The sequence below is a fragment of the Neovison vison genome, chromosome 12 (genome assembly GCF_020171115.1).
Source record: "Neovison vison isolate M4711 chromosome 12, ASM_NN_V1, whole genome shotgun sequence".
NCBI lineage: Eukaryota > Metazoa > Chordata > Mammalia > Carnivora > Mustelidae > Neogale > Neogale vison.
This window is the reverse complement of record NC_058102.1, coordinates 45,108,599-45,685,314: the sequence shown is the minus strand read 5'-3', so window position 1 is coordinate 45,685,314 and position 576,716 is coordinate 45,108,599. Positions and strand designations below refer to the sequence as shown.

The following is a 576,716-nucleotide window of genomic DNA, read 5'->3' as shown; positions in this document are numbered from 1 at the left end:
GATTCTAAGATATACATTTTTAACATTTCTAAAATCAGGATTCTTCTTCTGGTTGATAGAATTACCCAATTTAATAGGTGGTGTTTAAAATTTCTTCATGGTAAATAAGATTACATGTTAATGTCTTCAGAGTCAACGAGATGTGGAACCGTGAGGAATTTGGGCAAGTTTATCCCGTACACTTGGTAAGTGTAGGCTGTGAATGACTGTGGTCAGAAAATAGGAATCTATAGTTCTGTCAGTTAATTTCTATTTCCAGTTCTTACCTATCCTTCCATGTGTGAATGTCTTACCAGTTGAAAGTGATTCTAGGATATAAAGCTACATCACCATCTTCCAAGACACGAACCAACTAGCCTCATTTGTCATTCAGTAGAGTAAACAGGTATGTTTTGCAGCGCTGGAGGCAACACAAGGTTTCCTAGATATACTGAAAAATAGCATGGAGGACCTCAACAGCATGGCAACTTTCTGACATTTTCAAAGGTAAATCTGACTGTATTGGTTTTTTCCCCCCTAATAACTAAAAAGCCATGTGAGATGTCTTCACTGTATACGACAAGAGAGGATATGGAATTTTGGCAATGGTATGAAGATTAGAGGATGCCCAAATTATTTCTAGGCATTTGTGTATTTGGAAAACATACTGAATTTGGAAAACAATGTGTCTATTTGGAAAACAATTGCAATATGCCCACCCTATCTAGGAGAGTATAAAAGCAAGAAGTCAAGAGATAGCATTCTGAATTTTGCCTTCAAGGTCTTTATAATATAATATAGCAAAGTATATACAGATATTTAAATAATAAAGTATTTGTAATTGTTGATATTGCTAAATGTCTTATTATTTTAAAATGTGTTTAGAACAGTGTCTGGGACGTTATAAGTGTCACATGAAACTACTTGTTAAAGGCACAAAGAAAGGAGGGACAAACTATAATATAGTATATTATGAGATAAGTGACCTAAGAATGATATGAAAAATGTGTTGGAAATTAAAAAAAAGAGAGGTATGTTCCAGCTAGGGGTGATCATGGAGTCAGGGAATTTTTGAGCTAAGTTTGTAAAGAACAGTAGGATTCTAGTGGAGAGAGAAAAGAGAAAGCCCCCTAAATCCAAAGAATGCCAGGAAAAAAGTCCGTGTACGCAGACTTACTACACTAGATCCTGTTTATTCGCTGATGGGATTCAAAGCATAAGCAGACAGAGGGATTAATCTTACACCAGAAGAGCGTTATCTCTTTCTGTGAGGCATGAAGAAAGGAGAGAGGAATAAAAACAGATGCAGCCAAATTAATTTTGGGGGTAATTACCTCAGCAATCCTTAGAAGCTGAGTTGTAAACATGGAAGAGGGTTGTAGAGCCATTACAAGGCTGAATTGTCATGGAAGCTGGGGGGAAGTGAGATCAAGTGTCCAACGAGAAGAAGGAAATTGAGGAGTGCTGGAGATCTTGAAGAAGTCGATCAAATTTGGTAGGAATGTGGGAGTGAGTTATGTGGCAGTCCAAGAGGCTGTTTTTGCAGAATGGAGTATCAGAAGCCTGGTTGCTTAGACTGACTCAAGTCTTAGCTGTTGGACAGTTATCCATACTGATAGGAACTAACTTCGAAAGTCCGCAGTGGATCTGGGGAAGTGATCTGGAGGTCAGTAGGATAATAATAAGAAAGGCTGTAAGGAGTTACAGGGGAATCAGATGTACCTTGAAGATGTGAAGGCACATTTTTAAAAGATGAGGATGGAAAGATTAGAGAAGATTGGCAAGAAACAGTGGGAGTAGGGAGAGTGATATCTAAATATTTTAGTCTTAAAATACATGTGCTGTAGGAAAACGAGGATTTGATAGATTAAAAAAAGGCAATATTTTTAGGGGAGAAACATACTTTGAAGACTAGGTAGTCAGCAAGATAGCATTCTGTACTGGAGTATGAACTATGGAGTCGGACAAACCTGAATCAAATACGTGCTTTTAGAGCTGAGACCTGGAGCAGCATAACTGCTATGCCTTGATTTTCTCATCTATAAAATGGAAGTAATAAGAGTACCTAGTTTCTCTATGAATTAAGTGCTATGGTGCTTTTCTCCCCCTTCATAGATCTCTCATCCTCAGTTCCTTTACTATTTTTTTCTTGTCTTCTTGGGCTTCTAATGTTGGAATATTTTAGTACTCAGACCTCATTTTGCTTTATTTTCTCTCCTCTCCTCTTCTCCCATCCTGTGCCCTCCCCATGAGCCAGCCTCATGGTTTTAAATTATCCATATGCTGATGACTTGCTAATTTTTTTCTCTAATCCAGAACTTTCTCCCAAACTTTAAACTATACACACATCTGCGTATCAGATGTTTCCATTTGGAGGGCTAATATACATCCCCAATTCAACATGTCCAAAACTGAAATCTTGAACTCCCCTTACCATTGATGGCAAATTGATCTACTTCCCAAGGCCAGACCTTCTGAAGTCATCCTTGTTTCTCTCAGACCCAACACACACTTGTGTCTGCCTACAAAAAATATCCTGAATTGAGCCACTTACCGCCAGTGGCTACCATCTCCATCTGAGTGCATCTCCCACACTGATTCTAGCATTGCCTTCTATAGTCTTTTCTCAATATCACTTGAGTTTTGCTAAAGAGTTCTTTAAAAATATAAGGTCATGTCACTCTTCTAATGCTTATGAGTCGGTTCCATTTCTCTCAAAAATTTTAAGTTCTTACAAAGACCTGCAAGGCTGTACATAATCTGCACTTTCCTTACCTCTCTGGCCTCATCATCCACTCCTCTTTTCCTTTCTCACATGTTGCAGTCGGTGTAGCCTCCTTATTCCTTGAACAGGCCATCTAAGCTCTTGCTCTATAGCATTTGTGCTAACAATTTCCTCTGCCTTGAATATTCCGCCTTCATGTATTTTCTTAGTTAACTTCCTTCTCTTCAAATCTTTTTTTAGATCTTATCTTCTCAGTGAAGCCTGTGCTACCCATATCTTTTAACAACATACCATGTTCCAGCCCCACTATGACACTCCCAATCTCTTAATCCTGCTTTACTTTTTATTATTACCTCCTTAAGTGCTATGTAATTTGCTTATTATGTTTATTTTTCATTGCCCATCTCTCTAGGCAATACAAAATTACATATGAGCAGGGTCTTTATCTGCTTTCATCACTAATGTATACTAAGAACCTAACATGGTGCTTGGCAAGTCGTGGGTACTCAATAAATATTTGTTGAGTAAATCAAATAATGACTAAAGGAAGGAGTGACCCTAAAGCACTTTCTATATGCTGGGAATTATACTAAGTACTCCATTAGTGCTACCTCTTATTGTTATTTTTTAGTTGGGGGAAAGGAATGCATGAAGAAGATATTCTAGAAAGGCTTGAAAGGAATAGTGATAGAGAAGAAGACTGTTAGGTTGACAGAGGCTGGCAAGTGGATTATGACCTTAAAATAAACCCTAGCAGGCTATTGGTTTCTCTGTAAGAGCTCTCTGGCAGAAGGCACATTTGGGAGAGCAGAGTTAAGAAATAATTTACCCAGGGATAATTATTACTAGCAGGAATGAATCTTTTCTCACCCTGACTCACCCAATGGAGACTACTTTTAAGTAATTATCTTTGTTAAGTTTTATTAATCTTGTGACACTGAACGCAGTGGTGCACTTTATGGGAAGACACTGTTCACCACTGAATTTTTAAAGCTCTTGGGGGAGCATTTGAATGAGAATAGAACTTGATAGTAGGATTGATTTAAGAGTGGTGGTTCACATTTTCCTTACTTTTTTTTTTTTTTTTTAATTTTGAATGTTTGGGCAATTAGTTTAAGAGACAATTGCAAAATTTTAGTTCAGAGAATATGGGATTTTCTGATTACTTTAAGTGAGTTTTTATGCCTTTGGAATTTTGATGCTTTGTTCAAGTACTGCCCATTGATTTAAATATTAAAATGGTCTAACTACTCTGTTTGACCTGGGGATTTTATGGTAGACCCAGGGATATAGGTAGACCTTTTTTCTTAAATTAACTTTGTATACTACTGACATAATTCATAGTCATTATAGATAATTCTGGAAATGCAGAAAAGTTTCAAAGAAAAAAAAATCAACTCTTATCCCATCACCAGAGATAACCACAGGTAAGTGTCCTGGGCATGTTTTATCTTGAGTCATTTCAATAGTTGGATATATTTTTCTTGGATTTTTTCATCAGGTATCAAAGCCATGTTACCGTCTATAAGATAGGAGTGATTTCTGACCCTTTCTTGTGTTATGGACTCTTCAGAGAATCTAAAGCTATAAAATTACTTCTCCTAAATCTCTGTATGGTCATGCACACAACTTTTCTTTATTATCAAAGGATTTATGGGCAATCTGAATCCTATAATAGTTTATGGATTCTAGGCTAAAATCTTTAATATAAAGCACAAACCATCTTAAAAAAATTTTAAAAATCTGATAAATCATGAAAAATTAATATGCTTTCCTATAATATACATGCTTGTTCAAAGTTAACTATAATGAATATCTGTTACTTTTACCTGCTTTGTATGCATTTGATTCTTCTCTTCTGGTAACACTGCCCAATCACCATGTTACAAGGATAGGCATGGGTTGCAGCAAGAAAAATATCTAACTTTAGAATAGTTAAAGCATGAGTTAACATTAAACAGACTGATGTTTTACCAAGTATTTAAGAATCTATGCATCTGATTTTTTTTTCCCCACTGTAATCACTTTAGGAGATTTCTTTTCAATTATATTGTCATGGTTTGAAATACTTTTGTTTCTCTTCTGGAATTGCATTTACAGCAAATGTATGAGCTATATAAGCAAGGCACATCATCAAAACTTTCGGTTGAATGTTACAGAAAACTCCATTCAAATGACTTAAGTAAAAAGGGAATTTATTGGTCCATGTAATTGGAAAAATTTAGCGGGGAGGTATATCTTTAAACACAGGTGGACAGAAAAATTCAAATAGTGTCATCAGCTCACTATTTGTCTCCTTGTCTTTGGGCCCTGCTTCTTTGTGTTGGCTCCATTCTCAGATAGGCTTCTTCTGTGTGGTAACAGAAGTGACTGTAGCATCCTTTCAGGCTGAAATCCATTGGAAGCAGTGAACATCATTTCTGGTAGCCACCGGAAATGTCTACAGACATGTAGACTGCATTCTCACAGTGAAACCATCTCTGAGGTCAGGGGAATGCATCGTGGTTTCTGGTTAATTCTGAGGCATGTGCTTCCCCCTGGAGTCTTAGTTCCACACAAAGTATCTGGACTATGAGTGGAGGAGGAGGTTAAGTGTCAACATAGGAGACTGTTGTTGGAAGAAGGGTGAAAGGATATTGATGATTCTCATTCTACAGTTAGTGTGACTCTTAAAGTCACAACTTACATGTGACTAAAAATATCCGCCTTCTTTACCAGATGTGATGTTAAATAACTTTTGATAACAATAAAGATAATAACTTACTAGCATCAGAGGCATCCAGAAGAATGTGTTTCAGATTGTAATATCCATTCTAAGGAAGGCAGTTGTCATACCTGGGAAAATACAGTTTACTCAGAGGAGCTATCTGCTAATTTAAAACAAAGAATAATAATAATAAAAAAGAAGGAATAAGCAGTAAGACAAGTAAATCGTAAAACAGCATGTAAGCAAGTGTTGACTTTTAGCCTGCATTCCTAAAAACCATCTCTTAAAAAGAGATTATGAAATTCTCAGGGAGTGTCTGCAACATTGGATTACAGACAAAATGCCAACTTAGTAAATGTATTAAGTTTTGAAAAATGTACTAAAATATGAATTCTTGTGAACATTCCTGTGGGCTCAGAAAATTATATGCCATCTGCGTTACTGGTTATGTTTTATGTTATCAAGCGTATTGTGGGATTTACACATTTTCCATTTGGCTTATTTTTGTCTGTTGATCTAGCAGTTTCTGAGATGAACATGTTACAATCTTTACCTACAATTGTTGATTTAGCTATTTATCTCTTCTGTTTTTTCAGTAATTTAAAGAATATGTATATTTCAGGGCTATACGCATACATCTATTCATGACTGATACAGTTCCTTTTACCAGTATATCATGTTCCTTTTATTCCTTATGATGTTTTTCACCATAAGTTCTATAACCTGGTTTTATTTCTTATTTTGCTGGTATATTCTTTCCATTCCATTATCATAATTTTGTATACCTTCTTTATTGTTCTCTCCTGACTTTTAATATTCACCCTGAGATTTTCTGTCTTTTGATTGATAAGTTTGATCCATTTATATTCATTGTAATTAGTTTTGTTAAGATTTATTTGTCATCTTTTTGTTTTCTATTTACACCTTTTCCTTTTCATTTATTTTTTCTCCTTTTATATACTCTATTATGTAGATGAGAAAAATTTTTTTTGGTGTTGAAAGCTGTATATTTTATTTTTATTCTTATGGTGTTTATTTCCAAGTTAGTAAGATTTATACTTGTGCTTATTTTTTTCATCAAACAGAAAACTTATCAATTCCTATGTTTTTCAAACAAGATAAGAACCTTAGGACATTCTAATTTCTCTTACTTTCCTCTTGTATCTTCCCCAAACTTCATTATCATATTATTATTGTTTAGAATTTTAGTGTTAGATTTTTGTGCACATATATTTCTGGTTATTGCTTATAATAGTAATTTAAGTTTTACCTCATCTTACTTCCCCCATCTTGTTTTTTTCCTTCTAGATTTAGTCCTTATTATGTTACAGTATATTTTTCAAGAATTCTCTCAAAGTCTTTGATGAATTTTTGTAACCTTATAAATCTTTACCTCATCATGGCATTTAAGTGATAGTTTAGCTGGATATATTATCTCAGCTTCAAAATAATTTTTCTTTAACATTTTGAAGATTTTTATTACAATATATTCATGTATTAGCATGATAAATTTGATATCCATTTGATTCTTCTTACATTGTAAGTTACCTGCTTTTTTACCCTAAAGACTTTAAAATTTTAGAAAAATTTCAGTATAACTTCACTAATTATGGGTTTTTAAAACTTATCTGTTTGATACTTTATTTTTTCTTTTCCTGTGATTTTTGTTAATTTTTCTTTTTTAAAATTATATAGTTGGTTTAGGTTTATTATAGTTTAGCATATTTTAGTATTTCTTTTGGAATGTGTGTTCTCCTCAGATTTCTTTTAATGCTTTTCTGGATGTATCTTTTACTCCTTTATAGATACTAGCTCCTTTGACTTTAATGTCAGCATGGGGAGATGGGTATAAATCCAGGCCCGGTTTCGGCTCTCCTTTAGGCACTTTTGAGATTTCAGTGCATGGGGAGAGACTTTGGATTCTGCCCATTCCAATGTTCTCTGCTTCAGGTATTACCACACCTTGCACCATCAAGGAAACCATGTCTTTTTAACGTAATTTCCTATCCCAAGGGGTGGAGAGGAGAAGGAGAAGAAGAAATATTCAGGGTCAGCCCTTCTGTCAGGTCTCATTGCTTTAGCTATGTTCCAGTGCTACCCTATTACTTCTTTAACACCTGTATCTGATTCTTTAGTGAAATGGTGGTTAATATTCTCCCAGGGCAACATGGAGGGGAGCAACAGAATTAATTGAAATCTCTCCTAACCTATTTTGAACTGTAGCCTCAGGCCTGCTCTGTCTTCAGTTCACTCCTCTTTCTTACTGTGGGATCTGGCCTCCATCTGACTCCCCAGAGCTTTCTTACAATTTATGTGTAGACATGGCCCTGAAATCTGTGAACATTCACATTTCTCCTATGAGAAATAGATTAGGTTTTGGGAGTGGGAGCCATCAGGCTCCTGAACTTCCTGAACTTTGTCCTGAACTTCTCACTATTTTTTTGAAAACTGAAAATCATTCTTATGTTGTGAATTTTTGCTACATTTATTTCACATTGCAGGTAAAAGCAAGGCATATCATTATAGAGAAACAAACTGTGGCAATAACATGTTTTCAATATTTTATTCTTTTGCATTCTATCTCTCTCAATATTTCAATGAAATATCTCCATAAAGTTGGAAGGTTATATACTTAAGACAATTCTTAATCCTGAACTATTAGATTTCTGAAAGACTTGCCTGAATTAGATATATTGACAGACAAAAATTTTAATCCACAGTGATAGCTGTGACTTGGAGTGGCATTTATTCATTTCTTCATTGCCCAATAAACATGTTTGACATGTGTGAGGCAATGTAACAAGTGAAGAGGAAAACAAAAAGAATGTGATCCTTTTGCATGGAGAACTTGGAGTCAGGTAAAGTCACTTGAACAGCCATAAAACAATTTTAATTCAGGGTAGTCTATTACATCCACACTTTCTCCTTTACAATCTCTTGTCACATCTTTATAATTCCCATTTACTACTTTTTACATATTGTTTTCTCCCCTTTGAATGTATGTCCCTTAGAATGTATGTCTCTTTGGGGTAAATACTCAGTAGTGCTATTACTGGAGCACAAAATAGCTCTATTTTTTAAACTTTTTGAGGAACTTCCACACTGTTTTCCAAAATGGCTGTACCAACTTGGATTCCCACCACAGTGTAAGAGTGTTCCCCTTTCTCCACAGCCTCTCCAACTTTGTTGTTTCTTGTCTTGTCAATTTTTGTCATTCTAACTGGTGTAAGGTGGTATCTCAATGTGGTTTTGATTTGAATTTCCTTGATGGCTATTGATGTTGAACATTTTTTCATGTGTCTGTTAGCCATTTGTATGTCTTCTTTGGAGAAGTGTCTGTTCATGTCTTTTGCCCATTTTTTGATTTGATTATTTGTTTTTTGGGTGTTGAGAAGTTCTTTGTAGATCTTGGATACCAGCCCTTTATCTGTAGTGTCATTTGCAAATATCTTCTCCCATTCTGTGGGTTGCCTCTTTGTTTTATTGACTGTTTCCTTTGTTGTGCAGAAGGCTTTTATCTTGATGAAGTCCCAAAAGTTCATTTTTGCTTTTGTTTCCCTTGCCTATGGAGATGTGTTTTGAAAGAAGTTGCCATCCAGTGTACCCCAAAGGTACAAATGTAGTGAAAAGAATGGCTATATGTACCCCGATGTTCATAGGAGCAATGTCCACAATAGCCAAACTGTGGAAGGAGCTGAGATGCCCTTCGAAAGAAGAATGGATAAAGAAGATGTGGTCCATATATACAATAGAATATTACTCATCCATCAGAAAGGACAGATAACCAACATTTGCATCAACCTGGATGGGATTGGAGGAGATTATGCAATGCTAAGTGAAATAAATCGAACAGAGAAAGTCAAGTATCATATGGTTTCACTTATTTGTGGAACGTAAGGAATAGCATGGAGGACATTAGGAGAAGGAAGGGAAAAATGAAGGGGGGCAATCAGAGAGGGAGACAAACCATGAGAGACTATGGACTCTGGGAATCAAATGGAGGGTTTTAGAGGGAAGGGGGTGAGTCTGGTGATGGATATTAAGGAGGGCATGTATTGCATGGAGCACTGGGTGTTATATGCAAACAGTGAATCATGGAACACTATATCAAAAACTAATGATGTATCGTATGGTGACTAACATAACCTAATAAAAAATTATTAAAAAAATAGAATGTTTGTCTTTTTCAACTCTCTTATTTAAAAAAATTTTTTTTATTGTAGTGAGAAAACAACATGAGATCTATCTGCTTAATAATTTTAAGTGTACAATATTGTTAATATATAAGCAGATGTATAACAGATGTCTAGAACTTCTTCATCTTGTATAATTGAAAATTTACGCCATGGATTAGCAATTTCCTATTTCCTCTTCTCACCAGCCCCTGGTAACCACCATTCTACTTTCTGATTATATGAGTTTGATAATTTAGATACCTCATATGAATGGAATAATATAATATTTGTTCTTCTGTGATTGACTTATTTTGCTTAGCATAATATTTTCAAGCTTCATCTATGTTGTCACATATTGCAGGGTTTCCTTCTTCTTTAAGGCTGAATAGTATTTCACAATGTGTGTCTGTGTGTGTACACAGCATTTTCATTATTCATTCATCTGTTGATTGGTATTTAGGTTGCATCCATGTCTTATTGTTGTGAGTAGTGTAGCAATGATATTCAGGTGCTAATATCTCTTTGAGAGCCTGACTGATTCCAATTCTTTTTGATAAATACCCAGAAGTGGGATTACTGGGTCAAATGATAGTTCTATTTTTTAAATATTTTTAAGAATCTTCATTCTGTCTTTCATAGCAGCTACACCATTTTTCATTCCCATTAATAGTGTAACTGTCTTAATTATTTTAATCACATCTTAGTATTTTTTTATTTTTAAGAGATTTTATTTATATATTTGACAGAGAGATGGAAAACACAAGCAGGCAGAGCAGGAGGCAGAGGGAGAGGGAGAAGCAGGCTCTGTGCTGAGCAGGGAGCCCAATGTGGGGCTCGATCCCAGGACTACCTGAGCTGAAGGCAGCCACCTAACCAACTTAGCCACCTGGGCACCCTCATTACTTCTTAGATGCTAAACATTAATGTGCTATTATAGATATTATAGAGGATAAAAGAGCATTTCTGGGTTGCCAGGAATAATGAAAATGCTATTTGAAGTGTGTTAATCTTGGCTTCAACTCAAATTCTGTTTCCTTAGGTGTGCTTTCAAACTTATCTTGATCATCTTGAAACACCTTTCCTCCCTCTCACCAGAAATTTCTGAAGAATATACCAACTCCAGTGGAAGGGCTATATGTTTTTGTCATCATCTTTGTCTTTCAGATCAAACTTGTTTTCTACTGGGAAAGCCAAACTTTCACCTGAGATAGCTGAGAAAACCTTGTAGTGTGGGCTGCCTTTAACAATTCAGCATCACCTTGGCTAGGATGCTGCCAACGCCCACGGACCCCCGTCATCGCTATTCTCAGCAGCACATAACCCACTTTTATTTAAATAGCATAAAGGTTGGAGCTGCAAAAGAGAACAATATCCAATTGGGCATTTGAAATAAATATTATAGACTCTAGAGATTCTAGGAAGGAGTGGGGCTAGGGGTCCTTGATCAGAGAGAAGGTTAGAAACATGGTATAAGTGAATGTTAGAAGGTACTTTGGGGGGATTCACTAGATCTACTCCCCACACCTCACCTTAAAGAGAGGGAAACTGAAATCTGGCATGATGAAATGACTTGGTTAAATTAGCACCAGTCCTGTAACTATTACTCAGTCTTTCTTACTCCCAGGGCAATGTTCTTCCTATCACATTCAACTGTGTTTCCATTATTTCTGACTTTGAAATCAGTGATAGCATGCTGAGAAGTTATTTTTTTATAGATCTGGATTTTATAAGCTAGAAAAAATTCAGTTGATGACGTAGAGAAATTTGCTAAGACTTGTTCTTACACTTAGTGTGATAGTTAATTTTATGTGTCAGCTTGGCTGGGCATAGTGCCAGGCATGTGGTCAAACATTATTCTGGATGTTTCTGTGAAGATGTTTTAGATGACATTAATAGTTAAATCCATGGAGTTTGAGCAGATTCTCCTCCATGATATGGGTGGGTCTCATCTAATCAGTTGATGGTCAAACTAGAGCAAAAGACTGACTTCCCTCAAGCAAGAGTAAATTTTGCTGGAAGATGGCCTTTGGACTTGAAGATCAATATTGGCTACTCATGGGTCTCTATAGCTCCTCATATGGTCTCAGGTGATGGCCCACCCTGCAGATTTTAAACTTGGCAGTCACCATTCAGTGAGCCAGTTCCTTAAAATAGACTTCTTTCTACCTCTTTCTCTCTTCTCTTTCTCCACATACATATGTGGAGTATGGATTGATATGTATCCTATTGGCTATGTTACTCTAGAGAACTCTAATACACTTAGTGAAATACTTGTTTGTTTAATCTGGCATTTGAACCTTAGATATTCTACCTAGAGGATCTTGTCTGATGTTTGGGTCATCAGGTGCTATTGTCTTTCTCTCTTATGCTCTGTAAACACAAAGATGCTTTTTTAAAAAAATTTTGCTACTAAAATAAAACCTCTAAAAACAATGCTCTTGTTTCTTTCTTGGTAATGAAGATCATTTCAATGGAGTCTTGATGTGTTTTCATCAAATTCTGAGACTAGTGGTGCTGGTTCTGCCTGTTGAAGGTTGAGGCAAGTTATTGGATCTGGTGCCAGAGAAGGCATGAAAGAAAGCACACAGCAACTCAGTGTTCATTCTTTTTTTGAAAAATTGATAGTCCTTTTCCTATCCAGTCCTCTCTTCTGCTTTCCCAAGGTATTCCTACATCCATTTCATGCTCTTTCTTTGTGTTGGTTAGAAGACTTTCAGTCATGGGTGACAGTAACCAACTTAACCTGTTTAAGTCAAAAGAGAAATTTACTTGCTTATGCAATAAAAAAAAGTCTGAAGGAAGTTCTAGAGTAGAATTCAGAGCCTCAAATATTGTCACTAGTTTTCTCCCTATCTCTCTGCTTGGCTTTCCTCTGTTTTGGTGCCATTTTGGGGGCTAGTTCATTCATAGTTTGGCAAGATACAGTAGTAGTTCCTTGTTCACATTCTGCTCATTTAAAACCATGGAGAAAAGAGCATGCTTCCAGAGAGTACTATCAAAAGTCCTGGGCTTGACTCTCATTGGGCAGTTAAGTCATATGTCCACCCTTGAAAGTGCTGATTCACCTACTCTTGGATCATGTCTTTCTTCATACTCAAGGCTGGTCTCAATCAACCCACATGTAAAAAGAGCAAAGAAGAGACAGTTTTCTCAAAGAGAAAGGGAGAATGGATGCCCAGTAAACAGAAGTAGTAGAATACCCTACAGCATCCTTGTCAAGTTTGGGCAAGTTTGTGCCTGACAGGTGGGCAAGAAGCAGTAGAGAGAATTAAAGAATTCAGTCTTGAATAGTTCATTTAAAAAAATCTTTAAAAATGTTTCTCCTGTTCAGTTTTATTGAGGTATAATTGACAAATAAAATTAAAATGTATTTACTCACCGTGTGTATGTGTGTGTGTGTATGTGTGTGTGTGTGTGTGTGTGTGTGTGTTTGATATACATACACAAATAACTATAGAATATCCTGTGGTTCTGCGTAACTGAGCTCTGGAAATAGTGAAAGACTAAGCTAGAGAGTCTTTTCAATGTTTTAGAAACAACTTACATTTCCTGTCAGGCTTTAAGGTTCTAGAATGGAGATTCAGAATATAGTCTCTCCTTGCTATACAGTGTCAACTTCTCATTGATTACTTTATTGTCAGCCCCTGGGTCTTCTGTTTTATTCTTTTCTGTGCTCTGTCATGGTATTTAGAGTGAAATAGTGAGAAGTATGGTCTGTGAGGAAAAGGGTTTAGTCCTTTTGTTCACTGTTAGATATTCAGTGCCTAGAAGAGTACTGGGCCTATGAGAGGCCTTCAAAAATATTTGTTGAATAAGTGGTTAGGTAAACCATAAATGTTATTTTATATCTGGCCACACTGTGGTTTGGTAAAATGTTGTGATAATGAATTCCACTTTGTTTTCTATGCTTTTTTCTGATGAAATTCTTTCCAGCTGACTTTTAAAAAAACTGAACTTTTTGAGATAATTATAGATTCACATGCAGTAGTAAGAAAGAATACAGAGATTTCATGTACTCTTTATCCTGTTTCTCCCAATGAGAACATCATGCAAAACTATTTCACTAATAGGATATTGAGATGTTGATATTGATGCAGTTAATTTGGCTGACTTTTTTTGTATGTGTGTACGTGTGTGTGTGTGGTCAATTGTTTCATGGCCACAAAGTTTTTCCATCCACTCTACACATTCTTTTGCAATGTGAGTTTACTGTTCCTGTAATCCAAAAGTAAATTGTCTTGTTCCATTATCCTGAATTTCAGTCAGATTTATTTTGCTTTGACTAATAGAATGTGGCAGAAGTTATGTTGTGCTAGTCGTAGAGCCTTGGCCTCAAAAGGTCTTTCATCTTTTATTCTCTTTGTCTTGATACATGTTCCTGAGAAAATATGGTCTAGTCAGTTGGAAGATGAGGGGCTATTCAGAGGCAAACTGAAATGCCCCAGCCAACGGCTAGGACCAACTGTCAGACATGTACGGAGGCCATCTTTGAACTTCCAACTCAGCCAACTATCTTGCTAAAGGCTCTAAGAGTAAGCCCAGATGAAACCAGTAGTAGAGGATGTGCCTAAAGTCCACAGAATTGTAAGAAATAAGAGATTACTGTTGCTTTAATTTTTGGAATGTTTGTTACATGGCAGAGGGTAACTGACAGGAGCATCTCATATTGAGAATCTTTAGATGTAAAGATTCAGGTTTTATTCTTGGATTATGATCTAGTAACTAGCAGGTGAGGGTCTATATGTAGTTTGAATTTTTTTCACCTTAAATACATTACCTGTCAGTTACTTTCGTCTTGTCATGTTTCTACTCAGTTACATATCTAGAAAATCTGCTTAACATCAACTGTACCTCATCACTCTCTTTTGTTAGGATGCTGAAGTTTTAATGGTAACTGAAAAAGCAACTTAATGGTTTTATGTAGATAAGCACCCAAACCTGGTTTCCTAGGTTAATATGTAGACTCAAACATAGCCAAATAAATATTTCAGTAGAAAAATCCACATCACCATATTGTAAGATAAATATTGAAATCCAGAGTTCGACTCAAGGTGACAATATAAAGACTGTTTATGTTTTCTGGAAAACATTCAGCTCCTATTACTTTTATTTTTGTGTTGCTCCTAGTGTTAATACCCATGATGAATCTTTAACTATGATCTGAAAGGATATATTTCAGAAACCCAAGAAGATACCTGGACATGGAGATATTTCCATAGACTGTGAAAATATGAATTTTATATCTACTAGTTCTTTACAACCTTTCTCTTTTAGATATATTAAAGATTAATTACATAAACCAGTGGATAGATCTCTGCACAGTCGTTAAGAAATTGGTCTTTGGAGTAAGATTCCCAGGGTTAAAATCTAACTATATCACTTACACATTGTAGAACCATTGGCAGATTACTTAATCTCCTTGTGCCTCAGTTCTTATATCTATAAAATAAAGATGATAATAATCTCACTCTCAGGTTTTTTTATGGAAAAATGCACACTCTACCACATGCTAATTACTCAAATGTTACTTAATACTATACCTCCTTTTACTTCTTCTCTGATTGCTACCACTATCACTCCTTATTCTCTCCTTGGTTGATCACTAATGTGAATAGTCTTGTTTCTAGGTTTTTCTCATAACTCTAGGACTCTGAACATTTAACATGAAACTAATGACTTGTCTGATTTGAGCTTTTGATTGTAACAGTTGATAAATATTTATGATGAGGTCAGCAATTTGTAGCATGAGAGAAACTTCATGGGTTCAACTGGATCACCATGGTATATTTATCTTCTCTGGATATCCCTTCTACTTTTTCTGAGACAACAGGCAAATAAATGAAGATTTCTGAAAATTCTAGTTCCTTTGGGATCAGGTGAAGAATAGCCCCCTTGGAATGGAAATTCTTCAGGCTGTGTTTACCACTCCAAGATGTATTGCGATCATGACCCACCATTCCACCAAAGTGCAAGGCTTGTTTCCATTTATTGAAGCATTGGCTGTGTCATTGACCCGCTCACATACATGATAAGGTTGTATCAGTCTGGGAATTGATGACAGCCTAGTCCTTAACAAGATTCTTCTTTCTTTCCTCTGAATAGCCATGATTCATTTTGGCTACTAAATTCTTCATGAGGTGCATACATTCTGGGTCTTCTGGATGCAAATAAAGCTCCATGGGATATACCCAAATTCAGAAGTAAATGAAGGATAAAGTGGTATGGCAGTGTGACTACAGTCCAGCTAATTTGAATCTATTTGGCCTCCATCATTTCTGTGTCAGTGTAGCCACACCACAGTGGATTCTGTGAAGCTGATCAAATCGTAGCATCTAGCAGCTTAATAAGCTGCTAAAATGTAAATACTGACCTGGGGAATTTTGCATAGCTAATGAAGGCAGAGTTCAGTGTTCATGATGATATTGCACAGCTTTACTCAAACAGCCAATAAATGTTTACAAATCCATTAGATCTACTCAGTTTGCCTGCTCACAATCTAGGTGGGGGGATTTTATTTCGATAACAACTTCGAGCTTTTAGAGAGAATGGCATGAAGGGAATGAAGCAATAGATGCAAGATGAGCCTCTCTTTTAAGTCCAGGTTTTAAGGATGGTTGGCACACGGTCCTCCAAGTATTCTGTTTGGTGATTACGGTATTATCTATATGAACAAGGAGCTTTTTGCCAATAAGTCTTGCAAATAGTTTTGGTTCTGGAAGAAAATTGGGAGGAGAGAGGAGGATAGAGAATATAAATGCTCTGTGCTATAAATGCTGGATCTTTCCATCTGAAATCTGTAAATACAATATAGATTTTCCTGGCATTGAGTAAGATTTGGCAGATCCTTCATTCCATTGATCTTGAGGGTAATAATATTTATCATAGTGAAATCCTTTAGTAGAAGCAAAAATACTTCTGACTGAAGAGACATTCCAATTATTCATGTCCCTTTGTTATTGTGCTATTATCTTTCTGTTTCTTTTGTCTGACTGTTTTGGTGAAGAGAGACTGAGAGAAAATGTGATATTTGAAATGGTGCAGGGGTGAGTACCCTGGAAAATGATAAATGCATAAGTAATTTCTTGCTTTGAATTCAAGGCAAAGTTCATTTCCAAACTAAAAACATAATTAGTTATAACGACAGCCTATTTTGTTTAGATCATTTAAAATTTCAAAGTGTGTTGCTAAATGCACAGATTTGTTCTTTTCATCTCTTCTCCTATGTGACTCTTTGCTTAAAGCAAAGAGCTCCATGATAGAACAGAAGGAATCTTTGTAAAGTGATAATAGAGCAGAATGACTACAACTGGAAGTGTAGACTTGGTGCAAATTACACTTTTCCTAGCCCTTGGGTAATTTAGGTAAGTGGATATACTTAGTCCACATCCCAAGTACTAGGCAATTTGGGGTCCCCTTCTGCCCCAGATAATAGCAAGGCTTTGCGAGAGGGACAGGGTGATGTATTTAAACGCACAGCCACCTTAAAGGAACTTTCTCTACAGCCATACTGGTTCACTCATCAAGGGATATGCTCAGATGTGGTAGAAGGGTTTGGCTCCGGGGATACAGAGAAATGCCAATAATTTGATGGGTCCATTGAATACTCAAATAACTTGACTGTTTTAGATGAACCAAACCAAACCTGCTAGATCTCAGGTCTAGGTCTAGGATGGTCTTCCGGGCCATCCCAATTCTGTGTTCCAGCCTAACAGTAACCCTAACCTAAATTTGATCGTTTATTCCATTACATTCTAATCTTATACTTTAACTAGTTCACCTGATAACAGGCAGCTCGTGGGATCCCAGAAAGTGTATCTGGAGGTTAAAGGCATTGGCAAAAGTCTTGGGAGTTGAAGGGGTAGGGAAGTGGGACCATGAGAAGTCTTTATTTTGTAGAACTCTCCAACCTATGCCTTGTAGAAAATGCTCCTGTGGAGGTGGTCACCAGGGTGAGACATGAGGCAGATCCCAGTATATGATGACTAGTGGGAAGCATTGTCTAGATCCCCTTTCAAGGAAGGGCTTGTCACCCCAGCCAGAGGGAGCGCTGTCAGCAGACGGCTTGTAGGCAGCATGGTCTCAGTAGCAGAGAACCAACCATGTTGCCCACAGCTACCTTCCTGGCAGCCTGTATCTAATGACAGATCTAGACAGGGGTATAAAGATTGGACATTCTGGCCCAACACAAGTCAATTCTGACAAGTCTTTGTAGCTTCACAGTGCCCTCTGGCACCAATACATTTTGCCATATGTTTTCTTCCTTTACCCAATCCTGCTCTCTTCTCCTTCTTTTCCCGAGTACTATGTGCACTTTAAATTCTATGTCAGAGTCAGCTTCCCAGAACATTCATTTTGAGACACAGTGTGGACATCCGAAATTCAATTGAAAATAGAGCTGGAGTTTAGTGAGGAAGAATGAAAGGATCCTGATCCGAGAGGTAAAGAAGGCAGAGAGATTAAAGTCCTTTGTCCATAAATCCTTTGCTATCCTACCTGTATCTTGTCCAGTTTTTAAAAGAATATTTTATCTTAGAAAAGTATGGTACTAGGATATGACTAAATGATCAACTTGTTCAGTGAATTCATGGAAAAACTTATCACTTAAAGGAATCCCACTTTTAGGGGATGGAGGGAAGAAGGCGCCAATCTGGTCACAGGGGAAAAAGACCAATATGGTAAAAGGGAGCCAGGTATTCATAACAGTGGTAATGAAAGACAAGGCTTGTTGTGTTCCCCACCTAAAAACTGTTAACGTGATTTCCACTTGCTGTGAATCCTCTGGTTGGAGGAGAAGCTCTTAAGTGCAGAAGAATAGAAACATCAATTTTTATGTTTCCATAGCCTTTACTCCTCTAGTCAGGGAATATTATTTGCAAGCTGGTCTTTCCCACTTAAGTGTAAGTTTTTTAAGGGGATTGTCTCAGTTTGGTTTATTCTGGAAGCAGAGCAGGAAATAAAGATTTGAATGACAATAACCCCTTCCATCCCCCAGGGGGAGATACAGGGGACACTGACAAGAAGTAGAAGAGTAATAGAGCAATGGAGAAAAGGCCAATAAAATGTCCATTATCAAGCTGGTTATAGTGGACTACTCCTGTGTCTCAGCATCATGCCCCCCAAGCATCAAGGGAACTGGAGTATTTGTACATCCTCTTCTGTTAGTCACTGCTTGAGGGCTTTGGGAGTCAAGAGTTATGGGGAATGGAGGAGGCATAGGGAAACGTTAATTCTCTGGCACTTCTGGCGTGCTATGCTCTGGGAGAGTAGCTTTCTAACGGAATTCCTCTGTCTTAGTGAAGGAGATACTAGCAGATAGACGTTGGAGCACATTAAATTGGTCAAGTCCAAAATATATGGGTATGGGGAAGAAGCTGACAAGGGCTACTCAGAAATGAATTGTATTATTCCTTTTTATATTTCCCCTGAAATATGGCCCTGTGTGTGATACATAATGCATGCTCAGTCATTGTGAATTCCTTCAAAATGAGACCAGACTCAGCTATGGGGTTCTTGTGTGCCAGGGTCTGAGAATCCTGGTAAGCTAGAGAAGACAAATATGCTGCAGCTCAGGTCATCTCTTGTTTCTCAAAGAGGGAATGGAGAAGGCCACACACATTTAGACTCAGTTCTTAAAGATTAATGTAGAACTTGGTTTCCCTGATAAGCTTTAAATTAAAGTTGGAAATTGCCTCATGAAATTCAGCAAGGTGCATACACAAAAAGGGAGAAAAAAAATTCTGATTACAGTTTTATTTGCTGACACTCCTTAACAATTTAAGTTCAAGTGCTATTTTGCTAATTAATGGCTGCTCAAGAAATGCCATGTGTCAGCAATGAATCACTTACTTTTGTTGCTCTTCAATTGTATATGGATAATGAACAAGGACAAGTCATATAATTAATGCTGAAAATAGCCCAGCTAGGGGACAGAGGCCCATCAATAGGAAGAAGATACTATATTTGCCAGTATCCATGCTAGGCTGTTAACAGTCAAACTAATTAAAAGCTTAAGAGGCAACTTTCTTGACATATAACCCAATAGCTACAGTACAGAAAGGACAAATAGAGTTAGCTTCAGGGATATTTGGAACCAGGGAGTAGAACACCATCCAGATTCCCACTTTCCATCTTTCACCTTTGCCTTTCTTTGTGTTTCTTCATGCCTTTACACTTTTACATGGGTTTGGGGCCATGGGGCTGTTGGTAGCTTTGGACTCACATCTAACACCTCAGTGCCAGAAAGGAGAGGCCTCTTCTCTTCCACTTCAGCTTGAAGTACTTCAAGGAAGGACTAACTGGCCATGAGAATCATGTGACCAAGGAGGTGGACTCCGCTCTTTAGAAATTTCTTCTCAGAAGAAGAGAGAGATTCCTTCATGAGTGAACAAGACGATAGGTTGTTAAGTATAAGAAGCTGTATGAGGGGGCACCTGGGTGGCTCAGTGGGTTAAGCCTCAGCCTTCGGCTCAGGTCGTGATCTTAGGGTCCTGGGATTGAGCCCCGCATCGGACTCTCTGCTCAGCAGCGAGCCTGCTTCTCTTTCTCTCTCTCTGCCTCTCTGCCTACTTGTGATCTTTGTCAAGTAAATAAATAAAATCTTTAAAAAAAAAAAAAAAGAAGCTGTATGAGGATTGAAATTCTAGAACAGTTTGGATTAAAACTGCCCTCATAGTTGAGAGCAGGAGAAGAGGATGATTGAGTTGTTGAGGAGCTGGGACTTGAATGGGAATGTCTATCCAACTTTGAGGGGCAAAATGAAATAATAACCTAAATATACACCAAAATGCTTGGGAGCCCAGGAAGTGAGAGATGCCCCCATAGGTATGGTGGTAACTCCATCTGCTGGATCCTGCTGGTCCTTGGATGTAGTTAATTGGCTGAACTCACCCTTTCTGAACCCTTCAGAGTCTCCAGTGGAACTGTCTTCAGTTTCCTGCCCTCAGCAGAGAGTTCTACATTGGTGCAGCCAGGAGCGAAGTCCTAAGGGTGCCCGTGGCATTTGGAAAGGCAGAATTTTCAACCTTCAAAGCTACTGTGGCTTTGTCTGACTATACTGCTGGATACCACAGCGAGACTTGGCAGGACTGGGAATTATCAGTGGCTTTGATCATTGGCTGAGAATTTAAAATGAAATTTATTATAGTGCTCACTTAGAAACTTTTTTGGAGAAATGTTTCATTTAACGAATTAACTTAGGTAAACTTAGCGAAGAATGCTTCAGTGATTCACTTGTTGATTTAAAGGACTATATACTCTCTTCCTTGGAACCAGATACTCTAATAGTCCAACTTACAACGTGATCTTTTGCTCTGACTGCCCTCCTCTGGCAATTTTTCAGTTTAAGTACGAAGAATTGCCTATATTTCAAATTACAAATTTATGGCTTTCTGGTAAAATGCCAAGGACAGTCCAGTGATGGCATCGCACTGACATTCCACCCAGCTAACTCTGGCAGTGGTCTGCCTCATACTAGTGAGTGGAAAACAACAACAACAACAATAAGCATGACTTATTCAGGAAAACAAAGATCATTAGCAGTGAAACTGATGATTGTAGAGTGGTAAAACTGCTTTTTATCCAAATGAATGGATTTGTAAGAGCAAAGTCAGTGAAGGAGCTGACAGGCTGAATTTTTTTATGGTGGTAAACGCTGAAACAATCGGAAGAGCAATTCTTACCCTTCACCCGAATAGAGGAGGGAAGAAGAAAGATATGGATGGTGTTCAGCTTTTACAAATGTTGACAGAAGAGTAAAATATAATATGATAGGTCTTATGAGCTCAGAGCCCTGACACATACATCCTTTTAGGCTAACATCCTATTTGCAAAATGGACAGACACTGTTTATTTTTGTAAGTAGTCAACTGAGCTAATGTGCCAGTTCCTTCTTTGATGTTTCAGCTTTAAGAAAGTTGCATTAATGGAGGGCAATTATGGTAATTTGAATTAGGAATGAAATTACGGTAATTGAAAACTTCTGCGGTGACAGGTATTTGCGAGCCCCTGGTGTCCTGGTGCAGTTCAGAACCGCTATTAAGCCCATGGTAATTAGCATTTTCCCCCTGAAATGGCTGAAAGAATAAGGGAACATAAAACAAAATTTGACAGTATGAGAAGGGAACTGGCAACAACATCAAAACCAACAGTCAACACAAAGAAACACAAACACACGGATGGTCTCGGGCTTTTTAAAAATAGAGAATCAGAAGAAAATCACAGCTTTGTGTGGGGCACTGGGGAGGCTAAGCATTTATGTTGTGGGTCTGTAGTCTAGAGCCATTTGCAACAGAAAGATGGAGCCTAGAAAGCCATTCTTGTTTTCTGGCTTTTTTTTCAAATCAAGTTGTTGCAGGGGGTGCCTTGGGCTCCCACAGTCCAGGGCCTGAGAAAGCTACCACTAATTAGATGAATCACTCCACAATGTTCATGCAGTCATTCGACAAATATTTGTTGATTGCCTACTACACGCCAGGCAGTTTGCCAGGTGCCAAAGATATAGAGAAGGCAAGGTTCCTGCCCTTGATTTTCTAGTCTGTGTCAAATTGAGATCTATTTGGTTCCATCTTAAAAGCAGGGAAGTATCCTGGTAGCACCAGAGCTTCACTCATCCTGGAAGGGTTAAAAATGTTAATTTAGCTTTTTTTTTTTTTAAGATTTTATTTATTTATTATCAGAAAGCGAGAAAGAGAGAGAGCACAAATGGGAGGAGGGAGAAGCAGGCTCCTTGCTGAGCAGGGAGCCCAATGCAGGATTCCATTCAAGGACCCTGGGATCACGACCTGAGCCAAAGGCAGCTGCTTAACCAACTCAGCCATCCAGGTATCCCTAAAATGTTATTTTAGCTTCTAAGCTCTTAGACTTTGTTTCTATCTTGGTGATATCTCTTGAGATCTCTAAGGATAGTAAAATAATAGAGTGCCTGTAAATTAGTATATGCTTGACTGCAGATAACAGAGTACCTGACTGAAAGTGTATATGTGTGGTTTACTAACCTCACATAATAAGTAGGAAATTCCAGAGTTAATGTAGAAGGTCAATGGTCTCACCAACATCCGGGCTTCCACTCTTTCTGATCCAGCATTTTCTCTAGGTTGGTAATGTCTCCCTAATGGGAACAAAATGGCTACCAAAGCTATAAGCTAATGTCTTTACACGATAAAATGTTCCAAGCAGGAAGAAAGGGGGCAGGAACAAAAACACTTTCCCTACAATGGAAGAAACCATTCCTAGGGGAGAATTTCTATCTCCCAGAAACTACTAGAAGACTCCTCCTTATCTCTCAAAGGCCAAAACTGGGTCACATGCCAGGTCTTAGAACTTTCATTGGCAAAAGTGAACTTTACTGGCCTGACAAATAATTCCTCATTGCCTGGGCTGGGTATATCTCCATTTCATTAAAATCAGGCTTCAGTTAGCAAGGAAGAGGGAGAAAGACTTTGGTTGTACAGGCATCTGTGTGGAGTCAAAGATGATGGAAACGCCTACAGATACTTTCCCTGTGCTTGTACATTTCTAATTTTTCCTTCTGGGTTAAATAATCTTTCAAAAATCTTTTTATAAGAATGCAAATGCTTCTGAGAATGGCACCACATCAAGTCTCTGATACTTCAGCCTGTTGTATAAACTGTAATAGGAGACAGTGGGACATTATACAGTCACTGGGAGTCTACAAATTGAAGAGGAAAAAAATGGGGAAATCATGTAGAACTTTGAGATTGAGAGTGCTGGTGATGCATTTTCCCTGTATCATAACTTTACCAAACTTCTATGGAGAATTTGATTACCTTGTCCAAAAGTGGCTTTATTTATTAAATATTTGTTATCTATAGAGCACTATATATTGTGGACATTTAATCCCTATAACATTCAGATGAGGTTAAGACTCTCCTATGAGTAAGGAAGATAAGGTATAGAGAGTTAAATAACATGCAGCCCACCCAGGCTTGATGGTAAGTTGCCTTTTTCCATTGCACCAAATTTCCTCTTAAAGCCCAGCAAAGCGGTCCAGTCATTTGAATCCAAGGATGCAATTTATTAGGTTTTTCTGTCTGTTGTGAACTTCCTCATTATCCGGTGCTAATTTCTGTATAACATTCCTCTCTAGTCCTGCAAGATTATAAACACAGTGGGAGAAAAATTTAAAACTTCACCTTTAAATATCTGAGGTTAACACTGGATTCTTTTGATAAGCTACAGGCAATTAATATTCTGACTCTAGGAGATGCCATCATCAGTGTCCTGTAATGATTTATTTCTTATGAACTGTGGGTAGGATATTTTATATTGAGCAGTTGTTTCAATATGGCAAGAGGGAAGAAATCGGGATCTATGACTCCAGTAGAAACTGTTGTTCTGTAATCGTATCTAAATGCTGGTGTTATTATTTTAATGGAAGGAAATGTTGGAAAATCGAGTGAAATTCCAATTTGCCCCAATAAGAACTGTGTCCTATTAAGTTGGCAGGCACAACCAAGTCTCTCTTCCTGTCACTCCCAAGCAATCTGTTTGTGAGATGCATCATACAGGCTTCAGGTCAGCAGAGAGTAACTGACCAAATCAAGTTCCCCAAAGTCGGTGCTTGTCATTACCAGCGAGTCCATGCCCTCTGCACGGAATCTGAAGCACAATTCGGTTATTGGAATCCCTCTTCTAGGGAACAAATGTGTTTTTTTTGCTGCTGAACATTAACTCGTGTTATAAATGTGATTGAAACAATGAAGTAGTCCATCTCAGAGAGCAGGGAGACTGGTTTTATCGATGAACTGATTTCGGCATCCTGATGACTTATGCCAGAAACATGAGTTCGTGTGGGTTTGACAGGCGCTGGCAGTGAAAGGGCTGTATGCAAAGGAAGAACCTCTGCCTAGTCACTGCTTCTGCTCCGTGTCTCATCCTGTTTAACAAACAAACATGTAAAAAGGTAAATCTTCTCTTAGTAGTACAGAAAGGTGATTTTCTTGAGTCCTTATAAGTAGAAAGTGAGATGAAACATGCATCGTACTTGGAAACAAATCTCATTTGGGAGTGTGAAAGAACAATTTGACAATTATCTCCGTAGTTCTAAGGTCTGAGGAAGAGAAATGACAACATTTTGTTATAAAGCACCTTTAATTGAAGTAATTAGGAGCAAGAAAGCTAGTACAGGCTGGAAGACTGTCAGAAGGGAAATGGATTTCTGGTCAAGTTTGCTGAGCTTGGAGGCTCCTGATGAACTTTTGCGATAATAATTAACATAATACTTCCGAGGCATTTTTCAGCCTTATCAGAAATTATTTTTCTCCGTCTCATTCTTCTTTCAGATGAAATAATAACGTTAGTACTTACCGGGCACCTTTCATTCCTATGGGTCCCCTAGTTCTTAAACAATTTTTCTATCTCCCCATGTGTGAATATGTGTCTGCGCAGAGTCATTTCACCAATTGCCAAAAATTTCAGCAATCCCACTGGGTGGTACATTGCAGCTGTTTCGTATTATTCAGCAAAGATACATTGTGTTTGAGGGGTATAAAGTAACCGGAAAAAAAAAAAAGGGAAAAAAAACCCCAAAGTTAAAACCCAGTGTTAATGCTCTTGGAAGGAGCTGGGAGGCAGAAAGGTGGGTATACACAAAAGGATTTGCTCAGAATATACCTATTCTGCTTTAATATATGAGCCATGGAATATCTGCGTACCAAGAGGGGATTACGAAGTTGGTTTTAAAGTACCTTTGAAATATGGTGTTGTCAACAGCAGAGTTTCCTGATACTATAGTGGGGCATGCGTTCAGCACTGATGCAAAGCAATGTATGCCACTTCGTTGAATTAGCAATATACTTCCTGTAGCCTGCTGTGTTTTCCTTAAAGGTCCCACCCCAGGACTGGCCATGCCTGCTATTTAGGTTTTAGGAGCTGATAAGTGACTGTGATTAGCCATTCAGATTTTATCTGAAAAGAGAGAAAATCATTTTCTCTAAATGCTCTAAAAATTTCTCTAAATTGCTCTAAAAAGATGGGGACATTGACAGCATTGGTGTAAATAGAATTTGAAAAGTATTGACTGATTTTTCCCTAGCAAATAGATCAGTGCCTGGCACGTAGTAGGCACCATCTATTAAATGAATGCATGAAAGCTTTGAATTCCTGATGATAGCAGCCCTCACATTTGTGTGGTGAGAAGTACTTTTCAATGTCCTTTCAGAGAAATCAACTTTTTTGATCTCCCTAATATTATACGGGACTTAATTTGTTATTGTTAATGTCAGAAGAATTTAATGTAAGAAATTAATCATAATGAGATCACTTCATTTTTCTTTGGCAAGCCACTATTCATACTCCTAGATAAATTAAACTTCTAAGGCCTGCACTGCTCATACCCCAGTCTATGGGAAACTGTCTGATTCAGAGACCTTGTTGGCTGTCAAGCCATGTTTTAAACCAGTTGATCCTGTTCCATTTTGTTGTCTTTCACATCACTTTCCTGGGGTTTCAGGGACCTCAGGAGCAGGTGTATCACCCAAGGGCAGCCATTGCGTAGGTTGGCCAGTGATGTTTCACCTGTGTCTCTGTTTCCAAAGAGGAGTTGAATTCAGTGGATTTTTCTCTTAAGAATTTGAAATTAAAAACATGGGAAAAATTTTCATCTACCAGGGAAGCTGAAAACGAAGACCATGAGTTAAGCATTGACTATAGCGAGCCAAAGCCATGTGCTGACTTTGACAGAGTCAAGTGAGACATCTGCTTGGTGGGGAAGAGAAGGGAACAAATATACAGAGAATCTGAGACATCATGCGTTGCTGATGAGATCATAAGGTTCCTGAGAAAGAGATGGAGAATTAGTGTGACAACCTCTTCCATCTGTGTGCGTTTTTGTAACGCGCCTTTTAATTCCATGATGTGACTTAAGTGGGTTCTCGTTTCTTACAATCAGAAGAGTCAAAAGAGTCATTGGCGTGATACATATTGGCTGATGAAAATAGAAGGGTCCATAGGAAAGATGATGGTGAGCTTGAACTTCTCATCCTGGGAGGAATGTTACAGTCATTGATTTCATGGCATTGGGAGGAAAGATGATGCCTTGAAAGATGGCATCAACTTTCTAGACATGTGGGTCCTCTTTAGTTATCCATCAAGTGCTTAGGCGCTGCTCAGCATATGGTTTACAGAAGGTTTCTTGCCATCTAAGTTATTTATTAAGTCAGAGAGTTATTTCTTAAGGCCTTACCTTAGAATTCTTTGGCCAAGATCTTCATCGGCTCTTCCCATCCCTGTGTGGTTGATTTACCAAACCAAGTAATGGCTGTAAGTCTTGCATTTGGGAAATTAAGACCCAAGAGTGATACCCTCCAGTTTCTGGGAAGCTTAGTTTTATGCCAAGGTCTCCTCCTCCTATCATTTTGGAGGAAAAAGAAAAAAAAAGATGAGTATTGCTAGGGTGTTAACTCACCCAGCTGGTCTCCTCTTTCTCTCCCAGGGTGTCCTTTTCTGCTTCTCTATAGCATTATAATTACAGGGGAAAGAACCAGAGAGAGTTGTCAGGAGCCACAAACTATTTAATTTCACCGAGTCATGTCTGCAAAATGCAAGGAATAGTTTTTGTTCCCCTCATAGAGGTGTTATGAGATTCAAATATTAGAATACATTCACTAGAGGCACCTGGGTGGCTCAGTGGGTTAAGCTTCTGCTTTCGGCTCAGGTCATAGTCTCAGGGTCCTGGGATTGAGCCCCACTTTGGGCTCTCTGCTCAGCAGGGAGCCTGCTTCCCCCTCTCTCTCTGCCTGCCTCTCTGCCTACTTGTGATCTCTCTCTCTGTGTCAAATAAATAAATAAAATCTTTAAAAAAAAAAAAAGAATACATTCACTAAAATGTATTGAGCTCTCCAATATGGACATATCAGATTATTCTACATAACAGAACTATTTCCCTTTTCCTGTCCCTCTCTGTGCCCTTAAATTGGTATTCTTGAAGACTTCATTACTAGTCTTCCCTTGGGCCCATGCTCTTCCTGGCTGGGTTCATCATCAATGCCTGTGGAAGCTGACACCATCTATGCTGATTAATTCCAAAATCTTTACCCACAATGTGTTTTTCTTCAGTTCTAGACTCCAGTATCAAATTCTCTGTCACACATCCCTCTCTACATATTTCATGGACACCTCAAGAACATGCCAAAATATGTATAGTAGCTTGGAGGTGAGAGGGAAGATGGCTCATGGATTGAATTTGAGGATCCATAAGTAGTGCAGGATGGGGAGAGGGTAGAGAATGTAGGAGCAAGCGAGGACAAACAGGCTAAAGAGTTGTTTCTTTAGTGGCCTGTTCCCTGTCAGCCTAAGTTGGAACTGTATTTCCGGTATGGTTCTGGCAGCTAGGGTTAACCACAAGAGAAATCTGACTGAGATTTGGAAAATGGGAGTGTAGCCCTAGCCAGATGCCTGCATAGGCCCAGATGCTGCTGCATAATGTGCTCGCTTACCCGGTCAGCATGGGGCAGTAGGGATGGCAGCTCTGCGTTTCCTCCCTCCATCCCCTACCATCACTCTCCTTCAGATTCTCCGAATCCTCTCCTGGGCTCTGTGGTGAAGACTACGTGTTATCCTGCCTGAGACTACGCATTATCCTGCATACCACTCATACCCCCAAGGATGGAAGTGATGGGAGAAATGAGGATTCCGTTTTGTTGTTGTTGGCTGCCATTTTGTCCTCCCAGTGTCCATCTTGTTTGTTCTCCCCCCACCTCACGCTTGTATTTTCTTCGGTACTGGCCTGACTCCCTTCAGACCCCGCACTGGAGGCAGAAGCGTGTTATGGCTTACACAACCACATAGAGTTTGATCTCTACAATCAATCCTTTAGTTTGTATCATTCATAGTCATTCTGCTCCTGTGATGAATCAGCACTCATCTATTGATTTAATTGATCCATTGATTAGTTATGACATTCACCTTTGCTCTACACAGGAATTTAAGACAAGAGATAAACAGACTGGCCTGTTTTAGCAAATCTGCAGTATCCACTTCCTTGCTGAAAAAATTTCCATATTTTAAGAAATGTTTTCCTGTAGAACATCATGTCCAAGACAGTGATTTTTATAAAAAAGAATTTCCAGAGAGTTCTTTTTTTGTAGCAATGATGTTTGTAAAAGATTTTTATTTATTTACTTGAGAGAGAGTGTGAGAGAGAGACTATGCAGGGAGAGGGTCAGAAGGAAAATCAGACTCCCTGCTGAGCAGGGAGCCCGACGCAGGACTCGATTCCAGGACTCCAGGATCATGCCTGACCCAAAGGCAGTCGCTTAACTGAGCCACCCAGGCACCCTAGTGTTTGTATTTTAATTGCTTTATTAGGAAGATTTTTTTTTCACTGTTAGTCAAACCCTAAATACTTAGAGCATCATATGGTGACATTTGAAAGGTACTTATATCTTTGGATATTTGAGAGCGCTAATGTACATGATGCTCTAGAGGTCATGGCATTCACCGTCTAATCCAAAAATAGGTCTTTTATATGTAAGTGGGAATTCTGACCTTAAATATACATTTTTTCTTTTGTTCACAAGAAACTTCAAACCTAAATATTGTTTAAAAATACAGTTAAACATATGATTAAAAAAACCACTTTTAAAATATAGCTGCCAAGTATTTCTTATCTTTTTTTTTAAATTTTTTTAAAGATTTTATTTATTTATTTGACAGAGAGAGATCACAAGCAGGCAGAGAAGCAGAGAGAGGAGGAAGCAGGCTCCCCGCTGAGCAGAGAGCCCGATGCGGGCCTCGATCCCAGGACCCTGAGATCATGACCTGAGCCGAAGGCAGCGGCTTAACCCACTGAGCCACCCAGGCGCCCCAAGTATTTCTTATCTTAAAGAATACTGGGAGGGGGAAAAAAAGTGAAAGCTAACAAAAAGGTAACATTGTCCTGAATTATACGTTAAAAAAAAATGGAATTCTAATGCATGGTTATCCTGGTAGACAACCCAACATTATGTATCTGAGGTTTAAAACATCTTTTTAAATGAAGTTTAATTTGTAATTAAATGTACTGATACCTAATATCATAGGTCCTAGTTATAAAACCTGATATTTAGCAAACCTATTGGAAACAAGTTCTGATAGGTCTGTACACAGAAGAATGAACAGGATTTGATATGCTGGCCCATAGAAAGCCACTGTAGGTTATTTCCCTAACCCATTAGCTTTATTATGATGTAATAGACATAAAATGTTGTGTAAGTTTAAGGTGTACAATGTGATGATTTGATACATGTATATGTTGCAAAATGATTACTGTAATAAGGTTACATAGCACATCTATCACCTCACATAATTACCTTTTTTTTTTTTTTTTTTTTTTGGTGGTGAGAACACTTAAGATCTGTGTACTTTTCAGGGTGCGTGGGTGACTCAGTGGGTTAAGCCTCTGCCTTTGGCTCAGGTCACGATCCCAGGGTCCTGGGCTCAAGCCCTGCATCAGGCTCTCTGCTCAGCGGGGAGCCTGCTTCCCCCTTTCTGTCTACCCGCCTCTCTGCCTACTTGTGATCTTTCTTTCTCTCTCTGTGTCAAATAAAATCTTTTTAAAAAAAGATCTATGCACTTATCAATACTCATAGGTTCTTGAGCAGGGAACAGAAAGCAATATTTCAGGATGATTAATACTAATGGGCCAGAAAGATGGGTCAGAAATGATGATTAAGTATAAGAGTAATTGAATAAATTATAAAAGATGAATTTTTTTCTATTGCAAAAGTAATCCATGCTCATTAGAGGAAGTTTGAAAAAGTCATGTAAGTGAAAAGAAGGGAATAAAACACCTTAAGTCATCATCACTGAATGTCAAACAATGTTGACATTTTGGCATATTTTCTTCTAATTTTTTTCCTGTTTATGTTACAGAGTATATTTTTATTCTGATGATTTTTTATTTAGCATTGTAGAATATGCTTGAAATTTATCAGAGAGTCATAGTGAAAGTTTTGATAATGTCTAAATTCATTAGTACCATTTGAGCATATATTTTTACCTTTCTTGTTTTTACAAGTTTATAAAGGTGTAATTTTGTACAGTAAATTTCTCACACATAAAGTAGACAATTTGATGAGCTTTGACAGATATACACAGACACAAAACAACAACCGCAATCAAGATATCGAACATTTCTATCACCCCCAAAGGTTTTATTGTGCCCTGTTACAATCATCCGTCCCTAGGCAACCACTGATTTATTTTCTACCATTGTGTGCATTTTCTAGAAACATGCTCTTTTTCTGTCTGGCTTCTTTGATTCAGCCTAATGCATTTGAGACTCATCCATGTCGTTACATGTATCAGTAGTTTGTTTCTTTTTATCACTGAGTGGTACGCTGTTGTAGAGCATGTAATTCTTTCCATAAAATGTGTGGGGAACAAGAAAACCATGCTGAGTGAGATTCAAATGACAGGCAGTTCCTATACATTCATTTCCTAGTGCTTGCGAATCAAATTCATGCCTTGATACAATTACATATTTTCATAATTCATAGAATTTGAGGTCACTACAAATAATCAAAATCCCTAATGTTAAATTCATTTGTTCACTTATTAGAACTGTGTAAACTTGCTAGGTACTTCTAGGTACCTGAGAGACATCAGCATACCAAAGTATTTTTCCTTGTTGAGATCCCATTGTAATAGGAGAAGATAGGAAATGGTATTTCTGATAAATAGTTAATGTAAACATGTAAATATTCCTGTTAGTTAGAAGCTGGTAAATTTTTCATAAAAAAGGAAAAAATGGAGCTGGGTAAGGAAATTTTGAGTGCCAGTAGTGTGTTTGGAGGATAGAAATAAGTTCTAAGATTAAACAGAGTAAGCCTTGGTAAGGTCTGAGTTTTAAAATCTGACAATGTCGAAGATCTACTTCCATAGCATTTTCTATGTAATTCTTTGTAAACATATGGCTATTAATATTCAGTTGAGTGGTTGTATCATAATTTACTTAATCAGAGGTATCATTGAACATTTAGATTAGTTCTAATTTTTATTGCTATATATAATGTCACTATGAACATTGTGAATAAAGCTTATGAATTGTCTATTGTTTACTTAGGGTAGATTTTGAAGAAGTAAATTATTCTAACAAAAGACATAATCTCAGGGCACCTGGGTGGCTCTGTTGGTTAAGTGTCTGCCTTCGGCTCAGGTCATGATCCCTGGATCCCTGGGTCCTGAGATTGAGCCCCGCCTCAGGCTCCCTGTTCAGTAGGGGTCTGCTTCTCCTTCTCCCTCTGCCTCTCCCCACAGCTTGTGTGCTCTCTCTCTCTCTTTCTTGCTTTCTTGCACTGCTCTCTTTCTCTCTCAAATAAATAAATAAAATCTTTAATAAAGACATAACCTTTTTTCTTTTACTTTTTAAGATTTCTTAATGTTGAATCATTATTGTATTCCTAAGATTAAATCCTCTTTATGTCTATTATTTCCTAAAAACCTTGTTAGACTCAATTTATTATATATATGTATTTTATTATTTGTTATATTATAAGATTTTAAAATCTACTTAAAAAAATTAACCTAGAATCTAGTTTCTGTGGTATTTTTTTGTTTCTGGTATTGGTATTAAGGTTGCTTTGTCATAAAATAAACAAGTAGCTTTCCCTCTGGTTTCCTGTTCTTGGGAATCGTCTTGGGTAGAGTTTTGATCCTTTGAAAGTATGATAGAATTTATCTGTAAGTCCTCTGTTCTGGATCCTTATGGTGGGAGAGATTTCTTTCATGTTGTTTATATATATTTTTATTTTACCTTGACTTTATTTTCTTAGAGTTGTTTCTGTTGTTTTCCTAGTTACTTGAGCTGATTGGTTAACTCATTAAAAAAAAAAAATTGGACCTCAGATACCCATCAGAGAGTCGATCATATTCCTGGATTGGGGCAAGTGATCATCACCAGGCAAGAACTTTACTCATTTAATTGTTGTGCTTTTCCCTTCATCTACCATCTCCAATCTTCCCTTGTTTCTCCAACATACACTCCTAACTATTTAATATATGTCCTCCCAGCATTGTCCATATATGTATACATTTTTCTCCTTAAAAAGTACATAGAATTTTTTTATGCCTTAAAGTTTTGCATTAGTAATTTCTGGCCAAGACAGAATAATAGAAGTAATACCCTTAAACAGACACAACAAAAAAACCAGACAGAATATTTAAGTCAATGGTTTTCAAGATATTGAATGTCAGACAACAAAAAGAATGATCCCAGTGAGATGTGAAACGAATGAGGCCATCCCTGTGACTTCTCTTGAGAAGCCTAGATGCAGGGTAGGGGAGGCCAGGTAGATCTTGGAAGACTCCCTGTGTTGAACAGATGGAGCTAATCATCTGGGGAGATCAAGGTGGTTTGAGTTTGATAGTGTCCTGGAGAGGAGCAAACTGCACAGAAACAGAACCCTGGAGATCTATAGTTTGTGCCTCTTAAGTATTCAGCAGAGTCCTGATCAATGCACGTGTGTGAGGCCGGGGAAGGAACCATCAGGAAGAATTAGAGGGAATTGTAACGTGTCCTCACAGAGGGCCAGGAACAGTGTCTGTTTTCACCATCCAGTCTGGAAAGCCTCATAATTAATGGGACATTGGGTAGAGCGCTCTGGTCTTACCCCGGTAGTGGGGAATGAGTATCCCTGGAATAATTACTGCCCCAGCTCTGCCTAACACATTTTAAAAGCAAAACCTGAAATTATCAGTGTTCATAAATAACTGCATTTTAGAGCAAAGGTCAACAATTATAGGAAAACAAACATATCCACTATACAAAAAATAGAATTGGATACCTGGCATCAAATCAAAATTACAAGGCAAGCAATGAAGCAGGACAATGTGATCCATAATTGGTCAGTTGAAACTGAACAAGAACTGACACAGATGTTCAAAATTCCAGACAAGGGCATCAAAGCAGGAACTAAAACTATAGCATATGTTCAAAAAATTTAAGTAGAAACATAGGTAACATATATAAAAAAAAGACTAAACCAAAGTTTTAGGGATTAAAACTGAAATGTGTGAGATAAACAATTCACTTTATGGGATTAACAGCAGATGAGACACTGTGGAGGAAAAGATTAATCCATTTGAAGGCATTGCTACAGAAACTCTCCAAAAGGAAATACACTGAAGAAAAATGATAACAGAAAGAATAGAATCAGTTAGCTGGAGACAACTTCAAGAGGCCTAATATACATGTAGTAGAAGTCTCTGAAGTAGGAGGGGGAAACAGAAGAAATATTTGAAAAAATAAAGGCTAAACTTCTAAACTTGATACAGCCTGTAAATCCACAGACCTCAGAAGCTCAAAGAACCCCAACAACAGGAGGAAGAAGCATATCACAAATGGATTGCTCAAAACCAGTGTTATATCGAAATATTAAGAGCAGTCAGAGAAAATGGCACATATATACAAAAGAACAAAGATAAAGATGGCAGCAGATTTCTCTTTAGAAACAGTGTAACAACTTTAAAGTACTGAAAGGAAAAAAATAAATACTCTACTTAGAACTCTATACCCAGAAAATATGTCTTTTAAAAACAAAGAAAAAGTAAAGACTATTTCAGACATACAAAAGCTGAAAAAAATTATCATCTGCTGACCTGAACTAAGTGGAATGTTAAAGCAACTTCTTCTGGCAGAAGGAAAAGGATTCCAGATTAAAAGACAGACATACACAAAGAAATAAATAGTGCTAGAAATGGTAACTGGGTAGTTTTTTCTTTTTTTAAAATAAAGTGAGTTTTTCTTTTTATTTAAATGTCTTTTAACCATATTTACTTACCTATCCCTACAGTGATGAGAACCTAGGTCACCTTCAACACTTTCCTAACATTCAGACGAAGGTGATAAACCTCCTCATATTTTCTTGTGTGTCTATGCAGGATTTCCCTGGGGATACAGTTCCTGGAAGACTAAAATTAGAAGAAAACTTCCGGATGATAAAACCTCTTTACCAAGAACTTACATATTTAACAGAGAAACTTTGGATACATTCCTTTCAATGTTGGGAAGAAGACATGGATGACCTTTGACGGCTACCATCAACATAGCACTATACAGGTTCTGGAAATTGTAATAAGTAAAGAAGAAGAAAGGAGGATCTTCATTTGGAATAGGGAGAAAGAATAATTGCTTCCTGTACAACTCAAGAGAGGTCAGTAAGATTGCTGGATACAAAATTTACAAGTATCTTCCTATACCAGTAAAGACCAATTAAAAGTGTAATACCATTTTCAACAGAACAAAAACTACAAAGTACTTAGCAGACCACTTAATAAAGTATGCACAAAAACCTAGGAGAGAAATGCAGAAATATTTCTATTAAAGGACATAAAATAATAATAAATAGAAAGATATATTCGTAGTAGAACAAGTCATCATTTTAAAGATTTAAGTCTTGCTTCAAATTACTGTATAAATTCAATGCTAAGATAATATTAAAATAAACAGATATGCAGGAATGCCTTGCTACTTTAAATGTAAAACAAAGCCATAGTTAAAACAACAATACAGTATACTGGCATTGAACTCAATAAATAGACCAGTAGTAATACATTAAAGCATAAGAGAAGAAAGGAGAGATTATTTGGAATAAAGTCTCCAAACAGATGAAAAACCAAACAGATAAAAATGTCAGAAAATATCTTTGTGCCCTCGGGATATGGGAGATTTGCTCTATGAGACTACAGACTCAAACAAAAACCAGTGGGGGTAATATTATTGGATTTGTTGACATGAAAATAAAAGATTTTTGTCCATCAAAGAAGAATGACAAAGTTAACAATTAGGTAACAGAAAAATATTTGTAATGTAACAGGAAAAGCTCAAGATGTGCAATGGAAAAACGGGCAACGGACATGGCTGATAATTTTATGAAAGATTCTCAACCTCATTCTTCATCAGAAAAAAAAAAGAATATGTAACTATAAGTAACTTAATACCACTGAGCAAAAATGACACACAACTAGGTAATATCAGTTGCTGATGAAAAAAAAGGGAAACTAGAACCTTAAGGTACTCCTGGTGGGCTTATAAACTGAAGAGACCACTTTGAAAACCAGTGTGGCAGAAATAAGAATTTAGGACTTCTGGTACATGCCGCCAATTGTTTTCTCCCCAGTACAGTTCTTCATAATATTTGATACTGTATCCCTTACATATATTTTAAATTTATAAAAGAACCATACTGCTACTGTCATTTAATAACAAAGCTGTCTATCTCCTTTACCCATTAATGTTCTGGGAACTTGGTATTTTCCTCTAATTGACTCATATGAGCTTTTATATGAGTTTGCATATAAAAAGTTTTTTTTCTTTTGATATATTTGCATGAAAATGTTTTGATCTGTGGTGTCTATCAACTGTGTTACAGTTATAAATGGCTCCAAAATATCAGTTATGCACTGGCTGCTGGTTGGTGACAGCACTTCTGGGATTTACCAGACTCTGTGTCACATATGCTCATCATTCTAGGGTTCCAGCTCAGGGAGCAACCTCACCTCTTTTTTTTGTGGTAAAGGGTAAAAGTCAGAGAACTGATGGAGATATATACTGCCTCTTAATGCTTCTGCTCTGAACTGGCGTCTGGCATGTGTGCTCAAGCATCATTAGCCAAAGCGAGGCGGGGAAATGAAGTCCACGTACAGGGATGCGTAGGAAGTCATGTAGCAGTGGGCAGGAATGGCTAATCCTCTCACCAGGAATGGAGTGATGAGTGATAGAGAAAAGGAGTGTAATTTCCTATAGAGCTTATTTGCAGGTGATGAATTTTTTTTTTTTAATTCAAATCTTTTTATTCCTACCTTGCACAGATGTCACAGTGGAATAGCGGTGTCTCACAGAAGGGTTATTTTCACAATGCGAATTGTCTCTGGGAATGTATCCTGTTGTAGCTTTTGGAGGTGGCAGCCTGCAGCTGACTTGGGTTGTTTAATTGAAGCAGGAAATGTGGTAAACCTGCTGGTTTGCCTGCTGGATGCCGGTGGGGCTGGCTGGCTGACTGTGGTAGTGCTGGCAGTGCATAGCACTTGAAGAAAAGAGCTGGGGTTTTATAGCCAAGAAAGGCTTTGAGAGCGTAAAGGGTGTGTGGATTTTGAGAGACTTTCGAATTCTCAGTCTTTCAGGGGGGCATTGCTTCGGGGGAACTTTGGTGCCAACAGTAAGCAGACTAGAAAGACAAGTTAGACTCATTTGGGTACAAGAATTTGAAAGGGAAGGAGCACAGCATCAAGGTACAAGCACTTCCTGTTTCTAGTCGCCAAACCTTTTCTGATCAGTAAAGTTCTTTTGATGTGAGTGACTCGGCCCTCCTCCCAATACTCTTGTACTCACACTTGAACCTTCCAAACACAGTGTCAAAAAATTAGCACAGTCTTCAACTCTAAAACTGCTCTACACATCAATCCTGGGTGTTTGGGAAGATTATTTATTTCTGTGAGTATTTATGGAGTGCTTTCACATGCCAGCTCTATGACAGGTTATGGGGACACACGGATAAATAGAACCTGTCTCCCATGGACATGAACATAGGTAATTATCTTTTAAGGTAGACTGATACCGTACGAGGGGCCAGAGAAAGGACATATTAACTTGGCTGGGAGGAGGGTGGGTCTGATGGAGTCTCAGATGAAGCTACATTAAAGTTGGATCTTGACACAGAGGAGAGGTTTTCCAAGCAGAGAGACTGCAAAGGCATGGAGATGAAAAGAAAAGAGAAAACAGAGAGACCCTCTTGGGGCCCAAGCAGAGAGGACATGGGAGAGAGTGGTATGAGGGGAGTCTGCAGAGGTAGATCACAGCCATGACAAACAGTGGATTTTTATTTTGAGGCGATAAGAAGCCACTGAAAGTTTTTATAAATATACATATTGAGTAAAGCACATAAATCCATGCTTCAGAAAATAGCTATTGACAATCTGAAGACAAATTAGAGAAATAGAAGTTTGAAAATTGGTAAACCAGTAGGAGGCTATTGCAACAATCAGAGAAAAATTAATATGCCTTCTAATGAAAGCAGAAGCAGTGAAAATGGCAAGAGACAGATTCAAGGGATCTATCAGAGAGGGAAGTGACAGGGTTTGACAACATTTTGGATGTGGGAAGTATGAGAGGGAGGAGCCGACAGTGTCTGTCTGGGGTTTACTGCCATGGGTAGAAGAGTGAGAGATCACAAGAAAAGCAGGCTTGAAGGGGGTGGGGTGGGGTCCTGGGGAGCTGATCTCATTATCCCAGAAGAAGTCCTATTATAGGATGCTTGGGCTAGAACGTTAAACACTCCAACAGTTTTCCAGTCTTATTTTTCCATCAGTTGGTTGGATTTCAAGACGGATTGAAACTGTATGTGCATCATTGCATTGATCAGTGAACTTGCGGTGTGGATGCTGATTCGGAGGCCAGGGCGGGGCCAGGCGGCCTCTCTGGCTGCATCCCGAAGGCCGCGCATCTTCTGACCAATGCTATAATGAGGATGCTGGGTCCTCTGTGGAGCATTTCAGTGACTTACTGTCCTGCTTGGTCCGGGGGTAGGTACACTGCTGGGACTGCAGAGCTGCGGCATCCCTTTTTTGACAACAGCTGCATTGGCTTTCACCTCCCCCTCAGCTTTTCCCTGGGTGGCTGTTCTATATGCAGAGAGATAGCAAGCACTGGAGACAGGTGATGCTGCTGACTGCAAGGGGAGCACACCGAGGCTTCTGTCAATGCTGGCAGCTAAAGTTGTTAATTCACTCCCCGCTCTAATTAAAATTAGAATTTGCCAGGTCCTTGGTCAAATTTTTCTTAGGAATAATCATGAATAGCTTGTGATGGAACTGACAGGTTTCTTTAATTGTCCCTGGCACAGGCTGATCTCTGATTTTCTTTCCTCTGGATGTAGAGCATCAAAGTAAGCATAGTTTGAAAATCCAAATCAAGGAATTAATTGCAGAGTCCTTGGTCTTTTTTTTCCCCTTAAGGTCATTTATTGGAAGTTTCTGGAAAGAGGGTTTATCCCTATTGGGCTTCATCTAACAGACAGGGTTATGTTCTGACATACCCACAGCATTCATCCCTGGCCCAGGCTCCAGAAAAACATGTAGTAGAAGGGAAAGGGTCTTGGGAAAACAGTGAAAGAGCATCATGGTAAGTAGCTCGCAGGCCGTGTGAGGGAGAGCGAGACACGGACAGTTTATGCCAGCCCTGTTACACACGGCGACAGGCAGATTTATTTTATGCATCAGGACCCCTGCCTCACCTGCGTCCCTTCCAAATTCCTGGGAACAATATGGTGACATGGATATATGTCTTTGAGAAACTTTGTATGTTCTCATTCTCAAAGAGCGCCCTCCCCAAACTATATAATTCATAGGCTCTACAGAACCTAGTACTTTTAATTTATGGCCCTAGAAAAAGAAGAGGAAGGAAAAAAATCCCAATATGTAGGAGTTCTTTGTGTTCCTTCTATGCTACATCTTAGCTTTATCTGGCTTACTATCACCCCACAACCCTAAATGCAGCTATCTACAAAGCGGGGAAGTTGGGGGCTTGGGGGATGGGGGAGGGAGTGGGATACAGGATGTCAGCTGGCCTCTTTGCTTCTGTCATTTGCATAATTCCAGATAAACAAATGATGAAAGCAACGACTATTAGTCATTGTGATGCTGCTTTAATTATTTCAAGCAGACAAAATGGTAATATGTCATTTGATGCTAGACTCTTTCTTTATGCTTGTTCTGTTTTGGATATATGTGTGAGCTTTAAAATTAGTCACCACAACATGGAAAGCGCTGTTAAAAAAAGGAGAGAGAGAAAAGAAAAAGGGGGAAAAAAGAGACAAGGCTGTGAGTGTGAATGTAAAAATGCATTAAGCTCCAACACAAAAGCAGATGAAAACTGGCAATGAGCCTAAAGCTTGCGGGGTTTTGGACTCCAACTCTGTCACTCAGGATTGGCACTGAAGTGTCATTTTCCAGAGGCATAATCAGAATGACCACGTCTCCACAGCCTCTTCAGCACTGTCGATTCTCTTCTGTTTATTATTAATTTGTCATGTTGTTTCCAAGCATTTCTGCACAATCTTCTTATTTGAAGCACATTTCTGTTCATTACAAGCTCTGCCGAACCCCCATGAGGTAACGTTGGCAACTTTACCATGCTGGCCTTTCCACTGGTGACAGGGAGAGACGGAGAAGCTCCCCTTAGGTCTCACATTCAATCAATACCCAGGACAAAGCTCAACAATGGTAGGTAGACTTGCTAGTTCTATACCTGGCTGCTGGGACATCCTGCTTTCACGTTCTTTTCTCGTGTGTGTGTGTGTGTGTGTGTGTGTGTGTTTAACCTACAAGTTATTTTTAAATAAAAGGCACAGGGAAAAAATGTGTTCTTGTCTTAGCTGCCTCGAGTCCCTGAAAAGACTCACAAGGGCTATTTACTGGTGATAAAATACAAGTGCCTTGTTGCGGGGTGAGATCAATAAGTAGTGTTCTCTAGCCTTCCTGGTGAACTCTGGGGAGATTAAGTTTGTTCTGCCTTCACTGAGGATTCTTCTCCCTTTAGAAGCAAGCTGTCATGCTCCCATCTAGGTCTTGAGCTGAGTTATGCTGTTGGGACAGATGTGCTGCCCCCGTGGCTTGGACTCTTTACAACTCCTTCTTTGTGATCAGTCCTGACATCACGGCACTGGACAGTTCAGTAATGGTAGTCTTGGGGCTCATTCTTTCTGGAGACATCTGCTCATCTACTTTTGCTGCTTGGTTTGATGTTGCTATAAGCACGCTGTTCATTTGCATCCCTAGGCCTACCCATGCCTGTCCTTCATTTGGACCATGAATATGTAGTGAAAGTCTCAGGAATCAATTAATTTAGATATTTTGGAAATTTCTGAATTGCAGCTCGATGGGGGAGGTAGGACATCGAAGCTTATTTTCAGTGCAGAATATAAGCAAGTCTGTGCTGTGAGGCTATATGAACATCTGCAAAATGGGCTCTTTATGTTTTTTAAAAAACGTGCACTGTAGTGGAACAGAAGCATAATATAACCCATTAGCGTTAGTGTCAGCGTAACAGCCTCTGAATTGCATATTGGTGGGAAAATATTGATAGCAAAGTGTAAACAACTGCAAATGGGAAATGCAATAAAGCTCTCTTCATAGGACTCGTAATTTACAATTAAATAGGCTACATTGAAATGATATGAAGTAGAAGCATGTATGTCCAAAGTAACAGGGAATTTAAATCAAGGCTTGTATTTTCCCATTGACCTATAGGTGGGTAAAAACAAAAAAGAAAGAAAATAAACTTAGTGTAGTATCTGGCCAGTGTGTGGATGGTAATGGTACAAATAATATTTGTTAATCATATTTTGGATTTGTGTAAAATTTTCAGCAGTAAATATTCTATGTACCCTAGTGCAATTTGCTTACAGCAAATAAGGTATTTTGTAGGAACAAATATATTCTACGATGAGGGAATATGAAACTGAAGAGTTTCCTCACAGGTAGACAGCTATATTTTTGGATGCGAAATGACTGGGTTAGTCTAGTGAATTTGCATTTACTCTTACAAAATCCCTAAGACTTTAGTTTCCTCATCAGTAAGTTAATGGATTGATCCAAATGAGTATTTTCATCTGCTTTCTATTCTGTCACTCCTGTGCCATGTAATAAGTGGAGAATGCTTAAGACTTACTCATCTGGGTCTTGGGAAAATAGTCAACTTCAGACTATCGTGTGACTGTTGCGTGCTTGGGAACAAGGCAGCAAAATTACAAATTTTTGTCTTCTGAGTTGAGGTGACACTGGATGGAGGGAAGTTGGAGACATTGACCAGGTAGAGATTTGAGGTGAGGGGGATAGGGGAAGCAGGGTCTCTGAAGGCAGATTTGGAGTGAATGCTCTCACTGAATCTCCAAAGTCCTTCCTCGGATACCATTTGTAGAAGAAACAACTTCTCTGTTTGAGCCTCAGTATCAAAGGAACATGGCTTGGATCCAGCCCTATAGGATGGTTTGGAGAGAATCCATGAGTGGTTCTATGGCCCCTTGAATACCAATGTTCCTTCTCTGAGGTTGCAGGAAGGCTAGACTGGACAAGGATGTGAATGAAGCTCAGAACTCCTGTGCACTTTGTATCTTGGTCTGTGGATATATCCCGAGGACAATGGCTTCCCATGTGCCTCACTTGAGAGGACTGTGTCACTACCAGTTTGTAATGCTGACAAGCCCCTTATGGGTCTGTGGTAGCTAGCAGGGACAGAAATTGCAGTATTTGCTTTTGTGGCACGATGGTGGCCAAACACATACCCTGCTGCACGGTGTTCTCAGGCGTGGTTACTAGCTGATGGTGACATTTGCGGGGGAGTATCCCCTTCTGCAGCCTGAGCAAACACTTTTATGCCTGTGACAGCAGTGTGTGTCTTGGTCCCTGCAACAGGTTTCTGGACCACCTCATCTCCACTGTAATGTCCTAGGGCAATAGCAACAGTGAGTGAAATGGAGAATAGATTTTTCATTTCTTCTCTGGGGCCCATGTCTCTTGGAAAGAGTAAGTTCATAAGGTTTTGGGGCTTATCATGGGAAGACATCTCAAGGCAGCAAGTTGAGGATATAGGGTCATTCAGGTTGCATATTTTAAGAGAAGTGGCCTGCTTTGGGATGGATCCATATGTGGGACAGGCTCCCATTAGTGACTGTGCTCATCATGGATCACTGTGTAGATAAGTAAGAGCACTTAATGGGTTTGACTCACTTAGGTACAGGGAAAACTGTCTCTGTTTTCTTTCCCAGGGATCCTTGCAGTTCTAGGGGCTGAGAACCTTGAGGTTTCTGTATAATCATTTCAGCTGTCCTTTGGAGAGAACCACTCATGCTCTCCTGACATTGTAATGATTATTGGAAGCAAGATCAGTAAGGGAATGTTCTCTCAGTAGAAGGGTGCTTGAGGGAGAGGGAAGTTCGGGGAGTGAGCATGGTGTGGTCATATCTGTAAGCATTCATCTTTGCAGTCCTCTTTTCCGCTCTTCGTAATACACACCCAGTTCCTGGTCGGAACGATCCTCCTTCAGGAGAATTGGGATTGTGGTAGTAGGAAGGCAGAGAGAAACACAGCCACTATTCTGTTTGTGACTTCCAAAACAGGCCTTTGAAGTCCACATGAGAAACAATAGTTTTAAGTCAAAGCTTTCTATTTTCAAGAACCAATTTCTAGAAAAGCTAAGAAAATCATCTTGAGATCCCTGAAAGAAGCTTGGCATATAGTTTATACCAGAACAATAATTGGAAAAGCAAAAAAGGCAGTGCTTTGAACTCTGGCTGAGCATTGGAATCATATGGGAGAACTATTAAAATGCCTATTCCTAGGCCTTGCCCCAGGCCCGTGGTTCTTAAACCAAGCAGACAAAACTATGTGGATTCTCCTCAAGTGCAGCCACAGGTGAGAACAAGGAAAAGTGAGAAGACCATTCTGATTTAGAATGGGATGATGTATGCCCTTGGAGGAGATATCTCTGGACAGAGATCTGGAGACAAGATCTGGGCAGATTCCCGTAGAGAGGATCCCTTTCACTGTGAAAAATTGTTTAATCCTACCAGCTTCTAACATCAGCTAATTGCGTGGGATTTGAGGCAATGATATTGCCTTTTGAGTATGTGACCTTCTAAGGAGTCCTGTTAGCCATATTCCTCACTCTCTGGGAAGGACTTTCCACAAGCTGATGTGTATAGTTCATCCTGGATTGAAGAGCGGAAATGACACTCAGCTGTGCCTGGACATAGCTGAATCCCATTCAGACTTCCCTGGTGGACAGTCCCATTTTCAATGGCTCTGAAACAGAAAGAAGATACCCTAGAGGAAACCCTGGAGGTATGGTGGGGTTTTGTAAAGAGCAGCATCTGAATTTGGAGGAGGCAGGGCTAGACCATGATGAAACTCACATGAAGAAAGGATTATCTCAACAAAATCAAATGATGAACACTAGGTGTACTTCAGAAAGAAAATGAACTGTGTGAGCTCAGCCTTTGACGTGCAGTTCTTTCCCTTAATTAGGGGTTACCATGGTAATCTTGAAACAATGCTTGATGCACCTGGACATATATTAGGACTTGGCTCTCCAGTTGGGTGCAGTTGAGATGTTCTTTTTAAAAGTACATTTAAAATTATAAGTAGCAGAACTGAGTGTGAAAGGAAGTAACACACATGAAGACGCTGGCAATGTTTCTGCTTCCACCATTGAATTTTAAATGGCACAACTGATTTTTTTATTTTTAATGTGATAAAATGGCTTTGAAGGGTACATTCAAAGGCAGTCTTTCTGTAGATAGCATTTAGGTTTTTAAAAAATTGATAGTGATAAAAAGTTCATAAAGATGACAATAGTCATACTTGTATGACTTTAATCTTAATAGGGTGATAAAATAGCAAGGTGTGTGTTTTACACAAAATATATCTAAAGAAAGACATAGAAAGCCTCACTAAGGGAAGTTGGGGATATTGAATCCTCCTCAGTGTCCATGTGTAACCTTTATGAATGGAAATATTTTCAGCCAGAGCAGGATATTTAATTTCTATGAAGCACAAACCTTAGGAATGTCACAGGTGGTGGTGATACTGAACAGGAAAGCATAATTCTCTGTGCCTTGTGCCAAGTCGGCTGCCATTGAGATCAACAGCACTGTGCTTTCCAAAGCACTGCTGGATCACATCCTCATTGGAGATCAAATTAGACTATTATGGGAAATAGTCTTATTTAATGAGAATATAATTATTTTTATTGTGATTAGTAACAATCATAATACAAGTGACAGAGTGTGTTAAGGAGCCGGCTGGCTTGCTAACCAGGCTGGGAGGTTTCTGCTGCCGACTCTTCGTGGGCCTGAGTTTTTTCAACTATACACTAGGACAGTCATTTCAATGGCTAGCACAGAGTTTTGGCAGAAATAGTGAATGAACATGGTGCGGCATTTAAAAATGTTCTTTAATTTTTAATTAAATTGGGGGAGAAGATGAAGAAGGCCTAGTAACTCTTGATATAAGGGGTTAAACCTAAATTAATCAGAAAATTCCTATTACACTATGTTCTTTTTAGTTTTTTTCCTGCCAAAAAAAAAAAAAAAAAGAAAAAATACAGGATGCTCACTTAAGTTTGAATTTCAGATAAACAACAATTTTTTAAAGTATACGTCTATCTCATGCAATATTTGGGATATCCTTATATATTTATATATTTGGGGCACACATCTACTAAAACATAGAGCACCTCATATTTTATCTGGTGACCCTAAATAAGGGATCACCTATGAAGTGATATTTGAGCAAGACCTCAAGGAAAGTTTCATTACACAGTATCTCCTATTATGCCTGAAATTCAGGTGCTAAACCATTTCTATGAGTTAAGGTATAATATCCAAGATGTCTTTGTTTAAATGCAAATGAGCACACATCATCACATTATTTTATTCTGGTTTATCTATTCTGTAGCCTCCAATACCTACAGAGAGTCTTCTGGGACCTGTAGGCATAGCTCTGTCCACTGGCTCTTGATGAAGACAGACAATATGTTTGAAGGGTTAGAATGACCAGCAGGGGGTTCTAGAATTATTCTTGTGGTCATAGTCTCAATTTTTGGGATGCCTTGGCTTCTTTTTAGCAATTTTGTAACCCTGAAGTTTCACTCTCTCACCACACATTTGCTGAGCCCATCTATTCCTGGCATGGTGCCAAGTACTATAGCTTAGTACTAAGAGTACTATTAGTATTAGTACTATTACTACTACTACTAATAAGCATTACTATTAATAATTAATTATATAATATATTTTATATACTATAATATAATTAACAATAATAATTAATAATAATAGCATTAGTACTATTAGTATTAAGAGGAATAATGAGTAATGATTCTAATCTTTAATTAGGGTTTATCATCAAAGGCATCAGTAAATTGTCACTCTGCTGTAATACTGGGGACGCATTAGAAGGAGGCTCTCGATGCTATGGGAGTGAGAGGAACCCTAAACCAGACTGGGCACTTTAGGGAAAACTTATGGAGAAAGTCATGTTTTAATAGAGTTCAAATGATAATTAGGAATTGGCCAGGTGGGTGGAGTGGGAAAAGGAGGGAAGGGCCTTCTAAGCAGAGATTAGCACATGCAGGAAGAAGGAGAGAATATTGTGTGTCCAGAGAATTCCAAGTAGTAGGTTATGCTGAGATCTACAGTTCCTTTTACGTTTGGGGGCCCAGGGTATTGACAAGTAACTCTGGACTAGCGGGACATCAAGTGTTTTCACTGGTTTATTGTTGCTACCATGTTCGATTACCAGATTGAAGTGTCTTTGTTATTATTGAAGAACGTACTGATACTTAAATTGATCACTGACTTTTGAAACTAGAGAGGGGCACATTAACACTGTTTTTAAGGAACCAGCCTCTAGCCAGGTTCCTAGACCCTGTCCTGTGCAGAAAAGTTTCCTATTTTCCTATAAAGTCTTGACCTATGTTTTTTTGTCATACCCCAAAGCTGAGTTTCTGGAACAGCTCCGTGAGAAACGCTGGGGAGAGGAGGTGCTTGTTGCTTCCAGGGAGAACATATAAAGTGGAGGAGGTTGAATTTCTAGAAGGCCCTGGCAGGACTCAGTGGGAAGATAGTGGTTTTTGCTAGGCTCTCTTGGACACTGTCTTGATCTCTGATCTCCCTCTTCAGGTTTTGGCTGGTCTGTCTCTGTTGGTACCACATCCAGCTATTAGCTTCTCTTAATTGTGAGCTGGTTGCTCTATTGTTTTTGATAATGCCCTGGGGCCAACTTGCTTGTAGTCTGATCCAATTAAAGTCAGGCCTTTTTGCCCAGGTAGTCCTTCAAGGCCTTTTCTGCACCCCCAGAGGGCTGTACTTAGCTTTCCCCCGCTCTGGTTCTCAGTTAAAACTCCTAGCCAGTTGGTGTTTTGTGTAACTACCAGCCACCTCTTAACTGCACACCACAGAGATTTCCGTTGTTTTCAATAATGCCCCTAGGCTTGAACTCGCCTCTCACTGTTGCAAATAAAGTCAGTCCTCTTAGAAAGAGCTACAGGGCTCTCCTCCTGATGGCCTCCTTCTCTCACTAGGAGAAACATCTATACCACTGTATGGGAGCTGGGGTCAGGGACAGTGACTCACTTCTCTCAGAAGGACCATCATGTTCTCTGAGTGGGCACTGAGGTTGTGTGGTAGTGTCTGGGGTCCTCAGCTTGTCGCGCCTGGTGTGGAATATTCCCCTTTGAGAGAGCTGAGGTGAGGGTGATCCGGGGCCCAGGATTCTCTGTCCGCCAAGCCCGCCGTATATATAGCTTCTGCTCTACTAGTGGGTGCTGGTGGAGAACGGGAGCTCCAGACCACTCTTCCACTCTCGCTTGGAGTAGTTTCTGCAAATACAGATCAGGGGACAGGCAGTGGGTGTGATAAATGCTGGGAGACTCTCCCTTTCAGGGAGAAACCAGCACCCTAGCCTGGGAGCTGGGGGAAAGAAGGAGCTCTTCGTGGCAGCACCTGCCTGGAGTATAGCTTTCATCACACTGAACTGTTCTTACGAAGATTTATTAGGTTTTCTTGGATAAATGTTTCTCCATTTGCTATATGCCCTTAGGACGATTTCCACAGACTTTCAATTGTTGTTTTTTAAATACGATTTTCTCCAGTTCTAGTACTTCCGCACCGGGAGAAGGTCTACAGAGATACTCACAGCACCACGTAGAAGTGTATCTCTTTTACATTGCTTTGTAAAATGTTATGAATTGTTATGAATTCCATTTTGAGAAAGAACGATACTTTGTTCAACCTCTCCTTTTGTTGGGGGCATTTTAATTAGGACACATAAGAATGCCGCTGTGGTCATCACTGTAGCTTGATCTTCACATAAATCTGGAATTTTTCCTTTTCTTTTCTTTCTTTCTTTTTTTTTTTTTTTTAAGTTCCTTCAAGTTTTATAGATGGTTCTATGCTAGCATCTAGCTAGAGTCTCACTAATGGTCCATGTGGGCTTGATAGTAAATACCATTTTTTTAGTATATGTGCTGCTGAAGCGAGCACAATAAATAATATTTTTTAATTAAAATCTATTTTCACAACATCCAGTTTATACAATAGCCAAAAGAAGATTCCTTAATTCCCCCTGTGTCAAAGACTTCGGTCTCTTCGGTATGATCCGTTTCATCCCGTTTCCTTTAGGAAAGCCCCATTCAGTCCTCAGCTTATATGGGTAGCAAAGGTGACTTTGGGGTTAGTTCCTGATTTGGATTTTCTAATTCCGATAACTAATTTCTCCCATTTTCTGGGATCTCTATGCCATCTCTTTTCTCAGCTGCTCCTCCAGTCAAGTAGTACCCAAATATTTTAAATAAAAAACTTAATAACACAGGATTTCCATCAAAATTAAGAATTGTTTCTTAATGTGTTTTGGGAGTTGAAGTAGGAATTCCTAAAAGTAAATTTTCTTACTTTAAAATTTCCCCTAAGGACATTCCTGGTGCTAATCATATTTTAAAATTCTTATCTCTTATGTTAGGCATTCCTCATTTCTAGAAGTGTGCCACAATAATAAGGACACAATTTACAACAAGGACTGTGTGTTAGCAAGATATTTAGGAGTGAGGTGTGTTTTTGCCTTAGTTATATAATTGGCTAGACTAAATTGAGAAACCAAATTCCTTGTCTTGTTTAAACATTCAGGGAAACATATGTGTTCAGCTGTCATCCTTGTCCTTATTTTCCTACACCTAGACTACTTTAATTAGTGGAGCTCTCCCTTTTTCATTTCTAAATTAATGAGGATAATATAGCAATAATCTTCACAAAGACCCTTTTGGTCATTTGATACCCTCTTTAAAAACCATCTGTGTCTATAGGGAAATGTGACTTACTCTGTCACATTACTTCAAACACTTCTCTAAGATTATGGTTTCCAACTCCTTTGCAGGAAAGTCTCTACTGCAGCTACTGTGGTCCATTCATTTTCCCCTGAGTATGTAATGTCCATTCTCACCTCTTGTTCCTGCTTCGCTATCTCCTCTACCTGGATTGCTTCCCTAAACAGCTTCCATCCATTACTCCTAACTATTTTTCAAAACATAGCATAATAACACGGGGAAGCTAATCTTTCCAGATATAAATATGTTTTAAATGGGTTAAAATTAAAGCAATGGTGTAGAGAAGAGAGGTGTGCAATACATCTAAACAGAAAATTTGGTGTATGAAGAAACACTTTTATTTTATTTTTTAAAAAAGATTTTATTTATTTATTTGACAGGGAGAGAGAGATCACAAGTAGGCAGAGAAGCAGGCAGGGGAAGGGGGTAGAGAGCAGACTCCTCTCTGAGCAGAGAGCCTGATGTGGAGTTTGATCCCAGGACCCCGAGATCATGACCTGAGCCGAAGGCAGTGGCTTAACCCACTGAGCCACCCAGGTGCCCTGAAGAAAGGCTTTTAAATTAAATGGAAAAGTTGGGTTATTTACATGGCTACTCATTTGAAAAAAATGAAGCTGTAGTTATATCTCACTCTCATGCTAAGAAGCCTCCACGTGTCTGGACTCCTGTTTCCATGAGAGGATTTATTTCTATAGAGTAACCCTGGTGGCCTTTTTTGACTGGCCTCACTCGTTCCTCCTCCAGGAAGTAGGTGTGACTTACCTGATTGAGGGATTTTGGAAATGGGTCTAAGCCACCTCAGTGCAGCTCCTTTAGGGCTTGTCTTATTTGTGGAGTGGTCTGTTTTCAGGATGTACACGTTCTCTTCTGCCTTGCTGCTACTAGGGAGGTTTGCAGTTTTCCAAATCTACTGTATAGTGGCAATAGGTTAAATTGCATTTTGTAATTTAATCTTATCTGCAACAAAGCCGATTTAAAAAAATATATATATGCATCTCTCTCATAACAGCATCTGCTTCTCAATTGGCTTTGAACTTGGAGTAGGAAAGGAATATGATTACTTATCAATCTAAATCTCTATATCCAAACCTAAAAAGCCATTAAAAGAAAGGCGGGGGGTGGGGAAGGGGAAAAAAGCAAAGTTTCTGTCCATCAAGGCTCAGCACTTCTGTCATCATGGAAGGTCATGGTGAAATCTTTTACTTTTTATCAGTCATCTGTTGATATACATCATTTAACACTTTCGTCTTGCTAGGTGTTTTTGTATTTTGAGTTGTGTTACATAGTTTTTACTAGAGTGTGAATGTGAAGGAAGACAGTGTTTTAGTCATCTTTGAACACCTGAAGTGCTTGCTAAAGAGTACATGCTTGATAGACACTGAGTGATATCAATTGTGCTGAGTGGCTCTTTTATGATTACTTCAAACTAGTTCCTGGTACAGTGATTTTCTTAAATAATAATGTTATTGAATTTATTTTCTACTTTCCAATTTTCAAAGTGCATTTCAAATGACATGGCTTACTTTATTTAATCTTTAAAGAATCCTATGAGATAGGCAGAACAAATCTTATTTGCATTTCTTAGGTATGACAAAAAGATCTCAGAGAGGTGAGTTACTTGCTCAGGGTCATGGTGCTTATAAATTACAAAATCCAGTCCTCTAATTCCTGGGGGATAACTCTTTCATCCTGCCACAACTATCTCTTGTATGATGGTGAAAACCTCAGGTGACTTTCCAGAAATGTAAAGAACCCCACAGCAGTAGAAAGTATATGACATTTCCAAGGCACCCATTGAAATTTGACGTGAAATTCCTTCTGACGTTTGTAGCAGCTCTAATTATTTAATCAATTTAATAACAGAATATTTAAAGCAGCCACAGAAATCACCGGACATAACTAATTTCATCCATAAACCAGACATTCTGCACCTCAATTTTCACTCTTCAGTTCTGTTTTGTGAACTAATTGGCAACATTTGATGAAAATTTAAGATGGAGACAGACTATAACAGGTGGAGCAATCACATCTTCCCAAGGAAATTAATTTATACATACACACAAATACACACACATATTCATAGGCTCTCTGCCTGCCAAGAAAAGAGCCCCAACAGTGTGGTTAGCTGCAATTATGGCTAAGTGTCATAAAACAATTTTGGCATATCACGGTGCCCACAGGAATCACAGGGATCTCTTTGTTCTTGGTCTTCCAAGCACGTTTCATTCTCATATAAATTCATCCTTGCAAGTTTTCTTTGTTCTCTTTTCTTTGTCAGAAAAGTAATTTGACTATATCCCGCTCCTCGTTTGGTGATTTGGGGATGTCGGGAAAGCAGCTATCTTGCAAGCTGGACTAGAACAAAGTGTGTCAGTATGATTTATAGGAACGGCTGTGATTCTCAGCTGTGATGAACAGACAACTCCATACATGACAGTAGATACGCACAAATGCCTTTTTACGAGAATGGCTTTACTTGAATTTCCCGAGATTTTTTTTTTTTTTAATGCCTCTGTAATTACATGGTTATTATTGAATGTTTGAGTAGACATGGTCTTTGATTACCTTGTATCTTCTCTTTGGTGAATTCTGACATGAATTTTTCTGGCTTGATGATTGTAATAAATAAATAAATAAAATAAAAACCCTCTCTGAATTAAGACTAGACTATAGTCTGACTGAAAAGAGTCCAGTGACTAAATGTAATTTTCTTTAATATGTAATTTGGAGTGTATTAGCTACACTGTATGAGGTAAAATGATGATTTGTACTAAGTAAGAAAACTCAAAATTGGTGATAAGTCCTCGTAGTTCATTTTTTCGTATAGCAAGATTGAGAGGGGAAAAAAGACTTTATTATTATAAAATGTTCCATTCAACTCTTCAGTCAAGATAGATCAGGAGGAAGGCGCATGAACTATCCTGTAACTGTTTATTTTTGAAGCCAATATATATTTACAAATTGAAGCCAAATATGTATTTTCAAATAGAAAATGATATATGTTTAAGAAATTTCTGCTGCTGTTTCTCTATTTTTAACAATCAAAGTCACTCAGCTTGGTATTTGTATGTTGTTTTAAAACAAGACGATTAGTTGTCTTGTGTATTCATAGAGAAGAACACCTGTGCCTTTCCCCCTTCAAAATAAAAGCTGATTATAAATAATACATGTTCATTGTAAACAAACCCCAAACTACACATTACACACACACACACACACACACACACCACAGAAGAAGGTAAATAGTATGTGAAATGTACCCTATCACTCAAGACCATTGCTAATATTTTGACAAATATCTTATCAGATCTATAACTAGACAGTCAGAAACATAAGCATACTTACTAAAATTGGATCAAAAAAATACATAATCTGTTTTATTTACTTATTAAGATTTTATTTATTTATTTTTGTGAGAGAAAGAGAGAGAACACACAGAAGCTGGGGGATGGGCAGAAGGAAAAGCAGACTCCCCACTCAGCAGGGATCCTGGGCTCATGACCTGAGCTGAAGGCAGATGCTTAACTGACTGAGCCACCCAGGGGCCCTGTAATCTGTTTTAATTCATCAATATATTATGATGATCATTATTACATATTGATCTAAATAAAGATTTTTATTATCATAACTAGTGTTTGCAATGTGTTCCAGTGTAAGGATACTCTATAAATACTTTAATTCTCCATGGATGTATTTCATATTATTTTCAGTTTTGTGCCTTTATAAATAATGTGGGTTCAAACATAAACATGTATGTATCATTGTATAATTCATTTAATGAAATTTTATCTGGTGTTTTTTATGTACCAGACATTATTCTAAGTTTTGGTGGTATAGTAGACCATTACAACCTCTGCTTTTATAGAACTAACATTCTAGAGAGGAGATGAAGCAAACAAGTAACCAAGATAATTACAAATAATGAATATGTTTGGAGAAAACAAAATAGGCAAATATGATAGTACTTGAATGACAGAGAGGTAACGTTAGGTAGTGTAGTCAAGAAAGGCTTTTCTGAGGGAATGGGATTTTATCAGAAACCTGAACAAAAGGAGTCACGAAGAGAATTTTCCAGGCAATTGTCCCAGCCCTGACTGGGATGACCTTGAGTGTTGGAAGGAGAGAAGTATGACTGGTATACCTCCAGCGCAAAGAGCCTTAGAGAGCCTCACCTCGTTTGGTGATTTGGGGATGTCGGGAGGATGTTAGAAGAGGAAGAAAATAAGAATAGAGAAGTAGGCAGAGATTGATCCTTTAGGACCTCATGGGCTGTGACTAGGAGTGTTAGATTTTATTCTAAGTAAAGTTTTTTTAAAGTTCTAAATGCTGTTTGAGGAATTTAAGTGTGTATGTGTGGAGTGCAGATTGTAGGTGAAGGAGCAAAGGAATCACTCATTTATTCAATCTATCTTCCATCAGATGTTTATGGAGCAATTATCTCATGCCAGCCACGTTTTAGTTCCTAGAATATAGGGGATATGAAGGATTTAGTAATGACCCAAACAGAGAAAGTCCCTGCTCTTTTCAACTTGACATTTTAGCTTTATATAATAAAATGTCAGGTAGCAATATATGTGAGAATTAAAACAGGATAGTGGGGTGTGTGTGTATGGGTGTGTGTGCATGTGTGTGTAATTTTAGCTGGTATTCTGGACATTCTTTTAGAGGAGATGACACTTAACAGAGTTCTACAAGCAATGAAAAGTCAGCCAAACCAGTATCTGGGGGATGGTTGTTCTGTGTAGAAGGAATGGCAGGGTCAGCAAGGACAATGATTTTCTAGATGGGAGGCTTAAACAATCCAGGAGAACTGGTGGCCAGACAGCACAAGGTGTTAGGGCAGTGCTAGACGATGAAGTCAGAGAGGGAACCAGGAGTCCTGAAGGCCAGGGGAAGATTTTAGTTTTCTTTTAAACATGATGAGAAGAGGTTCTAAGGTTTTGAGCAGGAGAGCATATTAGAAACAATAATCACTTACCAAATATGCTACAACTTCTCATCTTGGTTGTCATTTATTATTCAGTTATTTGTGGTATTACTTTTGTACTAGAAGAGTTTTAAATTTGTATGGAGTCAAAGCTATTCATCTTTTCATTTTAAGTTCTTTCTTTGGTGTTATGTTTACATAGCCCAGTATCAGCTTTCTGTTTTAGAATTAAATAAGATTTGTATAATCCTTTATATTCCATGGGAAACATTTCCTGCAACATTTGAAAATTCCTGATGGCTTCTATCTCATGGTGTTTTCTGAGTTCCTGCCTTACTAGACATTTCACTTTATGCACATGTCACTTTCTGAGTGTTTTCATCTTTTGGTTCTATGCCAATTTATTCACCATTCCTTGACTTCCTCTAATGCCATTCACATAAGGGATTATACTTTACTTTTTTTCCAAATGACCAGTCAAGGTACTGATTACTTCTCCACCAACCTAAAATGCTATTTTAATGTATTCAGAATTCCTGTATATGCTTGGGTCTAATTTTAGGCTTGTTAGTTTATTTCATTTGATTCAATAACCTAAAACATGGTTTTAGTTACAGTAAATTTATAATTATTTATTTATTCATTAAACACATTTATTGACTAAACATTATGTGCCAAACACTGTAGTTGATGCTAGGAACACAGTGATGAATGAAATAAATATGACTTCTTTTTGTGGAGCTTAAATTCTATTGGGAAGTTACAGATAATTAACAAAAGAATACCTTTATTTTATTTTTAAAAAAAATTTTATTTATTTATTTTGAGAGAGAGACAGCATGAGAGAGAGAGAGAACATGGACAGAGGGGAGAAGCAGAGGGAGAGGGAGAAGTAGACTCCCTGCTAAGCAGGGAGCCCAATGTGGGACTCAATCCCAGGACCCCAAGATCATGACCTGAGCCAAAGGCAGATGTTTAACCAACTGAACCACCCAAGTGCCCAAGAATAATACTTTAAAAAAAAAACAAACATTGTTATGAAGAAATAAATAATTAGGGTGAAATGACAGTCCTTCTAAGGTAAGCTTTATAGAAATTTGGGAAAGGGTTCTGGGAATTTGACATTAAATTTGAAAACATAGGATGAGAAGTACCGGCTACTTGAAGTTTTTGAGTAGGCAGAGATGAGACCAGAGCAAAACCTGGAGTTAGGACATCAGTTATGTGAAGGGAGGTGACATGATTCTTCTGCTTAGGAGGCCTTATATTTTTTGTCTTACATTTTTTAATCTTGAACTTTCATTTCTTCAAGAGGGTATATACTTATTTTTGACTGTATTCAAGATCAAATCAGAAATCTCACTTTCATATAACAAATTGAAAAACATTTTTATTTTCAATTATTTTCTTGTTTTCTTCAGGCGTATTAATTAACTCCATATTGGATTTGTGTGGCTCTTATGACATATCCACCATTTTCTCTTTAATTTCTTTCTCATTGTCCCTTTCCTCTTTATTTCTTTGAGACTTTCTCAAGTCTGTCCTCTATAGATTCTTTTTTTTTTTACTTTTCTTTTGCTTATCACTGCTTCAAATGCTGTTTTCCAATGGTGTATCTTTCCTTAACATCTTGATTTTCTTTGCCACTTCTCTTTTCATCTTCCTTATTTTTTGGTCATATCATCTTGCATTTCATTTCCCGTTTTATAGAGTTCTTGATTTCTCTAATTTCCTTTGCAGGACAAAGTAGTTCTTTTCTTTAGTACTTCTTATCTGAATTATCTCTTCCTCACTGTGTGTCCTTTTTCTATCATTTTTATTTTATACTTACATTCTTTTCTTCATTTGGTATACAGAATTTTTGTATAGATCCCGTGTTTGTTTTCTTTTTTCCCTCTCCCGTTTATTCCTTAGTTGGGGGACATTGTCTCTGGTTATGCTAAATGCCTGCATTCTTGGCCAAGGTTTATTGGCTTTCCTTTTTCTTCTGACTCTTAGTTCAATGTTTCTATGAATTAAACTGGAAGACTAGGTCAGGCAGTGGCTCTCATTCTGTGGTCCACAAACCACCACCAGCAGCATCAGTTTATGAATTTGTTAGAAATGCAAATCCCTGGGCCCCCACCAACGCCAGATCTCTTGATCAGAATCTCTGGTGTGGGACCTAAAACTTTGTATTTTTAGAAATCTTGTAGGTGATTTTGAAGCTTATAAAGTCTGAGAACCACTGGTTTATATGTGTGTTCTTTCCCACCCCCAGTGGTTCCCATTCTATGTATGCTCATGTCACATTTCTAAATAATAGAATTTTGGAGTAATATATTTGAAAGTTATTATACAGTTCCCTTGGTAGTGTTAAGTGTTATATTTCTGTTTGAGTAGAAGTGTTTACTACTCTGGTATTCTTTCTCATATATTTAGTACCAATAATATTTTTGGTTTGTTTTAGTAAATACAAAATCTTTTTTGGTTCTTCTTATCTGTTGTTTATTATACCTTTTATGGCTCATTGGTTGCAAATTGTACCTATGTTGTATGACTTGTTCATCTTAGTTGCTGATAGATATTGCTGTCAATAGTGTGTGTTCTCAGTTGTAACATGTAAAAATTTTCACACTGATCCAAATTTGAAGAAGCAACTGTGGTATATGCAATGATGTTCTGTTACACACATTTAAAAGTCAATGATTTATATTACGTGTTGATTGTATTGAGTTTTATAATGAATAAGGAGAGAACTAGGGCTATGCCCCAACATGTTGATTTTTTTTTTCCTGGATTATCTATGAAAGAATTGGAAGAATTATACTGGAAGCATTTTGGGTTTGAGAACATAGCCTGCTCTGTTGTGGGGGAAGGTTGGTTCTTTCTCCTATTTGGGAATGAACTAGCTAATATGATGCAATGTCAAATTAAGAAGAATGGGGTACCTGGGTAGCTCAGTCAGTTAAGCATCTATTTTCAGCTCTGGTCATGATCCCAGGACCCTGGATTGAGCCCCAGATTGGGCTCCCTGCTCAGTGGGGAGCCTGCTTCTCCCTTTTCTCCTTGCTTGTGCTCTATCTCTCTCTCTCTTTCTCAAATAAATAAAATCTTAAAAAAAAAAAAGATAAAAGAACCCCTATTGGGATGGATTATAAAGAAATCTGGGAAAACTTTTGAGGCTAATGGATATGTTCATTATCATGATGTGTCAGTGTTTTCATAGATGTTTACATATATCAAAACATCATGTTATATATGGTTGATCCTCGAAACACACCCATTCAAACTGCATGGGTCCACTTATATGTGGATTTTTTCAATAAATGTGGTACTATAAATTATTTTCTTTTGACATTTTCTTTTTTCTACCTTGCTTTATTGTAAGAATACAGTTTATGATGTATATAACTTATAAAATATATGTTAATTGCCTGTTTATGTTATAGGTAGGGTTCCCTGTGAATAGTAAGCTGTTTGATTCTGGGGGAATCAAAAATTACATGTGAATCTTTGTGCAGGGGCCTGGGGCCCCTAACCCCTTTGTTGCTCAAGAGTCAACTGTACTTTAAATATATGTGATATATTGCCCATCAATTACACCTCAATAAAGCTGTTAAAAAAGCCTCTTGAGTTTTATAGTGTTTGTATCTGTCTATATAATTTGCTTTGTAGTATAGTTTGTGGATGTGGGTCATTGGTTCTAACTATGGCTCTAAGTAAATTTTACCTGTCTTTCCACCATTTATGGGGCAGAAGAAAAAATATGGCATGAAGTGTACCTTTTCTAGGCCTATCATTGTGATTTTGAAGTGTTTCTGACACACAGTGAAAAGGCAAACTACAAACGATAATGGTTAACTCAACATCCATCCCCAGCACTTTCCAGTATGCTAAGAATGGAAAGCTAAAACTTTATTCCCAGATTTCCAGAAATCACATTCAGATATGAGTTATGTTTCACTAATCAGATATGGATGTTGCCAAAGAATTTGATTAAAGTATAAACATAGGCAAGAGAGCTAGCTCTCCCATAACTGTGGGAACATTGATTATGGGAGAGGTGACATGGTTCCGGAGCCAGCATATGACATGGTGACCCCTTAACATGGCAGTTGGTTTCCTGACCACGTGCTTCCTGTCACAGCAGTGTCCCAGTCATGTCAGTTAGTATGGTTTTGCAGTCAACGGTAGTATAAGAGGACTCCTGATTTGTTACCTTCCTGCAGTAGTGATGGTCACTTTCTCAAGGGCTGCTTCATAGCAGAAGCAGAGTGGTTTTAAGGGATAGCAGTTGGTCCTGAGAGATTAGCCTGGAGCCTGTTCCTCTAACTTTTCAAAATGTATGAAAGGACACAATTTTCTATATAAAACTTTTTCTGCTTAAACCAGTAAAGTGGATTCTGTTGTGTGCAGCTGAGACCTGAGTGATAAAGTAATTAGTACCAGAATGGCTGTAGGCAATAAAACATCGAAGAAGTAGGACTTGAGTATATTAAGAGGCAACTATGGCCGAGAATGAGCAGTTGCTAACTTATTGTTTGTGATCGTCTGAAATAAGTTACCTATTGAAGGCAAGGGAATAGAAGAGAGGGTGACTGCTATGGTAGACCACTATGGGGGGACATGAAGAAAAAAAGGACTTAGAAATAGTTTTTTCCCCCTCTAAATTATGCCGGTGAGCTATAAGAAAGAAAGAGGCTCAATATTTTAAATTTTCAGTTCTAGTAATAATTTGAGAATTACGGAATTTTTATAACTATCCTTAAAGAATCTCTCATCTTTTGTAGCCTCAAGACTAATTTAGATGAAAATCATATGGAGAGTCTGATGCTGCAGGTTGTTGCATTACAAGGTAGATTGAATTTATAGTTTGGTCTGCTCATTTTTCACAAAATTGAAAACACTGCTTTAGAAAAATTTGATGTCACTTTAGAAGGACTTGCCTAAGTCTGTATAGTTTGTACTCCTGAACCTCCCCAGACTCTTTTGGCAGCAGAAACAGCTCCTCTCTTGTGTGATGATTCTAATCTTGCTTTGCATGAAGACCCTAAAACAGCCCTTTCTGAGGCAGTCCTTTGCAAAGGGATGATAGTTCTTCTATAACACCCTTACTACCCTTACTGTTTCCATGCCTTTAGCCAGATCAGATCCTTGAATGTTTCTGAAAACAACTGCAACATCAAGCCTTAGAGAAAAGGGGTTAAACAATTCGCTAATATATTTATAGCAGTAGAAATCTGAGGATTATGTGTTAGAAACAGATTTTGGGATTTTGAGGGTAGTAGACCAAGGCTTTGATGGGGCTGAATTTATTGATATGGACACAATTAGCAGAGATTTGGGATTTAATGTGTAGCTTGAGTGTTTGAGTCTTTAACCTAAAGGTGTAAAGGAAGATATCGGACCTTTCAGTGATTATTGATAATGATTCTGAGATAGCATTTATTCTTGGGGTTCTGGTCACCATTATGGTCTACTGATCAGAATGGGGGCTTATGAGTTCTGGTGATAAATAAATGGGTGGGGTGCCTGGGTGGGTCAGTTGGTTAAGTACCTGGCTCTTGATTTTAGCTCAGGTTATGATCTTAGAGTTGCGAGATCCAGTCCAGCATTGGGCTCTACACTCAGTGCAGAGTCAGCTTGAGATTCTGTCCTTCTCCCACGGCCCTGCCCTCAATCGCACAGGTACCTGCAAGCTCTCTCTCTAGATAAATAAATAAAATGAAATAAATAAATAAATAAATAAATAAATAGAATTTTAGTCCACGTCCATCTCAGAGTATTTTTGGTGGATTCATGTATGGACACTGTGGGTATTTTTCCAATTACGAAAATAGAAGTTAAAAATATATATTTTCAACAGCTAGCAGAATCTACACATGCCATGCTTTCTGTGGCAAGTAGCTAGTCTCCTTTTGAGAACTGTCTCTTGGTGTGCTATTAGACTGTAGCAAAGACTGGATATTAACTACAGGATACAACTGAGCTGCTTCTCATGAACTGAGTGGTGTCTGGTTTGTCAAGTCATACATTAGGGCATGTCCACCAGCACTCCATTGTCAAGTGGAAGTATAATACGTGCTCTAAGGCTTGTGCAAGTCCTTCTGCTACACTCTATTCTTTCCTCCAGCGGCCCTCAGGACCTCACAGGAAGTTCCACATAACCTGGAATAGGAAAAAAACCTCAAGTCTGCTTATAGATGGTTCCTGTGGCAGAAGCTGTAAATGGACTGACTCCTGAAACATCACAGATTTGCTCAGGGATGTTCCTGAAATGCAGGACAGGAAGGAAATGCTCCCAATGGATGGAACATACAATGATATGTCTCATTATCTACCTTGCCTAGAATAAAAGTAGCTGAAAGTATGTGTATATTTTGACTCATGGGCAATGGCTTATGCATTAGAAAATACAGTATTGGTGGATTGGTGACAACAAAGTTTGAAGAAGATGTGGATAGGTAGACCTTTTGGATGGACCCAAAAGGGTCTAAGTTGTGTGTTCTTTGTGACTGCTTTGCCGAAGGTCCCACTTTGAAGATGAGGTCATCGTAATCACGTGACCATGATGGTCATTCAGTGGATGAGAGAAAATCTTTCTCCAGCCATGCCAGTGTTTGCAGTGAATTAATTAAGTGATGGTAACACATGTGAAGTTTCTATATCAGCTCAATAACATGAATTTTCCTCAGTCATGGTATGTAGCCATGTCCAAATTTCTAGAAACAGGATAAAGCCTGGGTGGCTTAGTGGTAGATAGCTTTTATTAAGCTGCTCTATCATGGAGTAAGCAGTGTAATCAGAGTAATCAATCTGAATTTGGATTTGCCCTCTTTGTTTACTATGTTTCTTTGTCCTAACATCTGAGTACTTACTAAATAGCTTATTCACAGTATCCCACACAATACTTTTTCTAACCAAAAAACAAATTCTATAGCAAAAGAACAAAGGTATCAAGTTTATAATTATGAGATTAACTGGTAATATATATCCAGAAGCAGTTGCCCTTATAAAGTGGTAGGATGGAACATTGATGCACCAGATATGGCAGCGTCTAAGAAATAAAAGCTTGTGAGATTAGGATGCTATTTTACAGATACGGTATTTTCTCTGAATCCCTGACCAACATATTTTGTCCATTCCTGTAATACGTAGGGCCTGAAAACAAAGTGAGAGACTTGGGAATGGCATCACTTACTATCACACCAATGTAATTCCAAATGACCTACTTATAAAATTTTGCTGCTTCTTGCTAAAATTTTAAGCTCCGCTGGTTTAGAGCTCTTAGTATCTAAGAGAGGATTGAATTTTCCAGGGGATCCAAGAACACAATTGGAAGATGAGACTATCAACTGGTCATTTTGGGAAAAGGAGGCTAATCTTGTGTTGGTTAACATAACTGATCCTAATTACTAAGGGGAAATAGAGAGAGGAATATGTCTGGAACACTAATAATCCTGTTACATATATCCTATAATGAATGACTAGTCTACTGCTGAAAAACTGAAGAAAATAGGCATGTTGTGGAGGTTGTTTTGTTGTTTGAAAATACAAATGTTGCATGGAGCTCTGGGTGTGGTGCTTAAACAATGAATTTTGGAACCCTGAAAAAAAATAAAATTTATAATAAAAAAAGAAAATACAAGTGTGAAAAGTAGGTTCTATATGGGTGCTAAGTAGATATAAAGTAGCTATATATATATATTTTAAAGATTTTATTTATTTAGGGGTACCTGGGTGGCTCATGGGTTAAAACCTCTGCCTTCGGCTCAGATCATGATCCCAGGGTCCTGGGATCGAGCCCCGCATAGGGCTCTCTGCTCAGCGAGGACCCTGCCTCCTCCTCTTTCTCTGCCTGCCTCTCTGCCTACTTGTGATCTCTGTCAAATAAATAAATAAAATCTAAAAAAAAAAAGATTTTATTTATTTATATGACAGAGACACAGCAAGAGAGGGAGCACAAGCAGGGGGAGAGGGAGAAGCTGGCTTCCTGCTGAGCAGGGAGCCTGATGTGGGGCTCCATCCCACGACCCCGGGATCATGACCCGAGCCAAAGGCAGACGCTTAATAACTGAGCCACCCAGGCATCCCAGAAAGTAGCTTTCTAAACAAATATTCCAGTCTTTTGGAATCAAAGGCTCAAAAATGAAACTCTGCATTTCCCAGGTTTCCTTGCAGCTAGAGTTCTGGACATGATTTAGATTACATCAGTCAGAAGCATTTTTGTGAAATGGTGATTAGCAGTCGAGTCCCATGGATAGAAAGGCAAGATGTGGGGCAGCCATTTTGCTTATTTAAAGTATGGTGGAGGTTGCATGATTCTGAGGTCGTCTGCTCAAACTTCCTAATTTAGAATGTGGCTCTCTGATTCAGCAGGTTCCTGCAGAAGCAGCTTTCGTGATTGTAGCAGAGAAGTGTAGCTTAGGGGACTGCTCAGATTCAGTCCTGTTTTTTCTGGCCTTCCAACACTTTTGTAAGCTCATGATTTCCTTTATCAAATCCTGTTCTGCTTCAACTAACTGGAGTGGATTTTATTTTCTGCAACTGAACCCTGTCTAATATACCTGCCTTCCAATGTGGAGATATTAGTGAAACATATATATTTTTTTCCCAGAAAAATTTCTACTTACTTCCAACCATGCTTACTTCTAGCTATTCTCCTGAGAAGGTGAATTATGTAGATTACTGACAACTCTTTTTAAATTTAGTCCAAATTTAGACAATGCTTCTTAAATGCTGTGTTGTAAGGTTAGGACCCTGTCTTGTTCATAGTTTTGTTAAGGGTTTCTTTACTAATTTAGCTTCTCTCTTTGAAAGTTACTTTCAACAGAAATAAGAGATCTTTAATGTTATTATATTAAAAATCTTGGACTGATTTGTTCTAAAGTTATTTTAATTTCTAGCTCACTTTACATTCTGTTGCTCAAGCTGGCAATCTATAACCATGTCTTCCTTATCTATTTGGAGATTCCTTGAAATAGGATAGCAGATTTATCTAAATGTAAAGATATCCTCTCAAATGATGCCAATGGGACAGGCTTTAAAAAAAATAGGCCCAAGGTTTCAATTTTATAAACCCAGTGGTTCTCAACCTTGGCTGCGCACAGAAAATTCTGAGAAGTTTCCAAAATCTATTAATGCAAGCACCACACCTCAGACAAATTGAATTCTTCTCTTGGGGGTACTTTTTTTTTTTCTTTTAACACTCTGCCAGATGATTTTATTAGTCTGCTTGGACTGCCATAACAAGAAACCACAGACTGGGTGTCTTAACCAATAGAAATTTATATTCTCACAGTTTTGGAAGCAGAAGTCCAAGACCAAGGTGTCATCCCAGTTGGTTTCTGATGAGGCCTCTTTTCTGGCTTATAGATGGCCATCTTCTCACTATGTCCTCTCATGGTCTTTCCTCTGTGTGCTCACACAAAGAGGTGTCTTGTGTCTCTTCCTCTTTTTATAAGGACACTAGTTCTATTGGATTAGGCCTCCATCCTCATGTCCTCACTGAAACGTAATTACTTCCTTAAAAGTCTATCTCTTAATAACAGTCGCATTGAGATTTAGAGTTTCAATATATGGATTTGGGGACACTCAATTCAGTCTATAACAATGATGACTGAAAACCACTACTTTAGTGGAATCTTTCTATTTTGGTGTGGATGAATTTTAGGACATAAGAAAAAGCAGACAAATCACAATGATGTACCAGCTTTAAAACTATGTGGCAACTTGGCTATTTCTGCTGGGTTTGATAGAAAGAAATAGCACCAACTAGGGAAATATATGGGATGAGGGTAGGAGCTGGACAACTGGAAGATTTGGTCTGAGTAGAGCAGTAGACTCCAGTCCAGTTCAAGCAGGCAGAAGGTGTTTAAGGAGTTATTTCCCCAGAGGGGGTTTCAATATTGAGACTTAGAAAGGCTAGAGTTCTTGAAGTCATGAATCCTGAAGTAAATAACAAGCAGATGAGAATCAGGGTTCAGCTTCAGTGACAGGAACAGTAGGAAATGGATGCATCGCCTGTGAACAAGTTTTTGGGACAACATTCTTGAATTTATGTGAAAACTGAAGACAGTCTTCAAGAGCCAACCAGGGCACATGTAAAGAGGTGAGAGAAAGGACTTGCGGGAAGCTGAATCTATCTCCATGATTAACTGACACGAGAACAGCTGGCTACCGTTAAATCTCATTTTCTGGTAGAGTCAAATAACTCTTTTTAATCTCTGATATGGCTCTCAATTGTCTGGTATCGAAAGTAGTGGTTCTCAAACTTCAGTAAGCATCAGGATTACCTAGAGTGATTCTTCAAACATGGGATATGTGGCCTCACCCTCAAAATTTCTGATTCAGTAGGTTTGGGGTAGGACCCAAGCATTTGCACTTGTAGCAAGTTTACAGATGGTATTGATGCTGCTGGTTTGGGGACCACTCTGAAATTCACTGATCCTGTATGCATGTAGTAGACATTTTTTTATTAATGTTTTAATTTTTTAAATAAACATATAATGTCTTTTTATCCCCAGGGGTACAGGTGGTAATAGACATTTTGTAGGTAAATGCTCTGAAATATAAATCATCCTATAAACATTGCTGTTGCTATAATTTCTGCTCCTTTCCCTTGAATAAATAGCTAAATAGTTAAACTTGGGAAAGGCAGGATAATTGGGAAAGGCAGGATAATTTTGATAATGGGAGAGAGAAAGCTATATAGATGCACAGGAAGCTGAATCCATCCCAGAAGCTTCTGAATAATGAGAAAGAATCCTCCAGATAACAATCAACTAAGAAGTTGTTATTTTTCCCTAAAGCTAGGTAGGGAGGTCAATAGAACCTCTTCCATCATAACAGTGGCAGAATGTTTTAGCTGCATTTACAGTCACTTTTCAGAGTGTCTATTATCTGAATTCTTTGATATAAATTAACTTGTGCTTGCTTTGCCCCCAGACCCTTTTTAATCTCAAAACCCACCAAAGATAGATAATCTTCAAAGGGAAGGTCAGAATTTAGAGACGGCATCCCTTATCTAAGTGTTCAAGAAGAAAAAACGAGGACTAGGGGAGCCCATGTAGCTCAGTCAGTTAAGTATCTGCCTTTGGCTGGGGTCATGATCCCGGTGTCCCATGATCAAACCCCACATCGGATTCCTTGCTCAGTGGGGAGTCTGCTTCTCCCTCTCCCTCTGCTGCTCCCCCTGCTTGTGATATCTCTTTTTCTCTCTCTCTATCTGTTAAATAAATAAATAAATAAATACAATATTAAAAAGAAAAGAAGAGTAGAACTAGTTTTTTGGCCCAAGTGCTTAAAGAAGAGGAGGCAAGACCCGGGGTCCCACTTAAAATTTGCCAGTTCTGCTTTGTGCAAATGCAAGGTGCTCTTTCTAACTTTGATTTAAAATACTGGATAATTTTTGGATAGATGGCAGGAAATTCTGATGAGGAAAGGATATTTTCTTAATTTGCATAAAGTCTCCAATTGGCTTGGTAAGCCCCAAAGAATCTCAGGTTAGGGGAGTTTGGTGAGACAAAAAGAGACAAAGTGTAGAAACTGGTGTGACAGTCTGATGCCCAGGCCTCAATTCTGGGAGTTCTTTCCTATTTGTTTTGATGCCAGAAATTTTTCATGTGGGTGTTCTGAGAGAAGCACCAATGACAGGGACACTTCTCTGATGTTTCAGAGCTAAGTGGAACCAGAGATGCAACACAGATCCACTGCCTTGGGATAGCTTACCAGAAGAGGGTATCCATAGTGACTAAGAGTTGTATGGCTTACGTCTCTCAAGATCTCTCCTAATGATTGTCTTATTTTCTGAGTCATACTATCATCCTGCTCATGCCTGACGACTTGTTTACCAATTTTCTAGTTGTTGAATATGCAAGACCTTAAGCTGTCCATATTCAGAGTCATCAAATGGTTGGAAGTGATATCCTGCATGAATCTCAAGTCTTCTCATAGTCACCACTCAGGTATCCTGTGAAGATGCATCCCAGAAACAGCCATTAATATTCTTAAACCACAAGAGGATTCTGGACATTCGGTGGCATAAGGGGTTGGCAAGGACATATCATATCTCTACCATTGGGCAAGGCTAAGGCATGTCAGTATCATCCATGGGATGTACTTATAGAGGAGGGAATATGTCTGTTAGACATAGGTAGCCTCGTTGCCTGCATCTTGGCATTTTATTCATCTATTAAGTAGCAAATGGACCAGAAATATCTGGTTCGATTGAAGTGAAGTATTGACCTTCCTGTGATTGCAGACATGAAGACTGAGAAAACTTCACAAAAGCTAACATTTATTGAACATACTACAACACGCCAGATACAATGCTAAGCTTTTTAAAGTCTCATCTCATTGAATTTTCCAGCAGCCCTTTACAGCACGTATTTTCATTTTTTCATCTTAAATATGGGGGAGCTGAGACTTAAGTTCTATAACCCATCTAAGGTGAGGCCCTTGGGAAAGGAAAGAGCCATTTTTCATTCCTCACTTTCGTGACTCTAGAGCACAGCATTACACTGACTCTGCTCAGAGAGTTGTGCAATTATTGTATTCCAGTTTAGATTCAAGGGTGTGAAGTACGATACGGACCGGTATCCGTAAGAGGGACACAAAGAAGAGCGAGAGGTCAGAGTAGGTCAAAGGAGATTACAAGTCCAGAAGATGAAAAGAGAGGGTGACAAGAAGTACAAGATAATACCATAACCGTCCATGGCCAAACTTTTCTTCAGTGTCCTAATAACACCAGGCGCATAAGACGCTTCAGAAAACAATCATTCCATCATTAAGTACGTTTACTGGATGCTGCAGAGGATAGCTCCTTCTTAAAGATTAACATTATACATTAACTTCTTACCAGAACCTGTGAAATGTTAGTTTTACTCAACATTTTTCAACCATTCAGCGGCAGATCTCTTTTATGTATAACAACAAATTCTCCAGAAGATTCTACTGCCTTAGTGAAATGAGATTAGTAGCCAACTTCAGAAACACACTGAGGTTATATCAGAATATTATCTTCTGTTATTGTATTACATTTAAAATTTTAATTTTTAAATTTAAGCTCCTAGCTAGCTATAAATAGTTCATTCCAAAATAAGTTATTTTAACTATTTTTTTCTATTTTCTATAATATTCAATAAAAAATTAAACAATATATTCAGGTATTAACAATCAGAAATACTTGTTTAAAGACCTTAATATCATTTGTAATTGTTCTTCTGATGCCACAATTGGGAAGAATAAGGTGAGGTGGAAATGGTATTCTTTTGTGGCCAGATAGACCTGATACAGAAACAAAGCAAGAAGAGGTTGGTGTGACCTGTTAATGGGCCTGAAGGATTATCATTCTGGTGCTCACCAGCTGTCTAACTCAAGGTTTTAAATGGCACACAAGAGAGATGGCCCAACTTCCTGTGATAATAGAATTCTTACAAGGAAAAAGATGCCAATATGAGTTTAACTCAATAGAAAAGTACTTAAAATCTAGAACATTGGATATCCTTGCTGTTGTGTCTCCAGCACTCTCCCTTAAGGACCTACTACTTGGGGCATCTGCATAGTTCAGTTGATTAAGCACTTGACTCTTTTTTTTTTTTTAAGATTTTATTTATTTATTTGATAGAGATCACAAGTAGGCAGAGAGGCAGTCAGAGAGAAAGAGGGAAGCAGGCTCCCTGCTGAGCTTGATGTGGGGCTCCATCCCAGGACCCTAGGATCATGACCTGAGCCAAAGGCAGAGGCTTTAACCCTCTGAGCCACCCAGGTGCCCCAAACATCTGACTCTTTATCTCAGTTCAGGTCTTGAACTCAGGGACATGAATTCAAGCACCATGTTGGGCCCTGTGTTCGGTCATGCTGGGTATAGAGCTTACTTAAAAAAATAAATAAAAGGACCTACTTCTCATCCCACCCATACTGTTCCTATATGTTATTTTGCTATAGTGATTCTATAACCCTGGGAGAAAACTGGTGATCAAATACTTCAATGAGATTTAATTTTTTTTATTATGAAATAATTATAAACTAAAGGACTTATGAGAATATCCTTTATACCTATCGTGCAGATTCAGCGTTAGTTTCTCTCTCTCTCCATATGCATGCACATATATTTTTTCCCAAGCTATTTGTAAGTAAGTTGAAGACATTATGCACCTTTATCCATAAATAAACTTCTGTGTGTATTTTCTGAGAGTGAGGACATTCTTAATTACAGTATTATGGATTGCAAAATGATGAAGTATTCCTCTTATATCTGTATGCAAGTCCTTTTGTAATGTGACTTTGCTGCAGCTTCTATCAAGGGGGAGAGTCTATTTCTTCCCTCTCAAATCTGGGTTTAGCCATGTAACCTGCCTTGGACACAGGACATTAAACGTTAATGTAAGCAGAAGCTTGAAAAGTGCTTATGCTTTGGGGCTTGCCCTCTCTTGATGCTGGGAACCTTTCTGCCACCATGTGAACAAGCCTGGGCTAGGCTGCTGGAGGATCAGAGACATGCAGCTGTCATTTCTGCTGACATCAAGCCAAGTGTCATTAACGAGTGAGGCTATCTAGACCATACAGCTCCAGCAGAAACAGCTCAGACTGTAAGAGTTACACAGTCAACCCACAGAACCATGAGAAGGAATGAATATTTGTGGTCTTAAGCTATTAAGTTTTAGGGTGGTTTGTTGCACACCAACAAAGTGAAATGACCAAACCAGAAAATTTAATACAATATTATTATCCAAGCCATATTCAGGTTCTTCCGGTTGTCCCAAAAATGTGCTTTGATAGCGTTTTTTCTCTCCAATCTATGTTCAATTCCAAGATGATACAGTGTAATTAACTGTTATGTTTCTCTCTCTTCTTTTTTTAGTTTTCAAATTATTATTTTGGGACATGTAAAAAGCTGTACATAATTTTTATTATTATTTTATACAACTGGATGTGTTTGGAGATAAGTATATACCCTTAAAGTCAGCACCACAATCTATGCCACAAACCTATCACCTCCAAAAGTTTTCTTCTACCCTTTTATTATTATTATTAGTATTATTCTTATTGTGATGAGAATACTTACAAGATCTACCATCTTAGGAAATTTTTAAGCGCTCAGTACTGTCTTGCTATCTATAGGCACTGTTTTATATAGTAGATATTTAGGATTTATTCACTTTACATGATGAAAACTTTTTACTCTTTGACTAATACTTCTGTTTTCCTCTTCTCTCAGCCCCGGCAGCCACCATTTCTCTCTCTTTCTCTGAACTGACAATGTATTCAACATATAAATGGTATCATGTATTTGTTTTCTGTATCTGGCTTATTTCACCTATCATAATATCTCTCAAGTTTATCAATGTTGTTGTAAATGGCAGGATTTCCTTCATTTTTAAAACCAAATAATATTCTGTTGTATGTATATTCCTCATTTTTTAAATCCACTCATTCATCAATGGACATCTAGGATGTTTCTATGTCTTGGCTATTATAAATAGAGCTGCAATGAACATGGGAGGGCAGCTATCCCTTTGAGACCCTGATTTCAATTCCTTTGGATATGTACCCAAATGTGGGATTGCTGGATTACATGGAAGTTCTACTTACAGTTTTTTGAGGAGCATTCATATTGTTTTCCATGATTACTGTATCAGTTTACCTGTTCAGTGTAACAATAATAAATAAATTGTACATTGTACACTGTATAAGGGTTCCCTCTTCTCTATATCCTTGCCAACATTCTGATTTTTTTTTTTTTTAGTAATAGCTATTCTAACAAGTGTGGGGTGATATCTTATTGTGGTTTTGATTTATATTTCCCTAGCCTCAATCGTGTCCTCCTTAATACCCAACACCAGGCCCAACCATCTCCTCATGCCCTTCCCTTCTAAAACCCTCTGTTTGTTTCTTGGAGTCCATAGTCTCTCATGGTTCATCTCCCACTCTGATTCCCCCCCTTCACTTTTCCCTTTCTTCTCTCTTTTTTTTTCCAATTTATTTATTTTCAGAAAAACATTATTCATTATTTTTTCACCACACCCAGTGCTCCATGCAAGCCGTGCCCTCTATAATACCCACCACCTGGTACCCCTACCTCCCACCCCCCTGCCACTTCAAACCCCTCAGACTGTTTTTCAGAGTCCATAGTCTCTCATGGTTCACCTCCCCTTCCAATTTACCCAAATTCCCTACTCCTCTCTAATGCCCCTTGTCCTCCATGCTATTTGTTATGCTCCACAAATAAGTGAAACCATATGATAATTGACTCTCTCTGCTTGACTTATTTCACTTAGCATAATCTCCTCCAGGTCCATCCATGTTGATGAAAAAGTTGGGTATTCATCCTTTCTGATGGCTGAGTAATATTCCATTGTGTATATGGACCACACCTTCTTTATCCATTCATCTGTTGAAGGGCAACTTGGCTCCTTCCATAGTTTAGCGATTGTGAACGTTGCTGCTATGAACACTAGGGTGCATATGGCCCTTCTTTTCATCACATATATATCTTTGGGAGTAAGTACCCAGTAATGCAATTGCCGGGTCATAAGAAAGCTCTATTTTTAATTTTTTGAGGAACCTCCACACTGTTTTCCAAAGTGACTATACCAACTTGCATTTCCACCAACAGTGTAAGAGCGTTCCCTTTTCTCCACAACTTCTCCAACATTTGTTATTTCTTGCTTTGTCAATTGTTGTCATTCTAAGTAGTGTGAGGTGGCATCTCAGTGTGGCTCTGATTTGAACTTCCCTGATGGCTAATGATGTTGAACATTTTTTCATGTGTCTGTTAGCCATTTGAATGTATTCTTTGGGGAAGTGTCTGTTCATATCGTCTGCCCATTTTTTAACTTGATTATTTGTTTTTTTTAGGTATTGAGTTTGAGAAGTTCTTTATAGATTGTGGATGTCAGCCCTTTGACTATAGTGTCATTTGCAAATATCTTCTCCCATTCCATGGATTGCCTCTTTGTTTTGTTGACTGTTTACTTTGCTGTGCACAAGCTTTATATTTTGATGAAATGCCAAAAGTTCATTTTCACTTCTGTTTCTCTTGCCCTTGGAGATGTGTCTTGAAAGAAGTTGCTGTGTCTTTGGCCATTTTTAAATTGGGTTATCATACTTCCTGATTTCAAAATATGTTACAAAACTACAGTAGTCAAAAGAGTATGGTACTGGCATAAAAAAAGATATATAGATCAACAGAATGGAATAACAGAGCCCCCAATATACTCATACACATAAGGCTAACTGATCTTTGACAAAGGTCCAAGAATACAATGTGGGGAAAAGATAGTCTCTTAAATAAATCAAGTTAAGAAAACTGGATATCCACACGCAGAAAAATGAAATTGGACCCTTATCTTATGCTACTTACAAAACTCAACTCAAAATGGATTAAAGATGTAAATGTAAGGCCTGAAACTCTAAAACATGCTAGAAGAGCTCCTGGACATTTGTCTTAGCAATGATGTGCCATGGGTGTGAGATCAAAATCACAGGCAACAAAAGCAAACACAGATAGGTGGGATTAAAAACTTCTTCATAACAAAGGAAAAATCAACAAAACAAAAGGCAACCTATGAAATGGGAGAAAATATTTGTAAATCATACATCTGATGAAAGGTTAATATCTAAAATATAGAAGGAACTTACACAACTTTAATGTCCTGTCTCTTTAATTTTTTTTGGTCTAGAACTTTTAGCTGTTTTTTTCATAACTGACATTTTTGAAGAGTACAGAGCAGGTTCTTTTTTTGAAGAATGTCTTTCAGTTTGAGTTTGTGTGATATTTCCTTGTGATTAAAATATTACATTTAATTTTTTTAAGAATACTACATAAATGATCTTGTATCCTTCTCAGTGCTTAAGATTAAAAGGCACATAATGTTAATTTGTCTCATTATTGATTATGTTAACTTTGACATTTCATTAAAGTTGTGTCCACTAGGTTTCTCCACTGTAAGATTACCACATTTCCCTTTGCTCTTATTAGGTATCACCACACCAGGGAGGGGATTGGATGGCTCTAAAACAATGCATTGAGGAAGAACAAGGTAGAACCGGTACTCTTAATTCATCTGGTATTACCAATACTGATCTAGAAACCTGGACTATGGCACATTGTATTGATAATATTGGGTATGGATTTCTTTTTTGTCAATCCAACTAAGTAGGCAGCCCATCAAACTGCTCACCAGAGGGTCCTAAAAATATCACCATTAGAGGGGCGCCTGGGTGGCTCAGTGGGTTAAAGCCTCTGCCTTCGGCTCAGGTCATGATCCCAGGGTCCTGGAGTCGAGCCCCGCATCGGGCTCTCTGCTCAGCGGCGAGCCTGCTTCCCCTTCTCTCTCTGCCTGCCTCTCTGCCTACTTGTGATTTCTCTGTCAAATAAATAAATAAAATCTTAAAAAAAAAATATCACCATTAGAGCCACGGGTTACCATGCTCAGATTTGCAAAAGATTCATGTGGCTCATCCCAGGTTATGGACATTTGAGAGCCCAGGCACTCCTATGTTGGGAACAGAAAAATTATCTAAACAGAACGAACCTGATTGTACCATGACTATGGGATAGATATCATTGGAACTGTGGAGTTCATTCTGTCATATTATAGGATAGTGTTTGGTTTCCACTAACTGGCCATGCTGCCCAGGTATTTATTGGGTATCCCAGTGGTTGTATAGCACAAATCTTTGGTGATGGCTTCTACCTGGGTTGTTGAACTACAGCATCCTGGGGTTTCCCTGAACACAGGAGAGAATCTGGTCCATAGAAACAAAAATTGCAAAACTCCCTCTCCAACACCAAATGGGCACATTTTATTTTCTACTGGTACAATCATTTGGCCACTATCTTTGATCCCTCCATCAGCCCAAAGGATATTATAGCACACATAGACGTCCTCATTAAATTTATCCTTAATGGATAGCCAGCAAAACATGTCTTTACTGAACACTGAAATGTGTCTGATGAGAAAAAGCTGTCTTGGGGCGCCTGGGTGGCTCAGTGGGTTAAGGCCTCTGCCTTCGACTTAGGTCATGATCCCAGGGTCCTGGGATCGAGCCCCGCATTGGGCTCTCTGCTTGGCAGGGAGCCTGCTTCACTTCCTCTCTCTCTCTGCCTGCCTCTCTGACTACTTGTGATCTCTATCTGTCAAATAAATAAAAAATCTTTAAAAAAAAATGAAGAAGAAAAAGCTGTCTTCTAAAATAGGTTGGCCTTGGGCATTACTATTGGCTCATGAGGAGGCACCTGTGCCATTATCCAAACAGAATGTTTTGTATTTATACTTGATGAGTCTGCTAATACATCATCTTTATTAAATCAGATGAGGATACAAGTGAGTGCCTTGAATGACCCCCTAGCGAAGAGGATTTAATAAGTCAGTGGTTCAGATTAGGGGGGTTTTGGTGGACAAAGGTTTTACTTACGTTGACTATCATTATCTTAATCTGTGTTTTCTCTTGCACATGTCTGTATTATTGCTGTGTTATCTGCTTTCAGTGTAGCCAAAGAGTCACCAAACAAGGTGCTCCCATGCCAGTGACTTGCTGACTGCTCAAGTCACACTGAGGAAGAGGCAAGTAAGATTGATGGTAGGAGCTACTCATGATGGGAGGGGTGTTGGGAGGAGGTTATCGAGAGGATGTGACCACAGGTTAACCCCCAGACAATTGGAGGCTCCTCATACACTTTTCTGTCATTGGAATGTATGTTCCACCCATCATACCCAGAGCTGGGGCCATTTTAAGAACAGCCTTGAGAGAGCGATGTGTTGTTGAGACCATCTCAACTAGATACTTGACTGAACTCAGTGAAAGACTCTATATAAACTCTTAAGATTCTGGTACATGTGTACAGAGATCTATTCATCTGCTAGCTGCTGGAGATAAGCTTCAGGTAAGTTCCTTTGTACATTAAACCTGCCATCTATCAGCTGGAGTGGCTTGTCTCTTTTTTGGGGCTCTCCTTGCCCTTTGTGTCCATGGGTCAATTTCAGATTTCATCTGGGAAACCAAAAGAATATTGCTTGCCAGAGAATCCTGGTCTGGCCAAAATTGCTGGTCCTTTATACTCTCACCCTGAGAAGTTGAGGCAGATCCCCAAAGAGTTTGATAGTTTGGATGCTCTCTGATGATCACCCTCCCCACATCTTGGCAGCAGATCTTTTTGGATAGTTCATATCTGTGTCTACCACACCATCATACCAATATGTGAGTGATATGTATTTATATGAGTAAACATATGCGGTCCTCAGTTAGTTAAAACTAATTGTGTGCATTAATGTAGTGGTATGCTTTTCCTAAAGAGCTGTTATTAAATTTATGATGCATGTACAGCCAATGTCATCTTAGAGTGAAAAAGATAGAGCAATTGAGATTTGAGTCATTAAATGAAAAGTAGTCATTAACTTGTTTGAAAGTTTCCTGTCCTATCCTATTTATTTCATAGTATATCAAGGAACTTTGAAAACTTTACTTTCAAAAGAGTTACTTCTCATTCAGAGGAAATGATAGTAGCAAAACCAAAATGGTCATTTTGGTATTTTGATACTAGGGTTCTTGTGGATTTATTTAAAAGAACAAGTTGAATAATACCTTAGAGAGAGGCAGAAAGCATATAAGAAGAACAAGATAAATAATGGAAAATAAAAAGTTTTTTTTTTTTTTTTTCCCAGTGGTAAGGAAGCTTGGGCAGTCCCATACATCATGGTGACAAGTGAGTGGTGATAACAATAAAAGATATTCTTGGAATGGATATCCCCACAATTCAAGTGACTGGCCTTAGTCCAGGTCTTTATTTCTAGGTCTTAAAAATGATATGTGTCTGAGCATCACCAAAGGTTTTTTTTTATTGGAAATTGCTATAACTAAGGACAGATATGATTGGAATTTGGAAGGCAGCATTTATCATTGCTAAATTGGATTGCTTATATTTATAGTTCTTTCAAAAGTACCAAACATGGAAGGTTTCCACTTGCAACAATTCTACTATATTGTATGTTGGCTCAAAAAATATGAGAATGAGGTACTTTTGAGACTTGGTTTTATAAATACAGTTTGGCAAATATACATTGTGCCTGGAACCCTAATACCAGGAGGTCTCATCAATTCAGGTCCCTCAGTGGCGTTTATATAGGAATGTGTGCTAAACACAGGCATGCAGAAGATGAAATAAATAGCTACAGTACAAATGCTTCAACCTACAGTCTAGCAACTGTAAGACCAATGAGGACAAAATTAGGAAATTTCTGTAAATATTATCATAAATAAATATACACTATAAATTCTACACATGCAGAATAATGACTAAATGCCAACCAACCTATTTTCTGCAAAACTAGGATTATAGCATGCCATGATGAGGTGTGGATTTAGACAAAGAAACATTTTTTTCTTTTTTAAAAAATGACAAGTTTTATACTGCATAGCTGCCCAGGACTTCAGATAGCTATTCAACTGTGCCCAAATACGTAAAATGATTAACTATCATTAGAATCTATATATTTATATTAACCAGCAATCATGACTTCTAGGCCTACGAAAGGAAGACAAACAAAACAAGGGAATACTTAGAACTGTGTTTAACTTCACTCCGTACTCTGTTTTGTTAGGGGAAGCTTCAAGATACACATTCCAGCCGTTGGAGGGGTAAAGGGCCCATTGCCTTCTTTTGTGAAGGAGAAAAAAACAAAGACGCTATTGAGAGCTAAGTCTGGGGGCTATAAGTGCCAAATATGTAAATGAAAGTATCAAATAGGTTTTTGAAGATCGTTTTATACATGCATTTCAGAAAATGAGCAATTTGTATGATGTCAAGCACCATTAATTGAAATCTTTGTGCCCTTGCTTTGATAAATTTGCCTCACTGACTTGATCCAGAAGCTTTTTCGATTAAATAGCTTATATTTCTAAGTTAAAAAAAATATATAGGAGGAGTATGTATTTTGACTTAGTTTGGCAGGATGGTGCTTCAAGTAGAAAGCTGTATTATCTATCAGGAAATGCAGGCTCCAATATTAAATCATCAGATAATACATACTGCTATCATAAATAATAATATTCATAATAACAGCTAATAGCAACAGCATCGACAATATCAAGCCCAAATTTAAAATGGCAAAAAATAATGACAATAAATATACTGGTTTGGAACTATAAAACCCGATTTAAAAAAATCTTATCCAATAAACCATACATTTTATTCCCTAAAACTAATAATATGAGGGAACCTATGCTTATAACTATTCTAAATAGAAACATCTCAATAACAGAGGGGAGCAATATTGGTGTTGCCTGTGGGTTTGACAAGATTTGATGAGAGATGGAAATTGAAGAATATCAAAGAGGTAGAGGTAGTTATCTTGCTAAGAAGAGTGGTTTCAGAATGGCTAAAGGGAAATATTACACATCTGGAGACTCTATTGCGCTTCAACATCAGTTAAAAAGTTACTGCTTCCTGCTACTTGTCATACATCAGTGTATTTCTAACCCCAAGAGAAGATATGATAATGTATTTGACCAGTACTGTTAAACTGACTTAAGAACAGATTTATCTGACCTGCATAAACAAACATAAATTATAAGTCCAGGGCGAGAAATACCAAATATTTCTTTAAAATGAATAGAAATATCTTTGAGACTACTTACTATGGGAAATTGCCTACAGACGTAATTCCCACCAACTGAAGATATATGGAAGCCACAATTTGGAAGTTTCCCAAATGTCACTGAAACAATATGGCCTTGAGAAGAGATAAATTAGACAGATGGAACCATGCAAATGTAACCTATTGGAAATCTGAACAGGAGGTGACTGATAAAATAAAAGCAGCTTGTAACCAGAAAGCTCAGGTTCTGACTTATTGCAGATTTCTGGTACAAGAGGTTCATGAAACACTTGGAGTTGTTGCAGGATATATCATGAGTAAATCAGAATACTGTACTTAATTAGACTGGAAAACAAGTAGCAAGGGTAAATAATACTCGTTTGAAGTCACTAAAATTTAGATCAGTAACATTTTACTTATTTTCTATAAACCACTGGCATCAGTTTTGTTATGGGAGATTGATCCTCTTGAGAGGGAAATATCTCCAGGGATGAACTTCAAGAATGTTACTAATCATGTTACTAATCAAGGATGTTACTAGTCTTTATTTGCCTTCAGGTATTTCATTTTCTAGCCAACCCAACATGTCCCACATACCTATTCTTTTCCCAGTCTCATGTCTTTGCTAAAGCTCCCTGCTCTTCATGGGACCCCTGCAAACCATCTCTACCTATCCACATCTTACCTTTACCCATCTTCTCAAGCCACTTTCTCCATGAAGCCTTTTCTGATCATCCTTAGCCAGACAGAATCTCTTCCCTGTCTGACCCATACAGCCATGACTCACTTATGGCTCTTTTGCTGACTTCCACTTATACCTTGGTTCTGTACTACTTCCTTATTAAAATATTCCTCAAGGGCCCTCTGAATTGTTCTTATTTTCTCTGCAGCAGCCAACAATATCTGGTACGTATAGGAAGCATTTGTTAAATGATTAAACAAATTACAGTTTAATTTCCAAGGAATTAAGAAACTAAGAAATATAGTTGTGTCTACTCATGATTCTTGTTATTTAAAGGACTTATAGAAGTTTAGGCAGTCTCTGTTATTGGTTGCTTTATATTGGGTTGTTAGCACAACCACTGGGTTGTAGCACATGGTAACTCGTTAGTATCACCCAATACCCATTCCTCCACTGTGAAATTTGTTTTTTAATCAACTTTAGCCTAGGCAAGCATGCATCACGGTATTATGCTGTATTTTTTTTTAATAGTTTGCTTTTAGACCCTGGTTAAAATTTTCAAGCAGTTTTCAATTTACATATTTTGGGGACAAATAGGACATGCAGAAACATTTGTGTGACCTGCATATTATTTTTTCAAACACTGAATAGGTGTCAACATTTTAATAATGGAAGAATTCACCTTAAAAACAACTACCAGATTTCTGGCTTTTCTTGAAAAACCAAATCTGACAAGACTCCATTCCCATTTTTTCAGATCCAAAAACTATTCGATTTTAATATGGGGATGTGGGATTCTTTCCAGTTTTGGACATTTCCAGCCTGGCCCCTGTTCCTCATTTACGTACTTTCTTTGTCCATTTTAGGCCTCTGAGTTCATTATTCCTATTTTAAAGCTTCTTTTGAAAAGATAGGGTGTGTCAGAGACTACCAGCTATTTATTAAACCTGATTTGTTTGTCCTGGCTGTAGAGTCAGACTATTTTTCCTAGCTTCCTTTGCAGTTCAGTGTGACTACGAGATTGAGTTTAGCCATGAATGGAGGAGAAGTACTATGTGCCACTTTCCAGCCTATTCCACGCAAACTTTCTGTGCAGACTTCTCCATTGTATTTCTCCTTCTGATAGTCAGCTGTAGACAAAGAGACCCCGTAACTTGGCAGAGTCACAAAACTGAAGGAGTGGGTCCCTCAGTGACCCTGTCTGTAGGGAAGCAGAGTTACTGACTGCTATGGCCTTGATTGTTGTTATGTGAGCAAGAAATATACTTCTTTTTCAAAAAAAATTTCTGAACTTTAAATCTGAGAGATCAAAAAGTATGATAGTTTTCTCAGAATTGTACTGCAAGTTCTAGTCTTTTAGCTTCACTTATTGGAGTCATATGTAAGTTTACGGTTTGAATACAACAGAAGAAGAAATATACTTTTATGGTCAAACTTCCTTTATTTAGGTCTCTTTTATGGCAGTTGCTCTATACTAAATAACCCAGCATGCTAATGAACTGGTAATTGCTCATGGCATCTGATCTTTGGTAGCAAATGTCAAGTAGGCAGAGGACAAGTGAGAATAAATGCCCCAGCTTTCCTGGGGGTGCTACTGGGTCCGAGTGCCTGGTATGAAGGGCCTTGTAGATAAAATTTGGCAGCAGCAAGGGGTGAGGGAGAGGCATGTAGGGTCATCCCTGACTTTTAAAATGCTTTCTAGTCAGAGAAGCCCTATCATTAGTAGCAGCAACAAACCTTCACTGAGCACCTGGTTTAGTGCTTTTAGTTCATATCCAAGAGCAGTACAATGCATTTCTCTGCTAGCTTTATTGAAATTTTTTGGTAGAAAAAAAAAAAACACCTCAGTTTTGACTTATATGCAGCCTCTTTGAGAGCCCTGGGCTAACCAAACCATTTCACTTATATCTTTCTGAATTAGTAAGTTCAAGCCAAATTCATTTAAATCAAGTATTTGATGTTTATTATAGTTTGCCTATTAGTTTTAGGTCAAATTTTGAGGCTATAAAATTAATTATTTACATTCAGCATGACTTAAAATTATATATTTATATGCTAATAATACATCGATCCTAGCATAATCATTGTGTAGAGAACATCATACCCATTATAGTATTTGAAACATAATTTTAATTGACCAGAGCATGGTTTCTATAATTATTGCTTTGAAATTTTTATCAGAGAAGGCCTCTGTGGGGAGGGGCCTGGAAATTTCTAGCTGTTCTGCTTGCTACTGTGCAGGTAACTTCAACTTTGGGGATGCGAACAGCAAAGCCAGTCCCTTTGACCTCCAATGTGTTGTTCATGACCGTAATGTGCTAGATGGCACATGTCTCCTACTTGTACTATTGTTTTTATAGTTTGCTTAATGGCAATCCACTTAATGACATAATGTTCAGGACCACATTGCAATAAAAGTGGGGAATACCCGAAATCCTTTAATGTAGAGTTTGCATGGCGAGAACTTTTATCTGTCAAATCGAAAGCTGTCTTATTACTGTGTTCATTATGTGGGATTCATTAAATAATAACAGCTTTAAGAGTGAATGCACTTTTAGAGTCCTGGAATGTTAGAGTTCATAGAGACTCTATGAATTAGACTCTCTCTTGGCTCTTGATGGTTCAACCCAAGTTACTTCCCCATTGTTGGGGAAATTTTCCCATGGTTTTTGCTGAAGTGGTAGAAGGAGGCTTAACTAAACTTACCCCATTGGTCCTTACTGAAATAACTGTCCACAAATGGGATACACAGTTGATTTAAATTGAACAGTCGAATTATCTTGCTGTCTTTTGTTTGAACAGAGTTATAGAGACTGAGGTAGATAGTCGGAGGCTCCAGAGATGTTTGTTGTTAAGGAATGAAGGGGTCAAGTAACCAGGGTAAAGGAGAGACACAAGATTTAAGAAGGTACCAAAATATTAGCTTTGTTCTTAGTAAATCTGAGTTGGAAAACAGATCTGGATACAAGACCAAAATGGGCTGGCTTCCTAGCCTTACTCTTTTTAGTTGGAATTTCCTTCCAGGTAGCAGAAAGCATCTAGAATTCTCTACCTCCCACCCTCTGGGGCAAGGCCTGACTGGATGAGCACTCTGCACAGAAATCACATACCCTTAGAGGAGAGAGCACCCAAAACTTTTGAGCAGATCAGGCTCCAAAAGAAAGATAATAAAAAAGATCCTGGGCTCTATACATGCAAAGGTCTTCTCAGTCCCACCAATCAGGTAAGTTACTCCCAGGGAAAAGAATGAGAGAAGGGGCTAAGGAGAAGGTGTACTGCCTGCCCCACACTGTCTAAACAGGGAATACTTGCCGTTTTATAGGCCAGGCAGGAATCTGAGGAGGAGACAGTCATTTCTCCCATACAGTCTTGGAACCACATTGTAAGTCAATGTCATAGGGAGCAAGGATTAGGAGTGTGCACAGAAAGAAAAAATAAGGACAGTATTGGGGAGAGATCATATAGCTGACAAAAAGTGGAGAAAGTAGTTGCTGGACATCTCTATTCCCATGCGGCCAACCTCTTCTTGTTACAGGTTCTATGAAGGTCCTCTGACTCCATTTACTCATTTGTTTGTTTGATTGATCTTATTTTTCTTTTTAAAGATTTTATTTATTTATTTGACATAGAGATCACAAGTAGGCAGAGAGGCAGGCAGAGGGAGGGAGAGGAGGAAGCAGGCTCCCTGCTGAGCAGAGAGCCTGATGCGGGACTTGATCCCAGGACCCTGGGATCATGACCAGAGCCGAAGGCAGAGGCTTTAACCCACTGAGCCACCCAGGTGCCCCTTGATCTTATTTTTAAGTAATCTCTACACCCAACATGGAGCTTGAACTTACAACTCCAAGATCAAGAGTCACATGCTCTACAGATCATGTTCTACTGACTGAGGCAACCAGATGCCCTGGTCCTCCAACTCCTTATAACAAACCCTGACTACTTAACCTGGCTTATAAACTTCTCTCTTTTTAACCAAATCATCCTTAATATACTAAATGACCTTTGGTGGTTTTAAAACTTTATTATATGCTAAACACTGTGGTATGCACTTGATAATCTTTAGTTAATTTAGGGAAAGCCTGATTTGTTATAATGGACTTAAGTAAAGATTTAGTAATTAAGTCTTTTTAAAATTAATTTAATGTATTAATTAATAAGGTTTATTAATTAAATTAGATATTTAAAAGATTAAAATTTCTGTAGTCCCCTTTGCCTTATAAAGACTGCCAGCAACTGTGCAGAATATTTTAAGTAGTACTTTAAAATCCACCCCTTTCAAAAGAAACAAAAAAAAAACCACAAAACCAAAACACGAATTCATCTGTGAAGAATTATTACACACTTTCTTCAGAAAAGATGTAGTTCCACAGTTTCTGTGAATACATTTATAATAGTTCTAACATTTATTTGACATTATAAAATGGTCAAGTGCAGACAAAAATATCATGATATTCATTTGAAGCATATGACATTTTTTGTAGGTCAAAATGGGCAAATAGAGGCAAATTCCAATGAGTAAACCTCATTATGCACCATAACAATGTTTTAATAGTGCTAATGGTTTTGTGCATCTGAGAGATGAAGGGTTTCTTCATGCAGAGAATTGTCTAGGCTCTGATCCAGTCTTAAGTCTAGGGAAGTAGTTCACAAACCCCAGTTCATGACTAAGTTGAAACCTGCCTAAGAAAAATGAGAGAAATAATAATGAATTTTAGTTTCAAAAAAGGTAAAATTCTTCAATTATGAAAGTCTGAGATTAGAGGATTTTGGAGGGTTAAAAATAGCTTTCCTTTTGTAAAATGATGTTATAGTAGATAGTACTTCTAAAATTTACTTACCTGGAGAAAATAATGGCAAGTTTGTATCAGCCTTCAAAACGGTTCTTGATATTTTACTATACTCTAATATCCAAATGTTTAGGAACCATCCACGGGCACACAAAATAACCACAAACAGGATGACACAGACGTAGCAAGGAAGGAAAACTGAAAGCTGAACAGCCCATTCAGTCATCGTGGATTCTTTATTCTTTCTTTTATCCATGCGATGAGGAACCAAAAGTTCTTTCTTTCTATTCTTAGAAGAAGAAGGTCTCCACTGCCTGTGATCTTCCCTGATGCTGTCCCCCATATCTCCTCTTTGCTTTGTAATTCATTGCCAGGGGCATTATTCTTCCAGCACCTTTTCTTCTGAAGCCTGAGCAAGGTGATGGAGAAATTACCATTCTCTCCCTGGTACTCCCACTCTGCCATCTTCCTCAGCACAAGTGTGTATCTGATTATTGTAGCAATTTCTCGAGTTCTCTATTGAAGGGTCTTCTAGGTCTCAAAACACCAAAATTGTAAAGAAAGAGCAGAGGAGAAGACTGTCTTACTTTCTTTCCCTCTTGTACTAAAGAACCTTCATTTAATTTAGCCTTCAGAAGTCCTCTTTTTCTCTTCACTGACTTCTCTTTCCTTGATATTTTACAGTCAACTTTTCTAAGTTTCTCATCTGTTTCTTTACTCCTTCCTTCATAGAATGGAGTTTCCATGTCCACCATTGGCCTTCTCATTCCTTCCTGTGTCTTGAGGGCCTCAGGCTTGACTGTGTCCAGTCTGGAGGACACTTTTCCCTCTATGCCTGGGGGAAAAGTAAAATTCCCTAATTTTAGTTTAGTCTGCCATCCAGCAGATGTTGTACTTGATTTCCAAAGTGATTTTCCCTAAGAAACAAGGTAAGAATATGTTTTTTTTCCATAGACAACATGGTATTACCTCCAAATGAGTAAAGTATATTTCTTCTATTAGCATTTGGGCATGATAGGACTTTGCCCATTACTAAATAATAATATCGATGAATGTGATTTTTTACCAAAATGATTTGACTCTTGTTTGGATTTGGATTTTAAAAAAAGTGTTTACAGCTGCAGTTGTAAATGGCTCTCTACCACTCTGGAGGGGTGGCACCAGTTCCAATTAGATTCCATTAAATTCTGAATCTCCTGACTGATAGAAATAGAATGGACAGCTTCTGTTACCGGTCCTACCACTTACATAATAGGAACTGAATTTGGCATGGTGATACAGAGAAGAATACAGTATAGGACCAGCTTTTAAAAAGCTCAGTCTAGGGGCGCCTGGGTGGCTCAGTGGGTTAGGCCGCTGCCTTCGGCTCAGGTCATGATCTCAGGGTCCTGGGATCGAGTCCCACATCGGGCTCTCTGCTCAGCAGGGAGCCTGTTTCCCTCTCTCTCTCTGCCTGCCTCTCCATCTACTTGTGATTTCCTCTCTGTCAAATAAATACATAAAATCTTTAAAAAAAAATCAAGGAGCCAAATATGGCCCTGAAGTTTAGAAAATGCTCAGTCTAGGAGCAGGCTGGGGGATTCAGGCAGTTGAGCATCTGACTCTCGATTTCAGTTCAGGTCATGATCTCAGGGTCAGTGAGATGGAGCCCCACCCAGCATCTGGCTCCCTCTCCCTCTGCCTACACCTCCCCCCCCCACAAGGGTATGCTCTCTGTTTCTCTCTCAAATCAATCAATCAATCAGTCTTAAAAAAGAGCTCACAGTCTAGATGGAACTTAAATTACAAACATTTATATAATCTTGTACAAAGTAGTCTATAAGCCAAGAAACAGAATTTAGCTGTTCAACACAAGACATTCTTGATACTTTAAGGCCACTATGAAGTCACACAAGATTAGTTTATAACAGTTTGCAAGTGTTTTTAATTTTTATTATTTCATTTGACCCTTGAAATTATGTTGTTAGATGTTGTTATTCCATTTTACAAATTAATAGAGCTCAGAAAGCTGAAGTAATTTGTCCAAGATCACCTAGTTTCTGAGAGGCAGAACTGGGGTTCAATTGTGATTAAACTCTGACTGCTGTGGAATATACTACCATATTAAATAAGCTAAGAATGTGTATTAACTGTTCTCAAATTTAAGCTAATCAACAGTTTAGGGCTGTATTATACACACATGATAAGAAATAAGGAATAGGAGAATACAAAACTCTGCTTCAAAGAATAGGTGTTGTGATATTTGTTTAAAGTAGTTAATAGTCATGACTCCTGATACTACTTTCCCGTGAAGTGAGGGTATGAAGAATTTATCCAATGACATATATTGTTGAGTATGTGAGTCAGAGGAGTTGCTCAATCAAATGTGGAGACTGATTGAATTAATTACTAGGATGATTTTGGTGACAGGGTATAGTAGTTTCTAATTTAATTTCTTGATCAAAACAGAATTCATTGTAGTTGTAAGTAAATTCACTCAATTGCACCGACATTTGGAATCAAACCAGACAAGTTTCAGTTTGTTTAAATAGTTAAAGCCATTGTGGGTCCTTGGGTGGCTCAGTTGGTTGTCTGCCTTCAGCCTGGGAAGTGAGTCTGGCATTGGGTTCCCTGCTCAGCCTCTACCCCTCCCCCTGCTAGTGATCCCTCCCTCCCTCCCTCTCTCTCAAATAAATAAATAATATAAATTTAAAAAATAGTTAAAGCCATTGTGAAAATGGATCTTTAAAACAATTGGAATCAAGGAAGAATATAGTGTTTCTGTATCTCAGTTCTCAAGATCTACCTTAGACCAAGCTATTTATGCCCCACTCTTTCCTGCTCCCCCAACCCTGTACCTAGTAGAGCTGGAATAGTAAGAGTAAGCTTAAGAGCCTGTGAAAGCATTGTAGACTACTTAGATAAGGGAGACAGGCCAAATGCAAACAAAGACTGTTGGGCCTTAGTACCTCCTCTCCCACCTCTCTCACCCAGACTCACATTCCTACAAATGTGTGACAAGCTGAAAATCTCATCCCCATCCAGAGGCTCATGTCATAAAGGTCAAGAGAAAAGTATTTGGAGACTGATAGACCTAGAAGTTCAAGGAATGAACTTATATTCCAACTCATTTGTTTTCTTAACTAAGGAATGAACTTATATTCCAACTCATTTGTTTTCTTAACTAAAATGGAGATTATAAAACTTATCTTCATGGTAGCTACCTTTATTATGTAAGATCTTGATTATTTCACCATCTCAAAAACAAAACAAACAAGAGAACACGTATTGACCTGTTTCCTTTATGACCTCATAATGGCAGGACCTGGTAAATAGATAGTACAGCTATTCTAGAAGTCCTGGTAGGAAATATATGATTTGAGAGTAGGAAAATAATTCAAAGAGAATTCAGGGCCAGTTATGTCAGTGAAATTTCTGGGAGACTGTGATCTGGGGTGTGAAGGACTATTATCCCTTCCAAAGTGCTTCTAAGAAGGAGGTGCTTTGCATTGTGGGTCACTTTGGATCTCAGGGACAAGATATCCCACATTTGGAATCTATTTACTGATAGAACCCATAAAGTTACTAGTTCTGAATGGAAGGGCTCACTGCAGCTGGTCCAAGCCTCGGAACAAAGCTCTGCCATGCAGTCGTTACAAGCCAGCAAGTCCAATGGTGCTTGAAATGTCTGTGGCAGTTTTGGATGCCCTATGTAGCTTCTAGCAGACCCCTATCAGAGCATAATATACAAAGCAAGCTGGTAATATTTGGAAATAAATACTTTACTGTTGAGAAATTGCTCTTGGCTTGCTAATGGACTCTGTTAGACATTGAAAGTCTGACCATCTGAACTTCACCTCTATTAATGACATGTCTTCTGCCCCACCAGGCACTAATGTTCAGTTTGTCCAGCAGCACTCCATCATCAGGTAAAAATTGCATGCATGAGATCAGACCTACTCATGTGCTGGAGGCACTAATAAGTTTTAAGACCAGGTGGCTCACATCGCCCATGTACTTACACCTGTTAAAGTAACAGACTTCCATCAACCCACCATGGCCTCAGGTAGACTTTTCTCTAACTAGCTAATGGAGGAAGAATTTCAGTTGTGGTTTACAGATGCTTCTGTCTTATAATATAACTTTGCACCAGTGCCCTGCTGCAGCCATATAACCCCACGAGGGGTGGACCTGAAGGACAAGAAGAAAGAAAATCCTTCTAGCGGGTAGCAATTTGGGTGATATAACTGATTTTTCATGTTGTTTGTCTGAAAGGAGAGATGATCGTAATCATGGATCTATACCAATTCATGTACTGTGGTTAATGGTTTGGCTAGATATTTAGGGATTTGGAAAGATCATGATTGGAGGAATGCTGATAAGTAGGTTTGGGGAAAAGATATGAAGATTGACTTCTAAGAATGGGCCCATCTAGTGGCAGGTCGGTTGGATCAAACTCTGTTTTAGAAAGGTTCTCAACATAGTATTCATTTGTCCTAGATTTTATTTTGTCTTCCCTGTTGTCATCTTTCTGCAAATACTTTCTGTCATGTTACCGCACAAACAGTGAGTTTGACCAAGCAAATAATTTTATGTAAAAAAGTAAAAGGTGATGGGCTTTCATGGAATACACTGGTCTTAACATGTATTCCATAAATCATAGATAACTTCTTCCCCCCCCAGCTTGACTGAGGTATAATTGGCAAATAAAATTATTAGATATTTAAATTATGCATTGTAATTATTTGATATATACATTGTGAAAAGATTCCCCGCATCGAGTTAATTAACACAGCACTACATATTTACCTTTTTTTCTTGGTTAGAGCATTTAGGTTCTACTCTGTCATCCAATTTCAATTATACAATACAATGTTATCAACTATAGTCACCATGTTACACATTATATCCTTAAGCCTTATTCATTTTTGAACTGAGAGTTTTCACTCTTTACCAAACTCTCTCTAGTTCCCCCAGCCCCTGGCAACCTCTTTTCTACTTTACATTTCTATGAATTTGACTTTTTTTTTTTTTCCAGCTTCCATATGTAAGTGATACCATGCACTATTTGTCTTTCTCTGCCTGGCTTATTTCACTTAGCATAGTGTTCACCAGGTTCATCCATGTTTTCACAATGGTAGGATTTCCTTTTAAGATGGAGTAATATCCCATCGTACATAGATGCACTTTTTCTTGATCCATCCAACAATGGCTCTATAGAATGCTTAGCAGGCTCTATTGAAGACTGGTTTGTGTGGATTGTAGCAGAAGTGGTATGGTTCTGGAGCTAGTTGCTATTGTAGAGGCTTCCCAATGCCACAGGCAGCTTCTTCATCATACAGTTTCCTGATTTTTTGTCAGAAGCAGTAGCTCCCTTAGTAACCAAGTACTATGATGTGACTTTGGGAGTCACTCCATGAGTTCCAGCCTGCATTCAGTTTCTATAGCACTCCTAAAGTCGAAGTCATTTAATGTCCTGTAAAAATTTCCATACTGCTTTCTTAAGTTAGCTAGAATGGCTTCTGTGTTCTGCCACTAAGCCCTGACTGGTACAGTCAGGGAAGTCTTACCCCAATCCAAAAATAGGCAGAAAATGGACTCCATGCACAGGTAAAGGCAGTTTTAACCTGTGTCTTTAATAGGTAGCATTTTGAAAAAGTTTCAATAGCAGCATATTATATATATTCCCAAAATGTTTCATTGCTGTCTTAATGCTAAGCAGATTTTGAGAAAGGACAAAAGAGTATTGGTATGAATTCTTGGGAAGTTTAAGTTTAAAAATGTGAAGTGAAACTAGCAATAATAATAATGTTTACAGATTCTGTGACCATGTGGACAAGTCACTGACTATTTTGTAAATTTAGAATAGCAATGTGTTCTCTTCAACATGTCATGAAACTGCTGGAGATGTTAATGGGGTATTTTGTGATTCACAGCAATGTGCTATAGAAGAGAAATATAAGGAAGCCATAATGTACTGTGAAAATCATATCTATTCATTATTTTTACCAAAATCAGTGACGGAAATACTTTTTTGAAAACAGAATCCTCCCACTGAAGTCAAGCAGTAGTAAATGCTGTCTGCTTAAAAGTCTCTAAATAGAAGCTTTTCTGGGTTAGCTCTATAGATTGGAAAACTGGGGGAAATTTGAAAACCCAACGAAAGTACTTCCTGAAGCTTATCCAGTGCATCTGCTGGCCTCCTTTTCCTATCATTGTCATCAAGTACTAGAAGTTTATAGTATCTACTTGCAAAGAATACTTTAAAACATGACTGTGCTTTTATGTAATTTTAAATTATGTAATTTTAAAGAGTATTAGTGCTGGATCTGTGTAAACCTGGATGACCTATTATTTGTAGCAATGTTTCTTAAGCTGGGGACTTGTTTGGCTGGCCAGTAAGGGGACTAAATTTCTGCATTTCCAACAAGGTCCCAGGTGTTGTTGATACTTCTGACCTACGGATCACACTTTGAATAAGGATTTGTAGGCTGAGACTTAAAATCTTAGCCAAGTTCTTTAAAAATTAATGGCAAATTATTTGTTTCCTTCTTCTAATTCAGACAGGTAATTTGGATACTGCACTTAACCCAGTCCCAATGTCAAACCAGGATACATATTTGTAAAAGAAAAAAAAGGCATGGAAGTTAAGGTTGTGATTTTAAATACTGGCAGATTTTCTATTCTGGAGTAACTAAAGCTTTTATTTCTGTGTTACAAAACAGAGTCTACTTAATAGTGTGGACTTGAATTAAGAAAGATGTGGATTGAGGTAACTGGGTGGCTCACTTGGCTGAGGGTCTGACTCTTGATTTTGGCTCAGGTCTTGATCTCTGGGTTATAAGACTGAGCCCTGCATTGGGCTCCATGATCAGAAGAGAGTCTGTTTGAGATTCTCTCTCTCCTTTTTCCCTCTTTGCCATCCCCTCACCCCTGTTCTCTCTCTCTCTCAAATAAATAAACAATTCTTTAAAAAGAAAAGAGAGAGAAAGACCTGTATTTGGATCAGATTTACCTTTAACGTTGTATGAACTTGGGCAAATCAAAAAAATTCCTAAGCTTGGTTTTCTGTGTGGTTGTCACAATGTCATAGAGTTGCAGTGAGGTTAAAAGGGACAATATAGGGAGTCCTTAGCCATGTGCCTACATACAGGAAGTCATCAATAAAGATTACTTGCTTCATTAGTTATTATCTCCAAGCAGCAGTCTGGCTCCAGGTTGGTTGTGACTCTTAATTAGAGTAGGAATTCTTGACTAAGAGTCTAGTGTCTCTAATGAGTGAGATTGCTTTGTGAAAACTAGTCACTGCCATCATCATTGTCTGATCATATTATCAAATATGGAGCTGACAATTGCCTATGAAATACTTCACCTGGAAGAAATAATGTGAGTATCAAAATTGGATACATTCTATTTTCAAATTACTTATAACTAGACTTGTGTCATTATAGCTTTTGGCTTAGACCCTTAAATATCAGTATACTTATTTGGGTGGAGCTAGAGAGTATTATGCTAAGCGAAATAAGTCAGTGAGAAAGACGAATACCACATGATTTCACTCATATGTGAAATTTAAGAAAAAAAAATGGTCAAAGGGAAAAAACAAGAGAGGCAAACCAAGAAACAGACTCTTAACTATAGAGAACAAAGTGATGGTTACCAGAAGGAAGGCAGGGATGGGGGTTGGGTAAGAGGGAAATGGGTGATGGGGATTGAGGAGTGCAATTGTGTTGAGTACCAGATGTTGTATGGAAGGTGGAACCACTACATTGTACACCTGCAATGAATATTGCACTGTATGTTAACTAATTGGAATTTAAAGAAAACTTAAAAAGTAAAAACAAATGAACAAACAAATAAATATTCATATACTATTTTGTTATTCTGAATATGTAAGGAAATTTTAAAACTATGTATATTTTGTCTTGATGAATATTTAGCTGTGTAGTTGCCTGAAAGCTTTGTAATACAGAATTCTATAAACATAAAGATTAATATTCAATACATCAAATGTTCCATATTTATCCAGCATGTTAGCTACTTTCAACCTCAGAAACTTTTTTTCCCCCCATTGAGGAGGCATTTGTGCAATTGTTCATATCTGTAGAACTTCTAACACTGTATTTATGTAAAATTATACTTCAGTATAATTGCCTATGTAATTAACATTCAGGAAAAAATTATTTATTCAGGAGCACATTTCACAATTCAATTTCAGTCTGTGACAAAGAGGCTTTTAAATGTTAATCTTATGAAAGAAAATGGAGCAAATAGTAAAGGCTGTGGATTAATACAAGAGGCAGCTATTTACAGCGTAACATTTTCCCTCCCTGGGAATTACCTATTTTCTACCAGTGAGTCTAGGCATGTTTCAAATCTCACTGGGAAGTGTGGGGTTGAATCTTATATTTTGTGCATATTAGACGGTTTCACATCAGGTGACTAAATAAAAGAGCAAAATGGTTACAAATACATTTGTTGTTGAAGCTTTAAAAGAGACAGAAAGAATAAATGCACATTATGGTGGAGTTAAAAATGATCCAGAATACATAGAAAATAGAAATAGGAGGTATATTTTCTTAGTCTCAATTCTATGGGAATTTTCTGCTTCAGATAATAATCCTTTCAGAGCTTATGAACAGGATGCGTGCTCCCCCTCCCATCAGCCAGCTTTTAATTTCAATAACATGCAGTAACAGCTCTGGAGAACCACAGGGACTATTTCTGTCACATACCTATGATTGTGGAAATTGGTGGAAGTTTGAGGGAGACAAGAGTAGAAATATCATTATCTATTCACATGTTTCTTTTCTGATTACAGAATATCATGTTGGAATAAGATTAAAGAACTTGTTAATACCTAATGGAACATAAAAACTTACAGGAAAGTTATTTCCTGGTCGTATTTGTGATAGGAACTTAAAAATGTATTGTGTGCCTGTAATTGTTCTAAGGCATAATGTAGTGCTTTCAGTTTATTTGCAAAATAAATGTATAAATAAATTCTTGTTAGGAAGATTATTGTTGATGATACACAGAAATAACATGTTTGTTTAATCATAATATAGAACTTCATTGTCATTGCCACCACCTTAGTCCAAGACACCAAAATCTCTTGTTTATATAATTGTACAGCTTTCTTTCTGGACTCACTGCTTTCACACTTGGCCTATTGCCCACAGAACGGTCCAAATTAACTTTTCAAGCTTAACTTCGATTATATGCACAGACTCTCAGAACCATGTCTCTCCACCTACCTGTATGTGTGCCGTTCTGACCTCCTTTCCTCCTACTATTTTGGATAAACTCTTCATTCTCCCATCCAAAGCCACTCCTCCACTCGTGGATGAGATGCCATCTTGTTTCACTTACTCAAAAAATGACTCCAGATATTCTCCCTGTTCTGTCCAGCATCACTACTTTCCCCTCTCCATTGGATCATCTCTACGAGCATATCTACCCAAAACTCTTGCCCCATTTTTCTACTTCCATGTACAAGGAAATTCCTCTAAGTAGTAATTTATACTCATTTCCTCCGAACCCCTTCTATTCAGGCCAATACCCACCATTATTTTACTGAAACTATTGTATTGAAGTTTGCCATTGATTTCCACATTGTAAAATTCAACCAACAGTCAATTCTTAGCCCTCCTCTTAACTGAGCAATAGCCAGCATTTGGCACAACCGACTGTTCTTTACTACTTGAAACACTATCTTTAGTAGGCTTTTGGGCTATCACAATTTCCAGTTTTCTTCCTACCTCACTGGCAGCTCTTTCTCAGATTCCCTCATGAACACTTATGTCCTGCTTCCTTCACTTCTTTCAAGTCTTTGTTCATGTATCACATCACAACGAGGTCTTCCTATTCTCCCTGTGTTAGGACTCTCAGAAACAGATTTCTCTCAGAAACAGATTTAATAAGATATATATATATGAATATATATATTCTTATGAATATATATGATATAATATATATATATTCATGAGAGACACAGAGAGATATTTATTATAAGGAATGGCTCACACAATTATGGAGGTTAAGTCCCAAGATCTGCAAGCTGGAGATGAAGGAATAGTTCTAGTCCCAGTTGGAAGGCTTGAGAACCAGCACAGGGTGAATGTTCTAGCCCAAGGGTAGGAGAAGACCAATGTCCCAGCTCAAGAAAAGCAGATTTCAGGCAGATTAACTTCCCACTTATTCAGCTCCCTTTTTTTTCTACTCAGGTTTTCAATTGATGGAGGCCATCCACATTAGGAAAGGCAATCTGCTTAGCTCTGGCTACAGATTCAAAGGTTAATCTCATCTAGAAACACACACACCCAAAATAAAGTGTGACCAAATGTCTGGACATCTCATGTCCCAATCAAGTTGACACATTACATTTACCATCACACCACCCTATTTAAAATGGCAACCCTCCTTGACAGACTCTATCACTTTCCCTTGTTTTCTTGTCTCCACAGCAGCCATCACCATCCACAGATACTATGCTGCATTAATTTACTGATCGGGTGACTGTCTCCTCCACTAGAGTGGTAGTTCTGTGAGGGTAAAAGATTGTATGATTGTTTATGGCTGCATCTTCTGTTCCACAACAGTGCTTAGCACATGGTAGATGATAATTAACCTGTTGGGTGAATGAACAGGGTCACTCCCTTGCTTAAAACTTTTCAGTGGAGGAGCACCTGGGTGACTCAGTGGGCTAAGCCTCTGCCTTCAGCTCAGGTCATAATATCAGGGTCCTGGGATCGAGTCCTACATTGGGCTCTCTGCTCTGCAGGAAGCCGGCTCACCCCCCTCTCTGCCTGCCTTGCCTGCTTGTGATCTCTCTCTGTATCAAATAAATAAATAAGATCTTTTTTTAAAAAACTTTTCAATGGCTTATTTTTTCACTTAAGATAAAATCCAAATGTTTACCATGACCTATAACCCTGTGTGATCTGCCCATTTCTTCCTCTTTAACTTCTTGTGTCCTTTTCTCATTCTTACATTGAATTCCTTGAACACACCAAGAGTCTTCCTGCTTCAAGGTCTTGATTCTGTTCCTTCTTCCAGGAACAGGTTCCTCTTTCTTTGTGTGTCTGGATCTTGCTTATTTTAGGTATGAGACTATCTACTGCCTCTCAGAATGACTTTCCCTGGCCATTATGTTTCCTAGGTTTCCCTCTATTATTCTGTTCCACTCTACTCTTTTTTGCTTATTCACGTCTCTGGTTAATGGTGATTAAATTCTTTTTCATTTTAAAATTGATTATAATTCACGTACAATAAATTGATATGGGGCCTGTTACGTTGGCAAAACTGTGCGGAAACACGTGTCAGGTTGTGGCAACATGTTGGAGGGACAAACTTAAGACCACAAGGAGGATGAGAATATGCTATAGATGGGGGTTAGATTGTGGAAGGCCTTGGAGGCTGGGAGATGTTTGTGCCCACAAACTCCTGCAAATAATAAGGAGCCACTATGGTGGTTTAAACAGGTAACAGGATAAAAATAGCCTTTAGGAAAATAAAGACATAGCATACTGGCAGGCCACTCCAGGAACTGAAATAAGCCTTCAAGAGGCAGGTAATTTGATTAAATTACTTTGTTCATTATTCATTCAGTGATTTGGGGGCTTGCCATTTAATTCTTGGATTATGTGAAGATTCTTCTGGTCTCTGTGCACCAGTGCATTCTGATTAGGGAGCTCATGTGATTTTGGTGTTTAGATCCTTGTAGGAATTTAAATTCTAAAGGGCTAGCCTGTTTGAGATTTCTTCTTCTTTGTGCTAAATGTGGTTGGTTGTGGTGAAATGAAGCCTGAACTCCTTAAAAATCCCTTCAGTGTTTATCCGCACATGTTTAATTATTTCTGATAGGGAGGGATGTGTGTCTCTCAGCCGAATATAGGGTGCCCCTGAATAGTTCTACTGAGTTCCAAGGTATTCTTAGGTGAATTACAGCATGACCTGAGAAACCCTGATTTCTAGCAGATTGATGGATGGAGATTTATTTCCTATTGACATTGTTCCTTGAATAGAATAGGAACAGTGACACCCCCAATCCATTAGGCTGACATGTCTTGTAACGGAAAGCCAAGTGGGTGTGTGTAGTAGAGATTGCTTGTGGATTTGCACATGCGTTGTGAAGAGGGAAAGTGGGGGTAGAACAGAAAGTGAAGGGGGAACACAATAAAGTAGGGGTTGAAACCTTAATATATTTAAAGAGCTTGAACTCTGTCATAAGAGGGCTCTGTGTAATAAGCCGTCACAGAGATATGTACTAGAACACACACTTGTTGCTGAGAAAATTGGTGACTCACTTGGAGTTACATTTCCCACGGAAGTATCATTTGTGATAATGGTTTATATCATTGATTATGAAATCAGAAAACACATTCCCTGTGCCTGGGTGGGAAGTATTGACTATTGGAAAAAAGTTAAAATGATTTTTAGAAAGTTTGCTTTATGACTTGGGATTGGTAAGTTCGGGGAATGAAAAGGGAGTGAAGTGGAGAAATCACTTTTAGGGGTCCAGTAACCTGGAGCCCTGCTGTATGTCTAGTACAATAGTGAGGATGTAGGTGACCAAACTGGCCCCTAGATTCAGCTTTAGGTACTGATTCATTCAACCCCTGTGTGGCTTGTCCTGCTTGCAAGATTCTACCTGTCTAGTGTAGAAGACAGAAAAATAAACAAATAAGCAAACCTCTAATACAGATAAGGCTTTTATAGGCTGTTTAGGGCCTCAAAGGCAGGGCATTTAACCCAACTTTGTGAGTGTGGGCATCAGGGAAGCATTTGGGAATGGCTGTGAATGACACTGAATATATTAATAGGGAGTCTGGAGAAGGACAGTGACAAGGGAAGACTTCCCTTTCTAGTATGTCCAAACTGTTAGGGGTAAAATTTTGCAGAATGATATGCCATTAAGTGCATTGATTTAATATTCCAGGAGATCCTCTCTCTCTCTCTCTCTAATGAATTGCAGGGAAGGTCAGTGTGGAAGTGGAACTAGGGAAGCATGTAAAGAGATGCAGCTGCAGCAGTAATCAGGCTCCAGATCACAAAGGCCTCATAAAACCAGGTTAAGTGATCTTAGTCAATGAAATGGAAACAATTAAAGGAGGAAAAGAAAATGCTATAGCCGTAAACAACAACAAAAAGGGTTATAAAATCCAAATTCAGGAGCTTGTACTTACAAGTGTTTTTAGAAAAGGATTTTTTAGGTGAGCGGAAAAACATAAAGAAGACAAAGTAAAAAAGCATAGCGAGGAGGGATCAGTGTTTTATTTTTATTTTTTATTTTTATTTATCTGACAGACAGAGCTCACATGTAGGCAGAGAGGCAGGCAGAGAGAGAGAGAGGAGGAAGCAGGCTCCCCGCTGAGCAGAGAGCCCGATGGGGGGCTTGATCCCAGGATCCTGGGATCATGACCTGAGCTGAAGGCAGAGGCTTTAACCCACTGAGCCACCCAGGCATCCCTTAGCCTCCTTTTATGAAGCTCCTCGTTAGTCCCATGTAGTATCTCTAGCTGTAGAAGATTTGGAAACCCAAGGATGACTCTTGGGAACACCTCAAGTATTGTAGGAGTGAGGTCATTAGTTTAGTGGAGTGAAGCATGCTGGGATGGGAATAAACAGGGATCAGCATGCACCATTAAAGGGAGAAAGAAGTAGCTGTTCAGTCAATTGTTGCTATGCAGCAACCGTGCCCTGGTGTTCATCGCCACATCTTCTGTTTTGTACAGTATTGATGACTAATTAAAATTTCCTCTGGTTTTTGCCTTTGTTTCTATCACAGCTACCTCCAATCATTTGTGTTGTTCAAATCCTAAAACCATGTGAGTTGTTGGTTAATAGTTTATAAAGTTTCTATTTTTAATAAGTCCAGAATGCTATTTTATTAATTCTGAGTTGAGAATATAAAATGCTAAGTGGAACAGATATTTGCATTGGCCTCAACAGTTTGCCTCTCTGCAAGCAACCTAAATGGGAAGCCAATTAATCATGATGGTTGCTTGGTGAGATGGCTGAAATCAGATTTGGGTTTTAATTTGCCTCCATCTCCATGGTAGGCCTAGGCCTTAGATGCTCTGCTTGTTTTTTTACTGCTAAGACTATTCTCTTTTCTGTCAGTTTGTTGCCTTGTCCTCTGGTTAACTGTTGGCTCTGACCAATGGGGAGCCTTGACAGGAGTTCTGAAGGAGGAAGGGAAGTAGGTCATGGTATTTATTTCCTTGGTTTCCCCAGGGAGTATCTAGATCATACAGTTACTGAGAATTTAAATAATGTAAACTTAGTACAGTCCCTGGAACATGGAAGCTCTGAACAAAACTTCTTTTAGTTTTCTTTTTAGAAATGATTAGTACAGGGGTGCCTGGGTGGCTCAGTTGGTTAAGTGTCTGCCTTCAGCACAGGTCATGATCTCAGGGTCCTGGGATTGAGCCCTGTTTCAAGTTCCTTGCTTTGTGGGGAGCCTGCTTCTCCCCTCCCCTCCGCCCCTCCCCCTGTTCAGCCTGCTCGCTCTCTCTCTGTCAAATAAGTAAATAAAATCTTTTTTTTTTTTAAGAATAATTAATACAGTTTAAGAAGTCAAATAATACTTTCTTGTCTCTCCTATGGGATGTGGGTCTTTTCAAGGTAATCTGCTCTCCTCAACTCCCTTCTTGAATTTTGATGCTCTATCCTTCCCATCTTCCTTTAGGTCTAAGGGGAAAGTTGATTTTAGTCTTACTGCTTCTAATTCCTGATTTCTGCACTATCCCTTGAGGTTCTCTATCCCCATTCAGATCATGAAATTGAATTTCTTCTTAAATAAACTCTCCTAGCATTATCTTAATATGAATGTGCCATCCATTTCCTGTTGGAATGCTGACTGTTCACTACTTGAAGCCATTGATGTCTCTGGCTTAGACTATTTCCTTTCTCCAGTCGCCTTTCAGGCAAAGACAGCTTAATATGTAGTTCTGAATATACCCCTTCCCTTCTGAATATCTCACAGAATCCACTACCTTCAATTTAGCTTCTGTTTATATCTTATATTTAACTCTTTTTCAATGAGAACTTTACCTATATCTTCACCTGCCCTTGTCTTTCTCCAGACACAGGTGGAGCTGGAACCCTACTGTTAAGCAAAGCCTACCCCCTTACCTAAGTGGTTGATTCAGGCTCTCCCCTTCCTCCAATCCTTTGAAATGTCTTCCATATTGCAAAATTCAATCAGTGATTAATTCTGCACCCATCTCACTTCATCTCCTAGGAGAATATGAATCAGTTGACTAATTCTTCCTTCTTGAAACACTTTTATTTCTTACCTTCCTTTCCAAGATACTTACGGGTTTTCTCCTCCTTCATAGCCTGCTTCTTTCCAGTCTCCTTTGATAGATTCTCATCTTCCTTTCTTCTAAATTTTGGGGGACTCCAAGGCTCTGTTCTTACCCATCTTTTCTATATAGGCTCTTCCTCTGGGTAATTTCATGTATCATCTTGACAGTAAATAGTATCTATATGGAGATAATTGTCACATTCCTCTCCTGAAACTTGAACCCTTCTTTGAATTCTAGACACTTATAGTAAGGTCATTAGTTTAATGGAGATGTTTCAATCGCTTATCTCATACTTATCTCAAATGTATCAAGTCCAAAATAGAACTCCTTTAATCTTTCTCCTTTTTTATTGTATACATTTTAGGCTGTAGTATTTCCTGTAACTACTACTATAGCTAAATTCATTATTGTTAAGTAATAATTCATTATTTTCTAAATATTTAAAAATTTCTTTTATGAATTCTTTTGGATCAATGAATTATATAGAAGTATATTTTGAATATTTCAAATGTGAGTCTTTTGGAATTACATTATTGTTATTCACTTCTAATTTTATTGCATTTATTGAGAAGGTAGTCTTTATGATATCCAATATTTACTTTTTTGTTGAGATTTGCCTTGTGGCTTAGTACATGGTACATTTTTATTACTATTTAATGTTTGCTTAGGAGAGAGGGCAAGAGGGAGGGAGAGAGAAAGAGAATAGTTTTGTGGGGCAGATTGTGGGAGATCCCTGAAAAGCATTTGCTTCTGCCAGGAGCCCCAGGAATATAGAAAAAAGTCTGAATTCATTTTATGTTAATTTCTTGGCTTTGGTGTTCTGGCCACCAGACACCTACATGGTTAGGCCTGTTGTTTTGATATTTTAAAATAAATTTCTTGATTGTTCAGTCACTCAGGACTCAGGAGGAATCAGATAGGTTGATATTTTAAAATAAATTTCTTGATTGTTCAGTCACTCAGGACTCAGGAGGAATCAGATAGGTTTCATCATTATCTCCCTGAGCTCGTGGATGGATTTTTTCTAGTCCACCCTTTAATTGAGCTTTTAACAATTTGAAGTGCCTGGGTTTATGATGTATCTCAGTTGCAATGCCCCGCATCACATAGGCCAGATGCATTCTTTTCTTCTTGCTCATGTGTCAATCCTAAATTAGCTTAGTAAGATTTTTAATTAATTAAAAATGTATTTTACTAATTTTTTGATGAATATAATTGTATATATTTGAAGTGTGCAATGTGGTTATTGGACATACATATACATTTGTAGAATGATTATCAAGGTCAAGATAATTAACACATTCTTCACTTCACATAGTTAACTCTTTCTTGTGGGTGTGGATAAGAATGCTTAAGAACTTTTCTCAGCAATTTTCAAGTTTACAATACTGTATTTTTAACTATTGTCACCATGCTGTACATTAGATCTTCAGATCTTATAACTGAAAATTTGTACCCTTTGACCTACATCACCCATCTCTCCCACTCCCCATCCACCAACATCTATTCTCTGTTTCGGTGATATTGGCCTTATTTATTTGTTTTTTAGATTTCACATATAATTGACACCATTCAATATTTGTCTTTCTCTGTTTGGCTTATTTCACTTAGCATAATGTCCTCCATTTTCATCCATAGCATCACAAGTGGCAGGATTTCCTTATATATAAGGACAATATAATACCCATATAATGGAATAATATTTTCTATAATATATAATATGTAAACCACATTTTCTTTATAGGTTTTTCATATCTTGGCTATTGTGAATATTGCTGGAATGAACATGGGAATGCAGGTATCTCTTAGAGATACTGTTTTCAGTTCTTTAATATATACCCAGGAATGGGATTATTAGTTCATCTCATAGTTAAATTTTGAATTTTTTGAGGAAACTCCGTTCTGTTTTTCATAATGGCTATACCAGTTTACATTCCTACCAACAGTGCAAAAGTGTTCCCTTTTCTTCATATCCTTGTGAATATTTATCTTTTTTTTTTTTTATAATAGCCATCCTAACAGGTGTGAGATGATCTCATTATGATTTTGATTGGCATTTCTCTGACAATTAGTGATGTTGATCATCTTTTCAAATACCTACTGGTCATTTGCATGTTGTCTTTTAAAAAATGTCTAATCAGGGTGCCTGGGTGGCTCAGTGGGTTAAAGCCTCTGCCTTCGGCTCAGGTCATGATCCCAGCATCGTGGGATCGAGGCCCGTATCGGGTTCTCTGCTCGGTGGGGAGCCTGCTTCCTCCTCTCTCTCTCTCTCTCTGCCTGCCTCTCTGCCTACTTGTGATCTCTGCCTGTCAAATAAATAAATAAAATCTTTAAAAAAAATGTCTAATCAGGTCCTTTGCCCTGATTATGTTATGCAAATTGTGTTTTTTTCTTTTTTGCTGTTGAGTTGTATAGGCTCTTTATATAATTTAAATATTAATTCCTTACCAGATTTTTGGTGTCTAAATATTTTTTTCTTTTCTGTAGGTTACCTTTTCAATTTATTGACTCTTTCCTTTGTTGTGAAGATGCTCTTTAATTTGATCTAGTCCCACTTGTCTATTTTAGGGTCTGTTGTCCATGCTTTTGGTGTCTTTTCCAACAAATTATTGGCAAGAGCAATGTTCAGGATTTTTCTCATATATATATATATATATATATATATATGTATGTATTGGAGTTTTATGGTTTTAGATTGTATATTTAAGTCTGTGATCCATTTCAAGTTAATTTTTGTGAGTGATATAAGATAGGATTCCTGTTTCATTAGTTTGCATGTGGCTATCCAGATTTCCTAGCATCATTTATCAAAATGACTATCCTCTCGCAGTTGTTTGATTTTGGTGCCTTTGTCAAAATTAGTTTACTGTATACATGTGAGTTTCATTCTAGTCAAACTCTTGTAAGTTCCAACCTCCTGTTATTATTGATTATTCAACATTTCCATCTGAATGTCCCATAAGCATCTCAAACAGGCCCAGTTTAAATTCATTACTTTTACTTCCTTCTTTCTATTTTAATTATTAATTTCTTTGTCAAATTAGACAGAAATAAGTTTTGGTCATTAAGGGTTATAACTGTCTTAGAATAAGAGACTTGGATGACAACAAAACATATTCTTATATATATCAGAATTATAAACTTAGTAATGAGCTTTGATTTGTATATACTTTTTCTCTTGATAGTGTTTTTAATGTCTGTGTTTCTTGAATTGAATTGCTTTGTCCCATGTTAAGTCATGATAAACAACTCTTCAAAATTTAAGGACAAAAATATCAAGATTTAGTGGAATCATAATCTATTTCTTTCTACACTTTCTAGGAGGGGTGTTAAATAAGCTATGATGTATAAGAATTTACAATGAGGTTATAAAATAACTTTCTATCCTGGTAAAATAGCTGTAAATTGTTATAGATAACAGAGAAAATGTTATTGTCCTTTAAAGGAAGCTGTTTGATAAGTGCTCTGAGCTGGTCCTACATGGCGTGTATTCTAACTACCCAGATTGCTGGTTCCTCAATCAATCCAGGAAATTTTACTTATCTGGATCTTTGTTAATGCTTTCCCATACCTTCTTTTACATCAAAATTTTACTCACTCTTCTAAACACAGGTCAAATGCTGCCACCACTCTGAAGCTATGTTCCCCTGAATCAGAATTAATTTATTCCTTTCTTTATATTGCCAAAACACTAATTTTTTTGAGGACTCCTTTTATTGTGGTAAAAAACATATAACGTACATTTACCCTCTTAACAATTTTAAGAATGTTATAGTATTGTTAATTGTTTTGCACTCATAGTTGCTTATAGTTGTACAAATATCTCTAGAACATTTTCATTTTGCATGATTGAATTTCTATTCTCATTGAACAACTCCTCCCTTGCCCCTCTTCCTACTTCTTGGTGACCACCATTATACCTTCTGTTTCTATGAATTTGATTACTTTAGATAACTCATACAAGTAGAATCATGAAGTGTACATCTTGATGTGGTTGGCTTATTTCACTTAGCATAATGTCTTCTAAATTCACTCATCTTTTGCATATGATAGGATTTCCTTCTTTTTAAGGATGAATAATATACATTGCATTTTACATTTTCTTTATCCTTTGATGCATTGATGACATTTAGGTTGCATACATATCTTGGCTGTTGTGAATAATGCTACAATGAATGTGGGTGTGCAAATATCTATTTGATATTTTGTTTTGAACTCATTCTGATAAATACCCAGGAGTGGGATTGCTGGATCATATGACAGTTCTATTTTTAATTTTTTTAAAAAAATATTTTATTTTTTGTATTTATTTAGAGAGTGAGCAGAGAAAGAGCCAGAGGGGCAGAAGGGGATAGGAGGATGGGGAAAGAGGGAGGGAGAGAGACAAGCAGACTCTGTGCTCACTGTGGAGCCTGGCATGGGGCTCCACCCCATAATCCTGAGATCATGCCCTGAGCTGAAGCCAAGAGTGGGCCCTTTAACTGACTGAGCCACCAGGTACCCCCTATTTTTAATTTTTTGAGGATACTCCATATTGCTTTTTCCATAGTAGCTACATCATTTTATAATCCCACTAACAGCATATGAGGGTTATAGTTTTCCCCCATCCTTGCCACCACTTTATATATTTATGGTGGCCATTCTAATAGTATGAGGTAATATCTCATACCAAAGTGCCTGACTCTTATTTAATTCTGTTTTGCACTTTAGATAGTTGTTTACATGTCTTTTTCTTCACTAAGCATAGAGTAAGCACTGCCTACTAATAGTAACCTCATAGTGCCTAGTTCATAATAGGTGCTCAAGGTGTACTTAATTATTTAATTCCTATTAGTAGGTAAATAATATTCTACTTCTTATTATCCCTCTGCCAATATGTATACAAAGAGTTGATCTAACACCAACTGTATTCTCTACTTTTTAAAAGAGAAGAACATGAACTATGTTTCAATATTACTCCTTTTCCCATGAAATTTGATTGACTCATTGGTGTAGTTATTCTATTCCTATTCCAAAATGAAGATCTTTTTAAAAAAAGAAATAAACATCATTATATTATTTTGTAAGTAAGGGCTTTATTTTAAGTTAAAGTGTTATATGCTATAAATTAATACCTAAATGCTTACTTACATGTAATATGTTTATCTATAACAACACATACAGGAGAAAGGGTTTTGCATATGATAAATTGGACCTAACAACTAATGACAACTCCTAGTAAGTGACCAACTTCTCAAAAACAACTGGAACTACATGATTTATTGAACACAATGGGATGAAAATAAGACTTTTTACCTTTTCTCTTTTAGTGTTGTACTCAAAGGTCCTCAACATTTTCTATTACAGTTTGCTAACGTGTGCCAATAAATCTCTACATTTTATTTGCAATGTTATTTTATCTTTCTCTTGGACATCTGTTCATACTTCATCCTTTTGAGAATTTTTTAAAGGCTGTTTCCCCCCTAAGATTGCCTGCTACAGCTGATGACTGAAAAGATATGTACAAAATAAAAAACAGGAGGACAGCAGGGCTATTACATATGGTCCAGTCACATTAGCTTACATCAAAAATGCTTATTCTGTTGTTTTGAAGGTTTTTTATTTTTTTTTTAAACAACTTATGTCACCTGGTCCTTGGAATCTGACTTCAGGCAACCTAAGAAAACACAAGTTCAGTGAATAGTTAAAAGGTCACAGTTAAATTTCTTAGGACTTGAATTGAATCACATCTGGAGGGACAAGCTTGAGTACCAAGTGCCAGTACTAATGGGAAAAATGCACAAAAATTTGCACATTGTGAGAATACCATAACAAAGAGAACAACCATTTTAATATATGATTAAAATTTAATATTTATAATAATGACTACAAAAATAAAACCTCAACAACAAAGGCCTTGATGGATTATAAACTATTCTGACACAACATTTGTGTTGACCTTTATTAAGTAGAATATGTTGGTGGTTGTGCTCAACATGATGGAAGGGCTTATATTCTTCCCTCTCTTGAATATCCAGCAAGCTAGGATGTCCCTAGGCCTTGGTGGTCCCTGCAAACAATGAAGTCCCATTAACAAAAATACTTGCATTTTGCTCCTTGGTGGTGCTTACCTGTACAACTCAGGGGCCTCATCTTTTTCCTGTTCCCATTCAAAGCCTCCCTTTTATTTCTAGGATTCTCTGTGAGAGTTCTCAAGAGACCTGAAGAACAAGACCATTAATCTGCATTTGTCTCTTTGAAGTCTGCTGGTTGTGAGTCACCCGCTGTCCTTAGCTGGTGCTGTGCTGAGTGTCTCAGTCCCTTCTGTTGCCCTTTCCCCAACTGTTCCTCATTTTATCACTTGGGCTTTACTCAGCCTGTGTAAGTCACAAGTTTCAGCCAGTTCCTCCTAAACACAGCTCCTCTAGTTCCCACCTTCAACCTTTCACTGTTCTTCAGTCTCCACCTTCTATATCCTACCCATTGCCCTTTACATCTGTATGAGTATGGGCAAATGCATAAGTATGTGCACGGGCACACACATACACACACACACATACACACACACACACACACACACTCTCACGTCCTTTATATGGTTCAGGCACTCAAAAGCGAAACTTCTCTGGCCCAGACCAGAAGTCCTTCCTTATTTTAACCCAAGCAAATGGGTTTGGAAGAAGAAGAGGAGGGCATGCTCTATGTATTTGAAGTCCTTTGCCTGGCATCCAACATGAATATCCATCCCGATTTTCATGATATGATAGAAAGGGGAAATCAGAGTGAAAAGGGTTGAATAGGGCAAGTAGGGGATAAAGTAAGAAAATAAGAGAAGAGCTCAGCTTTTGGAGTTTCTTGGAAGGTACAAGGAAATGAAAGCAGCATACGGTACTGGTGAAGAGTACAGACAGCTGGCTTTCATATCCAGCTCTACCACTTAACGTCTCTTGGAGCAGTTACTAAATCTTCTGCACTTAATATTTCTCATCTCCAAGTTGAGGATAACCATAGTACCTACCTCACAGGGTTATGGTGAGGATTGAATATACACAAAGTACTACTAAGTGCTATGTAAGTATTGACTATATTTATTATTATTATTTACCACTGAGACTGTAAATTAATCCTAGATTCTGTATTTTTGCCTTAGTCAGGAGTTGAATTAATGGACATGTATCTGTCTGTCCTGAAGTTACAATCAATGTCTCTGGTTCCAGAGACACCTGTGTTCAGCAGGCCATTAAAACAATCCACTCCCTAATGCTGTTCTTTTGGCTTCTCTGAGCTCCTGGGCTCCAAATAATTCCTGTGTTTCTGCTTCTCCAAGCCTCCTACTTCTGCCTTCCTTAACCAAATCGGCCTTCTGTCTCTGTCATCATGGTAACTTCTAGACATCTTTTGCTTAGCTGGACTTGTAGTGTTGGCCTGTCTGAGTCAGTCCTCTCCTGGTGTCAGATGTACCTTGCCATGGCAGCATCAGATATTTGGAGACTAGAAACAGATGGATTATGATGAACACTATATATTGTGTCCTCACTCATCTTGGCAACAGGTGGCTGCTCAGCCAGCTGGGGTCTTTTTAAGGACACTCTCCCAGGCCTCCCTCTGACCATTTGCACTTCAGTCCAGATGGTGACATGGCTCCCCAGAGTCCTGAATGAACTTAACGGGAGATGGCAGGGTTATGCTGATTTTGCCTTGGGTCTAATACAAGCTTAGAGTTTTCTTTTTTTAATTTTACTTTCTAATTCAGGAAAAAGGAACAAGCCTTATGTGAAAGTCATGTTCACAATGTGGTTTCAAATTCTGTCATAGGAAGTCTAAATTTACGTGATTAAATTAGAATTCATAAATGCCAAGGGCCAGAAAGCAAATTAATTTGTTTTTACTGTTGGAGAAGAATAAAGATGACTTTGGGTAATAATCTAAGGTATTAGGTTATTTACTTTGTCTATCTGATTTCCCTTATAAAGATTCCTGCTACATCAAACCATGGCAAACATATCTGTTATGATATATTGGGTACAGGTTCACCTTGGTAAGAGATGGAGGCAAGTTGCTTTCATTTAAGGTTAAAACTACTTTACACCATATTCTGGAACTAACCTACTTTCAAACAAATTATGGCTTAGAAGAACAGTACATATTTGCTTAAAGTTATCTCTGCTTATACAGTGTTTTCCGATGCATTTATGCAAGTGTTGATTAAATCCTTCATGTTGCTTGAATGCTTTATGATCACTGAATTGTTGGTTAAGGAAATCAAGGAAAAATGTTCCAAGACCAAGGCATAGACATTTTTGAGATGTAAAACGAATAAAAATAGTAGACATTATTTAAGACTGGTTGAAAAATTTATAATGACTGCAAAGGACATATTTTATGGACTCTTTCCAGTTAATTTAAAAATCTCAAGTATCTAAAATTTTAATCTTAATATCTGAACATGAACTTCGGAATATCTAGAACCAGAAAGGTTCTAAGTTCTTAAAGATAGATTTAAATATATATACATTTTTCTGATAGAATAACATACATATTTTATAGATGTTTGTTAAGCAATGGCATTCAGACATTAATCTGTGAATCATTAATCTATGACATAAAAGTTTTGTAACAACAGTGAGATACTACCTTGCACCAGTTAGAAAGGCCAAAATTAGCAAGACAGGAAACAACGTGTGTTGGAGAGGATGTGGAGAAAGGGGAACCCTCTTACACTGTTGGTGGGAATGCAAGTTGGTGCAGCCACTTTGGAGAACAGTGTGGAGATTCCTCAAGAAATTAAAAATAGAGCTTCCCTATGACCCTGCAATTGCACTACTGGATATTTACCCCAAAGATACAGATGTCGTGAAAAGAAGGGCCATCTGTACCCCATTGTTTATAGCAGCAATGGCCACAGTCACCAAACTGTAGAAAGAATCAAGATGCCCTTCAACGGACGAATGGATAAGGAAGATGTGGTCCACATACACTATGGAGTATTATGCCTCCATCAGAAAGGATGAATACCCAACTTTTGTAGCAACATGGATGGGACTGGAAGAGATTATGCTGAGTGAAATAAGTCAAGCAGAGAGAGTCAATTATCATATGGATTCACTTATTTGCAGAGCATAACAAACAACATGGAGGACATGGGGAGATGGAGAGGAGAAGGGAAATTGGAAGGGGAGGTGAATCATGAGAGACTATGAACTCTGAAAAACAACCTGAGGGTTTTGAAGGGGCAGGGGGTGGAGGTTGGGGGAGCCAGGTGGTGGGTATTAAGGAGGCACTGATTGCATGGAGCACTGGGTGTGGTACAAAAACAATGAATACTGTTACGTTGAAAAGAAGAAAAAAAAAAAGCTTTGGTAACATTCTTCTCAATAACATGGCTCCTTACTGAAACATGACAGAATTCTGATGGGGCCTCCATCGTTTCCTTGTCCATCATCAGAGTTGCACCTGACTGCTACTTTCCATGTCTAACCCCGAGATTAAATTTAATGAATAGGAAAAAAAAGTTATGAAAGAGAGGAAAACCAATGAAGGGCAGAGAAATTAAAGCAGCAGCAGTCATATTGCCCGTATAATCTTCTGTATTTTAGAGGGTCATATTTTTAAAAGGGTAAACCATACAGATTTCATACAAATACAAAATGTACCGTGTTAAAGATTTTGTTTAGCTCGTTAGTTAATGAGGAAACCAGTAAGACGTTACAACTGGTTAAAAGGGGAATTTAATTTATGTTCTCTGTGGGACAGATCTATTTGCATTTGAATGAAGAGGAACCATTTGCATATTTATGGACGAGGAACTTTTTCATTACTATCAGTTTTCTAAATAGGCTAGTCAAAGGGGGAGATAACCCTAATGACTGAGCTAAGCAGAACCCCGATTTTTTTTTTCTTCTTCTTTTTAACCAATTAGAAGTCATTCACAATTTTTTTCTGACATTCATATATATGATATTTATGAACTAAACTGCGTTCTCCCAAATTCATATGTTGAATCTCTAACCCCTACTGTGACTGTATTTTGAGATAAGGCCTTTAGAGGGGCATTAAAGTTAAATGAGGTCGTAAGCATGGGGCACTAATCCACTATGACTAGTATCCCTGTAAGAGGAAGAGACACCATGTTGACTTACATATGCAAAAAAGACCATGTGAAGACATAGCAAACTGGCCATCAGCAAGCCAAGGAAAGAGGTCTTACGAGACACTAAACCTGCCAACACCTTCATCTCGGACTTCTAGTTTCCAAAACTTTGAGAAAATACATTTTTGTTGTTTTAGCCTCCCAGTCTGTGGTATTTTGTTATGGCAACCTTAGAAAATGAATACAACTCCTGAATCCTACTTTAACATGAATAGAGGAAAAACTTCAAAGAGAGTACTGTTTCATTCCCAAATTAATGAAATTATGAAAGCTTAACAGCTGGCTGGCCAGATAATTAATACTTGTCCATTGATGCCATCTCCCTGCTAGCTCTCAATTCTATGACATTTGAACCCTCACTTCAAAGGAATTGTGAATGTCAGGTGAATATCATGAAGTGGAAAGCCTCTCTCTCCTTGATGCTTCCAGAGACAGTTTTGTCTGCCAGCCCAGCACCCTCCTCTTACTCTCCTCTGTTTCTCTCCAACTCATCTCCCAACTTCTCCTCCCTCTAGAAACACACCCTTTCCCCAGAAACGAGTCAGAGGACAGGCACCAAGGTCTATAGGTTATATCATAATACTAGACTGGATTGGATTTTATGTTGATCCGTTTTCTGTTAAAAAAAAAAAAAAAGGGCAAACACAATCTTGTTAGCTGCTATTCGCTACCCAGTGAACCTTGCAGGTCCACTCCTGAAACAGATCTGAGAACAGCACTACTCCCAGGCAACTTCCAATCATATCTGTTCTGAAAACATTATTAGCACAATCTCAAACTCTTCCTGTTATTCATTTTTTAATTCAAAGAATAATTGACATACAATAACCTCTTAGTTTCAGGTGTACATCATAGTGACTCAATATTTTTATACAGTACGATATGATCCCCACAATCGACCAGTTACCAAATCTGTCATCATACAAAGTTATTACAATATATATGTATGTATATATGTATGACTATATATAACTGAAATTTTGTACCTCTCAGTTCCTTTCACATGTTTTGCTCAACCCTCTCCCTCCACCATCTCTGGTGACCAATAGCTTGTTTCCTGTATTTATGAGTCAGTTTCTATTCTTTTTTGTTTGTTCATTTGTTTTGTTTTGTTTTGTTCTTAGATTCCACACATAAATGAAATCACACAGTATTTACCTTTCTCTGTCTGACGTATTTCATGCAGCATAATACCCTCTAGGCCCATTTTATTGTTATTCTTAAGGACTTCACATCTCTTTTGGTACCTGCCTCAAGGCATCAGCATCCTTAGGCCATTGCCTCTAGGCTCCTTTTTTTCTCTTCAACTCCTTTCTTATAGAACAAGAAATCTGAAAGCTTCTAAAGGGATGTTTCTGAGCCTATAATGCTTTTTGCCTGGAAAGTTTCCACTATAGAAATTTCAGTAACACTTAAAAAATTATCATAATGGGAATGGCAGAATAAGGAGATCAGTAGACCCTAAGCAATTTAAGTGGTGAAATTATTAAAAAAAATATTTAAAGTCTCTGGAAATTTTCCTGAGGGTCTACAGAAAATGGAGAATCATTCAGGAAAATCTACTAAATCTTTTGGCAAGAACACCAGGGTCTATGGTATTTCAGCCACAACCTAGTCTATCATCTCCTCCATGTTATGAAAATCTACCTGGTATATTCTAATTTGGTCAAGTATAGGGAAGGAAATGGGCGCTCTCTTTCCCCCCAGCCTGGGGCTATAATCCTCCTGAAAGGGCAGGCTGCCAGTATTTCTCACCCCTCCTTTCCCACTAGCTACAATTCCAGTCACTGACCTTAACCCATCCCACCCCCACTCATAGGGTAGAAACTCTGTCTCAGGTGTCACAGGCCTTGAATCCTGGGAGCATCATCTTCCCCTCCTCAGCTGTCTCATCTGGTTTCTCACCCAAAGTGGCAAGCTGAGAAGACCAGAGGCAACCACTCCCAGCTCCATTGCAGTGGTGCTGGAACTCTGCCTAGGGAGAAAAAGAGACCATTAGGATGAAGAGCTCTACAGTTCCAGTTGAGGGGACTTTATATGTAACAGATGGAAAAATATATATCATGCAAACAGCAACCATGAGAGAGCTGAAATGATTATGCTAATATTAGACAGAGCAGACTTTAAAACGAAAAAAATGTTTCTAGAGATAAATAGGGATATTTTATGATGATAAAAGGGTCAATCCATCAGGGAGATATAACAATTATAAACTTATATTCATCAAACATTTGATAATACTAACTTCATGATCAAGAACAACACTTACTTCTAAAAAATTCAGAGGTGTTGACAGTAAACATTAATTCTGACAATTGTTGAGCACTAATATGGGCCAGGAATTGTGGCCAGTTTTGGGGACCAATGATATAGACCTTTAATCTTGAAGAATTTAGTGTACATAAGCATTAAAGAATTATTAATTTGCTAATATAGCAGGATGAGCATTCTTATAGAGTATTGGAAGAAAACATTTCAGTAAAAAGGACTGATTTAGCACAATAATAAAAACAAAATGAATTTACTCTATTAATAAAGTCTTACAAAATGCTTTTACATCATTATTTTACTTGATCCTAACAATTACTTGCTTTTAGACAGCTAAAGAAATTGAAGTTCACAAAAGACCAAAAAACAGAAATGTAAATATGTTTATAATTATCAAAGGAAAAAAGTTGCCTACAGAACTATGTCCATTATGTGATCCCATTAAAAAATACATAAAATACACATACAGAGAAGAGGTTTTAGAAGCATATAAACCAGAATGCTAAAAGTAGTTATTTAGGGATAAAGAGGATTGTGGATATTTTTTATTTTATTCCTTTTTCTTGTATATATTTTATGACTTTTCTTTAATGAACATGTATTGCTTTGGGCATATTTAATTGACAGAACAATAAAGTTGAACCTCTATCAGTGATCATTAACAAAAATTAACTCAAAATGGAGCATAGACTTAAATGTAAGAACTAAAACTATATAACTCTGAGAAGACATAGGAATAAACCTTAGGACCTTAGGTTAGGCAAAGCCTTTTTTCTACAATGCCAAATGTGGATACAAAAGCAACAAAAGAAAAGATAGATTGAACTTCATCAAAATTAAAACATTGTGGTGTAAATAATAACCATAAGAAAGTAAAAACACAATCCACACAGTGACAGAAAATAGCAAACCATATATCTGATAAGACACTCGTACCTAGAATATATAAAGATCTCTTACAACTCAATAATAAACAATAGTCCCATTATATAATGGGCAAAGGGTTAAGACATTTCTCCCAGGAAGCTGTACAAATAGTCAATCAGCTCATGAAAGGTATTCGACTCATTAATCACTAAGAAAATGCAAATCAAAACACATGATGTCATACCACTACACACCCACTAGGATGGTTATAATAAAAAAGCTAACAATAACAAGTGTTAGTGATGAGGTGGAGAAATTGATATTCTTATACATTGCTGGCGAATGTAAAACAGCACAGCTGCTTTAGAAAACAGTTTGGCAGAGTCTTCAAAATGTTAAAAAGTTATAGAATCCAGTAGTTGCTCTCCTTGATATATACCCATTAGAAATGAAAGCACACATCCACACAAAAACTTGTACATGAATGTTCATAGCAGCATTATTCATAAAAGCTAAGAAAAAAATAAACAACTCAAATATTTGTCATCTGATGAATGCATAATAAAATGTGGTCTATCTATACAATGGGAAGTTATTTGGCAACAAAAAGGAAGGAAGTACTGATAATACGTACACTATGGATGGATCTTGCAAAGACGGCCAAGTGAAAAAAGCCAGTCACGAAAGATTATGTATTTATAGGAGTCCTTTTATATGAAATGTACAGAACAGGAAATCTATAGAGATAGCAGATAGACTGTGGTTGCCTGGAGATAGGGACAGAAGGAGCAGGGAACATTGGGGATGACTGTTAATGGGTATAGGGTTACTTTGGGGATGATTGTGCAATCTTGTGAATTGAGTAAAAAAAACCATTGTATTGTATACTTAAAATGTGTACAATTATATGGTATGTGAATTATATCTCAATCAAGCTTTAAAAAGTACCATATCTTTCAAGTGCATGCAGGTAGTGAAGATACCTTCCCAGACATTTCTCTTAAACATGGCAGTAACCTTTGTTGCTATTTCTTAGTCATTTTTAAGGCATTCTTTTCAATGAGTTTTTGAGGATAAGGAACTGAAATTCAAAGAGAGTGACTTGCACAAGACCATATTACCAGGGCTGGGACACAGATAGTAGATCTTCTGAATCTAAGCCTCCTGTTCTTTCTGTTTACCATGCTATACAGTGCTTTACCGGTTATATCACACCTGCAACTATCAAATTTCAATATGAGTTTTGTAGTTGCCTGAAAGATGTACCTGGATGGGCACCACAATTTTGTAAAGCCCCAAATAGCATTGTTTGGAATTATTTGCATGAGACACTGCAACACGGAATTTGTTTAAGCTTCTGCAAATCAGTTGAAAGGATTGTATTTGAGTTGAATAAAATAATCATTTTGTCATGATACTGGCCACGTTACAGAGATCACCTAGCTAGGAACCGAGGAGAAAAAAAATTATATAATAGTCTTTAGATCTCCTTTACTTTTTAAAAAATATTTTATTTATTTAATTATTTAGAGGGAGAGTGGGAGAGAGAGAGCGAGCGAGCAGGGGGAGGTGCAGAGGGAAAGGGAGAGAGAATCTCAAGCAGGCTCCCTGCTGAGTGCAGAGTCAGATGCTGGACTGGATCCCAGGAGGCTGAGGCCATGAACTGGACGGAAATCAAGAGTTAGATGCTCAACTGACTGAGCCACCCAGGCCCTCCAGATCTCCTTTACTTTTATATGCATATTTTTGATACTAAAATTCCAAAATCAATGACAAATTGAAAAGTGAACGAAAACAGTAACAGCTCTCTTAATCCTTGGTCACTCGTATATAACTAGACATATTTTTAGGTAAGTTAAAACTTTGTACATTTCACTCACTACAGATCAAGAATAAATAAGCAGCTTTGATACTTTTAATATGGTTTGTGGGAAAGTGTCTGAGACATGGGGAAGGGTTAATACACTTAATAATCTCACTCTTACTTTCTCTGGAGAGGTCACGCAGGTCTGCTCCTTTCTGTGGCAGCTCTCTCTACAGAGCACTGCATTCTGAATACAGAAACACAACACTTTCTGGAATGTAAAATAAAACCATTAGTTCTCTTTGACCCTATTCCCGGATAATTTGACTAGAAATTAATAACTGTCAACTGGAGACATTTTGCTGGCACTAAGGCAAAATGATGTGTGATTCTTCCTTCAGGTTACTCACAGTGCATACCGAATTTACATTCAAAGATTAAGTTACTGACTGGAGTAGGGAAAAGGATTTTAATTTGCCAAACAACTATTGCTTTTTCTGAGGTCATGAATTTGGTTTTCTAGATGTTTCAGATGTTTTAAAGTGCTGCCTCACTCAATTGCTGAGTAACAAGCAAAGCTAATGATACGGTTTCTGTGACTTTATAATAACATGTTCAGTGTTTTACATTTGAACTGGGTTTTTAGAAAACATTTTAAACAAAATGATGCCATGACTACAATATAAAACAATAACAAGAAACGAAAAAAAAGATGGAAAATAACATTTACTTATTTTTCTTGAATGAGCCGTCATTTTGTTGAAATTTTTTAAAAAAATAGACCTTACGAGACAAATTTTAAATTGTGATTGAAATTGTGCTTCACTATACTTTTCTTCCCCTCACATAATTTCTTTTCATCCTATCCCTGGTCAAAGGACCAAACTCTCTTTTTTCTTTCTTCATGCACATTCTCCTGTGTTGCTAATTCGTGGCAGGGATTGTCCTGAATCTCTAAAAGCTTTGTAGGCATTGTGGCAGGAAGAGGGGTATATTTTTACTCCTTAATCCCACCAAATTCTCATTCCTTGAGAGCCTTCTTTGTGTTAGGAGCCTCTCCTATGTGACCTCACTTATCTCTCAACACTTTGAGGTGCTGTTTTCTTCTTTATATGTGAAAAAGGAGGCTCACAGAGGTCTGATAACTGCCAAGGTCATGAGCTACTGATGGGAAGCATCGGAGCCAGCTTTGATCCCTAAATTCATTGTGTACCTTTCTGCTGCCCTAGTCAACAACTCTTCACCTGTCTTCAGCTGTCCTCCTCAAGCTGTCATGGTGATCGTAGTGTCTGGGATCCCACAGCTAAATTCTCCGGGCCCATGAAGATTTAGATTAATGTCAGCTCATGAGGCAGCTTTGTTTTGTGTCTTCACCAGGAGTTTAGAAAGGACAGGTGGCCCAGCAGTGCCCTGGAATCCATTTGGATGGCGGCCGCAACACCTGAGTTCCCTGGGGGCCTCAGGGATGGTTGGACACTGACAATCTGGAAGCTAAGCAGCTACATTTGAACACAGAGGAAGATCATGGTTGTGCTTATGGTTGATGTGTGACTCTCCCCCTCGAATTGCACTGTAGCCAGAAGGAGAAATTCGGAGGGGTTACAGATTCAGGTAGGAAAAATAGTTTGGGCATTGCTGCAAAAGACAGCTGAGTTTGCAACTCATCTCTGCTGTTATTTCCAAATGAAATGAGGCGAGTTCCTCCATGGGGTCTCCTGCCTCATTTGTAAAATGCAGATAGCAAAGCTGAACTCTCTATATTGTTGTGGAGATGAATTTAGGTTATGAAAGGGAGTAGGTAGTCGGCACTCAACAAATGTCGAGTTGGCCTCATACTTCCCAGAAATCCAATGAATCCTGTTCCAGTGGGAACAGTAAAATTACAGAACGAAGGCTGCTTGATTCTATGAGACTTCAGGGCTGGCGGCTTAGGACTCAGGTGTAGCTGCGAACGCATTCCAGCTCTGAGGTGTTTTATCATGTATCAAGCATTCTTTCATTATTTCACTTGACTCTTATAAGAACTTCATGGTAGGGGCATGACTAGCCATTTATGTATTTACTATTTAAACTCCATTTAATACAGATGAGGGGACTGATGCTCAGAGAGGTCCCACAACTTAGGAAAAATCAGAGAATTGTCAGGGAGAGAAAGGAGGATAAAAGCCAGGTCTTTCTTCATCTGAGACTTCATTAGGGATCTGTCCTGAGAGGTGAGGACATGGTCGTGCTGCAAGGTTTATGACATTCAGGTCCACTTGTACCCACAGTGCCTACTTCTCTCATTCCCCTCTGAAAAGTGTCTTAAATAGAAAAACATGCCTTCTAATGGACAACAAGAAATACATTTTAGTGATATTTTTTTAAGCTTGGCCATTTATGCTGATTGATTTGTTGTGTCACCAAAACAAGTATCATTTCTATATTTTCAATTACCATTTGCATTTCCTCTAAGGTTTTATACCAGTCTAGTCATCTAATGAATTAAATTTGAATTTATTTCACTTCAGAAAGGTGAGAGAATTTCCTATTATAAATAATTTAACTGAAAAAATTTACATAAATTGAATTCTTGGCATTTCATTTTAATGGTATTGGCCATGGAAAGTAAACAGCAACCTAACTTGATTTTTTTGTTTGTTTGTTTCATTTTTTTTTTCTTTTCGTCATTGAAAAGATTTTAAGGTAATGTCAGTTTTTCTTTCTTTCTTTCTTTCTTTTTTTTAAAGTAAGAGTATATTAAGGGAATTGTTCAGGTGAGCAATCACAGTTTTCTGATTTAATTACACATACCATAAATGATTTCTTTTGGAATGTCTATTGGTGTGCACTGCTACCCTAAGTGAAGAAAATAGGAAGAGGATAATTTTTACTGATAAGAAACAATTAAAAAAAAGTTCAAATGAAGATGTAGAGAAGGTAATCATATATGCAGTATTTCTACTATTTCCCTGCTCAGGAAATAAGGCCAGGTAATGAACTTTGATTGTTCCCATTCAATTTTAGCTAGTAGCCATAATGAATCAAATTACTCTATAATCTCATTAATACTAAATAGCTCTCTTTCTAGCCTTTGGTTTCCTAAATAACTATCCATCCACATCTTGGTTAAGGACTTTCCCTAGTGCCTTTAGTAATTAATGGATGGCAGCATTCTTCCAACAGCTACTTGAAAAGCCAAAGATCATTTACTGCATTTGGAAAAATCCAATGGATGTCTGACAGGACAAGAGAGTTACTTACATCTGTCAATCTCTTATTTGGTCATCAATGTACATGCAACATGTCAGTTAGATGATCTCTGTGGGAGGAAGTAAGCCTTGTTAATCACTATGAAAACCAGAAATTGCTGTTCCATCATTCCAACTTAATGGCTGATTTTTATGCTAGAAGCACAGTGCATATACATTTAAAGTAGCAAGATCTCTGCAGATTCAACAGAATGCTAAGTGAAAGAGAGATGCTTTCGTTGCACAATATAATGAATCAGAAACATGAGAAACATAAAAATTTTAAAAACACAAGCCTAAATGTCAGATTGCAGAACAACGGCAACTCAACTTTTTTTTACTATGTTTGATGGGGAAAGGTTAGAACAAAATATTGGGTCTTGCAGAGACCCAGGATCAGATATACTCATTCCTCATTTGTTTCTGCATATTATTAAAATAAAATTTAAAATCCGGTTTAAATTTTAATTTCCTTTGTCTACAACAAAGAATGTGTATTTGATTATGAGTTATGATGTAGCTCAGTTCATGATTTAGCAATGGCAAAAAAAAAGTAGCCTACCTACATCACTAACCCTGATTTTTAATTTCCTTCATAGATAAGTAATGAAATGATATTACATATCTATTCAAATAAAGATTCCAAGGTAAGCTATAGGCAATATAGGTGCAGGAAAAAACATGTGAAGTTACTTTCTTCATGATCCTGATTTTATGTCAGCGAGATTTTACATAAAAGCAAATAATGGAAAATTTTACACTGTGCTTTCTGAATTGGGTATAATAAATTTGGTCAAACAAGTTTGATTAAAATTTGGCTTTTATAGCTATGTATACTTATCAGCTCTGAGCCAAAGGAAATGCAAAGTTGGGAGTGCCATCACTTGATACTCCTCTTCCAACATAAAATACTAAACACAATGGCCTGTCTCAGATTACAGATTCCTCCTTTTTCTTACATTCTCATAATGCCTTGTTTGCCAGTCTCCAATAGAATAACTCCCTGTATTAGCTTCCTAGGGCTGCTATAACATTACCACTAACTGGGTGGTTCAAGATGACCAAGATTTATTCTCTCACAGTTCTGGAAGCCAGAAGTCTGCCAGAGATTTCTGCTCCTTCAGGGAGAACCCATTCTATGTTTCTCTCCTAACTTCAGGTAGCTGCTGGCAATCCTTGGTGTTCCTTGGTCTACGACTGCAGAACTCTGATCTACAGCTGCTGTGGTTCTCAAATCCCCCTCTGCATTTTTCTTATATGGACTCTGATCGTTGGATTTAGGGTCTAGGATGACCTCATTCTGAGATCTGTAATGTAATTATATCTGCAAATATTGTTTTCCCAAATAAGGTCACAGTCACTTGTACTAGGGGCTAGGACTTGGACATTTTTTTGAGAACCCCTGTTCAACCTACACTCTCACTAGTGCCCTAGTTCCACGGTAAGTCTGACCTAAGTTTCCCACATGGCAAAGAATTAAGAGAATCAATGGTAATGAAGTTAATTCTTCATAAAGTTAAATGAATTAAATATAGATAAGATCTTTTGTTCCAAGATTAGTCCTTCCTAGTTTCTGCTTATTCAAATGTGATGATAATAATAGATAATAATAATAAATGGAGGTTCTTTGAGGGAAGGGAGCAAGCACATTTTGGTAAAAACCATGCTAATGTAATAAAGCTCCTAATCTGATTTTTCTATTAGGACTCTTTACTTGCCAGTAGCCCAAACCCCAACTATGTCTGAAAATATAGCTGTTGGGTGCTCTGGACTCATTCATTCAACATACATTTTTTGAGTATTTGTTTTGTACCTATTCATGTCCAGCTATAAAAAAGACATTAAATGTCCATGTTCTCTTGAAGCTCACATTGCAATAACTTACATTTTTTAACCTGGCCACCAAAGGGTAAGAATAATTCCAATCAGCTACAGTGAAAGTCATTTTCAGAGAAGGATCCCAACGGTCTCAGCTTGGGTTGTGCTTTGCCCATTGTTGAACCAACCACTGTGGCTGTGAGCAAGCTACTCTGATCAACCCAGCTTGGGTCACATGCCCAGCACTGAGGTCCACATGATAGGCTTATTGCTAGCAGTTAGGAATAAAACCTGTATAAACAAAATCAAAAGATATTTATGACCTTCTGATACTTGGACACTGAGCATTGCCAGAGGAAATCACAAAACTGTTTTTGGGAACTACAAATTCAGGACATTCAGTCTCAGGTCTTTACTGATGATCTCTGGCCCTTTTATTCATCTTGGTGTTGATTTTGTGCATTTATTCACTGGCAACCTGTTGAGATGTTATGTTTGATGTTGGGGGAATAAAGATAAAAGAGTACACAGGTCCCTCTCATAAATAACTTTAAACATTTAATTAAAATATAACATGGTTAACTACCCTCAAAGGGTATGGGAAAGTGCCATTTGCAGCGATGAAGAAATAACTAACCAACCCTAGAATAGGCTGAGATTCGCTAAGGCAAGGAGAAAGAAGTATGAGTGGGCCTTCCAGGCTTAGATAATAAATGGCATGTAAAAAGGCATGGGTGTTTCAAAGGGCACCACATGTCTGCAGACAAATTTAGGGTGGCTAGGAAAAGGGTGTGTGGTGGGGAGAGTGCAAAATGTGGCCAGAGGCTTGCGAGTAGAAGTTTTGCATGACTTGGGTGGCATCTTTTTGCAAGCCACTTAAAGGTCTCTGCAGCCTCCAGATTCTCCTCTTTTCAGTCTTGAGAGTTGTCATCAAGTTATTCGTCTTGAAGGTTGCTTTGTTCATGTCATCTTCCTGCTAAAAAGCTGACTAGATGTCTATATGAAGTGGTGGATACTTGAGTTTTTGGTGGGAGAGAAGACCACAGAAGAGGATTTGTTACTGTTTGACCAAAAAATCCTCACCAAATTCTGCCTCAGGCTCCAATTGGAAAACTTCTTTCCTTCAAGAAGCTGCTGATAACTTATGACAAGTTCTGTCCATACAGTGAAGGGCAACTCATCTTTGATGGGTCTTGGATGACAGGGGTTTCTGGACTGTCCCAAACCCTTACCTAGTTAGTGTAGTTACCTGAGAAACAAATAGGAAGAAACAGTGTGGCATCTCATAAAATTGAAATCTTTTTTTTTTTTTTAAGATTTATTTATTTATTTATTTATTTTAGAGGGAGAGAGAGAGAAAAAAAAAGAACATGATCACAGAGAGGAGGGGCAGAGGGAGAGGGAGAGAGGATCTCAGGCAGACTCCCCACTAAGTATGGAGCCTGATGCAGGCCTCAAGCTCACTGCCCTGAGATCATAACCTGAGTTGAAATCAAGAGTCAGATGCTTCACTGACTGAGCCACTCAGGTACCCTTGAAATAGTCTTATAATCTTTGGTGGCATAACAATTTCCAATATAATTAGTCCAGGTGGGAGGATCTGAGTTTAGCTGTAAAATCAAAAAAGAGGCCAGATTATGCAATGTAGTCTCCTGAATTTGGTGATGATGTCATGGAAACTCAGCATTCAGAGGACATCTGGAGGGTTATTTTTCCTGGTTTTGCAACCCAAGTTTAACAACTCTGAATTTTGTGGAAACTGGGATACTCTGGCTGGTGAAACTTATTCACAGTTGACTTAAATGCTCAAAGCAAATAAAGCTGGCAGAGAGGAGCATCTTTCCCCAATACTGTACAAGGACAACTTTAAATGTTGGGCTCTGATCCTTGTCTGTATTAATCCAGGTCATAGTCTGTTTAGTTGGACTAGATAAAAAGTTGTTCAACTTCTTTTTTTCTCAAAGGATGAAAATTTTTTAGCCTCAAATTATAGGTGTATTAGTTTAATAACTCTGTCTTTTTAATTACTATATTCAGCCATATGAACTCAGTGCAATATAGATGTAAAATATCTTACATTTTCTCCAATAGTTGAATTCAAACATACTCAGTTGAATGGGCTTTTTCATCCCTTACCTACAATTAGACAAGTTCTATTGTTTTCTATTCCTTTGTTGGTTTACAAAGCTCAGTTTAAAGGTTCTATCTCACATCTAGCTCAAACTACTACCAGTCTTCCAACTCACTCTTGACCAGGGAGGGAGGCTTGCTAGGGAATGGAAGGAGCCTATCCTTTGCTTTTCCCTCTGTTTTGGGGCTACTGTGTATCCTTTAGGGTGTTGAGATCTGGCAAGCAAAATGAGAGATGATATTAAATAGCACTACTCAATGCTATAGAGTTATAGAACTCAAACTCGGCTTCTATAAGAGGTATATGTTTGTTCTTCAGGGGCCCCCTGGGAGAGTCCCCACTGCATCATCCTTGACATGGGATATGGGCTCCTGCAAGACTTCTTCCAAGTCCCATCAGCCTTGGATCCCAGTGGTACTCCCTACAGCCTCCCATTGCCTGGGATCTCATACTTGTCAGACATTCCATTAGTTATCTTCCGTGGTGTTTCCTCACACCCCAAACTCAAGATTTCTTAAATCCTTGCCACTTCAAATGGAAATGTACAGGCTAGCACACTAACTGTTGTCCCAGTTTCACACTATTTTACTTTATTTTTACTCCAATTCCTTCCCCCTGTCCACCTAGGCAACTTCATATATTACATCAGTGGATATCCAATCAAGAATTGAGATGGTAGTATATTTTTTTTTTGGCAAGGACTTCCTATCCTTACAAGTGACTTTCATCTCTATTATACTCAAAGCCCCCTTTGGTAATAAATACTTTGTATATCCTCTTTTTTAAAATCATGAAATAAAATTCAGAGAAAATAAAATATCATAAAAAAATATTTTCACTTTTAAAAGAACATAATTTAAGAAGAATAATAATTTAACACTATAAAATAAAGAAAAAAGAGTGTAATTTATAATAAAATAATAGATAATATGAGTGCTAAGTCATGACTGCACTGGAAAACACAATGAAGTAGTCAGATGCTTGCAGTTACTTATGATGAATACTTGGGTTTAAGATAAAGGAGCCAGAAGTCATTCTGCACATAGGAAACAAAATTAAAGGGCAGAGAGCAGGAGGACCCTAATTAAAACTAGTGGAATGATAAGTAATAATAACCTGGCTATATGTAAATGATAAGGAAAAAAGGAAAGAACCTTAACCAAGGTAGGAATAACAATGTATCATGCTTAGCGAAATAAGTCAAGCGGAGAAAGACAACTATCATATGATCTCCCTAATATGAGGGAGTGGTGATGCAACATGGGGGCTTAAGTGGGTAGGAGAAGAATCCATGAAACAAGATGGGATAGGGAGGGAGACAAACCATAAGGGACTCTTAATCTCACGAAACAAACTGTGGGTTGCTGGGGGGAGGGGGGTTGGGAGAAGGAGGGTAGGGTTATGGACATTGGGGAGGGTATGTGCTTTGGGGTAAATTGGAAGGGGAGATGAACCATGAGAGACTATGGACTCTGAAAAACAATCTGAGGGGTTTGAAGTGGTGGGGGGGGTGGGAGGTTGGGGTACAGGTGGTGGGTATTATAGAGGGCACAGCTTGCATGGAGCACTGGGTGTGGTGAAAAAATAATGTATACTGTTTTTCTGAAAATAAATAAATTGGAAAAAAAAAAAACAACAAAAAAAAACAAAAACAATGCCCTAGCAAATTACAGACTCTGAAAATGGAGAAAATTAGGAATCAGCAAATGATCAAATAACACAGAAAACATTCTTCCGGACTTGAAATGCCACCCCCTGTGCAAACATATATTCAGTAGTATAATATCTAGCTCGTCATGTGAAAGTCTTAAGAAGGTGTGAAACAAATCTCATTGGGTGGGATTCTCCTGGGCGTTAAACATTTCTGGCACCCCTGCCTCTTCCCAATCAAATGCCTGTAGTGCCCCACAAACACAGCAGTTACAAAACCAAAAAAACCAAAATTCCCAATGCTCCCTAGAGGATGATTCCTCCCTTGTAGGAAAAGGTTTAAAAACATTTCTTTTAAAACATTAAGCCAGACCATTTCTTTGGTGCATCCCAGTATGAACAGATTTCTTTCTCTCTTTCTCTCTCTCTCTCTTTTTTTTTTTTTTTTTTTTTTTTTTTGCCACATTAAGCTTTCACATGATGTCACTGGTCTACTCTGAAACTCAACACTGTATTTTCTACGAATGTAGTGTTGGGGATCTTGTTTATATCACACAGGATCTTCTGTGAAGACTAATGGGATATATTTATTTCTGATCCAATACTGGGGTACTCCAGCTTCTCCTGAGTACTGTTCACCTTGAGTCACAGATCTCACCATGTTTGTTTGTGTTGCAAAAATGAAAGCTTAGATATCTGACCTGTGTCCGACAAGTTGACAGAATGGCATAGAATGCCTTGTTTATACTAGCTTCATTCTTGTTTTTTTTTAATTTTTTTTATTTATACTAGCTTCATTCTTGATTTCTATTTTATTTTCTGCCCTCTTCCCCATTTTGCTTTTGTCATTTCATGTGTTTATCTTTTTAAAAATATTTTTTTCCCTGTTGGGACAAAATAACTCAAAACGTCCAGTTTTAAGAGTGCAGACTAAAAACATGTCCTAATCTCTTCTTCCTTGCACCAAACCCTTGCATCAATATATTAAATCATATACTGTTCTTAACTGTGGTTGCAAATAAGAAGGGTTTCTGTGGTGGACCAGGACTTATGCAGGGAGAAAGACATTAAAAAGCCCAGAGCCTTTGTAGGTCGTATCTACCCAAGAAAGCATCATAGGATCTAGAGCCCAGGATAACGGCATGGTACCATAGGAAGGACAGCTGCCCAATATCTTTCAAAATCTCAATATCATCTCTTATTCCATACCAATTTGCTCCACATCACTAATTGGACTTGGTGAATGCAAAATATTATTTTTGCTTGGAACTTGGTATTGAAGCATCAGGGTCACATGGTTCCCCAATGGAGGGTTGTGCAGAGATTACTGGTTAGATGTGGTAATAAGATCTGTGTTCTAAGGGAACAGTGGCATTCTCTATAGGTTTTCATCACATTGATGGTTCCCTGGAATTGCCATTATGAGCTGCTCAGACAAAGATAGCAATCAATAAGCTACACTTCAGTAACAACAAAATTAACTGCTAGCATACAGCTTCATACTAATGAGTATTTTGCAGCATATGTATCCTATAAGCCACCTTAAAATATTAAAATGGGTTATAAATAATCTCAATGATGTGATTATTAGTCATATCTCTCCACTAATGCAACTACATATCATGGTTACATTTTAATCATTCTCCTCCCTCTTCTTTTTAAAATCCTTATTAGCAAACTCAGCATTTCATCATTTAATTTTAATGTTTTTTCTAACTATTTTATTTATTAACACTGAGTCTAAGTAATTTTAGGTTTACTTTGGAATGAATAATTTGCACTGAGCTTAAGTCAACTCTCCTATTTCTTGAAGCATTGGTAAGTCCGATTCTGCAAGAAGCTCTGCAGAGAAATACACCTCTTCCCAGCGAATAATAATATAATAGCATGCTGTCTGTCATATACTAAAATGATGCAATTGACCAACTGTCAGGAAATGTTCTCTGAAATCTTTTGTAGCGATCTTGCTGAATTACTCTGCTGGCTGCAGTTACGGATGCAGTCTTGTTGCCGAAAGAGTTTTCTCTCTATGAAGTTAATTGGCTGAGGTAGGAATGAATGTGTGACTTTAGCCTCATAAGCATCATACCCTCTAACCAAGTGAATTGCTTAAATAATACTTATTACTATTATTTATAATAACCTATTGTTTATTAAAAGCCTAATGCCAGCTGCTTTCTGCATAGTGTTAATTTGTCTCCAGCTGTCTTGGGAGTTAGGGAAGAGCCAATGGAGAGATAGAAGAAAGCTGGGAAGCAGAAATGGGTGATGGGATGAAGGACACATTAGCTTCAAATTCAGGCATTGAAATTCATTCCAAAGATTTTTGTCCTGGTCTGAAGGAAGTGTTGTATTGGTTTCCTTGTATGAAGTGTGCATGATTAAGCACTTAGTGTGGTGATATTTGAAAACACAACTCTATTGTTTCTTCTGTTTATAGGAAGCATGCCATTTCTCCTGGGTGGGTGGAAGATAAGTCATTGTCTCCCTAGAGAGATCAGGAACATGAATAGTTTCTTTTTGTGGTTGGCTGTCTGATCGTCCAGTACTTCGTGATGTGCCACAAAGAAAGGACCAGAGAAAGAAAGGCTGTGTCGTCATCGTTGTTGTTATTGTTGTTTGTTCTGTATTATATTCTGTATTGTGTTCTGTATCTGCTGTTTTGTATTGTTTTGTTTGGGGCAGAGAAATGAAAGCTTAACCTTTCAGAAGGCAGGAGAATTCCTCAGAGCAGAAGGGGTCAAAGGCTGACTGCCTTTTTGGGGTGGCGGACACGAGGTCTCACCAGAAAGCAGAGCCTAGAAGGGGCCATAGCTCATAAACGACATCTGGATGAGTGTCAGGGAGGTCTGTGCCCTAAGGGTTGTCATACGGGGGACCACAGCGGAAGTGCGCGGTGATGACATGGATGCGACCTACAGAGTGGTTCACCTTTGCACGTGGGTGGGTGTGATCAGCTTCTCAACCATGACCAAAACCTCTCCTTTATTTCCATGGGATTCTATAGACTCAGGGGAGCTTGGGATTCTGCAATCCTCCTAAGGGAGGAAAGGGAGCCATTTAAAATGACCTACATTTCTGGCCGTAGCAATTGGGGGTCCGGAAGTAGACTTGATTTGACATAATAAGCAAAGGTGACATTTCCTTGCACTTTGGGAATGAGACCTTTTGGTTATATTAGCATGCACACTTTGCCCTGTTCACGGCAAAGGGTTTCTAAAGGGATTAGGGTTATTCCTTGCTGTTCAGATCTTGATTTTCTTTAAACTCCTGTACATACAAAATTGTAGAAAGCAGTTCTTTATTTTGTGGAAACCCTTTAAAATAGATCCAACCGATTTTTAACTGCAGTGTATTTGAACTGACAGTTATGTTAATAAACATTGTATTAATAAAATAGAAACTACTTCTAATTAGTAGAAATTCAAGTTACGATCTTTAACTTATCATGTAAAATAAATAGACTGTAAACCTCATTGCTGATTTGTGAATTTCCAGGGACCAACTAGTAATTGTTTGACTTACTGTTGTAAAGAATGTACCCAAGTGACAAATAGAATTATCATTTAAATATGCTGAGGCTGGCATAATTGAGTATGTTGTGGAATATGTATAAGCTATTTAAAAGTACTCTAAAATGGATGACAAACATAACCTCTGATTGAATTGGCACATGATTCAGAAACTACAGATTTTTCTTATGATTTTATCAGGGAATAATTAGCTAAAAGGATGAGCTTGATGCCTAAGATTAATGGTAACATCAATAAGCTATTTGAACTCAATAGGCTAAAAATGAACACATGGAACACAGCAATTAAGCACAGTTGGTTTAAATAAAGCACCCTTACTTGCCAGGAAAATTACCCACTGTGTTTATGTTTCCATTGGGAAATATTTCTTGGGATCAGGGCAACCAAAGCATTTCAAAAACAATAGGAACAATAAGCAAGTTAAAAATACTTCAGAAGGAAAGAAAGAGAAAAAAGGAAGCCTTCTGGCTATTACTATCTTAAATTCTTAGTAGAATAACAGAGTGGATATTAAGAAAAAAAATATTATATATGTGTGAAGAGAGTGGTAGAAGCCTGGGAGATAAACAGCATAGGCTTATACAGAACCCATTAGAGCGGACATATTCAATTTCATCCCTTTGATCAAATTACCAAGTGGATGAAGGGAGTTCAGTAAATATAATATATCTGGACTTCACTAAATCATTTGCTTTATGCCTTTTGAAAGCCTGCTTAAAATTTTAATTAAAATTAGCTTAACTAGTTACAATGGTACATTGTCTAAAATAAACTCTTAAATAAAAAAAGAGAGATCAGATTTAACAGCCATCTGAGTTGAGAAAGGGGGAAATGGAAAAGCTCCAGAATGGGCACTAGAGGAACAATTGGTCCCCAAAGACAGTGAGAACCATTAAAAGAGCAGAGAGGTGAGAGGCTAAAATGGTATTACAGAACGGAATGGACATCTCAGATAGTATAAGTCAGTGTTTATTTTGTGGGATCTGGAAAAAATGGGTATTTCTACCCATAAGAAATGATATTCTGTCGGTTTGTAGCTGTGCTAGCAAGAAGATCCTCTGGCCTGCTACCACCTTAGGTCCTAAAGAGTCTGAAAACTGCAATAATAAAATCCTATTGCCTCTAGAAGGTTTAATAAATATTGCCTTAGAGCCCATCTAGGTTTTAGTCATTAATAATGGTCTTTGTGTTCTCATTATCATTAACCCTACCATTAGCACAGTGCTTCCATACATTCATATCATCCTTATTACCCCTATTATGATAAAGAAAGCAGCTGTTATAACAGTTGCTTCAATTTTTTCTTCTTCTATGAATGCGTTGGCACCCAGACATGATCCTGCTATAACAGATAATCTCTGTTTTGCAAAACATGTTTTGCAATTTATCAATCACATCATATCCAATTCAGAATATGGAAATTCACACTGTTACATAAAAACTGTGTATAGAAGTAAATTGTTTAACAACACACCCCAAATGCGTGTCATTCAGGGTAACTGGCTATAATTTTCAGTAACTCCCACTAGATGGTGAAATCCTATGACACTGTAGTATACCGACATTCAAACAAATTTCGGAGCTCCCCACTCAGAGCCCTAAGCTTTTCCCTAGAGTGTCTGTTGCAAAAGCTCTCAGAGCACCCTAGTGGAAAGACCCACTGACCTTGTCCAGGCAGGGAGATACATTTTCCTTCTACTCTTTTTGCTATAAAACCCGCCCCCCCAACAATCCCCAACATATGCTTATAAAAGTTTGCTGTGCTTTATAAACTGTCAAAGCTTATAAACCAGAAAATATGGTAATGTGTTAAACAGATATGTAGTCTTTCCCCTCCAGTAGCACAAAATTCTTTTTAAGGCAAACATACTGTTACTATGAATCATGATTCTGTTTTCATCTCTCTATAGAAATGTAATTGAAAAATAACACACTGGGGTTATTTTAGGACTAAGAATTAACATAAATTGTGAAAGGAAAATGAGTAACAGAAATGATATTGTCACTTTTGGAATTTGGACATTTATCAACACTTAGAAGTCAGAACTCTGTTGTTCCCAAAGAATTTAATTCACATACAAGGCAGCATTTTAGCAGATTAAAAGTTTTAACTGTTTTTTGAGAAAAAAATTAAAAGCCTATAAAAATATATGTATATGTCTATTTGACAACCAAGGACAAACATAACAATTAAGAATAAAAACATGAAAACACAAAGCAAAATAAAACAAAATGTTTCCTGTTTCGCTATGTTATTGAGATGCCCACAGTCTGTGAGATAAGGTTTTTAATGGCTTTAATATTTATCTACTTTTTTCCCCCCACTCAAATCAGACAGTTATTACTGCCTAATGTGCATAGTCAACTTCCAAGGTCATAGAGATGGAATATATTATTCAGTATTCACAAGATTTACTTGCTCAAGGAAAGCCTCTCTGGGGCTCTTGGTTGGCTCCATGGATTTAGTGTCCAACTCTTGGTTTCGGCTCAGGTCATTATCTCAGGGTCCTGAGACTGAGCCCAGAGTTGTGCTCTGCACTGGGCCTAGAACTTGCTCAAGAGTCTCTCTCCCTCTCTCTCTAACTCCACCCGCCGCGACCCACCTCTCTCTCTATCTCTCTCTTACTTCCTCCCCATCCCCCCCCCCAAAGAAAACCTCCCTTTTGGAAGAATATGAAGTATGAGGAGAGTTCTGTTGTATACAACAGTCTGGGAAACCTAACTCACATTCCCAACTAGAGGGTTGGGCCATCAAGGGTGGCCCATCATGCCATTCCTGCCTTAGAGGCATCCAAACCAGATGGGTGGTTTTCTTAAAGTCCAGAAAAGGCAGAAGGTAGAGTCTCTAGGGATACCAACTTGTTAAGGTCTGTAGATGGATACTTCTGAAAAAACTGTAAGCCTTCATGGGCCACAAGACCTGTGTGTAGGATATGTTTAGCTTAGAGGCACCTGGGGGCTCAGTCCCTTGAGGATCTGACTCTTGGTTAGGCTTAGGTCATGATCTTGCAGTTTTGAGTTCTAACCCTATGTTGGGCTCTGTGTTCAGTGAGGAGTCTCTTCAGATTCTCTCCCCTTCTCATTCTCTCTCTCAAATAAATAAAAGTTTTTTTTTTTTAAAGATATGTTTAGTTTAGGTTTGGTCACTTCCTTAGTGAACACACTGCTCAAAATTAAGGTGGTAGATTATATGTGACCTGGGGTGCACCCCTTATATTAAAGAATTAAATGGTATGGAAATTGGAATGAGGCTATGGAGTGATGGCAGGCATTTATGGTCATGTAATCAGAAGTGGAGTTGAATTTTAGTGCCATAGAAGATCTTTATTTGTGTAGGTAAGTTAATTGATGTGTTTCTTAGTTATGCCAAGGTAGACCTCAAGACCTGGCCCGAGTAGGAGCCATTACTGGAAAGAAAGAGCCGCTGTTCTTTTACTGAGGACTAAAAAGAATCTGTGAGCTGTCACTGGCTACCTGGTATGGACTTCTCTTAACGTGTACCTGGGATTTTGTTTTTATTCAGGTATGGTGAGGCCAACAGATCAAGAGATGATTGCCATCTCTTGAAAGGATAGTTTGTTACAGTTCCCAAAAGGTGATGAGATACCATGCTGAGCAAAGCCATATGGGCAAACACCAGAGCCAATAAGAAGGAAGAAGCAGGGGAGGGAGAAGCATGGACAAAAGTCTTTATTGTGGGTTTCCAAGGAAGGAATGAGTGAGGCAGGATAAGCAGCTAAGCAGGTTCGTGTCAAAGGTTAGTGTGAATAACTTGGTGGACTCTGGGCTTTGGGGCAGTTTCTAGTTGTCTAGTACCTGGTCCTAGGATAACTAGGGCAGAGGAATATTGACCCTTGGTGTGTAAAAGCCAGACAGCAGAGACAGTTCTGAGTTTGCGTTCTGAACTGGCTAATTTGCATGTGAGAGATGATCCTCCTGGACAGTAATTTGCTATCGCTAGGAACTGACTGGCCCTGGAGGGGCAATCTCTCCCCAGATGTGAGGCCTCAGACACCAGAGCTTTAAGAATTTAGAAAATAAAGAAATATAGTTAATATGGGACTCTGGAATGAGAAGAGTCTAGATAGTAAAAAGTTTCAGAATTTAACCCCGGTATCATCTTTGCTGTTATTTTAACATACCAAGGAAACTTCTACCACAAGGCCTTTGCATTGGCTATTCCCTTTACCTAAGCTCTCTTTCCAAACTTCTCTCTGTGGCTTCCTCCCTTATTTCCTTCACATCTTGACCTGAATAACACAGAGTAAATCTTTCCCTGACCACTCTACATAAAGTTGTACCCTTAACAGTCCCTCTGCCTTCCCTGCTTTATTCTTCTTGATCACACCACTCTGTAAGATACATTTTACTGTTTATTATTAACTCTTTCCGAGAACTAGAATGCAAACTCTATAAAAGCAGATTTTAAAAAATATTTTATTTACTGCTGCATCTCCATTATCTTGAACACTGCCTGTATATACTAGGTACTTAATGAATATTAGTTGAATGAATGAGTTAATGAATGGGCAGTGATATTCAACATTCAATGAAAGCTGCTTTCTGTTTCCCTGAAACCTCCAATAACACCCTGTTGGATACACAATCTTGGGTAATGGTACTTTGGACAATGAACTGGGAATAGTGTCCAAATGGGGATGAAAGGGTACAGGGAGAAAATGGTAGCTCCAGGAGGAGAAACCATGGGTTGAGATAAGAAATAGGCAAGAGTAAGAATTCAGGGTAAAACTGAAGAGTGACAGATAATCCAGAAGAACTGGAGGCAACTGCTCCAGTTCTTGGGGCCAGAAGAAGGGTTGGATTTCCCCAGGTATGTGGCAGGGACAATCAAATAATTTTATCTGAATATTCAACAAATAAAGTGACTCTGATGGCTGGAGTGCTGGAATACCTATACATTACAATGACAGTGAAAGACACTATTAGGTAAAAGAACGTTTAAAGAACAATATATTTAATAATAAGCAAATCTGACTTTCTAAGGTAAGTGCACTTCATACATTCATGCAAGAAAGAAAGCACACTGAGTTTTGTTAAGGAGTGAGGAGACAAGGTCTGTCCTAGTGTCATTCTGGGTTCTTCCTTGATGATCTCCGTGCATTTCACTGAAATATAAGAAACACAAAACCTCAGCACAAAATTGCATCGTTTGTGAGTCAACAGTGCAAGGACATGTACAATAACGCAGCAGCCTTTAGATAAATAAAAACACTGCTATTGTTTCTCAGTGCTTGGCAAAGTTATTCTCTTTTATGCATTTTCAAGATTCCACTTTGCAGATATTTTTCCCAGTCAATGCAATACTTGCTTTGTTTTGTCACCTAATTTTTCAATCACCTACTTCTAGCTGATAATACAAGAAATGAATAATATCCCGAGCGTATGCGCAATTCTGTGTTTGTATTACCAATGGCAGGAACTACTTGTATATAATAATAGTAAACCATTTCTCTAAAGTGAGGATAATTTAAGTTATTTTGTGGTATGACAAGTCTACTGTATACCTATGGAACCAGAAAACACTGAATTTTATTATAAAGCTTGCTGATGAGATACAGTATACTTCAAACACATTTTAGTATAAGTGAATAAAAGAAAATTTTTTTCTGTAAGTGATACAGAGAAAATATTTAAATGTTGAATAAAGCCATATAATTTTTATGTTCACAGCTTTGTCAAGAGGATGTTATCTTCTCAGCAGCATCATGTTATCAAAGATGCAAACCTTAAATCAACAGCTGTTACACCTCCAGCAAGTTATGAATTTTTCCTGATTTATAGAAATCATTCTTTTTATTTATTTTCTCAGTCAAGCAGGGAAATTAAGGTTATTTTCATGTAAAAGATACACACATTGTGGCTTAGCATTGCACATAATCCACATCTCTTACTTTTTAAATTAAATTGCTATTGAATTGAATGTGATCTGAGGGCTCTTTTTGATTAATACCAGAAATATTGTTAGTAAATAGAAGGTAGAGACAACATTATTTACATAAAAATAAAGAGAAGATAACAGAGACATAATAGGAATCATTTTTATGATTTTCACGATTCATATTATATTATTATATCTGAACAAAATGAAGATAAAAGCTAAAGAGATTTGTGTTAGTAGAGGAGAGAAATGTTATTTTTATTGGTTTTAGGTATTCTTTAAAAAAAAAATCGACTCGGCCTCAAATAGATTAGAGGTTACCTTTTGGTGAATTTTGGCAAACAGTACTTTGAAGTTACAATCTACTTCTAACAAGCTGAAAGTGACCTTGCAGTTCCTAAAATTGTTTGCCTAAATTGAAAGTAACTAACATTTGTTAGGCAATTATAATGCATTGTTTATTGTGTTACAATGTTACAGTGTTACATAGAGCACCTACTGTAACACTGCTAACTCTACAGAGCTAACTACTGTGATGGTCTCCAGTTACTGATGAAGGAATTGGACTGGGAACAAGATCTTAGATTGTGGAACGAGAATTTAAATCCAGGCTGTTTGACTCATCAGTAGGAAGTCTCAACAGATGGAACTCTTAACATTATGTAACACAGACTCCTGATTACAGAGAAGAAGCTCTTTGGAGAATTCAAGCATCCTCTGGCAGCAGCAACCAATATAGAAATTGTCATGTTCTTGAATAGGGTTATTTTGCTGATACATTTATGGGTTAATGAGGTTTATTCTGTTTATCTCATGTACACTATGGCAATGACTACTATGTGCCAGGCACTGTAGCACTTTCTAAGCATTAACTGTATGGGATAGGTACAGTTATTATTATTACTAAGTATATTAGGAGATGGGTACTATTATCCCATTTCGTGAATGAGAAAACCAAGGCATGGTTTAAATAACTTTCACGAGGAAATGTAGCTAATGAATTATATAGATTTGACATAAAGAATCTGAAAACTTTTTTTTGACAGAGAGAGAGAGAGAGAGCACAAGTGTGGAGTGGGGTAGAGGGACAAGGAGAGGGAGACAGAATCTTAAGCAGGCTCCATACCCAGCATGGATCCCGATGCGGGGCTCAATCTCATGAACCTGAGATCATGACCTGAGGCAAAATCAGGAGTTGGATGCCTAACAGAGTGAGTCACCCAGGCAACCCTTGACAAAAAGAATTTGGCCAAATAGTCCACACCCTTAACCACAGTACATTAAGTCTGCCTGTGTATGATCAGCTAGTGCTTACTCAGTGGCTTATAAGCATATGCTTTTCTTGCCGAGAGAGCTTTAGGGTGACCAGCTATGGTTTGTCTGATCTACCAAGGGCTCAGCTGGATGACTCCATCTCCAACTGTGGGTCAAATGTCCTTTGCCTCAGGCTGTGGGTTGGGTTCAGGCTGTGGGACTTGGGCTGAAGGGGCAGCAATCCAGGTCATGGTCTTCTCAGACTGCAGTCCAGCAGGGTGCTGTACCCAAGTCCTACATGACACAAGCATATTTAAGGCTTCTACTCACATCACATCTGCTGACATGCCATTGGCCAGAGGGCAACATCAGTACTGCAACAAGTATATCCTTCCCACAGCGGGAGGAAGTGGTGAATGTTTTCTAAATAGGAGCAATCCAAATTATTTCTCTCTAACCCGGTTACCCGGTTACCACCCAACCAAGTTTAAGGAGTAAGGGTGTGCATTAGTTGAGGTTATTTTAGCTCCAAAATTAGATAAGCCCCCAAATGTCAATTATTTAACAATAATATTTATTTCTCATGCACATGGCATTTGGGCAGTGTTTCACTTGTTCATTTATGGGGTCAACTAGATCCTAACCTAGCACGCTGTCTCTGTCTTCCTCTGTGATCTTGGAGACCATTTGCTCAGCCAGCAGACATAGAAGAAGAGTGGAGGATTGGGCACGACAGCTTGTTAGGGACCAAATCTGGAAGTCGCATTCATTACTTCTCCACATTCTTTTGGCTAGAACTCAGTCACATGGCAGCTCCTGACTCCAAGAAAGGCTGGAGAGAAAATAAAATTGTGAACTCAGAAAGAAGGATAAACGGACTTGGTGAGAGCATCTAGCTGGTCTTTGTCAGGGAGGGCGATGTGCTTTTGTAAGCAAAGGTGTTCATATGAGTGTACAACAAAGCCTGGGTATTTGAGCTCATGCCTCATGGTACCACCATATAGCATGAACCGGAAAGACTTGGATATATTTAGTCTCTTTCTAAAATGAAGATAAAATCTTAGGATAAAATGAGAGACTTATAATAATGGTACTGAGAAAGTCTTGACATTTTCGGGAGCTGAGTGGGCAGAGTGGTCATGTGAAAAGAGGAAGCCAACTCTACTGATCCTTACCTCTATCCTGTCCTGTAAAAATGAGCCCAGAGTGGGAAAGCCCAGAGTTTACACCAGAATAAAGCAGTCAATATGTACAAATGGGAAGGTTTGAAGTCCCTAAGCAGCATATGAGTCTTTTGAGGAAAATATTTTGTGATGGCATGATTTCCCTGAAGCCATTTAGAACTGACATTTCTCTTCAGTTTTATGAAAGCATACTGCAATTTTGCAGGGTTTCAGGGAAGTCTCATCTTCCCCATTAATCTACACTGTTTTTGAGGACCATGACCAGTTAAAACTCTACCTCATTACTTAACTTCCTGAATTTTCTTTTCTTTCTGTGTATTTTTAAAAATAAAATTATTCATAAAAGACAGGTGGAAGATGAAAGATTAAATCTATTTTCTATATGGCCAAATTGAATTCAATTTTGAGGCACAACTGTAGCTATACTATGAAAACAAGTATTCAATTAAAGATGATATTCATGATATGACTCACTAATTACTAATACAATTATTAAAACACTTGTTGCAATGAGTAGTTCAATTACATTAGAGCACAATTACAGTGAAATCCAAAATTGATGTTTCTTACCTTTTCATTTTCAGGGATTTGAAGCACCTCAATCACTTCTCGTAGCTGTCAGTTTTCAATCATTATTTATGTCGGATGTATTATTGACTGATAAAAGCTGGGTTTTCCTTGCTCCCTTTAAAACACTTAGAAGACTTGCTTTTGTATCCTGCATTTGTGACAAGTACTTTTTGTGTCAAAAACATATTATGTCACAGTATAAGTCACTGCCGCAGCCTCTCCATGCATGCTTTCCTAAAAGGAGATAAAAGCTGTTAGAGTCCTTTAAAGTGAAAAGCCATAAAACAAAACAAGATGAAAAAAAAGTTGTTACACATCATCTGCAACATTTTAGTTTTAATTTATCACATTTGCTTTCCACCAGTTATATGGCAAATTTAATTGGGAATGTGGGTGAGGCATTTTTGTGTCAACAGTGTAATAATAATGACAATTCTAATTATGAAAATTCATGGTTTATCTGATTTTGTTATTTTCCTGGGAATTTTTGTATCTTGTACCTTAACAGAAGAAATCTTGCAGTGTTGTCAAAACTCAGGTGTTTTTTTTTGAGTTGATGTTTGTTTGGTTTAGGTGGCCCTGAGAAATGCTCCTTTATTTTCTCTTTCCTCTTTTAAGTAAAATTGTTCGTTCATGGAAAAGAACTGCTTTCTAATGTTAAAGCAGCTGGTGCCTCAATATTCATATTTTTAAGCTGAAATAGCATGGTGAGATCATTGTGGATAGAGAAGGAAATAAATCAGCTTGTGAGATATTATCATTCACTTTACATCATGAAAAACAAATACAGCTGTCATATTCTAACATGCACCATAGATAAATTGAAAGTATATATCACTATTTAACATAGTAAAAAAGAGAGACCATCAATGACTATGGAATGTACAGTATTTTGGTAATGTGCCTTATTAAAGCAAAGTAAATTGGCTACTGGATGGTAAAATTGCAAAGAGCTTATCCAAGTGCTGAATCAGAGGTTCAGTGTATGGAGAAAATTCTTACACATTTAAAAGTGAACATCATATTATGTTTATTAATCTCTAGAATAGGTTATAGCATTATGCAGCATTTTATTTATTTTTAAAAAAGATTTTATTTATTTACTTGTCAGAGAGAAAGCAAGCATAAGCAGGGGGAGTGGCAGACAGAGGGAGAAGCAGGTTCCCTACTGAACAAGGAGCCTGATGCACGACTCGATCCCAGGACCCTGAGATCACAACCTGAGCTGAAGGCAGATGCTTAACCAACTGAGCAACCCAAGCATCCCATTATGCAGCATTTTAAAAATGTAAAAAGGTATGGAAATGGATTTTTTATATATTTTATATATTTTTTTAATATATTTTATTTACTTTTCTCACCTCTCATTTCTTTTGGGGAAAGGAAATTGGTTTCTTCTGAGGAAGTGCTTCTCTTTCCCTCTTTTCTGTTCACATGAGAATAGTTGTCATTTTGTGACAGGGACCTGCGTTTTTGATGACAGTGATTGCTAGTGGAGGGAATGGGGGAGAGGGGCAACGTAGCATTTCTTGTTCTTTCCAAAATGGGTGTGATTCAAGCTGAGGCCAATAGAAGTCAGTCCTTCCCTGGGACTTTTTTTTTTTTTTTCCCTTTAACTGCAGCTGGGAGAATTTCTACAGTCAGTCTGCAATAGGAGAGAGGAAGTCCAAAATACAGGAAGAATAGAGAAGAGAGGAGAGAATTTTGTCTGAGTCTTAGTTCTTGTGTGTAGGCTCTAAAAATCCCAGAAGCTGTGTGTTAAGTTTTTGTCTCTCATTTCTCTGAGATTCCACAGTATCTTTCTAATCAAGGTCTTCCCACTTTTTTTTTTCTTCTTTCAGAAGTTCAGGTTAAATTTCGATCACTTTCAACTAAAGGAATAAAGGAACCCTGGTATATACTTATTCAATATAATAATCTACATTTATTTAAATCAGGAAAATATTTAAATGAAAACTCAAACATCTTTTAAGACTAGGATAATGAATTTTATTTAGATAATAAGGCATGTTGGATAATGTGGCTTCAAAAATATTGAAAAATAGAATATTTTTCAAGGTCCCCAAAGTTAAATTTATATTTTATTTTACTTTGATATCTAGTGGGAAAACACATTTCTAGCTACTCACTTGTGTGTTCATTTATTAATAAGCATTCATTGAGAACTGTTTTATACTAGGCACTGTTTTAGAGGCTGGGGATACAATATTGAAAATAAAATAGGCAATATGCCTGCCTTCATGGAGCTTAACAGCTAATACAGAATGCAGATAGAAAACACAATAAATAACAAAGAAATATGGTAAAGTGGAGGAGAAAAGAACCATAAAGAAAAAGAAAAAGAAGAACAACTAAAAACCCATGGGTGCCTCAGTGACTTGACTTACTTAGTTGAATGTCTGTCTTTGGCTCAGGTCATAATCCCAGGGTCCTAGGATGGCTCCCTGCTCAGCAGGGAGTCTGCTTCTCCCTTTCCCTCTGCCTACCCCCCACACTCATGGTCTCTCTCTCTCTAATAAATAAATAAAATCTTAAGAAAGGCCCCATGAAACAAGGAGATGTATAGTGTGCTGAGGTGGGGCCATAATTTTTAAATTGGAAATTACAGAGTTCTCAAGAAGTTGAAATAGAGCAGACCTGAAAGAGTTGAAGCAGTGAGACATGAATAGGGTGATCATATAACTTATCATCCAAACGGGGACACTTTCAAAATTGTGCTTGTCATTCTGGGATAGCAGACAAAAATGAGGACTCTCTCAGGTAAAACATGGGCTATGGTCATCGGGCTATGTGAGGATCTAGAAGCAGAGACTCCTAGAGAGAGAAGAGAGCATGTGCAAGGGCCCTGAGGCAGGAGTGTGTAGGGCTGGTTTAAGGCCCAGCAAGGAGGTACCTGGCTAGAGCCAGAGAGCAAGAGAGAGAGCAGGAGGGAAAAAAGAAACCCAAGCATTTCACTAGGGCCCCTGAAGGTCATGGTAAAGATCTTAGCATTCACTTTTTTTTTTCCCAATTTATTTATTTTCAGAAAAACAGTATTCATTATTTTTTCACCACACCCAGTGCTCCATGCAAGCTGTGCCCTCTATAATACCCACCACCTGGTACCCCAACCTCCCACCCCCCCGCCACTTCAAACCCCTCAGACTGTTTTTCAGAGTCCATAGTCTCTCATGGTTCACCTCCCCTTCCAATTTACCCAAATTCCCTACTCCTCTCTAACGCCCCTTGTCCTCCATGCTATTGGTTATGCTCCACAAATGAGTGAAATCATATGATAATTGACTCTCTCTGCTTGACTGATTTCACTCAGCATAATCTCTTCCAGTCTCGTCCATGTTGCTACAAAAGTTGGATATTCGTCCTTTCTGATGGAGGCATAATACTCCATAGTGTATATGGACCACATCTTCCTTATCCATTCATCCGTTGAAGGGCATCTTGGTTCTTTCCATAGTTTGGCGACTGTGGCCATTGCTGCTATAAACATTGGGGTACAGATGGCCCTTCTTTTCACGACATCTGTGTCTTTGGGGTAAATACCCAGGAGTGCAATTGCAGGGTCGTAGGGAAGCTCTATTTTTAATTTCTTGAGGAATCTCCACACTGTTCTCCAAAGAGGCTGCACCGACTTGCATTCCCACCAACAGTGGAAGAGGGTTCTCCTTTCTCCACATCCTCTCCAACACATGTTGTTTCCTGTTTTGTTAATTTTGGCCATTCTAACTGGTGTAAGGTGATATCTCAATGTGGTTTTAATTTGAATCTCCCTGAGGGCTAATGATGATGAGCATTTTTTCATGTGTCTGATAGCCATTTGTATGTCTTGATTGGAGAAGTGTCTGTTCATATCTTCTGCCCATTTTTTGATGTGTTTGTCTGTTTCGTGTGGGTTGAGTTTGAGGAGTTCATTATAGATCCTGGATATCAACCTTTTGTCTGTACTGTCATTTGCAAATATCTTCTCCCATTCCGTGGGTTGCCTCTTTGTTTTTTTGACTGTTTCCTTTGCTGTGCAGAAGCTTTTGATTTTGATGAAGTCCCAGAAGTTTATTTTCACTTTTGTTTCCTTTGCCTTTGGAGACGTATCTTGAAAGAAGTTGCTGTGGCTGATATCAAAGAGATTACTGCCTATGTTCTCCTCTAAGATTCTGATAGATTCCTGTCTCACGTTGAGGTCTTTTATCCATTTTGAGTTGATCTTTGTGTACGGTGTAAGAGAATGGTCGAGTTTCATTCTTCTACATATAGCTGTCCAGTTTTCCCAGCACCATTTATTGAAGAGACTGTCTTTTTTCCACTGTATATTTTTTCCTGTTTTGTCGAAGATTAATTGACCATAGAGTTGAGGGTCCATATCAGGGCTCTCTACTCTGTTCCACTGGTCTATGTGTCTGTTTTTATGCCAGTACCATGCTGTCTTGGTGATCACAGCTTTGTAATAAAGCTTGAAATCAGGTAAGGTGATGCCGCCAGCATTCACTTTGAGTAAAATGAAGAGTCATCTAAGAGTTTTCTAACAGGAGTGACATGATCTAATTTGTGTTTTAAAAGGGTAGTAGGGTGTAAGTAGTCAAGAATGGAAATAGGGATTTCTCTTAGAGGCTACTGTAACAAGCCAGATGGGAAAAGAGGGTGTATGGTGGGGGGCACTGGGCCACAGGGTAGTGGTAGCAGCAATGGTGAGAAAGTGGTTGGATCATTGATGTATATTCAAGGTAGAACCTAAAGTATTTGCAGATGGATTTGAAGGTACAGTGTGAGAAACAGTGATGCATTAGGGATGATTCTGTGATGGTTGGCTGGAGTAACAGAAGGTTGCAGTTGCTATGTCCTGAGATGAGAAAGATACTAAAAGGACCAGGTTTAGGGGAAAAGATGAATTAATCGTTGGACATGGTAAGTTTTAGAAGTCTATAAAATAGCCAAAGTAATTTCCCCAAATAAAATCAAGACACTATCATCAGCAAGAGAGAAAAATGTGTTGAACAGGTCAAGTCTGAGGACATCTTGAGTAACTTTCTGGAAAAATGAAGTTTGTGTGTCATGACTTATTTTTAGTGAGCCTAAGCTAGGATCCTAGTAGTATATCTTTTCTAAGTTCTCCAAATCCACTCCTTCAATAATTAGGTGTAAGGTCTTGCCATACTTTTCAGAAACTTTGATTTTTGAAGATTGGGATTACTTTTGCATATGTACTATACTCCAAAATTTCTTGCTGTGCTTTGGGAAGTACTTAATTGTAACTCTCATAGAATCTCTATATTCTTTAAAAATCTTCTCCTCTGGAGGTTCTGTTTTCTTAAAGTTTCTTTTATGCTATTTTTCATTTTAAAGCCACTTATTTGTTCTGCTTTATTTTGAAAGTATTAAGTGTGCATTGAAGAATATTCAGCAAATACATGTGCAGAGCAAAAAGGAAAATGAAAATCTTACACCTAGAAAGGACAATTGCTAACGTATCAGTGTATATGCTTCCCATTTATTTCTATACACATACAGGTGTGTGTGTGTGTGTGTGTGTGTGTGTGTGTGTCTTTGTATCTATCTGTTTCAAGTGGAATTATATTGTACATTGTGTTTTGGAATATATAAGGTCACTTCCTTGACAGATAAAATGAAGACATAATAACAATTAGACAGTCCCATGTTCTCACTGACATCTGTTAACCTTATACCATCTGCCCTTAACAGAGGGCTTATTGCTTCCTTATTTTTGCTCCAAATAACTAAAAAAAAAAAATTCAGGTTTATTTTTGTATTAATTTTCATACATGGCAATTCAATGTAGAATTTATCCACTACCACAATTTTTAAGAGATCTAAGCTACTGTCTTATATGTATTTTTCCTTTATTGTATGCTTATAGTGATCACTGCTGGTTTGTATATTGAACACATATATATATATATATATTTTTTTTTGCCTTTCCTCTTTCTAAAAGGATTCCTGGGTGTGGCTGAATTATCTCAATCCTTACCTAACACTCCGCTTATACATGCAGTCATGTGCCTAATCCATTTCACTTGTTTTTTTTTTTAATTTTTTAAATTAATGTACAATTCACTTTGTGTGTGTGTGCATACAGTACCAAAGATTTTTAACACATATGGATAGATGGTAACACCACTACAGTCAGAATTCAGAACAGTGCCATCACCCCCCCCCAAATTTCATTGTGCTATCCCTTTTTAGTTATGGCCTCACCCTTACCATACCTCCTGGAAATCACTGAGTCTCTGTTAATATCATTTTATCTCTTTGAGAGTGTCTTACAAATGTAATTTTATAGTTGCAAACTTTAAGACTGGCTTCCTTCATTCAGCAAAATACTTTTGAAATTCATCCAAGTTGTACATGTGGCAATACTTTGTTCCTTTTTATGCTGAGTAGTATTTATTATAACTAGGAAGCACAGTTTGTTTATTGACTCACCTGCTAAAGGATATCTGGATCATTTCCAATTTTTGGTGATCATTTATAGAGCAGTAGTAAACATTGTGTACAAGTATTTTTGTGAACATGGTTTTCATTTCCCTAGGGTAAATATTAAGGAGTAGGATAGATAGTCATATAGTAAGTGTATATTTAACATAAGAAAGCACCAGACCATTTTCCAGAGTGACTGGATCATGCATTGCCATCAGCATTTTATGACTGCCCATTGTTCTGCATCTTTATCTGCTCATGGTATTTAATTTTAGCCCTTCTTATAGTTATGGACTGGATTCATTGTGGCTTTAATTTCCATTTCTCCAATGATTGATCATATTGCTGGTGCTTATGTAACTTACATATGTCCTCTTTGGTGAACTGTCTTTTCAAGTTCTTTTTCTATTTCTTAATTGGGTTATTTTACTATTGCATTATAATAGTTCTTTCTATATACTGGATACAAGTACTTTGTAGGTATATGATTTAAAAATATTTTCTCTCAATCTTCAGCTTGTCTTTTTATTAACAGTATCTTTCATAGAACAATTTTTAAAAATTTTAATGGTTTAATCTATTAATTTTTATGTTTTATGGATTTATACCTATGTGTTATACTTAAGATCACTTTGCTTAATCTCAGGTCATGAGGAATTTCTTCTGTGTTTTATTCTGAGAGTTATAGTTCTGCATCTTGTATTTATATCTATGATTCATTTTATGTTCATTTTTGTTTTAAGTGTGTGATTTAGGTCAAAGTTCTTTTCTTTCTCTCTCTCTCTTTTTTTCTGGATGGATCTTCAATTGTTCCAATACCACTTTTTAGAAAACCTATCCCTTCTCCATTGAATTGGTTTTCCATTTTTGTAAAAAATCAGTTGGTCATATTTTTTGGTTTTATTTTACTCTCTGTTCTGTTCTCTTGATCTATGTGTCTTTCCCTTTGCCAATATCATACTGTCTTGATTACTGCAGGAGGGTGGGGAGAGGGTGGTTGGGTTATGGATATTGGGGAAGGTATATGCTATGGTGAGGTGTGTAAACCTGGAGATTCACAGACCTGTACCCCTGGGGCTAATAATACATTATATATTAATAAAAATAAAAAATTTTAAAAAATAAAATTGAATAGTGTGATTTCTCATACTTTATTCTTCTTTTTCAAAATTGTTTTGGTTACTCTAGTTTCTTTGGACTTTTCATTTTTCTATATATATAACTCTTAGAATCAGTTTGTTGATCTCCAGTAAAACATTCTACTGGATTTTGATTGGAATGTTTGCTTTGAATCTGTACATTGATTTGGGGAGAATTGATATATTTACTATGTTGAGTTTTCCCAATCCAAAAATGTTGAGTATCTGGTTATTAATTCAGGTTTCTTTGAATTCTTTAATTAGTGTTTTATAGTTTTAAGGATACAGATCCAGTACATGGTTTGTTAAATTTGTATCTATTTCTTGTTTTGGAGTTATTTTAAATGGTATTACTTTTGAAATTTTGATTCTCACTGATTATTGCTAGTGTATTGAAATATCTGTATATATTTTGTACTAACCTTATATCCTGTGATCTTGCTAAACAAAATAAATCTTTTTGGTTAGATTTCTTGGGATTTTTCTACAGAAGCAATTATGTCATTTGTAAATAGGGCCAGTCTTATACCTTTCTTTCCCATTTGTATGCCCTTCTTTTCTCTCTTCCTCCTTCCTTCCTTTCCTCCCTCCCTTCTTTCCTTATTTCCAAACTTAGGGAGAAAACTCAGTTTTTTTCACCATGTAAGTATGATGTTACTCATAGGGTTTTTGTAGATACTCTTTACGAGGTTGAGATTGGTTCTATTTGCTTCATCTAGTTTGCTATGGATCCTTATCATGAATGGATGTTGGATTTTTTTCAAATGTTTTTTCTGCATAAATTGATAAAATCATATGATTTTTCTTTTTATATTATCAATATAATGGATTACATGGGTTGATTTTTGAGTATTGTACTAGTCTTATATTTCTGAGATAAATTCCACTTGGCTGTGTTCTATTATATATTTTATATAGTGCTACAATTGATTTACTGATTTTTTTTTTTAGGATTTCTACATCTATGATCATAAAGAATATGGGTCTATAGTCTTTGTTTTGTGTTTTTGTATTGCCTTTTCTAGTTTTTGGTATCAAGGTAATGCTGCTCTCATAAAATGGGTTGAGAAGTATTACTTCCTTAGTATTTTCTAGAAGAGTTTAGAATTGGTGGTACTATTCCTTCTTTAAATGTTTGGTATAATTGATGGATGAAACCATGTGGGTTAGAGATTATTTTCTTATAAGGTGTTTAATTATGACTTTAATTTCTTAAATAGTCATAGGACTACTTAAGTTGTGATTATGTATAAAAGTGTTCATTATTCCCTTGATTTTCCATGTCTGGAGTTTTATCTGTTTTATCATTCCTGATATTCCTGAAATAGTCCGATTTTTCTCATTCCTGATAATTAATGACTTCTCTTTTTTTAAAAGTCAGACTTTGTTGAGTTATATAAATTTTATTGATCTTTTCAAAGAACTTGCTTTTGATTTGGTTGTTGCTATTGTTTTTCTATTATCAAAGTCATTGATATTTGCTCTTATTTCCTTTATTCTTCTTGCATTGATTGGCTTTACTCTAAATTTTGTTTTTGTTTATTAAATTAAAAGCTAGATTATTGATTTAAAGCTTTTCTGCTTTCTTTTTTTTTTTTTTTCCTTAAAGACCCCATTTACCTATTTGACAGAGAGAGACCACAAGTAGGCAGAGAGGCAGGCAGAGAGAGAGAGGAGGAAGCAGGCTCCCTGCTAAGCAGAGAGCCCAATGTGGGACTCGATCCCAGGACCCTGAGATCATGACCTGAGCTGAAGGCAGCGGCTTAACCCACTGAGCCACCCAGGCGCCCAAGCTTTTCTGCTTTCTAATATGAGAATTTGATGCTATAAATTTCCCTTTAACCACTACTTAGGAGTGGGTGCCTGAGTGGCTCAGTTGGTTAAACGTCTGCCTTCAGCTTAGGTCATGATCCCAGGGCCTGGGACAGAGCCCAGCGTTGGGCTCCCTGGTCAACGGTAAGTCTGCTTCTCCTTTGCCCTCTGCCTCTTCCCCCTGCTCATGCTCAATCTTAAAAAAAAAAAGAAAAGAAAAGAAAGAGAAAAACAAAACATTGCTTAGGAGCATCCCCAATTTTTTGATATCTTGATTTTTTCATTAAGATCAAATTATTTTCTCTTTTCAATGGAGAATTTCTCTTGGAATCATGAATTACTTAGAAGTATATACTTAGAAGTATGTTGTTTAATTTCCAAGTGCTTGTGGATTTTCCCAGTGTCTTTATTGATTTCTTCTTCAATTCCATTATGATCAGAAAAGTACTTTATAGGATTTTAATTCTTTAACACTTTTTAAAGTTTTATTGTTATTGTCCTGGATGTGGTTCATCTTGATGATATCCCATGTCTAATTGAAAGTGATGTGTTCTGATATCATTGAGTAGAGTGTTCTATAAATGCTGACTGATCTAGTTTGTTGATGATACTTTTCACTTCTTATATATATTTTTTGATTTATAGTCTACTAATTCTATCAATTTCTGAGAAGTGAGTTTAGAACTTTTCATCTGTAATGTGGATTTATCTATTTTTCCTTTCAATTCTGTTATTTTTATCCATGTATTTTTAATCTCATTTTTTATATATGCACAGTTTTGTTTGTTATATCCTAATTAGTCATTCCACTCTTTTTATCATTATGTAATATCTCTCTTTTACCTTGTTAATTTATTGTATTCTGATATTTAATTTGTCTGATATTAAATAGCATTACTAGCTTTTTTGTCTAGTGTTTGCATAGTATATTTTTTGTTTCTGCCCTTTTATTTTATTTTTATTTCTATTCTTTTAAAAACTTTTAATGTATCTATAGCATTATTTTGATGTGAGTTTCTTATGGACAGTATATAGTTGAATCAGACAGTTTAAATCCGTTATGTCAATCTCTGTTTTTTAGTCTACACATTTAGGCCATTAACATTTAGTATAATTATTGATTTATTTGGTTGGAGGTATATACCATTAGTTTTTCCTGTTTCTTTCCCCTGTTTTCCATTCCTCTGTTTCCCTTTCCTGCCTGGGTTATCTGAACATTGTTTTAGGATACCATTTTAAGTTTAAATATATATTCTCATTTACATTTTCTTTTTTAATAGATGACCTAATGGTGGCATTACAATATGCATACTTAACTTTTTTCAGTTATTTAAAATCAATCAAGGAGGATGTATATATCCTACCACATGGTACAGATGACTTTATCTTATGCATTTGCGATATAATTTCATATATATCTCATTACTGAAAACCTATAGTGTAATAATATATTTTAAACTATCAATCATATTTTAAAGAACTCAAGAGGCAAGTAGTATATTTACTAACATATTTACTATTTCTAATGCCCTTTTTTATTAATGATATCCTAACTTTGCTTCAGTTATCATTTCCCTTCTGTCTGAATAACTTGATTTGACAATTCTTTTATAGCAGGTCTAGAGGCAATGAATTTTCTTAATTTTTCTCTAGCTGAGCATGTCTTTGTTTCATCTTCATTCCTGATATTTTCATTGGATATAAAATTCTGGGTTGATAGGTATTTTCTTCCATCACTTTAAGAGTGTTGTTCTGTTTCCTTCTGGTCTTTATCATTTTTGATGAGAAATCCTCAGTCATTTTAATTATTGTTCTACTATGAGTAATGTGTCATTTTTCTCTGACTTCTTTCAAGATTCTCTTCTTTAGTCTTCAGTAGTATGAGTGTGAAGTGCATGAGCATGGATATGAAGATACTAATGGCTTTTCTCCAGTTTGGGATTCACCAAGTTTTTGGAATTTGTAAGTTTATACCTTTTACCAAACAGGAAGTTTTTAGCTATTAGCTTTTCAAATATTATGTTCTGTACCATACACTTTTTTTTCTTCTGGGGTTTTGATGAAATGAATGTTAACCTTTTGATATTGTCTTTAAGATCTCTCAGGTTTCCAAACTTTTTTCTCTCTGTTGCTCAGATGAGATGATTCTATTAGTCTGTCCTTAAGTTCACCAAATCTTGCCTCTGTCATACCCATTCAGCTATTGAGAATACCCAGTGAATTGTAAATTTTAATTATTGCATTTTTTAGTTCTAAGGATTTTATTTTGGTCTTCTTTATATTTTCTTTTTCATTGCTGAGACTATCTTTCTGTTCATTCATTACTTGTTAAACATTTTTGTACTAGCTACCTGCCTTTGTAAGACAGTTTCAAAATTTGTGTCATTGCAGGATTGGCTTCTATTGATCATCTTTTCCCATGTGGGTTGAGATTTTTCTGGGTCTTAATATGTTGAGTACTTTTGGATTTAACTTAGGCATTTTGAATATGAGGTTGTGAAACTTTATGTCTTATTTGAATATTATGGACATTGTTGATATTTTTGTTTAGTAGCCAATTGACCTGTTGGAGTTCAAGCCATTAGTTCCAGTGAGCTTTCTATGAGTTGTGGTTTTAATACCAGTTTTATTTCAAAACCTTTCCTGAGCCATGTAGATTTGTCACACATCCAGTGACCAGTCTGGGACCTGGTAGGGTTTTGTCTCTTAATTCAGTCATCAAAATATTTAATATACTGTTTAGGATTAGATCCATGTATGTGAGGCTCCAGGGTGAGCCCAGGAATTAACAAATAACCTTATAGTGTTGCTTTTTTGAGCTACTTCCTCTCCACTAGCTCCTCAGTATTTTGTGATTCCTGTGGCTCCCTTATGGTCCTATGGCTAGAAAGCTGAGGTTTTATTTACCCTGCTGTCACACAGTTCTTGCACCTGCACCCAACTTCAGAACCCAAGTGAAATGTGCACTAACTTTTTAGAGCATTTCCTCTGTAGTCATCTATTTTCATCAGAACACACAGACAGAAAAACAACAGAAGTTCTTGCCACATTCTTGGGACCACAGCTCCTTTGGCTGGAGAGTAAAGTTTCTCTTCCTTGGAATTTTAGGGGCATGTGGGCTCCTGCTGAAGTGACTGTTGCTACCAGTAGACTTCTGTGCTCCTTGAGACTGGACTAGAGGGCTGCTTCTTGAGAGCTCTCTATCCACACTAATGTGTACATCTGGCTTTTGGCCTGCCTTGAAACCAGGCTGTGAGATATTGGAGGGAAAAAAAAAAAAGAAAGAAATAGACTCACTGTTGATTCAGGGGTGATTTGAATCCTTATCTTCTTCCCAAATCTGTATGCTTATCTTCACTTTTAAGAGTCCTCAAATATCTTTTCCATTTATATTTTCCTAGCTTAATTGTTATAGATAGGTTGGAAAATGCCTACTTCATATTATCCAGAATTCCAGAACTCCCCATATTCACTTCTTGACAGTAACTAGTTAAAGAATAGCATTTAACTCAACTTTGGCCAATGAGATGTGAAATGAATCTTGTGGGGAGGGTGGGTCTCTTGGCAAAGTTTTCTTACTAAGAAAGACACACAAGAAGAAGTGCTTCATTTTACTTCTGAATGCTGTTGTGTCAAGGCATGACATCTGAGACTACTGCTGCCATTTTCTACCAGCCTTGGGATAAAGGCAACACACATATGATGATGTAAAAACATGGAAAGAACGTTGGTCTTTGATGACATGTTTGTATTTGCCCCACTTCAAGACTTCCTCTAACGACTGCTACATACTTTCCTCTAAGCTTGTTTGAGGTTTGGGGCATGAAGTTTTTACTTGTTGCCCAAAGTATCTTAAAGTACAGTATTCTTACTATAATTCATTCAAATTTTTTTTATTTGAACTTTTCCATTTCCTTTGTAGTCATCTATTTTTTTAAAACCTGTGCTGTCCAACAAGATAGCCACCAGTCACATGTGGCTATAAAACACTTAAAATGTGGCTATTTTGAGTTAAGAATGTGCTCTGAAGTGTAAAATATACACCAGATTTTGAAAACTTAGTTTTTTTCTTAAAAGACGGTTAAGTGTCTGGTTAATTTTTATATTAATTACTTGTTAAAAAGATAATATTTTAGAGACCTAAAAAATCAATATAACACTAAAATAAACTTTATCTGTTTTTTTTAAACTTTTAAAAAATGTGGCTACTAGAAAATTTAAAATTACATATGTGACTTGCATTATATTTCTATTGAAGAGCACAGAATCCCAAACTCATATATTCAACTGCTATTCAATAGTTCTACATGGGAGTCTAACAATCACCTCAAACTTAGTATGTCTAAAATTGAATTCCTCAGTTTCTCTTCAAATATGCTTATTCTGTAGACTTTCACATTTTAGTAAATGACAACTCAATCCTTCAAGTTACATGGGTTAAAATTTTGAATTTATTTATGGTTCCTTCTTTTATATCTCACATCTATTTTTCCTACATTCAAAAACGATCCATGATCCAAACCCACCCCATTGCACTGTCTTCTATATTTCTACTTGAATTCATATTGCTATCATCTATTGTCTGTATTATTGAAACTGTCTCTATTTTAAATAGAAACCAGAACAGTCCTTCTGAGAAGTAAGATTATGTTACTTCTCTGTTCACAATCCTCCAATGGTGTATCTTTTCACTCAGTGAGAGTTCAAATCAGAGCCCTACCACCTCCCTGACCGTATCACCTCCAACTCTCTTCCTCATCCACTTTACTCCAGCCATGTGGACTTCATGCTGATCTTGCACTTATTCAGTGAGCTCCTGCAGGACCTTTGTACTTAACGATCTATCTGACTGAAATGCCTTTTCTTCCAGATATCCATAGGGCTTGTTCTTACTTCCTTTGTGTTTCTACCCAAAGTGTGTGAGATTTTACACTCTACCTCCAGTGTGTACCATCTCCCTTATCTTATTATTTTCTCCTTAGTACTTATTACCATCATATGTTATTTATTTTCTATCTTATCCCCACATGATGAACTCTGTCAGGGCAGGGATTTTGTCTACCGGATTCACTCTTGAATCTTCTGCATCTAGAACAGTGGTTGGCACATGGTAGGCATTCCATATCTATTCTTTCTTCCCTTTTCATTAAAGATCATTCAGATTTACTTTTCACAGTTTACCCTTTGTTGTCTTATGGATTTTGATACACTTTTATCCCATACTCAAATTTTAAATTAAAAAAGAGAAAATTAATAACTTTAGAGTAGTTTCACCTACTATTTCATTTTCTTTCTGAGAGTTGAAAATATTAGCAGATGCAATTAAAACCTCACTGACAATTTATTTAAGAGGAAAGGAAGACTTTCAGCAAAATGTCCAGGTAGTTAAATTTATGACTAATATCTTCTCCTCTCTCTTTTCCTGTTTTATAATCTATATTAATGGGGAATATTTATTTCCTACTGATCTTTCTATATAGGGAGTTAAAGTAGTAAACTATGGGTCTCTCTTCTCTATTTACTCACATTGTCCCTGGGGGGGTTTTGGACTGGAGAATTTGGCAGGAGCAAATGGGAATGCTTTATTTCAGCTTTCCCCTTATTTCACTGAAGAGGGAGCATGTGCATAGAAAGGTTAAATTTTCCTTTGTTCATCCTTGTTGTAAGCTGATGTAAGCCTCCTTAAAACTGCCTGTGAATAACTGGCTTCATTTTCCTAATTCAGAGATTACATTAGAAGTGATGGTAGGAGAAAAAAAAAGAAGTGATGGTAGGAAAGAGAAATGCTATTTATGGGATCTTCTTTAAGATTTACAATCTGCATAAAAAATCATCATCAAATTTGAACTGGCTTTGTTGTCTATGGTATATTTTAATAACAGTATCATTTTTTTCCTTTTTTTAAATTAAATTTATTTATTTTCAGCATAACAGTATTCATTATTTTTTCACCACACCCAGTGCTCCATGCAATCTGTGCCCTCTATAATACCCACCACCTGGTACCCCAACCTCCCACCCCCCCGCCACTTCAAACCCCTCAGATTGTTTTTCAGAGTCCATAGTCTCTCATGATTCACCTCCCCTTCCAATTTACCCCAACTCCCTTCTCCTCTCTAACACCCCTTGTCCTCCATGCTATTTGTTATGCTCCACAAATAAGTGAAACCATATGATAATTGACTCTCTCTGCTGGACTTATTTCACTCAGCATAATCTCTTCCAGTCCCATCCATGTTGCTACAAAAGTTGGGTATTCGTCCTTTCTGATGGAGGCATAATACTCCATAGTGTATGTGGACCACATCTTCCTTACCCATTCGTCCATTGAAGGGCATCTTGGTTCTTTCCATAGTTTGGCGACCGTGGCCATTGCTGTTATAAACATTGGGGTACAGATGGCCCTTCTTTTCATGACATCTGTATCTTTGGGGTAAATACCCAGGAGTGCAATTGCAGGGTCATAGGGAAGTTCTATTTTTAATTTTTTGAGGAATCTCCACACTGTTCTCCAAAGAGGCTGCACCAACTTGCATTCCCACCAACAATGGAAGAGGGTTCCCCTTTCTCCACATCCCCTCCAACACATGATGTTTCCTGTCTTGCTAATTTTGGCCATTCTAACTGGTGTAAGGTGATATCTCTTTTAATTTGAATCTCCCTGAGGGCTAGCGATGATGAACATTTTTTCATGTGTCTGATAGCCATTTGTATGTCTTGATTGGAAAAGTGTCTGTTCATATCTTCTGCCCATATTTTGATATGATTGCCTGTTTTGTATGTGTTGAGTTTGAGGAGTTCATTATAGATCCTGGATATCAACCTTTTGTCTGTACTGTTATTTGCAAATATCTTCTCCCATTCCGCAGGTTGCCTCTTTGTTTTTTTGACATAACAGTATCATTTTAATTCATGGTTTCTGGGATATTTTTCTAACTGTTTCTCAGTATGCTACCACAATTAGGTGTATAAGGGATGAATGACGTACAAGTCATACCCTGCCTTCCTTCAAATATCTCTATTTGGACTACATTATAGTTTTGTATCATTTCACATATTTACTCAGCTGTAGTCTTTATCACCTATGTTATTTTATCACCTATTAGATTTACTTTTTACCTATTGCTTGCACATTGGTATATAAATGTGAGATTACGATGTTATTGATCCTTTTCTTAAGGACTTTCTCATGTGACCTATTGGACCCTTGCCATCACTTTATGTTGTCCTGATTTTCAAATGGGGGCACACATAACTCTGGAGTAAATGAGCTTTTCCAAGGGATATGGTATTAAAGTTGGGTAATTTAACAGAAACACATTGTGGATTCTACTGTAAGTGATGCATTTAACAACACTGTTTTTAAGTCCAGCTCCTAATGGTGGTCCAATATGTCTCTTCTTTTGGCTGTTAATTTCCACTGACCCCTCATTATAAATAAAAGGAGTAATCATCCATGAATACATGAACTCAGTGAAAAATACAAAGCATCTTAGTTTCAGTAAGGGATGACTTGTCAATAAAATTTTACTTTTATGTTTACTAATTCTAATAATTTTAAATATGTTTACATTTTGATTATGTACTAAAAGCTATTTTAATGATAATTCAGTCCAGAAGAAAGGCTGTCATACTTAATGGTCTCATAAAATTTTTGAAAATTAAACTTTTAATTTTTATAAATATTTTATTAAAGAGAATATGACAAGTTGATCAATAAAAGACTTTTAAGCATAACAATATCTTGCTTTAAGATCAAATACTTTGGGACTGGGGAATTGAAAATGTACATTAAGATAGAAAAAAGAATGACAAAGGAGAGTTTTGTATTCTTTGAATTATGTCATTTAGATTCATCTGACTCACATTAAATATGATGGAACAATTCTATTTAAGAATGTCATTATTTAAAATACACAAGAAATTATATCCTTTACAACCATTTATACATATATTAACATTTTTAGATCTTAACCCCAAAATGTGGAAGTGATACTAACAATGAAAAATTATTTCATAGAGTGCAAGAGAAACTGATGCTTTTGTGTAAAAATTGTCAAATTTTGTCTGGATATTTCTTGTTCCCAACTCATCGTATTCAATATAAATTCCCCTTGAAAAAGTCAGTCTGTGGGTCAATTATCTCACCAATTGGGTGACAAGAATATATTCCTAATTAACTATGTTTAGAGATCCAAACCTTATTCTTTGAGTTTGTAGCTATATCTATATCCATCTCCAGCTACTTACTTCCTACATACTACTTTTTCCTCTCATGCTCCAACATTCAGAGAGAAAACACAACAAAAGCACTCCACTCTCCCAGAGGCCTAAATGCTACAAATCCGTGTTTTCTCTTTAAGACTTTATTGTCTCTATACAAGAGTCCCAAGTCTCTTCTGTGGGAATTTTCCCTTCTCTGACCCTTACAAAAAGCAGCAGGGTATTGCTTCCACTTTTAAAAGTCCACTTTTACTTATTTGGGTATAGTCATATATCTAGGAATACATGCGTATGTCCTTGTATCTATTTATATATTTATTTATTCATTACCTTTTCCTACATTACATGAACTAATGTAGGAAATTATTTAAATTTTTTTCTATGTCTTTAAATCCACACACACACACACACATTTAGTTGAGGTATTTTTATATTATTGGGGCATAATATATATTTTATTGATCCATCTCATTGTTCTTAACTACAACAAAATACAAAGTACCATGCTATATTTAGCTCTGTCCATTTTCATGGCCACATAAGAGGTTTTCTGTGCTTAGTCTCAGTCACAGTTAATACTGCAAAGAGCATTCTTGTGACTGTATCTTTGTGCTCATGTTTGATTATTTTTCAAGAATAGATTCTTATGAGATTACTTGGTCACAGTAACGTTAACCTTTAATGGATATTATCCTCCAAAAACTGCCATTTTTACATCTAAATAACAATGGAAGAAATATGTTTCTTTATACCTTCCCAAAGATGCATATAATCAACTTTTATAATGTTTTGCCAATCAAATAGCAAAAAATGAATTCTTGTGAATATTTAAATTTGCCTTTCTCTGACTTCTGGTGCATTACTCTGCGAGAAGAGGCATGCGCTTACTTAGAGTTTCGGTAATACTAAGTTGCTGTTCTTTTTCCCTTAGGCTATATTTATCTGCTTAGTATTATTTTGCTATGGCTTTTGATTCCCCTATGACTCCTAAAAAACATATTTTCCAGTTTTTTTTTTGGATCATTTCCTCTTTTCTATTTTTGTCTTCATCTTTTTTGATAAAGTATAAAGAGCAGTCTTCCTCAAGCCTGCTTGCTTTCATTTCAAGCAGCTGACTTGCTTAACATAAATAGCTAGATATTGCTTCTGGCAAGAACACAAACCCAGACACTCCCTGAAGGGCCAAAGGAATAATCACCTCACCTTCCATTCCATTCCTCCTGCTTTTGGTTAGTTTCTAACACTTTGTTATTAAGTGTTAGAAAAGTTATTTTCTTCTTTATATTAAGGTGGTGCTTTTGAAACTTCTCCACCAAATTGCTTCTATAAGCAGAGAAGAGTGATCTTAAAAACAATTATTGGTTTTCTTTTTCCAAACCTTTGAATGAAATAGAAAGTATCAGAACACTTATTGTTTTATTGTCAATTCTTTTACTCTCTGACAAAGAATATCTTGTTTCAAAATCACTGTAGTAAGTTGAATGAAGATCAAAATCATGGTTAACTCAATTCAATATATCAAAATGTACATATTGTATGCTGAAAGGTCTATTCAATAATTATATAGGAGTTTGGGAGAAAGGTTTGTCATTTAACATTGTGGACCCCCTGAAAAGGTCTCAGAGACCTCACTTTAAAGCCATTAATGGCTCTCCATCTACCTGAAATGAGAATCATTTGGGTTACCTTGAGTTTCAGCCCCAGAGATTTTGATTCAATTAGATTGGGTAGTCCTGGCCATTGGTGTTTTATCAAAACTTCCTAGGTTATTTTAACATGCAGCCAGAGTTCAAGATCACCACTATAGAACATAGCATGGTGTCTTTCTCATTGTAGACACTCAAGATCTCTTGTGGAATTGTATTGAAAAACATAAACACAGAAACATTTAAAAGACAAAATTATATAACACAGTATTAGGCCATGTTGTGTAGACCAGGGTTGTTTTGTGTGGAGAATGGGCCAGAGCAATTTCAAGAATCACTTTTTTTGGAATTACAGACATTGGAATGGTGTCTTAGAACCTCATTTTCATTAGGTACAGACCACTGGTTATCTCTGTATTTATGTGTGTGTGTATATATATATATATATATATATATATATGTATATGTAAAACTATAAAACTATATACTATATATGTATATATAAAACTAATGGAATTAGATATTAAAATCAAAGAGTAAAAAGCTTATTCATATGTGTTTTCACATTACTTACATAAAAAATGAATTAATAATATAAAATGCTTTTCCTAAGTCATTATAAAACTTCCTCTGATGTCTCTTGAGGCCAATCCATTTCAGAACATAAATCATTAGAAATATGAGGGAAATAGAAGTATGAGGGAGGAAGATGGAACACTAAGAGCAGATTTAGAGTACTGATTGTGTAGTAGTTTTCCCAACTCTTGAGTATGAGATGAGGTGGAATTTTGACTGAGCTCTCTCCTCTGGTCACTTTTTCTTGTAAGATAGATCTATTGAGATCTTTCTGAGAGTAAAAGGAGAAGCAGGGACAGAGTACTTGAAAAAAACATGATTAGGGTAGAAATTCTTATGGTTAGTGTTTTTACCTTGGTACATGTGAAATGTGATATTTTTGCTAAGAACAAAACAGTTTATATATTAGAAACCCTCATTAATAGATATTACTGTTCAGATTTACTACATTGATAGTAATTCTTGGGGATTTAAAGTAAAACATTGAATCACTAATAAATTCAATTTAAATAAGTTTAATATTAATGAGGACATAGGGAGGAGAGTTATGGATTTTATTATTATTTTTAAATCAAAAGAGAATTAGAATATATTATTGACCTAAACATAAAAAATAAAACTATAAAACCTCCAGACAAAAATATAGGAAAAAATCTTCACAGACTTGGGGCAGGCAAAGATTTCATAAGAAAGACACTAAAAGCACCACTGATAAAATTTTAAAAATGATAAGTTGGATCTTATTAAAATTAAAACTTATGATCTTCATAAGATATTCTTTAGAAAAATTGAAATACTAAGCCATGGATTGGAAGATAATATTCACAATTTGTGTACCTGACAAAGGATTTTATTCAGAATACATAAACTCAATAAGATAAACAATTCAATAAAAAAATGAGAAAAGACTTGAGCAGACATTTCATAAAAGAAGTTATACAAAGGTTAATAAGCATATAGAAAGATTTTCATCATTATTCATCACCAGGAAAATGTAACTCAAAACCACATGATATTCCATTATATACCTACTAAAAGTTAAAATTAAAAAGACTAAACTAGGGGCGCCTGGGTGGCTCAGTGGGTTGGGCCGCTGCCTTCGGCTCGGGTCATGATCCCGGGGTCCTGGGATCGAGTCCCACATGGGGCTCTCTGCTCAGCGGGGGCCCTGCTTCCCTCTCTCTTTCTCTGCCTGCCTCTCTGTCTACTTGTGATCTCTGTCAAATAAACAAAATCTTTAAAAAAAAAAAAAAGACTAAACTAGTATTAGCAAGAATGTGGAACAACAGTAATTCTCATAAGTTGTTGGTAGGAATGTAAAATAGTCTGGCAGTTCCTTATAAAGTTAAATATATACCTACCATTTGTTCCTAGGAGCCATTACCCTCACAGGTATTTACCCAAGAGAGGTAAAACCATATGACCCCCTACAAAGACATGTGCATGACTCTTTATAGTAATTATATTTGTAATAGTCTGAAACTAAAAGCAATTCAAATGGCTATCAATATGTGAAAAAAATATATATGTAGTATAACTATATATATACACACAGTAGAATGGAAATGAACAAATACTAATATACACAACTGCATAGATAAGTATCAGAAACATTATGTTGTGTCAAATAAGCCAGATAATAAAGAATATACACTTTCTGCTTCCGTTTCAGTAAAATTCTAGAATAGGCAAAATTAATCCATAGTGATAGAACACAAAATAATGGTTGCCTGGGGCTGAGAGATAGAGAAAGAAGCCAAGGGAACTCGGGGTGATGGAAATGTCCCATAATTTAATTAGGTTGGTTACAGAGAGGTGAATTAATTTTCCAACATGTATTAGCTTACACTTAAAATGAGTGCTGTTTTATTGCATATAAATACGCCTTCGCTGAAAATCAACACAGTAGTGTAGTAATAAGTGTTAGAGAAGTTCAGGGATGAGAGCTATCATTAGACACTGACAGGTTAGAATGTAGAAATGTCCGGCCTGGCTAAACTCTGAAGACGGTCAGAAGATCACATCGGAGTGGGAGTCTGACAATCCAGCTTTGAGGACCCTTCCTTTCATCTAAACTTTGTTTTCACAGATTATAAGGGGCTGAAAGGTGTTTCTCTGTTATGCTAAAGATCACAGAGTAATCAGAACTGGATAAAATGAGAATTGTGTTGTGGTAAGAAAGCAACTTACAATTTTTTTTCCAATAAGTTACAAATAGACTCAACGAATGACACTAAGCTGCTTAGAAAGGTATCAGAGATGTCTCAGTCAAGAAAGGCTTCAGAGTGGATCTGAAGAGTTTTTTTCTTTCTTTCTTTCTTTCTTTCTTTCTTTCTTTCCTTTTCTTTTCTTTCCTTTCTTTCTTTCTTTTTTTTTTTAATGGTGTGGACAGAGAAAAGACCAGAGATAGTGTAAAAGATTACTGTTAGAGCTAACGATGTATGCTCCTGTTTTTACTTTTCACTTTTGCCCAAAATGGTGTATAACTTTTAATGTAAGTTATAGCTTTAAAATTGTTTGATTTAGATTGCTTCATTTTGAAAGCTTAAGATTGCTTGAATTATCTGTTCTTCACAGGAGAGCCTTCTCTCTTTCTCTCTCCCTCTCTGTGTTCCTATAATTTATTCATTTAAATTTTTAATTTGAAGTAATTGAGATTCGCAGGCAGTTATACAGAAACAATTCAGAAAGATCCTGTATGTTCACCATCCAGCGTCGCCCAGCATCCACCTTGGATAACTGTAGCACAATAACAGAACCGGAAAACTGACACTGAATACATTTCATTGACCTTATTCAGATTTCACGAGTGAGAGCATGTCTCTGTGTTATGGGGGTGGTGTGTGTGTACTTAATTCTATGTCATTTTGTTGCAGGTGTAGATTTATGTGACCATCAAAAGTCAGGACATGAAAGTTCCATCACCACAAGGATCTCTTCTATAACTACAGCCACTTTCCTCCCACTCACTCTTATTGCTGTATAGAACTCCTAGAAACCTCTAAGAAGTTCTTCATTTATATAATTTTTTAAAAGGTTTTTTAAAAAATTTATTTATTTGACAGACAGAGATCGCAGAGAGAGAGAGAGAGAGAGAGAGAGAGAGAAGAGCAGGCTCCCCGCTTAGCAGAAAGCCCGATGTGGGGCTCGATCCCAGGACTCTGGGATCGTGACCTGAGCCAAAAGCAGAGGCTTTAACCCACTGAGCCACTCAGACGCCCCCATTTATATAATTTTATCATTTGATGAACATTATGGAAATGGAATCATAAAATATATAACATCTTGGGAATAATTTATTTTCACTCAGCATACTTCCCTGGGGATTCATCCTAGCTGCCGCATATATGAATAGTTCATTCTTTTTATTCTAATCCATAGTATGGATGTACCCATTTGTTTGGCTGTTCACTTTGGACATTTGGACTGTTTCCAGTTTTTGGCTATTATGGATAACACTGTTATGAACACTCAAATACAGGTTTTTGTGCAAACCTAAGTTTCCATTTCTCTGAGATAAATGCTGGAGAGTAGAATTACTGTGCATGGTAACCACATGTTTAACTTTTTAAAAAAATTTTTTATTTAATTTTTTATTTTTACTTTTTTTATTTTAATTTTTTATTATTTTTTTATTTTCAGTATAACAGTATTCATTATTTTTGCACCACTTTTTAAAAAAACTGCCAAACTGTTTTCCAGTATAGCACAACAATTTTATATTAGCATTAGCTATATATATGAGTGATCCAATTTCTCAACATCCTTGACAACACTTGGTATTATCACTATTTTTTTAATTTTAGCCATTCTGATAGGTATTTAGTGATAGCTAATTGTGGTTTAATTCACATATACTTTATGAAATTGCATTAGGCCTACAGATGAATTTATAGAGAACTGATATCTTTAGTATGTTGAATCTTTCCAGCCTATGAACATGATATGTCTTTCTATATAGATTATTGACTTCTCAACATTTGTGTGTATTTCATTATCTTTGGAGTGATTATAAACACGTTTTAATTTGTTTTCATATGTGTTACTATATAGAAATGACATGTCTGTCTGCCTTTCTTTCTTTCTTTTTCTTTCCAGCATAACAAAATTCATTGTTTATGCACCACACCCAGTGCTCCATGCAATACGTGCCTTCCATAATACCCACCATCTGGCTCCCCCAACCTCCCACACCCCGCCCTTTCAAAATCCTCAGGTTGTTTTTCAGAGTCCATAGTCTCTCATGGTTCACCTCCCCTTCCAATTTCCCTCAACTTCCTTCTCCTCTCCATCTCCCCTGTCCTCCATGTTATTTGTTATGCTCCACAAATAAGTGAAACCATATAATTGACTCTCTCTGCTTGACTTATTTCACTCAGCATAATCTCTTCCAGTCCCATCCATGTTGCTACAAAAGTTGGGTATTCCTCCTTTCTGATGGAGGCATAATACTCCATAGTGTATATGGACCTCATCTTCCTTATCCATTCGTGAAGGGCATCTTGGTTCTTTCCACAGTTTGGTCACCATGGCCATTGCTGCTATAAACATTGGGTACAGGACATTGATTTCTGTGTGTAGATCTTTTCTCCTCTGATCTTGCTGAAATCATTTTTTAGGTTCTAGGCACTTTATTTTTGTAGAATCCTGGATATTTTAAAAATAGACAGTCATGTCATCTGCAATCAGAGAGTTTTATTTATTCCTTTCCAATTTGTAAGCCCTTTCTTTCCTTTTCTTGCCTTACTGCACTGGCTAGAGCTTCTAGTACTTTGTTGAATGGGAGGAGTGAGAAATGAATCTTTACTTTATTCCCTAACTTAGGGGAAAGTATTCATCTTTTACCATTAAGAATGATTTCTATTTGCGACAACATGGATGGAACTAGAGCGTATCATGCTTAGCGAAATAAGTCAAGCGGAGAAAGACAACTATCATATGATCTCCCTGATATGAGGAAGTAGTGATGCAACATGGGGGCTTAAGTGGGTAGGAGAAGAATCCATGAAACAAGATGGGATAGGGAGGGAGACGAACCATAAGTGACTCTTAATCTCATGAAACAAACTGTGGGTTGCTGGGGAGAGGGGGGTTGGGAGAAGGGGGGTAGGGTTATGGACATTGGGGAGGGTATGTGCTTTTGGGTAAATTGGAAGGGATGGTGAACCATGAGAGACTATGGACTCTGAAAAACAATCTGAGGGGTTTGAAGTGGTGGAGGGGTGGGAGGTTGGGGTACCAGGTGGTGGGTATTATAGAGGGCACGGCTTGCATGGAGCACTGGGTGTGGTGAAAAAATAATGAATACTGTTTTTCTGAAAATAAATAAATTGGAAAAAAAAATAAAAAAAATAAAAAAATAAGATTCATGACTGCAAAAAGAAAAAAAAAAGAATGATTTCTATAGGTTATTTTTAAACACGTTCTTTATCAAATTGAGGTATATATTGTCTATCTCTAACTTAGTTGTTTTTTTTAAGATTTTAATTTATTTATTTGACAGAGAGAGACTCAGTGAGAGAGGGAACACAAGCAAAGAGAGTGGGAGAGGGAGAAGCAGACTTCCCACAGAGCAGGGAGCCTGATACAGGGCTCAATCCCAGGACCCTGGGATCATGATGCAGATGCTTAAAGACTGAGCCACCCAGGTGCCCCTCAGTTCTGGTTTTTAAATTATGAATGAGTACTGGGTTTTGTCAGATGTTTTTTCTGCATTAATTGATACAATCATACCAATTCCTCCAACTCATCCTGTAAGTTGAGGGCTTATGGTGATGAAATTTGTTATGAAAATGGAATCTTGGAAGAAAGCCTGGTGTCAGTCGTGGCTAGCAAAAATTAGGAAGAGTGCTGGAAGAAAATAAAGTCCAAAGAATGGATTCATAACAGTACAGAAATTTTGTACTATACATTAAAGTCGAGGGGGGGTGGTCAGTGGAATTACATGTGAATTCTTAATAAGTGACAATAAAGAAAAGGATATATGTGTATTTGAGTTCTGGAGCATGGAGGATGTTATTACCTCTTGAGATAGAAAAGCCATTATTTTCTGGGATTCACTGTGCCTTAAGAATATAATACCTTCATTTCAATAACCAATATTTTTTTTTCCAATTTATTTATTTTCAGAAAAACAGTATTCATTATTTTTCACCACACCCAGTGCTCCATGCAAGCCGTGCCCTCTATAATACCCACCACCTGGTACCCCAACCTCCCACCCCCCCGCCACTTCAAACCCCTCAGACTGTTTTTCAATAACCAATATTAAACAATAATATTTCTTTAATTTTTCAGGGACGTACAATCTATTAAATCTACCTCATTTTCACCATCGTTAGCTCTTGATATTCTTATTTTCCTGCTTATTCAGTCTTGATTCCACTGTACATATTTACAATTGCTCCCTTGCTGATAGACTTTATCTTCCATTCCTCACTCTCCCTCCATTGCAGTTGCCTGAACCTTAATCCTATTAAATCCAACTGTCCAACAACTCTGGACCTGCATCTATGTGGCATGGAAGTGGCTCCAGAAAAACTTTAAATTTGTGTCTACTAATATCATATAGGCCCTTAGGCCCAATAAGCTTAAAGCCCAACATTTCCATTTACTACTTACTCATCCTTTTAGATTATTATAGAATATTTTTTACCTTTTTCCTCAAACCTTCAATATCTTCTTACCCACTCAGTTGGTGACCTTGCTTCCTATTTTCAGCAAGAAAATAGGAACAATTGGGAGAGAATGTTCACAAGCACCCACTACCACATGTACCCACTAAACCATCTTCCTCTTGGTTCCTACAGATGAACTGTCTATCCTCAAACCAAGGCCCACCCCTTGACTTCCAGCCATCCTCTCAAACCCATTCTAGGACATAATTCCAACAACTCTTCCCATTCTCTCATGCATCAAGGTTTTCTCCCTGACTGGATCGTTCCCATTAGCATATAAGTCTGTTATAATTAACTCCAATCTACCTACCCTCCCCCACAACCACTACCAAGCCATTTCTTCTTTTTCTTTTTTCTTTTTAAAGATTTTATTTATTTGACAGAGAGAAATCACAAGTAGGCAGAGAGGCAGGCAGAGAGAGAGAGAAGGGAAGCAGGCTCCCCGCGGAGCAGAGAGCCCGATGCGGGGCTGGATCCCAGGACCCCGGGATCATGACCTGAGCCGAAGGCAGAGGCTTTAACCCACTGAGCCACCCAGGCGCCCCGACCAAGCCATTTCTTAATCCTCCATCTTCTTCTGGATAATATCCATTTCTCTATCACCTTTTACAGAAAAAACCACTATAAATATTTGCCTGTATGCTCCAGTTACTACCACTCTTTTCCCATTCATTCTTGAACCCTCTCTAATTAGGCTTTTGCCTCCAACAATCTACTGAGACTGATCATGTGAAGGTCAATAATGGCTTCCACATTGCCAAATATAATGATCAATTCTCTGACCACATATTCTTTTTTTTAAAAGATTTTATGTATTTATTGGGGGGAGAGACAGAGAGAGAAAGAAAGCATGAGAAGTGGAGGGTTGGGGGAGAAGCAGACTTCCTGCTGAGCAGGGAGCCCAATGTGGTACTTGATCCTAGGACTCCAGGATCATGACCTGAGCCGAAGGCAGTCACCTAACCAACGGAGCCACCCAGGGTGTCCCAGACTACATATTCTTAACTATCAGCAATATAAACACAAAGATCTTGATCTTCCTTTCACACCTGATTCTCTCTAAGCCTTTGCTATCTCAATAAATGTCAACCTCATTTAGCTAGCTGCTCAGATCAAAATCTGGCATCAACCTTGAAGTTTCTCAATCATACCCTAAGTACAATTAGCAAATCAAATCTCTTTTTACTACTTCTACCGTCCTAGCCCAAACCACAGTCATCTCTTGTATGGACTATTTCAATTGCCTTGAAACTCTTCTTTCTTTTTTATTCTTATGTAAATTCTCATCAAATCCACCATAAGGATTTCTCTAGAACTCACTACAGATTATGTCATTCCTTCAGCTCAAAACTCTCCAATGGCTTTTTACTCTCAGAATAAATGCAAAGTACTTATAAAAACCTACAAAACCCTATATAATATTGGCTCCACATTATCTTTCTGATCCCACTCCCTTTTCTGTCTCTCTAACTTACTCTACTCCAGCCCCACAGGTCTCCTTGCCATGTCTCAAACACACCAGTCACACCCCTGTCTTGGGGCCTTTGCTCTTGCTGTTCCCATTCCCTCAGTGATGTACACACCTCACTTCCTACAAGTCCTTGTTCAAATGTGAAGACTTCCCTGTCATCTTTAATACCATGACCTCTCTTCCCGGACCTATCACTCTCTATATCCCTTCTCTTATTCTCATTTATTTTACTTAAAATTTTTTTCATTGTCTATCTCCCAGATTTGAATGCAATTTCCATGAGGTCAGGAATTTTAACCCATACTGCTCACTATGCCAAGAACAGTACCCACTGCACTCTTGCTTCTTAGTAAATATTAGCCAAATAAATTAATTAGTACATAAATTACAGGGATGATAATCTTGGGACGAGTTTGAGAAAAGAAACCTTATGAGTTCACACTTACATTAGTGGCCATACTGAAAAGAGATTGATGTTAAGTCAGGAAACACGTCTGAGTTCCCGCCTTATGGTACTCATAATACCTAAGGAAAGCTATAGTCTGTTGAGAGGTATGGGGGCAGACCTGCGTTGGAAGAGCATAGAACCAGGATTCTCTTCAACTCAGAGATGTGGCTGAATGAGATGGCTACTGGATGAAATCAGGAACAGCCCTCCTACCAGCTCTGCGTGAACACTGTGTCACAAGGAATGAGAAATAAACGTCGTATTAATTCAAGTGGCAATACTTCTTGACTACAGAGTTCTCAATGGGAATGAAGGTGTTAGCAATGGTTTTCATGATGCTATGAATAGTGCTGCTTAGCCACGTAGTTGCTTTGTTTTTTGTCATCATCATCATCATCATCATCAAATCAGAGTGACTATGAGGAAAGCACTTGGCTTTTTATGAGTATATTTCTCAGGTTTTTGTGAGGCAGGTTTCGGCAAGAGAAAGGAACTATCTCTGCAAATATAACTTGAGGCTGCATTTCTCAGATGTTTCTGGTATCCTATGAGTGTTGCTTGACATCTTAGACCATCCATCTCTTTATGGTCTTCTTTCTGCCTCTCCTGTCATTACTACAGAATGGTGGCTATTTTAATTGTAGTTCAGGTAATTTGAATTTAGATCTTTTGAGCGTTCTTTTTTTTTTTTTTTTTTTTTAAGATTTTATTTGTTTATTTGACAGACAGAGAGGCAGGCAGAGAGAGGGAGAGGAGGAAGCAGGCTCCCTGCAGAGCAGAGAGCCCTATGCGGGACTCGATCCCAGGACCCTGAGATCATGACCTGAGCCGAAGGCAGCGGCTTAACCCACTGAGCCACCCAGGCGCCCCTTGAGGGTTCTTCTAAGAAGTTCTGATATTCCTGGCAAGCAAGTGCTGTTTAGAATGGCAGACTGTTTCATAGCCCTGACTTAATGCCAAGGAAGATGGCTTAGACAATAAAAAAATAAAATAAATAAGTAAAAATAAAAATACAGAATTAAGAAAGGGGATATGATTTCAGTCCTGATTTTTTCTCCTTTTATATCTTAAGTGAAGGGTTTGAGTACTTTAGATTATAGGGGAAGAACAGTTCCTGGAGGCTCACTTCTGTTAATTAACTTTAAGGACAATTTTACATTCCTGGTCCAGGGAAGAAAGGAGGAAAATAGTGATGAAGAAGAATGGATGTGAGAGACTGCTGGCTGGCTGAGGAAGGGTGGGTGTGTAATGGTGCTTCTCTCTTCCCACTGATCAGAGGCTACTTTGTCAAGGGGGTGAGGCAAGGTATTTTATGTTTAGGATGGGTTCTTCTCATAGGATGAATGCTGCTTCTAAAATAAATAAACCAAGGAAGAAAGGGAAGAAGAACAGGAAAAGAGAGAAAAAGATAAAAGCAGTTGCAAAAGGGATTCTCATCATATCTTTTAAAATGTGTTCATGAGATAATATCGAAGGAAAAATGTGAATGAGCAAAACTGGTGCCTTTGGGATGCCAAGAGAGTAGATAATACCCAAAAAGCATTGTGAAAAAATTAGTTGATGCTCCTATTACTGTTTTTCAACCAATTCCTTTCCTCACTTGTATAACTTTGGAGCTGCACATTGGGAGTTTGAAAAAGTACCAATGAGCCTAGACTTTTTTTTTTAATTTATTTTTTATTTTTTTACTTTCAAAAAGTTTCAAACTCTCAGAAGAACTGCATGAATAGCATGGCAAACTTAATACCTTCTTCTAGACCCTTGGCTCAAATTTTGCCCATTGTTCTAATAATATCTTTATACTGAAAGGTCCAGTTCAGGACTACGCATTGTACTCAATTATCCTGTCTCTCCAGCCTCCTTCAATCTGGAAGAGCTCCTCAGTCTCTACTTTACCTTCATGACCTTGACATTTTTGAAGGTCAGTTATTTTATAGAAGTTTTCTAAAGTTCTGTTTGTCTGACATTTCTTCCTGATTATAACTGGGTTGTGAATTTTTTCCTTGTGGAAGTATTAAAGAAGTATGGTGTGTTCTTCTCACTGCATGTTATCAAGTGGCACATAATACTGATTTGGCCCATGACCGGTAATGTTAACTTTGGACATTTGATTCAGATGGTGTCTGTTAGATTTTTCCACTCTGAAGTTAATTTTTCTTTCCTTTTGTAGTTAATACACTTTTAGAGAAAGCTATATTGAGACTGTAAGAACTTGTCCCTCATTCTACCTTCATCCACTAATTTTAGCCTTCATTGATGTGTCTTTCCTGGATCCCTCCTGTATTTCTTAATTGGAATTCCAATCTAAAAAAGATTTCCTTTCTTTCTATTTATCTGTTATGATATCAGTGTAGATTCATGGATTTATATTTTATTCAGTGGATTATAATCCATTACTGTTATTTTTTTAATTTTAATGCTCAAATTGTTCTAGATTTAATAAGTGGGAGTTTCTTCAAGGTGGCTCCTATATTATTTGGTTATATCCTCATCATTCTTTCAAGAACTTCCTTATTTTCTGGCATAGTAGTATGTTCAGCACTCACCTTATTCTTTCCCTGATCCTCCCTTAGAATTTGCAGGGATCCTGGGAAGATGTATTTAGTAACCAAGACTTGGGCATTAAGTTTGCTCATTGCTACTTAGGTGTTATCACTGTCAGGCTGTCTTAATGAATGCACACACACACACACGCATACACACACACATCTTTATCTCTGTATATTTATAAAATCATAAATTTGTATCTATTCTTCCAATTCTAATCCAATGATCCAACCTCACAGGGTTCATCTGAACTTTTTCCCCTTCCATATTTGTATCTTCTTCCTCCAGCACTAAAAATCTCAACTCCTCGTGTGTGTAGCTAACCGTACAATCCTGCTGGACCTCTGACCCGCTCAGAAGCTTACCCTATGTGAGCCCTAATTCCTACCTGATGCAAAGGCAGGCAGGCATTGCCCTTATTTTTAACTGGACTTTCTGCATTGGTTGGTAATTTTGGCATCAAAGAGACACGGTAGTGAATTGATAGCAGTGCTGTTGTAACGGTGGAGTCACAACATACTGGTATTTTATTCACTCTACTTCAGCTGAATTAGAAACACTGAAAACATTGTATTATTGTACATACTTTACACTTACATCTACATGTATATATTGCTATAGAAGAATGGACACACAAAACCATGGTTTACTGCCTTTTGACCCCAGTTTTAGGGGATTTTCAAGGGCAAATTTGACCAGAGGTACTTTTAACTTTATATGACACTTTCAGACTCTAATGATCCAGTATGTAGCCTAAATTGTCTCAAAATCTCCTTCCAGAAGAACACATCACTTTGGTTTCCCAGATGAAAGCTGAGAGGATCAGATACTGATTTTAGATCGTATTTACTTATTCAAAGAAAAATGATACGGTTTTTGTTTGTTAGCTCATTCCCTCAAAAATATGGATAAAAATGCTTTCAATAAATACTTTGATGCCATGTTCGTAGGCCAGAGCTCATCTTGGCCATGGGAAAACCCAATAGGGTGGCTCACTGGGGCAATTCATAGTGGGCCATGCTGAAGGGTACCCTCACCAGGTGTGGAGGCCAAGGAGTGCTCCAAAGAGAGGAAGGAAGAGAGAAAACTTAAACTACTGAAAGAAGGGGCCAAGAATCTGACAACGACACTACTGAGTGGAAATCTCAGGAGTCTTGTTGTAGTTTTAGATTTGTGAATTTTGACAGCTGTTGCTAAATTGTTTTCCATAAGGTTAATAAGAGTTGGAAAGTCATTTCTAAATACTTCTTGAACAACCCATTTCACACATGTCATGTATTTGAAAGGCACAATTTAAGAAGATTTAGATAAGAATTCACAACCTACCTAGGATACTTCCCCTCCCCTTCTTGAGTTGTTAAATAAGTACCAAGAAAGTAGATAATGGCTTTTTGAGAAAAAACAAACAAACAGAACACAAAATACAAAGACCAAAAACAGTGCCTCTACTGCCTGTATTTTTCTAGATTTTGATGGTAATGGACTGGATTCCAAAGGGTGTAGAGAATTATGTTTCAGTTAAAGCATTGTTAATTTGTTGCTTTTGTTGATTGTTCATTATCTTAACATTTGTGAATGGCTATTTTGTTTAAGAGGTTGTCTGGACTTCATAAAATCAAGTGGTAATTCCATAAGACACTCCTCCCCAGGAGATAACATGACTGGCAGAAACTTATTTTGAGGATTAGGAAGAAATGACAAATTGCTCTTAAGCCACTGTCAATAAATAAGCAGTGATATTTGTGGCATTTATCTTCAACAAAATTTGATTTTTAGAAATAGGATTCGGCTCTTCTTTAAAAAAAATTAAAAAAAATTTATTTATTTGAGAGAGAGAGAGAGAGAAAGAAAATGAGAGCAAGCACAGTTAGGGTGAAGGGCAGAGGGAGAAGCAATCTCTCCGCCAATCAGGGAGTCCAATATGGGACTTGATCAAGGGACTCTGGTATCATGATCTGAGCCAAAGGCAGATGCTTAATCAACTGAGCCACCCAGGTGTCCCATGGAATTCAGCTCCTTTATCTTTATTTTTAGTTACTTCTTGTTTATTTGTGAGCCTTCTCTTAGTCACTTCTCTTTGCTCACATACTTTCAGTTCTATAGAGTTTTTGGCAAAATATATTAGAAAAGCAAGTAAATCACCATGATGTACTATATATTACGTTTGCAAAGACTTCCTTGGGCAAGAGCTCTAGACTAATAAATGAGAGCATGTGGATAATTCAGAATGGTTTTCTTTTTAGAACCAATTGCCTACGAATTGAAAAATTCAAAGTGCTTTTTCATGGCATTATTGTTTGAATTAATTAGAAAAAAAAAACCCTGCACTTCATTTAGACCTGTTTCTGTGTCTTCTCAATTTGCTCTCTGGAGAAAGAACCAGGGAATGTTGCACTTCGGGAAAATTTAATTAAGTCAGTTCACAATGGAACATCAGAAGATAAAATTCTTCAGGCCGATCCTTTTTGGAGTTGTGGAAGCAGACAGGAGGTGAAGATCTGTAGCCAGTCCTCTGTCTGCAGAACCCAAACTCCCCTCTCTGGTAAGCAGGAGCAGAAAGACTGGTGAAGTGAGACTGAGGTCAAGACCATAATTTATTCTCTTGTTTTAATGCAGTTTCAACTTGCTGAAACGTATGATGTGTGTCACGAGCATTGACATTTTGAGCCTTAGGCCATCAGATCTAAGGGCTCATTCTGTTCAATTCGTAATGTGGATTGTGTTTCATAATGTTGCTAGAACTTGATTACTTGCAGATCCTAGAAGGTGTAGCTCCTGCTCTGAATATTTAGAAGAGTACTGCTGCAGAGCTCTTAACACTGAACAATAATTACTATAGGTAAATCTTACAGAAATAAAGAAACCAGACTATAATCATGGTTTTGGAATTACATATTTGGATAAGTATCATGCCAGCAGTTTAATTTGACTATCAAGGCAAGCACTGAAAATGGAGAGGGACAGAGAACTATTTGCGTGCTTTATAACATTGCAAGTTAGCACGGTGAAAAATAAAACACCTATTCAGACCACACAGAAACATATACACTTTTCTCATCTATTTATATCTTTACAGATAGATATAGATGAATAAAGACCCCTCCCCCCAAATAAGACATAATGACCACAAAGTGTTTGTAAACATTAATGGTAACTTCTAGACAGACATTGATTTTAAATGCATCCTTTACTTTAAATAGCTTTGATTTTCTGTCTAGAAGACAAAAGAGAACATTAATAGCTATCACTTACTTAGTTTACCTAGTTGAATGTTAGCGCTTCTAAAAACGAGTAGATATTAATTACTTTCCCACAATGGAAGATTAAAGGAGTACATGATCCTTTGAAACTGAAACTGAAATTCTCAGAAATGTCAAGAAGATATTTTGCTCTGTCTCACTTTAAGAGGAACTGAATGAAAATCATAAAAGCCTTTTGATATTAAAAGGGAAAGGCTGTTGGTATATAATGTAACCCAATTAATCAGAATCTGCTTAATTTAGAATCTGTAACACAGTAGATATGAAATGTGTTTTGTTGCTTTGTAACTTGTTTAAAAAACACATATGGGAGCAACTGGGTGGCTCAGTCGGTTAAGTGTCTACCTTCGGCTCAGTTCATGATCCCAGGGTCCTGGGATTGAGTCCTGCATTGGGCTCCCTGCAAGCCTGCTTCTCTCTCTCCCTCTGCTGCTCCCTCTGCCTGTGCACACTCTCTCTTTCTCTCTCAAATAAATAAATAAAATATTTTTAAAAAAGTATCTAACATGAACATAATAAAAATAAGAAGAGGCTAAATCTCATTCCTAGAATTACGCTGTACGGAGAATGGAGGTCCCGCTTATCTGAATATAGTGCAGCCCCACCATGGCCAACACATGTGTCCAAGGAGTCTTCTGGATGGCACCACACAGCAGTTCATTCAGCTTAAAGTGAAGGAAGACACACCTAAGCTACAGTTGAAGCAAGAGTGGAAAAATGGTCACAACTTTTCTTGGTTCCCAGAGCAGAAAGCCCTTTCCCTAGTTTTTGGTTTTGTTTCTTAGGATAAATTCTAAGAGTAAGGACTTGTTTAGTGATAGTCACATAAAGGTTAAATGGAGGACTATGGATTGAATGTTGCCATTCTAAGGCACCTTTTAATTTGCTCCAGTACCAAATCCATGGGAAACTGATTATGTGTCAGAATGTAATGGAAAAATTCAAATACCAAAGGGTATAAAAATTAACAGTTGAAATGCATTTCCTGAATTGGAAAGCACAATATACTACTTTTAGAGACAAAGCATAAGACTTGCTCAAGTTAAAAAATGACTAGGGAGTTAAATTGTAAGTTTTTGCAGCCTTATTTGATACTATTTAGCTACTTTGGTTCTATAATAAGATTTCAGCAAGTCTATAAAAATGCTTAAATTTTTTTTGTTCTTGGTGTGCTTCCAGAATAGATAACTGATAGCTTACGATATTCAGGTTATAGGTCAAATCTGATGCTTTACTGCACATTTAGGGAAAATTACTTTTTGAATAACACCCAGTACAACCTTCAACTCATGATAGGGCAGGAGGAGTTCTGATACAGAATTTACACTTTCAGAGTGACCAGCATCTATGATTTTCACTTGCTCTGAAATGACTCCATAAATGCAATTTCAAAATGTATTTCTTCATCATACCACAAAAGACTTAGCAATAAATTGTAACATGCTTAGGTGTTTCAAAGAGGACAAACTGTTCTTTTTTGTTTGGTTAATCAAGAACAGTATAGCATTTCTACTATATGGAGAATGTTAGAGAACGTGGAACACATTTCCTGTGTGTCTCCATTAAAAGATATTTCAACATACTATACTAAATTTTTCCTTATTCCCTTACACCTTCAGCATAATTAAAAAGTTAACTCAATACAAATTAAATATGATGCTAGCAATGAGCTGCATACAGGTCTAAAACAGATGCGGGAGTTTCTTCTAAAACAGGATTCAGCAGTGTTTCGAATCACCTGGGATCAATTCACATGGGACACTATTGTAGAAATTATGATACTGAGTTTAGAAAACATTTTTCTTATGGAAAAATCATCACAAGTCACAGCTTGCCACTTATGTTAGCCATTGTCAGTTTGGTGATTATCCTTTAAATTAATAACAATTTTTGTGTAGATCCAGTATTTCCAACCTTCGAGAAACTGTTCTGGTGCTCAGAATGGTCGATTGCTGAATTATGGCAAATATCTTCTAGTGAAGTGCTTGCTTCTTGGAGAAAACAAAGAAATTGCTTCACATCTGAGTTCTACTGCAATATTTCCTATGACGAACTTTAACATAGCACAGGAAAGAAAAAACCCCAAACTCAAAACCTTATATATTTAATTGTTACTGGCTAACCCACAAGGTGGCACTAAAGAGAAAAGTGACAAAAGTGATCACAGGCAACTTTTATACTAAATCAATTCTATTATGAGAACTAAACTTATTTCATGAAATGATCATCCACATTTTAATATGCTAGTAACTAAAAACATATATATTCAAGTTCATGGCTTTTTTCCTACAGACTTTTTGGAGTAAAGAAGTTTCATTTAATCAAGCAGTTGGTTATTTTCAAAAGTTAGTAGTTTGATTATTTCTGTGTAAATCTTCTATAGGAAAGTTCCCCCCCCCCGCCATAAGCATACTCCATGACCACTATATGGTTATAAATTATGAACACTTTTTTATGTTTATATAGTGCCTAGCACGTACATATAAATATAAATATAAAAAATATAAATATATTATTAATAGAAATGTAAAGAATTAACATTATACTATTTATAACATAATGATTTATTTAGACTTTCAGTCTTTGTATAATAGCTTATAAATAACTTTTTTAAAGCTCCAAGGAAAAGGCATTTTAGCCAAAGGCTAATTGTTTAAATTCCAAGCATAATTTCTGAATCCTGAAATACAAAATTTCACCTAACTTTCAAGGCAAGCAGGAGAGAACTCCTTGGATGTGAATGCAGGAATGTTCTTAGAAAACCATGTATAGAGTAAAAAAGAAATGGTAGGACATTGGCATAGCCTTGGTACACCACCCTAAAAGTAAAGATGCATGGGGGAACCTTAGTTACAGTGTCACATGGTAGAAGGAACCAACTCTGAGTATGAGCAGGGAGAAGGTATAGACCCAAAAAAGAGAGCTATTGTTCAGTTCATGGTTAAGAGAGAGGGTCTTCATGCACAGGCCTAAAACTTGAAGGGAAATACTATGCTTCATCCTTTTTTTCTTAGTTTCAAAGTAGGAATTCAATGAGTTGAAAAATAATGCAATATTAATTTTTACTATTATTTCATTAGCAATTGTGAAATATTTTTCTAACAGAAATACTTCCTAACAGAAGATGTGTCTCTCACCTGAAATAATTGTCTTTGACTATAATACTGATTCAGCAAAACTACATATTTTATATATATATGTTTTATATTCTTTAAAAAAATTTTTTTTTAACATATAATGTATTATTAGCCCCAAGGGTACAGGTCTGTGAATTGCCAGGTTTACACACTTCACAGCACTCACCATAGCACATACCCTCCCCAATGTCCATAACCCCACGCCCTCTCCCCTCCTCCCCCCCCTCAGTTCGTTTTGTGAGATTAAGAATTTCTTATGGTTTGTCTATGTTTTGTATTCTATTATGAAAAATAAAAATAAAAATAAAAAACACTGTAGATCAGCTTTCAAAAACTCACAAGATTTTTGAGCCCAGGATTAGTGAAATCTCATTATTTAAAAGAGAAAAACATCATTATATTTCTTTTATCAACCCACTCATGATGATCATTTGCTGCTCAATTTTAAGAAAATACTGTAACTACCTCATTTAAAAAGCTACAGTGATAAACATTTACATATCACTAATGTGTAGGTTTAAAGAGAGGAGCAGTCAAGAATAGGAAGTACAGATTTTAAGAGATAAATAATATATTTTATTGTTAAATGGAAGAGGGATAAATAAATGATTGGAAAAGAGGAAAAAACATGTATCAGGAGGTACCTGTGGAAGAAATAAAACAGGATACTTTATGTCTTCATGAGACTTTATATTAATATTGATATGTGTGCCTTTGAAGCAGATACTTTTTGTGGTTTCAAAGAGGTGAGGCACCCTTCAAATCATGTAAATTTGAGTTGTCAAATAAGCCCAGGTCAAAGATACATTTTTTAATGCATTCAAGAGGTAAGATTTCTAAGGCATATAAACTGCTGGTTCTGCAGTATGAAAATAAGCTATAGTCAACGTTTTCAACTACTTGCTTCTCAATCCAGGGTGAATAATGCTCTCCTTTTTTCTTTGTCATTATTTTATAAAATTGCAATCATTATTCTACTCAGGGTCATACTACATTTTCTCTATTTATTCATCTATTTTATTTTTAAAAATATTTTATTTATTCACTTGAGAAAGAGAGAGTGTACATGAGTGGAGGGGAGAGGCAGAGGGAGAGGGAGAAGCAGACTCCCACTGAGCAGGGAACCCAATGTGGGACTCGATCCCAGGACCCTGTGATCGTGACCTGAGCCAAAGGCAGATGCTTAACGGACTGAGCCCCCCCAGGCGCCCCTATTCATCTCCTTTAATAAACACTCACCATGGTACTTACAATGGGCCAGGCACTGTACCCCACAAAGAGGGTGGAGATCATGGCTCTCTGGTTCATTGCTCTACCTCTAGCACTCTGCCTGGCACTGACTTCCCAACCTGTGCAGCAAATATTGCTTATGCAGTTGGATAGTGTGCATCTGGCTGATTTTTCAGACTGCAGTACTGCATACTGGTTAAGTGTACAGGTAATGAAGTAACATTGTCTAACTTGGAATTCCAGCTCTGCCACCTAGTAATGATATGCATTCGGGCAGGGTATTTCTTCTTGCTAACCCTCCGTTTCTTCATCTCTCAAATGGGGGAAGGAACAGCACCGACCTATGGGATTAATTTTCATGATTAAATAACACAAAGTGCTTAAACAAACACCTGGTGCAAGATGGACACTTGAAAAGTGTTGGCTGTGATTATTATTAATTCTTCGTACCTCATTTATCTAGAAACATGGATTTGAACAACTTAAATTCACAGTAAAAGCTGTATTGGTATGTTTACTATTCGATTTTTTTGTTTAAGATTTATTTAAGAGAGAAAGAGAGGGTGTGCGGGAGTGGGGAGGGGAGGAGGTGTAGAGGAAATCTCAAGTGAACTTGCTGCTGAGCACAGAGCACGATGAGGAAGGGGCTTGATCTCAAGACCGTGACTTCATGACCTGAGCTGAAACCAAGACTCGGAGGCATAATCGACTGAGCCACCCAGGTGCCCCTACTATTTCGATTTCTTAAGCTTCTAGACAAATTGAATAGTTCAACAGACATGTATCCAGAAAGTTACCCAATTTCTATTCTGTTTGCAGAATTGGGCATATATTATGTTTTCAGATTTCATGAATTAACTATAAACATTTCCATGACACATTTTTTTTTTGCCTTTTTATGGAACTTTCTTACTGAGATCATAAACCTCCTTGGGATTCTAATTTTCTCCTCTCTGGATATAACATTTAATGCTGGAATTGGGAGTGATATGATGGTTATTTGGCTATACTTTTCTTTATATTCACCATCTACAGAGGTTCTTTCTGTGCTATAAGATTTGTTCTGTTTTGGTGAAGCTGTAATTATTGAGACTTTCCTAGGGCTGATAACATATAGTAATAGATTAAGGAATGTTTTCTCTTTTTAAAAAAATGGATAATTTCATAGATTTTATGTGAGAAAAAGAGACATAATCAAATTTAGATATAATTTCCTTTCAGATCAATATTTTTAAATAGAAGTCAGACAAATAACAGTTAAGTCAAGGTGTTAATTGTACTTAGTGAATTTGGCAAACTATTGACATCATGAAATTGCCCCGTCTCAATTATGGCTAATTTTAAACAATTCTCCTCTTTCCCTCTTTAAGATCTTCTATCTAGAAGAGTATTTCCTATATGAAACCCCTCATCAATGTCAACAGATACAGTGATTAGATGATATGAAATTCTGAAATGACATAATATAAAATATTAATAAAGTTTGCAATAAGCTGAGTTTCCTCAAATTAAAAATTTCATCAAATTATCACCGTCTCCAGGCACCTGGCTGCCTTGGTCAGTAATCATGCATGCGACTCTTGATCTCAGGTTTGTGAGTTCAAGCCCCAAGTCGGGTGTGGAGCCTACTTAAGAACAAATTATCACAATCTCAAATTTCCAACTGGCTTTTTATAATTGCCACATGGCGGCACCACTTCAGCTAGTGAACAGACTTCTGCCATTCTTTGTCAGCACTGGTCTCTAATTCTGTGGGGTCTTCAGGAACACATTCCACAAAGAAAACACATCTGTTCACTGCCAGGGTAGTGGGGCTTGTTTTCTCCCAACACCACCCCTCCCCCATGTTTTTGCTAATACAGTGTATTCTTATAAAGTCTCTTTACCCACTGAACTTTGAGTTTTTCATTGAATTTTTTTTGGCTTCTCAATAGAGAAGATTAATTAAAAATCACTTGAGAGCATAAAGAGACTGTATTAGCTTTGGAATTTCTTCATAGACTTTGAGAACCAGAGAGACCTCTGAGCTAACCCTCTAACTCCAATACATTAACACATCAAGAAAATGAGTTATAAAGTAACCAGGTTAAGATAATGTATGGAGGGGAGGGCAGAGTGGGATTTAGTTCTTTCTTCTGAGCCAAGCTTCTTCTGGATGTGAAGTGCTAATCACACGTGAAGGACTGAGTACTTAAGGACACTTAAGTTTTAACTCTCATACAAATCAGAGTGAAAGGAAAAAAAAGCAGTTCTGGTGTCAACACAGAGTAAAGACTCTGGGCCAGGACATTTACTGAAGATAGTTCATTTTGATTATTTGCAGGACCAAGGGGTAGATTTAATTAAGCATAACTTCTGCTGGCCTCGTGTATATTAAATGTTCATACTTTTTTAAGTCCTTAAATCAAATATGGCTACAAAATGACTTTAAAGACATTTGTTAGCTAAAGAAATAACCATAAAATTCTCCCAGCAATAAATGTATTTCTGAGAGAAGTGTCAGGCACTTTGGAAAGTCTCATCCCACTAAATGGCCCTAGCATTTAACAAAGTCAAAACTATCTCCAATTTAGTGATTGACAACACTGAAGGCAACTTATCTCCAATTTAGTGATTGACAACACTGAAGGCAACTTCTTTATGGAAAATTAGTGAGTCATCCCTTTAATATTTTTGTTACCTACACAATCTGAACTTTTGCCTTTTTTTTTCCTTGGTTTGAGGGTAGAATGGACATTCTCTAGAAAAAAAATATTAAAAAATCTATTCACAGAGTACTGGCTTTTCAGGGGAGGGGTGTTATATGCCTTCAGAAATTAAAAAAAGAAAGACTTACTGGGGCCCTTTTCTAACACTGATACAAGAGTAAGAAATATTTACCCACCTGACCTGATACTGAGTTTATTGGATAAAGTTACATTTTAAGGGAATCAGTATTTTAATAAACTGTGTGTACTCTGTGTTAATAAGCTTGGGTCTGTTCCACTTGGATTTCAGAAAAAAAAATCCATCTACTAATTTAATCACAGGCAGTAGTGACTTTACTACTTGGTAAACATATACTTAAATTCCCAAATATTTGAAAGTTGCCTTATAATTTTCAGAAGTACATATACACTTCAGTAAAATACAAATAAAATTGAAAAAGTCTTTCTTCTTTGAATCTTTTCTTGACTAATATCATTTTAGAGAAAGGTCTTAGAGATTCCTTAGTGGATGAACTCTTCATTTAGGTAGTGATTCTAAAACTTCTCGGGGATTCCAGGCCCCTCTTGATAATCATAGTGAGTTGAATCCATGGATTTTAGGTCGATAATCCTGACTTGCCAGATTAGCCCCCTGTGGTCAGGGAAGTCTGGTGGTCTCCTAAGAGTCACACAGTGCTTTTTGCCTGCCTGTACTATATTTCCTGATTCTGTCAAAACAAACTAACAAATCCCAACTCCTTAACTCTTAAAATGCATACAGCCAAATACATATGGACAGCAAGAGCATGGAGATTTAAAAACAGAGCAGAAAAAAGTAACTTGAACAGAATGTGGCATTTCCCTTGGTCTGTTGCTAACAGCCCACATACAACATGCTTAAAAAAAAAAAAAATCCCACCCTGGCACTTCTTTTCTTCATCATTTAAAAAGGTTTCAAATGGACCTTTAGAATGTATGGCATTGGGAATATATCCCATCTGGGGATAAATAGAAAAGAGCTTCATTGAGCAGGGTTGTTTTCAGTGGTTGTCAGGCTAAAGTTGATGTGCATTTCATCTCTTCTGTTTGGTCATGATTTTAAAGCCAAACACAATATTTTAGTTGTTCATTTTCAGGATGTGTACAAAGCCAGGGCATTTAATGTTCCTTTTGGTAAGAAAAATAATTATGGACATGATTTTTAAAATGCCTTCAGGATTTGAAGATGTGAAAGAAACACCTAAAAAGGAATTACTTCTTTTTATTCTTTATTTTCTATTTATTATTCATTTTTTTATTGGCTCTGAAGTCCATTATACTTTGTTCTATTAAAAACTGGAGACTCCTGCCTCTTAGTTGTTACCTTTGGGGTAGCTGCTTTCTGAATATTATTCCAATTCAAGTTCTTCACACAAATCCTAAGGCTTGCATATCCCATATACTCATACACACTCTGCACTGTAAAACTTCAATAAACTTAGAAGTCCATGACCAGCCAACAGTCTGTGAGCCTGTTTGGATGCTTCTGCTATCAGCAAAACTTCCTCTTGATAACTGTTCTAAAAAAAGTTTAAACGATTTTCCTGATAACACTAAAAACTGCAAAAAAGCAATTGTGGCTGGGTGAAGTGAAAAACTGGTCAATCATGGAATGTATTTGTTCACTGCTCTAGTGAGTCCCCAGTGATGGAGCTCAGATCCCCAGCTTCTCTCAGTCTCAAGTTTTTGGTCCTGCATGTAGGCATTCGATTTTAATCATTTCCCCAATCTATAAATAGAAATTATTCATTGGGGGAAAGTACTTCTTTTATTTAGCCTTTCCTACTGGGAGATTCTAATGCTTCATAGCTAACTCGTATTTTCATACTGAACACCTGGACTCATCACAACAGTATAATATATGTAGTCAGGCTTTGGAGAATTTGTTTCAATTTACATACAATCCTCCAAATCCTCTGGCGAGCCTGATGTGAAATCTTATACAACCACGTCTCCGCACCAGGATCTTCCTTTGCTCTCGATGTTAATAGCCAAAGGCTCCAAGGATCCCTCCCGAGAGGCGCGGTGAGGCTAAGGAGTCGGGGGAAAAAGGGAGACTGCCGGGCTGGCTGCGCTGAAGATTTACAATGTACTTCTTGCAGGCGGCTCAGCAACCCCCTCTGTGGCTGTGGGTGTCTGGTGTGACAGAGCGGAGAAAAGCTCTCTAATCTCCCAGTGCCTGCCTCTGCCGCTCAGCCGCTCCCCTCCCTCCCGCCTTCCCTGCCTCCTCGCGGTCTCTCGCTCTCTCCTTTGCCTTTCTCGGGGAGTTTCAGTCCCTGAATGCAGTCAGAGTAGCCTTGGCAATCTGGACCCGGAGACTGTGTGTACACACACAGGCACACACGCGCACACACATGCACACACACTCGCACACACGCACTCCGGCTCTCCCCACGGGGATACAGAGCAAACCCGGAGCATCATCTACCTGAAGGGGATGGCCCGGCCGGACACTTCTTGCTCACTTGTCATCCCCGGAGGTCAGAACAACGTCGGAACGAGGGAGGCTCGCTGTCCGGTCTGCAACCTCACGCCGTTTGCCGCCCCCGCTGCTTAAAGTGTCCGGGGTAAAAGAGACGGCTTCTTCAGGGCAGATTCCCGGCGCAGCTCTGCGGCCCTGGGACTTCGCCCGCCGGCTTCACCCCGCTGTCTTCTTCCCCGGCCATCCTCTCGCCCCCGGCTGCGGAGTGCATGGCTCGGGCGCCTCCGCTGCTGCCGCCGCTGCCAGCACATCCCACCCAGAGGACTGAACGCCACCGCTGGAGTCGGGAGAGAAAGCGGAAGCCCTAACTTCCCTCTCCACCGCTCCCCGTTCTTTCCAGCCGAGGACCCGCTGGAAGGCTCCCGCGGAAGGCTCCCGCGGAAAGCCTGGCGAGAGCCGGGCGCAGGGGAGGGCGAGCCGGGAGCCGCAGGCGCACGGGGGCGGAGGCAGCATGTGCCCCGGCGCCTCGCGCCGGCCGGAGAAGTAGCGCGCCGTGGGGCGAGCGAGACGCTCCCTAAGTTGGGCGCGTCCCAGACCTCGCCACCCCGCGCCTCGGCCGCCAGTGTCCAGAGAAAGGCGGGGCTGATGGGGGGCGCCGAGGTTGCCGTCGCCTGCGGCCAGAACCCGTCTTAAAAGAACCTGGGCCGGCGTCTCCAGGGTCCCAGCTGGCGTCGCGCCCTCGGCCCGCGTGCGCTCTCTGATGCCTGCGCCGGCGGTGGCCCGGGTGGCCCGCCCGCGGGGGGTGCCGGAGGGGGCGGGGGAGGAGGAGGAGGCTGTGTGATGGCCCTGGACGGCGAGCGGGGGGAGCAAGAGGAGGAGAAGAAAAAGAAGAAGAAGAAAAAGAAGAGGAAGAAGAAGAAGGAGGAGGAAGAGGAGGGGGCTGAGAAGAGCAGCTCACCCTTCGCGGCCACCATGGGGGAGAACGACGCCGCGCTACGGGCCGGCGGCAGGGGGCTCTCGGACCCGTGGACGGACTCCGTGGGGGTGCGACCCCGCACAACCGAGCGCCACATCACGGTGCACAAGCGGCTCGTGCTGGCCTTCGCGGTGTCCATCGTGGCACTGCTCGCTGTCACCATGCTCGCGGTCTTGCTCAGCTTGCGCTTCGACGAGTGCGGAGCTAGCGCAGCCCCAGGCGCCGACGGCGGTCTCGCCGGCTTCCCGGCACGCGGGGGCAACGGGAGCCTTCCGGGTTCCGCCCGGCGCAACCACCAGGCTGGCGGGGACCCCTCGCAGCCCGAGGTAGGCGGAGAGGCCATCCCTGGGACCCCGTCCGCCCAGCCGCCGTCGGAGGAGGAGCGGGAGCAGTGGCAGCCGTGGACGCAGCTGCGCCTGTCCGGCCACCTCAAGCCGCTGCACTACAACCTAATGCTCACCGCCTTCATGGAGAACTTCACCTTCTCCGGCGAGGTCAACGTGGAGATCGCGTGCCGGAACGCCACCCGCTACGTCGTGCTGCACGCCTCCCGGGTGGCGGTTGAGAAGGTGCAGGTGGCCGAGGACCGGGTGGCCGGAGCTGTCCCGGTGGCCGGTTTTTTCCTCTACCCGCAAACCCAGGTCTTGGTGGTGGTGCTGAATAGGACCCTGGACGCGCAGAGGAATTACAACCTGAAGATCATCTACAATGCCCTGATCGAGAACGAGCTCTTGGGCTTCTTCCGCAGCTCCTACGTGCTCCACGGGGAGAGAAGGTAGGGAGGGAGGCGGTGCCCGGCACCGCCCCACCCAGCCAGGCTATTGAAAGGCTGGGCGGCCCGCGACCCGGGGGACCCGGTTGGCTTCCGAGACCGAAAAGCGCGGGGTGGGTGAAGGAAGCGAAGGTGGGGTAGAGCTGTCACCCAGAACCCCTGGGGTCTCCCAGATGCCCGGGCTTTAACTGCTGCCGACTCCACACAGTTACCAGCACCAAACGTTGAGTGCCACCCCCTCCTCTAGTCTGGAACTCCTTCCTATCAAAGTTCCTTAGCCAGCATGGCACCTTGCAATTTTTAAAGGGTAGTGTGAAATCTGAGCGATGCCAGGGTGACATCGAAAGCCTGCCAAGATACCGTCGAGGGAAAATACTCGCGGGGTCCAAGGCCAGGGCTGTAGCACATCCAGGTGAGATGGCAGTGCAGGGCAAAATCCTTCCCTCCCCCTCAGCCTGCCCACCTCGCCTGTTATCTGGCAGGCACAGAGCAGACAGTGAGCTTTGGCTGCATGAAGTTTTCCAAAACTGCAAGTTGAGATTCCGAGCAGTAAGAGCAGGCCCAGGTGACAGACTCAGGGGGAGGGCGACAGGAGTCTGGGGGAGGCTGCCATGGACAATGCCAATGAAAAAAGCCCTTGCAGGTGCTGCCAGGTCTCTCAGCACAGATACAGAGTGACTTTAGTTTTTTGTCGTTGTTCTTGAATTACTGCCTCTGGAAATGACTCCAGTGGTGCAAAGAGGGAAAGCTAGCCATCAGTCTCCAATGCCTTGTTAATGAGTGCCTTTGATGCTTTTTAGATTTGGGCAGTATTTTATTTTATTTTTTTTCTGAGAGTCTGTGGGGTTTTTCACAACTTGTTTAGACCTCAGATTTCGGAGTCAAACAGAAGCCGGTTCGAATCCCAGATGCAGAGCTAGCTGTGGTGAAGGCTGGAAGACACTGACGAATCTGTCACCAGCTCCTGACGATGACTATCTGTAGTGCTTATCCAGCCAAATATTTTAACTTAGTCCCACAAAACACTTCCTATCTTACAGGTAGGGAAATGGAGGCACAGAGAAGTCAAATAATTCGTCACGTAATGAGCTGACACAGCAGGGATTTAGACCCAAGCAATTTGGCTCTGGAGCCCATACGCTTAGTTTTAACTTGAGGACAATAATTAGTACTGTCTTCATAGGGATTGTTGCAGGTGTCCATGAGCAAATGCATTGAAAAGCACTTAAACTATACAGGGCATATAGAGTGTCCACTATACATATGAGCTATTTTGTGCCTCCTGGGGTAGTGAGCACTCAAGCATATTACTGAATGAATAAACAAGTGATTTTTGCTTTTTGTCCTAATCCATTGCATTTAAAACAACGTTGATTAATTAAATGACGATAGGGCCAGCAAACAACCGAAATGACCCTTAAAAAAGAAACTGACAACCTTAGAAGTAGAGGCAGGTTGGAGATTAGCAATGATACCCCTGCAAGAGCCTCTTCTGTCCTCAAATGATTTTCACAACAGCAGAAAACTGGGTCTCAAAGCAGCCCCAGGTGCCTGAGATCAGCCCCATGTGTCTGAGATCAGCAGGTTTGTCAGTGGAGAAGTGAGGCTTGAACTTTGGTTTGCTGAGGACCGGGGCTTATGGTGTTTGGAAACTCCCAGAAGAAGTTGTTATTATATAGGAGGCTGGGAAATGTCAGTGTGTTATGGGAGAACACAAACGTTTTATTATTTATATATTGCTTATGAAGCAACCTCAGATAAATTTTCTAATGCTTTAGTAGTTGTGTGATAGTTGAAGCCTCCTACAAGTGAATGTATAAATTATTCACTTTCAAACTACTAAGATCAGGTGTGGATAATTTAAACCCTCTTATACCACTTCCTTCAACATATTCTAAACAATACAGAATAAATACATTTTTAAAACCCACCATCATATCAAATATGGGGGGAAAATGCATAGAAGGCAAATTTGCATGTTGTGTTTGGAAACAAGCTTATGTCAAAATGTCAGTAGTGGGAGTGCATATCACTGATAAATCTTGCTCTGGTGAAATAAATACTTCTAACAAATCCTGTTTTTTTGAGCCAGGCCAAAATGTGTTTGTTGGAACTGAACTTGTTTTGGTCAGTATATTCAAATTAGCAGGACTCTTAAAAAGACCAGATGTTTCAGCTTGACCCGTAACTGTTTTCTTGTACCCCTAGTGCATATTTGTGTTTAAACTGTCTCTTTCAGTTTTCTCCCAAAGATGTAAATGACTTGGTTGAAAGTTTAACCTAGAGCACATGTGGCTGTATTCTGCATCCCAATAGAAAATCTGGATTCAATATTTCTGGAGCTCTCAGGTTTTTGTTTCTTTTTCTTTCTTTCTTTTTTTTAAAGATTTTTATTTATTTATTTGACAGACAGAGATCACAAGTAGGCAGAGAGGCAGGCAGAGAGAGGAGGAAGCAGGCTCCCTGCTGAGCAGAGAGCCCGATGCGGGCCTCGATCCCAGGACCCTGAGATCATGACCTGAGCCGAAGGCAGAGGCTTTAACCCACTGAGCCACCCAGGCACCCCAGGTTTTTGTCTCTAAACAGCGTCTGAGAGAAAGTCCTTCTCTTCTTCTTCTTCTTTTTTTTTTTTCCATCAATACCAGAGTGAATATGATAATTTTTTGAGTGTGTTTCTAACTAGAGTTAATATGGCAAAGGAAATCTCTGTTCCCAATTATGTGAACATTACATCTATTAAGTCTTTTTTTTTTTTTTTGATTGTTGTTGTTACCATGGCTACTTGGAGAATTTTTAAAACATACCAATGTCAGGAACTCAGTCAGGTTTGGACTTTGGTGATGATTTCGTCCCCAAAATGCTCTGTAATTTGATATTTTAAACACTTTCAAAGAGGACATAGGTGTAAATTCTAAATTTTCATTTGATTAATGATAAAACATCATGGTCTTTAGTTAGTTGTAGTTTTTGCCAAGTTAATTATTGGATAATCTTTGCAATAAAATAGGTATTTATTCTGCCAATGGGGAGTCACAGAGAGCAACAGGAAGTATTTAAAAGAGCAGTGCTGCAATTGAGTCCACCTTATTTAGCCTATATGGAGACATTAATACCCAGGAGTCAATGTGATTCTTTGGTTCCCTTCTCCGAAGTCTGAGAAAAAGAATTTGGGTGAGGGCAGGAACATTAGATCTCACTATTGCTATATACCTATGACCCTTGGAAGGTTTTCTCCCCGACAAGGTATTGAATGGGACCTGGTTTTATCCTACATGGAACACTTACCTTTTCTGGTTCTTATACCGCACTGGAGAAAGGTAGAAGACAGAAGCATAGACTCTACCCTGAAACCCAAGGCTCTTCTGCTTTCAGTTGATAATTTGGATAATGAGAAATTCACCACTTGTTGAATATTGCAAATACATAAATTCTCTTGAATTTGAAATGTTTACACACAGCGGTAAATTATCTCCATTAGGCGGAGCACATACTCATTTTTTTCCTCAAGTTGGTGCATAGCAGGCAGATAAAAAGGGTGTGTATTTATGTCATATTATCCTATAGTAGAATATACTTGTTTAGAATTAGGTATATGTTCATTTACCTGAAGTAATTGCTGCTTTCGGGTAGCCAGATGGCAAGCATACCCATGTTCAAAGTAGGGTACCTTAATTTAGAACCAGATGGTTGGATCGAAAGAGGAAATTTACTCAAAGTAAATGAATGTTTTATCCATTTTCAAATGGAAGACTTTTTTTTTTTTTTGACAAACTTTGATTTGGTCTATAACATGCCACAGTTACAGAAGATAAATTAAAAATGGGTGGTCTTTTTCTGTAAAGGATTATTTTAAAGAGAAACCATGATCTCCACATAAAATGGGAAAATAAGATTGTGGTTCTCAAGGAGAACTGCAAAAAACTCTCTTGCAAAGTCTTGTGGCGAGAATAGAGAATTTTATGGAGAGCTATTTGATCTTCTGTGGTATTAGTGTACATGATTTGATGCCTCATACTTTCCCGGACTGAATTAAAATCATGATATTTAATAAAAACTAGAAAACCACCACATGGCTTTTATATTGAAAGCAGTCTCATTTCTGTCGTTCATTCTGGAGAGGAGATATCTTCATATGAGCAAGTTAGAGTTTATGTCTTTTTGCTCCTCTATAGAAGGCTCTGAACTGAAAAATCTGTAAGAACCAGTTGTTTCTGTGAAAACTTTTTTTATAGAATTCCTTAATGGACTTAGCTCATTGTTTTCCTGTCAGGCACACATAACCATATGGCCTAACAGAGTCCCAAGCTGGATTTTGGTCATAATTCAGAATGCCATCAGTAAACCAAATCTAGAAAATATTTTTAAAAAGCTTTGATCAGAGGCACCTGAGTGGCTCAGTCTAATCAGCGCCTGCCTTCTGCTCAGGTCATGATCCCAGGGTTTTAGGATGGGGTCCCGCGTTGAGTCCCCTGCTCAGCAGGAGGCTTGCTTCTCCCTCTCCCACCCCCCCTGCCAGATTCCCTCTCTTGATGTTTTCTTCTCTCTGTCAAATAAATAAATTAGGGAAAAAAAAAAAAAAGCTTTGATCAGTTAATAATGACTAGTGACTCATTTAGATAGGAAAATCCATACAATTGGTGTTTGTTGTGTGCTTTTTCTTTTCTTTTCTTTTTTTTTTAATATTTTATTTATTTATTTGACAGAGAGAGATCACAAGTAGGCAGAGAGACAGGCAGAGAGAGAGGGAGGAAGCAGACTCTGCTGAGCAGAGAGCCTGATGCGGGGCTCAATCCCAGGACCTTGAGATCATGACCTGAGCTGAAGGCAGAGGCTTAATGCACTGAGCCACCCAGGCGCCCCTGTCCTACATGCTTTTCATGGTGCCATCTGATTTGATTACCCTGGATAGTAATACAATATATACTTCTTCTCAAGGAGTTAAATTAGTTTGCCTGTGTTTTTATGTGTGCAAAGTACTCTAAATCCTAAATAGGGCCTATCTGCTCAGATCCGTTTCAAACAAAGGCGGGCCTGTGACTGGTTCTCTGGTATTTGTTTGGTTTGCAAAGCATGTTTATTTCCTCAAATCCGTTCTCCCCACTGGGTATGGTGATGGGCTGGAGGCCGTTTGTTGAGGATGGGGACATTTGTCCATGTGATGACAAGAATAACACTCACTTCTTTAAGCACAGCTTCGAGAAGGATATAAAAGGAGCAAGGAAGAAATGATTGATCTTTAACACATCCTTTTGCGAGGAAAGGTGTTCCTCTTCACCCCCTGCTCATTCTCCCACCTGTCATCCTCATTGTCAAAATTGCCCACTTCATTTTAATTATTTATTTGTCCTTTACGTGCTTTCAGATTTGCTATGGTGACTAGGTTCCTCCAGAGTTTTTCAAAGTCCCAGGTCTTCCTGCTTTTTGCCACTAGAGAGTGGATGTTTCTCCAGCAAGTAGAATCTCACCACATGGAAATTGGAAGAATATAAAGTTGAAAGATACCCCCTCCCCCAGGTTTCCTGGCCAATCTGGAATGATTTCACGTGGCCGCAATGTATGGTGGTATTGAAAACAAGACTGGCAAGATTGGGTGGGGCTGAAGTGGGGTAAGGGGGTCCCGGCTCACCCCTCCTGCCTTACCTGCTTCTGAATAAATGAGTGGCTTCCTGGGTTAGGGAGCTCTAGCACTGGTTTTTCCAGGATTGGGTGAATTCCCAGTGTAGACGTAGGTTCACTTGCAGGGTGATGTTTTAGTTTAATTATTCAGATCTTTCCCTATGACCACACAACTGAAAAAAAAAAATCAGAGGAGGGGTATACAAAGAAAAAAGTTTTAAAATTACCAATCCTGGTTACTTCCCATCTCTTTTAAGAACTGGTTCAAGCTGCTTTTGGTTGTGTTGCTGGATGGAAGAGCACATGTGTGCTTAGCGTGTTCAGGGACTCTGGATCCAGGCTGCCTGTGTTCATGACCTGACTCTGCCACTTCCTAGCTTTATGAGCCTGGCAAAATTTCCTAATTGTTCTATGTCTGGTATCCTCATCTGGAAAATGGGAAAAATGATACCCTATTTCCTAGGGTTATTATGAGGATCACAAGTTAAGTAATAAAGCATTTAGAGCCATGTCTGACAACTGGTAAGCTTTTTTGGGGGGTTTTAATATTATTATATTATTCCATGGCTGGAGATCTACTATTTGCATTGGTACAGGGTCATGTAGGGTCAATATTGGGTTGGGGTTTTTAACTATTATCAAGACAGTGGGGAAGTGGTCACCTGTGGACATTCCTCCTGCTGCTTTCTGTTTTTCCTCCCAAGCAAGGTTCAAAAGACAGAGAAGAGGAAGCAGAGCCTTTCCACTCTGAAGAAGAGAGTGAAGAGCAACGCCATATATGGTTTTGGGCAGCGAGAGGAACCCATGCTTGGTTCAGGCCCTGTGAGCTGGAGGGGGCCGAGAGAGCAGGAAGAGAGTGTGAAACAAAAGGAACATACAACTCTCTAGTTATGGTACTGCTCTCTATCAGCAGCGAGAAGAGCAGAGACCAGTGGCTGAAGGGCCGGGGGCGGGGGGTGCCTTCGTTGTCATCGCAAGCTAGAGCATCAAATGAAAAAACTGCAAGTACGAAGGAAAAGGCACACTAGTCATTAGCTCTTGTTCCTAAGACTTTATTTGAGTTCTGAGAGTAGCGGTATTTCATAATACTTACGTATTGCTCTGCCTCCTTCCACTATGAAACAAATGAATCTCAGACACTAGTTTATTTATTCTTATGAGAATCTAATATTATGGCCTGCAAACGTAATTTTAGTGCATTCATAATACTCTTCATCAATGGTGATCAAGCACTCAGGACTCATTTTTGGTAAGAGTATTTAGTACATAAATAGGAAAACAATTATGAATATTGTGCTCTGTTTTTATAACACGATTATTCACATATGCACCACTTCCTACATACATACTGCTGGCATTATTACATTATGTTTTTACTTTACTAGAATGGTTATTTAAAAAAAATAGATTACACGCTTGCTTATGGCACTGAATATTCAGCAGGAGCACTTTTCTTCTGAAGTGGCAGAGGTTTAATGACTCATTGAAGTACATAAAAACACACAGTCTAAACAACGACCCGTTTTAGCTTAAAATGTTTTGTCATTGAGTAATAATTTGCATTTTGATTAACAACCTTAACTTTAAATGGGACATGTGTAACTTCCATGACCTTGTAACTGAGTCCATCTACTGCAAACAGTGGATTAGTTCCATTGGAACTTTTCTTTAGGTCTTGGGAGTTTTCATTAAGGGTCAGAAACTATTGCAACACCGGGCAAATTACAAGCGAGGTAGAAGGAAACTCAAAGATGATTCTCGCTGCTTTATGTGTGGTGTGCAAAGATGTGGTCCAGATGCAAACCTCTTGAATAGGGCATACCATTTGTGGGGTTCTCTTAGTTTGGGTGGGTTCCACAATGAAAAGTCACAAATCAATCTGAATGCTAACAAAGTCACGCAAATGTTGGTTTCCTATGCATATTTTAACTTTACGAAAAGGCGAACTGAAAATAATGGAACAGAAATTGTTTTGTATCACATACAGTAATTTGTTGGCAATATCAGCCAACATTAATGCATTACTTCTGCTGGATCTTATCATAATGACTTGACACAAGTAGCTTGCCTAGTGAACTTCCGCAGAAATAAGAAGAAATCAATTCTCTGTATCCTTCAGAGGCAACACGGAGCTTTACACCCTCCTTCTTAGCTCAACCAAAATGTCAAATAGGCAAGTTGTTAAGAAATAAAGTAATTTATTTTAGACAGAAGAGAATTAAAATACATGTATATTATTTCTGTTTTTCTAGTTATGCTAAAGTGACATTCTTGGAATGACACTTCTAGGATGTCACTTTTGGATGTAGCATTTTTTATGGTAATAGAGAGATTCATTAAAAGATAAAAATGATTTTGTTTAAAAAGCAGGAGAAAAACAGAAAATGAAATACTTGTCCCGATTACCTTCTGCCTCCTGCTGTTTTATATTACTTGCTGCATTTATGTGTATATTTCGTATCTATACTGTATATGAAAATGTTTCTATTTTTAATTAATTTTTTGTATTTCTTCTATCTGGTGTCCTGCTACCACTTCAGACTTACTTTGAATTTACTCAAAACCCAAATTCATTACTTTCTACTCCAAGTCTCCTTGTTTAGAGGCTTCTTTGATGTTTGGGATGACAGTAAACAGAAAAGAAGTCTCACTTCCACCAACTGAAGGCAACCCTAACAAGGCAACGATGAAGGCAGAATGATATTTTTAAAATCCAGCAGACACTGTTGCATGTTGAGGGGACAGAGCCTTGAACTAGCTCTCTTTGTTAGACAGAGGAGTACCGAGGGTCAGAGAGGTGTTAGAGACGGACAGGCAATGCTGAGACCTGTTAAAGCCAGAATCCATGAGAGGCCAGGCAGAACGCTAACTTAATAAGGGAGTCAACACTCTTTTAAAGGCTTGTTTCTGTGCTACGTGGAGTCAACTGCCTTACTTCTTCATCTGCTTCTGACCTTTAAAATACTACCCAGGCTTTTAGACCAATTGTTAATGCTTCTTTCTCTGTGAAGTCTCTTCTGTTCTTAAGGCAGATGGCTCTCAACTGAGTATTTGCCCTGCTCCTCCTTTAGGTTGTCACAGATGGGGTGGAAAGTGCTACTGGCGTCTAGTGGTAAGGGCCCCGGGATGCTGCTACACATCCTACAGGACACGGGTCAGCCCCCAACAAAGAATATTTATCCAATCTAAAATGTCAGTAGTGCGGAAACTGAGAGGTCTTGCTTCAGGAGAATGTAATGTCTTCATACGTTTTCCTTTTTTGTCATGGCTTTTTGTAGAATACCTGGTTAGGTATTTGTTTAATTTCTTTTATTAGAGTATAAACTCCTTGAGGGAAGGAAGCATATATATTTATCTTTTTCTCCTCAGTGTTGAACACTCAAGAATGATGATTAAGAGAAACAAATGTGCAACAGAGCTTGTAGTAAAAAGCTATTTAGCGGTAGTGTAATTTAATATTCAAGAAAAAAATCTCATCAAGTTCAGGGAATGTTTTATTTCTCAGTTTTGTTCAGTTATAGGATCTCGAGCTTGGAAAAGACCTAAAAAGTAATCTAGTCCAACCACTCTTCTTTACCAAGGGACTTCTTTTGATTTCCTAAATACCGAATTGAAATTCAATTGCAATCGTCCTCAGTTGCCAGACTGTGAAATTGGTATTTCCTCATTTAGACATTATCAGAATATATGGTGGCCCTCTGTGCATAGATATATACTGTGGTGTGTGTGAATTCATTAAGAATATTAATTGCAGAAACAGGCACTAGATGGTCTTTATATTCCTTTCAACCCTGAGAATCAGTGATTTAAATTGCTAGCTTTACTAACATATTTACTTACTATATAAGGCAAAAAGAGAGTACACAACATGATTCTTCTGCATAAATATTTGGTTTATGAATTTCTCATTAACCCAGATGTATTAAATCTTCTATACCTAATAAATTCCTACCCACTAATTACTTAATGCCAAAGATACCTTTGATTTTTTCTTAATGACTAATACATTCTAATTGCAAACCTTCTGTTGAACTCTTGCAGAGCCTTTTCCCCAGTATTATTAGTCGTCTACCTTATCATGACCTTAAGAAAAAAAAGGTCATATCTTAAAAAAAAATCCATGTACCTAAAAAGCTCACACACAGCAGATGTCTGTCAGTGGTGGAACTGGAGTTCTCAGACTCAGAAAATTAAAAAGGAACACTCTTTACCCATATGTGGAATCCTGCAGGTAAATTTTAAAGAGCTCAGGAAAGAAATATCAAGCTCAGTGGACATTTCAATTAATGAGATGGAAAGATGAGATTCAAAAACATTATGGAAGACGGAAGCATGTCAAGAGAAAATTGTAAATGGGTACTTTTTAACTGAAAGGACATTTTATTAAACTGACCTCTCATTAAACAAAACTATATTACTATCAATAGAAAATCATAAGGAAAACTATTATCATGGTACTGGCATTTTTGGAAAGAAGAACCTTTATTACCAACAGTCAAATTAAAACATTGTTTATAAATTATGGCTAAAGGTTCTTGAAATATAATAGCTTTTCACTTAGACGCAGAAACTGACTTCTAGACCCAGCTTTGTGCTAATTGCTAGTGTAACTTTGGACAAATCACTTACCTACTGGAATTACTTTTTCATTTTAGAAATTTATGAGAGAGGACAGTTTGCTCCTAAGATTGCTTCCAACTTTAACCTTTTATTTGTCTGAAGATTTGACTTCTTTCCCATATATTACATCATTTTATCATCTCGACAGCTTTGGAAGGAAAGCATAGAAAGCATTATTATTTTCCTTCTACTAATGAAAAAATAGGCTCTAGCAGTAACCCAAGCCTGTTATGTGGCAACCCAGTACTCTTTTCAAGATAACTCCCCAAAATCCTCTTTCCGAGAGTAAGTATACAGTTAATCTTTAGAATGTCTTATTTTTCTCTGCTTCAAAATTAACTTTTAAAAAAGTAGACTCTCAAGGATAAATGTAAGCTTCATAATGTTAAAAAGGTATAAGCATTTACATCTGATGGTTTGAGCCATGGATAGCCAATAGGATTCAATGCATATGTCAACTCCTATTGATCGCTAGCAGCTGCCTCAAGTGTTATGCTGAAAATAATTTTGAGGCCAGGTTTGAGCTCAGTGGGATAGGGTGCCATGTTATATTAACCAGGAACATTGTGGGTGATGAAGGGGGAGTGGTGGCAGGACTACTTCTGGGGGAAAGAGTCTTTTAAAGAAATGACTTCAGCACTCAGTCATGTTTTATGAAGGGTCTGATGTTGACTTGCCTGGTATTGAGTTTTGTAACTAATTTTATCAGAAAAGTTTAAATTGATTTGTATCATGACTGTTTTCATAAATGATGGCTTCTTTTTCAAGTTAAAAGGGTGTCCCTGAATTACTTAGTTTGAGTATTTTCATTTGTAATAACTGTGGCAAAATGAAGAGGTTGTTTCTAGTTAGTTTTAATGAAATGCAATGTTGCAGCTTGATCTGAAAACTTGAAGGCATTAAATATACTTAGTAGAAATATATACACCTATATCTACATTGACATGTTTATTATATATTTATTATGTACAATTACCTGTATTAACACAATAATACCAAAGTTATAATTTGTATAGTAAATATGTATTGTGAGTCGTAAAACTGATAATCTCTGGATTAGTCAGTATAAACATGTGTTTATATATATATTTCCATTAAGCTTTATAGTACTTTTTAAAAGTTAGGCTTGATTATTTCCTTCCAAGCAAGGAACACCTAAACCGTAGGGAAATTTAGTAGTCATCCAAGATGATATGGCTGAGAATGTTGCAAAGCCAGAATTTAGACCAAAGTTTGTCATGTTTCAAAGTCCTTAACAAAATCAGATCACATCTAGCTGAAATTTGAGGGCACAGATGTTTCTCACTGATGGTCTGTATTCTACATGTATCTGATGACATCTTTTGGATTTTAGTTTCATTGACTTAAATACATTTAGAGGGGAAAGTGAGGGCATACCAAAAAAGAGAACTATTGTTTTCCAGTGTTTGCCAATGGGATGCTGATGAATTGCTTTTCTGTAAAGTGTAATGTTTCGTCTAAAAAGCACTGGTCTGGGTTTAGAGGATTTACTTTAATTGAGATAAAAACTTCCCCAAAGAATTTTTATTGTTGGGGAAATACATACAAATTATACTTTCATGCTATTCATACACCTAAGATTGGCACAGAAGAAACTACCTTGCAATTTGGCAAAATACATTATTTTATCGGCAGAAGCATGTAAAATGGTCATAACTTATCAATCCATGAATGTAATTGAGAACGTCATTTTCTGTTTTCCAGATTCCTTGGTGTCACTCAGTTTTCACCTACCCATGCCAGAAAGGCATTTCCTTGTTTTGACGAGCCGATCTACAAGGCTACTTTCAAAATTAGCATCAAGCACCAAGCAACCTATTTATCTTTATCCAATATGCCAGTGGAAACTTCTGTGTTTGAGGAAGATGGATGGGTTACGGATCACTTTTCACAGACCCCTCTCATGTCTACATATTATTTAGCCTGGGCGATCTGCAACTTCACATACAGAGAAACCACCACCAAGAGTGGGGTTGCAGTAAGTATTTTACACTTAAATATGTTTTTAGATAATGGACGCGTTGTATAGTAATCTTATTTCTGGATGAAGAATGAATCATTTTTATCCTCTTCAAGACATACATAGCTAAATTCTTTTGTTAATCCTTGGCGGAAAATTATTTTCCTGGTTTCTAGAGTCAAAGAGGAGTGTCTTTTCCGTACCCACCCCTCTTGTACCTTTCTCCACCTCCTCCGTCCCCAGCATCCCCATCCCTTTTTAGCTTCTGAATGTTTCTGAAAGAACTGTTGTCTGCTTTGGGAAATTGCTTTTTATTTATGGGACTGGGAAAGCTGCTTCTCTTTATAGTGAAATATTTCAAATATACAGAAAATGTAGAGAATATTGTAATAAACTCCACAAGCCTACAGGCCAGCTCTAGAGAATCTAAACAATTTACCATCTTTGCTCTAGTCTAATTTAGTTTTTGAGAATGTAAAAGACACTGGATAGAATTGAAGCCCTCTGTCTGCACCTGCCTGATCTCATTGCCTTACCTCTTCCTTTAGAGATAATTATTGTCCTGAATTTGATGTTTGCCATTTCTATGCATATTTTCATACAATTACCAAGTGTGTGTGTATGTATATTTCTATAATAGATGCTGTGCTTTAAAATTTCACATAAGTGATTTATATTATAGATATAGTTCTCTAAGTTATTTCATTTTAATATTTGATTTAAATTATGTTTTTGTGGTTTATCTGAATAGAATGGTTTTAGTGAAGATATCAAAATCTGTCATCCTCCTATAGATAACCATTTTAATTTTTCTGATTAGCAACAATGCTCAATGGGTATTTTTGTCCATGAGTTCATCTGCCAGTGTGCTAGAATTTCTGTAGGGTTATAAAGCTTCTCTTAGCCTGTAATACCGAAGTGTACAGAAATACATTCTTAGGGGAGCATGATATATGGGAAGCCTAGAGAAGCCATGCTCTGCATTTAATTTACAATAAGATGCAATTGGACATTCTGTGATAACTATCATTTGTGACAGCATGGTGTTCCAAGCATTTTTTGCATGCTGTTTATTGTATTGGCACTAGTCAGGTCAGGTCACGCCATGCTGAGTTAACAACTTCCTCCTCATTTCAATGACTTACACAATAAGTATGTATCTATTTTAATTTTTATGTTGCCCCTAAAGTAAGGTATTATGATTCTGTTTTTCCAGATGAATAAAGTAAATTGAGGTTTAAAGCAATTAAGTAACTTACCCAGAGTCAAAAAGTTAAATAAGTGGTAGAGCTGCAAGACAAACTTCGTTGGTCTGATCCCATATTTTGGGCTTTTTCCCACCATGTGCCCTGGGAACTCTGTTTCATCGTTTCAGCTGTATGTCTGTAAAAGAATTCCAGTAATAGTTCTCCCTGTTCGGGGCCATTGTATTCAGCATTGCTCAAACATAACAAAAGGAGTTAACAGAAATCTATATTCTTGTTCTGTAAGAAGTTCATAGGTCCAAAACCACATAAATTTTGAAAAATAGGTTTGGATCAATAAATTTTCTCAGTGTTACTTTCAATTTAAATCACTGTGACACCTATTTAAAAAGTAAAATCTGCATGCATAAAAAATTAATGCCATTATTGAAGAACTGTGTATAATGAATTAATCTACATAATCCTTAAAATTAGGTCCTAAATGCTGGCTATAGAGGGCCAGAAGATATTTTGCTCTTCTGGACTTGTACTCATTTGATATGTTGAGTTCCTCTGATGTTTGTTGATGTCTCCTATGGATACTTCAAGGCTATACATGTTGGACCACACACAGAAAAGGAACACCAAGACATCTCATTTACTCTGACGTCTTCAAAAGTTGATGGCTGGCTTGCTGTGCATCAGCTTGCAGCATGGGGCACACTGGAAGTGTTTTTTCTAGTATGTTTTCTTTAAAACATCTTAAAGGTGTTCTCAGCCCTACACAATTAAGCTTGTTGCTAAGTGACCTATATTTAAATGCAGACACACTCTAATTATTAGATGTGACTTTTATTAGGGTTAAGAATCCAAGTAGTTAGTAAATATTTTAAAATTCCTCTTTAATAATTTTTATGTAGAAAAGATAAAACATGCTACCAGAGAACATCAAAAGGTCAACTGAAATAAAATTTTAGATTATATAATCTAAAAATGCTAAGGATAATAAAAAGGAAAACAAAATTGCCACTGGGAGCCCTTATTTATCAATTGTGGAAATACAGTTTAAAACCTGGTTCTTTTTTTTTTTTTTTTTGGTCACCTCTTGGATATCCAATCTGTTTTTATTTTCATCACGTTTCCTCTTTATTACTGGAGAGGAGCACATAGGAATCACATTTCTGAACTCTTAACAGCTGGAAGGAGTGGAAGTTTAGCTTTAGGATCTTGGGGGTAGGGACAGTCTTGTGAAGTCCAGGTGGTCATGTTGGAGCAGAAGCTGACCCAGTTTTCTTTGAGCTGTAAGAGCATAACTAGAGTAGCATCTTTTTTTTTTTTTTTTTTTTAGATTTTTATTTATTTATTTGACAGAGAGAAATGACAAGTAGGCAGAGAGGCAGGCAGAGAGAGAGAGGGAAGCAGGCTCCCTGCTGAGCAGAGAGCCCGACGCGGGGCTCGATCCCAGGACCCTGAGATCATGACCTGAGCCGAAGGCAGCGGCTTAACCCACTGAGCCACCCAGGCGCCCCACTAGAGTAGCATCTTAATAATTTGCAGCTGAATCATAATAGTGCCTCAAGTGTGTGTATTTGAAGCATCATCATTTACTTCTCAAGTTTTCTGCACCTTGCTAGGCACTATTCTAAGTAATTGGGTAAAAAACTCTCAGATCGTTCTAGTACAGCGATTGCAAGTGCCTCTTTCAGGTGGAATCCAAGCTGGGAGATCTATTTTGTTTACCCATTCCTAAAATGGCTTAATATTTTTGTAATTAATTGTTGATATTTAGAAATTGAGAGAGTGCACATAAAATTATTTATTTCTGGCTTCTCTTGAAAAATGGGAAGAACTTGTGACATTGGGCTCACATTCCCATGTGGCAACAACTGGTCATTCATTTATTCCTTCAGCAAATACTTACTGAGTGTCAGGTATTGTTCTGGGCTCTGGTGATATAGCAGCAAACAAAGCAACAACTCTACTCTCAGGGAACTTACATTCTCATGAGGAGAGAGTGACAATAAACAAATAAATGTATATCAGGTGGTAATATTTACTATGAAGAAAATCAGTGCCCTGTAGCTGGGTGGTGGCTGGCCCATTTACATGAAACAATTGCTTCCTAGTGTAACCTAATTCAGACCACTTTTTTCTTTTGCACCATGTCAGATTTATTGTTGTATATTACTTGCTTTCATTCTGTAGGCATTTGGAGTCTAGGGACATAATTCAAGAGCGTAGCCAAGGAATCTGCATTAGAAAAGCAATGAATTCTCTCATTACGTCTTAGTGATACTGGCATTCACTAATTGTGAAAAGAAAGTTGTAGAAAATAAATTCAAGACCATTTAGAAGAGGGAGAAATTGCTAAGGCTGGAGTCTAATGGTATGCTTTATGGAGTAGATGGGATTTACTAAGACCCCGAATGATGGTTTGGTCTTAGAAAAGCAGATGATGGGGGTGCCTGGGTGGCTCAGAGGGTTAAAGCCTCTGCCTTTGGCTCAGGTCATGATCCCAGGGTCCTGGGATCGAGCCCCGCATCGGGCTCTCTGCTCAGCGGGAAGCCTGCTTCCTCCTCTCTCTCTCTCTGCCTGCCTCTCTGCCTACTTGTGATCTCTGTCTGTCAAATAAATAAATAAAATATTAAAAAAAAAGAAAAGAAAAGCAGATGATGTATGCATATAGTCCTTGATGGGAAATGTTACTAAGAAAAGACAAAGGTAGGGATATCTATGGGGTATCTACGGGGCATAGTGTGTGGTTATTATGATCATAAACATCATCACTTCTGCTCCTGGTTACAAGTAGGTCATTAAGGCTGCTTCTGAATTGCCGGAGAAGGGCGTATATCCCACCTCTTGATAAGGGAGTGTCAGTGAATTTGCGGATGTGTTTTCAAATAAGTACATCTTCTCTCAGGCAGCAAATTATTTACATTCATATCACATACAAAATGCACTCACCAGTAGGTCTAACTGCATTACAACATCAGGCTGAAGTCTGAGATCCAGGATCTCACCATCTGATTTAGCTCTAGGTGTGAATGAGACTATTTAGATTTCATTTCTTAGACATGGTTCTTTTGCTCTGAAGGCCTGTTAACTAAAGGGACATGTTATCTATCTTCTCTCCCACAACAGATGATGCTGAGCTGGGAATATGATTGTTTCAAAAGGAATTTCCATTCAAGAATGGAGAAAATGGGAGGACATAGCAGTTTTTGGCCCATAGCAGTTCTGAAATCCAAGTGGGCACATGTTGGCAATTTTAAAATCATGGCTTAATACTGTCCCATATAAATTGTCCTTTTGTCCTCCTGGCACTTGGCACCATCACTTGGGTTCTTAGTTTTGCCTTTTAAGCCATCTTTTATTTTGTAATTAAAAATTAGTTTGTGTTTGCCATGGAATAACCTTCTCTACCTGCTTCCTATCTGTAAAAACTTAAGGTTCCAAAGCTTATTATTATTATTATTATTTTGCATTGGTTCTGTTGCTTTAAGTCAAAACAGACATAATTATTATTTTTAAAAAATTATTTTATTTATTTGAGAGTGAGAGAGCACAAGAGAGAGCACAAGTGGGGTGAGGGGCGGAGAGAGAAGCAGACTCCCCACTGAGCAGGGTACCCGATGTGGGGCTCCATCACAGGACTCCAGGATCACGACCTAAGCTAAAGGTAGACGCTTAGCTGAGGCACCCAGGCACCCCCAGGTATAATTATTTTTTTTAAAAAAATGGACTTTTTGTGTATCCAGTTACATACACTCCATTAGACAAAACTATACCCTGGGTTTCTTTAATATGAGCCTTTGTCTACTGTGAGGCTTTGTAGAACAATGCTCATAACACTCTAGATGCTCTGTTACTGAACAGAGAATGTTCATGAGGCAGAAACTTAATGTCCTTAGAAACTTTTTATCTGTTTGAAAAGGTATGAAGGACACCACTTTAAAAGTATTTGAAGTCTTAACAGTTCCTGAAGTTGAGTCCTTGGCTTCATCTTTAGATCATCTTTTCCTGACAGTGACCTATATTTTTCCTCCCTGAGTCCATTTCTTACTTTGAGAATCTCTTGCCATCTGGAGAGCCTGGGAAGGAGAAGAGTTTTAATTTCAAGCTCCAAATTTTGCTTGGAAACTGGACAGTTTGTTCTTAAGCTCATCTCTCCTGTTTGGGACTTTTCATGGCCAGAGAGAAGGCGTTGGTGGCACTTTCCGTATTCTACTTGAAAGTCTTCTGAGCTAGAAAATATAGTTATATTTCCGATTTTACATAGCATTATAGACATCAGTGTTGCCAGACTTGTTTCTACTGTGCGACGGAGGACTCCTTTCCTTTAGCTTCCAGTACCATTTACCTTAACATCCTTCATACTGTCACCAGCAGCTTCCTTAAAGCCCATAAAGCTTCAGATACGTGGTCCTCTCAAGGATCGTTTACTGTCACCCACAGTCCAATGCCAAAACCAGTATCTCATGTTTTAAGTCTTCTGCTCTGCCAGTGCCCTACTTCTATGTACTAAAAGTAGCCCCAATTGATATTGGTAAGTTAGAAATCACTATGAAACTTAGCAATAAAAAAATAACCATTTCTTATACATGTGGATTCTGTGTGTCCTGAGTATGGGCAGTACAGAGTAGGGGAGGACTCTGCTGTCAATGTCTTAGCTGGGAGGGTTTGACAGCAGGGGTGACTTGACAGCTGGGGGCCAGACTCATCCGGGAGCATCTTTACTAAGTGTCTTTACTTGATGTTGGCTGTTTCTCGCCCCTTATTTGGGGCCTTATTTCTCGCTCCTCATCTGGAGCACCTGTGGGTGGTCTCACCATGTAGCCTGAGCTACTTTGCTGCCTGGTGGCCTGAAGTCATCAAACACATTACTGGTTCCCCAGGTCTCTAAAGGTGAGTGTATCAAGGGGCCTACACTGCCTGTTCACTCCATTATAAATGGTTACATAGACGGTATTAGTCACCACCTTTTCCCCCCTCTCTTTCTTTGAGCAAGGAATTGCTATCTTACCCAGCCTAAAAAGTTTAACAGTGTCACTTTTAATGCCCTGTATTAGGAGCAAATAGAGCAAATAGAGCAGCCCAGATTCTAGAAAAGGGAATGTAGACCCCATCTTTCAATGAGAATAGTGTCAAAGAATTTGGACTCATTGGAAACCATCACAGTAGTTATATGTATTATAGGAGATTATATTAATAAAATCCTAAGCATGGTGCCTGACACATTGTTCTTACTCTGATGATGACAATTAAATTGATAATATATTCAGAAATCCTAGAAGGGAGTAGGGATGTATAAATGTGAGAGGTAGATGGAAACTAGATTGTGAAAGAGCTTGATGCCAGGCTACATTTTCAGATTTTGTTCAGTTAACAATAAGAGCCACTGAGAATTTAAAAGCTGCAGTCATGACATGTGTAATTTTTATAATCTGCCTGAGAAAAGCATGGAAAATATGTGGACATGAGGAGAAGGGGGTGAGGGGTTTGGGGTTAAGACTAGGTTTTTCACCTGAGAAACTCTGGACTAGAGTAGTTACAGTGTAAATGGATAAGGTTGTATGGATATGAAAGGCATTTTAAAAGAAAGAAATGGTAGGACTTGATGAGGGACAAAAGATAGGAATAAGTAAACATTGGGGAATCAGAAGAGCAAAGACTCAAGAATGTGACCCTTGAGCAAAGAATCAAGAATGTGGTATCGTAGGATGTTTCTTTCCTCCAGATTTCCTATGTATTCTGAATTGGCTATCACAACCAATGAAGGGTTTTCATTTTTTTGGTCATTCTCTTGGCTGCACAGTCTACACTGCCCAAATATTCTGTTCATCCTATTATAACTGGATATATAAAATTTTATTTGTCAGCATTCTTTTATTAGCAAGTTGCAAAAACTCAATGTGAGCTTAAGCAAAAAGGAAAATTTATTGGGAAGGTATCGGGATATCTCAAGGCATCCCAGATCAGGGATAGACCTGGGACTTGGAGTCCTGTGAGAAGCGTGGGAATCCTATGGCAGGTCCTCATCAGTGTTGCTTCTGCTTTGCTTTACTCACTGTGGACAGACTTGTGTTCTTTGATTCACATGGTGTCATATCGCCAACAAAATTCCCCAAGTTTCTCATATTGCCATGGAGGACCCAAGAGGGAAAATGACCTTTAGAAACTCCCAGACTTATAGGGAGTGTTACTGATTGCCCCTGTATGGGTCACGTGATCATCTCTGGTCTCTGTGTCTGGACAGTATACATGTGGAGTCACATCATAGGAACATGGCATCTTCTGCTTCACCTCATGGATGGGAGGGTGTGTTGCAAAGAAGAGGAGTTTCTAGAGAAGGCACACTGGGAAAAATCTACTACCAGTGCTGCAGATGTTTTCTTTTAGTTTTATTGTGTGGACTGCATACAACAGGAGGGATACACAAAATTTATAGTAGTGATAAATATTACAAATATACCAAGGAAGATGTATACAAGCATACATGTGACACACATTTCTGATGCTAGAGTTCTAGTAATATTGTATATATACCCTTAAAACATGGGATTATTCCATGTAATTTCCTACTGAAAATAAAACTTAGGTCTCATTTTAACAAGAGATGTGCAAGTGTAGGTTAATATGCTCTAAGCATATATTCCAGTATGAAAAAAATTCATGTTAATAGTAGATCTTTTGTCATTAGACATTCTGTTTAGATTGTATTATCAATATAATAAGGTCCACTGAGAAAGAAAAATAGTAACAAAAGAGTTAGATTACAGTCAATTTAGGAATATAAATGGAGGCTTCCTGATGACCCCAATAAGAGACAGCTATCCTCCTCCTCTCTGCTCCTAGAAAGTTTTGCAAACTCATCCATTATAGTCAGTATCTCACTGTTCATAGCCCTTTTGGATATGAATATGGATATGAATAAGATATGGTAGAATAAGATATGGTACCATATCTTATTCATCTTTGTAAGATTTTGTAAGATTCAGCACCTAGAAAATGATAGGTACTCATTGAAAGTCCATTGAACATCTAAATGAGTGAATTTCCTTTAGAGAAGTCACAAGGCCAGGGGTGTTCCAAAAATCTTTTGATTAATATATGACATGAAAATTTGTGAAAAATGTTTGACTAATATTGAAATATAAATAGCAAATGTTACAATACAGATATCGTTTGTTTTTAGGAACTCTGTAGGAACACATAGGTGAAAAGTGTTAAAAGTTGAGTACTGAGGGGAAAAGTTTTACTGCCAAACAGGGAGCTGAATTCAGTACAGAGTCTAAGCTGTGGGGTATCTAGTATGGGGGGGTGGAAATTGGGTGGCCCTTAAATATAAAAGGACCATGGATTGCCTCTGTCCCCTATCAGGAAAGCCAAGTTTCTGAGTATTATTGAGGGGCTGGTGAGAGTTAGGCTTGCCAGTGAGGAAGCCCTAGGCTGGCTGTCCTGCAGGTGCCTGCCTTGGGATTATAGCTCCCATCTCACCTCTGCTGCATGAGAGAGAAGTTTGAGCCAGGTTTGGGTTATCCAGTTGGGTATGCAGTCTTGTCAGCAAGCTATGTGGCTAGGTCACAAGTTTATTGGAGCCAACGAGTTTGATAACTGAAAAAGGAAAATGATTTAATTGATGAACCTCCTTAAATTTCATTAGTGTGGGAGGAACAGACCTGATGAGTTTTGCAAAGAAGTGAGTGTAGAGTGAAGAAATGCATGCAGTGACTGTAGACTGTTTTTAACAGTGCTAGTTATGGAAGGGATAAGAAAATAAATCTATGCAGAGCCTACTTGTGCGTGGCTTTTAGATATGGGAGAGCTGAATCTATAGGAAGAGAACCAAAAAGATCGCAGACAGAAGCCAATGACTACTTGATGTTTAATGGCTTGTTTTCATAGGGGAAATAGCCAACACTGTTTTGTACCTTTCTGTTTAAAGAACCCAGGACCAGGAACAGAGAAAACAGATGTGGGGAGATTCAGCGTGGGAGACTGATGAGGCACACAAGGCCAATAGTCAAAGGGGTAGCAGTAAAAGAGTGATCATAAAGGCCTTGTTGAAATCATAGGCCTTGGTGTCCAGAGAGGCAGAAAGGCGAGAGAACCCACAATGGGAGTGATATTCATGGAAAATGGATTGGGACAGTTGGCAAATAGAAGTCATGAGAATAAAAAGTAGGAGTAGAATGTTAAAGGGAGTAAGGTGGAAAGATGGTCTGGGGTAGAGTGGGAGGTTTCAGATTTCAGGATGAGTTGAAGGAGTTTTAAGCCTGTTATTGCAAAGTTGGATGGATGAGGAGGATTGAAGACACAGTCATGTAGGGCACAGAGAACTGTGGGGCCATATTGGAACAAACATCAGAAACACTAAGAGGGAATCCTTGAGAATGTGGCAAGAAAACTATGCCAGCCTTCAGATTCTTGAGTGTAACACCTACATGCCTAGATGTGGAAGAGGATTGGTGAAAGCCATGAACTCTGAAAGAAGAGTTTATTTTAATGGAAGTGGAGGAATAGTGGTGTAAAGTCACCATTGAGGAGTGGGAAAGTGCTCATGTCTCTCGCTTCAGCTCTGAGGGTGGATAAGAACAGATCTAAATAAAGATAAGAATGTGGGCCGAAGCAGTGGGTGTCTAGGGTTTGTTTAAGGAATAAGAGCTGTTGATAATAAGGATTGCTTACGTAGAGGATGGAATGGTAGACCGGAGGGATATGTTAACAGAGAGGGAGTGAACTGAGTAGGCACAATTTAGTTAATGGAAGAGCTTATAGAACTATCTTGCCCCAAAGTTTCCATTGGGATGTTGGTGTAATGGAGTGTGCTTTAGCAAATACCCATCCCCTGGTGGCTAGCCTGGGCTGATGGTGAGTTCAGTGATGGATGATAATGGGTTTTGTTATACAATCCACAATTTATCAATTGTCCTGAGGTTTAAGAGTCTACATATTGAGGAGGCTAATAGAAGCTACAGGAAAAGCTTGAAGTAAAAAAGCAAACCTACAAAACAGACTAATTTAGTTAGTGTAGAGTATTCATGGCTGTAGTATGTTTATTCTTGATTGTGTGTGTGATGGTTTGTGTGGTACATAGCAAGGTCCACTTCTCTTTTTGGGAGAGGGAAGGGTGATTTGGCTATGATCTTCCTTTCCCCAGACTTCCTGTGAGGATTTTCATAGCAGAGGCCACCGCCAATTCAGCTGTCTTTTAGATATGGTCCCCACATATCTAAGTAGTAGCATATAATCTGATAACATAATTTTCTTTGCTGTCTACTTTCTTTCTAACTTCAGGTTCATTACTGTTGTTTTTTGATATTCCTTATTCTTTTTCCTTCTAGTTCTTTAGGACTTCTACTTTTTTAATTTTAATTTTTTTTTATAAAGAGGGATTCATTCTTTGAAAAGATTTATTTATTTGAGAGAGAGAGAGAGAGAGTAAACATGTATGCGTGGAGGGGCAGGAGGAGAGAGTGAGGAGAGAGAGAATCTCAAGTGGTCTCCCCACTGAGTGTGGAGCCTGACGTGAGGGACTCTGTCCCATAACCATGGTATCATGACCTGAGCCAAAAATCAAGAGTCAGAGGCTTAACCGACTGAGCCACCTTGTACTTAGAGGATTGTTTTGGCTAACCCTTTATAATCTAAGAGAGGTAGACAGAATATTGTGTAATATTCAGGAGAGAATAGTAAGAGATGGGTTTGGGGATTTATGCAGGGGCCAGATCATGAAGGGATTTGTAAGTCATGTTAAGGAGTTTTGATTTTATCCTTTAAGCGAGGGATTTGAGCTTGGGAGGGCTTCAGATCATATCAGGAGTTTTCTGTTGAAGCATGGGGATAATCTAAAATAATAAACTAAAATCTAATCTAAAATGTCTTATCATTGTTGCTAAAAGACTCTCACTTCCTTTTTTCCATTATTTACCTGACCAGGGTCTGTTTTCCTGTTTGATTAAAGCTGCCATGCCAGTCTAGATCAAGCTTTCTGAGGATCAAGGAGCAGACAGTAATTGGATGTAGGACAAACAAGCTCCATTGCTTAGATTGTGGCTGACATGAAAAAGTAGCCCAGCTTTTGCATCTAGACTCAGACACAAAATGTGCTGCCGTCTAGAGAAAAATCTCTGGGTAGCTATGATCTAAAACAAAGGGTGAAACAAAATCATATTCTAAAGGTTCATGTAACTCAGATCAGACTATTCTTATATGACTTACAATCAACTTTTAGGAAGACTAGGATATTTAGTTGAGGTATATTAATATTTCTGGAGATGGAACTTACAGGAAATAAAGAGAAATATTCTTTGCTAAAGAATCAAAGGAAGAGTCACTAGATGGGATAGGGAGGGAGACAAACCATAAGTGACTCTTAATGTCACGAAACAAACTGTGGGTTGCTGGGGGGAGGGGAGTTGGGAGAAGGGGGGTAGGGATATGGACATTGGGGAGGGTATGTGCTTTTGGGTAAATTGGAAGGGGTGGTGAACCATGAGAGACTATGGACTCTGAAAAACAATCTGAGGGGAGTGAAGTGGTGAAGGGGTGGGAGGTTGGGGTACCAGGTGGTGGGTATTATAGAGGGCACGGCTTGCATGGAGCACTGGGTGTGGTGAAAAAAATAATGAATACTGTTTTTCTGAAAATAAATAAATTGGAAAAAAAAAGAATCAAAGGAAGGCCTACAAGGCCTTTATATTCAGTTGGATATATAAAAGCGAATATTCAGAGTGGAAGAAGGCATCAGAAGTGCTAATAGTACTGCCTGTCCTTAGCTACTGCCACCTACTTAATGTTTCTTGACTTCCTTTTCAGACCAGATGGCAGAAAAGAAATTCACTGGGTCTGTGAGTGCTGCTTTCTGATTAGGTTTGATTTGGGGAGGAACTGGTAAATGCCTAAAGCCAATCATTACCCATATGTACTATTCACATGACACTGAAAATGACTTATTTCTTGTTATATTTCTTAAAAATCATAAGAAACGCATTTCTTTATCCATTCACAAATATGTATTGAGCAACTGCGTTCAATAATGAACTATTGATATTTGGAAAATTATGGCACACTTAAGATCAGTGAGAGAAAAGACTGAGCAGAATTCATAAGAAGTTCACTTACTTATAAGACTTCAAATGGCAAGGAGAGGAAAAAATCCTAACTTTTCGGATTAACCTTAATTAGTAAGCTAATAGATACCCGGTGTCATCTCTGGACTTAGCACCATGTTAAATACTAGACATATACTGATGCATAAGGTATAGATTTTGTTTCCCAAGGATTTAGAAGCCAGTTGATGAGACAAGATAAACTCGCAACCGTACCCTGGATGGTACAGAAGGCACTAGTTTATAAAGGAAAGGTAAAATTCAGTGGTATGCTAGATGTTGAAGAACAGAGAAAGAAATCAGTGAGGGCATAGATAATTATTGAAAAGCTTTGGGTCCTGAGGGATGGGTGGATGTGGGTAGGCAGAAAGTAAATTAGAGAGCCTCTTTGTGAAGTGAAGAGAATGTCCAAGGAAGGAATGAGACTGGGGTTTTCTTCAGTTTGAGAAGATTAATATATCAGGCAGTTGGTCCCAAATATCTGAAAGCATCTCAGGAAAACTTAAGCAAAAGAGAAAATCAATGGTACATTCTGGACAGCTCACAGAAATGAAGAATTAAATAATTAGGTCTTGAGAAGGATAGTTTGAGGCTCTAGATGGCATACCAATTAAGAAACTTCTCAGGGCACTGTCATCAGATTGTTTTAGCTTTTGTCTTCAAATTCTCAGGAGAAAGAGCAATTTTATTTTACTTGAATAGAGTGCCCACTTTTGGGATGATGAAGATACTTGGGTTCCTTCTTCAACGTACCTCTCAGGGCAGAGTGGTAGTTTTTCAAAGGAAAAACAGTAGGACATTATCAAGAAAGGAGAAAGTATATCCTATAAGCAAAAGCAGCAGAAGTAGAGATATACCTTATGGAGTCCTGACTAGCTGCTGGGCACTGTTCTAAGTATCATTTCATTTAATACTTCAATAATTATTATTCCCATTTTCTAGATGAGGAAAGTGAGGCACAGGGAAATGACTGCTGAACTTGCCCATGGTCACGTGGCTCACAGTGGCAGAACCAGCATCCAAACCCAGGCAGCTGAGCTCCCAAGCTTGTATTCAACCAGGCTGGATCCCAGAGAAGATGCAAAGTGGCATTGTGGGAAGTGAAATTAAATAGGTAGAATGGGGTCAGAGAGACTAGTTTAGATCAGAAATGGAAAAAAATAAGGACCCCCAAAGGGTAAGGAAATGACATAATAAATGTGAAGTTTTAGAAGTAGTCATCTTTGAAGACCTGTGCAAAAAATTTTAGAGGGTGAGGAAGCCTGCAGTTTTGGAAGCATCCCCCACCCCAAGGTTATGACTGAGCATGGATAATGAAGATTTAGATCTTGAAAAGGCAAATACAGCAACTGTCTATCTGTGTTTTTTACATGATAGTGAAACTTTTTCTCAGCATAACTCTGTGAGGGATGCCTGGGTGTCTCAGTTGGTTAAGCGTCTCTCTTCGGCTCAGGTTATGATCCCAGTGTCTTGGGATCGAGTCCCACATCGGGCTCCCTACTTGGTGGGGAGTCTGCTTGTCCCTCTGCCCTTCCCCTTGCTTGTGCTCTCTCTCAAATAAATAATTAAGATCTTTAAAAAAATACCCCATAAATACTGTGCTTCAATTACTGAGTTGAAATTTTAAAGAACATTGGTGTAACAAGGAAGAATTACACTTGCTCAACTGTTTAAGGGAATACCTGTTCTTCTAGGTGGTTTTAGGTTTCACAGCCTCCACAAAGCTTGCCCAGCTAGATTCCTTCCCTTCCTTGAACTGTGATTACCCTTCAGCTGTAAATTCTCTTTGGATCATTGTCCTAATGAATTCATTTTGTTGTTTCCTGCACATCTTCTCTCACTAGATTGCAATATCTGTAAGAGCTGTTGTCAGTGACGAACACACGCATGTGCTATTTGATACATGTAATCACACACACACACACACACACATGCTGGGGCAGCTCACAGAAATGATATGGATAGCATATACTATATCCTCCATGGTGTGTAGCAAACAGCAGTCACTCAGTAACTATTTGAAGCATGGATGATAGGAGACACATTTGGAAGAAAAATCAAAAAGCCTTAATGAGTGTCTTGGTTTGGGTGACAGAGGAATAAATAAAAGTGAATCACAGAACCTCAGAGTTTTAGGTTGCTTGAACAAGAGGATGGTGTATCGGTAGTGTGCCCTGATTTCCGGTAGTTTTTCCCTGCTTTCTTTCACTTACTCTCTTACCTTCTCTCTTTTCCATAGAGCTCAGATTCAGGCTGAGGACTGGCCAGATTGAGGCATTTCATTCTCTCTTCCCTCCAACTTAACATGACACACTCCTGTCGTGCCAGTGAAAGAAAATGAAGAAATACGGAATTCTTTTTTTTTTTTTATATGGCAAATTTATTATACATGTCTCTCTGATGATGTAAATCTTTTAAATGGCAAGTCAGGCTGAAAGTTGGGTTATCTGTACACATGCTTGGAATTAATGTAGAAGTGTGTCTCAGCTTTCACATGGAGAAAAATAATTGTTTGAAACAGGATCACTTTGTCTGAGTGGGAGAGTGTTATTCTTCTTCTTCTTCTTTTTCTCCAGTTATTCATTAGATGACGAGAACTTCCATCAGAAGGACCTCTGTGGAAATATTAGAGAGGCTCCTGGTGGAGAGAGTCCTTTTGCCTTCCCTTCCCTTCGGGAGAAGCAGTGTGAACAGCAAGCATATTGAATAGGCCTGTGTAAAACATTGTTGGAGCGTGAAGGGATTCTCTCCCATGATGTGTGTTTTTTTTGGGAGGCTGTGGGGAGTCAAGTGCAGGCTGGGAAAAGAAACATGGTGGAGGTAACATTGGTATTTGGCGCTCAGTGTGGGATTTTGGATTTCCCCCATTTACTAGGGCAGGTTTCTTAACTGGAGCTGCAGTCTCTTCTATAGAACAGGATTAACAACATATGCCTTCTAATGCTGCTGAAAAGCTTAAAGAAACAGAGTGCTGGACCCAGAAGGATGCTCAGGGCATGGCCACCTCTATAGAAGAGAGACCACTTGTGTCTCAGTAGTAAGCAGGCTGATTGGGGTGTGGGAAGGAAGAGCACACAAGATTGACATGGGAACCTTTGTGTGAATGCCTTAAAAATGATGGTCTGTGAAGGAGGATTGTTTAGCGGGGGAGACAAGAACCACTGCCATTTCATCTCAACACCCCAGCATAATGGCACTGTGGAAAGTGCTGCAAAATTTGTAATGTTTCTTTTTCCCGTGATTACCAGCGTCACGCAAGTGGCTTATAACCTTATCGTTAGAGGAAGTGAGATGAGTGTGAGGGATGTTTTACTATCACATGGGGGAAGATGGACTCTTCTTAGATGTGTGGAAGGATTGCTCTCAGGAGGAAATCAGGGAAAGAAAGCTATTTGAAGACATGGAGAATTAAACCAGAATTGAACAAAGAAGTGTCTGTGTCTATTATCCTATGTCCACATATAAAAAATGAAGTGATATCCTGTTAGTTACCAGATTACAGTTAAGGGTGGGGGGGAGGGCAGGGGAGTGTAGGTTAAAAAATGGAAAGGAGATTTTCTGCACTATTGGACATTGGAAAATCATTCATTTATCAGATTAGTTATTTCATTTTATAATAGCATTATTTTATTAATCCCGCCTTACGTGTCAGTTACTGTTCTAAGAAGTTTACATGGATTATCTAATTTAATCTTTAGAACAGTGTGATTAAGAGTTTTCATTCACAGATAAGGGGATAAGCAGCTCTGAGAGATGGCGTACCTTGTCTGTTGTACCACAGTATTAAATGCTGAAGCGGGGGCTTGAGTTCAGTTGGTCTGACTGCAAAGCCTGCATTCCTCTCTGTTCCTGCTATATGCTCGCACAGACGTTAAGACTGAAGTCTGCCCCCGCAGCGGTGTGTGCACGAGGAACAAGGCTTCTCTCTTCATGGAGCTTATTTTCTGGATCAGTGTGAGATGCTTCTTAGAGCTTGTGTGTTTTGGGTATTCTAACCACAGATCTATAGGGGAAGGGGTTTCGTTCAACTCCCTTTGGAACAGTTTCTCCATCCTTGACGCTGTTGATTTTGGACTGGATATTTCTTTGTTGTGATTCTCTGTCCTGTGCATTATGAGGTCATTAGCAGCATCCCTGGGCTCCACATGCTAGATGCTGGTGGTGCCCCCCGTTGTGACACAGGTGGTATCAGATGTGCCCCGGCAAAATCACCCTTGATTGAGAATACTGGGGGTTGATGACCCCGCTTGAAGGAATGGAGGTGACTCCGTCTGGAAGTGTGCAGCTAGGCTGCTGCACGTGTTCAAGAGGCAATAGATGACTCATCCAGGTCATTTCACTTACAGATACCCGCTTGCTTCTGCAGATCAGCGTGCACGCAAAGGCCCTGGGAGGTAATCTAGGGCACACCGTTAGGGAGTTTGACTTTCTGGTTGGGAAACAGAAGGATTAAGAGACAAAGGTTTTCATAATTAAAGAGCATAAGCTCATCATGCAGAAAGAACACATGAGAAGGCACTTTTATACTGCGTTCTGCACTCAGGTATCATTCGGCTGTTTTAGGATAGCGTGAATGTTGTTCTATTTGAGGAGTTGCCAGATGTATGGAACTTTTCATATTCCCGATGTATGGAACTTCATGGAGGCTCTACAGTCGTGGTCCTTAAAGTACAGGTGCATATCTGAATCACCTAGTAACTGTTTCTCAGATTCACATTTCCGGGCACTACTCTAGGCTTGCTGAACCTGAACCTTCAGGCTGGGGGTCTTGGTTTTGGGAATATATTAAAATGCTCTGATGTACATTCCTGAATCAGGATCATGGACAAAAGGTTTTCTTCCCGTGCTATCTGGATGATCTTTGGTCATTCTGTCACATACAAAGCATTAAAAAAAATGCTCTCGTTGACTTCAATTTTCTTACTTGCTACACACATCCAGGTGGAAAGGCTGTTGGGAAATGTAGTGTATTCTATAAAGTCATGTGTTGAGATGAAAATGTGGGGTTCTAAAAGTAAAAAGCACAGGGATTAGACATTGGTAGACAATTAGCAGTCCTTGCCACAGAATATTATCATTAAAACACAATAACAGCATTAGACTCTTAGCAAACATGAAGCGTGTGCCCGGAGCAATGAGAAGTAGCTGTGTGATGTTGCTTCTGTCATTATCCCTATTTTTTTTAGGTAGGGAAATGGAATCTTAACGGGCTTAACAACTCCATCATTGTCACATAGTTGGTGGATGTTAGAGCTAAAATATTAAACAGGTTCTATCTGGTTCTACAAACATTTTCCATGAGACAATCTAATTGCACTGTCTCTATTGCCTCCAATGAAGCTCCTAGTTATAGTTTTTGGATTCTTCAGATTTACATATAAAACATATTTGGCCCTTATTGGTAATGGGAATGTCAGTATTCCTTTATCCTTCAGCTTTTGTTGCAGTTTTACTACTGTGCATTTTAAACTTAATGTCTCCCTTGTCATTTTTATTCTAAGTGGGGAAAGGAAATATCATCATAAGATAGGGTGGCTGCAGAGAGAGCCTGATTTTATTTAGTAAGTTTGGCATCGTTTCCAGTATATAGGGCTCAATGATCAAGGGGATCATATAGAAATATTAGGAAATATTGGCGTTGTAGTGATCCTACCAGGGTATGATTTATAGAAAATTTTGTTTGGATTTATATAAATATATGTACCTCTCTCTGCATGATAGCTAGCTCATGAATTAAATAGAGAAATACCTGGTTAATCTTATTCATTATCTTGAGGTGACACAAACAGCAACCTCTTAGAAGTCTTAGGCAGTCTGCTTTAATCAAGAGGTTAATAATGAGTTCCTTATAGCTAGGTCTGTCCCTGAGATGGTTAAATTTCTTAAATTTCTTTGGATTCCCAGTAACACTGAACTGGATTACATACTGACTGAACCAGTTTGATTATACAGTAAGTGAACTGGTTTTTTTCTTTTTTCTTTTTAAAGCATAGCGAGGAGGGATCAGTGTTTTTTTTTAATTTTTATTTTTTATTTTTATTTATCTGACAGACAGTGATCACAAGCAGGCAGAGAGGCAGGCAGAGAGAGAGGAGGAAGCAGGCTCCCCGCTGAGCAGAGAGCCCGAAGCGGGGCTTGATCCCAGGACCCTGGGATCATGACCTGAGCCGAAGGCAGAGGCTTTAACCCACTGAGCCACCCAGGCATCCCGTGAACTGGTTTTTTTAAGGAAGTATTTCCTCTATAGGTAGTTGTACAGGGTTGTAGAAGAGCAGAAATCAGTCTTACTATATGATGTGTCTCTCTTCTCATTCTGGGGTTGGATGAATATTCTGAGACAGAGAAAGAGAGTGGGAGATCGAGATTGATTTTTTTAATTAGAATAATCCACCAAAAAAGAGAGACCCTAATAAAATTTCAAAAACAGTAAAAGCCCTTATTCCTGGGAGATAGTCTCATGAGTATTATATCATTGAATTTTTTTTTGGTATTTTTTATTCAAGAGTACCTAACCCCCTCCATAACAACTGAACCATTCTGACAAAATTTTAAAGGTGACTTGTGGCATTCTCATTAGGAAATAATAAAAATAATAAACTCTCATTCCAGAAATTAAGTGAAGTCATTTTCAACAATTTATCTATTCTAGACCCCTTTGAAAGACTCCAGGCCAATCATCATGGGTAATTACTGAGAATGATGTTGGAACATTGTTGGTGCTCATGGTGTGACTTTTGCAAAAACAATCATAGAGGTATAAATTGCCATTGATGAGAAGCCAAACAATTAATCACCAAATGGTGACTAAGCATCCAGGAGGATATTGGCTACAGAGTCATTTGCCCCCTCAATCATAGGTACTAATATTTTCAGTAGGATAGTTTCTAACTATATGGGGATAGTTGTATCAGGATGTATCTGGGACTAGAGAAGGAATCTCTTTCTGGTTGAATATATGGGACCAATCCCAATCTAGGTAAAAAACCCCAGAGTGATGAGATTTTATTATTGAAGGTACAGGGTCTGTCTGAATGAGGAGGTACAGTCTGACAAAAGTAGGTCATTTTCCCCAGTAATTTTACTGGTTCTACTGATTCTGTGCCTTAAACTCCTTTCTTCTCCTTGAACATAGCTTATTATCCCTCTTCATGCTCCAAATCTTGGAAGGCACTCCTGGATTTCTGTCTTGGTGTTCTGCTTTCCTTTGCCTTGGCTATTATTACTTCTTAGCCCCATGTGGTTGTACAGCTCAGTTGTCCAAACAAGTCCATCTTACAAGCTCACTCCTAGTGAGAGTTGCTCCTCCTAAGACAGATTCTTTGCAGCTTGGGTTCTTCGGTCCTCCTCTTCTTCCCCTCCACCTGCCTCATGAGACCTTGCTCTGCTGATGGATACCCAATGGAAACTCTTGGTTTTCTCAAAAAAAATGTATGAGTTTAGTTTATAATCTAATATTTTGTAAGACAAACAAAGTAGAATTCATTCACATCTATTTCTCTCTTATTTTGGGAATTTATTTATTTCACAGAGAGGGAGAGGGAGAGCAGGGGGAGTGGCAGGCAGAGAGAAAGAGGGAGGCAGAAAGAGAGGGATAAGAAGGCTCCCTGCTAAACAGAGAGACCGACAAGGGACTTGATCCCAGGAGCCCGGGATCATGGTCTGAGCCAAAGGCAGACACTTAAAAAGCTATGCCACTCAGGCACCCCTATTCACGTCTGTTTCTTATAAATGTTTCCCATACCCATAGTTTTTACTGAAAACAAGCTAGAGGACAGTATTTATTAATTCCCTCATTAGTTTTTGATTCCATGTAAGAAAGTAATGATGTATTAAACATACTGTTTCTGTAAATCACAGCCTAGTAAATGCTGGGTTTTTGGAAAATCTGCATAATACTAGCATTGTTAAATTGGGGAGGATAGGAAGCCTTTTTATGATACACATAATTCCAGTACTCAATCACATCAAACAGACTTTTGCCCTAATTCCTCATTTTTTTAAAATTTACATTAAACAACTTGGCAACAGTATTAGATGTAGTAAATGTACATATTTCAGCTGTAGCCAACAAGATATGCCTTCTTCTCTCTATAGATATTATAATTTCATTCCTTTAGTCAAGCAGTAATGTTCACTCAACAAATACTTACTGGAATTTTCACATATCCCAGCAGGGTTCTAGGTACTAGGGGGACCCCACAGTGAATAAAATGGGCAGAGCTTCATGGAGCCTACATTCTATTTCAGTGGGGTAGAGATTGACAAGAAGATAGAATTCATAATATATGAGGTGGTGATATGTGCTAAGGAGGAAGAAAAAGCAGAGAGAGTGTGTGATTTTATTTAAAAGGGGATGCTACAAAAGAGCTCTGTGAACATGTTGAGTAGACATAACTACACTGAAGGCATGAGTACTGGGATACTTAGGGAAAGAGCATTCTAGGTGGAGAGAACAGACAGTGCCAAGGCACTGGGGCGGGGGGGTGGTGCCTGGAGTGTTCCAGGTGCTTCAAAAAGAGCATTGGGGTGAGGAGGAGAATGGGAGATTTTGAGGTCAGATGTCTGTTGAGTGTACGTGTGTGTGTGTGCATGTAGGTGATCATAGGGATGTGTATTTTCATTCTGAGTGTGACAGGTGGCCTCTGAAAGGTTTTCAAGCAGAGTAATGACATGTCAGACTTACAGTTTTAGAAAATACCTCTGCTGCAGTGTGGGAATATATGGTAGTGGATTAAAGGATGGAAGCAAAGGGACCATCTACATGGTGACTGTGGTGTGTAGGCAGTGGAGTGTAGAAAAGTAGTAGAATTTGGACTATATTTTAAAAGTGGAACTGCCGGGATTCATGATATATTGGATATGGGTTTTGAGAAAATGAGAGAATTCAAGGAATGCTCTCAAGTTTGTTTTATGCTGAGGAGATCCGTACGGTTTCTGTGTTACACAGGGAGCAGCTGAGTTAGTTGCTCATTGTCGTCAGAGCGAACAGCTCCGAATCTGCTCAACTAAAACTAAAATTGAAATCTTTCCATTTTCTAAATAGGTAAGACTAAATAATTCCACCCAACAAGGTAATTCACTGAACTTTGGCAAATGAATTTTGTAGCAAATGCATTTTATGTGCAACTATAAAAATGTAGTTTTTATTAAAAACCGAATGCTTTATGGTGAAGGTCCCCTTTTTGTCATGCTTGTCTCTTCCCTATTATATGGTGTGGAACTCTTGTTTTTCAAAGAATAACTGCCTAGAGGCTTCAGTAGAATCAAGGCTGATTGTATACTTTTTGCTTTCTCGAAGGTTTTTCTCTGGTTTACATCATTTGAGAGGACTGGGAGACAATACAAGTAGGCTGTCCAAGCAGGGCAGCTCTTGGTGGTTAAAGCACATTTATTTCTCCTTCTATCCCATAGGCTATTAGGACACCACGCACACAGCAGTGAATGTGAGGACACATTGCCTGTGACCCAGCATTTGCCAATGACTTCTTTAGACAATTGATATCTGAGAGCATGTAATGGGCATGTGGACAACATACTTCTTTGGATAGTGGATGTGTGTGGCATAGAGGGAGGATTTTTTTTTTTAAAGATTTTATTTATTTTCTTATTTGTCAGAGGTCGAGCAAGCACAAGCAGGGGGAGGAGTGGCAGGCAGAGGAAGAAGCAGGCTCCTCACTGAGCAGGGAGCCTGATCAGGACTTGATCCCAGGGCCCTGGGACCATGACCTGAGCCGAAGGCAGACGTTTAACCAACTGAGCCACTCAGACATCCCCAGAGGGAGGATTTTAAAGGTTGGCTGATTCTGGAATGGAACGGATTTCTGGTTCTACTACACGTTAGCCGTGTTATTTAAGCACTTAGAATAAGTAATTTCATTTAACCTAACAAGCTTTTCTTATGCATGTTAGACAAAATGAGAAGACAAATATAAAGTACCTGATGTGTGGAAGATGGTTTTTCTCCCACTCTTACCTATACCTGCAGTGTATTACATTGTCAGAGCGTAACAAGCCCATCCAGATTAGAGCGGTAACTACAGAAATGCTTTCATTGAGTAATAATTCAATGTTATGCTTTCATTTTTTAAAAACTGGAGGTTATACATATAATGTTCAATTAAATGACATTTCTCTATTTTTTAAAAGGTGTTCTGTTATCTAAAATCTCATCTGTAAAGTCTACATGATACATTCCTCATTGAAGAAATTTCTTTAAGCCAATGTCATTTCCTTTCTGAGGCTGAAAGGAAACTCACCTCTCAATTTAGTGTCTAGTTGCATAATTTATCTTATTTTAGTTTTTGATAATGCTAGTCGACTTACTTTTAGCTCATTTCTTCATTCTTTTTTTCTTTAACAATAGAACTCTTTGTCATACTGGGTTTATTTTTTAATCAACTGTAATCAACATGATTTGTGTATGATAAAGGGCACCCTCTTAAAGTGTACAATTCATTGGGTTTTGACAGTTGTGAAACTGTGGGCACAATGAGGAGACAGATCATTTCCATCATGGCTTAGAATTCCCTCATGCCCCTCCCCCCACCTCCAGCCCCAACCCCAGCCAGCTACTGTCTGCTTTTAATTCTGCCAGGCTTTGCAAAGTCGTTTTAAGGCAGAAGACATTTGACACTGGTTTGAGAAGCAAAGAGGAGGAGAACAAGAGGAGATAGCAAACATCCACTCTCGAAAGAAATTCAATTGAGGTGAAAGCCTAAGAGAGGAAGTCAGACACAAATTGAGGGAGGAGTTTTTAAAAATTAAAAAAAAAAAAAAGATTTTAGCATGCTTATGTGCTGAGTAGAAAAAGCAGTGGAGTGGGGGATTTTAAAACTACTGAAGAGAGTGGAGTTCTGTGATGGAAAAGGAGCCAAAAGAGATGAGAGGGCCTGGGATGAAATGTATAATTGGGGGAATAACTCGAAACAAGAAGAGAAAGAGCTTTTTCTCAAAAAGTGGAGGTGAGGTGGTATGAGACAAAGCAGAGAACAGCTGTATTACTGTACTTCAAGGCAGGGTTGAAGAGCTCATATCTGATGGCTCAATTTCTTTTATCGAGTACCAGGAAAGCTCATGTGTTGAGAGATATGGAGAAGAGAAGCAAGAGGGTGCCCGAGGACACTAAGGAGGCTTTGGAACAGCAGCTGTGAGAGAATGGGAGCAGACAAAGTTGTCCTGTGTGACGAAGATTACAGAGTGGCACTAAAGCTCCTTAACCTTGGAAGTCAGGACTTCATGGTAGAACCAGTCTCCTGATGATTGTTTCTTTCAGTTGTGCTGTGTGGCTAGGATACAGCAGCAAGGGAAGTAGAAGATGGGGTTTTTCAAAGCTGAGGAGAAGTTGCAAAGAGTGTAGAGTGAAAGAATCGGAAAATCAGGAGATCGAATGCTTGTAGTCAAGGAGATGGTGTTATACGCCACAGAGTTCAGATGTTTTAGGGAACAAGTCAGCGTAAGGAGTCAGGATAGGGTGAAAATGTTTCATGTTCTCTTTCATATAGGAAGCCCTGTAAAAAGAAAAAGAAGTGAAACACCAATCCTTCTAATATATAACTTGTTAATTTAATTCAGTTTCCATGAAACAAACATGAGTTGAGTGTGTGTTGGTTACAGAAGGCCTTCTGCACAGTGTAGGAACAACAGAAGATGCTGTGACACACAATATTTCATGATCTTGGACCATGCAATTTGGAGACCTTGTGTCTGTGTTTCAGTTCCTCAGTTGTCTAGCTGTGTGACCTTGGACAAGTCAATTAACCTCTCTGTAACTCAGTTTCCTCATTGCTAAAGGGAGACAATAATAGTATTCAATTAATAGTGTTTTGTGCAAATTAAGTGCTTTAATATGTGCTAACTGGTAAGTCTAGCTATTATGAATAGGAGTCAGAAAACCTGAGTTTAAGCCGCAGGTCTAAATCAGAGCCTTGAGTCTGGGACTCTGGGCAAACCATCCAACCATTGCTGGTTGCTTTTCACTCAGCTCATTTGTAAAACAGGTTTAATAACCTTGACTACATATGCTCTAGTGACAATTGAAGGAGATAATATATGTGGCAGTACTCTATAACTCTGAAATCCTAATCAAAATAAAGACGTCTTATTATTCCCATGTAATGTGTTGTATTAATTGTGTGTCCAGTTACATAAGAATTATATAAAGTAATGAATGTGAAAATTTCAAAAAATGAAATGTTTATATAAATATAGAGCAGCTTTGGGAATTGGAATTGTTTTGTGGGCTTTATTATAATATAATTATATAGTAATATGGTTATATTTTCAACTTGTAGCTCTGAAGAAAATAAATTGGAGAGAAGGCAGCCATTTTAATTCCTAATTAAAATAAAGTTTTTGCTCTCCTCATGGATCTCATTTCCTCCTTTTGCCTTAGCATGTGGAGTTGAAATTTGATAGTACTTAATCAATACCAATTTCAATTGATTCTGACCTTTAATGGTATTGAATCCAAGAATTTATTCATGTACAGAATGTTGCAAGTTCTTTTAAAGATTTGTGACAACTCTGCATTTTAGCTTCATGGAGCATTATTGGAGGATAAATTATAGCATTTGTTGTCACTAAGGGCCCCGTGACTTTCTTTTCCCTTTTCCAATTAGCTGGCTCTTATTAAAGTCAGGTTTATTGGGCTATAAGTTATAAAAGTAATATTCATCCTTTTTAGGCATATAATTCTATGGATTTTGACAAATGTATGCAGTCGTGTAATCACCAACACAATCAAGATATAGAACATTTCCATCACTTCCAAAAGTTCCTTTTAAGCTTCTTTATGGTCATTCCCCTTTCCCCAACCTCTAGTCCCTGGCAGTCACTGGTCTTTTTTCTTTTCCAATTGTTTCGTCCTTTTCAGAATGTCGTTTAAGTCAGTTAGCTATTTTAAGACAGGTTTGGAAACCTTTTACTGAACTTCATTACTCATTACACCCTTATTTATTCATCACCTGGGCATGTGTGAGTGTTTGAATGTATGGGTCTAGGTAGCTGGCTATGGGTAGTTGAATGAAGATGGGCTAATGAGCCCACAGATGCAAGCTTCGTTTAAGACATAATAGCTCCTAGGTGTGATTGTCATAGATGGGGTCAGCATGTAACAATTGCAGGAAATCCAGGAACAGGAAAGATTATTTTTCAAAGATTTTATTTGTTTATTTATTTATTTGTCAGAGATAGAGACAGAGAGAGAGAGAGCACGAGCACACAAGCAGGCAGAGTCGGAGAGAGAAGCAGGCCCCCTGCTGAGCAAGGAGGCCCCATGTGGGACTTGATCCCAGGACCCCGGGATCATGACCCGAGCTGAAGGCAGCTGCCCAACCCACTAAGCCACCCAGGCGTCCCCGGGAAAAGATTATTTTTGTCAGCTGCTACTCAGTAGATATATTTTTTAAAAGATTTTTTTTATTTATTTGTCAGATTGAGAGAGAGAGAGCAGGAGAGAAAGAGCAATCAAGGAGAACAGCAGGCAGAGACAGAAGACAGAAGCAGGCTTTTCTCTGAGCAAGGACCCCATTGAGGAACTTGATCCCAGAACTCTGGGATCATGACCTGAACTGAAGGCAGACGCCTAACCGACTGAGCCACCCAGGCATCCCACTCAGTAAATATTGTTGACATCAAATGAGTTATACTGTAACAGAACACTAACAAAATTGCCTTACGTATTGCCAATCTATATGATAATCATGATAATAAAAGCAGAATTAATCGTATTTTTCCCATTACACTGGCCAGTTTGGAGTACCATAGTTGAGTCTGTACATTTTGGTAGATGTCCAGGAGCACAACGAGAGAAAACTAAATTGATTGCAAAATGGTCAGTTGGGAGACAGTGTAAACTCTTCCCATAACATTTGGGAGGGAGAGAATGGAACTCATTCCTAACTGCCTGTTGTGATAGCTTCAAATTATTTAGTACATTCCTTGGAGAAAGTGGTCTTTTCTTACAATTCTTATTTTCTTCCCATTCATTAGGACGATTATAAGAATTTCAAAGTCTGGATTGTAGCCTTAGCATAGGTGTAGGTAGGCAGGGAGGCAAAATGAACCCACAGTTAAGTCTGTGCTACACGAACAACAAGCACTTTAAATATATTTCACTTAAACTTCACAAACCCCTTGAGAAGTAGGTAAATCACCATTATATAGCTAAGGAGGTGGAAAGGGAACTTGTCCAGGGTCACCCAGCTGGAAAAACCAAGTCTGTCCTCAAGGGCCATAGTCAATGCACCTGCTCTTGCCGATTTCTCATATGGCAGCCTTTAATGACTTTTCAGTGTTATCCCTTATGCTCCATTTATCTACTGGCTAAATGTATTGATACTGTTCACAGTGCAGCAGCTTTATGATTATGTACAATTGTTCAACAAATAACAGGAATTGCTTTTTATTTTCTATATTTAGGAGGTTAGACCAACTTATAATAAATATGATGACCTTTAGGTCAGACATTTCCTGTAAAGTAATGACCAGGCCTTCTCTAGCCTGCTATTAATTATGATCCAAGAGCACTCAGCCATTGTTTTAAAAATAATAAAAAAAATAAATAACACAACAAATGATACTTTGGTTATTATGTAACAGTGTGGTGGGTGTTAAAAAGGTAATATCGGTAGCCTGTGACTATTTCCCGTCATTTCACTTACAGAGTAGATGAACACATTTTCCGGGAGGCCACGAATTTACCAGATTTCATTGGGCTATATTATTCTCTCAAGCCTAAAAAAAATTCCTTGAAGGTTACAGTTAGGCAAACTTTTGAAGGTTGTCCCACTTAAAATTATACGAAATATACACCTGTTTCTTAGGCTAATGAGAAAACATTTTATTTTATTAAGTAATAGTGACCTGTATATCACTGCTATCATTTCCCTTCTTCCTCCTTTCTTTCTCCATCTCTCTGGGCATAGGTGAAGAAATCTCTAGTTTTTGAAGGTCTTGAAGCAAAACTTTTCTTAATTTTTTTTTCTCTTAGAGGCGGCTCCCCCTGCCCCCTCTCTCCCTCCCTGTAAGGAAGATAAAATTTCAGACCCTTCCCCATTATTGATATAATCCTGTTCTATCACATGTGAGTTGAATATGAAAGACCAGAGCACCAGGTCTTTCTTTAAAAAAAAAAAAAAAAAAAAAAAAAAAAAAGAACAAAAACATCTTATAAATTACAAACTTGCAATCTGTTACTCCTGATTTTTGGTTGATTTTGCAAATTAAATGCACTGGGAATGAATCGTTCATATATAATATTTGCCTTATAAAACATAATCTACTATGGCAGCGTTTATGGTAGACGCAGTACATGAATATGAAATTAATTTTATTTGCATAAAAATGCTACTGTTTCAAATGAATGTCACTGAAAGAAAAATGGTAGTTCTGTGGAGTTCAACCCTTTGGCCTACAAAAATTGCAGGTGAAGTTTTTACCTGAATTGTAGCAACTGCCTAAAAACACTACAGAGTTGTAAAGAGTAGAGATTCCTGGTGACTATGACCTTGTTTTGCCTCTGACATGGTACCTGCCTTTTTTTTTTTTTTTCCAGACTCAGATCCTTTGACTAAATCCTGGAACTAGGAATTTGGGATTAATATGTGCTTGTATTAAAACTAGTTTTTTAACATTATGTTCAGGACCAGTGTTCAGCAGTTAGATGGCAAGTTTGCACTCACTGAACCACAGATACCTGTTAATATAACTCTTGTGTTCATTGTAGATTGACCAGATTAACGTTGTGCTACATAATTGAAAATAGTTAGGCAGGTCTATCTCTATAATTTATATTAGGATGGGATCTTAAAGTATATTTAGAGTGTTTTTACCCATGGCTTTTTCGAAGAAGACTTTCTGTTCCATTTAAGGGAAAATTGTCTGTGTGTTTGTTTATTTATTTTTAAGTTGACGTGTTTGCCCTAAGATCTTTCATTTGCCTAATCTATGTGAGGAAGATAAACTTTTACCTTTGTCTCTGGTGAGATGTGAAAGTATTTCCAAGTGAGACCTATGGGTTGCTTTCTACTAATTTTGTAAGGAAAAAAAAAAATGAATGAACTGTTAAGTCTTACACAAGTTCCTCAAGGTGGCAATATTTTATGGAACAAGGAGTTTGGATTTTATAATGTCCATATACACTTTAGGTTTTTTTTTTTCTGCAGCCATCTGTGCTGTAACTCATGATTTCTTGTGCGTTTTTAATCAGCATCTAGTTATGCATAGCCCCAGCGTTATTGCCATCTAAATACTTAAAAGAGTCAAGTGCTGCAGGATATTAGAACCCGTAGCTGTGGCATTATAGTGTGCACTTTCTTCCTGTACCTGAGCAGATGATGTGCAAATAAGGCCTGTTGAGCGGCTGGCAACAGGAACCCCGGGGCTGGCGTCTAAGGATGCCAGGGGGCCTGGCCTTCTCGCGGTTCGGCCTTGGGTCCTGCGGGTTTGGAAAGATGGACGGGTGCCCTCTCACTCCTGGCTGACTCTGACCAGCCTCTCAGTACTGAAGGGAGACGTGCAACGGCAATGCAGCGTGATTACCACCTAGCCTGATTTTCAGCAGCATTTTAATTGCATTGTGTGGCCTTGGCATTATGGTTCCTTTAAATGGATGCATAACGATCCCCCCCCCTCCGTTATATGTAATTTAGCTGAGAAAAAAAGAACGCAACTGAATTTCATTTCAAATAGAAATGTGTTGCACCAGCTGCAGATTGAGGCCTGGCCTTGATTTGCACATTTTCACAGATTCAGGGGATGTTCTGCCAGCAGCCAGCGTAAGAGCTGGGACATGGCCAAAGAGCAGCTTTTCATCGAATATGTTCTATTCCAGCTTCCAAATGCACAGATCCAAGGAACTTTTTCCTTGAGAAGACACTGATATATTTACTTGGAATAGCATTATACACACATATAAATCAAGAGGCCTGGCAAGAAAATCAGTACTTGCAGGTTTTAGTTCTGAGTCATGGATTTGTTCTATGACTTTGGGGTAGTCACTTCTGCTGCTGCACCCTTCTCATTTTAAAAACCAGTGCATTTCCTGTAGAACGGGTATCATTGGGAGTTGGCCAGCTGCCGTGGAATATGGCTGATCCTTGGGGCTACTTAAAAAAAAGAAAAAATTAACATTTTTATTGAAGTGTAACAAATGTACAGAAGAGCGATCAAGTCATGTGCTTATACCTCCATGAATTTTTACATGGTAAAAACACCCATGTAACCACTATTTAGATCAAGAAAGAAACACCCATACAGGCCCTCCGAGGCTCCCTCTCAGTAACTAACCCCACCCACTCTCCCAAAGGAAAATGCTATCCTGACTTCTAACACCATAAATTAGTTTTTGTGTCTTTTTAAAACTTTGTGTAAATGGGGTCATCCATTCTTGCTCTTGTTTCTGACTTTTCACTCATCCATACATCTGTAAAATTCATTCATGTTGATGCATGTGGCAAAATTCCATCATCCGAATGTACTAAAATTTATTGATCTGATAAAAAAATGAGAGCGTATTAGGTTAAGTGATGCTGTAGTCTCTCTTTGGTTTGAAGGAGAGGTTATAGCTGAATGACCCATCAGAGACCTGTGTTCTGAAGTAGACATGGTGTGGTTGTGTTGTGGTCGTTCTCACAAGATAGCATTTAATGCAAACTCAAATTCCCGAGAAGTAGGATATAACAACTTTAAAAAATAGAGATGTTTGGACCTAATATATATCAAAAGAAGGGTTTTTGTATATTTTGTTGTGCTCTGTACTATTAGATTCATTAAATGTATTGAGTCTCAGACACTATATTAGGTATTTTTAATTCTTAAAGCAAGTCTACAAAGTATTATCATTCTAGTTTTTTTTTTTTTTAATGAGAAGACTGAGTAGGAGCAAGTTTATTAGTTGTCTGTTTCTATATAGCTTCTAAGTAATGGAACTGTGAGGTAGGCTGCATCATCATGCCTCTTCTACTCTATCTTACAAATTACTTAGGCGTGATATTTGCATGCCTGGAGTGTATATTTCGGTGGAGGCTGAAGCTGCAAGTGGGCAAAGCAGACAGATTAGAAGGGAATTTCAATATGGTAGAGAAAAATTTTAAGAGCCATATGGGAGCTATCAGCACATAGGAGGGAAATGCCAGCGGCAGCCCTCGGAGTGAGGAAGAGACTGCAGGAGGGGTGGAGTTGTAGGGTGGAATGGTCAGAGAGCGTTCAGGGCAGTACAGGGACACACCTGGAATATTTGGGAATGTTGCTGTCATAAGACATCAAGGCGGCTGGCTGGAGTGGGGTGGCAGAAGGAAGGATCTGGTAGGAGCGAGGCTGAAGAAGGATGCATAGATCGAAGCACAGAGGACTGGGATTTCTTCCTCATGAGCTCAGGTCTTTCCATGTCAGGAATGTGTAGCCATCAAAAGGTTTTCATCACGGAAAAGTCATGATTATAGGTAGGAGAGCATTCTGGTGCCAGTGTCCTTTAGCCAGGGACGTATCTCTAATTGGAAAACATAAATTTGTTGCTCATTGCAATGAGGGAAAATCTATGCTACGGGCAATAGGGGGACATCTCAATAAGAAGGTGTTAGTAAGGACTTGTTGGATCAGGATTATGGTTGGGTGAGTTTTGGGAGGGTCTGAAAAAGTGGGGGTTCATTCTGGATTGGGATCTACCAAGAAATGGGGGTAATTCTATGTACCATAATTAGTATAATTTATGTACCATAATTATACTAATTGGTACATATATGGTACATATATGGTACATAATACTAATTATGTACCATAATTAGTGTAATTTAGTACTATAATAATCTTGTCTAAAAGAAGGACAGAAAAGAGAGGTTTAAAGCTGTATTTGGCGAAGACGCAGCAGCCCCTCATATTAGTTGGAGACGGGGATGTTTGGTATTTTTGTCATTTACACAGTGAATTTATTTGCGCGGGCATAGAAGAGATTATGAAATGGTTTTAGTCTCGTTTCATCACAGTAAACTTGGCTGATGTTGGCATTCTTTTGAGATTGTTTATACCAATGGAAGAGTCCCATGGCCTAGCTGTGAGTTTCAGGCCAATTTCTGGAAGGGCTGCTTTTCTGTTTCTCAGTAGTTAGTAATGTGGTGTATAAACTCAGTCTGGCCCTTCTCATATCCTGGATCCATTATGTCCCAGCTGAGTGATATTTGAAAAATACTTATTTTCCTTGTGCCTTAATTTCTTTAACCCACTGAGTCACCCAGGTGCCCCAACTTTAATTTCTTATCTGAAGATGGGGCTGTTTTGATGAGTTATGAAGAATATACGGGGATATGTACCCAATATAGGATCACCTAAATATATAAAGCAAATATTAACATACTTAAAGGGAGAAGAAGGCAGCAATACAGTAATAGTAGGGGATTTCACTAATAGTAGGGGATTTCACTACCCTGCTTTCCACAATGGATAGATCATCTGGACAGAAAATCAATAAGGAAACATTGGATTTAAACTATGCATTAGACCAGAAGGTCTTAACCAATATTTACAGAACATCCCATCCAACAGCCGCAGGACACACATTCTTCTCAAGTGCACATGGAACATTTTCCAGTATAGATCATATGTTATTAAAGAAGTCTTTATATATTTAAAAATATTAAAGTCACAGCTAGCATCTTTTCTGGACCCCGTGGTATGAAACTAGGTGGTGAAATGTCAATATGCACTTAAAAGTGAATGATGTTGGTGAAAGAAATTGGAGAAGACACGAACAAATGAAAGATATTCCCTGATTATGGATTGGCAAAATGAATATAGTTAAAATACCCACACTTCCCAAAGCAATGTGCAATGCAATCCCTTTGAAATTTCAACAGCATATTTTGTAGAGATAGAACAATCCTGAAGATTGTGTGGGAACATAGAAGACCCTGAATAGCCAAAGCAATCTTGAGAAAGAACAAAGCTGGAGGCATCACATGTCCTTATTTTTTTTCCAATTTATTTATTTTCAGAAAAACAGTATTCATTATTTTTTCACCACACCCAGTGCTCCATGCAAGCCGTGCCCTCTATAATATCCACCACCTGGTACCCCATGTCCTTATTTTAAACTATATAACAGAGCTATAGTATTCAAAACAATACAGTATCAGTGTAAAAACACATACAGATAAATGGAACAGAATAGAGAACACTGAAATAAACCCACATGTATATGGTCAATTAATGATAGAGAGGTATATTTATGACAGAGTATATAAGGAAGAAGGGATAGTCTGTTCAATAAATGGTGTTGGGAATACTGGACAGCCACATGAAAAAGAATGAAACTGGCCTCCTCTCTAACACCATACCAAAAATGAATTCAAAATGGATTCAAAGGTTGAATGTAAGACCTGAAACATAAAACTCCTGCAAGAAAACACAGGGGGAAATCTTCTGAACATTGGTCCTGGCAATGACTTTTTAGAGTTGACACCAAAAGGAAATGTAACAAAAGTAAAAATAAACAAATGGGACCACATCAATTGAAAAAGCTTCTGTATAGCCAAGGACATCATCAACAAAATGAAAAGGCAGCCTACCTAATAAGAGAAAATATTTGTAAACCATGTATTTGGTAAAGGGTTAATATCCAAAATATGTAAGGAACTCCTACAACTCAGTACCAAAAAATTTGATTAATAAATGGGCAGAGGAATTGACTAGACATTTTCCCAAAGAAGACAGACATATAGCTCACAGGTACCTGAAAAGATGCTCTAACATCTTTGGTGGTAAAAGATGGTTACCACTAACCATCAGGGAGATGCAAATCAAAGCATGATGAAATAGCACCTCACACCTATGGGAAGAAATGGTTTTGTTCAAAAGACCAGAGAGGACAAATGTTGGCGAGGATGTGGAGAAAAGTGAACCCTGTGCACTTTTGGTGGGAATGCAAACCAGATGCAGCCACTAGGCAGAACAATATGGATGTTCCTCAAAAAATTAAAAATGGAGCTACCGGGACACCTGGGTGGCTCAGTGGGTTAAAGCCTCTGCCTTTGGCTCAGGTCATGATCCCAGAGTTCAGGGATCAAGCCCCTCATCAGGCTCTCTGCTGCGCGGGGAGCCTGCTTCCTCCTCTCTCTCTGCCTGCCTCTCTGCCTACTTGTGATCTCTGTCAAATAAAGTATTTAAAAAAAAATAGAGCTACCACATGATGTAGCCATCCCACTTCTGGGTATATATACAAAGAAAACAGGTGATCAGAGAGACATCTGCCCTTGCCATGTTCGCTGCAGCATTATTAACAAAAGCCAAGGTATGGAAACAACCTAAGTGTCCATCAACAGATAAATGGATAAATGAGATGTGACATATACATACTGTGGAATTCTAGTTACTATATATGGGAAAAGAAGTCCTGCCATTTCAGACAACATGGAAGGAACTTAAGGGCTTTATGCTAAGTGAAATAAGCCAGAGAAAGACAAATACTGTACAATATTACTTATATGTGTAGTTAAACCCATAGACACAGGAAGTAGAAAGTGGTTGCTAGGGGTGTAGCAGGTTGAGGGAATTAGGGAGAGGTTGGTCAAAGGGGGCAACTCCTGTGTAAGATGAAAGGAGTCGGAGGAGCGACTGTAAAACATGGTGATGATAGTCGATAACACTGTACACTGTATTGCATAATTGAAATTTGCTAAGTAGAACTTAAATGTTCCCACCACACACACACACACAAAGATAAATATGTGAGGAGATGGACGTGTTCATGAACTAGATGGGGGAATCCTTTTTTAAACTCTATGTACATCAGGGGTGCCTGGGTTGTACAGTTGGTTAGGCATGTGATTCTTGGTTTTGGGTCACGTTTTGATCTCATGGTCATGAGATTGAGCCCCATGGAGAGGCCCCTATGAAGTCCTACATGGGGCCCCCCTTGAGCCCTGTGTGCAGCCCCACTTTCAAGCTTCCTGTGGAGTCAGCAGGGAGTCTGAGATTCTCTCCCTCTCTATCTACCTCTCCCATTTATGCTCTCTCTCTCTCTAAAATAAAAAAAAATCTTTTTAAAAAAGTATACATACATCAAAGTGCTGTGACATGCACTTTAAGTTGCTTACAATTTTATGTATCAATTATGCATTAATTAAACTGAAACTAAAAAACAATGTATGCGATAATATATGTAAAATACTTAAGACAGTGCCTTGCATGTGGTAAAGTCTCAATAAATTCTAGTAGTAGTCATAGTAGTAGTAGTAGTAGTAGTAATAAAAAGCAGAGGAGTGGTATTTTGGCAAGATAATTCCATCAGAGGGGAAAGTAGGCATGAAGAAGGAGAGATGGAGAAATTCATTAGGAGCACTGTCCAGGAATGCATGTGATAGATGGTTCTCTCTTGAACCTGTGCCACGGAGGCAGGCATGGAGAGAGGGGGTGCAGCTGGTGAGCACTAACCCTGGGAGCTCTTGTTTACCAGTAATGGGTTCAAGGGAAGGAGAGGAAATGAGACAGTTTCCATTTGCTTCTAGTTTGGATGAGTGGGTAGGAAGTGAGTTCAGCACTAGAGACTGGGAATACAAGGACAGAAGAGCACATTGAAAAGCAGACACTAGAGCCAGATGGAAATGTTCAGTAGGCTGCTGATGATACAGGACTGAAGCTCAGGGGAGAGGTCAACCACCATAGCCTTTTGCACTTTCTGATCTCTCATAGAGAGGCCAGCTGTCTAGGTGAGAAAATAAGTGCCACTGACCTTGCCCTCTGTGGCTCCCATGGCTCCTGTCTGTAGGACTGTGGGAAAGGGCTTCAGTTATTTTGTATGCAGTATCAAACCTAGACCCACCTCAGTAGACTGTCAAAAGTTATGGATTTGTCTTTAATCAACAACGTGAAATTTTTCTGTGCCAAAATCTTGTCAGCGATTTTTAACCCTGAACTCTTTTCTGCATGATACTTAATCAAAAGCTTGGATGGGAAAAAGTGTATGTATGGAATGCCTGAAAGGTATACAGTTTATAGATGGTTTATTAGATGTCTTATATGTCACCTATGCATGTATGTATGTATGTATCTGTCATCTGTCATCTATTTGCTTTTATTAATCTGGCCATCAGATTTGCTGGGTAACTGGATTGTTTCAGATTGGTTCTTATAAGATTGCATTTGCTGACCTGTGATTTGGTATTATGCCATCAGCCTGTATTGAGAAATAATATAAGAAACAACCAAGGGAACTAGGGTTTACTCTTTTATTCACTGTTTTCATATATTGGAGAATCAGAGTCTTTATATTGCACAGGGGAATTTATGAGGACTCTGGGGGAAAAAATCTCTTTGAGACAACAATAGTATATATTTCCTTCCTTGACAAGTGGAATTGAGTGGCTGAGTATGTTTCCTTTTGTGCACTGATCACTGGGAAGCTCAGAGTAAAATATATGGTCTTGAATGAAGCTTCTGATTATTACTATATGTGCTCATGTACTAACCATACCTCTAGCTTTATTTTCTCTCTCCTATTTTTATTTCCCCTTAAACATCATTTTTTCAATTGTTCTAGTCTTATAGTGGTAAATTGCTCCAGTTCCTATTTGGAATGAGGAGTATACATGTGCACTGGGGCATGCACACACGTACCGAAAATCATATATTTTTTAGTAGCATTAATGGAACGATCTGGACAAAAATGTTTTTATTCAAGTGAATTTGGCTCTTCTTTGTGGAATATAAAAGAAACACCTTAATTTCTATCACTTCAGAGTTTTGGCAAAGTCATACTAAAAAAAGTACAATATGTGATAAAATATGGGTCAGCCCTCTTGCCTCTATGCATAGTATATTAGGAAAAGCTCTGCAGTTGGAATCAGAAGATTTCTTAGTCTGTTCCTAGCTGTGTGGCCTTGGACAAACTGCTTAATCTCTGTGGGCTTTGGATTTCTTAGTAGAGCGAGCATGAAAATATCTGCTCTCCCTACCTTATCTTTATTGCAGATTAAATTAGGGAAGACATGGGGGCGCCTGGGTGGCTCAGTGGGTTAAGCCGCTGCCTTCGGCTCAGGTCATGATCGCAGGGTCCTGGAATCGAGCCCCGCGTCGGGCTCTCTGCTCAGCCGGGAGCCTGCTTCCTTCTCTCTCTCTCTGCCTGCCTCTCTGCCTGCTTGTGATCTCTGTCTGTCAAATGAGGAAGTGGTGATGCAATATGGGGGCTTAAGTGGGTAGGAGAAGAATCCATGAAACAAGATGGGATAGGGAGGGAGACAAACCATAAGTGACTCTTAATCTCACGAAACAAACTGTGGGTTGCTGGGGGGAGGGGGGTTGGGAGAAGGGGGGTAGAGTTATGGACATTGGGGAGGGTATGTGCTTTTGGGTAAATTGGAAGGGGAGATGAACCATGAGAGACTATGGACTCTGAAAAACAATCTGAGGGGTTTGAAGTGGCGGGTGGGTGGGAGGTTGGGGTACCAGGTGGTGGGTATTATAGAGGGCACGGCTTGCATGGAGCACTGGGTGTGGTGAAAAAATAATGAATACTGTTTTTCTGAAAATAAATAAATTGGGAAAAAAATAAATAAATAAATAAAAAATAAATAAATAAAATCTTAAAAAAAATTTAAATTAGGGAAGACATGAGCCTCTGTAAACTGTAAAGAGGTATAAGCATGATTGCTCTTCAGGCATTGATTCTATGAGGGGTATATTTTAACTTTGTCTGAAGAGTATCTACCTTAGCTTTAGAACAGAAATCACCAACTCAAATGCCTCTACGAATGAACAGGGGGAGGGGAAAAATATTGTGATTCTCAGCAATTTTTCATCTCTTTCATCTTTTTCAAATCTTTCATCTTTTTGATAGAGGCATTAGTAGGAGATGTAGTGAACCTGTACCTTAATTTTACAGTAGGAAAAATGCAACTGACACTCAGCCAGAGTGGGAGGGTTAATAGGATGTGGCAGAAACAGGCCAGTAGGAGAGGGGATGTGCCCTGAGCTGGAGCAATCATTATTGAGTCCTTGCTAATGGTTTCCACGCAGGAATGGGAGCTTGTGTTCGCAGATGACTTTTTTACAAGAGAATACAGGAAAATTAAATTTTGTGAAAGTTCTCCTGATTTATAACTTCAGTAATTAGTCCAAATTCTAAAGAAATACACTGTGTAACATTGTTCAGGGAAAACTGAATATTGTATTCAACCTTTGGCCTACTAGTTCATGCTTTCTGCTCTGGAAACAGTTTTCAAAATTCACCTTGTGTTTGAGACCACATAGGCTCAAAAAAGGATACATTTGTAAGTTGTTTTTAGAAAGCATGCCTGGATCTATTTTACCAAGTGTTACAAAGCTTTTTCTCTGGTGCGTATTCATTAAAATCTATACATTGTGTTCTAAATATATTGTTCTGTTTCTAAAAGGCACACTTTACTGTGAATGAGTTTTAGAGGCATACATTAAAACGCAAAGCTAATATGGATGTAAAATACAAAAGTAGCAGTACTTATAGACGATTATTTTAAATAATGTAAAATTTTGCTTAGCATTGGTATTCTCTGCCTAGTTGTTGACAATATAATGTTATATATATGACATTATGTTGATAACATAATGTATGTATATACGTGTGTGTGTGTATGTGTACACACCATATATATATATATATATATATATATATATATATATATATATGGTAGTTCTGGAGGCTGTTTTCCACGGACACCAAAGAAACTGTTGGCTGTTTATTTGATTGTAGTATTCTCTACATAAATATCAGGAAGAAAAGTATCAGGAAATATCAGGATGAAAGTAGGATGCAATTTAATTACCTAGATTATATATAAATACATTCAGTCCTCATTATTTGCAGATTCCATGTTTGTATATTTGCCCACTTGCTGAAATTTATTTGTAGCCTCAAAGTCAATACTTGTGGCATGTTTACGGTCATGCTCAGACACGTACAGAATGGTGAAAAATTTGGGTCACCTGATGTGAATGTGCCCAGCTAAGGTCAAATAAGGCAACATTTTGCCCACTTGTTTTCAGCTCTCCTGCTGTAGACAAGTGTCCTTTTCATAGTGATTTTAGTGTCATTTCTTTTCTTTCCCTACACGTCTAGGCCTTTTGTTGGTGATTTCCCTGTTTAAAATGGCCCCTAAGTGTAGTGCTGAAATGCTACTTAGGGTTCCCAAGTGCAGGAAGGCTGTGATGTGCCTCATGGAGAAGGCACATGAGCTGGATAAGCTTTGTGTAGGCATGAGTTACAGCACGGCTGTGCTGTTCAGTGTTAATGAATAAACAGTGTATAGTAAATAAGTTGCCTTTAAACAGAAATGGGCATATGAAATGGTTCTGTATTGATTGGTTGAAGAGGATGTGACTGGAGGCTTTCAGGAACCGAACCCTGTATTTTCCTAGGAGCAGTGATTCAGTATTCATTAAATCAATGTTTGCAGCAACGTCCCAGAACATAAGTACTGTAAATAACTACTCTGAGTAGACCGTATGTGAAAATAATGAGATGATTGCTATTTTTTTAATAGGTACACGCACTTGTAAATACTACTTTAATATTGAAAGGCATCTCTGACAAATTCAGTAGCTACATAAGAAATTATAAATGAATTTTTCATAGCGATATGCCTGCTTGTGTGTCATATAACATAGATAGAAGGGGGCATAAATACTGGCCACGACCGTAACCTACCTGGGTTCTTGTGCTAGCCCTATCACTGATTAGCTGTTTGAATCAGACAAACTATTTTTACTCTGTTTGGACCCCATTTTCTCATCACTAAAATAATGAGAAGAGTGCTTATAATTAAGATGGTCACAACCAATTTGGAATAACACACTAAAATTGAAACAGTAAGCAAATATGAAATGATGTATAATTAATCATAAATTAGATCCTTTTGAGCAATGGGTTTCAATCTGGATGTGGACAGTAGAGACGTGGCTGGCAGTGGCTCATTAGAATCACCTGGTGGAGAGCAGTATTTTTTCAGATTAACTACATATAATCCCCTCTCTCTTTTGTCCTGTTCTAAGAAAATAACAATGTGTTCTCCCAAAATAAGATTTCAAATCCTTGGTAATGAGTGTCCTATGAGTTTCTAGAAAAGGCCCTCCATGTCCTTGCCATCCTTCTCCTGATTTGTCCTTCCTACAGCTTTGCTTGCAAGGTCACACCCCTGAAAGGGCTGCTCTTTCACACTCCTGCCCTTCTTGCAACCAGGCTGGTCATTGCTTCCTGGGCATGTTTCTCCTCCATGGAACCAAAGGCTATGACCATACTGAGTATTGAACCTGAAGTGATCAGCCTGAGTCCTGGTTAGTGAAAACCTACTGAATACTTTGTATTTGTTCTATCTGTTTAAAACCAGTAGGGGGGCATCTCTGCTTAGAGACTTCTGAGGCACAGAGGGGTTAAATGACAGACAAATAAGTAAGTACATCAAAGCCACGACCAGGGGCACCTGGGTGGCTCAGTGGGTTAAGGCCTCTGCCTTCGGCTCAGGTCATGATCTCAGGGTCCTGGGATCGAGCCCCACGTCGGGCTCTCTGCTCAGCAGGGAGCCTGCTTCCTCCTCTCTCTCTGCCTGCCTCTCTGCCTACTTGTGATCTCTGTCTGTCAAATAAATAAGTAAATAGAATCTTGGGGAAAAAAAAAAAAGCCAAGACCGGAACCTGGGTCTCCCCGATGCCACAGGCCTTGATTGTTACATACTGTCCCCGTGAATGTAGTAAAGTCTTCATGAAGGAGGTAAGGGCGCTGGTGATGGGGCGGGTTTACAGGGAAAGGAGAGATGAGTCTTTCACATGGTTGATCACATGGCATCTGTTTGCCTGGCATCTGTTTACCAGGACTAGAGTCTGACTTCTGGTAGTTGGGACTTCTGCCGAATGCAAATTAGTATGGGAGTTGCCAAGGAAAGCCTAGTACAGACATTGATTAGAGCAATGCTTTTACTCACATGGAGAAGAGGCAGAGCAGGACCAACTCCAGTAGTGTACATGAGCCCACACTGGCCAGTGGGTGGTTCCCAGCAGCAAAGGGAGGGTCATTGACCCCTTTTGTGCCTGCATCAGAAGGACCCTCTCTCCTGCCCACAGAGAACACGCACATAGAGCAGCGGGGCTGGCCAGGTACCCTATGAAGCACATGCTTAAGCAGAATAAAGGAGCGAGCACACATTGAGTCTGGAACAAGGGTAGGTAGTCCCAAGCAAGGTGATAAGCCCAGTACAAGCTGGGAGAGCACCTTCTCTCCTGCTAAAGAGTGCTCCAGGCTGAAGGCTCATTCTTACGCAGCCAAGTGGGGTCAAGACTGCATGCGTGAGACTGCCTTTCCCAACACACGTAGAAGTAAAGACATCCTAAGATGTCTATGCAATGGAAGTAAGTGTGGGAAACTTTGGGTGAAAAGTCAGGTATGAGCTGGATATTCCTGTGGTCCAGATTGGTCATCACAGAAAGGCTCCCGAATTAGGCAGGGAAGTTCAGTGGCTATGTGGGAGCTGTGCCGTGGTTTTAACCCCATGGTTAAAAGCGAATTGGATCTGTCAAAAAAATCAGAGTCAAGGATGGGGTAGAATTTAACTGCATAAATCACAATTTTTAAAAAAGATTTTATTTATTTATTTGACAGACAGAGATCACAAGTAAGCAGAGAGGCAGGCAGAGAGAGAGGAAGGGAAGCAGGCTCCCTGCTGAGCAGAGAGCCTGATGCGGGGCTCGATCCCAGGACCCTGGGATCATGACCTGAGCCGAAGGCAGAGGCTTTAACCCACTGAGCCACCCAGACACCCCCATAAATCACAATTTTTTATTGAGGATGACTTCCTGAGAGAGGGGAATATTTCCCCCCATTGTAGATTTTTGCAGACTGTCACTTATATCTCTAGATTTTTGTATCAGAAGGCTTCATACACCATCTTTAGTGTTATTTTATGAAACTCCTTAATAAATGACTATTTGTAAGTGATATTCTTTCATCTTTCTGTCATAAACTTCTTTGTAGACCTTGGTTATGACTTGACATTTCAGAAAACACTGGTCATAATAATGGTCAATGTATGGTGAATTGTGCTTCTGAGGCGTCGATCATCAATTGGAAGCTTTTGAGCTAAAATATCCTTCTCAGGGGTAGCACAAAAAAGCAGTGAATTGTTGGAAACAAAATGAAAAAAGAATTAAAAGAGAAAAACAACATTGAGATATCACCTTACACCAGTTAGAATGACCAAAATTAACAAAACAGGAAACAACATGTGTTGGAGAGGATGTGGAGAAAGGGGAACCCTCTTACACTGTTGGTGGGAATGCAAGTTGGTGCAGCCTCTTTGGAGAACAGTGTGGAGATTCCTCAAGAAATTAAAAATAGAGCTTCCCTCCGACCCTGCAATTGCACTCCTGGGTATTTACCCCAAAGATACAGATGTCGTGAAAAGAAGGGCCATCTGTACCCCAATGTTTATAGCAGCAATGTCCACAGTCGCCAAACTATGGAAAGAACCAAGATGCCCTTCAACGGATGAATGGATAAGGAAGATGTGGTCCATATACACTATGGAGTATTATGCCTCCATCAGAAAGGACGAATATCCAACTTTTGTAGCAACATGGATGGGACTGGAAGAGATTATGCTGAGTGAAATCAGTCAAGCAGAGAGAGTCAATTATCATATGGTTTCACTCATTTGTGGAGCATAACCAATAGCATGGAGGACAAGGGGCGTTAGAGAGTAGTAGGGAATTTGGGTAAATTGGAAGGGGAGGTGAACCATGAGAGACTATGGACTCTGAAAAACAGTCTGAGGGGTTTGAAGTGGCGGGGGGGGGGTGGGAGGTTGGGGTACCAGGTGGTGGGTATTATAGAGGGCACAGCTTGCATGGAGCACTGGGTGTGGTGAAAAAATAATGAATACTGTTTTTCTGAAAATAAATAAATTGGGAAAAAAAAAAGAGAGAAAAACAAAACAAAACTCAGTGGAACTCTTTTGGCATAAAACATTGCCCATAGTCATTTGTTCCATATTTTTAACCTGAAAAACAAACAAACAAACAAACAAACACATCTTATTATTTATTCTATCGACAGAACAGGGTTATGTGTAGAAAAAGATTAATTCTAAATTAAATGCTAGTTTTTTCAGTATAAGCCTGCACCCTCCAGTTTTGTTCTCACACATCACTTTTTGTCTCTTAACAATTCTTCATGTATTTTAAAGCCCGGCACACCAAAGACATTTTGATTTCATCTTCAGAGATTTATATACTTTTATACATTTATTCAAATCCCAGAAAGAAGAAATCTAAAGAAAGAAAGCCAGTAAAACAAATGAACACTTCTGTTTACCAAACAGCATTTTCTAAAGAAAAACCACACTGATGATTTTGCTATTGTCCCCAAAATTTGATGCTTTGGGAGTGAAGAAGCTATACACATATAACAAATAGCAACAATGTCAATAAAATAAGGGATCCTTCCCCCCGACCCCGGGGGTGGGGGTGGAAATAAAGGCTAGGAAAGAAGAGAGTTCTATTTTTTATCAGAAGTCTTTTACGTATATTTTACCATTTCCTTTACCTGGAAATTGTTTTCATTTTTTTCAGCCTTTCGAAGATTTTAATCAATGATTACAGAGCCAAGTCTCTGTGTTTAAGTACCACAGTGAAACCTTTCTATTGTAAGGATGATTTTCATTACTTTAAAATGAGGAATTATTTAGTGAAATTGACAATACAGCCAGCCAGTTCCTTTTTTAATAGTAGGCTTGGGGCTTTTTGCTTGAATTAACTGGATAACTATGTGTTGTGCAGTTCACTTTACTTCTACACAAAATTTGATTCTTGGTTTATGGGACTATAAACCAAGCACTTGATGTGGTGTATTCAGTCAAGGAAGTTGCCTGTTTGTTGGAGGGACAAGTCTTATTCTTGTAGACCACTCAAAGCAGTCAACAATCCAGTCCTCCAAGTAGCTGGCATTCTTTTTTTTTTTTTTTTTTTAAAGATTATTTATTTATTTATTTGACAGAGAGAAATCACAAGTAGGCAGAGAGGCAGGCAGAGAGAGAGAGAGGAAGAAGCAGGCTCCCTGCTGAGCAGAGAGCCCGATGTGGGGCTCGATCCCAGGACTCTGAGATCATGACCTGAGCCGAAGACAGCGGCTTAACCCACTGAGCCACCCAGGCGCCCCAGTAGCTGGCATTCTTAACAAGCAATTAGAACATAGAGACAACAGAACAACGAGAACATTTGAAAGAGTCTCTGCTTTCTTTTTAACTGCCAATGGTTGCATGTTCATAAGGAAAATGGTCTTTTTTTATTGTTTTATTTTTATTTTTTTATTGTTTTATTTTTAAAGGACACCAAGACAGTTCAAAGACGAATGGTACTGATTTGTTGTGAAATGAGACTAATCCTCTCTCCCATCATGGTACATACTAGTCCATGTGACTTTGTTCTAGTTTATCTCACCTTTCTTCCTCTTTAAAATACAGTGTTTGGGTTAGATAAAAATGTAAGCTGAGGGAATTCACAGAATAAAAAAATTAAGCAACAAATATTATAGATTGGCATAGGTTTGCCATGTTTTAGTCTGCCAGGTAAACACAGGTGACCCTTCCTCCAGCAAACCACCATCATTATTGCCATCATCCCATCAAAGAAAGTCTATTTAATGTCGCTCCAGTAGGAACTACACTCTCAGAATAACAGATAGTTCTTCATATTGAACAAATTAAGCTTTGTGAAAACTTGCTGCATTACTCTGACCTTTCTCTTTTTTTTTTTTTTTTTTTGACCTTTCTCGTTTTGACCTGAATCATGAATATTGGAATATATTGGGAATATATTGGGAAGGAGCAGCAGCAACCCTGGGACCCCTATTTGGAATCTTCTGGGCTAGATTATTATCTATCTCTCTATCACCATTTCTGCTTCTATCCCAACAAGCTTTAAAGTTCTTTGATTTTAGGATTCTAAGTTTTGTTTAAGCATACATTTATAAGCTAGAGAAAAAGATAAAGTCTGTTGCCAGATTTTGATTTTTTTGCTTTTATACTTCTTGAGGGCTTTTATCTCACTCATATTTTCTACCAACTGGAGGTTGTTTCACAAAATGTTTTGAGCTGGCATGTCTATTGAGAAGGAGGCACACAGAGCAGGAGCTCAAATTGGTGAGCATGAAGTCTGAGTGGGAGAGCCCTTTTTCATATCTCCTTAAGGAATATTAGGGGATACAGAGAAAAATGGGGCATAGTGTTGAGACCTGTGGGTTGGGCAGTCATAGAAGTCTGGTGTAGATTTCCCAAGTTGATAAGTATTGGTTGGGAGAATGAATGAATGAATGAACATTTTTTTCTCACTTCATTAAGTCCTCCTGATGAAAGTACTTAAGTTGGATTCATGATGTTTTGAAACTGTTTGTATTTGGGAAATCATTATGACTTAATGGGTCACCTAGTAGAACACACTGAATCACCAAACTGACTATAGAGATTTCTTTTCATATTTCAACACAATATTCAGAGTGACATTGTCAATAGAGAAAACTGCTCTGAGGCCACAATTAAGAGATGGTACAGATCGTTTTAGGAATGATTTTTTTTTCCTGTTTTTGCAGTTTTTTTTTTTTTTCTTTTGAAACTTCTTAAATCCCAGATGAAACTAGCTCTTAGCAGTTGTTTTCTTTTATGGAATCTTTCATGGAATTAATTTTAAAAGAAAATAAAAAGATGTAACGTAAAATTAACACCTAAGCCATTTGATTACATATCAGACCATAAATACGAAAGAACTAGCTTTGACTTTCAGAAGATGGTTTTGGGATTTTTTTCAACCCAGACTTCTTTTTGCCACTTATGTCTCATCTATCTGTTTTTCCCTCTGTTTTCTCACTGGGAGTGTGTGCAGGGCAAGCAGCCCAGTTTTAGTAATTGTCCTTGCTTGGCTCTTACCTAATCAACACCAGTCACTCTGGTTTTGCATCCTGACGTGTATTGTAAATGGCCCAAGAGTATCAGAGGGAAAAACCTGGCTTACCAGCTTTAAACAATGTCAGGTTATAAATTATATCGACCAAGGCCAAAATACTGAAATCTGAGACCCCCAAAACTCCATTTTGAGTTTGATGCTAGCATGCGTGTCCTTTCGTTTTGCTGTGTACTGACACATACTAACATTAGATTTCTACAAAGGCTGGCATTATGGGATGGGTTAGGTGTTCAGGGATAGTAAAGACAGAAGCTGGGCATTACAGACACATTATAAGTAATTGCCTAATGTGGAATTTCTTTTTTGCGGTAGGTCACTTTTTACAATTGAATGGTTCAAATTTAAATTTGATCTATATTCTTTTTCTAAATAGCATTCACACATTTTCTGTTGGTTTCTCTTTTAAATGCTTGTGCATATGCCTAAAGATAAAAGGGATAATCTTACATGTACCTTTGAATTATTGATGACTTAATTTATCACGATCTTAGGGAGATAAAATAGGAAAGCAATTTGTATTTTTATGATTTGGGGGCCTTGAGCGGGAAGCATATAGATCATTTTTACTCTAAGTACCTCTGACATTTTAGTACATTTCCACCATGTTCTGTTTTAGAGAGAAACTATACTACCTATGCACCGTAAGTGGATTGAGCCAGGAAAAATTATGTTGAAATGTTTAACATGACAATATTTAACTTTTCATAGAGTGAGGAAATTTTGCAGTGAGGAAAACTTCGTTTGCTGCTAACTTTGTCATACAGAGAATTTTCAAGGTGTATTTTCAAGGTATTCTCTTAAGTGACATAATCCTCTATGAGAAAATAGTTTATTATTTATTCTGGCTAATACTATAATATCTAGTTTATTTAACAGCTAAATCACATAAGTTCCTGAGTAATAACTTAGCCGTCTGCTATCCCCATTTATTTGGTCCCATTTCTCAGATGTTATCAAAACTGTCTCTAGTGAGATAGGAAAAATAGTTTCTTGTAAGCTTTGTAAGGTTCTTGTTCATTCCATCACAAACACATTTATGGAACATTCACTATGTTCTCTTGTCTTTTGCTAGACATGGGTTATCCTACATGCTTCCCAGCTCACAGTTAACTGATTAGGAGACAGTTAAGAAAATCAAAACTGTTGTACATTGTCTACTATGATTAGCCAACAAGAGGGCATTATTGGACTGCTAAATGTATGTTCTTTCAAATACTAATTGGAGAACAGTGTTGGTAGAGTTCATCCACTTTAGATAGAGCAGTCTTTAAATTTTATAGTTGACATTAAACTCAGCAATTTTAAAGCCAGATTTAGGCTACAGAAAAATCCAATTTGATCTGGAAATGTGACTTTCATATATCTAGGGCAAAACATGGAAAATCAGAGAATTATTAAAATGATACTGAATGCCTTGAACCCATTTTTATCCTCCATGTTGATAATGCAATACCTTTCCCATGGAGTCTTTGAAATGGGTGTTGTGTTATGTTTTTAAAAGCAAGCAGATGGAACTTTTCAAGGAAAACCAATTCTTTGCTGAGCAGAGAGCCGGATGCTGGGCTCTATCCCAGGACCCTGAGATCATGACCTGAGCCGAAGGCAGAGGCTTTAACCCACTGAGCTACCCAGGTGCCCTGATTCTTTGGTTTTTGAGGAAATTTCTAGCTTGTTCTAATTTTGTTTCATTACTGTAATATAGGTTGCATTGGTAGATGGTAGAACCATCAATCTTCATTTTAAAGAAGGATAAGTAGTGAAAGTGGAACATTTTCTTTGACTTTTGTTTATCTCATTTGGATAGAAAAAAGTGTTGTTTGTTTTTGTTTTCTTCTGGTTTACACTGTGAATTGATGGCTTATTTATCCTGCGTCACATCCCTTGGAGAGGAAAAGTGGTCTTGGGGTTTGGTGCCCAAAGGACTCCCTTGTACTGGATGCCACCAGTTTGTTCTCATCAAAATTCAAGAACACTGGTATGACAGGAGGGGCCGACAGAACCAAGAGAAACATAAGGGAAGCAGAAAGATGAAAGTGGGACTCCAAAAAAGATAAATGGTTTTGCTGTCAGTGCAGTGTAATGAAAATGAAATCAGTGTAGGCAGCGCCCATTTCCCTCATCATGCCTAGCCCCAAACACTGCTTTAAATAAAACATATTTCTTTTATTTCCCATTTCTTGCTTGCTAACTTAAAGATAAATGACTTGCTTGCAAGTGCAGTGAAAAGGAAATAAAATCAGTAACAGGCAGTGCCCAAAATGCCCCAGCTGCTGCATGGTCTGGCCTTGAGCAATACACGGTTTTTATGGAAAAGTTTTACTGTTTGCTGTTAAGGAAACAAAAACCGCTCTCCCCCACCCCTTCCCATAACTCTAAAATAAAATAAAATAAAATAAAAACAAAGAAAAATAGAACTCCAAAATCAAAGCTGAAAAAGGCAAAGCAATTCAGAGTCACGCACGTGGTTGGTTCCTGGGGCCAACGCGACCGTGAACTGCGCGAGGGGAAACTTGGCCACTGGAGTTTTGTGTGCGGCGCTCGGGCTCAAGGCTGCTTTCCTGAACTGGGAGAATTCCTGGTCGTGCTCCTGCAGCCAGGGGTCAGCCGCTGGTAATGAGGAGCAGGGCTGTTTCTAGGTAGGAAATTGGATAAGCAATTAAATAGCTTGTGAGCAGCAGTTTGGGGCACTCTGAAAGGCCGGCAATTAGGCAGCTCCATGACTGAGGCCATGAGGCAGTTGGCTACGCTGGTCAGGAGAGTTAGCATTAAGAAATGGAATAAAGGGGCTTTCCTAGCAAAAATAATAGGAACCATTTAGTATCTCCTTCTGTGCCTGACACTAATCACAGGTCGTTAACATCTCCAGTTTCTTTAGCCTTTGGAACAGTGCTTCTCAAACTTAGCATCTGAGTTCCCAGGGCTTGTTAAAAGCAGATTGCACAGGCCCCCCTCCCAGAGACCGGAATTCAGGAAGTCTGAATAACTGCGTATTCCTAACAAGTTCCCAGGTGACAGCGCTGCCGGCTCTGAGAACCAATGCCTACAGAAAACCCTCTATAGTAATGGCTCCAGTAGCAAACTGGGAGTACCTCCTATATGCCAGGCACTTTGCTCAGCCAATTAAATCCATTATCTCGTTTAATCTTTACAGAGAGTTTGTTGGATATCACTTATCCCCCTTTAAATGCACAGTTTTGGGCTCCCACAAGCCAGAGGACTGGCCAAAGCCGTGGAGAAAACTAGTGATGGAGGTGGAATTTGAACCCACGTGTTGGTTTCCAAAAACCCGTGCTCTAACCATGACATCACAGCATGTCTTGGTACCTTGTCTTTACAAATGGCCTGGCTCAAATTTCTCACTTGTTCTTGTATCCCAAGAATGGAGAAACCTCTGAAGAGGATTAATCTTATTTATTTAGCAGGGATCGTGCAAATACAAGACAGCTTTCTCAGTGGATTTTACCTGACCAGAGGACATTTCATTGCTTTGCCATCAAAGTTATGAATTACATTTGCCATGGAGCTGCTCACGTGTCCTTTTGCTCTACTTGGGTGTCCAAAAGAACTGAACTACAGACTTCCTGGGAAGGTGGTATTGGGGATGGTCAAGGACAGTGGGTAGAACTTCAGGGAAGAGGTGAGACTCGAGCCGAAGAGGTTGGCAAACCCAGATTTTGATGGGGGAAAAGGAACAGGGTAGGTTATAGGTGTTCTATATAATGGGCATGCATTTATGCACATATATTGAGAAAAATGGTCCCGTCTGAGGGGAAGGTAGGGGGAGAAGCAAAAATTAGGGATGGGGAGTCAAATATGGATCAGTTGGATGTTCAGGATGCAAAGTTGAGTTTAAAAATGTTTTGACCAATTCCATGAAAGAGAAAAATTGAGTTGAGATGAATGTACTCCTTCTCTATATTTTTTTCTCCTTTAATTATGTCTCTTCCATGACTATTCATTCCAAAGATATTTATCAGGCATTCACTATATGCACTATATGCAGCGGGCCAGGCACTGGGCCAAAGTGACGTGTAAAAGACCAACAGAGACGCTGCACTTGGAGGACTTCCAACGTAGCCCCTTGCTACTCAATGCTCTGGCAGCATCAGCTTTAGGTATCATCTGCGAGTGTGTTAGAAATACATTGTCTCAGCTCTAGCCTAGACCGACTGAGTTGGAATCTGCATTTAAGCAAGATTCTCAGGCAATTTATGTGGACATTCATGTTTGAGAAGTACTAAACAGTTCAGCTTTTAGGACTTGTCTCTATTCTTCTCATTCACTGAAGTTATCACCGTCCGTGAAGGAGAGTCTGAATTAGGAGATGAATACATTTCCGAGAATGAACAAAGTAAATAGGAACACGTAAAAATATGAAGGATATAAAGTCCCAATGGTCATCTGGTACTTGATTTAACATCTCTGGTGATAGGGAGGATGCTTATTACCTTTTTATCTCTTCTTCAGCTTCTACCTCAGGGCCAAGCACTTTGGTGGTGCCTGTGAGGACTGATGGATTGTTCAAATGGTGAGAAACGGCTAAAAATTAAATTAAAAAAATAGAGATTATTTCTGAATATTTACCAATATATGTTAATGTCTCACTGTGAGATCTAAAGCTAGGACGAAAATTGTAAGGAAAACTACTTTTAGCAGATTTGAAAGCTGTCCGAATTGAGGAATGTTAAGAATTCAGAATTTGGAATAGGAAAGAGAGGTAATCCAGGGGAAGATAATTGAGGTCTAGCTTTAGAAAAGGCGGTGGTTTGGGGAGATACTGTGACGAATTTGTGACAGTAATGGGATTAAAATAATAGCTCTGTGCTACTGAAGATTTCTTGTTCCACGCATTAAAAATGGATGGACATGGGCTGAAGGGACCCAGTAGGTGGAAATTCACCAACCTTGATGATTAGGTATATATTAGGTCAGGAATACATGCCTGTGCCATTAGTAAATCTTGTTTGATCCTCCTGGCTATGTAGCCTGGATAAACTTCTAAAGATAGAACTGGGGACAAAAAATACCAATACCACCAGACTGAGTCAGTGATTTGGATTTGGGGCTGAGATGAAGGGTTATTTTGAGTCTTGGTTATCTATCTATTTATTTTTTCCCTAGGAATGTATGCACTGTTTATTGGAAATCTTGTTACTCAAGAAACACAGGGTTTTAAAAAAGCATTATGACACTGGATAATTCAAATTTAAGTGACAGTGCATGGAGAGACGTGATGTTTTATGGTCCAGATAGTTGGGGATTAAAGTCAACCTTTGATTTTCTATAGCTAGTGGATGGTATAATTTTAGGTTTGTGCAGAGTCCTCTGAATGACTTTTCTAATTACTCTCTCCTCTTCTAATTCTTTTAAAGTGGAAAGAGAAGATAGCAGTGGCTTATACCGTTAGAATTGTATTTCAAGGGGCATGGTGTAAAATAATAACATTATAGTGCTCACAGAGAGCAAGAATCTCTGTGTAATATATTGTTCAGCAAATCATTCATCATCATAATTGCTATACTCGACACTTGGCTCATTTGTAGATTTTTCCTTTCTCGCTAGAATTTTTCTTCAGTAAAAATGATTTAAAGAGTAGCTATAGGGTTCAATCCTATCCTTCATGATAGAACAGGGACAAGAACAGTGTCTTTTTCAAATCCACTTCCACTCGAATTCTGGTTTATTGTGATTGCACATTCCTCAGGACCTTGCCAATCACAGAGCATTTTCTTTATGTTCTCTTGGGGGCGGATTCCATATTCTGTCAAGAGGTTTCAGGAAGTAGACCCTGTGACTGCTGCATAGCCCTTAAATGCCATTTTGTATCTATTTTAGGAAGACTCATTCTTTGAGCCACAGATATGAAGTTCAAATGAACCAGTGGGCACACATTTGTAATATTAGAAATTACTTTGGCATTTAGGCATCTTTTATTTCAGTCTTTTCCCTGATGGGCCAGAGAAATAAAGAAGATGGGACTTAAAATGAGTGACTTGGCACCAAATACTAGACTACACTCCGGGGTGCTTCCCTCGTTTCCCGCCAGCCACCACCTGGCACACACACAGCACCCCCTTGCGTATGAACCCCTGGAAGGCAGGGACAATGTCATAATCATGTAGGTCTGTCCCATAGAACCTTATGTATAGTAATTCGAAGATGAACATCTATCAAATTGAGCTTATTGAATAAAGAATTTAATAAAACATTTCCCAGAGACTGTGGCAGCGATTCAGAATACTCAGTTTTATATTTCTGGTGATAATATTTTTCAGCCAAAAATTGGAGACCATTCTTTGATGAGTGGGCAGAATATTTGAAATCAGAGCTGCCGTGAAAAACCAAGGGTGTATGATTGCCCTGTCTGTATTCCTGTGAAAGAATAGGCTCATGAACAATTATTTCCAAAATGCTTAGTGAGCAAGTGGGATAATACGTTGAAAACATTAAAAAAAAAGAAGAGAAATGTGTAAATTCAATGTTATTTTCCTTAGATGTAAGCACATCCCGAGTATTCAGGAATGGAGCAGAATTGGAGGGAAAGGAAAAACATTTAGGGTGAGGTTGGAGATGCAGTTTATTTTAGGTGCTGGTAAAAGGGAAAAAGAGCTTTAATATTTGTTAAGAACTTGTGTTTGTTATCTCTTCTAAAACCCTGTAGACAGGTTGTTTTTTCCCCCAACTTTATTGAGAAATTATCAACAAATATCCATGTGTATGTTTATAGTGTACTAGGTGATGATTTGGTATGTGGAATGATGAGCAAGTTTTTTTTTATCATTTCAAATTTATTATTATTATTATCATGTTTAATTGTACTAAAGTACACATAACCTAAATCATATCACTGTAACCTTTTTTAGTGTACAACTCAGTGGCATTAAATACATTCACGTTTGTAGACCCATCACCGTCATCCATCCCTGAAACTTCTTCATCTTGCAAAATTGAACCTTCGTGCCCATTAAGTAGTAACTCCCATTTCTCCCTCCCCCTCCCCCCAGCAACCACCACTCTACATCTTTCTCTGAATCTGACTACTTTAAGTACCTCATACAAGTGGAATCATACAGTATTTGTCCTTTCACTTAACATAATGTCTTCATCCATGCTGTAGCATGTGTGAGAATTTTTTTCCTTTCTAAGATGGAATAATGTTCCATTGTCTAGCTGTACCATGCCTTATTATCCATTTATCCATGAATGGACTCTTGGGTTGCTTTCATCTTTTGGCTGTTGTGCACAATGATACTATGAACGGGGACCTGTTCAAGTCCCTGTTTTCAGTTCTTTCAGGTATACACTCAGAAACCGATTGCTAGATCATAGAGTAATTCTATTTATAATTTTCTGAGGAACCACCACGCTGTTTTCCATGGTGGCTGCATTTTACAGTACCACCAGGAGGGCACAAGGGTTCCAGTTTTCTATATCCTCCAGTACTGTTTTCTTCTGTTTTGTTGTTATTGCTGTTCTTAATGGCCATCCTGACAAATGGGAGATTGTATCTCATTGTGGTTTTGATTTGCATTTCCCTAAAGACTAGCAATGTTGAGCATCTTTTCAAGTTCTAATTGGCCATTGGAATATCTTCTTTGGAGAAATTCAAAAGACTCTTTAAGTCCTTTGCTTATTTTTGAATTGGGTTGTTTGTTTTTGGTTTTTGAGTTGTAGGAGCTCCTTATGTAATTTGGTTATTAACCTCTTATAAGATATATGATTCCAAATGAGTGGGATATTTTTTCATTCTTTCATTCAAAGGACATTTGATAGTGTCCTTTGATGTAGAGAAGTTTGTTTGTTTGTTTTAATTATAGCCCTATTTATCTGTTTTTTCTTTTCTTATTGTCTTTTGCCACTCCTATTCAAGAAATCATTGCCAAATCCAACATCATGAAGCTTTGCCTCCATGTCATCTTCTAAGAATTTTATAGTTTACCTCTTAGCATTCTGGTCTTTGATTTATTTGGAGTTAATTGTTGTGTATTGTTTTATTATGCTCGTTTTACTTTTGGGAAACTGAAGCTCAGAAGAGGCTATTTGACTTAAAAGCCTGTACTATTTTGGCCATTCTAACTGGTGTAAGGTGATATCTCAATGTGGTTTTAATTTGAATCTCCCTGAGGGCTAATGATGATGAGCATTTTTTCATGTGTCTGATAGCCATTTGTATTTCTTGATTGGAGAAGTGTCTGTTCATATCTTCTGCCCATTTTTTGATGTGTTTGTCTGTTTCGTGTGGGTTGAGTTTGAGTTAGAATGGCCAAAATTAACAAAACAGGAAACAACATGTGTTGGAGAGGATGTGGAGAAAGGGGAACCCTCTTACACTGTTGGTGGGAATGCAAGTTGGTGCAGCCTCTTTGGAGAACAGTGTGGCGATTCCTCAAGAAATTAAAAATAGAGCTTCCCTACGACCCTGCAATTGCACTCCTGGGTATTTACCCCAAAGATACAGATGTCGTGAAAAGAAGGGCCATCTGTACCCCAATGTTTATAGCAGCAATGGCCACAGTCGCCAAACTATGGAAAGAACCAAGATGCCCTTCAACGGATGAGTGGATAAGGAAGATGTGGTCCATATACACTATGGAGTATTATGCCTCCATCAGAAAGGACGAATATCCAACTTTTGTAGCAACATGGACGGGACTGGAAGAGATTATGCTGAGTGAAATCAGTCAAGCAGAGAGAGTCAATTATCATATGGTTTCACTCATTTGTGGAGCATAACCAATAGCATGGAGGACAAGGGGCGTTAGAGAGGAGTAGGGAATTTGGGTAAATTGGAAGGGGAGGTGAACCATGAGAGACTATGGACTCTGAAAAACAGTCTGAGGGGTTTGAAGTGGCAGGGGGGTGGGAGGTTGGGGTACCAGGTGGTGGGTATTATAGAGGGCACAGCTTGCATGGAGCACTGGGTGTGGTGAAAAAATAATGAATACTGTTTTTCTGAAAATAAATAAATTGGGGAAAAAAAAAAAAAAAAAAGCCTGTACTATTTCTCCTCTACACTCTTATGTTAGAGCACTGTAAAGCTCATAGACTAACCCAAGAAAGTCAGCAGCTAATAGAATCCCTCTTAATCCTCAAAATATCCATATTAATTGCATATGAATGAATATCGTGGGAATTTCCTGGGCACTCTTTTCTGATGTTTAATTGCGCTAATATCCTTTCTGACTCAGTTCAAAGGATTGTTCTCTTCAAGAAGCTTGCTTTCGCTGTACCTCCCAGGTTAGGTTAGATGCCTATGGCATGTTACCATACTGTGTTTTAGTTCACTCTGTGTCTACCTATCCCAAGGGACTAAGCTCCTAGCCCCTTATTATTCAGAGCCCCTTATTACTCAGCAGCATTGACATTATGGGTAAGCATGTTAAAAACACAGAAATTCAGGCTCCACTCCAGACCTATTAAGTCAGAATCTGCATTTAAGGAAACCCCCAAGCGATTTGTTTGCACTTGGAAGCACTCTCCTAGCAGAAGGTAAGCACTCATTTGAGCAAACAGATGAAACAACAAATGATATTTAAAATACAGGTAGCTTAGGGCACCTGAGTGGTGCAGTTGGCTAAGTGTTGGATTCTTGCTTTTGGCTTAGGTTGGAATCTTGGGGTCCTGAGAGCCCTCGCTCTGGCTCAGCACTCAGGAAAGGGTCTGCTTGGATTCTCTCTCCCTCTTCCTCTGCTTCCCTCCCCACCCCATGCTCATTCTTTCTCTCTCTTTTTCTCTAAAATAAATAAATAAAATCTTTGGGGTGCCTGGGTGGCTCAGTCGGCTAAGTGTCTGACATTGGTCTTGGCTCAGGTCATGATCTCGGGATCATGAAATTGAGCCCCACTTGGGGCTCCGTGCTCAGTGAGGAGTCCGAGATTCTTTCTCTGTCTCCCCCTGTCCCTTCCTGGGCTCACATACATGTGCAGGTGGTCTCTCTCTCTCTTTCTAAATAAATTAATTAACTTAAAACAACAACAACAACAACCCATGTAGCTCAGTTCTATGCTTGGGTTTTAGAAGAGTATGGGTGCTCTGATTTCCTGGGGTGCAGAAGTGTGTGCTGAGAAAGGTCCTACTCTTCTGCTTCTGCACCTGCTCTTTATAGTCCTGGGATGCATGGCTAGAGAGAAAGAGAGAGAGTCATGCTCCTCATGCAGGATAGACAAACTCCAGGCCCCTACCCATCTAGTGCTCTGTCCCAGTATATCCCAGGCAAGAGCAACCAACTCTCCATATCAACATGTTCTGATGTCAAAAAGAAAGGAAGGGAAAAGTAAATCTAAAACTTCATTTTTAGACTTGCTTCAGAGACAATGAATAGTTCTTCTCAATTATTTATGGTGTTACCTTGGTGGTATTTATAGATTATGATCAGGTTCCCTCCTTGAAGCTCATTCTCTAGACTGTATAAATTTAGTTTCCCCGAGTGTGTCTCATATGTCTTTTCCTCTGAGCCAAGCCTGAAATGCATTCTATTCCCCTTTACTTGCTCTATGATTTATCTGCATTATTCCTACACTGCTGGAGTCAGAAGAGTTCCTGCTTATGGTCTTTGGCTGGTTTAGATTCACTGTTGCCTCCCTGGTTTCACATGCTGTTCCTAATATGCATAGCTGAGATTGCACTGGGGTTATTACTATTATTATTATTTTTTTTTATGGTCAGCCTGGTGCAAACGTTTCAAGGTAGTAGGGTGGATAAATACAGTGTTTTCCTGCCACATGGACTTGGCTGTGCTTATGCACGGTGCTAAGAACTCTTGTAGGTAGGGACTTGAGATCTGTGAAAACATATCGACAAAATCAAATAAAGCCTCAAATAGATCCTGGAAAAAAAGAACTTTTAGAAATTTCATATTAGTAGGAATTTTCTGCTAATTAGAACTCGTAAATATGTTTGAGATGACTTTTTAAACAAATGTCACTGTGCTGCTTATGTTTTCACACAGAGCATTGGAAAGGAATGTGTTTTCTCTTTCTCGGCTAAACTTATTTCCTAGATTGATGCCAAGCTTTTCCTCTGAAGCTTTTTTATTGCCAGTTTGGGGCTTTATTCCACCATCCCACCTCAGGCAAAAATCCTGTTGTTTTCTAACTAAGGACGGTGGTGATTGCTTTTTTGCTTGGCAGCTGTTACACCAAAGATTTCTTGTGTAGATAGAATGTGACTTCTCCAATTGGGTATTTCCTTCTTGTAGCACTTACCTGGTAAATTTTAAAGAATTCAGGGATGGTGAAGAAATAGATACTTCATAGCTAAATTGACTTTCAGAGTTTGGAATTATGGAAAGTAGAAGAAAGTATATTTGAGTATCAGTGTATTTCCATATTCAAGTATCAGTATATGAAGGTATCAGAAGTACTGGGTCAGGAGTCAGGAATAGGTTCTAACTTTGGATCTACCATGTGGTGGTTATATGACTTTGCCCAAGTCACTTGTTTGTACTGAGGATAAATTTCTCTTTCATAATACTTTAAGGAGGGTTGAGTGGTTGATGTATGTAAAGCCCTTGGCAAACATTGATGTGCCATAAACATATCAAGTAGCAGATGATGAAGATGCTGCTTTTGTTCATGGTAATGAAACTTATGTCCCATAAGGAAGACATATTATAAATGAATTTTGTGAACTTACAACATATCTTTAGAAAGAGCTATGAACAAAAGGAGACTATTAGTATATGACTTCTTTTTCTCCCAAGAACTCCAGGATTTAACAATCAACATAATTTGAGTTCCTTAAAAAGGAAAAAGAGCCTAGATGTTTCTTCTTTTAGAATTGACCTTACATTTTTTTCTAATAGCCAAACCCTGAAATCAGTCAAGATGTCCTTCGCGAGATGAATAGGCAAATAAACTGTAATACCTCCAGACAATGCAATATTATTTGGCATTAAAAATAAATGAGCTATCTAGCCATGAAAAGACATGGAGGAATTTTCAATGCTTATTACTAAGTGAAGAAGCTAATCTGAAAAGGCTCTAGACTATATGATTCTAATTATTGGCGTTCTGGAAAAGAAAAAAACTATGGAGACAGTACAAAATTCAGTGGTTGCCAGGGACTGAGGGGCCGAGGTGGTAAAGAGAGCTAAATAGGAAGAAATAGACAGGATTTTTAGGGCAGGGAAAATACTCTTTGATATTATAATGATGGATATATGTTATTATACATTTGTATAAATCCATAGAATGTACACCAAGAAAGAACTCTAGGGTAAACTATGGCATTGGGTGAGAAATTCCCCTTACATGGGGGAAAAGGATAATATTAAGTTGAACAAATCCAGTCTACCTATGTTATCAGTAGAATATTTTTTGAAATGAAAATTCTAAAAATAACTTTTTTCCTTTAAGCATTGACTTTTGTGACCTGGTGTATGACAACTAATGGTCATCACACTTTAACTGAACTTCTGGCGTTGTTAACAATGCTCTATGTAGATGCCCACCTTCTGCATATCTCTTCATTTCCAGAGACACTCCTATAACATCTTTACAAACTTTGACCCTTTTAACGTTCTTGCAAACTTTTATTCATTTTCCACTAATTATTTTTACCTTCCATTTTGCTGAAAATATTGAAGCTTTTAACTTCAAATTATCTCCTTAAACTCAATATTTTATTTTTCTTTGAATCAATACTGGCTCCTTTTGTTGCTATCATACAAATGAAGTATCATTCCTTATTTCCTTATCTTCAAGACTAGTTTGGTCTACCTATGCCTCAACTGTCATTCCTACTATGTACCGTATCCCTAAAGAGTATCAGCCTAGAGCTGATGTGTTACTGCAACTCTGTTTTCCTCTCTCTGGCAGGACTTTGCTTCCATAGTTATCATTTCCATGAGCCTCTTCTATTTCCCCTTTATTGATTTTATCCCCTCTGCCTGAAAATAGACATCATTATTCATTGGTTTGGTGTCGTCTGTCTGTCCATCCATCCATCCATCCTTCCATCCATCTATTCATTTATTCAAAATTAAATGGTTTCCTTTTTCCATTACTTTAAGCATTGCTTTATTTCCAAACAAACAAGACACAGTCTGTCACTGTAGTGGATACTGTGGTGCTTACCCATCCCCTTGTTGCTGAAGATCCCTACTGCTAAAGGATCATAGTTGAGTCCCCACCTTGGGAATTGCTCTTGGCTGGAGGTAAATTTCTCATTCCAGGTTTATATTCCTGGGAGGTGAAGTGAGGTAGTAGCAGTAGGAGAAGGGGCAAAAATAAATAACTCGTTCATGTAAAGAAAGCAAGACCCCTACTCCTTTGCTTTTGTGACAACTTTGAAGAGCCACCCTAGCCCCAGAGGGCCATCCTGCCCTCTTGGATGGGCTGGAGCCTCAGGTCCATCAGGTTCAACTGAACTGCAGGTCAGCCTCCCCCTCTGCCCAGTCCTGCCTTCCTTGCTTCCTTACAGATACTTTTTTTTTTTTTTTGAGAATGCATCCCGAGAGACATTGTGTATGCAGTTCTCTCCCCTGAGAGTTGGTTTCTAGAGAAACCAGTCTAAGATGCTGCTTTTCAGGAGTTCATACCTTAGTTAGTGTAAGAGATTGACAAGAAAACCAGTCATTAAAAGTAAATATAGTAAGCACAATGGTGAACTGCTGAGTTGTGTGAGAATTCGCAGGAAGGGTAAAAGATGCTTTGAATTATGGGAATGCACAAAACAATAAGGAAGTAAAGATTGATGACCTCACACCTGTGTGTATAGAAGCTGGCCATTTAAATGAAGGGGATAAAAGCAATCCAGGCAACAAATGTTTTTGCTAGGAGAGCTTGATATATTTGGGAAACCCTAAATAGAAATGAGCTCTGCACAAAATGAGGGAAAAGGTAAACGGAATGATCAAAAATTATGAATGGCTGTGTGCAGTGGGCATGCTGCTTTAGTTCAGTTTGGATTTGGCTACAAGTAATGGAAACCCCACAATAATAGTGGCTTAAACTAGAAATGTTTCTGTTTCTTTGTCACATAAAAAGAGTAGGGATGTAGTCAATCTAGGGCTGCTATGGTGTTTCATGGTAGCAGGGGCCCAGCTTCACTCTATGCTGTTATTTCACCACAGATGGCTTCCATTCCCAAAACCGCTAGATGTTCAAGATGCCTGCTGGACCCATCTATCCTTTCAGTATTCCAGCCAGCAGAAAGGAGCAAGGGGAGGAAAAAAACCATGTCCCCATCTTTAAAGATACTTAAGTTGCACACAGTAATGTCCATTTATGCTCCCTTGCCAGAACTCAGTCACATTATTTTTCGGAGGATAAAATGTGGTATTTATTCTAAGAGACTGTGTATGAAGTAAAAATACGATGAAAAGACACAATATTGTGAATAATTAGTGTTCTCTGCCACGGAAGCTGTCACCTCCCGCTGGATACAGTCTTGTTAGACGCCAATGGGTGGACAGGTGATTTAAACCCGCTAATCATATGCTCTGTCCATGATATTTGTATATCACCTGAATGACCCAAAGACTGACATGGTCGGTATTCTGAAAGACCATCCGTGTGTTCCTGCATCCTGGAGCTCCTTTTCTAAGCCTGTTTAATCAATCTTTTCTTTGATTTTGTGAGCCGCTCTGTGTCTTTCCTTAGTTCAAAGTTGTTTCTGTTACTTGCAAAAAATTTCCCAACTAGTATATCATATTAACTACATTAAAGGATTCAGACATAATTCTAGAGATGAAAGAGTACATTGATGAATTTTAAGCAGGATAGAATGTTATCAGATTTTTGTCTTGGAAACGTTTTTTTTAAAACCTTCAGAATTGGACGAATTGGAAGAAGTTAAGATTGGAAGCAGAGAGAACTCTGAAACTAGTGCATGAATCGAGAAAAGAAGTGGTGAGGGGCTCAGCTTAGAGATGCCAGTAAGGACGGGGCCAAGATGTTGCGTTTAAAAGATATTTAGAAGGTAGAGGCCACAGGATTTTAAAAATTCCATATCTACGGACCAGTAATATTCATTAAAAAAAGATGAAGCTGGTGTTTATGAAGACAGTTCTAAAAGAACCTTCTAAAAACAAATGAAATACAATATTTATTGAAAATCCTGGTCTTATAAATTATGGGTATATGTTCGGAAAGAAAATATTTGAAAAGGTTTTGAAAGGACTAGTCTACAGAAATGGTGAGCTACAAAACAGCAGGAAATGGATAAATAGTAGAAAGGATTGAAATACAATTCAAACATCAGTGCTCATGACCTTCTCCTCACTCATGCTCTCTCTCACTGTCTCTCTCTCTCAAATAAATAAATAAAATCTTAAAAAAAAATCAGTGCTCAAGATACAAATATGAGTAGAAAGAAAAGACTTCAAAAAGTCCCAAATTTCTGTAAATATGGAGCTATGTGAAATAAAATTGAAGCTCATTAGAGAAAGAGTTGCCAATACTTGGTATTTGTCTTCCTGAATTGTTAGTATGTTTTATTGTTATAATTTGATTCTCTTCACTTACCTGCATCACTGTACAGTAACCTAACTTAAAGAAAACTGTGGATGTAATAACCTTTTTCTTAAACTGGCAAATACTTGAGAAGTGTGGTGTAAGTAATATGAGTTAAATCTACCAGTGCTACGGACTTGTTTTAGTTCTCAACTAATCATTTCTTTTTAAATGTATCCTCTAAACAAATTTTTGGTGTTTTGAATTCTTGGAGAACAGAATAGGTTTTCAAGGAGAGAGAAGAGTTCCCTGTACCCACTAAAAAGCAAGGAGTATATCTTTGAGTATATTCTATTTCCTAAAGAAAGCAATGATGAAGAGAATATGGTTAGTGCAGGTGATTGAGATGTGGAATTGGAAGAATAAATCTTTTTTATATTCATTAACTTGTGAGGTAAGCAGTTAATGAAAAAAAAAGAACACCATTTGAGCATAATTTATGTATCATATAAGTAGATTTAGCTAATACCTCTGAGGAAGAGTTCATTCTATTGTCTTTCTTAACATTCGAGGAAGATGAAGCTGAACATTTAGGAATTAGAACACATTCATTGCTTTTCTCTCTTTTTATTTTAGTGGTCATTTAATATAGTTGTTTGAACATGATTCTCAGATAGAAATTTTTTATTTCATTTTTTTTAAAATGCAGCCAGTATAGAAACTAGGCTTTGGGATATGCTCTGGTCAGTTTGGGCTGCTGTAACAGAATGCTATAGACTGGGTGGCTTAAACAACAAACATTAATTTCTCATAGTTCTGGAGGTAGGAGAGTCTGACATCAAATATTGGCAGATTGTTGGGGGCCATCTTCTTGGTTTGAAATGCAGGCTTCTTACTGTATTCTCACATCATGGAGAGAGACAGAGCTAGATTTCCAGCCTCTTTTTATAAAGGAACTAATGCCATCAAGACAACTCTATCTCACCTAAACCTTGTTACTTCCCAAAGGCTCTACCTCCAAGTATCATCATGTTGAGGGTTAGGATTTCAACATATGAATTTGAAGAGGGATACAAACATGCAGCCCATAACAAAATATTTAATTTCAACAATGCTGCTAATAATCACAGCCAACATACAGCATTTATTATACTTTACAAGTCCTTTACGTATAATACTCCTAATATCCCATGAGGTAGGTCCTGTTACTAACTCCATTTTGTAGATTAGAAAAGTATGGAGCAGGGGGGGTGGGAGGTTGGGGTACCAGGTGGTGGGTATTATAGAGGGCACGGCTTGCATGGAGCACTGGGTGTGGTGAAAAAATAATGAATACTGTTTTTCTGAAAATAAATAAATTGGGAAAAAAAAAAAAGAAAAGTATGGAGCAAAGAGATTATATAACACTGCTAAAAACAATCAGAATCAGGATTCTAATCCAAGCAGTAAGGCTCCAGAATGTATGGTCACTATGCTATTTAAATAGCATATATTGGGAATGTCAACCATGCCCAAAGAAGAAACCAGAGAAAGTAGCTTTGCTGTATAAATATTGATTTGCCAACTTAAATGTTAATTAAGTTTTCTTAACATTTCTTTTTTTCTTTTTTTTTCCAATTTATTTATTTTCAGAAAAACATTATTCATTATTTTTTCACCACACCCAGTGCTCCATGCAAGCCGTGCCCTCTATAATACCCACCACCTGGTACCCCAACCTCCCACCCCCCGCCACTTCAAACCTTTTAAAAATTTTATTTAAATTCAATTAATTAACATAGAATATATTATTAGTTTCAGAGGTAGAGTTCAGGGATTCATCAGTTGCCTATAATACCAGTTCTCATTACATCAGGTGTCCTCCTTAATGCCCATCACCCAGTTACCCCACCACCCACCTTCCTTCCAGAAATCCTCAGTTTGTTTCCTATAGTTAAGAGTCTCTTATGGTTTTTCTCCCTCTCTGATTTTCTCTTATTTTATTTTTCCATCACTTACCCTACAATCCTCTGTTTTGTTTCTTAAATTCCACATGAGTGAAATTATATGGTAATTGCCTTTCTCTGATTAACTTATTTCACTTAGTGTAATACCCTCTATTCCATCCATGTTGCTGCAAATGGTAAGATTTCATTTTTTGATGGCTGAGTAATAACTCATTGTGTATTATTACCACATCTTTTTTATCCATTCATCTTTTGAAGGACATCAAGGCTCTTGCCATAGTTTGGCTATCATCGACATTGCTGCTATAAGCATTGAGGTGCATGTACCCTTTTGGATCACTACATTTGTGTCCTTTGGGTAAATATCCAGTAGTGCAATTGCTGGGTCACAGGGTAGCACCATTTTTAACTTTTTGATGAACCTCCACCCTGTTTTCCAGAGTGGCTGTATCAGCTTGCATTCCCATCAACAGTGTAGGAGGGTTCCCCTTTCTCTGCATCCTCGCCAACATTTGTCATTTCTTACCTTCTTAATTTTAGCCATTCTGACTGGTGTGAGGTGGTATCTCATTGTGGTTTTGATGTGTATTTCCCTGGTGCCGAGTGATGTTGAGCATTTTTTCATGTGTCTGTTGTCCAGTTGTTGAATATATCTGTGAAGTCCACCTGGTCCAGTGTGTCATTCAAAGCCCTTGTTTCCTTGTTGATCTTCTGCTTAGATAATTTGTCCATTGATATGAGTGGGGTATTAAGATCCCCTACTATTATTGTGTTATTATCAGTGTGTTTCTTTAATTTTGTTATAATTGGCTGCTCCCAAGTTAGGGATCTAAAAAAATTTATAATTTTTAGATCTTCTTGTTGGATAGACTTTTAATTATGATATAATACCCCTCTTCATCTCTTATTACAGACTTTGGCTTAAAATCTAATTTGTATGATATAAGGATTGCTACCCCAGTTTTCTTTTCATGTCCATTAGCATGATAAATTCTCCATCCCCTCACTTTCATCTGGAGGTGTCTATGGGTCTCTTGTAGACAGCCTATCAATGGGTCTTTTTTTTTTTTTTAATCCAATCAGCTATGCTGTGTCTTTTGATTGGAGCATTTAGTCCATTTACATTTAGAGTAATTATTGAAAGATAAGAATTTAGTGCCATATTATTCTTAACTATAGTTTATAGCAGTCCATATGTTTTTGTCTTTGGCCAGGTGAAATTAACAAACTTACTACCTGTTATTTATTTATTTATTTTTTAAAGGATTTTATTTATTGATTTGTCAAAGAGAGAGCGAGCACAAGCAGGGGGAGTGGCAGGCAGAGGTAGAAGCAGACTTCTGCTAAGCAGGGAACCTGATGCGGAACTCAATCTCAGGACCCTGGGATCATGACCTGAACCAGATGCAGACACTTCGCTGACCTAGCCACCCCAGCCATCCTTATCTGTTACTTTAAATTTAATTTTATGTCCTTTCCTGCTTACTGTGCTGAGTTTATGTTGTCAGTGTCAGTTGTTTGAAATAGTTTATAACTGTTGTTTGAGTGGCACTCTTCTCACTGGATATACTGTTTTAGAGGTTTTTTCTGAAGGAAAAAAAAATTAACATGAATAGGGATATGGCACAGAGAGACTTAAAGGATCTAAAGAAAGCATGAAGGTTCCTAAAATATCTTCTAGCTCCTTGGCTCTAAATGGAGAGGGTCCTTCTCAGGGCTGGAGAACTGATTGTTAATTTAGATCTTGGAATAGGTCATTTATATATTTTATTGCTTTCACTGAAAACTTGCCTTGGTTGTTATTCTTATTTATTTAAATCAGCTTTATAGTAGAATCATATTTAATTTCCTTTGACTATATTGATTTCTTATAATTTGTTGTCATTGGACTCACTAATATTTGCTTTTTAGTACAGGATTTACTGAACATATGACTGGATTAGATGGGCTGCTTCTTTATTAATATTTTAATAATCATTTTATTGGAATTTATTGCAGCTTAAACACTGATTCAAATACTTTATTGCTTTGGTGGGAGTAGATACAGAGCTATTATTTGAGTTCTATGATGTGCGCATAAACTTCTGAAGCCTTAGTTTTTGCCTTTCGAAAATGGGCATAATAATAGTACCTAGCTCCTAGAGTTAAAGAGTGATAGTATTAAAATGAGATAGTTTCTGGAAAGCTCCAAGCACAGTGACCAGCATGTAAGTGCTTAGCAGATTTTGCTACTATAATTATCACCTAAGTATCTTATTTAGTCTCTGCAGCAAGGTAAGATTTATTTCTCCTCCCTATTAGGAAACCAAAGTCTGAGGAGCTTAAATGTCTTGTCTGATGTAGCTAGTAGCTCATGGACCAAGCATTGGTGCCCATACAATTCATTTATTCATTAATTTATTCATTAATTCAATTTTTCATTCATTAATTCAGCATTTGAGTCCTACTATGTACCAGGCCCTGGGTTGGGTTTTGGTGGTAAAATGATGGAAATAAAAGGGTATTCCATGCAAATAAGCAACATGAGCAAGAGCTTGTTGGTCAAACAACGTGCTGTGGGAGATGTGAACACTGCAGTCAGTCTGTTGCATTTGGCATGCAAAAGGCAAGACAGTTACAGAGAGTGGTATGGGGCCTGGACTGCCCCTCAGAAGTCTAGTACCTGCAGAACTATGTCAGAGTACAAGCTGAAACCATGCCCAAGCTCCCAGCCTTATGCTCTGACCATCTGCAGTTCTTTTGTCTTTCCACTCCTGGCTTAGTTATCCTGGCTTATGGATGAACATATGGATGAACATATCTGTCCCACATATCTGTCCTCTAAGGGTGGACACCCCAGGTAACATGATCCTCTCCTCTCTTGGAGGATGGATCAAAGAAGAGGTCAGTTTTGGCCCTAGTAATGAACTCTGGGCCTACTGGTATGTAAACATTTAACAACTAGCTTTGAGGAATAGTTCTGTAGCTTTTGGGTGTAATTCCTGCATGCATGGTGGTTGACACATTTATATTTATGTTAATGAGTAAGATGGTGAAATGGTGAAGTGGAACTTCACTTGTTCCTCAATGACATGGTGACTTTTTTGCTAAATTATATGATATTTTTTGAATAATGGATACATTTAAAAAAAAAGATTTTATTTATTTATTTGAGACAGAGAGAGAGAGTGGGTGGGGAGGGAGAAGGGGCAGAGGGAGAAGCAGACTTCCCACTGAATAGGAAGCCCAATGTGGGGCTCGATCCCAAGACCCCAAGATCATGACCTGAGCTAATGGCAGATGCTTTACCAACAGAGCCACCCAGGTGCCCCGCGGATACATTATTATTTTTTTTTTTATGCTTATATATAATGGCTAGAGACACAGAACTTTTTGTTTTGTTTTGTTTTTGCTCTTTTAAGATTTTCTTTATTTGCCAGAGAAAGAGAGCACAGGCAGGGGGAGCAGCAGGCAGAGGGAGAAGCAGGCTCCCTGCTGAGCAAAGAGCTTGATGGGGGACTTGATCCCAGAACCCTGGGATCATGACCTGAACTAAAGGCAAACTTCCAACTGACTGAGCCACCCAGACGTCCCAGACACAGTACATGTTTAAGTTGACTCTGCATTATTAGCATTTTTTCCATCACTTTCTTATGCCTAAAGAATCAAGAAAACATGAAGTCAAGTCTTTATTTATAGCATTTGCTGATTTCTCTGTTGTAAATACTCTTACCATGACCAATTTTAAGCTACTAACATGATGTATGCAGGCAAATTTGGAAAGAGATGTGAGTAGCACACTATCGTATAGTAGAATCTACCACACATATACATAGACATAAATAACTTCAAACTCATAAATAATAGCAATATGATTAAGAAATTATGGGTTTTTAATATTTAGTATGTTTGTTTTCAACGTAACTTGCTTAAACTTATTTTTAGTTATGAACACTTTTAATACCCTGCTTACCAAATTTTGGAAATTTAATAGTGGTTTTTTGTGAACCAGTAGAAGTCAGAACCAGAACACCATGCTGTTTGGGTGTGGGATTCTGGGCTCTTGGGTATCTAAAGCATTGTCTAATGGGGTAGACAAATGTGTCAGCTTCCAGGGGTCATATCTCCTTGACCCTTGGGGAGAGACTCAGGTGGAGAAAAAGAAGAGAGAGGTCCTCCAAAGCTTGAGGCCAGTATAGGGACCCTGGTCCCTCATCAAAAGACCATTCTGAGTCCAGATCACAGAATGCCTTCTAGTCTGCTTTTGGTACCTCTCAGTGTTTAAGCAATTAATTGTTCCTTAATTGAGTGAAGCTACAGTATGAGCATCTTCATACAGTGTTTTACTGTTTTACTGAGTTTTACTCAGACGTTTGAGAAGTAAGAATATTACTTCCTCTTACAGTAAGAATGAATGTATCGTGGAGATGTATATAAATTTGCATTTATTTTTCAAACTAGATGCCACACAGAACAAATTTCACGTCTGAGGTCATCTGTTTCTGTATACTAGAAGATTCTATCATTTTCCTCTGCTATCATGGGCCAGTCAGTGGACATCGAGCCCTGTTGTAGGACCCAGCTCCAGCCAACCACTGTTTGGGCTGTTTGAGCATGGGATTCTGGATTCTTGGAATAGCCCCAATGAAGAATTGATGGGGAGCGCTGAATAAATGTTATATTTTGAAAGATCTCTAAGGGGAGGGAAGTAGAGAGAGATGTTTAACTCAGGTCTGCCATTAATGGCTGTGGAAGTTGTCCCCTCATAACAGCATCCAGCCAAGAGGGTGGCTATGCAGGCTGAAATCCAGTTGGTGCACCCTTACCAAGTATAATTCTTCTGCCCAGATGGAACCGATGGAGTTGTCTGCCCGTGCGCTGTAGTTTGGTCTACTTATTCCTTCAGGGGAACATCTTTTTATTAATTCATCCCACGTAAGGGAACAACATTTTGCAATTTGTCTGCCTGTTGATGACCCTTCTTTTCTCAAGCACAAGATATCCTTTGTGCTAGTGCACTCATGTATGTAGCAGCTGTACCCCTTGTTTACTGCTGAATGTCCAGTACTTAGCTTAGAGCCTGGCATATAGAAGGCACCGAGTAAGTATTTGTTGAATAAATGAATGAAGAAGTACAATGACACATAAGATTCATATTTCAGTTGGATCTCCCTTGGCAAGTGTGTAGAAGATGATGAATTAGTTTACCAGGGCTATTGTAATAAAATAGCACAGACTGAGTATTTTAAACAACAGAAATTTATTGTCTCATGGTTTTGGAGGCTAGAAGTCTGCTCTGCGATCAATGAGTCAGTAGGGCAGTACATCCTCTGATGGTAGGAGGGAAGAATCTGTTCCAAGCCTCTCCCTTAGTTCTGCTAATTCTTTGGCTTGTGCCAACATAACTCTAGTCTCACATGGCATTCTCCCTGTGTATGCATCTGTGTCCAAATGTCCCCTTTCTGTAAGGACACCAATAACATTGGATTAGGGGCCCACCTGTTCCAACCTGGCTTCATCTTGATTAATTACCTCTGTAACAACCTTATTTTCAAGTAAGAATATACTTTGAGGGTTAAGACTTTAACATATGAGTTTTTGAGGGATGTAAACCTGTGACAGTGGCTTCAGGGGTGCAAAATTAGAAGCAAATAGACAAGTCTGAGGTGAGAGATACTGATGTCCAGGAATTGAGTAATATGAATTGGGGTGAGACAAGGGTCTTTCCATTCTAAAATCAGTAATATATTTATTCAAAGTGGAGGCCATTAAGATGTTTTGTTGACTATTGTACATTGTTTTTCACTATATAACAGATTATTTCAAAAATTGAGTGGCCTGAAACAACAGCATGGTGTTATCTCATGGTGTAGTTGGAGCCTCTTTTGGCTCAAGGGGTTCCTCGTGAGGCTGCCATCAAGTGTTGGCAGGGACCTTGGTTGTCTCAAGGCTCGACTGGGACAGGAACCACTTCCAAGTAACTCACATGGTTATTGGCAGGATTCAGTTCTTTGTGGGTTGCTGGCATTGGCTGGAGGCTGCCCTCAGTTCTTTGTCATGTGGGTCTCTCCATAGAGCATCTCACAACATGAAAGCCGGCTTCATGACAATGAGTAAACTAAAAGAGCCAGGTAGTTGCAAGACAAAAATCATAGTCTTCTGTCACCCACTTTCAGAACTGGTAGCCCATTATTTCTAACATGTCCTCTGCATTAACAACATGTTACCAGGTCCAGCTAACACTTAAGGGAAAGCAATTACACAAGGCTGGCAAAGATCCCTGGGGACTGTCTTAGAGAGTCTGTCTATACATATGCTTTATTCATGTGAGTAAATATTTTCACTTGAAGTAGTTACTCATCTTTTTAAGAGTTTATATGTGGCAGTCATCTTGGAATTTATTTAATCCCATTAAAGTAGTAGAAAGCCTCCATCTTCTGGTTTAATTCTCAGTGTGTATATGCTATGTCACCTCTCTTCTGCATTTCTCTTGAGAGTGGCTTGACCTTTTCTGTCTAGGAGGGGTGCTATGTGAGCAACTGTCTAATTGATTCAGGTCATTTTTCTCTTTTTTTGGTGTGTACTACTTTAAAGAGATTGTTCAAGGAGCCATTACAAATTTTAGCATATTTAAGTATATCGAGGGGGTCAAATCTCTCTTATTTGTCTAACTCTTTATAATGGAGACACCAGGATTCTTTTCCAGATTAAATGTTGTTTGGAGTAATTTCATGATGGAATTGAAAACTTGAGACACTTCACATCAATTTTGTGGTAGCTAATACAATACTTTCTTAAACTAAAAAAAAAAAAGGCATTTTTGTACCCTTCAATTGACATGCATTCTTTTGAGATCTGTACACTCAGAGAAGTATGTTAGCACTTTGATGGATCTGTATTGCCAACATAATATCAACCGTATAAATTTTCTGGAATTTTTTTGTGACTTTAAATCATTTATTTCTATATTTGTTTTGAGTTGAAAACATTTTGTTTAGTAGAGGTCTTTTTTGCTAATAGATTTTTTCCAGTAGGATGTGGTATATGGAAAGTTTGATTTTTTGTTTCCCTATTTCATGGTTAATGGATTTTGCTTTTTCAAGCTGAATTGTATGTCTTTCCCTTCTGACATGTTTCTAGCTTCAGGGAATGTAGTCCCCTCTGGTCCATTAATATTAGGAACTGTCAGTGATGTAATCCTGTTTTCATTTCTACTATGGATTTTATACCATAGTTATGACTTCTCATACATAAAGTTGAGTTTAGCAAAGCATGCATTTTTACCATTTTTTCCTATGAATATCTTTGCATTCCTAAAAATGCTAACCATATATATCAGAAATTCATTTGCTCATACAAATATTCTGCAATCATCGTGGAAATACATAGTTTTATTTCTAATATGCCTGACTTTATTTTGTTTTATTGCCCTTATTAGACAAATAGGTGTTCTCTATGCCTCTGAAATTTCTAAGCATTTTATGGCAATCTTGAAAGGAATATCACAAGCAATGCTGTTATTAGAGTGACTTTATTTGATGCCTGGGAACAATGAATGCAAACATCGTTCATTTTTTTCTTTCCTGTGTTTTACTTTTCATCAGAGGATTTCCTTAAAAGGTAATTGGTATTGTTTTACGTTGTAGACAGATATACTCATACAGTGTCCTGAGCAGTAAGACCTTCTTACTTTACACTGAGGCCTAACTGTTGAGGATGGTGATTTGTGACTATAACTAATTGCATGTGCAGTGCTGATCTAAGAAGGCCAACCTGTGTGGCTTTGGGATTGACTTTGGTGTAGAAGAAGAGCATGGACTTTTGAAATGAGTTTAGGTTTTGGCCTATAATTTTGGCCTATAATTTCCTAGATGTATGACTATAAGTGAATCACTTCTTTGGGCCTTACTTGCCTCCTGTGTAAATGGGAAGAGCTGTCATGCATTTCTCATTCATCATTGTTAATTATACACCAGAACATTCTTGTTTTGACACAAATCTGAGAGCTGATACAAAATAGAGATATTGGATTCTTCAATTCGTGGAATATATTTTCCATATACCATCTACTTTGGAACTACAGCTTACTCTGTCATTGAACCTACTCATCAAACACAATGCAAACACCACTTCACACCTTCTCTCTCCATTTATTCTTGCTGGACTTGCCTAATTCTTTAAGTCTCTAATTGTGTGGTTAGTTGCATCTTTCAGTATTCTAGGAGATGGAAGATAATTGGCACAATTTTTTCCTTCTTGAGTATCTCTCCTTCTTTGGTGAATGGCCATGCCTGGAGGCAAGTAGGAAACATAACAGTGGTGACAGCATTGCTGGTGATGATAGCTCCCACACACATCTCTGTATCATGCACTTTATATATCCCAACATATTATATACTGTGTAATATAATGTGGAACATAATATATTTTATATGAATTTTTAATATGAGACTGAGGCTTATGTAGGTTGAATAACATGCCCAAGGCCATGTAACTGGTAAATGGTAGAATATCATATTGATACCAAAGCTGACTTTTTAAAAAAAGATTTATTTATTTAGAGAGTGATAGAGCAGGGGCAGGCGCAAAGGGAGAGGGAGAGAAAACCCAAGCAGATCCCTGCTGAACACAGAGACCGGAGCCCCATGACAGGCTCAATCCCACGACCCCGAGATCATGACTGAGCCAAAACCAAGAGTCAGACTCTTAGCCAACTCACCACCCAGGTACCCTCTGAAGTCCATGGTTTTGGTTTTTGTTTTTAAAGATTTTTATTTATTTATTTGACAGACAGCGATCACAAATAGGCAGAGAGGCAGGCAGAGAGAGGGGTGGGGTGGAAACAGGCTTCCTGCTGAGCAAAGAGCGCGATGTGGGTCTTGATCCCAGTACCCTGAGATCATGACCTGAGCTAAAGGCAGAGGCTTTAACCCACTGAGCCACCCAGGTGTCCTGAAGTCCATGTTCTCAACCGGTGGCTGCCTGTTCTGATGTGTGGGCCCAGAATTCCAGCAGATGGTTATATGCTAATTCTACTTGGCTAGGTTAGAATCTTCTAGGTACCAAACTCCCTTATTGAAGTTGCTCATGAGAAATGAGGTTTGATGGAAAAATGGAAGTACAGATGTATCCTAAAAATTAAAACTGGGTGTGTTTTCAGAATATGTGAATGGATGCTAACAAATAAATCTAATAGTCCATTTAGAAGAGAATGTGGCAAAAGCTCACAACATCCATAGTGCTTATGGCTTAGCAAGACACAAATGTTAATCTCAAAATCACACAAACACACAAAGGTGAAATTACTCTGAAGACAGGATTATGTTTAGTGTTTACTATGAGAATCTTTAGTAAAAGAATCCAGACCTAGCCAAATAGAACTATCTGTTTGCATACAGTTGACTATGAACGTGAATGAAAAATTGTAGCAGAGCCTTTAAAACATGTTTATATTTCTGTTATACACACTTTGTTCAACTAGTAGTCAACCCAAAGGAAAAGATGAGAAAATTTTCTAAATTTTTACAGGTAAAAGATTTTATAAACAGGAAAAATCCTTGGAAAAAAATGAAGCCCTGGGAAGTGGACAACCTATGTGTGATAATCTGCCATGCTGAAGAGGCAAGCAAAATTAACAGCTATGAAAATAACTTATGTCCTACAGGGTTAAAAAGGATCTTACATTGGTCTGGAAAATCAGTTCTGCCAAGTCACAAGAGTGTAGATTACAGAATATTTACAACTAAAACTTTTATTGTAAATGGCACCAAAAACAATTTCTTTCATGGATACTTAAAAATTCCACCTGGGTATCTAAACAGTTGCAAGCATGTAGTTTCTGTTCAGTCTGCAGGATGTGACTGACTGGTGGCCATAATAGAAAGCAGTACAATGCCTGAAGATTCTTGGGGAAATTAGGAAAGAGGCTTTGTTGCCTACTCTATTCTTACTTAACCCATCCTATTGATTTTGCTGCTTCAGTGTCTCTAGATGTGCTATACTTCTCTTCATTACTACCACCTTAGTTCAAGTTACTACAATCTTACCAGGACTCCGGAAGCATTTTTATTTGCTACTCCCCCAAGTCATTCCCCAAATTAGAGCCTATTTTTTAAAAATCCCATCACAGCTTTCCATTTCACTTACAGAATAAACCCTTAAGATAACTAAGTAGCCAGGCACATTCTGGACACCTCCCAGCTCTACCTTCCATCTCCTTTATACATTCCCTTCCTGCCATAGTTGTGGACTCACCACATTCCCTTACATGATAGAGTTTTGAACATGCTCTTCCCTTCACCATCTTAATTTATCTTCTCCCTGCAGATATTGGCTCAAGGAAGCTTTCTCTAAGCTTCCATACTAGGTCAGATTCTTGTATAATATAGACTTTTACAAGAACATTGACCATGATTCTCTCCTTCAGGATGATTTCACCTTGGCATGATTTTCAAATCAATATTCTTCCCTGCTCAGTCAAAACCATTAGGGATAGTCAGGTTTTACTCATAATTGTAACTCCAGAATGTTCATTAAACAGAATGAATCTGCCTATCAGCTTTGGAATTTGTTAGAGAAGATGAGAATTGGACAACTTTTTCATAATTATGTCTATTTTATCTACTAAGAATATGACTAATGCAGATAGAAACACGTCATTATTCACCAAGATGCCTTCTCTGTCAATGCATGAATTCATATCTACATCATTTCCATTAAAAATTAAAAAAAAATAGTGGCATCAGGTATTAGAAAGTCATCTGGGTGGCAGGTGAAAGTGGTGGTGATTGGTCATAATTTCTAAGTCATATTTAGCTATGATTCCCACTTCCACTTTATGTACATTGCATACCTTTAAGATGGAGACAATTACTTTTTATTCACTGATACTTTTGACTCTCTGCTTAAAAATATTGAGTAATCATAGACTTCCTATATAGATTTGAACTGAACAGTTTACTTGCCACTATATTATCAGTTTGTGTTATGTCCTGAGTTGCTAGGAAAATGGTACAGATTTGGGGGCTCTCCACAAAGATTTCCATTAAACACTTGTTCTATCAAATGTTTATTAGAGGAGTGCTTGGGTGGCTCAGTGGGTTAAAGCCTCTGCCTTCGGCTCAGGTTATGATCCCAGAGTCCTGGGATTAAGCCCCGCATTGGTCTCTGCTCAGCTGGGAGGCTGCTTTCCCTCTTTCTCTTTCTGCCTGCCTCTCTGCCTACTTGTGATTTCTGTCTGTCAAATAAATAAATAAAATCTTAAAAAAAAAGTTTATTAGAGCTCTATTTTGGAGTTTTCTAAGATTCTTTGTGTGTTTTTTTAAATGATTACTAGACTTTTATTAAAAGTGGTCCTTTAGGGTGCCTGGGTGGCTCAGTGGGTTAAGCCTCTGCCTTCAGCTTAGGTCATGATCTCAAGGTCCTGGGATCGAGTCCCACATTGGGCTGTCTGCTTGGCAGGGAGCCTGCTTCCTCCCCTCTCTGCCTACTTGTGATCTCTCTGTGTCAAAAAACCAAACAAACAAGCAAAAATCAACAAACAAAACTTTAAAAGTGGCCCTTAAATGGTGATAAATAGTTCCTTTGGTAGTCTTGCATAAAATTAGGCTGTTTTGGCAGCCCATTGTAGGGATTGTTCTCCTTGAATAATGAGTTTGAAATTGAGACAAAGTACTTGTCTTTGATAGCATTTGACAAAATCAGTAACTCTTTGTACCCTCTGCTTTTCTAAAAAATTGCCCAATAAAAGCCACAAATAGAATTATTTAAATTTTTCACTCTGGAGCTAGCTATTTTCCCCCCTACAGTTGTGGCTTTGTGTATTGTTGACTTAGAAAAATGGAATATAAATTAAATTTTATTTAAAATTTATTGACCAGATTAAAAATACATTGAGATTCAACATTTTGTTCACAAAAATGACCCAGCAATGCAGTGAGTAGAGAAAGCAAACAGCTGGAGTTCTGTTAAGACAAAACCAGCATGTTTAATCTCTGATCACTCACTCACTTATTCATTTAAACACATTTGCAGGGAATTGATATCCAGAATATACAAGAAGCTCATGTAAACCAGAAAGGAATATATGGAAAATATAATGGAAAAATTATTAAGAGGTATCAACAGACAATTTATAGAAGAGGAAACTTGAATGAAAGATAATAGAAAATAATTATAGTAAGTGATAATAATATCCAACTTTTATTGAACACTTCTTTGTGCCAGATTTTCTTGTGGTGCCCAATTTTTAAACCATTTAATTTCTCATTAAAGAAGTATTATCAGCCTTAGTTTATAGAGGAAGCAACTGAGTCATAGAGCAATCGATGATATACTTATGACTTGAATGCTAACTGGAAATCTGGCTTCAGATCTCTCATATGTTTATGGATATTCAATTTCACTAGTTAGCAGAGAAACATGTATAAAACAATAATCAAAGAATACAATAATCAGATTTTCAGAGATGTGAAAATCAGATAATATTAAATTCTAAGTGAGGATGAGAAGATGGGGGAGCCCTCTTCTACTATTGGGGGGCATAGGCTGGTATGGCCATTTCAGAGAACAACTTATAGCTTTTAGGGAAATTGGGTATGCTAGTCCTGACGTGCTGACACTTCCACCCTTGGACATGTGCCAGAAGGAAAATATCAAGTCAATGCATGTGGAGACAAACACTAGGATGCTTTATTGTCTCAATGTTGGAGTTGTGGGGAGTTGAAAGAAACATGGCAGGTTTGGTTTTTTTTTTTTTTCCTATTTATTTATTTTCAGAAAAACAGTATTCAGTATTTTTTCACCACACCCAGTGCTCCATGGAAGCCGTGCCCTCTATAATACCCACCACCTGGTACCCCAACCTCCCAAACTCCTGCCACTTCAAACCCCTCAGATTGTTTTTCAGAGTCCATAGTCTCTCATGGTTCACCTCCCCTTCCAATTTACCCAAAAGCACATACCCTACCCAATGTCCATAACCCTATCCCCCTTCTCCCAACCCCCCTCCCCCCAGCAACCCACAGTTTGTTTCGTGAGATTAAGAGTCACTTATGGTTTGTCTCCCTCCCTATCCCATCTTGTTTCATGGATTCTTCTACCCACTTAACCCCCCATGTTGCATCACCACTTCCTCATATCAGGGAGATCATATGATAGTTGTCTTTCTCCGCTTGACTTATTTCGCTAAGCATGATACGCTCTAGTTCCATCCATGTTGTCGCAAATGGCAAGATTTCGTTTCTTTTGATGGCTGCATAGTATTCCATTGTGTATATATACCACATCTTCTTTATCCATTCATCTGTTGATGGACATCTAGGTTCTTGGGTTTTTTTTTTTTTTTTTTTTTTTGGGAGTTTCAAGTTTTTATTCAAATTCCAGTTATTTAATGTATGGTGTAATATTAGTTTCAGGAGTAGAATTTAGTGATTCATCACTTACATGCAGCAGTTTTTTTTTCCCCTCTTAGGGGAATTGATAACTTGGCATATTTATAGGCTGGTTTAGTGTGGACTACTCAGAAGAAATTAACTAGATTGTACAGTTAGAAATATGGATAGATCTCAAAATTAGTTGAATCAACAAACAGTAAAAAAAAGAAGGAGATGATAACATAATATCATATATAAAACTTTAAGCATACACTACTCTGTGTATTTCTGGATATTGTTACGTGTAAAAACAGATAGGGTAGATGGATAGAAAGTACATATGAGAGTTACCAATAAGGAGAAAAGAATGGCTTTGAAAATAGGGAATGCAGGGGAAAACAAAAATAAAGCCAAATATAAAACTGAAGAGGAAAATTTCACAGATCACCAATGCAAGCATGACATGACATAAGCTCAATGCAGACAGGAATTTAGTTAGTTTTATTTATTGCTATATCTATTTTGCATGAACCAGTACTTGGGATGTAGCAGATACTCAGATAAGTAAAATGGGAATGAAGACTGGATGAATAAATTAAGAAGAATGACCAGTTCTGTTTCATATACCTGGAAGACAATAAAAACTATTGCCGTTCCCCTAATTTCATATTTTTAACTAAATACATACTACATATAGGCAGTAGGCTGGTTGTTAGAGAAACAAAAGTGGATCTGTTGTATATACTTTTGCCCTCTAGGAGTTCATAATCTATTTGGGGAGACTGAGTGGAAAACTATTAGTAATGTCAAGTATAATAAGTACTATAAGATAGGAATTTGCCAATTAAGGTGGAAGCATGGAGGAAAAATGCCAGGGTATATATTCATTCTCCCTTCCTTCCTTCCTTCCTTCCTTCCTTCCTTCCTTCCTTCCTTCCCTTTTTTCTTTCTTCCCTTCCCTTTCCTTCCCTTTTTCCTTCCTTCCATGCTTCCTCTCTCTCTCTTTCTCTCTCTCTCTCTTTCTTTTTTGAGATAAGTGATTGAGTTCTTGTTTTATGCCAATTTCTTTTCTAGGTGTGGGGGATAAAATGTGGAGCTTTCATGAAACTCCTGTCTCCCCTGGAGACTGACATTAATCAAATAATCATACACACACACACACACACACACACACACACACAAATGGAAGTACAAAATTGCTATTGCGCCAGGTGTTCTCTCTGAGAACTTATAAAAAAGAATGAAACAAAATCTTGATCTAGATTTGGATTCCAAGGATGGTTTCTTTGAAGAAGAGATGGGAAATTTGAAGGATTACTAAAAGTTAATTAGGAAGTCATTAGGGGGTGTGGTGGAGAGTAGAGTTTGGGAAAGGTGTTCAAGATTAAGTTAATAGTTTATACATAGGTGTTGAGAGATGGATCACACACCTTATCGACCTTTTCTTCAGAGAAGGTGAAGCTTTTCAGATGGAGGTTACATCATTGAATTTGCATTCTAAAAAGAGCCTCTGGCTACATTCTGAAGATTGTAGAGGGGAAGGAAGGAACCTGAGAAGTTGTGAAATGATAGTAGTGCAGGCTAGAGATGTGTTCACTTGACTCAGATGGCAGTGGATGTGGAGAGAAGTGGTGGATTAAAAATGTATTAAAGAGGCAAAATTAAAAGGGCTCAGGGATGGATTGGATTTGGGATAGTGTGATGAGGTAGAGGAGAACTCAAAATGATGTGAGCAGAATAAGTAAAGACAAAGCCACGTTGCATACATTATGATAAAACTGTGCAACACCAAACGCAAAGAAAGCTTAAAAGAAGTTGTATTTCATTTTGTAAGATGTATAATGACATTGAGGATACATAAAAAAATTGTAGTTTTGTAAGTGCATATGGTATGGATGAAATGGCATAGTATCTGTGATTTCCTTTAAAACACCTCAGTAGGGGACACCTGGGTGGCTCAGTGGGTTAAAGCCTCTGCCTTCTGCTCAGGACATAATCCCAGGGTCCTGGGATCAAGCCCCACATCGGGCTCTCTGCTCATCAGGGAGCCTGCTTCCCCCTCTCTCTCTCTCTCTGCCTGCCTCTCTGCCTACTTGTGATCTCCGTCTGTCAAATAAATAAATAAAATCTTAAAAAATTAAAAAAAAAAAAAAAACACCTCAGTAGGGACACCTGGGTAGCTCAGTCAGTTAAGTGTCTGTCTTTGGCTCATGATCTCAAGGTCCTGGGATCAAGTCTCACATCGGGCTCCTTGCTCAGCAGGGAGCCTGCTTCTCCTTCTGTCTGCTCCTGTCTCTCATCTCTCTCTCTCTCTCTCTGACAAATAAATAAATAAAATCTTTAAAAAAAAAACAAAACATTTCAGTAATGGAAAATAAGAGGTAGATGAGGTAAATTCTTAATAATTATTGAATCTAGGAGATGATTACACAGGGGTCCATTATACTGTTCTTTCTGCTTCCTTCTGAAAATTTAAAACTTTTCATGTTTAATAAAGAGCAACCTGAGAAAAAGGAAATATTACTTATTAAGACTGGAATGACACATAGACTTCTCATCAGGGAAAACAGAGTTCCATAGATAGTGTAACACATACTTTCAAAATGCTGGGAGAAGGTTGAATTCATGGTCTACCTCAGCTTCCGTATATTTCTAAATTATTAACTATGAGTGAAGGCAAATACAGACATTTTCAGACAAAAAAGACCGACCATTTTCTATTTATAGACCATTGTGAGAAGACTGACCACAGGATATACCCCAGGAAGAAGGAAATTGAACTTAGAAAGAAAGAAACAATGGTGAAACAGGAATTGGTAAATCTGTTGGTAAATTAAACTACACATTATCTGTAAAATAATGATAATGACTAACTTTGGGAGTTTTATTTTATTTTATATATATATTTTTTCAATTTATTTATTTTCAGAAAAACAGTATTCATTATTTTTTCACCACACCCAGTGCTCTATGCAATCCGTGCCCTCTATAATACCCACCACCTGGTACCCCAACCTCCCACCCCCCTGCCACTTCAAATCCCTCAGATTGTTTTTCAGAGTCCATAGTCTCTCGTGGTTCACCTCCCCTTCCAATTTATCCCAACTCCCTTCTCCTCTCTAACACCCCTTGTCCTCCATGCTATTTGTTATGCTCCACAAATAAGTGAAACCATATGATAATTGACTCTCTCTGCTTGACTTATTTCACTCAGCATAATCTCTTCCAGTCCCGTCCATGTTGCTACAAAAGTTGGGTATTCATCCTTTCTGATGGAGGCATAATACTCCATAGTGTATATGGACCACATCTTCCTTATCCATTCATCCGTTGAAGGGCATCTTGGTTCTTTCCATAGTTTGGCGACCATGGCCATTGCTGCTATAAACATTGGGGTACAGATGGCCCTTCTTTTCACGACATCTGTATCTTTGGGGTAAATACCCAGGAGTGCAATTGCAGGATCATAGGGAAGCTCTATTTTTAATTTCTTGAGGAATCTCCACACTGTTCTCCAAAGAGGCTGCACCAACTTGCATTCCCACCAACAGTGTAAGAGGGTTCCCCTTTCTCCACATCCTCTCCAACACATGTTGTTTCCTGTTTTGTTAATTTTGGCCATTCTAACTGGTGTAAGGTGATATCTCAAAGTGGTTTTAATTTGAATCTCCCTGAGGGCTAATGATGATGAACATTTTTTCATGTGTCTGATAGCCATTTGTATGTCTTGATTGGAGAAGTGTCTGTTCCTATCTTCTGCCCATTTTTTGATATGTTTGCCTGTTTCGTGTGTGTTGAGTTTGAGGAGTTCATTATAGATCCTGGATATCAACCTTGTCTGTACTGTCATTTGCAAATATCTTCTCCCATTCCGTGGGTTGCCTCTTTGTTTTTTTGACTGTTTCCTTTGCTGTGCAGAAGCTTTTGATTTTGATGAAGTCCCAAAAGTTTATTTTCGCTTTTGTTTCCTTTGCCTTTGGAGACATATCTTGAAAGAAGTTGCTGTGGCTGATATCGAAGAGATTACTGCCTATGTTCTCCTCTAGGATTCTGATGGATTCCTGTCTCACGTTGAGGTCTTTTATCCATTTTGAGTTTATCTTTGTGTATGGTGTAAGAGAATGGTCGAGTTTCATTCTTCTACATATAGCTATCCAGTTTTCCCAGCACCATTTATTTTATATTTTTAAAGATTTATTTATTCATTTTAGAGAGAGAGTGAGCATGAGTGGGAATAAGGGCAGAGGGAGGGGGAGAGAGAGAATCCTCAAGCAGACTCTCTGCTGAGCATGGAACCTGACTGGGGGTTCAATGTGGGTCTCCACATGGGGCTTGACTAGGGGGTCTTGTGGGGGGTTCCATGTAGGGCTTAGGTCCCAGGACCCTGAGATCATGACCTGGGCTAAAACCAAAAGTCAGCCACTTAACCAACTGAGCCACCCAAACATCCCTAACTTTGGTGGTTTTAAAAATGAGTTGTAACTATAGTTTAATCAGAAAATGAACATTTGTAACAGCTGATATATGTACTTGGTATTTCTGTAAGCCCTTTCCTTGTGTGGCTAATCTAATTCTCATGATTCCCAAGCAATTATTATTAAAATTTTTATTATTAAATTTATTTCTCAGATGTGGGAACTGATGTGGAGACGTGGTTAGTAACTTGCCTGTTAAATGTTAGTAAGAGGTAAAACAAGGATCCACATTCAGGTAATCCATCTTCAGACCTAATTACAGGACAACTATACTCTATTGAATGTATAATGTATTCAGGTCCTTGTTCTCAAGGCATGTGGACATATGAATTAACGTATGTAAATACATATTTAACATATTTTATAAATAATATGTTATAAATAAATACATATTTAACATATGTAAAGTCATTATATATTAACATCAAAGTACAACCACTAAAGGGTAAATAGAAATAGAGTATACAATTTCCAAGTGAGTGAAAGGAGAAAATTAGAATAAAGAAAACATTATAAACCTAATAGAAAACAGAAATGAAGAGTAGTGCCTGGGTGGCTCAGTTGGTTAGGGGTCTGACTTTTGATTTCGGCTCAGTTCGTGATCTCAGGGTGGTGAGATCAAGTCTCAGGTGAGGCTCCATGCCTGGGTGTGAAAAGAGCTTAAGATTCTCTCTCTCCCCCTGCACCTCTCATTCCCACTTGTGCTGTCTCTAGCATTATCCCTCTTAAAAAAAAAAAAAAAGCATAGTAAAATAAAGATGAATAGGAAATATTGAATAAGATAGTTCAGGAGAATTCAAAAAAATACAATATCTGTGGATATTATATATATATGGATATATACACATATATCTATATCTGTTTATACTGAATTTGCCTATTAAAACATAGAGTAGGTAAAATTGGATAAAGAAATGAAATCCAATACTATGCTTAACAGAAGATTCATCTTATATATGAAGCCCAAAATTCTGCATGTGAAAGCTGATGTTACTTGGTGAAATAGATTTTAAAGCATTAGCATAATTGAGGCTAAAATTATGAAAGCTTTAACCTGAAAGACATCAATCTGTATGCAACAAATAATAATGGCTTGAAACATATGAGTCAAGAAACCAGCAGAACTACAGAAGGAAAAACTCCAGTTAATGGATTTGTGGGAGATTTTTATACCTTTCTCAGAAACATAAAGCGAAAAGCCTAACAGGTTTAGAAATATTAGACAATACAATATTAATCTAAGTAGTATATTTAGAATCATGGACCTTAAGGTTAGAGGTTAAATATTGGTTTCAAGCATCTGTATCAGTTACAGAATTCATCAATTATTAGTCTGCGAAAAATCTGAAATAATACCAAGTATCAGTATCAAACAGGCCATGGTTTTGACAATAAAGTTAGATAACAATAATAAAAAGATCACTTAAAAATCACATACATTAGGAAGTTAAGTGCATATTTCTAAATAACTTATGGGTTAAATAGAAAGTTACTAAATTCTTAGGAATTAATGAAAAATGAGAATACTGCTAATTAAACTTCATGGGATGCAATAGAGCTGTACTTAGAAGGAATTTATAGCCTTAAAGGACCTCGTATATAAGGTCATGTTTAAAACATGACATGAAGAGTTCAGAGAAATAACAGAGTATAAGGGAAGAAATTGTCTGACAGTCTTGATCAAGAGAAACAGAAGATACGAACATTAATAGAGTTGAAATGATTATAGATAAGGGAGAGATATTAAAAACAGAATATTATGAAGAATTTCATGCTCATGCTTTTAAAACTTAGATGAAATGCATATTTTAAGAAAATTATAAATTATCAATAACCATAGAGATATTAAATCACTAATCAAAAAATCTATTCTCCTGCACACAACTATAACCACCATGTTTACACAGTTTTGGGAAAAGTTACATCTTATCTATCTATCTATCTATCCATCCATCCAGCCATCGATCTGAGCATAGTTACACACCATGTGACTAGTTTCAGGTGTACAAATTGGTGATTCAAGGACTCTATACCTTATGCTATGGTTACACAAGTGTGGGTCCCATCTGTTACCATGTTAACACTATTACAGTACCATGGACTGTGTTCCCTGTGCTGTGCCTTTCATTCCTGTGACTTATTCATTCAACCTGTATCTCTCGCTTCCTTTCCTCCATTCTGCTTATCCCCTCCCAATTACCTCTCCTCTGGCAACCACCAGTTTGTTCTCTGGATTTATAGGTTTGATTCTGCTTTTTAAGTTACATCTTATCTTAAACAAAGAGGAAAGCTCCCCAACATGTCTAAGTAGGTTGTCTTCTACCCTTTCTCCCTGCCCAGGAAAGCAAACAGTTTAACACTAGAAAATTTATTACTATAATTCACTGCCTTAACAGAACACAGGAAAAAAGAAGAAACATGTTATCTGAATAGATGTGATGAAAGCATTAGAAAAATCCAACACTATTCATGTTGCAATTCTTGGCAAACAATGAATAGAAGGGAATTTCCTTATCTTTGCAGCAAGAATTATAGTTGGTAGTGAAACAATAGAAGCATTCCAAATAGAGTAAAAATAAGATAAGGATGCCTTCTTTCACTGCTCCGATTTGGCATTGTTCTAGGAATCCTGACTGAGACAAGCCAACACAAAACAACACAGTAAAACTATTAGAATTAATTCAGAAAGTTGGCTTGTTTCCCAGTCACTTCATGAAAATCAGTAAGTAGCTAATATCAAACTAATAGATTAGAAATATGATTTTTCAAGTCCCATTCAACGTAACAACAAACTGTAAGATATCTAAAAATAAAATCTCATAGAAGATGTGTAAGGCTTTTCTCATAACACTTGAAAGTGGGGTAAGGACTGAAATAATCAAGAGATATTCCATGGGCATGGATGTTAAGATATAATGTTTGAAGATGTCAAATTAACATGCAAATCCAGTGCAAGTTTAGCAAAATCCCCAATAGGATTTTGTGTCTAAGTGTGGAAAATGATCCTAAAATTAATATAGAATAATAAGGAAGTTTTGAAAAAGAATAAGAACAGCCTCTTATTAGACCTCACAATTTATTATTTAGACCTATTGATTACAGAATGTGCTATTGGCATGATGATAGACATACTGACCAATAATAGAAACAGAGATCCAAGTAGATGTGAGAACTTGATTTACGGAGAGGGGCATTATAAATCAGTGGCAAAGACAGGGCTCTTCAACAAATAGTACTGAGACAATTGATTATCCATATAGAAAAAAATAAAATGAGATCTCTATTTCACATCATTCACACAAATACCATCTACATGATTTAAAGCTCCGACTTTGAGTAGCAGAAGTTTAAAAACTTTAAAAGAAAATGTAAGAAAAATATCTTTTTGACCTTGAGGGCAGTGAAAGACTTCTTTAAAGAGACCCAGAAAGGAAAAGCCCTAAAGGGAACATTTGATATTTGACTACATTCAAAGTAAAGCATTCTGTTTGATCAGAGACAGTGCACAAGGCTAGCAGAGACTAGGAGATTTTTTGCAAATCATATACTGCCAAATGATTACTGTCCATAATATACAAAGAATGACTACAAATCATGAGAAAAAAAAAGATAATCCACTGGAAGAATGGGCAAAGGAACAGAGCAGTTTGCGGAAGAAAATATAACAGCTAAGAAACATATGAAATGATGTGGACATCACCAGTATCAGAAACATGCAAATTACAACTAACAATGAGACACCATTCATACCCACTGATTAACAGGCATTTCAAAATACAAGATTTGGTGAGGATGTGGGAAAGCAGGGCTGTCATGCACTGCTGGTGGGGTGTAAATTGGTACAATTTCTCTGAAGAGAAGTTGAATAAAAGTGTAAGACAAATATAACATGCAGTAGAAATATACTCTCAAGCCATGGCCTGGCTAATTCTAGAGTGGGAGGGAGGGCAGTGGGGAGAAGGGGGGTGTATTGCTTCAAAGGAATTGTAATGTTTTACATTGTTAAAGAAGACCCAAAGCAAATGTAGAAAAACGTACCAGCATTATTTAAATCTTTTGAGGATACGAGGATAATGTACTTTTGTCCTGTACTTTTCTATTATTTTGCAATTTCTTTAGAGAAGGAGTTGATTTGAGAGGCTTGAGGACTGAAACAGTGATTTTCAGGACACTGATAAGAGCCTCTTCTCCTTCCCTCCAGAAATCGGTATCCACATTGCTCTCATCCTCACTTATTTTATTTTACCTTAAATAACACCTTTTTGGTGAGGCTTTCTCTGGCCTTTGACATTTCCTCCCTCCCTTCTTTGACTTACTTTTGTGCTGAGCATTTATATTATTTAACATGCTATATGTTGTTTGTATTTATCTCACTTAGCTCACCATGGCAGGGGTTTCTGTCTGTTTGGTTCATTTCTATATTTGCAGCACCCCAAAGAGGGCCTGGCACAAAGTCAGACTCTCAGTAAATACATTTTTTACGATTTTATTTATTTATTTGAGAGAGAGAGAGAGAGAAAGAGAGAACAAGCGGAGGAAGGGCAGAGGGACAAGCTGCCTCCCTGCTGAGCAGGGAGCTTAACTCAGGGCTGGATCCCAGGACCCCGGAACCATGACCTGAGCTGAAGGCAAACACTTAACTGATTGAGCCACCCAGTCGTCCTCACTAAACATTTTTGTTAAATGAGAGAACGAACAAATGAATTCTGGGTTCTGCTCCTAGACGGTAGAGAGCTACCCAAATCACTGATAGATACAGGAGAACCGAAGAGGCAGGCAGGACTGGGTTTGAACTTGACAGTCACTTTGGAAGGGAGGGTGGCATATGCAAAAGTGAGGTCAGCAGGGAGTGTGAAATCAGGGAATAAAAGGACAGATGGGCCAAACCAAATTGAAAATCCAACTGAGCACTGAGCTTCTGTATGTACAAATAGATGTACTTGGGTATCCGTCTTGCTGAAGAAATTTGACCAGTCATAACAAAGATTGCTCAATAAGGAAATTCTCTATATTTATTCTATGTTATTTAAAACAAACAAACCCTGCAACTCAATTAACTATCAAAGAGGTTCTCTACCTCAAAAAGAGATTAAAAGCTACTGTTTTATCTATACTCAGTGACAGTATTAAGCAACTCTTACTGGTTTCCAATCATTAGACTTGACCCATCTGTTGTTTATCATTTATTGTGCAGGGGAAGGAAAGATTGGTTGTTAGAGCTAAAAATAGGATCAGCCATGCTGAATGGATCTTATATTTATATTTATCTTATATTATCTTATATTATTATATTATTTTATATTATATCACATCGAGAGTCTGATATTGAAAGAGATTTAAGGAATAAAGATATATATGTTTTCCTCTGTGTTAGGCTTTTGCTAAATATTTCTCTCAAGACTTAAGGTTTGCTTGCCATGGAGCTGAATGAACAAAAGTTTGTTCAGGGGACTCTAGTTCTTCAATTTTAGAATACTTCTATGATTCCATTGGTAGGTTTATTAAAATGAAGGATTTTTAGGGCTCTACCTGAGAGAGAGAGGTGATTCTTAATTTTCAGAGTGTGTAGACCCAGGAATCTGAACTTTAAAGTTACCCTCCCCAGGTGATTCTGATGCAAAACGGAGTGCAACACTTGAGAGAAAAACAGCTGTAGATTATTTTAACTTTTACTCAATCATCTCACTCTTTTGCCTGTGGACCAGATACGTGCAGTGTCGTGTTGGGTGCGTGGTAATAATATGTGTGGGTAAAGTAAGCATGCCAACGTGAGCAGTTTGAAAGCTGTAAATAATATGCTTACCACAGAAAGAGCAGCACATGGATAAATACGAAATGTGCTCCTCCAAGAAGCTGGAAATCTAACACAAAACAAACAGTGTATTAACTGGTGGGAAGATAAAAAAGGTATAAAGTATTCATTTCCTCTTGCTGCTGTAACGAATCACCACAAACTTAGTCACTTGACACAAATTCATTTTCTTACTATTCCAGTGGTTAGTAATTCAAAATGAGTCTTACGGGCTTAAAATAAAAATGTTAGCAGTGCTGGTTCCTGTATTGCCTTTCCAGCTTCTGCAACTATTTTCCTTCTATGCTCTGGTTCATAGCATCGGCAGCTTTCTCTCTTTTTTCTGTCATCCTATTAAGCATTGTCCTTTTCTGTCCTCAAAACTCTCCCCCCACCTCCATCTTATAAGGACATTTGTGATTCCATTGAGGGCCCACCCAAATAATCCAGGATGATCGCCTCATCTCAGAATTCTTAATTGATCACAACTGCCAAGTCCCTTTAGGGAACATTCACAGGTTCTGGGGATTGGGGCATGGCGTTCTGGGGGCCGTTATTCAGGCTGTTATTCAGTATATTAGAAAAATGTGACAACAGTGTTGTGACTATGGCAAAGCTGTGTCCTTTCCTTGAAGTATCCGTAAGTAAGTGAACTTGTAAGCCCCATCATGAACTAGCAAATACTGTGCTTAGTAAATAAACGTGAAGTGATTTAGAAGAAGAGACCATACAGGTTGCCACAGTGCTAATTTCCTTGCCTGAAGCAAAATGCGGTTGGAAGGTGTAATCAATCTCTTATAACAGCATTTTAGTGCTGGAGCGGACAAGGACCTTCAAAGTTTATTGCCATTTTATGGGAGTCAGCAACATGTTGTTAGTCCCTACTGGGCGAATGGCCCTGTATTAGACATAGTAAGGAGTGAAAGGAGAAATTGGAGAGATGGACACAGTACTGAAAGAAGTTGTTGTCTTGTGGAGAGACAAGACAAAAACACTTCAGATATAGAGAGCCGATGAGCCTGAAGAGTACAGGCTACTGGGTCCCAAAGGAACAGGTAGCAGCGCTGTCTCAGAATCCTTAAGTCAGACACTCAAGGTGGAGGGAGGAAGCTAGTAGGGACAGGCCCTTAGGAACCTTGCGCAGGGACGGTATTCTGCGTCTCCATGACAGGGTTTGATATGAAATGGATTTGAGTGGAAGGCTGGCACTTGGCCTCACCCGTGATGTGTTAGTCCTGGTTCCCAGGATAGCTGTCACGGGGCTCTGGGGGTCTGCTCTCCATGGTGAGACTCTCAGAGAGGCCCTGATACTAGTTTCTGCGGTGTGTTTTGGGAGAATGGTGGGCTTTGAAGTAGTTGTGGGGTTGCTTCGGTCCTGAGCTTCATTCCGAGTACCATCCTGGGACTTGACTACCTCCCCATCCCCGATTCTAAATTCACCTCCTTCCCAGAATGAGTTCTTGGGCTGCAGGGGTGGAGGCTGCCTATTACTGGCTGTTCTCACTGTAAAAGCTCCAGAACAAATTTTTCCCTTGTAATGAGCTTTTCTCAGTACATCTGAAATTCTGTTGCTTCAGTCCTCTCCCTTTGTCTTTTCCAGTTAGGTTACTCTGCTGCAGACCCTGAGATGACTCTCAGTGGCTCAGAGCAGCAATGGAGACCGGAGACCGTCCCCTTGAGATGTCCGGGCTTCGCAAGTCCCGTCTCCTGGGCCCACACAGCCTGCTGTAGGCCGGCCAGCTCCCTCCCTAGGCCCCTTCCTGCCACCTCTTTATGTTTATTGGCTTGTGCTCTGAGCACCGATTCCTTGTTTCTGTCAGAATTTTGTGTGTATTGATTTCCCTTTTGCTTCACACACACACACACACACACACAAAGAAAATTATCTTCTGAATTTTAAATAAGACGAACACTCTCGGGCTTTTAGTTTCTTGTTTACACAATCCTTTCCTCTTGGTATCAATAGATTTGTCTTCTACATAGTACCAGAAGCACCTGCTCCCTTCTCCCTGGCTTGTTCTGTTTTACTGCTTTGTATGGAGAACCCCCAAATCAAATTATATTCACAGAGGTGAATTAATTCAGCTTTATTGGCTGAGAATTTAGTGACAACAACATCGTCGTTTTGCAGTTATTAAGAAAGAGACTGATTTTTCAGTTAGGTGGAAGGAAAAGTAAACTTATTATCATTACTATAGTGATATTTCAAAGCCATGAAATAATTACTATGTCTTCCAAAGTTCCTAGTGTATTCCTGCCATGCAGAATTTTCTCAGAAGATAACTCTGGCAAACCAGAAAGTTTGTTTCACTTAATGCACCGAATTACAAATGTCAAATGAGAGAAAGTGTTATTCAAGTCTTTATTTAGCAGGTGTACTACTGTTGTAAATGTTTTCTCTTTTCTTCTTTGCTGTATGGCGTAACTACACACTGTTTCACATAATTATAGAGCAACTACTACAATTCACTTTTAGCACAACAAATAATTAAAACAATCTAGAAGAGAGGCTTAGGCACAGAGAGATTTAGTTTCATTGTCCTTTAATGTGACTTGATGACTATAAAAAAACCTCTTCAAAAAAAAAAACTCTTCAAAATTTCAAAATTTTCATCTATAAAATCAGAATGTACTGCTAACTCCATGCTTCTCCTACAGGTGTTATCTTTTTTTTAAAGATAAAAGATAAAATCTATGAATTGTTTTAAATTATTAAAAGAAAGTCTGAAAAATTATTTAGTATATGATTTTAAAATATTTCTGACAATTGCATGTGTTTGCTCACTTTTTGCATTATATTACAATTATATATGTATTTTTACCTTTCCTTTGAAATCTTTACAGCAGTGAAAGATGAACATTATATGTAAGAATTTAAACAGTTGCTTGCTTTCCTTTACTTCCCTGGTGCTCTGTCCCTGTTCTGCTCATCACCATCTCTGTAGAGAGGATTCCTCTGAAAAGACAATGTAAATTTGATCTACTTAATTATTTTCAATGATAAGACTTTGTTGCTGTTTCTCCCCACTGGACCACGAGCTCCTTGAGAAAAGAGACCACCTCTCTTTTGCTTACCTTTGGACATTCAGCATGTGAACAGTGGCTTGACCATTAATGGATGCTTTTTAAAGTAATAACTGAGGGGCGCCTGGGTGGCTCAGTGGGTTAAGCCTCTGCCTTCGGCTCGGGTCATGATCTCAGGGTCCTGGGATCGAGCCCCGCATCGGGCTCTCTGCTCGGCTGGGAGCCTGCTTCCCGCCCCCCCCCACCATGCCTGCCTCTCTGCCTACTTGTGATCTCTGTCTGTCAAATAAATAAATAAATAAATAATATTTTAAAAAAAAGTAAAATAATCACAATAAATAAATGTCCCGTGGGTGAAATCCTTAATTAGTCTTTGATGTTCTTATTATAAATTGCACAGCTCTCAGAGGCAAAGTCAATTTGAATTTTCTAAAGTTCCCTTGCATTATGACTCCCTTCCATAGGATAGTCTATCCTAATAATGGCAAAAGCTGACCCCAGTGCTGCTGCTTCTATCCTTAAGAGCACAGATGGCATTTCACAGATCTGCCAGCTGCAGATGTGGTCTCAGGGTTCATCCCAATGTGTCCTCTAAGCAGCCACTCTCAGTTTTTAGGATAGTTGAGACTTAATTGCTATCCCTGTTTTTATGACAAATGGATTTGAGATAACTGCCTTTAACATTTTTTCCCTTCAAAGATTAAAATACTTAAAATCTTATAAAGAGAGAAACAACTATACTTTAAATATAGAGAGTCCATTAAGCTATGAGGTAAAGGCCCCTGAGTCCATAGACACCCCCCTAGGAACACTTACTTTGAGCATTCAAATGTTCTAAGAGATCCAAAATATGTAACTCTTACACCTTAGTTCATTGCTATGATGCATTACTACATCATAAGAATATTTTCCAAAGCCAGCTTCTTCTATTCCATATTGGCTACTAAAGTTATTTTGGTCTAATTGGTGTCAAGCTCATGGGCAGTTAGTGGGGGAAAAAAGGAGGTATAATCAATAAAGGATGTTAGCTGAGCAGTTGGTATGTGTGTGTTTCCAGGGGATGTGAATTGATATATACCAATCTCTCAGGCATAATATATACAGGTCATGATAAACTATTATCCCTGGAAAGAACTTGGAATAACAACCTGGAAAAGTTAACCGACTGTCACAAGTTGACAGAAGTAGTTAGGGAGAAAGCAGAGTTTCACATCTCTGCATGTTCCTTGTGTTATATCCTTTTCACTGGACTCAATGGGCAGTTTGGTTTATACTGGTTGTTGGAAGAAGCTCTGGTAAGTGACTTACATTTTCAGAGCTGGGCTCTTATCATGGAATATCAGAAAATTGAAATAAGCAGGTATAATAAAATTATATTTTATTGCTTTTGAGTGATAGCTGTATTTATGAAGACTTAGTTTCTATGTTATGATTAAGTGGAACTTTGTTCTTCTGAAAGAAGAAAACAACTGTGATTTTTTTCACAGTATAAAATGAATTATTGTATGGTAAACTCCTGACTAACCACACACAAAAATTATCCAGTTGATGATGTATTTTGAACCCCTCATCCTTCAACTGGATCTCCTTTGTTCCAACAGGGCACTGGTGTGGGATGGGTATAGACAAGGTAAATGATTGTCCTTAAGTGAGATGTGACTATAATTGACTTTATTTGGTAACCAAAGAAGCAGATAGAATGTTAGGACTAGTTGAATAAATCCATCAATTTTGTAATTTTTTTTCTGTATCCCACTGCCATCTCTCCAGTCCAAACCATAACATCTTTTACTAGGACTTCTGCAATAGTCTAACTCATTTCCTTCTACATTTTCCAATTCCCTTCTAGCTCATTATCTACACTGCAGTGATGTAATCTGGTTTTTTCTTTATTTCAGTGACATTTTCCCCTGATTTAATTCTTTTTTTGCCTTTTTCTGCTTTTGGAATGCGCTCTCAATTACAAAACATCAAAGGCCACTAAAAAATGCCAGCTCTTGGCATACCAGGGAGAAGCTCACAAGTAGGGACAGGTAGCAGCAGCAGGTGGCAAAAGGGGGAGGTGATTAAAGCAGGGGTTACAAATGTTCACAGAAAGCTAAAACTATCGAACAGGTTGTGCCCTAATGTCAGCACAGGTTAGACTATTCACCACCTTGGTGTGTGGTCTCAATGTGTTTGGGTTCAGATTTTACAAGACAATAGAATTTCTTCTAGTTAAGAGTTCTTGGCTTGCACCAATCACAGGGTGGCCAGAGAGCACTAGACAAGTAATCCACATCATCTATTTAATACATGCCCCCCCTCCTCCTATCTAGTAACCATCAGTTTGTTCTCTCTAGTTAAGAATCTCTTTCTTGGTTCTTTCTCTTTATCCCTTTGCTTATTTGTTTTGTTTCTTAAATTCTATCTGTGAATGAAATCGTACAGTATTTATCTTTCTCTGACTGGATTATATCACTTAGCATAATGCTCTAGCTCCATCCATGTCACTGCAGATGGTAAGATTTTATTCTTTTTGATGGTAAGATATTCGTGTGTGTGTGTGTGTGTGTGTGTGTATCACATCTTCTTTTTTTTTTCTCCAATTTATTTATTTTCAGAAAAACAGTATCATTATTTTTTCACCACACCCAGTGCTCCATGCAAGCCATGCCCTCTATAATACCCACCACCTGGTACCCCAACCTCCCACCCTCCCGCCACTTCAAACCCCTCAGATTGTTTTTCAGAGTCCATAGTCTCTCATGGTTCACCTCCCCTTCCAATTTACCCAAAAGCACATACCCTCCCCAGTGTCCATAACCCTACCCCCCTTCTCCCAACCCCCCTCCCCCCAGCAACCCACAGTTTGTTTCGTGAGATTAAGAGTCACTTATGGTTTGTCTCCCTCCCTATCCCATCTTGTTTCATGGATTCTTCTCCTACCCACTTAAGCCCCCATGTTGCATCACCACTTCCTCATATCAGGGAGATCATATGATAGTTGTCTTTCTCTGCTTGACTTATTTCGCTAAGCATGATACGCTCTAGTTCCATCCACGTTGTCGCAAATGGCAAGATTTCGTTTCTTTTGATGGCTGCATAGTATTCCATTGTGTATATATACCACATCTTCTTGATCCATTCATCTGTTGATGGACATCTAGGTTCTTTCCATAGTTTGGCTATTGTGGACATTGCTTCTATAAACATTCGGGTGCACGTGCCCCTTTGGATCACTACGTTTGTATCTTTAGGGTAAATTCCCAGTAGTGCAATTGCTGGGTCATAGGGCAGTTCTATTTTCAACATTTTGAGGAACCTCCATGCTGTTTTCCAGAGTGGTTGCACCAGCTTGCATTCCCACCAACAGTGTAGGAGGGTTCCCCTTTCTCCACATCCTCGCCAGCATCTGTCATTTCCTGACTTGTTGATTTTAGCCATTCTGACTGGTGTATCACATCTTCTTTATCCATTCATCAGTCAGTGGACACTTGGGCTGTTTCCATAATTTGGCTGTTGTAGATAATGCTGCTGAGAACATCAGGATGCTGTGTCCCTTTGAATTAGCATTTTTGCATTCTTTGGGTAAATATCTATAGTGCAATTGCTGGATCATAGGGTAATTCTGTTTTTAACTTTCTGAGGAATCTCCATACTGTTTTCCAGAGTAGCTGTACCAGTTTGCATTCCCACCAACAGTTCAAGAGAGTTCCCCTTTTTCCACATCCTTGCCAACACCTTTTGTTCCTTGTGTTGTTGATTTTAGCCATTCTGACAGATGTGAGGTAAAACCTCATTGTAGTTTGATTTATATTTCCCTGGTGATGAGTAATGTTGAGATCTCTTCACCATCTGTATATCTTCTTTGGAAAAATGCCTGTTCATGTCTTCTGCGCATTTTTATTTGGATTATTTGGTTTTTGGGTGTTGACCTTTATACATTTTTTGTATATTCTGTATACTAACCCTTCATTAGATATATCATTTGCAAATATCTTCTCCCATTCTGTAGGTTGCCTTTTAGTTTTACTGATTGTTTCCTTCACTGTGAAAAGCTTTTTATTTTGATGAAGTCCTAACAATTTATTTTTGCCTCTGTTTCTCTTGCTTTAGGAGACATATCTCATAAGAAGTTGCTACTGCTAATGTCAAAGAGGTTACTGCCCATGTTCTTCTCTAGGGTTTTAATGGTTTCCTGTTTCATATTTAGGTCTTTCATCCATTTTGAACTTATTTTTGTGTATGGTATAAGAAAGTGATCCAGTTTCATTCTTTTGTGTGTTGCTGTCCAGTTTTCCCAGCACCATTTTTTGAAGAGATTTTTTTTCCCCATTGGATATTCTTTCCTGCTTAGTTGAAGATTAATTGACCATATATTGTGGGCTTAATTCTGGGTATTCTGTTCTGTTTTATTGATCCCTATGTCTGTTTTTTTTTTGCTAGTCCCATACTGTTTTGATCATTACAGCTTTGTAATATAACTTGAAGTTACTTCCTGCTTTGCTTTTCTTTCTCAAAGTTGCTTTGGCTAATTTGGGTGTTTTGTGGTTTCATACATATTTTAGGATTGCTTGTTGTAGTTATGTCAAAAATGCTGTTGTTATTTTGATAGAGGTTGCATTAAATGTGTAGATTGCTTTAGGTAGTATAGACATTTTTTTCAGACTTGGAAAATCTGAATGTTTATTATGATAAATAGTAGCTTTGGTAACTTGTGGCTATTACAAGTATTCATGTTAAAAATTGTGCCTTTGACAAATGGAAAATTATGTAGCCAGGGAAACATGTGTGATGGCATTGCCTATGATGACATTGTTGGGTTAGTTCCCTTTAATAGGTTAATATATCTTAGTATTGACTAATTGTTAAAATGCTTTCACATGAATGTTCTTTTTAAAAATTTTTCCTTCTATTTTCTGGATTTAGAAACTTTTTAAAAATTAATATATAATGTATGGTTTGTTTGGGGGGTACAGGTCTGTGATTCTTCGGTCTTATGTAATACCCAGTGCTCATTGTAGCACACACCCTCCCCAGTGTCCATCGTCTGGTTATCACATCCCTCCACCCCACTCCCCATCAGCAGCCCTCAGTTTGTTCCCTATGATTAAGAGTCTCTTATTGGTAGTATAGACATTTTAGCAATATTCTTCCAATCCATGAGCATGGAATGTTTTTCCATTTCTATATGTCATCTTCAATTTCTTTCCTCAGTGTTTTATAGTTTTCAAACTACAAGTCTTTAACCTCTTTGGTTAGGTTTATTCCTGGGTTTCTCATTATTTTTGGTTCAATTATAAATGGGATCGATTCCTTAATTTTTCTTTGCAGTGATTTAATCTGTTAAAACCTAATTCTGACTATGTCATTTTGTGCCTTAAAATCTTGTCTATGCCCATAGTATTAAACTAATATCCTACAATTTGGTTTTTAGGCCCTTTATAAATCTGGTTTGAAATTTCTCTTTACTTCTTTAGTGTCATCTATCACTGCATGCTTCCTCACTTTTATCATCTTCTCTGTGGGCAGGTTTAATAAGTAGCCCCCATACCTTAGTTCAACTGGTATAGGTCACTGATATGGTCTTTCTGAAATGCAAAAGTAGTTTTGTTATTTTCTGGCTTAATATTTAGCAATGAAGTGCCATCATTATTATAATAAAATGCCAATGTTTGTTACTAATTTTAAAATCATTTATTATTTGGTCAACATTGTTGCCTTAGCACATAATGTTATTTTGTTCTGGGATTTCCACTTGGTAGCTTACTACATTCAGCTTATCTTTCAAGATCGAGGTGAAATGTCCGCTCCTTCTAGGAATCCCACAGTTTTATCAAAGAATTCCTGTTATATAGTCCCTTAGGACCTGCACACACCTGTGGAGTTAATTCATTCCTTCATCAAAGTTTTATTGAATGTCTACTATGCACAAGACACTTGAGAAGTAAATTGAACAAAATATTTTGACCTCCAAAGTGGCACTTTCACATAGTTAGAATTAATAGGTAAAAATCTTTGTTCTCATGCAATCTATATTCTTGGGGAAAAAAGCAACAAGAAGCAAAACGAATAAGGAAAACTTATGTTTTGTTAAATGGTGATAAATGATACAGGAAACAATAAAGCAAGGAAGGGAGTCCTGAAGTGAGAGGAAAGACTTCTCAGAAACGGGAGGTTATTGGGACAATTATCTAAAAGAGGAGGGGATAAGTCATGGAGATACCCAATGGAAAACTCAAAGCCTTGACAGAGGAATCTCTGGTGTGTTTGAGGAATGACAAGGAAGCTAGTGTGTAAGGTTAATGTGGAAGAAAGTAGTAGGAAATGAGGCCAGAGAGGTCTTAAGGAGACTAGATTTTTATAGGGATTTTGGGACCCTTATAGAAACCTGGGCTTTTTCTCTGAATGAGATGGAGGCCACTAGAAGAGGAAAAACAGAAGAGTGATATGATTTGATGTTCATTTGAAAAGAGCACTTTGGTTGCTGTGTAGAGAACTGACTGAAGGGAGAAGGAATGAGACATCAGTAGAGAGCCAAAGGATTTAATAACCAATTGAATGTGGAATGCAAGAGAAAGAAGGATAAGGTTAAGGAATTGGCCTTGGGCAGCCAGATGGAAAGAATTTAAAAAGGGAACTTATGTGTGTCTGTGAGAGAGAGAGAGAGAGGGAGAGAGAATAGAAGAGAAGAGGAGAGGAGAGGAGATCTGGTATCTGGTTTCAAACATGTTAAGCTTGAGATGCCTTTTAGATATCCAAGTGCAGATATCCAATGGGCAGCTAGATTAATGAGTCTGGAAGTTGGAAATAGGCTGTCAGCATCTAATATTTGTAATCATGAGACTAAATGTTACCACCAAGATAACAAACATAGGCAGAAAAGTGAAGATGTCTATGGATTGATACCTGGGACCCTCCAAAATTAAGTGATGAAAGGGATGAGGATGAGGAAAATTCACTGAGGAGACTGAGAAGGAGTGGTTAATGAGATAGAAGAAAAAGTAAGATGGAAGGCAAGGGAAGAAAATGGTTCAAGGAGGGGAAACAGTGGTTCAAGGAGGGTGAAGCATGTTGAAGACTAGAATCTGACTGTTGAATTTGGCAACTTGGGACCATTATTGATCTCAGTGAGAACACTTTTGGGATATAGTAGGGATGAACATTGTTGGTATATAATGGGGATGAAAGCCCTATTGCAGTGAGTTCAAGAAGGATTAGAAGCAGGCGGTATAAATAGACAACCATCTTACTTACTATCTCATGGTGTAAGGGCTATTTTCATTCTGAAAAGTGTTTTAGTTTGGATTTTAACTTAAATGTTCATACTAACTATATGGAAAACTCAATAGGCATTGCTGGAAACCATAGCTGGAGAAACTGTGCTCAAGAAAAATTTTTTGCTTGAAAACATAGGAAACAATACAGAGTATATGCTAATGAAAATTATCCAGTTTGGAGGCATAAATTGGTGATGTAGGAGATAAAGGAGAGAAGTTTGGGCATGATGTTCAAAAAGGCAGGAAGAGATAGAGTGTGTGTGGGGGGCTTGGCCTCATGTAGGAGCTTAGTCAGTTAATTCTTTGTAATGGGGAAAGGCAGAGTTCACTGTTACATTGCTCACATATTTTTGTTGTGGATGTGTTTGTTTTCCACATACTATGAACCTCTTAAGAGTAGTAGGTGTAAATGTCTCATTCATTTTGTGATAGGAATTTGTATTGTTCTATTTCTATCTCTGGCACACAGAGTAATGTGTGTACAATGCCTGGTACACAGAAGGTATGCAATAAATGTTTGAATGGAGCAAATAAAATCACCGTGCTAAGCCTGTGTATGTTTTATCTTTTCATGCAGATTGGATTATTTCCATCAAATCTTGACAAACAGATTGACTTAATTGTTTCTCTTGTCTGGGCCTACAGATAGGTTGACCAACTGGTAGACTTGATTGATGGGAATGGCCATGTTTCTACCAAAATCAATGATGCTTTGTAGGAATAAAATCAGCAACCTTTTGCTGTATCATTTTACAGCGGTCCTGGTTATAGTTTCAACGTGAATTTACTATTTACTTCACCTTTGAGCCTTCTGAAATCTATCCATTCTTCCTCAGAATACATTTGTTATTTTAGTTTACCATTAATATGACATATATCATTATCTGTTATCATCTAACTTACTGAGTCCATGGGAAACTCTTTGAGAATGGGGACTACACCTTCATTGCTCTTTTTTCCCCTCAAAATCATTTGTACAATCTAAGAAAACATGCCTTCATCACTAAGTCAAAAATCCTTAGTCCAGGCCTTGGTGCAAGTTAGATGCCAAATAAATATTTGTTGAATGAATGACTACATGAGTAAACGATTATTGTCTGTGGTATATGCTGATGATGCCAGGACCAGATCTCCTTTCCTGTTTGATGTGCCTATCTCCCAGCTTTTCATTACTTTGCTCCTAGTAGCTCACACCTAAAATCTTTTTCCAGAGGGCTGTCTTTGGGCCATTGGAGCTACATCACCTAGATGTTCCAAGAACAAGAAGTCCTTGGTATTTTAGGCCTTGCCCTTAGTAACCAGTATCCAATGACTGAGATGCAAAGTATGGAGATTTAGCTCTCATGCCTCAATACAGTACAAACTTGCAAGTGCAGTTTATACTCTAGAGCTCCCTGTGGGATCAGGCTAAGGCCAGGACTTTGCCTGAAATTGCATGCAACCTTCCTTGACTTCTTAGCCTCCCTTATCTTGCTTGCCTTGCTCTCTTGTAGGTTTCTCCGAAGAACACTTTCTTAGTGACTCACTTGCATGCTCACCCTTTCCTTAGGGTGTGCTTCTGGGGAACTTTACTTAAGACAGTGCCTATTTATAATCAGTTAATGTCAGGGTCAGGGAATCATGTCCACATTCTCTCTGAGTGTTAAGTTCTGCTGTTGCAGCTGGTAGTTCCTGATAGTTTTTGGTTTTATATTACTGCCAACTAAAAGTGAAGGTGACTGTGAACTAAATTTGATATTTGATTTGGTTGTTGGGTAGGAAGTACCTTTACAACTTTAATAAATAATTGTTATTGAATTTAGTAAATATCTTATTGAGTTACAGTTCTTTCTAACATCAAGTCAGAATGCATTTTTCTTAACTTTCTACTCTTTGTGTTTGTATACGTCGCTGTTCTCTCTCCTTAAGCAGGGATAACAGAATTAATTGTATAATCAATTTTCATATGATTGAGTATAGCTTTCCTTCATCTTCCTGTTGAATATAAATACCCATTTCCACATACTGAGTAAACCATTTATTTTATTTTTGTAGTGATTTGAAAAGAACACAAACTCCTTTATCTGTAAAATGGGACTGGAAATAACGTGTTTTAGAACTTAAAAGCACTTTAGTCAACACCTTCATTTTATAAGTGAGAACATTTGAAGCCCAAAGAGGTTAAGTAATTTGTTCAGTATCACCCAGCTTGCTTAGTGGCATAGCAGGACTAACGCCCAACTCCCTGACGGCTGTGTTCTCCACTGCTCTACAAAATGCTTATTTCTTATTCACAGAATTGATATGAGGATTAGGGGCCACATCTGTGAAAAATAGATTTAGCCTTTAGGAAGAAAGATGCTGGATAGCTTTATGAAATCTTCATGTCAACTAATCTCATTTTAACCTTTCCTGTACAATTGTTAGTTTTGTTCAGTTTGTGTTATTTGCCTCAGGCTTCTTTTTGGCCAAGGACTAGATAATATACAGGGCTTGATTTAAAAATCAATATTAAGTATCCAAATTGTATTAGAAATATGAAATACTTCAGCTGGTTTGGAAGCTGGGAGCAGTTGTAGCCAGACTTCCAGAATGGCAGTCATTTATGTACGGAAAAAGTTTGCTATTCCTACTTTGCATATTGGGAATAAGGACATTTGGTTCCAAAGAAAAAAAGGAAACATAAATTATATTTTGTTCAGTCTAGTAATACTTCCAAAACTGATGCAATGTGCCTTTAACAAACCATGAATTTTCTCTCCTGTGGAGCCACCATATCCTGCCTACTTAGAGCATAGTTAGGGAACCATTATACTAATCCACCATACCTTCATATCTCTAGCAAGCACATGTAAATGATAACTTGAATATTTATTTTGATGCAAGGTGTATAAATCTTCTCTATGTCATCTTGTAAAGCGAGGAAATTGTGACTTGCTCAACTTGGTTACTTTAATTGTTCAAGTTTGGTTTTTTCTGCCACAGCATGCTTTGATATATGAATAGGAATACTGTTTAATTTTTGTAGTATTCACAGTGATTTGTGTAGATTCATAATATGCAGGGAAGATAAAATTTGAATACCAAAAGGCTAAAGTAACTTTTATATATATTTTTAATTAGGTACGATTATATGCAAGACCCGATGCTATCAGAAGAGGATCTGGAGACTATGCTCTCCATATAACAAAGAGATTAATAGAATTTTATGAAGACTACTTTAAAGTGCCCTATTCCTTGCCAAAACTAGGTAAGTATTTTCTTGATTATTTTACTGGAAGGGATCCATGAAGGTAGAAATTTGTCTTCATGCATTTATTTGACACATGAAAATTCCAAGAATTATATTTTTAGAGAAGATGAGCATGAAAAATAATTTCTTCTGAAGAGATAAAATAAAACTTAAGCTTCTTAAATCTTGCCAAGAATTCCTTGTAGGAATTAAGAAAGGCATTATGTAAGTTTAGGTTTCCAAAAGATAACTCAGGTAGCTATAATTCATTGAGTATGTGCTCTGGAGGGGTGCTTGCTAACATCTCATTTAATCCTCCAGTACTAGATGGATAGATACTGTTAGAACATTTTCCACTCAAGGGACTTGATATCCAGGGAATCTTTCCTTCATTCAGATAGCCAGTAAGTGGTGGAACTGGGATTTCCAGCAAAGTCTTGATGACTCTCAGAACTCTTTCATGTTTTACACTGAGAAGACACTCATTATTTTCTCTTTCCTAATTCTCAGATCTTGGACCACAATGTATTAGTTATCCCTCACATTCATTTTTGTGTGGTCATATTTCAGTACAGTTGTAGCAAGTAGAATAAAAACAAAAAAGAAAGGAAATTGTACAATGGAGATTATGTTCATCATGAATACTTTGACCTTTCTTCCTTTTACAAAGACAGTATGTTCAATAGTTGTTTGTTGAATGAATAAATGAGTTTTATTATCCTAATCTGAGTGAAGCTCCTGCTTTTGCAAGGGAGTGAACAATGAATTTCCAGGAAGTTAGAAAGGGTACATGTACCCATTAGAAAACACTGAAGTTATTTTTCCTTTTCAGAAAACCTGTTTTGAAATAGTACATCACAGCAGTCTTTTGTTCCTCCTCCCCCCCCAATATTTTTCCTTCCCAAGAACATTTTTCATCAGCACACACATAAAAGTGATCGCTCATTGGCGAGAATAAAGTGCTTACCTGATCAAAAGTGTTGGTATTTGAACAACAGGTTCCTCTCTCAGGAGAACTGGGCCTATTTTATTAAAGTAACTGCCTGCTGTGTAGCTTTATTGGTCTTACAATGAGTAGCTTAGAAAGTAAGTAGAATAGTTGATATTGTTACCAAAATGGGTGTGGCATACAGTTTTAAGGAATGATATTATAAAAGTCTGAGGTCTTTTTGAAATATGTGCTCTTAGAATGCATACAATTTTATTTCAAATTTCTAAACAAAATTGTATTTCACATAGGATCTATATTTAGTTTAGTTTTGTTCTGTCTTCTTTCCTTCTTTCTCTTTCTCCCCCCTGTATCAACTTCCCTGTTAGAATCTGTTACACTGAAATCTCCCTGGTAGGCACCCAAGGCAGGAAGAACTCTCTGACCTCATTTGCATGGGAGGTGACACTGTTCTCTACTCCAGGTAAAACCAGCTGGGAACTTCCCAGCTTGACCCTAATGTAAAATTCACAAGTGCTTATGTTGCAAGTTCAGCAAAAAAAAAATAAAATGTGGATCTTTGTCCCCTTCAGACCAGTAATTAGTAGAGGAACTCAATTTATAACTTCAGGGGGTTCGATGTAACTGTCAGCTTGCAGCAGGAAGCATTTCTGTTCCTCTCTTTCACTCACAATTGAACCATGCAGGCTTTCACCTGGTAGAAAAGAGCTTTGTTCACTGTTACTATTACTATTTAAGCTCCTTATGGTGTATATAATTGAATAATTTGACTTACCCCAGCACACTCCTTTGTAGGTAACTAGGGGAATTACCACAGCCCATGGCACTTTATAAAATTCCTTTTTTAAGTTCTACTTATTTTATATATCTATAGATACTTAGTTCTACATATTAATGGACTTATGAGTATGTTTTCTAAATACTTCCTACATAAAATTCCTAAACACAGAAGCATTTTGACAAATCCTTAGTTTCTGTTGTATGTAATGATTAAATAAGTTCAGTGGAAACCGATCAGTCTTTCTTAATGGTGCTTGTATGTGTATCCTAGATGTCAGCTGCATCTGCCTTGAAGCCTTCAAATCTACCTACAGTGGTTTCCAAGACCTAGTCTACCCTCTCTTCCTCCCCACTTCTATCTTTGCTTCCATTCCTCCTTTCTTCTTTTCCTTCCTCCTTTCTTCCTTCCCTCACTTATTAAATATGCACTATTGAGTGCCCCCACCATGGGCACTTTTCTGTGTGATGGAATTACAACAGTGAATAAAAAAGTCAAAAATTCCTTTCCTTCTGGGGCTTATGTTCTGTTAGGTAGAGACAGACATTCAAGCAATTATTAACACATGTAGTATATCAAATGGAGATAAAGTGCAATTACAAATAAAGCTAGAATAGAGGTATAGGAAATGTGAGGGGGGGAAGGTGAGGCATGGGAATGGAGCTGAAGCTTTAAAATGAGTGAATACAGAAGGCTTCATTTGGAAGCCAACTTTTGAGCAAAGAACCCAAGGCAGTGTGAAGGAGCAAGCTCAAATGGAGATCGTGGGACAAGGATATAGGTATATAGGCAAAGGTAACAAAGTACCCAGACTTAGAGATGGAAACTTGGTATATTTGAGGAACACAAGGAGGTAAGTAGGCAAGTATGACTAGAACAGGGTGAGTAAATGGGTGAGAAAGGAGATGAGGTCTAAGAAGGAGTAAAGGGGTGGGTAATCTATCATGTAGAGTCATCAGGCCATGGTAAGGGCTCTGGCTTTTTTTTTTTCCCCCTTTTCTTTCTTTCTTTCTTTCTTTCTTTCTTTCTTTCTTTCTTTCTTTCTTTCTTTTTCTTTCTTTTTTCTTTTCCTCTTCCTTTTCCCTTTTTTTCTTTTTTTTCCCTTTTTTTCCCTGGGTGAGATGGAAAGCTATTGGTCACTTTTGAGCTCAGCCTTTACAACAAGACTAGCTCCCAGTGTCAGTAGTGCTGAGGTTGAGAGACAATGATGAAGGGGAAAGGCCAGATCATGAAAAACATTTAAGAGGCTCCAGCAAAATTCAGGCAAAATATGATGGTTGCTTAGATTAAGATGTTAACAGTGAGGTGGTTGGAAATGGTCCAATTCTTGATATATATTTCAAACAGAGACAAAAATATTTGCCAATGATCAGAATGAGGGATGAGAGACAGGTACCAAGGACAGCTCCAAGTTTTTTGTTTTTGGCTTGAGAATGAGAAAGATGGAATTGCCTTTTACTGAGACAGAATGATTGTGGAAGGAGATGATTTTTGAAACTGATGTGTCTGTTAAACATTAAAGTAGCATCTTGATGTGGGAAAGGAATTTAAATAGGTAGTTGAATTTATAGATATGGGGTTTGGGTGAATAATCTGGCTAGAGATATCCATTTGACAGTGTATGATGATACAGAAAGCTATGAGGTTGGATGGGCTTGCCAGGGCTGTGAGAGCAGATAGAAAAGAGAATAGAAACAAGGAGGGACTGATCCAATATTCAGAGGTTAAGGACGTTAAGAGCCAGTAAAAGCTATGGAGAAGGAGCAACTGGTTGATGCACTAAGAAAACAGGTATCCACAATACTTCTGGGCATCTAGTGAAGAATTTAAAAAATAAGCAAATGGTAAATTGTGGGAAGTCAAGTTGGATGGAGACTGAGAATTGACTGTTTATTGAACCTAGCCAGGTGAACCTCATAGGGACCTTGACAAGAGCAGTTTCAGGTCAAAGTCCTAATGAATGTATTCAGGAATAAATGGGGGTGAGACTGGGAGGAGATATAGTGACTAGAGTCAGTGAGTTTAGTTGATAGATTGGCACTTCTGAAAATTCCCCATGGAGAATATTCCTCTGGGAATAGAGGGGGAAGAGGGAAATATTTGTATTCATTCTATCTAATACTGCTCACCTCTGGATAAGAGGTGTTTCTGTGAACTGGTAGCTTTCAGATCTGTTCCTGTCCCAAACCATGTCAAGGGAGACATGGATCTTGCCTTTGATTTGCATTAGAAAACCAAAAATCAAAACAAGTAAGAAAACTCTCTCCCGTTAACCTGCTACTACTGATGTGTGGGAGGTGATGTGTGCATGTGTGAATGCTGGGGTGTTGTGTTGCAAAACTCATAAAATGTAATGTTGGGTCTTTCTTTCCTTAAAAGTCACTTTGCTGTTCTGTCATAAATTCTGCAACAGCTTCTCTGTCGCTAAGTTCTTTTTCATTTCTAATGCTGAATTGTTTAACTTCTCTACTGTGGCATCATCTCATGCTGGCTCATCTCTAAGGATTTGAGTTTCCGCTTGAAGTGGTTTATCAGAATGGTTCCTAAGAGGAATTCTCATACTTGCTGTTAGGACAGTAATTTATTCTCCTTTTTGCACAAAGACATCCCTTTAATATTTTAAGCCCAAATAGGCAGCCAGTGTACACTGTATGAGAATTCGTTTTTAAAGTCTCTGAATTAGGTAATTAAAACTTATTTGTATGGGGTTCGTAGAGATTTCCTCTTTATTGGTGTTAGGTCATAATGAAAGGTATAGACTCTAGAGGAGACAATACAGGAAGACATTCTAGAACTGTGTGCCCTATTTTCCCAAGAATTTTCAGAGGTATGGAAGTTTACTTTAAAACAAGGTTATTGTAGATGTATAAAGAATTAAGTTATCTTTCTTCTTATCTCAAAAACATTGACCAGAGCTACAAAAGTGAATGGGTTTGTATTTACAAAATATGGGCTACTCTTAAGGACTTTGTATGTTCTAACCCATTTACTCTTTTTTTCACAACCTTTTGAGGTAGTACCTGTTACTTTCTCATTTTCCATGTGAGGAAATTCGGGGACTGAGTGACTACATAATGTACTCAGTTCACATAGTAGGAATTAGTGGATTTATAATTCAAGCCCATGCTGTCTAGCTCCAGAGCCTTGAGATTCTGCTGAAATGGACCCCAGAAATGTTGAGAATTCTGAGGATTAAATATGGACTACTTTAATAAGCTAGATAATCTGATTGCTGGAGGAATAATGTAATAGCTATTTTTGTTAATTTCATTTGATGTTAAAAGTAATATATGGTCCTTGTAGAAAATGTGGGGACACATTAAACTTAAAGAAGCACATGTTTTATAACCCACAATGTCATCAACTAGTAGAAGATATATTTGAATATTCTGTTTTATTTTTTAATTTTAATTCCTGTATAGTTAACATACAATGTTATATTAGTTTTTGGTGTACAATATAGTGATTCAACACTTTCATACCTCCCCCAGTGGTCATCCTGACAGATGCACTCCTTAATTCCCATTTTTTTCTTTTTTAAAGAATTTATTTATTTATTTGACAGACAGAGATCACAAGCAGGCAGAGAGGCAGGCAGAGAGAGGGGAAAGCAGGCTCCCTGCTGAGTGGAGAGCCCTGTTCAGGGCTGGATTCCAGCACCCTGAGATCATGACCTGAGCCTAAGGCAGTGGCTTTAACCCACTGAGCCACCCAGGCACCCTTAATTCCCATCTTTTATTTTATCCATCCCTCACTCTATATTTGAATATTTTAAATGTTTTCCTCATCATAGCTGCTTTATAAGTTAATTAGGTGGCAGGTAAAGTGACTCAGATTTGTGTTAGAGTATTTTATTATTCATCCTATTTATATTTCAATTAACTGGCAGATAGTTTTTAGTTTCCTTTTGCTCCCATTTTGTAATTTGTAAATCAATAAGTTTTGTAAAGGAGATTGCTTGATTGCTTCTTTTCAGTATACTGTGCTTTTTTGAAGAATTCATTATCTACTTGGCACAGTGCTGTGATTGTAGAAAGAGCCACAGGTATTTTGTAACAAGAATTTCTAGCCTCAAGGAGATTGTGGTTTTGTTGAGGAGAGAATACAGTATTTACTAAAATTAATGGATTAGAGTCTCACACAATAAGGAATATAATCAAACACTGAAATTTTGTAGAGCAAAAATATAGTACCATGTTAAGTTAAGAAATGTGGGATCATTGCACAATGCTATAGGCATGAAAATAAAAAGAAGCTTTATCTTTACTTGAGTCCTGAAAAAAGAAATACATTTAATTAGAGGGGGAGAAGTCTTTTGAGATTTGTGCACTAGGGAAAGCCCATGGATACATTGGGCTTTATGTATCATGTTGATAGTCTATTTTTCTATAATAGAATAAGTTATGGGATAACTTGTGGGATAAAAGGCCTTATTGAAGTTCATGAATAGGGGAGCCTCGCTTGAATGATTGCATTTTAAGCTGTCATGGATACATTCATTTTTTTATTGTAGTGATGGTGACGACAGTGATGATGATGATGACAGTGGGCTATCTGCAAGTAGTAAAGCTTTGGAGATATTTCCTTCATAAAATATTTGTAGTGGCTGCTAAGTATTTCCCTCTCTGTGGTTATGTATCTTTTTCTTTTTATTTATTATTTTAAGGATTTTATTTATTTGTGTGTGAGAGAGAGAGAGAGAGAGATTGAGCCTAGGGCGGGTGGGGAGAGCAAAGGGAGAAGGACAAGCAGACTCAGCGCTAAGTGCGGAGCCCAAAGTGGGGCTCGATTCCCCCCACCCTGAGATTATGACCTCAGCCCAAATCAAGAGCTGGACGCTTAAGGTGGCTCAGTGGGTTAAGCATCTGCCTTTGGCTCAGGTCATGATCCCAGGGTCCTGCCAACCAACTCTGCATCAGGCTCCCTGCTCTGCGGAGTCTGCTTCTTCCTCTCCCACTCTCCCTGCTTGTGTTCCCTGTGTCTCTTTCTCTTTCTCAAAGAAATAAATAAAATCTCTAAAAACAAAACAAAAAACAACAGGAGTTGGACTCTTAACCAATTGCGCCACCCATGTGCCCTGTATCTATTTTCTGTAAGTAGTAGATATATTTGTTGTTTCTAATTTGAAATGATAATTATATAATCCTATCTCCATCTTAGTATTACATCTTATACCTCAGTTATTATTTGAGACTTCATTTTTTAAAAAAAGTTGGACTTTTTTTTTTTTACCTTGCTTTTGTTTAGGTAAACATGGAGTATTATGTATGTATTTATTGAGTCAAGTAATACTGCTTTTAAAAATAAAATCTCTAGAGTTTCTTTATATAGGCTGGTCTAATTATGTATAACATCAATTTACTCTCAAGATGCTTTTTTCAACCAGAATTCCTAAAAATATTTGGAGTTATACTGGATCTGTTTAATTCTATGGTTTTTTAGTGGGAACTAATGTAAGGCTCTCCCTGTGGATTAACATTGTAGTGCATTGTTAAGGGAGCGGCTGAGGTAGTACTTTGTCTTCTGGGTTACTAGGTAGTGTAGAGAAATGAGTTTCCTTAAGTGACTATCCTCTCTCCCCTCTTTGGAAGGAAATAAATATAGTCTCTCCCTATTTTATAAAGGTAATTCATTTTTAAAAAACCCTCGTATGGTGATTTTCTCATAAACCAAAAGAGCAGCTATTGTTTCTCTCAAAGGATAATATTTTTTATATATTCCTAACCCCCACTCTAACCACCATTTATAGTAAAACAACAACAAATCCTATTAAAATGGACAGAGTTACTTCAATATATTACAGTTATTTGAACACAATTTAACAAGGCATTTTCCCCTTCATTAATTATTCCATAATATGACCACTTAACTCTTCTTGTTAAGCTATTTTGCAGCTATTACATGCTATACACTTCTAAGACTGTACTAACAAACAAAAACATATATATGATACTCAGTGTTTATGATATTTAATCACTAATGCCAAAAAAAAGAGAAACAAGCAGAACAGTAAAGAAGAAAGAAATCAATGAAACAATGCATGTTAGTGGGAATGATGCATGAGATTATTACTGCTGTAAACTAGCAAACCACGAGTGAGTGGAGAATTTAACGCAACAAAAACCGACCATAGAACTGAATTAACTAATTAATTCAGGAAGCACTTATTGAATAGTTAATGTGTACATGGTACTCAGGAATTATAATAAATTGCCTCTTCCACTAGGAGATTAAAATCTAGTTGAAGAGATGTTTTGTATGTTTTGTCAGTTACCCAGCATTGTTCCAAGTTCAACTTGCATACTACCTTCCTTTTTTAAGAATTTCAAACTTTCACAGCTTTGAATTTACTCCTAGGTATATTTTCACTGATTTTAATCAGGGTTTGTGAAAGATCGCTTATCCTGAAAATAAATGCAATTTTAGAAAGTGCTTAATTAAGTCAGAACATATTTATAAAGAGACCTCCAAGGCATTGTTGCACATTTTCCAACAGAGGTAGCTGGCCCTTACAACCTGGCCATTAAGTTAGGAAAGAACTCCTTCCAGTGTTTTTATATGTCATCATTGCCTAGGCCTGTGCCATATATTCTGTATTCTTTCCCATTACAAGTTAAGCTATGCTGCTCCATCTTTGGAACCTCCTCCTTTTGCACTTGATTCCATTCTCTCTCACCTGCTCAAGGGTATCACTTCATCAGTTTTCCCTTCTCACTCCTGAATCTTCAGTTTTCTCTGTTGGCTCTTTCCCCACCAACATTAGAGATACGGTGCTGTTTCTCTCAACTTAACCACACACATGCACTCACTCCAGCTACTACACCATTCTTTCTTTCCTTTTACAGCTGAATTGTTTGAAAGTGTTGTCTATCTGTACTGACTCTAATTTCTCTCTTTCCTTTGTCTCTTGAATGCCCTCTACATCAGCCTTTTGCCCCAACACTGTACTAACACTGTTCTTGTCAAATTCAATTATGCCGCCACATTGCTAAATCCAATGGCCAATTCTCCGTCCTCCTCTTGAGTTGTCAGCAGCCTCTGACGGTTATTCTCTCCAATCCCTTGAAACACATTTTTCTCTTGTCTCCCTGGAAAACACATCTGATTTTTTTTCCCCCCACCAACTCACTGGACATTCTTTCAAAGTCTGTTTTCCCCTTTCTTCCCCTCTCCAGCTAATTCGTATTAGAGTATCTTGGAGCTCAGGTATTGGACCTTTTCCTTTTGCTCTTTCCATTGCTGGTGACCTCATCTAGCCTCATGGCTTTAAATACCATGTGTTGATGCTGATGATTTCCAAATGTGCAGATCCAGCCTGGTTCTCTTCTCCATTCCAAACTTCTTCATTCTCCTATCTGACATCTACATTTGGATGCCTCATGAATATCTCAACTTCATATGTTCAAATTGGAGCACCAGATCTTAAACCACTATCTTCACAGCCTCTCCCATTTTAGGGAAGGGCAGCTTTGTTCCTTCAAAAGTTGTTTCAATAAAGATTGGATCTATAATCTTTTTCTCTTGTTAAATGACCAAACCATCAACACATCTTTTTGGTTTCCTATTCTACATATGTCCAGAATCTGACTGCTTCTCACTATTTCCACAGTTACTACTCTCATTCCAGCTTCCATGCTTTCTTGCCTGTGTCAAGAATCCAACCAAAATGAATTGTGAAGTTCAAGTGATGTGAGAATACGAGATATTTGAATTTACTGTGTTCTTATGAAGGATGTTGGACTTGTCTGATGATGTGCTCTCCTGCTCAAACATTTCAATGGCTTCTTATTGGTAGCAGAAGAGAATCCACAACTCTTCCATTGTCCTCCAAGACCCCAGAGGATCTGGCCACATGCTGCTACTCGAACCTATCTTCTACTTCTCTCCCTACTCGTTCTCTGTGTTTCAGTAGCAGTCCCTTCCTTGCTCTTTCTCTACCATACCAAGCATGCACCAGTTTTGGGCCTTTACACTTGTTTCTCTTGAAGCCTAGAACACTTTTCCTTCAGATATGCATAGCTGAAATACCACCTTTTACAGTAGGGCTTCTTTGACCCTTCTATTTAAAAATGCAAGCTTGGGGCGCCTGGGTGGCTCGGTGGGTTGGGCCGCTGCTTTCGGCTCGGATCATGATCTCAGGGTCCTGGAATCGAGTCCCGCATCGGGCTCTTTGCTCAGCGGGGAGCCTGCTTCCCTCTACCTCTCTCTCTGCCTGCCTCTCTGTCTACTTGTGATCTCTCTCTGTCAAATTAAAAAAAAAAATCTTTAAAAATGCAAGCTTATTGATTATTTCTTATCTCATTTCTCTGATTCACTTTTCTTCATAGCACTTTTTATTGTCTCCCTTAGCATAGATTTATCTTTTGTTGTCTGCCTCCAAGTACCTGTGATCCCTACCCCAAATGTAAGCTCCGTGAGAGCAGATATTTTTGTCTGTTCACTGCTCTATTCTTTTTCCTAGAACAATGCCTGACCCAAGGTAGACACTTAATAAATTCTTGTTGACTGAATGAGCAATTGCCAATTTCTTCCTTTTTAAACCATCTTCACCACATTGGAGAGAAGGCCAAGCTTTGGTTGCTGTGTGAATCAAATAAAATATGCTTTTTTTTTTTTTTAGTAACATAAACAAAAAAATAATGGTAATATATCTTACAAACTTCTAAGGAAATTCTTTTTTTCTTTTTTTTATTTCTTTTCTTTTTCTTTTGTAAATGCAAGTGGAAGGAGTGAAAGATGAGTTAGCTATAGCTATAGTCACTTTTTTTTAAAATTTTTATTTATTTTTTTATTTATTTTTTTTAAAGATTTTATTTATTTATTTGACAGAGAGAAATCACAAGTAGACGGAGAAGCAGGCAGAGAGAGAGAGAGGGAAGCAGGCTCCCTGCTGAGCAGAGAGCCCGATGCGGGACTCGATCCCAGGACCCTGAGATCATGACCTGAGCCGAAGGCAGCGGCTTAACCCACTGAGCCACCCAGGGGCCCCAGTCACTTTTTCATTAAAGATTCATGTAAAGGAAGTTTTTGGTGAAAAATGGGTGAGTTGATATCTAGAAGAAGTATTAAACTTTTGGTTTGTTATCATGGCACTCCTAGAGGGAAGGAGGCTATTAAGAAGCTATACTTTGCACCTGGAGTGATTTTGCAATCTAAAAATGGAATAACTATCTAATTGTCTATCAGTTCTTTTCCCTTTTACTGTTCACTGAGATGAAAACAACATTTATTCATGAATTTGACAACATTGTTTACTGTCTACTATATACTGGGCACTGTTCTATTAGGTACTCGAAAAATCAGCAGTTAACAAGAGACAACAATCCTTTCCTCACTGGGCTTTAAAGGAGAGAGGCAAACAACACAAAAATATATAGTATTAAAAAGTGATAACTGCTATAGAGAAAATAAGGCAGAGAAGAAAGCATCAGAAATATCAGTGGGCTGCTTTAAATAGGGTGAATGGTCAGGGAATGCCTTGCTGAAATGGCGACACTTGATTCAAAATCTGAAAGAGTGAGGGTGTCCTGAGGAGGAGGGTGTCTGACTTTTTGAAGAAACAGCAAGGAGACCCGTGTGCCTGGAGTGAAGCAGGTGAGACTGTGGTTGACAGGAGATGAAGTCTGCGAAAAAGTGGGGCCAGGTTGTGAAGGAACTTATTGGTTAGCCATTGAAAGGTATGCACTTTTATTTTGATTGGAGGCATTTCTTTAGTCTGCTCAGGCTGCCGTAACAAAATACCATAGAGTGGGTGGTTTAAACATACCAGATTTATTTTCTCACCATTCTGGAGGCTGGAAATCTGAGATCAGGGTACCTGTATAGGCCAGTTCTGGTGAGAACTCTCTTCCTTGCTTGCAGATAGCCATCATTTTGTGTGTTTTCACACAGCAGGAGAGAGAACAAACTCTCTGGTGTTCCTTCTTGTAAGGGCATTATTTCATCATGAAGACCCCTGCTCTCATGACCTCATCTACATGTAATTATCTCCCTTCTGAAGGCCCTGTCTCCAAATACCATCAGGTAGTGAGTTAAGGCTTCAACATATGAATTTAGAGGGGATACAGTTCAGTCCATAACATGCATGATCTGGCATGGCTTATATATATATTTTTTTAATTTTAAAAATTTTTATTTATTTTTGAGAGACAGCAAGCATGAGTGGGAGGGGCAAAGGGAAAGTCTCAAGCAGACTTCACGCTGAACATGGAACCTGACAGAGGGCTTCATCTCACAACCCTGAGATCACCACCTGAGCCAAAACCCAAGAGTCAGATGCTTAATTGACTGACTATACCACCCAGGTGTCCCTGACCTGGCTTCCATTTTTAAGGGATCACATTGGCTGCCTCATGTACAACAGATTGTTGGTGGAAGGGTGGGGGAGAGGGGAGAGGCAAGGCCTTGGGCAAGGCCAAAGCAGAGATAAGCTACTGCATTAATCTGAGAAATAATGTTCCAATGGACCAGGGTGGTGACAGTGGAGATGGTGAGAAGTGAGCAGATTTTGGTATATTTTTTGAAAGGAGATTCAACAGGATTTACTACATTACAATAGGATTTCAAATGAAGGTTTGATGTCAGTTCCTCTCAGCTAGAGTTTAGAAGATTATGACAAGCTTGAAAAACTATGAGCTTTCATTTTTTCCCCTGTGGCTTACTTTCCTATCTAGCTATAGTGAAAGGGAGCAATCTTTCTATGCCCCTTTCTCTCTTTCTTGGTTATTTGAAATTAACATAGCAAGATAAATAATTTGTATTTTCTAGACAGAGCAGCTATACTTAGAACAAAATAATGTCTGTAATAATCCTTTTCTGGTAGTGAGTTACTTCTTTCACTGGCTTCACTGGTCAGTCTGGAGTTAATTATAGCCAAATAGCAATCCAAAGCCCTAGAGAAAGGGAGGAACATTTCATTAAAGTCTAGGCTGAGGATTACTGCTGACAGAAGCATTGACAATCAGGCAGTTTTAAAAGAAAGGTGACCATTCCCATAAACTTTAGAGCTAAAATAGCTTATATTGAGATCAGAAGATTTTTCAGAATAGCTTCATTTCAAGAAGCTGAAACTGAGGGATAGTTATGTAAATTAAGGTTAAAGCATCTAAAAGTCAATTAAGGCAAGATGCTCAATAAGACAGAAATAGTCAAAGTACATTTTTTCCTTTCCTTTGTTCCATTATATTTGTGATGATGTTCTTTATCCAATTCAGAACTTTTCAAATGATTCCATTGTAAACATATGCAGTGATTACTTTCTAATTGATGATCATTTCGAAGGGTTAGGAACTTTAAGTGGTAATCCTGATCAGGGCATATTTACCTTTGGCATTAAGGTCTTTTGATCTTATCAGATAATGGAGGGTAATAAAACTCCTTGGTGTAAACCAAGGAATACCTACTTAGAATTTCATAGGGTGGAAAGTAGATAGACTGTTGTAAGATGAGGAGGGTGTATTTTTTTTTACTCTGTTGTCTAATGTAGGAAGAAGTGTCCTCATCAAATCCATCAGACCATATAAAATTCAACGTGGATAGATATTGACAGATCTTTACAAGAAAAGAGAACCTTAGGAAAAAACTCTAGCTAATATAACATGATGTTAATATTTTGAGTTTGAATTATTATTGTAAAATAAGCTATTTTTTTTTCAAGTTTAAAATTTGTGTCTCTATTTACTCTGACATTGGGGGATCCAGGACTCAAACGAAAACTTTTGGAGATGTCAGATGGAAAATGTGCTACTGGTCCACCTTTTAGTGTTCAGATCTTTCATTACTGTCTGTGAGAATTTTGATGCTGCTGCTTATGGACTTTGAAATGTAAAACAGACTGAAGTGTAAAACAAACCTTAGCCTGTCAGGGAGGTTGCAATACACAAACAGAGCGAATCCAATATGGCAGTTGTAAATGAAGCCTTTAGGGCATTTCTGAAGCTTTTTAAAGGGTAATTTTAAAAGAGAGGGTGAGTCCCATATGCCATTTTTCAGTTGGAGGAATTTTAATGCTTTGTAACTTAGATTTATTCTTTATTGGCTTTATTTTTTTTTTTTCTTTATGGATTCTGTCTTTGTATGGGAAATAACTCATGAATGACTTGAGTGTGTCTTCAACACTATAGAATAAGATGTTTTTAAGCTTTTAGCTTGTTTAGCATTTCTTTTTATTTTACAGACTGAAAAATATTCTCTAAGCTGTAAAATAATTGTTAGGTTGATAATGTTTAGGACCATTTAGCTTCTTAAGTATATTGAGATATAGCCTGTCAATTTTTATTAATATTAGTAAAGTCAGCTGGTACACAGTATGAAACTTGAGAAGCCAAATTTCTCTAGTGTACAAAACCAGCATTTCATGTCTGTATCAGAAATCTGTTACACCCATCACTATGAACTGAATTGTATCTTTTTCAAATTCATATGTTTAAGCTTTAACCCTTGATGTGACCATCCTTGGAGATCAGAGGTAATTAAGAGGTAATTTGGAGGTCATAAGAATGGTCCTAATCTGATAGGATTAGGACTTTATAATAAAGGGAAAAGAGAGATCTTTCTTTGCTCTGTTTTTTTTTTTCATGTGAGATCATGACAGCTATCCTCAATCTAGAAAGAAAGCTCCCACCAGAACCTGACCAGGCTGGCAACATGACTTTGTATTTCTAGCTTCCAGAACTGTGATAAAACTAATTTCTGTTGTTTAAGCCACTCAGTCTCTGATATTTTGTTATGGCAGCTCAAGCTGAGTAATAATCCTATAGGTAATTTTCAATACTGTTTGCTTATGTTTGTGTTAGGGTGCCAATGAAAACATGGGTCAAATAAAGATCCTAGCACCCACTTGAATTATTCAGGCCTTCTGATAACAATTCTATTTTGCTGAATTAGTTTGATCATTTAAGAAGAAATTATTGATTTACCTTTTTAAATATCTGTTACTTTGCCTCACCCTGCCCTCTCATCTGTACTGAAAAAAGATCTGTGATTAGAAAGAATTTTAATCATTTAAAGAAGTCTCCATAATCAATATCATAGAATTCGGCAAACTTTCTTTGTAAAGGGTCAGAAAGAAAACATTTTGAGCTTTGTGAATCATACCATCTCAGAAGCAACTTTTAAACTCTGCCATAATAGCAAAGTGCTATAGACAACATATAAATGAATGAATGTGGCTATGTTCCAATAAAATTTCATTTATAGAAACAGACGGTTGGCCAGATTTGGCCCATAGGCTATAGTCTGCTGAGTCCTGCACTACTAGATAACCTCTTCAGTTCAACAAAACAAAAATTACAAATCTCTCAAACCAAGAGACCCTTATTAGGGATTTATTTTTTCTACATTTTTATAAATGTTTAAGAATCAAACTGAATCAGTACATTCAAAATAATTAGTATATGTGTTCTTAAAGGCATTCATTTACTCAAAGTACATGCAGAATATACTCATTAATAGAATTTACATTAGTATTTAATTATTAATGTATTTACATACTATACCAATTTATTAATATATAAATTTTAAACTATATATATTTGTATATAATTAATTTATATACCTAATTACATATTCACATTTTATATATTACATATTCATATTCCATATTACATAGTCACATGAAGACTGTTATGCTGAATACCATATAATTTATTTCCCATTTACAAGTAAAATGAATAACATTTGGAAACTTTGACTTTTTTGGTCAGGATTAGCATGCCTGTTTTTCTCTACAACCTCTAATAATGTTCCAAATTAAGAAGTGAGATAGTATAGAGAAATGGCTGGGATTGAGGAAGGAAAAGCATGCTGAAGATTTGAGGAGAGGGAAGATGTGGGATCATTGTCCTGGAGAAAGGGAGAACAAAAGGACAACAGAAATATAGTATGATTGCTGCACAGCATAAGGTCTCACTTAACTCTGTGGTCATAAATTTAAAGGGAATGCCATGATTCAGGCAAGGCAGGCACAGGACAGACATAGAGCAGGGCTGTGGACACTCTGGAGAAGAGAGAATGATGGAAAGAGGGGCAAAGGAGTTGAAGATAGCAGCAAGGGACAAAACTGAACGGTAACTACAGTCATGCCTCCTGTCATCTATCCTGGGTGAAATGGGATCTAGGAGATGAGAGGAGGAATGGCTGTGAAAATGTGTAGAATTAATGGGCAGGGGATGATGCACTGTTGGAACAGAAGCGGAAGAGCAAAACTGGGAAGGTAGGATGCTGCAAACAAGGACTGGAATGCTTGAAATGATGACATGTCCCAGGTAGTACAGGCATTGGAACAGGCAATGTTCAGGCTATGAACATGAATTGGGTGGGTCAATGGGAAAGACCACTAGAACCAGGAGAACAAAGCCTCTTAAAGGTTTTGAGGGGTTATCAATATGGACATTGAAACAACCAACAAAGATGGCAGAAGAGTGGTAGAAAGAAAGTCAGTGTTTCAGGATCTTCAGTGAGACATTGCTTAATGAAATTTACCTGGAAGATGGCAATACCAGGTAAATTCAGTCAAGATGAGGCAGGAGACAGCATAATTCACTTGCATCAAATCAATTTAGCTGGGATTTCAGGAGGTGGTAGAGAAGCTTTTTAACATGTAAGTGGATTTCAACAACAAGGATGCCATCTCCAGGCTTGTGCGTTGTAGGGTGTGAAAGAAAACTCACCCCCACTTGAGAGAGCCACAGGAGAATAGGTGTCCTTCAAAATATACTCAAGTTTTGGTTAGGGCTAAAAAGTAAACAAAAAATTTAGGAAAGAAGTTAAGAATGTGGAAGGGTAGGATGGAAATGTTTGGAGCAGATGTGGATTTGAAGATTAGGGAATGCTCACATAGAAATGTGGCAAAGACTCAAGATGATGAGAGATGTCCTGGATGCCTGGGATTATGATGGTGTAGAATTGAACAGTCTTGATCATCTATTATGGAAGGCCAATAATCAAATCTGATTATGACTTTATTTTTTGTACAGTTTTTTATTAGGCCGTTTGTTGTACCTAAGAAAAGTAAGAGCTGTTTTGGGAGATGAGAGGCATAAAATTCATAAAATTCACATCATAAATACACATGGCTCCTGTAAATCCTGTTGAAAGTGGCATTTTCAGAATCTACCTGTTAACCTGGGCTGTTAGTCACATTTCTCAGTGTTGAGAATTTGAGAGCTCAGAAAGTCTTGTCTTGCCCCCATTTATTAGACACTGGTGACTGTTAACAAATTTAAAGTAAGCACACTAAGATAGGCCTGAAAATCGTTCATCTGAACATTTTCAAGTCTAAGCAATTAATTGCCTAAACTAGTATTTCTTACACTTTTACCACCCTCAGTGCACTAATGAGTAATGTACACCTGAGCATGTTCGTGTGAGTCAGGTGAATTACTAATTGATATTCCAACCCATTCATTCTCTCCCAGGGAAGCACTGAAAAAAGCAAATGCATGAGAACTGTATTGATATATTAATCTAGATTCTGCTATATTTTTTTGATTCTGCTATAGCTTTGAAGACAAAAGGGACTTCCTAATAGTAAGCTCAATACTTTAATGAAATTTGTAGTAACATCTTTGTGATATGTGTGACACATTTACCATCTGATCTGAGCATTGTAAGATTCACTCTCTAGGCTCAGTACAAAAAATAAAAAATAAAACCACACACACACACACACACATCAACTGTAACACAGCATTATATCTATCAAAATAAATCAACTTCCATCTGAGAATGAGGATCAGCGTATTTTCTTCTTTGTGATCATTTATTTGTAGTTTTTTTTCATCTCGTATCTTCAGTGACTGATATGTTTGACAACAGATATACGAAATCTGACACTGTAGGAACAGATCCTCAATTTTGCTAGGTTTAAAAATGTGACAGATTCTGAAACATGTTTTGTGTTCTCTGAGATTGACTGTTTGTTATGCACTCCCCTCCCCACCCTTCCCTTGTCCCCCTGGACTTCTCAGGAGTAACTCTTGCAATGTGAGGGCCAGTTTCCTTCCTGTAGCCCATGTTCTGAACCAGAGCTGTAGCGGTCTAGGCATGCGGCTTAGTGAATTTAGGACTTTGAGAAGCATTGTATTAGTAAAAATAATATCTCTTATTATTAGATCTACAGATCTGAAATTTAAGTCCAGTTGCCTAATTCAAAAGTCTTTTTCATTCTCTCCATCCAGTCTGTGGTCATACCCTGGACATTGCCTGTTCCAATGCCTGTACTACCTGGGACATGTCATCATTTCAAGCATTCCAGTCCTTGTTTGCAGCATCCTACCTTCCCAGTTTTGCTCTTCCGCTTCTGTTCCAACAGTGCATCATCCCCTGCCCATTAATTCTACACATTTTCACAGCCATTCCTCCTCTCATCTCCTAGATCCCATTTCACCCAGGATAGATGACAGGAGGCATGACTGTAGTTACCGTTCAGTTTTGTCCCTTGCTGCTATCTTCAACTCCTTTGCCCCTCTTTCCATCATTCTCTCTTCTCCAGAGTGTCCACAGCCCTGCTCTATGTCTGTCCTGTGCCTGCCTTGCCTGGATCATGGCATTCCCTTTAAATTTATGACCACAGGGATGCCTGGGTGGCTCAGTTGGTTGGACGACTGCCTTCGGCTCAGGGCGTGATCCTGGAGTCCCGGGGTCGAGTCCCACATCAGGCTCCCAGCTCCATGGGGAGTCTGCTTCGCTCTCTGACCTTCTCCTCGCTCATGCTCTCTCTCACTGTCTCTCTCTCTCAAATAAATAAATAAAATCTTTAAAAAAAAATTTATGACCACAGAGTTAAGTGAGCCCTTATGCTGTGCAGCAATCATAGTACATCTCTGTTGTCCTTTTGTTCTCCCTTTCTCCAGGACAATGACCCCACATCTTCCCTCTCCTCAAATCTCCAAGAACCCTTCCCTTCCTCAGTCTGAGCGCATAATATGTGCACTTATTTCATTTAAAAAAAGAAAAGAAAAAGCATTCAGAAGTGAATTTCCTTCTTGATTCATCTGCATCTCTACCCATATGCCTTGCCTTCCCTCTTGGTAGGATGGATTTTTCTACAAATCTGTATGAGGCCAGCTCTTCCACAGATGGTCTTGATCTTAAACCTGCTTTAAAATATTGCTTTTAAAATTACCCTCTCAGAGTGCCTGGGTGGCTCAGTCTGTTAAAATCCATCTCTTGGTTTTTGGCTCAGGTTATGATCTTGGGGTCCTGGGATTGAGCCTTGCATCAGGTTCCATGCTCAGCAGTGAGTCTGGTTGAGGATTTTCTTTCCCTCTTCCCCCTCGCTCATTCAACAGTTTCTTTTCTTAGCTTCTCGAATGTTACCCTACTTTCTTCTTACTTTACTGGCTAGGATTTCTCAGACTCCTTTCTTAAATTCTCATTTTCTCCATGTCTCAATATTTCCTAATACAAGAATGGAATCTTTGCTCCCTCTTTTTTCTCTGCTTGGTGTCTCCTTGTTGACTGCATCCAGTCGATGGCCTTGGAAACTCAGGTTTGCTGATCTCAGATGTTTATGTCTTCATCTCTGATGTTCTGTGAGCTCCATCTTATTGACATTTCAGATGCCAAATAGTGATGCAGATGTAAACACCCAAACTCAGATGTCTTGTTTTCCCATGAAGTTTTCTTCTTCTTCCATCTTTATTTTAGTAAATGCAGCTCAAGTCACCAGAAGGTTTAGGCAAAACGTCAACCAGTCAGCTTTGATTCTTCTCTCCCGTGCATCCTTTATGCGATCCATCAATAAGTCCTGTAGGCTTCTACCTTCAAAGTGTATCCTGTATTTTCTTAGGCCTCACTAATTTACTCTCTATACCGTATCACCTTCTTCTTCCTCCTGGATTATTGACGCAGCCTTCAAATTATTCTCTTGCAGCTTTCCCTGCCACCCAATTCTGTTGTCCAAACAGCGATCAAGAGTGAGCTTTGAAAAATGCAAATGACATTATATCAGTCTCTCCCTCTGTTGCTTTCCATCACATTTAGAACAAGTTCTCACATCAGCAGGGGAGGTCCTCCATGATCTGACCTCCAGTTATGTTTCTGACAGAACCAACCCTTGACTTTGTGCCCACTCCTCTCTAATAATACAAATTTATATGCTTATTTAATTATACCACTCTCGTTCCCCCTCAGAAACTCAATTTTATGTTCCCCCAGTCTGAAATGTTTTTCACTAGAGTTGTATTTTGGGAATATGTTCAAATGCTGCCCCCTGTGGAGACACAGACAAGCATTCTCTGGTGAAGTTACCCAAAGTAACTACTCATTAGAACTCATCTCTTCGGCAGCACATATACTAAAATTAGAACTCATCTCCTCGTCCTTTTTCATTTTTCTTACAGCACTTGTGCACCATTTGTTATGTATTTTGCCATTTACACAACAGTGTCTTGTTACTCAGCTGGAAGTTACATGAAGGCAGGAATTTTATCTCATTAATTATATATGGTTTCTCAATGACTGAAAAGTAGTAGATGCCTAGTAAATATTCATTGGATAAGTGAATTATTGAAATATCAGTGTTTTATTCTGAATCATCCCTGGCTCACTATTTTTTTTCCTTGTATAAATACTATTTTCCACTTTTTCAATTATTTTAAGTCAGCAGAACCCAATTTAAAACATTTAAATCTCATGTGGATTCCCATTATAGACAGAAAAGTGTAAGCAGAGCTTGTCTTGTTAAAGGGGATGGGGGATTGATAGGGTATCCCTCACTCTACCCTTTCTTCATGTTGTGCAAACAAGTATTACATACTTAATGTCTGTGATAGAAATATTTTTATTAGTCTAAGCTTGAGGTGTTTCCAAATTAATAGAAAAGTTAAACTCCAAGCACTACAGAAGGCCAGTGTTAGAAAAATCTTTGCACAGCGGTTTAGGAGAATCTCCTAACATTAGATCATGAAATTGAATTTTTAAGAGAAAAATATCTCATTCTTATTAGGAAACCATTGCACTTGAGTCAGTTTTCAATTTCTGGGATGATCTGGTGTGAAACTTGATAATTTTTTGTTGCTTAGTAAAGTATAGGAAATAGGGATGATTTATTAATTATTCACATGAGAACATAAATGTCAATGTTGTGACTTATATTTTCCACCAAGAAACAGTTTTTTAATAATGAAAAACAAGTAGTTTTTTGAAAAAGCTAAAGTTCGCATGCAGAAAGTTCAAATTAAACCTAGTTTGTAATTGATGAGACATATACGTGGCGAAATTAACCCCCTTTCACCGGGTGTTATATAATTCCTGCACAAGTATAATTAAAAGTCTTCTTTTCTTCTTTTTCTTTATTAAAGTGTAATCATTCTTATGACTCTAAGAAGCAGACTACCTTTTTTTTTTAAGGATAAACTTTTAATGATAAATGATTGACAGATTTCTAGGTTCTTTATTGCTTCTGTATCTCAATTGTCTGTGGTCTATTTTAAAATGTAGATGAATAGGCTATCAAGGGAGAAAATGGAGTGCAATGATTTCAGTCTTAATTTCCCACTCTGCCACTAACTCACTGTTTAATCTTGGGCAAAAATCTCTCTGGACCTCAGTTTCTTAATCTAATAAATGGGGATCTTACTACTTGTCATTTTCATTTTGTCTTGGATATTGACAGTTGTGTATCAAGCCTTTTGAGTCAGCCTTATTTGATCTATGTAGATTAGATACCTATGAAAGCGTGTTAAATTCTTTTCAATTAAACAAGTGTGTCTTCTAATGTATTAGTAAAATGCATCATTTTAAATGGCGAAAATTCACTTAAAAGACACTGCAGCAGAAAGTATTTTGTAAAGCATTCAAGTTTAGTGGTATAAACAGCATTTCCTGGTTTTTGGCACTGTAAGTGTAGAAAACTAGGCATTCATATTAACTGTTATTACTATGACTAATTCTTTTCTTCAAAAGAGAGATATGTCTTAGACTGCACATACATTTATTTAACAGGGCTGTAAGCAAAATCAGATTTCATATACTGCCAAAAACTCTCAGGCTAAACGTGTTTGTTATGCACATCAGCAGCTATGCACCTACAGAGCTTCCATTTAACGTGTATTGCATATTCTCAAACCTTGGGAGAGTAAGGACTTTGTACAGATACTGGTAGAAATGCCTTTCAAGATATTACCATACATTTATGAGCAACTTGAGTAAATCACATCCCTAGCATAGATAGGCAATTTTAAATAGGCCTTTTCAGGACTGAATTATAGATTACATATGTTTTGTTGAATTACATATTTCACTGTATATTGTATCCCGTTAAGAAAAAAAGTTAAATCACATACTTCACTGTATATTGTATCCTGTTAAGAAAACAATTTTTCTTAATTAGGGAGATTATGATTACTGAAATACTTTGAAGGTTGAGTAATGCTCTCTATGTCTTCTTTGCTTGAAGAAAGTAATTATCAACTAGAAAGTGAGTCCATTATTGGACTAAAACAGTTTATCTCTTGAATTATTAGAATTTGTATTCAGTTAAGGTAACCTGCTGAGAAGATTTAGGCAATTTTTTTAAGATAAAATATTTTGGGAAGGTCCTACTCAACCATTGTATCCCCTTTTAAAAAATATGCATAATACCATCTTTTAAAAATGTTAATTCCAGTATAGTTAACCTATAGTGTTATATTAATTTCAGGTGTACAATATAGTGACTTAACAATTCCATACATCACCCCGTCCCACTTGTGATAAGTGTACTCTCAATCCCCTTCACCTGTTTCACCTGTCCTTCCACCTGCCTCCCATCTGGTAACTATCAGTTTGTTCTCTATAGTTAAGAGTCTGTTTCATGGTTTGTCTATTTTTTTCATTTGTTTTGTTTCCTAAATTCAACATGTGAGTGAAATCATATGGTATTTGTCTTTCTTTGACAGACTTATTTCACTTAGCATTATACTCTTTAGATCCATCCATGCTGTTGCAAGTGGTAAGAGTTCATTCTTTTTCATGGCTGTGTAATACTCCAGGTATGCACGTGTGCATGTGGGTGCATGTGTGTGTGTTTATCACATCTTTTTAATCATCCATTTATGGATGGATACTTAGGTTGCTTATATATCTTGACTATACTAAATAATGCTGCAATAAACATTTTAAAATTAGTATATCTTTTTAAATGTATGTATACCTTTTTAAACTAGAGTTTTCATATTCCTTGGATAAATACACAATTGTGGAATTCTGTATCATATGGTAATTTTATTTTAACTTTTTTGTGAACCTCAATACTATTTTCCATGATGGCTGCATTCCCATCAATGGTACATAAATGCTTCATTTTCTCCACATCCTCACCAACTCTTATTATTTCTTATGTTTTTGATTTCAGTCATTCTGATGGGTACAAGGTGATACCTCATTGTGTTTTTGATTTGCATTTTCCTGATGATGATTGATTTTGAGCATCTTTTCAGGTGTCTGTTGGCTATCTATATGTCATCTTTAGAGAAATGTCTCTTCTGATATTCTGCCTATTTTTAAATTGGATTATTTGTTTTGGGGGGGGGTTGAGTGGTATAAGTTCTTTATATTTTTGGATACTAACTCTTTTTGGATGTATCATTTGCAGATATCTTCTCCCATTTGGTATGTTGTGTTTAAGTTTTATTGACTGTTTCTTTTGCTGTGTGCAGAAGTTTTTTTTTTTTTTAATATAGTCTCAATAGTTTATTTTTGCTTTTATTTCTCTTGCCTCTGGAGACACACCTAGAAAAATGTTGCTATGGCCAATGTCAAAAAAATTACTGCCTATGCTCTCTCCTAAAACTTTTTTGGTTTCTATTCTCACATTTAGGTCCTTGATCAATTTTGAGTTTATTTTTTGTATATGGTGTAAGAAAATGGTACAGTTTCATCCAGTTTTCCCAACACCTTTTGTTGAAGAGACTGTTCCCCCCCCCCCACCACATTGCGTATTCTTGCCTCCTCTGTTGAAGGGTTTATTTCTGGGCTCCTTACTCTGCTCCATTGACCTACATGTCTATTCTTGTGCTTGTACAATACTGTTTTGATTACCACAGCTTTGCAGTATATCTTGAAATCTCATATTATGATATTTCTAGTTTTGTTCTTCTTTTTCAAGATTGCTTTGGCAGGGTGGCTGGGGGACTCAGTGGGTTAAAGCCTCTGCCTTCGGCTCAGGTCATGATCTCAGGGTCCTGGGATCAAGCCCTGCATCAGGCTCTCTGCTTGGCAGGGAGCCTGCTTCCTCCTCTCTCTCTCTGCCTGCCTCTCTGCCTGCTTGTGATCTCTGTCAAATAAATAAATGAAATTTTAAAAAAAAGATTGTTTTGGCAATTTGGGATCATTTGTGGTCCCACTCAAATTTGAGGATTACTTGTTCTAGTTGTAAAAAAATGCTGTCGATCTCAATAAATCTGTAGATTGCTTTGGGTAGTATGGACATTTCAACAATATTTGTTCTTCCAATCCATGAGCATGGTATATCTTTCCATTTCTTCATATTGTCTTAAATTTCTTTCACCAGTGTTTTATAGTTTTCAGAGTAACAGGTCTTTTCACCTCCTTGGTTAAGATTATTCTTAGATATCTCATTATTTTTGATGCAGTTGTAAATGGGATTATTTTCTTAAATTCTTTCTGCTATTTCATTATTAGTGTATAGAAGTGCAATGGATTTCTGTACATTGTTTTTGTATTTTGCAACCTTACTGAATCCATTTATCAGTTTTAGTAGGTTTTTTTTTTTGAGTCTTTAGGGTTTCTATATATAGAATTATGTCATCTGCAAATAATGAAAGTTTTGCTTCTTCCTTGAATTTGGATGCCTTTTATTTCTTTTTCTTGTCTGAGTGCTGCAGGCAGGACTTCCAGTACTATGTTGAATAAAAGTGGTGAATGTTAACAGTGTTGTCTTATTCCTGATCTTAGGGAAAAAGCTCTCAGTTTTCACCATTGAGTATGATGTTAGCTATGGGTTTTTCACGTATGACCTTTATTATGTTGAGGTATTCTTCTTTACCTACTTTGTTGGGGCTTTCATCATGAATGGATGTTGTATTTTGTCAACTGCTTTCTCTGCATCTATTGAAATGATCTCATGGTTTTTATTCTTTTTCTTGTTTGTGTGATGTAGCACAAAGGTTGATTTATAAATATTGGACCACACTTGTATCTCAGGAATAAATCCTTCTTGATTGTGGTGAGTGATTTTTATGGTGAGTGAAGTATTATTGGATTTGGTTTTCTTATATTATGTTGAAGATTTTTGGATCCTATATTCATCAGAGATACTGGTCTGTAGTTCTCTTTTTTTGAAGTGTCTTTATCTGGTTTTGATATCAGGGTAATGCTGGCCTCATAGAATGAATTTGGAAGCTTTTTCTCCTTTCTGTTTTTTTAGAACAGGTTGAGAAGAATAGATATTAACTCTTCTTTAAATGGTAGAATTCTCCTGTAAAGTCATCTAGTCCTGGACTTTTGTTTGTTGGGTGTGTTTTGATTACTGATTCAATTTCTTTGCTGGTTATTGGTCTGTTCAAATTTTCTGTTTCTTCCTGATTCAGGTTTGGGAGATTATATGTTTCTAGGAATTATCCATTTCTTCTAGGCTGTCCAATTTGTTGACATATATTATTCTCTTATGGTTCTGTGTATTCTGCGATACTGGTTATTTCTCCTCTTTCATTTCTGATTTTGTTTATTTGAGTCTTCTCTCTCTCTCCCTCTGACTCCCCCAACTCTTTTTCTGAGTCTGTCAGTTTTGTTGATCATTTCCAAGAACGAGCTCTTGGCTTCATTAATTTGTTCTATTATTTTTTATGTTCCTATTTTTTATTTCCACTTTAATTTTTATTATTTCCTTCCTTCTACAGGTTTCGGTTTTGTTTGTTCTTCTTTTTCTAACTCCTTTAGGTATAATAGTAGGTTGTTTGAGATTTTTCTTGCTTCTTGAAGAAGGCCTGTATGCTGTAAACTTCCTCTTAGAATAGGTTTTGCTACATCCCGAAGATTTTAGACCATTGTGTTTTCATTTTCATTTGTTTCTGTGTACTTTTTGATTTCCTCTTTGATTTCTTGGTTGACCCATTCATTGTATAGAAGCTTGTTATTTAACCTCCTTTAAGCTCCTTGTACATGTGTTCTTTCCAGATTTTTTTTTTTTTTTTGGTAGTTGATTTCTAGTTTCATAGTGTTTTGAAAAGATGCATGGTATGACTTTGATCTTTTCAATTTGCCAAGAATTGATTTATGGACTAATATACAATCTATTCTGGAGAATGTTTCATGTGCACTTGAAAAGAACATTTATTTTGCTGTTTTAGGATGGAATGTTGTGAATAGCTCTGTTAAATCCATATGGTCAATGTGTCTTTCAAAGCCACTGTTTCCTTGTTGATTTTCTTTTTGGATGGTCTATCCATTGATGTAAATGGGCTGTTAAAGTCCCCTACTATTATTTTATTATTATCGATTACTTCCTTAATCTTTGTTATTAGCTGTTTTATGTATTTGGATGCTCCTGTGTTGAGTATATATTTACAATTGTTATATCTTCTTGTTTGATTGTCCCCTTTATCATTATATAGTGCCCTTCTTTGTCTTTTGTTCATCTTTATTTTATTATTTTATTTTAGTTTTAGTTTCAAGTTTTTATTTTAATTCTAGTTAGTTAACATACAGTGTAATATTAGTTTCAAGTGTAGACTTTATTACTTACAAGTGATTTATCACTTACATACAACCCCTGTGCCATCACAACCAGTGCTGTCTTTAATACCCATCATTCATTTAACCCATCCCCCTGCTCACCTCCTCTCCAGCAACCCTCAGTTTGTTCTTGATAGTTAAGTGTGTTTTATTGTTTATGTGTCTCTCTGCCCTGCCATGTTCATTTGTTTCAGCTCCCAAATTCTATATATGAGTAAAATCATATGGTATTTCTCTTTCTCTGACATATTTTGCTTAGCGTAATTGTCTCCAGCTCTAGCCATGTCATTACAAATGGCAAAATTTCATTATTTTTCATGCTTGAGTAATATTCCATTGCATATATATACTATATCATTTCTGTCCATTCATCAGTCAAAGGGATATAAGCACATCAATGTTTATAGCAGCATTATCAATGGCCAAATTATAGAAAGTCTTTATTTTAAAATCTATTTTGTCTAAGAATTGATATCTTAACTTTCTTTTTACTTCCATTTGCATGATAAATGCTTTTTCATCTATACTAAGCATTCTATGCATATAGCAATTTATAATAAGTTTATGGTCATTTAGGTTTGAATCCATTCTTTACTCCTCTCCCTCCCATGTTTTAGGTATATAGTGTCATACTTTATATCCTTTTATTTTGTGGATTCCTTGACTGATTTTTGCAAATATACCTGTATTTACTGGTTTTGTGCTTCCTACTTTTCTTATTGCTACTTATGGTCTTTCTTTTCCAACTCGGAGTCCCCTTTAACATTTCTTTTCTTTTTTTTTTTTTTTTAAAGATTTTATTTATTTATTTGACAGAGAGAGATCACAAGTAGACGGAGAGGCAGGCAGAGAGAGAGAGAGGGAAGCAGGCTTCCTGCTGAGCAGAGAGCCCGATGCGGGACTTGATCCCAGGACCCTGAGATCATGACCTGAGCCGAAGGGAGTGGCTTAACCCACTGAGCCACCCAGCCCCCTCCCCCCTTTAACATTTCTTGTAACCTTACAAGCTTTGGTGGTCATGAATTCCTTTAACTTTTGTTTGGAAAGCTTTTTTCTTTCTCCTTCTATTCTAAATCATAGCCTTTCTAGGCTATTCTATTCTGAATCATAGCCTTTCTAGGCTATTCTTGACTGGAGATTTTTTTCTTTTAGTATTTTGAATATATCATGCCACTCTCTTCTGAACTGCAAAGTTTCTGCTGAAAAATCCACTGAAACCTTATGGGGTTTCCCTTATATGTAGCTGTCTCCCTTCACACCACCCATCCCTTTCCTCTTGCTGCTTTTAAAATTCTCTCTCACTGCTTTTTGCCATTTTAATTACTATGTGTATTGGTGTGGACCTCCTTGGGTTGATTTTGTTGAGGGCTGTCTGTGCTGGATCTGGATTTCTGTTTCCTTTCCCAGATTTGGGAAGCACTCAGCTCTTACTCTTCAAATAAGTTTTCTGCCTCCTTTTCTCTCTCTCTTCTATTTTTGGGATCCTTCTAATGCAAATGTTATTATGTTTGATGGTGTTGAGCTCCTAAGTCTCTTTTCATTTTTTATGATTATTTTTTCTCTTTCCTATTCAGCTTGATTGTTTTCCATCACTCTGTCCTCCAGGTTACTGAACCATTCTTCTACTTCCTTTAGTCTACTAGTTATTCCACTTAGTGTATTTTTATTTCAGTTATTGAGTTCTTCATCTCTGATTCTTTTTTTATGTTTACCCTATCTTTGTTGAGGGGCTTACTGAGGTCTTCCACTCTTTTCTCAAGTCTGGTGGTTATTTTTACAACTATCACTTTAAATTCTCTAGTAGGCATATTATTTATCTTTATTTCATCTAAGTTACTTGCTGTGATTTTGTTCTTTTCTTTCATTTGGGACATATTCCTCTGCCCTTTCATTTTGGCTAGTTTTCTGTGTCTATTTCTTTCTTTCTTTTTTTTTTTTTAAAGATTTTATTTATTGGGGCACCTGGGTGACTCAGTGGGTTAAAGGCTCTGCCTTCAGCTCAGGTCATGATCTCAGGGTCCTGGGATTAAGCTCCACCTCGGGCTCTCTGCTCAGCGGGGAGCCTGCTTCCTTCTCTCTCTCTGCCTGCCTCTCTGCCTACTTGTGATCTCTGTCTGTCAAGTAAATAAAAAAAAATAAGTAAAAATAGTAAAGATTTTATTTATTTATTTAAGACAGAGAGAGAACGAGAGTGAGCTAACATGAGAGAGGGGAGGTCAGAGGGAGAAGCAGATCGCCTACTGAGCAGGGAGCCTGATGCGGGACTTGATGCTGGGACTCCAGGATCATGACTTGAGCTGAAGGGCAGTCATTCAACCAACTGAGCCACCCAGGTGCCCTCTATGTCTATTTCTATGTAAGTTGTGTGTGCTCTACTATTGTGGCTGAGCCACTTTTGCCCTCAATTCAACCTGCAATGCTAGTTTGCCCAACGTGGGCAGGGTTTGGCTCCTGTGTTGTTAGTGGTCCATCTGGGGCTGTCTTGGGCTTAAATTGGGGTCTGAGCAGGTAATTAACAGAGATGTGATGGCACTGAACTGTAGAGGATATGGGGGTGGGGTGCATGTTTCTAATAAGGTTTGAGCTGGCAGGAAGGGGACCTTCCACTGGGGGAACTGGGGACCAAAGCAGGCAGATTAGAGGGCATGGAGTTTGGTGTTAACAAGGTTTGTCTGCCTTGGGAGGGGTCTTAGAGCTGAGGCCTGGCTTGGAAGTGTGTTCCTATATAGTAAAACAAGGAGGCAGGGTGTGCTGTTAACAATTTAGGTTGTGAGTGTGGGCACCATGCTAGTTCTGACAGATGTCTGTGTGTCTAGGTTGGGGGTCTAGGAGGGAAATGGTGCTTGCCAGCTCCTTGTTCCTGGAGAAGTCTCCTAACAGTTCCTGCCCTTCTAACATGCTCTCTGAAATTAGTAAAGAAATCTTACTCCCATATATTCCAGGATTTTTTTCACACTTCTGTAGTGTATCTCCACAGGGTTGTTTGTTGTGCTGTCTTTTTAAGGATGGCAACCCAGTTTCCACTCGCTCTTCCAACTCTCCTAGGAACCCACGGATTTTCAAATTTCCAGGTTTTAAGCCTTCTTATTTAAAGGTCTGACAAAATTTTGCCTTTCTGATATTCAAAGCCTAATGTTTTAGGGATTTGTCTTCCCCATGCAAGCTTCCCACACTTGGGGCACCTGGTATGAGGAACTGCTTTTCTCCCCTCTTGGTATCTGCACTGTCCCTCCCTCTTGCTGACAGTCACAGGTCTGTCTTCTCTACCTGCATCTTTATCCTTCCTATTCTCTTCTCTATATTTAGCTAAGGAGAGTCAGTTTTGCCAGGCTTTGGGTCATTTTATGGGTTATTTGCACTGATGTGGCTGTTATCTGGTTCTGTCTGTGGGAGGAGATGAGCTGAGAGTCCTCCTACTCTGCCATCTTCTTTGGAAGTCTTTACATTTAACACTGTTTTTCAACTTTACTTTGTTTGTAAACGACATATATACTAGGGGAAAAAGTAACAATCAGAAAGAATTGTAGTCTTTTAAAATTGAAATATTATTTTAAAGTGATTTTTAAAATTTTTTTCAATTTATTTATTTTCAGAAAAACAGTATTCATTATTTTTTCACCACACCCAGTGCTCCATGCAATCCGTGCCCTCTATAATACCCACCACCTGGTACTCCAACCTCCCACCCCCCCCCCCGCCACTTCACACCCCTCAGATTGTTTTTCAGAGTCCATAGTCTCTCATGATTCACCTCCCCTTCCAATTTACCCCAACTCCCTTCTCCTCTCTAACACTTCTTGTCCTTCATGATATTTGTTATGCTCCACAAATAAGTGAAACCATATGATAATTGACTCTCTCTGCTTGACTTATTTCATTCAGCATAATCTCTTCCAGTCCCGTCCATGTTGCTACAAAAGTTGGGTATTCATCCTTTCTGATGGAGGCATAATACTCCATAGTGTATATGGACCACATCTTCCTTATCCATTCATCCGTTGAAGGGCATCTTGGTTCTTTCCATAGTTTGGCGACCGTGGCCATTGCTGCTATAAACATTGGGGTACAGATGGCCCTTCTTTTCACGACATCTGTATCTTTGGGGTAAATACCCAGGAGTGCAATTGCAGGGTCATAGGGAAGCTCTATTTTTAATTTCTTGAGGAATCTCCACACTGTTCTCCAAAGAGGCTGCACCAACTTGCATTCCCACCAACAGTGTAAGAGGGTTCCCCTTTCTCCACATCCTCTCCAACACATATTGTTTCCCGTTTTGTTAATTTTGGCCATTCTAACTGGTGTAAGGTGATATCTCAAAGTGGTTTTAATTTGAATCTCCCTGAGGGCTAATGATGATGAACATTTTTTCATGTGTCTGATAGCCATTTGTATGTCTTGATTGGAGAAGTGTCTGTTCATATCTTCTGCCCATTTTTTGATATGTTTGCCTGTTTCGTGTGTGTTGAGATTGAGGAGTTCATTATAGATCCTGGATATCAACCTTTTGTCTGTACTGTCATTTGCAAATATCTTCTCCCATTCCGTAGGTTGCCTCTTTGTTTTTTTGACTGTTTCCTTTGCTGTGCAGAAGCTTTTGATTTTGATGGAGTCCCAAAAGTTTATTTTCACTTTTGTTTCCTTTGCCTTTGGAGACATATCTTCAAAGAAGTTGCTGTGGCTGATATCGAAGAGCTTACTGCCTATGTTTTCCTCTAGGATTCTGATGGATTCCTGTCTCACGTTGAGGTCTTTTATCCATTTTGAGTTTATCTTTGTGTACGGTATAAGAGAATGGTCGAGTTTCATTCTTCTACATACAGCTGTCCAGTTTTCCCAGCACCATTTATTGAAGAGACTGTCTTTTTTCCACTGTATATTTTTTCCTGTTTTGTAGAAGATTAATTGACCATAGAGTTGAGGGTCCATATCTGGGCTCTCTACTCTGTTCCACTGGTCTATGTGTCTGTTTTTAATGGCAGTACCATGCTGTCTTGGTGATCACAGATTTGTAATAAAGCTTGAAATCAGGTAATGTGATGCCCCCAGCTTTATTTTTGTTTTTCAACATTTCCTTAGCGATTCGGGGTCTCTTCTGATTCCATACAAATTTTAGGATGATTTTCTCCAGCTCTTAAAGTGATTTTTAGTTTTGGGGGAGCATTTGTCGTTTCTTAAGACAGACAACCATGACAGTTATCATTTTTTAAGTGTCTTATTAGGAAATTAATCAAAAATACTAATGGCAGCAACAAAGATATCTAATACTCACTGAAATCTTACTATATTCAAGACATGCTAAGCATTTTATACTCATTATTTCATTAAAATCTTGTAATCCTTATGTGGTAAGTATGACTATTATCCTCTTTTTACAGGAGAGAAAGCAGCCTTGAAGAGGTTTAGTGGCTGGGGTCATTGTGATATTGAACTTATAATAAGAAATATATATTTGGTCTTCATCCCAGTTTCTGGCACAGAAACCTAAACCCTTGGAATTTCCTAAGTGATGAGATTGCTACAAGTGTCTTTTGTTATGTTAATGAAGTAACTTTTGGATTGCACCTAAGGATAGGGCTGGTTGCCAAGAGATCCAACTATATGATTAGGGAGTTGGAACATTCAGTCCAGTGAGAGGCTAGAAACTGAATCAGTTGCCAATGGCCAATCAGTTTAATCAACCATGCCTATGTAACGAAGCCTCCATAAAAATCCTAAAGGACAGAGTTTGTAGAGCTTCTGGGTTGGTGAACACACAGAAGTTTGGGGAGAGTGGCCAGCTGGGAGAAAATATGGACTCTCCATGCCCTTTCCCCTTACCTTGCCCTATGCATCTGTTCCATCTGGTTATTCCCGAGTTAAGTCATTTTATAATAAACCAGCAGTCTAGTAAGTAAAATGTTTCTCTGAGTTCTTTTTTTTTTTTCAAAGATTTTATTTTTTTAAGTAATCTTCCCTCAATGTGAGGCTTGAACTCACAATCCTGAGATCAAGAGTCACATACTTCACTGACTGAGCCATCCAGGGCACCCCAGTTTCTCTGAGTTCTGTGAGCCACTCTAGCAAATTAATTGAACCTGAAGAGGCGGACACTGGCATGTAGCTAGTTGGTCAGAAGCATAGTTAACAACCTGGACTTGGGATTAGCATTCTGAGTAGGAGGGAATCATTGGAACCTACAGTTTGAGTGTGGCCAGTCAGTGAGGAGCACAAGTAACAACTTGGACTTGCAACTGGAGTATGAAGTGTATGTGGGGGGCAGTATTATAGGACTGACTCCTTAACCCATGGAATCTTATGCTATCTCCAAGTAGATAGCATCAGAATTATGTTGAATTATAGGATACCTGGCTGGTGTCCCAGAGAATAGCTTTTTGGTATGAGGAACCCCCAGCTCCCATTGGAATTGGTACCAGAATCTGTTTAGCCACATTCAAAACAAGTGGAAAAGTATGAGTTTGTACCTGAGCATTGTCTTCCAGGGCCTGAAGCTGACCATAACACATACCACTTGAGGTTTCTTTTGCAGTATCAGGTGACAATGTAAATATGAGAAATGTGATCAAATTCACATTAACAACAAATTTTGTAAAATACACAGGAATGTCATGAATAAGGTATTTTTGAATCTTATATTGTGTCATTTAAAAATTGATTTGAAACATTTTATATATTATCTTAAAATACTCTTTAACAAAAGGCTCCTAATGTTCACTTGGAGGAATAGAAATAGTTGAGCAAGAATGGACCATGAACATTTGGAAAGAGAATAGTAATAGCTGAGGCTGGAGAGTGCTTGCTTTTCCAGATGTGGGGGATAAGCTGCTAAGCGGAATTGTTGGCCTGGGATGAGTAACAATGTTCCTTTGTTTCAGAATTTTGGTTAAAATGGTTTTATTTATTTTTCCATTGGATTCTGTTATACTTATCTTTTACTGATATTTCTCTGTTGTTTCCTGAATAAATCTGTATTGGTTTACTAAGGCTACTGTAACAAAATACCACAAACTGGCTAGCTTAAAAGAAATTTTCTTGTTTCAGTCTGAAAGCTAGATGTTTAAGATCAAGGTCTAATAGGCAAGTCTGGCTCCTTTTGAGGGTTTTAAGGGACAATCTGTTTATGCCTCTCTCATAGCTTCTGGAGGTTTGTTGGCAGGCTTTGGTGTTCCTTGACTTATAGAAGAATCATCTTGATATCTGTCTTCAACTTCACATGACATTCTCCATGTGTATGTCATTCTTCTGCATGAGTCTATCTCTGTGCACAAATTTACTCTTTTTTATAATGATTTCAATCATATTGGATTAGGGCTGTCCTGATAACTTCATAATAAATTGATCATCTGTAAAGAGGCTATTTATAAATAAGATCATATTCATAGCAACTGGGGCCTAGGACTTCAGCATCTCTGTGGGGGACACAATTCAACCCATAACAATATCTCATTCTAGTTTTGATAATGCTATGTTTCTTATGAAATATCCCCACTAACTTATTTTTAGCAGGATACACCTTCTCATTCTTTATTTCCTAAGGCAAAAGGTGATTAATCTACACTGGGGAGACTACCTGATTCAGTGGCAGGGTGGAGGTTCAAAGTACCTCATTCTGCCATGGAGCTGAGAGGCAGTTGTAGGCTGATGAATACTTCTTCACTAACTTCCCTCTAGTCCACCCAGACTCATTATTTAGCCAGGTATTACTTTCCTATTACATTGTTGTGACATAAGGTCATGTACTCTGTTCAGTTAAGTCCAGAAAAAGCCAGCATTTATGATGGGGAACATTGGTGAGTATATGATCACTCCAAACATGCTTCCCTGCACCCCCAGACACCCACACCTACACCCACCAGCCTTTCTCAGGAAGCTGAAAACCTAGTAGTATAGACTAAAAAATACATGATATAAAATACAGCAAAGACTAAGATTAAAGTTAATTGGGATTGTTGTTATAGCACAAAAGAGGGGTATTCGTTAAAGAGATGATGCTTGAGCTGAGTCTTAAAGAATGAAGGGAAAGAGAAGAGTAAGAAGCATGTTCAGGTAGACAAAATAATGAAGGCAGACTGAATTATTCTGTCCCAACCTTTTTTTTTTTTCTTTCATTCAGTGTACTTTTACATTGCTTGCTATGTAGTAAGCACCATTTTAAGTGCTTTACATGTTATTCTATTTCATTCACACAGCAACCTGGTGAGACAGGCCTTAATAATTTCTACATGTTTCCAGTGAGGAAACTGGGGCTCAGAGAGATTAAAAACTTGTTTGGGATCACTGGAACTAGTGATCAGTGGTTTAATTTAGGATCAGTGATCCTAAATTAGACTGACTCTAAATATCCATACTTGCCTTCTGGGAAAGGTAGATTCTAAAACAAAGGCCAAGAATGGGTTCCCAGTGACCTGGATTGGACACATGAATAGCATAAGACATATCCAAAGATAACAGTATTTCAAACCATAGGTAATCTAGATTCTGGAATGAAGCTAACATTGAAATTCAGGTAGGAAGTTTAAATTGGACTTTTATTTGATGAGGATTTCAGAAAAGCAGAACCCAATAGATAGAAACCAGAATTACCAGAAGGGGCTTGGAATATAGAGTGAAAGATGTGGGTCTTAACTGAAGTTAGTTTTAACAGCATTTCTGATTTTGACTAGGTGTAAAAAGGAAAATATAAAGGAGATCAAGTTGATCGAGTCTTGACATCTGTTGTCTTTATAGTTAAGTAGAATGCATGCAAATGTGTGTGTGTGGTGGGGAGGACATACTAAATGTATCAATATTTGTGTTTTACTACTTATGGGCCATACTATCTGAGTTAAGTCTTAGCTCTGCCTTTTCCCAGTTATGTGGCCTTGGTCAAGTTTTTGCCCTGTCAATCCCTGTTTTCTTGTCTGTAAAATAAGGGTAACAATGGTATCCACATGTAAAATATGTAAATCAGTGCTTAGTGAATAGTAATTTCTCACCTAATAGAGAACTTAATTACAAAAGAGAACTGAGACAAGGAGAATAATATGTGGGTATGTATAGTTAAACCTCATCTCAGGATACTGTAATGACTCTGTTTGTTGGTGGGTATAGAGGAGGGTCATGAAAAGCCCCATGTTGGAGATCATGTTTAATATTTTTATCTATTGACTTGTAAAATATTGCATCTGAATTGCCTATTTTTGCTCCTTTAAATTGACCTCTACATAGCTCACTACTCTAGCTCTACTTTCTTCAATGGTTCTCCTCCATGATTTGATTTAGTTCTCTAGTTGTAACTTGGTAACTCTTTTCTCTAATACTTGGTTGATTCTTAATTGTACTTTCCCCAAAGTCATCACTTATCTTAACCATATCTCACTGAAGTCTTCTGTCATTTTTCTTTTTCTCTAACTACATTCATTTTACAAGTACATTGGCCACAGAGAGGAAAATTAAAAACAAATAAATAAAAAAAACCGCTTGCTTATCTAATTCAAAGAGGCTTTATGTAGATTGATTTAAAGCCTCATGCAGAGTCTTTTGTGATGTTTCTAAAAGGGTGAATGCTTGTTCGGTGTAAAGGAAAACATAACACTTCACGAGGATTATATATGCAAGCAAGTTGTATACATGGAACTGTTACTGAGGACAAGATTCTGGCATATAAATATCAAGGATGGTCAGAGTTCCCATCTTTAATTCATAACACTATTACCTTTACACTAAACTTTGCTTTGTAGGACTTGCCAACTGAAATAGCTCCTTCTCTGTCTCATTAACTCCTTTCACTATTCAAACATTTCTTTGTTCATTGGCCCATAGGACTTTTACTTCTCCCCTACTTCAAAAAAAAAAAAAAAGATTAAGTAAGTAACTTGGCTGCTTTACTAGAAAGCATTCAGGGATGCAAGACTCTGAAGGCTTCTCTATAAAATAATGTGTTATATTATTTCAAATACTGTGTTTACAGAGCTCATACTGCTAAGGATTAAAGGAATGTGCCAAGACAAATCTGATCCTGAGTAGGATTACCTTCCTCAGAATAGATCAGATGCATTCAAGTAGAACTTTGATTTAGAAGAATTAGAGCTTCTCAGAGCATTGTATAGTACCCTATATAATGTCAACAGATTATTGTTTCCACTAAAATTCCCAGTAGAAGTCCTGCAAAAATCTCAGTTTATAATATCACTGCTTCTGAGCAGGAGCAAGGATATTCAGGCTTCTTCTCATGTAAGATGCACACAGCCTTTAGAGGAAAAAGGGTTTTTTCCTGTGTAAATATCAAATACATGGTCAGTGTTTCTGTCTTTAATTAATATCACTTTTACCTCTGCATGACTCTTTGCTTTGTGGTAATGGTCTTAAATTGGAGATAAATGGAAGCATACCTGAATGTTTTTGGTGAGCATGCATTTTTCCCTTCTTTTTACAAGTCTTAAAAATATCTGTTTCTCTTACGTTTTATTCAAATATATTTTTCTCTTTTAGAAAACATTAAAACTTTCTCTCCCATTCTGTTTTTGTGAGATACATATTTTTGCCCTTGTTTTCCCTACTAAAGTTTGGATTTTTTGTCAATAAACGATTATAAGATTCTACCAATCCTCTACTATGACATTTAAAAAAATCATTTACTATTGATTATGAAAAATGATTATCAAAGTGTACAGAATGTCCCATTTTTTTTTACTGAAGTGTCAAAAGAAGAATGCCAAGTAAGAGTAGGATGGTTCATTAACAATGAACCATGAATTTATGAACCAATGAATTTATAGAGAATGGAGATAAGCTATTCCATGAATCTTGGATTCCTCATCAAGAACATCAAGAACAAGGTCTTAAAGAGTCAGAGGATTTGGGGGAAAGATTCCCAAAGAGGTTTCTTTTCAGAGAACTACAGCCCATGGTGAGTCTCTGTTCCACAGCCTTTGGGAAGATTGTCTGTTTCTTTTTGTCAAACTAGTAGGGAAAGACATTAGTGAGATCACTTAGAACTTTATATGTATTTCTTACGATGTGTGACCTACATGTGAAAAAAGCTAAAGCAGACATAAGACTGAGGTCCAACTGAAAAAATATGAAAAATAGGAAGGTGATAAAAAATAGACAGATTGCTTTGTGACAAAACTAAGAGGGCCCTGGAGTATAAGTTGACCTGTGCTTCCAGAATTTGTCAGGGAAAGGGATATGAAGCATTTTCAGTGGCCTGAATATGGGCTATATGGGAGAAATCTAACATAGAATTACCTGAGGATTGATTCAAAGTCATCCTTGGAAGAAGAGGCCTGAAAGCCTATATATAGGCTTTCATTATATATATATATATATATACACACACACACACGTATATACACATATGTATATACACACCTGTGTCTATATATATGTACATATATATGTATACACATATGTATATATATATGTGTGTGTGCGTGTGTGTGTATATACATATAATGAAAACCTATATATAGGCTTCTTCCAAGGATGACTTTGAATAAATATATATATATATATAATTGGTTGCCAGGGCTTAAGGAAGGAATTTCAAATGACCTTCAGGAATAGACTCTCATCTGTCCTGTCAGGGATCATCCACTGAATCCACAAAATATTCTATAAAGAGTCAGCTTCCATGATTTGCTAGATGTCTACAGCCCAGATCTGCCAGTCTAAGTACGTACTTTCTTGTTTCCTTAACTAAGCGTACTTTCTTGTTTCCTTAACTTTTTTCTCTTCCATGCTCATGACTTCCATACACAACTTTGATCCTGGAGAGAGGCTAATTAGCTGATAGTGAAAGGGGAATAAATCACATATAGAGGAGTACAGTAGAGTAGAATAGCAAAGTGATCCCTTCCAACACATCGGACTTCAGAACCAAACAAGTTAAAGTTACTGAAGATGGGTGGAAGGAAGTGAGACAGTTTAATGCTAATTGAGAGATCTTCATCATACAAAGAGTATCTACAAATATTTTTCTTAGGAAAATGACTCAATGGTATTTACTGGAATAAAGCCAATTTACTGGAATAAAACCATGTGCAGGAGCCAACCGACAAAACATAAAACAAAAACAAATGTGTAAATACTTTAGATATTGTAATTATAGTTATATGTTATAAGACAATCATACTAATAATATTTAAAGAAATAAAAACATATTTGAATTTAGAGTACTCTAAAACTACCCTACAGCAGATTTGAAAGAGAATCAAACAAATTTTAGAAATGAGAAATTCAATAACTGGAATTAAAAATTCAGTGAATCACTCAGAATAATAACACATAAAGTAAGTGAGAATAACTTTACAGAGTATAGCATGAAAAAGCAGAGATCATATATGTGAAATAATATGATTATATGTATATATATGAATGAGAAGAGGCAGTTAAGCATCATGTAGGACAGAAAGAGAAAATCTCTTTCTCTATATCTGAGGTATAATATATGTCTAACTGTATTTCTAGAAGTAAAGGAGAAAAAAGAATGAGAAAGAAGAAATATCTGAGGAGATGCTGGCTATAAATTTTCCAGAACAGAGAAACAGTACAGGCTGTAGATTCAAGATGCCCAACAAATCTAAAGCATAAATAGAATGGAATACACACCTGTGTCTATATATATCATAGTGAAACTGCAGAGCATCAAATACAAGTTAATATCTTCAAAATAGCCAGAGATGAAAAGAGATAATGTTTAAAGTGGTACCGGTTAGACTGACAGCTAACTTCTCAATAATAACAATGAAGTCAGAGGGAAGTAGAATGATATTATTATTGTACAGAAAGGAAAAATACCCAGGGAACTGCATACCCAGGGAGCATAAGTAAATTAAAGACATTTTCTCAGACAAACAAGCACTGAGTTTGTCATTAACAGACTTTAACAAATGGAAACTCAAAAAAATGGTAGGGAAAGTCTTATTAATGTCAGCTTTTCTGGCTCTTTCTAATATAGACCACATGCCCCAGTAATATCAGATGTGACCACATCTTTTTATAAGCCAATGAAGTGTGAGTAGAAGTATCATGTAACATTTCTGAGTAGAGGTTTTAAAATTGTCCTAGGTAGGAGTTTCTCCATCAACTTTGATCCTGAAATGAAGAATACATTGAGCAGAACTGTAGTCAATCCACCATGGGGATAAAAGTGAGAAAGGATTAAACCTTTGTTGTCCCAAGGCAATAAGATATTGGAGTTGTCTCTTATTGCAGCAAAATTTGGCTTAAATTTCTGATAGAGGTGTCAGTCAGCCTGAAGGAAACTGATCCCAGATGGAAGGTCTGAAAACCAAGAGGGATGACCCAAACAAAACAAAACAAAACAAAACAAAACAAAACAAAAAACAAAACAAAAAAACAAAAAACCTAGGCAAAAATAAAGTAATATTAATTATTTAAAATAATAAAAAAGGCATAACAACAAAGTATTATTAGGTTTAAAATAGAAATAAAGTAACTGGTAATGATAACAAAAAATGGATGGGGAATAAATGTAGTTAAACTGTTCTAAGGTCTTTGCATTATCTAGGGAGAGGGCAGAAACTGAACTGTAAAATAATCCAAAATGAGGTGATCAACGAAGCCAAGGTTTGATTTTCTGAAAAGAGTAATCAGATTTACAAATATCTGAGCATATTAACCAGTAAATAAAAAATCAGAATGTATGAATTATCAATGTATGGGATAAAATAGGATGTTGCCACAGATATTGTATATGTTAAAAATAATGAGGTTTTATTAATATTTTATGCCAGTAGTTTTGACAGCTCAGTAAAATGGACAGACTACCAGAAAAATAAACTTACTAGTGTTGATAAAGAATAAATAGAAATATATGAATAGTTCTGTATCCATTAAATAAGTTGACTGTGTTAAAATATTCATACAAAGAAACCTCTGAGACTAGCTGGCATTATTATTGAATTCTATCATTTTCTATCAATTAGTAAAAAGGGAATAATCTCATTTTTATACAAATTCTTAAATTCAATAGAAAAGAAAGAATATTCTCAATTCACTCGATATATTCTATGGCCATTGTAACTTTAATATCAGAACCTGACATGGTCATTCTAAAATGTAAAATTAAATGTGTTTCTCATTCATGAACAATACGTGCAAAAATTCTAAGCAAAAAAAAAGAATAGCGAATATAAAATAAATCATTGCAAAGTCAATTTTATTCCAGAAGTATGAGATGGGTTGAACATTTGCAAATCAATCAATGTAAGTCAGCAAAATAAAAGAATATAAAAGAAAAAAATATGACCATTTCAATAGATACAGAAATATATTTAATCAATGTTAATGTCTAATTCATGACAAAAATTTGTAGCAGATTAGGATCAGCACTGGTAAAATAAAAGGTCATTTGCACCCATTATGTACATAATGTAGTAAAATACAACTTAATGATGAGACATTGAACATTTTCTGTTTTGGATCAGGAATCACGCAATGATACTGGCTGACTGTCCACACCTTCTATTCAGTATTACACTAGAAGCCTTAGCCAATGAAGTGATGCAGGAAAAGAAGCAAAAGATGAAGATTAAAAACCAAATACAAAATTACCACCATTTAAGATGATATAATTTTGTTTGGAACAACCAAGATTCAAATATTATGATTAACAAGTTTAATAGAATTGTTAAATGTACATTAATATATGATAATGAGTTATATTTTTATATACCAACAATATACCAGTTAAAATAAAATAACATAATTTACTCTAGCTTAAAAAATATGAACTCCTTGGGAATAAATCCAACAAAGATATATGATTAATGTGAAAAAATATATAAAAGTTTTGTATTAAGAATGACCTAAATATATTTAGACTGCCTTCGGCTCGGGTCATAATCTCAGGGTCCTGGGATCGAGTCCCACATCGGGCTCTCTGCTCAGCGGGGAGCCTGCTTCCTCCTCTCTCTCTGCCTGCCTCTCTGCCTACTTGTGATCTCTCTCTGTCAAATAAATAAATAAATAAATCTTTAAAAAAAATGAATATAGTGAAAGACTCAAAATTTTAAAAAAATCTTAATTCTGTCTCTGGTGATCTGCAGATTCAATGAATTCTAAACCAAATCCTAGGAGGTTCCTTTGTATAACTCAACAGGCAAGTTCAAAAATTACATGGAAATTGAAAGACTCAAAAAGAAAGTCAAGGAACTTTTGGAAGAGGACTGTAAGGTGAGAGAGAATTGCCTTATCAAGTATCAAGATGTATTTTAAAGTTATATGAATGTGACAGTGACATAGGGCTAAGTTGGTAGACCAAAAGGAACAGGAAAGCCCAGAAAGACCCATTTATTTATGGACATTTGATATATGAGGGAGATAGCTCTGTAGACTATATTGAAAAAGAAAGACTTTTTAATAAATAATGCTAAAACTATGTAGATATCCAAGTTGAAAAAAAATTAAACTTGGTTCCTATCTCACACCATATAAAAACTGAATCCATGAAGATTAAAGAATTACATGTAAAAAGAATTAGGCGTCTAGAAGATAATATAGAAGAATTTTCATAACTTCAATATAGACAAGGCTTACTTATACAAGATGAAAAAAAAAAAAAAACAAAACAAAAAAACCAACCAACCCAGTACCTGTAAAGGAAAAGTTTGGCGTATTGATTTAATTAAAATTAACAATGTCTTTTCATTAGAAGGCCCCATTAAAAGCATGATAAGACACATTACAGAGTTGGGGAGTTATTAAGAACTAGTATGACCAAAGAGGGAAAGGGGAGATAAATACCGAGAACATGCAAAGGAGAACAAATCAATAGGAAAAAAGAGACACTGTGCTACTAATATGGACTAAATGAGTTTACAGGCACATCACAAAAGAAGATACCCAAATGGTAAACATATACTTGAAAAGGTAACCACTTTTATTAACACTTAGAGAAATATGAAATCAGGGTACGATGAAATTCCATTATATTTCCATCTGTTTGGCAAAAATTATGAAGTCCGACTATTCCAGCCATTGGCAAAGATGTGGCAGAACTCACCCCTGGTGGAAATGTAAACTTATTTAACAAATCAGAAAGGTTAGACATTTTCCAGTAAAGCTAAAGATGGGCTTATTGTATGACAGAAAATTCACTCCTAAGTGTCCTCTTGATATACTCTTGGACATCTGTCTTTTTAATATATGTGGACAAGAATGTTCACAGAAGAATTATTTATAATGTCCAACTTTGAAAAGTCTCTGAATGTGTATCGATAATAGAATGGCAATAGTTACACAATGCACTAATATAGGCATGAAAATGAATAAACTATGTCTAAAAGATAATATGAATCTCACAAAGATAGTTTGAGTAACTACGTTGTGTGTTTTGCAAACTACAGAATGATAGGTTTCTAGACTTTTAGGTTAAGAGAGAAACTTGAAGTTTGTGTGGTGTTGGATGGCAGCCACTAGGCTCATGTGACTGTTTTGCACTTGAAATGTAGCCATCTTAAATGTGCTGCAAGTCCCAAACACACTGGATTTCTAAGGTTTAGGAAAAAATAATTTCATATAGATTACATGTGAGAATGATATTTAGATATAATGGGTTGAATATTAAAACTAATTTCACTTGTTTCATTTTACCTTTATAAACTTCACTACTGGATAATTTTAAATTACATACCGGTTCACATTTTATTCCTCATGAACATTGCTGATATAATTTTACAGATGGGAAAGTGCATCCCAAATATAGTACATTACTTGCCCTCCCTCAAATTTGTCTTTTATTTTATTGCATACAATACAACTTAATTTTTTTTTGAGGGTTTTAGAGTCAGGAAAGGATTGTGAGCACTGTAGTCCTCCACAACTTTTTATATTGTTATGTAGTTGTGGTAAAGTACAAAGAATGTTGGCCTTGTTGTCATACAGACTCACATCTCAGCCGAACAACTTTGTAGCTATTCATAAAGCTACATAAAGCTACATAAAGCTACATAAAGCTATTAACTAGGTCTTGATTTTTTTTTTTGTCCGCAAAAATTGTGTAATATTACTTAACTCACTGAGCAATTTTGACAGTAAAATGAGAGAATTTCCATGCTGGTTCTTAGCATGGTGGCTGTCACAGAATAAATCTTTTAAAAAATTCTTTCTTTTTACTATTTATAGGGATGGACTGTTGCTGCCATAGTTTCCGTTTGCTTATATATTGCCTAAAGAACAAGACCTATTTTATGTTTTTATTTTACTGCTTTCTACAAATGGATTCTAAGTTGCTGTGGATATAGCTGGGGAGATATTCTAAAAGAAATTTTCAAAATATGAAAAATTGTTTAAGTGTCCAGTGTCAAATTTAAAATCAATATTTTATAAAATATGTGCTTTTGGGAATCCTGAGTGGCTCAGTTGGTTAAGTGTCTGACTCTGTTTTTGGCTCTGGTCATGATATCAAGGTCATAGGATTGAGCCCCTTGTTGGGTTTTGTGCTCAGTGTGGAGTCTGCTTGTCTCTCTCCCTCTGCTCCTCTCCCCATTCAGGGTCTCTCTCTCTCGCTCTCTCATAAATAAATAAATAATCTAAAAAAATGTGCTTTTATAACCATAGAAGACACTAATTTTGGTAATTACTAGGCTACCTCCAGTAACCTTTTGGAGGAATAGATTCTCTTGTGCTCATTCATTCTGTGGGGCTTGAAATTTTCTTTGTCTTCCATGATTATGCTTCTTGGTGCGATATTTTATCCATAGGGAAGTGAATAATTACTTAGTTTTGACTAGGATTATAACAAATTGGTAACAATGCAAAGTTCTAATTTAGGTTTTTTAAAGGAAGTAATGAAATCAGTTGCTTTTTATAAATGAGTAGTGAGGGAAATCAGAGACCATGGACACCTTAGATAAATTTGAAAGACTGGTGGAGATATAGAGACAGCAAAATTCATGTGCTGTAGTACTAACCCAATATTAGATACTAGCTACTTGATGCAAGTGTTCATTTGCAAGAAATAGAAGAACAAAGAAAGGTTAAAAATACATTAATAGATTTTAGTTTAAAACAATGAATTTTCAAAGACAAAGAATTTCTCAAATAAATCTTTGTCTAGAAGCCTAAAATTAAGGAGTGTGGTAATTGAATAAGGTCAAGAAGAAACTGACTTAATTTGTAGTTAGGTAAGCAGTAGGGACAGCATCTTGACAGTAAGTTTGTAAATCACTATGATAACCTGTAAGAGATGGTTGCTGTAACATTGCTTTCATTCAAAGCCATTCATATGTAAAACATTTACTTTTGGTAGAGACATAGGGATGTCTTAATTGATTCCTGCTTAGTGCATTCTGGGGTGAAGAAGGGGAGGACATAATTTATTCATTTACTACTCTCTGCTGATCTCTTTACATACATTTAAATGCCAAATCATTATAACTGTCCTGTGAAGGGGGTATTAATATGCTTTTATTTTTAATTAAGAAACTGAGATTTAGAAAATTTAAGTAAATTGTTTAAAATTGTACAATTAGTAGGATCGGAACAGGATTTGAATTTAATTCCAGTTGTCTGATTCTGGGGCTTGTGCCGTTGCCTTTATGGCCAGATCTCTTACTCTTTGTTACTTCACAAATTTGTATTTCAGGATTTTATTTCATTTTATTTTTTTAAAGATTTTATTTATTTATTTGACAGACAGAGATCACAAGTAGGCGGGGGGTGGTGTGGGAAGCAGGCTCCCTGCTGAGCAGAGAGCCCAATATGGGGCTCAATCCCAGGACCCTGATATCATGACCTGAGCCGAAGGCAGAGGCTTAACATACTGAGCCACACAGGCGTCCCTGTGTTTCAGGATTTTAGTGGTGGAGTCCTTTATATAAATGAGATCTCTGTATATGGTATGATCCTGCCTTACAATGCTAGTCCTTCAACACCTCGCTTGGGGAACCAGGGCTATAGTTTGTTCCTTTAATATTTAGTTCTTAATTCTTTGGGTTTTTACTGCTAGCCTGTATAAGGCAAGTGTAATAACCACAAGGAGACTGAAACCTAACTGTAATAGTCTTAAATTTCAGTTGTATTTTCTCAATAGATATATAATTGAAATCAGTGGGAGGTTAGCCTTGGTGAGGAATATAGAATTAAACCCTTGTTCTTGCAATTTCACACCAATTTTAGCTTATTTGGTTACTCTGGTTTTATTTTCTACCTTATGCAGTCTGGAGCAAACCATTGCTGAGTCTTTGGCCAAACAACTGTGCTTTGCATGTTGGAGTTACTATGAGCAACTGATACTTTCTGTACCAAATATAATGTTAATGATTTTGTATTTAAAGTTGTTTCCAAAGTGGGGGGAACACAGGAGAAATGGAGCTGAGTAGTGTTCTTTACTGGATTTTATTTGCATTCATGCTCTATGATGGATTTTTTATAGTTCTTTCCAAAAAGCTGTGAAGTTCTATTTGGTGCATAACATTTGTATTATTATTGAAGATTTTTCCCCAGTTTGATTCTTGAATTTCCTAGAAACATGACTTCTTCTGTATCTAGCCATCTAAATAAGCCTTAGATATTTCTATATAATCATAAAGTAATTTTGTCCCTGTATATGTTAATATTTTATTTCTTTTAAGGCTGCTGCTAAGTTTTCATAAGTCTTTCTCATATTTTTACTGTCTTTCTAAATTACATAGAAACATTCATTGTATATAGTAATTATTTATCAAAGATAGTAGAAAAATGAAATTTCATATATAGCAATTTCTGGAACTACACATGAACTCAGGTAGTGTATATTGTGTTTTTAGATGTCCTAAGCATTATTTTTAGTTTCAGAACTTATGGTGAAGTTTAAATCTCTCCATACTTCCTCCTTTATTAACTCTTATTATCAAAAATAACTGGCAGAGAGAGGGTGTTGCTTAAATTTCTTTGAGGCATGAAGATGTGTAGCAATAGTGGTTCTCAAGAGTAACTTTTAATTCTCTCATTTATTCAGGTATGGCTCAAAGTTTTTATTAGCTCAATGTTTCTCTTTTTGTATCCCATTATAGCAGCAGAACATGAGATAAATACTTTTGTGGATTATTTAAAAGTGTGTGATAATCACTGGAATAATGTCCATTTACTTTTTTAGGTAAATGTATATTTAATATATTTCAAAGCTGTCCATTGCATGCCAGGTTTCTTAGATCTAATGTACTTCATGGTTCTAATCATAACATGCAGTACAAAATCATTGAATCTGTTGTTTTTTCTATGTAAATTTCTTCTTTCTCTTCCAGCTCTGTTACAAAAGGTGTGAAAAATGAATTTTCAGAGAACTTTCCATAGAGACTGGTAAATTGATTTCTACATTTTTAAGGAAAAATCAGAGTGATCATAGAGCAACTTCCATTGGAGGCTCTCAAAGAGCTTTACAAACATTGTCTTATAAATCCTTACCCCAGTAATAGAAAAAAACATTATTGCCCAGTATTTTGGTGAGAAATAGACAGTATCAAGAGATCTTGTTTCCAGTCACGTGCCAAGTCAGAGATCAAGTCCGTAATAGAATTTTGTTTTTGTTCCTGTTTCCAAGAAGTATTGCTGTCTCCTGTGCATTTTGATGCTAAACAAGAAGAAAATGCTTCAGAACAGTCTCTAGTTTTTAAAAGTCATCAGAGAATCAATCACAAGGATTATGATGATGAGCAGAAGTTAATGATTTTCTTGGGAGACAGAGTAAGTGAGTAGAATACTGCTATTTTGTCTTAAATCTGGCCAAGGAGACATGGAACCCCAAAAGGGAAGTGATAGAAATAACTCTAGGACAAAAACAGCTCCACCATTCAAGAGTTAATCACAGAGGAGCTATTTGAACACATCACAATTCAAAATTAATAGAAGAAAAACTATGCAGAATTCTTTTGATGGAAACTTAAGAATGAGTAGGTAGATCAAGAGGAATGGAAAAATAACTAAATAAAATTCTGACAGTATAATCATTTTTTAAAAAATTTAATATTATTTTTTCAGTGTTCCAAGATTCATTGTTTATGCACCATACCCAGTGCTCCATGCAATATGTGCGCTCCTTAATACAGACCACCAGGCTCACCCATCCCCTCGACCCCCTCCTTCCAAAACTCTGTTTGTCAGAGTCTACAGTCTCTTATGGTTTGTCTCCCCCTCTGATTTCCCCCAATTCACTTTTCTTTTCATTCTCCTAATGTCCTCCAGGTTATTCCTTATGTTCCACAAGTAAGTGAAACCATATGATGATTGACTTTCTCTGCTTGACTTATTTCACTCAGCATAATCTCCTCCAGACCTGTCCATGTTAATATAAAAGTTGGGTATTCATCCTTTCTGATGGAAGTGTAATACTCTATTGTATATATGGACCATATCCTCTTTATCCATTTGTCTGTTGAGGGGCGTCTCAACAGACAGATTGTGGCCATTGCTGCTATGACATTGGGGGTACATATGGTCCTTCTTTTCCCTGCTTCTATATCATTGTTAAAAGAAATTGATGTGTCTCATTAGGAAGCTCCTGGATGAATTTGTCAGAGTAAAGATACAAAAGGATGCATACAAAAAGATGGAAGGAGAGATGGATGACCAAGGATGATAATGGAAATAATAGATGACATTTGCTGAGCACTCAGTACAACCATATTGTGTTTTAATATCACAACAAGAGGGGAAGCTGCCTGGCTCAGTCAGTGGAGCATGTGACTCTTGCTTTTGTGCTGTGAGTTTCAGCTCCACATTGGGCATAGACCTTACTTTCAAAATAAATAAGTAAATAAATCTACCCAGTAAATAAATAAATAAATAAATATCTCACTATATATTATGAGTTATATTTTTCATTTTAAAGATGAGGCAACTAAGTTTCAGAAGGGTTAATAAGCAAGTTACCCCAGGTTATAGATGAGTATAAAAGAGTGGCATAGATTTGTAGGAACCTTCTGAAAAGTAAAACATAGATTTAGGTGAAACTTTTTGAAAGGAAAAAAAAAAAGTGCTAATAATAATCAAAGGGCAAGTTATGTGTGGATCAAGATAAAAAAGCTTACTCCTTGGGACAGATGGCAGGGAGAAGAGAAATTTCTCAGCTTCAAATTTCTTTTTCACTTCTTTGTGAAGAAAAATAATCCTCAGACTGTTGAGAGAAATGTTTATAAAGAGAAATGAGAAATCCAAGATTGAGGAGATTATGGGAGGTAAATAACTGCCCCACACGAGTTGGAACTTCATGGCAGTGAGGTGTGGTGAAGGGAACATGGGCTTTGGAGTCAGTCAGATGTAGGTTCAAATCTTGATTTATGCCTCTTTCTTGGTTTAGAACTTGGCCAACGTATTTAACCTCTGTGAGTCTCAGTTTCTTTACATGGTAATTATGAAAAATATACCTAGATTCTAGAAGTTAGGAGACTGGAAGAGATAACTAATGTTAATAAGGGGTCCGGTGAATGGTGACCACTTAATTAAATGTTAGTTGCCTTACACTTCCTTCTCAGACCCTGAGGAATTATGTCCCATTGAGTTACAGAGGAATCTGCCAAGCTTCTATGGGTAACTCTTTGAAAAATCATGGAAAATAAGAATGGAAATTGAAAAATATTCCATTTTTCAAATAAGCAAAAAGACAAGTTAGTAAAACCATACCTCCCCAAATCGATTAACAGTAGATACAATTCTAGAATGCATTGTGTTAAAGATTGCTACCATATACCATACAAAAGAGCAATCATCTCTATTAAACAGTGCTTTTTTTTTCTGGCCTCTACATTTTGCTACCTTTTACCTCCAGGGCACTTTGATCCTCACTGTAGATGCAGGCCCACTTCACGTTTCTAAGGTCAGCCTCAAAATTAGGTTGTATGTAATTATGGAACTCTAGTTTAGAACACTGAATGTCAGAATCCAGGCAGTCCAGTCCTAATTTTGGAAACTGAAGTCTTGTCTTGATAATGTTCTTGATCCCTATCTTGACAGCCACTTCGAGTATCTTAATTTTCATAGAATGAAGGTCAGGAGCTGAGGGAACAATCTTGCAACAGAAAGGCCACTTAGTGCTTGGAAGGTATAAACTGTTTACATAAATGAGTCCAAGGGACTTGAGACCTTTTTGATCTAAGCCAACATCATATTCAATGAGTCTGCGTAATATGATATATAATATTGTCCATGGTTCTTATCATTAGGTGGGCTCTCATTCATGGAAAAGAAAATCTGAATAACTTCCTGGAAGTAGAGTTCATCCCTAGAGAAAAGATCTTGAAAAAGCCAAGGCGAATAAAGTACCATGTAAATAGACTGAGTTCAGTTCTACCAGAGATTAGCACATAGAGTCAATCACACAGACTGGCTACACAAAAGATACATAGGGGGACTCTAGATCAGTTTCATGTATATTGATACTGTCTCCAAATTTGTGACATCAGATGTGGGAAAGTAGATTCCAGTCTTTAGTGGGACAACAATGCCTAATGTACTCTTTTTTTTTAAGATTTTATTTATTTATTTGACAAAGAGAATTCACAAGTAGATGGAAAGGCAGGCAGAGAGAGAGAGGGAAGCAGGCTCCCCACTGAGCAGAGAGCCCAATGCGGGACTCGATCCCAGGACCCTGAGATCACGGGTGGCTCAGTGGGTTGGGCCACTGCCCTCGGCCTAATATACTTTTAAACTAAATTCTCAGCTTGGTTGAAGGCTGGGATGTAGGTGGTAGACTTTTAGCACAGATATCATAATTCCTAAATGGAGCGATACATCCTATTTATTGGATTTTTTTCTTAACAGACTAAATTTGAGATTAATAGTTTGTATATAAAATATGAAGTAGGGTGAATATTCCAGTTATCAATACTGCATAACAAGCCAACTCAAAGTTTGTGCTATCATATAATAGCCATTTTGCTCTGTTCATGGATTGTGTAGCTTGTGTCAGCTCCATGATGTCTGGGCTTCAGTTGGGAAATTTTGAGGTTTAGAGTGACTCTCAAATGGCTGGTTTATCATTTGGAAACTTCTTAACTTATATGTTTGTTATCTGGGCCAAAAGGAATTGAAGGCTGACTCAACTGTGCCTGAAGCAAGAGTACATGCATGTGACCTCTCTATGTAGTTTGGCCTTCTTATAGTATGGAGACTCCTTCTGGAGTAATGGCCTAAAGGGATACCAGGGAAGAGCATTCCCAGAGACCAACACAGGAGCTGTAGGGCTTCCTTTGATCTGGTCTCTGAAGTCATAAAGCACCATTCTGCTACATTTTATTGGTTATGAGAGTCTTTAAAGACAACTCGGATTCAAAGGGATGGGGACTTTGCAAGATCACATTATCCTCGAAGATCCTATGGGATGGGAGATACTGTTGCGGACATTTTGAAAAATTTTCTGACATATTCTGCAGTTTTGGTTAATTAGTTTCGTTGATTGACTTGTTTTTCTTGGAAAGTGAGTAAAATGGGAAAATGTAAAAGAAACCTCTCAGTTATTTCTTGCTAGGTACCTATGCTTTTTGAGACATGTCTATGGTGACAGTGGCAGTTCAATTAAGAGTTTTAAAAGCTCCATTGCTTCAGGACATTTTTGCAAAAGCTGTGATAGGCATATAATACCCTATTAAAAAGAAATGTGTAAACCATAATGCCAAATATTTTATGGTACAGAGACAATAGATATATATGTCCATCTTTATTTCTTAATATTGACATAGACTATTGTTATAAAGAGTCTTATGTCTTTCTCATTCTCATAGTTGCAATGACTAATTATCTCTCATCCCAAAACCATTGTTTTAAATGTTCTTAGGTTGCTGCTCTTCATTTCTTATATTAAATTTTTATCTTTACAAATAGTTTCTTTTGCAGTTGGGGTTTTATGGTTCCTCGAAATAGTGACAAGAGTATGAAAATCTTGCCAATTTTATAGTGCACCTTAAAACAATGGAAAGAGTTTGAAATTGGTTAACTAGATATTAACATCATGTTGAATTGGATAAGGCTAACAGCTATTATTACTTGTGTCTTTTAATCTTTGCATTCCCTATATAGTTCTCTGAGTCTATATTCATTAACAGTGAAAGATGAGATACTATATTTTCTGGTTATAGACAGTGCCAAGTAACTAAAACATTTTGATTAGTGACCTATCTTTTTAACTCTAGCTGATGACTAACTCTTGGAGAGAAATGGATTAGGGTAGGAATAGTAATTTTTTAAGTCCTCATAACTAAATAATAGAAAATGGTATTATTTCAAAAATATCTTCAAGTTCTACAGAATGTTTTCATTTTGATCTTCCTGGTATAAATTTCTTTTTGGAGAGAAAGCAAACATGTCCAGGAAAAAGAAAAAGAAATGATTCTACCTCTATAATGTCTTTTGTTTTTTGACTTTCCAAGTGATGTTAAACTTGGGTAGGTTGTTGGCCTTTGAAGTTATTTCATCTCTGGCCCCATCCTCATTTCAAACTTATTTTTCATGGACCTCTTTTAGGTTATCCTTCAGTATAGTAAAACTGCACTGTTTACATTTCTATGATCACAATCTTTATTTTCCTCTTTTTATAGATAGACTCAAAGTATTCTTCCATTTAAGATACTTTTTCGGTCAATACTACCAGTCAAGAATCCTACTCTATTTTTATTTATTTATTTTAAAAAAAGATTTTATTTACTTATTTGCCAGAGAGAGAAACAAAGAGAGAGAGAGAGAGAGCACAAGCAGGGGGAGCAGCAGGCAGAGGGAGAAGCAGACTTCCCCACTGAGCAAGGAGCCTGATGTGGGACTTGATCCCAGGATGCCAGGATCATGACCTGAGCTAAAGGCAGACTACTGCCTGAGCCAACTAGGCATTCCTCTATTCTACTTTTAAATTTGCATGGGTTTTCTGGTCCCCACTCATAATGAAGCAAGCAAGGTCTAGGGATATGCCTTTTTAACCAAGACTACAGTAATTCTGATATAGGTTCTCTGTCTACCGTGCTTCAAAGAACTCTACTTTATGGACTGTGGTAGGCAGTACAGTGGTCTGAAGATGTCCCCATTATTATCTCAGGAGCCTATGAATACATCATGTTTAAAGGGAAATTAAGATTGCAAATAGAATTAAGGTTGCAAATCAATTGTACTTTAAAATAAGGAAATAATCCTGGATTATCTGGGAGAGTCAATGTGATTACAGGCATCTTTAAAAGTGGAAGAGGAAAGCAGAAGAGGAAACTTTCAGAGGAAGAGATGTAACAGTGAAAGCAGAGCTCAGAGTAGTGTGATATGAGAACTAGATCTGCCCTTATTGACTTCGAAGATGGAGAAAAAGGGACACAAGACAAGGAAACTAACACAAATGCTGTCCTATCTTTGATGTCCTTTACCTCCCTTCCGCTAAATTTCATCTCTTCTCCTGATACTAAATTATTTTCTCTAATTAAATATTAACCATTAATCATTTCCTTGTTATTTCATGATACTTGTATCCCTCTAATCCTAAAGTTCTTGAGGGAAGAGGCAATTAATTCTTCATCTTTATATGTCCTTGAGTAGCTAGCACCCAATAGGCATTCTTTAACTATCTAGTGAATTCTTATCCAGAACAGAATTCCTATTGTATAGTGTTAAGGGATTCTCTCAGAATAACTATTTTAAAACCAAAATAAGGTTGAAGCAGACTCCCCACTGAACATGGAGACTGATACAGGGCCTGAGTGAAAGTCAGATGCTTCACCAACTGAACCACCCAGCTGCTCCTAATTAGTTCAATTTTTGCAGTTATTGCAAATTGCATGTTCCTGATTAAATATGCCCAAAATACATAGTTAATATCAAACTTTGTTTTATAGTTTCTGATGGTTCCAAAGTACATTTACTGTTCTAAAGTTCTTACTTACAGAAGAATTTGGAGGAATCTCTTAACCAGATTGTCCTTTGTGTGTGTGTTGGCTCCATTTACTTTGGTAACTCTTCTTTAAGTTCTCAGATCAATGGTATTTCTGTAATTTGTCTTCAGTTAAGATCCTCACTTCATGACAGCTGATGGAATCCTTTTGAAAGAAATTTTCATTATAAGATAACATTGAAGGGCACCTGGGTGGCTCAGTCATTAATTGTCTGATTTGAGCTCAGCTTCATGATCGCAGGGTCCAGGGATCAAGCCCTTTGTTGGGCTTCCTGCTCGGCGGGAAGACTGTTTCTCCCTCTCCCACTCCCCCTGCTTGTGTTTCCTCTCTTTCTGTATCTCTCTCTGTCAAATAAATAAATAAATAAATAAATCCTAAAAAGAAAACATTTAAAATACATGGGAAAAGAACGTTTTTCTCTCATCTCAATTCTGAGCAATTGTTTCTTCAACATTTTGAACTTTTGTGCTATCTTCCTGTTTCCACCCCTCCTTGAGAGAAATGATTTTAGGAGGAAAGTCTTGACATTGCCTCATATTGTTCTTTCATACTTACTTATTTAACTATTTGCTTTTTACTGTTGGTCTGTTATAAAGAAAGCATATTCAGGTTGTAGGTAACAACCACATCAACAGCAACAATTTTTTTCTTAAGAAATTTGGAAGTCCAGCAACCATTGGAGTTGCTAAAACTTGCAGCTCTAAAATCACAGAGGATCCTCAAAAAGTTAAAAATAGAACTACCCCATGATGCAGCAATCATACTACTAGGTATTTACTCAAAGGATACAAAAATACTGATTCAGAGGGATACATGCCCCCTGATGCTTATAGCAACTTTATCAACAATAGCCAAATTATGGAAACAGCCCAAGTGTCCACTGACTGATGAATGGATAAAGATGATGTGTATGTATATGTAAATATACATATATATATGAATATCACTAGCCATAAAAAAGAATGAAACCTTACCATTTGCAATGACATGGATTGGAAATAGAGATTATTATGCTAAGCTAAATAATGCAGTCAGAGAAAGACAGATACCACATGACTTCACTCATATGTGGAATTTAAGAACAAAACAAATGAGTAAAGGGAAAAAAAAAAGAGAGAGAGAGAGGCAAACCGAGAAACAGATTCTTAACTGTAGAGAACAAACTGATAGTTACCAGAGGGGAGGTGGTAGGGGTAGTTTAAATAGGTGATGGGGATCAAGGAGTACACTTCTCATGTTGAGCACCAGATGTCATATGGTAATGTTCAATTACTGTATTGTAACCTGAAACTAATATTATACCATATGTTAACTAACTGGAATTTAAATAAAACTTAAAAAAAAAACATGGAGGATCTAGAAGGGAAAAGTAAGACACCAAGTGTTCATGCCAATAGCATTGGTGATTGAATCAATCAAGGTAGTGGTAGGGATTAAGGTAATACTATTAAGAAACACTTGCCACACTGTGTTGTAAATGTGATTACATAGCTAGTGAATATAGTATGCATATGTTTGATTGTAGACATACAGTGGCACACACTATTTTCTCATTGTTGGATATAATTGTTAATGTATCCTAGTGCGTAAAATATTTCCATAGAAATATACCACATATATGTTGGTCTTTCCTTAGAGGTTTATAAATTACAAACTTTAATTTCTATGAAAGAGCATGAGAAGTTCCAAAATTTCTAAGATTAACACTCAGTGGTTACAACCAATTGTATATTGTAATTGAAGACTTTCAGAAAATAGAAGCAATATTAAACACATTGTATCTGACACTGTCCTAAATAATCTATATATGTCAACTCAGTTAATCATAACAGTCTATGAGGTAGGACTACCATTTTCCTCATTTTTAAGATGAGGGAACTGAGAGAGGCTTCTGGGAAGATGGCAAAATGGGAGGATCCTGGGCTGACATCTTGTGCCATGTCTGCCACCTAGAGAATACCCACATAGGAATAAATGATCCAGAAATCCACTCGAAGAATGGTAAAACAGATTCTCTGCAGCTGGACATAGACAAGAGGCCACAGTGAAGTGGATCCACACCCTCTAGTATGCTCTTGGCAAGAGCCCTTCAAAGCAGTGTCATAAGGCTGGCAGTGTGTGCACAGCCCAGGCAAGAGCCAGCCCCACCCCAAAGTGAGTCCTGCTCCAGGGAGAAGGGAAGATAACCACACACCAGTTGACTGTGACCTCAGCACTGGGCTGGGGGCAGGAAGCTGATCTGACTGCAGGCCCCACTCACCAATAAAAACTTCTCAGGGGGGAAACACAGGTAAAGTGCATGCAGTTTGGTGCAACTTTATCTCTGGCAAACATCTGGTCTGACTCAACTCAAGCCCAGGGCAGGCCCAGACTGTCTCACTAATACCACAGGCACTAGACTCTGCCCACAACAGGCAGAGCGCCACCACAGGCTGGACTGAAGGCAAACACAGCTCTGTCACAACAGTAGTACACCCCCATAGCAATACACATAGGAGAAACACCTGAAGCACCATTTTCTGGTGAAAAGGAGATATTGTACTATGGGGCACTATAGGACCTCTTTTTCATAAAGCTACTACTTTTGGGTGTGGGAGACATAGCTGATTTTCCTACACAGCAATAGACAAAATGAGGAGACAGAGAAATACGTCCCAAATGAAAGAGCAGGACAAAATCATAGCAAGAGACCTAAACAAAATAGAGATAAGTAATATGTCTGATAGCAAATTTAAAGTAATGCTCATAAAGGGGCGCCTGGGTGGCTCAGTGGGTTAAGCCTCTGCCTTCGGCTCAGATCATGATCCCAGGGTCCTGGGATCGAGCCCCGCATCGGGCTGTCTGCTCAGCAGGGAGCCTGCTTCCCCCTCTCTCTTTGCCTGCCTCTCTGCCTACTTGTGATCTTTCTCTCTGTCAAATAAATAAAATCTTAAAAAAAAAAAAAAGTAATGCTCATAAAGATACTTGCTAGAATTGAGAGAGGAGTGCAGGACCTCCATGAGACCCTCCACCAAGAGATAGGAGTCCTGAGGAAGAACTAATTAGAGATAATGAGCTCACTAAATGAAATTAAAAACCAACCACCTGGAATAAATAACAACAAGAGGAAGTAGAAGAATGGATCAGCAACTTGGAAGACAGAGTAATGGAAAGTAATCAAGCTGAGCTGATGAGAAGGGAAAAAAAATACACAAAATGAGAACAGGCCCAGGGAACTCAGGGACACTGTCAAGCATAACAGTCACATAATAGAGATCCCAGAAGAGGAAGAGAGAGAAAATGGGGCAGAAGAATTGTCTGAAGAAATAATAGCTGAAAACTTCCTGAATCTGGGGAAGGAAAGAGAAATCCAGATCCAGGAGACATAAAGAACTCCCAACAAAAACAATCCAAAAAGATCTGCACCAAGATAAAAAGTAAACAAGATGGCCAAAAGCAGTGATAAAGAGAGAATTTTAAAAGCAGCAAGAGTAAAGAAAGCAGTTACATACAAGTGAAACCCCATAAGGCTATCAGTGGATTTTTCAACAGAAACTCTATAGGTCAGAAGGAAGAAGGATTATATTAAAGTGCTAAAAGGAAAAAAAAAATCTGCAGCCAAGAGTAGTCTATTCAGTAAGGCTTCCATTCAGAATAGAAGGCAAGATGGAGTTTCCCAGAAAAGCAAAAGTTAAAAGAATTTATGACCAGGAGCAAAACCAGCCACGTCCCTGTCACACATGATGCCATCGACTTGTGGGTCCTAAATCTATAGTCTATCTGCCCTCTTACCTGAGTCAGCATGCACTGCCTGCCACCTGCTCAATGCCAAGTCAATACTCCTTCACCTCAGATTGACTAGGACCCAAACTGACACTCTTCCCCTCAAATTCCAGCTCTTGTACTCAAGTTTGTGCACAAAAGTGAGCATAATTATAACAGCAGAATGAAGCAACCCAAATAGTAAGCAACACTAATTCTGTGAGATATATAATGGATAAAAGGAGTGTACTAGGTTGAGAATCTCCAAAAAGCATATCAAAGAACAATACATACAGTATGATTCTGGTTACTAAAAGAAACAAACCCAGGAAAAATAAAACAAGACAAAATCAGAGAGGGAGACAAACCATAAGAGACTGTCAATCATAGGAAACAGACTAAGGGTTCTTGGGGGGGGGAGGTGGCTATTTTGGGTCCCTTAAATTAACAGATGGAAAATTTGGATCTGATTATCAAATTCTGCTATGGAACTAATTGTGGTTTTGATAGAGAATGCTTTCAATCTTTAAATCAGTCTGGGGAGGATTATCATAAAATTAAGTTTTTGACCCATGAATATATGTTGTCTTGCCATTTATTTGGGTCTTCAATTCCTCTCAAAAATATTTTGTAGTTTTTAGTGCAGATAACTTGTACTTCTTTTTTTTTTTCCAATTTATTTTCAGAAAAACATTATTCATTATTTTTTCACCACACCCAGTCCTCCATGCAAGTTGTGACCTCTATAATACCCACCACCTGGTACCCCAACCTCCCTCCTACTCCTACTTCTTTTATTAAACATATTCCTAAGGACTTATTCTTTTTTGTGCTATTGTAAATGGGATTATTTTCTCAATTTCATTTTTGGATTTTTCATTACTAATATGTAAAATACAACCAATTTTTCCATATTGAAGTTAATCTGTTTGACTTGCTGAACTCATTCATTAGTCTAATTGTTTTTTAGTGGATTTCTTAGAATTTTCTATGTGAAATATCCTGCCATTTGCAAATAGAGACGATTTTACTTCCTCCCTTCTAATATGGATACCTTTTATTTCACTCTTGCCAATGACTCTGGCTAGAACATCCAGTACAATGATGAATAGAATTGGAGAGAGTAAAGACCCTTGTGTTGTTGTTCTTAGGGGAAAACATTCAGTCTTTTAACATTAAGTATTTTAGGTGTGGGTTTTTCATAGGTATCCTTTATAAGATTGAGGAAGCTCCTATTTGTTTGTCTGTTTATTTTTCATCATCAGCATTTATTTTTTTTTAATTAATGTATAATGTGTTACTTGTTTCAGGGGTTCAGGTCTGTGAATCATCAGTCTTACAAAATTCACAGCACTCACCATAGCACATACTCTCTGTTTATTCATTTATTATGAAGTAGTGTTTTTAAAAAATGCCTTTAATGCTTCTATTGAAATGTGTGGTTTTGTCCTTTATTATTGATATGTTACATTACTGATTTTGGGTATTACATCTACTTTGTTTTCCTAGGATAAATTTCATTTGATCATGGTGTTCAATCATTTTTATATATTTCTGATCTGGTTAGATAGTATTTTGGTGATGATTTTATGTCTATGGTCTTAAGAGATACTGACCTGTATATTTACTTTATCTGATGTCTTGTCTGGTTTGGTATCAGGGTAATAATGACCTCATAAAATGAATTGGGACATGTTTCCTCCTCTTCTATTTTTTGGAAAAAATTTGTGGTGACTCCATATGAATTCTTCTTTAAACTCTGGTCCAATTAAATTTAGGCTTCTTTGCAGGAACATTTTATGAAGCTAATCACTGAGGTTTGTTTTGACTTTGGAGGGCTCTTTTTAGCTGTTTCTTTCTCTGATTCTCTCTGATAAACAAGCTGGCCTATGGCTTAGCTTGTTGCTCCCCTTTTAATTGTTTGCTACCAAAATATCCATGATTTCTGAGAGTACCCTAGGTTTGGATTTTTCCCTGTTTTTTTCCAATAAAGATATCTATGAGAATAACTACTGAGTCCTCTGTTCTTCCACCCTGCCTTTTCTATGGGCAAAATCTCTGAGCCACTGCTTTACAACTGGTTCTGGGGAGAGTAACCTGCTTCTTTTGGAGTAAAACCCCTGATTAATATGAGAGGTTCCAGGCAGGAGCAGTAAGTCTAGTGTTATTCACTTGCCTCTTCTAGCATGGAATCTTTGAGAAAGCTGAAGCAAAGGCAGTTGAGGCTGCAGTGTTCTCAACCTACTACATCTGGGGTAGAGTCTCTACTGTACCAGTTGGTACAGGGTATAGAATGGAAACTCTTGATATCTTCTTGCTACACATGACTGGATGCTACCTCTGCAACATGGAGCTGGGGTACAGTAGAAATGCTGGGAGCCTTTCTCCTCAGGATAGATATTATAGACGATGACTGGGAGCTAGACAGAGTTTCCTTGTCCCTGTCCTCTTGGCCACAGTTGTCTGTAGTGCAGCTTCCCTCATGCTGATTTGGAGCATTTGTGAGGGATTGTTTTGTGGTTCATGTGTCGTAGACCCTCATGTTTCCTACTGAGACTTAGTAGGTTTTCTTAAATAAATGTTTCTTCATTTGTTGTATACCCTTAGGGAAATTTCCAAAGATTGTGTATGTTTGTATAATTCTCACCAGTTATGAGTGCTTTGTTGAGAATTGGGTCTGTAGAGTTCTCCATTTTGTTATTCTGGAAATATTCTGAATTTCTAGATTTGACTTAATTCACTACTGAAATTCCTGTCAAAAATAAAGATTTTAAAAATTCTCATGATGGGCCAGTTTGGGAGACCTAGGACAAAATAACCTCATGGGTTCTTTCTAATGTTAGGGTCTCATATTTAATGCATACTTCTTAACTTCCAGGCTGCATTGGTCATGGGAAAAATCAAGGGTTCCAGTGGGTGGGAGAACTGTCTACCAAATCACTCTCCACCCCCAATATGCTCATGTGTTTATGGGAATGAATCCCACCACTTGTTCTCCTTCTGTACCCCACAATTATTCCTCTCCAATGTAAGACCTACTCCAGAGTAGAAGAAGAGCAGTAAGATGTGGTCTTTGGGCTATAGAACAAAGATGTCAAGTTTAAATATTGTAAATATGGCTATAGGGGTCAAGAGTGTAATGGGAATTAGAGAATTGGAAATTGAGGTAGACCAGAGAAGGAAGATGTACCTCTCTTTGAAATGAAAATTTGTTCTTCATCATATTATTATATCCAGATGGATGTTGTTCTTGTCGTTCCTCAGATCTTGCCATTATTGAAGAGCAACTAGAAATCCAGATTTATTTTATATGTGAAAGCTCCCAAATTTTTAACTGCTGACAACTAATTAAAAGATGAAACTAAAACAACCCTGTAGGTCAAGCAAAACATGGCTGTCGTCTATATCTGGTATCAGATAAAATTAGTATCCACTTTAATGATCTGTCTTCCCCAAAGAATGGGGATCTTCCCTCAAAACACAGCAGCTCACTTAACTAATCTTTAAAGAATTGATCTTTATGATATTCATTCATTAGTATTGGTGGTCTTTTAGATTGAAAGCCGCATGACTTGGAGAATTAGGCCAAATTCCTCCAAACTGGGGTGGGGAGCTGCTATTCAGGACTGAGTTCTTCCCACCTCAGTCTCTTCTAAATTAGATTGTTATATGTTTGATTGTAGTATTTTTAAAAACCTTCTAATTTTACGACATTAATAACATTATCATGCTTTTCGTACACTCTCATTCATAATGTATCTCATTTAATTTTGTGGGTACAATTCTTTTTTTTTAAAGATTTATTTATTTATTTGACAGACAAAGATCACAAGTAGGCAGAGAGGCAGGCAGAGAGAGAGGGGGAAGCAGGCTCCCCGCCAAGCAGAGAGCCCGATGCAGGCTCGATCCCAGGACCCTGGGACCATGACCTGAGCCGAAGGCAGAGGCTTTAACCCACTGAGCCTCCCAGGTGCCCCTGTGGGTACAATTCTTGAATATAAGTAGGGCCAACCTTGGGCATACTTTTTTGGCCAAAACCTCCCCAATCCACTGGAGCATTGTGTTTGTTCTGAATGAAGTGGTTAATAGGAATTTTTTTCATAGATCTTTTGGGATGCAATATAAGAATTTGTTATTATCAGCTGTTACAAGAGAAACATATAATTCTGAACTAATGACCTGATAGGTAATGGAATAAATAGCTGCAATATAAAAACCAGTTCCCGAGGACATAATTATGTTATTACTAGCAAACAGAGAGTTTCTGGTTCATTAAGTAGGAAAGGCAAGAAATAAGTATAAATGATAAAGGTGAAAATTTAATTTTTTTACTTGTTCACATATTTCCCCCTCTGACCAATAAAAATAAGAGGGAGGTTTTTTTTATACTAAATGAATATATAAACGATGAAGCCTCTCTTAAAGCCAGGACCATGTGTCTGTCCTCAAGTGTTTTATTATGTGAAATTTGACCTTTATTTAAAGAGCATCTCTGTTTGATGATAATTGATGGTGCTTTGAGTGAGAGTTTATGACAGTGCTTCTACTTATTAAAAATATTTTCCTTAAGGTGAGGATGCTTCTTTTTAACTTTTGTCCTAGCTTAACCTTTGGAAATACCATATCAGTTTAGTTGCGCTTATAGATATAATTAATATTGTAGGGCTTTTTTTCAAGTTATTAATAAAGATATGGGGTATGACCAGGCTTATTTCTGATCCCAATAATTCACCAGCTTTTTCAATTAAATCATTCACTCTTTTTTGTCATGTTGACATTTAATCTGGTTTATGATAAGTCACACCTATTAAAATTTGAAAATGTTCTATATATAAAGATATTGTAGCAAATTCTTCACACACATTATTTTTGAGGTGTTACTACAAAATGATGATGTCCTGTTTTGTCTTGTTTACTCAAGCATATGCCATCTGCTGGGATTCACAGGGTTCCTGTGAGGTCAGGTCCAGTGATAAGAGATGGCCTGTCACCAATATTATGGCTTCCTTTAATAGTATTCCAAGAGAATTGGCCCATGTTCTCCAGAATCAGGAGGCTTGAAAGTTCAGTAAAGTTGAGGGGTTGAAGAATAGACCGCTATTTCTCTGAACTCCCTTCTTGCTTTTGTGGTTCTAGAATCGTTTATTTGGCACTATCAAGGAAGGATCTGGACAGGTAAAGTGTGATATAAACTTCCCTCTTACATGTCATAATCAGACATTCCTGTGAACCTCACAGATTCCAGGATATTAAAGCAAAACTTCAACATGCAGTGTGTGCATATTTGCTCTATGAGCATATCTGAGAGAATAAATACACCATAAATAATGTCCTTCATTATGGGTTTTCAGGTATTTATAACTTCAGTTTATGCATGATCTAATCAAGCTAAACACATCACCTTATGGGGTGGGGTGGATATCTCATGAACAGAAGCTAGACTGGATTGGGCAAAATCCCCATCTAGACCATTTACTGGCTACAGTATGAATTTTGCAAGTTAATTAACCTCTTTCAGTTTCCTCATATGGAAAATGAGAATGATACTAGTACATTTTTAAAAATTTAGTTCATCGTGAGGGTTAAACAAGTTAATATGAGTTAAGCACTTAGAATACTGCCAGACAAGAACAAGCATGCCATGAAAGTAATTATTACTGCGCTTTCTTCTAACCCCTAGTCATCCCTAAGCCCTCCTTCACTGGCCTCCTGCCACCATTTCTCGGCTGCATCTCACAAGCTAATCCAACATTTGTCTATCTAATATGGCAGGTTGTTAAAAGAGGCTTGTTACCCCATTGGCTCCCCCTCAAGGCCTCTGTCATTTTTGTCCCCAAGTACCGACTGTCAGGCCAGAGTCAAGCAAGTTTTGAACTACTATTGTTACTTTCAGCTTATGATATAATTTAATAATTTTATGGAATAGGATCATGGTAAGAATCTTCAGAAGTCTATTTTTCTTTTTCTTTTCTTTTCTTTTTTTTAAAGATTTTATTTATTTATTTGACAGAGATCACAAGTAGGCAGAGAGGCAGACAGAGAGAGAGGGGGAAGCAGCCTCCCGGCTTGAGCAGAGAGCCTGACGCGGGGCTCGATCCCAGGACCCTGAGATCATGACCTGAGCCGAAGACAGAGGTCTTAATCCACTGAGCCACCCAGGCGCCCCCCAGAAGTCCATTTTTAATTCATCATTACACACATGAAGATCGACTTTAATTTTTACATAGACATTTATGAGAATAAGCTGATCTTAGGACTTGATTTTTTGCAAAAATTTTGTTTCATAGAGGGGTCAAACACATATTTACCTCTTTATACTCATGTTAATAATGCTAGCTGAGACATATTCAGCATGTTGGACATGCCAGCACATACATACGGACTTAGGTAGTCTTCATAACCTTCCTAAGATATATACATTCATATAATGACATTTTGACCAAAACAGGAACTGCGGCTCAAAGAGGTTAAGCAGTGGCAATAGGTGGCAGATTCAGGATTCAATTCTAGGGAGCCCACCTGGTCTGGGATCTAACATTTAGACCTCTCCTCTGTTCTGTGAGTGAGAGCTGTCCTGTGTTGAGTATTGAGTGCAGGTCTCGCCCAGCACCGTGTCTGCTGCAGATAAGCTTGGGGTGTATTTGTTAATAATGGCCACCAGGACTTCAATTATTGGAACTCAGATAACATCACACATTCACCAGGACTTCAATGGATGGAAGTAAGCTCATGTAAAATGATTTTAATCAAGGATCAAGTAACAAATGGCTCAATTAATAAACAATATACACTGGATGATATTTTTCAGGTGGAGGATATTTATGTCTGTTACAACTTTCTGAAATGAGAAAAACAAGGATGAAATAGGGAGGATCGAAATACTATTTTACTCAGTCCCATGTAATTGCCTTAGATTTTAGTACTACGTAGGTGAGAAAGGCTTAAAAAAAAAGTCAACATAAATTTTAACTGCTTGCAATTCACAGTGGCTGTATTGTGACAGTTTCTTCCTGTTTTATTTCTGTTGCTGTTGTTTTTAACTGATACTTCTACCCCCCTCCTCTCAGATCAAGTTCTCCCTTTTTATCACCGAAGTTCTGTAGTAATTTGCAAGCAAAAAAAGGTTATTTGTTGTTTGGTTGAAGCAGAAATAAAATTACCTTGATAATAACTTTTCTATTTTTCCTTTACTCCCCTTGCTTGCCTCCTCCCTGTCCCCACAGTGACTGCCTCACTGTCCCTGCAGAAGCCTCCTGAGATGAGTATCTCTGGATAAGGCAGTCCATCATTGCTACACACAAGGTGGTTGACATGGAGCTGGACAGGCAGGAAAAGGAAAGTGACAGGAGGCATGGGAAAAGTCTGATGAGAAACACAGCTTCCTATTAATCCTCCTGGAGAAGAATCTCTTAAAATCTCTTTAAGTGGTTTACTGTTACAAGAAGAATCATAAAATTTAAGTAATACCAGATTTGAATTTAATGAAGAAAGCTGTTATAGGTGCATTCTTATTTCTAAAGAACTAGAAGCTATTCCATTCCTGTTGATGTTGCTAGGCCAAATTCATCATATATGTGTTGAATCTAATCACCAAATGACAATGATAAACAAGACAATAAAGCCAATGCTTGCAAGAAATAGAAAAGAATAATAATAGTTCAGAGGCAGTGCTTGAAATATAAAAAAAGAAATAAGTTAATTTGGATGAGAGTTCTCCCCTTTTCTCCTTTTCTGCCACCCTTACTCTGAGCAAGTTTGGGTACAAGAGACAGAACTCTTTAGAACTTTTCCTATACACACTAAGCCAAAGTTGTGGCAAACTGAAGCCACAAGTCTTTTGATATTCTTTATAATATTTGGTGTGTATATAGAACATTTAACTTGCAAAGAAGGCAGAGTCCCTAAATAAGAATTTAGGGACGACCTGAGATTTGTGGTTGGCCTGGTGTCTGATCTGGCCAAGTGGTTGATAACTACTATTCACAATGACTTTTACATGGGATTAAGGCTTTTTTACTCAGTCGAAAGAAAATGATTCTATTTTCAGTATCTTGATAGAGCTCTTTACCGATACGTGATAAAGTACAAAGGAAATTTCAGCTCTGGGAAGAGAGGGTAGAGATACCTGCGCAGGTCTCACTCTTTTGCATGGGCGTGTCATATCCGGATGATTTGCCACTGTCTCTTCCTTGCCCCTTAGTCACTGCAGCCCACAGCCGGCCGGCTCTCATTCCCAACCATCCCTTGAAACTGCTTGGCAAAGGCAAAATCACCAAATCCAATCAACATGTTTCCAGTACTTATCTGACTGCATTTGCTTGCTGCATTTGGCATTATCGATCCTTCTTTCAGTCTTAGAACTTAATTTCGTCTAATAGCTCTACCTCCTGTTCCTCCTTCTCTCACTTTGATTAATGCTTGCTGAATCTCCCCTCATGGACTATGACTCATATTTTTGCAGCAGATCCAAACAGAATTCAGCTTCCCTATTCCCCATTCTGCACCTTAACCAGGCCCGCTCTTCCCATATATTTCATGTCTCAATTGTTTGCTCTCCTGTCTAAGCAATTGGCCTTAGAGCCATAAACATAAGGAAAGGATTCCTAGATTCTTCCATCTTGCCACCCTCGGGTCATTCCTTCAATTTTAATTCTTAAATATTTTTTAATTCTATCCACTGTTAACTTTGTACACCATAAGGACTCACTTGTCATGGATTTTCTTGCCCTCTCTTATTTCTATCTCAGATCCACTTTTCTAATACAATAAAGACAAATCTGGTCACGCTCTTCTCTTGCACCCTCCACTGGCTTCTCATTGTCCCTAAAATAAAATCTAAACTCTCAGCCCGACATATAAGGCCCTCCATGATTCAGCACTGACAACTACAGCTTCATTTCCCTGTATTCTTTATGTCTCACTCAGTACTTCAATAGTATTTTATAGCTTGTTTTCCATGCATACGGTGCTAGTTGACCCTTGTGTCTTTTCACTATTCCCTCTGCTTGGGTTGCCCCGTGTTCCCTTTTGCTTTTTTTTTTTTTTCTTAAGGATTTTATTTATTTATTTGAGAGAGAGAATGAGAGCAGGAGAGCATGAGAAGGGGGAGGGTCAGAGGGAGAAGCGGGCTCCCCGCTGAGCAGGGAGCCCAATGAGGGCCTCCATCCTGGGACTCCACCATCATGACCTGAGCGACAGGCAGTCACTTAACCAACTGAACCACCCAGGTGGCCATCCCCTTTTGCTATTTGTGCCACCCCGGTTTCCTCTTCAGGGGACCTACTCAAACATCATTTGTTCTAGGAAACCTTCCTTTTGACTCCTTGATTGCATCAGATGCTCTCTTTTTGTGTTTTCTTAGCATCCTAGGCATATTACACTTACTATGTACTGAAACAATTTGTTTTATAATCTTTTTGAGTCCTAAGAAACAAGGGCTTGAACTGAGCATCATTCCTTTTTGTTTCTCTAATATTTAGCATAGTAGGTCTATATCAACATAGATATATCAGTGGAACAAACTGGGAAAACAAAGGAAAACTTGAATACCTCTAGGGAAAATGGAAAACACATTGATTGGAATATTTTGCACTAAGTGCTGTAAATCTATTTTCTTCTTTTTTCCCCCTCACTCTAACATTATAATGTGCTACCACAACATGACCAGAAAGAAAGGCATTTTATTTCTTTCCTATCATAGATCCTCTCTATGGTTCTGGATTTCTTATTAATAAGTAAATGAAAGTGTTATTCATTGCAGGTGAGTGAGGCTATGGTTGAAAGAGAATGAATTCTAAGAGAACTGTGGTCCTAGTGTAACGAACTTACTGTGATCAGGATTTACATGTGATTTACATATCAATTTATGACATAGTCCATAGAAACAAGATAAGTTTTCAATTAAAGTAGCCATAAAGATTGTCTAGTTCATCCTTTCATCTGGCTGGTGATTTTGTCACACAGAGCCTAGCAGATATTTGGCCTTGATTAAATGCTAATTTATTTCATTCCTCCTTTTGTATATAATGAAAATGAAATTGTGACATCAGTTTAAAGTAAAGAAGCTGAAATGCTTTGGCCTTAGGTCACATGGTTCCTTATAGACAGCAGTAAAAAGCAAAGTGCTTCTGATTTTCTGTGACTTCTTTGATATCATGTTCTATATTTTAAAAAATTCTTTGTTCTATGTTTAAAAAAATTCCCAAACTTGAAAAGTTACCTAACCTTGGCAGCTTCAACTGCTAAGACCCTTATTTTGGTAGGCCTAGGAGTCTGTCCTTCATCTACTCATATTTGTCATTTAAGGCACATATGCAGTTTAAGGTGCTACTTTACTTTTTTTTTTTTTAAAGGAACAATTTCATCTAATATACCTTTGCTAGTAAAATGTCATTGGTACACCCAAGAGTTTTTAAAATAGTCTGATGAGAGAATAGAGAGATGATGGTGATTCTCTCAAATGTTGAACTGAGAAAGACATCCCACTGACCTTTGTTTCAATATTCTGACGGCATAAGTTTGGAAGTTTGTAAGGACATATTTAGAGAACAGGAAAGTATCTACCCTCTTCATTGTGGGCCTGATTGAAGCGATTTAGAGAGAAGTGTGAGATGGTATTTAACAAGTTAGTAGGATTGAAGCTAAACTGTGTTATGAATGTCTTTTATCACAGTTTAAGAAATGTTTACTGATCCTGGAGAGAAGACCTCTCGAGGTTATGGAGTTCAAGGGTCATGTAGTGGAAGAGATGTGTTTGGAAGGCCAGCCTGGTTGTGGAAGATCAGATATTTCTCTTAATCTTTTTTCCTGTTTCATTCCCGTGTCCTTTACGAAACGTCGCTTGTTTACGGCTACTCTAACAGAGTAATAAGCAGTTTTCATGACTTTCTGTTCTCTTCTGTCCCACTTCAGACATAGGATTTGACTTTCATGATGCTTTTCAACCTGCTTAGTGACTCCTTTTGTGTTTTTCTGATCCTATGTGACCCTATTGCTAGGTACCTTCTTGTTATTCTCTAGATAGCTTCTAAGATGACTTTAATAAGTGATCGTATAAGGTTTAAAGAAAAAACACCCAGTGACCATTAAAATGGCATCCACAAAGAACATCATGTGCCTCGTTGGAAATCTTTTCCAGACTGCTTTCTGTGAAAGGAAATGACACAATGCAATGCTGTTAAATAAAGATGGAGAAGAAGGATAGAACAAGGTATTTTTTTTTAACCTTATCTTCCTTTACAAGTAAAAATAAATTCTGCATATATAATACCACTATTTTTCTTCTGCTCTGAAAGGCTTAGGATTAGAAATTTGGCTGTGTCCATCTGTGTATTTATCAGCAAACACAATCAAGTGCCTCACTTTTCTTATTTTGAGATTTATTGCTTACGATTCCCCTGTTCTTCAGGGGCACAACCGAGGCATCTCAGCATCCTCTCTCACCTCTACCTTACAGCTATGTAGTTTTTCTTCCATAACGCATATATCAAAGCTGCCCTGTCTAACATTTATTTCTGTTGCTTTGCTGAGTTCATGTCAGGCAGAAGTATGCCCTATGGAAAATAATTAACTGTTGTCAAATATATCATTTATCTTCAGTTTTTAAAGGAGGAATTCTAAGGGGATTTCCAGTGATTTATTTCAAACTCTAATTCAATTAGTTGATCAGCTCTTTCTAGACCGGGGGTCACATAACAGGCAAGCTATGGGCCAGATATGGGCCACAGACATAATTTATTTGGTCTTAAAGGTGTTATAAAACCTCTTAATTAATTACTGATATTTTACAGTTGGGGATTTCACATTAAAAATCCAGATTGCTATCTTTCTTGAAAAATTAGAATATCTGTAACTGAGTCTGCATTCCTACATGGACACTGGTTAGCACAGAAGGTTTTAGAATATGAGCTCTCTAGGTATTTATAAGCCCCTACTCTATTTCATCCCCATTTATATTGTTCTTATTCTAGTAAACTTCTTAACTGCTCTATGCTCTAAAACAGTGTTTCTCACATTTTTATCTTTATATGAATCATTTGCGGATCTTGTTAAAATTCAGATATTAATTCAGTAGTGGTTTTAGCCTGAGATCCTGCATTTCCCTTTTTTTTAAAAAAAAAAAAGATTTTATTTATTTATTTATATGAGGGAGGGGAGGACCAGATGGAAAGGGAGAGACAGAATCTCAAGCAGACTCCACACTGAGCATGGGGTCCAATGCAGGGCTCAATCTCATGGCCCTGAGATCATGACCTGACCCAAAATCACGAGTCAAATGATTAACTGACTGAGCCTCCCCTGTGCTCCTGAGAGTCTGCATTTCTAACAGACTCCAAGTGATGTCAAAATTCCCGTCTCAGGACAACATTTTAAGATTAAGCTCCCAAACCAGTCATCCTCAAGGTGTGTTTTTTGATCAGCAGCATCAGAATCTACTCAATTATGAACTCAGCTTGGTAATCTGTTTTATGAAACCCTCCTGGTGATTCTAATGTAAACTAATATTTGAGAACCACCATTTCAGTCTAAGCTCAAGTAGAACGTTGTTCATAAAATCACCTAAGTCAGAGGTTTTAGATCCTGGCTGGACATTAGAAATCATCTGGGGAACTTCCAAAAAGATTGATGCTTGGGCTTCCACCCCTAGAGATTTGGACAGAATCTGGGGTGGCCTCTGCATCAGTATTGCTAAAAGCTCCTGAATTGATTCTAGTGTACAGCAGAGCTGAGAACAATGCTAAGTAAGGAGACTTTCTTGGCACATTACCTGGATTTTCAATAGCTCTCGTCAGAAAAAAATGTTTTAACTCCATTACTACTTTTAACTTAAAGTCCGTTTGTTTTTTTGTGCTATATCTGATGTAAAGGAAAGCATAGCTGATTTCCCATCACGTTCTTAATGATTCCTGGGTTCTTTGATCAAATATGGTATTTCATAAATCATCTCTTCACAGTGTATTTGTTATTTTGAAAGCATATCTCACTGTCTCCTTGCGGAGTGCATTAGACTTCTGGGCTGCATGGATCAGGAGTCACTTTTTGTTAATTCTGTTGACATGGTCTGATAGGTTAGATTGTGCACAACTCTAGAAGGGGACTGTTTGTGTTTGTAACCATCAGATCTGTATATATTTATTAAGACCATTTTCTGGCAGATGGCAGTACAGTGCCTTGAAAAGAGGTTGCTTTCTAAATTGTATAATGATGTCATTTGGGTTAGCATTAAGGTTGTGTTTAGTCTAACAGATGAGACCACTGTAAATTCCTGATAAAACAGATTTCCCTCAGATGAAAAACATTCTGAGTAATCAATCATTTGGCAAATAAACAGTGGCTCAGTTTAGTATCAGTGTTAAGCATTTAATAGTTTTTAATTAGCTTCTATAAACTTAGGGTGGGAGTGTTCCAATAAAAATCTATTTGAAAGCCATATTTTTAAAAAATTATTTATTTCTTTTCAGCATAACAGTATTCATTGTTTTTGCACCACACCCAGTGCTCCATGCAATCTGTGCCCTCCCTAATACCTACCACCTGGTTCCCCCAACCTCCCACCCCCACCCCATCAAAACCCTTAGGTTGTTTTTCAGAGTCCGTAGTCTCTCATGTTTCACCTCCCCTTCCAATTTCCCTCAACTCCCTTCTCCTCTCCATCTCCCCATGTCCTCCATGTTATTTGTTATGCTCCGCAAATAAGTGAAACCGTGTGATAATTGACTCTCTCTGCTTGACTTATTTTTCTGAGCATAATCTCTTCCAGTCTCCTCCATGTTGCTACAAAAGTTGAGTATTCATCCTTTCTGATGGAGGCATAATACTCCATAGTATATATGGACCACATCTTCCTTATCCATTCATCTGTTGAAGGGCATCTTGGTTCTTTCCACAGTTTGGCGACTGTGGCCATTGCTGCTATAGACATTGGGTACAGATGGCCCTTCTTTTCACTACATCTGTATCTTTGGGGCAAATATCCAGTAGTGCAATGGCAGGGTCATAGGGAAGCTCTATTTTTAATTTCTTGAGGAATCTCCACACTGTTTTCCAAAGTGGCCACACCAACTTGCATTTCCACCAACAGTGTAAGAGGGTTCCCCTTTCTCCGCATCATCTCCAACACACGTTGTTTCCTGTCTTGCTAATTTTGGCCATTCTAACTGGTGTAAGGTGGTATCTCAATGTGATTTTAATTTGAATCTCCCTGATTGAAAGCCATATATTAATGTCTAATTCATTTGACTATTTTAGAACTATTTTTAAAAGTTGTGCCTATTATGTATGGCAATCGGAATTATAGGATTATTAAGCAATGACAATATCACTAAAGCATTTTAGAATAAGCAAAGTGCCATTGTAGGTTAGCCCAATGATTTGAATAACAGCATTATAGAAAGCAATCTAGGGAAGAGAAAAAAAGGAGACATATTATCAACTAGTCATTTTGTTTGCCTTTAGAGATAATGGAAAGTTTCTATTTTTAGGGGTGTGCGTGTGTGTGTGCGTGCACGCGCACGAGCATGCGTGTGTATAGAAGAAGCAATAGAATAACTTAAGCTAACTCTGCAAATAGAATGGATCTTTTGCCTTTGGGCTTAAAGTGACTGTCTTGTAATGCCACTTTACCACCTGCTGTTCTATTCAGCCAGAGCGGAAATGAAACATTTTTATATCATAGCAGTTAGTACCTTGCCATATATATTTTCTTAATTTGAGAATGTCAACAGAGTGTGGTTTGCATGCGATCCCATTTCCCCTTTTCCCTAGGGATTAAAATTCACTCCTTCTTGTTCACTTCGTAGGATGTTTGCGGGTGGGGAGAGCAGCTTTTGATGTTTTTCATTAACATCAGATAAAGTGCCATACTGAGGAATTTTTCAGGCTCTTAGCTGACAACAAAATTATGTTTAAAATAGAGATCTAAGTAATTTTTACATGAACTTTTTGTCACTTAAGCAAAGGAATTTAGAGCTAGTTTACTAGGAGTCTTGCCTTTTATAATACAGTTCTGTAAGAGGGAATTGAACATTTGTGGAAATCAACACTGATAGTCCATAATAGACCCAAAAACGTTTATTTCATGTCTTCCTAGATACCAGCAGAAGTCCATATGATCTGAAATTTCAACACTTTTCCCCTGGATTCCAGACACACTACCTCTGCTGTTGTTACTGTTTCTTCTGAAAGCTTTCTAAAACAATAGACTAGTTCAGACAGTTTTTTCAGGAGTAAAAAGAAAGATGGACTAGGGCAGGCATGATGGTTTAGTATCTCATAGCCCTGGGGGCTAATCCCTACTATTTTTGACTTATTGTTTGGGTTTTAATTTAGTTTCTTTCTCATTAACATAAAAATAGAACAGGATGCAGCCTAGAGTAGAGATTAAGAACATGAACTCTGAAGCTAGGCGGCCTGGGTTTTAACCACTGGAAAGGATTTAAAGACATGTATGCTGTTAATGGAAAGGAACTTTTTGTATCATTTTTCCATTACTAGCAAAAATGGACTTCTGAGGTGAGCACTATAAAAATAATTTGTTCTATTTGTAATATAAAAATATTTCCCCCTTTCTCTTCTCCTTATCTTCCTGCCCCTTCTGGTTCCTTGGATTCACAATCCTGGTTAATGAAATACCATGATCTTATTCATTACCCATTCATTCAGCTAGGTAGCATGGTCTATGTCTCCTTGGTGGGTTTCTTATCTTCATACTTAATTAATTACCAAGTCCTGTCTGTTTCCATCTCTGAGACACCTCTATATTTTAGTTAGGATTCTATTATTTCTTACCTGGACTAATTTGAACTAGTCTTTGTCCTTCTATTTTCCCCTCTTCCTAAAGCAGTGATTTTCAACTCTTACTGCATGTGAGGACTCTTTAAAGAGTAAGGAAGCCTAGGTCCCTCTTTAGAACAGTCAATTTGGACTTTGTCTTTGGATTGTCACAAATTATGAGAGACTAAAGAGATAAGACAACTAAATGCAAGACATGTAACTCAATTTTCTTTTGCTACAGGGAACATTATGGGACCATTCGCTAAAATTGAGTGAGGTCTGCCAACAGTTTCTACTATATTAATGGTGATTTCCTGATTTTGGTACCTATAGGTGCTCAGTAAGAGGATGTTTCTTAGGAAATACACCATGAAAGATAAAGGGATAAAGGGTACCATATTCTCAATTTACCTGAAATGGTTAGTTATATACTTGTTTTCATCATTTGCATGTAGAAAAACTTATTACTCTGAGTGTATTTAAACTAAAATGTGATAAGATATTAACATTTGAGGAATTTTGATAAAGAACATATATGTATTCTTTATACTAAATTATGTAGGCTTGAAATGATGTCCAAATAAAATGGATTTTTAAAAAAAGAACAATCAATTTGAAATCTCTGGGAGGGGAACCAGACATTAACACTTTTTAAACATTTCCCAGCTGACTTCCATGTATGAGAGTATTTGAGATCCTTTGTTCTCATTGCTCCTTTATAGCAGTGATTTTCAAGGTGTGATTGCCTGACCCAGCAGCAGCATCACCATCTTCTGGACACTTGTTAGAAATACAAATTCATGGCCTACCTGGGATCTACCAGATCAGAGACTCTGGGCTTGAGGCCCAGAAATATGTATTTTTAACCAACTATACCAATGACTACTTGAATTTAAGAATCACAGCATTATGCCAGAAGTCTTTTTGTTTTTTTGATTGTGCATCACTAGCATGAATTTTTTTTAGCATGTTCATAACTATTTAGCTATATTTATTTGTTTTGAAGTAATACACATAATACTTATACCGCTAAATTTCAAAGCACAGTATGTACTTAAAGTGAAGTTCACTGTTACTGAGAATGGATATAAATCAATAGTTGAAGTACTCTTGTTGATAAATTTGTTTTTTTTCCTTTGTTTTGTAGTAAATAGCATATCTTTGTTTTTAACCTTATAATGCAAAGGCAATAGAGTGAATAGAGTATAGTGGTTGGGAGATCTAAACTAGACTGCCAAAGTTTGGATCCCATCTCTGCCAATACCAAACTGGTCTGGGCGATTGACTTAATGTCTCTGTGCTTCAAGTCCTCATCTGTGAAATGGAGCTATGAATAGTATCCATCTCAACGAATTGTTAGCATTAGCGGAGTTAATGTGTGTGAATCACATAGAAAGTGCATGGCTGTTAGTATGTGCCCCCAAAACACCAGTTATTCTTACTGAGAATTAAAGAGCTGTCAGGTTTTGTTATTTTCTGTTGTCCTTGTATCATTATATGAAGCTCAATTTATTTATTTATTTATTTATTGCATGAATCTTTTTAAGCCACTATTTTGTTAGGGTTGGTTTAGTTGAACAAGGCAATATAATTAACAAATCTATTTAATTGGGTACCACATGCCTTAATCGCTTTAAAGTGAACTAGTGAAAGAGCCAGTGCCTGTGGTTGTCTGTGGAACTTCTGTTCTCTCTCCAAGGTCCTGAATAATTTGGCCAGGGGAGAGTATTTTTGTATTAGACCAAAGTAAATAGAAATAAAAGTTGTAATTTAGTTTCACACCTTCCTGGATAGTCTTTTTTTTTTCTCCAATTTATTTATTTTCAGAAAACAGTATTCATTATTTTTTCACCACACCCAGTGCTCCATGCAAGCCTTGCCCTCTATAATACCCACCACCTGGTACCCCAACCTCCCACCTACCCCCTTCCTGGATAGTCTTATGAAACTCCTGGGAGGGGGGTACATTTCACTTTAATGTGTATGTGAATCACTTGAGGATCTCATTAAAAGGCATATTCTGATTCAGTAGATAACAGAGCTAGTTCTGAAAGTCCGATGGAGATTTCATTAAATAGGAGAACTTACCTAGTAGTCAACAATTGATTAAACTTGAAGAGTTGTAGAGATCAGGAGGTTAGGAGTAAAACCAGCTGAGAAGTTAGGGGTCTTGTATTTGTATAGCTAATTTGGAGACATTGAGGATGATTTTTGGAAAGTATTGTTAGCTATTACTTATATTTAATTAGACCCTTTGGGACAAAGTACACAATTGTGGCCTGATTTTAATAACTACATCTGCCTTAAGTTACATAGCACTAGATATAGAGAAGTCTACTTCCAGCATGAATTTAGAATGGTAGACTCATGAAGTCACCGAAATTCAGCTAATTTCAATTGTATACACTGTCTATATATGTATATATGTAATTTATATAATATATACCCTTATATATACTATGTATATTTATATAATATGTATGTTATAAATATTATATATCTACATATATGCATACACACATATGTATATACATACATTGATGCACTGGGATCCAGAGAAGTGGACACAAGCTCCCTGAGGTGGTTAGCTTTTAGAAGGTCCCAAACACTTTGTAACATTTTCTGCTCAGGCTGTAAGGTAGTCAGGTTCTCCATCCCCCATCCAGGACTGGGATGTCCCAAATGCTCCTGCAAGACCTGAGGAGCAGCTTTGGTGCTCTTGGACCTGTGCACTGTAATGCAGCACTCCACAGAATACTGTTTTAGTAACTATTCATACAGGTTCCAATGCACATGTAAAAAATTTGCATAGTGTATTAAGAGGACAAGAAAAAAACAGAAATAATGAGAGGGGTGTTGCCATTTGCTTCACGGTGGCCTCCCCCCCGCAACCCAAGTGTGGAGTGATCAGTTACATGTCAGTTTGAGGTATGGAACCCTCATGCTCTATTAACTGTGGTGTTAGGAAGATGGCTTCTGGCAATTTTCCATCATGTCAATTCCCTGTATGTTTACATTAGGAGCAACATTTTTATGATGGGTACAAAAAAAAATCCCCTCTTCTCAGCATTTCCCCATTAGGCATACAAAATGTTTTCCTTCCTATAAAATATACTTTAGGAGTATAACTTAGTGATACACATTAAATACTGGAGCTTGGGGAAGTAAAGGTTTCAGTTCGATCTCTGGCTCATTATCAGTTCTTTCTGTACTTCATTTCTTGATCTAACGTAAATTGAACTAGGGAATATTTGGAACACTAGTAATGGGTTTCGAAAAAAAATAATTGAGTAGAAACTTTCAGAAACCCTTCTATAGAAAAATTTGGAAAAGGTAGCTTTTGTTTTTTTCCTACTCTCAAGAAGATATTTATAGCAAAACATCAGGTACCTTTGGTAATGAAAGACATGGTTCTTATTTTGATAAACACCTCCCATCTGATATGTTATTCAGCCTGAATGGAACATGACATTCATTTTTTTTCATGGCGTTGAGTGACTTGATGCTATTTCAAATGGTAAATCTATGGGTTTGGATTGTTTAAAAAGAGTCTTTTAGTGATATGCCAAGGACTAAATTGATAAGGTTCTATTTTAGTTCTCTTAAAGGCAAATGAGCTTGGGGTAGTGTTAAAATTTAGTAAAGTAACACTGTGTCACCACATTTTCTGGTTATATGATTGTATTATTTTTCCTCCCCTTTTCCTCTGCCTTCATTGCCCCAAACACCATCAGAGATTTCCCTAGAAACCTTTAAAATTCACAGTGAATTTTGGTCTTTACTGTTTATACTGCTAGCCCTCTGAAAATGCATGCATTGTTTAGCTGCCATTTAATATCAGGTAATAGTTTCTACTGCAATAAGAAGTGATAAAAAATCAACAGCTGTGGGCTTCAATGATTTTTTTTTTTCCTTGGGGGCTTCAACAGGTATTTGATTTTGCTTGAAATTAATGCTTGACAGTTTTAAGCTAAGAATCCAACATTGGTTCCTTTGAATTATATGTTTGCATTTTTTTATTGAATATTGTGTGTAGTTCTAGTACAGTTTATGCTAAGAGGGACTGCCTTTCAGGCACAATGAATCTTTGTTTCCACTTTACCAGACCCACATAAATAATTTCTTTTAGAGGTAACCACTTTGTACTCAGACTGTCTAAAGTGCATATTAATTTGGAAATACATTTTACTGACAACTCAAGTTTCAAAAGTTTCAAAAGAATGCTCATTTATAAATAGTACTATTTTTATACTCTCTTCTGCTGGAAATGTGAATCTGTCAATTAAAGAGTGTCAAAGAGCTATCCATATCTCCAAAATGACTCCCAGCTATCTCACTTTTGAAACAAGGAAGACTCCTGAGTTGCATGTTGTGGGAAGGACCCATTCCAGCAACTAAGACTCAATAAATAACTGATTAATGAGAGCCCCTAGCGCAGTATTGTATTCTGCCCCCCACCTTCAAGTGATGACGTTAACACATGTGATCGGATGTTATGTTATATTTTGTGTAAAGGGTTTTATAGTTCATTTTGAAAATCTGTTGAGAATGATATTGAATGGTAAGCTAGTATTACTTGAAATAATTAATATTTAATCAATTAATATTTGACTACTTGAGTGCATAATAGCTGCACTTTATAAATTCACCTGAGTTTACTGAAGATATTCACAGACATTGTCTACTTGTCTACTCTTGCCTCCTTTTTGGGTAGTTCACTGCTCTTGAGTGATGTGATGTCACACTTCTTCTGGCTTTTCCCTCCACTCTTAGGATGGGGAGGGACCCTTTGTGTCCTGCTCCATTTCCCCCTTCCTCTGCCTGTTTTTTTTTCAAATTTCAGTGGCCCTCAGACATCTTCTTGGTACTCTTCTACGCTCGGTATCAGTCACAGTCTAGTGTATACCTGTTGATGACTTTTTAAATCTGCTCCCCCAGCCCAGATCACTCCCCAAAACATCAGACCTCTATATTCAGCCTCTCTTACTAGATATCTTTTTGTATGTTCCAGACTCAGCAAGTCCCAAACAGGACTGGTCACTATATTCTTCAGCCACCTTGACTTAGTTTTTAATGACTAAAGTTACCATATTTTCCCTTACTTGTTTGCACATACCCTTACCCTGAAATGTACTTTCCCTCCATATAATTCCCTTTGTCTCAATAAATCTCATAATTGACTTTCTTCAGATAGCCTTTCCCCATTCCTATGTTAAGATTTGGGACCTCTTTCATGTAGTACTAATGATAATAATATAGTAATGCTGTGGTAATATAGTATATAAGATAGCAATATAATATATACTATTATTACATATTATGTAGTATATATAGTAATAGAGTATATCAATATAGTAATAATGATAAAGGTAATAATGATGATGACAGCGATGCTCTATTAGTTTCTTATTGATGGTGTAAAAAATGGCACCATCCTTAGTGGTTTAAAATAACACAGATTTATTATCTTATGGTTCTGAACATTGACAATTTGATACAGCTTTCACTAAAGACTTTAGGGGGGGAAATCTCTAAATTTTTTTCACCTTCTCTAATTTCTGGAGTTGGCCTGCATTCCTTGGCTCATGACCCACTTCCATCTTCAAAGTCAGCAGTGACCTCCAGAGTCTTTCTCACATTGCTTCACTCTGACACCAACACCCGTGGCTCCTGCCTTCACTTTTCAGGACCCTTGTGATTATATCAGGTGCACCTGGATAATCTGGGTTGCCCTTCCATTTTAAGGTCCGCTGATGAGCAAACTTAATTTTATTTGCCCTTTAGTTTCTCTTTGCCAAGTAATCTAATATATTCACAGGTTCTGAGAAAGAGGCCATGGACCTCTTTGGATGGACATTTTGCTGTCTACCATAATATCTGTTACTGAGAACTTACCACTTGCTAGGAACATTTCTAAGCACCTCACATGTATGAGCTCATGTGGTTGTCAAGAACTGTGTGGGGGTGCTGAGATTTTGCCTTGCCCCATTTGCAAGCTTGACAAGTCATCCAGGCATTGTTTCAGGAATGCTTGCAGAAGACACGAAATCCCTGGGCTAGAGATATACTCTTGACGGCCCTAGCTATGGCAGTGGCCAGGGATTTAGTATTTTGAGTGCCGGTTCCCTGAGCCCCAGCTCCCAAGAGCAATGCCAGGAAGGCCAGGTGACACCTGCATATGGAGTGGATTATGTTACAGGAGAAAAACCTGAGCCTACAGAACCTGATTCTTTCAGAAATGATGGTATCTCTGCCTGTCCTTTGCTGTGGAGAGGACACGCTCTTTATCTTTGCTATACAAACATTCTTAAAAAGACTGCCTGGAACAAAAAGCAGTCAGTGTCTGTGCTCATAAGACATAGAGAAATGTGAGAGACCCTTGAGAATTGTGTTCCAACAATAGCCTTCGCAGTAACCCTGTGAAATAGTTGCAATTATAATCATCTCCATTTTACAGGTAAAGAAAATGAGGGACAGAAATGATAAGTAACATGCCTCATTAAGTAGCAGAATTGAGTTTGAACCTAGGCTGCCTGGCTTCCAAGCCCGTGTTCTTAATCTCCGCTCTGTGAGGCATCCATTATACAGGTATATGCTGTGATGGTGGCATAGGCACGGAACTGCAGTTTCCTACATGTTTGTCAATAATGTCTCTACTTTTTAACTTGACTGCATCTTTATTGTTCAAGGTTTATATATCCAGTGTCCAGATCAGTCTGGCCTATCTTAGGTAACGAATCAGTACTTTAGGAATAAATGAAAATGCATCATAAATGAAACCTTAATAAAGAGCAACTTTTACTTTCAACCTACATTCTCTTAGATAATAACTCGTCTTTGTTATATAACAAGCATTAGTCAATTTAGCCTGTTACCAGATGATGAGGATAGGGGTCATTCAGTGTGTGTTCGATGTTTATACCTAATCATGCCCATTAAAGCAAAGACCAATGAGTTTGGAAAGTGCTTGAAAGAAGATGCAAAATATGATGATGGAAATTTGAAGTAGAGCTAATTTAAAAAATTAAATGGGTGAGAAAATGACAAATATTCCTTGTGCATATAGGATAAGTCCTTTGGCATAGAAATTCTTTTTCAAGGGAAAAGGAAATTAAGCAACACATGAAAAGCATTCCTCCTTTGCAACTGACAGTAATCAGTAAGTGTCGAAAAAAAGTGATTGCAGAAATGAAAAAAAAATCTTATGAATATGTGGCAGGAGGATCAGCAAAAACATAGACTGCATATTATGGCCTAATGCTACTTTGGGAAAATGCTAGGAATTTGAGAACTTAAATGCTAAGCTGGTGAATACAAGTGGTACTGATGAAAATTCTGTTATAGGCCAAAAGGTGTAGCTGAAACTAGCCTTTTTTGATAGAAAGATGCCCCACTAGAAAGTCCATCAGGAGAAAGGGTGTTTTGTTTTAAGCTTTGAAGGACTGATTCACTCTTAAATTTGGTTTAATGTACTCAGGGAAGGGCAAAGCTTAAACACCTCTCTGTCAAATGATCTTAAAAACACTGGTTTAGGACCTAACCACTTTGTGAGTAAAAAAAATAAAAAACAAAACTTCAGAATTTACAATTGGGAGGAAGAAAAGAAGTTGGTTGTTCTCATTTTATAAATACTGATAATAGGTGACTTCTGTGAATTTCACCTTGTTCATATTACAATTTCAAATGCAACTTATATTTCTACTAGCCACATATGGTAATTGTCAGAGCAAGGAGTTTTATTTTTTATACTGAAGAATAAATGCATATGTATATAGTATCTTGAGCAAGTGCTAGTCATGGGATAATCAAAATATAACATTTGTTTTTACCTACTATACCTTTTAAAATGTACTTAGGATCCCTGGATGATAATATGGAAATGTCCTATGATGTAGTCTCTTTTGTTTTGTTTTCTCATTTGTAGGTAGGTCCTCTATGGCTTTAACATAAAATCTCAATTCAGAATTTAAAATTCAGAAATTAAAATGTCTAATGTAACATTAGCCATCACTTCATCTTTGTTCAAAGATAAGATTTTTCCTCTTCCAAGCTAGAGCCTGCGATGCATTCAATTCCCCCAAGTGGGGGTGAGCTGGAAAGATCCCAACTAGTGATAGCATTGATTTATCAGGGTTTGTACTGCAGACTAACTGCTTTCATGCACCATCTCATTTAATCTGCATGACAACCTGCATGGAAGGTACCATTAATATCTGCATTTTATCCATGAGGAATGGAACCTGGTATAGATTAAGCCAAGTGTTCTAAGTTTTCCAACGTGTAAGTGTTGGAGCTGGGTTTGGATCCCAGACAGTGAAGACTCAAAGTCCCAAGGTTTAACTGTTACGTTCGCTATCCTCTGCAAGAAGGCCTGGGGAGCAGAGCTGGAAAGAGAACTTGGGCTGTGATTGAGATGCTGTTAGTAGAGAACGGAGGACAGTGTTGGAGGGGGGTGTGATTTATAGGGTGACATGCAGCAGGACACAGAAGGAAGAATTAGGTCAGAAGTTGGGGATTTGAGAGCAAGATGGATTTGGGTGGAAGGTCCAGGGCAGAGTCCACAATGCTTCTGTGAATCTGGAGGGTGTGCCTCTGAGTGCTCCTCAGTGGAAGAGTTTAAAGAAGCAGCAGAACACTTCACATGCCAGAGAACCATGGGTCTGCGGACCAGAATTGCAGAATTTAATGCTCTTTCTTAGATGGGTACTGGTAATGGTTATGTACCTATTTGGCTCTTAATACCAGCAAAACCAGTTGTAAGCTATATTCAGCATGACTCGTCATCAGAAGGAAAATGATTCATTCATTTTGCAGTAAGTTCTTGGACATCAGCCATATTCTTGGCACTGCTGGGCCCTGGAAATGCAGTGATTGAAATAAAAAGTGACTTGCCTTTATGGAGGTGAAATTCAGTTTGTTTGGGGTTCCAGCTTTGATGCTGTCTCCCCAGAGAGGCTTTTCCTTGTCACTCACACTGACTAGGAAGTATCCTCCCTACAACCCCATATTTTTTTTTAACATCTCCTGTGTTATTTTCATTATAGTGCCAATCTTAATCTCTTATTGTTTTATTTATCTGAGTATTCTTTGGCCCCTCCCCCACCCTCCCCCTCCACTGCCCTTCAACCCCAAAGCTGGAATGTGAGTTCCATGGGAGCCAGGTCATTGTCAGACTCCTGTCCTGAGGCAGAGTAAGGACTCAGCCAACTTTGTGAATGACTGGATGAATGGACAAAATATATTGCACATATAGGGAAAATAAGAAAGATTACTCCTGTGAGAAAGCCTTATGGATTTTTCCCCATTGTGAGACCAAAACTTATAGGATTAATGTCTGGCGCCTTAGATTTTCCAAGCAGAAAATCGCACACCCAAACAGGGACCACTGCTTTTCGGGAAAGATCCACTTCCTCTGGTCATACTCTGGACTTGGCAGCGGCTCTGTCGTCTGCTCAGGTCTGGAGGGATTGGTCCCTGAGGTAATGCTCTTGAGTTGCAGGTATCCAACTTCTTTCTTTGGTATTTAACTGTTATCTTCCAGGACTTTCTATCCCTATTCAGGCTCAAGTTTGAAATATGGGTCATTGTGAGTTCTGATCTTAACCTGGACTCTCTTACTACTCTCAAAATGTTTAGTTAAATAAATGGATGGCAAGTGCAAAATGAATTCACAAATTTGCATGTGGATAATCGAAGCCAGAATTGGCTGGTGAAGAAAATATTGCTGAGGAGAGCCAGGACTTTAGGGAGTCTGACTTAGGCAAAAGGGAAAGTGTCAAGAGAGAGCAAGACAATAGACAAGTACTTCGAAGTCATGTTTCAGATGATATCTCCTTTACTCTTAGAACATGGAGTGCAAACGCAATACTGTGGCAGAAAGTATCTGAGTTGAAGGACAATAGATTCTAACCCTAGAGCTAGGGCTTGGATGTGCCCAGAGTTAGAGCCAATACAACTTATTCTAGATGACGACCCACAATGATCTGTAAGTCCAGAATCTGACCCACAGCATGGAGAGGCCAAATATCCCACACTTTTTCTGCTAGTGGTTGTTTAATTATGTAGAGTACATTGGAATAGATATTTACACTGCCACTAATGCTGGAGACCATTTCGGTTTGTATGTATTATTAGACCCTATTTGGTGATTCTTTGGATCTTTCCACATAGTTTCAGTGTTCCTCAAAGCATAGTGTTGTCAGGGTAGTAGGACATTTTCCCTGGTGATTGACTTTGCTTCAGAGTGCAGAGGAGGAAGTTGCAAGGTTATCTTTAGGTTTAGACTAGATTAATGGGAGTGATCTATTCCAGAAGGAATAGTACACTGGGGAGATATCAGATAACAGTCTACCACAAAGACGTTTCCATATTTTCCTCTGGATCTCAAAGAGGGCTTCTGTGCATGTAGGAGGTGACAAATGACATTGGAGTGGGTGAGAACATTCAAAGAAAACTAGTTCAATGGGTTATAAAGAAAACCAACACAAAACAACTCACAGATGGAAATCTTAGGAGCTTTGATTTTCAAAAGCCAGGATGACGAAATAGAAACAGCAAGCAACAAAAATAAGATAGGCTAATCTCAGAAGTGGAGGAAAACATCAATATCCTGTTATGACAGACCCCGACCAACAAACAGTATGATAATTCTCAATAATATCAAGCAAATAAGAACTGAGAAGTGTCCATAGGATTCTGAGATTTTAGTCAGCCAAGAGCTGTTTTGACACAGTGTTAAAGGTAGAAGGCAAATTACAGTGCATTGAAGGGATCAAGTAGAGAAAGTCAGATTTTTATGTTAATGTATGTAATTGCATTTACTAGAATTATACGAATATTTGCTATCTGTCTATAGTTTTTAAAGCTGTAGTAATTAATTGGAAACAGAGTCCTATGCGTAATTTTATCCAGGATTTTCCTTGAATTTCCAAGTAAATTAAATCTGAACCATTTGAATTTTCTTCTGTTTTCAGGGCATATTATAGAGGAAGGTTGCACATTTTAATGGATGTAGCCTCATGACAAAGTTATTTTTGTAAAAATGGAAATAACCTAATTCATTGTGAATAACTCTTAACAACTTCAAAGTTAAGCAAAAGAATATTTCAGGGGTGCCTGGGTGGCTCAGTGGATTAAGAATCTGCCTTCTGCTCAGGTCATGATCTCAGGGTCCTGGCGTCGAGCCCCATATAGGGGTCTTTGCTCAGCAGGGAGTCTGCTCCCCCTGCCCTCTGCCTGCCTATCTGCCTACTTGTGATCTCTATCTGTCAAAGAAATAAATAAAATATTAAAAAAAAATTCAACTTACCGAAGGTACTTTTTTAAAAAAACATCTTCATTGAGGTATAGTAAGTGCAGTAACTACCCACATTTAAAGTGTACAGTTTGATTTTTTTAAGATGTGTGTATACCCATGAAATCATCACCCTAATGAGCATATCCTTCACTCCTAAAAATTTCCTGTTGCAATCTTTTTTAACATTTAACATTTTAACATCTTCCATCTTTGTCCCCAGGAGACCACTGATCTGCTTTTTGACACTGTAGGTCAGTTTGCATTTTCTAGAATTTCACATAAATGTGTGATTCACTATATATATATATATATATATATATATATATATATATATATTTATATATATATTCCTTTTTACTCAGTATAGCTATTTCAGGATTCAGCTTTGCTATGTATATCGACAGTTCATGTCTTCTTATTGCTGAATAGAATTTTGTTGATATACCACAGTATCTACTTGCTGATAGACATTTGATTTATTTCTAGTTTTTGGCTATTGGAAGTAAAACTGGTAAGAATATTTGTGTATCAGTATGGATATATGCTTCACAAAAGCATTCTTTTTTTTATGATTTATCTATTTATTTGAGAGAGAGAGTATGTGAGCAAGTGGGGGGAGGGGCAGAGAGAGAGAAACTCAAGTAAACTCCCTGCTATTTGGAGAGCCTGACTTGGGGCTCAGTCCCATGACCCATGAGATCATGACCTGAGCCAAAATCATGAGTCATATGCTCAACTAACTGGGCCACCCAGATGCTCCCCAAATTTTCTTAAAATATAAAACTATATACAAATATAAAAATATTAAGAGTCCTTAAGTTATAAAGACACAGAGCAGAGAGGCCCAGTTAAAATATCTCTTAGCGGGGCACCTGGGTGGCTCAGTGGGCTAAAGCCTCTGCCTTCGGCTCAGGTCATGATCCCAGGGTCCTGGGATCGAGCCCCACATCGGACTTTCTGCTCAGCAGGAGCCTGCTTCCTTCTCTCTCTCTCTCTGCCTGCCTCTCTGCCTCCTTGTGATCTCTGTCTGTCAAATAAATAAGTAAAATCTTTAAAAATTAAAAAAAAAATCTCTTAGCAGTTGTTAGAACAAAATCCAATTTTCTTTGGTATTTTGTTGCAAGGTTATTATATGCATAGTAGCATAATCTGGTTTTTTTAGTTCCACATTTTCCCCCTTTCTGCTATCCATAGACATGGTTCCCTATATCTATTGTAAGACCTTTCTGTGTCTGTGAAGCTGCCTCCTATTACTGATGCTTCTGTGTTTTACTCTGTTCTCCATCACTTTTTCCGAGTCTAGCTCCATTTGCTGAAGAGTTCTTGTCTGGCTGATGTATAGCCTTATTACTCAGGCCTGACTTCTGTGCCCTTGGAAGTCTAGAAACCAATAGGTAACCTGCTGACTGTTTAGATCACCATTAGTGGTTTCTTTAGCACCTTTAACTGACCCTCACTGTACCTGCTTACGCTGCTAGTTAGGTTCTTGCTGTCTGATGACTGCCCCTGAAGTGTACCTTCCTACTTATCAGCTAGAGTCCCCATCAGGCTCAAGTCAGGAATCTTCTCTCTGTGCCAGTTGAGCCAATCCAGTGTGTGGACTGATCTGCTCACTTATTTTCGGGGACCTGACTACTCTCAACTCTTGAAGAACTCCAGCATGCAGAAGTGCCTCTGTTTTCAACAGGCGTGGCTCCAAAGGATTGTTCCTAAGTTCACGTGTTCCTTCAAGAAAATGACCCCAGATGGGTTACTGCTGTTGCCATCTGCTGGTGGCAGACAGAGTTGGCACAGGGTGGATCTGTTGCCTAGTTTGGTCATATTTAGGGAAGGTCTCAAATTAAAATCTTACATAGAAGAATGTCTACCTATGATGTATTTGCAATTTGTTCTCTTTTATCCCTTTCAGCCACACTGACCTTCTTCCTGTTTGTCCAATATACTCACCTCATATCCCATTTCATGTCCTCCTTAGGACCTTTACATTTGTTGTCCCTTCTTAGAACACACTTCAGCAAGTCTTTGGATGGCTGGGTTCAAACATTATTCACACCTCAGGTGAAATGTGATTACTTCACGAGGCCTGCCTTGACCGCACTGCACCAACCTCATCCGTCAATTACTCTCTTACTCAGTTGTATTTTCTTTGTAGAACTTACTGTTCACTGAATTTCTTTCATTCATTTACTATTTGATGATTGACCTCCTCCTCCTGCATGCACCCCATAGGAATGTAAGTGCCATTAGAGCAAGGGGTAAGGAGAACTCGAGGGACAGAACAATTCTTATATTGCGTGAAGGAGATGTTAAATAAATACGTGTGTCCATGAATGCAGATGTACCTCTGACTGCCTGTGGAAATCCCGTTGGCTTTTGTTGTCCTTCTCAAATAATAACTCTTGGGAATTTCTCCAATGAGACATTTTTTCTCTCTTTCACAGCACTTTTTATTCTTTCTATTATTTCTTATTTTATGCCATCATGTCCCCATTCTGAGATTAAAATGTAGTGGAAATATGGATCATACCAATTTATTTTATTATACATCTCAGACTTAAGGACAGAGCAAGTGGCGAAAAGATACTCATTGAAATGATGAGTACATGACAGTCAACCATATTATAAGACTGCCAGTGATTTTATTCTTTTTCTTATTATGAAATATGGAAAGCATACAGAAAGAAACAATAATATTACAAATAATATCCATGTACAATCACCTGCTTTAAAAAAATTAAAATTAAAGACAAGTTTGAAATCCCTTTTGTGACCATCTGCAGTACTGGCAGTATTTGGTCATCTGAATGACCAAATATATATTTCTCATATATATTTGATATGTATTTCTCAAATGTATGTATCAATGTATGTACTCAAATGTGTCTGGTGCTCCTACCTGGTTTTTGGCTTAGAGCTTCCAAAACCCTTGGAATTTCCTAAGGGTTTGAATGTCTTTGTTATGTTAATGTTGGTATCTTTGTTAGGTTCGTGAGGTGGCTTTTGGAATTCACCTAAAGATGGGGGCGGATCTGATCTTGCTGTGGACCCAATCACATGATTAGGGAGTTGGAACTTTTAGTCCTATCTTCTGGCCTCCACCTCCTGAAAGGGGAAAAGGGCTGGAGATTGAGGTCAGTTCTCAAAGACCAAAAATTTAGTCAGTTAGGTCTGTGTAACAAAGTCTCTGTAAAAACCCCAAGGGATGGAGTTCAGAGAGCCTCCCTGGTAGTGAACAGAAAGATTTTGGGAGAATGGTGCATTCTAAGAGGGCATGGAAGCCTCACGCCCTTTGCCAGTATCTTGCCCTATGCATCACTTCCATTTGGTTGTTCCTGAGTTATATCCTTTTGTAATAAACTGTAATAATCTAGTAAGTAAAAACATTTTTCCGAGTCATGTGTACCTCTCTTGCAAATTAATCAAACCAAAGGAGGTGGTTGTGGGAACCTCTGATTTATAGCCAGTCAGTTGGAAATACAGATAACAGCCCGGGCTTGTTACTAGCATCTTAAGTGGGGCTACAGGATGGTCCTGTAGGACCGAACCCTTAACCTGTGGAATCTGATGCTATCTCCGGGTAGATAGTGGCAGAATTGAGTTGAATTCTCATATTTTCCAGTGTCCAGGAATTGCTTGGTGGTGTGGAAATCCTCTCCAACCCTGTGCTGAAATGGAGTCCATGAACCTAAAAGACTGTCCCTCAACCCCTTTCTGCCCTTTCTTTCCTGAAGCAGTCATGATTCTGAATTTGGTGTTCATCATTCCTGTACATGTGTGACTGTATGTGCATTTTGCAACTACTTTCTGGGTATGTGTGTACATGTGTGTGAGTGTCCATTTATAACATATGGAATTAGTCTGCTTATTTTTGAGTATCCTATAATAAGGGTTAATTTACACCTTACTTGTTCCCTCAACATTGGGGCGCCTGGGTGGCTCAGTGGGTTCAGCCGCTGCCTTCGGCTCAGGTCATGATCTCAGGGTCCTGGGATCGAGTCCCGCATCGGCCTCTCTGCTCAGCAGGGAGCCTGCTTCCTCCTCTCTCTCTCTGCCTGCCTCTCCGTCTACTTGTGATTTCTCTCTGTCAAATAAATAAATAAAATCTTAAAAAAAAAAAAAGAATCTAGGGGTAAGATTGCTGTGTAGTATTCCTCTCTTATAACTATTTTATAGTTTCTTTCTCCACTACCTTATTAAAAGGCATTTGATTTTCCCTTTTCATTGTCCTTTTTTTTTTTTTTTTTTTTTTTTAAGATTTTATTTCTTAGAGAGAGCATGAGCAGGGGGGCGCAAAGAAGAAGGGGAGCCTGCTTCTCCCTGCTGAGCTGGGAGCCCAAAGCAGGACTAGATCCCAGGACCCCAGGACTATGACCTGAGCCGAAGGCAGATGTTGAACCTTAACTGACTGAGCCACCCAGGCACCCCTCTTCTTTCACTCTTAAAAAACTATCCTGGGGCGCCTGGGTGGCTCAGTTGGTTAAGTAACTGCCTTTGGCTCGGGTCATGATCCTGGAGTCCCAGGATCGAGTCCCAGGCTCCCTGCTCGGCAGGGAGGCTGCTTCTCCCGCTGACCTCTCTCCTCTCATGCTCTCTTTCTCTCTCTCAAATAAATAAATAAAATCTTTAAAAAACAAAAACAAAGACAATACTGTAGCAAACATTCTTGTGCCATTTTTTTTCTCAGCATCCCAGGTAGTTCCTCTAGGGTTATTGGGAGTTGGAGCTTTTGGGTCAGAGACTGAAAACCTTATGTTGTGATTAAGAGCAAAGCTCTGGAATCGAGCTCCCTGGGTTTGAATCCTCACTCTGTTACTTCCTGGTTTTCCCGAGAAGCCATGAGCAGCAGCTACGGACAGCCCTTGTGAACACACACACACCCTACCCAACCCCTGGCATCACGCGGTCATCTTGGCTTGGGTCCCTTTGGCTCCCGTGGATCCTGCTGGAACCCGTCTCCCGCAGGACTCTGGCTTCACACGCAACGACTGCTTTGCATTTCTGTACCATTTCTGATCCATGAAGAGGTTCATTTTCAAGCTTGGAGATATTTTTTAGTTTTCCCTTTTAATATTTTATTTATCACTCCTATGTGTTTGGAGCTGAGGGAGTACATCAAAGCATGAACTTATTGTGTCACCTTAACCAGAACTTGATAATACCTCTGCAGCCTTTTAAAATAAGCACACATCTTAGTATCATCTAATCAAAGATTTTTGGAGCTGGAAGGGATTTTAGAGATAATGAAGGCCAATAACCTTATTTTATAGGTGAGGGAATTGTGGTCTTGAGAAATTAAGTGATTTACCGAGGTCATATATCTAGTTAATGGTGGAGGGCAGGACCGGAACCGAAGCCTGCGGATTCCCTCACTAGTCCTTTTGCCAGTTTCCACTATTGCAGTCTTGTCTCTAAGCTGTATTTGCATGCAACATTTTATTTTTAACAGAACTCAAAAAATACAGGAGCATCTCTGCAATTAAAAAAATGACACATCACACTTTTAAACTGATAGATGTTTTCTCTCAAAAAAAATTTGAGGTAAAAGAAAGCATACAGTATTCACTGCCTTGGGCTGAATATATTTTCATTAGAAGGCACAATGCCTTTTGACTCTGTAGATTTTTGCTGCATTTGGTTTCCTTGACTTCCTGAAACTTATTAGGATGGGCCCATCAATAATGGTGCCGATACTTCCAGCCTCTTCCAACACTGGGTCTGAAAATGAACGGTGATGAATGGATATGGCCAGCGTGTACAGGGATAGCCTATATTTCTGCTGTCATGGAGAAATGGCAGGTAGTTTAATTTAGAAAAAAAAAATTACCGAGAAAGAGCAAATATTCCCTTTCATTAGGATTTCTGGACTTTTCTAGGATATGAATTTAGAATCCGATATGTCTGTTAAAGCCTTTGGAATTGTTTTATTCTATTTCTAGATCTCTTAGCTGTGCCTAAGCATCCGTACGCTGCTATGGAGAACTGGGGACTAAGTATTTTTGTGGAGCAAAGAATACTGCTGGATCCCAGTGTTTCATCTATTTCTTATTTACTGGATGTCACCATGGTCATTGTTCATGAGATATGTCACCAGGTAGGAGGAAAAGGATCAGGTGTAAGTATGACTGCAAACTATTGAGAATGCAGAATGATTTCAGATACTTAGATTAGGAACTACATTATTACCCTCCCAATTAAGTTTTAATTAGGTAGAGAGCACTGTGCTGTTCTTTACGGAGGGTATGTCATTTTTCTCAGCTGACGGCACAAACAAAAGCAAACACACTGATGGTATTGAATAAGCAACTGTCATTCAGTGTAGTTGAGGCGTGAGAGGGAAGAGCCACCCAGCAGCCTCTTCTGAGACCCTGTCCGGTCCTGGGTCCTTGTCAACCTTGCTTTATTTCCTTGTGATTATTGGCGTGTATGTATGGTAAGTGCAGCGATGGCAGTGATTTATTGCGTTGCTGCAAGATGCAGCTGAGTTTTGTGTACGTGTCAAAATTTGCTTTTGCTGAAATCAATTTGTTATTCCCTTTTTCCCATCACATAGACACTTAGGACGTCTTTCACTAACTCAGCCATAGACTCTTTGTTCTCTAGTGATGGATATTTTTTTGTCTTGGCATGTTTAGAAATTCATATGTAAATTAGCCAACTTTGTAGTGAAGCAAAGATAAAATTAATTTCATTTTGATTTTATGCACTTTCTTACAACGAGTGGAAGGTATTACAGAGATTTCGCAATGCTTATTTGAATCTTGATTCTAGTTTAAAAAAAAAAGAAAGACAAAACTGAAAATAAATGTTCATGCTAATGGAAAGCAGTACCTCTCCTGGTGGGTATGGATGGTTTTAAATTAAACCACTGGAAATCTCATTGCGATACTGTATGGCTTCTATTTGTTAGGAACCCAAAACCTTTTTAAAAAGATGGAAAAACTCAAGAAGGAATTATGTGGAAAATGCTGTCAGCAAAAGAAAGTGAAGTGCTAAATGCTAATACATGAACACTGATTTAATGATAAATTGGTTCAGGCCATGTGGCCATTTCCCTCAATGCCAGCCTCCCGCAAGGACACCTGTACGATGCTTCTGTCTGTCCTGCTGGCCAGGTCAGGCATGTGTCCCTTGCCCCAGAGATGTAAGGGGATCCATTGCACAGATAATCAGGGTTCCTCCACCATGCTAAAGAGGAGGATTTCCAATGAAACACAGTAATTCTTGGAGGCATAAGCAGCTTCCTTTTTGTAGATTCCTAGAAACAGTTCACTTGGATAGTCTGTTGAAATAAGAGTACATTGGTGATGTTATCTTTGTTCCTAGAACTGGATTTTATTTGTTCCATATTCTATGTCAACTTTCTTGTTATAACTTATTGGTGCTAGGCCACTTACCTTGAGAAGATGAACTAGAGGCTGGGAAAAACAGAATTTCCATTCTCATTACCAAGTTATTTTCTGCATTACCGTCTCTTCTCACCTATGCATTGTCATGATTTTCAAGACAGGCTCTCAGTTTAAAGGAGAAATATCCATTTTTGATTAAGAATAAAAATTATTTTAAATATCATTTATTTTGTGTCCATTAATGTTGAATTATTGCTTATTTGTACTTCAGTTCGAGATCCTTTTGAGTAACTGATTCTTTATTATTGATAACAGAAACCACAGTCACCAAGCTCTTTCCTGGAGCTCCTAAGCTATACCTGACCTGATAACTGTTCTTTTTCTCCTTCAGTTTCTTAAATATCTTTTTCCCACTTAGGCTCTTCACACTAAGTGTTGCTCACATCTGCCTGGAATCTTCTTCCCAAGGCTTTCTCCTGACCGGTTCCTTCTTATCGTTAAAGTCTAAGCTCAACTGTCAATGGCTTAGAGAGAGCATTTTTGCTTTGACAGTCAAGAGTGGCTCTTCCCCCATTCCTGTCACATTTTATTAGGATTTGAAATTGTGTTGTTCATCTGCTTATATATTTTTTATTTTGTACCTTACCTCATTACTCCTGTCTCCACAATAAAGCATCAGCTGTACAAGAAGGGACATTTCCCAACTTTTCATCATCACACCCAAGGTCCTTAGGATAACTCTAAACATATAATGTCTTAGTTTTTATTTTTAAGAGTGGCGCATCGTGAGTTAATTAAAACACCATTTAACAATGACAACATTATTGGGCCACCTTGGTGGCTCTGTCAGTTAAGCGTCTAACTCTTGGTTTCAGCTCAGGTCATGATCTTAGAGTCTTGAGAGCAAGCCCTGTGTCCAGAACCAGGCTGGGCATGGAGCCTGCATAAGATTTGCTGTCTCCTTCTCCCTTTGCTCCTCCCCCCACTAGCTTTCTCTCTCTCTCTATTTATAAATAAATAAATAAATAAATAAGTAAAAATGAGACATTATTTTTCATGAAGGGATTTTAGAGATTTTTTTTTGATCCAGCCTCTTGTTATCACAAGATCATAGAGAGACTGCAAGTCCTCAGTTTCTTCAACCAGCCCATGTCTTCTTTGAGTTGTCTTGCTGTTGGAAGGCAATGCTTCAATACCTCCTGTGATGAGCAGCTCACCACTTAAGGCAGTATTCTCCTTTGGCCATCTCATTCCATTAGAGGGTCTCCTATATTTTCAGCAGACATCTTCCAACCCTGTTAGTCCTTATTTGTACCTTGTAGGGCCACATGACACAAGTCTCTTTGTCTTCTGTGTATTAGACCTCCAAATATTTGAAAATAGCTATCATTTGTTTTTTCTCCTGAGTTTTTTCTTCTCCAGGTTAAATACTCTTTTTGTATTCTTGGTCATTGTATTTGTGTTCTTCCCTGAATACATTTACCAAAAAAGCCCCACAAAAACAAAAACAAAAAACTCATGTCACCAAGTGATTGAACAAATGAGTAGTCTTGCCACAGTACATTTTAAGATCATAAATTCCAGTATGATAGTTATAGTTTAATACATTTAATTTTAGATGAAATAATTCTGGGATAAATTTGATTCTATCTGATGCTCATTCATTTTTCAATTGCAGTGGTTTGGTGACCTTGTGACTCCAGTATGGTGGGAAGATGTGTGGCTGAAGGAAGGTTTTGCTCACTACTTTGAATTTGTTGGCACAGACTACCTCTACCCTGGCTGGAATATGGTAGGTGCACTTTTTTTTTAGTTGTTTGGACTTCCTAGCAAAAGGTTGGTCTCATATTATATTATCATTATCTTATATAATCATTATATTATATTATATTATCATTAGAGCTTATATTTGTATCTTACCTCATTCCTCCTGTCTCCACAATAAAGCTTATATTTCATTAGAGCTTATATTATCATTATATTATCATTAGAGCTTATATTATCATTAGAGGTGACTGAAAATACCCTCTGGAAAAATCACATGTCCAATAAAGAAAAAGTTACCAAAATTTAAATTTAACTTAAATTGGAAGTATTCCAAAAGAGTTCTGTTTTATTTATTAGAACTGAATAGAGTTTGATTGGTTATAAGTTGATTTCAAAATGGTATAGCTTTTCTTATAGAAATATCTTAGATTGTTACATTTGAGAACAAAGGAAAATTCTTTAAAATGGAAAAGGTAACAGTAGTTAATAAGTAATATTTTAAGTGTGAAGAGTATTTCTGTATATACAAAAATGAGACCTTAATACTTCTTCATTGTGACTAATATTTGCTTATTTATAAAATACATTATAGTTGTAGATATACTTTAGGATCAAATAACTTGGTAAGATGTCATTAACTTCATGAGGAATTATGCACATTATACCTGTACTCTAAGAATGTATCTGTCTGGGGTTGCCTGGGTGGCTCAGTCATTAAACATCTGCCTTGGGCTCAGGTCATGTTCCCAGGGTCTTGGGATTGAGCTCCACACTGGGATCCCTGCTTAATGGGAACCCTGCTTCTCCCTCTCCCACTCCCGCCTTGGGTTCCCTCTCTTGGTGTCTCTCTCCCTGTCAAATAAATAAATAACACCTTTAAGAAAAAAAAGCCTCAAAAAATATATCTGTCTGAACCTGAAGTCGGATTTGTTGTCCTATTTAAGCAATGATGGTTCTAGAACATCCTAAAAGAAAAAGTGGAGGGAAGGCATGGTTTTTATGTGTCTTTTAATATAAGGTTTTCATTTTATATATGCTTTTGTTAATCAATAAGTAACTATGTTATTATTAAATGAAACCCGGGATGTATGTTGTTTTGGAACTTGAATTTTAGATTTAATTTAATGAACTGTGTAAAAGTTGCCAACTACTAACATTTGTTGGCTTCTAGAAGCTCATATCTCACCTGCGATATAGCATAAACAATAACATATATTTATTTTACATTGCTGTTTTTTGATGTTTAAATTATTAATAGTGATTATCTAATTATCTGTCATAATTATGAGTATGTTTTGAAGAGTTAAACCAAGGTGAAATATGGTCTGTAAGTCATGATATAACTACTTTATCATCAGTTCAGCCAACTTCTGCTGCATAAAAATAATGTGATCTTACAAATCTCACAGAGGAACCATGACCATAGTAATATCATATGATATGTTTTCATTATGTTCATGCATTTTTTGTCCTTATTTTGTAAAAGCAACATGGGTCATTTCCTCAAACAATGAGATACTTTTACTTAACCCTCTGTAACTAGGTGCGTCTGCATATATGACACGATTCTAAAAATCTTGCTGCTTTATCATGGCAGTGAAAATGCCTTTTAAGAACTTTAAAAAAAAATCACCAATACTGTATACTATTAATTATTTAAAGCATTCTTGTAACAAATGTGAAATTTTAAAACCAGAATGTTTAAAGATATTAAAAATATTCCCCAAGTTCCTTCAAATATCTTTTCATTTTTACATGACTTTTAACCAACTTTGTTTAAAATTTTCATTATGCTGTGGATTATTACTGATTTATAATTTCATTATGTTTCAATATTAAAAAAATGACCTAAATACAAGTGACATGTTACTCAGATAGGTACGCTTTTTTTTTTTTTTAAGTTCATTCAGCCATCTATTGTAAAATCCCTTCTAGTCATCATTATGAAAAATACATCTTGGATTAAAAAGTAATCAACAGAATTATACATGGGCTGAAAACTGACAGCCTTTGTTGGCTCTGGCATGGCAATATATATCCCAAGTCTCAATGTCTTTATACTGATTTTGTCTCTGAATAATTTTTTTGTGCTCTTTCATCATTTTTATCAGTTAAGTTATAAATGTAGGCCTTCTGGAGAACATATTTATAAGATGTATTGAAAATGAACATAAAGTATAAATAACCCACCTGGGACTTTGTTTTTAATAGAATACAGACCATGAACTGAAAGTATAAAAACCCTGGGGTGGTAAGATATAAGATTTTTATTTCCTATAAATCCATATTTCATAATTAAGAAATGAGAATTAATGATGTTATAAGTACAGTGATATAGGAAGCTCACCTTATTAAACTAATAAATGGAAGAATAAAATCCATTACAGTTAATTAGGCAACAGTGAGAGGAGGTACAGGTCTTATCATGATGTCTCTTTATGTTCAGATTGTAAAGATTATAAACACTTTCTAATCTCTGATTGCTTTTGCTTTTTGGTACCTATATTTAGAATACCTCATTGTACTAAATTCAAAAAACCTATGAGAAAAAATTATTAACAAATTGCTCCTCTCTATGTCATTAATATCTTCTTTGCAAACAAAATTTTTAGAGTAAGTTAGCCCCATAGATAAGAGGATATTAAGTAACTTTCAGGCTCTGCCAGCACTATTTTTCATAATGGCATCAGCAGGAGTGGAAGAAATACTAGAAAGAACAAGAGTGACAGCTGCATCAGCAGTAACTCATACCGTTGTGATACGTGCAAAAGCTTACCTAGGAGTGCAGGGCTGGGGCTTCGCTAGAGCTTAGCCTAAAATAGAAAAATCAGAAGTCAGACTCGAGTCAGGAGTAAAGGAATTCCGGAAGCTGACCCCTTTTGTCTTTAATCTCAAAAACAGTGCTTTTATCATTTTTACACACCCAATCTCTGGCCCTAAAGTACAATTTCAATTTGCTATGGTGATTGTTATGACAAAGTACCTTCAATGGAATAGCAATAAAGAAGCCCGGAATTACATAATCTTGTCAAGGAAGTCCTTGTTCTGATTTAGGCCAGTATATTTGCTTAGTCTGCTTAATTAGTTAGTAAAATCTTAGAGTGTGTATGTGTGTGTGTGTTCAGAGCCAGTTGCTGATACAGAAGTAATCAGTTTTTATATTAGAAACACTCCATGGAATAAAAGCTGTTATGATAGTTTTGTTCCCAACAAACTAATCAAGTTTACCATTTTATAGATATGGGCCTTTACAGGTGCTATAACGGAAGGTTCGAGGAATGGACTGGAAATAAGAAATTCAGATTCCAGGAAAGGTGTTTCACTGCTCTGACTGTTTCTTATCATTTGAAAAATGGGGGCAATTGTCCTGACTTACCACGCTCGCAGGATTTTTGTGAAGATAAAATAACTTGCAAGGTCTTTGAAATGTATGAGCCACTATACAAATGTGAGTCGGCATCACGTACCTGGAAAATAAATGCTCCATTAGAAAGGGGCATTGATTTTATGTATAGATGCCCTAACACTTCCAAGCCCAGTCATCTGTTTTGACACCCTAGATTTATAACAATTATGTAGAGATTACAAAATAATTTTTATAATCCTTGTACCTGGACTCAGTCTCACCAAATCAATTCTTATCTATACTGGCAATGTGGATTCTTCTGTAGGAACATAAGCCTTGTATAATATTTCATTCATCAAACAGAAGTGTCAAGATCATCAGAAGCAGCTTCTTCAGCTCAGGGCTAAGGATGCATTTCAGGAGTATGTAGTCCTTTTGCTTGACGCTATTTCATCAGAGTTGGCTGTTAGTGACAATGTTATTGGATGGATCAAGTTACAGTATGATAGTGATGGCAGTTGTATTAAGTCTCACTATGTTCCCTGGAATGGGAGGGAAAAAAAGGAAGACTCACTCAACATAGTTACTATTCTTCAATAATTCTTGACCATTTTAATATGAAATAAACTATGATAAAGGACTTTTAGTACAAGAAAAGAATACATGGTAAAATGCTACTTTGAACTCCTTATTTTATAGGCCTAGTGCTGATGCAGGCCAAATCAGATCTCCTCTGTAGATAGCATACGTTTTCATTATAGTTTGTATCTATATTGTAGGCATGTCCTTTAGTTTCCTGAATATAGCATTATAAAGACATGCTGCTATAATGAGAATTATTAAACATGAGTGTATGTTCCTTTGTTAAATGAATTGGGATTCTCTGGAGCTGCACACAGCAATAACTTTGTATGCTGATAAAGTCTGCAGACTGGGAATTCTCCCTAAATTTTTATGAGGACACATACCTGGGCATAAAGATAACTACTAATGGAGAATCATGCAACTAAATTTCATTATGCTAAATACTTAAGATAATCTTAAATTGTATTGCCCAAAACCTTGAGAAGTGTTCTCAGTTGTCTCTGTCCTGGATGGGGCTGAAATAGTAAAAATGAATTCTGCCATTAGACTTAGTATCATTTTAATGTGCTCCAACAAAAATTGCCTGCCTAAGTTAACAGGCATTGCGATAAAATTATCTTTCCTTTTTAAATTATTTTATTTTTACTCAAAAAGAAGTTGAGAAAATCATTGATGAACTGAAATAGAGTTGATTGAGTTCACTGTTTTTTCCAGTTTAAATGTAAAGATAAACTGTTTCAGCATTCCAGATAATAATATACACTCTACCAGAGTTGGGCGGAACAGAAAGGTAGAAAGAAAACATCTTGGTTTTGGTTAATATTTTACTGGTTCAGGTCTTTGTTTCTCAATTCCATACTTGACTTAATGTCTATAGGGAAAAATTCTTTTTTTTTAAAGATTTTATTTATTTATTTCACAGAGGTCATAAGTAGGCAGAGAGGCAGGCAGAGAGAGAGAGAGAGAGAGAGAAGGAAGCAGGCTCCCTGCAGAGCAGAGAGCCTGATGTGGGGCTAGATCCCAGGACCCTGGGATCATGACCTGAGCTGAAGGCAGAGGCTTTAACCCACTGAGCCACCCAGGTGCCACAGGGAAAAAGTCTTTTGCATTCTTTTTAAAATTAGTTAATAAACGTTTCCATAATAGTTGGTATGTTGATGATATTATCTGTACTTCATCAGTATCAAAGTATATTTGCCCAGTAGGTCTATGGGGTCACAGATAGATCACTTGGAAATTAAATATGTATTTTAGAATCTTACTAACAAATACTGAATACCAAATGAATGTATGTATATATATTCATGATTTTTCATATAGTTGTATTTGTCTATTATGATCAAAATCCACATTATAATATTCTTTCTGCTCCTGAGAAGCCAGTAAATTAGATGACCCAATTGTTTTCAACTGGTCAATGATATATTTTTTTCAAATGACTAACACACATTGGATGTGAAAAATTTAAAGGATTCTTATGACTAGTTCCATGGGGCTATGGTCTTTTTGATCCTCTTCAGTAGTTTATTGGTGACATTTACACTAAAAGGCTAGAAGGAAGGTGGAAGGAGGGTGTACTTGGGTCTCTTGGGGGACCACAGCCTTCAAAATGGCCCTCATCTCCTGCTTTCCCTTTGTTCTTCCCTCCTCCCCATTTCTGCAAGCCAGTTCTCTGATGAAGACAGATTTTTTTTAATTTAAAGAATAGAAAATACTTTTTATTTTTTTCCCCCTCATTGGAGTGGAACTGGTGAGCTGTAGCTCTCTTTTCTGGGAGGAAGAGTTGCTTTTTCCATAACATTTTTGATCAGAGCAGTTTGGGGCATTGGTGAACAGTAGGTTTGTAACAAAGAAACAAAGTGCACAGAGGAAGTAAGAGCTATAGTGAGGAAAGTAGCCGATGCCCCTGAAGGAAAGAATCTCGTCTGCCATATCTGAAATCTGAGTAAACACTGAAGGAGTTCCCAGTGCCCTGAGGGTTAGACCAAAAAGTGTACAAATTAGGCTCATCCAAAAAGCGCATCAGTGTTAGGAAGCAGGCCAGAGACTTGGGTTCTAACCATCGCTGGCTGAAGAGACACAAAGAATCTCTAGCAGAAATAGCAGTGAAAAAGGAACTAGGCCGATTATACTAACACGTGACAATACTTCTCACTAAGGTTACTATAATAAAAAACAGTTGTGTTTACATTTTCTCTCATTTCAGGGCTAATTCTGTGCTTTTTACAAAACATGTTAATGATGGGCCAGTAGCCCTGTTAAGGGCATCTCTTCACAAAAGGGATGAAAAAGGCTGAGCAGTCATTTATTAATTGTGAAACTACATTAACAATTTTAGAAATTTTATGTCACAAATGCATTTTTGAGGATGAAACTGCCACTGAAGATAGCGCATTCATACTTTTATTTACACTTGTTCTTATTTATAAGAATCGAAACGTTGGCTTCACAATTGTTTGAGAAATGCAAGCTTTTGAAGAGCTTGTTATCAATGTGTGTTAAGTTTCAGAAAATGTAACTCTGCTTCATTTACTGTTTCTAATAGAAGACCAATTTTTATTAAGTACAATCTTTAGGAAGGAAAGAAAAGATAATCATAATTCCTTAGTTTTCAAATATTTTCATTTATCCTTTTGTATGTTCAGGTGTATATCTGGGAGGTTTTCTTAGTCACATTACCTCACATTTTCTCCTATGTGAATTTTTAAAATTTAAGACAAAGCTGCAAATGGGAATCTCCTGTATGTTCTTAAAGAATGAATTTTCTTTAAAGCAATCATTTTCTTCAGAAAGACACTAAGTGTTTCAGGTTTTGTATATTTTAAACTTAGAGATAAAAGATAAATGAGCATTCCCTTTGGAATAAAGTATTTCTTCTGAAGACCATGTTCAGGTTTGCATGGTGTCAAGGTGTTTCTACATTTCCATAGGAATTTCAAAAGCAACTGATCAATTGACAAGATTAGACACTTCCTAAGAAGAAAATCCTTCTGAACCTGGAGCTCACAATAATGCAAGACCATTCTTTTTCATATCTATAAATATTGCAAGGAAAATCAACCCATTCATTCCCCTTTCAAGTAAGAGCAGTTTGTAAGCAGAATACCTTCCACTTACTAAAACTTGTCAGACAGTGTTTGATAAACCAAAAAATTGATAATGTCAAAAATGATGAAATGTTCTGTTAGACATCCTTGTTCACAAACACATTATTTATGATAGCAGATTATGCCATTGTTAATCTGTATCTCTTACCACTGCTAGTAAAAATGTTTGTCTCCCTATAATATAGTATTGTTCAACGTTTGATATCATTCAGCTTTTTCCCAGATATGCTAAAAAAAATTTGTTTTGCAACGTACAACCAAAACTGAAGGCGGAGGACTAAGAGGACCACCAAAAGCTGATTTATTAATTTCCTAATTATTAATCATCCTTAACCAGGCAGCTATATGTTTTCAAAGACATTAGAACACAACTCATTTCTAAGCAAGGAGTGACTGTTTCAGTCCATAACACTTTATGGGACTTTTTTCTCTCCCTTTTCATCAAGGTTACTTTCACTGTTGAAATGTTACCAGACAAGAATGTGAGAAATGAAAGTAGTGAGTTCAAGTGATGTGAATTAAAAAAAAAAAAAAATGTAAAAGGCTATCCTGTGAGGATAAAGCCAAACAAAAACAAAAACAAGAACAAAAACCCACAAAGGCTAATTAACATAGTTTGAGGTTGTTGAAAATTTTGCCTCAGTTATACCTATAATACTTATTTTTGTTCCCTTAAGATTTTATTTATTTATTTGAGAGAGAGCACAAGCTGGGGAGTGGCATAAGGAGAGGGAGAGGCAGACTCCTGCTAATCAAGGAACCTAAGGTGGGGCTTGATCCAGGACCCTGAAATCATGACCTGAGCCAAAGGCAGATGCTTAACCCACTGTGCCACCCAGGTGTCCCTACCATTAACACTTGGGATGGCGAAGACTTAGGTTGCATTTACTGTGTAGCATTCAACATCATTAAACATCACTGTGAAATAGGGTAAGACATTCTGCTAGGTGTCTTGAGAGTACACCTGTTACCATCTTTCCTAACAGTCTGAAGAGTGTGGTAATGGCTAAACCACCACACAGTTCACCACTCAGGCAGTTCTCCTCAACTGCAATTCCAAAAAGATGGTTTGCGGTAGAACATGTTTTGGCATTGAGCTCAATAACCTCTGTGAATCTACGTTCGCAAACGTAGGAAAGCCCCTTTATATGAAACTGGTTGTATCTTTGGGTTTTCACCTCACCCTCGGATTGATGAAATCGAATTCTTTATAATGATCAGTGTGCTGTCTTTTGTCATATTTCTGTTATATTTGTCTTACAACATTAAGATATGTGGGAATGCTTCCTTTACCTACTTCAGATACACTTGTGCCCAGTTAATTCCTTTAATCATTTTTTTCTCCTCTCCAGATATAGTCCAGCGATGCCTTTCTTGAGTGCTGTTAACGATGTACCAGCTCAATGGTTTTATGTAAACTACTTTGATGGATTGCTGCTATTTTTTCGCCATTACATTCAGTAATACAATTAATTTATTCTCTTTATTAATTAAGTAAAAGAATTATCAAGCACTTAAAATGAGGCCTTTGTTTTGCTAATTTCTGTGGAATAAACCTCTTGGTATTATAAGCTTGGAACTGCTCTGTATTAGTTCCTTGTGTATACTGTATTCTGTCTTTGGTGTAGTGGTTTCCATTAGTAGGTATGGATAGGTTCAGGATACATCCTCTGTTAGAAGTAGCCTCTGTCTGAAGTAGCTTTGTTTATGGAATAGCTCAAAAACACAGTCCGTCACCTCCATCAGACTGCTCATGTTCGTAGATACATTTGGAAAATAAAATTTAGCACAGTTAGTCTCAGAAGATTAGTCAAACAATGGAACAGTAGAACATTTAGCCATCAATGATCATGTTTATATCACATGGCTCAAACATGTTGTCTACTAATACATCAAATTTATCTGGTTACAGTAGCCATTTCTTTTCCTGTAGATTTTGAGCATCTTTCTGCTCCGTTAAGTTCTGCTTTTGAGTCCTGTTCTTTCTGTAAACTTCCCAGATTTGCTTGGAAGATAAGTACTTTATGCAGAAGACTTGTCTTCTCTTGATTATAGTGGTAGGGGTGGTAGTATGGTAGGATATTTTTATTGAAATATTCTTTATTTCCCAACTTGTCTGATTAAAGATAAGATTAGGTCAGTTGGTCCTTCAGAGCAGATTTGGCATGAATTACATTCTCTTCCTAACTACCCATATTACTGGTCCAATTTGAAGAATCTTAAACATACTACACTATTGAAGATGACTAATTAAAAATGAAAGCTCTTTAAATAAAGCTTTTGCCTTGGTTTTGAGGCCATAAGGAGCTTTTCTTGGAATTTTTGGCTTCTTTTGAGAGCTCACAAACCATCTCCCTTCCCAGGACTAAAAATAATTTGGCTTCTCACCACAAAATAATATTTTTCCATTTGTTGCTAAGCATTTTGTTGGCATTTTGGGGCCTTTAATTGACAAAATATTTCCAGAGATCAATCTGTATTGACTCATTTTTCACTATTTAACAAACATTTTTGGATGCCGATTTTTTTTTTTTTTGCTAGTTTCTCTGCCAGAGATGGGGAACACACTGATAAGTGTGAAAATCAAATCCTCACAGATCTCTTTTACCAGTTTAATTATTTTCATCAGAGTAATGTTACTTTACAGTTTCCTAGAACGAGGTTCAATTCCTTTTTTCTACCTATTCCATGGATTAAATTTTTGACCCTCGATGCTTCCTAATTGTGTGATCTTGTTTCTTCATCTTCAAAATATGTATGAAATATTCATGCTGTTTTTTTATCATAGGATAGTTTCAAGAATCAAAAAAAATGGTTTTATGATCATTGTCACCAATATTATTGTTACTCTTATGTAATTAAGTGTAATGGTATTACCTTTAAGGTTCAAAAATTATCTTCCGGCGGAGAATATTCTGAATCACATATTAAAGATTAGTAATTACCAGAGGGAGGTGAGTAAGGGGGGGAGTGGGTTGGGTGAAACAGGTGATGGGAATTAGGGAGTGCACCTGTGAGATGAGCAGGAAGTGATGTTTGGAAGTGTTCAATTACTAGGTTGTATCCCTGAAGCTAAAATAACAACTGTATGTTAACTGGAATTAACATAAAAGCTCTTAAGAAGGAAAAAAAAATAAACTGTGTAGAATTAGAAACAAAACAAAACAAAACAAAAACAAAGCCAGCCACAAGGAAGCCTGCGAATAGACACAGGCACACCTGTGTGCTAGTACGTTTGCAGTGAGTGATTTGCTTCACATCTGCATCATAGCTTTTGTGGAAATTAGCCACACGATCTCAGCATTGGCTTCAATGGCTGAAGAAAGTGGCTGCACAACACTCTAGGCCAGATCAACATTTGCTACGATCAAGCAAAGATGATAAATCTGATTTTCCTGACTGTAACTAGACTCAAGAACAGAATTTCCATCTAAGTTCACCTCAATCCTTAGTGTATTAAACAGACTCTTGATTTTGACAGCATCTCAGTGCTAGGTGAGCCCTGCTAGCTGAGCTAGCAGGGGGTCTGGGTCATGCCCATAACTGATCTCTCTGGTTATACCAGAAGCAGCATTTGATGTCCATTGGGTCTTAGTTGAGTTTGAGAATGGTTTCCAATGGAGTACATACAAACTGTTGCCCTATTATTTCTCCTAATTCTGGCCGACATGGTGCAGGGGCTAAGAGCATGGACTCTAGAACCCAACTGGCCAGGTTCAGTCCCCAGTTCTTAGGCAAACTTGAGCAAGCCAGTGAACTTCCTGTAAAATGAGGGTCACAATAGTATCACTCATTATTAATAATAATGCCATAAAAATTAGTAAGAGAAAAGAAAGTGCCTTTACAAGATACCTTTGAGTACACTTATTCTATTTCTGAATGATTCTAGAATGCTAATATTTTAATATTTTTGCATCTTATAAATGAATTGCTAGTCCAGATTTTGCATTCTGAATGTTGAAAATTTTCTCTATTAATATTACAATCAATATATAAATATTCTGGTAGCTTACTTTGAGAGCTGGGAATAAATATGGAACTTCCTTCTGAATGGTTAACTTTCTGGGCCATAAGTACCGTATATGTTTTGGAGTTATGGGTTTAAATTTTCAAATTTGAAAAAAAAATAGTACTTTTTATTTTTATTGAAAATACAGACTTCTGTAATCAGGCAACAAATGTAAAGTATGGTTGTTGTTTTTTTTTTTTTTACTTTTATTTATTTATTTTAGAGAGCAGGAGGAGGGGCAGAGGGAGAGGGAGAGAGAATCCCAAGCAGATGGTCCTGAACGTAGAGCCTGATGTGAGACTCAGTCTCGTCGCCCTCAGATCATGACCTGAGCTGAAACCAAGAGTTGAATGCTTAACCGACTGGGCCCCCTAGGAGCCCCAACAAATGTAAAGTTTTATTAGTCTAGGTTATTTGATGAATTGACCAGGTATAGCACTAAATATTGATATTAAAGTATTAAAAATGTTCTAATAAATTTCATTCATCAAGTTACTAAGAATTTTATTACAGATTAAGGTCATTTGAATTATTTTTGATTTCACAAATTAAAATAACATAAAATGAATTAGCCACTTGGTATCTATGTCAAAAATTTCAGGGAGTTGATTACCTTATCCTTGGAATTCTTCCAGACCGAATGGTATATAAAAGTTTCTTTAAGAGTTTAAACAGAAATTGATTTTGTTTAAGATGGCTATTCAGAATGCATTTGAAAATATTCTGAATTATATTTTATCAGTTAAATACTGTAGTGCCTTCATTAGCTTATTACTAACGTGTCTGCAAAATATTAGTGTGTCCTTGTGATGGATGTGAGGAACAAGTGTGTGGTTATCAAAGAAGATTGGCAAATTTGATTTCATTGAAATGCCTTATCAGCCTGTCAAAAAAATTAAGCATAGAAATAGAGAAAAAGATTCTCACTGCCAGAGTCGAGATAGGATTATTGAAAAAGATGAAGAAGCTATTTTCTGTCAGAAGCTTAAAGGCTCTGGAAAGGATCCTGAAGTGACATGTGGAAGGGCGGGAATTAGTTCCTGTTAACCAGCAAAGGACAGGAAGTAAATCTCCCTTATTAAACAGTATGCTTCACCAGGTTAGAGACTTTCTTTTACCCTCATTTCTCAGCATTTAACCTGAGGTATAGCATCTATGAGGTGTTCAATAATAAAATTCCAGTCAAAAGTTAACAAAAAATTATGAAATGAAGGTCAGTAGATCACATGAAAGATGATAACAGTTTCTGTACCTATATTAGGGACTCATTCATTGACTTAAAAAGGAGATTGATATTTCAAATATATGCAGCCGCATTGGGTAAGTGTTTGAAGGAAAAATGAGGGAAAAGTGTCAAGAAACCCTAAAAAGTAAAGGGAAGCTAAATGATATGAACATTTTAAGAGGGTTATATGAAAGCTTATGGCATATGGTTATTATTCACAGTGATGTTTTGGGCTGCTAGAATCAGAATGAGCTATGTAATTAGACAACCTGTTCGTAATTATTACTGTGATTGGCATTATTTGAAGCACATTCATGATTGTTCCATAAGACCCAGGATTATCATAATTAATGAAAACATGAGTGACTAATTGATGATAACGTCTGCCCTATGAATACAATACTGCTATACTTTTCAGGTTCTTGAATAAGTCTGTAGAAGGTTCATAATTTAGTTGTATATAATGAAGTACTTTTTGTTTTCCATCTTAGTATTTTCTCTTAGCTGTGCCACATTTTAGATAATATGAGACGTGACATATTTAACTTGTGTGTTACAAACAAAACAAGACAGCTGAAGGATATAGTCATGGGAGAGACAATTTAACCCACTTTCTCTGTGTTAGTCACGTTTGAGAATATAGCTGTTCATAGAAAACTGTACAGGGGGTTATTTGGGGTTATGAGAGGCTTACAAAGTCATCTGAGGTAGGCTTATAGAAATTTAATTGCTTTTTTAGTTTATGCATTGAATAAGGCATCTTAGAAAAATGTGGCTTGGCAGGGGTTGAGATGTGGTTGATAGTTAAAAGAAATAAGAACATATAGAACTCATTTTAGTTACTTACTGTAAAGCTTGTGTGAAATCCCAGAATAATGGGATATCACTAGAGATTTGCCTGGATTATTGTGTTTATGTATCATTTTCTGTTAAAGGTTATGCAAACAAATATAGTAGTAAAATTTTCAGTACAGTGCTTGTTTCATTGTAGGCGTTAATGGTGATATTTTAAAAATTATTCTTCAATGGCTACTATATATGTGTGTTTACACAAGTTTGATTTTAATATAGATGGAGCGCTTTAACGAACTGCCCATGAAAATGATTATTAACATCTTGGGCATGTGTATTTTAAACATGAGATTTTAAAATGTTAATTTTTAAGATACATTGCTATAGGGAAGCACCATTTATTTTCACTAGCTCTTTAGTTTTATTTCATCCATCCATATGATTTAGCTGTCTATAAAATGTTAACTAATCAGCTAAATAATGACATAGTATTTCACAAGTACATCTAGCTAACTTTCAACTGAATAAAATTTGAAATACTTTTGGACATTTTAGAACTTTGTAAAAGTAGGATGACAATATAAAACTGCGGAGTAAAATTCTTTTAATATTTTAGGAAACTCGGAATCCAAATAATTTCTAAGTTTTACAAGTATGGCATGGTGTTATTTGTTTACAAAGATAATAATTGCAAAGTTACAGAGATACCATATCAACATAAATAAAACCTGATTAATATTTTTCCTCCATATATTTGCTTTTCTTTTTTGAATTCTTGATTGTATTCCTCTGCTCTCACCCTTGTCATGGTTTGAATAAGTCGCAGAGAACAAGACTGAAAAACCCGGACTATGCAAACAAAGCTCTATCACTTGTTCTAGTCTTGCGTAGAAAGGGGCTCAGATTAGTAATGCTTTATGTGGCATTTTGTTGAAGCTGTGAAATCTTAAAGATCTTTATCTCATGGTAGAATAGATTTCAGAGGGGTAAAACATAAATAACATAATATATCTTTTTTTCTTTGTATTGACAGATCAATTGAGATTGAATGGACTCGGTCATAGACGCCGAAAGCATTTCTACCCATAACCTTCCCTCTAATCTCTATTCCCATAGTACTTTATTTATGCTACTAATGCTTCACCCATCAGATGGCACTAACGATTTGTACACGTACCTGTCTCCTTATCATAATGGGAGTTGCTTGGGTCCTAGCTGTGTTTGTTTCCCCAGCTTCTAAAGGATGTCACATGTACAAAGCAATCTATAAACATGTATAGAATAAGATTGCATTGTTCAAATATTTAATGTCAGATATCCTTACTGATTTGATTCCATGGATTAGAAAAGTACCTTTATCTATATCCAACAGGACATTGTGAACATTAAATATTTCAATAAGACATTGCTTTAAACAAATGAAAATACTGAAAAAGGAAATACTGGTGTCTATTTGGCTATCTGTATATGTATCTACATACGTATCTATATAGATCTTTGTCTGTATTTATGTCTAAATCTGCATTTAATTCATACATCTTAGAATTCCAAAATAAATATCTTACTGATCACCAGTGATCATCACAAAGTTGAACTATATTTTAGAGAAATAATTATTACAGTGTCTTGTGAGCACAAAGATAATGTTTATACTGTGTGTTCTTTGCACATGATTATACAATTTTGTCCTCTTTCTGGTTGCTCTGCACCCTAGTCCACTTTCCACTGTTCATTCATAATCTCTCTAAATGTAGGTCTGGTGATGTCACTTCTTAATTCTAGCTTCCTCACTTGCCGTGGAGGATCCTTGATGATTCTGTTCTTCTCTATCTCTCTGTGATAATCATTTACCCCATTTTACTCCCGGCTGTCTGGCACGCAAAACTTGGTAGTCTCCCAAACAAGCCATTAAATCTCATGACTTTTCCAAGATACCCCTTTCCCGCTGTATCTGTCTAGAAAACTCAAATCGTCCTGAAAGATTCAACACTGTCTGTTCAGAGGCTGTTCCTGCCATCCCCCAGGCAGAACAAATCTCAGCCTTCTATGTGGAGGCACACCATCTCCTGAACCTACTCCCAGTTTTACATACAGCAGGTGGTTTTGTAATATTTGTTTTCATCGTTGTCTCTCCTTTTACTACTATAAAATCTTTGAAGGTCGAGTCCATGTCTTTGTATCTTTTTTATCTTCAGAACCAGGCATACCATCTGGGATATAGCAGGTGCTCAATAAATATTTGTAGAACAAATTCTCTTATTTAATCTTCACAACCACCTATGTTTACAAATGAAGGTGAAGTCTAAAAATACTGAGTAACTTGCTCAAGGTCACACAGCTCATGAATGGCAGATACTTTCCTTGGCGTGTAGGGCACTTTCATCAACTTCACAGGCGCGTGCCTGCCTTTTCTCCCAGGAATACCAAAGAGCCATTTGTGTTCACATCCATCCTCCTAGAAAATTGGGTCCTAGTGGCTGCTCTGATGTAACCCGCTGCTGCCCTGAGAATTGTTTTGTTTTTTCCTGCTCTTTTCATGCCTATGAGCACCTCGCCACAACTTGAACTGGCTGAGGCTTGGCTGTCATCTTCGTCTGGTTTGATGTATCTGACTTTCTTTGATCTTGATTCAGATTAGTCTCTGTTTTTTTTCTTTCTTTGCTGGTGACGGAGTCCAAGTGACTGCCTTGTATTGTTCTTCACTAAAACTGCTCAGACTTCTTGTAGAAACTTGGTGACACCCACCCCACCTTTCAGTAGTATCTCCTGTTTTCCTATGCGCATCCCTGCACCCCTAAGCCTGTGACTGGATTAGAGTCTGACATGTCCAGGCAGAAGCCATTTTGAAGTGTTAAGGAAGGTAATTTGTCAAGTGTGTCTAACGCTGCGGTAAGAATTCTTAATAACTCCCTTTACATGTATTACTAAACTCCAGTCTAGGAAATGTTAATATTGTAAGAAATAATAAAAAAGACTCGATTCTGAGATTTTATTTATATTTTTAAACGGACTACAATTTACTGCCAAAAGTTGTTTAGCGCATGCTCCTTGGAGGCTGGCCTTTCCTTTCTGCCAGGTGCTTGTAGCGTGTTGCTTTGTAGATGTTTACTGTCACCTTCCAGCACCATGTCTAGAAGTGGTCTTCTTCAGTTTGCCCTCCAAAGCAAACTTTTTCCCACGACTCCCATTTCTTTCAGGAGCTTCCCCCCAACTCTTTAAAAAAAATTCTGTCAAGTCATCTCTTAATACTTTCTCTCCATCATCCACTAAGAGGACCAGGGCATCGAGGTATCTGTGTTGGTGGATTTTTCATTCAAAATATCTCTCAGGTACAGGGGTCCTTCACCAGCGCCTTGTTCTAATACATCATCGCCGCCTCCCCTCTGAGCACAACAGCCACTTTCTGCCTTCCGTCTCTGCATACATCAAGCCTCTCTGTATACCACAGATAAGTTAATTTTCCTATGACATTACTTTTATTATGTCATTATGCCTGCTACTGCCTATTTATTAGGACCAGACTCTTCCACCTGGTAACTGAGGACTCACACAGAGGAGTTGTTTTTTTTTCTTTTCCCCATGTTTTCTCTGCCTGGAGTTGTCCCTTTTAAAAAAGCTGCTTCCCCCATTCATCTAAGTAACCCTTCATCCTTCAACAACCCGCTTTAATGTCACTTCCCCTGTGAAGCCTTTTCTGAACTAATTAATCATTTCATCCTTTGTGTTTTATAACATCCATCATATTATAATACAGTTAGCTGTTTATCGGTCTTTCTCTTATGCTTTTGAGTTCTTTACGGTTAGGATCTAAGTCTCTGTCATATATTTCCTCCCCAGAGACAGCACAGTATCTGGCACAGAGGAGGAATTTAATACATATTGGTTAAATGAACGAATAAAAAAAAATAAGGGAGCCTTTCTTTTTTTCCATGTGTTATTCTCAACTCCGAATTTATTCATACTTTCTTTACCTAGCTAAAAAGTCTTTTCACTATTCTCCAAAAATTCAAATATAATTTATTTTTAATAATAGTTCAATACAAAATGATATATTCTGTATTATTTGAACAGTTTAAATGTAGACACAGATGCAACAACTCCAAGAAGGGTCTATGTTAGAGTGGTAGGATTTATTTTTACTATTAACATTAAACTTAAACAAATTTTAAAGTTCCACATTTACCTTATTGTGCTGCTTTTTGAAAGTGGTAGAATAGCTTATCATGGTGACCTTAAAATATGAGCTAGAATAAAACTGTTAGATATGCACCATAAATATATTATTACACACACACACACACACACACACACACACACAACTTTAAAGTTCCTTCAATTATCAGAACAAATTCTATTTCTTTCATTAAACTTTGTATAAATAATTCTATTTTACAGATTTTTTTCCCCCTTCAGATTTCCTATGGCATTTCTAGTGTGTAAGAGAAAACCATTATTTTGTTCACTGTATCCAACTATTTTGTTTGATCTCTTACCTCACATTAGAGCCAGGATATCTTGAACTTTGTTTTGAAACTTTCTCGGTCTCAAATTCACAGTAGGCAATTAATCAATACTTTGTAATTGTTGCTGTTACTATTACTGTAGTTGTGGAGGAAGGTGGGGGAGGGCCCCAGCAGGTGATGGACAAGCTAAGATTTTTTTTTTTAAGTTTTATAGTGACACAGGTTTTTATAAAAAATTAGCAGCTTCCCTCCTGGAAACTCTTTGTAGTTTTGCTAAATTGGGTTTGCCTCTGGCTAGAATTTTCTTTTTTTCGTCCTTAATTTAAAGTGTTCTCTCTTCTGAATTTTGTAAGTGTTCTTCTGCCAGGCTTTTCTTTTCTTCTTTTTTTCCTCTTCTCTTTTAATGCCTTTTTTCCCCTCAATTAAACAATGTCATTTTCTCCAAAAATGTTGAAAATGAATCTTTTGCTAATGACTCAACATTACTAAATTTAAGCAGTTTCTTGAAATTCTACTGATGAGGCAAAGGTTTGTTTTTGTTTTCCTTCAGAAGCATGAAGCAACATATCACGTATAACTTATATTTTCTTAAACAAGAGAATTTCATTTTAAGACATTTACTTTAAGTTTCACTTTTGTAATTACTTAGCCATTCACTTTATAGCATTTAAAAATCACATTGTTAGCAAACCAAGATACATGCACTAAATTTTCATATTGATCAATATACACTTATTGGTGCTAAATATTAAAAATTAAGATTTGAATAAAATAGCATTTTAAGTTCAGTTTGCACTGCAGTTTCAATCAGATGTTTGAGTTACATAGTGGAGTTGGTAGTCACTATTTAAAGAATTAAATATTATTTTTTCTTTGGAATGAAAACCACATCTTTAATTTGTATTTTGTGTAAATAAAAGTGTTCATTGATCAAGTTGAAGTATGATGATATATTCCAAGTTCCTACCCATTAAATTCAATATCAAATAGTTGTAATGTGCATTTTAAATTGAATGAGTAACAAGATTGCATACCTGCTTAAGAGTAACAACATGTTTATTTGGAAATACACAATTTTCTCTTATTCTCTCAATCTAAGCCATCTGTCTTTTTATTCTTAAAATTTTATTTTTTTTAAAAGATTTTATTTATTTATTTATTTGACAGACAGAGATCACAAGTAGGCAGAGAGGCAGGCAGAGAGGGAGAGAGGAGGAAGAGGCTCTCCACTGAACAGGAAGCCCGATTCCGGGGCTTGATCCCAAGACCCTGAGATCATGACCTCAGCCAAAGGCAGAAGCTTGAACCCACTGAGCCACCCAGGTGACCCTATTAAAATGTTAAATTCCAAGGTCCAATCTCACTCTCCTTAATTTGTCTTGAATTTGGAACTTAATTTGAGAAGAAATACAGTATTAGTTTATGTCATATTTGTCAATTTGTTCTTAAATTTGAACTTCTCATCATGGGCTCTTAGGGTCTGAAGCAGACTCCCGGGACCAGTTCAATCCCAGTTCAGTGGGACCATTGGTGTGAAGCTCTCAGACCAAGAAAGGACTGAAGAAATTAGATCTGTAGTCCACAGAGTATAAAAATATGCTATTAGAAATAAACATGATAGTATACAGTTGGCTGGAGAACTAATTAAATTATTGATTAAACATACTAAATCATTGAACAAATGGTGATGGAGTAAGATGTCTCTCAAAGCCAGATTTAAAGAACACACATATATAACGGCTAGTTAACTATTCCTTTTTTAGCATATTTATTCTCCATTTCCATTTTTGTAAAAATCCAGGATTGGTGTACTCCCAGCTTGAAATTACAACTCACTCAGAAATAACACGCTGTTTATCTGCTGGCTCAGAACTAGAAGGCTGCAGGAGTGAGCTCAAAATTAGCTATAGCAATTTAGGTGTTGCAGTCTTTAATCTCGGTAATGATACTCCTCCAGTCTGAACTACCTAGGGGCTATTTAGCCCTCCTTATCTCTTGCAACTTCTTTTCTCTCTCCTTCCTCCCTCAATGAAGGCGGGAGGCCAGAGGACTAAGAGCTGCTAGCATTTTTGTTAACAAAACCCTAGCTGTTTCTTTAAAGCAGGCTTCTTAAAACAAAACGACAGAAAAGTGCTTTTTCTTTGCAGTTTATTTCTAACTTAACAAATCAGCTTTTATCAGAGCAAATACAAAGGTCTGAACATCACACAGAATAGACATCTGATGATTCCCTTTGTTTTCACAACTTTATGGTAATGGGTCATTAATACCTGTTGAGCTCTACTTTATGTTCCTTATCCTGAAGTCACATATATATCCACAGATATTACAGTTTTATGTCAATTTGCCTTTTGCTATTTGTTGGGGTCTCTTGAGGTTCTTTAAGAAGATAAATGGTGTGTGTGTGTGTGTGTGTTCTAGAGAGAAAATAATGTGAGGGGAGGACAGAGGAAAAGTGGACAGATAAGCGGGAGAGAGGATGAGGTGTTGAAATGGTACTACCCGTAAATGGTATAAATAGCAAAATGGCACTGGAACCCGGAAACTTAGTTCTTATTCCTATGTTGAACTTAATGACAAAGGTTATTTGGCCCTGGAACTGTGGGCTGGATCCTGTAGAACACACAGACAAGCTTACTTAGTCTGCTTCACATACGTGCCCACTGTCTGAATTTGCTCTAACTGCTGTTAAAGTACCGTCCACTATTTTTATATTTATTTAAGGCCCATTGTAGCCCATTGATTTTGTTTCATGTTGCACTCAAATCAACCACCTTCATTTCAGAGTAACTTAGAGGCATTTTATTTACTGGGGTCTCCTTGGGAGTTCAGTCTCCACTGACAAGCATCGTCAATGAAGTAACACTCATTCTGTTATGGTTATGACGAACCACCTATGATACTGCCCTGTCTACTGTATTGCAGGAAAAACAGAGGTTTCTGACGGATGTTCTGCATGAAGTGATGCTGCTTGACGGCTTGGCCAGTTCCCACCCAGTATCACAGGAAGTGCTGCGGGCCACAGACATTGACCGGGTGTTTGACTGGATCGCCTATAAAAAGGTGGGAATAGATAAGACCCAAGCGCCAATTGGATATTTCACTATCCGGGGCGGCCCAGCTATTTCATGCAAGATATAGTCTCTCGGTCTTGGCTGATAGAAATGGACTGAGTTAGAAAATAGAGAGTCACAAGGTTCATGTCATTTTATGAGTTAGGGCTTTTTGCTTTATAAATCAGCAAGATGGAGATGAACGTTTGCCAAATAATGCATAGAAATGTTGGAAGTATTAATGAATAAATGTTTGGAGCCTTGATATGAAATTGCTGTACAAATGGTGTTGTGTCAATGTCAGTTTTTATTATTATTAATAAGAGAGTTGACCTAAACAGTGACAGATTATTTGTCATCAATGCCCCTTAAATACTTAACTTGTTTTGCTTGGCTGGTACAAATGGATGTAGGCAGTGACATATGTATTTTATAAATATTATTTAAGGGACATTTAGGAGATTAAACATCTTTCTTGGATAGTAATCATGATAAGTGAAATTTTAAAGACTAGACTTTGACTGACAAAGATTTTGGACCAATGACTAGACACAGAAATAAGACCCACTCTGAACTTTTCCCCATTGTTAGGTGGATTAAGATTTTTCCTGTCTCTTTGTTATTCTCATTTAACATAAATATGTATATCTCTTTGTTTAATACTTACAGCTACTCGGGAATTGTGAAAATAGTGTTAAAGTCTCGTTCAACTTTGGTGTAGATCGAATTGCATTTACTGGGATTTCCATGTACTTTATTGATTAAGTTTTTAATTGATTAAAACTGTTTCTAACATTTTTCCTGATACATTCCTATTTACAATTAGAGGTGAAATAAGATACACTAATTTAGATTTTGGTTTTGTACTCATGAAATGACTATCTCAATGACTATGAGTTAATATTATATGTTATAATATGTAAAGATATAAATTGTGTTAGAAAATATCTTTTCAAGTCATGGATCTTTGCATTGGCTATAAAAGGGTTTCTGATGTTTTGGAAAAATAAGTGAATTACCTCTTCCCCCAACCACCTCCCCTCCAGCAACCCTCAGTTTGTTTTCAGTGTCTCTTATGGTTTGCTTCCTTCTCTATTTTCATCTTATTTTTCCTTCCCTTTCCCTATGTTCATCTGTTTTGTTTCTTAAATTCCACATATGAGTAAAATCGTATGGTATGTGTCTTTCTCTAACTTATTTCACTTAGCATAATATCCTCTAGTTCCATACACGTGATTGCAAATGACAAGATTTCATACCTTTTGATGGCTGAGTAATATTCCATTGTATTTATATATCACATCTTCTTTATTCACCAGTCGATAGTCATCTGGGTTCTATTCCATATTTTAGCTATTATTGATAGTGCTGCTCTCAACATTATGGTGGGGTGCCCCTTCAAATTACTATGTTTGTATCCTTTGAGTAAATGTCCAGTAGTACAATTCAGGCATGGGGCTTGAACCCACAATTGCAAGAGCAAGAGTCACTCACATGCTCTACTGACTGAGCCAGCAAGGTACCCCCATCTCTTGCATTTTTGTTAGTAGCCATTCTAACAGTTATGTAATAATATTTCATTGTGGGTTTGGTATGCATTTCCCTGATGATTAGTGATGTAGTCTTTGTTTATTTCAGCTTTGTTCTTTTTTTCAGGGTTGTTTTGGCTATTTGAGGTCTTTAGGATATGGAGATCTTTCTCTCTCTCTCTCTCTCAATATATATTCTTGATATATAGAAATATAGATATCTGAAAAAAGCCATTGGAATTTTGATAGGGATTGTATTGAAGCTTTTGATCGCTTTGGTTGGTATAGAGATTTCACAGTATTAATCCTTCCCATCCAAGATCACAAGATATCTTTGCATTTACTTGTGTCTTTGTCAGTCTCTTTCATAAATGTCTTATGGTCTCAGTGTAGAAGTCTTTCATCTCCTTGGTTAAATGTATCACTAAGTATTATTTGCCTTTGATGCTATTGTAAATGGGATTGATTTTTAAATTTCTCTTTTAGATAGTTCATTGTTAGTGTATAGAAACATGATTGATTTCTGTATGTTGAATTTGTATCTTGTAATTTTACTTAATTAATGTATTAGTTGCACTTTTGATGGAGTCTTTAGGGTTTTCTATATCATCTACACAAAGAGATAATTTTACTTCTTCCTTTTTGACTTGGATACATTTTATTTCTTGTTCTTGCCTGGTTGGTTTGGCTAGGATTTCCAGTACTGTGTTGAGTAGGAGAGTAGGCATCCTTGTTATTCCTGATCTTAGAGGAAAGAATTTTAACTTTCACCACTTTGTATGATGTTAGCTATGGGCTTGTCTTCATATCTATGTATCTTTAAGTATCACTGTATGCTTTAAGTACCACTAAAATACTGTCCTTCCTGTGTGTTTTCAAGTGATGATAGATCTACTGGATTTTTCAAAGAAGATTTTACAAGAAAGAAATTTTAACAGCTATACTGAGATATAATTAAAATATAGTAAATTGTACATGTTTAAAAGGTATGGTTTGATATAGTCTGACAAACGTATACACAGTGAAATCATCACCATGATCCAGTTAATGATCATATCTATCAAAAGTTTTCTCATGCCTCTTTGTAATCACTTTCCCATTATTACTGTTTCCTCCATTGATCAACTTTGTTACTATCAATTAAATGCATTTTCTAGAGTTTTATGTAAATGAAATCATATACATGTACTATTTTTGTCTGTTCTCTTTCACTCAACATAATGGTTCTGAGATACATTAATGTTGCAGAATATATGGATATAGTACAATTTCTACATTCTCCTGGATATTTGGGTTGTTTCTAGTTTTTATCTGTTTCAAATAAAGCTGCTATGAACATTTGTATGCAGCTCTTTGTATGTATATTTACTTTTATTTCTCTTGGGTAAGTACCTGAAAGTGGAATGTCCAGATGATATGATAAGTATGTTCAATGTTTTAAGACTGATGATCTGTTTTCCACTGTAGTTGTACCATTGTACCATGGTATATTCCTGCTGAACCTGTGTCAAAGTTCTATTTTCTCCACATCTTCACCAGCATAAACATGTTATAATCAGTTCTCTTAATTTTAGATATTTTAAAATATATAATATATGATATAATATAATATAATATATAATATATAAATTATAAATAAACACATTTTATTTATTTGAGAGAGAGAGAGAGAGAACATGAGCCAGGGGTTCGAAGGGCAAGAGAAACAGACTCCTTGCTGAACAGGGGGCCCAGCATGGTGCTCAATACTGTGACCCCCAAGATCATGACCTGAGCTGAAGGCAGACGTTTAAATGACTGAGCCACCCAGGCACACCCCCAATTTTAGATATTGTAATGGTATCTCACTGTAGTTTTATGTTACATTTCCGTAACAACTAATGATATTGACCAGTTTTTCACTTGCATATTTTCCCTCATGTATCTACATTATGGAAGAGTCAGTTCAAATCTTTCGCCCATTTTTTTAAATTTGATTGTTATTACTGAGCTTCTTTTAAAAAAAAGTTTTATTTATTTATTTGAGAGAGAGGGACAAGCAGACTCTGCGCTGAGTGTGGAGACCACTGTGGGGCTCAGTCTCAAGACACTGATATCATGACCTAAGCCAAAATTAAGAGTGGGACGCTTGACACACAGATTCTTCATATACTCTGAATACAGATTCTTTATCAGATATATGATATGCAAATAATATTTTCCCCACTTTGTGATCTGACCCTTATTTTTATAATAGTGAATTATTTCATAATTTAGAAATTTTGCATCTATGTTGAGGGGTATCAGTCTGTAGTTTTGTTTTCTTATAATGTCTTTTTCTGGTTTTGTTATCACTATAATGCTAGCCTCACAGAAACTATTCCTTTTTTTTTTTTCAGTTTTCTGGAAGAATTTATGTATAATTTATGTTCTTTTGTTGTTGTTAAATATGTGGTAGTATTTACCAGTATAGCAATTTAACCAATACAGCCTGGAATTCCTTCATGGGAAGATTTTTAACTAGTAACTTAATTTTGAAAATATTAGCAGGTTATTCAGGTTATTTAAGCTTCTTGAATAAGCTTTGTAGTTTGTATCTTTTCTAGGATTTGGCTCATTTCATCTAAGAAGTTTAATTTATTGGCATCAAGTTGTACGTGATAATTCTCTTATCAGTTTAATAACCACAGAATTGCTAATAATGTCACCTCTTTAACTCCAGATATTGTTAATTTTTGTCTTGTCTTTTTGTAGCTAGAATTTTATACACTTTATTTTCTGAACTCAGGCCTTTGATTTAATTGATTCTTATTCTTCCTTTCTTTTTTTTTTTAATACTTTATTTCTTTATTTGAGAGGGAGAGAGAGAGAGAGAATGAGAGGAGAGAGGTCAGAGGGAGAAGCAGACTCCCTGCTGAGCAGGGAGCCTGATGTAGGACTTGACCCCAGGACTCCAGAATCACGACCTGAGCCAAAGGCAGTCACTTAACCAGCTGAGCCATCCAGGCACCCTTACTCTTACTTTCTGGGTCATAGATTTTCTCTATAATCGTTACTATTTTCTTCTTTTTTACTTTGGATTTAACTTACTCTTTTTTATGGTTTCTTTAGGGTAAATTCAGGTCATTATTTGGAGACATTTCTTTTAGTTCAGATGTTTATTCCATAAATTTCCTCTTAAGTGTACTGCCTAAAGTATGCCTCAGATTTTGATACTTTGAGGTTTCAATTTCATTCACTTTAGGATAGTTTCTAAATTCCCTATTTGATTTATTAGTTGCCCCATAGGTTATTTAACTTGTGTTATTTAGTTTATGAATATTTGAAGATTTTCCAGAATTTTTTTTCTGTTATTTATCTCTTACTTAATTCTGTTGTGGTCAGTTAAACATATTCTGTATGACTTGAATTTTCTTAGAGTTGAGGTTTGTTTTATGGCCTAGAATTTGATGTCTGCTAGTAAATGTACCATATGCTCTTCAAAAGAATGTGTATTCCGCTGCTGTTGGCTGGACTATCTTATGAATCTCAAGTAGGTAAAAATGGTTGATAGAGTTGTTCAAGTTTTTTATATCCTTACTGATTTTCTGTCTACTTATTCATCATGCTTTCTTGACGAGCCCTCATTGTTTGAGTTCACTCACATCATATCAAGTCAAACATCTAAAAATTTAGTGAAAAATAGTGGCTCAGGTACTATTGGACTATCTGAAAAATAATCTTCAAATGTAAATTTGGAAAATAAATATTAGAGCAATTTGACTGAATTATCAGGGATTTTATTTTGAGAATCTCTGTATCAGGCCTTAATGTACACCTTGTCCCTTAGTCTAGGTCTCTGTTCGGCTTCTCTCAGGCTCTTCCTATTAGATAAGTTACTTTATAGATAATATGCAATAACCAGTTTAACTTTGTAGGTAGCACGGGTAAACCATGTCATTCTGGGATGTATGACAGTTGATACAGATAATTGTACAGGTATAAATAAGATCAACGGTTAATGTTTGTTGCATGCTTCTTGGTGCCAGGCACTGTGCCAAACTTTATATTTATTAACTCATTGAATTCTCATAACCCCCTTATTGTATGGTAATTTAAATGGTTCTCATTTTAAAGATGAGGACATTGGGTCTAACAATAATATGTTTCCCAGGAACTTAAGTTCCAGAACCATTGTTATTAAACACTACCATATTTTATCAACCAGTGTGGCTGGAGCATTCATTCAGAATAATTTGATAAGCTTCTGCTCCTATTCCAGGGACTGTGTGCTAAGTACTAGGATATAATGATAAGGCACAAAGGAGAGACAGCATATAAGTAAGTCAGTGCAGTAATTGAGTATTAGTAGCAATATATCCACTTTAAATGTGGACACCTAACTCAAACCATCTTAAGCAATAAAAAGGAATTTGTTGACTGAACAATTGATAAATCTGAGATGTAGTAGTAGTTTTAGTAATGGTTGACTCCAGATATTTTAACAATATCATCAGAAATCTATCTTTTATTAGCTTCTTAGCTCTTTTTCTCTATCTAGATTATTCTTCGGTGACCCCAAAGAAATTAGGCTGGTAGAATCTTCAACTTTGTGATCCTAATGAGCTCAGAGAAAGAGAAAACTTCCTTTATCACAACAGAATCTATAACTGTTTCCACAAAGGGCTGTGATCACTACTGGCCAATCCCTGTGTCCAAGGATGAACAATTCCTTACAGATATTCTGACTAGCTAGCATGGGTCATGAGCTCATCCTCTGGCATAAGAGATAAATCACATAATTAATAGGCCCTTGGGATCACTTGAAGGAGGGTTTTCCAAAAAAAAGGAAAAAAAAAAGATAGCTAGAAAAAGTAATGGATGTCAACCTCAGAATTTTAGGTGTTATGATAAAAATATGTACAATGTATAGCTGCCAGGGAAAGGGGAAGCAGAGTGACAAAAAGACAAAGGAGGACCATTCTGTCGAGGAGGTTTAGAAAAGGAAGACCCTGCTGCTCCTTGATTGAGTGGAACATCAAATTCAACATGGATATAGAACAGTGAGTGTTTGGGGCAATAGGCAGTCTGAGGAGATAAGCCCGTAAGAACTGGAGGACCTCTGTGCAATACCAAGAAGTTTGATCTTTATCCAGGATGCTGAAAAGAGCCAACAAAGAGTTTCAAGCAGTGGAGTAACATAATTAAAATTGTATTCTAGAAGGAATATTCCTAGAGGTATGAAAGGTTAAAATAATATGATAGATCTAGACATTTTATAAAAGTTGAAATGACTGGAGTTGTAGTATATAAAACTTATTATTTTTTGTATTGTAATATGTGGTACTTAATAAAAACTTTTTGCTACTCCTTTTCTGTGCTCTATTCCCTGAAGATCCCTGTTACTAAACAACATTAACCTCTGCCAACAATCAACCTCTTATTGCATCGGTGCTTTGTTGGCTTATCATGTCTTGTAATTGTTCCCTTAATAATTATTCAAATTATTCCCATTTCTGTTTTTGTGTTATTCCTCCTGCATAGTAATTTCATTACACTTTAAATAACTTTTTTGAATAGAAATGTATTATGGGGTAGAGAATATTATACAGAAATAAATGTTAGAAACCAATAGACCAAATACTAATTTTTGTAGATTTGAATTTAAGAACTGAGTGGTTTTGAATAAATACTGAGTGATGTTCAGTACAGATAGTCTCAAAGCCACGATTTAAAGAAAGATAAACTCCTAAAATTGCATACATATTTTTAGAATGGGAAGAGAAAAATGTGAGAGATAGTCTATTAAAAAAATTACATTGCAGTGAAATGACAATTTTCCACTTTAATATTAATTGAAAATGTAGATGCTTTTTCCTAAAGTACAGTGGAAACAGGAAATACTGTCCATAGATAAAATGACTGGAAAAGATGGATTGAGATAGTCTCTTTGCTCTAAAAGCACAAAGGGAAATAAGAATCAATGACCCAATGACCTGGATGATGAAAGTGAGCGAATGCTTATTAAATTTACATATGATGCCAAATTGAAGAGAATTGCTACAAGCTTGGGAGAGAGTAAGAGATTGCCAAATGACTTCAGCAAACTTAGACAGGATCCTTTAAAAGCAAGAACACTTTTGAACAATTCTTTTATCAAGGCTGATATATTTTATGAAAATCCTTATGTGGCTAATGAGGAAGATGTGTACAATTTCCATCATCTTTATAAATAAATATGAAATGGCCAGTCATTTGCATCTGTTGTCCTTTTTGATAACATGTTTCCCATCCACTGTATTGTGTCAGCCGGGCCGCGATCAGAACACGGAGCAAGCACATACCAACTCTACAAGCAGAGCAGGTCATTTCTGCAGAAAACAAAAACATAAGACAGTTACTTCCTTTAAGAATATAACCCAGTCATAGACGTAAAACATATGAAATAAAAACAGAAATTATACTAAGACTAACAGTAACGCACATTGCTCACTTAATGAGCACTTACTATTTACAAGGCATTTTGTGAAATGCTTTGCAGGTATTATCCCATTGATCCCTAATAGAATACTTGGAATGTAGGCGTTTCTAACCCATTTTACTGATGAGGAAACTGAAACTTAAGAAATGAAGTGATTTCTACAGGGTCGGATATCTAGCAAGAGAACAAGCCAACAATTTAAAATCAGATCTATAACACTTTTCACAAATAAATGTATTTTAAGGCAGGTTATGGTATGAACCATCTCAGTGGATGACCATTTTCAAGTTCTGGCCATCTTCATTTCTCTCTTTCTGATCTTATTTGTCAGGAAAACTTACTGTCTCTGCTATCAGAGTATTTCCAGTATTTATACTTTCTCATCCCCTCGACTTCATCTCTTATTACTGTCTTTTCACTCATGGTCCTCCTGTTCCCCCAACTCTTTTGCTTTCCCTGAAATCCAGCTAAACTCCCTCCCACACCAAGGTATTAGAACTGGCTGTTCCCAAGGTAAAGACTGATGTTCCTCCAGATGTTACCATGATTCTAACCCTGTTTTCCTTCAAGACTTCACAGAAATGTCACCTTCTCAAAGAGGGTGCCCGTTTTAACATGTCAGCTGACACCCTCATTTTTTTTCTTCACTCATTTCTCCTATTCTGATCCACTTACTGTTTGGGACTGTTTAGCGATCACCTTCTAACATGTTACACAATTTTCTCAATATTGTGCTTACTATGTTATCTGGCTTCCTGCTTTCCCCCACTGAATGTGAGCTTCATAAAGGGAGGGGGTCTCTCTATGATTTTCATCATTTGCCAGGACTCGTTATACTGCCTGCGTATAGTAGGCACTCACTAAGTATTTCTTGAGTTGAATTAAAGTAAATGTAAGGAAAGTGATATAAACGAAACATTATGATGTTTCACCGGGAAAGATCCCATCTGTTTATAGGAATTAGGAAAAAGAGTTGGCACTTGAAATAGGATTAATGAGTTTCAGATATATTCCATATGAATTCCAGAGGGGGAAGGAAGATTGTGTTGTCCAATCATTCTGGCTCCTAATGGGTTCTGTCACATGTGGCCTAACCCCTGAGCCCTAGACCTCGTGGGACCCCTTTCCTGTGAGCTCAGCTCTTCTCCTTCTGTCTCTGCATTCTCCTGCCTCAGGCACATTAGCCTCCTGTTCCACAAGTCTTTCCAGCGCTTGCTCTTCTAAACAGATCCTTCTTCACAGCTTTGATTCTTACTCACAGTCTATTACATACACACCATCAAACGAATACAACTGATGACTATTTTGGCTTCTTTGACACATTGGTGCATAATTTATTGTATAGTGTGCATAATATATATATATATATATTATATATATATATATAGCTTTGCTATGTATCTGGTATATTATATATATTGATGAACTATAGCACTTGTGGTCACTTCTGTCCAAACAGTTGGATAACAGTGTTTGGGTCAGGTTCATAATGGTAATATACTATTAGTAGGAATAATAGTATTAGTTGCTCTTTGACGGTCTGCTTTGCCACTGGACATCCATTTAACTATCTCCTTTACTTTCCCACTCCTGTGAGGTGGGTATAATAATCTTCACTTTTCATAAGAGTAAACAGAGGCCCAGGGAGTTTAACAGTGTTCACAGGATCTTAGGAGTCAGACCTGGGTTTTACATCTTGTTTCTAACCCATGTTCCTTCCACTTTACCAGGATACTTTCTTTAAGTAATTGCCTCTTACGTCATTGTTTCAGTAGGAAGTATGGTTTGGGATATATATATATATATACTAAAGGAATATATATATACTGAATATATATATATATATATATATATATATATATATATATACTGAATGAAAATTTACAGTATTTATAAAATAAATAATGGACTGCTATACACATAAAAAGAAGGGTTGTGCAATCTGGAAGTAATAATCACTGTTTATGATAATCTCAAAAAGAAAGTATGAACAGTTTAGGAGATTGAGAAAAATTAAGCAGAGGAGAGAGGAAGAGAGAGGGATAGGGTGAGAGAGAGATTGATTTAGAAACAGCTGGAGATAAATTCTATCAGAAAAAAGATAAAGAACTTACATATGTCCAGCCTGGAGGAGAAAGGGCAAAGAGGTGACTTAATAATTGGCTTTAATATATGAATGGTCATTATAGGAAGGCTGCTCACTACTTCTCTGTCAACATCAAGGTCCGAGTAAGATAAATAGCCTTAAATTACAGGAAGAAATTTCAGCTCCATCTAAGAATTTCTGGACAGAAAAGGGAATGAAACATTTCAGTGTGAAATACCAAGGGTTAGAAAATCTTCACTCTCTGATATTATTTAAAAATAAAGTTAAGAACTTGCTCCCAAATTAGCAAAATAATTGAAGAAGGGCACTAAAACAATTCCTCCTGGGTCTTGACTTCATAATATATCATAATCAAATAATGTAGTATAAAATTTATAACCTACTAGAAATTTATTTTGTATGACAATCTTTATGTATCATTCGATTTCTTGAATATAATTGTAGAAGTGTAAATGTAAAGGCTGTAAACTACTTGTGTCTTAGGTAAAAATGGGGAAATTTAGAGATAATTCCCATACATCTCTGAATCATCTGTTGATATCTGTAAATAATTATGGAAAGAATGTCCATGATTGAACATACTTTAGAAATTCCTTCCCTTTATTACCATGAAGGTTATCTTTTTCCTAGGCTTTGAATTACTGTTTTTCTAGGCCAGAGGTGATTTTAAGAATATCATGTAAAGGAAATGCCTTTTTGCCCTTGCAAAGAAAATGTACATGGTGGGAGGAGATGACTTTATTGACATTTTTCTGATAAATGCCTTTAGCACTTCCTGGTAAATTATTAATTTGTGCAATTTGCTGATGGAGGCATGTTTTCTTTTGCACATGTGTTTGACTGACTCATCACCATCTGGCTGATGGTTCTTTTCTCTTTTTTTTCTTTCTCAATTCTTAAAACAGCTTGCTTTTTTTCTTTTGAGTCACTTGTACATCTTCTCCATTAGCTGTAAATCTATGGTTTAGAGTTACTTGATGAAATTGAAAGAAAAAGTACCTATTTGTGGAACTAAGTCACAGGTTCCTCTATCATGTAAGGAATGGATTATTCCCACTGGAAGGATTCTTATACTCTCCTGCCCTTCTGTGTCTCATTGTTTTGATATTAACTAATGGTTCAGTATATTACTTTTGAATTCCTCTGCTGCATAAACTTTCTGTGTTTTTGACTTTGATGAACTGGTTCAGAAGGTACAGTGTTGGTTTTGACTTTTTTTTTTTTTTTTGCTTTTTTTTTGTGAAAACCGGAGGGGTGATCACACAATGTAAGAAGCTTAAGGGTCAGAGTTGTGTAACTCCTAGCTTGTAGAACTTGGCTATAGGAATATTGTGCTTCTGCAGCTTTCTGAAATACTTTCACAACTACACTTGTTCTGAGTGTTTTGCTTATGCAAAAGACTAATTCTAATGAATTTTGCAATGGTTCAGTCATGCCAGACTTCATCAGTAGCCAAAATTAAGAACAAAAAGTACCATTTTGATTAGTGTAAATGGGAACATACAATGAGAATTCCATTCCTATAAGTTGCTCACCATGTTACTATATGTGATTTTAATTCCATTAGGTGAGGAGGCAGCTATAGTGCATCTCAGAAAGAAAAGGGCTTCTCTTAATAGAATAAGATCAGTTCAGTCAGTAGGCCCGTGAATCTTAAAATGTTTCATACAAGATATTCAGGGAAAAATAGCAATTGAAGATAAAAACCAAAAAGAATTGGGAATCAGTCAATGCATCGTCCCCTAGCACATTGGGGATTGCAATGTTTCGAATAGGTTTTCTGGAATAATAACAGGCTTCTATGTTGGTTAGAAAAGGGACAAGTAAAGTTAGGAATAAATTAAGATTTAAAGGATAAACAAGCAAGGCAACTGGAATTAAAGGTTGACATTTTGACAAATGAGAAGTACAGCAGAGGGAAAAGGAGAACAGGAGTAAAATTTCCTTTTCACAAAAAAGAATGTTTGGAGAAAATAGAGAATAAAAACATTCACAATGTGATTTTTGTTTGTGTACTTACAACAATGAAATGGGCTGGAAGAGGTTGAACTGAATTGAATTTTTATGAAGAACAATCCTGAATGGGCTGTGTTTTAGCATCTGAGGGATTCACACCTTTTTCCTCAACAGAGCCACCCTCCATTTTTAATCAACCATACATGGTATGTTTAGATAATATTAAAATCTTTAAGAAGACTAAATGGTTACCAGTGTTGCATGCAAAGTTCAAAAGAGTTATTCCCCAGTTACCCAAATTACCCTTAAGGACCCTTTTCATTACTGTTCCTTTTACATGTGAACCCAGAGATTCTCTAATCTTATTACTAAAAAAAATGTACCTTCTAAGTATTAAACAATGTGCTACTATATTCATCAAAAACTTTTATATAAGTCTCAATCAGAGTTTTTGTTTCAAAAAGGCCAAATTGTGTCACTCTGCTGGGCTGATGCAATTCTAGCCAAACAAATAAACAAAAACTCTTTCTGTTTGGCCCATATCGGCTTACTGAAGGTAAATATGCTATTTCCTTTGAAATAATGAAAATAGTTCTTTGGGCACACTTTCACAGATGTTTTCATGGATTCTTTCAGTGGAGGCTAAGGGCCATTCGATGACCTACTGAGAAAATTATCTAGAGACTACATGTTTTCTATATCCTTTATCATTCATGCTATTGCATATTTCCTGGTAGCACTGAATCAAGTTTTTTTATTTTTCTGCTTTTTTAAAAATAGGATGTCTTACAGCTTTTTTGAGTTGTCTTTATGTCAGTATTAGAAGGCTTGACCGTGATTTCATACAACATATTCTTACCTTTAAAAAAACAGAAAGATTAAAAAAATACTGAAGCTGGCTTTCGTCTTGAGGGCATTTTTCCAACTGGGAGAATTTGAACATACTTTTTAGGGTTTCACAAAGATAGGAAAAGAAGACAAAGCCTAAGGTGAGAAGTTTAATGGGAGGCCTCCCACAAAGCCAGGACCTTAAAGATCTGTACCCTTAGCACACAGGTGAACTAGAAACAAACCTATCTCCTTCCTCGGGGGACTGTGGAGAAATTGTCTGTTCCAAATTTTTCCCTGAAAATTTGTGACCACAAGTAACAGTTGCGTGGCATTGCAGCTCAAGTGAAAATGACCTTGGTATACTTAAACCTCAAGACAGGATTTTAATTTAAAATGCTTGTTCCTGCACTAGAGGGGTCCCCAGATGCCAGACGGAAGCTAAAACAAATCCTTTCTAGAAATACATGCTTTTGTGTCACATCTCAAAATATTTCCACAAATAAGTCTCAAAGAAAAAAGAGCATCTCACAGTCAAAAATCACTAATCATGCAAGGAACCAAAGTCCTGTGAATCTGAGATAGCTAAAATAATTGAGAACAGAATCATTCATGCAAATAATGAAAATATTGGGTATATGAGGCACAGAATATAAAATGGCATGTTAATAAATTTGAGGGAATAAAAAGAGACTTGGAAATAAAAGCAAAATGCAAGCATATTTTACATAGAACCAAGGATGATTCCTAGAAATTAAAATGAAATAATTACATTTAAAAATACAGTATATGGAGTAGATGATTTATTACAGATTAGAAAGAGCTGAAGAGAGAATTGTAAACAGGAAGATAGAACTGAAGAAACAATCCAGAATATGGCACTGAGAGACAAAGAGATGGAAAATTCACAAGAGAGGTTAAGGGACAGGAGAGAGATTGAAAAGTTGTAATCATTGGTCAATACATATACTCAAGGTTTAGCTTCACTTACTTTTTCCATCCTTAGTTTCTTCACCAAATTATTGCTTCTTAGCTTAGGGATTAACAATTTTGCCTTAAACAAGTGGCATCATTCTTAGAAACAGAGCTCTGTGTTTGATCTAAGATTTTCTTTTACATAACAAATTTAAGCCATCAACAAAGCACCATTTTGTCATTCCTATTCTCTTTTATTACCATCTTAAGTAAAATAAAACAAAGATACTAATTTAAAAACTAAGCACTAAATATACTTTCTATGGTAATAGTTATTATGTATTGAGTGCTCCCTGTGTTCCAGAATATTACATATTACATCAAGCTGAAGTCTAGAATTGTTATTTATTTATTTGTTTTTGGCTCAAGCTTACATAGCTCATGAGTAGAAGAACCAAATTTCAACCCAGCCTACCTGACTCCAAATTTTGTTCTCCAACTGCCTGATCACATAGTCAAGTAGGTGCTGACTTACCTAGCAGAGAAGGTTACACATTTATTCAATAATTCTGCCTTTCCTCTGACCAATTATTTAATCTCCCTTTTAAAAGGACCTTTAAATACAATTTCTTGCCTAAGAAAACCAGTATCATTATTTAATCATTCTTGAAGAGCCTCCCTCAATTAGGTATTTTTATTTTTGTTGTCCTCCTCTTCTCAGTCTTTTTTTTTTTTTTTTTTTTTTTTTACCCTACTTAGCTCTTCTTGGCTTACCCTCTTTTACATTTGAGCCAATAATCTACAGACCCTCAGAAACATTCTATGCCAAGACTTTCGTGGAGCTGAAAGACTAAGTAGAGAGGGGCATTAGCTGGAGTGGAGCTGTGTGGACCTAGGTGACTCAGAGAGGCATGGCTAGGCTTCCATAGAGTAGAACTCATCCAGAAGCCAACCAGCTGGTGCAGTCGAGATGTGCATTGCCTCTCTGCTGTAATTTTACATGAGGATGCAATTAGCTCCATGCCATAAAAATATCTGGCCTACAGGAGAGAACTTTTGGTATGTATCCCCCTGGTAAGTACTGTAAGCCAAAACAGAGCAATGATCAAGCAGCTGAATGTCTGTTTTGCTTACATATCCCCGAAACTGTTTTCTGGCCCTATGGTTGTAAGACGAAATGTGCAAACATTTAATGCTACATCATTTTCCTTCTGGAAGGGCATCAGTCCCAGCAGGAACTTCATGAGTAAATTGGAGCAGTTTGGTCATATTTGTTAAAGAGTAAAAGCAAGAGTTTTAAGTGCTCTCTAATATATAAAATAGTTTTTCTAGTTTGAAATGAGTGTGATGGTAGTGTTGGGGAAAGTTAGCTGTTTAAAGGTATTTATGTCTGAAATAATAACCTCATCTAACACTTATAACATGATGCACCAGTCTCTTCTCTTTAAGTTATTTATGTATATTAAGTCATTTAATCCTTACAACAACCACGTGGTACAGATGCTCTCTCCATCCCCAGTTTATGGATGGGGATACCTAAGTAGTAACTTAACTGGCATCTCAAAGTTAGTAAGTGTTAGAGTTGGGATTCATACCGTGATGTTTCTATCTGTGCCCTCCATCAACTACGTTAGACTGGTAATCCTTCAGTTTCTTTTTATGTTTACAGAACATGTTGAACATAAAACATGAAAAGGCACCCATTTCATTTCTAGCAGAGCTCTTAGATTTTGGCATTATTTGTAAATATCAGCTTCACCAGTCCTTTTTAGAGACAAGGCTTCAATGTATCCTAGTTATTACCTCGTTCAATGCCTTATAGATAGTGAACACACAATAATGCTTCTAGTTTAAAGAAATTTTCACAGCGATCTATTCTACTCTCAAAACCCCAGAGATAAGGTGGTAATGCAAATTTAATTTCTATTTGTTTCAGATTCCTAACAGCAGTATCTTTTTGAGACATTTTTTTTTGTTTTTTATTTTAAACATTTGGGATGCAAAAGAAAAGTGAAGATGGCTCTGTACCATTACACAAATTTATGCTTTATTAAATGCTAGTATTCCCTTTTTAAGAGTGCTTTAGGTTGAATTATTCACACGTTCCCTGAAAAATAACGCAGAGTGAAACTTCTACTTGTTCTGAATTACCTGCCTCGAGCATTACGTGATACTCCCTTGTTCTGATATCCTGTGATTCCTTAGACAAACCTGATGGAGAAGTTAGGAACATTCAGAGCACACCCCTCACCTCAGAGATGCCGGCCATAGAAAACAACGAGCATTCCTGTTTCAGCATCCCTTGTTGCCTCTCAGACACAGTCCCCAGTCTGACGGGCCATTGATCTGCCCCTTTATGGCCTTTTCCCCCTAATTCCACTCTTGTTCACTTTAAAAGCCAGATCTTTCACTATTTTCCACTTCTGCTTGAGAAACCATTTTTATAGCTTTGGGACCAAACGTTTTTCATTTGCTCATTTTAATGTCTCTTTTCAGTGACCTTGTTGCCAACTGAAACCAGGATGCTGCCAGAGGAGTATGGGAGAAATTTGCTACCAGCCAAGCACACTCATTTTCTCCCAGAAATAAGGGAATGAGAGTCAGTTAATTTTTCCCTTCTACATTGGCTCTGTGTTAAGCTATAAGAAAGTCAAGTGGACCTTTCTTTAATTGTTCCTAAAGTGAAAGGGTACTAGAGCACCAGGTGTTAGAGTGGCTTACTTCTTCTAGACTTCTGGCAGGGACGATACCCAATGTTTCTGGTTCTGGTTGATGATAAAATGCATGAAAGAAAACTAGGGGTAGAAATTTGCTGCCACATACAAAGAGTTATAGTTTGGGAATTTAACAACAGAATCTGTGATGTACATGTTTGCTTACAGAGTGTCCAATGCTTCCTCATAGATTCCCAGACAAAAGGGCGTTGTGTATTCTTACACGTTTGTGTTGGGAAATTTTATCCTGCAAAGATGGTGTTTCCCAAAGTGCGATCTGTGGAACACCACAATATATTCTCTTATAGCTATTTTTTCCCCCTTTACTCAGATATTAAAACTTCTGATTTGGCTAAAGGTGCAAAGCGTTGTCTTAAATGAAAAGTTTAAGCAATGAATTTCCTCTGTGGACTCGGTGGGGGAACGCTGGCAAGATTGCATTTGCTTGTCTATATATAGCAAGGGGCTGATTCTTTGTGTGCATGATCCACCACTGTTGGAAGGGTTTGTTCCGTGATAAATGGCTTGCTGCTTCAGTTTCCTGGACGATATGTTTCTGAGTTTTGAAACTCTCTGGGGATAGAATACATCTGTGCCTTGCCACACTGAAAACAAAAATCAAAAGCTGGAGGCAAAAGCTGTCCTTATGTTTTACCAGAGGGGCAGGTGAGGTGCACATACCGGATGTCTGGATGTTATCAAGTCCTCAGTACTAACCTGCTCCCCGTTATCCTCTGTTACCCACAAGCATCCAAACTGAAGTTATGACTTCTGCCTTCCTAGAGGTAAGGCAGGGAGAGAAATAATCCATTTCTCAATGAACTATGTGAAGAGGCGAATTTATTTTCTTGAGAAGAGCTGAAGGTGGTTTGATGAAACTTTAATCTGGACGTTTCATTCTCTCTGTAAACTCACCCTGAAGTCAGAATAGCAGAAAGGGAGAGAGAGAAAACCTTACTCTAGCAATTATTTCCCTTATCCTGCAAATACCAGTACAGTAAAATAATTTCCTTCGCTTCCAGAAAATTGGTCATATCAAGTATGAATAAATGAATCCAACAATGAAGGTTAAAAAGTGTTAGTTATTAAGCCCATACTCCAGACAAGACGTTTTTCTTCTTTTCCTTTTCTATGTATATCTTAGTGATAAGATGATGTTCAGGTTTTAGCTGATCTGTTTCCATTGTGGATTAATTGTACTGATCAAAACATCAGTTATGCTGATATTCACTGATAATGCATAGTTTATTTATTATGGATCCAGTAAGATGGTAAATTCAGTTTTATGGCCCAGTGGAGTTTGAGAAGTGTGGCTTTATTCAATATTGTTCTTGAACTCTGTGATGGCCCATCTCTGTAAATAATCTCATCAACCTCTTATGTGAGCCCATCCTTGAAGATCTCCTCTTATGGATGCTTAATGAAAAAATATACTATGCTTTTGTCCTTGTCAGGGGTGTCAGAACATATGAGATGTTCAGCACAACTGCTAAATAAAGCTTCTGTCGTAAGAGGAGGCCCAGTAACATTTTATCTGGATGAGTAAGCAGCTAGTGCATCCTGGGTTTCACAGAAAAAAGACAATCCTGAGCCCACATGAAGGACATAGTTATTTATGGTCATGTCTAGTGAATTTTGTTCATGTGGAACGTATGGCTCGATGTCCAGAGAACTGACCTCCAACTCTCAAGTCCTTCTTGCCTTGAATTTCCTTAATTTTCCATGGAGGCTTCTTTCAATACCTGTCTTCAGAGATACATTTATACCACCCAAGACAAAATTTATACCAAGACAAATTTGAATCTCGAGTTTCTGAATTAGACCAGCACACTATGGGTGTTTACATAAAATACCCTGTGAATACAGTTCCCAGGTAATACTCTGTGAATATAGTTGCGCTACAGTTTACTTCATTTTAAAATCATTTAGAAAAAGGTCACTTGACAGTATACATGGTTGAGAAAAAAAGTTTTGAAAATCTAAAATCTTCTTTTAAAATAAAAATAAATAACCTTGCTCTTTAGATGTCTATTTCCTTATTTATATTTATCTATTTATCTATTTTTGCTTTTAAACTGTGGAATTTATTTTTTTTAAATTCCAATTACTTAACTTACCGTGTAATGTTGGTTTCAGGTGTGCAGTATAGTGATTCCACCTTCCATACAACACCCTGTGCTCATCATGGCAAGTGCCCTCCTTAATCCCTATCACCTATTTAGCCCATCCCCCCCACCTCCCTCCTGGGGATCATCAATTCTCTGTAGTTAAGAGTCTGTTTCTTGGTTAGCCTCCCTTTCTCTTTTCTCCTCCTTTGCTCTTTTGTTTTGTTTCTTAAGTTCTACATCTGAGTGAAGTCTTATGGTATTTGTCTTTCTCGGACTTATTTCTCATAGCATTATACTCTCTAGATCCTTTCATGTTGTTGCAAATGGCAAGATTTTATTCTTTTTCTTATGGCAGAATAATATTCCATTGTACACATATGCCACATCTTCTTTATACATTCATCAGTCAGTGGACATTTGGCTACTTCCATAATTTGGATATTATAAATAATGCTGCTATAAGCATTAGGGTACATATACATCTTCAAATTAGTATTTTTGTATTCTGTGGGTAAATACTAATAGTACAATTGCTAGATTGCAGGGCGGTGTTATTATAAAACTCCACACTGTTTTCCAGAGTGACTGTACCAGTTTGCTTCCCATCAACCATGTAAGAGTGTTCCTCTTTTTCCACATCTTTGCCAGGACTTGTGTTTTCTGTTGTTATTTTTTAGCCATTCTGACAGGTGTGAGGTGATATCTCATTGCTTTTGATTTTATTTTTCTGATAAGAGTGATGTTGAGCATCTTTTAATGTGTCTGTTAGCTACCTGGTTGTCTTCTTTGGAATAATGCCTATATGTCATCTGCCCATTTTTATTTTTTATTATTTTTTTAAAGATTTTATTTACTTATTTAACACAGAAAGAGATCACAGATAGGCAGAGATGCAGGCAGAGAGAGAAGAGGGAGAGATGGCTTCTTGCTGAGCAGAAAGCCCAATGCAGGGCTCGATTCCAGGACCCTGAGATCATGACCTGAGCCAAAGGCAGAGGCTTAACCCACTGAGCCACTCAGGCGCCCCCATCTGCCCATTTTTAATTGGATTATTCATTTTTTCGGTGTTGAGTTTATAAATTTTTTATATATTTTGGATACTTGACATCTATCAGATATGTCATTTCCAAATGTTTTCTCCCATTTCATTTTGTTGATTGTTTCTTTTACTGTGTAGAAGTTTTTATTTTAATGAAGTCCCAGTAGTTTATTTTTGTTTTGTTTCCCTTGCCTGAGGAGACATATCTAGAAAGAAGTTACTGTGGCCAATGTTGAAGAAGTTGCTATCTGTGTTCTCCTCTGGGATTTTTATGGTTTCAGATCTCACAGTTAGATCTTTAATCTGTTTTTATTGCGTTTTTGTGTATGGTGTAAGAACGTAGTCCAATTTCATTCTTTTATGTGTTGCTGTCCAGTTTTCCCAACATCTTTGCTGAAGATTAATTGACCATATGGTTGTGGGTTCATTTCGGATTTTCTAGTCTATTCTATTGATCTTAGTGTCTATTTTTATACTAGTACCATATTGTTTTGATCACAAAAGCTTTGTAATATAACTTGAAGTTCAGAATTGTAATGCCTCCAGCTTTGCTTTTGTTTTTCAAGGTTGCTTTGTCTATTTGGAGTCTTTCATGGTTCCATACAAATTTTAGGTTTGTTTGTTCTAGCTTTATGGAAAATGCTGTTTGTATTTTGATAGGGATTGCATTAAATGTGTAGGTGGCTTTGGGTAGTGTAGACATTTTAACAGTATTTGTTCTTCCAGTCCATGAACATGGAATATTTTTCCATTTCTTTGTCATCTTCAATTTCTTTCATCAGTGTTTCAGAATACATGTCTTTTATTGTTTTGGTTAGGTTTATTCCTAGGTATCTTATTGTTTTGGGGGTAATTGCAAATGGCATTGATTCCTTAATTTTTTTGTACTGTTGTTTCATTATTGTATAGAAATGCAACAGATTTCTGTATGTTGATTTTGAATACTGAAACCTTACTGAATTCATGTATTCTAGCAGTTTTTTGGCATAGTCTTTTGGGTTTTCTACATAGAGTATCATGTCATCTGTGAAGAGTAAAATTTTTACTTCTTCTTGCTAGTTTGGATGCCTGTTATTTCTTTTTGTCATCTGATTGCTGTGGCTAGGACTTCCAGTATTATGTTAAATATAAGTGGTGAGGCTGGACATTCATGTATTACTCCTGAGTGTAGAGGAAAATCTCTTGATTTTTTCCCCATTGAAGATGGTATTAGCTGTGGTGGCCTTAATTATGATGAGCTATGTTCCCTCAAAACCTATTCTGTTGAGAGTTTTTTTATAATGAATGAATGTTGTACTTTGTCAGATGTTTTTTCAGCACCTTTTGAAATGGTCATATGGTTCAAGTGGGATTCATTCCTGAATTGCAAGGGTGGTTTGATATAATCAGATCAATGTGATATACCACATTAATAAAAGAGAGGCTAAGAACCATATGATCACTTCAATAGACATTTGTATTATTTTTATATCAAAAAATAGTGTTTTCTTAGGTCTTCTATTATTTCCTAAGGCTACTCATTTCTAAAAATATCAACTCTTTTAAATTTAAATAATAGCATAATGTAATTAAATATTTAAATATTATCTAGCTTGATGAATTACAAAATAAAAAAATTGGAAGGTTCTCTGGGTATATTTTGGGACTATATTATTGAAATAGATTTCTTTGTATTTACTATATACAACTATATTTAACAGTAAGATACTATACTAGGCTTCTTTTATTACTTGTGTGTGTGTGTGTGTGTGTGTGTGTATGGGTGGGTAGTTAAAAGGAATACCAGTGAGCTATCGTAGAAAAGGATCTGGGGCAGCAATTTTTTAGTAAGTAGCTGGATTAGATGGATGAATAAATGAATAGATCAAGAATGCACCAGTTTGGAGATGGGCTAAACAGAGTCCATACACAACTGTTTCTTTGTGGCAGGTCTTACTTGAGAATATTCTTCTACTTTCTGGCAGCTTAATACTTAAACTCTTAGTACAAAAAATAATTGCAATAAACCGTAGTTTATTGAAACTATACTTTAAAGCACCATCTACATGTTCCATTGGTGATTAATAACAAATATTCAGTCTTTCATGGTTAAGAAATACTTTCCTTCCTTCAGGGATCTTTCTTAGTCTTTTTTCTGCCCATATGGTTGCTCATTAATTCCCAGTGCAGTTGCAGATCAACTGACCATATTTACTTTATATGAAACTTTCCTACATTGTAAATTATTTTTTAAAAAATTTTAAAAGATTTTATTTATGTTTTTGACAGAGATCACAAGTAGGAAGAGAGGCAGGCAGAGAGGGAGGGGGAGAAGCAGGCTCACTGCCCAGCAGAGAGCCTGATGTGGGGCTCAATCCCAGGGCTCTGAGATCACAACCTGAGCCGAAGGCAGAGGCTTAACCCACTGAGCCCCCCAGGTGCCCCCTAAAAATTATTACTAAGTGTTTGGATAGCCTTTCTTTCTATCTAGTTTTAAAACATTTTATCCTATCTCTGTATTTCCTCTATATCCCTCTGACATTTTTACCTATAACTTTTTTTTTGAGCCCATGGTTATTTCAAATCATGCTCAATACAAATTTTTTCCTGCATTATGTTTTACATCCAATATTGTGCTCATACTGAATAGCACTTCCAGATACTCACTATACTCATGAGCCAAAGGGTCATGCATTCTATTGTTGTGCTTTCACTGAATTGATTTCTTTATACTTTTTTCAGATAACTTATTGCTACAATCTCTCTTTTTTTAACAACTCTAGACAATAGTAATTGCTTGCTTTTTATCAGCTATTGGTAGATGATTTAGAAATAGTACCTGAGGATTATAGCTTCTTTTGATTTGATTATTAAGCTCACAATTGATATTTTATGTTGTTAGAATGTCTGCTTTATAAATGTTCTGTAGTTGATATGTAATAGTTCAAAATTCTTCTTCTTTTTTTTTTATTTAGAGACAGGGGAGGGAAAGAGGGAGAAGGAGAGAGAGAGAATTCCAAGCAGACTGTGTGATGCGCATGGAGCCTGACACAGGGCTCCCTCTCATGACCCAGAGACCCTCTCATGACCTGAGCCAAAACCAAGAGTCATATATGCTTAACCTACTGAGCCAGTCAGGCACTCCCCAAATTATCTTTAAAAGTAATTATGTGGAGACATTTTCCCATTATTATTAAAATCAATTCTTTATAACCAGTAAACAGGTTTTCTCTGATGACCTGAGAATTACACACAAGTGCCTGGACTCTCCTGAAGTTCACCCTTCTCCAAGCATCATTTGCCATATGGCTACACTTGACATAGAGTCTGTGAGGTGTCTGTACATGGATAGCTAAGCTATAGAGGAATGCCTCTTTATGACTTTAATATAAAGACTAAAAACACCTTTTATAACTAAAGGTTATAATTTAATGGTTGAATGGATGAAATTATTTAAGAAAAAATATTAAGAAATATTGAAAATATTAAGGCAAATCTATAAAAGGGAATCATGAGTTTGGGAATCCCTAAAGAGAAGAGTCATTATAGGTGGATAATAAGATCTGTATGTAGTTTTATACAGTCATTTTCTTCTTTTCACCCCCACCTGGACTGCTCTCTAGAAAACAAGAGAATTATTTTGTTTTAAATAATGCTGCAACTGTACTTAATTCACTGCTTTTTCCACCCCCATCATTTCCTGTTAATATTACACAGTTAGTGCATTTACTTAGTTATCTCATTTAATAGACATGTATTGAATGTGTAGTCATGCAGGAAAATGGGACGTTTTATAGAACAGGGCCCCCTCCTCTCCTGACTACTTGTGGTGTGGCAAAAATTTGTTATATATGAGTTCTCAAAATAAGACAGGCTGTGCTCTATGTATGTAAATTAAATACAAAAATAGATACTGCAAGCAGAGACTATAGGAGAATTATGAGAGCAGTTTTAATTCTTTTGAATTAGGAAATGTTTCTGAGAAAAAAAGGTGATATTAAAAAGACTTTAGTCCTGTAAGAGTTAAAACCTGATTTGGGGCAGTTGGGGCATTTCAGGGATGAAGAAGTCATTCAAAGTCAAGGATAACAGGAATTGCAGGGAGACCAAATAAAAAGTTCCTTACTTAGTTTCTCAAAAGATAATACAGGCCAGAATCTGGGAGAGGGATTATAAAAGAAAGACATATTTAAGAAAATACTATTTCTTAAGAGTCACATGCCCATTCATTTTCTCTTATTTTTCAGTAAGTCAAATAAAAATATGAAGGACTGATGCAAGCTGTATATATTTTATACACCTCAGTATTATATATATCGGTATACATAATAAAAATAAAATTTAGGAGGGCTGCCTAGGTGGCTCTGTCAGTTAAGTGTCTGCCTTCAGCTTGGATCTGATCTCAGGGTCCTGGGATCGAGGCCTGCCTTGGGTTCCCTGCTCAGCAGGAAGCTGGCTTCTCCCTCTCTCTCTGCCCTTTTCACCCCCACTTGTGCGCTCATACTCTAACACACTTTTTTTCTCAAATAAGTAAATAAAACCTTTATAAAGAATAAAATTTAGGAAAGAAAAGAAAGATTGGAAGGAAGAATGATTTTAACCATGTAGCTGAATGTTGTGCTTATAAATTAGTTTATAGGTAGCTTTCAAGTATTTGAATATTTGGCATTTCGATTATTAGGTGAACAAGTGAATATTTAGATTATTCAGAAAAGATGCAACTTAATGTATCAGAGGTTAGTGCTGCACTCTGATTTTCAAACAATATCCTACTGACGCTAAAATATCATTACACGAAAGTATGTTGTTGTTTGCATAATAAACCATATTTACTCAAATTATTAGCATTCAATTTAATCAAGCAATGCCTCTTTAAGAAATACCATGCCCTTTTTTTATATTAGACAGAAACTGGGGAAGTGTTTTGTATTCAAAGCATATCAAAACCTAATTCATAATGATTCTGTTAAGTATTTAATTTGTGACATTTGCCAGTACAATATTATGCGAGTATCTTTAAAAGTCTTATTTATGTAGCATGTTTGATATGCCTTGTTCACTAACATTAATTTATGTTGTATTTTTCTTAATAAGCTAAATTTCATATGGGTTTCCAGCTGTGATAGTTTAACTCCAACAAGGAATGATTGTTCTATAATAAGTGACAAGGATACCATTTGTTGGCTGATACACAAAAACCACAAATGATATTGGCATCTTTGTGCAATTACTTTATAGCCTGTTGTTATCAAATTCTCAAATGAATTTGAGATTAAAGAATATTTAGATTTTTACAAACTAATAGTGTTTCTTATAATTCTTTAAATTGTTTTACTTGTTTAACACTGTTATTGGTTTGGGACATTTTAGCTTTCCATTTGGTTCAGAAATTATAAATAATAATATTTTTATCATGTACTTTTAAACCTTTGCTCTGCTAATATCTTTGCACTGCAATGGGAATTACAATATGTTCAATAATAATTTTATTTTTAAAAGAAAATTATTACTCATAAGATCAGAATTGTTTAAAGAGTTACTCCAAATGCCGGGCTAATTCAGTTCAATTTATTTCATTTTTCCTCTGTCAAAGTAATTCATTTTATATAAATAAAATCATAAATGGTAGGACCAAAATCATCCTAGAAGGATCCACAGTTAATTCGTGGAATAGGGGGTTTTCTACCACTAAGATAAAGATAAAGAGAGGACCTCAAGATTTATATAAAACAAGGAAGATTGAACTAAATGGAGATTAATTATATGGTGTTTCAGGTTAGCAATTTTCCCAGAGACTCTATATTTAAGCAAAATCTCAAGAAATTTTTCAGGGAACAATATATGCATGTACTCAAAGCCCAAATTTAACACATATCATTATTTCATTATTATCTTTACCATGTCCCTTCCTCTCTTTACAGAGATATCCATAAATGGATATAACTCTATCTCATTCATATTTTTATGCTCAGGTGTCTATGCTATTTATCTTCACTGCTATACAATATGATTAAAAAACAACTTATAAATTTATCCCTTATCCATCGATGGACACTTGGGTTCTTTCCATAATTTGGCTATCGTTGATAATGGGGCTATAAATATCGGGTTACATGTGTCTCTTTAAATCAGTATTTTTTTGTCCTTTGGATAAATACTACTAGCGCAATTGCTAGATCGTAGCGTAATTCTATATTTTTAAGATTTATTTGTCTCAGAGAGAGAGAGAGAGAGAGAGAGCAAGTAATGGTGAGGGGGCAAAGGGAGAAGGAGAGATAGTCACAAGCAGATTCCATACTAAGCCCAGAGCCTCATACAGGGCTGGATCCCAGGACCCTGTGACTACAACCTGAGCTGAAACCAAAAGTCAGAGCTTAGTTGACTGTGCTACCCAGGCACTCCATACTTTTAACTTTCAACTAATGAATGGATTAAGAAGAAGTGATACACACACGCACACACACACACACACACACACAGTGGAATATTACTCATGCGTAAAAAAGAATGAAATCTTGCCATTTGCAATGACATGCTTGGAGCTAGAGTGTATTATGCTAAGTGAAATAAATCAGTAAAAGAAAGGCAGATACTGTATGATTTCACTCATATGTGGAATTTAAAAACTGAAACAGATGAACTTAGGGGGAAAAAAAGAGGCAAGGTATGCAACAGACTCTTAACCATAGAGAACAAACTGAGGGTTACTTGGAGGGGAGGCAGGTGGGTGGATGGGTTAAATGGGTGATAGGTATTAAGGAGAGCACTTATATGTAGGTGACAGATCACTAGATTCTACTCCTAAAACTAATATTACACTATATGTTAACTAATTGGAATATAAATAAAAACTTGAAACAAAAAATAAATCTATCTAGACCTCATTCGTGGACCCAAGTTTGTTTGCAGTTTTTGTTCATTAGAAACTATTATAATTTGAATTAGAAATGAAAAATAGGGGCTCCTGGGTGGCTCAGTCTTTTAAGTAGCTGCCCCCAGCTCAGGTTGTAATCCTGGGATCTTGAGATTGAGTCCTGCATTGGGCTCCTTGCTCAGCAGAGAGACTGTTTCTCCTTTTCCTTCTGCCTGCCACTTCCCCTGCTTAGGCTTGCTCTCTCTCTCTCTAATCAAGAAATAAAAACTTTTAAAACAAGAAATGGAAAATAGTGTTGCAAATGACATCTTTGTGCACGTGTCTGGGTGTACCCCCACAAATCATTCACACTGTGTATATACCTGCTAGAGAAATTACTGGATAATTGCTGGGTTTGTGCATTTATTTATGTTTCTGCAATTTACCCTACTTCCAGACAGCTAGGGCTTTCTTCTTTATTCTGTGTTCACATTCTGTCATTCTTCTTCACTCTTATTTGATGACTGCATTTATTTCACAGAGGTATTAGGAAAAAAAAATCAATGTCCCACCTCCAAAATTTGAAATCTCACCTGTCAATCCTTAAATACTCCATTTGCCTTGCTCTGGGTCCAGGGGATGACTTTGTCCTGGTTCCCTTCCTCTCTTGCCTACAGGAGGAGATTGCTCATGCAGAGCTGGTGTCCTCTGTCCTGACGCATTAAAGCTTCTGGGGGCGCCTGCATGGCTCAGTGGATTAAAGCCTCTGCCTTTGGCTCAGGTCATGATCTTGGGGTCCTGGGATTAAGCCCCATATCCAGCTCTCTGCTCAGTGGGGAGCCTGCTTCCTCCTCTCTCTCTCTCTCTCCCTCCCTCTCTCTCTCTGCCTGCCTCTCTGCCTACTTGAGATCTCTGTCTGTCAAATAAATAAATAAAATCTTGAAAAAAAAGTTCCCTTCTGTACTCCATTACTCTTATCTGTATGGTGGCTCTGCGGGTTGAAGCCTCTGCCTTCGACTTGGGTCATGGTCCCGGGATCCTGGGATCCAGCCCTGCGTCGGGATCTCTGCTAGGCGGGGAGCCTGCTTCCTCCTCTCTCTCTCTCTTCCTGCCTCTCTGACTACTTGTGATTTCTGTCTGTCAAATGAATAAATAAAATCTTTAAAAAAAATGTTATATTTTGTTCTTAATAAAAATCCTTGACTTATGTCCCTCCAGACTATTTCTTTATGTTTTTATAGTCTTTTAATGCAAAATCTCAATTCTTTTTCCCCCTTCTCCTTTAAAACTACTCTAATTATACTTTCATTTTTACTCCTTGACCAAATTTTTCTTGTCGGGTCAAAAATTAACTCCACATTGAAAAATCCAATTAGTCTTCAACTTAGTTGACTTGCTTTCTCAAGCACATTTCAAAGTGATTATCATTCTCCCCTTGAAACACTTCATTTTGTTTCCTAGATGCCATGTTTTTTATTTAAAACCTTTTTTTTTTTGGTTTATTACTAACTCACTGGCCATTCTTCCTTCACCTTTTTGATGAACTCAATTACTTTTCTTGGACTCTAAATGTTGAAATATCCAAGGAACCATTCTTCAGAATATACTTATAAGTATATATTTATAATTTATGTAACATATAGGTACATAGTTGTATATTTATAATACATAGTCTAGTAATTTGATTTAGTATTTTATAATATAAAATGTAAAAATAATATCATAAATATATAATATGTAATACATGAATAACAAATGTATACTATGAAATATATAATAAAAAACAACATATATATAATTACAAATAGATATTTTAAATCTATACTGGCTTCTTGTGGGAAGCTGTGACTTCTGGGTTTCTAGCTCAAATCTCTCTTGTGAGTTTCAGATTTCAGAAGTCAATTGTTCCCTCTGCTTGGGATGCTCGTCCCCAATTATCAACAGGGTTTACTTCTTCCTTTGATTCATGTCTCTGCTCAAATATCAATTTATTAGAAGAGTCTTCCCTAATTATCTTACCAAAAAATTTGAGAGCCCTTCTCTTCCAGCATTCTCCAGCATCCTTGTCCTGCTTTATTTTTCTTCACGGCCATAATCAGTATTTAGCATGATTACGTTAAGCTGTTTATTAGCTGTCTCTTCTCCCTAGAATATAAACTCCACAAAAGTTTCATTTGGTTTGTTCTCTGCATTATCTTCAGTCCTTACAGCGATGCCTACCTAGCATAGCAAGTACTCAATAATTATATGTTGGTTTCCAAATAAATGAATCTTTAAATTTCCCATAATGTGCCACTTTCTCCCCCAGTGTATTTGTATACATACTCCCACTAGAATGTTTGAGAGATCTTGTTTCCTCAGGTCCTTATCTATACTTGATATTATTAAACTCCCCAATTTTTTAATCTGGTTTGTTAAGGCTGTGAAATGCTATCTTACTGTTTTAATTTGCATTTCTTTATTAGTGAGAATATGTCTCTTTTGTGTATTTACTGCCCTTTGGATTTCTTACATTTTGAATTTTCTGTGTATATCTTTTGCCCATTTCTTTCCTTCCTTCCTTCTGCCCTTCCTTCCTTCTTTCCTTCCTCCCTGCCTGTTTTTATTTAAATTCCAGTTAGTTAACATACAATCTAATATTCCTTTCAGGTATAGAGCATAGTGACTCAGCACTTCCATACATCACCCAGTGCTCATCACAAGCATACTCTTTAATCCCCATCACCTGTTTCCCCACCTTCACCCACCCCCCTTCTAGTAACTCTCAGTTTGTTCTCTATAGTTAGGAGTCTGTTTCTTGGTTTCTCTCTCCCTCTCTCTTTTCTTTCTTTTGCTCATTTGTTTTATTTCTTAAGTTCTGCATGTGAGTGAAACCGTGTGGTATTTGTCTTTCTCTGACTGACTTATTTTGCTTAACGTAATACTCTCTACCTCCATTTATGTCATTGCAAATGGCTAGATTTTATTCTTTTTATGGCTGAGTAATAGTCCATTAGAGTTATATAGTATCTATCTACCTACTATATATATATATATATATATATAAAGAACATCTGAGAGAGAGAGAGAGAGATATCTCACCTGTTTTTTATTCATTCATTTGTTGATGGACACTTGGACTGTTTCCATAATTTGACTATTGTAGATAATGCTGCTGTGAGCGTCAGTTTGCTGTGTCCCTTTGATGAATTAGTATTTTTTTATCCTTTGGGTAAATACCGAGTATTGCAATTGCTGGATTATAGCAAATGGTGTTGGGATAACTGGACAGTGACATGCAAAATAATGAAACTGGACCACTTTCTTACACCATACACAAAAACATATTGAAAATAGATGAAAGACCTAAATGTGAGACCTGAAACCATAAAAATCCTAGAGGAGGACACAGGCAGTAACTTCTTTGACATTGGCCATACCAGCTTCCTTCTAGATATGTCTCGAGGTAAAGGATACAAAAGGAAAAACAAATTATTGAGACTTTATCTTTTGCCCATTTTCCATTGGGGCTTTGTTTTCAAATGTTTGCTCATTTACTTAATCATTGATTAATGAGAGTCTTTTTTAATATTCTGGGTATTAATTTTTTGTGGCTAGTAAGACTGTAATTTATCTTTTAATTTATGATGTCTTTTATCATACAGATGTTTTTAGCTCTGTTGTAGTCTGTCCATTTTCTCTTTTATGCTTCATGCTTTTTGTTTGATTTAATTATCCTTCTTTAATGCAAATTCTTAAACACATGCTTTGATATTTTTTTCTAACATTTTAAAAATTAGGCATTTTATATTAAGTTCCTTAATTGACATGGATATTTTCAATTGTTTCCTTTTGTGTGTAAACATAATTATGTAAACATAATTTCATTTTTGTTTGGATAATCAATATTCTTGGTGCAATTTATTAATTTCCTGTGCTAGTCCTACTCTTCTGTAATACTAGCTCTGTCAGCTATCCCCAGTATCAGCATTGGTGCATCTGCAGTCCTTTGTGCTGGTCCCTGATCTGTATGTGTATCCCCACTTCAACATTTCTGCCTTAGGTCTGTTACAGCCTCTTAGGTTTACTGTTGGGTATGATGATTCTTCCTGTCTTGTTCTCTTAGAATTCCTACTGTTAATATGCCAATCCATATGAATTTTCAGATGAAGACAGTTTCTAGGAAAAGTCTTTTGAAGTTTTTATATATTAATTTTGACATTTTTATAATAACAGCTCTTCCTAGCTTAGCAAGAAATATAGTTCTTCATAGTTAGGTCCTTGTGTCAGTTTTATGACTTTTTTTCATGAAAGTGCTAAGTTTTAATTTCTCCAGATAATATTTGGTTTTGTCATATTCATATATTTTGTTTTTGAGAATGAGACTCTTTGGAAATTACTTATTTTAATTAGTTTTTACTAATGTATATCAATTTTAGATTTTTATCTACTGATCTGTGTCAGTCAACCCTGTTGCACTCTTACTGACATTATAGATGAATTCTGTGCATTTGTTTGGATTTCTGTGGGGGATTTTTACATCATCTCTGAATAATACTAATTTGTTGCTTTCTGGCTATCTTTTGCTTCATATTTCTGTTGTTACTTGTTCTGTTGTGCTGTTGAATATAAGTATTAATAGAGGCCATTTTTTTTTCTTTACCATTTTAAGGAGAATGCATATAATGATTCACTATCAGTGTATTTTTTGAAGATGTCCTTTAAAGTGTTAATGAATTCCCATCTTTTCCTACTTTACTAAGGTGTATTATTTTGAATGAATTCTAAGTCATAGCAAATGTTTTCACACATATAATGAGATCATTATATAGTTTATCTCTTTTAGTCCATTAATGGATGAATTGCATCCATATAATTTTTGCTATTAAACCATTATTAAGGGGCGCCTGGCCAGGGCACCTGGGTGGCTCGGTGGGTTAAAGCCTCTGCCTTCGGCTTGGGTCATGATCCCGGGGTCCTGGGATCGAGCCCCACATTGGGCTCTCTGCTCACCAGGGAGCCTGCTTCCCCCTCTCTCTCTCTGCCTGCCTCTCTGCCTACTTGTGATCTCTGTCAAATAAATAAATAAAATCTTTTTAAAAAAATAAACCATTATTAAATTTCTAGGATAAACTCCACTTTTATTTAAACTCTACTTTTAAAGTCTCTCTCTTCCTCCATTTTATGTACATTCTATGTACATACATTATTTGTTGTATTATAGAATACATATAAAATATATAACCAAGTTGCATTTTATATTAGTATATATAGTGTGTAAGTGGGATTTATCCCAGAAATTTTATATCTATTTATCCTTACGTGATCAACAATGAGACTAGACTATCATTTACTGTATCCAATTTGCCTATCAGTTATACAAACATCATAAAAAATGCTAAGGTTTTGCTCTCTTTTATTTCCTTTTAGTTATTTGTATAAGACAAGGGTAACATGTTACAGAATTTCCTTTAAAGTTGAGTTGCCTGTAAAACTGGTATAGGTGTGTGTGTGTGTGTGTGTGTGTTTCTATTTTTTATTAATGATTAGTATTTTTACTTCTTGGGTCATTTTTGACAACTTTGTAGTTTTATAGAAAATACTTTTTATCTAGGTTTTCATATTTAGTAGCATCTGTTATAATATTCTCTATTTTTAATTCTTTCAGTAGGTATGTGCCCATTTTTATTTCTAATATTGTTCATTTGATGTATTTTTTATTTTCTTCCCCCTTGATCAATTTTTTTCCAGCACTTTCCTATTAGTCTTTGTGTTGATGTGGTTATTTATTTTTCATTTCTCAACCATTTCTTTATTCTCTATTCTGTTAGTTTCTGTTCTTATGTTATAGCCCTCCATGAACATTCATTTGAATTTACAGTATTGTTATGTTTCAAATTTCTTTAATTGAATGCTTTCATGTAATTGCTATTTCAGACACTGTTGAAAGCTCCCTGTTTTCTTTGTCTCTGGATCTGTGGTCCTCATTTTTGGTTTCCTACTGACTTAAATATAGATTGCACTGTTTGAATACCATTGCCTGAGAATAGTAAAAATTAAAAGTTCCCAGTGTAGAGGAGATGCTGAATTTTATAACAAGGAAGATTGAGACCTATGCGTTGGCTCCAAGCTCGTGGTTTGGATTGCTGATTTGAAAACAGCAAGTAGTTGGTGGACACTTCACTTAGCAGGGAACAGCTTTCACTGGCAATGGATAAATTATAGCATTGACTGCTAACAGGTGTGCCAATAATAAGTCTAAATGACATGACCTGCATCCAGTTGTGGAAAGAAGAACAGTCATATGAAACAATTAGTGAGTGATGTTAAATAATTTGATCAATTGTGTAGTCAGGCTTAAAGGATTTATGACTGCAGTAGAGAGAAAAGCCTTGAGGGCTAACATTTCGGAATGTATTCTATGACAGTATGGGCTTTCCCTGTGCTTTTGAATAACATACAGGACTTAGAATATAAGATTGAAAAAGAATATTATTGCTATTGGAGTAAATACTATGATTAAAACATGAATATATAAAGTTGGCTCATGGGATCATGAAAAGATCAGCTTAACTAGAGTAGAAGCTGATTATTTGGTCATATGGGGAAAATGTGTCGGTAGGCAATGGTAAGTTTCATTCTGTATGGAATTGATGGGCTACCCTGTTAAAAAGCAGATTTGGGGGCTGCCTGGGTGGCTCAGTGGGTTAAACCTCTGCCCTCAGCTCAGGTCATGATCTCGGGGTCCTGGGATCGAGTCCCACGTTGGGCTCTCTGCTGGGCAGGGAGGCTGCTTCCTCCTCCACGCACCCCCCCACCCCGCACCCCCCGCTCTACTTGTGATCTCTGTCAAATAAATAAACTCTTTAAAAAAAAAAGCAGATTTTGGGGATAGGGAGCTGACATAAAATTGATGGTAAGGATGAAGGCAATGATAGTAACTACATACTTTTGTGGAACCATATTATATGGCAAACACTGTTTCAAGTGCTTCCTATAAATGATTTAAGTGAATACTTAGAAGAATCTTGAGGTCACTATCACCTTCACCAGCAGCATCCCAGCAGCATTGTCATCATCAGTAGTGGTTGTGAATGTTGTGAGATTTTAATGCAGGTCATCTAACTTGCCTAAGCTTTTCCATCTAGTAGATTACAGAGCTAGGACTTTCAGCAAACATCCTTCTTCAGAAGTAATTATTAAAATTAGTCTGCTGTGGTCCATAGAATGGACTTGAGAAAAAGAATGCATCTGGGGTTTTCCTGGGAAGTGGTAGAATAATTCAGCTCTGCAGTGTTAGAGGCTTGGCCTTAGGAAGTAAAACATCAAAGAGGACCTCGGGCTTCCAAGCATGGGTGACTGGAGCAACGGGACATTAAGTCTGCTTTCTTATATTAACCTTTTTTTTTTTTTTAACCTTTTTTGTCCTTTTTTTCCTCTTCTTCCATTCTCTTGCCCCATCAGCTTTTCTTTTTGGTAGTCAATTTATGAGTGAGCGTTATACAGGATTAGGTATTTATTTTTTTTCTTCCTCAGATCCTAAATATAGCTATCATTCTGTTGGAAAAAGCAAAGGAAAAGATCATATTTTTGAAAAACCGTGGTGGATTTAAGATAGGCTTTTACTCCAGAGCAAAAACCATTCTTCAGTAACAAATGATGTGAGAACACTATGTTATCTCCACATATGTCTAAGTTTAATGCACAGACATCATTTAGGAATTTACATTTTAGGGGTGCCTGTGTGGCTCAGATGGTTAGGCATCTGCCTTCTGCTCAGGTCATGGGATGGAGCCCCATGTTGGGCTCCTTGCTTAGTGGGAAGTTTGCTTCTCCCTCTGACTCTGGCTCTATCCAACTTCCCACCTGGGTTATGAGCTCTCTCTCTCTCTCTTTTGGATGAATAAATAAAATCTTTTTTTAAAAAAGAAATTTACATTTTAAAAGTACTTTGATTTAGAATCAATGGACTAATCTTTCCAGTAACTTAAATAATAACAAGAAAGTCTTACCTCCTAGGTTTCTCTGCTAATCAAAGAACTCAACAACTGAAAAGATGAAACCAAGTCTGGAGGCAAGTTCTAGTAATTACTAACCCTGTGTAAACTTTGGATAAATGACTTTATTCTTTGGCTTCAGTCACTCCTGTATGTAAACTGAATGTAATGATTCCTTACTTGCTTCTCTACCAAAGAAGGGCAAACACATCTGTAATGAGGAATGTAGGAATATACCCACTAAAAGGTTTTCGTGAGAGGAGTAAGAAGGGGGAAGATCTGGTTTTGGTGTGTGTCTTAGTTATTATTAGAGTATACTCATGGCCAACTTATTTCAGTGACCTCTGTTCCAACAATTTACACTTGTTTGGACCTCAGTATTTAAAGTTGTCCCACTGGGTCATATTTCTAAGAAGAAGACATTGTGGTGTTTGAGATATTTATTTGGGAAAGGAGCCCAAGAAGGTAGTTAGGGTCTCCTTAAGACTGTACTTCAAGGTGGCTAAGTCAGTTAAGCATCTGCCTTTGGCTCAGGTCATGATCCCAGGGTCCTGAGATGGAGCCCTGCGTTGGGTTCCTGCTCAGTGAGGAGCCTGCTTCTCCCTCTCCCTCTGTTTACTGCTCCCCTGTTTGTGCTCTCTGTCAAATAAATAAATAAACACAATCTTAAAACAAAGAAACAGACAAACAAAACTACACTGCAGGAAGATAGGGAAGGAAGAAGCACTGGGTTGTAAGAGTTTCAGATTACAGCCCAGTTGTAGAAACCCAGGCCAATGGAGACTCCTTGAGGCAGAATTTCCTGTTGTAGAGGTTGCTGTCTCGGTGGAATGGGCCCACCTTAATTTCACCGTTGTGGTTAGTCATTGGCTGGGAGTACCCTGAGGAAAGCATTGCTTTCATGGTGACAAGTGCGGAGGGCCAAGAGTAGAAATTTTGAGCACTGGATTTTCATGGCTGCTATATCCACACATAGCTTGGGATAAAAGATATCACTATTTTTAGCCTTGCTAGTATTTTACTCTTACTTAACCTGTCCTAAACTAGCTTTGTGACTCCTCTTCTATCTACATGTTCTGTTATGCCAGCCAATTTATGTCTTCTAATTCATCCCCACTCCTGGACTTACTGGTCAACTGTTTCAGCTATGTCTCATTGAAGTAGATTTCCCTTCATCCTCTTTTGGGAACATCTACTAGTTCCAAGAAATGAGTAATTCTAAGAATTTCCTTTCTTTTTTTAAGTTCTTGCCATATCCAGTGTTTCTAAAGAGTATCATGTAACTATTTTGATTAAGGATCAAGATAATATAAATCACTTTGGTTAAGAGTACTGATTTTGGACTTGGATATAAATGGATTTCTAATCCTAACTCCATACCTTACTACATAGGTTAATTTGGACAATTACACAACCTTTCAAGCCTCAATTTTCTGATCCGACAAATAAGATAGTGATATTTTCCCTATTGGGAAATAGGGAATATTTCCCTATTCCCAGTATTGTGAATATGGCATATAGAAGGTGCTTAATGAATTAAAGTTACATTATTAATCATTTCAACTAGGACTTGGGAATTTTCTGCACATTTCCACATTCTAGATTCCCTACTACCTTTTTACTAGAGTTACTTCAAACCTAGCTTCACTCTTTCCAATTCACATAATCTTGGGACCATATCCCCTACATTATTGAGAAGTGACAGGCCATCAATTATTCAGTATTTTTGAGAACCTACTATGTGCCAGGAACTATTTTTTTTGCAATGTATCTATAGCAGTGACTCAGACAAACCAAGTGTTCAACTTGATGAAACAACACATTTCCTCAACTTCTGTGTTATATACTTCAAAATGTCTTATTTATCTTTACTTTCCTTTTATGCTTTAGTCCTGTCTCACAGGAAGATTGTCCTTATTGTTTTCCATATTCACCATAATTCTTTTCTTACCCAGCTATCCTATAATCTTGGTCTGAAAACTCTCTCTTGATCTACTGTGTGTTCACTCTCTGTCTCCACTAGATCATCTTTTTCTTTGCCTAAAATTTTCTCCCATAATCTTACAAAGAGAAACACAAACCTCATGTGGACATGCATATTGCTTTTTCTTTCTTCCTTCTGTTTCCATTGTTTTTCATTCTGGCTTTCGCACCAAGTCTACTTAAATAACTCTCTTAAACGTGACCTACTATGGCTTTCTCAGCTATTTTTTCTCTTGAAATCTGAAGCACTTATTCTTAAAACATGTCTTAAAACATGACACTACTTAAACCCAGTGCTACTTCTGTTTTTTGTCACAATGTGTCATCCTTTGCTCTTAATTCCATTTCTTCACTGACTTTCTCAGCAGTTATTTACTGGATACCTATTATGGGCACTCAAGTGCTGACCATACAGATTCTGGAGAGAGTCTAAGTTTCTGTTTTCTCTCTCCTTCACTAAAACCTCAGTGCTTTTCTCCGAGAGATCTCACCCACTACAGATGCTAATTTAGGTCTTCAGTCATAACCTGCCAATGAATTTCATTCCTGGGGTCACATATGCCTTCTATTCTTCTGGTTCCTACCTGTTCCTCAAACTCTACATGTTTTAAGTGGAAGTTACCATATTCCCCTCTTTCTTTTAAATTCTACATATCTGCTAATATTATCTTCCAGTCACTGAGGCTTTAAGGTTTAAAATCTTTGTTCTATTCCTTAAATCTATCTCTGGTTTATCCTCATTGTTACCATTATTCTCTTCTGCTTCTAGTTCTTTTCCTTCCTTGGAGTATCATAGATAAGTCACTTGCCCTTGAATAATGCAGGGATTAGGGGTGCTGACACCATGCAAAAACCCATGTATAACTTTAACTGACCCCAAATGTAACTACTAATTGCCTACTATTGACCTAGAAACCTTACCCATAACACAAATAGTCAATTAGCACATATTTTGTATCCTATATATATTATATTCTGTTTTCTTATGGTAAGATAAGATAGAATACTGTGTTACTAAAATCAATAAGGGAAGAAAAAACTCATTTATAGTCGTGTACTGTACTCATTGAAAAAAATCGGCATGTAAGTGGACCTGTGAAGTTCAAATCTGTGTTGTCCAAGGGTCCACTGTATTTTTAAACCATCTTTCCAAAATCCTGCCTCATCTTTTAAATAAGCTCTAATCCCTAGCCTTGGTATTCACTCTTCTCTAATGACTGCTGAAAACTTACATTCCATCAATTCTTCTGTTGCCTGGGTTTATACCCTTTGTTCCTCAGTATCCCCTTCCCTACTAGTACCTCTCACTTTCACACCTGCATGACCATACAAAGGCCATTGCTGCCATAGCATATGCTCTGTTTAACTATGCTACTGGAATCCCATCCCTCCTTGAAGTCCAACCCAAGCATCACTTTTTCAGATCCCCTTATCCTTCATCCCTTCAGATATAAGAACTTTTCCCCCTTCTGAAACAGAATAGAATATTTTATTTCTTTGTCATTCATAGAATAACATATTGTATCTTCTCATTTCATTTAGGAGGTTTTGAGGTCCTTGAGGACAGAGACTTGTCTCATTCCTATTTTTATTCTACTGGATACTGAGTACACTGTCTTACTCCATAAGCATATGTTAAAGGAATAAATTAGTTGAGAAGATCTTCCTCTCTTTCAGAGTGATTACTTAACACTAATGTCCACTGATAAAGCAATAAACTGTGTATCCCGGCTGACTGGTCTTCAAGAATACAAAGTAATTGCTGTACTTTTACCAATTTCTCTTTCTCTGTCATCCAGTTATAATGTTAAGAGAACACCTTCTCTGAGCCAGGCACAGGGAGCAGGGGGACCTAAAGGACACAGTCCTTCCTCTGGAGATGTTTACTCTCTATAAGACTGGCATGCATACAGATGACTACAGTGTAAAATGAAAGAAATCTAGCAGAGAACTTATATGAAATTTAAATTTTAGCAGAGAACTTATATTCCATATAGAAGAATTAGTACATGAAGAATATGTTTATAAGTATACTTTTTTGGAATATTCTTTATGAAACCTTAAAAGAAATCAGTAGCTTCCATCCTTATATCATCCTGAACCTTAGTATAGCAAATGCAATGTTAGGTTTTCTTGATCAAGTCTTAAAATTATAAAAATCTTGCAGAAATAGTACATTTATTTCCCATAAATCTATTGAGGCTATCTAAAATCCATTTTGTTTGAATGTGTCTAGAATTTTGAATAGCAGGTGAATATAATATACAGTATTTTAAATGGTATTTGCTTGGTGAAAGCAGTGTTTTAAAGACATGCTGAAAGGGGATTTAGTGTTTTCTTTAAAAAAAAAAAACAAACTTTGTGGTGAGTTATGCCTATGTTAAGATGTGTGATCTTTGTTATAATCCAGACCTAGTAGGTGCTCAGTATATGTTGTCTGAATGATAACAGTTGGAGAGCCCATCTGTCTATGCAGTTCTATGATACAAGGATTCTCAAAATTTAGCTGGGGAAAGAAAAGGCTAGTTAAATATAGAAGAGTGCATGCTACTCCGGGGAATTTTAAATATTCAAGTGGGCAACACAGACATATTTTCTAAAAGTTAACTAAATTACATGGTATAATAATAAAAGAAGTCCAGTGGTATTATATAACTTTTAAATATTGATTATATTTCTACATTTTATTTCAAAATGCTCAACCAGACAGGAAAACGGGTACATTCTTTATGATTAGAAAGGGCTCTTGTGCCATTAGACCATGCTAAATTGATAGTTTTTATAGCCTGACAAGAGACCAAGTCATCATTACCTGGAGGGAAACACTTAAATCATCTGAAGATAGCTATTCTGTTCTGAAGGAAAGTTTGAGTTGACTGCTTGAGAGTCTAAGTTTCACTTCCCAAGTGGCAAGGGTTAGTTTCGCTGCAGAATTGACAGTTTCTACCCTCTGGGTGGGTAGATTAGACTGGGAAATGTATAGGAGGAGAGCTTGTCAAGGAAATTCAAGGAGCAGAGATGATAAGTTCTAGAGGGAATTCTAACCTGGTCCTCTGATTGAATCATAAATGCTTATATTTTATGGACTTACACAAGTGTCCAGAAGATAAAGAGGAAGAAGCCAAAGAAAGAGCAAAAAGTAGAAGGTGTGGGAGGAAAATATATCAGAAGAGGCATAAAACTCTATGGCTTGTCCAGCTTATCATTTGTTGAGCTGTGACTAAAATACCAATTTGGAGAGCATTGTTGGTGACGATTGAAATTTTTTGAGACATTTCTTGAATGACGATTCATGGAGCCTGAGTACTGGATTGCATTAAAATTCCAGAGTTATAGGAAACAATTTTTAACAAACAATAGAAATGCGTTTTTGTGACTGAACTGGCTGCCACAGTTCAGTTCCCGGCAGGATGAATCCATGTGTAGTTCTAATGATTCTCTCATAAAAAACAAACGACAAGTAAGAAATGAGTCATTGGAGGGTATGAATTTGTAAACGAGCATGAAGTGGGGTATGTAATCATCAAGGGACTTTTTTTCCCACTAAAACCAGGCTATCGTTTATATTTATACTTTTGCAGCTTATAACCCGTCACTTTATACTTCAAACAACTTCGTGCAGACTAAAACATCTTCTTGACGTCTTCTGTATATTTCACATACAAATTCACGATTATCCAGGCTTAATTATCATTTGGAATGTTTCATATTGATTACATGTCTATCCTTTCTCACTGATATTGTTCCACTGTATTATCATACTTGTGATAGGTGAGGTGAACTCTTAAACTAGTATTTTCTTCTATTATTCTAAATATTTATATTGATCACATGTTTTTCCTGCGCATAGGGGGCTACATCCAGCCTCTAAACAAAGTAGGCAGGAAATAAAAACAATTATATAATACTGATCACTAACCCTCATATCACGGTTACTGTTTTTCAGACCCCGTTCGCCTTACATATAGTAATTCATGTAAGCTTCAGAACAATTACATGACATAAAGCCTAGTATTGGCTACACTTTATAAGGTGACACAAGTGAGGAATAGAGAGGTTAAATAATTTTCCTGAGTACATATGGCAAGATAAGTGTCGGAACCAGGATTTGAACCCAAGCAGTCTCAATACATGGTATTCTCTACTCTCCACTTTTATAGCTCAACTTTTAGTGGAGCCAGAGGTAGAGTAAGTACCTATGTTACTCTAAAGCTCTATTTTAATATGATTACTTATTAACAGGGGTATCCCTCTCTTACTAGATTATGAGCTTGTAGGAACAAGGACCATGTTTTATTAACTCCATCATAGGCAGTGTTCAATAAAAATTTTATTACTCCTAAATTACAGCTTATTTTTGCCTTGAGATACTCAGTCTATCCAGGAGACTGTCCAGAAGTCACTGGTTTTATATCCATGGAACTTTTAGATCCACAAAACAAATAGTCAATTGTTATCTGCAAGGTGGGATATTGTATTCATGATTCTCTTGTTTCTTTTCTATTTCTAAGAGTACAATAGCATGATGGAAGCAGAATTTTTAATGGATATAGGATAATTATTGAATCATGTTATTTGATTAATTTTTTTCTCTTTCTTTCTTTCTTTTTCTTTTTAAATACTTTTTCCTACAGGGTGCTGCTCTAATTAGAATGCTGGCTAATTTTATGGGCCATTCAGTATTTCAAAGGGGTTTGCAAGTGAGTAAAACATTTTCTACTTTTTCTTAACATTTTCCTTCTCAATATATTTATTTTAAAGAAATTTCACAGTTTGAGAAATTGCCAATACAAAATTGCTGCCTTTGATGGAAAACTTTAAGATGAATAAGGTAAGCAGTGTCTTTCCGTATGACAAACGAAAGTGGTAGATAGTATTCTCACTGTTTCAACTGGTAGAACTTGAATAGTTATGCAATTCAGATCTGTTCAACATGCATTTTTAAATTGAAGTATTTTTCAAATATGTGAGATTCTAAATAATCAGTATAAGATGTTCTAAAAGCCTACCTCACTTTTCCTTCAGTATAAAAGTTAATATAAAGTGAATATAAATTATGTTAAACTTAAAATCTTAATGCCGGTTTTCCAGACTTGTTCTTTTATGTTGCTGTTGTTTTACTGTTGATATACATAAATTGTTATTTGTTCTGAAGATATTTAAATGTTTTTAAAATTGGAAATATGTTTTAAAATAAACAAAAAACCCCAGTGTTATCAGACTGCATTTTAAGTATGAAGTATGTAATCTAAGAGTGATTCTTTAAAAAGGAGGGTCCTTAAACACTTTAAAGCATACACAAATATAGAAAAATAGAACTTTTATTCCATTGAATCTGTTGAACTAAATCATGTTTCGAGCAGCTGTGATTGATGAATTATTTATGATGCATTCTGCTACTTAGAAGTGTCCTTTAAAGTAAATTGATGTTCACCTGAAATACAATTATGCTAAGACAGAGAGAGCAATCAATCTTATCTGTTCTTAGTAAGCTTTTCATTTTGAAATTTAAATAAACTACGTATGGGATTAGGTCATATCTTAGTAGTATAATTCTATCTTTACCTAAAATAAACTAAAAGATAAAATACAAAGCAAGAGTTGAATATGTTATGACAAAGTTACATATACTTAACAGAATGAAGAAAAAAAATATAAATTTGTTGGAGACTAATTTCCCTTAGAAAATATTCTTACAGATTTGTTCCAGCGGGGATTGAAATTTACTTTAATCAGCTCTTTCCATTCGGGACACCTTCAGAATAGCTGAATTCTATTGAACCTGTTTGCTGGATGCTGAAGTCTCTATTCTGATCACATAGTTGGGAAAATCTTTTTTCTCAAGGAGTGCCCTCCATGAATATCAACTGTCTGGAGGAATGTCCTTCCTATCCCCAATCCTTTGTTTTTCCCCCATTGAAATTGTAGTATGACAGTTCCAGAAAATATCTAAGCTTTCATAAGGGCAACACAAATTGAATTTGATTTCCTGGTAGCAAGTTGATGTGAAATCACTTTCTGTATAAAATTTTTATTGTTTTTCCTCATCTGGATTTGCTCAGCAGATTGAATAACTCTAGTTATATTATTTGGGAAGGATTACTGCTTTGCAAAGTTTTTCTTTATCCTGTCGCTTTTTTGGTAGTATGCAAAAATATATCAATTTTTAGTACACCCTGTACTACTGACTCAGTCTCTTCAGTTTTATCTGAAAAAGAATATAGCCTTGGACTCCTGTTATAGTAAACTTTTATTAATGTGTGCCTTTATGCTCTGATACATGAGGTGGTTAATTTTCAACTGAGGGGACTCTATGTTTGTCAACATTGCATTTCATTCGCCTTGTGACATCTCATTGATCAGAAAGATCTGTATCCTTCAGTACTTTGCTTGCAGCTTTATTTATACTCATCACTCAAACTGATTTAGTGTATCATCAGCAGTTTGGATTAGTTTACAGTAGATCCCTATGTCTAGGTGATAAATTATCATCTCTTGTGCATGGGGTACATTTTGGAAATGACCTCCTGAACAGACCGTTTGTGTCATGGTGTTGAGTGGTCACTGAGTTGATTTAATATATTTCTCATCCACAAGGCTCTGGGGAGTCTTGGTTTACATGTTGTTGTAGGTGCTAATCTGGACTGTCAACGCTTACCTTTGCTGGAAAATCCATTAACTGATTTTACATTAACCATGGCTATTTCTATGTTGGCAAATAGAAGTTTATGTTGAAGACAGACCCAGGGTTAAGTTTGTAGTCAATCACAGATTGGAAATAGTATGTTTTTCATATACATTTTTCTCTCTCCTTTTTCCCCCCTTCCTTCTTCCCTCTGTTTTTCTTGCCTTTCCTTTACTCCTTTTTTTTTCATTTTTCACTAGGACCTTTCATATTCTGCATAGGAACAATCTTATGCTGGAGGTTTCTACTAAAATTTGTGCTCTCTTACAGTTTTTGTATCCTCACAACTCATCCTAAACACTTTTCGGAACAACGCTAATATTTTTTACAAATACAACCAGAAATATATTAAATATATACAGTTGAACCTTGAACAATGAAGAGGTTAGGGGAACTGACCCCTCACACCCCCTGACACAGCCAAAAATCTTCATATAAATTTGATGATCAAAAACTTAACTACGAGTAGCTTACTGTTGACTGGAAGACTTACTGATAACATAAACAGTCAATTGACACATTTTGTATGTTCTGTTATATACTATATTCTTACAGTAAAGTATGCTGGAGAAAAAGGGTTATCAAATATTAAGGACAAGAAAATACCTCAACAATACTATACAATAAAAAAATCCACGTATAAGTGGACCTGTGTAGTTCAAACCCATGTTGTTCAAGGGTCAACTGTATGTATTATATAATATACAGAATATAAAATTTACACTCTAATATAAATAATTATTAAAATGTAATAAATATTGATAGCTATAAAATAATTTATATAAATATAATACTTATATATTAAATGTAATAAAAGTAATATAGAAAGGTAGTAGGTTTCTGGAAAATTTCTGGATCAATTCAAATGTTTGTATTTAACTTACAAAGTATCTGAGTATCAATTCAAATATATTCATCTACTTTTTGTATTATCTTGTATCACTTCACCCATATATTCCACAGCAGGAAGGCACTCTAGAGACTTTTTGAGAAAAGTTCTATTCCTAGTAACCATTTGATTCATTTAATCAGCTATTAGAAAGTCTAATAAATAGTTTCTTTTTTTAAAAGATTTTTATTTATTTATTTGACAGAGAGAGAGAGACAGTGAGAGAGGGGACACAAGCAGAGGGAGTGGTAGAGGGAGAAGCAGACCTCCTGTGAAGCAGGGAGCCCAATGGGGCCTCGCTCCCAGGACCTTGGGATCGGGACCTGAGCTGAAAGCAGATATTTAATGACTGAGCCACCCAGGTGCCCCCTAATAAATAGTTTCATACAGAATAATCACAGCTTTCCTTGGTCTGGTCTTCTTGATTTTTTTGTTTAATTCCCTTGTTTCTTAAATTTTATTTGATGCTTAAATGGTTCATTTTAACATGGTTTTAAAATTAATTGCCTCCCATTCAAGTACTAACCAGGCCTCACCCTGGTTAGCTTCCAAGATCAGATGAGATTGAGCGCAAGCAAGGTGTTTACCCCAAAGATACAAATATAGTGATCTGAAGCGGCATCTGTACCCCAATATTTATAGCAGCAATGTCCACAATAGCTAAACTATGGAAAGAGCCCATATGTTCATCGACAGATGAATGAATAAAGATGTGGTGTATACATATATAATATTAATATTAATATCATAATATTAATATTCATATATATGAGTATTAATGCACCATAAAAAATGAAATCTTGGCATTTGCAGTGATGTAGATGGAACTAGAGGGTATTATGCTAAGCAAAATAAGTCTATCAGAGAAAGATAATTATCATATGAACTCACCGATACACAGAATTTAAGAAACAGTGCAGAGGATCATAAAGGAAGAGAGGAAAAAATGAAACTGTGAAACCAGAGAGGGAGACAAACCATAAGAGATTCTCAATCTTAGGAAACAAACTGAGGGTTGCTGGAGGAGTAGGGGGTTGAAGAAATGGGGTGCCTGAGTGATGGGCATTGGGGAGGTTATGTGTTGTGGTGAGTGTTGTGTGTTGTATAGGACAGGTGAATCACAGACCTACATCCCTGAAACAAATAATGCATTATACACTAAAAATAAATTAAATAAATAAATAAAATTGCCTCAAAAACTTCTCTTTGTAGTATATAGATAGTATATACAGTTATATATACAGATAGTATGTGTAGTTATAAAATAGCTATAGGTAGTTATACACAGTTATAAAATAGATAGTATATATAGTTCTAAAAAATTAGTCCTGCCTACCATTAATAAGTCGGCTTCTGTTTTGATGTTTAAATTGAAAATGAAATGTGGAGCAAATCAAGCATGAACCCTTGTTGCATTAGGTATGTCCTCATAAGTAATATATTTTTAAAACGTAGATATGTTTATAGTTTTGCAAACTCTGTATCTACTGTTTTACATAACCCATTTCCCAGAATAATAGCTCATATATTTGGGAAGCATGAGGCAATGAAAATGATTCTCATTTTTGTTTCCAATTAATGCTGGGCTTTCTACAAATCATGAAATCTCGATTCCTGACTCCATAGTTATAAAATGCAAGAGTTGGACTAAATACTCTCTTAAGATTTTTTTCATCTTTCAGATTCTCCAAATGTAAGATTTACTTAATGCATTTTTTTTACTAGTTAGACAATTTAGGTTTGATACTTTAATTTGGGAACAACTATTTTGATAGAAAAATTTGTAAACCAGATGTGCAAAAGTGAGTGACTCCCTATTCTTGAATCTTTAGTTATTATCTGAATATTAAGGCTAATGGCCTTCAATGTGCATAGTGCTGTAACTATAGTCAAACCAGACCAGCAATTTTTGTTACAAGGAATTTTTGCTGGCGATGTTTCTTTTTGCCTACTGCTAAGAAACTGCTTCTATTTCCCTTGCTTTTTAGTTATCTTTGGTATTTTGTTATACTTTCATATTTTGCACTGGATACTTTACTTGTTTATGATGAAGCTACAGTTGTCTCAGATGACATTTTCTATGGACTTTTTGAAATTTCTTGGTGATTTTTAGTGTATATGCTCTCTTTTCTAAAGTAAGAATTTCTGCTTATATTCCGGGAATCAGCTGGAGTCAACTGTCCTTGTGGGTCTGATGGCATTGAGATATATTGGATGTTGGTTTTGAGAATCAGCATTCCCCCCTCTCCCTCAGTGAGTGTGCCATTATCAGAGATTCAAACTAGTGGTAACTAACTTTTCCAGAGATGGGAAAAGCTGCTTTTGACCCTAAAAGAGGATCAGTGGAATTTATACTTTCAAGGTCCCCATCCCAATTCCCTCCTGTCAGAAATAGCCTTTGTAAAGGCTTTATAACGCCTCAAAGAATTTGTAATTCTGTATGCTCTGGTAATGTCCTGTTGAAGCAATCATTTATTTTCTCAAAAAGCCTCTTCTTCAATTTAGACAACTAAAGATGATAATTTAAGAAACTGGTTGACTCTGAAAACCATAGTTTACCAGAACCTTATTACCCATGTTCAGTGATATTACCTCATCTAAATATAATCAAGGCACAAATCTAGATTGTAGATTCCCATCGTTGAGGGTCTATTTCCTGGAACATACCACTCCTGGCCCATGATACAGTAGCAAAACCAAATCCATTCTAGGTCTTTCAAAAGAAAGGGATTTAACACAGAGTATATAAATTTTCTAAAAAACTGTTGGGAGGGTTAGAGGAGTAAATGTCAGGAAAGCTCCTGCTAGATTTCAGAAAATCAAGATATTTAGTTTTCACAAAGAATTGATGATACCTATACACTCAATATAGTTCTACTTAGGTTTGGGAAGTGAGTGCAATTAGATGGGTTTGTTCAATCCATAGTCTTTATCCAGAAGTGCTTTGAAAGACTTTCTTCTGTTGGCTTTGGTAACACTGTGGTCTCCTGAGTGTGGTTATAGTTCACTCCGTCTTCAACCCATAATACTGGTTAAGTATTGCTGAATCTTTCAGCAGTCCTTACATCTTTTTATTTCCTGGGTATCTGATTGTTTCAGTGCATATTTGTTAATTTTCATCCACATGTAGTGATGTTTATGCATATGGTCAGTAAATTAAGATGTACTTCTTTTACTGTGTTTTTTTTTTACTGTGTTTTTATAACTTAAGTTCCCATAGCTCAAATCCTCATTCTATTTAAGTACTATGCTTATTTCTGAAGTGATTCAAGTAATGATTCTTTTAGAAAGAATTTTTTTTACATGGCATTGACCTTTCTTATTTCATTTTTTACATGTTTTAATCTCCTAGTTATATTTTCTCCCTTTCTCTTATTTTTCTGGAAATAAAAGAATAAATCTATAATTATGAAACCCTCAGATAACATTGATTGGCTCAGTAGCTATTAAAAATAATTATTACATAGTACTGTTGCTTTTTCTTTTTAAACAAAACAATATTGTTATAATGATTTGAACCTCACGACATCATTTTTCATGTTATTATGAGTCAACATCAGGGAAATGAAATTGTGAAGAAACATCATTATTAAGCTTGATATAAACTCAAAACTTGAAATCCATGTCAGAAAATGAGTTACCTTCTTTCTCAACCAATGAGGGTAATTCAATATCATCTAAAATGTAGTTGAATAAAAAAAGATTTCCCCTGATTAGTATTTAACTGCTCTTTTCCATAAGATAACCCAGAACAAGATGTTTGGCTCCAATTATCAGGGTAGAAATTGCTTATGCAAATCAATGTAAGGCAATGAGGTGTGGATAAAAAGCAAAAGGGAAATATCATTATTATTGGTTTGTGCTCATAAAATTCTGATAGCCTGAAGGTAATGACAGGCACAAAGCCAGAGGGATTATTAGTAGCAACAACATACTCAATAACTTGTGTTCCAGTGAGAAGTTCTATGTTAACATGTGTACTCAGGATTTTTATTCAATAACTTCCAGCTTGCATTTCTGAGAGAATGTTTTCTCTCTCACATGTAATTTTTTCGGAAAAATGAAAAGTCATAGAATAATAGAGGAATAGAGACAGTGTGTCGAAGTTCATTTCCTTTCTGAAGAGGTAGTAGGGTGTTTTCATCCAAATGATAACTGAATCATGCTTAATCTAAAATGAATAACCACCGACAGCTTTTGCTCAAATTTCTCCATGTTTCACTTAAATCACTGGGCAGTTTTAGTTATACTAGAGGGAGAAGGTTAACACTTCTCACTAATTTGTTGTGATCACTCAATACCATATGATAATAGTGCTATCATTGCTGGTGTTTTTAGTTGTTGAATTTGACCTAATTAGCATTTAACTTATAAAGACCTAACTAGAAAGCTAAAATTATTGAGAATATTAATATAGAAAAATATTAATTATATAGATTTGAGAATCAAGAATACAATCTCAATAAAAAGAAAATACTTTAAAAATTAGATAGCAGTAGTTATTCATATTTCTTAATTAGAGAGAAATAGTTTCCATTTCATCAGTTTCAACTCATTTGTGTTTATATACAGCTACTGATTGAATCCTTATCATTTTGCCTTTGAGTTCAATATTGTTAACTGACCACTATGACTATATAGCATTAGCTAAAAAGCCCTTATTATTAACAACAAATATCTCTATTTGGTCATCCTGCAGGCATTTACCCAGCTCAATAGGAAGTCTTAGAAAGTTATATTTATTGGTTTTCTCTTTTTTTTTCCAATTTATTTATTTTCAGAAAAACAGTATTCATTATTTTTTCACCACACCCAGTGCTCCATGCAAGCCGTGCCCTCTATAATACCCACCACCTGGTACCCCAACCTCCCACCCCTCACCCCTTCAAAACCCTCAGATTGTTTTTCAGAGTCCATAGTCTCTCATGGTTCACCTCCCCTTCCAATTTCCCCCAACTCCCTTCTCCTCTCTAACTCCCCATGTCCTCCATGCTATTTGTTATGCTCCACAAATAAGTGAAACCATATTTAAATTGTATCTGTGAAATTTTTAGACACCTTTGGTTGACGAGTGGATATATTTGTATGTGGATATGTGTGCAAATATACACCAGTCTCTAAATCTGCATTGCCATGGGTACACTGAACTGCAAAGTGTCTCACTCCTTGAGGACTGTACCAATTGATTAGATCGCTAGTGCAGGATACGGTAAACTTGCCTCCCAGGCATCTGTTTCCCTGACCTGTTATAATGCCTACGTCAGCAGTTTTCTTTCTTTTCCTCTGTTAATTTCTTTTTCTTTTCCTTTAATGTTCTCTTTTCAGAACCTTCATGTAATCGCCTAGAACCACATATCTGGCAATGTTGTAAAAAGAACCTTCCTGAGTTGGGAAGGTGGTTTTTCTCATTACTCATGTTTTCTTAACTGCTTGGTGATGCTATTATATAGGTTAATACTGGGTGTGCCATAATATATTTAACTTTTTCCTTGTTTGTGAACATCCAGATCACTTTCCAGTTTCTGTTAAATGAACAATACTGTCATGGTCTTCAAATGATAGATTTTTCCTATTACATTTTGGTTGTCTCCTCATATCCACTTCTGGAATCACATTCTTAATTTTTCTTCCAAAATGTTAAGCCAGTACATAGTAGTAGAAGTCAAGTTTGAAAGTTCTCTTTTTATAATGCACTAAGCAAACAGCCTTAGGTCTTACTTTCCAAAATAATTTTCTTACTTATTTCGTAAGTAAAAAAAAATTACCCAGTTGCTATCTCAGTGTGTATGTTTTTTGTTTTTTTATCACAAATGATGTTGGAAACACTTCATATATTCTCTTGTATTTCACTTTTTGGTGATATAATCACCCACGTTCCTACCCACTTGAAGATTGAAATTTTACTCCCTTTTTCATAATTTTGTATAAATGACTATACAGTAAAAATAATAAACCATAACATATTTACTACACATTCTTTTTTCCCCATGATTCTAAGTATCTTAGTATTATGGTGAAAAAGCCCATGTTATAAATTAGTGGCTTAGGAGGAGTGCTAAAGACCTAAGTTATATATTTGGAAAATGCCTTACAAAAGGTTCAAGTGCATTCAAAACATTTGGCTCAGGGGGTTAAAGCCTCTGCCTTCGGCTCAGGTCATGATTCCAGGGTCCTGGGATCGAGCCCCACATCGGACTTTCTGCTCAGCAGGAGCCTGCTTCCTTCTCTCTCTCTCTCTACCTGCCTCTCTGCCTCCTTGTGATCTCTGTCTGTCAAATAAATAAATAAAATCTTTAAAACAACAACAACAACAACAACAACAACAAAAAACCCATTTGGTCTACCTCTGTTTTTTTCCTTCCATGGAAGAGGGGGATCCGTGCTAGTATGACACACAAAGAAAGGGCGATGTTCATTTGTCATCCTGAATCTCATTGCCTCTTGCAATCAGGCTCTTATATTCACTTGTTCTTTCCTGCTCAAGGTCTCTCCCTGTGATTATTTCACATCATTTTTTTTTCCCTGAAAGAACCATAGCTCATTATAGTGCTAAGATTTTTCCTTAATGCTTTGTGCTAATAAACCAAAATTCTGATTTCACTTCCTGCACCAGCTGTGCTTTGTTTTAGACCCACAGCACACGTTGCTCCTATCAGACATATTCGGTTATTCATTTATTCCACACAAACTTATTACATACCCACTCTATGTCAGACACTGTGGTAAATACCGAGTGTTCAGGGCATGCTGCCCCCAGCAGAGATGGCCCCTGATCTCACAAATCATATGTAACAGGATAAGATTGACCCTAAACAGGAAAAAAGCAAATACATATATATTTACTAAATGTGAGAAATGCTGGGAAGGAAGAAAATAGAATGCTGTGAGGGAACATATGGGCAGATGGGTCAGGCAATTTTAGATTGGGCGCTCAGGAACTCCTTAAGAAGAAGGCATCCATACTGAGGTCTGGAGGCCAAGAGAAACCTGGGGGAGGAAGGAGATCATTCTGGAAATATAGAACGGCTTGTGCAAAGGGCTGAGGCCAAGGACTGAGCAACTTCTAGGAAAAGAAAGAAGCTGGTGTGGCTCAGCCGAGTCAGTAAGGAGAGAGAAGGTGGGAGAGGAGGGCAGGAAGTATTCACACAGTACCAAGTACTAAGAAGGCTGGATTTTATTCTGAGTGCAGCGGGGTGCTATTAAACAGTTTTAAACTGGGATGTGATGTGGTTCTATTTATATTTAAAATGGTTATTTGGCAACTTATAATAATACACTGGGAGTGGGGTAATCAGCATACCCAGACAGGAATCGGGTAATAAAATTAGGAAGATATTTGAAGATTCAGGTGAGCGATGATGGCAAGCAACATAAATAGTCAGTAAATACACAGAGACATGGATTCACAATGTTTCTTGAAGGTCCCGTAGATGGATCGGGGGATAGATTGGGTAAAGGGTATGTATGAGAGGTGAGGAAGAGGGGGGACCTGAGAATGTTTCTGGGGTAAAGGCCAGGAAATTCAAGCCCTGCCAGTCTTGAACAACTGGAGGCTGAGAGAAGGGGAGGGTCCCAAGGCTAGAGATGGAGATGCGGCAGCAGGAGAGGCAGGCAGGGCACCAAGAGTGTGGTGTCACCCAAGTCAAGAAGAAAGCTTATTTCAAGAAAGTGATCGATGAGGTTAAATGCAACTGAGAGGTGGAGTAAAGACTGAAAAGTGTTTCTTTTGGCAGCTTGCCAATTTATTGATTATCTCTGGAATGGCTTAAAGAGTGCATGGGTTTTTGTCTGAGTGGAAATAGGCCTGGAGAGTAAAATTTAAAGAAATTTTCCAAGGAAAGAGATCAGAAAAACAGGGTAGGTTGTTAGAGGAGGATAAGGCTAAAGAAAGTTTTTGTTTTGTTTTGTTTTTAAACATTGGGGACCGTTGTACAAATTAGGCTGGTGGAGAAGGAGTCAGGAGAGGAAAAGCTTAATGGACAGAAACTAGAGAAGTGACTGGGACGTTTGTCCTTGCGAAGGTAAAGTAACTCGTCTCTGATAAGAGATACACTTCCAGTAAATTTAGGGATTTGGAAATGGGAACATGAGGGAGTTCCTTTCTGATGAATTCTATTTTTTCTCTATTTTTTTTTTTTTTTTAAAGCAAAGTCAGTAGCTAAAATTGGGCGGTAAGCCTGGGCGGGAGAGAGGTTTGGAGATTGAAGATTGGGAAGAGTAGATGGCGTGACTATTGTATTGAGTGCCTATTTGAGTTTGGGAATTATGAATTTATAATACAACTAAACTATTCAATTGCACTATTTTCTCCCATGATGCTCAGAGGCATGGTGCAGGTTTAGAGAAGGCACATACTTGGATTCATCCAGGACTGGGGTTTTGCCAACTAGTAAACTTGAAGGATAGCACTGCAAAGGAGATGAGCCAGTTTGCTACGAACTGGTTTAGATGAGCTATGCAATATAAGCTAGATAATCAGGGGACTAAAACCGGAAAGGATCTGATAGACTAATAGCTGTCATTGATAAACAATGTATTAACAAGTATATATGGTTTTAACACTGACTAGAAGAGATCCCCCATGCTTCTGAGCATATGGGAAATTCAATCTGTGCTTATTGATATTAATATGAGGATATTCCAGGGGACTTTTTCAGTCCGGAATGTGTGGTGAAGAACCCTTTGTTCTCTTCCACACTGACACGCACTCCTGGTGGTTTCTTGGTGTGGGTTGGTTAGTGAGTGGAAACGAAGTGAGAGAGCACATGTTGCTTGAGTGTTTGGTATGTATCTTGGCCAAGCCTTGTCTTTCTGGTCACCTGAATGGTAGTGTTTTTGCAGCTTCGTGCCAACTTAGGTATGGCTATTTTGTGTTGAAGTCCCTAATTAGTGCCCTTATTCCATGAGCCACCCAAGTCATAAACAGTCAGTGGCTTGTCACCTGAGTAGAGCTCTGTGAAAAATAGGGCGCTAGACTGCACAACTCAGGAGTCCTCCTAGTTTCTTTTTCCAGACCCAGGAGGGGGAAGGTTTCTAAGCGTTCCTCAAACCTAAAAAAATGCTGGCCTCAATTTTTTTCTTGCATTTTTACTTTTTTAAAAATTAAAAAAAAAAGGTCCCTCTAAGCACTAACTTTCTTCCAGTTAGTCCATATCATTTCCCTTCCTTAGCCTCTAGAATATTTTGACTGCTCTTGGACGTGAGATCAAAAATATTGACTCTAGAGGTATTTTCCCCTTGAGCTTGGTCTTATAATAATTAATGTTCCCTGGGTTTTTGTGTGGCAGGCATTTTTCTAAGTGCTTTTCTTGTTCTATGTCATTTTCTGTGCACTGTTTTCCTAAGTAGGTACTATATTATCTATCCTTTCCGGCTGAAAAAATCGAAGTTTAGAGAAAATAGAAAAATTACTCAAGATCACATGACTGATAAGGATCAGCCTAAATTTCTATTTAGTTTTCTAAATACACACACGCTTCTATCTTAATTGAATTGCATTTTTTTTTTCCCCCTCAACTAGTCACCAGGGCTAGGGCTGGTTGAGAAAAGGAGTGGAAGTGGAGGGAGCTCCATGTACATGCTCCACAGTCCATGGGCATCTTGATTTACAAAAGGCAGTGTATTTTTACCAGTCAGGATATAATTTATCTATTTCGTGAGCTTGTTGTGGTCAAAGTCCTTTACCAGGGCATTCAGGAAAGGCAATCTACAAACTTCAGTTTTGCCAATAGATTCATTTTATGTCTCAGTAATATTTCAAGCTAGTGGCAGAAGGGAGAGGGGGGCACATTTTAGTACCCTAGAACACCCCTATAGACTTACATTCACATTATTTTACTGACAGGTGTAAGACCTGTCAGCTTGCTCTGGAATGCACAAATTCAGTGGTGGCGATATCCCTCACACCTCTCGTGATGCTTCTCCCTGTGAAGGCATTGATGGCATGATGTGTAATTGCTAAGTAAGAGATCTGTGAAAACAAAGCTGATATGAGAACTTGCCATTGCCTGTGATTTAAAACAAACAAACACCAACAAACAAATCTTTTATGTACCAGCAAGTTGTTTTGATTTAAGATTTTCTGATTTTCTGGTATATTTCGCAACTCCTTAAGAATATGCTGATTTTACAAAATTATCCTCATTAGGTGGGTAGTGGATTTTTTGGAACATGTAAAATACCTTTTTGTTCTTAGGGAAATATCTGAATTCTCCTGTATGTAAGTAAGCAACGTGTAATGGTAAATCTAGGTAAAACGCACATTAAAAAAATAAAAATAAAAAATGAGTGCAAACAGTGGCATAATTGGTTTTGTTCTATCAAATAATTTTCTTTCCTAAATACCGCTTCTTTTTTACTGTGTCTGGTGGCCAGACACTCAGGTACCTTGAAAACTTTAGTATTGGTGCCTCTTTTATTGGGCTTCCTCCTTAGAAACTTGTTATAATTTAACAATCAAGGTTTAACAATTATTCATAACTTTTCATCCTTGGTTCCTAGCTAATAGAATAAAATGTAAACATTCTTTGATTTTGCATAATGCTTTTCCAGTGCTCTGCTTCTCATTTTTATTTAATTTCATAATCTACAGCCATGTTTCAGATAAAAACCAAAATAACATCTCGATCTGTAGTTGATCTTTCTTGTGTGTGTTAGTTGGTCTTCTGTCACTGGTTTCGTCTCCTTGCTACTGTTTCTCAAGGTCAGAGAATGTAGAAACATTTCTGAAGTGCATGGCCCAGGCTTCAGATGGGGTTTTTCCAACCCTTCTGTGACATTGCTTTGATCTGACAGCCTTTAATCTGCTTTCTTATTGTCCATGGATCCCTTTAACATCACCCAACTCTAATAATGCATACACTTACAAGTATTTAAGTTTTAAGCTTTAGGTTTCCAGTTTAAAAGCCCCTGCTCTAGAAGCTTTTTTTTTTTTTTTTGATATTTAAAATATATTTATTGAGTACTTGAGCTATTACATGATATTACATTAATCCTTTATGAGAATACAAAATTAGAGGAAATGCTATGTCAAATAACCCACAATTGATAGCCAGTACCAAATGACAAAAATAATGTGAATATAATTGCTGAAAGTAGATTTAATGTGCACATGTAACAGAATTATAAATAATTATTTGTTTTCAAATTCATATATTATATCATGTGTTCTGGGTTGAACCACTTTTTAGACTTTTCAAGAAAGTTAATACATGTACTAGCCCTGATATATAGTTAGTGCTCAATAATTAGATCTTAAATATAAATAAAGGCTATCTTTTTTTTAATTTTATTTTTTATAAACATATAATATATTTTTTATCCCCAGGGGTACAGGTCTGTGAATCGCCCGGTTTACACACTTCACAGCACTCACCAAAGCACATACTCTCACCAAACACACTCACCAAAGCATACCATACCAAAGCATACCATACACACTCACCAAAGCACATACCCTCCCCAATGTGCATAATCCCACCCCCCTTCTCCCAACCCCCCTACCCCCAGCAACCCTCAGTTTGTTTTGTGAGATTAAGAGTCACTTATGGTTTGTCGCCCAAACCATAAGAGTCACTTACGGTTTGTCTAGAAGCTTTTTTTAAGACAAGAGTTTAACATAGGTTTGTTTTTATTATTGTTACTCTCTGTGCATTCCTGTCTGTGGAAATTTTATACTTTTTCTCCAGTCTTCTTGTCTGCCTCTTTTTTCCTTTTTAAACCTAAGTATCTACCTCCTTCCCCTCATACCTACTGTTTCTAATACCGTGAAACCCTAGATTTATGCAGTAAAACTGGGTGTCCTTTGCTTTTCATTTTGTATAAGTTGTGTGAGAACATTTCTATTTTTCATTCTGAGGTTACTAAGAAAACTTAAGATGTTTGTGTTTGTTTTGATTATATCCCCTATTAGTGTTGTAACAGTCAGGGTTTTGGGTTGCAAGCAATAGAAACAAAGTTTGGCCAATCAGGCAAAAAAAAAAATTTGCTGGAAGGGTGTAGGTCAGTAGCCTTTGGAAGCATTGGGAATGCTGGAGCACCAGGCTTGCAAAATGAGTAGTAGGAACTAGGAGAAACTAAGAAATTAAGAAACCTAGCCAAGGGCTTGCCACAGGAGTGGTTAGTTTAACTGCTACCATTAATGTGGCTACCTCTGGAGCCCGGGATAGTCTTTCACCTGTTCCTTCTTCTTTGCATCGATTTGGCAGGATTCACAGTCCTGCGCTGAAGTATCTACTTATCTGAGGCCAGGGCACGCGTACATACTTTAGCTGTCAAGGAAAGGGGAGAAAGAGGGATTTACTATTTTGTCCCTTCCACTGAAAGTGGGAGGCAGAGCCTTCACCTTCCTGCAGGATTCCATGGTGAGTTATTGTCCCCATATAAACGTGGTGTTTAAATGCTGGAAAGCCAAAAGAATGACAAATGCTCACTACACATTTTTTGAGGTACAATTATTCTTAATAGAAAGGAACAATATTTCAAATCCCTGCTTCAGCCTTCTTGTCACATAGTCAGAAAAATCGATGCCTGGATTTACCTGGCATTTCCCCGGCTAGTCTTACGGGTAGAAGGGCTCCTACTTGCCAGTATCACTGAGGCCCAGACTTGCCTCTCTTCTGTCATTGGAGAAAACACAGCACCGAGCCTGCCTTGAGCTGTCCCAAAACAATACCCCCTAAGAGCTTCATCAGCAGATTTCAGCTGGAGCCCGTGATACAATTCTGACAAGTGGGAAACACGGAGAGTTTGATGCAGCAACTGAGAGGAAGTTTCTCAGAAAGAAATTCTGTCTCTTTCCTCTGTGCAATGTCCTGTCTGAATGTGATGGCTGGGATTGCTTGTGCCATCCAGCCTCAAACCCAAGCAGGGAGACAAAACACAAGGAACGGCAAGGCCAAACAATTTCTGGAGAAAAAAATTGCGGCTGTCTTACCTTCTTATAATAGGAAGAATAAATCTTGTCATTATAAAGGTCATTCTAGGGTGGATTTTTTTATAATTTGCAGCTAAACACAAATAAACCAGTCCATATATCTTTGGATTTTATTAAACTGCCCTTCTTTGTCCTGAGGAATAAATCCTTTGTGCAGTTAGTCCTCTTTTTGAACATGCTAAGGGACCCATTAGTAGGAGAGCATAATTATTCCATATAAATATGTTAAAAGATAATAGTGGTTTACCTCCTCAGATCATTTTTTCCTTTTCTCCTGTTTACTTAGTAGTCCCATTGGCTTTTGCACATGCAAAATTGTGGATCATGTCACTTGTTAGCAAAGAAAGTAAAATAAAAGTGGCCTCCTACCCAATAGTTTGGTCTTTCAATGACATCACATGCAATTGTATATATCAATGCAAGTTATAGAGCTGGCATATATGCACTGAAATAAGAAGTTGTGTCCTGTGCTAGTGTTTAAATATGACATTTTGGAGGAATCTGATGGATATGAGAAACATCTTTTAATAGCACTGTCAGTTGTTAACTGAAAAGCATGATGAATAAGGAAAGTAAAAAATCACACAAATATATCCAGCATTTGCTGTGTACCGGGCTGGGCACATAGTTGCCAGCTAAACAGTGGTCAAGAGGAGTAACAGGGGCTTTACTCCCATGGAGTTTACAGAGTATATGGGCAGTCAAAGTGATGAACAAGCAATTATAACACAGTGTGATAGATGCTCTCATATGGTGCAATGTGTGAGAATATGAGAGGGGTATGTAACTCAGGAAGGTCTGGGAATGGCCAAGAAAGAAGCTCTGGAAAGAATTTATCAAGTCTGAGTCCCGGAGCTTGAATGGGCTTGAAGTAGAGCATATGTGGAGAAGGCCTTGTGCAGGGACTAGAAAGAAAGAGTATGCACAGGCATGGGTAGAGAGCAGAGCAACAAAGTGACAGCTGGGCTGGCAGAAATACAGAGGGACCATTCCTTTAGGGTGTTCGGACTGTCTTCTGAATGCAGCAGGGATCCATGTGTGCATCTGATGAAAGCGCTTCTGGCTGCATGGGAGAGACACCATCTGAAAGGGACAGAGCAGTGGTGGTCTTAGTCATCTAGAGAGGCTGTCAGACAGGTGGAAGGAAAGGGGAACCTGGAGGGAAGATTTCCAGTGTAAATCATTACTTGAATGTGGTAGAAAGGGAAAGAGAGGCACCCAAGAAGCCTCCTTGGTTGAGATGGTTGGAAGGCCATCGCTGGGGAAGGACTGCCAAAAGGAGCTAATGCTGGGGAGGACAATGAGTTCAGCTCTTAGTTAGTTGTCTGTGGGGCATCTAGCAGACATTGGATTTGGGTCAGCAGCGGTGTGCACAGGAATGGGGTTTGGACATGGGCTGGAGTCTCTGAGTTCTAGTGTTCTGATTTATTAGATGATGATGATGATATCTATCTCATAAATGTCCTGGGGTTGAATGAGATAAAAGAAAGCAACTCAACAATGCTACAAAAGAGGCAGATATTGTTTTCATGTGTTATGTTCTTTGGTTATTATCCTCAGTGATGCTTTTCCTTCTGTTACTCTAACGGGTAGCCTAAGTGATTAAAAAGACTAGGACAACTGATGTCTGTTGAATACTTACTGGGTACTAGACACTTTTTGCTCTTCTAATACTGTACAGATATTAAATCATTTATTCCTTAACCTAATTCTATAAAAAAAAAATCATTCATTCCTTAGCATAACTCATACCCAAAGAGATTAAGCAACTTGCCAAAATCAAGTAACTAGAGAGCATTTGGGGTGCAGATTTGGACAAAGGCAGTCAGAATCCCATTCTTGTGCTTTAGGGATGAGAATGTACTTTGGCTAAATAGACCTTTAACTTTTAATCAGTTTATAATGTTGGTTTGATCCCTTAAGAATATTCTAGTGGTCATCTATGGTTGTTTCCCCCCCAAACTTTTCAACAACTCTTCTGTTTCTGAAATTCTTTGTATGGTTAATATTAAAAAATTCTCCTATTTTGTATCATAATGTCAAATCTACTGCTAATTGACTTTCATACACATACATATAAACATAAATTTACATTTCAGATTCATAACTCCAGCCATTTTCATATTCATCGGCTTGTAGGCTTGAAAGGAATTTAAAATCTTATTTAATTACACAGCAAATGTTTAAATTCATCTTGTCAAGTAGTTTTTGTACCAAGATTTCTACAGTTTCAGTCCCAGAAACCGTCCTCCACAATTCCCATCTCAGTGTCTGCCATTGTTCTCAGTAACCTAGTCTCCCCGAACCGTTCCCCAGCATGTGAAAGCTACCAGCACATGCAAAGTACACCATACATTTTGTGGAAAGAATGAATAAATAAATAATTGATTATCAGAAAAACCACATTTACTATTCTGTAAATTTCTTTGTAATTCAGCAAGGACAAAACACAATTTCTTTAACTTAAAATATGACTATTTTCATGCAAGAGGAAGGCTAAGATAACTAAGGAAAACACTTGGGGTTTTCTCAGTTTTTGAAAAACAAGAGTTGACTTATGTAGAATTCCAGTAACACCCGAAAATTGGGACTGCTGGGAATCCAAGAAGATGCTTTTTGCCCTGACTTCCGAGGCAACCAAGTTGGAACTGCTTCCTAAGCCTGGATAATTGCCGTTTCAGCTTGCTTGAAATGTAAATTTGAACTTTATTCTGAATTGGGGAGGAAACCAAGAGTTCAAGTTGATGATCAATATTGGGCCAAAGTCAACTCGTATCATGAACAGTTGGATTTTTATGATCTGTCTGTGAAGAGAATCCTGTAGTTAGGTATTGGACTTTTCAAAGTCCATGGGGTATTCCTTTGTTCCCTCTTTAGGATTATCCTAGCAGCATATCCATAAACCAAACCCAATAAATAAATAGTTCTAATGTTGATACTTCTAAAAAAAATCATGTACTAAAATAAACCCCAAATTTGTGTTTCATAATTCCTATTGTTCCCAGATTTATTCATTTAGGTGCTGAAAAAGCATGAAAGATAATGCTGATAGTTAAATCTGAAATAATTTATTTTAATTCTGGTCTCCAAGTTCTAATGAAAAATGACTCATATGGCATATTCAAAACCAAAAGTAGAGTTCAGATTGGTTATTTGGGGTTATATTTTTTCATTAAAGTTATTCATAATCCCTGATGATGATGATGAATTTGTGGTTGCTAAGTTAGTGTTGGGCATTGCATCTTTAGAATCTGATTAGGTGGGAGTTGCCATTTTCTGGGCTGTGAGTTGCCAACGAAGCTGAATCTGTCACAGGTGCTACAATTTGTATTTCAGAAAAACGTCTTCCCCAAGTTTAATTATCCCTAAAGTATTCTACTCTACACAAAGTACTGAAGAGAGTCAGCATTTTTTTTTTCATTTTCAGTACTGTGATGTAAATTAGGATTTTGTTTACTACCTACATGTTGTAGAAATGAAGGAATTTCAAATTGAGGAGACTCTCTGTTTTATAACATAAAACACTATTTCCTATTCATTTTTCCACTTTGATGTTGAAAAAGAATAACCAACTGGCCGTAACCAAATCACGTATCCACAGTGACACAGACCATGCTTCACAGAAGGGAGCAGGCATAGGTAGAAAGAAAGTGTGTAGGTTTAACTACTAATGGTGGAAACTGGGAAATGAAAAACCCTACCCTCAAAAATATTAAATAAATTTAGGATTAACTTTTCCTTATTAAGTATTAATATGTGTTTCAAACTCATGGAAATAAGTATGTGTCCTTTTTTGTGTTAGGCAGCCTGTCCCTTGCAGAGAGACTAGGGAACTGGACAGCTTGTGGATATAGTCATCACTCTTTCAGCAAAGCGATTCCTCTTCATTTTGGCATATATCAGTCGGGTCTCTTTTGTTGTTTTTACTTTTCCATAAAACAGAATTTGTTTTTTTCAACATTTCAACAGGAAAGTCTGATGGGGAAGTTTCTCCTAAATGTTTCATTGCAGAGGTTGTTTCTTTACAATTGCCTGAGGTTGGTTTGTTAAATTAGAGGAAGGTCTTTGACGCTGGAAATCCATAGGAAGTGATTATGGCTACGAAAATATTTTTTAAGAGACCAGTATTGTTTGATGAGTTAAGAAATGTGTTACAGTTAAAGCTCTTCAGGATATTGTAAAATGAGGTTTTTCATCTTTTTCCACATTTTTCTCCTTGTCTTTGTAGTAATATAATTCTAACAAATAGAAATTATTAATTGAATTGAGAAATATATGTGTTTACTGGAAATTGCTTAGCTTCTGAATTGTAATTTTAATTTTATATTCTTTGTAGGATTATTTAACCATTCATAAGTATGGCAATGCAGCCAGAAACGATCTCTGGAATACACTGTCAGAGGTAAAGTATAGGAAGCTCGAATAGCAAAACCTCTTCTTGAATATTTGAATTGAGTTTATAAACCATTCGTTTAACTTTTATTGAGACTGACAATTGTTTTTACTTTTTATATTTTCTCATATTGCTTTATCATTTTATTTTTGATGTATTATAAAAGTAATGGGGTTTAAAATTACTTAAAGTACAAATGGTAGTAAAAAAGTACCTTGCCTCCTCTCAAACAAGACAATACTGAAATACAACATTCATATGGTGTCAGATATTCATGTTTGAGAGAAATATTGAAGTTAAAGTAGTTTTTTTCTATAGATGAATAACAAATATTTAAATTTGGTCCTAGGCATAATGGGGATACTTAATGATGCTACAAGCACTTATTTTAACAATCAGCTATGTTTTATCTTCCATTAAGTAAAAACTTTAATGCTTATAAGGCTTTCCTTTCTCTATATATGCATGAAACTTAAGGCAACGAGATTAATTTTACTAACACGTTATATTAGCTTCACTGATTTTTACATGTTTTCATCCTTAAGTAAATCGTAAAGGTAAAAATAAAAATGGCTTAATGTTAATTATGTTTATAGTTCATGTGTATGAAACTAATTTATACAATTTGGGTTTCAAAGGCTTTAAAACGGAATGGAAAATTTGTAAATATACAAGAAGTAATGGATCAGTGGACACTCCAGATGGGTTATCCTGTTATCACAATCTTGGGAAATTCAACAGCAGAAAATAGAATAATAATTACCCAACAACATTTTATTTATGACATCAGTGCTAAAACTAAAGCACTCGAACTTCAAAATAACAGGTACTGCACTCTTTTACATGAAAAAACAATTGCTTATATTCTTAGGTTTCACTTTGTGTTTTTAGCATTCTAAAAAGGATCGCTAGTCCAATTATAAAATGTAAGTGAAATATGGTTTTCATTTCTTTATTTACATATGGTGTTTTCATTTTGATTCCTCTTTTACTCCCATTTCCAGATATTTTAACCATCAAAGTGACAGCACACCAAAGTTATTTTGTTTAAGCAGAGTTTAAATTATCATGGTGATTTAGAAAAATATGTGATTTTTTTTTACTTTTCCCTGTGAATGTTTGTTGAATAAAATTCAAAAAAGTTAAGATGCAATGAAGTCAATTAAATGGAATTGAGTAAACTGCGATTTATAAAATAGATGAGAATAGAAACTAACAATCCAGAAAGACTAATTAAAACAAACAAAAATCACAACTAGACTAGTATCTGAGCCAAAGGAACTCAAAGTAGAACCATTTTTAAATGATCTGAGTATCAATGTTACTTGGCATCAAAATATTTTCTCCTCCCTCATTCCTTGTGTAAAACCACTGAACAGACAACATACATAGAATTTTTATTTGTTGTTAAACTTTCTTTTGAAACTCTTATTTAATTACTGAAAACAGCATATAGTGTTTCTTTCCTACTTCACGTTTCCTTACTGTATGGTGGTTTACTAAAGGCTGAGCCAAAGAAAGATAATGGAATGGTTCGTTTCATTTTTCAAAAGGTGCTCTAAGAAAAGGTTGGAGGGGGGGAGGGGACAGAAGGAATGGAATTTAAAATTAATAAAGTGGGGTGTTTGGATTAGGTTGGTCATGCTGTCTCCCATTACATTACCCGGAGGTGTGAATTGTTTTTGTTTTTGTTTTTGTTCTTGTTTTTGCTTTTGTTTTTTGTTCTTGTTCTTGAGAGGGATGGAAATCATTCCCAAGTAGGCTAGCTCCAAGATGGGCTATAGGTAGAAGTGACTGAGAAATTCCTGAATGTTTTCTGGTGACTAAATTTGGAATGTTATTTGGGAAAGCATGGACTTAAATCTCCCGGTCAGTATATACGTGGGTCTTCAACAAACTGCCTTTGCAAAGTGGGATTACCATGCCATACGTCAGGGTCTGACTCTGCCAGTGCTTCCTTTTACCCAGCCTGGGATTCTATAGAGCTGCCAAATGCGGCTTCTCATCCTCCACCCTTTGGCCCCAGGCTAAACCTGCTTAGGCATCAACCCCAGCCTTGCCAAAAAGTACATAAAAACTACTTGACTGCGGCAAAGTTAGAGAGATTTAGGCCATGCCTTTGAGAATGATCAGTTTGACACAAACATCACTGATGCAGAAAAACATAAAGGACCTGCAAATGACAGAACAAATTTTGAACAAAAATATGCTGTCAGCCTGTAACATGCATCAGATGTATGAGCTGTGAGTCTGACTCTTTTAAAGGCAAAATTTCTCCCAGGCTGCATAAGTATATGTAACGTGAATAGAGCTTTGCTTTCCTTAAGAGTTGTAAAATCATATGGATAACGTTGAACCCCGAGAACCTGGTGTATAAAATATTAAGAGTAAGATAAGGCATGGAGTCCCTTTAAGCTCAAAAATTATTTTCTATCTATTTTGGAATAATTGAGCTTGCAGTTAAAATTCAGTATTCATTTGTGTCTTATTGATCCATTTTATTCACTCTAAGATTGTGGTCAGAGCTTCAATATCAATTCTATCCATCCTTTGTACATAACCTTCCTAGGTCTTTATTGTACAGTGCAAACTGTTGATGCAGTGAGACAATGCCCACTGGTACCAGGTATCCCATGAGCTGTGGATATTTTCTGAGCCAGTCTCATCAATTCTTTGTCCTGAGTTTTGTAAAGGATATCAGAATATCACAACAACATGCCCAAAACATTTTTAATGTATATAGTAATTATATTTTTCATATGGACTAACTGTATTATAGTATAAAAGACTGCTACATAACTAATAATTGCATACAGTTCATTGATATGTAAAAGCGAATAAGATATTGGCTAGAATTTATGTATTCTGGAAGTTCTGAATTTATGTAGCTTTTTTTTTTTTCTTCTTTTTTTTTTCTTTGTAACTTTTTTCTTTATGAAGTTAATACATTGCAATGTCAATCATTGTCTCCTCATCTACTTATGGGGTTTCTCGGAGTCCTGTGCTACAGACAATTGTATTTATCTCCACAGTCATAATTCCCTTTGGTTATTGACCTGATAACAGGAATTTCTGTAGAGTTCGTGGTGTCTATGTTAATGCTTCATTGACATTGGTACCATTTTTAAGAAAGATTTTTCCCTTAAGCTAAAATAAGTACCTATTATTGTCTACCTTAACGTGATTACTAGGATAAACATTGTTTTATTATAAAAAACATGAACTACAGAGAGAGCGATAACCCAGGGGAATATTAAAGAAAAATATATCTTAGAAGTCTATTGAAATGCATTTGTGTTTTTTTGTTTTTTGTTTTTTTTCTGCTTAAAATGAGATGACTAAAATTCAACTTAGGTAGCTAAGGACACAATTTAATTTCACAAATGCTTTTTTCTAGTTTTTCTTCAAACATAACCCACTGCAGTCTGAGATTTTCTTTATAGCACACCACGCTTCACTCAACCATGTTTCGTGTCTTCCACTCTTTTAAGTTCTAACCATCAAGCAAAGAGCTTTCTTTGATTTTTCAAATGAAACTTCAAAATAAAGTTGGGAAAAGACCAGATAAGTGTTGTTTGGAAAGTTATGAAAAACAACATACAGGATTCATAGTATAGCAATTCAGAAATGAATACAAATTTTAGATAGGCTTGGTAATTTGTAATTTTTATTTTGTTTTTGTGACAATATAAACATTTTAACTGTGTGCATACACAAACATGCAGACATATACACACACAGACACAGAGTAAAAACATTCTTGGGAAGAATACAGAAGACTATTTCAAAAGTTTTACAAAATGCCCAAATGTTTGGATCCCAGTACTTTATAGTTAACTCTTTTGCATCTGAACAGCTGTGTGATTAAGTGTCTGCCATGCAGTAAGTTTCCCATAGGGATGTGGCATTGACTGTAAGCAACACCCAGGTTCTAAGAAGAATTTCTTTTTCTTGTACTTAAGAAACTTTTGCTAAAACTCAAATACTGAAGCATTACCATATAAATATTATCATTGTTTCTAGTTCCACTATTTAAAAGAATACAGCTTAAATAAATACAAAAGTATATTTATTTATATTGGGGCAAATAATATTTCACATTTTAAGATCATGCTTTAAAAAGGCACACTTATCCTTGAGGATCTTTAATCATCTTCAATTTTGTATATTCCTTGCCCTTTAACGGATACTTGTTTGACTTCTCAATTTAGTTGACCCAACTCAATGTGGAAGACGTGGACCAGAAAGTTAAGTTCATAAAGTTAATCTCAGATTAACTGATTTGGTTCCTTTCATTTTACTTTGGTCTCATCCCATTTGATCCAATTCAATAGCAGTTCCTGGAACGCCTTCCATTTCTAGGTTTTTTCAAGATATTAGGTTTACAAATATGAGCATATGGTTTAATTTAAGAGTCAGACAAACAGTTAAGCATTACTGTCTGTTAAATATTTTTTTTCAATTAATCAAAGAAGAGTCATTATTTTTAGAGAACAGCTGTTAAAGAAATATATATCTATTCTCTTTGTCTTCCTTATAGTAATACCATTATTAAATATTTTCCATATTCTTGGTATTATGTGAAGAGGTTGGCAGGCTTTGAATAAGAGCTTACATGGATTATGTTCATTTATGTCTACTTTAAAAATGATACGTTTGGGTATATAGGTTATTGATTTCCTGACCAACCATGTGGATTCCACTGTGGTGGAGCTTAGTGTCTCCATGTAGTTGGCACTCAAAAATATTTTGCTGATTAAATACAGCATAATATTTTTAAAATTCAGAATTTTAAACACATTATTTTAACTTTACATATCATAGGAGGGCAATTGGTGTAAAATTATTAATTTCTTCCACTCTTCCACTTAGATTTGTTACATTACTGACATTTGTTTATTGTGAATGAGAAACATGAAATGACAAAGTAATTAAATTCCATATAACAGATTTAGAGGAAATGTCCTCTCTTCCCATCCCCCCAAAGCAGATTCATTATATTTGTAATTATATAATCCCTGGTATGTTTCCTGAAAAACTATCAATTCTCTGTTTACTGTCCCAATTATAGAACTCACACAGTGTCTCTTCCATAAAATCAAAAATATTTTTCACATACTAGATATTATTGGCTACCCCTGCTGTTAATAGTGCAATGATAAGTCAACATAATTTGGCTGTACTTCATAGAAGAAACATAATGTAGTCATTGAACTTATTGTAAGACCCTCCAGTTTATCTCTGGGTAGCCATTTGAGATTAAATTGATACTACTTCATGTACAAGTGTAAACTTCCATTTTTTTCCTACAAAAAGGCAAATTCTAGAAAATACTTCTCTTAATAGCTGAGACTCCTGACTGATTCCTAAATGTTGGTTGATGATTTCACACACGAGTTTGGAAATTTCATTTCAGAAAACAGCATTAAAGGTGTTCCACACTAATCTTTATATTGATCTGAATTTTAGGGGAATCTGATTACTTTCACCTTTCATTCCTACTTTGCTGAATAACTTTAGGTGTGCTGTTTTAACTTTTCTGTAAAATGTGATACTACTGCTTTTTAGGATAGTTAAGTGAATAAATAAGTATAATGTTGAAATGTAAATGTATCAAACCACTGAAATGTGCATTAATTTAACAGAGAAACAAGGAGAAGGGAGTTATTTTGAGACTTTAATCAATATTTGGTGTGGCTCTGATTTATTGATTTTAGCTACTTTTTATTCCATAATGTAAAATGCAAATTATTTTCAAGATAAATTGTGTTGTTGAAAGTCTCCCTTTTATATTGAAATTAAAACTCTTACAGGCTAAGTCTGCTTAGTGGCATTGTAGAAGTGAATTCATCTTCTTGACTTATTTCTTACTTTTGTGAGTGGGGAATTTTTAATTTTCCCCTAAAGAGAATAATGGAAATCATCCAGAAGGTGCATAGCAAATGTTGTTTGTTTATTTGTTATAACCAATTTTATTCTTAAAGCTTCTATTTTATTTTGCAGTTATCTGTGGCAGATTCCACTAACTATTGTGGTAGGAAATAGAAGCCATGTGTCTTCAGAAGCAATTATTTGGGTGTCTAACAAATCAGGTAAAATATATATGCTCCCCTCAGGAACTATTTGGTTTCAGATAATTGTTTAGCAACTTAACCTCTGGTTTCAGCCTTTTTAAAAATGTGAATAAAGACAAATTAGAAAGAGAATATAGAAGAATGATAATCACCTCTACAAAATTAAGTATAGTATAGTTTAAGTCTAATTTTCATCTGCCTATATAATTCTTAAGTTCATTTGGGTCATTGGTGGTAAAGAGAAAATTTAAAACAAAACATTGATAGTACTTTTAGCTGTTTTAAACTGTATCATTTTCTAATACCAAATGTAATTAAATTATAATTATAAATTCCCCATAGAACAGTATGCCAAATAATGAAACAGAGGTCCCATTTTCAATTCCATTTTCTTGCTATTTTCTTTTTTGCCAGACTGGCTCTTTAAAGAATGGACAAGGCGATATTCTCCATAAAATTAGATAATTATAGGCACAGAAGGGAGGGGCCCTGATAGGTCATCAAAGCTTCACCTAAACTAGGGTCAATTCTCAAGCAGCAGAGAAAGATGAGATTCTATTCTGTTTCTAAAAATCTTCAAATAAGATAGCGCCCTATTTAAATTCACTATCAGAAAGCTATTTCTTGAGTTCAATCTGAATCCTTCATGCTAGATGTGAAACAGGTCTCTTTAATTTCTGTTTACTATTGAACTGGAGAAAAAGCCAATTATCATCTTTTATGTAACATTTTTTTAGATTTAGATGGTCAAGTATGTCCACATTTTGTTTTTTCTAACTCCTTTCTTCCATTCTGCCAATTGATATTGTCTTATTTCATAACCACTATAAGCAGCAGCCACAAACTCTTTTTTGCAGTAAGTGAGGCATACAAATAACAAACATTGTGTCTGTCCCTCAGTCTTGCTATTATAAGGGAGATGTAAGTGCTCAAAATACATATTTACAAGAAAAAGTTCTTAAAGCAAAATCTAATCTAGCTTACCAAAAATATAAATGTTTATATTTTCAGTTGAATTTTTACTCATATGTTCATGTTGTATTTTAACATATGATCACATTTTATTGAAAATGTGCGCTTTTATTTATATACATTGTGTATGAAAGATTCTTAAGTAATGTAGTGATGAATTGAAATGCTTATTTTAAAATTTATTAGTGTTTTTCCTTTTAAAGTTGCTTATTATAATCTATTCTTTTCATTTCTTAGAATTAGCATTTATACCATGATTCTTAATTCACTTACTGTGTATTTGTTTTTTTTTACTGCTTTTTTACTCTCATGTAGTTGTTTTGTTTATCTAATAATTTGCTATGAAATGATGAGTGAAAACAGTGAGTCGTTAACTTAATGACCTAACTATTAGATCCTCCATGGGATTGCTAGGAACATGAAATAGAACAGTTTTCAGAAACACAAGTAAAACATTTCTCATTGGAGGGTACAATGGCAATGGGACAATTACAAGAGAGCAAAGATACTGATTAAGGCAGGATCAGGCCAAAACATTACTCTTAGAGAACAGATCCAGGGCAAGTCTGATTCTTCTTGGTTACTTTCCCCACATCCGTTTGCTCTAACTCCCTAGTTGTCTGTATGCTCATATTCATGGTATCCTCTTGTTTCAAACATCGTATGCGGAATAGTGTCACAGCTCTTCTTGACCAATAACCACAGGTGTGTTTCAGAGGTTGTTTCCGTTTGTAGTCTCTCATTATTAATCAGGAATAATAACAACATGATTTTTCAAAGTATACATTTACCTGAAATGTCACCTTTATTAATACATGTGACATGCACACTACCTAGTGTGTGCAGTGCATAACTCTGGGAGATGATACTGATATTGACCCTGATACTGAGTTGTGCCATCTACAGTGTGACAGTTTCCATTTAATCATAGCAGTCTTCTGGCTGATGAAACATGGTCCCAGTGGCAGTGTTGATGCTTTTGTGGGGAATGCCCACACAAAGTAAATGTTTCTTGAAAACTTTATAAATATGTAAATCTGGAAGAAGCTTCCAAGAGAGACTTAAAAGAAAGACAACCATTCTGTTTTCCCTGTTCAGGCTCATTCCGTCTTTAGTTTTGTCTTAAAGTCCTTCATTCTGATGACAAAAAAAATTGACACAAGGCACAGACTAGGGGAAAAATGATTGTTAACTCTTATCTCCTTTTATTCAAAATACAGTTAACTAGGGACACCTGGGTGGCTCAGTTGGTTAAGTGTCCAACTTTTGGTTTCAGTTCAGGTAATGATCTTAGGGTCTTGAGATCAAGCCCCACACTGAGCTCCATGCTCAGCAGGGAGTCACGTACAGATTCTCTCCCTCTGCCCTTACTGCCCTCTCTAAAAATAAATAAATCATTCAAGATAAAAAATATAGCTAACTAATATCGGTAATGTTTTTCCATAAAAACGTTAGGAAAATTTCGGTCAATTCTTACCAACATTATATTTTAGAAGTCTACCTTTTGGTTATAACAGTAAGATCAATGTTTTTATAATTTTTCATTGTCAGTCACATAGATTTGATCTCACCAGGTATTAAGGCACAGTCGTGGTGATTAAAAAAAGTATAAATTTGATTTGAATCAAATTTCCATTTTTTAAACCCATTAGATAAATATTGAATTAATTCCAAGATAAGGTATAGTTCATTTTAGTCTAAAATAACTTTTAAATAAACTTTTAAATTACTAAAAGAAGGTAAAAGGATTTATCTCTTTTGTTTTTACTACTGAGATATTGAGAATGCAGAAGTTTATAAATATAGCAACTTGTAGGGTGACAATGAATGTGTAATGTAAGGGAATAAATTTAATGCCAGATGTTAGGAAAGAAAAGATTGAGAGTAAAAGGGAAATTGATGCTGAAATTGTAAGTAAACATTAAAAATAATGTAATGATATAGTGCTTGCCTTAAACATTGTTTTGTATGACTTGCAAGCTTTTAGGATGTGTTATTTTTATCTCCATTTTACAAATGAGGAAGTTAGGGTTTGAGAAATAAGTCGCCTAAATTGTCTTAGGAACTTGCTTTTTCTTCCCCTAAACATATTCCCTCTAACCCACAAATACACACATAAAATTTTAAGATTTTGGCAGGTTGCTTTGCTGATGCGTTAATTACTCAACATGTTACCATTGTATACATATACATTTCTTTATAGGGTCTATGGAGCATTTTCTAATTCAATTCTCACACAAGTCCAGTGAGAAAACAAGTATGTGTTATACCTGAGTATACAAGTATGTACAAGCAACTTGTATACAGGCAAAAAGTATGTGTTGCTACCCTCGTTACTTTGGTTAACTTTTTGTTTGTTTTAAATTCTGATTTTTCTGCAACGGGCCAATACAGAGAAGAAAGCCTTAATCTTCCTCTTTTTGTGCAGAAAGTATAGGCTATAAACACAAACTATTATAAAATTCCAACTATTCTGTGCCCTGATATAATCTAAATTTTGTGCCATTTTGGATACATTCTACATACAATTTTAAGTTGTTATTACTAATACTCAAAGCACAACTTTCATACTTTTTATTTTGGTACACATCACATACCATACCTCATTAAGCCATTGGAAAAGATCTCTTTAAAATTCATTGCTTGCCATTAGTTAATTTGAAGAACATTTTAAAGATATAATTAACTAGAATGAAAAAAGACATTTAAAAATCTATTACAAAATCTTTCAGGGAATCATTTCTCCAAAGATTTCATTTATAACAAAGGCATAAAAACATTAATGAACAGTAATAACCTTCAGGTTTTAGTTATCAATTTAATAATAGCATACTTATAACAATAGATGCTTGCCTTTTTTATTCTTATCAGATGAAATAGAAGGTATAGGAGTTGCTTTCCCATTTTAATTAGTCTCTTTTCTACCTGTAAGCCGTCAAATTCCATAAGTTTATTTTTTAAATTTCTTAAAATTTTTTGAATTTTCAAGTTTTTATTTTAATTCTGGTTAATTAATATACAGTGTAATATTGGTTTCAGGAGTAGAATTTAGTGATTCATCACTTACATATAACACCCAGTGCTCATCACAGTAGGTTCCCTCCTTAATGCCCATCACCAATTTATAGCCAAGTGTATCACATGAAGTTAAATTTTCCCAGGTCTCTAAAATGTGAACAAGAATAACTTTTTAAAAAACAGATTTAATATCATAGGATTTGATGACTGTTTCAGAATTGTAAAAACCTAAATCACATATTCACATATTAAACTTGATTCTTGAATATTATAATTTCTTCAAAAAATAACACTTCTTAGACCAAAAAGATCAAATTTACTTTTTTTCTTTAAAAGATTTTTATTTATTTATTTGACAGAGATCACAAGTAGGCAGAGAGGCAGGCAGAGAGAGAGGAGGAAGCAGGCTCCCCGCTGAGCAGAAAGCCCAATGCGGGGCTTGATCCTAGGACTCTGGGATCATGCCTGAGCCGAAGGCAGAGGCTTTAACCCACTAAGCCACCCAGGCGCCCCTCAAATTTACTCTTAACCCAAGTGAATTTAGTATATGTGCTGTCAGAATGAGCACCTAACCCACATGAATTTAATCACAACTTAAACATGTGTTGTAAAAATCCTCGTATTCTTTAAGACAGAGTTCAAGAGAAACAGTATCCTCAATATTTTAAAGAGTTTTATTTATTTATTTGATAGACAGACAGGGATCACAAGTAGGCAGAGAGGCAGGCAGAGAGAGAGGGGGAAGCAGGCTCCCTGCTGAACAGAGAGCCCGATGTGGGGCTCGATCCCAGGACCCTGAGATCATGACCTGAGCCGAAGGCAGAGGCTTAAACCACTGAGCCACCCAGGCACCCCCTCAATATTTTAATCTTAAATTTTTTTCACTGAATTTGGACATGATTAATTGAAATCTCGCTTTAGATGGTAAAGTTTTTTAAAATGTCATACCCTTTGTTAATTATTTTTTATTTTTATATTTGTAAAAGGGGTGATATTCTAAAACTTCAAAGTAATTGTGTACATAAGCACATTAAGGTTTTGAAAAATATCTCAAAATAAAGAATCAGAAAGTTGGGAAACTATCAATATTTTAAAGCATTATCTGATAGATTTATTTTTTTAAGTACCATAGATGAAGCCTGGTAAAATTTTACACTGAGGAAAACCAGTCCTCCTTCCATTGAGTCCTAGAGTTGGAAGGAAACTTAAATGCGATTAGTTTGTCCTTAGATTATATGAGTGGCCTAAGCTCAAACATTTAAGTCTAGGAGAACTGGAACAAAAATCTAGCTATCTTGCTCTGGTTCTAATTCTTGTTTCCAATGCTATGTCCCTCTTTTTCAAATCGATTTAAGAATGTGAGAAATATATTACAGTAAAAGTGCTATACCATCTTGTATCAATAGAGTATAATTGTAGTGAAAAGGACACCCAAGTCAGGAGACCTGAGATGGACCATCCCAGCTTTCTTGGACAATTCGATTAACCTGTCTGAGCCTTGTTTCTTTATCTGTTCTGACAGATACTATTTACAAAAGTGGCAAAAAAAAAACTGACGTGCTATTTGAAACATTAAAGATTAGATTTTTTATGTTCAACATGCATTTTTTACTTTACTGTACATTTATAAAAATTGGCAAAATATAACAGGCATTAGCTTAAGAAGTTCACCCCATTTCAGCAATTAATAGTCATTAATGTTCACTCAATTTTTGTGGCCACACCTTCTTCCTGTGTGGCTTCAACTTGAAAGAGAATGTAGATTCAGTGTTTCAGAAAAAGAGAGGAAAAGAAAACTTGTTTTGTAGCCTGATGTGCAAAAAACCTGGATAATAAGGTGAGAATTGGAGGTTGTGTGTCCCAGTCAGAGCTGATACAAATGTTTTCTGTGATGCATCTTCTGGTTTTGAATCATTGTGGAAATGGTAGACTGGTGTGTGTGTGTGTCTGTGTGTATATAAAATATAAATTTTAAGTAAACAATGCATTTTGTAACTTCTGTGAACCATAGGTCCTGAGAATATCCACAAATGATTAGAACTGTAAATGATTAGAATTGTAATCTATGGTTCTGTGAAGTCAACAGAGGCTGACATTAAAGTGAATGGAGTTCTCCATCTGTACCATATTTTGAAGGAGTTAAATATATAAGTTATAAGATTGCTTTTGCTGGCTTCCTTTAATTGAATTAGCTGGGGAATATAATCAAGTTACCATTTTCCAAAGTGATTCCAATAAACAGAATTTATTATCTTTGTTCTAATTATATGTAGAAATATTAGAGTCTTAAATAAATGAGTTTCCTTTTTCCAACATTATTGATGATGCTGGAAAGACTGTTATTTATTAGTACTTCCAAAAAAGCTCAAGAAAAAAGGCAAGAAACAAGAGTGACTTTAAAATGAATGAGTCCTGTTGTTTTAATCACTTTCTTACTGAATAAAATAAGTAGAATATGCATTTAAAACCGTTTCTTCTATTCTAGCCCCATATTTAAATACAATCTAACTAGAAGTCACATGAATCCAGGCAATTTCTTGGTGACATTTATCTGAGACAAACATTGTGTATAGGTAACGAGGTTTTATCAAGAAAAAAATGTTAATTATGAGAAAACAACTGAGGTAATAGAGTAAGCAACTGAAGGTTTTCTAGTGAATTCTAGATATAGTGATGAATTGATTAAAGATTAAATTTCAGTTAGGTATTTATGATGGTGTTCTCTTTTTATTATTGGTATTCTAATATCCATTATTTAGAAAATATACTTCATATCATTTTAACCTATAAATTTAAAATCTGTTTTACCCCCAAAAATGTTGTTTTCAGAGCACCACAGAATAACTTTGGACAAAGGAAGTTGGTTGCTGGGGAATATCAATCAAACTGGCTATTTTAGAGTCAACTATGATTTAAGGAATTGGCGATTATTAATTGATCAATTAATCAGGAACCATGAGGTAAACTGGATTTACTCATCAAACATGTTTCAAGAGGTCAACACGTGCCATTTTAATCCTGATTCTTTTTTTCTTTCTTTTCCTTCCTTTCTTTCTTTCTTTCTTTCTTTCTATCTCATAGGTTCTCTCTGTCAGTAACAGAGCAGGTTTGATTGACGATGCCTTCAGCCTGGCCAGGTATGTTTTCCAGTGGATCTTCACAAGAAAACTGTGTCCATAAGGCTTCCTCTATAAAGCTAAATATTACATGTTTTGAATAAGAAACCTTTTAAGAACAATTTCCATCTCATTTTTTTTTTTGCTATTTGGATATGAATTATAATCACTGTCCCAAACTCTTGATCAATAGTAGCCATGGGGTATTTCTGAATCAGGAGAAGCTTGATCAATTTTCACTGTAAGTTCAATTTAACACTGGAGATTAATAATCCCTTCCCAATTTCATTAATGAACTCTACAAAATGACCATTGTGCCATATTTAATTTTTGATGGAAAATACCTTCAAGCAACAGCAATTTTTTTTCCAACATATACTCGTATATCTTTTTTTAATGTTTTTTGAATGTGATTCATTATGAGAAGCTTGTGCTGCAAGACAGAAATAAATATCCCATGGAGTAAAGCTGTTCTGGACAAAATGTATATCAATCTTATAGCAGAAGCCTCTAGTTGTACTTATTATAGTAATATTTATATTATTTTCATCATTAGACTTACAATGCTAATATGAGTTATTCCTTGGAATAGTCATTGAACAGTTATTTCTTTAAAATAATATTGATTGTAAACTCAAGCTATTTTGTCAATGTTGAGATTAAACAGTAAAATAAACTCAGTCCTTTAAGTATTTTGAATTGTTCCACATCCAAGTACAGTTTTAATTTTAATAATCCATTGATTGTTATTGGGCAGAAACTTAGAAATAATAGTGCTAGAAGAAGGCCCACCAAGATAGCAATATATGGAGTAATGATTAAGATGTACCTTTGATTCTATAATAAGACATGAAGACTCTGAGTAAAGTATTCAGTATGACATGAAGATTACTTTGACATAGAAGTTTAAAAAGGACAGAAAGCCAGTAAGACAGTGTACTTAAATGTAACATTGCATTGAAAGAGAAGCAGGAAAAGGAGAGAATTATGTTGATAACACCACAAGTAAAGGTTTGAGGACTAGAAGAGACCTCTTACCATCCACTACATAAACACTCTTAAGGGCCCAGACACTGTTCTAACTGTTGAATATGTAGCAATTCATTTAATTCTGACAACAACCTTTGAGATCTGTGGAATTATTATTATTATTATTATTATTATTATTCCCATATCATAGGTAAGGGAACTGAGGCTCAGAGAGGTCAAGCATCATGCCTAAATTTACACAGCTAGTAACTGACAGGACCAGGGCTTTGTCCAGGTAGTCTGGCTATGGAGCCCAACGCTGTCAACTCATTATAATAAATATTATTACTGTAGATATATATTATACACACACACACTCACACACACACACACACACACACACACACACACACACAAAACTACCATTTCAAATCCTATCAGTTTTTCTATATTGCCTGGTTCTTTAATCATAATAATTAAATTAATTACTTTAATTAAATTACTGTTACTGCTGATATATATATGTATATATATAATGTTACTAAGTGAATAAGAAATACTTATTCCTAATGTTACTAATACTTGTTATAATGTTAATAAGTGATATATAATATTACTGCATATATATATATAATGAATACATACATATATTCATGTGAATTCTTACGGATTTGAAACAATGATGAGAAAGCATATAAGTAGCAAATGTCCTAAAGTTGGAGGGCAGATGAAAACTGAAAGAAAAGGATCTTTGACTCATCTTCATTACATTAGTTTTTAATGGAATATTTTATTTAATTCCAGTAGATGAATTATTTTTTTCAAAAATTAAATTCCTTTTTGACTAAGACAAAACATTGTTTTCAATTCTAGTTTTGGAAGCCTTACATACTTGGAGTAAATAATTTAATTATCATTTATACAATTCACCAGGAAAATAATGCAAATCTCATTGAAAATATATTAAAATTTGTTTTACTGATACTGAGATAGTTGTCCCATTGGTATGCAAGTGAGTAAATACAAAAATCAGATTTCTATAGGCACATGCCTGGCCATAACTTGGAGGTGAGGGTTATCATGGGTCACTGTCTCCTAGAAAAATGTCATAGTTTTGCTACCAGTCTGTATCAGCCTTTCAGTTTCTGAAGCATAGCATGCTCTTCTTGGCTTCTTTAAAGACAGCACGTATGCCATTATGGAAATATAGATGCAATGGCTAGAATTCCAGTAACCGTCTTGAATTAAGAGGTGATGAACTTGGAATTTGGGTAAATTGGAAGGGGAGGTGAACCATGAGAAACTATGGAGTCTGAAAAACAATCTGAGGGGTTTGAAATGGTGGGGGAGATGGGAGGTTGGGGTACCAGGTGGTGGGTATTATACAGGGCACGGCTTGCATGGAGCACTGGGTGTGGTGAAAAAAAAATGAGTAATGTTTTTCTGAAAATAAATAAATTAAAAAAAATGTTAAAAAAAAAAGAAAAAGAAAAAAAAAAAAGAGGTGATGAACCCTATCATTGAAGGTGGAAAATAGTAAAATAGAAACCTGGGTTTACCATGTCCTCTAAAAATCCTATGCCAATTATAATTGTATACCTTTGGACCTCTTTTATATAATAGAAATAAACTTTTAGGGGCGCCTGGGTAGATCAGTGGTTTAAGCTTCTCCCTTTGGCTCAGGTCATGATCTTAGGGTCCTGGCATCAAGCCCTGCATCAGGCTCTCTCAGCAGAGAGCCTGCTTCTTCTCTGCCTGCCTCTCTGCCTACTTGTGATCTCTGTCAAATAAATAAATAAAATATAATAAAATATAAATAAAATAAAATATAATAAATAAAATATAAAAAAAATAAAGATAACAAGTAGAAGAAAAACAAATATTTATTAAAACTTGTATTCTAGGTATTCTACTGAGACTCTTATGAATGGCCTTGTGCAGTTTTCTCAGTAAACCTTCAGAAAGGATGGTTACATTAGCCATGTTATAGCTGAGACATAGAGATTAAGGGGAGTTAAGTCACTTAGCTGAAGGTTGCACAGCTTTTAAGTGAGGGGCAGAGGTGAGATTCAACAGCCAACAACTGGCACAGCAGAGCCCATGACCTCAAGTCAGAGTGACTTTGCCCTTTATGTGAATTTCTTCCCACTTGCATTCCCTCTTATCTGTTGGGAATATTACTACTCACTAAAGAAAAAAAAATTCACTTGCACTCCCATGCCTGAAATCTGTCTTCTCCAGTAAGGATAAGGTAACATCCTCTATGTCGGAATTGTAGCAATTGGCAATTGTCACCTTGTAGTTCATTCCCTTTCTGCATCCCTGATGATTTTTTGGTAACTTTGAAGATAGGGCTTTATCTCATCCTTGTATTACTACTCTCGCATTTAATCTTTAGTGCAAAACTCTGTCAGTATTTAATTGTTGCATGAATTGGTAATTAATTACTAATTATTCAAACTATAAACTTTCATGCCTACCATTTTTTGTACAGTTAAGTAAACATATTCTTGGATACTCTTATTGGAGTTGTTTTTTAAATACATAAAAGCCACATGAATTAGTTTTAATTGTAAAAGAATAAAACAAAAGAGCAATACAATGTGAAAAATTTCTTTTACTCTTTTCCATGCCTTCCCATCATGTTTATCCTCCTCACAAATAAAATTGTCAATATTAAGGGTGTATCAATCCAGTCATTTTTTCTTTACATTTCCATAGAGTTTGATTTTTTTTTTTTAATTTTACAGAAATGTATTCTGTTCTCAGACTCATTTCTATAAATTAGACTGGGGAGCTTTATTCCATTGTTTCTAATTTTTCATTATTATGAGTAAGACTACCATGAGTACCCTTGAGTAGTCTTTTGTTGTGCATATGTACAACATATAGGATATGATAGGTATAGGATAGATACCTGCAAGTGGAATTTTGGGTTCACAAGATATAAAATTTTTGATAAATATTACAAATTGTTTTCCAAAAGCTTTACCATTTTAGCCCTCCATCAACCTTGTGTGAGAGGGTCTGATCTCCTCAAACCCTCCATGATGATGAATCATATATATCTTTTAAGTTTTTGATAGCCTGGTAGCAAATGTAAGTTGCTACCGTACTAGTTAAATTAGCTTGTTCGTCTTTGTCATATACATTTGCTATTTGTATTTTTTCTTCTGTGAATTATTACCTGATTTTAAAAAAAGGATTAGGGGCACGTGGGTGGCTCAGTGGGTTAAGGCCTCTGCCTTCGGCTCAGGTCATGATCCCAGAGTTCTGGGATCAAGCCCTGCATCAGGCTCTCTGCTCAGCGGGGAGCCTGCTTCCTGCTCGCTCTCTCTCTCTCTGCGTGCCTCTCTGCCTACTTGTGATTTCTGTCAAATAAATAAATAAAATCTTTAAAAAAAATAAATAAAAAATAAATAAAGGATTAAAAACCTAACAGAAAAAGGATAAGATATTTTTCTGAGTATATTTTCTTATATATTTTATATGTATTAAGTTATTAATTCTTTTTGTAACATACACTTTTACAGTATTTTCTCTTGACTCTGTCAATTTTTTTAAATTTTGTGATGTATTTCATCATTCAAAGGCATTTATTTTATATGTCTAGTTATCCCTTTTATAACTTCCTAGTTTTCTGGTTCTGTCTCATTTAGAAGAACTTCTCTTATCTGAAGATTTTGAAAATACTGTGTTTTTTAAAATGCTATTTTGCTTTTACATCTATCTACTCAGCCCTTCCTCCTCTAATTAGTTTTTGTGCACAGAATGGAGTTGGGGGTCTAATTTTCCTTCACATTAATATATTTTTAAAAATATTTAATTATTTATATGAAATAGAGAATAGGAGGGAGTGACAGAGGGAAAGAGAGAGGATCTCAAGCAGACTCCCCCTGTTGAGCACAGAGCCTGACATAGGGCTCAATCTCATGACCCTGAGATCATGACTTGAGCCAAAATCAAGAGTCAGATTCTTAACTGACTGAGCCACCAGGAAGCCCTCATTTTAATATATTTTTAACCAATTATTTCCATCTGACTTAAAAGGAGTTCCTTATTCATACATTTGAAATGATATGTTTATTTTAATACAAGTGGTCATATTTTAGGGAATTGATTTGATTCTGTTTAATTGGTCCTTTGTTCTTTTGTGAGCTCCTGTCGTATTCTAATTAGTTTATTTAGCTTTATAGTGTGTTATGGTTGAAAAAGTTTTTATAAAATTTTTGTTCAAAACCTTACAGATTTTCTCAACATAAATTTAGAATCAATTTGACAAAGTCGACTTAAAAATCCTCCTATAGTTATGACCAGATATGCATTGAATTTATAAATTATTTTTTAAAGAATTAACATCTTTTCAAATGTAAGATTTCTATATTAAGACATTCTACTTCTCCCCATTTATTCAGATCCCCAAGTCAAGCTTTATGATTTTATGTACATGAATTCTGGTCATGTTATATTTTTGCCCCATTTTTTATGGTATGTGCTTCTATAGGAAATGACACTGCCTTGTCCAAGTATACTCTGATTTTCATTGCTTGTGTATAAGGATCGATCAATTGCTTGTGAATACCATTGTGTTATGACTCAGACTTTGAAATTAGTGATGAAAATGCCTAGAATTTTGTTGTTGATGGATGTTCATGTTTGGTTTTGTTTTTTGCTTTGATAAAGCATTATTAGATTGGGTGACATAAAATGAACAAGATGCAGCCCTTGTCTTCAATGAATTCACAGTCTAGCAGGGATGATACACAGTATGTAATTAATTATATTCAGTATATAAGTGCTATGAATAAAATATTATGAAAGCATTGGGAAGTAAAGAATTAATGAGGCTTAGGAATATTATGGAGGACATCATATGGCAAACAATATTAGAAGATTGAGTTTACTAGGAAAATCCATTAAATGTTTAAAAGTAGGAGAATGAGAGTAGGAAGAGTGTGAACTAAAGGATGGACTTCTGCTGAGAGCTGTTAGGATAGTCATGACTCATGCTGCCCCCTGAGTAGAGCAGGGATTAGGAAAGAGTAGAATTAGCAGCTAGAGAAAATAAAACTCTTACTGAAGCCACTTGTTAGCTTAATATTGAGAGAAACTGAAAATTTACAAAATTTGCAACAAGAAGTGTAATTACCACTGCATTTGTATATTTAAAGCTATTAATATACTCTGAATACAGTTTTAAGCTATAAAAGGGTGTATCACTTGATCATGGACTTGCATAGTATTTTGTTTGAAAATATTCAAAGTACATGAAAATTATTTGGAAAATGTTTTAATTTTCCAAAAGAATTCAGAGATAAATTATCATCATCATCACCATCACCATTATCTCATCATCATCATCATCTTTGCCCTGGGCAGTTCTGCATTGATTTATTTATTTAGTAGCATTTTTCCTGGAACTTTCAGTTATGGTGAACACATGCCAATTTGTTGCATTATGAATATAATAACTCTTTTGGCCTGCATTACATATTTTAAAAACTTCTGTTATAGGCTATTCAGTTAAGGATCCAATGACTTAAAAAGCCTTAAGAAGTGCACATTATTATACCTTAGTTTAAAAACTTGGTTAAGGAATAAAATAGCAGTTATTTCATTTAAAATATTAGTGTTATATTAACAACAAATATAAGGACCTGTACCTGGAGATTATGAATGTCACAAGCAGAAGTGCTCTATCTGTGAGCAGTCGTGGGTAGTGCTTAATATGTGTTTGATGCATATGTGAGTTAAAAAAATTAATAGATACATTTTTATCTACTTGTTTCAGAGTTTATAAATCTAAGATACATTAGGAAAACTGTAAATTCAGTTTATGAACTAGTGAAAATATAATGGCTCATGAAGAAGCAAATTATGAGAACATTCATGTTTTCATTTCTGAACCCTGCTTTCAGGACTAGTAACAACATTGTTAAAATCACTCTAACAGTATTTACAAATTGAGTAGTAGTAATTGCCTTGTGGAACCGCTTCCATCATGATTTTGTTTAGATGTTCTGCTATGTGTGATAAGTGCATGTGTGTGTGTGTGTGTGTGTGTGTGTGCATGCATGTGCACACACAGGAATATTACTCATCCATCAAAAAGAATGAAATTTTGCCATTTGCAATGACATAGATGGAACTAGAGGATATTATGCTAAGTGAAATAAGTCAGGCAGAAAAAGACAAATACCATATGATTTCACCTATATGTGGAACTTAAGAAACAAAACAGGTGAACATAGGGGAAGGCAAGGAAAAAGAAAATAAGATAAAAACAGAGAGGGAGGCAACTTAAAGTTCCCAGGAAACTTAAGTCCTGGGAACAAACTGAAGGTTGCTGGGGGGAGGTGGGCGAAGGGCTGGATAACTGGGTGATGGGCATGGAGTAGGGCACTTATAATGAACACTGGGTGGTATAGGCAAGTGATGACTCACTAGATTCTGCCCCTGAAACTAATAAAACAATCTGCCCCTGAAACTAATAAAACAATATATGTTAACTAACTTGAATTTAAATAAAATCCTAAGAAAACGTTCTTCTATGACTTCTTGATTGCTCTCCTGTACCTTGTTTAAAGCTACTCCTGCAAAACATGTGTTGATCTTTCTTCGGTCAATGCAGAAAAGAGCCTGATGTGCCTGAAAAGCAATTCCATGCCAATAAGCTTTTTATACTTTGATGGCTAGTTGTTTAAAGGTGATATGCTGGCCTTTCATAGATGAAATTGAGAAGGAATGACTTAAACACCTTTTGTAAGAAATCGCTGGGAGGCTGGACCTTTTGTTCTGATTTCCCATTGTGTTCCAGAGATAACGAGACTACCTTACTTCTGCTGAGCACTGCCATGCAAAAGCTGGTTAAGGATACTGGGTCCTTCTGATACTGTCTTCTGCTTTATAAATTCTGATTTTATGAAAGATGTCTAGTTTTGGAATTCTTTACTCAGAATTCTTTATCCCTTTCCCTTTTTAAAGTACTGTAAAATCTCAGTATTAACATTTTCCTTTCTTACTTGTGTTTTATAAGGGACTCATGAGAGTCATTAATAATAATAGAATACTGATTAAAGTGTATTTTATATTGTACTCACTGAGAGAAGGATGATTCTTTAGTTGTTTGTATTAGGCTCATTTGGGAGAAGTATCCATGTATGATTATATTCTTATTTATCTTCTGTTAAGCCACGAGAATGTGTGTGCAAGAGAATTACAATTAAATATTTATGCGGTCCTGAAAGTGATAAAATTGTTTATTGCAAAATAAGAATTATTGTTGGCTCTATGCTTCCAATCTTCTGCTATTGACCAAAAGCTATTAAAGTTAGCTTGTAGTTATCCTCTCAGACTTTCTAACCAGTGCAGATATTTCCATGCTATGAGGAGTGACTCACAGTGAGTCCATTTAGGAACCTCATGGCCATCCCTGCAAAATCACAACATTTTTCACATCTCTGAGGCTAAGGAAGCATTCTATTAATTGATTTGTCATCATTAGCTAATGCTTCTCTTGAGACATACAAAAAATCACCTTAGAACCCTCTCCTTCTACACCTTTCTGCATGCAATTGCTTTAGAATTCATTTCTGAAAGACCTCTAAATTAGTCTTAGTTTATGCAACACTTTGCCACCAATAAATGTTAAAAATACTTTGAGAGCATTTTCAGGATATTTTACTGTAATGAGAGCTCAGTGTCTTCAGCTTTCTTCCTATGATAGCCCAGTAAAAGTCTGAAGTATATTCCTGAATTTTCATGCTAGACTCTTCCTGTAGGCATACCCAGATTTGTTCAAGGCTAACATAGGGTAAAACATTCTGTTGCGCTTTCTTTTTAAAAATCAGTTAAGTCACAGACTATTCCCTGGGATAAGGACTTGGGTGGAGCTACCATCTGAGATATTTCCGAGAAGTACAATCCTCCTGAAGAATTAGGGGGAAGGCCTGTGGCTCTTGAGGAGGCAAACTTTCTTGGAAACTTAAGTTGTACTGCATTAAATCAAGGGCATATTTGTAACCTTCTGCTGCCAAATTGACATTTCAACTCTGTAGGTAAAAATGCTGTAATATTAGTGCCTAATGTCTGACAGTGTTGAGTAGCAGATGGGAGAGAGACGTCTTGACATCATTCTTTAGTTTTGTGCCATTTTCATGACAAACAGCTTTCACTCTTGAGTTGCAAAAGTGTGGGTGATATTTGTAGGTTGCATGGATTTGCCATTCTTTTTAAAGATTGAATAGTCTAAATTTCCAAAGCAAGTACAGATTTGTTTGAATAAGTGTATATATTTATGCTCCTTAGTATCTCACACGTTAAAAATAATTTTTATAATTCACACTGTAGTTAGTACTGTCTGGTCATATTTAACACCAATTGTGATTCTTTTATTTCTGTAAGAATTTTGAAACCTAAGCCTGAGATTCCATAAGAATTTGCTTTAGGATCTCTGACCTTCCTAAGAATTTAACAATAATTTACTTGGGCAAAGGTATATAAATGGTTCCTCCAAAATGCCATTTATATACCACCAATTTTCCTTGAACAGATATTTGTAAGGCATACTTTTAAAATAAAGGCATGACTATTCCTCTGATCTGGGATTCCTGAACTGAGATTGTTTTATCTTAGGGTTTCTCCTTTTATGAATTTGAGTTATCCCTTCTGCAGCTTGCTGGAAATCTTTTGCATGTTCAAGTACAGTGCTCATTTGAGTGTGCTCTGAAAGGCCACCTGCATCAGAATCTCTGGAAATATTTTATTAAAAATTGCATATTCCCCAGGCTGCCTGGAAACCTGTATTTTGTGAAGCACTGCATATGATTCCAACACACACAACAATGTGAAAACTGCTGCTTTTGAGTCCCAGAGAGTATTTATGGCATTAGGTTAGGCAGACAGGTACTCATTTGAGGCTGGGAGGTCTGAGACCAGGCATCCGTAATAACAGGAAGCATGGTTTTCTCTGGATCCTGGAGTCAAGAGTGACCATTCAGCAATCAAGATGTCAGGGAATCAGTTATAAGGACTCAAAAACATTTTTTTAAATTCTTACTATTAAATATGTTATTGTTTTAGATATTCTACCTGACAGCTATAAACAAGCCTCATAATCTGGGTGTCTCTGAAATCTTCCCAAGCATGGGAAAGTACTGGAGGGTTCTCATGTAATTAGGAAGGACCTTTATGTTCCAATGAGTAGACTGGCATCTATCAATCATGCATATGCATGTTGATCTATAAGGTATTCAGTAGTTTTCTCTGGTCTAAGGCATGGCAGAATTTTCTTGCAAATTAATCTGGCTTCTACACCTGGAATAATCTGCAAATCTATTGATAATGCAGGTAAACAAGAACAATTGAGCTATCTGAAACAAGTGTTAACTGAGGGGTATCTTCAGGGTTTTTGTTTTTTTTTTAAAGACTTTATTTATCAGAGAGAGTGAGAACAAGCAGAGGGAGTGACAGGTAGAGCAGGCAGAGGGAGAAGCAGGGTCCCCGCTGCAGATTGGATCCCAGGACCCCGGGATCATGACCTGAGCCAAAGGGAGCCGCCTAACCGACTGAGCCACCCAGACGTCCCAGCCTCAGGTCTTGTGGTTACTCTGTGATGTCAAGGAAATCAGAAACCAAGAAAGATAAAGGAAAGAAAGGAAAAGTAAGTAGGTTGCTTCAGCAAGGAGTATGTGATAAGAAAGAAGAAAATGAGAACTTTGAGGTGGATTCAGTGTGTGGAAAAATTAAATGAATCCTGGTATTTGGCTTGTTAATGTAAAGGCTTAATTTTCACAACGAGTTATGTATACACTGGCTCCTTTCATCTCTATTATGATAAATGATAAAGAAGTTGTTAAAATGAAGACTGTATGAATATAAGTATTAATACTGGTTTTACATCAATTATTTGCTGCTTAAGGTTATTTTATGATAGTTTCTCACCTCAGAACAGAGATGCAAAGAGGCCTTTCTGATTGTCATCTTTCTTAACAAACATGCTAATCAGCCAGTGATAAAGTAAGAGCTGCTCCTGTGTTTCTCCCAGAACTCAAAAGAGTCTGTTCTGGACCTCAACAGTTATTTACCTAAATTGCAGCACTACCGTGGTAATGAAAAGTAGGCATTTTACAGTGGTTTCTCCTTGTCATGAAAATATAGAAGATTCATTTTTGTATTTGAGGCAGGAATAATTTGGAGAAGAGGGGAAAGGAAAAGAAATTTAGTTCTAACATTATGTGCAATGAAGGTGAGTGATTAATTCAAATTAACACACTCTTGCTTATGAGGCAAATCTTGAAGCCTTTGGGAGATGATTTGAAATACATGATGTTCTTCCTTAATTGCATGCAATTTGAACCATTATGTGTGGAATGCTTCAGATGCCCTTACCTGGAATGGAGTACCAGTGAAGAGGTCTTCACTATTTTGGATGTAAGAAAACATCAGATTAGGAAAACCTGCCTCATTACAGCTGTGCCAAAGCCTTCTTTAATGTTATTGAAAGATATGAACACAGGCCAGCTCAGAAGCTAAGAAGCGGTGCTGGCACCTGTGGAATCAGACCACATTTGACTCTCAGATCAGATTTTTTTTCCTTCCTAAATGAGGAGTGGCCTGAGTGCCATTCACGGGACCCTCCAAAGGGAAGTAGGTAGAGGTTTCCTGTTGTTTAGCTGATTTACCTAATTAGGATGAGGATTGAACAGTTCAGTATCAACTCTCCAGGTCACCAGGTGGTTATGCTAACTGAAAGAGGAGAAAATAGAGTTTGTAATAAGAAAGTGTTGGTCTTACACTCTATATGGGACAAACTCCAGTAAGACTAATAGGCCCTGAAGAGAATAATGATTGAGTATCAGAGTTTCAAGTGGGTGCTAGCTTAAACACACTCTAAGTTAGTGGAGGGTTCTTGGGAGTGCTGTCAGAAATGCCAAAGTAGAAAGGACTGCAGGTGAAAGTAGGTGGTTTTGTATTCCCCGTGTGCAAATGTATTGGAAGTTAATTGCATAAGTTGGGGGCAGATCATGAATTTTACCCAATGCAGATTGAGGGAAATGTCACTTTTCCCTTTTCCACCTATAGTGAGACTAAAATCGTTACAGAAAGATAGTTACTGTGCAGAGCAATTGGACCCCTTGCCTCCTAGCTTACTAGATTTTAAAATTTCCATCTTTGTGATTTCTTAGGTTTCCTATCCATTTTTTAAATGTCACTGCATTCTCTTGAATTTTGACATTGATAGACTATCAGTTACTTCTCAGAGTATGTACGTAGAGTTGAGAAATCCATATGAAAATTTGTGTCTCAATTTTTGCTAAAGTAACATGTAGGGTATTTCAATATACAATAGGGTATTTCATATACTTAGGGTATTTCATATACTGTATGAAAGTTAATGAGTTTGTTGACTAATAGGTAAATGATAGATACATGTTTGAAAGATGGGTGGAGAACAAAGACAGAGCCATGAGACTTATTTCATATGATGGAATCACTATCTTTGGATTCAGAAAGATTATTTTGTCATGCTTATTTAATATAAGAAAAGTGACAAGAATTTTGAAATTTGAGAATCATAGCCAATGTTTACTTAAAATAAATTCAAGTGATTTCTCTTAGTGAAAGGAAGGTATTACTGAGATAAATATTTTATACACACGAGTAACATGTTAAATGATTATCACATGTAACAATAGAAGGCTGTAAGTATTTGATGAAGAAATTTTCAAATAGTCACATACTTCAAAGATATGCCACATTAAGAGGAAGGTAGAAACATACATTCTTTATTTTTTAGTCTAAATTTTATAAAAATGCATAGAAAGTCGTAGGAAAATCTTTCAATAGTTACTTACCTATTTGTATGTGCTATTATCATTGATTGTGTACTTTTTATTGTAGGCAAGTTAATCGGTTTCTAGAGTGCATACACATATTAAAATGAACTGTGAGTTCTCCTTATCCCTAACAGATAAGTGATGTGAGAGCATCTTTCATAAACAGGCAAATGGAACTAAGGAAAAGAATGAGAAGCACTTCAAAGAGCTTTTAGTGGGGTGGCTTTCTTTATTTTAATTTTTGATGCTTGTTAGTACAAATAATTCACAAATGGAAAATTCTGTAACAGAAGCACGCTGTTCTAGTTTTGTAATAACAGCTTTTTACATTTGGAAAACACATGGATGTTGCAAATATATGTAGATAGGGATGGAGTGGTGATCCCAGAGGGCTTATCTGTAATGCAAATTTCTTTATTCAACAAATATTTAATGAACACTTACTGTATACCAGGTAGTGTTACAAGACACTAGAGTGAATAATAGTGAACAAAAGAGCCAGTTTCCACCCTCCACCCCACCCCCCCAGCCCAAAAAGAGCCAAAGTCCCTGTTTCATGAGCTTGCAGTGTAGAGTGACTGCAGTCAGATTATCACTCAAACAAATATATCTTAGATGGTGTTATTTTTACAGTAAATAAATAGTAAAGCAAAGAATGGGAGGGTTTGGAGAAGTGGCACAGAGAAGGAATTTATTTTAAATATGGCAGTGAGGGAAGCTCTCACTTTCCAGTTGACAATCTGAGCAGTTGACGCTGACCTGAAAGAAGTAAATGAGGGAACTATCCAGGAATAGAGCTTTCCAGACAGAGGAATAGCAAGTGCAAGGGCCCTGAAGTGGAAGGTACTTGGCATGTTAAAGAGAAAGAAAAAAGATGGATGTGGCTCTAATGGAATGATAAGGGGCAAAGCAGGATGAGATGCGTTTAGGGAGTTAAAAGAGTACTGATCATGTAAGGCCTTTTATTGTAATTTTTACTTCTCTGGCAGTCAGTGTTGTTGAGAATCTTTCCATGTGTTTACTTGACATCTGTATATCTTCTTTTGTGAATTATCTATTCAAATCTTTTGTCCATTTTTTAAAAATTTGGGTTGTCTTATTATCGACAACAAGAATTCCTTAAATATTCTGATACAAACCCGTTATTCAGATATATGTTTTGCAAAATTTTCTCCAGGTTTATGGTTCGCCTTTTTATTTTCTTGACTTGTCTCTCAAAATTGAATGTTTTTAATCTTGAAGAGGTCAATTTTATTAATTTTTCTTTCATAAGATGTGCTTTTTATGACTTATTTATGATATCTATGCTAACTTCAATAACACAAAGTTTTTCTTCTACATTTTTTGGCCAGGAGACTGATAATTTTAGCTCTTTTATATGGTCTGTGACCCATGGTTAGTTTTTGTGACTGATGTAAGGTAGGGGTTATTTTTAGCTGTTTTCATTGCAGATACATTGTAGCACCATTAGGTAAAAAGACTTCATTTTCCTCTGACTTTCCATGGAAGTTTTGTCAAAAATCAGTTGACTGTGTAAGTTATACATCTATTTTTTGGACTCTGTAACCTGTTCCATTGATTTATAAGTCTATTGCTATGCCAATACTATACTATCTTATTACTATAGCTTTAAAATAAGTCCTTTAGGATTTTGGTTGAGATTACTTTAAGAATATAAATCAATTTGGAGAGAATTGCCATCTTGATAGCCATGTCTGTGGCTTAGCTCCTCATTTGTTCAGGTTTTTTATTAAGTTTTCCTTTGCTATGCTTTGTAGTTTGCAGTGTGCAGATCTTACACCTCTCTTAATAAATTTATTCCTGCATATTTTATCTGTTAGTTATTATAAATAAAGTTGTTTTTTTAAAATTTTGTACTGGAGTTGTTAGTTGCATAATTATACACACACACACACATCAGGGATTGATGAACTGAGGCCCACATGCCAGGCACTAGCTATTGTGAATGAGTTCTCATTGGAACGTAGCCAGGCCCATTTACTTATATATTGTCTATGGTTTTTTTTCCATTACAAAGGTAGAGTTAAATTTTTGCAACAGAGACTGTGTAGCTTGCAAGCCTGAAATATTTACCATCTGACCCTTTAAGAAAGAGAATGCCAACACTTCATACTTAGAAATATCCTTGAGTTTTCTATATTCACTTTATGCCTGCAACCTTGCCAAATTTGCTTATTATTTCTTACAGTTTTTAAATAGTTTCTAGAGTTTTCTACAAGCATTGTAATGTCTTTTAAAAATAACGGTAGCATTACTTCCTTTCCAATATTTATACATTTTATCTCCCTATCTTCATAAAATAGCTTTGAAATGCTCTCTACTATATGGTTGTATGGCTATGTATATCATAATTAACTTAAACATATTTATATTATTGGAAATTTAGGATGTTTTCAAATTCTCACTTATGAATAAGTCTATTAAGAAAATTTTTGTGCATGCAGTTTTTATTATTTATTTGTTGTTTATGAATATATATTTTTAGAACTTTGATTATTGAGTCCATGATTGTAAACATGATAAATAGCAGTGAAACACATGGTCAAGTTGCCATTACAGATGGGCACATTTCTCTCAAGAAGGATAGAGTGTTTTCTAGTGTGGCTATCTTAAAATTGATATTATTTATTTTACTTTTTATAGTATTCTATTCTCTAGACCAAAATAAGCTTAAGGAATATTTATTTTGTTAAAAGTAAATTGTTCCCCCTTCCCTAGTGTTTAGTTTATGAAATTATAGTGGTTAAGATCATTAACTCTAGCTTTAAGATGAATGTTAGTCCTAGCTTCAACAAAAATGTAACTCTGAACAAGTTACCGTCTTCTTAATTTCACCAACTACAAAGTGTAGATAAATGGGTACCTAGATTAGAGTTTTATTTTGAGTATGAAATGAGATTATGTAATAAATATTCTGTATAGTCCTGGGCCCAGTAAGTGCTTAATCAATATTTTCTGTTATTACATGACCCTTCCATGACAGATCAGCATCTATCATGACATTCAGGGGACAAAAGATCTTGAACTGAGACTTTAGACTAGAAAAGTTGTTAATTCAGGATATACCCATTTCCCCTTAGTTTCACCTCAGTTTAAAACATATCGTTAAGGACTGATTTTATTGGAAATGTATACCCATATACCCAACTAAAAAATGTGTTCCAAGTTTAATTCAAGTCCATTCTGATGAAGTTTTCTACTCTCAGTTTTCATTCCATTTTATCTTTCTCTATAACATACTCTTCCTTAGCTTTCTTTGGGTAACTAATACCATTGTAATTTAGAATCCTCCTTCCAATATACACCATATGGTTTTAAGTATGAAGGTTGCATATTAATATTAAATTTAGTCACTTTGATGATTAAATGGATAAAAGACATACAAAGAATTGTGGATAAATGTAGCTTCATGATGTTGAAAGCAAGTAATCTGTTAAAAACAACATTCACGTATAAAACACACTTTTTTATAGTTGTTAGAAATGCAGGTATTTCATTTGTTCATTAAGTGAATGTTTATGAGGAACCTACTATGCTGGTGTATTATATTAAACATATGAACTATAAAATTTAATAGGATGTCATAAAATGCCTTAGAATTTAGAGAGAGACTATAATCTCACAATTATCTAGTGTAAGATTTTATCTAATGTAATACTTTGGTCTAAAATATTTAATGTTTTTCTAATATAAATGTTAGGTGTTTTAAGAGCACATCTAAACACTGTTTTAAAGGAGTGATCACTTCTGGGTGATATGCTCACAGTCTCCTACTGCTCCATGGAAGAAGTAGCAATTGGGAACTTAGGGTGATCTTTGAAAAACATGTGAAAGAAGGAAGCAAGGAACATCACACAAATGATGGCATGATACCTGCATCCAGGATTACCTGGTAATAGATCTCAAGCATTTTTTTTAAACAAATTATGATATATTCTTTTTTTAGACTTTATTTATTTATTTATTTTTAAATTTTCTTTTATTATGTTAGTCACCATACAGTGTATTATTAGATTTTGATGTAGCGTTCCATGATTCATTGTTTGGGTGTGACACCTAGTGCTCCATGCAGTGTGTGCTCTCCTTAATACCCACCACTGGTCTAACCCACCACTGGGCTACCCAAACCTCTGCCACCATCTGCTCTGAAACCCTCAGTTTGTTGAAAAGTGTAGTTCTGGTGTAGTTAACATACAGTACTGTATTAATCAGGTATGCAATACAGGGAGTTAACAGTTCCAAATACTACTCAGTTCTCATCAAGTGTACTCTTAATTCCCTTTCACCTATTCACCCATCTTCCTACTTACCTTCCTTCTGGTAACCATGTCTTCGTTCTCTATATTTAGGAGTCTGTTTCTGGTTTGTCTTGTTCTTTTTTTTTTTTTTTTTTCCCTTTGTTTCTTTCTTAAATTCCACATAAGAGTGAAATCATATAGTATTTTTCTCTTTCTGATTAACATTATACTCTCTAGATCTATCCATGTTGCAAATGACAAAATTTCATTCCTTTTATGGTTGATATAGATAGATGATAGATATAGATATAGATAGATATAGATATAGACATAGATAGATACTAATTCCTCTTTACCCATTCACCTATCGATGGACACTTGGGCTGCTTGCTTTCATACTTTGGCATTTGTAAATGATGCTGCAATAAACATAAGGGTGCATATGTCCCCATAAATTAGTGTTTTCATATTTTTAGGGTCAATACTGAGTATGGTAGGGTAGTTCTATTTTTAACTTCTGGTGGAATCTCCATACTGTTTTCCACAGTGGCTGCACCAATCTGCATTCCCACCAACAGTGCATGAGGTTTCCTTTTTCTCCACATCTTCACCAACACTTGTTGTTTCTTGAGTTTTTTTATTTTACCCATTCTGACAAGTGTGAGTTGATATCTCACTGTGGTTTTGATTTGCATTTCCCTGATGATGAACAATGTTAATCACCTTTCATGTGTCTTTTGGCCATCTGTGTATTTAAAGAACTATCTGTTCATGTGTTAGGCCCATTTTTAATTGAATTATTTGTAGGGTTTTTGGTGTTGAGTTTTATCAGTTCTTTATATATTTTGGATCCTGATCCTTTATCAGATTTCATCATTTGCAAATATTCTCTCCAGTTTGGTACATTATGTTTCAATTTTGTTGGTTTCCTTATGTTTCAGTTTTGTTGGTTTCCCTTCGTTGTGCCGAAGCTTTTTATTTTGATGTAGTTTCAATAGTTTATTTTTGGTTTTGTTTCCTTTGCCTCAGGAGACATAGCTGGAAAGATGTTGTAGCCAATGTCAGAGGAATTGCTACCGGTACTCTCTTTTAGGATTTTTATTATTTCACTTCTCACATTTAGGACTTTAATCCATCTGGAGTTTATTTTTGTGCATGGTGTAGGGAAGAGGTCCAGTTTCATTTTTTTGCATGTTGTTGTCCAGTTTTCCCAACACCTTTTGTTGGAGAGACTGTCACTTTCCCATCGCATATCCTGGCTTCTTTTATCAAGGATTAATTGACTATATACATGTAGATTTGTTTCTGGGCTTTCTATTCTGTTCCAATGATCTATGTGTCTATTTTTGTACTAGTATCATACCGTCTTGATTACTGGAATTTTTAAAGATAACTTGAAGTCTGGAATTGTATACCTCTTCTGGTTTTGCTTTTCTTTTTCAAGCTTGCTTTGGCTATTCAGGGTCTTCTGTAGTTCCATACAAATTTTAGGGTTGTTGTTCTAGTTTTGTGAAAAATACTGTCGGTAGTTTGATAGGGATTGCATTAAATGTGTAGATCACTTTGGTAGTATAGCTATTTTAACAATATTTCTTCTTCCAGTTCATGAGTGTGGAATGTTTTTTATTTCTTTGTGTCATTTTCAATTTCTTTCATTAATTTTTATACTTTTAGAGTACAGGTCTTTCACCTCTTTGGTTAAGTTCATTCCTAGGTGTTTTATTTTTTTGATACAATTATAAATGGGGATTGTTTTCTTGATTTCTCTTGCTGCTGCTTCGTTTTTAGTGTATAGAAATGCAGCAGATTTCTGTACACTGATTTTGTATCTTCTAACCTTATTGAATTCGTTTATCACTTTTAGTAGTTTTTTTTGGTGGAATAGTATCATGCCATTTACAAATAATGTAAGTTTTCCATCTGTCTTACCTTTTGGGTGCCTTTTTTGGTTATCTGATTGCTGTGGCTAGGACTTCAGTACTATGTTGAATAAAAGTGGTGAGAGTGGGCATTCTTGTCTTGTTCCTGACCTTAGGGGAAAAGTTCTATTTTTCCCCATTGAGTATGAAGTTAGCAGTAGGATTTTCATAAAAGGCTTTTATCATGCTCAATTATATTCCCTCTGAACCTACTTTTTTGAGGGTTTTTGTCATGAATGGATGTTGTATTTGTCAAATGCCTTTTTTTCATCTGTTGAAATGATCACATAGTTTTTATCTTTTCTCTTATTAATGTGATACATCACATTGACTGATTTACAAATATCCAACCACCCTTGCATCCTGGGAATGAATACCATTTGATCATGGTGAATTATGTGTGTGTTTGTGTGTGTGTGTCCGTGTTATTTTTTGTTGTTGTTGTTTTGTGTGAATGATACTTTTAATATATTGTTGGATTTGGTTTGCTACTATTTTGTTGAGGATTTTTGCATCAGTGTTCATCAGAGATAATGGCCTGTAGTCCTTTTCTTCTGGTTTTTGGTATCAGGGTAATGCTGGCCTCATAGAGTGAGCTTGGAAGTTTTCCTTTCTCTTCTATTTTTGGAAAAGTTTGAGAAGAATAGATATTAACTCTTCTTTAAATGTTTGACAGAATTCCTCTGTGAAGTTATCTGGTCCTGTACTTTTGTTTGTTGGGAAATTTTTTATTACTAATTCAATTTCATTGCTGATAATCAGTCTGTTCAAATTTTTTATTTCTTTCTTCTTCAGTTTTAGTAGGTTATATGTTTCTGGGAATTTATCTATTTCTTCTAGGTTGTCCCATTTGTTGGCATATAACTTTTCATAATAATCTCTTAGTATCCCTTGTATTTCTGTAGTGTCAGTTGTTACCTTTCTTCTTTTGTTTGTGATTTTGAGTCTTCTTTTTTTGGATGAGTCTAGCTAAACATTATTCAATTTTGTTGATCTTTTCAAAGAAATAGCTCCTGGTTTCATTGATCTATAATATGGTTTCTTTTATTTCATTTTTATAACATTTATTTCTTTTTTTTAAAGATTATTTTGTTTTATTTATTTGACAGAAAGAGAGATCACAAGTAGGCAGAGAGGCAGGCAGAGAGATAGGGGGAAGCAGGCTCCCTGCCGAGCAGAGAGCCCGATACGGGGTAATCCCAGGACCTCGAGATTATGACCTGGGCCGAAGGCAGAGGCTTAACCCACTGAGCCATCCAGGTGTCCCATATATCATTTATTTCTTTCGAATCTATTATTTTCTTCCTTCTGCTGGAGTTGGGTTTCATTTTTTCTTCTTTTTCTAGCTCTTTTTGGTGTAAGATTAAGTTGTTTATTTGAGATGTTTCATACTTCTTAATGTAGGCCTGTATGGCTATAAACCTCTTCAGGATAGCTTTGGCTATATCCCAGAGGTTTTTAGAACGTTTTGTTTTTGTTTTCATTTTTTTCCAGATGCTTTTTTATTTTCTGGCTGACCCATTCATTGTATAGTAGCATGTTATTTAACCTCTGTGTATTTGTGCTCTTTCCAGATTTTTTCTTGTGATTTCTAGTTTCATAGTGTTGTTGTCAGACAAGATGCATGACATGACTTTGATCTTTTTAAATTTGTGGAGGCTTGTTTTGTGGCTTAATATGTGATCTGTTCTGGAAAATGTTCCATGTACATCTGAGAGGAATGTGTTTTTTGCTGTTTTAGGATGGAGTGTTCTGAATGTATGTGTTAAATCCGTCTGTCCAGTTTGTCATTCAAAACCACTATTTCTTTGCTGATTTTCTGTTTGGATGATCTGACCATTGATATGAGTGGGGTGTTAAAGTCCCCTACTATTACTGTATTACTATTGATTAACTTCTTTCTGTTTGCCATTAACTTTTTTATGAATTTGGGTATTCTCATCCTGGGTGCATAAATATTTATAATTGTTATGTCTTCTTATTGGATTGTCCCCTTTATGATTATGATTATACAGTGTCCTCCTTTGTCTCTTGATACAGTTTTAAACTGTATTTTCTCTGCCATAAGTATTGGTATCCCAGCTTTCTTTTCACTTCAATTTGTATGATGAATGTGTCTCCATTTCCTTACTTACGAACTATATCTGTCTTTAGGTCTATAATGAGACTCTCATTTAAAATGCCTCATCTAAAATGAGGTAGCATATACATGGGTCTTGTGTTTTTTATTCCTTCTGTTATCCTACATCTTTTAATTAGAGCATTCAGTCCATTTACATCCAAAATAATTATTGATAGGTATTTATTTATTGCCAATTTGCTACTTCTTTTGTGGATTTTGTGGTTGTTTTTATAGTTTACTTCTGATCCTTTCTTCTCTTGCTCTCTTCTCTCACAGATTGCTGGTTTTCTTTAGTGATATGCTTGAATTCAGGTCTCTTTATTTTTTGAAAATCTATTACTGATTTTTGATTTGTGCACCATGAGGGTTGTATATAACATCTTCTACATATAGCAGTCTCTATGAAGTTGTTGGTTACTTATATTTGAACACATTTTTACTCCTCCTCCCCACATTTTAGGTATATGGTTTCATACTCTACATCCTTTTATTTTTGAGTCCCTTGATTGATTTTTTACATATATATTTATTTTTTACTGCTTTTGTGCTTGCTAATTTTCTTATTCTTACTTATGGTCTTTCCTTTCTACTCAGAGTCCCACTTTATGCTTTAGTGGTTATGCACTCCTTTAGCTATTGTTTGTCTGGGAAACTCTTTTATCTCTCTTTCCATTCTGAATGATCATCTTGCTGGTTAGAGTATTCTTGGCTGTAGATTTTTTCCTTTCCGTTGAATATATCATGCCACTTTCTTATAGCCTGCAAAGTTCCTCTAATAAAATTCACTGAAATATTTATGGGGTTTCCCTGGTATGTAGCTGTCTTCTTTTCTCTTGTTACTTTAAAAATTCTGTTTATCATTACCTTTTGCCATTGTAATTACTAGGTGTCTTGGTCTAGAACACCTTGGGTTGATTTTGTTGGTATTTGTGGCCTCCTGGATCTAGATATCTATTTTCTTCCCCAGATTAGGGAAGTTTTCAGCTATTATTTCTTTGAATAAATTTTTTGCCCCCCTTTCTCTCTATTCATTTTCTGAGATCTGTATAATGTGAATGTTACTAATTTTTATGGAGCTGTTGAGTTCTCTGAGTCTGTTCTCATTTTGCATAATTTTTTTTTAATCTCAGCTTCTCAGCTTGATTACTTTCCATTGCTGTCCTCCAGATCACTAAATCTTTTTTCTGCTTCTTTTAACCTATTGATTTCATCTAGTATATTTTTACTTTAACTTATTGTGTTCTTCATCTCAGATTGGTTCTTTTTTATCTCTTTGTTTAGGGTCTCACTGATGTCCTCCACTCTTTTCTCAAGTCCAGTGAGTATTTTTATGATCATTACTTTAAATTCTCTATCAGGCATATTACTTATATCCATTTCACTTAGGTTTATTGCTGTGGTTTTGTTCTATTCTTTCATGTGGGACATATTCCTTGGTCTCCTCATTTTATCTTGCTCTCTCTATTACTGTGTCTTCGGAAGGTCAGATATGTCTTCTGCTCTTGAAAATAATGGCCTTATGAAGAAAAGGTCTGTAGTTCCCTACAGTTCAGTGTCCTGTTCACCAGAGCATGGCACTTAAAGGATATCTCTTATGTATGTTGTGTGCACCATGCTCTCATGTCTTGGTTGCTTTTTCTTTTAGTCCAATCATCTGCAGTGGTTCTCTGCCTGTTGTAGGCAGTGTTTTGCCTCTCTGGCAGACTGATTTTAACAAGGTACATTTTGGTCTTTTGTGAAAAGGGGACCACTGCTGCTGCTGCCACCAAGACCAAGACCTCACAAACTGTGTGGGGCAGGAGGTGAGGTGTTGGCAAGTTTTGCATCAATCTTCTGGGGGAGGGGGACTGCAGTGCCAGCACTGAGGGAAGTGTGATCAGAAAGGGCAGATCCTCCAAAGAGCAGTGGTGGGGCCAGTGCTTGGTGTAAACAAGTTTTGGTATTGAATGTCCATGACTTGATCATCCTGCAGGTGACCCTGTGTTTATGTTGGGGAGGTGGGGAAGAAAATGGCATCTGCCTCCTCCTCTGTTCCTGGAGAAGTCCCTCAGGGAACCCTGCCCTTTCTGGACAAGCTCTGAGATTAGTAAATAACCTTCCCTCCTATTTGCCCCAGCCATTTTTTAAACTGCTATTTCTATGGTTATTTCCACATGCTCTTTTTCCTGCTATATCCTTAAGGGTGGGGACTCAGATTCCTATTGACCTCCAGCTCTCTCAGAAGAGAACCTGCAGAGTTTTAAAAGTCCAGTCTTTAATAAGAGTCCAGTCCTGCTGATTGTAAGAACTCATGAAATTTGGTCCCTCTAGTTTTCAAAGACAAATGTTATGAGGATTCTCCTTCCCCATGTAGGCTCCCTGGTGTGATAGTCTGTTTCCCCTCTCCATGCTGGTGGCTTCCTCCACTCCTCTGAATGGTCCAAGACCAATTTATCACACTACCACATCCCTGCCCATCCTACTCTCTTAGATATAGTTTCTCTTCTCCCTTTAGTTGTGGAACTTGTTCTGCCAGTTTTGGCGTCATTTTCTGGGTTGCTTACACTGATAAGAATGTTATCTGGTTGTATCCATGGGATGAGGTGAGGTTAGGGTCCTCCTACTCCACCATCTTCCTTGACCTCTCTCCAACTCAAGCTTTTTAGCAGTCAATGGTATTTCAAGATAGTCTTCAAAGAGACCTCAAAATAAAGTAACTGTAATAAACACATGTAGAAGAGGAAGGTGGACAGGAAAAGATCAGAATGAGAAATTCAAAATGATAGCATCTTTTTGAAATCAAAGTTTTAAAAAAGGAATTCTTTGCCATTATGAAAATCTCCCAGTTTTGGATTAAGAAGCATGCTCAGATTTCAAATCTCTGGATACATAGAGGATGTCCAAATTTTAGCTTTACCTACTTAGGGAGATATGTTACAATAGAAAGGCCATTTAAAAATATTTTCTTGGCTAACCAGTTTCAAGTTTTATGTGATTCAGTTTTAAGCTATATTTATCTGAATTAAATCACTAATGAGATAGCAAGATAGGAAAGCAAAAAAACAAAAAAAAAGTCTGTCATTCTGGAGAATATAATGTGTCTCTAGTTATACATTGCTATATATGGGAATTTAATGATGATCTGGAAATACAGATTTCTCTCCCCGTTAAGCGTCATTGAACTTGAAAGCTTTTGGAATTTCTTATTGTTGGATTCATGCTTAGAATATTATACTGCATGCATTTGCTTTTTAACTATAAACAATTCTTGTGGTCCTTTTTATATTGTATTTATGAGTCAACAGCAACTTGTGCTTTGATTAGGAAAAGTAAGAGAGAGTTTTATGTGTGAGTGTATTCTACAATATCTATTATAAAAGGCTTTTTTGTATTTATTCTAAAATAAAAATTATGTGTTTGGCTCTTTCTCCTAACCTGCATGCCATATTTGAGGAGGTAGAAGGGAAAAAAAAAAAAACCTGGTATAATCACCACTTCTTCTTCTCCTTCTTCCTCTTCTTCTTCTTCTTCTTCTTCTTCTTCTTCTTTTGAAATACATTATTCTCATAAAAAGCATTTGCTGCAGAAATTTACTAAGTAATACTTATTTAATTGCCCAAACAAATTTAAGTATACTTAACCAACTCTGTTCTCCACAAATGGATTATGTAATGTACCTAGCATGTGGTAAATAAAAAATCCATTGATTTACACTTAGTAATTACCAGAACTTAACGTCGATGATCATATTTTTAAATTTAGTTGAAGTCAGCATTGTCTTTATGTACTTTTGATTTCCAAATATACCCACTGAAGTCCTACACTGTTTTTCCATACTAGAAAATCCTAAAGAAAACATTTTCTTCACATGATAAAGTACAAGGAGTAAAGAAGGTTGCTGTCAATTTTTTCTTTTTAATTCATGAAATGCTAATTTTTTTAGGTTTATTTTATATTCTTGGCCAGCAAACTGGATAATCAAATGATAATTCTGAAATTGTATCTTTTATATACAAATCAAAGTCCAAAGTTCAATATCTCCAAGTGAAGCAGAGAGATCTCTATATCAACTCTGGAAATCCATGAATTAATAAGTTGGTGTCTTTCACACAACCAATTCTCAGCAATGGGGCAAAAATACAAAAAACTTGCCATTCAAGACAGAGGAAAAAATGGGAGACATTGAAGCCATTGTGAAAGATTCCTGGGGATGAGTAGTTTGATTAAATTCTGATTTTGTTGTTTGAGCATGACTTCTTGGTCAAGTTTTCTTAGTATTCTCTGGATCTTCCCTTTGGGAAACTTTTTCTTTTCCATCATCTTACATGGGCATATATGAGATGAGTGCTGGGCATTTACCTTCCTTGGGTGCCATGCAGCTTTATATCCCACTGTCTGCTTCTAGAAGGTTGTGTACCTAAGGGTTCTTTCAAGTCTTAAACAGTTACTCATTCGTTGAGTCCAAGATTATGGCATCTTTGGTAACAGACTTCTCTTAAAAACTTAGTGGGCTTCCTATTTAATGCCAGGCAATTCCATATTGGGGATATCTTGAATTCATCAATCTTTAACAAGAGATCCAGACCCTTAGGCTCTTCCCTTGCATTATATTTCTATTTGAAAAAATTTGCTATTAAGTAGACCTCCTTTGTGACCAAGGTTGTAGATATCTTTAACAAATAACTCCATGTCAGCTTGGGGTTGTCTCCATTTCAGCATGGCGGAAGGATACAGGGCATGGAGAAACCCATAGTGGGCTTTATATTGTCAGTCTGGAAGACTTGTATCACTTCTGCCTACTTTCCTCTGATAGAAATCAAATTACATGATAAGACCTAATTTTGAAGTAATCAGATAAATGAAGTCTGGTCATGTTCTCAGGATGAGGAAAGAAAGGGATTTGGTCAAGAGCAAGCTGAGTACTCTACAGATACCAACTGAATATGCTCCCAGAAATAGATGAGAGTGCTAGTTTAAACACAGCGTCCCCAAGACTTTTATTGGTATGGCCATTTTTTTTGGTTTTTTGTTTGTTTATTCTGCATTGTTTTTTTTAAGGATATTCTGTTAAAGGAAATGAAATACATATCCATTTCCACCTTAACACCAACTGCCAACAACCAAAAAGAAAGGAAGAAAGAAAGGGAGAGAGGGAGGGAGGGAGGAAGGAAGGAAGGAAAGGAAAAAGAATGACTAACAAATACAATGAATTATGGCCCTAAATTCACAACGATTCTGAAAATAGAAGACAGTATTTATAGATATTTATATATCTATAGATTTATAGATGTAGATTGTCCTTTGTGGGATACAGAAATTTATAAAAATGGAAGGCAGCTTCTTGGAGGGACTGGCTTATTTAGAATAATAAAATCTTAAGGCATGATGGGTTACATTGCTGAATCTTTCTTCACACGAAGGAAGAGGAAACAAAATCAGGCCTGAAAGAGACAACATGGAAACTCCCATTTTTTTCAGGAAGGGAACAGAAATGGGGTGGAGGAAGAAATATATATGGCAATTGGCTTGGCAACCATTAATCGAGACAGCTGGAGAGAAACAATTAAATGCTAAATCACCACAATGAGAACCTGGGATGTACAAGGTCGAAGTAAGAATCACACAGCTATACAGCATATTCTGAAATGGGACTACGGCACAGAAATATGCCCCTAAACAGATGGAACTACTGATTTGATTAGAACTTGGTTGGAAATTACAACCCTGATGTAAACTGCTACTGCTCCAACCAATTCACCGTGATTGTTCTTAAGCCACAACTTATCCACAACTGTTTTTACTGCATAGGAATTTACTTTTTAATTATGAGTACTGTTGAAACATAATCCAATCTTAAATCTATAGGAGTATAGAAAGAATGATAGTTAAGAATCATAATAACAGGGACACCTGGGTGTCTGAGTTGGTTAAGAGTCGAGTTTGGCTCAGATTGTGATCTCAGGGTCCTGGGATTGAGCCCCACATCAGGCTCCATGCTCAGTGGGGAGTCTGCTTCTCCCTCTGACCCTCCCCTGCTCATGCGCTTTCTCTCTCTCAAATAAATAAATAAAATCTTTTAAAAAACAGAATCATAATAACAACAGAAGAACTAGAACATCAAACAAATAATTCAAATATACCCCTCTATATGATTTCAAGGAATGAAAACAAAGAAATGGGGGATTTTATCGAGTTTTTTTTAATGAGTTATCTCATTTGAGGTGAGAGTTTAAAGAAAACATGCAAAGAAATCTGAAAGAAATAAGGCAGCGAAAAGAATGAAGGTAATCTGACATTACAAGAAAGAAAGCCATGTGAGAAGCAGTAAACATTACATAGACACAGGGGAAACATCATCAAGGACATGGAGAATGAGCTTGCAATCACTGAGATCAATGAAATGGAAAAAAACAATGAAAATCATAATGTAAATAAGACACATCTAGTGTGTGTGTTGGTGTATGTGTACATGTATGCATTTAATATTCATGAAAAAGAAGAAATTTTTGAAAACTTGAAGACATACAAAGAGTAGCTTTCTCAAAATAAAGATGTGAGTATGTAGATTAAAAGGTACCCTGTGTCTTAGGAAAAAAAACACAGATGTATCTTGATAAATAGCCTGAACTTTCACAATTAAACATAAGAAAAAGTTACCTGGAAAGTGGGAAAGTCAGACTGACTCAGACTTCTATAAGCCCAGAATATTCCAGTAGATAGAATATAAAATCTTTTCTACAGTCAACTTATCCTTTGCCTACGAAAGAATGGTGATGAGGCTTGAATGCACTTGCACATGGAGCCAAGGATAAAGAGGAAAGAGAATTAAGGTTACAAAATAGAAGGCAAATCTTTAAACCAAGAAAAGGTAGAAATGATTCAGCAAGTGAAAATCCAGCGGGGCCGCAGAGTTTAGTAGAAAGTGCGAAGTCTGATGATTTCCTCATCGTTCTTAACAGGAAACAGTGGTACAGATTTAACCATGAATAAATCAATAGGAAGAAAATTCTTTTTAGATAGCTTACTTTAATTGAGATGAAGTTCTTTTTGAAAAGATAGAGTAGCAAATGTAAGTTTTTAAAGTGTAAAAATGTAAGTGAAAAATGAAAGTTTTTCGAGTGGCAGTTTTCTGCCATCTTTCTCAAACTACAAATTCTTTGAGAGACATCATCACTTTATCATTTTTCTTGTAAATTTCTGCCTTTTAGTATTAAATACATGATCCTTGTGAAAATTATGATTGTATTAGAATTATATATTAAATAATAATGATAATGACTTCTACTAAAGTGATTCCAGAATTATTTTTCTCATGAAAGTGGTTTTCTTACTAGAGAGAAATTTCTAATTTTAAAAAATTTTATATCAATTTCAAAAATGTTTTTGAACCACATGTGATCATTTTAGCAGGTTATAAAATATTTTAAGCAGGGGTGCCTGGGTGGCTCAGAGGGTTAAGCCTCTGCCTTCGGCTCAGGTCATGATCTCAGGGTCCTGGGATCAAGCCCCACATCTGGCTCTCTGCTCAGTGGGGAGCCTGCTTCCCCCTCTTTCTCTGCCTGCCTCTCTGCCTGCTTGTGATCTCTGTCTGTCAAATAAATAAATAAACAAATCTTTAAAAATATATTTTAAGTATATGGTTCTTATTAAGAGACAATATTTTATTTTTACACTAATATTTTTAAAATAATGTAAATTAACTAGCACTTTTTTATTGTTTTGTATTTTCACTGGTGCTTCAACTTTAAAAAATTGCTTCCTACAAGTGGTAATGAGGGGTAAATTTTCAGACAGTAAGCAGGGACTGAACTATAGGACTGTTATTAAAATTAATGAGTGTCATTGTTAGAGCACAGTAAATCTATACCATTAATGTTCTCTAATTGTTAATCATCATTAAGGAGTTAGAACATCATTATCATTATTTTTTTCCTAAGTTTTATTTGAACATTATCAGTGTTAAAGAAAATCAAGGAAAGGTTAAGGTCTTATATTTCTGAGCTGGGGATCCAGGATTAATTAAATGTTTCCTTACTAATAGTGTATCTTCAGAATTTTGTGACCCTGGGAGTTGAAGGATAAATGGAGAGATTGAGAGCTATTGAGCTAGTAGAGAAAGCTACTTCCCTTCCTAATCTCTGCTTCTGGAGGTTCGATGATTTGTCTGCAAGTTAGTGTCCCACAGGACAAGAATTACCTGTTATTTTAATATATAGTTATTGGCCAATCTCAAAAGGAGTTTAACGTATTTTAATTCTAAGAATTGAAAATTTCCTCAAATAAATCCAGAACTCCTTATGGGCACAAATTCTCAACTAAGTTGATTGTATCATTATAGGGCTAGCATTTTTTAATATGCCGTGGCTAGGCACATTTGTTTATCTTCATCCTTCATTTCCTGATGTTCTCATTAACCCCCTTATGAAAGAAAAATAAAGTCCCACAAGTTTAACTAACATGCCTGACTCCCTGAACATGATTTCAAATGGGTACAGCTCTCTTCTTTTTCAAGATACTAATCCCATTTTTATACAATGAATTATATAGTTGAAGTCCTTTTTCTATCTCACTGGTAATAAAAAGTATTTTTACCTTCCACATTTCATCTACAATGCCACGGAGTGGCTTTTAACTCTAATTTGGAATGGAGTATTATATTCTGAGAGGCAGGAAGATATCACTTTAAATCATAAGGAATTAGATTAGATATTTCATTTCATCCTAAGTAAAGATGAATATTTTACTAAGATTAGAGAAGGAGAAAATGCATGACACACAGACAAGTTGTGTCCTTCTCTCTGCCTTTCTATCATTCACCATTCTTACCAGAAATCATTTCTTTGACATGCTAAGAGCAGTTGTGATTGAATTTAGGAGAAATATGGGTGATTGTTATCATTACTAAATGAAAAAGACTTTTTCTCCTGCGATTCAATATAAAAATGTGTAAAGAAAAGCAAACAAAATGCTTGTCACATTTTGCACAATCTACATAAGACAGATGACGGGACATTTCTCCAACTGATGGCTGAGTAAATCACCTCATTTTCATTGTTTCCACAGTGTTGACCAACGTGCTGCCAGCCGGGCTTCCCACTTGTGATTTAAACACATGAGTCAGAATGACTTTGGAGGGTTGTGATACTCACGGATTTATGGGGCACTTGTATGTGGGATTCTCATCACTGTACAGCAACCCTGTCGTTTCTGTGACAGAGCCTGTTTGACTGGTTTTGGATTTATGATAGAAATAATTCAGAACAGAGTAATAATTTTCCCTTGGCAATTACGCTACCATTTGGTACTTTGTCCCTAAGGGGAAAAATGAATGCGCTGGGATCTATCCATGAGTTTAGTAGCTCCGTGTAAGGAACAAATCAAGGTCAGAATACAAATGCAGAATATACGGTTGCCAAATTCTCATTCTGGTTCTTCAGCCTGAAGGCTCTCCACATTTCTGTGGACCTTTACAGTTTACAAAATACGCTTCCATTTCTTGTCTTTTAGCTTTCACAGCAACTATAGGAGGTAAATACTGTTTCTCTCGTTTTGTAAGGAAGGAAACGGAGGCCAGAAATGTTGCCTTCCTTGAGTTTGTTATTCAGCAAATATTTTTATTTATTTATTTATTTTTAGTTAGGCTCCGTTCCCAATGGGGGGCCAAAATGCTCTATCCTGAGACTGAGTCGCCTGCCCTACAGACTGAGCCACCAGACACCCCTTCAGCAAATATTTTTAAACACAGACAATAAGAAGGCTTTTTGATGCACACTGGGGAAACACAGATAAGACTTAGTCCCTTCTTCGTTTTTTTAAAAAAAACCTCTTTAGGGGCGCCTGGGTGGCTCAGTGGATTAAGCCGCTGCCTTCAGCTCAGGTCATGATCTCAGTGCCCTGGGATCGAGCCCCGCGTCAGGCTCTTTGCTCAGCGGGGAGCCTGCTTCTCTCTCTCTCTGCCTGACTATCTGCCTACTTGTGATCTCTCTCTCTGTCAAATAAATAAAATCTTTAAAAAAAAAAAAACCCTCTTCATTATGAATAATTTCAAATATACACAAAAGCCAGTAGAAAGGTGTATCCTTTGCTCTGCATCAGCCATGATTAACTCATGGTCAGTCTTATTTCACATCTCCATCCAACCTTTCATACCATTTTGTTATTTATTTAAAAATTTTACTTATTTATTTGACACAGAAAGAGATCACAAGTAGGCAGGCAGAGAAAGGGGGGTGAAGCATGCTCTCTGCTGAGCAGAGGGCCTCATGCAGGGCTCAATCCCAGGACCCTGAGATCATGACCTGAGCCAAAGGCAGAGGCTTAACACACTGAGCCACCCAGGTGCCCCCCTTTCATACCATTTTGAAATGAATTCCAGACACTTCATCATTTCATAAAATAATTTTCACTATATGGCTCTTAAAAATGAACATTATTAAAGATGATGACTTAAAATGAACATTTCCTCAATAATATAAAAATCCAGGAAGTATTTAAATTTCAGTGATCTTATAAGTGGCATGTATCCTTTTTCTTTTTTTGCACTTTGTTTGAATTAGGAACCAAATGATATTATGGCTCTGTGACTAATTGATGTTATCTTTTCACACTCTTTTAAACTCTTGATTTTCCCCTTCGTCTTAAAAAAAAAAAAAACAATTCCGAGTTATTTGGCAAGGAACGAGGTGGTTTGTCCTACGTGATTCGCACTGTCTAGGTTTTGCTGACTGCCTCCTCACTGTGTACCTTTCTATGATCCTCTGTCCTCTCTCTGGCCTGTAAATTGGTCATCAAATCCAGGGCCTTGATCCATTACAGGTTCAGCTTTTTGGTAGTTTGCGTCACAGTTGACTCTCAATGAACACATAAAAGAAAACAGTTGTCTTTTTATGACATTTGCAGCGATTACTGTTCAATGCCTAAATCTGTTGATTTACTGGAGGTGGCAAAATGAGGATTCCCTGGTTCTTCTTCCATTCATAAACAAAATAGTTCTCTCAAGAGAAACTTGCTCTCACGTACTGTTCGGTGACCCCGTGATATAGTTCTTCAGGAAAGGCAGGATAAATGCTGACTGATTCCCTGTCGTTTTCAGTTTCAAAAATGTGAGTCAATCCTCTAGCATGCTTCATAGTGACCAATTATTTTGCTTTGCTTTGTTTTTAGTCAAGTACCATTTTATCCTATGCATTTGAGTATATTTGATAAGTTTAATTCCATGGCAGTTTTCATTCTTACTGATACTCAAGATGTCCTAACTTTGGCCAGGAGCTTCTTCAAGCTGATAGCAGAGCCCAGATCTAATGGGTTGCTGTCACTTTGTGCTTCTTAGATCTCCTTTATGACTTTTTTTTTTTAAAGATTTTATTTATTTATTTGACAGACAGAGATCACAAACAGGCAGAGAAGCAGGCAGAGAGAGAGGAGGAAGCATGCTCCCTGCTGAGCGGAGAGCCCGACATGGGGCTCGATCCCAGGACCCTGAGATCATGACCTGAGCTGAAGGCAGAGGCTTAACCCACTGAGCCACCAGGTGCCCCCTTTATGACTTTTGGTGGCTCTTCTAGAACCTTTCCACCTGGGTCATTACTGACTTCTGCATGGCTCGATTATACTCTCAAAAGTGTTTTTCTTTTTATTTTTTTGAATGCATCCATTTGGGACTGAATCTTCCTTCTTAATTATTACCTTTGTGTTATTCTAAAATTCAGACCTTAGCTGTGTGTTTAGAAAATTATGTACAGAATTATTATGGCCGCATATATGTAACGACACTTCTATGAATAGACTGGCAGAGGGACTGGCTTGGTTTTGAGAGTTCTCATTGAGGTTTTTAATTGAAGCGCACTATCCAGACCCAGGAGTCTGCCCTACAGTTATATCCAGAAAGTGATTTCCCCCACACTCCGTATGCCAGTGTTCAAGTCTTCATTCTTGTGTCTAGGAGCCTCACACCATGTTGCTTAGCTTCAATTTCTCTTTCTTGCAAGACTTTGAGATGGAAACTACCTTCTGTATTTTGAAATATTTTATTTGAATTAAAGATCTTAAGTGCAGATGATTACCCCTCCCTTTCTTTTGTAGACCACATCCTAGCCCTCTGTTGTTTTCCTGCGTCGGCAGGATCTCAGAAAGCAGCATGTTGTTGAAGTGGATGCTTGTTATGGCAGATAAAGTGCCTCTAAATGGCGTCAGGCCTTCCAGGCCAGAGTCTAGGCTGACAGTGTTCTTGCCTTATGGAGATTAGAACCTGGGGAATTAGAGGCAGTGGTGACTAAAGTGGTTTTGCCAGAAGTGGCCCCAGATGAGCAAAGTCTAAAAGCTAGATCAACAATAAGTCCATTAAAGCCTCCATTTTAAAGTTGCAGCCACAGATCATACTACTCTCCCCTTCCCCGTAGGTTCTACTGTGTTTCCTTATAAGGCCTCCAAAGATTACTTCCACTAGATGTCCCTTAAATTCCTCTTCTCATTTTCTCCTTTTACTAGAAGATGGGAGAGGGAATACAAGATGACTTGCTGGGCCTTTTTAGTATAGTGATAAAAATATTTGTGCAGGAAGACTGGGTTCAAACACCAGTACCACCCTTATTTGCAATATGATCCTGGAGAGGTGAGGAAGCATTTTGAGTTTCAATTTTGATCTGCAAAATGGGGTTAGTGATATTGCTAAGCTCAGAAGATTGTCACGAGGATTTCATAACATAATGTATTATGTTATATATTATATAACATATATAATATTATATGATACAATGTATAATATGATATATGATATGTAATATATAATATATGCACTTGGCACAGGGTCTGGAGTAACAGGGGGTGCTAAATCAGTGTTGGTCACCACAGGGACTGTCTACATCTTTTTCTTTTACCTAGACCAATTGCTGATTGATGAAGCCTGAGAACGTGAACTTAGATTTGCCAAGAATCACAACATGCACAAAGATGTTCATAGCTCTGTTATGTGCACCTCAGGTACTCAACAATAGTGAACTCCATCTATCTTTCCAACAGAATGTTGCTAAAGTAATTATGAGGAGTCCCCAATAATATGGAAAACTATTAAAAAAATTATGTAAACTTTAATGTATAGTATAGTAAAATCTATACAAAAAGCAAAAATTTGATATAATATCAGATAAGAGGATATATAACCAGTTATTATTTTTTAAAGATTTTATTTATTTGACAGAGAGAGCTCACAAGTAGGCAGAGAGGCAGGCAGAGAGAGAAGGGGAAGCAGGATCCTCCCTGAGCAGAAAGCCTAATGCAGGGCTCAATCCCAGAACCCTGGGATCATGACCTAACCGAAGGCAGAGGCTTAACCCACTGAGCTACCCAGATGGCCCTAACCAGTTATTTTTTTTAAGTTTTTTTTTTAAGGTTTTTATTTATTTAAGTAATCTTTGCACCCAATGTGGGGCTCAAACTCAAAACCCCAAGGTCAAAAGTCACATGCTCTTCCAACTAAGACAGCCAGACACCCTCTAGTTCTTTTTAAGTGGTTTGGTTTCAGTGATATTTTTCTTTTTTCTAGTTTCCTATTATTCACACATATCTCTAAAAATCAGCCAAATAGGAAGTATAAAACACAGTCGATTAGGTTAATGATTTGATATCCTAATGTCAGTAAAATCCTACTGGATTTTTAAATTCTTTTTACTCCTGTGTGACTATGGAGAACATTGGAAAATGTCACTATCTAGTAAGCAAAATTCCATACCAAATTTAAGCATTGTATTTTTTTTAACTTAAAAAATTTTTTTATTAACATATAATATATTATTAGTCCCAGGGGTAAGCATTGTGTTTTCAATGGAAATCATAAGCTATGTGGATTATTTTCCTCGTGGTCTTTCAGGCTTCTTTCACTATTTAAATTCTGGAATAATTGTGCTAATTAACCCAGAGTGGAAAGTGCAGCTTCCTATATGTAAAATATATACTCTTTTAAAATGTGTTCATTGCCTAACAATGTCACAGTCCCATATCATCATTGCTGTTTTTTTTTGTTTTCTGTTTTTGTTTTTAGCAATTGAGTAACAATAAATAATACATAGATAAACTTTGGGAATATTTCCTTTTCCTGATACCTGCATAAGCTACTGTTTCTAAAACAAATCTCATGTGAAGCCTACCTCAAAAAATCATTGTCTGGTTTCATGTCAGTAACTTCACTCACTAGGTATGTTTTTCTCATAAGCATAGCCTGTGTAGTGGGAGAGGGAGATGGTCAGCTAGGAGATCATGCTTCACTCTGTTCTTGTCTGGGTGGACCACATGGCATATTTGGGTTTCCTCTCTACTGCAGTAGAGTCACCCTTTCAGAGCATAAATCAGATCAAACACTTGCCGTAGAATTCCATCACCCATAGAAAAACAAGCCAAAGCCCTTCTTATTTAAGTGCCTTCTAGCACCACCAACATTGGCAACCTCCTTGTACCTAGCCTACTCTTCTGTGGCTCACTCCACGCCAGCCACAAAAACCTCCTTGTGATTCTGCCAATGTCCCCAATTTATTCCTGGTCTAGGACTTTGGACCTTGCTGTTTCCCGGGAGGTGGGGGGGGCGGGGGCGACGGGCTGAATTCCTCCCCCGCCGGATCTGCTCTCTCATGTCACGCAGGCAGGTGTCCTCACTGAGGCCTGACCTAAGCCTCCTCTTTAAATCATTCCCCATAATCCTCTGATCCTTACTATTGCTCACTTGCCCTGTTAGCATCTGGGCTTTGATTACGTATTTCTTCATGTACTAGACTTAACGTGATGAGAGCTATGATAGTGATGTGTAAACAGATGTTAAAGGAAAGGAGACAGAAAGCGTTTAACTCTAGTTCAAAGTGGTATTTAGGGAGGCAGTCTCATGTGGTGGCATCAGTGAGAGCTTTCTTGTCAGTCTTGGTTTTCAATTCCAGCTCTCTCACTTATTAGCCAAGTCAGCTTGGCAAGTTGCTTATCTTCTTTAAATTGTAGCTTCTTCATCTAAAAAAAAAAAAAAAGAAGAAGAAGAAGTAGTTTGGGGGTGTTGCAGAATAGCACTGATTCTAAAGCTTTTAAGGATAGTAAATTAAAACAAACTTAGACCATCATTCCATAACACCATACCATATGGTAAACCCTTAATATACAAGAGCTTAAAATAAATTGATCATTTTCCTTTAAAAAATAATTCATTTCAGCCATAAAGCTAAGGGTGTTTTCCTTTTCAGGTGAATAGCTAACATCTATTAACTTTTCCAATTAATAACCAAACATTGATTCTGCTTTTTAACATTACTGAGTACCCAGAGGATCCCTGTATTTAGATTATGGCTGATTTCTTGAGAAATTATACTTGGAAATAAAGAAGCAAGTATGTTTGCAGATAGGAAAGGCTGATTGTGGTGGTGGTAGGGGGGACCATACAAGTTGCAAAAAATTATTTCTGGATGTTTTATTTTTAATCTTCAAATTTTTACTGAAGAAGGGACCCTAGAGATCATGTAGTTCATCCTTGTCCATTTACTGATTAAGAGAAAGAGATTTCCAAACCCATGATCAATTTACTTAAAGACATAGTATAGGGACGCCTGGATGGCTCAGTTGGTTGGACGACTGCCTTCGGCTCAGGGCGTGATCCTGGAGTCCCGGGATCGAGTCCCGCATTGGGCTCCCAGCTCCATGGGGAGTCTGCTTCGCTCTCTGACCTTCTCCTCGCTCGTGCTCTCTCTCACTGTCTCTCTCTCTCTCAAATAAATAAATAAAATCTTTAAAAAAAAAAAAAAAAAAAAAAAGACATAGTATAAAATAATGCTGTTGCTTCCAGGAAAGTAGGAAAGTAATTTACTAATCAGGGACAAAAACAAACAAACAGACAAACAAACAAACAACAGAGGTGTTTATACAGTGCTTCCGCTTTTTCTCTGGCTATAAAATTATTTCATTTGATATAGATTAGCTGATTCAAAACTCCTTAGCTAGATAGCAATGGCCTTCTTATCGTCTATCATGTATACCATTAATAAACAAGATGACTAAAAATCGTATAAATATCACTCTAACAGACTTTCCTCACCCTGTTGGTATCTTTTAACCCTAAAAAATGCTTAATTTAAAAAATACATATGTGTATGTTAAAATTTATTATGCTTGTAAAGTGCTCCTGTTTTTAAGAACAATCACATTGGGGCGCCTGGGTGGCTCAGTCGGTTAGCGACTGCCTTCAGCTCAGGTCATGATCCCAGAGTCCTGGAATCAAGCCCCGCGTCGGGCTCTCCGCTCAGTGGGAAGCTTGCTTCTCCCTCTCCCTCTGTTGCTCTGCCTGCTTGTGTCTCCCACTCTCTCTGTCAAAAAAAAAAAAAAAAAAAGAACAATGACATTATTGCCATAATGTAATTTAGTGTAAAATAAAACATTTATTGAGTACCTATTTTGTACTAGAGTCTGCATTAGGGGATACAAAGATAGGCAAAGCATGATTCATTTCTTTAAGGAGGTAAGTCCAGTGAGTGAGAAAGACCATCTTATGATAAAATTATGATTAATATCATGATAACTATTATAAAGATTACTGTTATCAAGGTATTCTGTGAGCCCAGAAAAGAAGTGTCTAAGTCAGTGTGGAAGAAGGCTTTCTGGAGGAGAAGGAACAGGAGAAGGGGGTGCTATGAGAATTCTTTGTTGTGCAACTTTTTGTGGTTCTGATTTCATGGGGCTACAAATAAGTAATTTCCTTTCCGTCTCTGCTGACAACATTTCTCCAATGTCCGAATCATCGCTTTTGTTTCATCTATGACCTAACCAAATAGACTGTTGGTTGACAAAGATACCTCCCCTGTGTTTTTCCTTTTTGAATCTATGGTACTTTGAGGACTACTGGAGTTTCCAGTCTCGGCCATGGGATCTTCCCACAACGAACACATAAAAACCCTTTCCAATGATTAACGAAAGATAATAGAATAGTAAACTTTTTAATTAAGCATGTCAGCAATTGCTTTACAAATCTGTGCCCTAAAAGAGATATATAATGTCTCTTAGACATATTGTGAAAGATGTAGTATGTAATTTATTGGTTTTAAATGAATATTCCACTAGTGAAACCTGGAAGCAGGATGTTTTGAAGAGTCTGATTGTGCTTTTTATTTTTTTCCGAGTATCAAGTACCCAGAAGCCAAATGCTTTGCAAGGAAATTCACATAAAATAAGTTATTTGTGTGCAAGCCACCCATCTCAGTAGATTTAAGAATTAAACATTCACAGAATTCAGAGCAGTTTTTAAAAAGTAGTTTTGGATCTTAGGTGAAAACAAAGCCAGCTAAGATCAGTGCATTTCAATATCAGCTAATATTGTCTGGTTTTAATCTTCTTATTATTAAAAAAATACTCTCTTGTATGCCTAAAGATATATTTCATTGCAAGCTCCAGTAAATCAAAGAAGGAGAAGAGGGTATGTGTGTGTTTAAGGAGGGGAAGTGGGAAGAGGAATTCTATATATAGGTGTATAAGGGCAATCTTCATCTATTTTTTTTAACTTTCCTCATTTCCCCATCATATTTCCTTTGATTCCTAAATTATTTCTTTTTTTAAAAGACTTATTTATTTATTTAAGAGAATCAGTGTACACCTGGGGGAAGTGGCAGAGAGAGAGAGAGAGAGAGAGAATCTCCAGCAGACTCCCCACTGAGTGAGGAGACCGACGCAGGGCTCCATCCCACAACCCTTGAGATCATGACCTGAACCGAAATCATGAGTTGGACACTTAACTGACTGTGCCTCCCAGGTGCCCCCCTAAATTATTTCTTATGCCAACCTATACCCCAGTACAGAAGATAGATATCATCTACAACCTCTACCTAAAATATTAATAAAACACACTTAGTTGTACGTGAAATATTCTTTAAATTTGCTCTTTTCCCCTATTTTGTTAGCAGCATTTCTCTGTGATGATACAAATCTAGGGCAACTGCCTTTTGGCATCGGGACCCTAAATGTGCTCCCTACTGGGCTGATTACTTGAAGCTAATGTAGTGTTCCATTCATTGGATTCCACACACTTCCCCCATATTGATTGCTTTATCAGTAGTAGTAATCACAGATATCATTACCAGCCAATTACACAAACACACATCTAAACTAGGTAACTTATTCAGCAACATTATCTCTTACGAGTCTTAATTTTGTAATGAAGCTGATCATCTTGTCCAATTGAGTGTAGCTACATATTTTGATCTAGTAGGCTAAATGTGAGTGTATTGAATTATGTAGTAGGTAATTACTTACGTATGTTTGTAACAACGCAAATGAGAGCAATTTGAATGTAATCTGTTTCTTATTCTCTTTGAGGGCTGCGTTAGAGAAGGTTAACTGCTTTAAAAAAAATAGACCCAAGTATGTATTTGGATCAAACACAATAGAAGTGTTTTTTTCCTGCTCACATAACAGAACTGGTGTGAGAACTATTACATAGGCATGCGGTCATCCAGACACCCAGGTGGGCTTCTGACATATTCAGTACAAGAGTTCCAAGGTCACCCTGAACGATTCACTTCAGGGAAAATGAGTATTGAGGAGCTAATGGGAGAGGTCTAACCTTGGCAGTGATGAGCATTCACAAGACCACACCTAAATACCAAAAAAATGGGCATTATAATCTATCCCAGGAAGTAGAGGAAAGCATGGACTTCTGGTGAACAGTTAGCAATTTTTTCCCTAAGGACTCAAAACAGAACTTGCTTTCTTTCCCTATTTAATGAATACTTTCCTTGGTTTGTCATTATTTGGAACTTCTGTCATTACTTGGAAGTAGGACTCTGGAGATAGGCGTCCAGATTTGCCACTATGAGCTAGGTGATTCTGGCAGGGTACTCAATCTTGAGACATATTTCTCTTTATCTAAAGAATGAACAAAATATTCTCTGTGCTATTTACCTCATAAATTTCTTTGCTTTTTTTTTTTTTTTTTTTTTTTTTTACACTCTGTCAGATATCTTCTAAAAAACCTAGATCCAAGCCCTGCCTCTCAGATTTACACATATTGAACAACTGAAGAATGGGGAATGAAAGAAGTTACAAAGTTTTTTTTTCAAATATTTGAACAAATAAAGTATGACCGTATTATTATAATACTTGTTGCAGTTTAAATTGTACACAAGAAGGTTAGGATAAAAGGTTTGGGGGCTAAAAAAGAGGTCTTCTTTTTCAACCTTCTTATTTTGTAGGTAAGGAATGTGAAGCTTGGCAAGATGAGTTTGTTTAATTCTATGGGAAGCAATAGTAGTTCCCAGCTCTTTCTCAAACCCAAGTCTCTTCCATAACATTATTTGTCATCTTCTTTAGTCATATCTCCTACAAAGCACAAATCATTGAATTATGCCATGAGTGAACTAAAATCATTAGAGTGACACACATCTGTGTTTTAAAAACCTTTAAAGAAAACTGAAGCACAGTATTCAGAATTGGTTTTTCTTTTCTTCTTTTTCTTTAATATTTTATTTATTTATTTGAGAGAGGATGAGTGAGAGAGAGCTTGAGAGAGGAGAAGGTCGCGGGAAGAAGCAGACTCCCCAAGGAGTCCCCCGATGCGGGACTCGATCCTGGAAGTCCGGGATCATGACCTGAGCCGGAGGCAGTCACTCAACCAACTGAGCCACCCAGGCACCCACAGAATTGGTTTTTCTTACAGACCTCTGAACATGGCCACAAGTTTACCATAGAGTAACTTTTGCTTGTCAGACTGTGTAATAATTGGATAATCTGGCAAACTTATTTTAGGTGAAGATGAGACAGACTTTGCTCCCTGCCTGTCCACCTCTACCAAGGAAAAAATGAAAGGTCCATCTAATTTTGTGATGTTACAAAAGAACATCAGTGCGAGAAGTAGATAAAGGAGATAAGCAGGCTTTGGTTGCTTTCATATTTAGCTGGTCCCCATGTTAGAAGACTGCATTCAGTTGATCATTCTTGTAAAATTAAAAAAAAAAAAAAAAGAATCCAGCAAAACACATAGTGTCACAATGTGTATGCATCAGGGACATCAAGGCTAAGACAGACTACCTTTTAATGTACTGTGGATTGTCATTTATGATGCTTTGATTTGCAAGGATTTTATATGTAGTTTCCTGGAGAGTAGAGATATACACTTCTTTTTGGATCCTTTTCGGACATACCCTCTTTAAATATGCACAACGTGTATTCAGATCATTTTTTAAAAAGCTACAGTTTCATATTCTCCAAGGAATCTGACATTGGTCCCCAAGGTGACACAGCATCTATTTTGAAAGAAAAATAATAAACGGGAAGAGCCGGTTCTTTCAACTTGTTTGGAATTTGGACTCTATTAAAATCTAACTGAGATTTTCATAGGTGTTTTGGAAACCATTTCTTTTGAGCTGTTCAAATTGTAATATGACACAGATACAGTCAAAACTGTAAGTTGCCTCTTTAGTTTGATTGTTCTTTTGAAAACAATCTGTAGTAAATATTATTACACAGAACTACATGAAGAGCAAAGAGTATGCATTGAGAAACTGAAATTGCATTTCAGTAATCAATTATTTTCAATTACATGTGACCTCGGAAGAGTTTCTGTGAAGGAAAATACCTAGAGTCGATTTTATTCAAATTCCGGAATTCTTTCCTTTTAAAAAAAATATGCATTCTGATATTTTTGTGTATGTAAATTTTTAACTCTCTAACTCTGTATGTATTAAGGCACATGGCATCCTAAGTAGGACTATATTTAAAAAGTGAGTAATTTTATTTTTATAGCACTGAGTATGACTTCTTTATACTGTGATGAATCTTGCTTTCTGCCTTTTATTTGCATAAGTAAAATCTTCACTTTTGCATCATCATGTATATTTTCTGCATATAATTAACATGAACTTTTTTGACTGTGCAGAGCCGGCTACTTGCCTCAGCATATCCCCCTGGAGATTATCAGATACCTATCTGAGGAGAAGGATTTTCTTCCTTGGCATGCTGCCAGCCGAGCTCTTTATCCCCTTGATAAATTACTGGACCGCATGGAGAAATACAATGTCTTCAATGTAAAAAGACCTATTTTCTTCTTTCTTATTTTCAGATGATGAACTGTTTTCTCATTATCCACTTTATGCAACTGATCCCGAGTTATTTGTGTTTCTTCTTCTAATTTGTATTATCATTTTTGTCCTGATTTTCTGTGCAACACTGATGACAATTACTTGAAGAAGAAATGGAATCTGAGCTACTTTTCATTCTGGCCTAAAAGTGTCAATTAAGCTTAAATGCCTCAGAATTTGAGAACAAATATACATGGCAAATCCTTAAAGTTCAGACTTACTTTCCAAGAGTTAAAGGGCTCTGTGTTCACAAAGGACTTAACCTGGGTAGAGGGATCCCAAAGATCTTAACAAAATATAGACAATTTCAGTAAAGATTCTTAGTCATTATTTTTATCCAAAAGGGCATAGTGAATTCAATTCACTTCCTTAATTAACAAGGATAAGATCAACATTGAGGCGAGAGCCCATTCATAATTGGGTCCAAGGGGATACAGGAGAGCAAACAATAGATAATCCAAATAGACACAAAGACATGACAAACATTCCAAAATGTTACCTGACCAGATTTCCTAAGCTGAAGTCTGGTAAACCAACACTGCATGGCGGACACTACCTAATCTAATTTAATAACCATTTTGAATAAGATTAAGATTAAGTATGGCTAATGAGCTTCTGATTCCTAAATTTCTTATCACCAGTGAGGCTTTGCATATGAGACTATGTCTCTTTGCCTTCTATCTACCTTCGAGCCCTATTTGGGCCCCCTCAGTTATTTTAGGAGTCTGCCCTGTGTTTTATAAAATCCTCCTACGTCTTATGACGACCCATGGGCTCTGCTAATTAACCTCCACATTTGGAATTACTCGAGACTAGAATGCCATGACATGAAGTATGTTTCTGGCCCCCTCCACATTGTCTGATGACCATCAGAGTTGTTTCTTGTTTCCTTATTCCAAGTCTGCATGCAAATACCTCTGTTTTCATATAGTTTTTAAAACTGGAATGATCCTGGCTTGACTGTTCGTTGTCATTAGTTTGGTCTAATCCCTGACAACAGACATGCAAAAAAAATGGGTCGTTATAGTTCTGGTGTAACTTTTATTGGCTAGAGAAAGACTTAGCACACTTCTCTTTTCTCCTTAACAGAGACACTGCCATGTTAAGCTCTGTAAAAGTAAAATACATTTTGGTATATATTTGTACTTTGGAATAGTATTTCATGTCAGACACCTCAATTTCAGTAAAAGTTAAGAGTTGCTTTTACTGTAATTTTGATGCTTTCATTTCTTTGACAAAACTCAAGGACCACATTAAAGTGAGGAGAGCATATTTTATATCGCTGCTAATATTTAAATATATCATTAGCTCAATGGATTTTGACTTTGAAATGCCATATTTTTTACTGAAGAGTGTTCTGTGTATCTCAGATTCAACAGTGCTAGGCTATCGGCTGGGCTTACATCACAGCTTTTCTTTAAGTGTGCTCTGTTGACATGAACTGCATAAATGTTAGGTGCTTATTTTCCACAAGATATGTCTACATACATTTGTATATTTATGTGCATGGATGTCATTGTCACTGTTCCTCAGTGTCCTTGTTTCGCTACCAAAATTTTCATCTAAAATATTGAATACTGCAAATTACTTAATCATTCAATAGGAAGTAAAGAGTAGACATGTACCATTGCAACTGTATCTTATCCTTATTTTCTATATTTGAAACACTAAGCTGGATAAAATTAGAGCCTTTACCATGGCCATCTTTTTACTGATACTTTAAAGTAGGTGCAATTAGAAAATATTTTAATTGTATTATGTAACTGCAATTATCATCATGGAGGGGTTTGAAACTGATATCCTCTTTATTTCCCCTAACCCCCATTTAGGAATATATTTTAAAGCAAGTTGCAACCACGTACATCAAGCTTGGATGGCCAAAAAACAATTTTAATGGATCTCTTGTTCAAGCATCCTACCAACATGAGTACTGTTTTATTTTCTTATTTGCCTCTTTTCCCCCAGAGCTGTACAATAACATATAACTAGTACCATTGCGACTTCAGCAGCATGAGATGATCTTTCTTTCATTCTGCATCTTTCATTTCCCTTTGCTGGGAGGCCTGCTGATGGATAGCACAGTTTCCCCTACCTGGTCCTGAGAACAAAAGCATATCCTTGCCATGCTTCAATGTAAGATCTGCCATTACTGGTAAAAGGGAGATTTGAACCCAGTCCCTCCTCCCCCGTCCCTGCCCGACTGTATTACTGTTCCAGAGAAGACTTGTGACTTGTATTATCCTGAACTTCTTTTCCTCTGCCTGACCATCTCCTCCTCGGCAAAATAGGATTTCTGTATCTGGAAATTATTTTTGGGCTGATTATTTACTTAGCTACTGCTTATGCAATGAGGAACCCTTCCTCTCCAGATAGTAACACTGCTTTTTCATTGTTTTTCCTTTTGATGGTACCTAGAGAGCTCCGGAGAGAAGTTATAATGCTGGCGTGCAGTTTTGGCAACAAACACTGTCACCAACAAGCATCGACGCTTATTTCAGATTGGATTTCCAGCAACAGGAACAGGTAAGTGGAACCAAATCCTGTATTTCTGATATGATTTAATACTGCTTTCAGGTTCTGAGTTGATGCATTGCATTTATCAACGGGAGGAAAACAAGACAAGGAAAAAACACTGTGAAACTGTGTTTCAGGTTCATCGCTTACGAGGCGATCCCATAAAAGCCACAATAGGCTTTCCCCTGGAGTGTTTTGTAGAGTTTTAAATTAACTTTCTTAATCTAGGCTCTTATTCTTCATACATACGGTGCCAGCTTATTTTGAATTTGGGTAGTTTGCTATTCTGTTAGAATAAAATAATTTTATGTAGGCCAGATTCCAAGGTTCTTTATAAAGGTTGTGGTATTTATTTATAAAACAACTGCAAGCGTATGATATAGTAAAACAGTGTAACGTATGTTAATATTAAAAACCAAAAACCAAAAAGGTTATAGAAAAAAATCTACTCTTTTAGTGACCCTTGACAGAGACCTTAAACTTGTATCTTATCTTGGAATTTCACAATACAGGATTTTAATACATAATGTCATGTTAAAATTGTTTAATAGAATTACCTTTGATAAAAATATTATAGTAAATGTCACTTGTTAATGTTAATGATGTTTTAATATTGAATATTAGGCATAAAAAATTGAAGATCATGATCTTTTCACTACAGTTTTTTAAACCTTCTTAGGTATTTTTATATTTCCAAAGACCTTTATGTTCCATTTCTTATTACACTTTGGGCAACTTACAATCACTCCTCCCAGTCTTTGGCCCCTGTGTTAAGGCAAGCCTGATGGGAAAGTTGAGGAGCTGGGGGAGAGTTTATTCAGATGGTGCTAGTTGGCTTGCCTGCATGCAGCTGTGGGCTTGTCCCCAGCTGAGTGGCTGGGATGACTCATGGGAAACAGAGAAAGGGACTTGTTCTAGGCAAATATAGAGAACCACAGAGTGTAATTTGTTCCTACTTAAGGAACAAATTGATTGTTGTCTGGTCAAAAGTTACTTAGGTTTAAATGTAGTAGTTAACTGACTCCAGAGCAAAGCACAGCTATCCTGCTTCACAAATCTGTGAGAGATCTTTCACTGCATTGCTAAGTAATTTGTCACCTTTTTAACCATTGTCTGGTTTGCTCTTTAAATTAACCGTTTCTGGGTTTACCCAGAAGCTAAAGAAGGAAAATATTTTATCACTATCCTCTCTCAGTTGATCCATTATGCACTCAAAGACAGCAGTTAAATTTGTCACGGGTCTTTTCTAGAACTAAAAGTGCTCTCATTTATTAACTTTTACCAATGATTATCCATTTTGCTAAGTCTTCTGAGACCTATTACATCAAATTTGAAAATGTTATAATAAAAGCTTTGTTTTCCTTTTTTCTACCATCTTCTTCAGTTCTACCACATGTATTTAAGGGATGAACTCATAAAAATTCACCCAAAACCAATACATCCAAAATTGTATTAGGATACCTGATCATAAATGCATATGAGAAAAAAAGGTAAAATATATTATTTAAAGATCGTGGTCTCTACCATTTTGTTTTTTATTTGATTAGTCTTTTGTGTGTTTGATTCCTCTTGCTGCAGACACATACCTTTTCTCAGACCTGACAGTTGCTTTTTAGCCCATAAAAGTACAGTTATTGGGAAAATGCTATTTTTTAAATAATTCATTTATTTAACCAAATTTTACTAAGCAATTCTCAATACCAGCTGGTGGCCAGGAAGCAAAGAGGAGGGAGAGCTCAAAATTAGAGAATGCATCTCTATAAATAAAAAGTCATTCTTTGAAGCAAGAGCTCAGCACATGACAGTGTGAAGTAAGAAGGGAGGACTCTGCTTTGGGGGAATTACATTCATCCTCAAGAGGATGAGCAGGATCCTGCTGGGACTAGGAGGGCAGGCGAGACCGGGGCAGGTGCATGAATACTTAAGTCAGGGGTGGGGAGTGCAGGGGGCGTGGATGGGGTTTCCAGGCAGAGGGAAGGTACACAGATTGATGTTTAGTTGAACGAGTGTAGTAAATTTCGGTCTGTGAATTTGAACAACCCGTCACTTCCAAAATTCCCTTATACATGAAAGTTTATGCATGAGGTATCAGTTCATTTCGGTTTTGATAACTCTGCCACTTATTTATGGCAAAGTAACTAAACTTGGGTCCAATACTTGAAGGTTCTTTCATTCTTTCCTTCATCATTTGTATGTTCTCCTTCTTTGCTTTCTTCTGTAACTGGCTAAGTAAACACGCTAAGTGGAACTAACGCTGTGTTTCTAAGATTTGCCCAACCAGCTGTAGGATGTGTCCCTGCATACACAAGGGACTTCCCGCAGTGAGGGTACAGGGTACTCTCTGAGCTACCTGTGTGTGAGGACCAGAGATTTAACCTGTATTTTTTTTTTTCAGTGACAGCTTAATAATAAAACAATTGTGTGATCCTGTAGTTGTTTCTGAGATTAACTTTCTTAAATCAAGTCAGTAAAGGGGAGGGGAAGGTTTCTTTTTAAATGTGCCTGAAGCAACACACCAGTCAGTTGCATTTGTTTGCTTGCTTTTTGTCTCATAGGACCCTTAAAAATCATCTCTAAGAAAAGCCTCCCAAGGTAATGCAATAGGGTACTTACAAAATGGTTTGGGAGATGCTGTGTATGTATGCTGATAAATTTAAAAGACAGTGAGTCATGGAAGTTCGCAGGGATTGCAAATCTGGGGTGCTGTGCTTTTTTTTTTTTTTTAAGGATTTATTTATTTATTTAAGTGACAGAGAGAGAGAGAGAGAGAGAGAACGAACACAAGCAGGGGGAGTGGGAGAGGGAGAAGCAGACTTCCTGCAAAGCAGAGAGCCTGATGGGGCTCTATCCCAGGACGCTTGATGACTGAGCCACCCAGGAGCCTCTGTGCTATTTTACAGCTGATCTTGATATGCTGGGGAGATAGGTCCAAGGGCGAGGTGGGATTCAGGAAGATCGAATGGATATGAAATTTGGTCTAGGGAAAGGTAAAGGAACCAAAAAGTGCCTTGCAAAGCTAGAGACAGTAGCAGCAGAGAGAGAGAAAAACTCAAGAATTCCAGTGAATGATAAATTGAATGATTCCACATGTTAATATATTCAAATGCTGCAGTGTGTTGAATTGTAATGGTGATGTCATGCTTCAAAAGGGATGAGCTACATTCAGGTCTTGTTAGGCTGTGATTTGGGGACTGAGTTCAGCAGAACACCACATCTCAGAAAAGAGACAAATTGCCAAGCATTCAGCAGAGAACAATACAAATGATAAAAAAGATCTTGAAAACACGAGCTGCAAGAGGAGGTTATGAGACCTGAAAATTTCATTCTAAAAAAAAATAACATAGAGAAGATGATAGCCTTTTGTAAGTATAAAAAATGTAATAAAAGGGACAGAAATTGGTTTCTTTCACAGATTAGCACAAATAAACAAGAAATAATAGGCGTAAGCTTCACTGAGTAAAATGTAGGGATTATATTATTACTGTAGGTAAATTACTATTTGAAGATTTTGTATTAAAACACTATTGAGATTGTACAATTAACTATACAGAGATCACAATATGGTATAATGGTTTTTTTTAATAAGCAATTTATTCCAAAATTAAATGTGTGTCAATAGTAACACAGCCTCTTAATTTTGTGATAATGTATTATTTTTCAAATAATGTTAAAAGATACAATTTAAAGCTTTAAGCCCATATGGAACAAAGATTTAAAGTATTTAATTTTTAAAAAGTATTCAGTAGATACTGATATCCATTCCCTAGCAGATTAATTGATAACTGGTATTCACTCTACTTAAAAAATATCCTGAAACCATGGGATACCTTCTACATTATGAGAGATCAAAAATGTATATTGAATTGAAATGAATTGGAAATCAGTTTGAAAATGGAAAAATTAAGGTCCTTCCATACTAAAAATTACGAGTAGAGGACCATCTCTGGAACTTGGTGACATACATAATACATAAACGTCCATACTCATGCAATTCATTATAATGTTACTGGTATTATTGTCTTTAATGATGATCATAATGAAAGATATATTTATTTATTGAGTGGTTGGTATGTTACAGGCATCGGACCAACTGCTTTTTGTGCACGATCTCATTGTTTTTATTTCATTTTTATAGACGACAAATCCAAAACTCTCAAAGGTTATATACAACTTGCCAAGGTTATGTGACAGCAGGCAGTGGATCTGGGCTTCCTTTCCCAGGCTGCCTGCTCTTCTAACCCGACCGCATGTGATGCTGTGGAGGAATATCAAATTACCATATATTGGTAATATATATTTGTTCAGAAATGATTTAAAAAAGAAGAAAGGAAAAAAAAGACACCCCCCAGAACTTAAATACTCTCTGCACCGAGTATAAGCCGTAGTTGAATGCAGGTTGTGCTCACGAGATAAGAATCACTGGGAGGGCCTGTAAAACAGGTTGCTGTACCCCACCCCCAGAGTTCTGTTTCAGTAGGTTGAATGGGGCCCAAGAATTTGTATTCAAGACAAGTTCCCGTGTGAGGCTGATGCTGCTGGTCTGGGGACCACTCTTTGAGAACCACTGGTGTAGGGAAAAGCTACTATCATCAAAGACACCAGTGATCAAAATGCAGCTGGGCCACTCACTGACCTGAGGAAAACCACTTGGTTTCATCATCTGAAAAATGGCGGTCATAAGACTAACCAAACAAGTCATAAGCATTAGACAAAAATGCCTATTTATTATTTGGCTTTTATAGGAAATAATAAACTTGAATCATCTTTGGAGCTGGCCTTCTACTTGTTTTGACCATACAGGTGGGTGCTGTGAGTTTGGAATAGGGGAGTAGGAATAAGTAGAGAACAGAGCAGTACGGAACATGTAGAGAATGCCTTCATTATCAGATCTCTGTAAGTTTAGAGGTTATAAGCACGTGACCTGTAACATAGACTATACACAAACTATTACCATAGAGATTGTCAAACAGGAGCATGGGATGTTTTCCCTTTTCCTCCTGCTTTAAAAAATACTGCCTGGCTTGGCCTCCAGGCCGATGTTTCATTTTCCTCCCTCCTCTTCACCTGCTGGTCATGTCCCTCCATCAGCCACAGCTCATTGTATCTCACAGGTAAAGAGCTCCAGTTCAGCTCCCTTCCTTTGTGTCTCTCTCTGCCCATCAATGTTCACTTTCCTTCTCTGAGAACACAAAGGAGGACAGACAAAAGGCTCTTTTTGCTATAGTCTGTATATCTGGTTCAGAAACCTCATGTATTCTTCCCCTAAAAACATGGATCCTAAGTTATTATCCATGTTCCCAAATTATTATGGTCCTATGCCCCTTGTTCTGTACACTGCTTTTTGTATCCTTCTTACTATGAGCTGTCCTACTATAAATTTTCACAGGCTGTAGTTATACCAGCCAGACCAGCCGTTTTCATGTTCAGCTTCCAGCATATGCATTTCTCAGACAAGTGAAGCCAGTAGGGCATCTTTAGGGAGTAAGGGGAAGGACGGGACTGCCCACAACTCCCTGGGTTGGGGTGAGGAATTAGGTTTGCTCCTAATTGTAATTGTGATGTTATTAGACATCCAGGTTGTCATTAGACAGCTGTGGCTTTAGAGGAGTCTGTGTTTACTCCACATCCCCCCAACCCCTGCCCCACCATTTCTAAAGCAAGGGCATTACCCCCAAATCTCCAGGGCTTACATTAGATGTAACAGTCCAAAATTTTGTACTCCCTGTCCATGAACATAAATCATATCAATATTATGCTACAGTTGCTTGGTTATTATATAGTGTAAAGGATGTGTTTTCATTTAGTCACCTATTCAGTTAAGTGTGTATCGAGCAGCTAAGACATGTCAGCACTGTGCTGGACACTTGGAAGGCAAAGTTCTTTCATTCAACTAGTGCCCGCCCCTGCTACTTCCTTGGCATTGAGAATATGTGGTTATGTCCTGACATATCTTAAAGATTTATGGTGGAAGCAGGGAGAGAGTGTAGGAGGGAAACAGAAATTGTTTGAAAAGAAATTGTTCAGGTTAACACACACCGAAAAATGAAACTCAGAGAAGTGCAACGAAGAAGTCTGGGGTGTTCTGAGAGAATGTCATGGGAACTGGACTAGATCAGAGAGACCAGGGGAAAACTTCCAGCCCTGAGAGCTAGTGGTGAAAATGAAGAGGACATACTTGAGCATGACCTACGGAAGAGAGAGAGGAGTTAATGATCGCTTGCATATAAATGGTAAAAAAGGAAGGGATTAAAGACAGTCCATTAGAATAATCCCATAGAGCTCAAACATTTATACATACGAATGGCCAAAGATAACATTTTCTAGTCTCTATCCAAAACTCTTCATCATACATGTAAATAATTGCAAGGTTTTACCTTTCAGCATATTATAAATAGACATTTTTTTTAAACAAAATTCTTTCTAACCCCTAAATGTATCCAATGGAATTGAAACACCCTAGCTACTTATACCCACCATTGGCCATTTAAAAATATGAATTACGTTCTTCCTTAACTCTCTAATTTTATATTATTCTTTTCTCCTCCCCCAAATTATATTCTAATATATTTTTCCTAGAGAATCCTTTTTGGATCACTCTATCATACTTTTCTGCAATAGGAAATATATACATACAGACACATACACACATCATTTCTTCATGTCATAATATCTTATGTTAATTTTTTTCAATATTAAGTTTTCATTACAACGGTTACTTGTATATAGTTGAATAACATAATACATAAATTACACAAATACAACTCTTAACATAAATACAAACTCTGGTAAGTAATTTCCAAACATAAAAATTGTTAAATATAAACGTTTAAAATTGAGATTAGCTTTTTTTTCCCAACCAGTTTATATATTCACAGACAAATATTACTTACAGCTAGAATGAGAAGAGCTTCACCATCAATTCCATTTGATTTTTATGTTAAAGAACTGAGAAACTTTATACATAAAAATAAGTAGACAGGAATGGAAGGTATTTTGTTATAGTTCTTTTGTCTTTCCAAGTGTTGTGCCAAAAATTACATAGTAATCTATCACCACAATTTTTAAATTATCACCTGACAACTTGATTAGGGCTTTCTTCAATTCTGATGGAAGCAAAGAATTTAAAAAAATTGAAAACTCATTTTCTAGATATCAACACCAATATTTAGAATTTTTATTTGATATTGCAGTACAGTGTACTCTCAGAAGATACGAGATGAGTGAATGAGAAATACACCTTTCTCCTGGAAAGTGAGGGAGAATGAGAGACAGGTTTTTATGAAGAAAGAAGTATCCATAGGCAAGCTTAGATTGTGGAATTTGGTTGTTGTCAAAGTCTCTTTAGATATTCTTTAAGAAGTCTGTCCTTACTCCCAGACATAGAAATGCCTATGTCTGGGGGTAAGGAAGGCCTTGACACTAGGCGGTGGGTGGAAATGGAAAGAACGAGTGACGGATTCGATGGTTTAGAGAGAGAGGGTAACAGGAGAGCAAAAGCAAAGAATTGAGAAATCACACTGTTGAATCGTTGGGTATTATCCAGACATGAGTTGTGGCCCTTGAAGCTTTACATTTACAGTGTCTTCTGAAACTCGTTTTATTCCCTCTGCCAATGTTTGTATTTTTAAATTTATTATTAATCCTTTTTCCCTTGAGTACAAAGAATTTTATCTATTTGAAGATAGAGATCTATCTGTAGCTATAAATATCTAAAAACAGTGGATAGTCTAAAAACACGTCTGGACTTTCTTCTTATAAATATGTCCCCAGAAACCTGTACAATTCTTAAAACTTATTTCTCCTTAAAAAAAAAAAAATCCCACTATTTCCACTCTATCTTACCTTACAAAATAGGCAGTTTATATCTTAGTTTCAGAATAGTTTTCATGATTTTCTCATACATCTTTAAAAACTTATAGCATTATTTTTCTACATTAAACCAAACCTGCTTTTACAAGTCATGTAGCTCTTTAACTCCTAACACCTGGGCTATAAACTGTTCTTTTTTTTCATCAGAATATCAGAACTTATTTCATTTTTAATTTCTAAGAGTTTAGGAAGGATGCTGTAAAAGGTAGTCCTGTTCTCAGTAGACTAGGTTGAGAAACTTAAAACTCGCTGACCTCTACTCTGAGTCATTCACATTTTTACTTGCATGTGAGATAACACAGCATCATGTACTGTCATTTTTTGCCTTATTTTGCACTGTCCACAGTTGGGGTCCTATTAATAGAGAACTTCGTGCAATATCTACCCTGAACATTCTTCATAACAGACCCACTGAGGTGAGGGGGAAAATGTAGTGAATTACCTATTGGAATGTTCGTAAGGCTGATTTTTTTTTTTTTAAAGTACTTTCAGCTAGTTTTCCCTAATGCAAATTGGAGCACACATATTTTTTACTTTTATCATTTACTTGGAAAATAAACCTTAAGCGGTAATCACCTCCCTTCCATTATCTTTCTGCCTAGTAATTGTATATTTCAGTAGTTTTGGCCAGTCACCTGGTTCTGAATGGTTGCCTGTGTAACCGTAGCCCAGGCATTTAAAAATTGCTCATGAGGGCGCCTGGGTGGCTCAGTGGGTTAAGCCGCTGCCTTCGGCTCAGGTCATGATCTCAGGGTCCTGGGATCGAGTCCCGCATCGGGCTCTCTGCTTGGCAGGGAGCCTGCTTCCCTCTCTCTCTCTGCCTGCCTCTCCATCTACTTGTGATTTCTCTCTGTCAAATAAATAAATAAAATCTTTAAAAAAAAAAAAGTTGCTCATGAAAATATTTAAAGTAGAAAGTGGTATGGGAACCTCTGGAATAATTCACAATTGCCATCAAAATCATCACTGTCATTAACATCTTATCAATTTATCCCTCTGTAGTTCTTCAAAGCTAAGACATATTTACTATGCCGCACCCCTCCCTCATTGTGACCCATGCAGTGTTCCAGGGCTATGTTCCTCTGTCCACTCTTGGATAATGGGGTATCTGGTTATGAGTCCACTTGGTGTTTAGCTTTCAACTTTATTTCTAAAATAAAATAGTATTGCACATTTCTTCCATCGTAATATATCTCCTTAATCTAATCAAAATTAATTGAGACTCATACACTACTTGATTCATGTACTAAATACATCTTGAGCCTCTGTCGCATTTCAGGCATCATACTAAAAAACACCAGATATCCAGTGATGAACAAAAGGACACAGTTTCTGCCTTCCTGGAGCTTACAGTCCGGTCGGGTAGACGGAGAGTAATCAGAGGTCATACAAACACTTTAAGACTTTAACTGTATTAAGAAGCCAGAAGGGAGATTTCTAAGAAAAGGACAGTTTGACCTGACAGTGAGATTGACACACCTGCAGAGGGACAACTGACTTGAGGCCTACAGGAAAAATACACATTCATCAGTCAGAGCAAGAAAGGAGATGTCCCCCCACCCAACAAACAAACAAACAAACAAACAAAAACAGTGTGCAAGAATAGCCTTCTTTCTGAACATCATTACTCAAGATTAAAGTCTTGGTACTTTCCAAAGGCATAACTATTTGGGCAGAATCTATACTAATCCAAGGACATCCTTTGGAAGTCTTGCAACTTTTTTTTTCAGCTAATCATGTTTGTTTTGTTTTTATTTGCTGAGAAGAGCAAAAATCCCAGTTAATTGATTATGCACCTTCATCAGAGCTTTAGGGAACCGCTCTTCTAAAAGAGTATACTATTAAACAAAAATGTTTTGGAAAATCTATGTAGAAGAAGGATAATATATGAAGTGTAGTGAATTCCTTTGTCAAAGTAGAAATCTCCTTCATAACCAGTGATGCTGTGTGATTTGCCATTTGTGGAAGTAGAGGTCATCTGTTAAGGTTACTCAAGTAATGGCTACACCTGTCTGCAGAAGAGGGTTGCAGTAGCTCTCTTTTCCAAAGCTCCTCTGGAATCACACTGAGAGGTCCACTTTTCCTTGCCATTAGGAGAATTCGATACATGCTGGCTTAGTTCAGTCTGTCATGGGATAAATATTTGACTAAATGACCTCCTTGAGGCACTAACGAATCTGGATGTATTTTTTTTAATTTACTTCTTGGTGTAGCAGAGACTTTGCCTTGAGAGCTAATATAACGTCAGTAAGTGCATATTTCTATTCATTTTCATATAGTCATATTTAGCTTCTAATCTAAATACACTAACGATTTTATATTCTAATTTAAAATGCAGAAATAATCCTACACTTGTTTTCTTTTTCCTGACACTTTGGACTTTTTCCTGACATTTTACTTAAAAAAAAAAAATTCTATTACCGTCATGCATAGAAGCAAATAGTCAATAGTATTTTTTTAAGGTATTTTAATTTTTACAGAAGCATGCTTTTGAAGGTGACTTGATTTAATTTAACAGTTTTTCTTTTCAGTGTAATTGGTTTTTCCCCCATTTCTGCCAATAGTAATTTTCCTATCATGTTAGTATTGTTTGCATGATATTATACCAACTTCAGGCAAAACACTATTGAACTTTTGTGTCATCTATCAAAAGATATGCTTATTGATTAGTTATAGAATAGCTCTATTTTAACCGGCTGACTGTTTGTCACAATACAAGTGCTAAGTGAATATGGATTTCCATGGGCAACACAGGGAGCAATGTTGATTAACTCACAGTAGTGATCACTATTATTTACTAAGCCAGAGCAGGAGCACCAATAAAAATATTTGCAGCTTCCAAAACATTCTTACTTACTCACAGATAGTGGATTACAGTAATGGATTCAGATTCAGGTTTATGGTAACTTTTACCAACCACTATAAAGAAGAAATTTCCCCCACATTTTCCAAAAATAATATAAGCACCGAGAAGAGTCCTTCAGCAACATTAGCAACATAACCTTTTTGTTTATTTTTTCTCTCCAAGATTAAGACTTAGGACTGATTCTATACACATAATTCATTCTAGCTCAAAATGAAAATGAAAATAATTTAGGTTTGTCTTTCTAATGATAGTGTGATATTGTTTACTTAATATTGTGATAACGTTGATGGAGAATGCTCTGCAAGGATCAAATATTGTTTTGTGATATATAGACCTATCTTAAATTTTGTGAGATACATATACATATCTATCTACCTATATATCTTAAAATACCTACACATGAAAAAGAACATTGATGACTTGTAATCACAGGAAAAATAAAAACAGATGCATGCACTGTAGTGGGTTGAATAGTGGCCTCTAAAAGATATGTCTGAATCCTAATTGCAATCTGTTAATATGACCTTATTTGGAAATAGGTTTGCAATGAACTCATGTGGATTGAGGGTAAACCCTAAATCCCGTGATGATGGTACTCACAACAGACAGAAGAGAAGACGCAGAGAGCCACAGAGGGAAGCTCATGTGACGACAGAGGTAGAAACTGAAGAAATGGGTTTGTAAACCAAAGCATGCCAAGGATTGCTGGAGGCACAGGAACTAGAAGAGAGGCATAGAGCAGATTCTGTGGAGCCTCCGGAAGCAAGCAATCCTGCTGACACCTTGACTTTAGACTTCTGGCCATGGGAACTGGGGAGGAATAAATTTCTGTTGTTTTAAGCCATCAAGTTTGTGGTAGTTTGTTAGGGCAGTCTAGTACCTCTTATTCAAAATTTAGTTTATAATCAATGTTTTGCTTTTTCTTTCTTTGATAGAATATCAAGGGTCACTACAGATAGCAAGTTCAACTTTTAACTTTCACTCACTTCTTCCTGCTCTTAAGATTCTCATCAAGAATGAGCTACTGAGAAGCCAGTTCTTATTTATCACAAAAATTCAACAAAACTGCCATCATCAGTGCTCATGGAATTATTTTTGTAAATGTGTAAAGAAATATATGGGAGTGCTCATTGCTATGAAAATAGAATAATTATGTAGAGATAGCTCCTAAAATTCACAGCAAAGAACCTGTGCTCATGTTTTAGGATCCCTTCTAAATGTCTTAAAAGAGACTCTTCTTTTTTCTTTTTCATGATTTGGGATTCTTTTTATAGTTAAAAAAAATCAAATAGAAAAAAATTCTCGTGACTTGTATTTTATTTTCATATATATACATAAAATAAACATTGCTTGTTGTATTCTGCAGTATAGAATGCAGGCATCCAATGTACACTGTACTTTGTTCTCTTCATACACGTCAGTGCTATAGCCAGTACCTGCCGGTTACATGTATATGTGCATATATACATTTGTTATTTCAGAAAAATCATAAAACTGGTGTTTTTCTTAGATTTATCATCTTCCAATGCAAAATATGTCTTTTGCCTTATTTTATAACTTTGCCATTTGCACTTGTGATTGCCCTTTCCTCCAGAACCCAGATTGTCAGGGTTTTTCCCTGCAATAATTTTCTGTTACCTTATATAACAGGAATATATAACAGGAATAAATTATCGTTAACTATTTTTAATTATCAGATTTAATTATATCTATCCTTATTCCTTAAAAACACACACATACACATATATGAAGTTTCCCGTGGATGTCACTGCTTTTTCATAGGAGGGTCAAAGTGAAACCGTAGAACATATAGGATTTGATATAAATAAGAATATTTTTCTATTTTTAGAAAGCAATATTTTTTTTTTTTGTAGTGAATCTGCCAGTTAAATCTCTGAAAACCTGACAATTCCATGTTGGTTAGGGTGTGTGTACACACACACACACACACACACACAGTAGAATTTACTTTGGCTAAAGTAAAATCTATTTTTAGTTGAGGACCTTGCTAGTGAGAAAAATACATTACTTACTGCTCTGCATCACAGCTTAGTGGTTATCCTAAAAAATTAACTGAATTGCTGTAGTTGATTCTTCCCAGGCTGGAGAAACAGCCTTGTTAACCTGAGTGACCTTGACAGTGCATTAGAAATGAAAGTAAACCGCATTTGCACAGGCCCTCCCATTTATAGAAGTAGTATTTTGATGGATACAATAAATCTATGTAATTTTCAACCTTTCTTTGAAGAATACAGAAGACAATGAGTGTTGCTATAAATTATAGCAGTAAGAGTTAGTTGTCAAGGTGGAGCCCAATGTCATCAGGTAGGGTTTTTACAAACACTCAGGCCTGGGTCATGATTTGAATGAGAAGAGAGCTTATGGATTGGACTGCTGATGTTACCAATGTGTCATTATCTTGTGTCGTCATAGTCAGTCATAATTAGGCATATTTTGGATTGGCAGATGGTAAATCTAATCTTGTGTCTTCACTTACTGATTCCTAATCATTGTGATTCGGACATCACTGTCATATGTATGTATGTATGTATGTAGATTTAGACTTCTTATCCCAGCAGGCCCTTAGCTTTACAGTGCTATGGCCAGAGCCCAATGGAAGAAATGTAAATATCACAGATCAAGACAGAGCAGGATCCTTGAGAAGCCAAGGATAATGGGCACCTGGTAATCAGGAAACAATTAATCTTATCTCTAACACAGGCATCTATAAATAGGGCAATTTATCATGCATTTCACAACGTCTACTACAACTGTATATCTCTTAAGTTTTAAATGATGCTATGCTCTTGGAACTATTTATACTAGCAGGCTGCTGCCCACTGTTTCAGAGTGAGTCATCAGAGATATCTTAATTTTTCTACTTTTGTTATAAAGCAGTTTGATTTTTTTGAGCTCTCACGGGTATAATTGATTTTGGATGTCATAAGGGTTCTGAGTTGTGAAATGTTAAGTAACAATGTTCTAGGCTTTTCAGTGGAGTGGTTACAGTCCAGGACAAATAAACAGTTTAAACAAGTCAAGTCACGAATTCTCTATTCTCTAATTGTTTGCTTTTTTTTTTCTTTTCTTTTACCTTTTTGTAGCTCTTTGTTATTGCCTGTCTTTGTCATCATCATGCTGAATGTTTGGGCCTCTCTGTACATTTCTAACTTGTGTTCTTTTTTCTACCTTTTCTTTGAGGTCTCCTTCTTTTTATCCTCTTTTGGTAATGTTGTCTGGGCCCCCTGAGCTCTTACATTTTTGTGCTTTAGCAATTATATTTTATAGAGTGGTCTTATAGCCTAAATATTTACACTCACCATCTCTCTTCTTTCCTACCCAGTAGAAATAATAGCTATTTTACATATGGGACTTAAAAGTTTAAAATGTAATGTCCTGTATATTATTTCACGTTAAAGAAAGTGAAAGTTCTTTTAAAGTACAATTATTTTAATTATAAAAGCCACTTAAAGGAGTGCTGTTATCTTAAAATATAGTCTTTTGATAATCTCCAGATAGTAGCAATTAAGATGAGCCCCCCTTCGGCAATCCTTTTTCCTTTCATATGGAAAGAGCAGCATATGCCTCTTTGCAAATATGCAAAATTCAAACCTAAAGAGGTATTGAACATCTCAGAACACAACAATTTTAAATATAGCTGGTCTGTTATCCACCTGGTTTATCCACCTCTATTTTTTGAGGTCCACAGGGCCACAAAGTCTAGTTTTGAACTGCCTTTTCCTTCATTCCAGGGTTTTAGTATTCCTTTTGTTATGTTCAATTTTCAGTGGGAATGAGCAGGCGCTGTATGGTCACAAGTGAGAGAAGCTTCTGGAAACAGAGCAGCCTCAGCTGCTGCCCCACAGGTGTCTGGCCCACAGCCCTGCGGCCTCGTGTTCTTTCCACCAGTCACCGATGCACCGTGCATGGGGGATTCTTGCTAGGGGCCTTGTAGAGATACTGTAAAACAATACTGCTTCCGGGTGCCAGATTTTTTATGAGTTTGGTGGGTGTTTGATTGACAAGCATACCGGTGAAATTAGGTAGGATTATAAAACTGTGTTTTATCATAATGCCTTAATGTATTGTCAGTCATGATTTTTATAATTTCTCATTCACTTGTGGTGAGATTGTCTGAAAACTTTATTTCTGCTTTCTTTTGAGTCCTATACACTTTTGGGAAAGATTTGTTTGCTCCTTCATACTACTAGTAATAGTAATAATAAAAATAATGAGGAGGAATGTCATTACAACAAATTGAGACAATTTTCTGTGTACCTAGCACTTGGCTATGCGAGGCATTTAGATAACGTCCATACTGAGCTCCAGATATGTACTGGGCACTGCGCTACACCCTTGATAAACATGATTTCACTTAATTATTGAAAAAAACCTCAAAAGAATGGTTTTCGCCATTTTCCAGATGAGGAAATTGATCCTCAGATGCAAAAAGTCACATGTTCTTTCGAAACAGCTTTAAGTTTTTATTCCACACAGCTTCTTGGCAGCAGCTAAGGGACAAAGACATGGAGATAGAATGAAAGGTGGCCTTGGGGGGTACTATGACCAGGGTCAAACTTTGTAAATGCAGGTTATTTTTCAGTCTGATATTTTAATGTCAATGATTACCCTGAAAGAAATAACGGTACTAATACTTATAAGGTCAAACAAGACCTAGAGTATTGATGAGGAAGCCTCAACCAAAGCTGTCTTTTAACTTTTAGACTAGGCAAGGGATCTTTCAAATGAATGAATTAACTGCAAATTAATTAAAGTTAATTAAATAGTAGGCCACACACTAAATTAATGTGTAGTGCCACTGACAGAAACAGGCGCTCTTTGAGAGGCTAGTGATTTAAGAAACTTTTTTCATTGTCTTTGAAAATAATTAAATCTGCATTTCAGTGTTAATACAATCACTAATGAAAAGAATCTTATACTAACAGAACAGGAAGGGACTTTAGAACTCATGTATGTTAGCCCTGTCCAATTAGGATGAAAAATGAAGCCCAAAGCAATGACCTTGACTTGCCTGGTCCTAGAGGCAGTTATTGGCCAAATTAGGTCTACTGAGAACCTGCTTAAAAATAGACCCCTATCATGATTAAGCATGAAAATTTATATTTTAAAATAGTACCATTTTTTTTTTCCTTTGGCCTGTATAATTTCCTTTGGGAGATATTTTAACTGAATCATCAGAATTGTTTCTACATATTATTCAATAGTATTTTTCTGTATTAGAATATGTTTTACTCTAATAGTAATAGAATTTTGTCTTTATAAATGTAATTATACTTCACTTATCTTAATTCCAAAAGTAACTGTCAAATTTATTTAGTGATTAAATTCAAAATATATGCATTACAAAAAGAAAGACTAGTTAACTGTAATCCCTCAACTCAGAGGCAAATGTTAATATTTTCTTGTTTTTTTTTTCTTTTAGTCTTTCTTTCTAACATAAACATTATTTTTTTTCACTTAATATAGTGGTATTATGTATATGTTATATTCATCCTTAATATAATTCATATATTAAATAATGTATTTTATCATATCATTAAATATTAATCTATGACATCTCATTCTCGGTTGCTATTTCTATCTTAAACCAGTCCCTGATTGTTATTTTAGATGAGTCCTGGTATTTTACCTTAAAAAACACTTGTAACAAAGAAAACTTTTATAGCAAAATCTTCAGAAATTTGTCTAATTATTTATATGAATTTATCAACCTACTTCACAGATTTCCATTTAAAAACTAAAATATCAATTTACTGAGATTCAAGATACTAGTCCCATTCCACCATCATTATTTAACTCAGTAAGAAAAAAAAAAATCTAAATTTTTCTAAATTAAAAAAAATTGCTCTATTTTTCCACCTACTAAATGTTTTTAACCTCTACCCCAAAGTATTTCATTGTCATGCATCTGCTTTTGGTAAAGTAAAAAAAGGTTCAACATATCACCAAAACACAAAATAAATTATTTCAAGATGATATTGCTATGCTTTCAAAACTTTTTTGCTTTCAAAACTTTCACCAAACCAATCAACTTTGTCATAGTCCTGTTTAAAATGAGAATAGAGTAAAAGCTACAGTACAAGTTACACTAATTAGGTATAATTTTCTGCAGCGTTAGACCCTCGAGAAGATAAAGACACTTCCTTTTGGCTAAGCACTCCTCCAATCATCTCCTATGAAGACCGCTGGGAGAGACTAGCTTCCTCGTCCTGTATATGGATACTACTACACATGGAGAAATATAAGCACATTTCCTTCTCAGATAATAAAATTCCATTAAAAGATTTATTTCTGAGGCAGAAGTTTAAAAGAAATGACCCTGGGATATTCACACTCTTATAAACAATTTCCATGTCCGTGAGAAGGGGCCCATCTCCCTGTTATCCTGATATCAAGAATCTCACAAAACTCATTTGTACTGCTCATAACTATGGGTTCCGTGGGGTTTTCAGCTCATGCTTTCCCAACAGATGAGCTTTTTCATTTGTTCCTAATGACTTTGGTTTATACAAAGAGATCTTAAACTGTCCCCAGAGCAATCATTTTGCTAAAATGTTATTAGAACATCTTTACAAATTTAGCAACAAAAGGGGCTTCATTAACAATGGAAATCATCAGGAACCAAGGCCCTTAGCAAATTCAGTGCTCACCAGTCTTGTTTTATTTTCAGCAACGAGGACAATAATGTTGTGAACTATCCACTGACTCCTTAGCTGGTGGGTGGGTAAGGAAGTTGAAGAGTGGATGCCATGGGAAGAGATGCTCGAAAAATCCAGACTGTATTCTCTGGTTAATTGGCTCTGTCCTTGCTCTCGGAAGGAGACCTGTAAACCGGAAGCAGCGCGTACTCATGGCATCTGCTAATAGAGTCATTTCTTTCCTGAGAGTTTGGGGATTTGCAGATGAGACTGAGGGCTGTTTTTCAATGGACTATCCACAGGATTGAAATTAAATGTGTAAACATATGTATGTCTCATTTTTCTAGTAACCAAATTTGATTCATCTGCTGTGCACAGAGGGCCAGCTGCTGGAAAGCCTGAAAGTTGACCTGCAGCTTCTGGCAGAGCAAATCCAAATTATGGGGTTTTTCTCTGGGTTTGACACTGCAGCTTGAGATGCAGAATCAGCCCCTATTCTGGGCAGCTTTGAGTTTAAAGGCCTCCTTTGCCCGGGATAACTTCTGCTAGATTCCTTCAGGGTGGTCTCTCTGTCATTTTATCCAGCACTTTATTGCTGAGTGCCCTTTTAAGACTTTTTTTCTTCTTGCTGTGTGTATGGCCAGATTGCCATAGAGCAGTTCCTTCAGTACACCGCAAGCCTCTGTCCTTATGCTGGCCCAGAGGCGACATTTTAACAAGTTATCAGTTCAGTGCTGGGGAGCACTGAGGATACTTATTGTTGGAAATCTGGTCTCACCAACATTACTTATTTCTCAAAGACGACCTATTAAACTGTGTATTAGAAAATTAACTTAAAAAAAAAAAAATTAGCGGTGACCCTATGGCCAGGCCAGTTCAGCACTGAGAAAATGATAGGTTGGATGCGTCCATATTACTCTGACTACTGCTACTAACAAAAACCAATGTATCGGGGCACCTGGGTAGCTCAGTGGGTTAAGCCTCTGCCTTCGGCTCAGGTCATGATCCCAGGGTCCTGGGATTGAGCCCTGCATCAGGCTCTCTGCTCAGCAGGGGCCCGCTCCCCCCACCACACCCCGCCTGCCTCTCTGCCTACTTGAGATCTCTGTCAAATAAATAAGTAAAATCTTACAAAACAAAACAAAACAAAACAAAAGCCAATGTATCATACTTTTGTTGTCATTAGCCATCTTGAAGCTGATAAAAATGGGAAAGACTGTCTTGTACAGATCATCTTGGATCTCAGTTTACTATATCGTGGTGATAGAGCAAAATATCCTCTCTCAGAAAAGAGTCCCCTCACTTGCAAAAAGAAATGAATAAGGCAGACATCTTGATATTATTATATAGACTAAATAAAATGTGTAACCTGAAACATGGTATTGCCCAGAGGTGTTATTTTCTACCTCTTGTGCTCCTCCAGCCAGTGCCCAGGGCTTTGGAGGGACATTCATTTGTATGCACCTCTTAGTTCTGCATCAGCCAACAGCATCTACTGAATAATGAAGTATGGACTATTGCTAGTGACTATGATATATGGCAGTCAAGTTATTTCTAAGGAATATAGTTTAATATCTGGTGGGTTTCTTTTCTTTCTTTCTTTTTTTTTTTTTTTTTGCATTTTCCTTATTTCTGTATGCTTTTTCTATTGGAAACCATTGATATTGGTGATGCATTTCATAGGCAGTAACAAACTTAATTCAATGGACTCTATCCCTATATTCTCTTTAATACATTAATAACTTAATGACTCTCTATTAGAGCTAGCGTTAAGAAAATGTACACTGAGAAAAAAGGAAAATATACATTGATTGATGAGCTGATGATTTCAGTAGACATTTTATTGTTTATTCTTGCAAATTTTTTTGTCGATTGCTTGGCTAAAGTCATAACAATTATACAGTGTTTTGCTCTGTAGCCTATAATATTTGAAAGAAAAGACTCATCCTCCTTTCTAGCTGTTGATTTAGAGAAAAACTAAGTTTCTTAATTTTCTTATTATCGTTACTAAAGATGGAGGAGTATTTGTAATCCTGTATCGCATCTATCATGATTAAACGTGGAAGCAATGTTTTCTGAAGCTCTGGGCTGGTTTTCCGAAGCTCTGGGCTGATGCTTGCGTTCTTTTGTTTGGGGCACCTGGGTGGCTCAGTGGGTTAAGCCGCTGCCTTCGGCTCGGGTCATGATCTCAGGGTCCTGGGATCGAGTCCTGCATCCGGCTCTCTGCTCAGCGGGGAGCCTGCTTCCCTCTCTCTCTCTCTGCCTGCCTCTCCATCTACTTGTAATTTCTCTCTGTCAAATAAATAAATAAAAATTTTAAAAAAAATCTTAAAAAAAAAACAAAAAAAATAAGCAGAGTGCTTGTCTTCTAAAACCGCAAAGACAAAAGGCTTTAGTTAGCAAGTTTAAAGTAACTTTTGTCCGAACACTCCAGATCACTTAATTCTAGGAAGAGACAGAATAATATAGTTTTAGGCATTTCTGGGAACAATTAGTTTTGTACGATTCTTCTAGCAAATCTCAGCATGTGGTATCCTGAAGCCCAATGGTCTATATTCTGAGTGTCTTCCGTCCTCCGTAGCTGCTTAACAGAGCCAGATGAAGCATCTTCCCGGTGGTCATTCAGATACTTCCTTCTGTTCTCTAAATAGCCCTTCAACCATAGCAGTGTTTTAACCATCAGTCAAGGTCCTAAATCTTTAGAAGAGAGGGTTTTATCTTGCTATCCAGAAAAAAACACCTGTTATCACCCACATTCAAGTTACAAGTAAGAAAATTAAATAGTGGATCACTGAATATGACACAAAGCAGAATGTATTTTTTTGACTTTTTGTAAGCATTCTAGTGTTCTTTCAGAGAAGTCAGTTTTTTAAAATGTGGGATATATACTGAGACTTGAGAGGACAATATTTAGTAGAAAATTGCTATGGTGAGTAAACATGAGCTTTTATAACTTATAAATAGTCAAGAGTAATTAAATCCACTCACACTTTCCCACCATAATATTTATTTTGGAGTCCAAGTCAAAATTTAGTCTGTTTTTATAGTCACTTTTGTAAATGTAGGGAAAAAGACGATTTTTTTTCTCAAAATTTATTACTTTATGTTTTATCTGTTTATTATCTCTATCAGTAATCTTCTAGGTTCTGCAATGTGAAGGCCTATTTGAGAAAAATAATTTTAGGGACACCTGTCCGTGATTTTAGGAGAAATGTTTGTTTTATTCAAATTAGTATCTTCAACCTGTGCTTTCTTGCCATTCTTGGGTCTACCAGTTATGAGAGCAAAATCTTTGATAAGTGTATTAATGTTGGTAGAACTATAAGCATCCTGCTTGCATTGTTTCTTTAAGCCTTTATATTCTGACTCTTTTTAAGGTTTTATTTATTTATTTGACACAGAGAGAGAGAGAGAGATCACAAGCAGGGGGAGTGGCAGAGGGAAAGGGAGAACCAGGCTCCCCTCTGAGCAGGGAGCCTGAGGCCAGGCTGGATCCTAGCACCTGAGACCATGACCTGAGCCTAAGGCAGACATTTAGCCCACTGAGCCACCAGGCACCCTGTGACTTTGGTTTAAATATAGTTTCAAGAATAGAAACAAAACTTGCATTCAAAATACATGATTTTGCATCGTTCAATTGCCAATTTTTAAAATCTTGTTACTATATAGTATTATTCTCTTTCAGGTAAAATCTGATTAACAAAATCATCTTTTTAAAAACTGACTGTAGTAAAGCAACATCTGTCTTTAGTTTCAATGCTATGAAGCATTTAATTAACAGAAAACCACCATGGGTTGCTTCTTTAGAATACCACTAAATGTTAGAGACATCGTCTACTGTACAGGAGTTTCACTACTAGATGAGGATGTCTGGGAATTCATATGGATGAAATTCCACTCCACTACAGCGGTTTCTGAGAAGAAAATATTATTGGAAGCCTTAACTTGCAGTGATGACAGGAACTTATTAAATAGGTGAGTCAATTAATTTTCTAAATTTTTTGTGTAATGAGAGTACTCTCAGTTAATCAAAGTACACCGAACTTGATTTTATTTTCTTGAATATAAGCTAGTTATGCTAGGATATATTTTCTGCAGCTAAAGAAAACTGCCGTGTTGACATGACTAACGCTAATTGAATTGAAAGAAATACCTTTGTTTCTCACTATAAAGATTTTTGAGTAAGTTGATAGCACCAGAAGAAACTTGTGATTTCTTCACCAGCAAGATTTTTTTAAATTTAATTAATGAGCTAATTAAAATGCTATGAATTTGCTCTTCCCCCTTTTAAAAACAGAAAATTGTTCTGTTGATAAGTTGTATTGGTAGTTTACACAGGACTGTTCTAAAGAATATGACAAATTAATGCATGTAATTTTTGTAATTTTATAAAAATTTTTAATTTATTGGGCTAAAAGCTTTTCTACAATTCTATCCTTAAAGGCTTCTGAATCTATCACTGAATTCTGAGGTGGTGTTAGATCAAGATGCAATTGATGTGATAATCCATGTCGCTCGAAATCCACATGGCCGAGACCTTGCCTGGAAGTTTTTCAGAGATAAATGGAAGATATTAAATACCAGGTAGAATAAGAGTTCAATCATTCAAACCCGAAAGAATAAATTAAAGATGACATAGTAGAGATAAAGACCCAACTCTTTGTCTTAAAACTAAGGTCCAGATAATAGAATTGGATTTTAAAATAGTCATCCAAGTTGAGTGTTGCCACTCCTGTGAAACTCAGAATTATTTTAACGATTCTATAATATTATTCATGTAATAAAGATTAAAGACTATGATTATATATGGAAATGTGAGAGTAAAAATGTTTAGCAGTACAATGTTTGTGGAAAATCTATTAAGTTGTCTAAGGTTGAAGAAATATCATACAACTGTATTCTGAATGTGTTATAGAAAAATGATTTATAAATCAGATATAATTATTATATTACATAACAAGAAAATTAAACCTCTGTAAGAATTGTTTTTAAATTTTCTTTATATGTGAATATCATAAAACACCTGAAATAAAACCAAGATATAGAGAAGGAATATTTGAACCATTGTATAATCCTAGTTTCAATAGAATTCATTCCTGAGACATCTTGTTTCATGGTGAGACTTTTCAGCCTCCATTTAAGAAAATGTTTCATTATGTATTTAAATATATTATAATAAATGTTGATTTATTACTCTGATAATCTCTATGGCATTTTAAAATTTAGTTTATTATAGGGCATGTAGATGCTACGTGTTCTCAAACTTAAATGTCCCCAAAAAGTGAACAAACCTCTTGTTCTGTCTATTAAAAATTGGTGTGTAAACTTCATGTTTTTAAGATACATAGACCTTTCTCAGTTGCCCTTGTATAAAGGGTTCCATTTGAATGGATGTGTCCTGTTAAAACAACTCTATCTACAAATATTTCATCAGAAAGTGCTGATATTCCTAGAAGACACATTAGCTTTCTTGTATTTGCAGCTCAGAAATTGGAATGATTGGAAGATTAGAACTTACTTAGCTCTCATGTACCATAATATAGTGAATAGTCAGATACAAGGTGAAATTAATATATAGGAGCATTTCGCTTTAAAAAGTGTCAAATATCTGCCAATACACAGCCTGTGTAGGGAGTGGTTTTGTCTATCAGGGCTCAGCATAGTGGGCATGTATAGTTCAGTCCCAACCAAAAAATGTTTGGTTCCTACTGTGCTTATTTTGTATCACTTGAGAGTCCATAGTCTCTAACCAAAAGCTAAAAAGGTTGAGATTTGGAAATGTTTAAAATCTTGACAAATAGAACTGTCTTCTTCATCGGCTTCTACTGCTCTAGCAGTCCTTAAACACTGGAGTTCATGGAAGTGCTGTCCAAGGTACTCTATCTTTTGCAGATTGTCCCTGCTTTTAATTGCCATCTATTCCAATGGTTTCAATTGCTCCCAAATCTAGATCTCTTACTCAAACATTTTGTCTAAGCTTCACTCTATGATAGACAGTTGCTTGTTTGCCCCCCCTACTGAGGTGTACCTGCAAAACTAAACCTATCATTATCCTCTTGTCTTCCTTTCCTCAGTAAATATTATGGCCATCCACCAATTGCTCAAGCCAGACACTTGGAAAACTACAGATACCCCCTGGTCATGTATAACAATTAGGCTTGAGATATTGTCAATTTAACAAGTCCTAAAAGAAAGGTGCCACAATGCTGTAAGGGAAGCATTAGAAAACCTCTTATAATGGGGGCTGAGCTTTTGCTTCCAAAACCTCAGAATCTTTTTTATCTTAATTCTGAGAGTATGGTAGTCTGTGATAGGTATCCTTAGCACAACAGAGATAAATCAATAAAATGAGAAACCTTTCCAACTCACCAATACAAACTGTTCCTTACTGTGGGTCATGAGTCAAGAATTTATGTCTGTGGCATAAGGATCATGCAATCCAGGTGAAAAACTAAATACTTCAATTTAATGTCTACATGAAAACATACTAATATTTGGGAAGCATTTCAGAGAAATTTGGTTCAGTTTCTAAGCATGAAAAAGCAGAATGCCAATGTCAATTATGACTGACTAGACTGAAGGAGCTGTGTGACATACTGTTAATGCCCATGTTTTTCTTATACTCCTCTTTCTTTTGTTGGGATTTCCTTTTTTTTTCTTTTTTTCTTATAGTGAACTAGGTTGCTTTAAAGTTGAAAGTTTTAAAATATTTCTTCCTCAGGCCTTAGATCAAAAATATAAATATAACAATAATTCCTAAATCTAATTTTAGAGGAGTCCTTTTTTTTTTTTTTTAATGTACTACAACATAGACCTCCCTGAAACACTTTTTTTAAAGATTTTATTTAGTTATTTGACAGAGAGAGATTACAATAGACAGAGAGGCAGGCAGAGAGAGACAGGGGGAAGCAGGCTTCCTGCTGAGCAGAGAGCCCGATGCGGGACTTGATCCCAGGACCCTGAGATCATGACCTGAGCCGAAGGCAGCGGCTTAACCCACTGAGCCACCCAGGCGCCCCTCCCTGAAACATTTTGAGCCAAATCAGGAGGCATCTGATGTTATCCTGCAGTCACAGCTCTTTGCACCTCCCTGGCTCCCTGGAGAAATGACCTTGAAATGGTCTGAGATCTTAATGGCAACAAGATAACATTGGTCAAATGGAGCCCTTGAAAAGGATTCTTTAAAAAAAAAAAAAGAAAACAAAAAAAAAAAACTGAAGAGTAGGATTTCTTAAATTATTGCTTATATAACATCAAGCCTTTTTTTTTTTTTTTAAATCTTTCTAGGTATGGAGAGGCATTATTTATGAATTCCAAACTCATTAGTGGAGTTACAGAATTTCTTAATACCGAAGGTGAACTCAAAGAGGTAAATATTTTAATATAGGAGTTCTAATGATTTTCTTTTATAAATATATAAAATTATACATTTATTTTAACCACTTTTTTTCTGACAGACTCATATCCATTTCTTTAAAAAACACACGTTCATGCCAAAGACTTGACTTAATTCATTATTTGCAAAGGTATTTCTATTGTATTAAACATGAAACGTCTTCGGGGGGCACCTGGGTGGCTCAGTCGGTTGAGAATCTGACTCTTGGTTTGGGCTCGGGTCATGATCTCAGAGTTTTGAGATCCCCTCTTGGGGCTCTATGCACTCAGTGCAGAGTCTACTTGTTCCTCTTTCTCCCCCTCTGCCCATCCCTCTGTGCCCCTGCACATGTGAATACTAGCTTTCTCTTTATCAAATAAGTAAATACAATCTAAGAACAGACAGACATAAAATGCCTTCGAGGTGTTTGAATATAATGATTCTCAAACTCCAGGACTCCAAATCCGCTCCCAGTATCTTTGATCCAATCCGCTGCTCCTGGGCTGATGATGTGAACCCAGGTGGGGATCCTAGAAATAACAGAACCATCCTGTCACAATGACTCAGCATTAGGGTACAAAGGATCCAGGATTGTGTTAAGATATAGAACTTGAGTCTCCCTGCTTCATGTTCAGGCAGATTCCAGGGCGTGGATCACCAGGTGCGATTATAAAGCTTCATGCTATCTAGTCTGTTCAGTGGAATGAATTCAGTGTAGGAAAGAGGATATATCTGGCAATATATATTGAGATTAATAGTTTGTTGAAAATTCTGCTTGATTTAATCATACATGAATTTCATTAAAGAAAATGAACAATTCTTTAAGGACTAGTTTCCAGTTTAGAGTATATCTAATGTTTCTTTTTTTTTTTTCTTTTTTTCCTGGTTTATTTCTCTGGAAATTTAAACCAGCTTTTTTTTTTGTTTTTCCCCCTAACATTTAACTCACATTTGTAGAAGAGGGGGTGTGAAATGGGGAGGGATAAGTATGTAGGAGGGAGGAAAAACATATAGATACTTAAAAAAAAATTTTTTTTTAAAGATTTTATTTATCTGAGAGAGAGAGAATGAGAGAGAGAGAGAGAGAGCATGAGAAGTGGGAAGGTCAGAAGGAGAAGCAGACTCCCTCCTGAGCAGGGAGCCTGATTTGGGACTCTAGGATCATGACCTGAGCTGAAGGCAGTCGCTTAGCCAACTGAACCACCCAGGCATCCCGATACCGATTTTTTTTTTAAAGATTTTATTTATTTATTTGACAGAGATCATAAGTAGGCAGAGAGAGAGACAGAGAGAGGGGAAAGCAGGCTCCCTGCTGAGCAGAGAGTCCGATGTGGGGCTCGATCCCAGGACTCTGGGATCATGACCTGATCTGAAGGCAGAGACTTTAACCCACTGAGCCACACAGGTGCCCCTAGATCCTTTTAAAGGATTCTGATGAGCTGGGCTTCAACCATCTACTTTTTTTCGGCTGCTTCACTCCGTTACAAAGGATAGCTGAGATTTGGCTTTGACAATCATGGCTTCCTCGATTCTCACTCATCGGGTATCTGGGCTGTGACCCGGAGCTAAACACATCCAGCAGCATTTCCCTAGAAGCATCACCCTGGCACCACCCTTAACATCGTCTAATCGTGCCGGTGTTGTATGATCATCCCGCATGCACTGACTTGGATTCTTGCACGTGACGAGCTAAGCTAAGCTAAGTCTCTGATTGTAATGATTTGAAATTCAATTTTTACCCCTGCTGTGTGTTCCCAACCCTAAAGGATTTGGTTCTGAAAGCCCCAGCCCATGTTTTACTAAATTTTTTTAATAAAGGAAGCTAAATGAGAAGGACTCCTTTCATATCCATATGAAACAATGAAAGAACAATTAAATGAATGATTGCTTCCAATTTTCTCTGTATTTAAATGAAGTACTTTTAATTTCTTGATTTTACATTCAATAATCAGTGAGTAAAAGACTCATTTAGTCACAACCTATGAAGCCACTGAAGTGAACACAGAAGTGAAAAATCTCTTCTACCCTTCCCTTCCCCTCCTCCTCCTCTCTTGTAGCACCTTTCCTTCTCCTGCCTTCTTCCCAGTATTCTCTGCCTTTGCCTCCTTTCTTGCTGCCTCACTTCTGTTCCCGCTTCCTTTTCTTCACCCTCAAACTCTTGTCGGTCTTTCCTACTTTCCTTGTTTCAGGTATACCCAGGCCCTGGGAAAATGTCTTTTAAATGGATATTTATTTGACTTTATTGTACGCTGACCATTTTTGTTTTACTTACTTCTCACATATTTTTAATATTTTTCCACTTGATTTAATTGTCATTTGAAATGTCCTTGTAATGAAAAGTGCAGTTTCACACCTGAAACTAAACTGTGGTTTTTATTCCATTATCTACACAGCAGCTAACCTCACACCATCTGGCTGTGGCATGAGCTAGGAATCGCTTCCCGACATGGCCGCTTGTGCTGACTTTCTAGTTCGATAGTTGCCCTCTGAGGATTTTCCATACTTTCATTATCTCAACATTGTCTTTAAGATTGGGGACCACTGTTATAGAGTAGGATGGAAGTTTGCTTTGTATTGCTAATTACTCCCTCCTCCCACGCCCATTACTAAAGCAGGTGAGGAAATTCCAGACTCATCCTCTAATAACCAATGAACCTCACAAGCAGAAAACCCAATGCCCTCCCTTTGGATGTGGGAATATTCTTATTTTCAAGAGTGTATATATAGATCAAAAGGGAACGGGCATCTTTATGAATTCTGAAAACTCAGCTGAGGTGTTAATGACCCCATCAGACCCAGGGGCATTCGGTAGAGAAATAGGAGTAGTTGCAAGGTCCCTTCCCCAAAACTGCATTCTAGTACCTGAAACTGGCAGTTTCCTTCTAATTACGAGGCTCTAGCAATTCGAACACTATTTCTCCATGAAACAGTGTGTTATTTCCTTAATTTTAAACTAATGGAAGTACAACCTGAGGGAGCGACAGAAGCCCTTTGCCAGTTTTTCATACTGATGTCTGTTGAGCAATTCTCCCCAGCGCTCCTTTTTCTGCCTCTTGAATCTCATCGGCAGCCCTGTTGTGGAGGAACATAGATCCTGGGCATCACAGACATCCCATTTACAGTTTTAATGTTGAAAATATAAACCTCATAATAGGGCAATAGCTAATTCAATTCATTTATATGGTTACTGAGAGTATATTATGTTTTGCGATCTACTCTACAAATAATTTATTTTGTGATGTTTAGGATCTTGGGTACCCTAAAATCAGAGTTTCTTTTTAAAAGTGAAAATGCCTTCTAATGGAGAAATTAACGAACATGTCTAGAAATTTTATGCTAAGAACAGGAAGCACAAACAACTCTGACATCTTACTAAATGCTATTTTATAAAAATGTCTAAACTTGCAACATTTTCAAATAAAAGCAGAAGATGGCATAAATATTTAGGAAACACAATAATAAAAGCTAATAACAGCAGAAAATCTACCAAAGAACTGCAGAAATAAGCAAACCGGAATGCCAAGTGTCTTCCGTCTACCCTGTGCCCTCTAAAGTCAGGCAAAGGGTCTGGAAGGTGCTATGATCACACACCCCGGGACCTGTTAGATGGCTGCTCTGACCACATGTTTGCCAGAAGAGCTACAGAGGAATCTGGGCATAAAATCAATTTGTGTCAACCACGGAAAGTGGGCCATATGTGTTCTGATGAATAAACTACTCCCAAGATTCATTCAAGTCACCTCAGGCTCTCTGAGCTCACGAGGCTAGTACTTAGTGCACTTAAATAGTGATTTAAGAAATGAATCCCTGGAGACCCACCACTTACATTTTTTATTGATGGTTCTCTTGCAAGATAATCTGACCTACTGTCTTTGTTTCAATAACACATTCATATTCAAACCCATAGTTTGCCTTTGAGGAGGACTTAAGTGTTTTATTTCCAGTGTTCAGGCTGGCTTGCTCTGTCTCCCATCAAGGGGCCAAGAACATGCTGTACAGAGTCAAAGTTGCCAGTGGGTCATTTATCACTATCTGGCATATTTAGTACTGCTGAGGAAAGACTGTAATAATGCAGAATGTATTTTAAGAGCAACAAATATAATTTTTTCCTGATTGACATATATTATGTAAAGAATACCACTATAATGAACATATGTGATATATACATGTATGCTGTGATATACATATTTGTGTAATAAAACAATTCAAGACATAGATCATGATGTATTACTTGTTGCTATAGGAATATAGACTGAACGAATCCAAACATATAAATACCAATGAATTATTGCATTAATCAGTTAAAGTTTAAAAAAATATGACTCAGTGTTTCCATTAGACTTCCTTTTAATATATGTGTGTCTGTTACAGGCATATGTGTGTGGCACGGTGCCTGGAATATTGAAGACATTCAGTGAATTCTCATGTCTTCCCTTCTTCCTCTTAGCATGTGTAAATTTGGTAAAATGTCAAACCAATTTTCAGGGTAGCATCAATAAATCTTTGCTATATGTTGGATATTTTACATGTTTGTTTTCAAAGCATAGGGATTTTGAAGTCTTATAAAGGATATAGCTCTGCGATGAAGTCATCCATTGCTAATGACGTGGAGGGGCATGGGGCTTTGTAGGAAAGTGGAGGAAAAACTTTGAGAAAACCGATGGGTATCATGTAATCAAAGTAACACTGTCATAAACAAACCGAGCTACCAATGAATCACTTTCTAGATTAACTCAGAAAGGTATTAAGAAGTCCATTCCTTCCCCCATCCCTGAGTCAGTCTTGCTGCACTACATTTCGCTCCTGGCATGTCCTCCATGTGGCACCCACCATATGATGAATCACACCCACACTAATTACACCACTAATGTTTCTGTGTTGCAAGCTGATTTTTCACATTTGCCTATTAGCATTGAGATTGTTGGTTGGTTGCCAGTTTCTTAACATATTGAACAGAAAGAAAGACTGCTAGAAAGACTCTTGAAACAAAATCCCTGAGTGTTCCCAGAATACGTGAACTCTCTAGAGAAAATCTTATATCCAGAAAAATATTAGCAAAATATCTTAAAATGGTAACTTATTTTAATTAAGAGCTCAAAGTCTCTAGCTACATGAGTCCACATTTAACTATCTTTCACTCTTTCTAAGCTGAGTCACTTGGGCAACTGAAATGTCATTAATCATCCAGTTTTCACAGCATCGTTACTTTCTTCCCACCACCCAATATCTGGTAATCCTTTGCTGCTAAAGATAGTGTCAACCTCTTATGCTACTTATTTGGGGATGATGAAGAAGATTTGGATCTCTACCAACAAAGAGTGAGCTTTAATCCTTATCTTCAGTTTTTGAGGCTATTTGAACATTGATGTGTTTCGTAATTAGAACTAGCCTTGGCCACCGTCCCGTCAACCTATTACGAAAAGATAAATATGTCTGTTTTAATATTTACTTAGGAAACAAGATTCTGAATTTGGAGCTCTTGAAACTGTAACGTCCACTCTTTTTTCCTTCTGGTTCCAGAAGATACTATACCACACTTAATGGGCACAATTATATTGTATTTCGTTAGTGAGCTTTCTTCCCATATTAAATATGCCTTCTGTGGTGGCTGTGGCACTTCGTTTCTCATACAGTCTTGTTTACATACATTAGACAGGAGCTTGAGGCATGCATATTTACCATTCAAAACTGTTTCTTTCCAGCTGAAGAACTTCATGAAGAACTATGACGGAGTAGCTGCTGCCTCATTCTTGAGAGCTGTGGAAACTGTGGAAGCCAACGTGCGCTGGAAAATGCTTTATCAAGATGAGCTTTTCCAATGGTTAGGAAAAGCTCTGAGACACTAATCTCTCTCTTATAAACAATCCAACTCCGAATTTTGGGAGAAGACCTGCTTTCTATGGAATGAGGAAAATGTGCTATGTGGAAAATGGCCAGATTTTCAGCATTAACGTGTGGGAGGAAAATTTTATTTATTTATTTTTGGTTTTGGGGGAATTTTTGGTTTGTTTCATTCATTCTGTTTTGTTTCTCTACTGGGTGTTCTTCTCTAAAGAAACTCTTGCAAGTGACACTAGCCATGATGGCCTCAGCTGTACATTCCTCTTTGTACAGGACCAAATATGATAGTGGTGCATGCTGATGTTACCGTCAGTTTGGAAAAACATATTCAGAATATTTTGTGCATGGTTGTATGGTCCTGCCTGTGTTCAGCATGCTTACTTAAACTGTCTGATGTCGTATGTGTATATATGTTACATCCAGGATGGGCATTATACAAAAGCACAAAGATTATCTATGACAATCATTGTTGCAATGAAAGAAAGACTGAAAAGGAATTCTCTTCTTAGTCCTGGGCAATGTGGGAGGTGAAATAGCTCTTTAAGTGATCATTATCACTTCTTTCAGCAATTGGCTTGTCTTGCAATGATGACTGTGTAGCTAACTCATTTTCTTCGAGTTAAAGCCGTGTATACGTTTAAAAAGGCGTATAGATAGTGTATGCATATGTATATGTACAGAGGGAAGCCCTATATGTATATAGTATGTTGTACACTGCACTTCTGCAAAGAATCTCTTCCAATCAAAGAAACTTTATCTCTTTTTATAAACTTGTGCAAACTTTGAAAAGGCTGAAAAGAATTTGTCTCACCACTCTCCACCATTTCCTAACTAAATTTCTCGACTCTTACAGATTTTTTTTTCCTCTATTTCCTGAACAACAGTCTATTCTACTACATGAAAGTGAATTCAAGCAAAATTTATGTATAAACACTCTTCTAATTCTCCAAAGTGGCAGAAACATATCCTAAATACAGATTCTGTCATCATTCTGGTCAAACTTCCTGTTGCATCAAACGATTGTGCACGTTTAATAATTATCAGTGCTGAGAAAACGTTTCTTTCCCATCTTGTTTTTCCATCTCATGTTGTGTGGTCCAGAGGGTTAAAAACTTTCTGTGTGTGTGTGTGTGTTGGTCTTTGTGTCTGTGTCAGTCGAATCCTCCATCAAGTGACGGGACCTCAAGTAGGTCTGATACCATGTAATGACCCTTGGATCCCAGTCGTGCCATCCATTCAGAGGACAGTTATTTTCCTGGAGCAAAGCTTTCTCTTTGACATTGACAGCTCTCTTCTACCTAGGAATTTTAAATAGCCCTTGCCATGGCTGTCTGTTATGTAACACAAGTGCTTTTAAATGGTATTCTCACCCAGTAGGCCAGCTCTCCAAACATTGCTTAGATGATCTAAAATGAACATATATTAAGTTTGCCGTTATAAAATACCAACACAACCACTGGACCCAAGCCAAAAGTTTGTGGACCACTTTTTATTGTCCTGAGGTTTTGCACTCCTCCAAATCTTCTCGCAGATGATTGAGAGAAATAGATTCTAATAGTCACTGAGCACTGGGGGAAAAATAGGTATTTTAGAAACCAGAGCCATAGATTTATTTTGAGTCTGTAGTAAAAAGGAGCAATTTCCTAATCCATCAAACAAGTATCACCTACAACTGAATTTTATCTTTTTAGCAATTAATAACTATTACTCATACCTAACATTTTCAGCACTTCATTCAATTAAAACACATGAATTTTAAGGACACTGTGTGGTATTAGTAAGACATAGTAATAGTAGAAAATCTAAAAGTCATTCTGCTGATCAGAAGTCGTGAAATTTAACTAGTACTTATCGCATATAAAATCCTTTAGGGACAAGTTCTGAGACATGACAATAATAAATATCACTCTGCAGTGTAGGTCCAAAACATGTACCATATCACCCTTGGATTCATGGAATTGAGGTAAATAGATTAAAAAATTAGAGGTGGATGTCTTATTTTGTGTCATGAATTATTGAAAATTCTTTGTAGTTGTGACATTCTTTTTGAGTGAAATCTCCATTTCCAGATTTGAGTTAGAAAGCCTTTAAGAGTTCTTTTTTTCCTCCCCACTGTTAATAATCTTAATCCTCTTTCAGTATTTTAGTGGCCTTGAACAACTGGTTTAGCTACGATGTCAAATCCTAAATGTGTAATTATGTGCAATGTTTGATACCTCATAGAATATCTGTTCAACGATATAGTAGTATCAATGGCATCGAGATGGAATTTCTGTTCTACATATTTTTCAATAATTTATCCTTTCCAATGTTGAAGATTATATCAGGCTTTGACGTTTTTTAGTTGTTTAAATAAGTAATATTTTCAAAATAATAAAATGACCAATGATATCTCTTGGAATATTCTGTAAAATGTAGTTATAAAAGTCTATTTTCTACATAGAGTTTTTATCTTTTTTCTCTTCTTTGTATGTCTTACAAGTCCTATATATGCATGAAATAACAAACTGTTGAAATTGTTCAGTATCTAGGCTTAAATCTTTACTCTGCCAATATATATATATACAACACAAAAGTTGGTTTCAATTAGGCAGGACTAAATTGTTTACCATACCGCATATTAAATAACACCAGGTAACTTATAAATAAAACGTTTTCCCCATTTTCACACATTTTCCCCTTAAACTTTTCTTAAAATCTTCATGTTTTTAAAAAATAGTCGAGTACGAACTCTAAGGTTAATTTCTACAATGTGAGGTTGATTCCTGAGTTTCAATAACCCAGATTTTAATTGGAGCTTTTTTAAATTGGAGCTTAGCTGAGTTTGATTTATATTATTTCTAAGATCCTTTATATCATAGGACTGAGATTTCTGTGTAAGTGCTATTTACAAACATAACTGTAATATCTTACAAGGTTAAGATTACAACGTACTCATAAATTGCATTTCATTTGTGAAAAACTTCTACAAATGCTGTTTTATTGCTTATTATGTTTAACATAATAAATTATATTAGCCCTGATAGTCTGATGAGAAAACTGAGGCTCGGATTAGCAACAGGAACCTTGAAAATTACATAGTTGTTATCTGGGAAACAGGCACAATAACCTTAGCTTTTCAATAGAACCTTCCTACGACAAAACTAGAAAGACACTTTGAAATGCCTCTATCCATTGCACGAGTTGGAGGTTTTCCAAATACCAGAAACAGCATCAAAACACGTGATGAAATAGGACTACACTAATTATATTATTTTGTAAAGTCTGTGTTTCTAATGGGCATGATGTCAAACAACTGCATGGAATGTTCATCAGCAATTCACTTCAGTCAGGATAAGCAGCCTGATATTGTGACAAAACATATAGTTCATTAATTATAGTTTCCTTTTTTGATCTTTTGGTGAACACTGTTTAAATAGGACTTTAACATGGTTGATAATATGCTTTATTTTTATACATATTTCTCTGGTAAACTCTAACTGTAGTAACAGATGGTCAGACCACAGATAAAATGGTTTCCATCTAAATCAGTGAAAATAATATTCAGTAAAATGTTATGTAGACTAAATTGTGAAAAAGCAATGTTTATGCAGCTGCAATATAGGAATTCCTGAAGAAACTTACAATGATGTATTTAATTAAAATCCACTGGCTGTTAAAATTTTAAGAAATTTTTTTTTTCCCCCTGAGGATTGAAGACCTAAAATAGCTCAATTATTCTCAGGATGACCAAGAGATAACCACATGTACCTCTTAAAGACATGGTAAAAGTTTATATAATGAGATACTAAGATTCCTAAAAAATTTTTCCTCCCTTTACCAGAGATCATAGCTAGATTATTATCATTTGACACTGCTAATTATATAGGGCAAAATTCAATTTAATTAAACAAATATTTATAGAGCACATTTTATTTCACAAAGCACTCTGTGAAGGGAAAGGAAGGAGGAGCAGAAAAAGGCCTAGAGGAATTCACATCACAGTAAATGCAATAAACATAAATCATGAGCCAATCAGAGTGAGGGTGACATGAAAAATAATTACCTGCTACATAAGAGAAAATAAATTTTTAGGTATAGATGATATTGTGCATTATTTTTGTACACTTGTTTTCAAAACGTATATGGTACTTGAGGATAATTCTCAATGTTTGGTATCACAGCATTTAATTGTGTTTCACAAAAATGTGTAACATTTAGAAAGTATAATAAAACCACATGGTTTAAACTTTGTAATTGGAATATAAATTGGGATAGAATTTATCCTCAAGAAAAGATATTTGAACAATTTAATAATATCAGTAAAGTGCAGGAAAAATGTTTAACCTACTTAGGAAAAGTAGTTCAAGTTTTCTAAAATGGGTTTAGCCTACTATTTGTATATTCACAATGTGTTAATTTTAAGTTAATCACATATTCTTTAAAGCAGGTTCAACAATTCTTATCCTAGGCAATAATGTATTTGTTCAAATTAGTACATGTGAACTTTTGAGTAAAGAAATGTACTTATAAAATATTTTAAAATTTCAAGTTTTAGCTATATAAAGGTAACCTTGAGTTCAATCGCTATGAATTAATAAGGAATTATTTTATTAAAATATTTTGCTTAACGTGGTTTCTCTTCAGGAAAACACTAACAAAAGGGAACTCTAGGAGCTTTTATTTTCAATTTTATTTTATGAAATTTTGTTTCAAAGTTTAGAAAAGTTTTTAGAGTCTTTATTAAAATTAATAAGTCAAGCAGAGAGAGTCAATTATCATATGGTTTCACTTATTTGTGGAGCATAACAAATAGCATGGAGGACAAGGGGCATTAGAGAGGAGTAGGGAATTTGGGTAAATTGGAAGGGGAGGTGAACCATGAGAGACTATGGACTCTGAAAAACAATCTGAGGGGTTTGAAGTGGCAGGGGGGTGGGAGGTTGGGGTACCAGATGGTGGGTATTATAGAGGGCACGGCTTGCATGGAGCACTGGGTGTGGTGAAAAAATAATGAATAATGTTTTTCTGAAAATAAATAAATTGAAAAAAAAAAAAACTTCGGACAAAAAAGAATTGGTTGAACACAAATGGACTCACATTATGGAATAAACATACCAAAATATAAAAAAAAAATTAAGCAGTTGGTGAAAAATTGATGTTTTAATTTTAAGTATACTATTTATGTATAAGTATATGCATTATATTTTTTAAATAAGTTTTTCACCAAAGGTCCTACTAGTAGACAGTATGATTTTATTCGGATTTTGAACACATAGCACATTAAGGAACTTTATTTTGAATATTAAGTACTTTAAGGATAGTACACTGAAAATGTCTCTCTTTTACATTCCCAGTTCATGTACCAATGCACTAAGATAAAAGAAAAATAATGACCACTTCTTTATTTTTAACTGAATTAATTTTTTGTGTGCTGTATTAATGTTAAATGAGATAAAATATAGGAAAAGAATGAACCTTTGAACATCTACTAAATGTCAGGCATTTTTAAATTCTTTTTAAAAATTTTATTTATTATTTGACAGACAGAGATCACAAGTAGGCAGAAAGGCAGGCAGAGAGAGAGGGAGAAGCAGGCTCCCTGCTGAGAAGAGAGTCAGATGCAGGGCTGGATCCCAGGACCCTGGGATCATGACCTGAGCTGAGGGCAGGAGCTTAACTCACTGAACCACCCAGGTGCCCCTAAATGTCAGGCATTTTATAGACATCATCTCATTTAATAACTGAAACACCATCAGTTTCAATTTATCAACGGGGAGACTAAGATTAAGAGTTGGGATCAGTTTACATAACTGGTGAGAAGTATTAGCTGGGATTCAAAACGGTGCAAAACAAGACTTACGGGGCTCAAGTCAGTCATCAATCTGCCTCCCATATGCCCGGAAGCATAATCATTATCGGTACAGACCAGTCTCTATAGAGTATTTGAATACTTAGCTTACTTTTTCATTGTCACTGACTCGTTTGAGAAAAAAATGCTAGTTAGTGCTTTTTGGTTTGACACTTGGTTCTTAACAGTTACTTCACATGGCCTATTGACAGTTTTCATCCAAATGTTTTATGTTAGTGTGTAGTGTAGTGGGTTTTAAGCTACAACAGAATGAATGAACAGATTTTCCAGACAAACAACCTTGAAAAATAAGTAAAAAGAGAGGATGGATCACAAAACTCTTCACCAGTGGACCAAAAGATAGGTTAAACCTCTGTCCCACATGCAGAGGAGATCTATTCATGTAGCCAGAACTTTCCTTTTGTTCAGCCATGAGGTCAGAGAGCTCTTCCTTTCTGCTTGGAGCTGTATAGATGGACTGCTGCTGCTGAATTTACTCGAAGTTACCTTTCCCATTGGCCTGCTGTACGTAGCGGGTACGGTTTAAGATAACTGCTTTGACCTAGCTTGGCGCAGGTCAACTTACTTCTAATCGCACACATTTTTACTATGTCATGTAAGTAAATGAGAGAGTGAAATGTTTTATAGCGAATATTACCGTAAAGCACATCTGCCTTGAATGTGCAGTGGATTTATCTTCCAAGTTAATCATTATGTCGCTACCGTTTTAACCCCTACTAGGTTCACAATCACTACGCTTGTTCTTGGACAGTATCCTGTTCCCACCTTCATATACTCTAGGACCTACTGGGTGAGAACATTTGCTATTAATTTTGCATTATTTGGTTTTATTTAAAATAGGTACTTCTCAAGCATATAACATTTTTTCAAGTGAATTTCTCCTCAAATGTTGTTTCTATCTTTTGAACTATGGTATAATAGTAATCTCACATTACCTTTTTAAATGCTCCCTGTACCTTGTCACATATGAATATACTTGCCATTTTCCTTTGATATATTTTGGTCCCTTTATGTTTTGATAGTCTTTGAAGAAAAGTTCACACTATAAAATAAAACACATTAGTTCTGTGAAGCTTATGCACTGTCCAGTTACTTGGGGTGAAATGAGACGCTCTGTCCTTGAACTTTCAAAAGCGGCTTTCTGCACACCACTGGACTCATCAGATAATCTTTTAAAATATTATGTGGACTATTTTTAATGAACTTGAATTAATTTGGCAACAAACTTTATTTTCCTAAAGCTCATTTCCCAATGGACAGACTTACTTAAAATGTGCCTAATGGAAGCAGTTTTTTGCTTTTTAATATTTTATGATTTAGAAACAAAATAATAACTATTCTTTTAGTAAATACAACTTGCTAAAGAATTTACCAAATCAATGGTTTTGTGTTAGTTTAGAAGATAAATGTTTTCTATGGTATGCCTTTAAAATTATTCAGTGAAAATCGAATCAGTATGTGTTCAACATGAAATTTTTATTCCATTACAATCAAGCACTAACAACGTGGATTTTCCTAAATGAGAAAATTTCTCTTCTGTATTTTAAGCAGAACAAATTTGAATTTTGCCTCTGACAACAAAATTTTATACAGTAATTCATAACTGTCTAAATTTTCTGACATGTACAGATAAGGCCAAGATAAACAATACTTTCTGCTTTTTCATTCTTCTGTTTTCACTTGATAATCCATTTTTAATTCTGAGTATCCATACTGTAGAGGTCCATGGGAAGAAAAAAAAGTCACTTGCTTTTCTGACATGAGCCTTTCCCAAGCTATACACTTATTGAAGCTAGAATAAAGAAGTATGTATTTATGCATTATCGTAAAAAAAAAATTCCAAGGCAGTCTTTTCTTCCAATTGTATGCCCTTAGAATAAATTAAATGATCTTCACTTCAGTAAAAGTGATTTCACCTGCAATGCATTTCAGATCGCTTTTTAATAGATTTTCCACATTGGACAGACTGTCAGGATCCCTGAATTTCAAGAATCATCTTCAGTAACAACAGAACTATAAAATATATATAATCAGGACTCATAAGTATTACTCAAGATAAATTTTTTGATATCCCTGGGTTTTTCTCTTTCTAAGGGTTATTCAGAAAACATTAAATTTGGTTGTGTATAGCCACCCATTTGAGATTTTACCCCTGATACTTTATATACAGCTATAGGAAGTCCTCCTCTGTCATGAGCATGAAAATAAGAAATGGAAGTCTTTTTTTTTTTTTTTTTTAGGAAATGGAAGTTCTTTAAAGCTGGAATCAAGACGATTCCTATTTGTATTATAGCCAGTGTCTCTATGTGTATGTACTGGAGAAATATAGATGTCTGTATCTATTTCATATAGGATAGAAATATATGGTATCTATCAAAATCTACATAATCTATACATACACATACAGTTTCATTTCTGTACTGAAATGAAAATTGTGCTGTGGAATAATCACAGAGGTCCAGAAAATGGTTATTATAAAATATCAGTTGAGGGAGTAGAGCATGGGTACCATTTTTACCTGAAGAACCTGTTAAATGGGTCATTAAGTTATAGAAGCATGACCACAAGAATTTTCTCTAAGAATCATGCAGGAACTTATGAAAAAACAATTCTGATGAGATCAGAATCTCAGAATCACCATTCAGGGTGGTCGGACTATAAACAACAACAACAGCAACAACAAATCCATTCTGTCTCATCCCTAACCTTAGAGATTCTATCTCAGTAGGTGATGGGTGGGATGGGGTCTTCTGCATTTTGATCAAGACTGTAGGTGATTCCAGTGGAGGCAATCTGTCTAGACCGTGGTTTAAGGAATATTGGCTAGGCTCAGTGGTTCTCTCCCTGACTTGATAGTAGATTCCCCCAGATAGTATTTAAACCTTCCTGATGTCTGGGCTGTACTTCGATCCAATTAAAAAGAATCTCTGGCATCGGGCATATGCATCAGCATTTTCAAAAGACTCCCGATGATTCTAATACACAGGGTTAAGAATTCTGGGTAACAGATACCAAATGTAACAATAAGCCCTTAAGGAATAGTTATGGAATGTTACCCAAGTACCTATTTTTAGAAATCTAAGAGGTTCTTATTATTGTTTGACTTTCTCCACTAAATGTAGACGCAAAAGCTGTGTTGTCAATTAGCTGAATAGTAAGAAGCAAATAAGAACCTTGGACAATGGCTCTCCATGGTATATAACTGGCCCTGTGCAGAAAGCTGAGTGGTCCCAGACCATCCACGTAGATGCCTCTGTTTCCCTGTTTCCTCTGTTTCACTGACTTTCTCCATCACCTGCTTTGTCTTATATCCTTTTCTCTACAGTCTTAATGAGTATGACTATATCCACATCTACCATCAGCAATAACAATGTTTCAACTTTTATTTTGCTTGGAAATAAAAGGGAAGGCCGTTGGCCTTCCATCAAATGACTGCACCTTTGCCTTTCTGACCAGAACAATTGTTTTCTGTGCCTCATCTGGCAAGTGTCTGAAATTGGAGCTCAGGGCTGACACATGGGATAACATGGTCACATCAGGGACATAAACTAACCATATACTATTATTATAAATGGTTATCATCTGGAATATTCTTTTTTCTAGTTCTTTTCTGGTTTCTTTTACTCTAGCTTCTGTTTCTTTCTGTCTCTCATTGCGACCTGCCCATTGAGCACTGAGATTTCTTCAGCAACAGACACTATATTTTCACTTGACATCGCAAAAAGAATAGTGGAAGTTTTGAGCTGTTACCATATCTGTGTGCATAATAGAAAGTGACATGTGTTCTTGGGATTGTCAAACAAGGCCCAAAGGGCATCGGGCACATTGCAACTGCCTGGTTGTGCTCTGGACTCTGTGCTCATTCATCAATTCTTTAGTTCTTGGCCTCCTTTAGGTTGTTAAATTTTGCTTGCTTTTCCTAAAATCTCTGGCTAATTAGAGATTTCAGAATACAAACGAATTCATTTTTTTTTTTCACTAGAAAGGAAACTAGAAACATTGCCACCTCTGAAACATTTTAACAACTAGTAGAGGGTGAATTATTTAATTGGAGAACTCTTGAGCCATATCTGACAAAAAAAAAAAAAAGAAGGTGCCCTAATGCCCTAATCCCCTCTATCCCTAGTTCTATTTTTTTTTCTTCTCCATCTTTTACCTTATATGTAATGATCTTGATATGATTTAACAGTGAGACAATTTGCATGCAGAAGGGAAATTTTGCTTTGAGTAAGACCTTCCAAATTAGTAACTTTTTATTAAGTTATCAAAATTTGTACAAAGACTAACTTCACGGAGACAAATTTGACAAATTCAGGTCTACTCAAGAATTCCAACAACTGGCTGCCAGGTAGAGTAAGGAGGAAACTGCTTAATGAGCAAAGAATTGTATAGAAATCCTAAAGCTAAAATCTTAATAGGAATGGTTTCCATCCAACGTTGCTAGGTAGACATACATCAAAATTTAGCACAAAAAGGGGTTGGGAAGGTAGGCTTGCCATGTTTAAGATGGCGGTGGACTTTAGCACACAGAGATGTTGCAAGAATGTAACAAGTGTGTAGAGGACTACAGACCGTTTAAGGATAGCACCAGCATACTATACAAGTAAATTGTTCTATGCTTGGATGACCTCAGCATTTTTCAGTGATATTTGACTGAAAATAATTGACTGAGATAAATGGAAGGTTTCATGTAATAAACACAAATTTAGATGTTTTAAGTGTGTGTGTGTTGTGTATGTGTGTGTCATAGATGGAGGGGGAGAGGAGGAGAGTTAAAAGCAGGCATATTTCCACATGGAAAAAAAAGTGAAATTAGAGTCCCACATTACACAATGAAATCATTTTACAATCTTTTAGACTCAATTTATTCAATTTGCTAGTTTGAAAATTCTCATCTTGTTGCATATGAAAAAAAATACCTGGTGATTTAGAAGAGAGATTTAGACTGAAATGTGATATTATTAGTTTTGGTTCAATAGAAAGTGACATGAGTTTCTAGAACTGTCAAGTAAGATTCTGGACACATAAAAACTAGACATTCTTTTGATTGCAAAAAGAAATACCAAAACCTAACTTTGGGTAAATGAAACTGGAAAAAAATCAGGTTGCCTTTTCTGGTTAGTAACAAAACATTGGAACTCCAGGGTTAGAAATGTAGATGAGTATCTGCTCGTTTTGTCACAAGTTCATTTTAAAATAAGGGTCCGTATGTGTTAAGTTTTTAGTCATTCTTGTAACTCAAACAACTTGAGTGATGGCAAATGCTTCATTTGAATCTTGTGTGTAAAACTTTCATTTGTTTTGATTACAGATTTTTATCTTACTATAATATTTATTATCACTTGAGAGATTTAATTTTGTCCTACAGACCTTGTACAGATTGGCCAAATTGCAAGAATCAAGCAAAATATGCACATGCCATTCCCTAGGTATATACATATATATATATGTATACATATACATATATGTGTGTGTATATATATCCTATATATACTATATATGTACTATAAATTTGCAGTTCCCTTAAAAGGATCAACTTGTTCCACATAGCTCTTAGTTAATTAAAGGTCCAAAGTTTGAATACCGCTAAGCCACATCTCAATTAAATATTGGCTCTGTTTTGGACCCAAACCAAGAAAATAAAATTTTTTGTTCTTGTTCAGTTTTGTCATGCGAGAATTTGGGGATTCTGACCTTGTCAGTACAATGGATAATTTCTCTTTCTATATAAGTAGCATATCTTCATCCCCACTTAAAATCATGAGATGGGAATTTTATCCCCCAGATATCACTGTGCTAGTCCATCTGTTACTTGAGAGTAGTTTCTCACTCAATTAGATGTGTACAGCCTGTGGTTAGTCTATGTTTTTGTAGGACATGTTTGGGAAGAACTTTTCTGTTGCAGACTACACACTACCTCCTTCAGGGATTCATTAAGGTAGACAGAATGTCATGGTAACAGAACACTGCCCTATGTTTCTGATAACTTCACTTTCCCTACTTTAGAAACATTGAAATGACATCTATCAACACACCACACAGCCAAGAAATTTTTTTATTCTCATATGTTGTCAAAGTTCTTTGAAAAGGAGTAGGGTGGATTTTTGTTCTTTCTCACAGTTCTCAAACTTACCTAAATAAAACCAATTGAAAATCTTATCATCTACATCAGAGTTTTTTTTCACAGTTAAAATTTTTCACAGTTTAAAAAAAAATTTTTTTTTTTTTTTGGTCAATTTGAAATCTCTCTCCTCTGAATAGATTCTCTTTTCAGTGTATATAGTCCTTACTGACTATACCGTCCATTTCACACTTCTTTGATAGTTTATATCAATAGGTTTTATTTCCCAACTAGATTATACATTCTTCAAAGGTAGAGATATCTTTTTCCATTTCTTGACAGCAACTTCAAATTTAATAAATTTTCAATCACATTCTCCTGATTGAGAACAACCTAAGTGCCAGCATAGAAACCAATGGCTTTTCTAGTATGAGCAAAAACAGCACAGAGCAAGAAATGTTTTTGGGGATTTAGAAGCATAACTAGAATAAAAAGTGTTGATCATTTTAAAATATTGTAAAGCTAAAGCTTTAAAGCTCACTCCATTTCTTTAATTTGCTCAAAAATATCACTTTAGAGTAACACTTGTTATCGACTTTGACCTGCTTGGTGGAGAAAGTAGAAGAAGAAGAGGATAATAAGATGCTATTTCATGACACATCTATTACAGTAATTCATTTATAGTACGGAACCTTTGCCAATGATAAATGCATGTTACTGTGGTGCAATTATGAATGTACCTTGGCTTTTCAACAATAAAGCTGCCAAAAGGTTGCAAAATGCACTAGGGAGAAAGAAATTTTAGTTGAAGAACTGAAATAACCAAGAAGTACATTTAAAAAAAAAAGTCTATATTGTTTCCATAAAGAGATTTTTTCCCCCACTGTTAATGACGATTCTGTGGTAACAAAGCACATTTTCCATTTAATATTCTATCAACTTCACATACACTTGACTTTATACACGTGCTGCCTTCTAAAATTATCTTCATATAGAAAACATTCACAGTATTATGTATTACCAAAACATAAATCTATCCAAGAAAATGATGCCATTTACAACTTTGGAATTCCCTGCAAGATCATGATTGCACTGGGAAAAGGAACCCCATGGAGGCTGGAGCTAAGACTCTAGGAAAAACAATCCTATGGTGCTTCTCCTTGAGTCCTAGCCTCTACCTCTACCGCTTTAACCATACGTCAATACAGAGAAGGAATGCTAGTTTTCTTTCCTTTTGGAGGAGGTCATGGAGAGGACGTGACCACTGACTGACCTGCAAGCTAAACCCAGGCAATCAGAGGCTCCTCACTCCCTCCTCTGTCCTTGGAATGCATCTTCTCCTTACCATTCCCACACACATAGATATGGGTCCAAGGATGCAGTCTTAAAAGAGTAAGGTGTTTTCGAGACCATCTGGAATGAATACATAACTGAACCCAGTGAAAGATCTGTATAAACTTTGAAGATTCTGGCTGGCTGGTGTGGATATCTACTTGTCTTCCAGTCACCCAAGACAAGGTGTGGAAGTAAGTTCCCTGGAATGGTTATTCTGGAGTAATCTGCCTCATCCTTCTGTCTCTCCTTGCCCTCCATGTCAGGATGGGGAGGGGGGTTTGGCAGTTTCAGATGTCACCTGGGGAACTAGCCAGTGTGTGAACCAACATTTTCTCCAGCAGAATGTCATGTGAGGGCATATAAGATGTAATGTAGGGACATGAGTGAAAGTAAAATGAGAATAAAGGAATCTGAGTTTATGTCCAAAGACACAGGACATAGGAAACTCCCAGTCACTTGCAGTAGGCCAAGGGAGTAGCATAGTGGATTCCCCCATCCCCTCCGTGCCATGACCATCATTAGCACATGTTTATGAATACTGTCCAGTGATTACAGAGATACATTGAGTCAGCCTGGCACCAGCAAGACAGACCAGTTACTCAGAGCACACCCACAGAAAAGCAGTATCCACATGTTGTTCCAAAAAAGGGATCATAACTTCGCTGACCATCAATGTGAGTGCTCTATGATGCCTTTCCTTCAAGAGATCTATCGCGGTTTCAGTGAGCTCACCCACCTAACCAGGTGAGGATCTCTTACGGATACTTCACAAACTCTTCATCAATTACTCTTCATCAATGTTTAGGTAATTTAGGGATATTTTGGGGTGGTGATATTGAATCTGTTCTGTTGTGAAATTCCAAGTCTCTCCATATTGGAGAACTGCTCCTCAGAAACCATTGTTATTTTAATAGGCTAACAGGAGTGAGAGAAAGGAATTCTAACCCCTCTGAAAGAGATCAGATGGTACATCAAACCTTTCCATCTCTTGATGCATCCTATCGTTCCTTTAATCTGAATACTTTCTCTGTTCATCATGGCCTTCTCAATGTTATTTATCTTTTAAGGCTCCAACCATGTGTTCTTATGCACACCGCTTGGGTCATTTCTGTCGCAGTCACCTGGGGTATTGACTAGAAATGCAGACCCACTGCATAAATCAGAATCTCTAGGGATGGTCCAGAAATCTAAATTTTAACGAGCTCCCCAGGCATCTTTCATGCATGCAGAAGTTTGCGAAACACCATTCTACTCAAATACCGTGAAGTCTTTTTCATTCTGCCAGAAAACCAACGTACTTTATCTATCTTTGAAATTTCTTTCTTTTTTTTTTTAAAAATATTTTATTTATTTATTTGACAGAGAGAGATCACAAGTAGGCAGAGAGGCAGGCAGAGAGAGAGAGAGAGAGAGAGAGAGGAAGCAGGGTCCCTGCTGAGCAGAGAGCCCGATGTGGGGCTCGATCCCAGGACCCTGAGATCATGACCTGAGCCAAAGGCAGCAGCTTAACCCACTGAGCCACCCAGGCGCCCGTATCTTTGAAATTTCTAAAAAATGTTTGCTTTTGTATCCTTCCTGTAACATTTATAATATTCTGTCTTATATTATAATTTTTCATAACATAATGATCAGTGCACTTGTTTTATTCCCTCTATAATAGGGATAAGCTTCTTGCAGACTAGGCCCGAGTATCTCAGAGCATCTGGCATGGAGCTTTGCTTCAAGCAGGTGCTCAATTCTTATCTCTAAGAATGCATGAAATGTTACCTCCAGGCCTTTCCCCTCCTCTTCTGTCAGTGCACTGTGAATATAAGCTACAGTATAACTCCAAAATGCTTGTACCATATTAAAATAAATGAACTGCTTAGAAAACCTCTTGCTTGAACTAAGCTTAGTTCACAGAATTTGGTCCCAGATAAATAGTTGACTCAGGCTTTTTTGTTCTCTGTAAATCTCCTTATCAGCAGAAGGTTTATTTTTGCAACGCATGGCTCAATATAGTGGAAAGTAGTCACTTGAATCAAGAACTGAAGAACGATTCATGGCTCGGGTCATAAAAATTACCTATATGTCTGTCACCAGTGAATCATTTATGATGTCCTCAAGTACAGTTTGAATTTTCCAAAGGTTAACTTTGGATGCACATTTTTAGAGTGTGTGTGTTTGTTTAGGATATGACAAGCTACAAAAAGGGCATTTTCTTAAAATGCCACTTTTTAATTTCTACACAATCCGAGTGGATGAAGGAAGCGTTCTCAAATTGAAGATAGAAAGCATGGCTTCAACTTCAGTTGTTCAACGGCAATTACGAGGTGTGTTCCCTGGTATCTGGGTTTTCTGAAATCAGGATATCACCTAACCCCTTTAAACATGTGTTGCTATAGAATTAAATGACTTGAGTGATTTATTTTGCTTTCTAATATTGGAAAGGCTTGATGCTTTTCCTTCTCTTTTGCAAGTCAGATAAAATTCAGTAAAACACATACACACAAAATATAACTGAGGTACCGATTTGAAAAAAAAAAAAAAACTTGCATAAATAACCTTATTGTGGTAACCATTTTGCAATAAAAACATGTATCATATCATATCATCAAGTTGTACACCTTTAACTTACACAATGTTGTTTATCAATTATATTTCACTAAAGCTGAGAAATAAAGCTTACAGAGAGAGGATAGATTTCTCTAAGCCTGTTATAAATATTGTAGGAACCTTAATTATCATTCAATACTGCATTTAAATAAGGCATTAAATAAGTATTAGTGCAATTATATTAATAAATAACACTAGAGCTGACATCAAAATCACATCCATCATAGAAAAGATATCACAAATTTATAGTTTTACAGGGGTGGAGTAGATACACTTTTGCAGGGATGGAGAAGATATCCTTGAATATTTTATAGATGTATGCCTTTCTCAAATGATAGGGAAGGAAAACATTTTAGGGAGAAAACATGTTAGGCACGAAAACTACAAAAGTCCCAGGCTCAAATAAAAGGTGAACACAGTATTTTGAATACAAAAGAAAAGTCACTTATTAACATGCTGTCAGAAAGTAATAGACATGCAGAAAAATAAACTGTCAAATGTTAGCATGTGCACATTTTAAAATATAAAGACTCCCACAATCAGATACCCTCTGAAGAATTCCAAGAAAGCTTACTCTCCCCTAATCAACTCAACTGGCTATTTTCTCTATCCCAACAGTGTTCGCCATCCAACCTTACCTGGGTCATTTGCATGACCCAGGCCTAAATGGGGCAGAATTCCTACAGAAGATTTCCAAGTGTGTCTCCTGGCTTCCTGTCTTCTCCCTGCCTCCCCTCCAACTCTAAGATTCCATCCTACACACCTCTGCTAAAATGATTCTTTTCAAACTGTTTTCATCGTCACTCCTCTGCTTGAACATTTAGAGTAATTTTCCATAAGTTGTTATATAAAATCCCAACTTGTCTTGCAATAACATCTTTCACCAACCGGACTACCCCTTCCTCTAACCAAACAAATATTCATCACTCTCAGAAACATGTGAGCCTCTGCACCTTGCATAACTTGCCTGCTAATTTTAGAAAAAATCTGAAAGATTTTCCAAAAGGATCACCAGATGCCCTTTCAAAGGAATGCTGGATGTTATCCAGGCTACTCTTCAAGGATTATTTTATTTTGTGGGGTGTGTACCTTTGATTGTCTTCAGCCTGTGTATTTTGTGCTTTTATGGAGATAAAGATGGACATTTAGAGGGCAGATGGCAATGAATGGATGAGACATCATGGTATTTCCTGTCCACAGCAATGCAGACAAGTCTTGATCACGGCAGTGTAGAGAGTTGGATGTTGTTAAAAGATCATTAATGAGGGAACTAGTAGGGTATTATAAGATGTTCAAAGGAACTCAAAGTCATCCTGATCCTAAAGCCATCAAGAATGTTGATATGAATTTCTTAGATGAAAAATTGCCAAGCTGGTCAATATCCACCAGCAGTAATCAACCAGGTCTCCAGCAAAACAACTTACATTTCTATGGACAAGTATCTTGCTTTACTTTCAAATATTCAGTAATTGGTTGGAAACTGTTCTAGGCACTGGAGATATAGGAATAAAGAAAACAAAATGCCTGCTTCCTTGGAGCTTATATTCTAGCTTGTATGTGTTGTTAGAATCAGATATTAAATACATAAATATATAATATGACCTTTAGAGACATGTGCTATATCAATGAAGAAATCCAAACCAGGATAATAATACTAAGTAATGTAGAGTACTAATTACTGTGGAGTTATCAGGAATAGTCTCTGCTAAGGTGATATTTCAGCAGAAATCTGAAGGAAGAAAGGGAGTATATCATGAGGCTCTGGACTGTATATACATATTTTTCTCTCCCTTCAATTCCAATAGCCTCATAATACATGTGGATTCATGTTATACAATATACATATAGAATACTAAGTGCAAAGGCCCTGAGACAGGAGTCGGAATAGAATGAGTCCCAGGGAGAGAAGTCCTGAAGAGGGACCCAGAGTGAAGGGTTGGCAGGCAGGTATGGGGAGACCAAGATGAAACATTTTGTCCTTTTTCAGGACTTTGATTTTTTTTTTTTCTTTAAGAGAAATGGAGAATCACTGGAGAGTTTGAGCAAAGGTGGAACATGATCTGACATGGGAAACATTCTGGCTGTGAGGAGGTAAAGAGTTTAAAGGTGTCAAGGGTAAAGCAGGGAGACAACACAGGAAGTGTTACAGGTTGCATTCTGTCCCCACAAAGGCCATGTTAAAGTTCTTACCAGCCCCTCATCCAGATACTAGTAAATGTGACTTACTTTGTAAATAGAGTCTTTGCAGATTTCATCAAGTTAGCATATGGTCATACTGGATCAGGACGGTCTAATACAATGCCTGGTGTACTTATAAGAAGGAAATTGGGGCATATATAGGGAGAAGGCCCTATGATAACAGATAGATATTGGACTTATGTTGCCTAATTCAAGGAATGCCAGCAACCATACAAGCTAGGAAGAGACAAGATTCTAGATCCTCTCCTGAAATATTCAGACAGAGCACAGCCCTAATAACACCGATTTTAGACTTTAAGCCTATATAAATGAGAGAATGAATTTCTCTTGTTTTCAGTGACTCAGTTTGTGGCACTGTTTTTTTATGGAAGCCCTAGGAAACATGTACAGAAAGACATGGTCATCAATTCATGTGAGAGATGATGGCGCTGGTCAGCTTGGTACTAGTGGTAGTCATTATGATGTCAACACAAAGGGTCTGAGGACCTAGAGAGGGGCCTGCAGGACCAGCCAAAAGAGTCCTTCGCTTCATACAGGATGGGAATCAAACATGAGCAAGCAGAAGGAGAAAGCAGAAATTATTGAAGATGGAGCAGGTACGTACGGACTGAGTGTCTTGGAGACTGAGAAAGGAAAGGAGGGGGTCTCATCTTTGTTTGGGGTCTGTGGGCTTTTATTGGCAATTGTAGTCTGGTGCACATGTCCTCTCAAGCATTCAGGAATTGGTCAGATCAAGGACATGATCCAGGGACCCATCACAAGTCACTTATTCCCTGAAGCCAGGGGTCTTGGTGTTGAGATGTCTACTGCTGGTGGTCTGGATATATGTGTGATAGCTTCATCTGATCAAGCTCAACTGATCCTTCTTTAGATGATACCTATTCTAGGGAAATCATTAAACCCTTGTCGTCCCTTACCAGGAGGACATGCTCTATTTGCATTCTGAGGCACATGTAGAGTGGAGTGGGGTGGGAGTGCAGATCCTAGCAACGACAGATGCCAGATAAGAAGCAAAGATGGGGAGGAAGCCTAGCTTTTTCTCTCATGGGGTCCCTTGAGTTTCTTTGTCTCAATAAGGGGCAACTAGTTCTATCTTTAAAAAGATAAAATCAACAGGATTTGCTGATGCACATGTGGTCTGATGAAGAAGAATTAGAAGTAATTCAAGAACAAATGCAGCCTATTATTCTTAAGAATTGAACTCAGGAAAAGTTGGTAGCCATATTTCTTAACTACAGTGACAGATACCTAGGATAATTATTTTACTGCAAATTTGCAGTAGAGACCAAGCCTAGAAGGGCCACTTGTAATGAGCATTATCCATTATTGAGCTCATTTTAGGTACTAAGCTTTTAATATACTTTGTATCATTTAATCCTCCCAAGACACCTGAATAGTGGGTATTATTACCCTCATTTTACTAATAATTACCCTCATTTCACCCATAGATGTTTTGTATGTGCTCAAGGTAATATTAAAAGAAAGGTTGAAACTCAGATTTTCCTGACATCAGCATCAAATTCTATTAAAAAGTGAACTATAAGGAATAAAACAATGTTTCTGAGAAATTTGGATGTAAATAGAATGTTTCCTTTTATTTATTGTTTGGCTTAAGATGCCTTTAGTATATTCTTTGAATGCATGGAATACTCTTACTCTTATGTTTTTGTATCTTTATGGAAACTAATTTGCTGGTAGTTGTCCAGGTATACATACACACTCAAAGAATACCTGCCGGATTTAAACAAATTTATGAAGCGGCCCTTGTTGGTATTGAAGACTGTGATTTTTGTAATTTTCATTATTCCACTTGGTGTAACCTGCTTATAAGGTGGCTAAGTCATAGCTCATTACATTTGTATAATACTTTGTAATGTACCAAAAATTCTCACACTGGTCCCATTAACATTGACAAAGTAAAGAATGGTTCTGTTATCTGTGCTGCGTATGAAATCACCCTAAAATTCAATAGCCAAAAGCAATCTAATCGCTTTTAATGATCTCTCGTGGATCTGGGGGCAAACTGAGGGCAGGTGATTCTTACCTGGGGTGTCTCCTGCAGTTGCAATCAGACTTGGCTGTGTCTTCCATGTGCAGAGTTGGTATGGGCTGCAACCCTACCTGGGCTTAAACACCTATACATAGCCTTTCCCTCACACATGGAGGACAGGCTCCCTGTGAGAGCATCCAAAGAGATAAGTAGAAGGGGAATGTTTTTTAAGGACTAGGCCTGGAAACTGGAACCCTGTCACCTCTGTTGGAACCCTGTCACCTCTGTTGAATTCTGTTGGTCAATTGCAGAGCTTAGTTGTAGGAGGAACATAAACACTACCTCTCAAGGAAGGGGTTGTGAGCTCTAGAATCACACTGAAAGCTGCCACCAGAGGAAAAATTTAATTGCATTTTATAATGAAAAAGGTGAGAGTTGAAAAATTAGGAATCTTGCCTAAGATCCCAAAGTGAAATAGTGATGTAGTTGAGACTGGAACCAAATTTTCCTAGTTGTTACACTTTCACTCATAAAAAAGAGTGGAGTAGAGTTTTGGAGAACTAGGTATCTGGAGTCAGACTGAGTATGAATTTTTGATCTTTCTAGCTCTGTCATGAGAAAGTAACTTGACCTCTCTTGCCTTAGTGTTGTCATCTGTGAAATGACTTAATAATAGTAACTAACATAGGAAATGGAGAGGATTAACTGAGCATATATACATTAAAACCCCATAATGATGCCTGGAATAGAGTAAGCACTCAATAAAAACTACTGTTATACTTTTTACATCTGCCTGGCAGTATTTATGGAGTAATTTGGTAATTTTGTGGCCTAAGTTTAGCACACATGGATGAAATGTATGACGAATGGCTGGTTTAAAATGTGAGGTGATGGCTGTTATTCCAAGTGGTTAGTTACCTTTGTTCTGTGCTTTCATTTCACTGAATCAGACCTCGATTATTGTATTTCCCGCATTGCATAGAAATAATCTTTTTATCCGTTTGTCTCTCCCTATTAGCATGTCAACACATGGAGGGCAAGACTATTTTTGTTCATCTTTGAGTCTTTGTGACTTGCCCAGAATCTGGTATACACTAGGGGTTCAATACATTGGTGAAATAGATACACAGAAGGGCAATATACTGAGCTGAGAAACAGAAATAAGGGAAAGCCATTATTTTCTGTAAGGATTTTCCTTCGTGGACTTTCAGGGTTACCACATTCTGGAAATTTCAGAGCAAGGACAAGGGAAGGAAGTACAGATTGGAATAATAACTAAACAATCCAATTACTTCAACACTTATTCATTTATTCATTCACCAAAGACATTAATTTATTTTTTATCTCCTTACAAACCTATTAATTTTCAATTACTTTTATTTTAGCGATAATTCATTATGAATTATACAGTCCAGCCACTCTGGTTCAGGTAGGACTCAGAAGAATGCTTATACTTGAGAAAAAAGAAATGTCTTACCTTTCGAACTCGTTATCAGGTCTGGTAAATGTTAAATCTGCAGTCATGTTTTAATACCCCAAGAGAACAAAAGAACTGTCCTGCTCTATGTATTTAGTGATTTAAATGTATTTTTAAATTTGTATTTTGTTTTAATTTATAATAGCATTTATCTTTCCCATGATGTCAGTAATCCCTTGAGAAATAGCAGAATGATTCAGAATTCCAATACCTGGAGTCACTAGGAGAAAAAAAAAAAAAATATATATATATATATATATATATAATTATAATAAGACTCTAAAATCCCCCAGATTGGTAACTGAAAGAATGAGATTTTGATGCAAAGGTAAGTCTGTTGACACATTTCAGTGCTGCCCTTTTTGAAATGTATGGGAGAGTCCTGCCTTGTTGCATATTACATAAGGTGGCCATTAAACACAGATTATTTTTCAAAAGAGAGACAGAGATTAATGAATAAAACCATAGTGAGGCATTAAATGAGTCTGGTGAGTGAGCTCACATAAAGAAACAACAAAAATATTCATGAAATAAGAATAATTGCAAAGTGATTATTGAATGATAAATTTGAGAAGAAGGACCTTATCTAAAGCCAGATATTATTGTAGTGAACATTTTTTTTAATAATACTTTAAGCAATTTTTTGACAATTTGGTTTGGGATGTAAACACTAAAAATGTTTGCGTGGGTGTTTTCTTAATATTTTTTGAGTTTCCATCAACTTTTCTGTCCGTAGTCAGCAAGTTCTAGATCATAGTTAAAAGAAAAAAAAAATGAAGAAAATATCTTCACTTCTGGCTCTCTTACATTGTCTCCTTTTTTTCCATCCTGCACACTGAAAATATAGGGAAAGCTTGATGCTCAGGGAATATTCTTCTTGGATTAGTTCAATGTAAGTATTTTTCCTTCTGTGAGTAAATACTTGGTTCTCTAGAGATTTAAAAATCTCTCGTAAGAAAAATTACTCAATTACCCCCTGAATCAGTTACTGTTATTAGAAGGGCACTGACCAGCTGTTCTCCCTGGGGGGCAGAATTGGAAGAAATAAATTTACAGAGGAAATGCGAAGTTATGAGGAAGGAAACCTTCCTGATGACAAAGTTGATAGAAGCCCCAGGGATTCAAGATTTCTCCCTAGAGTAAAAATGGCCCAGTAGATAAAAGTTAGGCTGGAACCTCACA

The 576,716-nt window shown here is 37.0% G+C and overlaps 1 protein-coding gene across 1 annotated transcript; it reads left to right on the top strand.

Moving 5' to 3' along the window:
- Nucleotides 1-177,644: 177,644 nt before the first annotated feature.
- TRHDE (thyrotropin releasing hormone degrading enzyme) lies at nucleotides 177,645-557,687 on the top strand. Its single transcript, XM_044227809.1, has 19 exons — nucleotides 177,645-178,555; nucleotides 190,514-190,787; nucleotides 290,376-290,502; nucleotides 380,471-380,625; nucleotides 383,559-383,672; nucleotides 404,100-404,237; nucleotides 445,288-445,353; nucleotides 465,498-465,563; nucleotides 466,193-466,380; nucleotides 471,558-471,646; nucleotides 478,448-478,578; nucleotides 478,700-478,755; nucleotides 520,701-520,848; nucleotides 522,732-522,829; nucleotides 523,318-523,425; nucleotides 544,618-544,785; nucleotides 545,254-545,394; nucleotides 548,098-548,179; nucleotides 553,888-557,687. The coding sequence occupies exons 1-19, from the start codon at nucleotides 177,645-177,647 to the stop codon at nucleotides 554,029-554,031; spliced, it is 3,204 nt and encodes a 1,067-aa protein (XP_044083744.1). The 3' UTR covers nucleotides 554,032-557,687.
- Nucleotides 557,688-576,716: the final 19,029 nt, after the last annotated feature.

Excerpts from the sequence above, each read along its gene's own strand:
- TRHDE (XM_044227809.1), top strand. The coding sequence starts at position 177,645 with ATGGCCCTGGACGGCGAGCGGGGGGAGCAAGAGGAGGAGAAGAAAAAG. Across the intron at positions 445,354-465,497 it reads TATTTCAAAGGGGTTTGCAA|GATTATTTAACCATTCATAA; the intron begins GTGAGTAAAACA and ends TATTCTTTGTAG. Across the intron at positions 545,395-548,097 it reads TGGAAGATATTAAATACCAG|GTATGGAGAGGCATTATTTA; the intron begins GTAGAATAAGAG and ends AAATCTTTCTAG.